The 576716-nt window shown below is 46.1% G+C and overlaps 9 protein-coding genes, 2 long non-coding RNA genes and 2 pseudogenes across 29 annotated transcripts in view; 7 read left to right on the forward strand and 6 right to left on the reverse strand.

Annotated features, from left to right (window-relative positions):
- Positions 1–8346, forward strand: part of ASTL (astacin like metalloendopeptidase) — a 19573-nt gene extending 11227 nt beyond the window's left edge. Inside the window, exons 9-11 of the mRNA XM_077930948.1 lie at positions 866–4498; positions 6045–6167; positions 8174–8346. Of these exons, the coding sequence (XP_077787074.1) occupies positions 866–4498; positions 6045–6167; positions 8174–8346 (3929 nt within the window). The remainder of the gene's footprint in view (positions 1–865; positions 4499–6044; positions 6168–8173) is intronic.
- A 64-nt stretch (positions 8347–8410) lies between these two features.
- On the forward strand, positions 8411–9959 carry LOC144328296 (large ribosomal subunit protein eL30-like; annotated as a pseudogene).
- Positions 9960–9987: 28 nt separating this feature from the next.
- Positions 9988–14690, reverse strand: LOC114602631 (uncharacterized). Its single transcript, XR_013393818.1, has 2 exons — positions 13545–14690; positions 9988–10583 (listed from the first exon to the last, which is right to left on the reverse strand). It is a non-coding gene; the product is annotated as an uncharacterized LOC114602631 (long non-coding RNA).
- A 9111-nt stretch (positions 14691–23801) lies between these two features.
- Positions 23802–28986, forward strand: LOC144328377 (uncharacterized). Its single transcript, XR_013393566.1, has 2 exons — positions 23802–24010; positions 26527–28986. It is a non-coding gene; the product is annotated as an uncharacterized LOC144328377 (long non-coding RNA).
- On the forward strand, positions 24225–26635 carry ADRA2B (adrenoceptor alpha 2B). The gene has a single exon (XM_028741080.2). The coding sequence runs from the start codon at positions 24731–24733 to the stop codon at positions 26063–26065; it is 1335 nt and encodes a 444-aa protein (XP_028596913.1). The 5' UTR covers positions 24225–24730; the 3' UTR covers positions 26066–26635.
- Positions 28987–147418: 118432 nt separating the features above from the next.
- Positions 147419–218488, forward strand: GPAT2 (glycerol-3-phosphate acyltransferase 2, mitochondrial). 11 transcript variants are annotated; one of them, XM_077931247.1, is made up of 22 exons: positions 147540–147650; positions 152435–152575; positions 161415–161528; positions 162964–163037; positions 167306–167416; positions 175644–175784; positions 180677–180776; positions 183131–183267; positions 185717–185816; positions 195037–195246; positions 197188–197298; positions 197466–197551; positions 200870–200988; positions 205798–205868; positions 206740–207001; positions 209063–209211; positions 210087–210164; positions 210837–210968; positions 212441–212561; positions 214507–214590; positions 216658–216713; positions 218035–218488. In XM_077931247.1, exons 3-22 carry the CDS (start codon positions 161415–161417, stop codon positions 218149–218151), a joined length of 2373 nt encoding a protein of 790 aa, XP_077787373.1. In that variant the 5' UTR covers positions 147540–147650; positions 152435–152575; the 3' UTR covers positions 218152–218488. The 11 variants fall into 11 exon arrangements, with proteins under 11 accessions (XP_077787370.1, XP_077787373.1, XP_077787369.1 ...); XM_077931244.1 differs by lacking the exons at positions 147540–147650; positions 152435–152575 and adding an exon at positions 147419–147533; XM_077931243.1 differs by lacking the exon at positions 152435–152575.
- A 560-nt stretch (positions 218489–219048) lies between these two features.
- Positions 219049–233704, reverse strand: LOC114602629 (oxaloacetate tautomerase fahd2, mitochondrial). The gene is made up of 8 exons (XM_077931257.1): positions 233687–233704; positions 227670–227938; positions 226069–226285; positions 225222–225281; positions 224119–224281; positions 221958–222066; positions 220635–220722; positions 219049–219471 (listed from the first exon to the last, which is right to left on the reverse strand). The coding sequence occupies exons 1-8, from the start codon at positions 233687–233689 to the stop codon at positions 219409–219411; spliced, it is 972 nt and encodes a 323-aa protein (XP_077787383.1). The 5' UTR covers positions 233690–233704; the 3' UTR covers positions 219049–219408.
- Positions 233705–235765: 2061 nt separating this feature from the next.
- Positions 235766–365525, reverse strand: KCNIP3 (potassium voltage-gated channel interacting protein 3). Of its 7 annotated transcripts, none has more exons than XM_077931255.1 (9): positions 365141–365525; positions 332580–332745; positions 251204–251328; positions 246881–246950; positions 244104–244240; positions 241817–241924; positions 240901–241005; positions 239256–239318; positions 238032–238240 (listed from the first exon to the last, which is right to left on the reverse strand). In XM_077931255.1, the coding sequence occupies exons 1-9, from the start codon at positions 365153–365155 to the stop codon at positions 238193–238195; spliced, it is 837 nt and encodes a 278-aa protein (XP_077787381.1). In that variant the 5' UTR covers positions 365156–365525; the 3' UTR covers positions 238032–238192. The 7 variants fall into 7 exon arrangements, with proteins under 7 accessions (XP_077787379.1, XP_077787378.1, XP_028596903.2 ...); XM_028741073.2 differs by having other exon boundaries at positions 244104–244174; positions 365141–365521; XM_077931256.1 differs by lacking the exon at positions 365141–365525 and adding an exon at positions 351939–352125.
- An 8270-nt stretch (positions 365526–373795) lies between these two features.
- On the reverse strand, positions 373796–424306 carry PROM2 (prominin 2). The gene is made up of 24 exons (XM_028741069.2): positions 423745–424306; positions 419362–419411; positions 417779–417981; positions 415596–415716; positions 410434–410497; positions 409675–409764; positions 407132–407331; positions 406287–406361; positions 406128–406191; positions 405554–405713; positions 403537–403689; positions 402944–403067; positions 398815–398906; positions 398275–398359; positions 395243–395389; positions 395020–395091; positions 391395–391487; positions 389391–389444; positions 386053–386133; positions 383556–383624; positions 382534–382623; positions 380441–380547; positions 375997–376086; positions 373796–374748 (listed from the first exon to the last, which is right to left on the reverse strand). The coding sequence occupies exons 1-23, from the start codon at positions 424010–424012 to the stop codon at positions 376023–376025; spliced, it is 2526 nt and encodes an 841-aa protein (XP_028596902.2). The 5' UTR covers positions 424013–424306; the 3' UTR covers positions 373796–374748; positions 375997–376022.
- A 15723-nt stretch (positions 424307–440029) lies between these two features.
- LOC114602623 (pituitary homeobox 3-like) lies at positions 440030–455896 on the reverse strand. Its single transcript, XM_028741068.2, has 3 exons — positions 455445–455896; positions 445339–445553; positions 440030–441929 (listed from the first exon to the last, which is right to left on the reverse strand). Exons 1-3 carry the CDS (start codon positions 455530–455532, stop codon positions 441426–441428), a joined length of 807 nt encoding a protein of 268 aa, XP_028596901.2. The 5' UTR covers positions 455533–455896; the 3' UTR covers positions 440030–441425.
- LOC114602624 (vacuolar ATPase assembly integral membrane protein VMA21 pseudogene) lies at positions 446815–448531 on the reverse strand (annotated as a pseudogene).
- Positions 455897–469238: 13342 nt separating the features above from the next.
- ITPRIPL1 (ITPRIP like 1) lies at positions 469239–471320 on the forward strand. Its single transcript, XM_077932605.1, has one exon. It carries the CDS (start codon positions 469601–469603, stop codon positions 471305–471307), a length of 1707 nt encoding a protein of 568 aa, XP_077788731.1. The 5' UTR covers positions 469239–469600; the 3' UTR covers positions 471308–471320.
- Positions 471321–486263: 14943 nt separating this feature from the next.
- NCAPH (non-SMC condensin I complex subunit H) lies at positions 486264–507348 on the forward strand. 3 transcript variants are annotated; one of them, XM_028741066.2, is made up of 19 exons: positions 486275–486389; positions 487493–487579; positions 488549–488786; positions 488910–489003; positions 489659–489751; positions 492772–492910; positions 494399–494520; positions 496264–496453; positions 497152–497243; positions 498425–498630; positions 499556–499704; positions 500086–500192; positions 501974–502096; positions 502539–502646; positions 503702–503881; positions 504894–505010; positions 505750–505835; positions 506575–506650; positions 506855–507348. In XM_028741066.2, exons 3-19 carry the CDS (start codon positions 488554–488556, stop codon positions 506912–506914), a joined length of 2175 nt encoding a protein of 724 aa, XP_028596899.1. In that variant the 5' UTR covers positions 486275–486389; positions 487493–487579; positions 488549–488553; the 3' UTR covers positions 506915–507348. The 3 variants fall into 3 exon arrangements, with proteins under 3 accessions (XP_028596898.1, XP_028596899.1, XP_028596897.1); XM_028741065.2 differs by lacking the exon at positions 487493–487579 and having other exon boundaries at positions 486264–486389; XM_028741064.2 differs by lacking the exons at positions 486275–486389; positions 487493–487579 and adding an exon at positions 486724–487055.
- Positions 507349–576716: the final 69368 nt, after the last annotated feature.

Consider the following 576716-nt stretch of genomic DNA (forward strand, 5'->3'; position numbering starts at 1 on the left):
AAACATAATTGTGTTCATGTACACATCTCTTTTGATGCACACAACTTAACAATGGGTGAAGCAGTGCTGTGCTAAATTTCTTATGCCTTTTAAAAAGCCATTCTCCCTCAGTTAATGAGAGAAGGAACTGCATTTGCACGTTATCAAAAGGGAGAATAGTTTGGTGAAATTCTCATGGGCGGGGTGCAGGGGTTGTGTTGCACTTGCCTTACTTCTGAGTTTAGCCAAAGGGTGTAGTGGGAGTGTCCTTTCTTTCATTCTCCAAATCTGCTCACCAGAGATCTGTACTCTGCAGCCTTCCTGGGTGCCTGTGAGATAATGCCTCCTATGTAGCTTTTCCAGATCAGGAGGTTTGAGCAGCCAGGAAGGCTGCAGATTGCTGAAAAAAGGTTTATGGGAAGAAAAACATTATCCAGAACAATTTCCTGCCAGAATTCTATAGTGGCTTGAGAATGAGGGAGAATACGGTAATTGAGGGTTGTATCCAACTAAGTTTCACTGAAATTAATGGAGCTGAGTTAGTCATGTCTATGCTGTGTACATGCTATACCTTGAAAGCATTTTCTTTCCCTCAAATTATTCTGGGCACTGTAGTTTAAGGGTTGCTGGGAATTGTAAACTCTACTGTGCCCAGAATTCTTTGAGGGAAAGAATGTGCTTTGAGTATAAGTTGCATACACAACCAATGACTTCAGTGGGTCTGCTTTGACTAATGTTGGCTACAGCACAGAAGCATCTTTCAAAGGGGAAGAAAACTTTCCAGAAATTGGGAAGATTTTGACATGGAACATGTGACATGACACAGGAACATGCGGCCGGGAACATGTATGATAAATGACAGAAGTTCTAATTGCTTTGTTTTCAGAGGCATCTACGAAGGGAGTCATCAAAGAGAATGTAATGGACTTCATTCCAAGTGAGCCTAAGACCCATACAACGCAAAACAAACCCAAATTATCTACTGCCTGGAATCTCAGTTCTATAGCATCGTCCAGTGAAATGCCACATCCTGCCAGAGAGCCCCTGGGGACCATCACACCATCAAGCAAGGTTGCTGGTGAAAACATTAGTACCACAGAATCCCAGACAAGGGAGGTTTGGTCACCTGGGACAAAGAAGCAAATGCAAAGGACAGTGTCTCAACATACCCTTGGTAAAGCAGAAGGGAGTGAAAAATCACTAGTGGTTACAGAAGAGATGCTGCATCAAACTGTATCTGGAGAAATGGCAGTGAGTGGTGTTGCCCAGAAGACTTCTGAACCGCAAACTCTGCAGAATCCCACCAGTAGTGCAAGGGAGTTGAGAAGCCAGCCTCCAAGCTATGAGGAGGTCTACATACCAAGTGACCAAAGCCCCATAGAAGTAACGACAAGCAGTGCTCCGGAGGTGGAGCTTTCGCTTTCCTTTCTGACCAAAAGTCCAGATGCCTTTCCAATGAAAACGGTCCAGGGATCTGCCACAAGACTTGGTAAGAAAGCTCTGGACTGGACACCTTCTAGAACAAGAGCCATGCACATAGAGCATAGGACAGAACTGCCTACTGCTATGGCGAGAGGAGAACTATCTACTGCTATGGAGATTAGAAGCTCCCCATTAATGAGAAGCAGTGAGGCCGAGGATAGACATGGTTCCCCAAGCCCAGCTGAGGACCGCCCTTTCTCTGCAATGGAAAACCAAACTGGGAAACAGCTGGCTGAGCTATTTCTTCAGACCATAAGCATCTTTAGAAATGAAACAGGTAGCACTGCTTCTACAGCCCCCATAGTCCAGGCTGAAGCAGGGTCTTCATACACAACAGCCTTTCCAAGAGCCTCCAGGAACTTGATCACAGCCTCTGGTGTGGTGGGACTGGAAGAAACCAAACAAAGTGAAGTGGAAAGCCTGGGAAGCTTTGACACAATTGAGAGCCAGAGTGAGATTATGAAAAAGGAAACGGAAAGCTTCCACACCAAGGAAGGGAGCAGGCCAACCGACGTGCTATCTTCTAGCGGCAAAGAACAGTATACAAGACATAGATTGGAACCTGACATGTTTGCTACCCAGGGGCTTCCCTCTCTTGGAAGTTCAGAGGCTCAGGAAAGCCACCTTAGCCAGGTAACTGCTGGAGCCCCATCCCCTTGGGCTTCTGTCATAGGCCCTCTTGCCGTTTCCAAGCTAAATGTAGCAACTTACTCAAAGAGCAACCAGACCCAAGTGGAACAGTTTGATCGGTCAGCTGCTCAGCTGGCCAGGAAGGGCTACAGAAAAGAGGCACTTACAACACGCATACCACCAGGGCCTCTCTTAGTGCAAGTTACTGAACCTGAGCTGGAGGCTGAGGAGCAGACCCTTGTCCATGCAGAAGTGCCAAGCCAAACTCCCACTTTACAGGATTGGGCTTCACTGGCAATGGAAACCAACCAGGCTATACATCCTACAGAGGGAACATTTCCTCTTCCTCTGTCCCACACCCCTAGACCCGCTGAAACAAGACACAAAACTTCATGGTTGCAACAACCAAGCAACACCAAAGTCTATGGCCCTAGTGCCCACGTTCCAGGATGGGGCCCCTTTGCAGATCTACACGGGGAAGAATTTGAACACACTTTAGAAACAGCATCCATTACAACAATGTGGCCATCTACAGCACAAGAATTCAGGGTGAGCCATGAAAAAGAAGTTAGAACTGGACTCTCCAAAGAAGCCAAGACTCATTGGAAAGCATCTTTGCTTTCCCCTGAGCCACTTGGGGAACAGATGCCCACCCAACCTAAATACCGGGTGGCAGGTACTCCATGGCAGCGTTCTTCTACCCCCTCAGTAACAACTGGCCTCCCTGGTGTGGTGCAGATCAGGAATCCTAATGGGCCAGGAGCAGCAGCACCCCAAAGACCATGCAATGGGGAATTGGCAGACTCTTTACCTGGAACGGAATATGGACTAACATCCACACGCGTGTTGCCCAAAGTGGAAACTACAAGCATAGGACATTCAGGATCAGAAAAGAGAGATCATAGCCCTACCTCCAAAGGGGACTCTCTGCCAGTGAGAAGAACAAGTCCTCCTCCTAAAGACCACACTTCATCAGCAATGGTGAGTCAACTGATGCAGACAAGGACCCCAGACAGGACTGTGGCAAGTGATGAAGGATCTGTTACTGCTGGCTCTTTCAATTTATCCACCATCTTGCTTTCCAGCAAACCAGCTTTAAAGGGACCCCAAAGCTCTTCTCCTTTGAGGAGAACAGAACCCGTGATGAAGACTGAGAGCCCACCTACACAATTCTCGGAAACAAAACCTTCCTCTAAGCTTAAAGAAACCCTTGCAGAAGGGGAAATGACTGAACCAGCAAATGCCACAGAAGAGATGTCCCTCCATGTGATGAACTTGGCAGCAACTCCTACTTGGAAAGCCACAGCTGGCAGAAATGGGGCACAGTCTCCCTCATTAGATATGGAACCAACAGGATTGCCCCAAGTTGCTGCTGAAGGGACGGCTCTGCTCCCGACTATTGGCTCGCTAAAGTCTCCCAAACACATAAACTTAAGAGGACAGCCTACCAGTAGCCAGCCCAGGAAAGAAACCATGACATCTATGGCAAAGATTCTTGCAGTGGACATGGTGTCAGCATCATCAGCATCCAGTACCAGTCCTCTAGATACATGGGGAAACCAGGAAACCTTACTGACAGGTGCAAAAGAGGCTACAAGGAGATCTTCCAAGAAAAGTGGAGAAACTGCTTTAGAGATCTATGCCAGCACACTAGCTCCTGAATCGCACAAGACAGCTACAATAGGAGTTTCTACCCTGGGATCCCATGAGGAGCATACTGTAGCAACTAAAATCACACAATTCCAGCCTGAACATGGAACCCGAAGACCAGAGGTGGGGTATGAACACAGTAGGTTTCCTTTAAGCAACGGGACTCTTGTAGGAATGGGAAATGGAGAGCTACAGGCTCCCTCTACAAAATTTCCCAGAGACTCCTCCAAGACCCAAATTGTAGTGAATCTGGAGGAAATGTCTGGAAACCATACAGAGAAAATGAAGTCCAAGGAAAATGGGGTGTCCCCTATAGACAACCCTAACTTCTCCCACCGTGTTGGCAAGAGGTCTTTAGCAGAGATAATGGCAACTCCAGCATCTCTGAGTGTTGCTCTGCCAGAGGAAATTGATCATGAATTTATAGGCCACATAGATGAGGCTTCCCCAGTTGAAAATGTGGCAGACATAAGGGAGGCAGCAGAACCATTGCCATTTGGAATGTCCAGGTTGTCCACTCTTCTCCAAGGGCTGCGTTCTGCTCTGAAAAAGGCAGGAAATAACCAAGTGGGGCCCCCAGGAACTGTGAAAGCTCCACAGGCTCTGACCACTTTTTGTCCCTTTGAGAGGAACTTGTGTGGCTGGGAGCAAAGCAAGGAGGATGACCTGGACTGGGTGCTTGAAGAGGGGCACGAGCAGCTCGTTAGGACCGGGGGAGGTGGAAGTCCCCCTGGAATGCCTTGCACAACCTCAGGTGGTAAGTGACTCCTGCGCTCTCATTCAGCTCCTGCTCCACTTTGGGGTGTGCTGCAGGGTCTTCTGAGTGGTGGGCGTTCAGGACAGACAAAAAGAAATGCTTAAGGGATTCACTGTAGCAAGATTGCGGTAGTGACCACCAATTTGGGCAGATTTAAAAACGGATTGGACAAATCCACGGAGGATAAGACCATTACTGACTACCGGCCATAGAAGGGCTATACTTTACCTGCGCTCTCAGTAAGTCTCTGGGTCCCAATCGCTAGGAGAACTCAAGTGGGAGAGTGCTTTTCACACAAGTGGGACTGAGTGCTGGACTATATGCACCTTTTGGTCAGATCCAGCAGGACTCTTGCATCAGGAGAACTGGCTGGTGGAGTTTCCATATCTTTCACTTGAGCTATCTTGGTGATTGCCAAACTCTGGCCCTCTGCAAGGGCTATGACAGGGGTAGGCAACCTAAGGCCCATGGTCCTTTAAGCGGCCCACAAGCCGCTCCCAAACTGAGCTGCCTGCTCGGCGAGTCCCCACACATTGCGTTAAACCAGCACGGCACGGGGACTCACTTCCATGGTGCTGGAAATGGCTGCCATGCACACACGAGATCCAGCCCACAGAGGGATCTCTGCTGGAGTGAACTGGCCCAGGCGAGGTAAACCTTTCTGACCCCTGGGCTATGACAAACACAATGGGGGTTCCCCACTGCACCTGCCTCTGGTATCCTCTCTGGAGGGTCAGGAGCCCCAGAACAGCATGTGGAGGGAGGATAGGAGAGGTTAGTAATAATAATAGTAATAATAATAATAATAATAATAATAATAATAATAATATTACTGGACTCAGAGCGGCTAACATCAAATGTATAACACATTAACATAAAACCAGGCAATCAATCCTAAAATCAGATCAGGATCAGAATAAAATCCAATCAAATGGCAACCCGCAGATTAGGGTTGGGGACCTTAAATGCTCACCAGGCCCAACTGTTTGTGCTGAACTTAGATGGGCCTGTGAGAGAAATTCTATATGGCAAGTGGAAATCTGCTGATGAAGCAACTGGAAGTGTGTGGTGTTGAGTTCCTCCTTCTGCTGTGAGAAGCAGTTACTTCATTTTGCTTCATGGCAGTGACCTCTGCTTTGGGGAACATTTTAATGATTGATGTCTCATTCTTCCTCCCATCCAGAGAGCCAGTGTGGTGTAGTGGTTAAGAGTGGTAGTCTCGTAATCTGGGGAACCGGGTTCGCGTCTCCGCTCCTCCACATGCAGCTGCTGGGTGACCTTGGGCTAGTCACACTTCTTTGAAGTCTCTCAGCCCCACTCACCTCACAGAGTGTTTGTTGTGGGGGAGGAAGGGAAAGGAGAATGTTAGCCGCTTTGAGACTCCTTAAAGGGAGTGAAAGGCGGGATATCAAATCCAAACTCCTCCTCCTCCTCCTTCATCCCATTTACAGGTTGTCTTTGGGGTGGGGTGGCTTTCCAACATCAGCTCCAGATTATGTGAAGGGTCGTGATGGTCCAAATTATACCTGTGTCATCTCTTCACCAGGTGGCTACCTTTCCCTGATGCCTTTGGCCCACAATTCTAGTCAAAAGGCTGTTCTGGTCAGCCCTGTTGTGCAGGGCATCAGGTGCCTCAAATTCTGGTACAGCCCAGGGGACCTTCTCATGAGTAAGTGGCTTCTGTATAAAAGGGAGTGTGTGTGGATGAGAGTGGCAGTAGGCGTCTGGCTTGTCTGTGTGCAACAGTTCTGGACTGCCAGCTGAGACCCTAATTCCCAGTTTCCCAAAACTGGGTGACCCAAAGTTCTCTAAGGCCCTAGTGCTTATGAGGGCTTTTATGTTTGGAATAAATGAAACACAAGCACCTTAGTCTGTAGGTAACCTGTTGTTGGCATCTATCTGTCTCAACGGAGTGTGCCTCAGGGATAAAGTAAAACTGCTGCGTTACCAGCACCAAAGTGACCTCCCTGGGGCACAATCCTAGGCGGTGTGTATGGAGGTCCTGGGCTACCCAGACAACAAGGCCCCCATCTCAGCCTCACTGATGTGGTCCAAAGGAAAGCGGAGAAGTACGTTTGGCACCAGCTTGGCTGCAGGAGGTGCTGGAAGGAAGCATACAGCCATTCAACCATCTTAGGGACTCCATTCTGGATTGGTGTCGGGTTTGCTCCTGAGCCTTTTCTTCTTCCAAAGATGTCCCACAAGGCAGCAGAAGTTTAGGATCAGAGTTGCCCTTCTCTTAGATGGGCTGTAGGTAGGCCACCTACAGCAAAAGAAAAAGGTATGTTTTGCATATTTGCCTTCAACCTCACCTTATAGTTCCTGTGGTTGAGGGGATCCTGTCTGGAAGCCTGAGTTAGAGCCATAACACAATGGGTTGTTTCCTTCGTAACAACCATCTTTTTAGAAAACAACATTGCTCCCTGTATTTTTAAGTGAGGTGCCTACATAAGAAGCTGCCTTACGGGGAGTGAGATCATTGGTTGCTCTTTCTTAAAACTGTATACAGTGGTACCTTCGTTCCCAAACGGCTTGGCTCCCAAACAAATTGGCTCCCGAACGCTGCAAACCCAGAAGTGTTCAAGTTTGTGAACGTTTTTCAGAAACCAAACGTCTGATGCAGCTTTCGTGGCTTCTGATTGAGTGCAGGAAGCTACTGCAGCCAATCGGAAGCTGCACCTTGTTTTTCAAATGGTTTCGGGAGTCGAACGGACTCCTGGAATGGATTAAGTTCAAGAACTAAGGTACCACTGTATAAAGACTGGCAGTGACTCTCCAAGGTTTCTGAAGGGGAACATTCCCAGACCTACCTGGAGGTGCCATTGGGGGCAAACTTTGGGTCTTTTGCATAATTATCCACTTACAGTGGTACCTTGGGTTACAGATGCTTCAGGTTACAGACTCCGCTAACGCAGAAATAGTACCTCGGGTTAAGAACTTTGCTTCAGGATGAGAACAGAAATCGCACAGCAGCGGCATGGTGGCAGCGGCAGGTCCCATTAGCTAAAGTGGTACAGTGGTGCCCCGCAAAACGAACGCCTCGCAAGACTGAAAACCCGCTAGACGAAAGGGTTTTCCATTTTGGAGGCGCTTCGCAAAATGAATTTCCCTATGGGCTTGCTTCGCAAGACGAAAAAGTCTTGCGAGTTCCTTCGGGTTTTTTCCCCTCCCCCCCCTTTTCCTAAGCTGCTAAGCCGCTTATCAGCTGATCCACTGATAAGCCGCTTAACAGCTGATTGCTAAAAGCCGCTAAACCGCTAATAGCGCTAATCCGCTAAACTGTCAATGGGCTTGCTTCGCAAGACAAAAAAACCGCTATACGAAGAGCCTCGCGGAACGAATTAATTTTGTCTTGCGAGGCACCACTGTACCTCAGGTTAAGAACAGTTTCAGTTTAAGAACAGACCTCCAGAACCAATTAAGTTCTTAACCCAAGGTACCACTGTACTCTCCTACCTTCCCCGCCCCCCGTGAGTGTGTGCAGTTTCCCATTTGACAATCATGTTAGATTCCCCACTCCTAGTGTGCATTTTATCCAAAACTGGAAAAAGACATTTATAGCTTAGTGTTGAGCATTTGTGCCAAATCTCTGTGTGTTGAACTTTTAAAAATACTATTTGGTGGCGGTTTATCATTCAGCATGACGCCTGTTTCTGAGTGGCCTTCTCTTTGCAGGTGAAATCAACGTCTACATAATGCTCCGGAATTCCTCTGAATGGCACAAAGTGTGGTCTGTGAGGGGGAATCAAGGCATTGGCTGGCATCTGGTGGCTGTAGCCATTTCCAAGACTTGTGAGCTACAGGTAAGTATTTATGGTCTGCCTTCAAGACACAACTGGTTGGAATAGCTTAAGAAGACCCTTTATGGAAAGTGCATCTCTGGTAATGGCAGAGTCGATGTGAGCCAACAGGATGGTGGTCGCTAAGAAAACAAAAAGGTCCCAGAGTCCATAAATTCTAGACTTCAGCTGGTTAAGAAAAGTGGAAAATATGTACTGGGATACAAACTAACTCTGAAAATGATCTCGCAGGACAGCCAGCTCTGTCCAGCTGTCCAGCTCTAAGGAAATCAGAGAATACTATGCTAAGTTTGTGAAAACTGGTGTGCCCCACTGTAACAATACTGATTTGGGTACAACTTGTTGAAAGTTAAAAGTAAAGAATGCTTTAGCTGAGATTCCTGCTTTGCAGGGGGTTGGACTAGATGATACTTGGGTCCCTTCCAACGCTAAGATTCTATCATTCTATGACCCCTGGACAGTTAAGTCCAGTCAAACTTGACCATGGAGTGTAGTGCTCAACTCTACTTTCAGGCCAGTGTTTGTCTGCAGACAGCTTTCTGGGTCATGTGGCCAGCATGGCTAAACTGCTTCTGGTGCAACAGGACACCGTGACGAGTGCCAGAGCACATGGAAACACTGTTTACCTCCCCGCCACAGCAGTTCCTATTTACTTGCTCTGGTATGCTTTTGAACTACTAGGTTGGCAGGAGTTGAGACAGAGCAATGGGAGCTCACCCCATCACGTGGACTCAAACTGACAACCTTGTGATCGGCAAGCCCAAGAGGCTTTGTGGTTTAGACTACAGCGCCCTTGTGGAAAGTACTACAGAGTGTATACACTCACCATCATTGACCCAGGTGATTCTGACTTCCTTAGAAGCATGCAAGAGCAAACCAGTGAGAAGCAGACATCGCTGAACTTTAAATTTTGTGTAATAATACTGGCTACAAATAAAAATAAATAAAACAAACAAACAAAAAACCAACAACCTGCCAACCTAGCAGTTCCAAAGCACGTCAAAGTGCAAGTAGATAAATAGGTACCGCTCTGGCGGGAAGGTAAACGGCGTTTCCATGCGCTGCTCTGGTTCGCTAGAAGCGGCTTAGTCTTGCTGGCCACATGACCTGGAAGCTGTACGCCGGCTCCCTCGGCCAATAAAGCGAGAACTGGGAACATCTCCTGCTGAAGCTGCATTTTATTGCATGGTAACTGTACAAGACCTTCTGCAACAGAGCACCTTCCGGTGGCATCACACTCCTGGAGTGCTGTGAGCCCTGAATGAGATGAGAGGCTGCTACTGATAGCGAGGGCAACTTTCCTCCAAAGACAAAAAGCAGGGTTGTTGTTTTTTGGTGGGGGGTGTCTTTTCTGCTGTTGTGTCAGGGCAAGGGTCTCAAACCCTGGGGAGTGAGAGATGGTGCTGCAGAACTCTACGCTTAAGACGCACACGTTGCTGCATGCTGTTTGGCTCTTAATTCTAGGACTTTGAAAAGGTGCAGGCAGCTGAGCTTCAGGTGGCTGAATGAAACTGCAGACTCTGCTCTCTCTGCAGGTGGTGCTGGAAGGTGTCACCGGCCCCAAAGGAAGGCATGGTGCTGGGATTGATGATCTGCTTCTCTGCAGGAAGCCGTGTGGCCAATGTTACAGCAATATGACACGTTCCTTGTGCAACAAGTGAACAAAATAAACCTAAGTATTCGCCAATGTTGTGTTGAACACCGTTTATTAAAATCAATTCGAGATCAAGATACAATGGAAAAAAATACAGAGCACATAATAAAAATAAGTGAAATCTGACAATCATGCCATATTGCATCACAGCACCATGGGAGTGACAAAGCATTTACAGGCAACTTAATCAAATCTCTAAGTAAATAAATATGTCTGTACCAGAGGCCTAAAACCCATAAGGGTTGGCATCAATCAAATCTGTGTATTCCACAGTCAGAGTGCCACTATAGAGAGTGCCTCTTCCTCCATATCGCACCATCGGCCACTGTGGGCATCTCACTTGGTTGCAAATATGGGGTGGTGTATAGGAGAGGAGACAATCTAGAAAATACCTAAGTGCTACATATAGGACATCTCCACAGTGGCAGAACACTGATACAAAGTGAATATGGGGTGGAGAAAAGAATTTTGATTCACTTGGCATTTAAAGGCAACTCTATTGAATGAACATTTTTGAAGCCATATGCATACCAAAACACAGCTGTCCTTCAAAAGTCACACTTGGAGTCTGCTGGGGAGAATGCTCTGTTACCACCTGTAGCTCTTCACAAAGGTGGCATCAAGCCATGATCTGCAGAGAAAGGAGCAAGTTACCAGCTGGTGATTATTTGCTGCTGCCGCTACATCCCTTTCCCACTTTACCAGAAACATTAGACTTGTTGTGTGTGCAGTTTGGGGCTCTCAGAGGAGTACACTGGAGCTGTGTCAGAAGTGATGCTTATATTGGGAGCTGGATGGAGTTACTGGTCGGTTTGTTTGCCCTGGTTTTGCTGCCTTGCCCCTCCTTGGCAACCATTCTCCTCAGCGTAGCAATGCCTGGATGAGCGTGGAAGTTGGAACAGCACAGAGTGAGGTCCATGTGACACAGAGGCCATTCTCTTGAGATCAACATTTCTGTGTAGCCTCAGCAAATGTGTGTGCAGCACCTTCCAAGCAGAGTTAGAGGGAGCTTTGTAGGCAATAGAAGCTGGTCCATGTGGGTAGATAGCCCCCCTGTGCCCTCAGCCAGATTTGACCTGCTTGCCTTTTCACCTACAACTAGGCCAGGGGGCAGCACTGGTTGTGAGCTTCCTCTTCTTCCTCTGTCTCAGTGTAGCACCTTGTGGAACTCAGCAGGAAGGAAAGGGGTGGGTGGCAAAAGTAGGAGGAGTTGGCTCTGGCGCCACCTGCTGCTGGGCTCCCTGCCGTCTGCCCTAACAGTCCCAATAGGCACCAGCCACCACTGCTTGCTGGCCATGTAGTAATAGTAAATTTATCACCTTTTAATGAGGGTGAAAGAGGAGAGCGCAAAATATGGTCTGAAGCTCAACATCAAAAAAACGAAGATCATGGCCACTGGTCCCATCACCTCCTGGCAAATAGAAGGGGAAGAAATGGAGGCAGTGAGAGATTTTACTTTCTTGGGCTCCACGATCACTGCAGATGGTGACAGCAGCCACAAAATTAAAAGACGCCTGCTTCTTGGGAGAAGGGCAATGACAGGCCTAGACAGCATCTTGAGAAGTAGAGACGTCACCTTGCCAACAAAGGTCCGTATAGTTAAAGCCATGGTTTTCCCAGTAGTGATGTATGGAAGTGAGAGCTGGACCATAAAGAAGGCTGATCGCCGAAGAATTGATGCTTTTGAATTATGGTGCTGGAGAAGACTCTTGAGAGTCCCATGGACTGCAAGAAGATCAAACGCATCCATTCTTAAGGAAATCAGCCCTGAGTGCTCACTGGAAGGACAGATCGTGAAGCTGAGGTTCCAGTACTTTGGCCACCTCATGAGAAGAGAAGACTCCCTGGAGAAGACACTGATGCTGGGAAAGATGGAGGGCACAAGGAGAAGGGGGCGACAGAGGACGAGATGGTTGGATAGTGTTTTCGAGGTTACCAGCATGAGTTTGACAAAACTGCGGGAGGTAGTGGAGGACAGAGGTGCCTGGCGTGCTCTGGTCCATGGGGTCACGAAGAGTCGGACACGACTAAACGACTAAACAACAACAACAACTTTGCCAGCAGGTCCCAGGATGGGTTACAACCATTTAAAATTGAAAACCGCCCCACTGCCTGAACAGTGCAAGAGATCCAGAGCAGCTCCAACAGATGGCTGTCCAGTGTGAGTCCAGCTGAAACCTGGGACAGGGCCCTAGTAGCAGCCCACTGGAGCTTTCCTGCAGTTTGCTGAGGAGCCGCTCATGAACAGTGTTCTTTGAGTACAATTTTGCAACCAACTGTGAGTCTGCCGAGCAGTATTGCTCCCCTGCCAATGTGTGGGCCCACTCACACATCCATTTGTCCTGTGGTTTCTTGTCAGGGGTCCAAGAGGCTGGGTGTTTTGTCCTATCGCTTTCCACAGGAAAACCAGCAGTTTACTGCTGAATCAGAAGAAATGTCAAACGGCAGTGTGGCTGGGTTTGGGGTGGGGAGAGGGTGTCCGTGCTGTTTAAAGGATGGTAAAGAGCCATGAGCCTGGAGAGCGAGCTTTGGAGGAGGGGCCCAACAACAGTTAGCATGTAACAGCAGATAGGTTCACTGAGTCACTGTTCCCCACTGATGAGATTTAAATTATAGTAATTATTTCTAAATTTGCATCTAAGCATAGCAAATGCAACTTCTATGCAAATCTGTCCTCGTTCATCCTCTCTTTAGGTGATGCGTAAGTGGACACTTCAATGATGGTGGGCATATATGAATATTGTGGGACACGGGTGGCACTGTGGGTAAAAGCCTCAGCGCCTAGGGCTTGCTGATCGAAAGGTCGGCGGTTCGAATCCCCGCGGCGGGGTGCGCTCCCGCTGCTCGGTCCCAGCGCCTGCCAACCTAGCAGTTCGAAAGCCCCCCCGGGTGCAAGTAGATAAATAGGGACCGCTTACCAGCGGGAAGGTAAATGGCGTTCCGTGTGTGCTGCGCTGGCTCGCCAGATGCAGCTTCATCACGCTGGCCACGTGACCCGGAAGTGTCTCCGGACAGTGCTGGCCCCCGGCCTCTTGAGTGAGATGGGCGCACAACCCCAGAGTCTGGCAAGACTGGCCCGTACGGGCAGGGGTACCTTCACCTTCACCTTTATATATGAATATTATTTTAATGTTTGCCACATTTAGCTGCCTGAGGCAAAGGACAAGATGGTACCAACCCCCCAATTCTATGTAAAGGATCCAGCTGGACCAGCAGTTGAATTCCACTACCAACATTGGTATCGGGATAACATCTTCCATCATACCTGAGAGCAAACAGGTTTAGGGGGCCCTGGGGAAATGATTGGGAGGCTTCTGGTGCTGCTCTTGCATTTGCTGCCCGAGGCAGCTGACTCCCTCTGCCTAATGGTAGGACCACATCTGGGTGCTATCCTTACAATAATGTTAGGACGTGAGAGAGCGATTGGCTCCAAAAGTTGTTCATTGATCATCAAAGTACATGCATGATGTACTTTGGCACTCATTCCGGCTAGTGAACTCCTCAGCCAGCAGAGGGCGCTCCTGGGCCATTCTTCCCAGCCCATCTCCACATAAACTTTTCTTTTAAAAACAAGTTATATCTGATATTTTACCACAGTCATAGGCCACATAGATTTGTGATGAGGATCTCCTGGGTTGCTTTTTTCCATTTTAAATATGTTGGGACCCAGACTGGAGGGATGGAGGCATTGTCAGGGTTGGCTCACTGTCTTCTTCATCATCTCTTTTGAAGCTGTTCTTTGCTCCTTGAGGGTGAAATATAAGCAGAGTTTTAACTTGAAAAATGCACACCAAAGAACAAGGGATTCCTATTACGCCACAGGGCAGGGCCCAATACAGTTCTAGTATTTAACCTGACCTGAGAGTAAGTCCCATTGAACTGGGGGGGGGGGGCTGGGGGCTGGCTTACCTCTGAGTAGACATGCGTAGGATTGCAGTGTTATCTCCATGGGGCAAAGGAGAGGCTTACCTCTCCCAGTTCCATGAATAGAAACCAACTGGCCTGGCAGTGCCCCCACTTACCCCCTCCCAGCCCCGCTGTAGATTGCCCACAACAGAGCTCTCTGCAGGGGCTGGACTCCTGCCTAGAGGATGGCATTGCCATTTTGCGTACTGGGAGAGTAGTGTTGTCGTCTCTCGCTGACTAGATTGGATAGGCCAACCTTCCCCAACCTGATGCTCTGGACTACAGCTCCCATCATCTCCAGTTAGCATGGCCAATAGCCAAAGGTATTGGCAGCCGTAGGCCAAAGCACCTGGACAAATTAGGAATTGCTCTTCTCGTCTGCTTCTCTCCATGTTATTTCCTCAGGATTGTGGGAGGTAGCAGTCAAACACAGAGGTGTCTTACCTATAGAGGCTAGTGGTGCGGGGCGCCAGGGTGCCAAGTTCTGGAGGGCGCCAGGGAAGAGGTGGAGGCTGGACGCGCACCTCCCGGCATCAGCTCTCCGCCCTCTCTCGCCTCCGCCATGCCGCGCTGAAGCATCGCCATGCCCGGAGCCTCCGTCTGCCGTGGCCACTGTGGCACGAAGCGGCCAGCTGAGCCGGGAGGTAGGAACCTCTTCCCCACTGCAGGAGCCACCCTCCAGCCGCTGTCCGCCTCCTCCAGCCCCGCTGGCAGCGCCACCCTCCCTAAAAAACCTCTGGGAAGTGGGGTGGAGGGAGCTTTGCACCAGGGCGCCGGGTATGCTTAAGACGGCCCTGGTCTGTAGGAGTGCAAATATCCAGAGTGTGGGGTCAGGTGGGAATTATAAAAGGCATCAAGCCATTGTGTCCACGATGAATGCATTGTGTTGACTGGGTTTGATACATTGACAATCATTTCTGACCAAATCCCACAACCCTCTGCACCTCTGGCCATTTCCTCTACTGCCCATTTCTCTTGCTTGACAAGTCACGTACACAGCCCAGTTGCTTTGCCAGGCAGGCATCCTGGGCCATAAAGATAGTGGTCAATCTTCTTTGATGTAGCTTTTCTGATATGTTAATCTTAGGATGTTAATCTTAGGGCCAGGAAACAGATCTCACATAAGGTGATAATGATCGCTGTCCTCCTGGCCATCCTTCTTATCATGTGTATTGATTGTTTATGACCTCAGGGGTTGCTGAATGCACTCCTTTGTGGTTTTCATTCAATTACCCAAAAGTATGCATGCCTAACTAGTGTTTGTAGTTTAACTTTGTTTTTTGTTTTTTTATAAATTTTTTATTAAAGTTTCAAAAGTTTTTTATAACAACAAAAACAAAACAATACAATACAAATGACAAACAAAAAGTATAAAAAACAAGTATAATTTTAACCCTTATTTTCTTATAACTTACTTCCCCGACTTCCTCTTACCTCCCCTTTCTGTATTCCAATTTCTAAATTACTCTTCAGCAAATCCTTCCCTTATTTTTTACTTAATTTTAACCTTTCTTTTTCTTTTTAACTTATCCATTACCGCTTATAACCACATATTTTCTAATCCAGCGTCATTCTAACATTCATTAATTTTGCAGTATTTCTTTAAATAGTCCTTAAATTTTTCCCAATCTTCTTCCGCTGTTTCTCTTCCCTGGTTTCGGATTCTGCTCGTCATCTCTGCTAGTCCCATGTAGTCTATCACCTTCATCTGCCATTCTTCCAAGGTGGGTAGATCTTGTGTCTTCCAGTACTTTGCAATGAATATTCTTGCTGCTGTTGTAGCATACATAAAAAATGTTCTGTCCTTCTTTGGCACCACTTGGCCGACAATACCCAAGAGAAAGGCCTCTGGTTTCTTCAGGAAGGTATATTTAAATACCTTTTTCAATTCATTATAAATCATTTCCCAGAATGCCTTAATCTTTGGGCACGTCCACCAGAGGTGAAAGAATGTACCTTCATTTTCTTTGCATTTCCAAAATTTATTATCAGGCATAGTGTTTGTAGTTTAGCTTTGTCCCCACTGGGGTTTGTTGAAATGCTCAGAAGAAATCTGATTGGTTCTTACAAACACTCTTTAAAAGTTCTTTTGTGAATAAAACGACCTGGGCCGAGAGTTGGAGAGACAGAGAGAGATTATTATACGCACCCTTCCCAGAGTCTTGCTGGTTCAAGCCTCTGTGTGTATTCTTATTAATCAGAGTTCAATCCTTCCTTTGCTTTGAGAACACCTCACTGGTCAAACATAACTATGCTTGAGTGCTTGTTAGTGCATGAAGGGGGAAAGATCTAGACTCAACTAGGTCACACCTTGTCTTCTCTGTGAGGGAGGAAGTGAAGCTGCCACGTAACTGACCAAGGAACACCTGCCAAAGCAAGCAGCAAGTTTAGAGCAAGTGCTTGAAGCTATCTTTCTACCAAATAGTATTCTGCCTGTGTTCTCCTTGCTGCTGCTTGGATAAATGCATGAATCTGCCCTTTGGAATGTTTTGTAATGAATTCATTTTAAACTTACATAACTGCGTGTGGTCTGTTCATTGCAAGATGGGTAGATGAAGGGAGGCATAGAACTTTAATAAATAAATAATCTGGAGCACTTTAGAGCTTGGAATTAATAGCTGCAAATTTCTTCATGTGAATTTGTACCTTGGTGCTTTTAAATTGTGCTTCAATCCCTTTTTGGGCGTTTGGGATTAGTCAATAATATTAAACACCTGAAAAGGACCTTAGACTTGTTTCGCAGCCTTTGGTTATTTTCTGATGCATCAAATCTGAAGCAGCATAACCTGTCAAATACTGAATGTCGTTGTATGTTATCTGTCAAGTGGAAGCAATTCTTTTTTTGAATAAATTTTATTAGAGTTTATAAAGAGAACTACAAAACAATACCAAATATCTTTTTTATCCAAGATTAATCTGAATAAAATAAAAACATAGAGGAAAAGAGGAAAAGGAGAGAAAAGAAAAGAAAAGAGAAAGCGATGAGATAGAAAAGAACTTTAAAGTTCCAATTCTTCGCTACATATAAACAAAAGTCCATTCATCGCAAGGTAATACCCAACAAAACTACTTTCTATGAACCAATATCAATCCCAAAATCCATATGTCATTGTTTCATTTTCTTTTTCACACAAACAGCCTATGAGAGGTTTCCAGTCTTTAGTAAATGTTTAATCAGAGAAAGGTCATTGTTAGCATGTCAATTTTGTCATCTCAGCTAAGTCCGTTAATTTTAACAACCATTCTTCCTTTGCTGGCAATAACGAGTCTTTCCATCTTTGTGTATACAATAGTCTTGCCACCGTAATCATATACAGTGGTACCTCGGTGTCAGGGAGAGGCAAAAGGGAAAAGATGAAAGGACAGAAACCAGCAGTTATAGAGAGCCTAAAGAGATCAGCAGCAGCTTGTCGTCTGAACCTTTGAGGTTATCCAGCAAATCAATCCGGTGGCGTTTAAGCTCAGGTTGCCAGAAAGCATGAGAATCCATCCGGTGTTCCATAGGTCACTGATGTTCCCCTACAGGGAGGGGGGAAGGAGAGCGGGTAGTGGAAGGCTCACCACCCGAAATGGAGGAAAGGGAGCAGTGCAACGAGGTCACGGAAATACTGGACTCTTGTTGGAGAGGGGGGAATGTGGAATATTTGGTGGCTTGGGAAGGGGCCCCGGCACCGGAGAATACCTGGGTCCCGGAAGATAGTATGTCTAACAATGAGCTGGTAGAGGAGTTCCACAATTTCTTCCCAGACAAACCTAAAGGCAAGGTGAGGTCCTTACAAGAGGTGTTCGAGACAACAGACGACGAAGAGGAATTCGAAGGTTTCCCAGCATCGGATGATGAGGAGGAAGAAGACGAAGGCGTAGACTGGGGAACACCAGGACTTGGGGGTTGGAGGAGTGCGTTCGAAGAGACAGATGAGGAAGAGGGTAGTTTTGTGGGGTTCTCCCCGACCACCTCCGAGGAAAGAGAAGGGGACGTAGTCGGGTCTCCTGAGCGGGAGGGGGCCTTTGAGGAGGGGGTGGATGTCAGGGAGAGGCAAACGGGAAAAGAGGAAAGGACAGAAACCAGCAGTTATAGAGAGCCTAAAGAGATCATCAGCAGCTTGTCGTCTGACAGTCTGACGTAGAGGGGGAGGAGGATGAGCCTAGAACAAGTCATGCTGTACACAGAGGACGTAAGGGGAGGAGTTTTCGCAGACTTGCATGCTGGGTGCGGAAAAGGAGGAAGTAACTTTAGAGGGAGCAACTGCGCTCAAGGGGAAGGAGGTTAATGGAAACGCTGGAGATGTACGTTTGAACTTTGTCAAATAAATCAATTATTTGGAACTGGCTGGGAGCCCGGAGTCTTATCTATGGCCAGCTGGACAGCACTAAGCCTCTGACACTCGGGTTCATTCTGGAGGTCTGTTCTTAACCTGAAACTGTTCTTAACCTGAAGCACCACTTTAGCTAATGGGGCCTCCCGCTGCCGCCACCACACAATTTCTGTTCTCATCCTGAAGCACTATTTCTGGGTAGCGGAGTCTGTAACCTGAAGCGTATGTAACCTGAAGCGTATGTAACCCGAGGTACCACTGTATTGAAACAAAGTTCCATAGTCTTTTTCTAATTGTATATCCATGAATCCAAGCAGGAAGAGTTCTGGTTTCAGTCGGAAGTTAATCTTCATAATTTTCTGCATCAATCTACTACACTTGATAGTAGCCAAAAGGCTGAGAAGTGTTAATTCTCTGCATCAATCTATGTATTTGTAGCCAAATTTTTGCTTTTTTACATGTCCACCAAGCATGAGAAAATGTCCCTTCTTGTTCTTTACATTTCCAACATGTATATGGAATATTTTTATACTTTCTGAATAATCTATTAGGAGTTAAATACCAACGGTATATAATTTTATTTAAAAAATATTTTAAGTCATAACACAATGTATATTTTAACTCCTTTGTCCACATATGTCTCCATTGTTCCATTTGTATGTTAAACCCAACATTTCTTGCCCACTTTAAAATTATTAAATGTCACTACATGTTGGTAGTGCCCTTGCTGGGGTTAATCCATGACAGGGCCTTTTGGGTGGTGGCTCCCCATTTGTGTAGTTCTCTCCCTGGCAAGGTGTGCCTGTCTCCCTCACTATTAAAGTTCAGGAAGAGTTTTAAAACATGCCTGTTCACCTAGGCATTGGGTGGCTGAAAGATGATGTTCCCTGCCACCTTGGTGAGGCTATGTGATGGTTTAAAAATGCTTTTAGATGTTCCTAATGCTTTAAATGTCTTTACTTGTTTTATTTTTAATTGTGTTGCAATCAAATATCCAGAGAATAATGGGAATATTATTTCACATTTTACATTTGTGGAAGAGAATTATGAGAATTTTGGGGAGCAAACTTCATTTAACTCTAAGCGAGCCCTTTTGGCTATGAGGCAAACAGTGTGTTCCTGACGAGGAAGGCGGAGGCATAAGAGTTGGCAGACAAGCATCCTAACAGCTTCTTAATGGAAGTATTTAAACCTTGTTGTTTCTGCAAAAGACAGGCACTGCGCTCCAATCTGTTTGAAAGCCAATAATGGATGGGAATTTACCTCTTCGAATTCTCTGGCTCCAAAATATGAGGCAATGTGGTGAGATGAAGAGGATTTGGGTCTGGAAGACTAGCGGTTACTTTATCAATTTTGCGACTGCCCGCCTCCCAGCCCCTCATTTCCCTTTCTTCGGCCTTCCCTGTCCTCTTGGCTCCATCTATAATTGTAAGCTGTCTGGGGCAGAGACTGTCTGCCTTTCAGCGTCTGCACTTTACAGCACTTAGCACAAACAGGCTTCAGTATCCCTGGGGACCTTTAATGATTATTATTACCATATTTCTGCTGTTCCCCAAACACTTCCTTTCTGCTTGATGGGGGAGAAAGTGGCTCTGACGAAAAGGTTGAGCCTGGCAGTATAATGCTGAGCTGTATCTAGAGGTTGTGGGCTCAGGTAATTTCCAATTCTCTTTATAATTCACTGTGAGGTAGGAAGAGGAGTCGCTTGCTTCTTCCCTCACTGCTGAAAAACTGTGATATCTGCTATGTAAATAAACATCCCCCTCTATTGTGCGTTTGATATCCACCAAACTCAGAGAGAGTGCACAGGAATCTATTTGCCTTGTATATTTTCAACAGTTTAATTGCTCTTATCAGTCCAGCCTCCTCCTCACATGTACAAATGTTGTGCAGTGGAGAAGCAAACATGGAAAATTCAATACCCCCCCCCCCAATGGTTACATTTCACAGGATTTGTATGCTTGTAGGAGCACATTAGGGACGCAGGTGGCGCTGTGGGTAAAAGCCTCAGCGCCTAGGACTTGCCGATCGCATGGTCGGCGGTTCGAATCCCCGCGGCGGGGTGCGCTCCCGTTGCTCGGTCCCAGCGCCTGCCAACCTAGCAGTTCAAAAGCACCCCTGGGTGCAAGTAGATAAATAGGGACCGCTTACCAGCGGGAAGGTAAACGGCGTTCCGTGTGCTGCGCTGGCTCGCCAGATGCAGCTTCATCACGCTGGCCACGTGACCCGGAAGTGTCTGCGGACAGCGCTGGCTCCCGGCCTCTATCGTGAGATGAGCGCACAACCCTAGAGTCTGGCAAGACTGGCCCGTACGGGCAGGGGTACCTTTACCTTTACCTTTACTAGGAGCACATTTGTAACTAGAGTAAGCAATTAAAGGGAACACAAAAACAAAATGTGAGGCCTCCTGCAGTGTCCATCAAGTTACAGGTAGTTTGTGGATTTGTTCCACAGGTTCTGGAGATCTACTCTCGCTCTTTGCCTCAGACCCGTCTAGGCTGGCCAGGTGTCATGCATTACAGAGGACAGCCCTCTGTTTGAAGGAGTAGGTAGACTGGCATCTAGAGGCAGTGTGGGGTAGCGGTTAGAGAGTTTGACAAGGACCTGGGAGAGCAGGGTTCAAATCACCACTCAGCCGTGAAGCTTGCTAGACAACCTTGGGCCAGTCACTGCCTCTCAGCCTAACCTAATTCACAGGGACTGAGGCCTCATCCATACTTCTGCTTGTCCTGTGCCTACAAAGAGCAAGTTTGAGAGGTTTCCCCTTTCTCCACTCATTTCCCAGGGAAACTTTAGCTCTAAATTGGAGCAAACATCAATTCATGGAAAACCTGAATTGCTGTTTGCTCCAATTGAGCGCTAAAGAGCCGTTTTCCTCAGGGGAAAGCAGCAAGAGAAGAGGAAGTGTGGACAGGCCCTAAATGACGATGGGGAGAGCCATGTATGTTTCCTTGGAGGATATAAATGCAATAAAATAAATAAATTATTATTAGTTCTCTAGCGGATTTCTGGTATCTGGGCACAGCTTTATGTCTGCCAACAGTTTAACAATGGCAAGGAAAATTGCAAAGAAAGCCAACATCATGTGCCTTGAACCCACTAGGTCTCTATCCTTGGTGTTCCCTCACCTGTAAAATACGAGTAGTGATGTGACCAGGTATTCCTGCAGCTTTGCAAGCTGATTTTAGAGTTATTAGAGAAGTAAGTGAGTTACTGGTTTGCTCTTCTATATTCAGGTTTATATTCACTGTGCATTGGGCTCTAGCTGGTCCTATGCATTCTAACAAGTCAGGGATCCAAAAGCAAAACAAAAACCGGACACATTTGTAGGTGGGAGCGGGGAGGAAGAAAAATAGTAGTAATAGTAAAGGGACCCCTGACCATTAGGTCCAGTCGTGACCGACTCTGGGGTTGTGGCGCTCATCTCGCTTTATTGGCCGAGGGAGCCGGCGTACAGCTTCCGGGTCATGTGGCCAGCAAGACTAAGCTGCTTCTGGCGAACCAGAGCAGCCCATGGAAATGCCGTTGACCTTCCCGCCGGAGTGGTACCTATTTATCTACTTGCCCTTTGACGTGCTTTCGGACTGCTAGGTTGGCAGGAGCAGGGACCGAGCAACGGGAGCTCACCCCGTCGCGGGGGTTCGAACCGCCAACCGTCTGATCGGCAAGCCCAAGAGGCTCAGTGGTTTAGATCACAGCGCCACCCGCATCCCTAGTAGTAATAGTAGGCACTGCCATTTTTGGTCTCCACTGCACTCTGCCGCCAGCCTGCCAACAGTGTCACCACCAGGCCCACATGCCTCTTTCCTGGCTCGGGCTGGCAGCGGCCATGGCGTGCAAAGTGGAGGGAAACATGGACTGCTCAACCCCCGTTGATCGTGGGTAAGATGCTGGATGATCGGCCCATGCCTTGTCTGGCCACCGTCCCCCTGCAGGCCTCCAGAGTTTCCCTCCGTTTAGCCGGTGCGCCCAAGGGAACATGGGTGGTGGATGGGACCATGCCCAGCAGAGAGAGAGAGGCCCCACATGTTGACCGGAGCTTGCACCCACCCAGGAACAGGATGCAAGAGACCCGGCAACGCTGTGGCACTCCCACCTGCTGAGTCAATACTGGGTGGCTTTTATCACCATTGCAAGCCTGGGAGCTTCCTGCGCGTCAATGGGCGGATGCTGACGGAGTAGCCACTGGCTCCCCAGGGAATGTGAGGCAGTGGAAGGCAGCACTCACCCACCCTCTGCCTGCCCTGCCATTCTGGGCTCTGGCGCTTGCCTGCCCAGCATCCTGTGTTGGCGGCATGGGCTGGGAGCAGCTCTGCATGGCATAGCCACCGACCGCCCCCCTGACCCTACCAAACCTGATCTTCCAATGGCTCTCCCCCTTCCGATGGATGCTCTCCATGTCATGGCCTCCGCATGCTCTCCTGTGGCCAAAGCGACTGCTCCACATGGCACATCCATTTCCAGGGCACAGGAAATGCCACTCCCCCCAAAAAAACCCAACAACCCCCCCAAACCAAATATTTCCTTTAAAATGCAAAAATCTGCCCAGGTGGCCATGTCAGCCCCCCAAAAGAGGGCATGTCCGGGAAAACCTGGACGTATGGCAACCCTAAGGCAAAATTGATTACACAAGTCTGGAGGTTGCTGCTCTGTGTTTTAGTTGAATATCTGTCTGGTATCATGTTAACAATTCATAAGAAGGGAGACCTTGAAATTGCTCAGCAGCAGCAGGCTGAGCAGGTGCACAGGTCACCCAGTCACTGGTAACATTGATTTCTATTATTATTTCTAAATTAGCCTCTATACATATAAATTAGCATATGCAACTTTGATTGAAATCCATATCCCCACTGCCCCTGTTTTTGTGGTGATGTGTACATTGTTACCTTAGACTCTTCTCTCTGGACTTTCTTCCTTCTTCTCCCCTTCTTTTCATGGGGCTATTGCCTGCGCTCCCCAGGGGGGCCAACTTGAACAAAATTGGGGGGGGGGCAGATAAGCCCCGCCCCACATGATCACATGACATGGTGCACACACACCATTTGAATGACAATGCCCATCAACTTTGGGGGGAGCATCAAATATTTGGGGGGGCAAGACCCCTTGGCCCCTTGTAGTTGACTCCTATGTTTCCCACTCTCCTTTCCCAGGAATCCTGCTCCCCTTGGCCCTCCCTCCCTCCCTCCCTCCCTCACCCTCGCAGTCCTCAATGCCCCCATTCCTAGGGACCTCCTCTTCTCCAATATAGTTCTGCCTTTCTGGCTCCTTTCCAATATCAGAGCAAGAACAGAGAATGTGCAGAGAGGAGGTGTGAGGTAAGCCAGCAGCTGGGGGTCTGAAGAGCTTGAAATTCCCTCCATTAATCTTAGAAGTCCTTATCATTTGCTGGACTGAGCTCTGTGGTGGTCCACAGGTCACAAGTTCCATTGAAATCTGTATTATAATTGCAAAAAGTAGATGGCCATTTATTTGAGAAGCATTGTACTAAATTCTCGCCCCGTTTTGTAAAGAGCAGCCTTCCTGCTCTCTCTGTTTTTGTTTCTTTAAATAATTATTATTATTATTATTAAACAACCAAGTGCTGCAGTTCCTCAAAGTCTGACCAGATCTCCCCATATCAAAGTTTCCAGAAGGGGAGATGAAACGCAGCAGGGCTCAGATGGAGAGCTGCCTGGTCTGAGTCATCATATACACAGCAGCTATCAGAGTAATTTAGTTACAGAGCAACCTGCATTGTGAAAAACACACTCGCAGGCCATGGTGGGCTCTCCTGGCAGGAGGCTAGAGAAAGACGGAAGAGTCAGCTGAGTAGCTGGAGGGACTCAGTTGAAAGGACGTGAGTGGCTCTTGCAGAACCCAGGACAGTCCTGAAGGCTGCTGGATTGTGATTGTATGTGTGTATGTTTGCATGTTATGCACACCCCTCTCTTGATTCCTTTCTCTCCCCTCCTGGAGCCTGACAAAAAGCTGAAAGACTGCATGACATCACATGTCAGAGATTCCTCGTGGAGAGAAAAACACAACTCCTCCTGCAGCTCGTTTCAAAAGGCACTGGGAGGCTTGGTCTGTCCACGTCAAGCAGAGAGAGAGAGGAGGCAGGCAGAGTGCAGTTCAGTCGCCAGGCTGCACAGATCTCTCAACTTTTCCAGCAGCGAAGAGGAAGAGAAGGAATAAAACTTCTTGGGTTATTCCGAGCCAGCAGTGCTACAGTGATCAGAAGTGCCTGGGCATTGGAGAAGCAAAAGACCCGGAGAGGGAGAGAAGGAGAGAGGCATCGCTGTTGTGGACTGGAGGGAGTGGTGCTGTGAATTAGCCAAGAACTAGCATCCAGAGCAGTTTAGCATTACAGGAAGAGAAGCCGATGCTCCGGCTGGAAGAATCGCAGTATGGAAGAAGTGCCGGCAACTCTGCCCTGGCAACTCTCTCCCTGAACGGCTGCTTCTCCTCTGACTCAGGTAACAATGGGGGGCCTCTGATCCGTGGACCCTCGGGCACATGTGAAACTGAGAAGGTGGGCCCCACACCCCACCTGGACCTGTAGGGCCACTCCTTCTAAATGATCATGGCTACCATGGGCGGTCATGACGGCTACAATATCCAAGCCACCGCCGCCATTGCAGCTGTCACCACCTTCCTCATCATCTTCACCATCTTTGGCAACATTCTGGTGATCATTGCTGTGCTGACCAGCAGGTCTCTGAAAGCCCCACAGAACCTTTTCCTGGTGTCCCTTGCGGCCGCAGACATCCTAGTGGCCACCCTCATCATCCCCTTCTCTCTTGCCAATGAGTTGATGGGCTACTGGTATTTCAGCAGGACATGGTGTAAAGCCTACCTGGCCTTGGATGTTCTCTTCTGCACAGCCTCCATCGTCCATCTCTGTGCCATCAGTCTGGACCGGTACTGGTCGGTGAGCAGAGCCATTGAGTACAACTCCAAGAGGACGCCTCGGAGAATCAAGTGCACCATCCTTGTGGTGTGGCTGATTGCGGCCGTCATCTCCTTGCCTCCGCTGGTCCTCAATGAAAACCCCAACAATGCCAAAGAGGATGCAAGGAGGTGTGAGCTGAATGAGGAGCCCTGGTACATCCTCTCCTCCAGCACCTGCTCTTTCTTTGCCCCCTGCGTCATTATGATCTTGGTGTATATTAGGATCTACTTCATAGCCAAGCGTCGAAACAAGCAGAGGACTCAAGCTAAGAAGCCCAAGACAAAGGCAGAAGAAGGAGTGCCCCAAATCATCGCCGTTCCATCTGTCGAAACCTCTCCCAAGCAGGACCAATCCAAGCCTCAGGGAGAAGGGGAGCCAAATGGACATCAGGTACCCACTCAGGAAAGTGACCAACCAGAGACCCATTGCCTCTCTACTGAGAAGTTTTCTCTTGTAAGCCAGGAGGAGAAAGACCCAGAGCCAGCAACTGCCACCAGCCCTTCTCAGTCCCTGCCTGAGAAGAAGCCATCATCTTCAGAGTGCTTTCCCCCCAGCAGCATCAAGCGGGGCAATGGACCCCCCCAGAGCTCCCCTCAGGGCATGGACACCTTGGCCACTGCGAGAGGGGAGGTCCTGCTGGTGAGGAGGGTGAAGACCCTCAGTGCCAACCCCTGGAAGAGGAAGACACACCTCAACCGGGAGAAGAGGTTCACCTTTGTCCTGGCTGTGGTGATCGGGGTCTTTGTCATCTGTTGGTTCCCTTTCTTCTTCCTCTACAGCCTCCGGGCCATCTGTCCCCCAGAGCACTGTCCAATCCCAGATAGCACCTTTAAGTTTTTCTTCTGGATTGGCTACTGCAACAGCTCCTTGAACCCTGTCATATATACCATCTTCAATCAGGACTTCCGTAAGGCTTTTAGGAAGATTCTCTGCAGGCAGTGGACTCAGACTGCCTGGTAAGAGAGGCTGCGTGAGGGCAAGCAAGCAAGCAATTCAGAGTGCGTGGGGACCCTTGTGGAAACGGAACTCATCATGCTATTTAAACTAAACAAGGAAAACTATATTTATTTGTTGGCTTTTGTGTTTGTAGAAAGGGGAGTGAGGTGAGTGCTGGATAGAAACTGGCTTTTCAGGCAGTCGATTTTAGTTCAGCTATCTCTGTCTGTGTGTGTATAATGCAGACCCACACCCATATGTTCCGCCAACATATATTTTTTCACCAAAAGATTATGTGCCAATGCGAAATATCTTCTGATTAGTTGGGTCAAAGGAACCTTTTTTCCCCTAAACCCTGTGGCTGAATGAGAGTGGGCTCAAGGGTTGCCAGCTTTGCAAACTATCCCTGTTGCTGTGCCTTTAACAGCCGCTTGATCTGCAGGGATTAGCCGGTGATAATGTTTTTGTCTCCCTGCTGCAAAAAGCTTCCTGTGCGATTCCTGCAGACCAAGATGCTGTCAAGGCAAAGGAGCAACCCTGGCAAATTTCCTCGCCTCCTGACCACTTGGCAGCCTCCTGTGCCATCTAGGTAAGCCACAAAAAAAGTAACCAGTTAAACAGCCTAAAACTAATCCATTTATATCTGCAAATGTTGAACATGCTTCAGAAGAAATCTGCAAAGTGTCTATTTCTCTGCTCAGGAATCTAGGACTGAAAATTCTCTTTCAGGGGCATGTTGGCAGCTATGAAGGCACGGCAGTCGGGTTGCCAACTGGCCAAAAAAAATGGATGGGACTGCTCCTGTGCCTTTGACAGAAAATTTGTATACAGGTGTCGGCATGGAAATAGTGTTGCTTGCTAATGTCTGCACATTGAAATGTGGCTCTTAAAGGCACAGCGGCAGGCAGGGCTGGAAGCAAAAGTTGGTGGTTGAAATGGTCTGATTTTATTTTTTTAAAGGGTGATTTGAGCCAAATGTTGATGCTTGTTGTATTTGATTGCAGCCAGCTATTGGGAAATTCCCTGGACGGTGCTTTTTGACATGGCAGGGTTGTTAACTTTTAAAAATCAGCTCTGCTCTTGTACCTTTAAAGGCAGAATGATTTGGAGAAATTTAGAAAGGCAAGCTTTTGTAGCTCTTTCGGTTCCACATCAAGAAAAACTTCAGCTGTTACATTTATGCAAGTTAAGCTGCTGTTAAAAGCACTAAAGCAGCCCTGTTTAAAAATAGCAGCAGCAGCAAAGTAGCAACATGGGTTGTTTTTATTGTGTTTCCTATTCCTTTGCTTCTGGAGTCCTCACAGATAACATCAAATATTTCTGCATTGGAGGTGTTTGGACTAGATGATCCTCGGGGTCTCTTCCAACTCTATGATTCCAAATTCTTCCCATGGAACATGTTGCATGGAAGGGTAGGCACTGGCTTCTAAATCAGGAAAGCAAAGTCCTCAAAGACACCAGATGCTTTTTGCTACTATTTAGGGTTGGCAACTGACTAAGAAGAAAACTCCAGTCTGGTCTGTTGACCTTCAAGAGCAGCTTGATCTGTAGAAATCAACAGACGAAGTCCCCTTGAGCTATAGGCTGCCTATTGCACACAGTTTAAAGGCTATTGAAGGCACAGCTGAAGTGGCCCTTTGGAAAATTTGGCAGCTAGGTTACTATGCTTGGAGGAAGGGTTCCGGTGTGCAAAATTGGCCTGAGCTGTGTTAATGTGGAAGAAGGAAACACATTCACACGTGGAGGTGGGCAGAAGAGGAGGGTTCCCACTGCAGCACAAAGTCCAGCTTTGTTGGTATGGGTTTGTAGTAGTCCTATTGAAATTAATTGACATGTCTAACTTAGGTCCATTAATTTCAATGGGTCTACACTGAGTAGAAGTTAGTTGGATGCAGACCTACATCCCCAAGGACTGCAGCATTGAATGGAAGCCTTTGACGGACTACTGCCCCCCAGTTAAAGAAATCATATTTGATTAACTTATGAGTTTTAGTTGATCGCTTAACGAAAGCTGCTATATGTATGAGAAAAGAACAAAGTGCTTTAAAAATAATAATAATATATTTTCTTTGAGTGTGGAGCAGGTTTTTGGAAAACTTGTGGTCTTTCAGAGTTTGTTGGCTTTCCATTATCCAGGCTCCTGGGAACTGGAGACCAACAAACTCAGGATGGCCACAGGTTCATCAACTTTGGTTAGTGGATGCATGTGTGGATCACAGCAGACTCCCTCATAAAAAAGGCCTTCTCTCTCTTCTCCCACACCCAAGAGCCTATCTAGTCCAAGATTCCATTTTTACAGTAGCTGGCCAGATGCCTATGGGAAGCCTGCAAGCAGAACAAGAGTGCGAGAGCCCTCTCCACACTTGTGAGTCTCAGCTTTAAGATTTATTCAGAAGCATCTTACCTCTGATGATGGAGGCAGAATATAGCCTTATTCTCACGAATTTCTCTAATCCTCTTTTAAGGCTGCCCTCTATGCCCTGGGTCTAGTCCTGGGTAGTTGATACCAGTTAAAGAGCATATATGTGAAACAATTTTTTTTTGCCCTACCAAGCATCACTTCACGCTGGCCTACTTTGAAGTGCATTTGCCATTTTGCTTTTTATGTTTTACCTGTGCTGAGCAATTAGTTATCAGCAAACTTTTCTACCTCACTAATTCTGGATGGTTTATGAACAACTTAAGAAGCACAAGTCCCGGTTCCAGCCCTTGGGGCTCTCCTTCTATATCACTCCATAGGGAGAACAGTCCCTGTATTCCTGCTCAGCTTCCTGTTTTGTTCTGATCCAGAAGAGGTCCTCTCCTCCTTTTCTACTATTGCTAAGCTTGCTAAGGAATCTTTGGTGACAGACTTCACAAAAATCTTTAGCAAAACTACACAGTGTTGATGGCTCAAGCACCTCACCCTCTAAGCTTATTGACTCTCAAAGAACTCTGAAAGGTTAGCGAGACTATTGCAGAAATCGTGCTGGTTTTGCTTCAGCAAGACTTACCTCTTCTATATGCTTGCCAATTCTATCTCTAGTAATGCTCTCCACCAGTTTTCCTGAAACAGATGTTAATCACCCAGATTCCCCCTGGATCCCTTTTGGAAAATTAGTGTTACATTCTGAAATGGTGCTTGACACCTGCAGTATTTTTAAGTACTTACATTTAAACAATGTTTAAAATGTTAAATCTGCTGATCAGTTACATGGGGGACTCTTTTTAATCAATCAAAAGTTGTAATTAATCAATCTGATTAATTTATTAGATGCCACAATCTGTCTTTAAAAAGTGCCGAGATCACTTGGGGAACAAAATGATGATTGCAACGAGATGTGTGTGTCTGTGTATAATACACACATTTGAAAAAACGAGGATGGAATTTCATTCTCTTTCCCCTCTTCTACTCTGGAGGACAGAATGCCTCTCCTCAGGGTTGGCCCAAGACATTTTGCTGCCTGAGACAAAGGAGAAGTCCTCCCCGCACTTCCACATGCAGAAGCCAAACAGGACTGGTAGCTGAATCTTACTTGAATATTGGCAAGACTATAGCCGGTTGTGTGGCTCACACAGCTCTTGTCTCAAAAGGGGGCGCAGGAGGAACAGCCATGAGGCTGCCCCACTGCCCCCCAGTATCTGCCACCCGGGGCAGTTTCCTAACTCTGCCTCATGGTCAGTCTCAATCTTGCCTGTCCTCAAGTGCTTTTAATTGATTAATCAATGTCGTAGTCCTGTGCTGCCAGCCGCGGCAGAGCTCAGTGGAGGAAGAAGCCAGCCAAACCCGGGGGTACTTGTCTGGAGGCAGAGTCCTTATGCAAGGTCCAGTCCAGTCCAAAGGTCTGGAGTATCTCAGTTCACATAGTCTGACGATCTGGGGGTCAAGAAAGCTGAGGTTCTGAAGTCACGAGAAGCAGCCCAGTCTGGCCAGGAACAACAAATGTTGTTTCCAGCAACTGGCTGAGGCTGGAAGTCCTGCTTAAGAAAGCTGGAGCCTGCTGGTTCTCATCAGGAGCAAGAAGGCTGATCAGCAGCAGGAGGAGTCACTTCACCTTCTGCTCCTTCAGGCTGCTGCTCAGCAGGTGAAGCCTGGCCCATGACAGTCAAGCATGGTTGAAAGCATAAGCACCAGGGAATATATTCCACTCCAGGCTGGCCCTACCATTAGGCGGAGTGAAGCAGCCACTTGAGGCAGCGGGATTTGGGGTGTCACGAAAAGGCAGCAAATGGTTAGCTAATTAATTTATTATAATAATAATTGTAACTATATTTCAGGGAGAGGAAGAGGGGCTTGTAGCATTTTCTACCTCATGCGCCAACATTCCAGTGGGGTGGGGTAAATGTTCTGCTGTTCCTCAGGCAGCAAAGTGCCTGGCCTGAACCCATTGAAACCAATGAAATTTACTTCTGAGTAATACTTGCAATTGTACTGGAATATTTATTTCATCAGCTGATAGCCCTAATTTCTAGCTTTCAGTTAACCCTGAACAGGTTGTTGTTGCTGCTGCTGTTTTTTTCAAAATGAGTGTCCTATCTCATTCCTACTAGCTACCAGCCATTTTGAATTAGAAACTCTTTTCCCCTGGAGACTTTCCTCTTTCGCCAGCCAGTTCCATGAGGGGAAGAAGTTCAACAGGTGCCGCTTTCCCAAACTGTGCTGACACAGAATAGCCCTGCAGAGTGGGGGGGGAGCCTTTCCCCCCCTTAACAGTGTTGTCAACTTTCTAATGGTTTTGCTCCTGTGCCTCCTGTGCAACTTGATGTGGAAAAGTGAAGCAGACAAAAGCTTTTCCTCAGCTGGAGAGAGTGGAGGAGAAGGCTTTGCCTGCTTAATTTTTGTCCTGAGGTACAGGACAAAAGGTCAGTAAAAACATAAAAGGGTGGAGGTCCGGCCCTCCTGATGCAAATGTAGGTTTGCCAACCTTTTTGACAAGGTTCCTTTGTCTTTACCAGATATATAGCATACAGATTTCCCCCCATCACAACAGGTCAGCCAAAAAGTTTCTCCTTCAGAGTTTGGGGGTGGTGGTGACTGAATGAAGTCACAATGCCAATATTTTGCAATCTGAATTCTAGAGATTTGTACTTTTGACCATTTTCATTAGTCTAAACTAGCCTTCGGCAACCTAGTGCATTTCTAGGTGTTTTTTTTGGACAGCACAGCTGATGGCAGTTGTAGTTCAAGACTTCTGGGGTGGGGCAGGGGGCACCAGGTTGGGGAAGGCTGAGCATAAGAAAACTGGAAAGCTCTGCTGATGAAGCCTAGCTTCTCTCTCATAGTTTTGTTCTTTCTATGGGTCATTAAAGAAAAAATTGAGGAAACCAATTTCCTGAAATACTTCTCTCACATCTGAATATATGAATTTGCTAACCGTTTCTTTCCAAAATATGTGCCTCATTTGTATCTGCATGGTTATGTTCCACATGGGTCCTATTGATCTTTTTTCTGAGTCCTAAAAGCAAGATTTGTACTATGGATCTGTCCCAAATCTCCTCTCCCTCCACCCCCAAAATAAATGCAACATTATTATTTTTTTTCAAAATGCATTTTACATCTCTGATATATATCTCAGAATAATTCTCTGAATTCTGTGTGGGAGGCAAATATGAAGCGGATAAAGTGATTTCTATATTCTAAATTGAGACTTTTGAGATTCTGCCCCATATGATAAAGTGGCTTACTGAGGCTTCCTCAGTCAGAAGGTGGACAGCTAGTGATAAAAAAAAGCTAGAAGGAATTTTTTTACAGTCAAGGCCCAGCAGAGTTGTCTACTGTTAGAAGTGGGTCCTGAGACCCACAAAATAAAATCTGAACGAACTTGGTGAAGCAGCAAAAAGTTTATTGATTATAAAATGTTTTTGCAGGAGCAGGTGTCCAGTAGGCACACTCCTAAATTGGCAAAACACAAGTTTATATCTGGAAGCACAGGTTCCCTCCCTTGTTTCCTCGTTGGCTAGGTATGTGCAAGGTTTACAGTCTATCACGACCTCCTAATTCAGCAAACTTTTTCAGCAGGGGGCCAGTCCACTGTCCCTCAGACCTTGTGGGGGCTGGACTATATTTTGAAAAAATAAATAATGAACGAATTCCTATGCCTCACAAATAACCCAGAGATGCATTTTAAATAAAAGCACACAATCTACTCATGTAAAAACATTCTGATTCCCGGACCACCTATGGGCCAGATTTAGAAGGCGATTTGGCTGGATCCGGCCCCCGGGCCTTAGTTTGCCTACCCATGACCTAATTAGACTACTAAAATCCCCGCCCTTGTTGATATCCCCCATTACTCTGAATTCGATAGCCATCACCCGTTTATCTTTCTCCTTATTTAGTCCATGTCTCTATGTTTTTACACATTGACTCAAACGATAAAGCCACTAACGGACCACTAACGAGTTCTATATCTGCCGAAGCGTACAAATAAACCGTAATCCAGCTGCAAGCTGTCCTATCTATGAGCACCCTAACCACAAACCGTTATAAAGATAAGTACAGTGGCACCTCGGTTTTCGAATGTAATCCATTCTGGAAGACGGTTTAAGTTCCAAAACCAAAAACTCAAAGGGGAAGCCTCAAAATGGAAAACTCAAAGCGGAAAACTCAAAAGATGTTTCATGTTTGGCTTCCGAGGCGCGTTCGAAAACCGAGGTACCACAGTATAAGCAGGTCTGTGCTATCTGCGGTCATCTAGCAGTTGCAACATCTGTGAAAAAGTGACATTATTATTCCTCAAAGCTACACACACCTCCACTGTTGGAGGCAGTACAGTAGGCTTCTCTGAATTTCAGTTGATGGGAATCACAAGTGAAGGGAGTGCTGTTATTGTGCCTGGGTTGCAGGCTTCTCTCACAGGCCTCTGGTTAGGGTTGGGTCGCCACCTTTGTTCTGGCAAAATATAGGGTGGGGCAGGACAGTTGGTGGACAATTCCCCCCCCCCCACCTGGCACTGGAGTGACTTCTGGCAATCCATTACAATCTATTGCAGCCTAACCGGACGGCCTCTCTGGAATTTGTCACACACGCACACATATACATGAATGTGTGAATCTGTCTGTGCTTTGGCTACCCAGAGCTTAACTAGATGACCTTTCACACACCCTTTCAAAACACAGGCATTTGAAGAGGATTCCTAACTTGGAAGACCTGAAATACAAGACAAAACTGTTTCAATACAGTTTAAAATCCTCCAAAGAAAGAGAACCCACCACTGACCAGCTCTCACTGGTGTTTAGTCGGAATCTCCCTTCTTGTAACTTGAATCCATTGGCTCACGTTCTACCCTCCAGAGCAGGAGAAAACAAGCTTCCTCCATCCTCTATGTGAAATAATAATAATAATAATAATTTATACGCTGCCCATCTGGTTGGGTTTCTTCAGCCGCTCTGGGCAGCTTCCAACAAAATATTAAAAATACAATAAAATATCAAACATTAAAAACTTCCTGAAACGGGTTACCTCAGATGTCTTCTAAAAGTCAGATAGTTGTTTATTTCCTTGACATCTGATGGGAGGGCGTTCCACAGGGTGGGCACCACCACCAAGAAGGCCCTCTGCCTGGTTCCCTGTAACTTCGCTTCTCGCAGTGAGGGAACCGCCAGAAGGCCCTTGGAGCTGGACCTCCCTTTATATATTTGACAGCCCTTTATATATTTGAAGATGGCTATCATATCTCCTCTCAGTCTCTTTTCCAGGCTAAACATACCCAGCACCCTCAACCGTTTCTAATAAGGTTTGGTTTCCAGACACTTTATCATCTTGGTTGCCCTCCCCTGCATACATTCCAGCTTGTCAATATCCATCTTCAATTGTGGTGCCCAGAACTGGACACAATTGTGGTCTGACCAAGACAGAATAGAGTGGTACTATTACTTCCCTTGATTGAGACACTAGCGCTGTGGTCTAAACCACTGAGCCTCTTGGGCTTGCCGATTGGAAGGTCAGCAGTTCAAATCCCCGCAATGGAGTGAGCTCCCATTTCTCTGTCCCAGCTCCTGCCAACCTAGCAGTTCAACAGCATACCAGTGCAAGTAGATAAATAGGTACTGCTGTAAATGGTGTTTCTGTGCGTTCTGGCACACACCACAGTGTCCCATCGCACCAGAAGGAGTTTAGTCATGCTGGACACATGACCCAAAAAGCTGTCTGCAGGCAAATGCCAGCTCCCTCCGCCTGAAATCGGAGATGAGCGCCACATCTCATAGTCAATTTCAACTGGACTTAACTGTCCAGGGTCCTTTATTTTTTGTTGTTGTTGTTTAGTCGTTTAGTGGTGTCCGACGCTTCGTGATCCCATGGACCAGAGCACACCAGGCACTTTGGTCAAACTCATGTTGGTAGCTTTGAGAACACTATCCAGCCATCTCATCCTCTGTCGTCCCCTTCTCCTTGTGCCCTCCATCTTTCCCAACATCAGGGTCTTTTCCAGGGAGTCTCCTCTTCTCATGAAGTGGCCAAAGTCTTGGAGTCTCAGCTTCACGATCTGTCCTTCCAGAAAGCACTCAGGGCTGATTTCCTTAAGAATGGATGCGTTTGATCTTCTTGCAGTCCATGGGACTCTCAAGAGTCTTCTCCAGCACCAGAATTCAAAAGCATCAATTCTTCGGCGATCAGCCTTCTTTATGGTCCAGCTCTCACTTCCATACATCACTACTGGGAAAACCAGAGCTTTAACTATACGGACCTTTGTTGGCAAGGTGATGTCTCTGCTTTATCTTTACCTGCCACTTCAAACAGTCACGACTCCTTCCAAGCAATTCTGAGACCTGTAGTTTGTTAAGGATGCAGAGAGTCGTAAGGTAACTCCTATTCCTCTCCCAGAGCTACAGTTCCCTGAGTGCCTTAGCAACCAATTCTTCTTCACAGGGAACTCTGCCCAACAGCACCAGAGAGCCAAGTGGTTGTTTTGGGCAACAGCATTTTGGGCAAGACCAGTGAAAGAGAGGACCAGTGAAAGAGAGTAGCTTATCCCTCGCAGAGCATCCCTTGCTGCTCAGGATGCGTGTGCTTCACCAGTATCCATCTAGGCTGGCAACTTGTGAGCCAGCAAGCTGCCTTTTGGCACAGGGATTGGAGAACCTGCAGCTCTCCAACTGTCCTTGGACTATTGTTCACATCGTCCCTGGCCATTGGTTGTGCTGGCTGGGGTTGATGGGAGATGGAGTCCTACAGTGCTCCATCCTTGCCTTAGTAGGTCCAGTTTGGCCCAGTGGACAACGGTTGCCAAACCCTAACAAAGGAGGCTGTTTGAGCCTGCTCTTAAAGTGTGACACAGCCAGTTAATTGTGCTGAGGATGAGATCTGTTGTTAGGAGAGAGCACATTCACTGGGCATACAGAGTAGCTTGGCGTATCTGTTTATTTCTCGTTTCCTGCCCTCATCTACTAAGCAAGATGGTGATATAAGATTGTATTGCTATAAACAGCAGGGAATTCATTTCCGTTCTGCGTCCTCCATCATTCTTGTAGCAAAATCAGAAGTGTTCCGTACAAATAATGGCTTTCAGAGCAGACTATAGTAACCGCAGTGCTGTCCCTTTCCAAATCTGTAGAGTTCAATGCACTTTACAGAGCAACATTCCTTGTATAATAATGAGTGATTGTGGCAGAAGTGTTTTTCCCCCTGTCAAGTGTCAAGCTGTATAATCATGGCAGTTCATGCTATGTGCCAAGACATATTCTGAACCAAAGAAGCCTCAAAATTCTCTGCTCAGAGTAAACAAGGCAGGTTTGCTTATTTTCTGCAAACTTTGCTTGGAATTAAGTGGAAAGATATGCTCTGGAAGTGCCTCGCTCTTGCTCCTTGCTAATGGGATGAGGTTGCCAACTTCTCAAGTGACATCTGTAGCTGTGCCATAAACAGTGGCTTGAGATGCAAGCATTTGCAGGTGTTGTTTTTTAGGGCCTAGAGCCTGCTAATTTCTGCCTTTCAAGCAGTTGTAGGTGGCAGTCAGGGGACAGGGGTCCCTTAGGGCAAGTGGGGTGCTGCTGCCCCACGAAACACTGTCTGCCTTCAATCCGTCACCACCTGCCTGCCTTCTTACCTGCATCCATTCCAAAGGAATGGCACTGCTTGTCAGCTCTGTCCTCCTTAGTCTATGAGTCGGCTCTGCCTATCGTTGGCTCTGGCTCCTCCTACTGTTGGTTCCCCTGTCTTCTGCCCTACAAGCCCAAATGGGCAGCACCCAGTGAGCAAATCTCTTTATGTTGAAGACTTTGAAGAGTGAGAGGAAATGAGAGAGGAAAGAAGGGATGTCGTCTCTGGCAACAGGACTTCAGCAGCCAGCATCCTTTAGGAAAACGATTTACTAATGAGCGGCCAAGGCTGATTTTTAGGGGATTTGCCTTGATTCTATTAATTTTGCATGCTTTACTCTATACATAAAATTCAAGAGGTTTTGGGATTTATTTTTTAATGGCCAGTGTTGTGCAGGTCATGTGACACCTGCAATGGAAATGGAGGTTGCCCGGAGATTGCACCTACCTTTTAACAAGGTGTATGCAGGTGGGGCTGAAAGACAGAAAAAGATAGTGAGTGTAATGAGCTTCTCTGCCTCCTGCTTTATTTGTGCATTAAAAAGTAAATGCACACTGTCTAGGTTGTCACTTAGCAACCTTACCTACTATGGGGGGGCAAAAAAAACCCTCTCTCTTGCTTTAGCAGACATCTTTCTGTGGAGGCAGCCCGTGAGTCCATCTGGCTTACTACTGTCCATATCAGCCTTTGCCAGCCTGGTGCCCTGCAGGTGTAGCTGGACTGCAACTGCCATTGGACTGGCAAAGGCTGACCTGTGTTGAGTGGCAGTAGATCCCAAGGAGTTTCAGAAAGGAGGGGGAGTGATGGGACTTTGGTGAGAATGAGGAAGCAGTGAAGTGGCAGCCATCTCTCTGCTGCATATACTTGGTTAAAGATCACAGTGTGATCTTTTGGTTATCGCCTGGCCAACCCCCGATGCTTTTCCAATCTGGTACCTTTTCAGAGGTTAAGGACTACAACTCCCTTCAGGTCCAGCCAGTGAAGCTACATGATGCTGGAGCTGATGGGAGCATAGCCATGCTGGCTGGGGATTATGGGAGTTGTGGTCCAAAACATCTGGATGGTGCCAGGTTGGCAAGGGCTGTTCTCATGGGTAATGGCCAGCCTATACTTAGTGTATCTGCTGCACCACAAGCTTAAAATGCAACGACTTCGTTCCTCTGCCACTGCATTCAAGGGGGCATTTGCACAGTGTGGCTCACATTGGAGAGGGGGCAGGGGTGTCTTCACCTGATGTGCATGACCTTTCTGGTACCTCCCAGGACCACAGAAAATCCTATCCATGAAGCTGTTGTCTGCACACATGCACTCATCTGAGCATGCACAACGGCTCTCTCAAATGTACACACTATCCTTAAGGAGGAAGTGAAGGGGGCTTAATTTTTCTAGTTGGATTGAAGCTGGTTTGAGGGGGGAATGCATCAAGCAGCGGTACTTGTCAAGAAACTATGGGATTGATATAGATTGTGGCTGATATTGCAATATGTGGCGGTGTGAACATACCCAGCCATACCCCTTTGTTGATCAGAGGGGACATTTGGTCTCTGAACTAAACACCTGGAAAAATTATGCTGCCATTCAGATCATCCAGCCAGATCACCAACCAAAAGTCAGATCACTGAAAATAAGAGGAGACTCAAATCACTGCACCAGCTTTTGCCTCCGTCTTCACCTGTGTGCTGGAGAATGTGTAACGGTGGGGTTCTCTTAGCCCTCATATGTACTCAGTGAATGTGATTTTTCTCCCACCCCCTTGTATGTACAGAATGATGTTTAGCAAAAAGAAAACGGGGAGGGGGGAGTCCTACAAGCTATTTTAACAATAAAAGATATTTTGTAATAAGTAAGTGTTGAGTCTCATTATGGGAAGGTGATATTTGTCTCTGTGCAGCCGTGAGTGGCTCAGCTGTTTGGTTTAATATGAGGTATAACGCTTTGTGCCCTCTAAAGAGGAGTTAATATGAAGGAAGTATTTTTGAAAGTTATCTTTCAAATTTTCTTGCACAAATTAGAGTTCATTTTCTCTGAATGGGAATTGCAGTTGACAAGAAGGATGGACAGTGCAGGATTTAAGGATTCTGGGAAGCAAGTCTGAGAAGGGAGGTACAGAATTTGCTAGGCTACTTCTAAATAATAATACTTTGCATTTACGCACCACAATTTTTGCCAACCTGGTGTTCTCCAGGTGGTTTGGACCACAACTGCTGCCAGCCCCAGCCAGCCTGGCTGTATGCTTCTGAGTGCCTGAAGCGGGTCAGGTTGTGGGTGGCTGCCTTTCTGACTAAGCAGGGCTACTATGAAGGAAGTGGGAACTAGAACTCCATGAGCGTTCTTAGAAAATAGTTCAAAGGGGCAGAGAGAGGACAAAGCTGCAGGCACCTGAGGGTGCAAATTCAGGTTGCGCAAGTAAAGGTGATTGGGAGTTCTTGCAACAAACCCGCTTCCCCCCAAAAGATCAGACTTTTTGCAAGACAGAAAATGATGGGGAAATGCACTGGAAAGTGGGGGATAATAACTCTCGCTTTGACACAACTCTCTGTAAGCAAATTGGAATGAATGCTCAATAAACAGGTCACCAGGGAGCACCCTTGGTCTCGGGTTGGGTTTGTTAAGAGGTTGCAAAGGATTGCTAACTGGAGTTTCTGAATCCACACCAAATTATAATCCCCAGTTCCTTGGGGGAAATCATGACAGCTAGTGGATTGAAAACCAAGATACGGTGGTAGAACAGCTATGCCTGTTAAATGGGATTGCACCATCATTATTTCTTTTGCTGTCTCTCCTGGGGAGATATCTGTACCTTTAGGACAGGCCAACAGAACTTGCGGCTGCTGGCCCGTTGCTGATTTCAGTCTGGTGACTGGCAGAAATCCAACAGATGCAACTCTCCCTAACAGTGATGAGGAAAGTGTCATTTCTTTTATTTCTGCCTGTCATTAAGCTGCTGAAAGAGCTCCTGTGGATGATGTTGACCACAGTGTGATGTGCGATGACCGGTACATGACCTTGCTTGAGGTCAGCAATTGGCCATAACCTGATTCCTTCATTGACACCCCTCAGATACTTTCTGGAGACCTTTCTGTTTATTTAAAGATAAGCACACACATTTCAGTTTGCTGATAACACAGCTCTGCAATGTAACATGGGAAGAGAGCCGAGAAGAATGCTTGCAAAAATAATAATTATATATACACATTTTTTTAAAGAACAGAATGTTTCCATGGTCAAGATGAGTTATTTATAGAATTAACTACGAGCATCACATTCAAGGAGCCTCCAAGCCTTGGACAATCTCAGAATCCAAATTGTTCTCAAGGAGCCTTGCATGTCAGCAGCTTGAGACCCAAGTGCTAATTATCTCTATAATCAGCGCTGCTCATTATCAGGGGTGGAGAAGCTTGTGTGGAGTGTCTGATACAGCTTTTCAGCACTTGGTTTCCTTCCTTTCCTTTTAACAGGCAGTGCATCAAGTTTCTAGACCTCAGGATTCCCTTATCTATTTGGGCTGCATTCCTACTGATAAATAAGGGGGTTGACTTTTGCTGCCAAACTCCTCAAGCGACTGAGTCCATGATCAGTCAGAGATGAATGGATGGAGTCAAGGATCCAGAGAAAGCAAGGCAGATCTTTATTTTCTGTTGCAACAGAGTTCCCTCCCCTCCTTGCAAGGGGGCATGAGAGACCAAGAGCAAAGTATGCAGGAACCTTTAAAGACTTTTGAAATGGCCCACCTTTTAGCCCAAGACCACCCAAAAAGCATACATACATCACAGAAGGAGGTGGTCTCCTACAAAAATTTGAGAGTGTTGCTTCTCTCCTGTCTGCCAGGTTACCTGATAATGGTCTCTGGATGCATATCCTGGGTAGCTGGGCCATTCTTTTGAGATGGTAAATACTTCAGTTCCTGAATCTCCTATTTACAAATTCATACCTATTGATAGTCTGCTCAGCTTAACAGAAACTTGCCATTAGATTCCAGGCAGTATCATTAATGGGATTTGCAAGTGAAAAGACAATTGGAAAGCTTTCCCCATTTACTCCTACTGCAGAGGAACATTTTAGGTCACTTTGGGAGAGTCAAAATGGCTTCAGGATTGCTCTCCCGTAATATTTCAGACATGTGGTTTATATACTTATGCACGAGTGTTTACCTTGTGCATTTATGAACATTTATTTTATACTGGATACCTTAGAATACTTATATCACTATATTATCATGGAGCTGCAGGGTGGAAAGCAAAATGGTCAGCAGAAATAGCAGCACATAGTTCAGGAAAACATGGTCACTTTAAATAGCTTCCAATCCAAGCCATTCAATGCCTGTCCCAAATAGAAAAATATCTGGTGAAGTGCCAGGGGAAGCAACTTCCGTAAATACGAAGCAGCAACAGGAAATACCCAGGGTGGGGGGAGAGGGGGCAGGCTCATGCAGCTTGAAGTGTTAATAAAAAATACGGTATTTCTTTTCCTTTCAATCTGAAAGATCCTAGTGGGAGGGAGAAGAAGCCATGTAGTGGCTTAAAGCTGTCTTCGGCAACCTGGTGCTCTCCAGATGCTTCTGGGCTCCTCCTCCCGTCAGCCCCATCCAGGAAACCTGTTTAACTGTGACTACTACCGAACTGAAGAACTCTGGGATTTGTAGTTAGTCCTGTCCTGTGAAAGGACCTACCAAAAATCCCTGCACTACAATTCCCAGGATTCTCTGGCGAGCATTGTGATCATTAAACTGGTCTGAAACTGTTTTAGATTTGCAGTGCAGTTTTTCCCTATGCATTCTCCCTCCATGCAGAAAGCTGTGGGGTGAGCAGAGATTGAAGGACCGGCTGCAACTGTTATTTTCAAGTTCTCAAAGCAGAGCATGCATCCCTCTCAGGGGTTAAATCCAGAAGCTTGGAGTCTGGTGCTTTCCAGCATGCAACAACAGGCGCTATGGGAATATCTGCTCTGAGCAAGCAACAACTTCCCACACAGCTTCCCCATTTTGCACCTCTGAGGGTTCCCACAGATCCTTGAGGAATCCCTTCCCCACCCCAGAGCAAAAGAGCAGCTGGCAACACCCACCAGCTCCTCCAAGTCACCTCACTGCCCCAAAGGTGGGTGCCACCACTTGAAACAGGCTAGGGGCTGCTTTCTTGGAAAGACCTGAAAACCTTGACTGTTGCCACTGGCTTTTCCTTGAAATTGGGTGACCTTGTATATATTACAGGGTGGGGGGAGGACAGAATAAGATACAGATTAGCATTTGCAGATTTATATGTAAATATGCAAATTTAGAAATAATTACTATACCTCTTCATTCTTATGTCTGTTAATTGTGGGTGGACAAATTCAAGGCCCAGCCCTCCGAACATCTCCCTTCTTAGGGTTATCTTCCCATAAAGGTAAAGGGACCCCTGACCATTAGGTCCAGTCGTGGCCGACTCTGGGGTTGCGGCGCTCATCTCGCTTTATTGGCCAAGGGAGCCAGTGTACAGCTTCCGGCTCATGTGGCCAGCATGACTAAGCCGCTTCTGGCGAACCAGAGCAGCGCACGGAAACGCCGTTTACCTTCCCGCCGGAGCGGTACCTATTTATCTACTTGCACTTTGATGTGCTTTCGAACTGCTAGGTTGGCAGGAGCAGGGATCGAGCAACGGGAGCTCACCCCGTCGCGGGGATTCAAACCGCCGACCTTCTGATTGGCAAGCCCTAGGCTCTATGGTTTAACTCACTGCGCCACCCTTTATCTTCCCACAGGGGACTATTATCTGGTAGCCCCTTTAACAGTGTCCTTTTAAAAGAAGGATCTATAGCCACCCCTACATTGAAGGTTTTTTAAATATATATTTCCAGTGCTCTTTGCTGCTTTGTTTGTTTGTTTGTTTGTTTGTTTGTTTGTTTGTTTGTTACATTTATATCTCAAGTTTTCCCTGAGGAGCACAGGGTAGAGTACATACCCCCCCCCATTTTGTCTTCACAACAACCCTGTGAGTTAGGTCACCCAGTGAGCTTCATTGAACCTTGGTCTCTCAGGTCCTAGTCCAACACTCTAACCACTACACCACACTGCATCTCTTTATGGTTTTTTTGTTCTGGGCTGGATAAGATCTGTTTGTTTTATCATTGCTGATTTATTAATTTTTGACCTGTGTTTGTATGGAACCCACTTGCAAGAGCTTTGAAATATTGCTTATAAATATTTTGAATGAAAGAATGATGCTGTCCCTGGAGTTCAAAATCAGGGTTTCCTGCTGTTAAAAGGCGAAGGGTTCTCTTAAGTTGAGGACTATCATCACCAGTGCATCCAGAGATGATGATGATTTATTAAATTTATATACCACCCTATGCCTCCGACCACAAGGCAGTTTACAACATGCAGCACAAATGTCACTACATAATAATATCTATACAACACTAGGTAAAAAAGGTAAAGGTACCCATGCCCGTACGGGCCAGTCTTGACAGACTCTAGGGTTGTGCGCCCATCTCACTCAAGAGGCCGGGGGCCAGCGCTGTCTGGAGACACTTCCGGGTCACGTGGCCAGCGTGACATCGCTGCTCTGGCAAGCCAGAGCCGCACACGGAAACGCTGTTTACCTTCCCGCTAGTAAGCGGTCCCTATTTATCTACTTGCACCCGAGGGTGCTTTCGAACTGCTAGGTTGGCAGGCGCTGGGACCAAGCAACGGGAACGCACCCCGCCGCGGGGATTCGAACCGCCGACCTTTTGATCGGCAAGCCCTAGGCGCTGAGGCTTTTACCCACAGCGCCACCCGCATCCCAACACTAACATCAACACTAACATCAACACTAACATCAAAACAATTATATAAATACAATTATACAGCTCAGAATTATGAAATAAAATACAGATTATCATAGGAGCAACAGCATTAAAAATAAGGGAAGAGAAAGTCAGCAGCAAAATACAAAAAAAAAAAAAAACAGTTCATGAATACAGAATATTCTCTCAAAGCTGGCTTTGAATCCTGGCTCCTCACAGAAAATGACAGACCCTCCAGCTGGCTTTCTTTGCCCACCTCCTCACCCTGGGAGTTCTTCACTTCCTTCTTACTCAGGGTCCTTCCACCAGATATCTACCTGCCACTTTCATGCGAGTGCAGCCTTTGGCCCTCAATGGTGTCCCAGAAGGGCCAACAACAGAGCGGTCATTCTCTAGAGTGTCTTCTCCTAGATTTGACTTCCACAAGCATTGGCCCATCAATGGGCAGGTCGCCACCGGCTGCAGCATGACCAGCCTTTCTCTTCTCATCCTAAAACACACCCTCAGGGTGGGTTGAGTCCAGTTTGCCCCTTTCTGTGCAGGGTACAGAATACTCTGGTGCCCTCCGAGCTCTTGAAACACCTCCAGGCCAGAATGTACACGTGGTTCCAGTGTCTCTGCACTCTGCCCCTGAGGACCTTCCCCTGGATCTGGGCAGCCCTGCCAGTGCGGAGGTGATGCACCCAGTTTCCTTTTAATACTCCAGTTGGCATTCCCTTCACACCCCTCCAAAGGACAATACCACAGCATCCTGAGGAACTCCTGGCATCCTCTGCCTGCCTGTGTTTTTCCAGCCCCTATAAATAACTGGGTGTGTCTGTAATAACGACACTTCTGAGTCTTCACTTCATTAACTTCAGGAAACAAAAATGATCAAGGGACACAAAAGGACTACAATGCACTGGGCAGCAGAACAAACACAATATGTGTTTTTGTGTGTCTTAACTCATTTTAACTGGATTTTGCTTGCTGTTGTTGTTATCTTGGCGATTGAGGAAGCAAACTCCCCAGAACAGATGGGCCTTTGTGTTAGATCCTGGAGGGCATTCAATTTCACCAGCATGTAGGAGCCGGATCAATCACGCCATCTTAGGTACCCCAGTCATTTACCATGGTCAGTCCCTGGTGTATCAGCACAGCACCCCTATTTGCCTTGGAGGGTTGATGGCTTCTACAGAAGCCTTCTCCATGTGAATGCCCTCCAGCTGTCTAGGACTACCACTCCCCAGTAGGCTGGAGGGCACCAGATTGGCAAAGAGAAGTTGGCTCTCAGAGTCCAGAGAGGTTGCCATTGTCTCTAGGGCATAATGCATGAGAACTAAGATACTTCCAGTGCACAGCCATTTTTCACACTGCAGTTGCTGCCAAGGTAGATTGTCAGTTTTTCAATTTAACCTGCTGTAGGCCAGTTAACAGACGCAGAGCAAACTGTCCTTGGTGCCATGGCGTTTAAATCTGTGAGAAACAGGCAACCGCACAGAACAAATGCAGCACATTGAAAATGGGAGAACAGCCTCCTGCGATTTACAGCAAGGAAAGGCCTCAAGACAGTGACTAAGAATTGGCATGCAAAAGTGTCCCCACGTGCTTCTTTGAAAAGTTTGAGGGCAGGTCAACTTTTCATGAGCAGATGGAAGCGGGAGGGGTGAGTGGATCAGAGCACAGGCCTTAGCAAAAGCCTTTTGCCAGTGGCGTAGCGTGGGGGGTGCAGGGGGGGGGCGGCCGCACCGGGCGCAACATCTGGGGGGGGCGCTCGCCGCCTCTGGAGTCGCCGAAGAGCCTCGGGCGCAGGCTGTAGCAGAGCCCCATGTCTCGCGGAACCGACGAGCTGGCAGCGGCTCTCAGTGCTCGCCGCGCGGTCCCCGCGCGTCAGGGCCGCGGAGGGCGCGCCAGGCAGCCCCTCCTCACAGCCCCGCCGCCGCCGCTGCTGCTGCTGCAGCTGCTGGGCCATGTTGCATTTTCCTCGCCTCTCTGCCCTCCTCCTCCGGGCAAGCGGCGTCGTTTGGGCCACGCTGCCGCCGTGGCTACCTTACCGTAAATACCCCAGCCCAGGCAGCAGCAAGAAGAAGCTGGCAGCGGCGGCAGGTTAGGGGTTAGGGGACGCAAATTACTTGCCTTGCCCCGGGTTAGGGGGCGCAAATTACTTGCCTTGCCCCGGGTGCTGACAACCCACGCTACGCCGCTGCCTTTTGCTATCCTCTTTCTAGCTCAGGTTTGTATGGGAGGAAGGGCTCCATCTGACCCCCCCCCCCCCTGTTTTCTGCATGGCACAGTTTGTAAGGAGGGTCACCATCGCTAGTGGAGACATTTCCCTGCCTTTCCCATGACTCTGTTTTGTCCTCACTGACCCACATTCAGACAGATCAAGTTTGCAAACAGGATAAAAACAATTTTGTACTTGATAAACAATATGTAATTAAATATATGAGAGACGCGGGTGGCACTGTGATCTAAACCACAGAGCCTAGGGCTTGCCGATCAGAAGGTCGGCGGTTCGAATCCCCGTGATGATGGGGTGAGCTCTCGTTGCTCAGTCCCTGCTCCTGCCAACCTAGCAGTTCGAAAGCATGTCAAAGTGCAAGTAGATAAATAGGTACCACTCCATCGGGAAGGTAAACAGCATTTCCGTGCGCTGCTCTGGTTCACCACAAGCGGCTTAGTCATGCTGGCCACATGACCCGGAAGCTGTACACCGGCTCCCTCGGCCAATAAAGCGAGATGAGCGCCGCAACCCCAGAGTCGGCCAAGACTGGACCTAATGGTCAGGGGTCCCTTTACCTTTACATTTTTAATTAAATATATGGAGTGTCACAATATATATGGTGTGTGTGAGTGTCTGTGTATGTATGACAGCAACCAATTATGGCAAAGCAGGGGTTTTTTAAATGCTTTTACGTATGAGCTACTTTGTTAGTAATATGCAATGGGAACTCTTTTAACCAGGTGGCTGCAAAAGGGATTAATCCATATCAGGACACCTTTTCACATTTTTAGTCTAACAAAAATAAGGTTGAGGTAATTGCAAAAGGTGTTTTATTTAATGTTATAAAAGTGAAGCTGTTACTATACAGTACTCAAATAGTTTGGATGAAACTTAATTAGTGCTACAGATACTATTAAGTGAAAAAAGCCATATGCCCAACACCTGAGTTTTACCATTTTTAGCAAAGAAGGAAGTCTGTTGGGTCCTTGTGACCAAGACAGATGATCCAGGTGGGCTTAGAGAGGTGGAGGGCTGTGGAAGATTCCCCACCTCCTGTACTGCAGTGTTGGCATTTCTGCAGTCTGGGGATCCTTCTTCAGCTCATCATGCCCATCTTTCAAGATGCGCAATCAGAATTTTGGGAAGGTTCCATTCCAAAGGCTGGGGGAGCCAAATAACCAGTGTGCAGGTCAGTACAGGGCTGGCCCACCCATGTGGCGAGGTGAGGTGACCGCCTCAGGTGGCAGGATCCACATGGGCAGCAAATCCCAAATAGATGTTTATCCCACCCCCTTGTTTCTGATGTAGAGTTTCAATCACCCCTTCTTCCTTTGTGAGTAGGAGGGGGGGTCACCATTTTGTGGTTCATCTCATGTACCAAAATGTATTTGGGCAGTGGCAGCAAAATGCAACAAATCCATCCTGCACTGTCATCATAATTCCAAGTGTTAAGTTGTGGGTGAACATATCAGACGACACAGCGATTCTCCAATCAGCTCTTGTTTATTCACAGGTCAGAAAAGAACTGAACTGAAGGGTTCAGCCAGCCTGCTTATATAGAACTCCAGTACAACGTAACTGTAACAACTTTCTGTAACTATCCAATCACTGAATGTCACTTTTGATCCCTTATTTGCATATGTGGACCTGAACTATCTACAGTATCACCTGCTGGCCCAGGGTGAGAACTTCAGTACATAACACCAAGAGACTGTGCAGTTGCCAGGTTTGACAAGCTAGCAGCGGGGCCTGATGCTGGATCCCATTTCCTTCTTTGTAGGGCAGTTTGAAAGCTGTTTTACAGTGAGCCAGTGCACTGCCCAACTAGCTCCATATGGACTTGCAGCGTCTCTCCTGGGCTTCACACTGGAGACTTTGCAGCTGTATTAGACATGCTGGAGAAGAACCAGGGGCCTTTTGCTTATGTGACCCCTCCAACACCTCCTCCTGCTGTTTTTCCAAGCAGTGCATTCTCTTCATTATTATTTCAAGTATTTTTTTTTTTATCTTGCTCTTCAGCATAAAATAGAAATGCTCCCATAGAATCATACGAATAAATAATGATGCCAAAGCCAGACTAAATATCTTTCCCTCTGCAGTGTTGGATGGCAGGTTGAGAGGAGTTCCCTACCAGGACAGACTTTGCTCGTGTGCTCAAGACATCGATTCCATAAAGCATATTTTGTTGCATTGTGCAAAATATGAGCAGGCCAGGGCTGAAGTGATATTACCCTTGCTGGTATCTTTCCCGGGAAAATCAGAGGCTCACTATGTCAGGTTCCTACTGGAAGACCGGACAAATGCTAGAACATGGGTGTCAAACACAAGGCCCGCGGGCCGAATCCGGCCCACCAGACCTTGTCATGTGGCCCGTGTAGCCGCCGCCGGCCGCCAGCCTTCACCATTTATTCTCGCTTTTTTTTTTTTTTTTTTTGACACAAGAAAGCCGCCTCTTCAGCACATGCGCGGCAGCCTACAAGCCAGAGAACATCTGCCCCCTAGCGCCGCCGGCCGTTCTACACAGGAAACCTCCACTTTACATGCATTCAGGAAACCTCCACTTGTTTTTATATTGAGCGCATGCCATTGTCCTACAGATACAACCGGCCCTTTGAGGGTGGCCAAACTGCTGATGCGGCCCCCGATGAATTTGAGTTTGACACCCCTGTGCTAGAACGTTAGCAGTGGCGAAGTTTTTATCGGTGGTTGCAAGAAGAAATGAGCCCTATATTCTAAACAAAATGCTTGATTAACCTGGAGGTAGGCTGTATGAATTGTGTATTGATTTGTAATGATTTGTTGGGTCTCTGGACCGTAATAAAGATTGATTGATTGATTGATTGATTGATAAATAATGATTAGAAGAAATACATGTTATCTTTGTATATCTGATTATTTAAACTGTCTTAAGTGTTTATTATGGGACGCGGGTGGCGCTGTGGGTAAAAGCCTCAGGCCAGGGCTTGCCGATCGAAAGGTCGGCGGTTCGAATCCCCGCGGCGGGGTGCGCTCCCGTTGCTCGGTCCCAGCGCCTGCCAACCTAGCAGTTCGAAAGCACCCCCGGGTGCAAGTAGATAAATAGGGACCGCTTACTAGCGGGAAGGTAAACGGCGTTTCCGTGTGCGGCTCTGGCTCGCCAGATGCAGCTTGTCACGCTGGCCACGTGACCCGGAAGTGTCTCTGGACAGCGCTGGCCCCCGGCCTCTTGAGTGAGATGGGCGCACAACCCTAGAGTCTGGCAAGACTGGCCCGTACGGGCAGGAGTACCTTTACCTTTACCTTTTAAGTGTTTATTAGTTATTTTTTATTATATTTTTATTCCTAGTTTTTTGCTTTTGCTTTTTTATCTTTAGTCAATATGTTTGTATATTTTGCTTTGTATTTGCATAACAACTCAAAAAAAAAAATGCTCCCAGAGAGCTAACAAATGATCAGACAGTTCAGCCTCTTGGGATTACTTCCAAGAGACAGGGCATAAAAGGAAAAGGAACTGGGAGCGAGGAGGAAGGGAAAGAAAACCATTTCTTAGTTACAGTTCTTGTAATGACCACCTGGAATGGAAATATTTTAAGGAGAGGTAGAGAAGCCAAAAGGAGCAGGCTCCAGAGTGCCAGTATTTCAACTCAGCACATACTGGAGCTTTAGGTTACTGCAAATAAAGTGAATTAAAGGGCTCTGTCTCCCTGCCATGACAAATCCACTTTTTTATTTTAAAAATGCTTTTATTCAAGATTTTCTTGAACCTCGAAAGTGTCTCTGTTTTCTGTTCATAGACTCTTCTACAGATCAGTTATATTTGATGTGTGAGACACTAATGTTCTACTGTATAAGGTTGAGGAAGATGAGAGAGAGGGTTGGGGTAGCAAATCCACTTTTAAAAAAGAAACAGACTTCTTGTGGTTTGTAAAGTGATAGGGAATGCATTGGCAAGTGTAGGGTGCATGAATGACTAACTGAAATATGTGTATACACCACACCAAGAAAATCAGGACGAAAGCTTATTGTCCTATAACCTATAATCTAACCTCTCTGTAAGCTTTGTGCAAGTAAATTAAGAAGTATCTTCATTAATAACTGGTTGTCTGGAGAAGCCCCTGGCCTTTCAGCAGAGCTGATGGAGACGCCCTCTTTAAAGTCCGCTTCCTAAGCTGTTCCCAAGTTGTTCCCAAGTTCCTCATCTCCCTCCTCCTCCTGTAGTAGCCAAATGGCTGCAGATGACAATTGAGGGAGCTGGTTTTCCAGCCCAGCAAATGGAGAGGCCCTGCAGTCTTTATTTTATTTTTGCTTTGCTATTAAAAATATTTGTGTTTCCTAGTAGAGTTCATGCTGTGCTGCCCACCCTCCCTTCTTCTCCAGGAATGTTCCTCCTGCCCTATGAGGAAAGTGGTCAACGAACTTTGGAGAAGCACTTCCCTTTCCTGCTGCCCAGTGACTTGCAGCCATCTGTCTGTTCTGTCACTGGTTCTCTCTCCTTGACCTTTCTGGAGACACGAACAAGCTCAAACCAAAATACATTTTGACCAGAAATGGCATACCAATATTTCCAAAGAAAAGCACCAACTTTAGTTGCCTTCTTCATTTCTTTGTCAACAGTATCATTTCAGAGGTAATTTGCAGGGCAATCCTAACCATATGCACTCAGATATTATTTCTACTGAATTCAATAGAGTTTACTTCCAGGCTAAATGGATTTAGGATTGCAGCCCTAATCTGCTATAGCAGGCATACTTACCTGGGAGTAAGTGTCACTGAACTCATTGGGGCTTTTACTTCTGAGTAGATATATATATGGTAACATTGTGCTATCAGAGGTAGAATTTAAGAGAGAGAGATAACAGAAATTCAAAAGTAACCCACCAAAATAAAGTTTGTATCCCCTTCTGCAATTTATATTTGTTGCAACAAAGAAAAAAAGGTTGCTTGTGGAACCTAGTTAGACTAACTCATCTCCCTCATCATTTCGATTCAAACGTGCCCAGAAAACTGCATCTCTTAAACTCTGTGTCCAGCATCGCATTCCTGTTACATCTCCTCTTACTTCCCTTCTCTTCATACTAAAAAGGCTCAAATGCTTTAACCTTTCCTCCAGATATTTTCTGGATATTCAAACTTGTATAGCAGTACATGTGAAAAGGATCTAGGAGTCTTGGTTGACCACAAACTTGACATGAGCCAACAGTGTGACGCGGCAGCTAAAAAAGCCAATGCAATTCTGGGCTGCATCAATAGGAGTATAGCATCTAGATCAAGGGAAGTAATAGTGCCACTGTATTCTGCTCTGGTCAGACCTCACCTGGAGTACTGTGTCCAGTTCTGGGCACCACAGTTCAAGAAGGACACTGACAAACTGGAACGTGTCCAGAGGAGGGCAACCAAAATGGTCAAAGGTCTGGAAACGATGCCTTATGAGGAACGGCTAAGGGAGCTGGGCATGTTTAGCCTGGAGAAGAGGAGGTTAAGGGGTGATATGATAGCCATGTTCCAATATATAAAAGGATGTCATATAGAGGAGGGAGAAAGGTTGTTTTCTGCTGCTCCAGAGAAGCGGACACGGAGCAATGGATCCAAACTACAAGAAAGAAGATTCCACCTAAACATTAGGAAGAACTTCCTGACAGTAAGAGCTGTTCGACAGTGGAATTTGCTGCCAAGGAGTGTGGTGGAGTCTCCTTCTTTGGAGGTCTTTAAGCAGAGGCTTGACAACCATATGTCAGGAGTGCTCTGATGGTGTTTCCTGCTTGGCAGGGGGTTGGACTCGATGGCCCTTGTGGTCTATTCCAACTCTATGATTCTATGATTCTATTCTATGATTCTATGTATATTTAGAAAGCCATAGACTCAAAAACACCATAGCAAATCAATTTTCAAATACAGAATTCAAATATGAAACTCAAATATGGAAGCCCTGGGCAGCTTTGGGAGGAAGGGCAGGATATAAATTTAAGAAAAGATATATATGTCTGTTAAATGCAGTTATTAAATATTGTATTCTGTGAGAAGCAGATTTTGGCTAAACATCCAAGGACACTTTCCTAATAATATGTTCCTAAGGCCGACACCATCAATTTGCTTGGCTTCTTAGCAGAACCATGCAAATCATCAGAGCCTTCTCTTGGTGCTGTCAGTTTTTATACCTATTATTGACAACTTGCGTTCCAAGAATTGCTTGCTCAACTGATCCATTCCAGGTGCATGCAAGATAGCCCAGGTCTTCTACAGCTATACAACTCCTTACAGGTTGCATGCAAATGAATCATAACTCCCTTAATACCTTAATAAAGGTGCACATGCATTGCTATACAATGGTTTAGGCAGTTTTGCATTTCTATGATATAATAGCTAGCAATACTCTCTTCCTTCCTAACATTAAATCATTAAGGTTATATAAGCACTTTTAGTATTAATTATCTTTTCCCTATCCTTTTTTCAGCCTAAAGATTCCCGAGCAAGAGAAGAAAAACACCCATTTTTGTTAGCTGGAGAGTACACGGAGTCCTGTTCACAGAGCATCTTTCTCACTTGGGAAAAGTTCCAGGGTTACTGTGTGTGTAGCAGAGGGCATGTGAAAGGGAGCGGCAATGTTACTAATGACACACATATTTATTAACACGCCTGCCCTTTTGCAATCCCACTGAATCTGGTGCAAGAGACTGTGTGTGCAGGATCAAGTCTCCCGTCCCCATCCTGCCCTCAAGGGTCACAGCTACTGTGCTTGCCAGGGAATTTGAACTCTGTCTAGCAGCCTCATCTGCCTTCTTCTGTGCTCTCCATTCGTCACTTCACTCTCCAGCCTGTCTCCGCCCTCCCCATATCTCCTCCTTCGCTTATATGTTCCCATATCAGTGCCACAGGTGGACATAGAAACAGATATAAACTACAGGTGAAAAGAAAAAGAAGCAGTAATGAAACTCTTTATATCTCAGCATTCACTCATCTTGTTGGGTCTTGGCCTGTGCCAAGTGGCCAGGGGGCAGTGGGGAATCATAACCTGTCCCAAAATAATCCAGGCTCACTGGGTTAATAGCCAGGCATTGAGTGGAGGCCTGGAAAAATAATTGAGTAGGTTCAAATTATTTCTGTCCATAATTGGCAGGGTTCCGCCACTTCTAGAGATGAAGGAGGGGGGAGTCTTTGGATGGAATGTCATGGTGCTTTGCCAGCATTTGTCTGCTTCAGACTGCTGCGCAGCGCTATACTACAGTCATTGTCTGGATGTAGCCTTAGGGCCAGTGCTGACACTGCAATCATTGGACTCATGTTTTGTTTTAAGATGCAAATAGAGGGTTGAGTTCATTGCAAGCCCTACAACTAATAGCTAGCCTCTTCTGCAAATGTTGAATAGTATTCAACGGAGATTTCTCCATTAGGATAAATGGGGCTCTGCCCCACCAGTCTCAGTTTGCCCCCAGCGATCCCCCATCTGTCTGACTTCGTACTTACATCTAGTCCAAGGGGATGGCACTATCTATCAGCTTCCTTCTTAGTCTCAGTGTTGCTGTTAAGAATGAAGGAAGAGCCTGCTGGATCAAGCCAATGGCCCGTCTAGTCCAGCATCCTGTACTCACAGTGGCCCATCAGATACCTGTGGGAAACCCACAAGCAGGACCCAAACGCTCTCCCCTTTTGGGGTTAACAGGACTTAACCATCAAATGGCTAGTCGTCATCTTCAGCTCCTGTAGAACTCAGCAGAGAAGATGGGGGACTTGAAGACCTTGAACTTTGCACTCCTGGACTGTTTGCATGGACTTTGTTAATGGACTGTTGTGAATTAGATGGGAATGGATATTTTTCTTGTATGTTGCTTTAAGGATTGTAGAGCTAATTTGTGAAGCCTGGACTTTCTTGATCTGCTTAAATTGTGAAGGCAGTAGAACTCCATTGCAGATCTCGTGTGTAAGGGCATGAAAATCAAAAGTTCCAAACTGAGCCTGTAATCCTGGAGGGGCAAAGCATGTGATTGCCTGGTTCCCTGTAACTTCACTTCTTGCAATGTGGGAACCACCAGAAGGCCCTCAGAGCTGGACCCTATGTCTAGGTTGAACCATAGGAGTGGAGACGCTCCTTCAAGTATACAGGGCAGAGGCTGTTTATGGCTTATAGGTCAGCATCAACAGTTTGAACTGTGCTCAGAAACATACTGGGAGCCAATGTTGGTCTTTCAGGACTGCTGTTATATGGTCCCTTCTGGATTAGTTGTAGTTTCTGAATCTCCTTCAAAGGTAGCCCCATGTAGAATACATTGCAGTAGTCTAAGTGGGAGATAACCAGGGCATGTACCATTCTTGTGAGACAGTGCAGTGTGCAGGCAGGTAGGGTCTCAGCTGGCATACCAGATGGAGCTGGTAGACAGCTGCCCTGGACACAGAATTAAGCCTCTGTGGACAGCTGTGAGTCCAAAATGTCTCGCAGGCTGTGCACCTGGTCCTTCAGGGGCACAGTTACTGCATTCAGGACCAGGGAGACCCCCACACCTGCCCGCCCCCATCCCCCAGGGACAGTACTTCTGTCTTGTCAAGATTCAACCTCAATCTGTTAGCTGCCATCCATCCTCCAACCACCTCCAGACACACACAGAAGATATTCACTGCCTTCAATGGTTCCAATTTAAATGAGAGGTAGAGACGAGTCTCACCCACATACTGGTGAACACTCAGCCCAAACCCCCTGATGATCTCTCCCAGCAGCTTCATATAGATGTTAAAAAGCATAAGGGAGTTGACAGAGCCCTGAGGCACCCCACAGGTGAGTGCCAAGGGGTCTGAACACTCACCCCCCAACACCACTTTCTGGACACGGCTCAGGAGGAAGGAGCAGAACCACAGCACTACAGTGGCCCCAGCTCCCAGTGCCCTGGATGGTCCAGAAGGATACCATGCTCAATGGTAACAAAGGGCACTGAGAGATCCAGCAGAACTAGGAAACAGCTTCCACCTCTGTCCCTAGCCTGCTGGAGATCATTGACCAGTGTGATCAAGGCAGTTTCATGATGGGGCCTGAATCCCAATTGAAAGGGATCCAAATGGTCTGCATCCTCCAGACATGCCTGGAGGATGCAGGGAGGTGTAGTGACCTCCTGCTCAATCACCTTGCCTAAGAATGGAAGATGCAGGCAGATCCAAGGGCCTACTCGCTGGATCATCACCTTGTCATGGTGAGTGGGCTTGCATGTTCCTATGACTCTTGTGGGTGAAGCCGTCGGGAATCTCGTACTCCCAGCAGGGTCACCCAAGGCGGTAAGGTCAAAGGGAAGGAGCTAGACAAAGAATGACCCAAGAAGTCCTCAATGGCAGAACAGGCGGATGATAACAAGCAGTATGTTACAACGGCTGTGAAGGCGGATGAAGGCTGCAGCAGATAGGAATCTACCGGTTTGTCATGACTACTTCATGCTATTGGAACAGAGCCCTACTGCGAAGACTGTGCGTTGGTCAGCGTGCACTGATCTACACACATAAAACAAATTCACGCATAGGCGTCTTCCAAAAACCCAACCCAAACCCCAAAAGTCCCATGGTGATCAGCAAATGGTAACGGGGGCAGGATTGTGAAATCTGGAAGCCCCTAGTCATGAACCGGCACATGGGCAGTGGACACAGATTCAGTTGTTCTGACTCCAGGAACGAGGCAGTTGAGCAGCTTGGCAGCTGTATCCATGACTGAACAGCCCTTTTTAGGATCCATTCTGCTACCCCAAAAAGGGGGAGGGACTAGAAAAGGTGCCCTAAACATAGTCTGCCTCCCTTTTTCCCTGACTGGATTACCGCCCCCAGTGGGGTCACCACCTAGCGGTCGTAAAAGACAATTGAACTTTGGAACATGGAATATACAGACTTTGTCAGATAACATAGACAGCAAGCAGACTTTAGGGATGCCAAAATTATCAATCTCTTTAAAAAAGGTGACAGAACTGAATGTGGAAACTATCGAGGCATCTTTCTATTAGCTGTGGCCAGCAAAATTCTTGCAAGGATCTTAGCAAACCATCTCTTAACAATATCTGAGGTGACACTTCCTGAATCCCAAAATGGTTTTCTGCCTTCTAGGGGGACAGTAGACATGATTTTCACCACTCGACAGCTTCAAGAAAAATTCAGAGAGCAAAACCAACCCCTGTATACAGCTTTTATTGACCTGATTAAGGCTTTCGATACTGTAAATCGTAATGCCCTGTGGACTGTCCTTCTGAAAACTGGCTGCCCAGATAAATTTGTAAACATCATTCAGCTCCTCCATGATAATATGACAGCAACAATTGCAGATAACAATAGCTCTCAAAGTGAACCATTCACAGTGGGATCAGGTGTTAAACAGGGTTGTGTTATTGCCCCAACTCTATTCATTATTTTCATTGCCATGATCCTACACTTTGTCAAAGGGAAACTCCCTACCGGAGTAGAAATCATGTATCAAACAGATGGAAAACTCTTCAATCTGCGCAGGCTGAAAGCAAAGAGTAAGGTTACTGTAACTTCCATCATAGAGCTTCAGTATGCTGATGACAGCGTAGTGTGTGCACACTCAGAGGATGACCTCCAAACCATCCTAAATATCTTTGCAGAAGCTTACGAGAAGCTTGGCCTATCACTCAATATCCAAAAAACCAAAGTGCTGCACCAAGAAGTACAAAATAACCCCTCTGCAGCGCCACAAATCCAACTCAATGGTGTAACGTTGGAAAATGTTGATTACTTCTCCTACCTAGGCAGTCATCTTTCCACAAGGGCCAACACTGATGCCGAAATCCAGCATCGCCTGAGCTCTGCGAGTGCAGCTTTCTCCCAATTGAAGTGCAGAGTGTTTGAGACCGGAACATTCTCAGGAAAACCAAAATGCTTGTTTACAAAGCTATTGTACTACCAACCTTACTGTATGCTTGTGAAACATGGACCACTTATAAACGCCATCTCCAACTCCTCGAAAGATTCCATCAATGGTGTCTCCAAAAAAATTTACACATCACTTGAGAAGACAGGCAAACTAATGCCAGTGTACTGGAAGAAGCAAAGATCACCAGTGTCGAAGCAATGATTCTTCAACATCAACTTCATTGGACTGGTCATGTTGTGCGGATGCCTGATGATCGTCTTCCAAAGCAACTACTTTATTCCGAACTTTAAAATGGAAAGCGTAATCCTGGTGGTCAACAAAAGAGGTTTAAAGACTGCCTCAAGGCAAATCTATAAAAATGTAGTATAAACACCGACAACAGGGAAACACTGGCCTGTGAGTGTTCCAGTTGGAGAACAGCCTTTACCAAAAGTGTCATGGACTTTGAAGCATAGCTGTCAACTTTTCCCTTTTCTTGCGAGGAATCCTATTTGGAATAAGGGAATTTCTCTTAAAAAAAGGAAAACGTTGACCGCTATGCTTTGAAGACACTTGAACTCAGGACGCAAGGGAGAAACGTGCTAGGAGGAAGGCACGCTTGGCAAATCCATACCCGTGATCAACTTCCGCCCAGAAACCAATGTCCCCACTGTGGAAGGACGTGTGGATCCAGAATTGGCCTCCACAGTCACTTACGGACTCATTGTTAAAACCGTGTTTATGGAAGACAATCTTACTTGGCGATGAGGGATCGCCAATGAAGAAAGAAAGGAAGAAGAAGAGCTCCAAGGGGATCTCAGCATGATAAGAAAAAGCTTTGTGATCCTGGGAAAGAGGCAAAAGAAGAAAGGGCTGCTACTTGAGAGTAAGGTGCTTCTGAGGGTCTTGTTAGATGAGAGGATGTTTAAGTTCAGGGACAGCATTTCAGTCTATAGTACGGTACTTTATTTTGATACTTTGCTCGATTGGGAAATTTGCTGGCTTTCTGTAACTTTTGAGTAAACTTTTCTTTTATCTTGTTTCATAAACCTTTGTGGTCTCAGTTTATTGGAAACACTCTCTTGCCTGGAAGTCATAACCTGAGTGGCTTCAGGGAGATTACCTGAAGAGGACTCCTGGTTGAAAGAATTTTCCCCTTTATCTGCTGGCAGGGAGTTTTTTAAAGGGGGAAGAGTGGGCTGAGGACACTCTGTGTTAGCTGGGAGCACCCTCCCTTCAGAAGGCACAGGATCCGGGGGGCTGGGAAGCAGCCATCACAGGGACAAACTAGATTTAGCTTGCTCTGCCTGCCATTGGCCCTGGTCTCCTTTTCTCCAACCCTGCCAGTTCCAATGGGCGCCAGTCACCACTGATAATACTCCTAGCCTACCTTACAGGACTGTTGTAAGGATCAGTGAGAAAGGGTTTGAAACTCTTCCAACACTTTGAAATCCAAGTGTTATTATTAATAACAAGTGGGAGCCGCAACAAGATGTTGCAGTGTGGAGTGTGGAGTGCTCCTGCTCATAGTCTTCCAGTAAGTCCTGCCCTTTCCATTTCATTTCCATTTCTGGCTTCCATTTTCCTCGCCCCCATCTTAGGGTTTCCCCCCCTATGCAAGAGACTCTCTTGATGGGAGAGTAGCTCCCTTGAGCATGCTAGTGCCTCTGTATTGATTCTTGCTTGTTAGCACTCACCAACTGAGTTAGCTGTTACTATATGTGGTGTCAAATGCAGCCCATTACTTCCAGCTATAATGATGATGTATGGGCAATCTATCCGGAAGATATTTGTATTTTGAGGAGTTCTGATCTGACTCAGTTGTTCTCTTCCTGCCTCCTGTTCCTTCTGCCTCCCTATCTCTTGTAAAGCTCTTTGATGACTGAGAACAGCCTTTAATGTCCTAATCTGTTGGTAGGAAGTGATAGTGATGAGACCATCTTTGATGTTGAACATTGTTTTGAGAAAGTGAGGCATTGGGAAGGGGTGGACAGGTTAGCTATCTATAAATCAGATGGTTTTGGGCAGAGTTTAGAGAGAAGCTTGTGCACGGACTGACGGCCGCAGAGCCATGTAAACTGAGGCTACCTGGGGGAGTCACTTCGCCACTTCTTGAGGGCTTCCAAGTGGCAGATTGAGGTGCTTGCTTGGTATGTATATATTGCTTGCTGTTTAGAATAAAATCTTTGATCTTCTCACTCACTTGTGTTTTGTATTACTTCTGAGTCTCGTTTTAAAAGAACCACCTGGCATTTGGCAAGACAGATGGTTTTACCCTACAGGACTGTTATGCTATGGGATAATAGGTTCCTGGTTTTAAGCCGCATTCACACCATACATTCAAGGGGCTATGATTCCATTTCGTCTAAAGAATTCTGGGAGCTGTAGTTTGCTAAAGGTGCTGAGAGTTGGTAAAGGGACCCCTGACCATTAGGTCCAGTCGTGGCCGACTCTGGGGTTGCAGTGCTCATCTCGCTTTACTGGCCGAGGGAGCCGGCGTACAGCTTCCGGGTCACGTGGCCAGCATGACTAAGCCGCTTCTGACGAACCAGAGCAGTGCACGGAAACGCTGTTTACCTTCCTGCTGGAGCGGTACCTATTTATCTACTTGCACTTTGATGTGCTTTCAAACTGCTAGGTTGGCAGGAGCAGGGACCGAGCAACGGGAGCTCACCCCGTTGTGGGGATTCGAACCGCTGACCTTCTGATAGGCAAGCCCTAGGCTCTGTGGTTTAACCCACAGCACCCGCGTCCCTGCTGAGAGTTGTTAGGAGACCACCTAGTGCTATCTTAGAGCTACAATTCTCAGACTAGTTTAACAGCCAATCCCTTTTGACTGGGAATTCTGGGAATTGTGTCTCTGGAAGGGGAATAGGAGCCTCCTAACAACTCTCAGCTCCTTTAATAAACTACAGATCTCAGACTTCTTTGGTTGTTTCAGGTGGTATCAATAGAGCCTAAACGTACAGTGTAAATGCAGCCCTAGAAGCAGTCAGTTTTTAAATGCAAAGTAAGAAGGAACACACAACAGTCTTATTTTCTTGGGTGGATGTTGCATTTCTACCAGACATCTTGTCTTTTTCGCACTTTTCTTCACATTTCATGGTAGAACAAATTCTGTGTCTGTCATCTTGTAATTAATGCTGATAAATAAAGCTACTAATAATGGCATGAGAGTCCCATGGACTGCAAGAAGATCAAACGCATCAATTCTTAAGGAAATCAGCCCTGAGTGCTCACTGGAAGGACAGATCGTGAAGCTGAGGCTCCAGTACTTTGGCCACCTCATGAGAAGAGAAGACTCCTTGGAGAAGACACTGATGCTGGGAAAGATGGAGGGCACAAGGAGAAGGTGGCGACAGAGGACGAGATGGTTGGATAGTGTTTTCGAGGTTACCAGCATGAGTTTGACCAAACTGCGGGAGGTAGTGGAGGACAGAGGTGCCTGGCGTGCTCTGGTCCATGGGGTCACGAAGAGTCGGACACGACTAAACGACTAAACAACAACAACAACAAATAATGGCATACCAGCAGCACAAACACAGCTTTGCGTCCCGGTTAAAGGCTTTGCTTTCAGTCGTACAGGCTGTGAGTCATAGCTCAGTGGCACAGCACACATGTGTTGCATGCAGAAGGTTCCATCTCTGGCATCTCCAGCTAGAAAGTCAGGTAGCAGCTGTTTGGAAAGCCTGTTCTCTTGCTGGGACCTTGCGGATCTGTTGCAATTCAGAGTAAGGGTAGATTGGGGCAAGGAACCTTTTTTGACCCAAGGGCTGCAGCCCTTTGTGGAGAACCTTCTGATGGCCACGTAACAGTGGTGGGTGTGGATGGAGGCATGAGAGCAGAGCAATGCATGTGACTCTGACCTACTATCAAAGACAAATGAAACTGGAGAATGAAGGCATAATGCCTTTTGGAGCAGGGGGCACCTATCAAATCCCTCTTCTCAGCCGTTTACTCCTACCAGAAAGGGTTCTGAGAGCCCCACATTAGAAGCACTGCATCCTCCTTCTGTTCCTGCAAGAAGGAGGCAAGAATCCCTTGATGTACAGCTTCTTCCTCTACAGTTTTGCACCAAGAGGAATCTGCATCTTGTCCAATTGTATGGTGTGGCTGATCTGAGATGGGCTCACTCCAGCACATGGACTTCTCAAAAGGTGACTCAAGAGGGTTGCTAGGAGGAGAGAGCTAACTCTTCTGTCCCTAGCTGTGACTCCCCTGCCCCACTGAAAACTCCCCTGGGCAGGGCTGGCCCACTCATAAGGCAAGGTGAGGCGGTGGCCTCAGGCAGAAGATTTGGGCCCGTGCCATTCACTGCCTCCTACATGGCTGCACGGCTGCCTTATTCTCTGTGGGCTCCCCCCACTCCCCCCTCTGAAGCCGCAGGTGCCCCCCAGCTGCCACACCCCTGCCTCCTCTGTGGGTGTTACTGCTGCAGGCCTCTGCCACTGCCCCACCCACTCCCAGCAGTGGGGACACACCTGCAGAGGAGAAGGGGGCAGGGGCAAGGGAGTGAGGGTGCTGGAGCAGGCATGTGCCTGCCGCAGGCCACAGGGGCAGCAGGAGGGGTGCCTCTAGTGGCCAAATGTCCCTGAGCTGCCATTAGGGTTCAGAGAAGGCTTCTGATGGGTATTTTCTGGCACCCACTCCCCTAACCCTATTCATTCTCTTGATATGCAGAGGCGTCCTGCCTCTGACACTGGATGGAGACCAGAGCCACTGGTATTTACTTCAAAAGGTAAAAACAAGGACACCCCAAAAGTTGTCGAGCTTTTTTACAAAAACTCGACAAAGCTCTTCCTTTGAAATCCTTGGGCTAGTGGCCACTGATCACCTTGTCCTCCATGAATTTGTCTAATCCCCTTTCAAAGTCATCCAAGTTGGCGGCCATCCATGCTTCTTGATCATATTGAGGCAGTTATCAGCGAACCCGCTTTCCATACGGTTTGCTCCCATTTGGGCCCAATATAAATCCAGCACTAATGCACCATTACTGTATCCATGACATGTTGCTGAATACAAACACACATGCAAGAACCTCAAGTCTGGGTCAGTGTCCTCACTGCTGCTTGGATATGGAAACATAACATGTTCTTCCCAGGCTTACTTCTGAGGCCTGACAAATCCACATTCTGCGGCGCTGAAAGAGAACCTCACTAAACTCCCCAACACTTGAGGGATCCTTCTGGGTCAATTGTTTTCAGCCACCCTCTGTCCCTCTTTCCTTCCCTCCTTCCTTGGATGCCATGTTTCTGCCTTGTGCGACTGTTGGTTGCAGCAGCCCTGGCTACAAGCTCTCCAGGCGAATGGTGTCTCTGGGGCTGGCAAGGGGATGCTGGTTGCTGGGACCTGAGGCAGCCTTGGAGCAAGCAAGCAAGCGGGTGAGGGAGCCCAGCTAGCCAGTCCTCCAGCCCTTGCTGTTGGGAATGGACAGAAAAGTGGGAGGCCAGGCAGGCAGGCAGGCAGGCAGGCAGGGACACACTGCACTAGCCTTTCTTGTGCTTGCTGTGTGCAATGCCTGCCCTGGGAGCTGAGTGTCTGGCACCGAAGGAGAGCCTTTCCACCGTGCAAGCCTGGCAGCGCCTGCTGGTGCCACAGCTGCCTCCCACATGGCATCCTCTTTCCAGGCCCCTGTGGGACCACACGAGGAGGCTCCTCGCTGTGCAGCAGAGGGGCAGCTCAGAAACCAGGGGTGGTGGCAACTGCTGCCTGGAGGACTCCCGAGGACAGGGGAGAGGAGGCTGAGGGAACACCACAAGGGAGGGGGTTAAAAAGGGGTGAGGGGCTGCCGGCTCTGTAGACAAGGGGGGGACATAGCTGGGCCTCTGAGGCTTGAAGTGTGTTTCCACACAGGGGAACCACAGAAGAAATGTAGTTGGTCAAGGGAGCCATGGTCTCAAAAAGGTTGAAACCTCTGTTCTAGGTGAACTATGATGAGTTGAATGAAGCCATTTTCTCACCACCCAAACTCAAGATTATTTTTCCTTTGCTGCCCCTTCTTAGTAATGCTGACTGAAACCGACATGTTTAATTCAAAAAGCGCTTTAGCTGTGAATAACAATGTCTCACTAGCCTTTTATCTCTCATCACTTGTGGTTGTTTTGTTATTCACCAATAATTACTCTGAATGGTACATCTGTTGTCATGACAACATATTAACAAACGTTGTAAAAATTCTGGAACTGGAAGCCCATTTCCCTCATCTGTCTGTCTGTCTGTCTGTCTGTCTGTCTGTCTGTCTGTCTGTCTGTCAGCCTGTCTATAGTTCTCTCATTAATGTATTCCCATCAGTGCAGGGCATATTTTTCTCACTGAGCCATGCACCCACTCCCATGGCACAGCAGCGGCCCTATCATTGGGCAAAGGGGAAGTGGCCAGCTCTAGTCATGGGTTATAGGTGCCATTAAAGCTAGCCCAGTGTAAGCCATGGATGTGCTGCACATGCAATCAGGATGTTCTTTTCTGCCACCTCTAATGAAAGGAACAAGAGCTGTGCAAAACATGAATGTTCATTTCAGTGAAGTTTTCACAGGACAACTTCCTAGTTGATTGTGGTCGGTGTTAATAAATTTCAGTGGTTGAAGGTGATGGAATCATTGAGCTTTCATTTGGAAAGAAAACCACTGCTGTCATATGTTCCTTCCTGCTTACTGGAGATTCCAGTCACACCATCTGTTATGATTGTTCACTTTTGGTCGTCAGTGAGAGGCAAAAGAGAGGCTGGTAGAAAAGATTTTCTTTTCTTTTAACCAACTCACAGAAAAATAAAACAAAACTATTTTATTTTATTTTTTGCAAGATTTGGATCAGAGACTAACTAAGAAACAGTGGAACTGGATTTGGGACAACTTCCATTCCAATATAATTTCAGTAGCCCTAATGGAGAGGTGGTGGGCTCCCTTGCAGGTTATTAAGCAGAGGTTCTATGAAATGAAGCAGCCTGACTGCTCCTGTCTATCAGTGTTTTTTGCCAATGAATGAAGTCAGAGCTGTGATATAAGTGAGTTGTTTGAACACCAGGCAATAGGATCCTAAAGGGCTGCCTCTTCCAGCACACTTTTCTTGCTTTGCTCTCACATTCTAGCCCTTGGATCCTCCTGGTTGCTGCTCTGTTTTGTTCTCTGCCTGCCAGGCACATGGAGCAGGAGGCAGACAGCTACTTGAGAGCCGTTTTTTTTAATTAAAAAAAGTGTATTGGGGTAGGGGAAGAAGTGTGGGAATTGCTCATTTTGCTGCCTGCTGGCCATGCAGAACAGCCATAAGGAAGCTGCTTGAGAAACATTTTTGAAAATGTGGGATGGGGAAAGAAACACAGGAATCCTCCCATTGCTACTGTCTTTGTTTTGCTGCCTGCTGGCACTTGGAGCAAGCAGCCTCAGTTGAGTACAGGTGATAGCTAAGGGCTTGCTCTTCCAGAATTTTGCTGCCTGCTGGCCATGCAGAACAGCCATAAGGAACCTGCTTGAGAAACATTTTTGAAAATGTGGGATGGGGAAAGAAACACAGGAATCCTCCCATTGCTACTGTCTTTGTTTTGCTGCCTGCCGGCACTTGGAGCAAGCAGCCTCAGTTGAGTACAGGTGATAGCTAAGGGCTTGCTCTTCCAGAATAGAACAAACATTAGGGATGTTGGACTCAAGCTGTTATGGCAACTCACAACTTGACCAACTAAGGTGGAGTGTGTGTGGTGGGATGGGTGTGCGCACCATATTATGCTGTCTTTCCTTATACAGTGGTACCTCGGGTTACAGACACTTCAGGTTACAGACTCCGCTAACCCAGAAATAGTACCTCAGGTTAAGAACTTTGCTTCAGGATGAGAAAAGAAATCGTGCAGTGGCAGCACGGGGGCAGCGGGAGGCCTCATTAGCTAAAGTGGTACCTCAGGTTAAGAACCATTTCAGGTTAAGAACGGACCTCCAGAATGAATTAAGTTCTTAACCAGAGGTACCACTGTATTCCATGTTGCGTTGCATTGAGGTTGTATTGAGTTTGCTCTAAAGCAAACAATAATGAGGATGAAGCTCCCCCCTTGCTTTGACTTGCCTGAGGCCCTTGGAGGTAATATGGTTATCTCTAAGCATGCTACTAAAGTGCCTGGGAAGATATAAATATCCCCAAGAGTCCTGTTTAATTTCAGGATCAATCTGCAGCACAGCCACTGAGAAAGGAAGTTGGTTGGGGGAGCAGGAAAGAGAACACCATGTTTTCATACTCTTCCTTGCTTTCCATAGAAGACGTTAGAATTTCATTCCCCTAGGATCCATCTACATACAATAGAATGTCCTTAATGTTTAATAACTTTGTCACAGTCTATTGGGTACCCAGTTCCAAAGGTTCATATTTCTTTATCTGACTTTAGCAACATCATTCTGAAGCAGGGATGTTGCCAGACTGCTGTTTCCATCACCTCTTACCATTGGCCAAGCTGGCTGTGGCTGCTACTGATGGAAACATCTGGCGCGTCACGGGTTCCTTATCCCTGTTCTAAACCACAGTTGAGTAAGAAACATGTTTGGGCAGTAACCCTTCGCTCCATTCCCTTCTTCCAATCCAGTCCTTGGGTTGAGATGGCCCCTGCACCCAATTCAAGAACTGGGCTTGGGACAGCAGCAGAGCATCTGCTTTGAATACAGAAGGTCCTCCCAGGTTCAGTCCCCAGCATCTGCACCTAGAGCTGGGAGAGACCCCTGCCTGAATCCCTGGAGAGTTGCTGCCAGCCACTGGGCTAGGTGGTCCAGTATAAGGCAAATTCCCATGTAAGCCATGCATGTAGTAGCCAGTGCCAGCTTTAGGGCAGCGAGGGCAGTTCCCCCGTACAGGGTGCCAAGCAGAGGGGTGCAAAACAATAACAATAAAAGTAACAGCCTATATTTATATGGGTACCTACTGAGAAGATCCATTAAAAGCAACTTTAGAAAAAGGAATTTCTGTGAAAATAAGAAAAGGGGTGTTGTCCATATTACTAAAGTTTGATCCTGCTTTGGCTAAGTACATAGGCAGAGTCTGCTGGATCAAACCGAAAGCCCACCTAGACCAGCCTCTTGTTCTCATAGTGGCCTGTGAGAAGCCCACAAGCAACTGTGGCTTCCAGCCACTGGGATTAAGAAGCACTGCTACCCCCAACCATGGAAGGAGAACTCAGCCATTGTTGCTGGCAGCCACCAGTAGCCTTCTCCTCCTCCATGAATCTGTCCAGTCCTCTTTTTAAACCATTCAAGTGGGTGGCCATGACTGCCTCCTGTGGAAGTGAGGCCCATAGTTAAAGATGTGCTGTGTGGAAAAAGCACTTTCTTTTATCCATCTGTGATTTCTAGTGTTAAAAGAAAGAGAGAGAAAATGTTCTCTTTCTATTCCCTCCATGCCTTGCATAATTTTATGAACTACTATCATGTCACCTCTCACTTGTTTTTTCTCGAAACTAAACTGAGGAGATCTGGGAATGGTAAAGCACCATTTCTCAAGAGACATCTTGTCCATGTTGCTGATGGGGCCCTCCCTTCTCTCCCGGTGCCCTTTCTTGAGAGCGTTGAAGGAGAGCAGTGAAGAGGTCAAGGCGGCTGGGGAGAGGGGCAGGAGTTAAGGAGGGGGCTGATCAGGAGCCAGGAAGAAACATGACCCAGGAGCAACACAATTTCTCCCTCCTGCCTAGACAAACACACCCGCAGTTCCAGATGTGAGATTTCACAGGCAATTACCTAGTTCTTTTATTTTTAAAAGAAGTTGGTTGGTTTCCTCCGCTGAATGATTATAATTGCAAGTAGCGACATAGGGTCGCAATTGCAAATTTGAAACATCTTGTGTGTGGATGTCTGAGAGAGATCTGATTAGGGTCAGGGCCTGAATATGCTATCATCCTTTTCTGTTGATTTTTTAAAATAAAGGTGCTAATTGCCTGCTTTTAATGCCCTCCTCCCAGTTCGACTTAAAGGAAGTTTTAAGAAAGAGTTGCAGATGGAAAGTCAGAAAACCATTAACTTTTTACACAACAGAATTAAACCAGAACTTGAGCTTTTCATCTTGACGGTTCCCCACCCCTCCCCCAGTTTAATTACGATATTTCACATTTATAGAGATATTGGAGGGGGCTCAAAGTGCTTCCTTGCAGAGATTGCCAAGAAATGAATGTCTTTTTTAAAAAATTACAGCAGCCCTCTAAGGCAGGTGGATTGCTGCTGTTGCCCTCGTATTGCAAATGAGAGACTGAGCCACAGAGACTCAGCTACGTTATGTCACAAAGACCACAGAGGCTGTTGTTGAGCAGCCCCTCTGTCTGCCACCAACCCACCCCAATGTAGCTCCTTCCTCCGCTCTGTATCATTAGCTGCAAGGGAACTGCAGAACATTGTCAAGTTGGAATACGGACTTTGCTGACAGTTGTTTGGGAAGGGCAGCTGCAAAACCTACTCTTAATTCTTCCATTTGAAAGCCTGGTGGTCACTGCAGACTAAAGTAAAAACAAAAAGACTGTTTTTAATTGCTTCTTTTATTTGTTATTTAATTTATATCCTGCTTTTCCTCCAAGGGACTCAAGGGGGCATACATGGTCCCCCCCCCCCATATTGTATCCTCATTACAACCCTGAGGAATAGGTTAGAACTGTTAGGTTGAGAGATTTTGGACAATTTTTTTAAATTTTCTTATATATTTCTTATATATTTCAAGGGCACCCAGTGAGCTTCATGGCTGTGTGTGGATTTTAACATATTCCTGTCCACTTCTAGAACATTCTAACAACTATAGCACAATTATTTATATCCTGGAAGGAGACCTTTGGCTAGGTTTTAACAGAATTTACAGTACATCATCATCATCCCTCTCCCTCCCTCTCTCTCTCTCATCAGAATCATATCAGACTTTCAAGCAGCCCCTGATCTCTGTGGGGGATTTAGCCTACAATTGATAGACTGTCCATGTGGTTTTTGGCAGAGTCAGCTGGCGTCAGAGAAGATAGACATCAGTTACCTGCTTCCCCAGCCCACTGTCTAGCGTAAACACACAGAGATATTAAACTCTGTTTCAGCCAACCAATAAATATATTGGTTTCATTTGTAGAGCCCCTAGTTCCTTCCTTTATTGTCTGTGCTGCTGCTATAATTAGTTTAATCTTTACTGGAAGGAGGACTGACAATGAAGGAGAAGGAAACTCTTTGTATATTCCCAAGAGAACAGAGCAGGTGATGTTTTTTTGCCACTGCGGGAGAAAGGATGAATTGAGGATGGATGGATGATAATAGATCTCCCCAGAATCAGGGCGGGGAAAGTGGGAGGCTGAGCAAGGCGTTTTAGGACTATGTTGGGAGCTACAGTACATGGGCGGAGGGAGAACCCTCAAGTCAAAATTAGCACTGCTTACTCAGGTAAAATATTATTTCCCCCTCAATTCCTGATAGTATTCTGAAAATTTGGGGAGCATTGTGAAAAGTTGATGGTGCTTTCGTCAAAGCATTTTGCTCAGCCCTGTTTTCAGTGTCTTCTTTGCTCACACAACAGCAGCTGCCCTGCAACATTCATGTAAAGTCTGCAGCTGACTTTTCTTCTATGCTTTGAAGGAGCCATGATGAGGTAGTAATGATGCTTCCTCATTGGGTCACAAGTACCTAGAAGATGCTTGCTTGATGATGGCTGGTGGATCTTTGGAGACACCATCCCTGCTTTCTTGGTGTGCTGATGATTCTTGGTTCAGGAGTAAAAAGCAATTAACATCATTCCACAATCATTACTTGATGTCTGTTTTTAACTTTTTTATATGGGTTTCCCCCCCCCCTCACTATATGGTATTATGGATTTTTGTTGTAAGCCACTTTGAGCAGTGTCCACATAACAGCATATTTTTTAATAAGTAAATAAAAAGTTGCAGGAAACCAGCCACGGGACATGTACCCTTTGCAAATGAAGCAACACAGCCATTCCCAAAACCTTGCAGGCACAAGTGATGAAAGCCCGTTTGTGTATAACCACCCTAATCACATAGTGAGCAAAAAGCATGATTCATGCTCAATATAAAGGACATTTGGAGGGACTGCCAATGCTCTATTCTCTCAAGGAAACTTAAAAATATTGCACCTCAGATTTCCCTCTCCTCAGGGAAGGACCCCCAAGAAAGAACATTTTGCCACCTGAAGCAGCTTGCAAGTGGGGCTTCGCATTCACAAGTCAAGATGCATTTTAGTCCTCAGGGATGGCCAAGTTAATTTGGCAGCTGAGGAAGAAAATCCCAGAAGCGCTTCTCCCCTTTCCTGGCTTAATATTTTTTTTTTTGTAATAATAAATTAAATAAGCAACAACTTGCTGCTGCTCTTTCATGACACCCAGATTACATTGCCTGGTGGGGACTGCCTCACCCTGTCAGCCCTGGCTAAGGGAAGTAGAGAACCTAATTTGGAATAATCCATTTACTGAAGCATTGACTGTATTAGACAAGCAGAAATGAGGAAAACGTAACCAGCTCAGCAGAGCTGGCCTTTGCTCTAAATCCACCCATAACCAAGATGTAATTTCTATCTTGCCTTTCCTCCAAGGAGATCAAGCTGACATGCCTGATTTCTGCCCCAACCCCTGTTTTATCCCCCAATGACCCTCTGGGGTTAGGCTAGGCTTAGAGATGGCGACTGACGCAAGGTCACCCACGTGAGCTTATGGCCAAGTGTGGGTCCCAGCCCTGGTCTCCCAGGCCACACTGGCTCTCTGGGGATGTGGCAGAGGCTGAGAGTTAAGGAGGTCGAAATGAAGGCTGGGCGTTGTCAACTTTTGGGTGAAGTCTCAGTCATTTTTCTCTGCCTCCCAGTAAAAGAGCTAAGTAGCTACAACAGATCTAATTACATCAACATGTCTTAAAGGTACCCCTGCCCGTACGGGCCAGTCTTGACAGACTCTAGGGTTGTGCGCCCATCTCACTCAAGAGGCCGGGGGCCAGCGCTGTCCAGAGACACTTCCGGGTCACGTGGCCAGCGTGACATCGCTGCTCTGGCGAGCCAGAGCCGCACACGGAACGCCATTTACCTTCCCGCTAGTAAGCGGTCCCTATTTATCTACTTGCACCCGGGGGTGCTTTCGAACTGCTAGGTTGGCAGGCACTGGGACCGAACGACGGGAGCGCACCCCACCGCGGGGATTCGAACCGCCAACCTTTCGATCAGCAAGCCCTAGGCGCTGAGGCTTTTACCCACAGCGCCACCCGCGTGCCTCAACATGTCTTACAAGGAAACAATCATCTGGGGGTGTGAATAAAATGCTGATGTTTTGTTTTCCATGGCAACGCTTTCTGGAATATTTTCCACTTGCTGAGCATCCCCTGAGATGGACTGGAGCACACAGGAAGTGGTGGCTTGAGTCCAGTCCATCATGAGGGACATGCCAGCATCTGGGACACACAGCTGCAGAAAAGAGTGATGGACAGAGGTTGCAGAGTCAGCGTGAGAACTGCCAGGCACACAGTGATATGTATTCAGGAACGGGTGAGCCAGAACTGAAATAAATGTCTCTCTATCAACCACTCACAGCCCAATTCTCTTTTGTGAATATTTAACATTTAGCACCAGTAGGTTTTGCATTCATTTTTTTATTAGTAGCATCTAATCGGGTGGAATGCAGCAACAAGCATTGTTTGGCAGCTGACATGCAACGGTGGTCAGTATTCCACAGTATCTGACAGCTGGACTGCAACAGCATTTAATACATTTTTATATTGATGTAATTCATTCACTTAAAAGCTGAATTTTAACCAATCAGGAAATAATGCCACTGAAAATGGGATAAACCCCAAGCTGTTATATTTTGAAATCTAATTTCAGTTAGAGCTTCACTTCTACCAGAAATAAAGCTGCACCTCCACCATTTATTCTGCTCCAACAGTTTCCCTATTCTTCTACTGCATCAGTGCCATTTTCGCCTTTGTCTACTGGGTGGTCTTCCTGGATATAGTTGCAGGGTCAATCTCAGCCAGTTGGGGATCCCATGCTGGATGGATAATAATGTCGTGACTCTTGGGTAAACAGAACTCTAAGAAGACACAGTCTCAGCTCAATTTGGACAAACATGCCTCGTGTTGCATGGAATGAGCATGTTGTCCTACACAACAGACCACTACTGAACTGAACTAGAAAGCACTTCCCTCATTTTTTTACAATATACAAGCTAAGAGGACAAGGGGGGAAGATCAGGTCACCAAAAGAAATGCAAACCAAACTTCACATTTAGCAGGCTACATTTTTCTGATGAAATATATCGCCTGCAGTTGGAGTGCTTCCCTCCCCCCCCCCCCCAATTGCAAACTGTTCTCTTATAAGCGAATGTCATGGGCATGCTTTCCACAACTTTAATGGAAAGAATTGGCTGTTCAAAACTCTGTGGGATCCCCCCCCCCCCCCGGAAAGAACAGTTATTGTGAAATTACCCTAAAATCAAATTTATTGAATTTGGAAAGAAAAGAAAAAACCCTCAGATTAAATTGGGACTGTTGATATAGAACAGGTCTGGCTGTTTAAATATCTTGGTGCCCCATTTCATAAGCAGCGTTCTTGGGCCACAGTGAGTCCAGAAGGCTCCAGGCTCTCATATCCATGAACGTTATTAAGGACTTTGCAATATCTAACGGAGGTAATTATGCAAGTGCTTTCAGCTGTAAAGATTTTTTGAAACTAAACTACTTGCTCAAATGATTTATGGTGGAGACATATGGGGACTGGCAAATGTCAACAGCAACCCATTCATTTATTTTTATTTGAAATATTTAACTATTTACATACTGCTCTTGAGGAGACTCTCAAAAAACTTTACGGTTTTACCTTTTTTAAACATAGGACCGTGCCACCCTGCTTGCTCTGCAGACACCTAGTCATTCGCTTCTTGCCAGAGGAGTAGTGAAGGGGGCACCGGGGGGGGGGGACTGTGTCCTTGGGCACACAATTTTTGAGGTGCACAAATTAGGTGTCCCCCTCACAGGCTCCCCCAGCGCAGCCCAGCCTGGCGCTCCCCTCTGCCCTCCAAGGACCACGTCAGCCAGCCAGACTCCCCCCTGCGTGGGCAAGCAGGTGGCTTGGCGTGGCCCCGCTTTGCTTTGGTGAGGGTGGGGGTTACTCTGGTGGCATCAGCAATAAGGGCTGGGCTGATGTACCCCCACATGGCGCATGTGCGCGCGCACACCCCGGGCACCAGCAACCGTTGCTACGCTGATGCTTCTTGCTGAGAACTGCCATTCAGGAGCCCAAACCCTCTGGGGATGTGGCCAGCAGGAAGCCTGATGGCAGGCCGGCCATGTGTCTGTGTCCTTCACCCAGACATGAAGACACCAGGGTGAGCAAACCTCACTAGGTCAGCCCACCCAAAGGAGTGCCCACTCACTCCAGCCGCTTGCTGTACGAAAGCTGCGCCCACCCACCTGCCTGCTCTTAACAAGGAAGGTCCAGGAGGGGGGTGTTGTTTGTTGGATCCAGGTCTTAGCTCACACTTAGCCATGCATTTAATCTCGTGCACCTGCTAATTATTCCAAACTGTAATGTGCAGAACCAGAGTTGTGATTTCAGGTTCTACAGTGGATGGGGAGGGTCAGGAGAAAAAAGAGCTCAGGGTGGCTTAACAGCAGTTAGAATTACAGAAATGCTCACAAACTGTTACCAAGCCGTTACAACCCGGGAGACCAGCTTTCAAATTCCCACTTGGCAGTGAAGCTCACTTGGGCCAGTGATGGACTCTTAGCCTAACCCACAGGTTTGTTGTGGGAATTAAATGATGCTTTTCCTCTTATCTATAAGGAGTCCAGGGTGGCATCCTGCCTACCACTTCCTCCTCCTCCTCCTCTGTCTCCATGTTGTCCCTTAGAACACAGCAGAGAGGCGGATGGGCACAAAACTAGGCATGAATTGGCTCTGGCTGTTATTTCCTCTGGCTCCTACACCTCCTGTTGGAACTCCCAGCTTTCCACCCCTGGAGTCCCAATGGGCCCCAGCCCCCACTGATCCAAGTAGCCCCCGGAGCAGCAGATTATCAGCTTAAAAACAGAGTTAGAGTCAGCAACATCTGTAGGGCCACAGGTTAGCCACCCTAAAGGTAAAGGTAAAGGTACCCCTGCCCGTACGGGCCAGTCTTGACAGACTCTGGGGTTGTGCGCCCATCTCACTCAAGAGGCCGGGGGCCAGCGCTGTCCGGAGACACTTCCGGGTCACGTGGCCAGCGTGACATCGCTGCTCTGGCGAGCCAGAGCCGCACACAGAAACGCCGTTTACCTTCCCGCCAGTAAGCGGTCCCTATTTATCTACTTGCACCCGGGAGTGCTTTCGAACTGCTAGGTTGGCAGGCGCTGGGACCGAGCAACGGGAGCGCACCCCGCCGCGGGGATTCGAACCGCCGACCTTTCGATCGGCAAGCCCTAGGCGCTGAGGCTTTTACCCACAGCGCCACCCGCGCCCCCTAGCAGCCCTTAATTGCAAGGTTACCAGAAGAGTGCTATTTGCAGCAGATTGGGCTTCTGAGTTACTCTGAGTGCAGCATCTGGGCTTCAAGAACTGCAGTGTGTTAATAATGTGTATGGTTTGTGAGTTGAAGGGTGCCGACTGAACGGATACAAAGCCAGTTAAATTCTGGATTACAGAAATCACCATAGCAAAATATGATGGGTTTTATCCTATGAACTTGTACTCAAGATAGACCCACTGAAATGAATGGATCTAAGTTATGTTCATTAATGTCAATAGGTCCACAGTGAATATGAATAAAGTTGCTACAATCCTGTATTAATAAGATTCTCTCAAGGATATTGTCTTCTAAAATCAGATTGGGAAGTTGCAATATATCTATTTGAACTGAATTTTCCATTTGAGAAGGGATTGATTGATTGATTGATTGATTGATTGATTGATTTAACTAACTAACTAACTAACTAACTAACTAATCCCACTGTTCTCTCAAAGGGTGGCTGTTAAATTGTGGGTGAACATATCAGACGACACAGCAATTCTCCAAACAGTTCTTGTTTATTCACAGGCCAGAACAGAACTGAACTGAAGGGTTCAGTCAGCCTGCTTATATAGAGCTCCAGTACAACGTACCTGTAACAACTTTCTGTAACTATCCAATCACTGAACGTCACTTTCGATCCCTTATTTGCATATGTGGACCTGAGTAAAAACTATCTACAGTATCCCCCTGCTAGCCCAGGGTGAGAACTTCAGTACATAACAGTGGCAAATAAGTAATTAAAAACATCTGAAAAAACAATTCCAGTACAGATGCGGTTGTGACTTTCAGGAGGTACAGGAACTTGTCCAGTATCTGTTTCCCTGCTCATTATGCACTACCCTTTGGCAAAATTTCAAGATGGAAAGCCTCAAATAGGAGGGCTATGAAAATGTTTATCATCTTCCTCCTGGGGATAAATATGTGACTCATATGGCATCTAATATTTGCATTTGGAAGTGCAAAAGGTTAGAAACAAGTTTGCTCCACAAAATATGATTATATGGATTATGGGGACCATATTGACTCAGATTTTTAAAGGCCAGCTTGTCATTTGATGCTTTTATTGTTCAATTATTCATTTTGCACCATGAATTCTATACCTGGTTTTATGTTTAAATCTGTATAGTGTTTTGTGGTGATATTATCCCTTTAAGATTGGTTTGTGGGGTGTGTGGGAATTTGCCAGAATTCCTGTGAGCTTACACACAGCTGTCTGTCATTAAGGCTTCAAGGCCAATGTCGAAAGGTAATTAGAGAAGACTCCCTGGAAAAGACCCTGATGTTGGGAAAGATGGAGGGCACAAGGAGAAGGGGACGACAGAGGACGAGATGGCTGGACAGTGTTCTCAAAGCTACTAAGATGAGTTTGACCAAACTGCAGGAGGCAGTGGAAGACAGGAGTGCCTGGCGTGCTCTGGTCCATGGGGTCACAAAGAGTCGGACACGACTAAACAACAATATGAGGGAGCAGGCGCTAATTTGGTTGGGTGCAAGGGATGAGTGCCCATGGTCAGTGTTACCTTAAAACCTGGATTGGAGGGAACTCTGGCCAGCACCTACTCGGACCTTTGAAGATATCTTGCTTCTTTGCTTAGCCTGGTAAGATTTATGTGTAAGTTTTTCTGTTAACTAGCTAGAAAAGGCAGTTCTTGTTATTTTTAGCCTCCGAGCAGTTTTAATCCGTGTAGAGTCTTGTTTTAATAAAGTTTGTGTATGGTTTTATAGGGGACGCGGGTGGCGCTGTGGGTAAAACCTCAGCGCCTAGGACTTGCCGATCGCATGGTCGGCGGTTCGAATCCCTGCGGCGGGGTGCGCTCCCGTTGCTCGGTCCCAGTGCCTGCCAACCTAGCAGTTTGAAAGCACCCCCGGGTGCAAGTAGATAAATAGGGACCGCTTACTAGCGGGAAGGTAAACGGCGTTTCCGTGTGTTGCTCTGGTGCTGGTTCGCCAGAGCAGCTTCGTCACGCTGGCCACGTGACCCGGAAGTGTCTCCGGACAGCGCTGGCTCCCGGCCTCTAGAGTGAGATGAGCGCACAACCCTAGAGTCTGTCAAGACTGGCCCGTACGGGCAGGGGTACCTTTACCTTATGGTTTTATAGAAATTGGTCTTGCTTGAGTTTCTAAACCTTCCAATCTTGACTACACTTTTTGAAGCAGGGTAATCCATCACATGTTTATTATCTGTGACACTGCAAATCTAAACTGTGTTTCCCTGTTTTGCAATTGCCAGTGATCACAAGTAAATGATAGTGGATACTAATCTCAGGATGGTACATAGCCAGGCAGATTTGACCACACAAATGAAGTAGCCAGGTTTCTGCAACACACAATTCGGATTCATGAATGTTTTGCAACAATATCTTTATTGTTAGATACAGATTTTGCTGAGTTATTTTATTGTACTGAACCTTTCAGAAGTTTGTCTGTATAATAATAATAATAATAATAATAATAATAATAATAATAATAATTATTATTATTATTATTATTATTATTATTATTATTATTTATTATTTGTACCCCGCCCATCTGGCTGGGTTTCCCTAGCCACTCTGGGCGGCTTCCAACAAAGATAAAAAATACACTGAAATGTCACATATTAAAAACTTCCCTGAACAGGCTGCCTTCAGATGTCTTCTGAATGTCAGGTAGTTGTTTATCGCTTTGACATCTGATGGGAGGGCGTTCCACAGGGCGGGCGCCACTACCGAGAAGGCCCTCTGCCTGGTTCCCTGCCTGTATGCCAATAAAGGTTTGAGATTGACTGAAGTAGTTTTTAGGAGTCACTGTCCTCACCCTCAGAAATTCCTACTCCCACGAAGAACTACACACCACCAAACGAGTGGTGCTGTTTGGTTGTGGTTCCTGAGAATGGTTATGAAAACTAAGCACTCCTTTCAAGTCAGCCTGAACAATTCAGCTCTTCCCTTTAAGAGAGCTGCTCTGAAAGTTATTTGGGTCCCGAGCTATACATAACTTTATAGGTGAAAGCCAGCACTTGGAATTGGGCTTGCAAACAGAATTAAGAATGGTTTCATCCTTGCCACCCAAGGTGTGCTGAGCAAATTTCAACACTATTTTAATCCCTCCCAGTGGCTGCTCCAGAGCAAAGCTGTGCTATGGGGGCGTTGTGTTGGCTTATATTTGGGCCAATACAGTACTGCTTTTTGTGTTTTTATTGTTGCTACGATAATTGCTTTTATTCTAATGTTTTTGATCTGTTGTATATTTGTTTATGGTTCTCTTTTGTAAGCTAACTTGAAAATCTAGATTTAAATTTTCAAATAAAAAATATTTTTTAAAAAGGAAAAGAAGAAGAAAGTTTTTCCAAGTTATAGAGCACTTGAAGCAGCTGTAGGCTGATAAAGGAAGAAAGGAAAGTGTGATGTCTATTCCCAATGGAGCGCCTCATTTTCCAAGTTGTGCATTTTCAACTGACCTATTTTCATATGCTTTTTGTTTATTAGTTAAAGTAGGAGAGTTTACTTCTCTCTCTCTTGCAGCAAAGGCCTTCAGGCAAAAGCCCTGCATTGCTGACACCGTGTCTTTGGCAACAAAGGCCTTTGGAGCCACTGTCTTGTTCTTCGAGGCCAGAGCCAGCTAGGAGGTGTGTTGCCTTTTGAACACTGGCTAAACCCAAAGAAACAATCTTTTCCCATGACTAGATTTTGTATACATGGGAGAGGGGGTTATTGGGTTGTTTTGGGTTTTATTATGTATTTTGGGTTTTGATGTTGTGATAAAAACTGAGACCTGTGGGCAGTGCTTTTTTTTTTCTAGAAAAAGAGGTGAACTTTTCTTTAGGGGCAGCAAATGTTTGAAAATTTGGGAATTTGGGAGGCTGCGTTTTGGGCCATTTGAAGTCATCAAGGGCAGCTCTATCAATGCTAGCTTGTCAATGAGGCGAGGTGAGGCATTTGCCTCAGGGCAGCTGTGAGGGGTGGCAGATCTAGCCTCTGAGAAGCTTAGCTCCTCTGGCGCTGCCCCAGCCTGCCCGCCTGAAACTGCCCACTCACCTCCCCATCTTCTGCTGCGCACCTGCCGTCACCTGCTCCTCTTTGGTCTCCTTTGACCACCAGACCTGCCAGTGGGCAGGTAGCAGCAGCTGCATGGCAGTGGGAATGCAGCAGAGGAGCCTCCAGGGGTCCTGAGCCCCATGTGCAGCACATTGCAATAATCCACTCTGGAAGCTACCAGAGGATTGAGTAAAGGGGCCAAATAATTTCTGTCTGAAGCGAGCTGTAGCTGGTGAACATCTCTGTCTTTTCAGGCCTGACCTGGCAGCCAGGCTCTGATGCTCTGTTTCAGAAAAGCAGCTCCCAGGCAGATTTGCCTGGAGACAAGAAAAAGCTAATGAAAGCTCAGAGTACAAAGACGAGACAGCTCTGAACTTTCCAGTGTCAACAGGGAGATACACGTGACTCTTTTCACCTTTGCTTCCTCTTTAAGCACAATCACTATCCATTAAGAGCGTTCAGTGTAAGTCGACCGGCAGCTATACCCTCAAGCGATGCTATAGCTCCACCTGCGTCAAAGGGAGGGGTGCAAAAGGTCTGGGCCAACAGTTCAGTGACTCACGCAGCTTGCTCGAATGGGGACCCAGCAACGAATTGTCCCAGGTTGAGCCCCTGAGCACCCCATGTTTATTCCCAGATACCCAAAAGTCTTCCACTGGGGCAAGTTCTTAAAGAGGCCCCTTTTGAGGTCTCTCTTCCTGCAGGCTCTGATTCACCACTACTGTAATAGCCCCCAGGGTCTAACTGGAGTAACGTCATTGATGTCTGAAGAAAACAAAATATCATTATCTTGGAAGGTAATTTCCCACATTTTCCCTCACTTAGGCAATACTGCTCTCCCTTACTCCCTCTTTCTGCTACTGGCTGGAAATTGAATTACCCTGCTTCGTATACTCCCCTTGTCTTGGTCATGAGGACCTCAGGGTCGCATCCTGCTCATGCATTTCTATATATTTGACAAGTCCCAGCATGGAGCATATTAGGTAGGAGAAAGCGGGACGACGACTCATGAGGTTTTTAATTCTTAAGAGCATGTTGTGGAAGAATGGCAGTTAGGAAGGAATGTTGTTGGTGAAAGAAAGTTGGAGCTCAGTTAAAATGGTCACCACCTTTGGGTGTTGTCACCCAGACGGCTGACCCCTCTGAGAGTGGCTGATCTAGGCCCAGGATCATCGGCCCAGGAACACTCACAGCCCCAGAACTGGCCAGGCCAGAGTCGTCAGGTGAATTCTTCGGGGGCCTCTCTGAGGAGGAGGAATTTACCAGATTTCCAAACCCTAAGCAGTAGAATTGCACCACCCAAGGCTGCCCACTCTCCTAGAGGTCTGTGTTGCAGAAGGCAAAGGTCGCAGTCCGAGGGCGTTCAACACCACAGTGCATGACTCCACGATGAAGAGCTTCCTCTTCGAATTCCCCAGCTTTGGACTTTGATGGATCAACGTTTGCTTTCCCTTGGAGCTCTCCCAGATATTGAAGAGTCTGCTATTTTTCTGCTCAGACTGGCCTTTGAAAACTAAGGTGCGGATGATGCTGGTCACTGGGCTGCTGCCTTCAATCCCAACTTAGGAGAAAGGTGGGATTTAAAAAAACACACCCTGTTAGTTTAATTAATTAATATTAATTTCTCAGATTTGTAAATGGCTTCAACCACAAGAAGCCTCCAAATCTGTGTCCAATAAAAATATAAAATACAACAATATGATCTCCTTGTCCTGGAACCAATAAAGAAACAGCTGCTGTTTGCCTTCCAGTCTGGCCACGACAAACACAAGCAGAGCTGGCAGATGGTCCTTGTGTTCTTGCCACAGTTCAGCTGTCTGCAGTTGCTTTATGTGTCTTGAGCTCCTTGCACATGAAAGCGGTTCTGGAGAACAGTGCTTAGGAGTTATTAAACTGTGGGTTGATGGAGACAGCTGGATCCTGCGCTTCAGGAGACGTGGACCTCCTGGCAACACGTCTGGGAATGAGGCTGAAAGGTGACAGACCTCCTTTTTCCACTTGCCAATCACACTGGTTACCAGGAAGGTTAATATTCTCCCTCTGTCAAATGGCAGCCGACCAGGACACCAATATTGATCCAGGGAAGGATGGTGATGAAAACTCAATTAACTTTTAAGGTTCGTTGCAATTGGGGTAAACACAGAGATGTGACCTGCTCACTGCAATACAATTAAAATGAAATGCAATTCATCTTAACAAGCCTGAGTGTGATAGACCAAATTCTAGAGGAAATGGCTGTCTTCTTAAATTATGTGCTTTATCTTTTAACAGCCTAGACCTAGTGTGCTGTGGGGGAACCCAAATGTTCTGAATTGTTATTCTTCTCAGGCTGGTTTGTACAATCAGCAGCATCAAGGGCTAAATATCTTCTTAGGACCATACCAAATTGGATTGTAGGTTGAGGGTGACGTGCTTCACTGTTTGAACCATGGATAAAACTCCCTCCAGGAATGAAAAGGGGACATCAGTGGAAGGGTTCACCTTTCAAGAAATGGTATGCCCCTCCCCCAACAGTAGGCATTTAGAGCAGCCATCCCCCTCGCCACACTTTGGCATGCAAGTAGATCATCCGCCTCCTGCCATCAAAAGCCACAATGCTAGATTTCAGCAAGTTTCTTCCACCAATCAATATCCATTGAGAAGACATCTTCAGACAATAGCTAAGATATCTCCAAATCAGTTTGGAGAGATGAGGCGACTGCATCCAGGCCAGCACACATGCAATATGGATCTGGGCCCAGGAAAATGCCCCCAGTCAATGTACATTTACTGGCTTTCTTGCATAATTGTAAGTCTCCTCTTACTCATCTGGACAAAGTTCCCAATGCCTTTGTCTTTCAAAGCAATTTCTTAGCAACCCCCTACTCTCCTGTCATCTCACTTGCTGTCTGGAATCTCAATAATAAATGAATACTGGCAAACTTTTCAGGAGCCGAGACAGTACAGAACAGTGTTCCAAACACGCTTTTGTCTTATTTGGATCATGTTTTTAACTGGTAGTTTTACAATGGCTTCCACCTGCTCTCTGACTTGCTAATCTGAAGGCATCCCACAACCTATCGATGGGGCCCTCGCAGGTGCTGGGCCATTTACCCTAGTTTTTCGCAGTCTCCAGAAAGAAGATGGGAGGTTTATTGAGTCCTTCCCAGAGCGGCAACTTATGCATTGCCAAAAAATAAGATGCTGGTCTGCATGCACTAATTAATATGTATAGATGCAAATTTGGAAACCATAACTATAATTGAAATAGAAATGCAATCCATCTGGCCATCATGGGCAAGACTGTGACCAGGTGACCTCAGTGTGCCTGCTCAGTCTGCTGTCCAGGTGCTGCTAACTTTGGATGGGAAACATCAGCACACACTACCTGCTCTCCTCCTTTAGGTTATGTTTAAACCAGACTTGGGCCAGATTCACAGCATACATCTGAAACATGATTTAAACAAGCATGGCTTCCTGCAAAGAATGCTGGGAGCTGTAGTTTGTTAAGGGTGCGGAGAGTTGTTAGGAGACCCCCCCTATTCCCTTCCTAGGACTACAAGTTTCATAGTGGTTTAACAGTCAATCTCTCTTCCCAGGGAACCCTTTGCAATTGTAGCTCTGTGAGAGGAAGAGGGCCCCAAAATTGTTGGGAAAAGAAGGCACTTTGGATGCTGCTGAAAATGTTCACACAAAAATCACTAAATGGTTTCCATACCCTCCAACATTTCTTGAATGAAAATAGGGACACCCTATTTAATGATGATGATGATTTATTTATTATTTATTTATACCCCACCCATCTGAATGGGTTACCCCAGCCACTCTGGGCGGCTTTCGACATACAGTATATAAAAACATAATAAAATGTTAAACATTAAAAAAAAACCTTCCCTACACAGGGCCTTCTAAAGGTTGTATAGTTACTTATTTCCTTGGCTCAGGGATCACATAACTTCACATAGGGACACCCTGCCATATCCTCCAACATTTCTCTGATAAAATAGGAATGCCCTAAGGAAAAGCAAGATATTCTGGGATCAAATCAGAAACTGGGATGACTTCTGTAAATCCAGGACTGTCTCCCGAAAGTAGGGACACGGAGGGTCTGGGTTTCAGGTCAGCCCCACAGCTGATTAAAAAGAATGCCTAAGGTAGACTTAAATGGAAGAGGGGATGGGTGGCAGTCCTATGCTGCATGCTGGCTTCACGGTTGCTCTGTTCAGATATTCTCCTTGCGTGTCCTAAAGGTGACATCTGCAAAGGGTCACCCACTTCCCTGCAGGTGTGTGCACCTGGGCACCCCACAGGACCAGGAGCCCTGAGTTCATGAAGCCCCTGTGTGCATCCAGCTACATGAGTAAGTGCCCTTTGAAGGCATTGTGCTGAATGCAGAGATGTTGAGGAGGTGGGGATTGTGGCATGGACAACGCTGAGGGTGGGGCCAGTGGCGTGATCGCATTTTCATTCTTATCCAAATGTTTATTATATGCATAGAAAAGGTCTGCATAGGGCTCGCCTTTCTCTGTATTCCACTCTGGGGATTTCTCTCTCTCAAAATCACCAGCAAAAAAGCACCATTTGGCTAATACAGTACAGTGGTACCTCGGGTTACATACGCTTCAGGTTACATACGCTTCAGGTTACAGACTCCGCTAACCCAGAAATAGTGCTTCAGGTTAAGAACTTTGCTTCAGGATAAGAACGGAAATCGTGCTCCGGCTGCGTGGCGGCAGCAGGAGGCCCCATTAGCTAAAGTGGTGCTTCAGGTTAAGAACAGTTTCAGGTTAAGAACGGACCTCCGGAACGAATTAAGTACTTAACCCGAGGTACCACTGTATGTTGCTTTCTCTTTCTGTTGCTGCTTTTCACTTCTTTAAAAAACCCACACAGGCGCATGTAGGGAATAGTTAGGTAATTCAATACAGCGAAAATAATCAACAATTAAATCTGTGCATCAAGATGAGGCTGTTGCTGTGATTAAATGCATCACAATCATCTTTATAATAAGATTCTATTCTATTCTATTCTATATTCTATTCTTCATTTATTTATTGCTTTCTCAGTTATTTATTTACCTATTCAGCCTTTCCCATTGGAGACAGATTATCCTGCTTGTTGTGCTTTGGGTAGAAGGTGAGCAGAAGGAATTATGTTGTTTCTGATTCAAAAAGCTCAGATTAAGAGCTCTTTCTCATGTTCAGAAATGTAAGAACAGAAGAGCTCAGTTCCCAGCTAGTGGGAGGGCCATGCTCCGTTGCCTTCCTCCTGCCTTTCAGATGTCTGGCAGATCAGCTCCCATCAGCTCCAAGCATGCATTCATTCTAATTTGTTTGCGGGGAGGTTAGATGCTGCTGCTGCATCAAAGCACGGGTTATTCTACACTTTTCCTGCACATTTTCTTATCACTGATCTTTGGGAAGCTGGTTTGTTGCACAAAGCCTCCCAATCAACTATAGTTGTGCAATCTGAATTTGCCATTATTTGTCTGAATCCCACTCAAAAACAGTGACCAAAAATGCCCCAAGTCTTCAGGAGTTGTTGTTTTTTTTTTAATTGGAAGTCATTTTTAATTTCTTGTTTTACAATCGTTTACATCATTGGGAGTACAGGATGTTAGTTATAAGAATTGTGTTGTTTCATATATTGCTACTGTCTGTCAATTTATAGTTTGTTTATTTGACTGTATGTTTGTCTATTGGTTTGTTTGCTTTCCTGGCATAAATGTATCTATGTATTTTCAAACAATAAAGATATACACATTGTAAACAAAATAATATACATACAGTGGTACCTCGGGTTAAGTACTTAATATGTTCTGGAGGTCCGTTCTTAACCTGAAACTGTTCTTAATCTGAGGTACCACTTTAGCTAAAGGGCCCTCCCGCTGCCGCCGCCGCCGCACGATTTCTGTTCTCATCCTGAAGCAAAGTTCTTGACCTGAGGTAATATTTATGGGTTAGCGGAGTCTGTAACCTGAAGCATATGTAACCTGAAGTGTCTGTAACCCGAGGTACCACTGTACATACATACATACATACAGAATACACGCCCAGCTGTCCTCACCCGCCCCCCTCGCCTGTCCCCCCCCCCCCATGCCAATCCTCTTCAGGAGTTGTTGATACTTCACACTGCAAGGAGGAATTGCTTCTGCATAGCCTGCCAGGGAGAATTTCAGCCTAACCATTCCCTTGACGTGCCAGTTTTCTATATATGGGGGCATTTTATTTTGTATGAGCATTTGGTTCATACAGCAATGGCACAAATTTACTCCCTCAGTGAGAATTAGGCCACAGCCTGAAAGGCAAAGGAGCAGAGCGAGGAGGGATCCACGCAGCAGATGGCTGGCTGTTGGTCAGAGGGAACACAAAGCGCTGTTTACGATCCCTGATTCCAGGAAAATGCCTTCCGTCTAGTTTTGCATTGTTAATATGGAGGAGACTGCACAGTTCTGTTCTGTATCCATCTCACGTCTTTGGATTACCTCCATAACCACAACAACTTTTACTAGAGACACCATATTATTTTGACCCTCTGGCATCTGTATATTCAAGACACGGATCTTTGAGAGGAGACTGGAACCAGCACATTGGAGACATGAAGGCAGATGGCGGGAGGAGCATGGCTTTCCTGAACAGGGAGTTCCTAGCCATGAATGATTTGCTTCTTGGGGGAAAGACAAATGCAGAGCTTTTAGAGGAACAAAATGGTTTGATACCACCCTCATGACATGCATGCCGTTTGTTCTGCCCTGGTGCAAGCTCTGGAAATTAAAGATTTGTTAGGGCAACTTTCTCCAACCTGGTGCCAGATAGGATCGCCACATGTCCTCTTTTTCCAGGACACACCCTCTTTTTCAGGGGTAAAATGCAAGACAAATTGCATTTATTTGCTTTGAGTGCTGTCAAAGTGTCCTCTTTTTTGCTCTTCAAAATACGGCAACCCTACTCCAGATGTTTTGAACGATAACTCCCATCAGCCTCAGATAACATGGCCATTTGCTGCTAGGAATTATGGAAGACCAGCTGTGCTAACTGAAGCTGATGGGTGGTGGCCCAAAACATATGGAGCAGTGGCGTAGCATGGGTTGTCAGCACCCGGGGCAAGGCAAGTAATTTGCGCCCCCTAACCCGGTAAGGGCAGAGAGCTGCGAGTGCGAGCGCGCGCCCCCAGATGTTGCGCCCGGTGCGGCCGCCCCCCCTGCACCCCCCACGCTACGCCACTGATATGGAGGACACCAGGATTGCAAAAGCTGCTTTATGGTTTCAGAGACAATTGGCACTGAGGTTCCAAGTTGAACTAGGGAAGGCTAGTGCCTGTGATTGCATTGCACACTCAAAACACCCCTCAATTTGTGCCCCCTCCCCTCCCCTTTGCAAGGTGCTGTGCCCAAAGTCACCCTGACTCAGAGTCCCTTTCTGAAGGCAAGAAGAGGAATCACAGCAGCAGGACCCACAGGACATCTCTTACCTGACAAAGCATTCCCCCGCCCCTTTTCTGTAACAGTTTTCAGAATAAAAACAAGGTTGTATGTACTGAAGATTTAAAACCAGCAAAGCAGAACAAAGCAAGCGAAATAAAAGAAAGCTCAGCTTGAGGCTTAAACACAGCATGAGAAAGGTATTGCTGACATGTTACAAAGTTCCCCAAATAGTTTTGTGGTGTATCTTTGTTTTAATGATACTGTTTATTGTTGTTATGTTGTACACACACCATTTAGATGAACAACGTAAATGATTTATAAATAAATGTTTTTCAATAGTTTTCATCATTTCCAGCCTTATGCAAGGCAGATGCTCTACCACTGAGCAAAATTCATGAGCTCCCTGCTTTGCACCCCTGGATCCTTGCCCCGTCTTCAGGTTTCAGGCAGGACATAAAGAGTGGTAACAATTCTCCCTTTTCTTCTTGAAATCTCTCTCTCTATGTTCTTCTAAGTTTGAATGTAAACCCCACTCCTTCTGTCTCCTCTACCCCAGAAGCCAATGTTCCACTGCAAAACTGCACCATGATTTGCCCTATATTTTTCTTTGTTCCTTCCAGGGAAGCCCTCAGTGTTAATCTTTTAAAATATTTTCTCAATAAAACATCATTTAAGGTAAAGGGACCCCGGACCATTAGGTCCAGTCGTGACTGACTCTGGGGTTGTGGCGCTCATCTCACTTTATTGGCCGAGGGAGCCAGCGTACAGCTTCCGGGTCATGTGGCCAGCATGACTAAGCCACTTCTGGCGAACCAGAGCAGCACATGGAAACGCTGTTTACCTTCCCGCCAGAGCGGTACCTATTTATCTACTTGCACTTTGATGTGCTTTTGAACTGCTAGGTTGGCAGGAGCAGGGACCGAGCAACAGGAGCTCACCCCGTCACGGGGATTCGAACTGCCAACCTTCTGATCGGCAAGTCCTAGGCTCTGTGGTTTAACCTACAGCGCCACCCGCGTCCCAAAAACATCATTTAGAATAAGCTTTTATTTCCGCTTGCTAGCTGTGGGCCATATCTACCTTCAGAAGGCTAAACACATCTGAGAATAATTCAGGAAAAGGTATCTGAAGACCCACAGAGGCCCAACATTGTGTGGTCTGGTGAGTGCATCATTAAGAGAAGAGCCTGGTCATGGAAAATTTGTGGGTGTGAAAAGTTCTTCAGCATTTTTTAATTCTCCATCAGTTAAAGAGGAAAGATAGAGCATTTGAAAATGACCAAAGCATTGCCATTAGTCAGAAGTGATAGAAGTTGTAATTCACCAATGTCTGGAGGGCCACAGGTGAGCCACCACTTTCTTGAGCTGTGTTTGCCTAAGTGGGTGATACCACCCCCTGGGGGCGCTGGAATAATCCAAGGGGGTGGTATTAGCCTTAGGTACAATGGGGGGGGGGCGTTGAGTAAAAATAAGGGGGGTTGGAAGCATAAAGAAAGAAGAAGAAATGGGAAAACTATTCATACATGTTTCATCTGTTGTGTAATGATGTTTCCCGCCTCCCCTGAATCCGGTGGTCCCCTGGATGTGAGGGGTATTCCTGGGCTTGGGTAAACCCTTTTTGCTTCACCCAGCCCCAGGAAGTGGATCACAGCTTGCTTGCCTATTTGGCCAATGGCAGGTGGGCTGCGGTGCTGGCCCCGCCCCTGGGGTGGATTGGACTGAGCTGGCAGGCTTCACTCTGGTCCACCCCATGGGTTTTTAATCTCGGGGCCTAGTCCACCTCCACGTCCAGTTTTGAAAAACCATTCGTACATGTTTCATCTGTTGGGTAAATAGCTAATCACACTGATTTAAGAATGCTGCTGATAAAAATAGAGCCAAACGTGAATAAATTGATAGCAGCACACCAGGTTCATCGTTTTCATTAGGATTATTTTTAATGTTATTCATGATTTTTATTTTAATATTATCCTTTGTTATCTTAATTTTCTGTGTGTAATGTGAATGTTACTATGGTTGATTCTAATAAATAATTTTATAATTGCAAGCTTCAACGTGTCTTATTGACATCTTTCTTTACTCCGTTGTGGTAGGTAGGTAGAAATAGAGATACATAAAAGAACATAAATTTGTCCCTGTTTGCTCACTTAAAGAAGGCAGATTTCCAGGGGGCACAGAGTAATTTTTTTTTCTGAAAAGGGGACGGTAGGCCTAATAAGTTTGGGAACCTTTGCTCCTGAATCCTCAAGACAGCTCTTCACATCACAAGGGTCATATATCAATTCTATAGGCCGTCACTTTTCCTTTATAAAGCTAATGCATGTGATGTCAAACTAATTTTATGGGGATTAACCCCCAATTTTTCTCTTACACATAGAAGGGGCAACTGAATGGGAGACATGGTGGGTGGAAGAAGGATGAGTACGTAACTTCTGGTTCTCTCCTGCCATTCCCCATTCCCTCTCAGGCATTTCAGAGCTTTCCTTGGCTGAGCTCCAAAAACAGGGTTATTTAGCCCAGCTTAGGTGGGGGGAACCAGCCTTGGTGTTATTTGCAGGAGACCTGGCAAACATGGAAAGTGCCAAGCACTTCTCTCCTTCATCCCCCCCACCCCCAAATGTGTGTGTTACCTCAGCAAATGCAGATTTGGAAAGTTGCAGCTGCTGATATCTAGCAAGTCCTTCTGCCCTCCAGAGATAACTGGGAAAGAGGGAGAGTGCATCATTCAGCATATAAGGAAACATATATTTTTATTTAAACTGATCTGACATCAAGAGGAAAGAAAACTCTGGGTTTGTTCAAACAAGGAAAATAAATTAAAATACATGGAATGGTCTGAGCCAGACTACTACCTCAGTTGCCAACTGATTAAAGTAAAATCAAAATTGGGACATCCAGTGGCATCAGGCATGATTCCTTACATAAAGCAGTAGCCCAAAGGGAAACAAAAAGCAGAAATGAAGGGCTATTTAAAGAACAATGATAACAATTCATCTCCACCCTGTGGAACTCAGCCAAAAGCAACAGAGAGTCTTGCCTTCGTACCTTAGTGGGAGTTTAAGGCAGGCCAGGGATGGTTATCCTCAGAACAGGGATATGACCCTTGAGATGGTGTTGGCCTCCAGCTCGCATGAGCACCAGCTAATATGGTCAGTGGTTATGGGAGTTCAACAACATCTTGAGGATCACACTTTCCTCATCCCTGCCTCAGATATCACAGGGCAGGAATGGTTTTCTCACTTCTTAGTGCCACAGATTAATTGCCCCTCTGGAAATTGCATCCTAGAGCAGGGGTAGTCAACATGGTGCTCTCAAGATGTTGTTGGACCATGACTTCCATCCTCCATGACCACTGTACACCTGAAGAGCACCACATTGACTACTCCTGGCTCAAAGCTAGTTAATAATTCAGCCCAGTTGCACAATTCAGCTTTCTCCAAGATGGTGTCTACACTTCCAATCAGCCCTAAGCAGCACGGTCAGAGGGCACCAGGTTGGTGAAGGTGGTGCTAGAGGACAGAGTCAGAGTGTCACATTAGAAGGGAATCACAGACTACCTAATCACATCTTTCTTTCATAAGGCTAATACACGGAAGCGGGTAGCACCGTGGTCTAAACCACCGAGCCTCTTGGGCTTGCTGATCAGAAGTTTGGCAGTTTGATGGGGTGAGCTCCTGTTGCTCTGTCCCAGGCCCTGCCAACCTAGAAGTTTGAAAGCACAGCAGTGCAAGTAGATAAAGAGGTACTGCTGTGACGGGAAGGTAAATGGCGTTTCCGTGCATGGTGGTTTCCGTCACAGTGTCCCGTTGTGCCAGAAGCAGTTTAGTCATGCTGGCCACGTGACCTGAAAAGCTGTCTGTGGACAAACGCCGACTCCCTCGGCCTGAAAGCGAGATGAGCGCCGCACCCCATAGTCACCTCTGACTGGACTGAACCCAGAACAATGAGGTACAAGCCCTTATATAGATTTTTGAAATTGCCACCCTGTAGCCCAAGACCACCACCCCAATACATCATACATACATCACAGAAGAGGCAGTCTACAGCCGAATCCTCTCTGCCAGGATAGCTGATAATGATCACTGATTGCTTTTACCTGGGCATCACAGCCATTCTGTTGTGATGGTAAATGCTCAGTTCCTGAATCCAGCTCACAGGCTCACCTCATTCATACACAGATATGCCCTTAAGACAGCAAAGAGACAATGGGGAGGCTTTCCCATTTCCTTCCTCCTTGCAGAGAAATATCTGAGGTCAATTTGGGAGAGTCAAAATGGCTTCACGATTGTTCTCCTATACTATTTCAGGCATGTGGTTTATATACTTCTGTACGTGTTTGCCTTGTACATTTATGAACATTTAATTCATATATTTGAGACCTTAAATTCTTATAACAATGGCACCAAAAAGCTGTTGCCTCACTTCACAAATTGGGGGGGGGGGCCCTCACCAGGACTGTTCTGTTTTTCAATGCACGCAACTGACGGAGGGCCTTTGCTGCTTAAATAATTTGTCAAGAATGACGTCCCTCCATCACTCAGGTTTAGCACAGTCCAAAGTATGGCCTTAAAGCTATTTTAAAATACAATGATCTGTCCTGGGGTGGGATGATAGTCACTTCCAGTTCAGGAGGCACACCCAGCCTTGGAAGAAAGTGCATGGATCTCTTTGTTTTGTTTTATCTTGCCTGTAATACTATTTCTGGTGCTAACTAAGACTTGTGATTAATCATTGCAAAACTGCCAGGGTTAAGCAGTCACTTATCTGTTGTTAAGTCTCTGACAAATCGCTGGCTGCAGAATTGTCTGTCTTGAGCAACTGCTCTCATTAGCTGGAGAGACAAGTTGAAGGTTTTGTTTTCTCTCCGGCCTTGACATGAACAGCCCTGCTGCTAACAGCCCCTGAGACTGAGTTCAGCTGACCTCCAGTTTAAGCAGCCAATATTTTTTTCTGACCTGGGGTTATCTCCTTCCTCTTCTCGTATATTATTTATATCTTGGCATACAAAATTGGGGACTGTAAGTGCTTGCGAGAGGTTAATTAAGAGGAAATATTAATCACACATTGTTTGAATCTGGCAGCGCAGATCGTCCAAATAACTTCACGTTCCCCCCAAATCAGTGGAAGCCCTCTGGTTCATTTTATGATTGCATCAGTCAGACCCTCCAAGTATCCCTGTTTTCCAGGGACGTCCCTGTTTTAGAGAAGCCGTCCCGGTTTCTGATTTGATCCCGGAATGTCCCACTTTTCCTTAGGATATCCCTATTTTCACTGGAGAAATATTGGAGGGTATGGAGTTATCCAACCCTGAAGTTGTCTGAAGGCAATCCTGTACAGTCATACCTCGGGTTGAAGTAGCTTCAGGATAAGTATTTTCGGGTTGTGCACTGCGGCGACCTGGAAGTAACAGAGTGCGTTACTTCTGGGTTTCGCCGCTTGCGCATGAGCAGATGGTCAAAATGACATCACACACACTGAAGGTACATTCTTTCACCTTTGGTGGACATGCCCAAGGATTAAGGCTTTCTGGGAAATGATATATAATGAAATGAAAAAGGTATTTAAATATACCTTCTTGAAGAAACCAGAGGCTTTTCTCCTGGGTATGGTCAGCCAATTGGTGCCAAAGAAGGATAGAACATTCTTTATGTATGCTACAACAGCAGCAAGAATACTTATTGCAAAGTATTGGAAGACACAAGATTTACCCACCGTGGAAGAATGGCAGATGAAGGTGATAGACTACATGGGACTGGCAGAAATGACCGGCAGAATCCGTGACTAGGGAAGAGAGACGGCGGAAGAAGATTGGAAGAAATTTAAAGACTATCTCAGGAAACATTGCAAAATTAATGAATGTTAGAACGATGTGGATCTCAGAAACTAAGGGGTTTTCAGCTGTAATGATTAGGTAAAAAGCAAAGAAAGGTCAAAAATTAAACAGAAATTAAGGGAGAAACTAATGAATGAAACAGAAACTAATGAATTAAAACTTGGAATACAGAAAGGGGAGGTATGAGGAGGTCGGGGAAATAAGTTATAAGAAAATAAGGGAGGGAAAGTATACTTGTTTTGTTTGTGTTTTGTTTGTATTATTGTTTTTCTTTTTGTATAACTTTCGAAACTTTAATAAATATCTTTTTTAAAAAAACAAAATGACGTCACACACATGCACAGAAGTGGCAAATCGCGACCTGCGCGGATGCGGGCCGTGTTCACTTCTGGATGCGAACGGGGCTCCGGAATGGATCCCGTTCGCATCCAGAGGTACCACTGTATAGGGAAGGCTTTTTTATGTTTAATGTTTTATTACATTTTTACATATGCTGGGAGCTGCTTAGGGTGGCTGGGGCAACCCAGTAAGTTTTGTGGGGTATACATAGTAAAATTATCTTTATGGAATTGGATGTCCCTATTTTCATTGGAGAAATGTTGGAGGGTCTGCGTCCATTTGTACTTTACTTCCATATAAAACAACAACAACAACACTCAAGGCAACTAACAGAAAGAAAGGTCACAGCAGAAAATAATCTGCACGGTCTCATAAGCATTAATATAATAAAACTGTCTAAAAATCAGATAAGAGACACAGTTTTTAAAAGTTTAAAGACATGAGTAAATTAAAAACACTGATTAAAATGCAGAACAGCAGCATAATATATTTCTGATTAGCTTCTGTGGTGGGGATCAGCAACTGGAGGCCACTATGCCAAATCCAGCTCACGGAGCCCAGAGGCCCAAGGAGTGCCATTTACTCACAGCCCATGGTGGAATATAATAATAATAATTGTAATGATTATAGGGGGTTGCTCGTGCGTAAGTTGCCGTCACTCCTGGCTAGTGTGCCTGGTTAAGCCTTTTCTGTCTGGACAGCCCTTCACTTCGTGGCTGTTTCAGTCGCTAGCAGAATCCGTCAGTGGGTGTTTCTTAAACCTTTTCCAGCATAAAAGCTGTTTGACTCCAAGTCTCCTCCTACTCTCTCTGCGCGGAAGTCTTCTGCGCAGAGAGGGTGTGGGTAGCGGAGGACCCGTGCTCTCCTCGCTGGTCTCCTGGAGTCCTGGAGCCCCCTCGCCGATTCTCCCATCTGCCCCCCTTTATCCCTGGTGTTACGCTCATTTCCTTCCCCAGCTGATGAGCTGCCTCTCTCCCTGCTTGGCCCTTCTCCAGCATCGCTTGGGAGCCTTGCCTCCGCCTCTGGCTCCGATGTCAGTTCCCTGACAATAATAATAATAATAATAATAATAATTATTATTATTATTATTATTATTATTATTATTATTTATACCCCACCCTCCCCAGCCAAGACCGGGCTCAGGGCGGCTAACAACCAATAAAAACAAGTTGATTGAAATACAACCTAAAAAACAAGATTAAAACACAACATTAAAACATTAAAATGCAGCCTCATCACAGGAGGAGAAAGGAAAAAGAAAGAATATATGGGTGTTGGGCACTGCACAGCGTGAAGCAGGAACCTTAAACCCCTGGCACCAGTTCCTTGCTCCCTGCACTAGAAGGAGGAAACTGTATGGAGCGTCAAGTAAGTTGCTTTATGAAGGGCAGTCATGCATTTGAAGGAAGGCTTGGACTGAAGGGATCTCTGTTTCAAGTCCATGTTCAATAGAAGTACCGTATTTTTCCCGCAGGGCTGTCTAGGCTGCGGATAGTAGCTTGTTTCCCGGAGCGCCAGGCGCGCTGAAACCAGAGCTCCCGGCCCTTTGGGAACACATCCGCAGCCTAGGCAGCCCTGCGGATAGTAGCCTGTTTCCCGGAGCACCGGGCACCCTGAAAGCAGAGCGCCTGGCACTTCGGGAACACATCCGCAGCCTAGGCAGCCCTGCGTGAGGTCCCGCAGGGATGTCTAGTCTGCGGATTGCAGCCTGCCGCCCGGCCGGCAGGGCGCCCTGAAGCAGAGCGCCCCGTGTGCCGGACAGACATCCGCGGCGTGGGGAGCCCTGCAGGAGTTCCCCGCAGGGCTCCCCACGCTGCGGATAGCAGCCTGCCGCCCAGCGGGCGGGGCGCCCTGAAACAGAGCACCCCTCGCACCGGGCAGACATTGGCCAGCCCCACAAGCTCGGGGGACAGCAGGGAGGCGCAGCGCCACCATCCCGCTGTTCCTCGACCTGGTTCGGTTTCCCCAACCTGCTTTTGGGGGGGAAATAAAGGGGGGGAAATTTCCCTTTATTTCCCCCCCAAAAAACTAGGTGCGTCGTATGGGACAGAGCGTCCTATGGGATGAAAAATACAGTAACCCTTTGAAGGGCTAACAGGAGAGGCCTTCAACAGGATTGGAACAGCAGACCAGCACAGGGATCCTTGTTGTCACCTGGTCAGAGCCTTTCCACTACGGTGGGTTTTTTGTAGTTCTATCATAGCAACTACAGTGGTGCCCGCAAGACGGAAAACCCGCTAGACGAAAGGGTTTTCCGTTTTGGAGGTGCTTCGCAAAAAGAATTTCCTATGGGCTTGCTTCGCAAGACGAAAATGTCTTGCGAGTTCCTGCAGGGTTCCCCCCCCCTTTTCCCAAGCCGCTAAGCCGCTTAACAGCTGATACGCTAAGCCGCTAAACAGCTGATCGCTGAGCCGCTTATCAGCTGATCAGCTGATCCGCTAAGCCGCTTAACAGCTGATCCGCTAAGCCGCTAAGCCACTTAACAGCTGATCGCTAAGCCGCTAAGCCGCTTAACAGCTGATCCGCTAAGCTGCTAAGCTGCTTATCAGCTGATCCGCTAAACCCGCTAAGCCTCTAATAGCGCTAATCCGCTAATCCGCTAATGGGCTTGCTTCGCAAGACGAAAAAACCGCAAGACGAAGAGACTCGCAGAACGGATTCTTTTCGTCTTGCGAGGCACCACTGTACTGCTACACTTGCATCTCAGCATATGCAACTTTTATACACTTCTGTGTCTTCTCTGCCCCTCCTGCCCCCCTTTTGGGTGATGTGTCAGGGGCCACTGCAGACTTGCAGGCAGTTCAAGAGAGACTCTCAAAAGAATCGTCTTGTTCTCAGGACCAAGGTTAGGTGATTCCAGGGAGCCACTACTAGGCTACATAGCTCCATGCCTATGCCACATGCTTCCCCCTTTCACCAACCGGGTGCCCTCTAGATGTTTTGGACTACAACTCCCATCAGCCCCAGGCAGTGCCAATGTGCTCCCATCAGCCCTCTGACCACACACACAAATTAAATCCCTGTCCCCTGATGTGCCTTTTGAGGTTTTAAGAAGCAACGGGAATATGCAAAAAGCGTAAGGAGTGTGATAGACACCAGGAAGGTTCTAGAAGCTAGTTTGACTTTAGATGCCAAATGAAAATTGCAATTGATGGCTAATGTCTAGATGTCTTTCCATGGGACTGAGCTGAGGGTGAGGAACTGTAGGTGCTCCTGATGTTGCTCCAAAATCCCATTGTGCAGCCAGCACAGTATCTGGATGGCCACAGGTTATCCACAAAGGAAAGAAACTTATTGCTACCATTGACCGATTTGTTTTCTGATAGGAATATTTGCCTCTACACATTTGCTCATACACATTTGCCTCGACACATTTGCTTCTGCACATGACTGTGGCATGATGGGAAGCTTTGCTTCTAAGCTTTGCTTCTGTACATGATGCTGCACAAACCGTTCTTATACCAAGACATTCCCTCATCATCCCAGAATGTTCAGTTCAGTTCACATTGATACTCTGACCTGTTCTTAATGCATAGTGGACCACATCTACTGGAATGTAATTGTTTAAGTCTTGGTATAGTAATCACTAGTTATACTTTAATTAGGAGGTTTTCATGCCTGTCTAGTTCTGTGCTCCCTTTCCCAGTCTTTAATCTATTGGTGATTAATGCCTATATGTAACCTTTGCTTTGTACTTGTGTTAACCAATCAGCAACCAGCACATACGTGGCACTGCTGTAATATTGAATAAAAGAGACTCCTCGAGAGGTGCCTCCCAGATGACACTTGCTACTCCTCTGTCGTTTATTTCAACCCAACAGTTTTCTATACTGAGTCTTTCGTTATTGAAATGAATGTGCATCTGGAGGCTTATAGAATGATAGAACTTTGTGTGTGGAGGACATTGCAGTCATGCATACGAAATTTTTTGCAAATGAATTCACGGATGCCAAGATCCAAGTACATTAGAACCTTGGTTTTCAAGCGTATCAGAAGCCAAACAATTCGGAACCTGAAAGCCGAAAACCCGGAGTTTTCGAATGCGCCTCGGAAGTCAAGCGGCTTCTGCTGTATGTTTTTCCATTTTTCCAATGGATTTTGCCAACTGCCCATTGATCCTTGGTTTTCAAACGTTTCATAAGTCGAACGGTCTTCCGGAACGGATTACGTTTGAAAACTGAGGTTCCACTGTACTCTTTGGTGAGAGAACCCCAGCACAAATTTAAAGTCACAAAATATGCAGCAAAGTAAAATGTGGAAATATAGGCTGTTAGACCTTTAAATGTGCCCTTCCAAGTCAGTTCCAAAATTTCCCCTTAAAAAGTTTCTTTCCAAAGTTTCTGTCTTCCCCAAGCATAGAAAAAGAGCACACATTTGGGAAGTTAAAAATAGTCTACTTACAAACTCTCCAAAGGCCAGATTCATATGCTTTCCCATGCATCGCTCAGAAAAGTTGCACAGGCAATAAAACCTAGCTTAGTTACAAAGTGGTTAAAGTTCCTAGAATATTGGTATAGGAACTCAAGAGTAGCTGGTGAGAGCCCTGTGGTTGAGCTGGAGCAACCAGCTCAAACCTCTTTACATGCTGAGTTTCTCAGGTGAACTGGGGTTACAATAACAAGCTTGATTACTCATTTCCTCCCAAAGTAGAGGGAAGTGATACAGCTAAGCCTGTCCAAGCAGCTTCCTCTATAGTATTAACCCTCTCATGAACTAATTAGACTATATTAGGTTATATGAGGGGGCTTATCCTACAGACTGTGAGATGGACCAGTCACCAGGTGGCAGCTTTTGAATGAGAATAAGAAGGGCAGACAGCACGTCACTCTAGCACCTGTCCACCTGCTCTTGCTTGTCCTTTATCAGTAACAGTGCCTCTAGTTGCAAGCATCCTTTTTAATGCCAGATATACTGGATGATTAAGGATTTTCCAAACACTTGCCAGTGTGGTGTAATGGTTAGAGTGTTGGGCTAGGACCTGGGAGACATCAGGCTTCGCTCCACTCGCCCATGAAGCTCAATGGGTGTGGCCTTGGGGTTTGCTGCTTCTAAGCCTTACATCCCGCACGGGGCTGTTGGGGGGATTGAGGCCAGGGAGAACCAGTAATGATACCTTGAGCTCCTTGGAGGAAAAGGTGAGATAATTAATACGTTAATAAAGTAGGAGCAGCCTCTCTTACCTTTCACCACACACTTCTCTGAGCCTTCCCGTTGTTTCCTTTGGGCATCCTTCCCTCAGCCTCAAAGTCACTTTTGTGCCTTCAAAATGCTCTCTGCTACTTCAAAACCCCTTTTGATCTCGGCTTCTGAAGCAATCTCCACTGGGGCAGGGAGACACTTGAAATTAACTCTGGCAGGACAGCCCTTTCCATTTCCTGTTGCCTTTGGCTTGTCATGGATAAGTGCCTAAGGCAGGACTTAGACCCCAGCTGGACGCCGGAGCCAATCTTTCAATTGTTAAATGGGAGAGAGAAAGTCAGATGAAAGCGCCCTTTGATCTCCTTCCCCCACCTACAGGTTTTCTTTCTCCTCCTTCCCACCATCTTTCGGGTCTGTCCTGGGTGGTGCTGAGCACCTTCAGTTCCTAATGACTCTTCAGATTCTCTTTCCAAGTACCGGTATCTGAAAATGTGGTATAGGTGAGGCCAAAGAATTTGCTGCAAAGACCTTGGGTGGTTCAAGATGGGTGTTGATTGTGGAATGGGTGCTCTTCAGGCAAGCATTTTTTAAAATTATTTGTATTATTTATTAATTTGCAGAGTCCACACAACACTGTTAGCATCAAAATGCCAGCCTGTGTCCTCCGCCCCCTGCCATTTAATCTGAACATTCCCTTTCTGGTAACTGTTGTCAACATCCCAATTTGCCATACCTCAATGACCCATTCTTAAGCCCCCATCTGGAAGCACCTCCTGTTATGTTCGGGGCTTAGGTGTGTGTGTGTGTGTTCACAATTTTTATTGTCTTGATATTGAGTATTGTTTTAACAGGTTTTTTTTAAATGATGTATTTCTTCCCATATACATACAAATTGATACGGAATCGGGGGGCATGTCTTCTTCACCTCCTTCTTCGCTACAATATATCCATTTATTTCCAATTGTCAATGTCAAAAGGGACTAAAATCTATAAAATTCATAGAAAATCAACGTGCCAATTTGCTCAATTTCTCTAGGACTCCATGACACCTCCCCTGTCCTCCATAATCCCTCAAGCAAGGTGTCAAGACCCTAATCCTGTCAAATCACTCTGCCAAGCCTTTCCTCCGGGCAATGCCAGGTGGCAGACTATGCATACATGGACCATTGTCTTCTCATCACCGGTACTCAAGAGGTGCTTATCCGCGCATATCTCCAGCTCTGCATATTCCCCCCTCCCTCCTCCATATGTTAATCCTGTGTAACCCAACCTCTTCTTAATGTATTCATGATGTAATCTGTGTAACCCAACCTCTTCTTAATGTATTCATGATGTAACTGGGATGTATTTTGCACTGTATTCTGGGACATGGAGGGAAGTTTCAAAAGTTCATGTCACCCCTTTCTCGCTGTTCAATCTCGCCTTGAACCTGTTGCGCAATAAACTTGGATCTTCTGCAGTTTGCTCCTGTCTCTGGCTGAGCTCATTTTCTTCCGCAGGAACCCGCGGACTTAGTCCGACGAGCTGGGTGGCAGAGTAGCCCCGCACCCAGATTTTACCGTGACAAAATGCAAAGTGCTGCTATGCTCCACAGCTACACCAACTGCCATTGAGGAAGGGCAAAGGGGTAGGTATGGATAGCAAGCAAACTATCATCTATCTATCTATCATCTATCTATCTATCTATCTATCTATCTATCTATCAATCAATCATCTATCTATCAATCATCTATCTATCATCTATCTATCTATCTATCAATCATCTATCTATCATCTATCTATCTATCATCTATCTATCTATCTATCTATCATCTATCTATCTATCTATCTATCTATCTATCTATCTATATCTATCTATCTATCTATCTATCTATCTATCTATCTATCTATCTATCTATCATCTATCTATCTATCTATCTATCTATCTATCTCTCTCTCTCTATCATCTATCTATCTATCTATCATCTATCTATCTATCTATCTATCATCTATCTATCTATCTATCTATCTATCTATCTATCTATCTATCATCTATCTATCTATCATCTATCTATCTATCTATCTATCTATCTATCTATCTATCTATCATCTATCTATCATCTATCTATCTATCTATCTATCTATCATCTATCTATCTATCTATCTCTCTCTATCATCTATCTATCTATCTATCTATCATCTATCTATCTATCATCTATCTATCTATATGCTTTGAGACCTTTTCAGCACAAATACATCTTCATATGTCCCCACCCCAACATGGGTCCTGATCCCAAGGACTTCCTCTCTTAAGAAACATGTTTCAGTCACTTTTTTCCGAGCTGAGACACAGAGAGCCCCCTCTTCCAGTGCAAACAACGGTTGAGTTTTTCCTTTGGGCTGTTGTCAAATTACTCTGGTCCTGTTCGTTGTGAGGACCCTTTCACTTTAAGTGGGTTTTGCTTAAGTGAACCAGGTGAGACTGGAAGGGTCTCTGGGCAGGGAAATGATTCAGCAACAGAGAAGCTATGCATTTTTTGAGCAGAAACTTCTCGTTCTGAAAACAGTTTAAAAGGTTTACCTTAAGTTTATGGACTTCATGGGAGCCAACTTCTAGGGGCCGTGGGGACTTACCTGCCCCCCCCCCCCGTTTTATTCAAGTTGCCCCCCCCCCCCCGACGGATTCTCAAGTTATTAATACAAGAACAACACACTTGTGGGCTCCCCATTGAATCATCTGCTTCGCAGCCTTGAGAGTAGGATCCTGGACTGGATCCACCAGGCTCATCTGATCTACTTTATGCAGTTGGTCCTTCAGAACTTGCTTAGCTGAAATTTGGCTTATGTTAAAAATTAGATGTCAGCTGGCAGCTACAGGCTTTCTGTTTAAATGAGTGTTGCATATTCAGGAAAGGGACTTGGAATATCCAGGAGAGAGCTCCTCCCCCCAAGCCCCCTCCCCACCAGCAAATCTGGCCCTGGCTGGCTCCACAGAGAGTGACGCGAGCAGACTGGATTTGCAGGGCTGTCTTCTGAAAGACCTGGGCTTCCCTAGACTTTTTTCTCTCCTCTGCTGACGAGGCAGGAAATTTTAGAGCCTGTTAACTGCTGTCCTAGTTTTCCAGTGATACTAAATTATTCCAAGGGCTTTTATATCTGCTTCTGCTGTGGAATTTGTTTATCTGGTTCTGAAAGGCACTGGTGTGCTCTTCATTGGTGATGACCCTCTCTTTCTGTTCCCAGCAAGCTCCCCTCTTTGCTTTTGAAGGAAGGGAGGCGCATGGAGATCTGATGTGGATCATTATCAGCTCCTTTGGATTTTCTAAAACTTGCAAAGACCTATTTAGTTTGTGAAATCTAGTTTGGTCCTAAACAGAGTAGGCCAAGAAGCAATTTACTTTTCAAAAAAACAACTTATGTTTTGAATATTGGGACTAGTGAATGAGAAATGCTTTTGTTACATTGTGGTTTTGTGGAATTGGTCATAGAAACATAGAATTGTACAGTTGGAAGGTACCTCCAAGTGCCATTTAGTTCAACCCTCTGCAATGCAGGAATTTATTCAAAGGATATATATTGGGTATACTGAGGCAGCTAAGCTTGTATACTTTCCTCTTTTGCCTCTTTCACCCATAGGCAAGTTGCACATGGTGAAAGGGCACAGCCCTCAAAAGTCCATGGGTCTGCCCCAAAGGATGTGGCCTGAGAAGGTGGACACATCTTTGCTGCAAGCACCTGAGAAATGCGTTCTCAGTGGCACAGAACATATCACAATTGTTCCAGCTTTAGACTGACAAATAGTGTGGGACACAGATGACAGCGGAGTGACATTGTGTGCACAGCACCTCAAAAAGGTCCCTGCATCCATGCACATTATCACGCAGTGTGGGGATGCCCTTTGTTAACCACAATGCACATCTATTCTGTATCCTGTCTTTTAGTGCTGATGCGTTTCCCCCCAAAGCAGCTTTGATTTGACCCAGACTGGGCGTGGGGTGTGGAAACGACCCAGCTTTAGCCCTTTCCCATTTTGGTTGCACAACTGAGTCAGCACTGCCAACGATGAAGCACAACCTCAGCCATAAAGCAATGATTCTCAGTTGCTGCAACCCACTATGCAATCATTTCCTATCCTCCTCCCCATCTGATTCAATTAAGTTGTGATTTTTCGGCTTCTGTCATTTCCACACCAGTTCCCCCCAAGAAGCCAAGCTGTGCCTGGTGTTCTGTGACCACTTTTACCTCTAGATGGGCGTTGTTCCTTTCTAAAAGCTTCTCATGTTCCTTTGTAACACCCCCAGAAAGGTCTATTTGCTAAACACATCAGGTGTATCTTTGTCTCCTTGAAAGCTTTCAAATGGGCAGTTTGTCAGTCAGGCTTGTCAGCAATTCCCATGTTGACAGCCAGCGATTAGCTGAAACTACCTTCCCCCCCAGCTCTAATGATGTGGAAGAGGCTTCCGCACTGAGGGGCACAAGACAGTTCCCTATGCTGCAAGAAGATCAGAAATCGTGCCATTGGAGATACTCTCCAAGTGATGCTGTACATCCCACGTGAAGAATTTGCTTGGGAACCTAGTATTTGTGGGAGCACCTCAACCTGGGCCATACGTTCTGTCAGCAAGGCTTTGCCTCTAGTTCCATCAAGGGCTTCGGTTCATAGTGTGACAACCTTGAGCAGGGTCTTTTCTGTTATGGCCCCCCAGCTGTGGAACTCCCTCCCACTGGAGATCTGGGTGGCTCCCTGTCAACAGCTTTTCAATGTCAAGTCCTTTATTTCCCAGCAGGCCTCTGGAGATGGCAGAGCTAGAGAAGTGGTCTTTGTGCTGCTGAATCATTTGCTTCACGACAGCATTGGGCTTTATGCATTTTATTTATGGCCTGATGCACATACCAGGGCTTGGAGCCAGGGCTCAGCTGATGGGCTGTTTTGTCTGGCCAAGCTGATCTCTCTCCACAACACACAGGTCAACTTTGACAAGTGGCTGGGACATCCCACCTGTCACCTAATGTCATTGTGGCATCAGATGATTGAGGTGTGGGTGGTCAGAGTTGGCCCATGGGGGCTGGGGGACATAAAGATCTGGCCACCAGACCAGAAAGGTCCCCCAGCCCTACTTTAAACCATCACTATACTAACTTGAGGTTTGAAGGGGAGCATTTAGCATGCTGGTGTGCAGGGCTAAAATCAAGGCGCTTTGCTCTTTCCCTGCTTCTGCTCTGCTGCCATGAAACAAGACATGGTCCAAATGCCAGTTGCTGGAAACTGCAAGATGGAAGAGTGCTGCTGTTGCACTCAGGTAACGCTTGCTGGCTTCCCATCTAGTTAGCCTCTGTGTGAACAGGATGCTGAACTGGACGGGCCATTGACCTGATCCAGCAGGATCTTCTTATGTTCTTAGCATAAAGTTCCAACCTGAGCTCTCTCCAAGCAAGCCATTTGTTATTGGCTTGCCAAGAGGGGAGCCGCCATTTTCTGTTCAGATGTGATACTCAGCCATGGTTAAGCTCCCAGCAGAAGCAGAAGCAAGCGGAGGAGCAAAGCCCCTGTGATTTCCCCATGCAGCCTTAAACACTGGCCAAATCATCCTGACAGCCTCTGCCAATGTGAGTCACGGCAGAACTCAGCAAGAAGGATGTGATTGTCAGGGCAGATCCACACCATGCAGTCAAAGTACATCTGACACATATTTAAAACACATTACTCTACATCCCAAAGAATCCTGAAAGCTGTAGTTTGTTAAGAACACTGCAATGGGGAACTACAGCTCCCAGAATTCTTTGAGGGATGCCATGTGCTTTAAAAGTGTGTTGGGTGTGCATGATGTGAATCTGCCCTCGAGCTGGGGCTCACATGAAGGGGAACAGCTTGTGAAAAGGGGCTATAGAACAGTGTTTCTCAGACTCCCACCATCCCTGACCGCTGGTCCTGCTAGCTAAGGATGATGGGAGTTTTAGTGCAACAGCTGGCAAGCCAAATTTGATAAACACTGCTCTGTAGGAGCTCCCCCCACCCCTCCTTGCCCAGGCTGTCCTAGCGGCAGTCACACCAATGACGCAGCAAGGCACTCTGGAGATCCCTGAGATGGCTTTGCTGGGGGCTGCTGATAGCTGGATTTATGGACCATTGTTCTTGTCCAAGAGAGGTAATCAGGTCCTTGTTCAGCTTCTTTTCTGGTGTCTTCTCTCAGCCCTCCGTGACATTGGCCACCAGGCGCTTCTTATTAAGCAACATGCTCAGTTAAGCTTTGCAAGGCGATTGAACTTTTGTGCCAAGGAGCATTGCGGGGGCCCTAGCAAGCCCTCTGCTTGACTCACATGCTCCTGGAGTTGTTCATTCTCATTCTGTTCCTCTGGCTTAATAAGTGTTATTTCATAAGCAATAAATGGGACAAAGCCGGCAAATAATGAAGCTGATTATGGTGCTGTGGATGCCGTGCGAATTTAATCAGCTTCAGCACAACAAAGTGTCACTGAGGACAAGACACGTGTGCTAATTGTGTAATTATCTCACACCAAGCGAAACTGAAAGAGCAAGGAGGCTCAGTGCTAATTCCCTTCCACCCGTGTTTGCCTTTCTTCTCTGCACAGCACCCTTCTGTCACATGCAAGTACCTTTCTCTCTGCCCCCTGGGAGTCTCCCAAGGCCGTGACCCTGCTGCCTCTGCTCTGCACCCTGGCTGGGGGTTAGTCATTGAACTGTGGTAATGTCTTTTGGTAGCCTAGTTGAATGTGGGGCGGAGGCCTTTTTTGGCTCAAGAGCAGGATGAAGAGATATTTAAATGCATGTCTTTGGGAAAGTGATGCCAATAACCTCCCAACCTTCCTATTCTTCTCAGCATGAACATGTCAGTCTCCAAATCACTCTGCGCTTCCAGTAAATGAAGGATCTTCTTTTTAATGATTGTCAAGTCATGTGAGAATTAAAGAAATTTCCAACTGAGAACTCTTAAGGAGCTGTTAAATAGAAACAGTGAAAGAAATGGCAGCCACTTGTGTCTTCTATGCGAGCAGTTTTGCCTCTTTGATCAGGGCTACTGAGTGGAGTTTCTCCAAAGGGAGAAAGAGATGGAGGGGTGTGGGACAAACCTGGTTCTTAAAAGACCTTTCAAGGTTACGCTTCATCCATTGCAGAGAAGGGGACAGGCGGAATGAAAGTCATGTGGACATCGGGTTCATCTCGGTTGCTTCCCCCGGTTCCTCTTTTTCTCTCCTTTCTCCTTAAGAAATCTTTTTAAAGATTCTTACAGGATCTGTGCCCCCCCATCAGGCAGAACAATGTTTAGATACCAGGTGACCTAAGATAATGTAAAGCGTTTTCCAATATGTGGTGAATCTGAAGGCTTCAGCAAACATGGGAAGTCTTTGTTTGTTCTCTAAAGCTCTCTGACATTTTTAACAAGTGCCTTTTGTGTGAGAGATTGAATTGCAGATTAAAGTGGAGGAACATTTGCAAAGGAAAATACTTTTTAAAACACTTTGCTAGGCATATATTACCATTTCTCCTGATGAACCAAACTTTCCAACTGAAGCTACTCCTTAATGTGGACTCGCACAATACCAGTTTCGTTTCCGCAGGAAGGTGGGCCTTTATACGTACCCCAGGTATGTAAGGTACCCCAAGGGCATCATAAACCCTGTAAAGCATTTAAGACGCTGTGTGATTGACAGGCACTTTGATCAGCTCTGGATGGGGATCTCTCGGTTTTGAGACAGGGGGTTTTCCCAGCTGGAGATACCAAGGACTGAACCTGAAACCTTCTACAAGCAAAGCAGGTGCTCTGCAACCGACCTGCAACCTTTCACCATATGTGGCCATTCCCCACCCCACCACCACGCAAGTTATGGGCCTACCATGGATATGTTATACCAAAGGTGGGCAGACTTCAGATTTGATTAATCTACTCTTTTTCCTTTCCTTTTCTTTTTTTGTAATTGTAACCATGTGGTCTATGTCTCAGGTGCAAACTAATGGCTGGTGTGGGAGATGCCAGTTCCTAGGCAGGGTTAGCTGACCTGGTGCTCCACATCAGCTCTGACCACTGGTCATGCCCAGGGGCATAGCTTGGGTTGCTGGCACCCAGGGCAGGGCAGCTGTTACACACACACACACACACACACACACACACACACACACACACTGTGGACTGGGCAGCAGGTGTCTAATCAAGGGAGTCTCTCCATGCAAACTTGGGAATGGAGATAGAGAAAAAATGCAAGGCTAGGAGCACTCCTGTGGCACTTTGGGCACTGCACGTGGCTCTGGCAGTGCTCTCCCTCCTTCCTTGGTGGGCAGTGGCAGCAGCGGCAGCAGTGGCAGCACCCTCCTTCACCCTCCCTCTCGGCTGGCCCAGGGGCACGTGCAGGCACTCCTTCTCTGGCCATGAGGAGAAGGAGGCGGGGGCAGCTCTGGCCTCAGTGAGGGAGCCTGTCAAGGGGCGCTTGGTTGAGCCCCCTCAGAATTTTGTGCCCAGGGCCATGCCCCTGCTACGCCATACCGGCTGGGGCTGATGAAAGTTGTAGGTCATTACATCTGTGGGGGTACCCCATTGGCTACCTCCAGGCTACTCAGGCACCATCTTTCTGAGGGAGGACAGAGGTAGAGAGAGGAGAGGTAACAGCCAGGAGAACTACCCAGCATCTCACTTCCCTGAGCTGCTCTCTATCTGCAGTACGTCACCAAAGAACTCTCTGAGAAACACCTTACCCAGAGTGGAGGACAGATGTGGGCTTCAAAAAAGATATTTCTTCCATAGGTTGACTTGATCTTTTTTCATTTAGTTTTAACTTATGACTATTGTTTACCATTTCTATGTAAACTGCTTTGCGAGGTTTGCCGAAAAATAGGATGTGCCACAGCGGGTGGCGCTGTGGGTAAAAGCCTCAGCACCTAGGGCTTGCTGATCGAAAGGTCGGCGGTTCAAATCCCCGTGGCGGGGTGCGCTCCTGTTGCTCGGTCCCAGTGCCTGCCAACCTAGCAGTTCAAAAGCACCCCCGGGTGCAAGTAGATTAATAGGGACCGCTTTCTAGCAGGAAGGTAAACGGCGTTCCGTGTGCTGCGCTGGCTCGCCAGATGCAGCTTTGTCATGCTGGCCACGTGACCCGGAAGTGTCTGCGGACAGCGCTGGCCCCCGGCCTCTTGAGTGAGATGGGCGCACAACCCCAGAGTCTGGCAAGACTGGCCCGTACGGGCAGGGGTACCTTTACCTTACCTTAGGATGTGACTCAGTTTGCACATAGCACTGAGCTGAACCATGGTTTAGTGCAGCAACTGGGGAACCTCTGACCCGGGAGACAAGTGTGGTCCTCCAAAACTCACTGTCTGGCCCTCAGGCCTCTCCCTGGGCTATTTCCCTCGCACTAACCTTCCTTCTAACTCTTCTCAAGTGCCTGGCTGGAATGATGTCCTGCGTGGCCAAGGGCAAACTTTGGTAGTCTTTAGTAACATGGCCCTCTAAGCAATGCCAAAATTTGGCACTCCCAATTGGATCGTCTCAATTGTGGATCTTCTCAAGTCCACCCCCCACCCCCCAGCTTATGCCCTGTGCAGGTGAATCACCTGCAAGACCCTAAATCTGGTGGTGCCCCCACCTCACAGGAACACCCATGTGAAAGGCTAAGCTCAAAGAGGCCTGCTTTGGTGATGAATCAGGAAATCCCTCTCTGCATAAAGGTAAAGGTACCCCTGCCCGTACGGGCCAGCCTTGACAGACTCTAGGGTTGTGCGCCCATCTCACTCGCTGTCTGGAGACACTTCCGGGTCATGTGGCCAGCGTGACATCGCTGCTCTGGTGAGCCAGAGCCGCACATGGAAACGCCGTTTACCTTCCCGCTAGTAAGCGGTCCCTATTTATCTACTTGCACCCGGGGGTGCTTTCGAACTGCTAGGTTGGCAGGCGCTGGGACCGAGCAACGGGAGCACACCCCGCCGTGGGGATTTGAACCGCCGACCTTTCGATCGGCAAGCCCTAGGCGCCGAGGCTTTTACCCACAGTGCCACCCGCGTCCCCCCCTCTCTGCATACTTTCCCACAATATAAGGGCAGAGGGCCCCTGGGAATAAAACCCTAGGTTATAGACTTCTGGGGTGACGTTTTTCCCTGCTCTCAGTTCTTTGAAGAATTGCACAGAATGGTTAACTCATTAACATTAAGAAACTTGGTGGGGGTGGGGAATTGGTTTGTATGCTGAATCTCATGCAGAGATTCCTAGTGTTCTTTGCCTGTCTTTTGTTCAGGTGGAATAGAATCACATTTGTTATTGAAGGGGGTGGGGGGGCGGGGAGAAAAGGAATGAGTTTTTCTTTCAGCAAGGCAGGGGAACAATAAATCCCCACCCACTTTGTTGTGATCCCAGATAATCAGTTAAATGGCAGTCCTTTCGGGCATTCCTGTAGGGTAACTACTAAAAACCAATACTGGGAGAGTTTTGTTATCAAATGGCTCATTAGCAAGGGATGTGGTGGGTTGGCGTTATGCATTCTTGGCAAATCTTTTCCTCCCTCCCACTTGTGCAAAATCCATTCTCGCTTTTCATACTGCTATGAGGACCCCAATCTCCAAGTGGTGGTAGACTTCAGGAGTGCCTGCTCTCACTTCAGTTTCAGTTTTATTGGAATGAAGGTCACGGGAGACTGTGGTGTCTTTTTGATATATGGTCTTATTTGCACATGTATACAACCTGAGCATAAGGTGGAAGGGCTCACAGCATTAAAAGCTCCCAAGATTTCTAGGGGAGGAAGGCAGACTCCCCCAAACCTTTGGTTTCAGTACAGAGAGCAAGTCTTTGTGCCTTCCCGGCTACCATCTCCAGATGAGACCAGCTCAGACTAGTCGCTGGCCCATTGTGCTTCTATCCATAGGATGATGTGAGGATCATCCAGGTCCTTGGGAGGGAAAGGAGATGTCCTTAACTAGTTGTTGCTATGGCAACACACCTGAAGTACAAGGACATACCCTCCAACATTCCTCCTATTCCATAATAGATAATCATTTTATTATTTATACCCCACTCATTTGACCGGGTTGCCCCAGCCACTCTGGGCGACTTCCAACATATATAAAACATAATAAAACATTAAACATTTAAAAACTTCCTTATACAGGGCTGCCTTCAGGTGTCTTCTAAAGGTTGCATAGCTACTTATCTCCTTGGCTTGGGTGTCGCATAGGAAGAGGAGACCGTTAAGTACACATTTTATATCCAGCTTCCAAACTGGAATAACTTTTATTTATATATTTTTTTTCACTTGTACTTCCTTGCAGTTTAGACTTGACCAACTCTTTAGACATGTGAAAAGGGTCTCTCTCTCACATCAATGACAACTGCTCAAAAGTGAGGCAGAGATGACAATGTGGCGAGATGGATTGATCAAGATATGTGTACTTGAGTAAATGATTCCCCCCTTCTTAGAAGCTACTATCTTTCTCCTGCCTATGTTCCTTATTCTCAACTGAGAGCTTTCCATACAGGAGGAAAAATAGACCACATTCCTCCGTTGTTCTGGACCTTTCTCCCTTAAATGTGGGGTTTTCAAATCCTGGCCATTTTGGATTTTCCTAGGATTTAAAAAAACCCTACATTTAAAGAGGGAAAGGTCTCAGACACCACTGGAACTGGAGAGGCCATAATGTGGACACCCCTACACTTATGTTTGTTTGTTTGTTTGTTTGTTTGTTTGTTTGTTTGTTTGTTTGTTTGTTTGTTTGTTGGATTTATATACCCCTCCCTTCCTCCCCAAGGAGTCCAGGGCAGCACACAGATATGCAACTTAAAAACAAAAACAGAGCAAAAACATTCTGAAACAGTTACAAGATTCTAAAAACAATTACACTTAAAAACATTTAAAATCAGTTTCAATTAAAAACATTGTTCTATCCCAGGGGTCAGCAAACATTTTCAGCAGGGGGCCGGTCCACTGTCCCTTAGACCTTGTGGGGGGCCGGACTATATTTTGGGGAAAGAAATGAACGAATTCCTATGCCCCACAAATAACCCAGAGATGCATTTTAAATAAAAGCACACATTCTACTCATGTAAAAACACGCTGATTCCTGGACCACCTACAGGCCGGATTTAGAAGGCAATTGGGCTGGATCTGGCCCCCAGGCCTTAGTTTGCCTACCCATGTTCTATCTGATGATCCCAGGGTTAGCAGGAACAGTATTTTTCAGGCACCAAATGGGGAGATAGGCTGGTACAGATCCAGATTTTGGTCTGGTGTGGGCCAGCCCCTGTTGTGACATCTATTCAGGCTGCAGACCGCCCCGCCCCCACTCTCTAAAAGTGGATCCAGCTGCAAGCACATTCTCTTCCATTGCTTCCACCAAGGGTCATATATCAAGGTCCTGATATTTGCTGGTGATGCTCAAGTCTTTAACAAGAGTGCCGTCAGCAGCAGATTTTTCAGTTGTGTACACAGGCAATTTACTCAGCAGCAGACTCTGTTATTACAACCAATTAGTACTGGCCAACAGCTGTTCAGCCGGGCCAGTGGCTCTCTGAGAACTGTCACATATACCACTTCCTAACAAGGCACATAGCTGTTAATTATCATGAGTGGCTATAAGTGAGGAATATTGGATGCTAGAGATGGCAGCTTCCAGCCTAATCTGTAGGATAAGGCATTACGTGAGGCATCTCATTCCAACCCGTTTTTCCTCCCCCGCCACCATCCATTTTATTTACTCTATTGCTCCTGAACTCCAGGTTAACTAGAATCACTAAAATTAAATCTGGAATTGCAACAAGCACAAATTTCAGATCCCTTATTTCATTTGTATCTCTCTTCTTCCTGCATATCAATGCACATGAGATGTTTGCATCAATGAAACATTGCCAAAGAAAAAGAAAAAGCCCAGTCTTGATGGAATAGCAAATATGATACTCACACACACTTGTGTGGATTAGAATCTTAATAAACTTTATGTACAATCACATCACTGCTTTGGGCTATGATGGTTTTGTCAGTGCGCCCATATGCATAGGTCAAAGTCTGCACAGAAAGCATCTTGATATATCAATGCATCTGATCACACCAATATATTTTGGGATCCCCACCCCGGCAGTATATGGGTAGCACACAGTAGTATTTTTCACGTATTAAAGAACGGAATATTTTAGTCCATGCACAAGGAGAAGCCCTTCAAATAGATGCATCATTTGGAATGCAGTTTTTGTAACCATTATTCATCCTAGAGTTCAAAGCTTTGGATGGTAACACCTTTCTCTCCTATTGTGCTGTGGCATTTAAAGACATATTTAGCTACCACAGCTAGAGCTCAGAACCAATTTCTGTGAAAACACATGCTGTAGTTGTACTAAAACATTGCAGCGTCTCATAAGGTCATCTGGTAATCATTGCATATTCTATTGGCTACTAGCCATGGATCTAATTTTGGTACAGTTTTTAAATTCTTCAAACATATGAGGAAGAAGTCTGTTCATCTAGACCTTGACTTCGTCTGTTCATTTGTATTCAGCGATTGGTCAGGGATTTCGCTCTCTAGTTTTGGTTTTCTGGCACAGGGGGCATGGCGGCACATTGGTCAGGCAGACAGACAAGGTTGTGTACAGACCCCGGTGCCTCTCCACTGGGTGGGCAGCCTGCTGATCAGCCTCACCTATTGGGCGCCCTTGCAGCAACACAGGAGTACCTAGCCCAGGCACGGTGAACTTTTTTCAGCCAGAGGACCATCTTCTGGGCAGAACAAGGCAGTGAGCCTTCTTCCCCTCACGGCCCAAATAATTACTAAGGGAAAAGATATTAGATCTCAGTTTAGAGCTCAGTGGAAACAGTTATTCCAATTTTCACTGAACACTTGGATCTCCAAACAGGCATTCAGATTTGATTGAAAATAATTTTGAAAACAGAGTGCAACCCCTGCCCCAATATTGCATACAAAAAATTGGGTGTGAGTTCACAACCTGCTTCTTCAGACCTGAAGGCTAGGTATATTTCCAACAGATGATTCATTACTTTTATTGGAGCGTCAAGAAATGCAAAGTGTTTGTCAGTCACCCCAGCAAATCCCTTTGTTCTCATTGGCCAGAAAGGAAGGTTGGAGCAAGTTTGGTTCTTACTGATTAGAACTGAGGCCAGTGCCAGAATTTGGTTAGTATGCTTTTCACAGCAGACTGATGGAAAATGTAGTCTCAAATACCTGGAGGGCACCAGGTAGGGAAAGGCAGCTGTATTAGACCAGACCGCCAGTGTGGTGTAGTGGATGACAGCAGTAGTCTCGTAATCTGGGGAACCAGGTTCGATTCCCTGCTCCTCCACATGCAGCTGCTGGGTGACCTTGGGCCAGTCACACTTCTCTGAAGTCTCTCAGCCCCACTCACCTCACAGAGTGTTTGTGGTGGGGGAGGAAGGGAAAGGAGAATGTTAGCCGCTTTGAGACTCCTTCGGGTAGTGATAAAGCGGGATATCAAATCCAAACTCCTCCTCCTCCTCCTCCTCCTTCTTCTTCCTCCTCCTCCTATAGTGCTGCCTGTTTTATGGATTTTACAGCTAGGATGCAAATATGCAACAACATTCTGAAAATAAAGGCAAAAGCAGAGTGTTTTCTATTTCTGAAAGGCACTTTATCTTTCTTGGCTGGTGCACATTCTGGCTGATGCACATTCTAGCTGAGTGTTTTCCTTGTAGATTAGAAATGAGCCAGCTGTGATTTTGATGTAAGATTTAATTTTTCAATGTTCATATTTTTTCATCAGGTATACAAAGGAATGTTTCCAAAGTTACATTTCCAAAGTTACGTTTCCGAAGGAAAACAAAAACCCACATTTTGCTGCAACAACGTTTGCCAGAAAAAAAATACTTATTTATAGCTCTCTTTTGCCCTGTGCAAAAAGTAACTGAAAATTTACACAGCCTATGTATTGGATAATAAAATGCTCGCTGAGAGGGGTGGGGACTGCTGGCATTAGCCAAAGGAATAAGCAACACCCTCCCTCCCATTTTGTTCTCAATCCTTGAAAATGTATGCAAATGTCTTCCCTTTCTTCATTCCTAACCAGCACAGGCGCAGATAACATTCATTGGAGATGTTTCTGCTAATAGATCTATATCTGTATATCTCACTGCATGATAAGAGCTAATTAACTCTCCAATCTGGCCAATTTTACACATTTATTTTTAAATATATTTAGGGATATAGGAAGCTGCCTTTTACTGAGTCAGAACATTAGCCCACCAGACTCAATATTGTTGCACACACCCTAATCTCTAAACATTCTAATACAGTGGTTCCCAATTAGCTAAGGACTGTTTTTCAAAAGCCAAGCCATGGACGCCCTACTTTTAATTTTTTTGATATCTCTATGGTAGTTTTTGTTATGTGAATAGTGTCACGGATTCCCAGATGGGTTACATTAACTTCCTTGGGTCCATCGACTAGAATCATAGAATCATAGAGTTGGAAGAGACCACAAGGGCCACCGAGTCCAACCCCCTGCCAAGCAGGCAACACCATCAGAGCACTCCTGACATATGGTTGTCAAGCCTCTGCTTAAAGACCTCCAAAGACGGAGACTCCACCACACTCCTTGGCAGCAAATTCCACTGTCGAACAGCTCTTACTGTCAGGAAGTTCTTCCTAATGTTTAGGTGGAATCTTCTTTCTTGTAGTTTGGATCCATTGCTCCGTGTCCGCTTCTCTGGAGCAGCAGAAAACAACCTTTCTCCCTCCTCTATGTGACATCCTTTTATATATTGGAACATGGCTATCATATCACCCCTTAACCTCCTCTTCTCCAGGCTAAACATGCCCAGCTCCCTTAGCCGTTTCTCATAAGGCATCGTTTCCAGGCCTTTGACCATTTTGGTTGCCCTCCTCTGGACACGTTCCAGTTTGTCAGTGTCCTTCTTGAACTGTGGTGCCCAGAACTGGACACAGTACTCCAGGTGAGGTCTGACCAGAGCAGACTACCAATTGGGAACTACTGTTCTAGCAGATCATGTTTTCCCTTTAGGCTTCAAGAAGGGTTCCCAAAGCCAGGGCTCTGGATTCAGCACACAGATCAAGTCAAGGCTCTGCAGTGCTTCCCAAGTTCCAGCATCAACTCAGCCTAAAAACAAGGGTGAGTGACTTCAGTGACTTGCTTTCGCAGCCCTAGGATGGTGGAGCATTTGGCCTGGTGATTGGGGGCGGGGAGGGTCCTGAATGAGCATCACAACCCAGCTGCGTCTATGGGAACACACCTGTTCTTTACCAGCTGTTCTTTTACATGGAAAGAGAGGGTGCTGATTTGACCACTTCGGCAGTCCCTTCAACTACAAAACAACATTCATGCTGTCACAGAAGCACAGGCATCATCCAAACCAATTCCCACCTATAACAGTATCATCTATACGGTATCATATAGATTAGAGGATGGATGGCAGCTAATGGATTGAGGTTGAATCCTGACAAGACAAAAGTACTTTTCTTGGGGGACAGGGGGCGGGCTGGTGTGGAAGACTCCTTGGTCCTGAATGGGGTAACTGTGCCCCGGAAGGACCAGGTGCGCAGCCTGGGAGCATTTTGGACTCACAGCTGTTCATGGAGGCGTAGGTCAATTCTGTGTCCAGGGCAGCTGTCTACCAACTCCATCTGGTACGCAGGCTGAGACCCTCCCTGCCCGCAGACTGTCTCTCCAGAGTGGTGAATGCTCTACTTATCTCCCACTTGGATTCTGCAATGTGCTCTACGTAGGGCTACCTTTGAAGGGGACCTGGAAACTACAACTAATCCAGAATGCGGCAGCTAGACTGGTGACAGGGGGCAGCTGCCAAGACCATATTAACACCGGTCCTGAAAGACCTACACTGGCTCCCAGTACGATTCCGAGCACAATTCAAAGTGTTGGTGTTGACTTTTAAAGCCCTAAACGGCCTCGGCCCAGTATACCTGAAGGAGCGTCTCCACCCCCATCGTTCTGCCCGGACACTGAGGTCCAGCGCCGAGGGCCTTCTGGCAGTTCCCTCACTGCGAGAAACAAAGCTATAGGGAACCAGGCAGAGGGCCTTCTCGGTAGTGGCACCCACCCTGTGGAACGCCCTCCCTTCGGATGTCAAGGAAATAAACAACTACCTGACATTTAGAAGACATCTGAAGGCAGTCCTGTTCAGGGAAGTTTTTAATGTGTGACATTTTAATGTATTTTTAATCTTTGTTGGAAGCCGCCCAGAGTGGCTGGGGAAACCCAGCCAGATGGGCGGGGTACAAATAAAAAATTATTATTATTATTATTATTATTATTATTATTATTATTATTAATCTGAAAGAGTGAGGTGGGCATGTGTCCTACTTCACAGAGGACACTCCTCCGTTTGATGTAGCCCTCTGCTGCTTTCTAGTCCAAGTTTGGTGTAAAGATTTTTTTAAAAACCTGATTCTCCAATTAGAGCGCTCGCAGGCCGGTGTTTCCCTGTTGTCAGTGTTTATACTACATTTTTTAAAGATTTGCTTTGTATGCTGGCTACACAATTAAAGCATCTGTTTGGGTCCTTACTTCTAGGGGGAAAGTTGTGCTGGGGTGCACCATCCACCTCTTGTAGCTCTGCTTTCGGGCCACATCAGACGAGCTTGTTCAGCATGGCACATTCACAGCCCAAGAGGAAACATAGCTGCAAGGAGTGAGGACTCGAAATGCCGGCTGAATTTTCAGAGAGAGGTTGCAGAGTAGAACCAGGTTCAAAAGAAAGTTTACCTTTGACCCACTGGTAGGGTTGTCATATGTCATATTTCAAAAAGTACAAACCGACACCCTGAAAGTTGTTGAACTTTTTTTTTTTTTTTAAGGAAGACCAACCAGTGTCTGGCCAAATATGATAACTCAGGCTTTTTGTGTGCGTGCAAAGGGTCTGGTTTAGCCCAATAAAATAATCATGCAGGTGTTTGTGGCCAAGAGTTGGCCATGTGTTTGTCCGCCATCAGGACTCACTTTTGAATCAAGATGAAAACCCACCTATAAAGGTGGTGGTGGAAATCATGAACTTGTCAGTGGGAGATTAAGAGGCAAATAGATTAGGCCTGAGTGATGGGTGCTGGACTTGCAAAATAATGAAGAAAAAAGGCAGCATTGTAGAACTCTGCTTGAAACGCTCTGCTACTTGCCGCAACTTTGAATGAGATGAGAGCCTGAACGTGACCAGCATTCCCTGGTTGACATCAGGCATCCTTTCCCTCGTCAGGCCAGACACATCCAGAAAATGCAAATATTTTGCAAGATGTGCATTAAATATTAAGGGTGCAATTAGGAAATTTGAGAGAGAGGAGCTGTGATGGCCTGGGATTCCGAGTCTGAGAGCGATCCGGAGGAATCCCAGCCGGCACAGGAGTCCCCGCCTCCAGGGCCGGCTGAACTGGGGCAAGGCCCAGATGCTGAGGAAACTCAAGAGCAGGCACCAGGTGAAACCATTCTGGCCCCAGAGGTGCTGGAAGACTCAGTGGCTACAGGTGAGCCTTCCCCGGGGCCCAGTAACCCTTCGGCCTCTCCTGAACTACAGAGGCTTAGGGCAGAGAGGCGAAGGGAACTGGTGTCTCCCAGGAGGAGTGCTCGCCTTAAGGCCAGGAGAGGCGGGGCTTCTGGGGGCCGGGACCGCCCCCGGCCTTAGAAGAAGATAAAGGTCAGGCAGCCCGGTCCCAGGTTGCGGGAGCAACGTCGTTGTGGAGTACCTGCTTTACCCAGTCCTTGATCTGCACTCCCAGTGTGCCTGTTCCTCGCCCAGCTTCCTGTTTCTGACTCTCCGGTGTTCCTGTTCCTCGCCTGGATCTCTGCTGCTGCCCTACCAGTGTTCCTGTTCCTCGCCTGGCTTCCTGCTTCTGCCCTACCATCGTTCCTGTTACCCCGCCCGGCTCCCTGTCTCGGACCTCGCGTCTCATCTAGTGATCGTCTACCCTGCTAGAGACTCTGGACTGATCTTAGGCTACGGTAATAGTACCTTATCCCCCCCTGGGACCAGCACAGGAGCTGATGCTCTGTCCAGGCTAACTTTCATCTCTCAAAGAGGGGCAGAATACAGGCATAGTGTTAAAGGGGCTTCCAAGGATGCTGTTTGCACAGCTGAAATGACAGACAACCATACCAGCAAATCAAATGCTTGTTTGAACGGTCAGACCCACCCTCCACAACCTCCTCCTCCACCACCTTCTGAGGGAAAATAACAAAGTGCCCTGCAGCCAAGTGCATCTGAGCTGGGTGTGTGTCTAGCTGCAGGGAGCTTGTTTGCTTTTGCCACCTACAGTAGGCAAAACTGCTCATGTGAACAGTTGTGGGGGGTGGGGAAGCACAGGCTGGGTCCACATTACCTCCTTAGAGGGCAGTTCCACCCCTTCCCCCTGTCAGCCTGTGTTTCATAGTATTCCCCACCCCCCCGCAACTGTTCACATGAGCAGTGCTTCATTTGCAGAGCTGGCCCAATACAATCTGGCACCTGAGGCGAACCACAAAATGCCACCTCCCTAGACAGGGAAATGGGGAAATAAAGATCTACACCAGGAACAGGCGGGGAGCCTTCTGCAGAACCTTCTGTTCATGAGGAGTTACAAGCTTGGTGGATCAAGGGAATGTTGTGGACGTAGTGTATCTTGATTTCAGTAAGGCTTTTGACAAAGTCCCCCATGATATTCTCACAAGGAAGCCGACTTCATAAAACTTAGGGAAGTGCTGGGTGAGATCCCATGGACAGTAATACTAAAAGGAAAGGGAGTTCATGATGGCTGGGAGTTTGTTAAGAGGGAGATAGTAAAAGCACAACTTCAGGCAATACCAATGAGACGGAAACATGGAAGGTGCCTAAAGAAGCCAGGGTGGCTATCTAAAGAACTTTTAACTGAGTTAAGATTAAAAAAGGATGTGTACAAAAAATGGAAAAGGGGGGAAACCACCAAAGAGGAATTCAAACAAATAGCCAGCACATGTAGACACAAAGTCAGAAAAGCTAAAGCACAGAATGAACTCAGGCTTGCTAGAGAGGTTAAAAGCAACAAAAAAGGCTTTTATGGGTATGTCCGTAGCAAAAGGAAGAACAAAGAAACAGTGGGGTCACTCAGAGGAGAAGATGGTGAAATGCAAACAGGGGACACAGAAAGGGCTGAACTCCTCAATGCCTTCTTTGCCTCAGTCTTCTCCGATAAAGAAAACAATGCCCGACCTGAAGAATTTGCAGCAAATGATTCATCAGAGGAAACACAGCCCAGAATAACTAAGGAGATAGTACAAGAATACTTGGCTAGTTTAGATGTATTCAAGTCTCCAGGGCCAGATGAACTGCATCCAAGAGTATTAAAAGAACTGGCAGATGCGATCTCAGAACCACTGGCAGTCATCTTTGAGAATTCCTGGAGAACAGGCGAAGTCCCGGCAGACTGGAGGAGGGCAAATGTTGTAAAGAAGCTGGTAAAATGCGGTCTTGACTATGCTACCACTCAGTGGATTTGTAACTTGCTGACTGACCGAACCCAAAGGGTGCTCATCAATGGTTCCTCTTCATCCTGGAGAAGAGTGACTAGTGGGGTGCCACAGGGTTCTGTCTTGGGCCCGGTCTTATTCAACATCTTTATCAACGACTTGGATGATGGACTCAAGGGCATCCTGATCAAATTTGCAGATGACACCAAACTGGGAGGGGTGGCTAACACCCCAGAGGACAGGATCACACTTCAAAACGATCTTGACAGATTAGAGCACTGGGCCAAAACAAACAAGATGAACTTTAACAGGGAGAAATGTAAAGTATTGCACTTGGGCAAAAAAAAATGAGAGGCACAAATACAAATACACCTGGCTTGAGAGCAGTACATGTGAAAAGGATCTAGGAGTCTTGGTTGACCACAAACTTGACATGAGCCAACAGTGTGACGCGGCCGCTAAAAATGCCAATGCAATTCTGGGCTGCATCAATAGGAGTATAGCATCTAGATCGAGGGAAGTGATAGTGCCACTGTATTCTGCTCTGGTCAGACCTCACCTGGAGTACTGTGTCCAGTTTTGGGCACCACAGTTCAAGAAGGACACTGACAAACTGGAACGTGTCCAGAGGAGGGCAACCAAAATGGTCAAAGGTCTGGAAACGATGCCTTATGAGGAACGGCTAAGGGAGCTGGGCATGTTTAGCCTGGCGAAGAGGAGGTTAAGGGGTGATATGATAGGCATGTTCAAATATATAAAAGGATGTCATATAGAGGAGGGAGAAAGGTTGTTTTCTGCTGCTCCAGAGAAGCGGACACGGAGCAATGGATCCAAACTACAAGAAAGAAGATTCCACCTAAACATTAGGAAGAACTTCCTGACAGTAAGAGCTGTTCGACAGTGGAATTTGCTGCCAAGGAGTGTGGTGGAGTCTCCTTCTTTGGAGGTCTTTAAGCAGAGGCTTGACAACCATATGTCAGGAGTGCTCTGATGGTGTTTCCTGCTTGGCAGGGGGTTGGACTCGATGGCCCTTGTGGTCTATTCCAACTCTACGATTCTATGATTCTATGAAACCTCTCCATTCTGAAGGAAATCAGCCCTGAGTGCTCACTAGAAGGACAGATCCTGAAGCTGAGGCTCCAATACTTTGGCCACCTCATGAGAAGAGAAGACTCCCTGGAAAAGACCCTGATGTTGGGAAAGATGGAGGGCACAAGGAGAAGGGGACGACAGAGGACGAGATGGTGGGACAGTGTTCTCGAAGCTACTAACATGAGTTTGACCAAACTGCGGGAGGCAGTGGAAGACAGGAGTGCCTGGCATGCTCTGATCCAGGGGGTCACGAAGAGTTGGACACGACTAAACAACAACAACAACAAATTTTCTCTGGAGAAATGGTAGAGGGCCAGGAAATGCAGAAAGTGCAGAGGAAACGGGAGTGTGAAGGCAGCCACAGACTTGCCTGCTCGTCCGTCCAGTTCAGTTGCACAGAAGTATTTATGGTGCAGTGAGCTCTCTTTATTTTTAAATCATATTTATTGAAATTTCCAAAATACAGAAAGTAAAAGTAAAACAAAAATAAAATACATTTGAAACCTTACTGTCATTACCCACTTTCTGGGACTCCCCCCTCCCCCATCCCTACCATATTCCCCTTTCATAACGTTGGTTCTACAAGCTCTCACTCCCAATTTAAAACTTAATTTGTTTAACCCAATATTCAAATTTGAATTTATACAGTCATCATCGTTACCTTAAATAAAAATCAAAGATTCTCCCCCCAAAGTCCACCCCATTTTCCTTCCACGAATTCCCTTTTTTTTTTTAATAAAGACTCCCCAACAAAGTATAAAAAACTATATAAAGATATAAAAGATAAAAAGTATATAAAAAAAATTCCAGAAAATAGTTACCCAGCCTTTGGATTCTAAATCTCCCCCCCCCTTCCCCGGTTTAGATTCCCCATGTCCATCAGTCTGTCTGTTGTCTGCCTGGAAGTCTTAGATCCATAATCAGATTTTCCCCCAGTTCCTTGCCAGCTTTTTTTAAAGTTATTTTTATAGTATTTAACTTCAAATCTCCAATCCAAAAACGGCCTCTAAGGGCCTTTAGTTTCCTTGGTCTTTAAGGCTCCCCCCATTGTTCTTTCCATGTTGTAGTCCAATTTCTTGTCTTGTTCCGCTGCTAAAACGTTCTAATTCAGAAATTTAGTAGCTCTACAGGGCTTGTTGTTATTCAGGAACAAAAACTTGCGTTCAGTCCCTTCCTTTCTTCAATAGAAAATTCTATTGTCTCCTTTAATGTAAGCACCCCTGTAGACAAAATACTAATTCAGTTTTGCAGCTTTCCCAGGAGATAACAAGTCCTGTACAATTCCAAGAGTATTTTTCCACTTACGACCATCTTTGTAATGTCCCGAAACCCCTCTAGGGGGATTGTAGTAACTTTGTTTCCTCTGATCCAAAAGACCGATTGTTGTTCCATATTTTCAACATTTTGTATCCAAATCGTAGCAAATTGTAACGAAATTAACTAGCAAAGTCCTCATAGCAGAGTCCTCTTTAAATTTTCCGACTTTGACAACTACTTTGACAGCTGTCAAAGTCTCTGTCTCTTTTCACCAGGCTGTCTCACAAATCGCCCCGGTTCCCAGGGGGGGTTTGCGTTTTCCTTCTCCCTCCACTCTTCTCCTCCAGCACAGTTCTTGTAGTTTTCCATCGTGGAATTCTTAATTTTTGTCAGAAATACGCTTCTTTTTAGACCTTGGTTACCCAGTCCTTGTTTTAAAATGTTTACAGTAGGGAGGGGGACTGACTTCCTTTTTGGATCCCCCCCCCCCCCGCTCGTGCCAAATCCAAAAAAAGATTCATTTTTTTCCCTTTTAAACCCGGTTTCCCAATTACTCACGGGTTGTTGTTAAAAGTCCGAATTTTCAATGGAAGAAGTCAGCGCTCTCCGCCGGATGGCATGCGGCTTCGCTCAGCAGGGAAAGCAGAGGACTCAAAGCACCACGCCACTCCCCGGCACCCGATCCGTAGCCTTTAAAAAGGCTCCTTCACGAGTCGGGAGGGCGCTAACGGTGCCAGCTGAGTCACCCATGTCCACGGGCTCCGTGCCCGTGGTTTTTAAGGGTCCCCGCGTCGCCGGCGCGGTAGGACCCAGCCCCTGCCGAGCAGGCTCCCTCCGGAGCTCGGAGGGAGTCCGCCATTCGGCGATGGTGCCAACCCGGAAGTGAGCTCTCTTTAGGCTACTGCTGCGTTCTCCCCTTGCTAGAGCACGTCAAGAGGAAAGCACCTAAAACCCCCTTACAGCTGCTTTCACAGAATCAGAGCCAAAAGCCGTGTCTGCACCCACCATTCTCCTAATAAGTCTCCCCTACAGATGCTGATGTCCAATGGTACTGAAATCTCTGCTGAATATGTGATGTCCAGATTTGACAGCCTGTCAATGGTTGATACTGTCAGTATTTGATAGATGGCATGTAATGATGTTTGATGTTTTTTAATAGTTGACATGCAATGCTATTTAATAGCTGGCAGCATCTGATAGTTAACATGCAATGTTTGGCTGCATTGGATTGAAGTTGAATCCTGACAAGACAGAAGTACTGTTTTGGGGGGACAGGGGGCGGGATGGTGTGGAGGACTCCCTGGTCCTGAATAGGGTAACTGTGCCCCTGAAGGACCAGGTGCGTAGCCTGGGAGTCATTTTGGACTCACAGCTGTCCATGGAGGCGCAGGTCCATTCTGTATCCAGGGCAGCTGTCTACCAACTCCACCTGGTACGCAGGCTGAGACCCCACCTGCCCGCGGACTGTCTCGCCAGAGTGGTGCATGCTCTATTTATCTCCCGCTTGGACTACTGCAATGCGCTCTATGTGGGGCTACCTTTGAAGGTGACTCGGAAACTACAGCTAATCCAGAATGCGGCAGCTAGACTGGTGACAGGGGGCGGCCGCCGAGACCACATAACACCGGTCTTGAAAGACCTACATTGGCTCCCAGTACGTTTCCGAGCACAATTCAAAGTGCTGGTGTTGACTTTTAAAGCCCTAAATGGCCTCGGTCCAGTATACCTGAAGGACCGTCTCCACCCCCATCGTTCTGCCCGGACGCTGAGGTCCAGCTCCGAGGGCCTTCTGGCGGTTCCCTCATTGCGAGAAGCAAAGCTACAGGGAACCAGGCAGAGGGCCTTTTTGGTAGTGGCGCCCGCCCTGTGGAACGCCCTCCCATCAGATGTCAAAACGATAAACAACTACCTGACATTCAGAAGACATCTTAAGGCAGCCCTGTTCAGGGAAGTTTTTAATGTATGATATTTTAGTGTTTTTTGGTTTCTATGGAAGCCGCCCTGAGTGGCTGGGGAAACCCAGCCAGATGGGCGAGGTACAAATAATAAATTATTATTATTATTATTATTATTATTATTATTATTATTATTATTATTTCAATTAATGACACATAGTGATGTTTTGAACAATATTTGATGACCATCAGCTTATGAAGCTCCCATGTCATGCCAATGGAAGCTAGGACCAGCTGCTGCCAGGCACTTACATTTCAAATGCTGGAATGTTTTTAATTTAAAAAAAAAAAATTGCTCATTTGAGCATTGCTCATACCTTTGGCCAAGATCACGTGTAAACATTATCTTGGCAATCAAAATGCTCATTTTATTTTGAATGCAGGATTTTACTTTCAAAAATTGAGATGGAATGTCAGAAAATTAGGCAACTTTTAAATATTTGCAAATGGCCGTTTCAGCTCTATACAAAGACTCCCCCACCATGCACACTTTTGTTTTTAATTGTTATGTTTCTGTGTGATGGCATTAAACAATTAACCAAAAGGCAATGACTTCAGGCCCTTCAAAATACAATTTTCTCTTGCAGAAGGGGTAACAAAAACTGCCACTCCTGAATTACTGAAAGATCAATATGACTTGTGTGCCTGTGTTCACAAGCAAGAACAGCTTCCTGCTGATTTGAATGAAATTAAAAATAAATTTTAAAAATAGCTTTATTTATATAAAAAATTCAATACCAACCATCTAGAGCCTATGCCATAAGCAGGACAGCTTAGTGAAACTCATAATCATAATGTCATGCAAAACTATTAAAAAGTAATTTTAAATGCAGTAAAGACAGAGACCAAATAAATTGTGGTGTTCTGTCTTTTGCATTGAATAAGTATCACCTTTTCCATTTGAGCCCCTGCACTGGTGGAGGCAGAAGATGTGTGGAAATTTATTCTCTCTCTTCTTTCCTGTTTTTTAGGAGAACAGAAGGAGCCATTCTCACATCTTCAAGACAGTTTATGCAAAGCTGGTAGTTAAAAATAAATTATGAGCCAGTTGTTTAAGGATCCTCTCTCTGTTACTTACAAACATTGGCATGGATGGCTGAAACTGGAAAAGCACGAACTCTGCCCTATAAACTCTCCAGCTTTCTTTTGGCACGCATATTTGCAGCAATGAAATTGTTTTGACTGATGAACGCAGTCTCTGTTTCTGGTCAGAGTGGCGCGTGGTTCCTTGCAGGGCTGCAGACCCTGCCTGTGTGATATTGGAATAACGGAAGAATAAAAGACAAGAAGGCCTAGGAAGTTTTATCTTCTTCAATACAGTCAACTGCCAACTTGCAGTCATTTAACCCGCATGATCACAGAGCCTGTGCAACATCCCCCCAGAGCCCAGTAAGGAAGGCTCACTCAGGGCCCCAGATCTGGAAACGTAGAGATGGTTGTGCAGTGAGTTTGGGGGTTGTTTTGACTGTATGCAATTTTGGGTTAATGTTGGTTGCCCAGCACCCCAATCTCCCAGTGGTGCAGGATTCCAGGGATTCCAGGCGTGTTTTCTTTTGGAATGAAGGACAGCAGAGCCTACGATGGAGGGGTTCACAGCATTAACACCCCATTCTCCCTTAGCTGCAGCCTTGGGTTCAAACAAAAACCAAGCATTGCTCTGTCTCTCTGGCTCCCCAGCCTGCTGCTGCCACTTTCTAGCTCACATAACTCCCCTCTCGCCTGTCTTTCTAACTACCAGCCCCTTGAGGGAGGGGCACCCATTTGCTATCTAGCACAGAGCCACTCCCTTTGTTTCCTCAATGGCCCATTACCTCACCAGGAAGCTAACCTGGCTATTCCAGGAATTAGAAAGGTCTTGGCATTGAGCCTATGCCCCCTCAACCAGCTCCACATATTGTGCAATCCCTCGGAATGTGCACAAGTTGAGAGTTGACTGTATTTAGCCCAAATACAGCTGACCATGAGTGTTTAAAGTGGTAGGAAACTGGCACAGATGATGCCTATGTTAGAAGCCCTTCATAGCAGCTATTTCATAAAGAAGCGACCTCTTTTCAAGTGTAGCTACTTGAAGCCCTGTAATAGGGTTGCCATATCTCAAGAGGTGGGACGCGGGTGGCGCTGTGGGTAAAAGCCTCAGCGCCTAGGGCTTGCCGATCGAAAGGTCGGCGGTTCGAATCCCCGCAGCGGGGTGCGCTCCCATTGCTCGGTCCCAGCACCTGCCAACCTAGCAGTTCGAAAGCACCCCCGGGTGCAAGTAGATAAATAGGGACCGCTTACTAGCGGGAAGGTAAACGGCGTTCCGTGTGCGGCTCTGGCTCGCCAGAGACGCGATGTCACGCTGGCCACGTGACCTGGAAGTGTCTCCGGACAGCGCTGGCCCCCGGCCTCTTGAGTGAGATGGGCGCACAACCCTAGAGTCTGTCAAGACTGGTCCGTACGGGCAGGGGTACCTTTACCTTTACCTTATCTCAAGAGGTAAAAATCCAGACACAAAAACTTGTTGAGCCAAGCCAGATCTGGCCACACCAGAGCCGGAGCCCAAGTCACCCATGCCAGAACCAGAACCGCCCACCTGCGCGCGCACACAAATGGAAACCTCAAATCGGGGACATTTGCATGTAGGACCCCCAAAAGAGGACATGTCCGGGAATTCAAGGACCTACAGCAACTCTCCCCTATCAGGAAATGCCTGTCGCTTCCCAGGCTGCATCCCCACCAGTGATGTCATGCCTATCAAAATAGAGTCCAAGCCACGGACAGCTTTCAAAAGGCTGCCATCTGTGACAATTCAGCTGCTGCTTGGTTCCCAGGCCTGGGTCATCCATTGCTCCCTCCAACTCCAGTTAGGATTCAGGGGTCTTTTTTATTTTAAATAATTTTTATTGATTTTCTTTTCTCATAACAATTATTCAATATTGTCATTTAGCATCCATTTTGTAGTTTCCCCCCTCCCTGTTGACTTCCCTCAACTTCCATTTGGGTTTGATATCCCACCTTTCACTCCCTTTAAGGAGTCTCAAAGCAGCTAACATTCTCCTTTCCCTTCCTCCCCCACAACAAACACTCTGTGAGGTGAGTGGGGCTGAGAGATTTCAAAGAAGTATGACTGGCCCAAGGTCACCCAGCAGCTGCATGTGGAGGAGCGGAGATGAGAACCCAGTTTTCCAGATTACGAGACTACCGCTCTTAACCACTACACCACACTGGCTCTCTTTCTGGTTTTTTACACCAAATGCAGTGGCGTAGCGTGGGGGGTGCAGGGGGGGTCGGCCGCACCGGGCGCAACATCTGGGGTTAGGGCAAATCCATGGGTTAGGGGGCGCAAATCCACAGGTTAGGGGGCGCAAATTACTTGCCTTGCCCCGGGTGCTGACAACCCACGCTACGCCACTGACCAAATGTTACATTCTGCTGTTTATACATAATGTTCTGTTATGACTAATTATATTTCTTGTTCTCTGTAAATAAAGTTGTAAATGTTTATTTAAATCCTGCCAACGAGTCCATGGTTTTTTTGTTTTGTTTCTGCAAGTATGTTGTAAAGGGTTCCCATTCTTTTCCAAAGTCACTATTGTCCTTTTCACGCAGTTTGTCCATTAATTTTGCCAGTTCTGCATAGTTCATCAATTTTTCTTGCCACTGTTCTTTAGATGGTATTTCTCTAGTCTTCCAGTTTTGTGCTATTAGGATTCTTGCTGCCGTAGTAGCGTACATGAATAATGTCCTGTTTTTCTTCGGCATTTCTTGTCTTAGAATACCTAACAAAAAAGGCTTCTGGTTTTCCCACAAAAGTTATTTTAAACATTTTTTTCAATTCATTTTATATCATTTACCAATTTTTAAAAATAATTTTACAATCCTACCACTGGGATTCAGGGGTCTTTCCTCTCTGAAGGGCAACTCCGGTGCTGCTGGAAAGTTGGGTTTCCATCAGTTCCATGCAGCTCTCATAAGCCCCTGCATGCAGCAGTTTATCTTTACTGAATAGGGGCTTCTTTGTCACTTCAATTGAACATTGGCTTGTTCATAATGGTACACATTTACATATTACCCACAGAGATATAGGTATATTGGCAGATTGTTGCTTTAATATTATCATGGAGGAGCTGCAGGATGTATGCAAATTTATCCAGGCAACTGATTTTCAGAAGGACAGGTCACAGGGCAGTGTGATTTTCAGTGTCGAAGGCCTTAGTCAAATCAATAAATGCCATGTAGAAAGGCTGGGTTTGCTCCCTGCATTTTTCTTGAAGCTGTCAAGCAGTAAATATCACGTCCACTGTCCCCCTAGAAGGTCGAAAACCATTTTGGGATTCAAGGAGAATATCCTTGGATATAGTTAGGAGATGGTTTGCTAAACTCCTTGCAAGGATTTTGCCTGCCACAGCTAATAAAGAAATGCCTTGATAGTTTCCACAATCTGTATTATCACCATTTTTGAAAAGGTTGATAATTATGGCATGTCTAAAGTCTGCTGGGATATCCTCTCTCAAAGAATAACGGAGAATAATGGCTCTCAAAGTGAATCATTCACCATGGGATCAGGCGTTAAACAGAGATGTGTTATCACCTCAACCTTATTCATTATTTTCATCGCCATGATCCTACACCTCATCAGAGGGAAACTCCCCACCGGGGTAGAAATTAAATATCGAACAGATGGAAAGCTATTTAACTTGAGTAGGCTGAAAGCAAAGAGTAAGGTTACCATAACTTCCGTCATAGAGCTTCAGTATGCTGATGACAATGTAGTGTGCTCACAGTCAAGGGATGACCTTCAAACCATTCTAAATATTTTCACAGAAGCTTACGGAAAGCTTGGCCTATTGCTCAGTACCCCAAAAACCAAAGTGCAGCACCAACAAGCCCAAAACAACCTCTCTGCAGTGCCACAAATCCAGCTTAATGGTGCAATGTTGGAATATGTTGATCATTTTTCTTACCTGGGCAGTTATCTTTCCACAAAGGCTGACATCAGTACCTAAATCCAGCATCGCCTGAGCTCTGCGAGTGCAGCTTTCTCCCGATTGAAGTGCAAAGTGTTTGAGGACTGGGACATTCACAGGGAAACCAAAATGCTTGTTTACAAAGCCATTGTACTACCAACCTTACTGTATGCTTGCAAAACATGGACCACTTATAAACGCCATCTCCAACTCCTTAAAAGATTCCATCAACAGTGTTTCCGAAAAATTAAATATTACTTGGGAAGACAGGCAAACAAATGCCAGCATACTGGAAGAAGCAAAGATCACCAGTGTCAAAGCAATGATTCTTCAACATCAACTTTGTGGGACTGGTAATGTTGTTTGGATGCCTGATTATCGTCTTCCAAAGCAACTACTCTATTCCCAACATGGTACCCTCCAACTGTCTGCAGCTACAACTCCCATCAGCCTCAGCCAGCATGGCCAGTCTCTCATCAGCCCTAGCATCATACGGCCATGCTGGCTGGGACAGATGGGACAGTCGTGATCCAAAAGGTGTGCAGGGCACCAGGTTGGGAAAGTCTGCTTCAGGTTGTGTTTTGAGCCTGCTGGATCCTGAACTCCATTGGAAAACTGAAATAAACAGAACATGTATCTGTTTTCTTGTGAAGCAAATTCATCACAAGCAGAGTATGCAAAGCCCTTCCTAATGTAGGCTGCTCTCAAAAGCTGTCACCAACCAAGGAAAGCTGGGTGCTCCACACACACACAGAGGCTTCATTTCAGCCAGTGTTTTTATGGCCCAGATGAGAAGCAAGTAGCAACCTAGAACAGGTACGTAATAATGAACAGAGAAATTTCAGAGTGTTTCCTTCACTGATCTCTGAGTAAGCAGCGAGTCCTGCTCCCTCCCACACATTTTGGATTCATTCCTCTGCCTTCATCTTATGACTTGAACAAGTCATCCTTAAAAATCCCATCTACAACTCACTCATCTGGTGATAATGAGAGATTGACAACATCTTTGTATTCCAGACCAGTGGTAAAGAAAGACTGGAACAATTCAAGAACAATAGGAACCTGATCCATTCTGTGATAACTTTTATATGTAATAGCCCTGCAAAAGCAAACCCTATGCTCATGCATCCCTTTCCAATATATTTTCATCACCCCTGGATTTTTACAGAATGCCCATAGTAATAGAAAGAGGAATTTGCCAGCTAACACAAATCAACCAAAACACCTTCTGCAGACTTTGACCCTCAGGATGAGACGAGCATTTGCAGCAGCCGAGAAAATGACCTCAGTAGTGTAAGAAGGTAATTTCTGCTGCTTGTTATATCTGTGATTGTTACTGCATGATGATCATCCCTCAATTCCTTCATCCAAATCATTTATAATGATGCTGAACAGCAACGTGTCCAGGACAGAACCCTGTGGCACCCTACTTGTCACTTTTTTCCAGGATGATGACGATCCATTAATGAGCACTCTTTGGGTTCTGTCACTACATATTCACCTAACAGTTACCTCATTCAACCCACACTTTACCAGCTTCCTCGTGAGAATATCATGGGGGACTTTGTCAAAAGTCTTACTGAACTCAAGATACACTATGTCCACAACATTCCCCTTGTAACTCCATCAAAAGAAGAAATGAGTTTCGTCTGGCATGACTTTTTGTTTAGAAACCACGCTCGGTTTTAGTAATCACAGCATCCTTTTCTAAGTGCTCACAGACCAACTGTTGAATTATCTGATCCTGGTATCGATGTCAAGCTCACAGGTTGATAGTTACCTGGTCATATTAGCTACCATCAGACCAGACATCCCATGACATTCACTTGTTCATTTGAACATCTGACAAGATCCTTTACACAGTTACAGCTTTCTCTTTAAATCAAAACCCCTTTAGAATTTCACTAAAGAGCCGACTGTGCTTATCAACAGGTGGAACCCAAGTTATTCAGCAGTCTTTACAATCTGGGATGAACTATGGTTACAGGAGCATGGAAAGGAAGGTAACAATGCATACATTTTGTGCCCAACATGGGCAGTAGAGCCAATAAGATGCTTAGGCTACATCTGCACTATATGTTTAAAATGCTATCACACCACTTTAACAGTCATGGCTTCCCCATATGAATCCTGGGAAGTGTAGATTGTTAAGGGTGCTACTCTGCTCACAGAGCTACAATTCTCAGAGAGGTTGAACCACCCATCCCTCTTCCCAGGGAACTCTGAGGATTGTCGCTCTCCCTACTCACACAGGGTGAAGGTGCCAGCAGCAGCACAGATGGCAGGCTGCTCTGCACTTCCACACCTTATTGTTTCCTACACCAGCACAGCTGCACAATACATGCATTGGCTGCAACCACACTTTACATTTTTAGGTGTGTCTTAAAAAAAGCCTCCACAGTATTTAAAATGATTTGTGGGAGTGTTGCAAAAGGGGGGGGGGGATGCAGATTAGGCACATTCTGTTCAGGTTGCCCTCTAGCTGTCAGCCAGAGAGACACAAAAAAGGCTTCGCAACGCACCAAACCACCCCTTTTCCAAACCACCCCCTTCCCACCCGCTGTGCCCCTCTCCCATTCTGCCAAGTAAATAAGCCAGGTTGACATGTGATTTATTTATTTTCCTTACAAGGTAACTATTAAGAATGCTCCCAGCAGCACTTAAGCAAAGGCATTTCAATCCCATCATCCCACGAGATGGTTAAAACGCCTCTGTAACTCAGGTGGTAAATTGCTGCCTGGTTTTGATGGCATTACATCCCAGAATGTGAACCAGTTGCATTTAAAGAAGAAAAAGTAAAACCCCAACACTTTTAAAAAATTGCTCCAATTTTGTTTTTAAGATTCCCTCATCCACCCACCCCACGTATATATTTAAAAATTCAATTTCTCAACTTTATTTTGGTGACTTCCTCACTTTTTAAGGAGCAAGTTTTTTTACATAATGTATTTTTTTAAATAATCTTGTCACAGCCAGCCACTTACTTTAAATGTGACCATTAATAAATACCCCTGAAATGCTTACAGGTTGGAAAGAGATGTATCACTTCCCTCCTTGACCTGAGGAAGGCAGCAATGGGGCAGGGGGCGGGGGCTTCGATAGCTCTTCCTTCCCCCCACCTGCACTCCTCTTTAACAAGCCTCTGCTTAGAATGGCAGGGCACTCAGGAACCTGCTATTCAGGGCACAGTCCTATACTTGAGAGAGGGACACGGGTGGCGCTGTGGGTAAAAGCCTCAGCGTCTAGGGCTTGCCGATCGAAAGGTCGGCGGTTCGAATCCCCGCGGCGGGGTGCGCTCCCGTTGCTCGGTCCCAGCGCCTGCCAACCTAGCAGTTCGAAAGCACCCCCGGGTGCAAGTTGATAAATAGGGACCGCTTACTGGCGGGAAGGTAAACGGCGTTTTCGTGTGCTGCGCTTCGCCAGATGCAGCTTTGTCACGCTGGCCACATGACCCGGAAGTGTCTCCGGACAGCGCTGGCCCCCGGCCTCTTAAGTGAGATGGGCGCACAACCCTAGAGTCTGTCAAGACTGGCCCATACGGGCAGGGGTACCTTTACCTTTACCTTTACCTTTACCTATACTTGAGACACACTGGGCAAGGGCTCTGGGATGTGGTGAAGCTGGAACTTATATGCCACCATCATAACAGATACCTAAGCAAGATGCCCTCAACTCGCCAGAGCCATTCTGCCAATGAAGGTAAGCCAGGAGAGTGCCTGAAATGGGATGGCAAGGTGGGGAGTGTGCGGAAGGAGCACACTTATGTCACATATACCTCTAGTGACAAAGGTGGAGCAAGGAGCGCTCCAATCATACACTGGCTCTTTCAGGAAACACAATTTCAAGCACTACAGCTGAGTGCCAATTCCTGTTCACAAGAACTACCATCAGTCCCCTCTGTCTTATCAGGATTCTGGAAGCCCTTTATGCTCTTTCCTGCTCAGAAACACCCAGGGGCCAGTTTGGGTAGGTGGAGTTGATCCAGGAATGGGATAATAATAATAACAATAATAATAAAGCACCTTCTGTGTAAAGGTTCGTGAGGCAACTGCACACAGATTTTAGACGGTCTCTCTGACATGTAGACTACAAGAGGAGAGGGCTTTTGGGGTGCACAGGTGAGGTTGTGGCCAGGATAGATGAAGGAAGGATGATGGAGGAGGAAGCATTGTGGTCTTGTGGACCCCAGCAGGCAGGGCTGACCATAACAGGAGGGGATGGTCACACTGGTTGCTGGGAGAACTATGTGGTGCCCCTGTTGTGTGGCTTAGGGGTGGCTATTCAATTAACAACAACAACAACAACAACAACAACAACAACAACAACAACAACAACATGAAGTTGTACCCTGGATTCAAAGCAGTGCCAGTGACTTCTCTGGGAGGAGAACATGGGTGGTGGCAGTTATTATTGTTACTACTTATTCCATTTGGCTGGGGCTGCCTCAACAACCCCTGCACTTTTTTGGCATTGATGGCCACATTCACACCTGACCTTTAAAGCACTGGACAGTGGTACCTTGGTTTACAACCATATTCCGTTCCAGAGGTCTGTTTGTAAACCAAACCAAGTTGTAACCCAAGGCGTGCTTTCGCCAAGGATCCTCCAATATTTTTTTTTGTAACCCCCCCCAAAATGGGTTGTAATCCAAAAAAAGGTTGCAAACCGGGACACGCACTTCCAGGTTTGACGTGTTTGTAATCCAAAACGTATGCAAACCAAGATGTATGCAAACCAAGGTACCACTGTACTACATTACTTGACTTCCCCCAAAGAATCCTGGGAGATGTAGTTTGTAAGGGTCCAGAGAATAATTAGGAAATCACTTTTTTCCTCCCAGAGCTAAAACTTCCAGAGTTCCATGGTAAGAGGGATTATTAAACCACTCTGTGAGGGGAACTGGAGTCTCCTAACAACTCACAGCACCCTTAACAAACTACAACTCTCAGAATTCTTTGGGGGCAGCCGTGACTGTTTGAAGTGGCATCCTAGCGCTTTAGATGTAAGGTGCACCCTGAGGCTGAGTCTTGGGTGAGACTGGGGAGCTGCTCTGTGAAGTTTTGCAGTGTTGCTTTGAGACCTAGGAGCTTCCTCCCTCTTTACAGCTTTCAAAGATCTGGTATGCAAAAGGTATGCAAAAGATATGTGTGGAGGGGGGCTTCCTCCCTGTCCCTAGTGGGGCCTGAACTCCCATCTCCTGCTTCTCGTCTCCCTGTGCCCCCGCTAGGCTGCTCTTGTGTGTCTGTGGCTGCCTGTCATGTGTGTCCTCCTGACATCTCTACCTGGCAAGAGAGCATTTTCCTTCCTGGCTAGGTCTTGAACCCTTGCCCTGGGGCAGCAGTGTATGTGCTCTCTGCTGTCCCAGGAGTTGTGTAGGTGCTGTGCTGTGTGCCTTCTCATTCCTCCCCTCTATGTGTTGTGCTCCTAAAACTGTGGTTTGTGAGGCTCCTAATGGGAGTCCAACCCTTGCCTGTGAGGGTGCTTGGAGACTGGCAGTACTAGGTCATTGGTTGTGCTGATGGGCTGTATGTATGTTCTGGTGTCATCTTGGGTGCTATATACATGGTCATGAAATCATCGAATTGTAGAGTTGCTGGGGTCCCAAGAATCATCTAATCCAACCCTCCCCACCCCAGAAGGCAAGAATGGAAAGGATGATGCAAAGGGTAGGCTAGGGTTGTGTTTGTATCATTGTTAAATGGGTGTCTCTTTAGAAATATGGTTTGCTTTTCTTTTATTAAGACAAGACAATGCACTGTATTTTTATTTTGCAGTACATCCAGATCTATAATTATTAATTTTGGTAGCAAAGAGAGTTTGATTTGTGACATTGTCATATATCTATGACAAGCAGTGTGAAGTTGTGAGTTCTTCACTGTAATCATGATTATTTTTTTATTCATGCCTTGTTGGACTTAAATCATGTTAATTATACTTTTCCTTATTTGTTATATAAAATGAAAGACTCCCCGCCCCCCCCCCCACATTCTTTCTTTCAAAGAAATGCAGGCACCATTTGCTGTTTCTTAAGAATTACAAGTGAAAATAAAAGGAAAGCCTGCTGAGGTAGATCTTAAATGTTCCACACCAGGAAAAAAAAAAAAAAGACTATTCATTGTTTGGCTTTCAACAGGTTTCTGGTCAGCTCTGCTAGCTTGTTTTATTTTTTGAAAATCTGATGTATAATCATTCAGGTGTAGATTTGTGATGGGCCATGCACAGGGCAATAAGTACCTGTCTGGCTCCACGCGTGTCCCCCCGCAGCCAGTATTTTGCAATCAGCTCTGGGGGCCTAGTAAGACAAAACAAGCAGGCCCCACGAGCCCCATGTCTGCCCATCTCAGTGTCTTGTGCCTCCATAAATCCTCCCTCTAATAAATGATGGTGATGATAACCAGGCAGCCGTTCTTGTTCTGCTATCAAAGCAAGTGTGTGGGAAGCTTGCTTTGCAGTTGCCCGTGAGAGATAAGTGGAGGACCTCATTAGCCAGTCCATTTCCATCGGTCAGAGAATCTGGCAGCATTCAATTGCCTGCCGCTTCTTTAATTAAATAGGACACGTTTTTTAGTTAATGTTTTCTAGAGGGGAAAGTTGATTTTATACATGAGCAAGCAAGCCTCACTTCCTCATACCCCCACCTGTCTTTAATATATTATATTACATTGTACAGTCATAGCTCTGGTTGTGTTCTCTTCGGGTTGCAGATTTTTGGGTTGCGAATGCGGCAAACCCAGAAGTGTATACTTCCGGGTTTCACCACACGTGCACGCACAGAAGCAATCTGCGTGCTTCAGGCTTAGTGCACGCGCAGTAGCAGCGCTCTATTTACAGACTTTTTGGAGTGTGAGTGGCACGCCGAAATGGATCGCATACGTAAGTAGAGGTACCACTGTACTAGGGACTGTGCCCCCTGCTTGCTTTGCTTGCCCCCTTGCCACCCCCACATTAAGTCCCTCCTCGACCCATGACAACTACAGTACTAAGCATGCTTTTCACTTTCCTAAACCCATGGCTGAAGCCACTGCTTCCTTCTATTCTGCAGTCCCACTTTGCACCCGTTTTCACCCCCAAGTCCATGCCTCCCTCCTCCCCCTCCGCCATACGCAGACCACCTCCATGGTTATCTCCTGCACTTTCCTTCTCCTACACATTGCAAATCCTACCAGTTATGAAGCCACCATCTCCTCCTATTTTGCGATCCCTTTTCATCTTCATCCTCAAGCCTCCTCCTCTGCACATTTTCTCCCTCCTCCTCCTTTTCCTCCCCTTTCCCTCCACTGCCTTGCACACAGACCATCTCCCTTTCCACTCCTCCTCCTCTCTCCTATTCTGCACCCCGCTTTGTACATGCCCCCATGATGATATATGTTACTGACCTTTAAGGTGAATATAATCGTAAGAGGAAACCTGCCAGTTAGCTTGTTCAGTTAAAGTTCAGTTCAGTCGGTGGATGTCCCCACTGTGGAAGGACGTGTGGTTCCAGAATTGGCCTCCACAGTCACTTATGGACTCATTGTTAAAAGCATGTTTGTGGAAGACAATCTTACTCGGCTAGAAGTGATCGCCAAAGAAAAAAAGAAGAAAAAGAAGAAGAAGAAGTATAGGGGTGTTTTCTCATTAATAAAATACCTGTTCTAAATGGCTACATTGAATTTGGAACTTGGTGTTGAAGACCACATGGTACCAGGAATGAAACACATTTGTGAAGGAGGACCTCTCTTGTCCTTTTGAACCACACTTTCTCCTCTCTTCCCTTCTTGCTCCCATGCCATGGCCACTGTTGTGCAACCTACCTTCTCTTTTGCTCCTCCGGCTTCATACAAATCCTGTGTTGTGATGCAGCACCAAAATCTTCCAAAGGGGGCTGTGTGGTGACACTTTTACATTTTTATTATATGGAAAGATAGATAGGGGAAAGGGAGGAGGACAAAAAAAAAAAACAGAAGAAGGAAAGGTGGTAGTGTGGTAACAGCTGCTGTTATTCAAAGCCCTCTTGGTGGATAGGTTAAATTCACACAGTTGGCATCCCTATTTTATATAATTCAAAGGGCACTGGGAGTGTGCTCAGCTCCAAAACCCATCATCCAGAAGGCTCTCGATTAAAAATCTAAGATTTAGTAGGTTTTCCTTGCTTCCTCTAGAGTTGGTCCAGCCACTCTGTATTCTAGAGATGGGGAATCTGTGACCCTCTAGAAGGTGTGCTAAAATCCTCATTATCCCTGACCACAGCCTGACCCACACCTGCTGTATTCTTGTGGACCTCTCTATTCTCCAATTTGGGTCTGAAAATGTTTTTTTTTGGCAAACAAAGAAGCCCCTTCATGAATGGTCAAGCTCAGTAATGTTATCAAGTCAGTTTGTTGCTCCATCTGCTCCATTGTGTGACTGGCAGGGGCTTCCTACGATTTCTGACTGGGGTCTAGAGATGCCAGCCAGGGACTGACCCTGGGAACTTTTGAATGTTAAAAAGGACATAGTCTCACTTAGCTGCAGTTCTTCCCCTCAACCCATCTTGGCTCCTAGGATAAAATGGAAATGAATAACTATTTGGACACTTGTTTCCTAACAAATGGAATGAGTGGTCCCCATTCCTTTCAGTTTTTCATTTGTTAGGAACTGAATGCACACAGTCCTGTTGTGCACATGTGTAGGCTTGTTTCAGATATTGAAATAAAGCATAATGGATCAGGGAGGGTTTTGCTGTCACTGTGCATTCGCTGTAACCACTCTGGATGTCTGAAAAGAGCTATAATCTGTGCAGCTTTCCTGACGATAGAAACCATTCATCAAATGCTAGCTGGGTTAAAGGGCAAGGGCTGAGTTGCCGGTAGGAGTTTCATGAAGAGCTGTTCCAAAGTACTGGCCGTGTTCAGCTCTCCCATTGATTGTGCAAGTTATTACTGGAATGAACCTGCAATCAATGCTTTCTGTTCTTCAGTTCTTCTGTATCCAGCTATACGGAGGGGGCTCCTTGATTTTTTCCCCCTGCTGCTGTTCTTCGAATCAAATAGAGGTTTGCCTGTGGTGGAAATCCATTGTAAGCAGAGGTTTTTCACCACATCCTCCCCACTCATAGACTCAGAAGGAAAAGGCGGTCTTCTGCGTCCATGGCTGGAGGCAGTATACCTCTGAATACCAGTTGCTGGGAATCATAAAGGGGGAGAGTGCTTTTGGGCTCAGGTCTGGCTTGTGGGCTTCCCAGAGGCATCTGGTTGGCCACTTTGGGAACAGGATTCTGCACTAGATGGGATTTTATGGCTTGATCTAGCAGGGTTCTTCTTATGTTCTTCGGATACAGAGGAAATGGACATGTGCACAACAGGACTGTGTCCTGGTCTGGACAGCAGAAACAAAATGCATTATCTGTTCACTCCAAGGCTGCTGAAAAGCACCTGAGACTGAGGTAAGGACAACTATCCTGGGGGTAAGGGCAGATGGAGAAGCTGAGCTGACTTCCCACTAGAACTGAACCAATGTTCTAAAAATATATATTTGAAAATTACTCCAAAAACATTTTTGAGTGGTGGCTCCCCCCCTCAATCACAGAAGAAAAGGCATCCTTGAAGAATTTCCCCCTAAATATTCTCCACCATTTTGTGTTGGCTGCTGCTGTCCCCCCCAGCCCAGTGATGCCTAGGAATGATGCTATGTCTGGGGCACTGTGGAAGATGTGGAATGGTGACCCAGGTTACCAACTCAGCTGCTGCTGTCACTTGCAGCAACAAACCCCCACAACTAGTTCTGCATGCACCCCAATATTTGAACAGTGACAAACTTCTGGGATGCCTTTGCCCATCCAGAGTTCAGGTTCCTGGGAATGAAGATCTATGGAGGCTGTGGTGTCTTTAGGATATATGGATTTATTTACACATACAGACAACCTGAGCGTGGGATGGAGGGGCTCACAGCATTAACACTCCAACAGTTCTTGTCAAAACTTTGGGTTCAGTACAGAGCCAGTACAGTCCATCTCTCCAGCTTCCAGCATCACCCCAAACTCACAGACACACAATCCTCCACGGTCTATTGTTCCCCATCACAGGATGACGTGGCTTCTAGCCTGATGAGATGGGGAAAGGCCCACCCACCTGTCCCTATGGCAGCCTCTCAAGGACATGTAAAATGCAGCACTTAAGGTAATGACCTTGGTTGGCCAGTTAACAAAGGAACTGGTTTCACTGGTTCAGCAGGTTTCCTCTTAAATATTTAGCCTCACATATACAGGACCCTAAGAACTCAAAGGGACCCATGGATATCAGCCAGATTAACCCCCCAAACCTGTAACGGTAGGAAAAAAGAAAGAAGGCATGCTCCTGCTACTGTTAAGACACCGTTGGAGGGTTTCTCCTTCGCCTGCAGAAATCTGGTGGTATCTTCTCTCCCCCACCTCTATTTCTTCATCCACAAACAGGATAAGAGAACTTTGAGAGAATTTGTACACAACTCTAGTTCCTGCAGAAGGGAATTCCTGCAACTCTTCACATTAATCCACCAGCTCCTCTGCATGTGGGGTGTTTTGCCCCAAAGCTGTGTATTCTTCCATCTTTCTGCCATGGAGTTCTTTCCTTGGGAAAATCAGATGAGGTTTGGGAATGGAAATAAACAATAGCTGGAAGCTGGGTGAGGGATCTTAAAAGGGTGGCGAACAGAGATCAACTAGTGTTGATATTACCTAGAGCGGTTTGTGTATTTCTAAACTTGCAGACGACCCTGTGCTTCAGTGTTTATCCTTGGCCACCATCCTCCTTTGTGTGTTGGGCAGGGAAACTGGAATCCCATTAGCCACTTTGAGTGGGGACCAGGAGGGTATTTATTCCCTTGGGTACCTCATCCTATCAGCAATCCTTTTTTTAATCCCACCCACCCCACAAGCAAGTCGTAGTTGCTGAAGTCCACCTCGGACGTGTTTTGGGTTTGAACAACTGCTCAGCAATTGGCAGACCGCTTCAGCCTCTAGTGAGTCAGTCTGTTACCCCCATAATACTATACACAAGATAGCAGTATCGTGTTGCAGTGATATTGGCTGGGAAATGAAGGCTGCTGTCCTGTGACTTTCTTCCACACAAATGTGCTTGGAACAGAGCTGCAAATGGGGGAATGTGAATATCAGACTGAGCCATGCAGGCGTTCCATGTGGAGATCAGGACACGGCTGCAAGCCAAGAGTGTAGAAATTAATGGCCCGCATCAATCTCAGCAGAGACGAGCGCTGTACTCAGGAAGTTACGGCACCCTTGAGAGACCACATCGGATGATCGGAATGCTTGAGAATAAGGACAAAGGGGAACCTCTTGGCTTGAGTGCAAGGCAAGAGGCCCAGGGGGCCATACAATGGCAAAAGTGTCCATTACAAGGGCCTTTTTGAAGGGAGGGAACTGATGGAGAAGGGACTCAAGAATCGTGTGTCTGGGCAAGTCGCTTCCTTGGCCTGAGGAAAAGTTAGAGGAAGGAGGTAAATGGCCCATCGGCAGCATTATACCACTTGTAACAGTCATAGCTTTCTCTCAAAGAATCCTGGGAACTGTAGTTTGTTGAGGGCAGGGCCTGCCTGCCCATGAAGCGGGCTGAGGCCGCAACCTTGTGTGGCACAACCCTGATGCAGTGCCCCATGGCACCCGCCCCCTCCCTGCTCCCAGAAGCAGTGCTGGCTTCTGGCAAGATCTGGTGAGATCTCATATGCACACCCTCCAACATTTCCTCAGTGAAAATAGGGATGTCCCATTCCATAACAATAATTTATGTCCCACACATTTTACTGGGTTGCCCCAGCCACTCTGGGAAGCTTCCAAGATATATAAAAACATAATAAAGTTTTTGGGTTTCCCTCGCATCCCTCCCTCTTTCCTTCTCCCTTTATGTTCTTTTCTGGGCGCGTCCTCTCTCCCATCCCTTTGGCAAGAATGCCACCGTCTTGCCCACCTGGCCTCTGAGGTGGGACTGGGGTGGCCGGTGTCCTCCCTGCCTCATGACCCGCCACTTGGTGGGACCAAGCTGCCCATAAGCTGCCAGAGCCCCACCAAAGCAGTCAAGAGCTCAAGGCCCCGTCACAGCGGTCTTGGACGTACCAGCTGCTGTGAGCGGGATGTGGCAGTACGAAGTTGTTGTGTAAGTGTCAGTTTGGGGGGGTCACGCAATTCAGAGAGCTGTGAAAACAGGGGGCTTGGCCACGCAGGCCGTTGCCCTGATCCCCTCAGCTCCCCCCTTCAAGAGTGTCGTTTTGTGTGGCATCCTTGCCCTCTAGTGCAAAGTGGCAAGCCTCGAAAGTGGAATGGCTGGACTTGAATTTATTTAGCTGCAAAATTTAAAGGACTGTCTACATTTTTTAAATGTCTTTTTTATTAAAGATTTCTTGGTTTACAAAAGTATGTGCAATGTCTCTTTTTTCAAGTTACTATTTCCCACAGGTCAGTTTCATTTGTTGAGACATTAGTGTTACATTAGGAAGAAAGGGGGGGGGGTGGAGGGGGCCGTGGTGGGTGGGGGTGGGGGGGTCAGGTGGCAATGTTCCTATTTCACTTAATGTATGTGTGGGGTTTTGGGTCAGTGCCGTTTGTGCAGGTTCTCTTTGCTATTCGCTTGTGTTCCTTTGGTGGTGGGAGAAGTTGGGGTTGGTCTACTCTAGTGTGTGGTTGCTTGTTTGTGATTGGCTGTGGTGAACCTTGTTTTCATGTGTGAGTGGGGTGGGTGTTTTTGAATCAGGATAGCCATATTGATTTGTACTGTCTACATTTTAAAGTAGTAACGAATAACATTGTTGATTTGATGTTATTCACCACTACTTTGGTGAGTAACTGTAATGGTTCTAGGGGTTGCTCGTGCGTAAATCGGCGCCACACCTGGCTGGGTTGCCTGAGTGAACCCTTTCTGTCTGGACAGCCACTCGCCCGTGGCTGTCTCAATCGCTGGCAGAATCCGTCAGTGGGCATTTCTTGAACTTCTTCCAGCAAAGAAGCTCTTTGACGCCTAGTCTCCGCCTAGTCTCCCTGCGCGGAAGCCACCTCATGGAGCCACCTCGCCGATTCCCCCATCTGCCCCCCTTCTCCACTGGTGCTACGCTGATTTCCTTCCCCAGAAGATGTGCTGCTTCTCTCCCTCCCGGGACGCTCTCTGGAACCCCTCTGGAGCCCTCCCTCTCCCTCTGGCTCCGATGGCAGTTCCCTGACAGTAACAAAGGAATTTTGAAGTAGTAATGAATGCTACATTCAATACTACTTTAAAATTGCTTAATTAATTAAATTACTTTAAATTACTTTAAATTTAAAATTACAGCACGGGTGGCACTGTGGTCTAAACCACAGAGCCTAGGGCTTGCCAATCAGAAGGTTGGCAGTTTGAATCCCCGTGACGGGGTGAGCTCCCGTTGCTCGGTCCCTGCTCCTGCCAACCTAACAGTTCGAAAGCACGTCCAAGTGCAAGTAGATCTGGCGGGAAAGTAAACGGCGTTTCCGTGCGCTGCTCTGGTTCGCCAGAAGCAGCTTGGTCATGCTGGCCACATGACCCGGAAGCTGTACGCCGGCTCCCTTGGCCAATAAAGTGAGATGAGCACCGCAACCCCAGAGTCATCCACGACTGGACCTAACGGTCAGGAGACCACACATCAGAAAAAGCCTAATTGACACATATTGCCTCAAATGTTTGGACTCTAACTGGGAATTCAAAGCTTAGTTGTAAATTCTTAACTGGGAATTCATAATTCAGTTATGGAATCTACCGTATTTCAAAATATTTAAAGAAACGAAGCAGAGGATGTGCCTAGTTCCATTAAAAGCAGAGCTGGTACACTGGATGTGGCTGGCAGGCAAGCTTGCGTATGTTGTCTTAGGCATGCTCATTATTGCACCCTCTAATAATGTTTAAAATAGCAATTGGCATTATGTTACCAAAAAAGCCTACTTCAAGTTAAAAGTACCTGAAACTGGAAGGTTTGTATTTCAAGTGTAATGTAAATGTCCCAATGCCTCATAAGAATTGTGGTTCATGTGTGTGATACCTAAATAACAAAAATAAAAACATAAAAAAGTAAAAACATAATAAAACATTAAACATTTTTTTTTAAAAAAACTTCCCTATGCAGGATTGCCTTCAGATGACTTGGGGGTCGGATAACTTCGTACCCTCCAACATTTCTCTAATGAAAATAGGGACATCCTAAGGAAAAGCGGGACATTCTGGGATCAAATTAGGAACCCTAGAAAATAGGGACACTCGGAGGGTCTGCATATGTATGCTCTGCAAGAGCTTGTAAGAGCTCGGGGAGATCCTACTGGAATCCATTGTTGCTTTGTGCGGATCACTGCAGCAACCACACAAGGCCAGCAGTGGGCATTTGGGTGGTGGGCTGGCACCTTCCTAGAATCATAGAATCATAGAGTTGGAATAGACCACAAGGGCCATCGAGTCCAACCCCCTGCCAAGCAGGAAACACCATCAGAGCACTCCTGACATATGGTTGTCAAGCCTCTGCTTAAAGACCTCCAAAGAAGGAGACTCCACCACACTCCTTGGCAGCAAATTCCACTGTCGAACAGCTCTTACTGTCAGGAAGTTCTTCCTAATGTTTAGGTGGAATCTTCTTTCTTGTAGTTTGGATCCATTGCTCCGTGTCCGCTTCTCTGGAGCAGCAGAAAACAACCTTTCTCCCTCCTCTATATGACATCCTTTTATATATTTGAACATGGCTATCATATCACTCCTTAACCTCCTCTTCTCCAGGCTAAACATGCCCAGCTCCCTTAGCCGTTCCTCATAAGGCATCGTTTCCAGACCTTTGACCATTTTGGTTGCCCTCCTCTGGACACGTTCCAGTTTATCAGTGTCCTTCTTGAACTGTGGTGCCCAGAACTGGACACAGTACTCCAGGTGAGGTCTGACCAGAGCAGAATACAGTGGCACTATTACTTCCCTTGATCTAGATGCTATACTCCTATTGATGCAGCCCAGAATTGCATTGGCTTTTTTAGCTGCTGCGTCACACTGTTGGCTCATGTCAAGTTTGTGGTCAACCAAGACTCCTAGATCCTTTTCTCATGTACTGCTCTCAAGCCAGGTGTCCCCCATCTTGTATTTGTGCCTCTCATTTTTTTTTGCCCAAGTGCAATACTTTACATTTCTCCCTGTTAAAGTTCATCTTGTTTGTTTTGGCCCAGTTCTCTAATCTGTCAAGGTCGTTTTGAAGTGTGATCCTGTCCTCTGGGGTGTTAGCCACCCCTCCCAGTTTGGTGTCATCTGCAAATTTGATCAGGATGCCCTCGAGTCCATCATCCAAGTCGTTGATAAAGATGTTGAATAAGACCGGGCCCAAGACAGAACCCTGTGGCACCCCACTAGTCACTCTTCTCCAGGATGAAGAGGAACCATTGATGAGCACCCTTTGGGTTCGGTCAGTCAGCCAGTCCTGTTTTGCCTCGGGCAGTGAAATGGAACATGCTGCCCCTGGCTGCGGCTGCTGCTAAGAGAGTTGTTGGAAGAGCTCTTCCCAGAGTTTTTCCTCAACCCACCAATTATTACAAGCAGAAGCTTAAGCAAAAGGGTCTTTATATTCCTCCTCTTCAGTGTGAATAGCAACTGGGATTTGAACACAGCCCTTCCTTGAGGTGCCTCAGCTGTTTACTCCCCTTTGCATGGGTGCAGAAGGGAAGATTTGTATGAGGCTGTACCGATTACTTGGAGAACAGGGTGTCAAAAGAAGTCTTTCTTTGCGTCTCGGGTTGGGGAGAAGTGGCCGAGATCAGCAATAGGTGTGCAAATGTGGGTGGGTGTGTTCCTGAGGCTGTTCTGGGGGTTGAGATGGGCCCCAGAGTGCTCACTTGCCTACTTCTACTCCAGACCATTGCAGTTTCTCCTGCATTTCAAACCTACAGAAGTATATAATTCCCCCTTCACACTCACATTTCCACACCACTTCACTGCATCCGAGAATGAAGAAATCTTCTCCTGTCAGTTATTCAGAGGATTTTATGCCAGCACCAATCCAGAACTGCTGTTTGCTGTGCAGGCAACTGCATCAGCACTTTCAACACCCTGTTTTCAAGCATCCTTTGACTTGGCCATAATAGATTTGTTCCTTAGAAATTGGCATGGAAAATGCTGCCTGTGTCTTTATAAAGCCTTGTTGCAGAAAGGGGAGGTGGGTTAGCTGTTGCATTTCAGGACACGTTTGTGACAGTTTCAAGATTGGTTGCTCTGTCAGTAATTTCCAAATATTCCTGATTTGTGCTGGTTTTGCTGTTTTTCGATTAAAAGAACTGCATTCACCCACTTTTTAAAAACTTTGTGGACCAAACCAATTGATAAAATGTTGTTGGAGATCTTTAAAAGGGTCACTGCACAAACGTGTTGTTTATTCCAAGAGTTCTAACAACTGCTTTTATCCTTAAAATGCTTGCTTGCAGGGCCAGCGAGCCAATCTGGTACAGAGCTTGATCTAGCATTTGCTAAAGTCAATAACTTTTCTGTTGACTTCAAAAGGAAATGGAACTGTGATGCTAACGCCCTGATCCGAAATGCCTTTGCTTGAAAGCAGGAGCTATTGATTGCCCTGGAATTAGCTCCCAAGCAAATGTGCTTAGTAGAACAACCTAGTGTCACTTATAAATCCCATTGAACTCAATAGTAAGTATCTATATTGTAATGCGCTGCAGAACTTTGAGGTGGTGGTCGTGGGGCTTCTGATGGCAATTGCCTAAGCTGCCCTTATGGCACAGACAGCTAGCAGAGGCAGAAGGGACTATGCCCCCCCCCCCCTGGATAAACTGCTGTGATCTGTAGTAAAGACCTCCTTATGCTGCTGGACTACAACCCCCATCACCCCTGACCATTGGCTGTGTTGGCTGGGAGCTGATGGGAGTTGGAGTCTGGAAGGCACTACGTTGGCTTTATAGGCATGGACCTTGGCAGCTAGAAATGCCCCAATACCGCTTTGTCTTTTGCAACCTATCCTGTCCCCTTGGGTGAGCCTGTGGGCTGAATATCTAGGAATTCATCAGCATGCAATACATTAACCAGCGTTTCTCAAATTTGGGTCCCCAGCTGTTGTTAGACTACAACTCCCATCATCCCTAGCTAGCAAGGCTAGTGGTCAGGAATGATGGGAGTTGTAGTCCAACAGCAGGTGGAGACCCCAGTTTGAGAAACATGGCGAGGTGGATGTCCTAAACCATGGCTGGGGAACTCCTAGTCCTGTTGGGCTCCCAATTCCAGTCATCCCTGACTACTGGCCAGGCTGACTGGCTGATGGAGCCATGTGTCTGGAGGGCCATGGGTCCCTTGCCCCTGTTCTAAACAATGCTTTTTATATCTTGTGGAATAAAGAATAATATGATACTTTATCATATTACTTGAGCTGGGTGTCAAGAAGACCTCCCAGGCCTATGGTTTTACAGGTGTTAAGATTAGAGCCTGCAGAAGAGAAGCATCAAAAAGAAAATGGTCAAACCAGTTTCTTTTGTTAATACCCTGGCATATTTCATTTGGTTTTTATTTACTGCATTTCTACCCCTCCTTTTTCTCCAGTGATGGAACCTGCATTTTCAAAACTCCCCCACTGTCTGCAATTCTAAAAGGTAAACAGAAAATTGAACATCTCATTATGGTTGACTCTTGATATTTCAGAAATCCTTACTGAAAGTGAAACTTATCAAAACTCTAGAAGTGAGCCTTGTAGTTCTTTAGAAATATTATTAAATTGGCTTAATATAATTTCCTTGGGGCAGAGAATTAATTTAAGCTTTAGGACAAGTGTGGCTGATGATTTAAGTGGGACCCCTAAAGGCTGAAGCATTGGAAATAATAATTACTAGCAGCCTCAATTAATATTTGCAAGAGACTTAGCAGATACCTGAAATGAAATTGATTGTGAACAAAGTTGATAGTGAAAGGAAGATATGGTATTAGATGCATATGTTAATTTGTGGGTTTGCAAGCAGTCTCTGTGAGTTGTTCTCTGGCATTCGAGGCAGTTTTTCCCAGGCTACTGTGGACTGGTGGTCTCCAGGGAAGGGGTAATCAGCAGTAATTAAAAAGGCAAGGGAAAAGAGGATGAAATAAAGAAGCAAAAGGATAGTGGGAAGAAACAAAGTAAGCCAAACAGGACCTTGAAAATCAGAGAAAGAAATGATTCTGCTCCCTATCAAGATGAGCCAGTGGGAAGTGACTTATGAAAAGCAGGCACATAGGAAGCAGGGACAAAGTCAAACATGGGTCCACTTAACTCAGTCTTGTATACACTGACTGGCAGCAGCCCTACCTGGAGTTACTGGGAATGGAACCTGGGACCGTCTGCCTGCAAAGCGGGTGTTTTGCCACTGAGCCATGGTCTTTCCCCTCTGTATCTACCACGTTAGGTTGGTTGGTGCATCACTATTCAGTTGGTAGGTAAAATACCTGATCTTGGGAGGGGAGAAACTCGCTCCAGATGCAAAAGGAGGACAGGAGGGGTTCCTTACACCTTATTAAATAGCTACACCGTGGAGGTCATCAGAGGAAGGTTTGCTTTCCACATTCCTATGTGGCAAGAAGCACATGCTGAAATTTCTTCTTCTGTTTGTTAAAAGATGCAGGACCTCCGCTATCCTCCCTTGCACTTGATTTGGCCATCTTAAAATGGGGAAGGTGGGGAAAGGAAAAGGATAAAGATGCACACACAAAGAAAATATTGATGGCACCATCTGCAACAACACCCATTGTATTCCACATAGGACAAACAGGTCCATCTCTAAGCAACTGAACAAGTGGACATCAGAAGAGGCAATATATATTTGTTAAAATGGGGAGAACATTTCAGCCTCTCACAATGCTCTGTACCTGACTTTTAAGATGGCCAAACTAAAACACAGAAACTACTGCATTACATTTTGAATTACACTTGCGGATTGAATCTGCCACTATAGATATATTTAAATCACATTGTAAGTGGTATTGGTGTTCCAGTGCTAGGATGCCTGTGTTATTTACATACAGGGGTGCCATCATAATTTTCTAGGGCTCTTTCTCTCTCTGTGAGCTCATGTGCCTTTATACTGGTGAATGCTAAAATACACTGATGATGCTAAATAGATGTTAGGAACATAGGAAACTGCTTCATGATCCAGACCATTGGTTCACCTAGCTCTGCATTGGCAGAAGGTCCCAGGGTTTCAGGCAGGGTTCTTTCACAGCTCTTTGCACTTTCTGAGTGCAAAGTGAGGGCCTCTGGCCTTAAATGGGCTGTGCTCTCCATAAAAGCCATCACTATGCTGAAAATCTCTCACCTGGTACAGTCTCAGTTCAAACAAGGCAAGTGTACAGCAGGGTAATTCTGTCAATAGTGTCAGACTTGAACAAAAACACAGACATTCCAGCCAGGAAATCACTGGAGACCTCAGGCAAGACAGCCTTTAAGTTCCCTATTTGTAATGTTCAAATTACGGTGACCTCATAGGCTTATTGTTGGCATGAATGAAATAGGGCAGGGGTCGGTAACCCGCAGCTCCGGAGCCACATGTGGCTCTTTTACACCTTTGCCGCGGCTCCGGGGCGGATACTAGCGAGGGGAGGAGGCACATTGTGCGCCCCGACACTCCCCACTGTGGCGGGCACTGTACTGGCTGTGACGTCGCATGGGGGCAGTGCGTGCGTTAGTCACGCACCATCCCGACATCACCTTCCCGCCCGCCCGCCCGCTACATTGTAAGGGGCATGTACGCTGGTCACTGCATTGAAAGGGGGCATGTACGCTGGTCACTGTTTTGAAGGGGAGTGAAGAACACACACACACAAAAAGGTAACTTGTTAATTTAACGTTTATTTCTATGAGGAGGAGTAATTCTGAGGGGTCAAACAAAGAAATAATAAAAAAGTGACAAAAAAGTTATTTTTATAATGACGAGTTTTGTGGCTCCCAGGTTTTTTTTCTTCGGAAACGGGTCCAAGTGGCTCTTTTTGTCTTAAAGGTTGCAGACCCCTGAAATAGAGATTGCCTAGTGCTTTGTTCTAGATACATTAAAAAACGATGCACACAGTCTTGCAAAATCTTTCATGCATATTCATAAGCATAATGATTTCAAAAGCTTCCAGCCATAAGGTGAAATAACTAGCTTCTGGCAAAAAGTTAACTAAACTTAACTTTTTGCCAGAGGCCAGTTATTTCATCTTATGGCTGTTATGTGGTGTAAAAAAATTTAGTTCATTCCACCTTATTAACACTGCATGAACATTATTCATAACTTTGATTTTTTTTATTTTTTTAAAAAAGATGCTCAGGCGATTGGTGAAAATATGTCCCATTATAAATGTAAAGAAAACACCTTAAGAGACTACTCTTAAGCCCTGCGCAGAGGGGTAATGAGTGCAGAAATGGAGGAGGGATGGGGGAGTCTTGGGGGCTCCCACCAGTGACCAGTAGGAAGGCAGGGAGCCCAACATTAGGTGGCAGCGGAGAGCCAGTGGCAGGCAGAGCCTACACATTCTGGTTTTGTCCCCACCCTCTCTGTTTAAAATATAATAGTTTTATTAAAGATGTTCTTGGGTTACAAAAGTACATGCATTGTCTCTATTTTCAGGTTTCAGAGTCTTTTCTACAGATCAGTTGCATTCAATGTGAGACATTAATGTTGTACACAGTGTAAGGTTGCAGGAGAAAAGGGGGGGGGGAGAGAAGGGGTGGTAAATTTATATTCTTTTACTTAGTGTGTGGGGTTTTCGTGTCAGCGTTACTTGGGGAGGTTCTCTTTCTATTCGCTTATTATTTTTCCTTGGCAGTGAGAGAAGTTGGGAGGGGGCAGACTGCAGTGAGATTTGTTTGAGTGTATGGGCGGGGGGAGGGACGCGGGTGGCGCTGTGGGTTAAACCACAGAACCTAGGACTTGCCGATCAGGTCAGCTGTTCAAATCCGTGCGACGGGGTGAGCTTCCGTTGCTTGGTCCCTGCTCCTGCCATCCTAGCAGTTTGAAAGCAAGTCAAAGTGCAAGTAGATAAATAGGTACTGCTCCGGCGGAAAGGTAAACGGCGTTTCTGTGCACTGCTCTGGTTCGCCAGAAGCAGCTTAGTCCTGCCGGCCACATGACCCGGAAGCTGTACGATGGCTCCCTCAGCCAATAAAGCAAGATGAGCGCCGCAACCCCAGAGTCGGTCACGACTGGACCTAATGGTCAGGGATCCCTTTACCTTTAGCCATGATGGAAACCATGGGAGGGGAGAGGGCTCTTGTGCTCAAATACTGCTTGTGGGTTTCCCCCAGGCATCCAGTTGCCCACTGTGGGAAAAGGATGCAGGACTGGACAGGACACTGGCCTTGCATATCTTTGGCCCATCTACCTGCGCCCAGGCCGCCTACTTGCAACTCCCATCCTTTGATACATCTTCCCTCTGGACCTTTTGAACATGTTGGAAATTGGGTGTAGGGTCAGCAGGAGATTGCCCACCCCGCTTCATTATCACCCTACTACATGATCATCCCTTGAGATCTACTACACCCACATGGGCGTAGCCTGGGGGGGCAGGGGAGAACGTCGGTTCTGCCCCCTCTATCAAAAGTCCTGGCCATGCCCATCGAGCCACTGTCAGAGGTGGGCAATCTCATCCTATAGAATGGCAATGGTGCCCACCAGCGAGGTGCAGGAACCCACCTGAGGCGCGGGAACTAAGTTCCTGTGAGTTCCCCCCCCAAAAAGCCCCTCTTATAAGTGTTGGCTCCGAGGTCAGACCCACCAAGTTCTGTGGGGCTTATTCCAAAGGAAGGATGTGCAGCCTGCAGATGTGCGCAGCTTTCACCAGAAATCTACTCCCCCGGAAACGTGCACTGGAATACGGCCTGATCGTGTGCACGCTTACTCGGAAGGAAGCCCCATTCGAGCATTTCACCCACTGAGTGCAGTCGCTCTTCCACCTCCGTGGGGCTAAGCGATCGAAAGGCGGCACCCTATGAAGGTACATTTTTTCACCTTTGGTGGACGTGCCCTAAGATTAAGGCTTTCTGGGAAATGATTTATAATGAATTGATAAAGGTATTTAAATATACCTTTGGGAAGAAACCAGAGGCCTTTCTCTTGGGCATGGTCGGTCAGTTGGTGTTAAAAAAAGATAGAACTTTTTTATGTACGCTACAACAGCAGCAAGAATACTCATTGCAAAGTATTGGAAGACGCAAGATTTACCCACTCTGGAAGAATGGCAGATGAAGTTGATTGACTGCATGGGATTGGCAGCAATGACTGGCAGAATCCGAGACCAGGGAGAAGAGTCGGCAGAAGAAGATTGGAAGAAATTTAAGGACTATTTACAGAAATACTGCAATATTAAGGAATGTTGAATGATGTTGGATTGAAATTAAGTGGTTTCTAGCTGTAATGGTATAAAAGGTTATGAAAAAATGGTTTTTTATAAGTAAAAGTTTAAGTTCCAAGATGTTGGATAGAAAATAAGATGTTATTTAGCTGTAATGTTATGAGATAAGGATTTGCTGAACAAATAATTTGAACTAGAAAACAAGAAGGGGAGGTATGAGGAGGTCAGGGAAATATGTTATTGAAAAATAAGTTGTGAACTTTATGTGTTTTTAATATTTTTTCTGCGTTTTTCTCTTTGTTTGTATAAAATTGAAAACTTTAATAAATATCTTATTAAAAAAAAGGGGGGGAAAGGCGGCACCCTAATCCTACGCGCGTTTTTCATCAGCGGTAACGTCTCAGTGAGATTTACTCCTAAGTAGGCGAGCACAGGCGTCCAGCCCAATTCTACGCACGCTTACTTGGAAGTAAAGCAAGCCTTCCACCTCCAAGGTAGCGGATCAACCCCCGCTCTCCTTCCTATCCTATCCGGAAGCCGAGACCTGCGCTGGGCGTGCGCCGTGGGGCTGCTTCCGACCCCTCGGGGCTGCTGAGGATCCTCCCAGGGGCGCTTCTGAGAGAGCTGCGCACGAGGTGTGCGTGTGTCTCTTGTCTTCCTTCGGGCGCGGATCGCACGAGAGCGCGCGCAAAGTGTGGCCGGGAGTTGCGCGGCCCGAAGCTCACCCGCGTTTTGCAAGCAGAAAGCGAAGGGTAATTCTTGCGCGTGGCGTAATTGGCCTCTTGACTTCACAGGTGCGGAAAGGTGCCTCCACCTTTGAGGTCAACGCGGGAGGCAGGAAGTTTTTAAATTTGTAGTTGATGTTTGGAGATTTTGCCAAAAAAAGTTCAACATCAACAAAGCTCAACTCAGCTTTTGCGTCCGGGTTATCAGGTGCCAGGGTCCCCCCGCCCCCCGGAGAGTTACACGGCACCCAATTGCGAAGCACTTGACTAGCTGGTGAAGGTGGAGGAAAGGAACTTTTGTTAGTGCCTCAAGAGACTCCCTTAGTCTTAAGACGGAATGTGGGAGGAGGCAGCAGATATGGAGGTGAGGCTCCTTTTAGGTTCTGTGCAGGCCTGCTGGGAATAAGAAACACAACCATGGCTGATTCCTTATCTCTGGAAATAATAATAAAAAACCCTGGCTGTTACTCTGGTCTGTCTCCATCCCTGGGCTAAACTCAGAGTCCTTGAAAAGTAAAGAGAAACAAGGAAGTCTTAGCATTAACAATGGCTGAAAATAATTTTAGGTGCTGTACTAGGTATATAAAAAAGCCAAATTGGGTAACTTTACCTGGCAGCTGGAGGGAATGTTGCTTTAGGGAGAGAGAGAGAAGTCCCATCTTCAGGTGGCAAAAGATCCTTTTCCTCCAGTTTAGACTTGCTGTTGAGTGGCTAAATTCATTATTTTCCAAAACATACAAAAAGTATAAACACCTGAAGATGAGATGTTGGAATGTTTGCGGCTTTCTCTCACATTCCATTTTAAGACTGTCCAGATGCAGACTCCAGATGTTGCCATACGCCAAAATTTTGTTTTGCACCTGCTGCTTTATTTACCAGCTGGCCTGATGAAGAATTCTGGAGAACACAAACACAGTTTTGTGATATTTTTTGTTTTCCTAATGAAGATATTGTTCTAATTTCGTTTTTGGGGTGTCCCCCCCCTTGGGGCTAACATGGCTGCTTTTTTACTTTTGATGTGACAAAAGTAAGGACAAGCTTATTAAATAAGCACAATCCTTTGCTATTTAAATTGATGGGCCTTAAAATGTGCTTACCTTTGTCTGGTTCACTGTTTTCTGGTTTGAGGCCTGGAAGGGGTTGGTTGCAGATGATACCAAATATTTTTCCATATTGCCATAAAAACCCATTGGTTTATATGGTTGGTCCCCTTGACATTCTTGATTTTAATGGGTAGACACGACCTCTTTTGAGCAGGGACAGCCTGCTCTCTATTCAAAGGAAGAGGCCGCTGAAAAGTTGTTAAAATGTACCAGGTAGGAAGTTTTGAAACCCCAGAGTCTTAAATATTCCAAACAATATAGATTTTTGAAGCAGCTACTGGAGTAGGTGAGGCATTGGACAAAACTGGAATCCTTAACAAGGAAGATCAATGGGATGGTAATGAGAAGCCCCTCCTTGCTGTCCGCATGGCATCCTTTGTGTTGCCGCTTAAGAGACAAAAATCAGTTCAGGAGGAGATGATGGTGCTTGCCTGCCCCCACCCTCTGCAAGGGTAGAAGGAGGGGCATGTTTAATTTCAGCTCTTTAGACATTTAAATTTTTGAGGCAGTGATAGAATAGAGTTAAAGTAACAATAGAAATGGCAAAGAGCATATGAAAGAGTTGAGGATTTTGGAATGCCTCTCTTAACTTGAATGTGATTTAATATTTGTATTCTGCTTTTCCAACAACAAATGTTGATCTCAAAGCAGCTCACGGTAAGAACAATAGTATTAAAAAATAACAAACATTGCAATCACTATAATAATATCAAAATCACAGTAGCTTATAGAGCAATAAACAAACAAACCCATCATGACAATTAATACAATATAAACTCTCAGTGATTCGAAATAGCTGTTGAGTTCCCAGGCAGCAGGATCTCTCGTAGTTTTTAGCTTTGACTTCATTTTCACCTTCAAAGAGAGAAATTGATGACTTCTGTGTTGTTCCTTGCAAGCATATAGCGCATGCATGCATATGTGTGTAAGTGGGGTTGTGCCTTTGGTCTTGCCACTCACCTTTGGTTTCTTGTCTGAAAAGAGAGTTTGCATGCATTCAGTTTTGTACCGGGGGGGGGGGGGGCAGCCTTTTCCAACCTGGTGCCATCTGGGTACTCTGCTGCTGGGTTTGGTGACACAACATCTGGAGGCTACTAGGTTGGTGAAGTCTGGGGTGGGCCTTCCATTTCTTTGTAGAGGCTCCCCTTACAGTCCATTAAATGCCGTGGCCCCCAAAGCTATCTCTTTGTCTTCCTCCAGAAGTTCACTATGTACAGGGTGGGTGGAGGGGAAGGGAACAAGTGAAGTGGGCTTATGAACTCTTCAATTTTCAGTTGAGTAAGAAGAGAAATGTTTTCCCTGTCCGATTTCTACAGTAGAAGGAGATAATAGCATAAGAATGCTTAGCCATGATTGCAGCTTTGTGAGGGAAAGCATAAGAGGTCAAAATTCATGTTGGTACTTGTGAAGAACAAAGAGGTTTTCAATTGAGTCTCTCGGCAAATACGGCTTCAAGAAAGAAGGTCCCACACAAGGTGACTTCACTCAGAATGATGCATCGTCCTGCTGTGTGGATCTGACCTGATTTGCACATATTGCTAGTGTTTTGTACCATGCTTAACTGCAATTCACATTAAGTAAAAATGAAACAAACAAATCTAGATTTATTGGGACTTCCACTTTAGCGAGCTACAACTTGCTTCATGCAGCCGTTAGTAACAGATACCACTAAAAGAGTGGACAGGTGACCCAGACCTTGGAAAAATTAAGACTCAATTACTGTTACAAACTGTATGTCTGCCTACTGTAACTGTGGTTTGGAAGCTGCAGCTAGTGCAGAATTCTGTGGCTATGTTTCTAAGTAGTGTACCTCTACCTGCAGACATGCAATACCTTTGGTTACCAGCCCAGGTTTAAGGTCCTAGCCATTTGGGACCAGGTTATCCGAAAATGACTTCTCCTGTACAGACTTGCACAGTGACTGAGATCATAACTGGGGACACGCCTGGTTGTGTCACTAGTGCCTGTAGATAATATATTTTGCAGCAGCCAGGATTACAGCATTTTCTGTGGCGGCCTTCATACTCTGGAATGGCCTCCCCCAGAAATAACTTTGATGCAATTTTGGCACAAGCTAAAAACTTTTGTGCTCACCTCGGCATTTGCAGCCTTTTAATGCTAGCCTCTGTAGAACTTCCTGCCTGCTTGATTGAACCTGATTTTAATTATATTCTTATATGCAAGGAAATGCCAGCCGGGGTGTGTGTATGCTCTGCTCTTCCTCTGGCATGTGGGGGGATGCAAAGCAAAACTCAACGTACAAGTGAGAGCAGCTGACCTTGAAGACTAAAGATGGTAGCATACTAGATCCACAAACCGATACTGAAAGCAGGACTGACTGGGGAATAAGTGGGGAATTGACTTATCTGATACGCAGATTGAAGTTGGCTCCCTGAATAAAGGGACAGGATTTTGAGGGGTTCTGTAACTAAAAAGGGACAGATGAACAGATTAGTTGATAAGGGTAGGCCCTCCAGGATGGGAATAATAGAATCTTAGAGTTGGAAGGGACCCAAGGGTCATCTAGTCCAACCCTCTGCAATGCAGGAATCCCAGCTAAAGCATCCATGACAGATGGCCATCCAACCTCTACTACCAAAAAGCTCTTACTGCCAGAAAGTTTTCCCGAATGTTTAGTTGGAATCTCCTTTCTTGTAACATGAAGCCATTGCCTCAAGTCCTCCCCTCCAGAGCAGGAGAAAACAAGCATGCTCCCTCTTCCATGTGACAGCCCTTAAGATATTTGAAGATGTCTATCGTATCTCCTCTCAGTCTCCTATTTTCTAGGCTAAACATACCCAGCTCCTTCAAGTGCTGCTCGCAAGGCTTAGTTTCCAGATCCTTGATCTTCTTGGTTGCCCTCCTCTGCACACCTTCCAGCTTGTCAACATCCTTCTTAAATTGTGTGCCTAGAATTGGACACAGTCTTCCAGGTGTGGTCTGACCCAGGCAGAATACACTAGACTTCTGAAACCAGAGGCCTTCCTCCTGGGCATGGTCGGCCAATTGGTGCCAAAGAAGGATAGAACTTTTTTCATGTATGCTATGACAGCAGCAAGAATACTCATTGCAAAGTACTGGAAGACACAAGACCTACCCACCCGGGAAGAATGGCAGATGAAGCTGATGGACTACATGGAGTTGGCGGAAATGACTGGCAGAATCCGAGACCAGGGAGAAGAGTCAGTGGAAGAAGACTGGAAAAAATTTAAAGCATATTTTCAGAAATATTGTAAAATTAATGAATGTTAGAAGGATGCTGGAAAGAAGTTATATGGCTTTAGCAGAAATGTTATTAAGAATTAAGTAAGAATAGATTGATAATGGGTAAAGGTGTAAAATTCAAGGCTAAATTGCGTTAAGACAAATTATGGAACTAAATTTGAGAAAGAGGGAAAGGACTTGCTGAAACGACTACCGGTAATTGAACTAGAATACAAAAAAGGGAGGTGTGAGGAAGTCAAGGAAATAAGCAAATGAAAGATAAGGACATGAAAATACTGGTTTTTTTCCTCTGTTCTTTTTTAAATGTTTTTGCTTTTTAAATGTTTTTGTTTTTTGTTTTTTAATGTTTTGATGTACTGTTGTTTTCTTACTGTATTTTTTCTTTTTTTATTTATTTTTGAAGTTTTGTAACCTTTTATTGTTTGTTTTTCTTTTTTCTGTATTTGTTAAACTCTAATAAATATTTTTTTTTTTTTAAAAAAGAATACACTAGACTTCTGTTGATGTAGAAGAGTCCTGGACTTTTTTTTCTGGAAGACTGAAGGGTTCACCAGAAGTGACTGATAACGGCGTTTGGGGGCCCTGAGAGCACATTGGTCCTAAAACAAAACTGAGAGGAAAGCAGTGAGTAATCTCGCAACATATTTTTTATTTTATTTTATTTTATTTTATTTTATTTTATTTTATTATACCTCTGCACACTGCCTTGAAATGTCTGCATAACAGGAGATACATAAATATCTTAATAGCAGCAGTAAATAACTTTGCTTAGCATGTGGATAGGTAGAGAATTCCTCATTATTTTATTCTTTGACTATTCCCAACTAGCTTTTGTAGTTGCTGCCCAGAGGATTGGTAATGCAGTAAATTCAGATATGGAAGATATAATAGGTAGCCTGTGAATATGGAAACAGGAAAATTTTCCAAGACGTGCTCCAAATTCTGTACCCTGCGATTTGAACTAGTAGCTGAGAGAGTTAAGAATAGTTGTGGTCCTCTCTATATATGCTGCTAATGAAATGTAGGTTTCTCATGATTTGAGTTTCTCTTCTTCAGAAGCTGTTGTGTAAAATACCTGCAGACTGTTCTTCTGTGAGTGAATATAGAGACCTGAGTGGGAGAAAGAAAACATTGCAGATAGGATTTTAGCTTTATGCGAGCAAAAAAGGGGAGATAAGGAATGCTGCTGTTGCAGGTTTATGCAAATAGGTAGCACGTTTTCTGGACATAGATGCATATTAACTTATACTGCAACGTGGCAAAATTTTAGTGTGAATGCTGAAAGATTTATTTCTCAAGTGCTGTGATTGTAGTTGGAAGTATGTTTTAAAGAAATAAAGAAATTCAGTTTTAGCTCTAAACAACTCTTGATTGTTTTGCTAAAGATCAATTATATGGAACAATGCTTTTAAAATAACCTACTTTAAAATGGATTCAACAGTTTTAGAACATGTTAAAGCACATTTCTAAGACTTCCCATCATTGAGAAACACTATTTTTGCTTCCTAACTACAGTCCTTTGCCTATAGAAAATGCTGGATGCCTAGCGAGCAGGCAGAGCTTTCCAAACTTTTCATGTTGGTGACACACTTTTTAGACATACATCATTTTGCGACACAGTCATTCAATTTTACTAGCAAACCAAAGATTAAACTAACCCCTTTCCAGCCCCCGGAGGAGCGACACACCTACACACTCACACACTACAGCCGACACACTAACGTGTTTCAACACACAGAAAGCTCTGAAGTAAGGAAAATTGCTTGGTATCCTTGTTTGTGTACGGAGGGATCCAAATGAAGAACTAAGTTGCTGTTGTTGTTATGGTTATGCAGTGCATGTGATCTGTGTGACTAAAAGTTTTGCATTATTCACGTCAGATGCATCAACACTCTTATTTAGTTGGAGATCAGCCTGTTTTAATTGTTAGAGCAACCAGGTAGTGTACATGGTTCCTCAGGAAACAAACAGATTTCAAAATGGCAAATGTGATTTAAATTGATTTTTTTTTTTTGCTTGGTGAAATGCAGCACAGTCCTGCGTATGTTTACTCATCAGTAAATCCCATTAAGGGAAATGAAACTTAATCCCAGGTAAGTGTCCAGAGATGAGAGCCTTGCATCATATTTTGGTTAAATTAAGGCACTCCTTTTTAAAAAAAAGATATTTATTAAGATTTTCAAATGATTACAAAATGAAAACAGAAAAAAGAAAAATACAAAATAAAAATGATTAAAAACAATCCAATCTTTCCATTACTTAACTTTCATTTGCCTGTTTCCCAGACCTCCTCACACCTCCCTTTTTTGTATTCCAGTTCATTTTATTAGTTCAGCAAATCCTTTTCCTCTTTATTTAACCTAGTCTTTAATCTTAAAATATTATAGCATTAAATTTTTACCTGTTAATAATCCATTTTTTCATATTCCTTTATAGCATTACAGCTAAAAACCCCTATACTTCAATCCAACATCATTTTAACACTCATTAATTTTGCAGTATCTCTGTAAATAGTCTTTAAATTTCTTCCAATCTTCTTCCACCGACTCTTCTCCCTGGTCTCGGATTCTGCCAGTCATTTCCGCCAGTTCCATATAGTCCATCACCTTCATCTGCCATTCTTGCAGGGTGGGTAGATCTTGTGTCTTCCAATACTTTGCAATAAGTATTCTTGCTGCTGTTGTTGCATACATAAAGAAAGTTCTGTCCATCTTTGACACCAATTGGCCGACCATGCCCAGGAGAAAGGCCTCTGGTTTCTTCAGGAAGGTATATTTAAATACCTTTTTCATTTCATTATATATCGTCTCCCAGAAAGCCTTAATCCTTGGGCACGTCCACCAAAGGTGAAAGAATGTACCTTCTGTTTCTTTACATTTCCAACATTTAAAATTAAGGCACTCCTGTGTCAGAGGCAAGGGTGTCCTTTGTAATCTGCCTGGCCATGTTGCATTTCTCCTCACATAGTTGTGACACCACACACACTCACAGAGGGAGAGAGAGAAGTTTGTCGACTCTTATTTCATCGGACATTTTTCAAAGGTTGGGTGGTCATCTGTCAGGGATTCTTGAGCTGTGATTCCTGCATTGCAGGGGGTTGAAAAATCCCAAAATTAAGGGCCCGTGGATGGCGATTTCTGAAAGTATGGACTACTAGAGGCTCAGAGCAGAGAAGAAGCAGGGCCTCAGGAGGCCTGTGCAGGCCCTGAAGGGAGAGGAGTGCCATCACTATAGAAACGGTAGAGAAATTGATGAGGCTGATACTGCTAGAAATCTTGTATATGTGTGAGTTTCTCTAGAAAGACATCTTAAGGCAGCCCTGCTCAGGGAAGTTTTTAATCTGTGATATTTTTACTGCATCTTTGGTTTCTATGGAAGCCGCCCAGAGTGGCTGGGGAAACCCAGCCAGATGGGCGGGGTACAAATAACAAATTATTATTATTATTATTATTATTATTATTATTATTATTATTAGGCTTCACTTGAGGCCATCATGCGTTGAACTTACTGGCCACATAAAACCCTGCTGCTGCCCTAAACATGTTTTTATTTTATTACAATTTGGTTGCCTGCTTTTCATGATAGAATGTTCCCTGTGGGGAAGAATACCAGCAAAACACAGGAAAATGATACAGTCATTTTGAATCAGTGTGGATGCATGCACCATAGAGAGGGGCCCATCCGCACAGGATCTGAATGCGCCACCCCAAACAAATAGATAAGGATTCAGCCTTGCTCTCATTTTGGTGTGAACTGTGCGTTGTGTCTGCAGTGCCCGCCATTGCCAGGGCATCTCCAGCAAGTGTGAGAGAGTATGCTGGATGTCTGGAAATGGGGCCCTGGGGGTGGCACCCCTTTAAGTGTTGAGGGAGACAGATCTCCCGGGTGCCAGGACTTCCCGAGCTAAGAAACATGGCAGCTGTGCTTTTCCCCAGCACTTTCTGAAGGAGAATCGCAGAATCATGGAAGTGGCTTATGGCGCTACTGTGAGAGAAGGGGAAGGGGCAAAGGAACAGCTTTGAGTTTTTTCATCCACTTTGCCCTATGTAAGAGTACTGTTTTAAAATGAGACTCTTGAGGCTTTGGTTGTGAGAAGGATTTGAAATCGATTAAGGTGGCAACAGTTCTGAGGGTCTTAATTGCAAATGAGCCATTGAGATAATCACAAATATGTTCCTGGCAAGAGGCTTGGGGGGGGGGTTGTTGATTTAGGAGAATTTCTTTGGAAAGGGGAAATCTGGTTTAAAGAAAAATAAATAAATAAGGGCTGTCATTTTGATGGCAACTACCAATTGGCGTTGGTGCCCCCCCCAAAAGCTCAGCAACTCCCATTTTTTTTGTTGCGTTCCCATAAAATAGGGGTCGTCTTATGCATGGGGGCGTGTTATACACGGAAAAATACGGTACATCATGTGGCTGGTGCGTGCATGGAGGAGCAGCAATCTTCCATAAATGCCCCCTGAGATACTTTGAATCACAAAGCTTAATCCCCCTTCACAGGGAAATCTGGGAATTGTAGCTCTGTGAGGGGAATAAGGAGTCTCATAACAACTCTTATCGCTCTTAACAAACTACATCTCCCAGGATCCTTTGGGGGAAGCCATGACAGTGCTTTAATGTATGGTGTGAATGTGGCCTTAGTGGGAATTTGGCCGTGTTCCCAGGCGGTGGCTCTCCCAGCTGCAGCCTGGTCTGCTGTTAGCGCAATATCAGGGGCCTGGTTCACACGCATGTACATCTCATTCAATGAGCACAGCATCCACTGCAAATGGACCACTGCGGACACAACTTCCATTGAATGGCAAGCTGTGCATGCACTTGGGTGTCAGTTGTGTAGAGTAATCCATGGTGCACGAACATGTGTGAGCATTTGCAGGGTGACATTCATTTGGGTACTCAGAGTATTGCTGGTTTGGGGTGCCTGTGTGTGCTGGCAGGTGGGTGGGTGTGCGTCTACGTGTGCCCCTGAGTATAGTATATTCAAGGGCGCTTGGTTTGAGCTGCTGTTTCCTTTTAAGGGACTGGCTTGTCTCTTTGAGCCGGAGGAGGGTGTGGGAGGGAAAAGTCAATTGTAATGTTATTGGAGCTGTATTACAAAGAGAATAAATTCTTCTCCCCGGAGGGCTTTGGCTGATGGTCCCCCCCCCTCACTTTCTTCTCTCTTTCTCTCCCCCCCCCCCACCCTTTGTGCTGGATACAGCTGTAGAACAATTGATTTCTCTGGCAAGGAGTTAAGCCTTGCACTTTGAAATGCCTCAAGTTGTGAGAGGAGTTTTCTTCTTGCTGAGGCTGCCATGAGAACAGTTCAGAGGCCTTGCCCTCTTCTTTTGACTTAACTCTGGCTTCTGTTGCCTCTGGGTGGTAAATATAGGGGATTGCACCAATATATTCCATTGCTTGCTTGCTTTGTGGGTGGGTGTATGGGAAACGCTAATGGTGTGTAGGTGGCACTGTGTAAGTACTTGCCCGCAGCTATTGTGAATAGTAGGGCTACCCCCACTTTTCTCCTTCTAACAAATAATACTGTGGCCTCTGCTCTCTTACAGATTTACACAGCAAATGTAAAACAGGGGTAGGCAGATTAATATAAAGGGGTATGTGGGTGGGTGGAATGGTAACATTTTTCTTTCCCAAAGCTGGAATAAAAGTGGCCTACCAACACCTCACTAGCCAATTTCTATTGGGTCACCCAGGGCCTGTGGGTTGCTAGGGTCCTTGCACAGAATCAATGCCTTAATTGTATTGGGATCCTGACTATCCACTGTTGCTTTGTACATTAAAAAACTGATTGTTAGACCATGGGTTCTCTTTTTTTAATCTTAAAAAGGCTCAGGTCAGGCCAGCCCTGCTGTTAGATCTCTGTTGTAGAACTGGTATTGGAGGTAAGATATACAAAAATGGATAATAGCTTTTAAGGCCCCTCCAGACCTCCTTTTTATTATGTATTTGTGGTGTTTTAAGCTAATGATGGTATTGGGCAACTTATATGTGATCCCAACTTTTAATACTCTTCACACGTGCAAAAGTTCTGGGGTGGATGTACTGCTTTGCTTCTAATTGGTGACTGTCCAATAACTTCCTGCTGGAATCCTGTAACACCTTGTACTGCAAATGTTCTGGGGAGCTTGGTCCCATTTTTGTTGTACAGTACTATACTCCTGACAGTAATAACAGTAATGTTATGTACTGAAGTTCTTACCCTGGGCTAGCAGGGGGATACTGTAGATAGTTTTCACTCAGGTCCACATAGGCAAATAAGGGATTGAAAGTGATGTTCGGTGGTTGGATAGTTACAGAAAGTTGTTACAGTTGCGTTGTACTGGAGCTCTATATAAGCAGGCTGGCTGAACCCTTCAGTTCAGTTCTGTTCTGGCCTGTGAATAAGCAAGAGCTGTTTGAAGAATTGCTGTGTTGTCTGACGTGTTCACCCACAACTTAACAAGTAACATTGGGGAAGCATAGCAGAAGAACTGGTAAGCTAGAATGATGTGTGGACAGTTCAGTATGAATCCACCACTAATGCACTATAATTGCACCAATGACATGTTGCAGACTACACCTGCCAACCCCTCTTGCTAATTTGAAGAGGCCCCAACATTTTTCATGTAGTGGCTTCTCTTCCATACAATGTTGACTGGGCTGTGACAAGGGGGTGGTACGATGCCCAGGACTTCAGCTGAGTGGCCAAACAGCTCCTGACGTGGCTGGGGTGGGAGAGGTGGCTTGCTGTGGAGATAATATGTATGCTTGGTGGATTTTCCAGTATGGTCAAGGCCTTTCTCTAATTTTCTGGTCTTATGGACTGTGATCTGATTGACACTTGCAACAACTCTGTTTCACTATCTTCCTTTACACCTCTGTTGGGTCATTTCCCCCTTGGAATCCTAAGATTTTTTTTGTTCAGCTGATTCTTGTACCTGAGTCTGCTTGATTTAATCTCATGACCGTGTTGTCTATCTTGTATGAACCCAGGAGCACAGAAGAGAGCTTTCAGCTGTTTTTGACCAGGCCTCTAGCTGAGCCATGGCTCTGGCTTATGAAGGCTTGCCTGGATATACCCTTCAGAGTGAGAGCACTTTACGACACCAGAGAAATGTACATGAGTCTCCCAAGTTGAACCAAAGGTTTTTGGTCTCTTGTTCTGTGCGCTTGAGGTTAATGGTCCACTTAGGATAGTAGTGTGGAATCTCTGGGCCTCATTGAAGTTGGCCTGCCAGGTGGTTTTGGGTAAACCCTAGACTGAACCTCGCTGAGATGGCAGCACTTTTCACTTTGATTCCAAGGCTGGAATAAAGTGTGCATATAAACCTTATTGCCTGGGTTGTATGCAGTGGGTTTTTTGGGGGTGGGGACGCCGCTGACGCAGAGGTATGCATACCCCTAAACATTTTGTGAATCTTTGTACTTTTGTCCATTTACTGTATTTATTTTTCGTGATTTGAGCTATAAAATGGTGATTTTCTTGAGTCAAAATCAGAGTACCCCTAATCATTTTTTAAAGAAAAAAGGCACTGGTTGTATGTATGTATGTATGTATGTACCACCCCAATCTCCAAGCAGTGCAAGATTCCATGGGTTTCAGGCACTAACCCAGTATTTGTGTTTCCTTTTTGGAATAAAGCGTAGCAGAGACTGTGGTGTTTTTAAGATGTATAATTTTATTTACACGTATATACAACCTGTACCTAGATGGAGGGATTGCTGAGCATTCACATCCTATGAGGGTCTGGTTTCCCCCATAAGGGCAGCACTGGATTCAGAGGACGGCAAAAGGCCATCCTCTGTGTCTCTTTGTTTCAGCCTGTCATCCTCTGCTCATTTGGAGTTCTGCCCCTGCTTCTCCTTTTTGCTGCTAACTGACTCCAAGTCTACATCCCTCCAGCCTACATCATTCAAACCCTAAAGCTGGCCTCTGCCTCTGCCCCTCCCTAGTAGCACCCAGCAAAGAAGGGGCCCTATTTCTCCTTGCCTGGTGATCTTGCCTTCCGATGGTTTCCCTGCTGGGCCATCACTGGCCTTTGTCCCCCGCTAATGGCCACCCAGGGACGCGGGTGGCGCTGTGGGTAAAACCTCAGCGCCTAGGGCTTGCCGATCGAAAGGTTGGCAGTTCGAATCCCCGCGGCGGGGTGCGCTCCCGTTGCTCGGTCCCAGCGCCTGCCAAACTAGCAGTTCGAAAGCACCCCCGGGTGCAAGTAGATAAATAGGGACTGCTTACTGGCGGGAAGGTAAACGGCGTTTCCGTGTGTTGCGCTGGCTCGCCAGATGCAGCTTTGTCACGCTGGCCACGTGACCCGGAAGTGTCTCCGGACAGCGCTGGCCCCCGGCCTATAGAGTGAGATGGGCGTACAACCCTAGAGTCTGTCAAGACTGGCCCCTACGGGCAGGGGTACCTTTACCTTTACCTTTAATGGCCATCCATCTACCTCAGCTGAGCCAAGTTAGCACGACTAACTCCAGGGGCTTTTGTGTTGGGCAGTTTAATCAAACCTTGATTATTCGAACCTTTACTAAATCATAACACCTTTAGGAGGATCTAGCACTCCCACACCCTCAGCTCATAACACTATTCTTGTGCATAAACAAACAGTAAAATCCGACACAAAGAAAATCCAAGTTACTGTATGTACCTAGAAAGGTTCAATTTGTGGTGAACGCATTTTGGAAATGAAGCAAATACGTTCAATTTTCCTCATTGTGGTGCATCCTCCTCTGCTGGTTGCAGTGTTAGAAACTGGGACAGGAATGCTAGGAGCCATGTGGCTCCTGGGACCTAGGTTGGGGGCACAAAAACAAAATGTCTAGGCACATTTTTTCCCCCGCCTCGCTACCAGACCAGGCAGCACCACAGAAAAGAATAAATAAAAATGCTGCCGGGTGAATTGTGGTCTGCAAAGTAGCACCATGCTACCCCGCCAAACACCTGATTCACCCAGCAGTGCCATAGCAGCGGGGTGTGTGTGTGTGTCTTTGGTGCTGCATCAGGTGTTTGGCGGGAGTAGTGCCGCAGCAAAAGACCTGCATCTCTTGCTGCTGCAGACCAACTTACTGTAGCCAGGCAGTTGGAGATGCTAGACATCTCAATCCCGTTGCCAGTCACAAAACGCAACTGGCGCCCAGCTAATTTTGAATGCTGGCTGGTTGTGGAGAAGGTACTGGAGCAATGCAGGACACAGAATCTCAGAATACTGCAAATCGTGTGTGTTTGAATAGCCCACAATTAATTGCTGGTCACTTAAGGCTACAAAAGAATCCTTCTTTTCCACATCCCCTCAAGGGCTTTGATTAAATTAAGCATAACGGCTTAAAATGAATATGGAAATCTTGTCTGCTGGAATCTTGTGTGCTTGATTTCTATTAAAGAGTGTCTGCTTAAGGGAAACGCTGTTCTGCCAAATATTACTTCAAAAGCCATAAAGCTAATTTGTTTGCAGGTGGGTAGTTAAGATACTTTTTTCCTCCTCAGATGAAAACCTTGGACTTGGACTCAGAGTGGAAGCCGGGCACTGTGGTGCCCTTTTTTGGCCAATGCCGGCCATTTGTGGGCTATTGCTGCCAAAGGTGCACACCAAAGAGCTGGGTAAGAAGTTGATTTATTTCAGTTCTTATATTTATACCCTTCCTTCCTTCCCTCCAAAGAGCTCAGGGTGTTGCATATGGTTCCCCCATGCCTCATTTGATCCTCACAACCACCTGTGTGGTAGGTTATAGAGAGAGAGATAGGAAATGGCCCCAGGAACTCCCAGTGAGCTTCCTGGCTGGCTGGGGATCTAAACCTGGTCTCCCAGACCCTCGTGCAGGGAAATGCTGAAAAAGAAGGGTTGATTGCCAGTCATGGGTCAGTTTGCTTTTGGTTTGGCCTGCCAGCTCACACGACTTCCCTTACCTTGGGCAACTACTGTGTAGTTCGGTACCACTTTAAGGTGGAAAATGTGCTAACAGATGGTCTCTAACCTAGGATTGGCAACAAAAAGGCCACGGATTTGACTCCAGCCACTGTTCAACTTGAGCTATTTAAATAGTGGGCTCTGTTCATCTACCCACCTGCCTGCTGCCTTGTAAAACTTCCACATACACCCACATCTTTATTAGTTGCATTCCACTTATGAATCACTTTCAACAATGAAAACAGCTGTAAAAACAGCTATGCAATGTTGTATATAAAACAATTAGAACAATTTCACATACAAAAACGACTTGAGATCCAATACAGGCACAGGGTGGGATAAACACCATGCATGCACTTTTAATTTCAGTCTCACTTCACGCTGCCTGGCTGTGACCCAATAGGTTGCTGATTGAAAGGAACTGAAAATAAAACAGCAGTCATCATGATGCCGAACTTCATGGTGTAGCCACAGTCAGAAAACACTGTATGCTTCTGATTACTCCAACTTAAAAAGGTTATCAAAATGAGCTGCTGAATTAAACAAGAGCTTGGAGCACTTTCACCTTAAAGCTAAATGGGACAGAGCTTTAAGTTTAGGGGAAGAAATGACATAAGTCAGGGAGGACAGGACTTGTGATGTGTAAAAGGATGAGCAGCGAAGGCGGAAAGTCTTTTGTCTCTCCTGTGATAACAGAATTCAGGATCATCCAAAGAAGTTGGCAGGCAGTAGGTTCAGGAAAGGCAAAAGGACATACTTCTTCACACAATGCATCATTAACTAATAAAGTTCATCACCACAAAATGCTGGTTGGATGGTTTTCTTAATTAATTAGGCAAATATGATCAGGAAATGTCCACATTTAGAGGCAATATAGAGTGAATCATCTTAGAGCTGGGCACTTCTGGAGGCAGAAGGATGGCTTACCTTGCTCTTTGTCTGATCAAGCAAGTTCAGACCAATGAGAGAGAGAGAGAGCGCTGGTGTTGTTAAGTACTGCTTGGTAAGTACTAAGTTGCTAGTACTGCTGTTCACCTCCAAGCTGGGGGGGGGGGGGGTAGGTTGCTGAGTTATAGTGGAAGATTGAAAAGTCAATGGACCTGAATCTTGTCCTCTTTCTGCCTTCAGGAATTCTTTTCCCACAAGAACATTATCTCTCTTGGATTTTGCAATGCAATTAAAATATCAGAAAAAAACACCAGGTAAGCTCTGGAGTGGATGGGAGGGTGGCCTGGGAAAAATGTCTATATACTCCCCTGGCTTTCCGCACATATTTTTGTATAACTTACAATACCACCTGTGCTCTGCTTCCATCGTCTTATCCTTATCTCACATTGTTTATACTTATACTGGGGTTTAAGGACATCATATGCTGCTGTGGTCTGCATAACATTCTTAAGAGGTTGCAGGTGCATGAATTATTAGGAATAGCACAATGTTAGAAATTACAGCAATGATTATACTTGGTTGTGTGACTTCTGCTCTGCACCTTCTGCTCCCTGGATCAGTGTTTCCTCCTGGTGCATTCCAGTTTGGGCCTAGCATTGTACAGTGGTGCCTCGCAAGACGAAATTAATTCGTTCCGCAAGTCTCTTCGTCTTGCGAGTTTTTCGTCTTGCGATGCACGGTTTCCCATAGGAATGCATTGAAAATCAATTAATGCGTTCCTAGGGAAACCGCCTTCAGACCAGGTCCGGGGACAGTCTGTCCCCCGACCTCTTCTGAAGGCTGGGGGGGGGGGCGAAAGTCTTTGCTCCCCCCGCCTGCATTCAAAAGCCCTCCGGGACAGCGGAGAAACGTGCTGCGTTTCTCCGCTCTCCCGGGAAGGCAGGCAGGGGGGAGCAAAGACTTTTGCCCCCCGCTGGCCTTCAGAAGAGGTCCAGGACCTCTTCTGAAGGCTGGCGGGGGGCAAAAGTCTTTGCTCCCCCCCTGCCTTCAAAAGATGTCCGCCCAGGGTTCGCGGACCTCTCCGCAAGCAGCGGCAGCGCTGCCGCAGCTTGCGGAGAGTTGCCGGCATGCCGAAGCCTGGGCGCGCTGAGATCAGCGCGCCCAGGCTTCGCGGCCCCGCCCCCGGCATCGGGGCATGGTCCCGTTGGCGGGCGGCGGGGGGAGGCGTTCCCGCCCGTCCACCGGCATCAGGGCATGGTCCCGATGGCGGGCGGCGGGGGGAGGCGTTCCCGTCCGCCGCCCGGCATCGGGGCATGGTCCGGGGCTTTTAAATTGCCCCGGAACAGCGGAGAAATCCCCCGCTGTCCCGGGGCTTTTTAAAATGCTGGCGGGCGACAGCGGAGGCTTCGCTCCCGCACGCCAGCATTTTAAGATCGCCCCGGACAGCGGAGAAGTCCCCCGCTGTCCCGGGGCTTTTTAAAATGCTGGCGGGCGACAGCGGAGGCTTCGCTCCCGCACGCCAGCATTTTAAGATCGCCCCGGACAGCGGAGAAGTCCCCCGCTGTCCCGGGGCTTTTTAAAATGCTGGCGGGCGACAGCGGAGGCTTCGATCCCGCTGTCCTGGAGATTTCCCTATGGGCTTTCGTCTTGCGAAGGAAGCCCATAGGGAACTTCGTCTTGCGAAGTGCCTCCAAAACGGAAAACCCTTTCGTCTAGCGGGTTTTCCATCTTGCGAGGCGTTCGTCTTGCGGGGTACCACTGTACCTTCTAGACATTGGAAGTGCAACCCCAAAATCCACACTGCTAGTGCAGAAAGTAGAAATTTGAATATTCGGTGTTTGCATTGTGTAAAAAGAGGCAAAAACAGTAGAGCAAACCTTTGCTTGGTGTAGCTGGGTTTTTTAGGGCTGTTATGCACTGCCGCTTACCTGACCTCCTTGGTCACATGCTGCCCCACCAAGTCCAAGGTCTACCAGCTGCCACTTGTCCTATGCAGTACTACCCTCCAGGAGGTTGATTCTCCTTTGTCAGCCCTGTTTAAATTAACAGTATTGCTATTTCGTAGTTCCTCTTTTATTTCAAGAGGGTTTGTCCAGGTGAACACCCTGATGGACTATGCTTTGTGTTAATTAGGGTGGGTGGGTGCCGTTTGACATCAAAAGTCTTGGACCAGCTATTCAAAGAGTGCTGTGTTTGGGTTAGTCATTTATTCTCTGTGTTTCTTGATTTCCCCTTACTTCCTCTCCCCTCCCCTCTCTCCATCGCCTCCAAATTAAAATGTAGATAACAAAGCTTTCTACCTCATAGGATTTGTGTGAGGATTAAAGACTTTATTCTCATTAGCCTGATTCCTAATTACTTTAATTGTAGTTTGTGAAGTTCTTTGAAAACTGAAATCCCCAAAGTGCTAAGTGTTATTAACAGCAGGGAGGAGAGAAGTACTTGATTGATATCAGAGCAAAAGCAAAGATTTTTTTAAGGGAGGTGGGTCTAGTAGAGTGAAGCCCTTTGCTTTATGATCTGGATAACATGGGCCAGTTTCCACCCTACTGTGTAACTCCTTTTCAAAGTGGGAAGAACTCTGGAACAAGGATAAATGAATTTTGCTCCAAGGAAATCGTCATTAGTTAACCACACTTTGCAATCTAAAGCTAAATTATGCAAATGTGTTTTCCTTAATAATGGACATTTTGAATGCTGTTTTAGCACCTTAAAATCAGAAGAATTGTGTTCGACTAGTAGTAAAGCAAACATCGCCCTCAAAATTCCAAAGATCAAGAAAGTGAAGGTTCTAGAGTTACTTCCCGCCACCACAAACCACCATTTGGCTCTAAAACCCTCCCAAGGCAATTTACCAAAAAGACCTTGACGCAATTGCAAGAGGGCATTCATGTGGTCTCCTCCTGTATGTTGTTGGACTACAACACCCATTGTTTCTGACCAGCCCTGCTGGCTAGGGCTGATGGGGTTGTAGGCCAACAATATCTGGAGGATAGGATTAAAAGTCAAGCTGGGAGACCGTCTCCCCTGCCCTGGCTTGAAACAACAAGAGTTAAAGGCTCATATATAACACTAAACTATGGTTAATCTAAAACAGAAGCAGTAGCTTTTGCTCCCTTGTGGCTGTGCTGAAGCAGGAGGAGTGAATGCATCCTTTTAAAAGCCTGACAATAAAAATATATATTTTGTCCTAAAAGAGGGCGGTAGTTTAACCTCCATTGGAGCACTGCCATCAAGAATGCCCAGTCCAGCATCCTCATCCTTGGGGCAGTTCCTCCAAAGATGATTCTAATTGATGAAACAGGGAGCAGGCCAATGGTCCATCTAGTACCATATTCTGTTCTTGTGGTGGCTAACCATATGCCCCAATGGGAAGCCCATAAGCAGAACATGAGCACAACAGCTCTTTGCCCACCTGCAATTCCCAAAAACTGGTATTCAGAGGTATTCCTCCAGACCTCCTTTTTTGTTACCTTTCTAGGCACAGGTCCATGTCTGAGTGTTTTTGTAGTGGTGGTGGTGGTTTCCCCAGGAATACCCCAAGTTTTACTGCCAAATCGGGACAAATGGCAGTCGGGTTTTCTACAGATTGCCATTTGCTCCGATTCAGCAGCAAAATGCAGATTTTCCTGGGGAAAGTGCCAGGACAAAAGAAACCCACCGACAGAGAGCTTTAGAGGTTAGCCCTGTGCCTCCAAAGTGAGACACAAAAGGAAGTATGGATGTGTCCTTTGTGCCAGTTGAAAGCCAGTGCAATTTTAACAGCTGGGGAAGCAATATTCCAGAACTATTCTGGTTCCAGCATTTTGCAGCAGCAGGAATAGATTCCAAACCCTTTTTAATGGCAATTCAACATTGGTAAATTAGATACTATAAAGTACATGTATAGATTTTGCTAGACAAACAGAGGATGGTCATTGCCTTCTTGGCCTTGCTTCTGAGGTTTCTGGCTGGAATTTTTTGCTACCTGTTGTGGTGATGGCCACTACTTTATTTGCCTTTAAAAATGAGTTGGGCAACTACAGTGAGGTCAGGTCTATCCAGAAACACCATATATTTGATACCAGGTACTATGAAAGACAACAGGGAATGGCTGTAATGTTCAGTTTGGCAAGGAACTGTCAGATACTGAACACTGGATTAGATTGGCCTTGCTGTCATTTAGCAAGATGGTTCCTAGATACTGAGGAGGAGCTGTGGCATCTTGTACTTGGTTTAGAGCAGGGTGAGAAAAAATGAGCAAGCAATAGATGTAAATATTAATCATTGTTCAGCAGGTTAGTTTCTGCATGCCTTCACATACCGTCCTTATCCTATTTATGGACAAGCAAGATGAAGAAGGGTGTGAATCAGTGATGGGTGAAGCAAGGGGAGAGTTTCAAGGGCCAGGTAGACACGCCTGAGGGACCAGCTTTGACTCCCCATTCTGAGGTTCCTTACCCTGCTTTAGAGATTGGGAATGGACCTTGGTTTGACTGCCATATTCTGGGCAGCTGGGGAGGGCCATTTGCAGCTCTTAGGAATATCACAGATATGGGCATCCCATTATTAATCCCTTATATATGAACTTTCTCTCTCTCAGGTTCAGAGGCTGGCTGGTAAGAAGACTCTGCTGCTTCTTTACAGTGTGTGATTGGAAAATTTGTGCTGATACCCCCAGTGATCTCCAAAAAAGAATCTTCCACAGCAAGAGGTACTGCTGTTCAGTGGAGGTTGGCCCATTTGAGCAAACGGGGCGCTATCTCATCCTCAGTCTGCCCTCATTCAGCCCCCACCTGCTTGTCTTTTATTTACATCCAGTCCAAGGGATGGCACTCATTGCTTGTTAGTTTTCTCTCTTCAGTCTCAGTGTTGCCCTTGTAGAATTCAGCAGGGAAGATGGTCACAAAACTAGAATGAGTTGGCTCTTCCTGTTATTGGCTCTGGCTCATCCTAATGTTGGGCTCCTGGCCTTCTGCCCTACCAGTCCCAATGGCCACCAGTCACCTCTGCTGCTGTTAACTTGGGCCACTCTGGAGGTTGATCAGCCTTTCTGCCTTCTGGTGTTAGGTTTGGTAGCAATTTTTTTGGAGGGGGAGAATAGTTTTTATTCATTTTCCAATAATGATGAAAAAAACACATTCATATTAATAACAAATCAAGCCAAATCTTACCACATTCTAAAACAAAAAACAATACAGCCAATTATAGAGTCCGAATTAAATCATTTCAATGGGACTTCCCATGTTCTGGATTTCAAGAGCCAATGTCCATAATTTATTTTCTCTTTCTTCTTTGTTACTTCCCGATTTTCCAATCCTGATACTGACCATCCTTCTTTCTCAGTCAGTCGCTGGTATAACTATCTTGTTTTGTTTAACAATTCCATATTTCTGTAATCACGTAGGAGGCAATTTTTTCCCATATTGTTCTCAGTTATAATATTTTGGAACACAGTCCACTTTCGATGACCCCTCCTTTCTCTGCTGATGTTCTGCTGATTCTTGCTGTAAAAAGGTTCTGGGCTTCCATCCAAGGTTTATTTCTAAATAAGCTGATGTTTCCAATGTACTATAGGGGTGTACTTCACAATCAGTAAGTTACACAAAGATTGTTTCCGGTTTCCCCATAAAAACCCACGGCAGCTCTCGGGCCCTCGGACAGCTGGCAGGCATCTAGAGTTTACCATCACTCTCTTTTCAAACCGTATGTGATAATATTCCATGCAAGCAAATGCATCTTTTGTAAAGTACATCGCTTTTGTAGTTCAAATAAAAAATATCTCCAACCTCCCTCTGGTAAGGGAGACTGCTTTTCCTTTCCTTTTTCTTTCTGCATCACAACTGCTGCCATTGCCATCTTCCCTCCTCGGCCCGAGCCCCTTTCATATCTGATCTTACTCTGCCAAATTTGATTAGGGCTCTCCAGCAAGGACTGTGAAGCTATTACATCCAATTAGTTTTGTGCCTCCTGCGTTTCCTTTGGATAATTAATTCTTTCTTGGTGAGGTTCACCAAATCATGAAATAGCGGCTATAACAAATACAAAAATATGGCAGCCGCTCACCTCATTCATCAAAATGCCAAGATGAGAGTCTTTTTGAAGTCCGGAACTTGGCCTCCAGCGATTGTGTAATTTAGCAGATTTTTCTTTTACCTCTTTCCATCCAGAACATGCCTGTTTTTTTTTTTTGTCCAAATCTTTTTAATTTTTTAAAAACAGGGATTCCCGGCTGATGAGACTGACTATGGAGAGTTGCCAGATTTGTGCCTTGGGCATCACCCAGCGTCCCTGCCTCCACATCTTGTTGTGGAGCGCAGATAACAGATGATCTGTGGTTGGTGCAGCCCCCCACTCCACCCGGGGGGGGGGGGGTTGGCAGAGCCAATTATCCTCATATTAACTTTGATTTACTGGCATGGCTGGGAAACAGCCATATCTTTGGAAACAGATGTATCTTCGGAAACAGACGTATCTCACCGCCAGAAGCCGGAAGTCTCCAGGTTAGGTAGCATAAAACCACCTGTGCTGCATTTGCTGATGAGCTTGACAGTTCAGCTGGTAGAACATGAGACTCTTAATCTCAGTGTCATGGGTGCAAGCCCCACGTTGGGCAAAAAGATTCCTGCATTGCAGGAAGTTGGACTACATGACCCTTGTTGCCCCGTCCAGCGCTACAGTTCTATGATTTCTATGATCTGAGAAAAAGTTGTGTGTGATGCATGCCTACTGGCTAGCATCCATACCACCCCTTTCCTTTCTACACTGGCCTGCAAGTTCTCCAATTGGAGAACAGCCTTTACCAAATGTGTCATGGACTTTGAGGTCGCTCAAACTCAGAACAAAGGGAGAATCATGCTAAGAGGAAGACACGTTTGGCAAACCCTCACCATGATCAACTCCTGCCCAGAAACCTATGTTCCCACTGTGGAAGGACACGTGGATCCAGAATTGGTCTCCACAGTCACTCATGGACTCGCTGTTAAGACTGTGTTCATGGAAGACAATCTTACGCGGCTACGAGTGATTGCCAAAGAAGAAGAACAGCCTACAACTTTTAAAAGAGAGTAAAGAAGAGCTTATTGTTAGTGTAGTATACAGGCACTGTTCATCAGACAAAATGTATCTGACATGTTCATGAATCTTTGTAAGATGAATTTATAAATGTAGGTACACAACTTTGAGAGGAAAACAACAACAGTTGGAAGAAAAGGACAAGACCTGAGATCTAGCGTTTGACTTGTGAGGCGAACGTGATAACCGCTACACTACGGAAACAACGTTTGACTTGTAAGACATGTGCACATAGAGGTTTGCAAAGCCGTGCTCAGGTGTGTGTGAACAGCCTGTTGTGACATCACATCTATTTTTACCCTGACGTGCAAAATTGTGTTCTGTCTTCCCAGTTTTTAGAGTAGGAGGCTTCCAGAACATTCCGTCCACCACACAGCGAAAATACTTAAGTTCATGTCCACACACTTCATGTTAGTTAATGCAGAATAATGGCCACCTGGTATACACTTTTCACATAACCCCTAATATAGATGCTAAAATCTTAGGAATATCAGAAGAGCCTCACTGCTAGACCAGACCAAAGCCCTATCTAGTCCAGCCTCCTGTTTCCCACAGTGGCCAAACAGGAGCCTCTGTGAAGCCCACAAGCAGGGCAGCTGGAGGTGGCTTAGAGCTATCATGGCCAGTAGCCTTCATAATTCTGTTTTCCACCATTTGAATCTTACCATCTGTTCCCACTGCCCTTCACCACCACATTGTGGCTGCGAATCCATAGGCTAACTGTGTGCTGTGTGAAGAAGTTCTCCACCCCACTTTCTTCACACACAGCCCAATTTTTATACCTAGATCACGTCTCCTCTATTTTTATGTTGTGAACAGCCCTGAGATCTACGGATGAAGGGTTGTATACAAATTACTACTACTGCCTTTTTTTCTAAATTAGGAAGCCCCAAATGTAACCTTTCCTTATAGGGTAGATGCTCCTATCGACTAATCCAGAGGTTTTCAGCCTTTTTGAGTCCACGATTTCCTTGACTAACTACATTTTTTGTGGCTTCCCTGTGGGGAAACATGCTCTGAGCCTGAGAAGCCCAGTTGTGTTGCCACTTGCCTGCAGAGCCGGCAGCCCCACTCCCTTTTCGAATACCCTCCCTTGTGGAGTGTTCCCTCAGCCTCCTCTCCTCTCCCCTCTCCTTAGGAGTCCTTTCAGCAGCTGTGCCTGGTCTCTGAGCCACCCCCTGCCCCAAAGAGAGGTGCCTCCTCATGCCTGTCCACAGGGGCCTGGGAAGAAGATGCCCCCAACCTTAGCAGCCCACTGGAGACTGGCCAAAGGTGAATGTGAAGCCAGTACCTTACTCACCTTGGCCTGGCAGCAGTGGGCGCTGCCGGGCTGCCAGGCGGAAAGGCTACCCTTCAGTGTCGGGCACTCTGCTCCCAGGCAGGCATGACACACAGCAAACACAAGAAAGGCCGGTGCGATGCCTGCCCAGCCTCCCACTTGTCTGTCTGTTCCCAAAGTAAAGGGCTGGTGGACTGGCTGATTAGGCTCCCTCACCTACTTGAGGCTGCCTCAGCTCCTGGCAACCAGCACGCCCTGGCCAGCCCCAGAGTCACCATTCGCCTGGGGAGCTTGTAGCCAGGGCTGCTGCAACAGACAGCTGTGCAACCCTTTGGGAGGTAGAGATGCGGGAGGGCATCAGAGGAGGGAGGGAAGGAAAGAGGGACAGAGGGCAGTGTTGCCTGTGGCACCCCTGACCACCATTCAAGGCACCCCAGGGCGCCAAGGCACACTGGTTGAAAACCACTGCACTAATCCTTTCATTCATAAGCATGCATTGAAGTGGGAGGGAAATCTACCCCTCTGACCACTCTTAAATCCCTCTCTTTGTTAGGACAAAAGACCGCTGAGAAGTAACTGCTACTTATGTGTCATTTGAGGCAGCTCTTCAGAGTTCCAGCCCCCCTTTCCTGTCTCATGTGCATACTCAAGATTGCTTAATCCACGTTAGTTACCTTTTGGGAACATTTTAGCTATCCAGGCAGTTTCTGATTTTTCTTAAAGCCCCAAACATTCTTCCTAGCTTACAGACCTCTCTACCTACATGTTTGCATGTGCACAAACACAGCTGGACCATCCTCTCATTCAGTTTTGAAAAATCCTGCTGTAGTGCTTCTTGTCTCTTGGGATAAAGACAGAGGAACTGTATTTGGAAACCAGGTATTATTCACCTTCAGTTTGCTTTGTGATCTCAAAGTGCTGGATGTGAATGCACACACTTCCCCATCTGTTTTTTGAGGCTGGGTGGGCCATGCCTTCCTCTTGGGTCAAATAAAGAATTGCACCAAGCAGTGGTTTGTCTGCAGTGGTTCTGAGGTACTGTGGTACAACCAGGCACTGTAGCAAGGGCTGTTCCAGTTATAGGCAATCACTCTTGTCTAGATCCTTCAATCTGTACCTACATGGCGCTTCAGCTCTCCTTTCCCCCTCCCTCCCCCTGGGTCCCTGCCCCTTGTTGTTGTTTAGTCGTTTAGTCGTGTCCGACTTCGTGACCCCATGGACCAGAGCACACCAGGCACTCCTGTCTTCTACTGCCTCCCGCAGTTTGGTCAGGCTCATGTTTGTAGCTTCGAGAACACTGTCCAACCATCTCGTCCTCTGTTGTCCCCTTCTTGTGTCCTCCATCTTTCCCAACATCAGGGTCTTTTCCAGGGAGTCTTCTCTTCTCATGAGGTGGCCAAAGTATTGGAGCCTCAGCTTCACGATCTGTCCTTCCAGTGAGCACTTAGGGCTGATTTCCTTCAGAATGGATAGGTTTGATCTTCTTGCAGTCCATGGGACTCTCAAGAGTCTCCTCCAGCACCATAATTCAAAAGCATCAATTCTTCGGCAATCAGCCTTCTTTGTGGTCCAGCTCTCACTTCCATACATCACTACTGGGAAAACCATGGCTTTAACTATACGGACCTTTGTCGGCAAGGTGATGTCTCTGCTTTTTAAGATGCTGTCCAGGTTTGCCATTGCCTTTCTCCCAAAGAGCAGGCGTCTTTTAATTTCGTGACTGCTGTCACCATCTGCAGTGATCCCCTTCATGGATCACTGCCTTGCTGTGGCGAAGGGGCTTGAATAACTCAGAGAAGCTATGAGCTATGCCGTGCAGGGCCACCCAAGATGGACAGGTCATAGTGGAGAGTTTTGACCAAACGTGATCCACCTGGAGCAGGAACCGGCAAGCCACTCCAGTATCCCTGCCAAGAAAACTCCATGGACAAAGACAACAGGCCCTGCCCCTTACTCTTCTGTAAACTACCTGCAAGTCTCTCTTTGATGTCAGGCTGCTGAGTTGGGATGACCAAAGCATTTTGGTGTGCAGAGCTGTTGGAGGTGTATAAGGCTACAACCCAAGACTTGCCAGTAATAACAGAAAAGCATATATAAAAATGGCTTGCTTCCAGAAGAGTTTTTTCAGGCAAAGCTGCTGGGATTCCTTGGAGTCTGAGGGCGTTTTTTGACAAGTGATGCTGAAAACGCTTTTAAATAAGGATTGTGTCCCTTGTGAATGGTTAATGTACCACAGAGGGTGGGGGAGAGTACATTCTAACTTGTATAGGTTTTTACTAATGTAAGAAATGTAAAGGGGGGAAACCCTAAATGGTTTGAGAGTTGCTTGTGGAAATGGCACAGCTGTGGACCTCTGAAGACAGCAGCCTGTTTCACTGGGTTCAAGTTGTGGACCTCCCTCGGCCAAATGGGCTGGATCAAAAGGAAGTAAAGAAGCCAGCAACACGAGATCCCTTGGGGCAGAGATAGCTATAGTGTGCCTTACAGTACTTCCCATGTAGCTATAGAATCATAATTTGGAAATGTATATATTTCTTCATTTGGGGAAATAAATCTACATTAACAAGTAGAATTTTTGTTATGCAGATTACTCGGCCAAATTAGAACAGGAGGTGGCAAAATTCTGAAGGTCCAGAAAAAAGAAGGAAAGTAATAAAAATCTTACAGTGGTATACTGGGTGCTCTGAGTTTACAAGACTATATATCAAGATCTCTCTTTTAAAAAATCATATTTTATCACAAGGTTTTCTGAACCAGAATGCACAGCATAAAAGTTCACACAACCTTTGTGAACTTACATATGTAAAAGAAAAAAGTCCATGGGGGAGGTACACCCAACAAAATACTGTACAATAGTATAAAAAAACTTTGCAACAAGTGCATTCAGTGTTATTTAAATCACAATGCCTGATTCAGAAATTGAACAAAGGAATGCCATAATACATCACAAAGTATTTTCAAAATGGAATATATTGTGCACATAGATAGTATTGGCCTTATGTCTTCCTTTATTAAAGCTTTGTTACTCCATTTTGTAGGACATTGAAATATTTCTGGTTATCAAGATCTTTCCAGCCCTGACTTTTCAGTTTGTGGAGTCTTCACAGCAAAGTCCACAACACGTTAATAATAATGTACCTTATTTTTTTTTTAAGTGTTCCGAGGCACAATATTGCTTTATTGGCAGAGGCACAATATTGCAGAGGCAGAATTTCAGTAAGTTCCTATAATGGTTGTGAGGGGTTACTTGTGCGTAAATGGCCTTAGATGTAGTTAGCTTGCTTGCCCAACCATGCTTAGGGTCAGAGCTCGCCCTCCGTGACCTGTTAGTCACTTGCAGAATCCGTCAGTGGGCGTTTCTTGAACCTCGTCCAGCATAAAAGCTGTTTGACCCCAAGTCTCCTCCTATGTTCCCTGCGCGGAACGCGTCTGCGCAAGTAAGGGGAAGGCAGGGGCGTGCCAGCGCTCTCTCCACTAGTTTCGGGTGAAGGGTCTTGGAGCCCTGTCTCCAATTCCTCCATCTCCCTCTCTTCTCTATTGGTGTTACCCTGAATTCCTTCCCCCCTGCTGCCCCTCTCCGGCATCGCTCGGGAGCCCTGCCTCTGCTTCTCGCTCTGATGTCAGTTCCCTGACAGTTCCTGAGAAATCAGAGTGGATGGGACTGTTACCTCACTTTTTTGGTTGTCAACAGGATTCTGTAAGGCAGCCGAGAATATACCGTATTTTAAAATACAGCTCAGGTCCAGGCTATTTGGAAGAACATATATGAGCCTGCCCCGGTTTTGAAATCGGGGGGGGGGGGGGGGGGCTTCTGTTGTTTCCACCACACTCACAGGCACACATGGAGGGATGCAGAAGGAGGCCTTCTTGGTGGTGCCTTCCAGACTCTGGAACTCCTTCCTTTGGAATTCTGGCTCCCTCCTAGTTGTCTTTCTGCTGGCAGGTGAAGTTCTTTTTACTCCAACAGGGTTTTAGGAACTGACTGCTTTTAATGAAAGGGCTGGTGCCATGCTGCTTTTATTGTGATTATCTGTATTTTTTTAAAAAAAGAAAGATAGATAGTTTTAATTTTATCTGTAAGCCACCTTGATTCCCTGCTAGGGAAAAAAGGCGGGATATAAATAAATAAATATGTAACATAATAATTACAGCAATAATAATAAAGGTTGTATACACAGAGATAGATTGGGATTTGTATGGCACATACATGGGAATTATCCTTCCCATAACTGTTCGCAAGGCAATTCTGTATCTTGCTCTTTCATTCACTTGTTATTGTTTGCATTAATATTATTTGTATCTTGTTTTTCTGCATTAAGTGCCCAGAGCAGTTAATGAGAAAGAAGAACTGATATCTTAATTTGTAATTTCATGAACATGACCAAGAGCTGGGCTTGCAAAACAACAGTCAAACATAATGCTGACACATTCTTGTATCCAAATTTCAGTTTTATCAAGTTTTAGAGAGATGTATTTGTGTTCTAAAATTTGTCCATCATCTACAAGTGTCCTTTTTGACTGCCTAAATCCTTCATCAAGTGCTCATCGGAAGAAACATATGTTTTTATTCTCCTTTTTGTCTGTCAAGGGTACAGGACATTGTGTGTCAGAAAGTGCCTCAGAGCAAGGGGGATGCGCCGGAGACCAGCATGCCAGTCCCACAGTGGATGCAGAGAATTCACAGCATTCTCTGCCAGATACAGTCCTCTGTTTCACCTCTCCTACTGAGGTATGGGATTGCAAGGGAGGGGGTTAAATGGGTGTGTGTGCATGCTTACAGAGATTACATACCATGAATTTCAAGGACATTTCCCCTCCTGGGAAATGTTGTATGCCCCTCACAGAGTTAAAATTACCAGTACCATTAACATGCTACACTTCCCAAGTTTCTTTGAGTGTGTGTATTTTAAATGTGTGGTGTGTATGCAATCAAATACGGAGTTGTGGAACATCATCTGTGGCTTTGAACCACCTCTCTTTTATTTTTAAAAAAAGCTCAAGACAGGTAACAACAAAATGGAAATGAATTTAAAAACTGTAAAGCTCAGTTACAAAAACATTAAAACAGCAAAAACAAGAAATATAATACACCAGGATCAGCAGTTCAGTGCACTGAAACCAACAAGCTTAAATAATCGTGCCATCAAAAAGCTGCCTTAAAAAGGAAGGTTTAACTAGCTTCCAAAAGACCATTAGAGAGGGGCTAGACATGACTCCCTGTTGTTCCCTTCCCCAGCACAGTGAAAATATCCAGGGCTTGCATTGTCATTGGGCAGACTGAGGCAGTTGCCTCCGGTGGCAGATACTAGGGCAGCAGAAGTGACAGCTTTCCAACCATTCTTCTTGTGACCCCTGGATGTTCACCTCTGTTGGAAGTCAGAGGTATGCGTGCCAGGGGCCTGTGTACCACCCTGCAAATTAACCTGCTACCCTCATGTGGCCAGAGGACACTGTAAAGTTGCCAGTTTTGCAGGAAGATTAACCTGCAACTCCAGTAAGTTTTTTGGGGACGCGGGTAGCGCTGTGGGTAAAAGCCTCAGCGCCTAGGGCTTGCCGATCGAAAGGTTGGTGGTTCGAATCCCCGCGGCGGGGTGCGCTCCCGTTGCTCGGTCCCAGCGCCTGCCAAACTAGCAGTTCGAAAGCACCCCCAGGTGCGAGTAGATAAATAGGGACCGCTTACTGGCAGGAAGGTAAACGGCGTTTCCGTGTGCTGCGCTGGCTCGCCAGATGCAGCTTTGTCACGCTGGCCACGTGACCCGGAAGTGTCTCCGGACAGCGCTGGCCCTCGGCCTCTTGAGTGAGATGGGCGCACAACCCTAGAGTCTGTCAAGACTGGCCCGTATGGGCAGGGGTACCTTTACCTTTACCAGTAAGTTTCTTTACATGGAATGTGAGGGAGTCATCTTGTCCATTGCCTCAGGCAGCAAAATGACTTGGGCTGGCTCTGTATCCATCTTTCACATATCAGTTGGCTTGCTGAGATTCTATGGTAACATTTCTAGACAGCCAGTTCCTGCGGACTGCTGACTCAGGGTTGTTGCTGCCCCTTGTGGCCCAAATAATGCACAGCAGAACCCACCCAACAATCCCGCATGGCTGCAAAATGCAGAGGGCAATTGGTAGTGGCACGCAAGAGGGTTTTCAGGATAGCTTGTCTGCCACCACTGTGCTCATGGAGCGTGCACTTGCTGCTAAACTTCTAAGGGACCCCACACTCCCTGGCAACCTGCTCTGAAAACCACTTTGCTAGAGGTTTTAATTTGCTGAGTTTGGGAGATTTGTCAGTGATACCTTTTCTTCACTGGCTCTTGATTCTCCTTCAGTTCTTGTTGGGAGTATAATGCTAATATTTTCCGCTGAACCCATATTTTGTAGCTTTTAAAAGAATGTACCTCTCTTAGATCTCCCCACCCCCACCCCCAAAAAACCACATGGTGAAAATACTATATTTCAATAATTCAAATGCATAGTTCTATCTTACCCACCATGCAGGAATGTGTTCACTACTAAATCTGGGGAGATAATTTCTTTCTGCCTATTACTTCTAGCATTTTCCCTACTCTAAAGAGCAAAGAGGCCATCCTGTTGCTGTCTGAGGTTAGCTATCCTGGGAAGCTCCTGGGCTGAACTGCAGCAGGATCTCACTTTGAGATTGTAGGATTTTGATCCCCGGTTTTCATTTTGCACGTTGCTGAGGGTACATGGGAGCAATATTGCCAGTAGGTGCCTGTTTGCATTGTCCTTTCTTTGCTTATGGATTGACTCTACACCAGCATGTGGCTGCCTAATTAAATCTGTGCTGTGGCATTGAGCTCAGTGGAAGGATCTAAAGAGCCTGATGTCAACATCATCACCACCACTCTTTATTATGGTTAAAGATCAGAAAACAGAAATAATAATAATGACATGTATAACTACATCAGCACCAAGGGGCTGACCTCATGGCCCTGAAGTTATTAAAAAAAATAAAAAAATGGATCATGACACTGTGATTATGTAAATATATTTTGTAATGCTATATAGGATATAGTTTATCAGCTCATTGGTCAGCAATTACTGTTTGACCTTGCAGTGGTGCTGTTGAATGACTTTGATACTTCATTTTAAGGAAGAGAGGGAATCTTTTGGTGACTGTGAAAACCTCTATCAAGAGATTAGAGGAAAGGGGGGGTTCCTATATTTTATTTATTTACAGTGGTACCCCGCAAGACAAACGCCTCGCAAGACGGAAAACCCGCTAGACGAAAGGGTTTTCCGTTTGCGAGTTGCTTCGCAAGACGATTTTCCCTATTGGCTTGCTTCGCAAGACGAAAGCCCATAGGGAAATCTCCGGGACAGCGGGGAAGTGCAGCGTGTCTTCCCCACTGTCCTCGGACCTCCTCCCGCTGCCCGCCATCGGAACGAAGCTCCGATGCCGGGCGGGGGGGCGGGAACGCGTTCTCCCGCCGCCCGCCATCGGAACGAAGCTCCGATGCCGGGCGGGGGGGCGGGAACGCGTTCTCCCGCCGCCCGCCATCGGAACGAAGCTCCGATGCCGGGCGGGGGGGGGGGCGGGAACGCGTTCTCCCGCCGCCCGCCATCGGAACGAAGCTCCGATGCCGGGCGGGGGGGCGGGAACGCGTTCTCCCGCCGCCCGCCATCGGAACGAAGCTCCGATGCCGGGCGGGGGGGCGGGAACGCGTTCTCCCGCCGCCCGCCATCGGAACGAAGCTCCGATGCCGGGCGGGGGGGCGGGGACACCTTCTCCCGCCGCCCGGCTTCGGATGGCTTTCCTGAAGACTTGGGGTGGGAGGAGGGTTTTCCTTCCCACCGCCAACATTCAGAATGCTGTTCTGAATGTTGGCGGTGGGGAGGAAAAACCCTCCTCCCACGCAAGCCCCGGGAACAGAGGGAAAGCGCTGCGCGCCTTCCCCTCTGTTCCCGTACCTGTGCTGAAGGCTTGCGGTGGGGAGAAAAGCCCTTCTCCGCACCGCCAGCCTGGCAAGCGGTTTCCCTAGGAACGCATTAATTGATTTTCAATGCATTCCTATGGGAAACCGTGCTTCGCAAGACGAAAAACTCGCAAGAAGAAAAAACTTGCGGAACGAATTAATTTCGTCTTGCGAGGCACCACTGTAAATGATTTATAGCCTTCTCTTCATCAGTATTGATGCCAGGGTGGATTACAACATAAAGTAAAAAACAGCAACAACCAGAACAACAACCGCATTGATACATAAACCACAATGAAATGCAAAAAATAAAAAATAAAAGAATATACTGTATATAAGCACAGTTAAGAGATGGCTAAAAACAAATCACAATATACCCACAGCAACCGGGCTATATAGCCCCTGTATATATATGGTGCCTGCCAACCTAGCAGTTCGAAAGCACCTCCGAGTGCAAGTAGATAAATAGGGACCGCTTACTAGCGGGAAGGTAAACGGCGTTTCCGTGTGCGGCTCTGGCTCGCCAGAGCAGCGATGTCACGCTGGCCACGTGACCTGGAAGTGTCTCCGGACAGCGCTGGCTCCCGGCCTATAGAGTGAGATGAGCGCACAACCCTAGAGTCTGTCAAGACTGGCCCGTACGGGCAGGGGTACCTTTACCTTTACCTTTATATATATGGTAGAGAAATCAGCTCCATGTAACTGTACAGTACTTTGATATAGTACCCTTGAGTGCATTTAAAAACGGCTGGGAGATTCTGGGAAAGGATTGATGCAAGATTCCCCCCCCCCCTTTATATCAATGATCTTTTGGTAAATCTTTGCTCGTTGGCTTGTGGTTTTTAAAAAGAAAGTGAGGGGGTGAGAGAGAGGCAGCGAACTTCCTTCAGGAAGTCCTTTGAAACCTACAGATGAAAACCGCAGTGTGTAAGAGGCTTCTTATTAACCCAGCACCTTTCATCAGCTTCAAATTAACACAAGTTAGGGACTAATAGGAAAAGCAGCGGCAGTGAGTGCATGCAGTTAACTCAGAGAAAGGGCTGATTAGCTCAGAAGTTCTCTTTCCCCATTTGGACAGGGTGGGAGTGATGATGGGAATGAGCTGTCTGGCATGATTGTAGGTGGGGGTGCTGCCAACCGTAGTGCTTTGTGGGGGGAAGGTAGTCTTTGATGAGAGAGAGAGGAGCTGCTCAGCTTAATGGGAATAGTCAAAGTTTTTTGGGGGGTGCAGTTTTAGATTTCCTGTTGCAGTTATGAAATGCATAAAACATAGACAATATAACTTTTCAATAGCTATGACCATCTTTGGGACCTGGCCAAATCCCTCCTTGTTTAAATCGGATCAGAAAGCAGAAACCTGTACCATTTCAGATAATTTCCTTTTTCTTATTTTTTTGTGTCAAAGAAATCATAGATTCTTGGCTTGTATTTTTAATCTCTATACATTGTTAGGTGCTCTAAGGGTTGAATAGTGGCAATAATAATCTGTCCCAGAAACCAGTAAAGTACCCTGGAAGAAGGCAACAGAGCTGTGGTTGCCTTTCTCACCTCTCCCCCCCCCCCCAAAGGCTTTGATTTTATGTTCCCATGCCACTTGGAGCCTCTTAAGAGTTGTAGTGATGCTTGCATGCTTTCTTGTTGCTTTGGGGGTTGCTTTTTAAGCTTACTCCCACTTCTCCTCTACCTTCAGGCTCAGCCACTGGGTTCTGCTAAAACTTCTGAATCAAATGTTCCTTGGCGTGATAATCCACAAAGGGCAACTGGAGATGGTGCGCAGGGCTGCTGAGGTGGTAAGGGATGCTGTTTCCTGGGTGGATGCAAGAGGGTTTCCCATTCCCAACAGTACTGATAGCTTCATTAACGTGTCACTCCAAAATTCCAGACCCTCACCCAAACTGATGGCAAAGTTTAGTGTTAGTTTTGTGTGGTGTAGTGGTTAAGAGCGGTGGACTCGTAATCTGGTGAACCGGGTTCGCTTCCCCGCTCCTCCACATGCAGCTCCTGGGTGACCTTGGGCTAGTCACACTTCTCTGAAGTCTCTCAGCCCCACTCACCTCACAGAGTGTTTGTTGTGGGGGAGGAAGGGAAAGGAGAATGTTAGCCGCTTTGAGACTCCTTCAGTGATAAAGCGAGATATCAAATCCAAATGCTGCTTCTTCTTCTTCTTCTCCTCCCAAACTGAGTAAGTTAATGAAGCTCATATAACTGACCTTGCAGGGGGGAAATTAGAATGTGAGAACCATATTTTGGGAATGCAAATGGGCTTGGTAGGATGCTAGAACAACATGGGAGTGAGTGCCTGGTTTTTATTCCCATGTTGCCTCTTGCTCTGAAGACTCCTGTTCATGTGCTTTCCTTTTTCTTTTTCTTTTGTTGTTCATCTGCGTGCAATCTCATTAACTCAGAGTAGATGATAAAAGCAAGAGCAAAGCAAAAAATAAAATAAAATATGGAAATAATGAGTGGGGAAGTAGAAACAAAAAGAAGAAAGAGAAAGAGAAAAAGAAAATAAGATAAGATAAAAGAAAAGAAAAGAAAACCTTAGCAAAAAAAATACATGCAAGCATCTTTCTTCTCTACTTTTTGTTAAACTTTTTTTTTTATGTTAAGGTGTCTCAATCATTCATTTCCATTCCCATGAAAAGCCCAAGATAGGTTCTCTATTATTGAAAAATGTTGACCATATTCTTTCTTTTAACTTTACCTCTATTAATTCCCACCACCACTGCTCCATATTGAATAATACTAAATTTTTCCATCCATGTCGATAGTAAAGCTTCTTCACTGTGATCACACATTGAGTCCATATTATTTTTATTTTTCAGTATATGTCCACTTGCTCATATCTAGTTCTGTATGTTCAGTTCCATTTCTTGTTGTATTCCACTTTTTGTATTCCATTTTTATTTCTCATTATATGTCTGCTAAGTTCATGTCCAGTTCCATGTTTTCAGTTCCATTTCCTGTTCAGTTTACAATGGTATCCCAATCTCTTTCTCTAGGACAGGGTTTCTCAAACTTGGGTCTCCAGCTGTTTTTGGACTTCAGTTCTCATCATCCCTGACCACTATTCCTGCTAGCTAGGGATGATGGGAGTTGTAGTCCAAAAACAGTTGTAGACCCAAGTTTGGGAAACCCTGCTCTAGGACCTTCCATTTTGCTCCTCCCCCCCATATTTTTCCAGAGGCAATACCATAATTCTAATAGCAACATTCTTTGAATTTGCTCTAGATTGTATGCCGTCCTTTCTCTCTGCTAACACTAAAAAAATCCCAAAGCTGCTCATGTGCATTCCTGAGTTTCTTGATCATTGAGTACCTAACCTTTGAGTCCAGCTAAACGTGGGCTTTATTCCTCTTGCTTTTATGTTGGAGGTTTCATTGCAGGTATTGCTGGCCTGGTGCCAGCCATAGCCTTTCAGCCTCACATCTGCGGTATGAGGGTCATGATGCTGACCTGCAAAGCTTCTTTAGGGTTTGCTAAGAGAATATCTGGGAGGAGCCAACCAGGTGCCCTCTAGATCAGGGGTCAGCAACCTTTTTCAGCCGTGGGCCAGTCCACCATCCCTCAGACCGTGTTGTGGGCCAGACTATATTGGGGGGGCAGGGAATGAACAAACTCCTATGCCCCACAGTAACCCAGAGATGCATTTTAAATAAAAGGACGCATTCTACTCATGTAAAAACACGCTGATTCCTGGACTGTCCGCGGGCCAGATTGAGAAGGCGATTGGGCCGCATCCGGCCCATGGACCTTAGTTTGCCTACCCCTGCTAGATGTTTTGGAGCTCAACTGCCATCAGTGCTGGCCAGCTCAGAAGTTGTAGTTCAAAATGTCTGCAGGGCAACAGGTTGGCTAAGGCTGCTATAGAAATCTGTTTAAGTGCTAAGTATTGGTTTTTTTACACGGTTAAGCATACTTTCTGCTTTTCAGAAGAAAAGGAAGCTTTTATTTTGCTATCCCTACTTATGCTATTTTAACTGTTCATGAGCCAAGTGTGGTTCCTGAGCCAGACACCCCCCCCCCCAGCCTTTCAGGTGCTCTGATGCCTCTTTTCTTACATGGAGCTTTTGCACTGTGCCCTCTTTGGTATATTGTGTATGTTTGCTGTTGCTTAGGACTGTTGTTTTTCTCTTGCCTCCAGCCTGATGTTCCTGTGGTCTTTTTATCAACCCACAAATCTCAGTTGGACAGGCTGTTGCTTCAGCTCCTTCTCATCTCACAGGGCCTAGGCACACCCAGGGTCACTTGTGAATACAAAACCTATCCTTCAAAGTGCAGGTAAGATTTCAATCTGGAGTGCATTTTGAGATATGAGAACATATTTTTTCACACATTTTTCTGGGATTCTTCACCCTTTCACTTTCAATTTGCTTAAGGGTATTTGGATTTGGTTTCATTCCAATATGCCATTTGCTAAGCCCTCCACTCTCTCACTCAGCCCCTGACTTGAAATACATATTTCAGGATGGTTGTTAGGGTTATTGGTGTTATATATTTGAATTGTTTTGAATCCTGAAAAAACGACATCAGTCTTTGCCATCCTGGTGTCCTGCACCTGGGAAGTCATAATCCAACATCTGGGAGGAGGCAACAGGTTGGGGAAGCCTGCAAACTCCCAGGAGAGACGTGTGGCTCAGGCCCCACGGTAAGTGCTGACCCCAGCAGCGGGCCATTTTGTCACCCCCCTCAAGGATGATACCCGGGGCGGACCGCACTCCCCTTCCTACGCCCTTGGATGTGCCTAGAAAGCATGGGTCCGAATGGTTTTCCCTTTGCCCTGCTCCTTTCCAGGGGAAAGCCCACTTCTTAGCAATAGGTCGGAACAAATGGCAATCCGTGGAAAACCTGAGTTGCCTTTTTGCTCTGAGCACTAAAGAGCGGTTTTTCCTGGGCAAAAGCAGCAGGACAAGAGGAAGTGTGGATCAGCCCAAAATTTCTATGCCTTGTGCTTAAACTAGTATAAACTAGTCGAAGCAAGTATTGCCATAAATGGACATAGCTGCCCCTTTGCTTCCATTTGCTTGCTTGTGCTTTCCCCCATATTTGGGTGCCACCCCTCAGCTACTTGCTGGTTGAGGTTGTGTTGCATCAGCATTGCAGTGCCTAAAAACGCGCCCTGAGAATTGTCGTCTAGTTTCTATTTGGCCATTCCAGGCTGAACCTACAAGGTATTGAGTATTGAACCCCAATATTTTCCCAATAAAGGCAACTTCTGAATCTGACCAATACGTTGTTATGCTCGAAACATGAATTCCCTCTTGGTCTGGAAAGGCAATTTCCCTTTCCTCTTCACCCAGGTGGTCTCCTGTCTTTGTTGGGTCCCCTCCAGCAAGAGTTTAGGTGGTGGAGAGAGAGAGGGAGAGATACTCTGTTAAGAAAAGAAAAGTCCATGTTGGGAGAATGGAGGGAGAGAGTCTGCTTCTCCACCTCACCCTGAGGTTTAACCCAGAAAGGAGCCCAACTGCCCCCTCAGTGCAGTTTCCCCCATGCAGCTACAGAGGCTTGGCTTTCAAGGCTGCAATTGTACAGTTGCCAACCTAGTGCCCTCCATTTGTTTTGTACTACAACTCCCATCATCCCCAGCAAGCCATGGAGGGAACAACAAGTGGCATCAGGGTGGTGAAGAAAGGTTTGAAGAGTCTGACGCTGGCAGTGTTTGTGAGCGAGGCCTTTCTCACTTCTGATTATCTCCCCTTTCCCCGCCCCTCAGTTTGATTCCTTATGGAAGTTTCCCTTCCACTTGTTCTCAGTTTTGCAATTAGTGTGGGTGGTTCTGTCTTGAAAAAGCTTTTACCACTTCTGCTGATGCTGAGTGCCGTTTGGGTCTAATAAATCAGATTTCTTAAGTCTTATTAAATGAAATAACAATATTTTAATAATTTGTGGAATTTGCATAATTTGTTCTGCCCACAATGAACTTGCGGAATTAAGTTTTCCAGCTGGATAGATTTGGATATATGATTCTTTCCACCCAGACCTTTGCGTCCCCCCACCCCATCACGAATCTATTAATAACATTGAAAAATTGAAAAAAAATCTGCATAAAGATATGCTTTATTCTGTTCCTCTAAAAAGGCCCTGCAAACTTATTTAAAACATATACATGTTCTTATTTTCACACATATTTTTCTTCATCATGCAGAGTATTAAAGCTGCTGGAAGACCTCCTTGCTGTCATATTTTTCAGGTCACATCCTCACCATACATTTAAAGCACCCTTATACCACATTAACAACCATGGCTTCCCCTAAAGAATGCTAGGAACTGCGGTTTATGAATGGTGCTGGGGGGGCTTCTCCTCACACCTCTCAGCATACTTAAACTATGGTTCCCAGGATGGGGAAAGTGGTAAAAAACAATGCTTTGAATGTAGATGTGACCAAAGCTGATTTCCACAGCTAGAATTTTGTTTGCATTCTTTTAAGAAAAGAAAAGAAAAAGATGGCTGTGGCTGACAGGATCATAATAACAATTTATGATTTATACCCCACCCATCTGTCTGGGTTTCCCAAGCCACTCTGGGCAGCTCACAAGAGAATTAATGATGATGACGACGACGGCCACAACAACGATAACAACAACACTACGATAAAATATCAGACGTTAAAAACTTCCCTAAACATCCTAAGTTGCATCCCACAGACCAAATCCTGTTCCTACACAGTAGGATGTGTGGAGGACCCAGGCTCTTAAAAAACCAGCCCTGCTCTTGTTCCTCTTTGTACAGAACCCTGCTGGCGCTCCTAGGAGGGGTATTCCTGCCGCAAGGAGTGGAACAGGCCCGGGACAGTGAGCAAGGCGTCCTCTCCAGAGCTGTTTTGGCTTCAGTAAGTTTAGTGTTTGGTCTTTGGAAGGAAGGGAAGTTCTGATTGCTATGGGCTGTGAGCACTGGGGGTGGGTGTTGGTGCTGAGGGGAGGAGGAGGAGGAGGAGGAGGAGGAAGAGACTTGGCTGAGAGTTTTGAAGTCGCTTCTAAGAACACTTGACCAACAGCCACTTAATGTGACAATTTGTCATATTGCATTGACTTTCTCGCGGGCTCCACAACAGCATTTCATCTTGTGAATGACCAGGTGATGTTTCCTCACATTCTGGCTTTGAGGCTTGGCTACATATTGCCACATCAAAAGTGGCCATGTATGGCTGAGGCAACCCAGTCAGGTGGGTGGCATATAAATAATAACAACTACAGCAACTATTAGTATTATTATTATATGAGCTAAGCTGAATGTGATGTAGGAGATGCTAGTGTGGATCTCCTGGTATCCTTCTCTTTGCTTGAATAGCTGCCTGGAGAGTTCAGGGATTTTAACCTGTGAACTGGAAAATTGCTAGTTGACACTCCATATCGAGAAATGTTCAGCTCGTTCTCCCTTGAGTGCCTGCATGCCAAAACCTTGTTGTGGACATGAAGTATTGGGAGACCTTCCTTAGGGTGTTCCAAAGTAATCGGTCAATCTCCAGGGTATGAATTACAAAAGGCTTGATTTTTAATAAATGAGGAAGGAAGGTTGAGTGAGAGTACACAGAGTACAAGACAAAACAAAAGCACAGAGGAAACTAGCTAACTAGCCTAGCAAGCTACATTTTCGACATAAGTGCCAGAATTGCATTGAGTCTTCAATATGCTCGTCGGAAGACCAAAGTAGCACAATGCACCCCATCTTCATTTTGGGTGATGTGAAGGGTGAATAATTTGCAGCCCAGAGGCACCCAGCTACTGGAGGGTAACATGGAACAGTAGGTGTGAACGTCGGGTAGTATTTTGAGCGCTTACGAGATGGGCAGTCAGGGTGCTTATGGCAGATATTCGGGAGGGAGGTGGGGACCAGTTTCTTACTGCTGTACTAGATGTTTGTTGAGCATCTGAGCCTCACCTTTGTGTGTACAGGTGAAACATACTGTCTCTGGGGCAGTGTCTGCTTTGCTTAGTGAATGTGTGGGTTTAACACACATACACAAAGTGTGCAGGTTCCCTGGGTTTCAGTGCTACCTTCTGGTGCTGATATTAGCTGGAGTTGGGGCAGAGGAGAGAATAATCCCTTTCGCTCCTCCCTGAAGCTAATTTCAACTTGGAAGGGGTCGTTTAAATGGGGGTGGGAAATGGTATGTGTATGGGGGGGGTTTAAAGCCCTCACTTAATGGTTGCATTTAACTAAAGGAGGTGTGACATGGAAGATCCATGATCAGATCTAATTTAGTCCTAAGGCAGGTTCTGATGGTTCAGTATTCTGAATCTTCCCCAGAGACAGGCAGAGAAAGCTGGAGGTTTATCTCTGCTTATTTCTCCTTTAGCAGCCAATTGTCCCTAGGGATTGGAGCTGGGACAGTGAGCTGCTAAAGCAGAGAAAGGCGGCCAGTGGTTCTGCTTCTCTATTTCCCTAGGATGCTCTCCAGCCTTCTCCGCTTGTCTCTGAGGGAGCTCTAGAATTTGCAGTGGTTAAGGCAGAATGCACCCATGCAGGGAAGCCCTCGTTCAAGTAGGACTGACACATGGAAAGCGCTTAATGCATGTCTTGGCCCATTCGCTTGTTACTGTTGGAATGTCTGCAATCAGTGCTCCGTACGTACGTGAGTGAGCATGCTGTTGTAATGCTAGCATTACAAATGAATGGGCATGTGGTTAAGTTTACTTTAAATGTGACCAGGCATGTCTGGGAATATTACACAGGTTCCTGTATCCTGTGTGGCCTAGGTCATTAAGAGCCTGGCTGAAATGTAGCTAGGGTATAGCCAGTCAATTCACACAACTATCCTGGCTTTGTAAGGATGTGGGTTGAGTGGATCCATTAAAATGTTGGTATGTGCTGAATGTTACATCTTAGGTCAAATATTTAATGATTTGTAGAATGGTTTAATTCCATCTGCCTACAATGACCTTGCAGAATTTAGTTTTCATTATAGTCAGATTTGGGGGCCTTACTCAAGCAAATTGTGCTGTCTTAGAACTCTTTGTGCCTTCAATTTGTAGGCTTTTTTAATTGCTATGGTTAAATAGTTTCTGTTCTGAAACCAGAACATCACAAATCTATTGATCTTACTTTTTCTTCTCCTAAATGCCTGATGAAAACCCATTTTTGCCCACAAGCTGTTTCTCCAAAATGTATAGTTAAAAAGAGGACTACTGGAGGAACTTTGAAGTGTATAGATGCAGAGCTGCAAACTCACCCCCCCCCCCCGCCCCGGAATATGATATGGGGAGGGACAATCCTGATGCTGTGGCTGAGCTATCAGAAGTTAGCTCCAAATGGAATAGGTAGTCCTCTCTCGAGAATCAAAAAGGATACTAATACTGTTGAATGAGTTCCCACTGATTGGAAGCGTTTTTTAGACGAAATTGGGAAGCGAGAGCACAGAGCTTTCAAGGAATTCAGGCTAAAACTGATGTCATGGAACATAGCTGGTTGGCATTCAAAGCAGAATAATAAAAGTTGATGGACTATTTTGAGTAATTTGATATTATTTTGCTACAAGAAACAAGGCACAATAACTCTGTAATGCTTAACGGATACAAATGTCGCTCATTGACAGCCACTCCCTCAACAAAAGGCCAGTGAGGGTCTCGCCACTGGCGGAGGAAGAGGAGTGCGGGGGGAGTGCACCGCCCCCGGCAGCGCAATCCCCAAGGTGCCATCCCGGTTGCCGCCCCGCCTGCGCTGGGCGCCCCGCCTGCGCTGGGCGCCCCGCCCGCGCTGGGCGCCCCGCCCCCAGGACGTGCGCCAGCCCCGCCCCCGCCTGCTCTCTCTCCCCCCCCCCCCCCGGTGCTGAAGCATGAAGCTCCGCCACTGAGTCTACCATGTTTCATCTCCACAAACTTGAATGCAACTACAACAGCCATGATTCCATGCAAACAGTTTGCAACTGCTGCCTTGGTTATAGTTTTGAAAGTATGTTTAATGCTGATTAACGTCTACATACCACCTTGTCAAAAAAAAAAATCTACTGTAAATACTATCTGGACAGAACTAGAGAATGATATAGAATCCCTATATCCTACTGCAGTGTTTATCATTGCAGGGGATTTTAATGTACATATTGGAGCCAACTGTAAATTTGTACACCCATTACAAACAGAGTTTGAAACCAGATATTTACTTAGCCAGAGGTACCTCCTGTTTGTCTAAAGATCATAGATGTAATTATTCAGGGCTTTATTTAGCCCAAGTTGTAAGGTAGAAGGACTTGGTAATATTAAACAGTATGATAGAGGGAGATCAGCCTGGGGAATATACCCACTTTGCAAAGCATGGAGATAGTGTGATAGATTATATTGCGATCTGATCTCACAATTTGCATATAAGTTTGTCATGGAGTTTGAGGTGGGCCATAATATTGAAAGCGTTCATTTACCTCTAACAATGGTACTAGTAGGCCCAGTATTTAACAATTCTTCCCCAAAAACTCAATTTATCTCTAATGCAAACTTAGGTGTAACTGCAGGCAATAGAATTAATGGACACCAGTACTCACTCAATCTAGCACTGACACCTTCTTCATGCAGATGATTTAAGGACTATTCATACTGCTATCATCTCAGCTACCTCTGCTGCTGAGGTTATGAATTTGTTTAAGATCTTGACTGACAGGTGGCAAGATCTCTTGAGAACTGAGATCAAGATCAAGTGGCTCAAGAAGATCAATCAGATCTTCCAGCTGGTTTGACAAAGAGTGCAAGCAGGCTAAAAGCCAGCTGAAGAGAGTTTACCGCAAATATAGGAACTCTAATTTACTCCTCTTAATTAATGAATATGTTTCCCTCAGACAAGTATAAACTTTTGCAAAGATGGAAAAAACAGAAAGCAGAAAAACGTGATTGGCATCCAGGTTATTTCCTGAAGTGTTGGGCCACAGCAGTAGCCATCTCTACATTCAAAAAGGACCTTACATCTGATCCGGCTAATTATAGACCAATTAGTTTGCTACCTGTAATTAGAAGATTATATGCAAAGCATCTTTATATTAAGCTAATTGATTGGATAACTGATGAAGCTATTCTTGCCGAAGAGCAAGCAGCTCCGCTGTAGACCATTGCTTTGTACTTGCCCATTTTATAGATATGTTAAGAAACCAGGTCGTGTGCTATATGCAGCTTTCATTGATCTGAAAGCTGCATTTGATTCAATCCCTCAAGTAAGACCATGGGTTAAGTTGAACTCTTCCAATATAGATAAAAGATTATTGTTCTTGATTAAATGTCTATATAAAAACACTGTGCTGATAGTGCGCTGCTCTATAGATGTTCACAGAATCCATACCAGTGACAAAGGGAGTTAAGCAAGGTTGTATCCTAGCTCCCGCACTGTTTAATTTATATATAAATGATATTGTCCAGAGTTTAACATCCCCAGAGTATCATGCTCCTAAGTTGGCCACAAAAGCCATCTCTGTATTATTATATGCAGATGATGCAGTACTTCTATCTTAAACAAAAGTGGGCCTGAAAAGATTGATGAGGGCATTCTCAGGCTACTGCCAAAGAGGACAGCTGGCTGTGAATTACAAGAAAACTGAAGCCATTGTGTTTTCAAGAAACTATAGGGCCCATAGATGGTATATGGATAATCAGTTGATCAAACAAGTTAAAGTATTTAAATACCTCCGCCTTACTTTTCAGTCAACAGGGTTATGGGGAGCACATCAGAAATATGCAAAGGAAAAAGCGTCTCAAAGCACCAAAATTCTGACACGCTTCTTCCATACAAAAGGTGGCAATCTCATACCATCAGCACCTGAAGTTTTTAAAGCTTAACCCTTAGCGCAGTTATTATATGGGGCTCAGATTTGGACAGACATTCACCTTGGAACTACAGAAGCTGTTCAGTCTAAGTTCCTAAGGCAATCTTTTTCTGCTCCATCCTGTTTTCCAAATGTTAAATTTCTCTTGGAGGCTAATCTTCTCTCTGTGGAATTACAGATTTAGTGTAGGTTAGGACATTCAATTATTGGCTTCAGCTAAATTTAAACCCCAGCGATCTACTACCCTTAGTATCGCAAGATTGTCATGAGAGCGCTCAGACTAAAATGATCAACCGAAAGCTTTGATTTTCTGGTTTATAACCACAACAGTTATTAACACTGGGCTTCAGTAAAGCAAATAATTTAATTAGACAGGGCCTATATGTTATTGAGTGCCAGAATAATTTGGCCACAAGAAGGAAACTTTGTCCATGGTATGATTATTTTCCACCTAGTCATTTTGACACATTGGCACCCCATTTGGAAAATTTAACAATTCCAAAATACAGGTGTGCTTTCACTTATGCAAGAAGATTAAATATAGTGCCTTCAGCTGTACTTGAGGGTCAATTTCAAAAAATTCCACTGGAAAAATGGTTGTGTCCCTGTGGAGATGGCAGTATTAGCTTGCACTGTTTATAAAGATTTGAGGAGTGAGGTTATTACCCCTCTACTACTACCCACACCAGGTCGCTCAACCATTATTACTGTGTGATTTCTTCTAGCAGATCAAGATAACCAGATGACAGTAAAAACTGCAAATTTTTTAGCAGGGGCAATTAGAATAAGATCTATTATTTGATTATTGATGGAAACCTCCAGAATGTATTTTGCATAGTTAAGTTTTTACCTCTATCTTCAGTATATTTTATTTTATGGCTATGGCTATGGCTAGTGGCTGATGCAAATAAAGATTCTTCTTCTTCAAATGATGGATCTAGCTACAGTGTTATGCTTCATTAGAGCTGAAATGAGACTTGGTGAATCTGAATCTCTGCTGTGGGTGGGTGGGGGGAGTCAATTTTTCTTTGCTCATGTTTGCCTGGTGAGGGAACACAGAATAGCCTTTAGTGTCTAAGAGACTAGTGATATTCATGCATGGTCTCTTCAGAAAAGCACAAAAGACAATTTGATCTTTTCGTTCAGTGGGGAAGCAGGTTTAAAAACCTGCACAGCTTGCTTCCTCAGCCAGAAAGTGACAATTGCATTTGCAAATTGTCGTTATGATTTCCTCCTCTGCCAGACACCTTTGGGGAAAGCACAAACATCGCTTCCCACTCACAGCAGCCCCAGCAGCCGCAGCCCCATTGCACAGCCTATCTTCTAGTGCAGTTTCATTCGCCCCGGAGCCATGTGGATGTTGGCACTTCCATGTGACAACAGGCTCGTCTGTTTCATTAATGGTGTATCGGCTGAAGCCCTGGATTGTGTGTTCATGTCATGGGCTCTGAAGTGCTTTGATGTTTTTGAAATGGGTGTTTTTCCTATTTGCTTGGCATGAAGACTTATTTGTAAAGTTGGTTGGAGCATAAGGTCAGGCAGATGGCCCATCTAATTGAGGGCTCATCTCCAAATGGTGAGTGTTGAGGTCAGTGCTTTTTTCAAGAAAAATAGGTGCTGGAACACCCCATGCAGTTGTTACAGCAAGTCACTAGGCAACTTGCGACAGCCCAGAGCAGATGCTGGTGCCCCTGGTTCCGGTGCAAGTCAAAGAAATGTGCCCCCGCCTCCCTCTCTCTCTTAGATTCAGGTGGATGATTAGGGCATCTTGGAAGGGCCCTCATGCAGATGCCCGTGGCTGCAATGGTAGAGGCCTGGCTCAAAAGCTCAAAGCCCACGTGGGAGGCTAGGAGTGGCTAGGAGCTAGGTGGAGTCGTAGTTCTTTAAGAAAAAAGTGTGGACTTACACATGCTCACTCACATCTTCCGTTTTGACTTGAAATGTTCATTTTGGGCTTCTTAGAAGTAGGTAGAGGCAAAAAGTGTGTGGGGGGGAGCACTGGCCCACAATGGCACCCACCTGAGAGGTGCTGAAACTGCTCTGGCACACTTTGACTGAAAAACACTGTTTGAGGTGCCCTCAAGAAGCTCACAAGCAGAGCAAGATAGAGATAGCTCTGTCCTGATGCTTGTCCCAGCTGCTAATAATTGGAAGTATACTGGAGATTTAGCTGTTGCAGTGGCTGTCTCTATGTTTAAGTCATGCAGGGGGCGTTCTATTGTCAGGCTGAACCTTCTCCCAGTTTGTTGTGCATTTTTGTTGTTGTTTAGTCGTTTAGTCGTGTCCGACTCTTCGTGACCCCATGGACCAGAGCACGCCAGGCACTCCTGTCTTCCACCGCCTCCCGCAGTTTAGTCAGGCTCATGTTTGTAGCTTCGAGAACACTATCCAACCATCTCGTCCTCTGTCGTCCCCTTCTCCTTGTGCCCTCCATCTTTCCCAGCATCAGTGTCTTCTCCAGGGAGTCTTCTCTTCTCATGAGGTGGCCAAAGTATTGGAGCCTCAACTTCACGATCTGTCCTTCCAGTGAGCACTCAGGTCTGATTTCCTTAAGAATGGATGCGTTTGATCTTCTTGCAGTCCATGGGACTCTCAAGAGTCTCCTCCAGCACCATAATTCAAAAGCATCAATTCTTCGGCGATCAGCCTTCTTTATGGTCCAGCTCTCACTTCCATACATCACTACTGGGAAAACCATGGCTTTAACTATACGGACCTTTGTGTGTTTTTAGTAGCTCTTAAATAATTCTTCTTTGGCGATCACTCATAGCCAAAGCCATGTCTTCCATGAGCACGATCTTAACAGTGTGTCTGTAAGTGACTGTGGAGGCCACTGCTGGATCTGCACATCCTGCCACAGTGGGGACATAGGTTTCCGGGCAGGAGTAGATCACAATGAGGATTTGCCAAATGTGCCTCCCTCTTAGCTCATTTCTCCCAGTGTGGTGTAGTGGTTAAGAGCGGTAGACTCTTAGGGAGCCAGTGTGGTGCAGTGGTTAAGAACGGTAGACTCGTAATCTGGTGCAGCTGCTGGGTGACCTTGGGCCAGTCACACTTCTCTGAAGTCTCTCAGCCCCACTCACCTCACAGAGTGTTTGTTGTGGGGGAGGAAGGGAAAGGAGAATGTGAGCCGCTTTGAGACTCCTTAGGGTAGTGATAAAGCGGGATATCAAATCCAAACTCTTCTTCCCTTTCATCCTGAGTTTTTGCTGCTTCAAAATCCACGATGCCTTTGGTAAATCTCCAACTGGAGCGCTCACAGGCCATTGTTTCCCTGCATTTTTTAAAGATTTGCCTTTAGATTGTCTTTAAACCTCTTTTGTTGTCCACTGGCATTATGCTTTCCATTCTTAAGTTAGGAATAGAGAAGTTGCTTTGGAAGACGATAATCAGGCATCTGAACAACATGACCAGTCCAACAAAGTTGATGTTGAAGAATCTTTGCTTCAACACAGGTGATCTTTGCTTCCTCCAATACACTGGCATTAGTTCGCCTGTCTTCCCAAGTGATATGTAAAAATTTTGGGGAGACACTGTTGATGGAATCTTTTGAGGAGTTGGAGATGGTGTTTGTAAGTGGTCCGTGTTTCACAAGCGTACAGTAAAGTTGGTAGTACAATAGCTTTGTAAACAAACATTTTGGTTTCCGTGCGAATGTTCTCACACTCTCTGTACTTCAGTCAGGAAAAAGCTGCACTCACAGAGCTCAGGTGATGCTGCATTTCAGCATCAATGTCGGCCCTTGTAGGGAAAATGTTATTGCAGTAGAGAGAGAATGCATGATGTCATTCTTCTGCTTTTTCATTGTCTCCCTACACCATTACCCTAAGTGAAAAAGTCTCATCTGCTCCAGCCTGGACTTTGCAGCCTCTATAAATTATGCAAATTGAAAGAATACACAGAATTGCTTCTGCAATTTTTATTATCCTGCCTGTTTTTAGGATTTTGCCGGTCATGGGGGAGAGTGAAGAGCTATGAAGAGGAGTACTGACACCCTGCCCCTACCCAGTGGAAATCTTATTGCACTATCTCTCTAGCATCTGATATTTTGGCAGATGTTGCCCACACAGTTTCAATAATATATTCACAAGCATAAGGGCTTCTTTTTTTACAGGAAAGCTTATACTGTATTCTCAGACAGCTGAATTTTGTGTCCAATTTTTGCATGCCAATAGAATTTTATTTATATTTAAAATATATATTCATCAAAAATTGATTTTGGTGTGGCACGCATCATCAACTAAAATTTATCAGTAAACATGTTTCTGTTAATTTGGTGCTTGAGATCAGGGATTTCTCTCTCCTCCCACAGTATGTTGAGGAAGTTCTCCGGAGTAGACAACCACTTCTGATCTTCCTGGAAGAGGCCTTCTCTGGTGCACCACAGGTCTCTGCCTCCAGCAGGGAGTGGCTGAGCTTGGTGTTCAGTGCGTTCCATTCAGGCACTGTCCCTGACATCATGATTGTGCCCATTGGAATCTCCTATGATGTGGCTCCTGACTCTGGTTACAGGGGGAAAGTGGTAAGAACTGCTGTGGTTGGGTCTGGAGGAGCTGAGAGTGGCTGGGACAACCCAGTCAGATGGGCAGGGTAATCATCATCATCATCATCATCATCATCATCATTTACAGCGAACAAGTGGGACCTGCAGTAAAATATTCCATGTGGACTACTCCTGTTTGGGGTCCATGTAAACCAGATGGCATTCCATGACCAATGAGCATACTCAGTCCTCCTTGTTTTTGTTTTGTACTATTGCAAGCCCTGGGGTTTCTTCAGGTCTGCTGATACTGCCCCTTACCTCTTTCTGTGTGTTTGGCACCATTTTGGCTACAAAAGGATCAAAACTTGAAGAATGAGTTTGCTGTTATATTCCATGCCCACTGAGCCGTGCTCAGTCATCATTGATGGGGGGTGGGGATGGGGAGGTGAGGTGTGTGGAGTCACTGGTGCCCAATCCCTGCTACATAAAAGTACTGGATTTCTCCATTTATTTCTAAAGGTACCGTATTTTTCGCTCTATAAGACGCACCAGAGCACAAGACGCACCTAGTTTTTGGAGGAGAAAAACAAACAAACAAAATATTCTGAATCTCAGAAGCCAGAACAGCAAGAGGGATCGCTGCGCAGTGAAAGCAGCGGTCCCTCTTGCTGTTCTGACTTCTGGGTTAGCTGCGCAGCCTGCATTCGCTCCATAAGACGCACACACATTTCCCCTTACTTTTTAGGAGGGCAAAAGTGAGTCTTATAGAGCAAAAAATACGGTACTTTTCATGTTTGTCCATTCCTGTGAACCAGGACCTGACATATCCAGACCATGAGATGGTTCTTTCTCTCCTTTGTATATCTGCATCTCTCTCCTTTTCCAGACCTGCCTGCAACCCCAGCTGCCTGCTTTCTCTTAGTATGGGCAACTTGTCACTGCGGGAGGCCACTTTTACGAAATGTCCCCATCAGTGCCCGGAGCTACCCAGTCACCTCCTGCCAAGGAAGGGAATATTGAGGAGGAGCTGATAGTTGTTACAATCTTCCGAGTGGACTTCTTTAAATACTTCTCCAAGTACTTTGTCTATATCTTCAGGCAGCAAAATTGGAAATCAACCCAGCCAAATAGAACTGGAAGGTGCTCTGGATATATCTGTGGAACAAGCTGTCATAGCTATGGCATCCAGCATGAAGTGACTTTGAGTGATTTCTCTCTCTCTCTCTCTCTCTCTCTCTCTCTCTCTCTCACACACACACACACACACACACACACACACGGACATATATATAATATTGCTACAAGTAGAAAACTAGTATATCTGGAAGTCAAGTACAGTGGTACCTCTGGTTACGTATTTAATTCGTTCCGGAGGTCTGTTCTTAACCTGAAACTGTTCTTGAAGCACCACTTTAGCTAATGGGGCCGCCGCGCCGCCGCCGCACAATTTCTGTTCTCATCCTGAAGCAAAGTTCTCAACCCGAGGTACTATTTCTGGGTTAGCGGAGTCTGTAACCTGAAGCGTATGTAACCCGAGGTACCACTGTAGTCTGGAACCTCTCTCTTTACTTGCACAGTCTTTGTTTTACTTAAGGAGTATTAAAAATAATTGATAACACACCTGAAGGTTCACACAGAATTCTACTCCTTTAGGATTCTGCTGCATTAGGATTCTGGGAGCCAGTGTGGTGTAGTGGTTAAGAGTGGTAGACTCATAATCTGGTGAACCGGGTTCTCTTTCCCGCTCCTCCACATGCAGCTGCTGGGTGACCTTGGGCTAGTCACACTTCTCTGAAGTCTCTCAGCCCCACTCACCTCACAGTGTTGTTGTGGGGGAGGAAGGGAAAGGAGAATGTTAGCCGCTTTGAGACTCCTTCGGGTAGTGATAAAGCGGGATATCAAATCCAAATTCTTCTTCTTCTTCTGCATATGTTAACCAAGTCTGAATTAATATTTTTAACACTTGTTCTGTTTTCCCAGAGCCCCACCCAGACCCTCAGCCTCTGGACATCCCTGTGGACCATCTGCAGAGCTGCTTGTAGAGGACTGGGCTTGGCCCGGGTTGATTTTGCGCAGCCCTTCTCTTTGCAGGTAGACCCCTGTTACATTCAACCCAGTCTTGTGGGAATAAGAAAGAGAATTGCTGGGGAGTGACAAATCTTCCCAAACCTCTGGTGGAGAAGGTTGAGCTGACTTTAATATGGATCCTCTGGTGGAATGGCTGGCATTTTAATTGGCTTCTGTTCCTTTCTGCCTAGGAGTATGTAGCAAACAGCCTCTTCAGGCAGAGCAGTTTTGGAAAGTGTCTGGAGGAACTCCTCTTACCGGAAATACTTGGAAAACGGTAACTCAGCTCTGGAGTTGTGTTGGCTGACAAAGGTTAGGCGGGAATTTGGGGCAGGACTGGGGGCTGTCATACCATGGGATGAGTTGGCAAACAAGAAATCCAAAAAAGCCCACACAGTCAGCAAACTGTTTGAAAATCCAAATTAGGAGACATTACCCCCTTGGGAGGGGTCCTTCCAATTGAGTCCGTCTAAATATAGTGTTGGGACACGGGTGGCACTGTGGTCTAAACCACAGAGCCTAGGGCGGTTCGAATCCCTGCGACGGGGTGAGCTCCCGTTGCTCGGTCCCAGCTCCTGCCAACCTAGCAGTTCGAAAGCACGTCAAAGTGCAAGTAGATAAATAGTTACTGCTCCTGTGGGAAGGTAAACAGTGTTTCCGTGCGCTGCTCTGGTTCGCCAGAAGCAGCTTAGTCATGCTGGCCACATGACCTGGAAGCTGTCTGCGGACAAACGCCGGCTTCTCAGTCTATAGAGCGAAATGAGCGCCACAACCCCAGAGTCATCCGCGACTGGACCTAACGGTCAGGGGTACCTTTACCTTTAAATATAGTGTTGTCATGTTGCTACATTGTGCATTTAAAGCACCTGGCTTCCTCTAAGGAATCCTGGGAACTGTGGTTTACCCCTCAGAGCTACAGTTCCCAGCACCCTCAACAAGCTACAGTTCTCAGGATTCTTGGGGGAAGTAGTGTGCTTTAAATGTATGGTGTGGATGCGACCTTTTTCACCAAACTAAACGGACTGTTCGAAAAAAACAGACTGCTTTGCAGTGTTATGTACATTTAATCCTGATCACATGCTCTTTGGTGTGTGGGTATATGGGTCAGGGTCAGAAATAAAGGGATGGTGTTTGTTGGCATAACAGCCTATGGGGAGAGGAGGGTTAAACCTTCGCACCCCAGCTACCATGCTGCCAAAAACACCCCTCTGTGGAGCAATTAAGCTTAGGAAGAAAGCTCCCACTGGGGCCAGTAGGCTCTCTTCCTGCTTCCTAGTGGGATCTCCCCACCCCATAGCTTAATTGCTGGGTGGTGGGGTCTTAAGGTGCTCCAGGCCAGAGTTTTGCTTTGGTCTAGATTCTAGAGTCTTCTGGCTGCTCATTTTACAGTGATGAGGTTCCCTTCTTTTAGATGGGAAAGAGAATCAGAAACTTACTCAGAGATCTTAAGGGAATGAAGATGAGACAAGTATGAGCCATTTTTTTACAGACCCATAAGTCTGCTTCTAAGAAACATGTTGAAATGGCATGCAAAAGCTTACAGGAAGCCAACAATAAACTCAAAAGTCACAAATTGGCTAGTGACAAATAATAAGCTTCTTCTGAGTCAGAAGCTGAGCAATGCTTTCTGCTGTTGCGTTTGCAAAGTTGACCGGGGTCTTCACATATTTATGTGTGGATGTAGTGGAAGAATCCTGAACTGTTTAACTAAAAATAGCTCAACAAGGATACTATAGCTTCATATTGTCTCTTGATACCTTTGATCAGTGCATGACCTCAGGGAAATTTTAGATTTCTTCATAACAATAGCTTCTGCAAGAACAGCTAGAATAATATCTCTTTAGCATCCAAATTCCCAGCAGAAGTAAACTTTGATTGCAACCAACAGCGTACTTGTCAGAAATTACAGCTTCAGCATCCTGTAAGCCTTTTAGCAAGCAAGATGGAAAACCTCTGGCTTCTTGTCAGACTCTGGACAGCTAAGATCACAGGCCTTTAATATAAACTATAATTAGGTTGGCTTGCCGGTCAGCTGGCTAGTTAAAAATTGGCAGTTGTCCACCAATGGTTTGACCAGGGTCAAATATTCCAAGAACGCTCTTGTGTGGATGGCAGGCTTAATAACTTAATGTTATTATGGTGTCATCTGCTAGAATGGGAGGCTTTGCCCCCTCAGCCTGTAGCAATCAGGAGCAAATGTGGGAGCAGAACAAAGTTACTCCCATTCATCAGTGGCAAAGACAACTGCATAGAAGGGTGGGAGGCTCAGGAGGAGCCAGTTACTTATATGCAAATCTACAGGTGAATTGCTGCAGATAAAGAGATTTGAATAGTCTAATTTAAGAGTCAGTTAAACTGCTGGGAGACAGAAACTTTTGCCAGTCTACAGTAAACCATCCAACAATTTTCCTGTAGATCCCAGCCCACCTTCTGCCCACCCTGGCAGTTTACTAAACTAGATGGACCAATGGTTTGACTTGGTAAAGGCAGCCCCTCACGATCCTTTCTGACAATGTCTGCTTTAGTTGGTGGTGTGTGCCAGCTGAAAACAATGCTGAAAGCCTGTAATGGGAGCGCTGGTATAAGCCTTAGCAGTATGGGCCTCTGCAAGCTTTAAAATAGGAGCGAGGAACCTTTCTCGTGCCAAGGGTTGCTTTATCTCAGGGGAAACCTTCTGGGGGCTGCATGCCAGTGAGCCAAGCAACAGATTCATTTCTTACCTTTTGTACTGTAGGCCAGAAGTTTCTATGGCACCCCTCTCCATCCTCTAAGCCTTGCCACAGTGAAGGGATGTGTCAGGCAAAAGTGGTTGTGGAGGCCGCCGGAAAGGTCTGCTGAGGGGTTGTGGCCTGGGAGGCATCCATGCCCCTGGCCTGAGCTTCGCCAGCCCTGCTTTAAAAGTTTCATAAGCTACTGTGGAATGTATGGCTTAATTTCTAAAAAACGCCACAGGTCTTGGAACCAACGGTTTATTCAAGAGGTACTGCTGAATCTGTTTAAAAGAAGGGGCATGGCCAAAATTGGTGGTGTTAAGTGGGTGTGGCTAAGGAATACAAGGCAAGTGTTGCTAGAGGGAGCTCCCATTGCTCTCTCCCAGCTCCTGCCAACCTAGCAGTTTGAAAGCACACCAGTGCAAGTATATAAATAGGTACCACTGCGGCGGGAAGCTAAACAGCGTCACGGTGTTCCGTTGCGCCAGAAGTGGTTTAGTCATGCTGGCCACATGACTGAAAGTCTGTCCTGAACTTAGCCTTCCAGGGGTCCTTTCCCTTTCACTTCTACCTAGAGTGTCAGAGTGGGACTATGAAGATCCAGGTTCAAAACTCCACTTCACCATGAAGTTCACTGGGTGTCATCACCTTTTAGCCTAATCTACTGCATTTGGTTGTTGAGAGGATGAAGTGTGTGCATGTGTATGCAACTGCTTATGCCTTTCTGAACTCCTTTGGAGGAAGAGTGAGAGAAAAAAATATATGTTAAAGGATTAACACTACTAGCCCAGGGTGTGCGGGGAAGCAACAACATCTGTACTTGTGATATTGTTTTTGTAAAAACTGTTCATTCCCCATCATCCTTCCCTTGCCCGCCTTCCTAGCTGTAGCATTTTGGATTGTGAGAAACTGGAACAATGGTCACCAGGGTCTAAAGGCATCATAGCTCTGAACACAGAACAGGAAATACTGGTGTACAATTTGGGCCTACACACACTGAGCGGTGAGTAGTAATTTTGTCTGGGATGGTTGTTTTATTGAGAAGGCAGATGCCTAGCCATTCTTGCACAGCTTTTGCAGTGATTGATAATTTCTGCTTTGGACTACGTGAGTCTAAGGTGCCCATCCTGATAGGAGGTGGTTTGCTGTGGCTCTGAATGTTTCTGTGCTCAGGGCTGGCCTTCCAGTTAAGCTTAGCGGGTTTGCTGGGCATCATTCTGCTGCATTTGTGCATCAGATGCAATTTAATGATAATTCTTGCTGTGAACACAGCAGAATGCCCTCCCCTTCCCAAAAAGAGGCAGCCCTTCATGTTGCTGCATGAGTTTTGCCAGGTTTGCCATCTCATTCAGAAGAAAGGCCTAGAAAGATAACATGAGAAGTGGGCACTCCTCCAAGGGCAGGAAATGCTTACTTTTGCACACTTTGGAGCTAACATGATGCAGTGATTAGAAGGCTGGCCTATGATGGGGAGACCAAGATTCAAATCCCCACTCAGTCAAAAAGCTTCCTTGAGAGACTTTGGGCCTGTCATTCCCTGTTACCAGCTCCACCTACAGGGGTTGCTGTGAGGAGAAAATGGGGAGAGAAGGACCACATGAGCTGCCCTTGGCTCCTTAAATATATATTTTTAAATAGGTTACAGAAATACAGTATACAGTAATTTTAAAAAGGGGAAGTTGGAAAACCATTCCAGCAAAAAGCAGGACAGTATAGATTCAGCATGAGAGGTGGATCCCACAAAATGAAATACCTTAACTGTCCTATGACAGAAGCAATACCTTAACTGTCCTATGACAGAAGCAAAGGCATTGGGCCTGCCACACTGTAGGGAGGGTGATAGTTTAGGACAGGCTTCCTCGGTCTCGGCCCTCCAGATGTTTTTGGTCTACAACTCCCATGATCCCTAGCTAGCAGGACCAGCGGTCAGGGATGATGGGAATTGTAGTCTGAAAACATCTGGAGGGCCGAGGTTGAGGAAGCCTGGTTTAGGAGCTGCCACTGAGAGAGGGGATTGAATGTAAAAAGATGTTATTTTTGCAAGGGTGCGCCATGTTTCCAGTTTTAACTTGGAAGGGGGGAGTGTTGGATATAAAAAGTTTGGGAAATGCTGTTCTAGCTTTTGAAGGAACTCCCAGTTTCTGTTTGCACAGAGATCTTTATTTAAATAAGTGCAGCTTCCAGGTGATGGCGCTAAAATTTCAAGTCAGTGCTGAAGGTGCTGCCAAAAACCAGAGGCTGAGGAAACACAAGTAAGTGGCTAGCTGAGGTGTTCTGCTTAGCCTAGCTCTGGTACATTATTTTGAGGATCTCTGTGTAGTGTTCCTGGCACAAGTGGCTGGCTATATGTTCTGCTCATTTGGCAGATGTGTCATCTGTCCCTGTCTGCATGGCAGAAGCAGAGAGAAGGAAGTGGCTGCTTCATCAGGGCCACAGATGGCCCTGCAGGCAGATGCTTACATGCAAGCTGCTAGCTTCCGCCTCAGACTGGTCGAGAAGCGGCACAAACTGTGGATGCAGCTGAGGCCCTGAGCACTTTGTGGCAGCAGTAGGAGAAGGGGCTTGTTTTGGAGGCTGAAGAATAATATTTGGAAAGATGGGGACAGATCAAAGGCATTGAAGCAAAATAAGAATATTTTAAGAAGTGCCTCTTTTCCCTTGGCATAGGGAGGCCCTTGGTCATCATCCAGAATTGGTGGGGAGTCCGTGACTCTCCTCTGCTTCTCAGTTGGGGAGGACTAGCTTGTGTCATGCTGAGTTTCAGGGATGCCCTGAGGACTTGGCAAAGTGCAGTGCAAGAACACTTCCCAGCTTTGAGGCCAGGAGAAGGTCAGGAACTCCTCTCTGTGGCACTGTCCTCCAAGAAGGCACTCAGAGCACCCCCTGAAGTTCAGTGTGACCCCAGTGGTGGCCGATGGGGCTCCTCCCTGGCTCCAGGCTCACGAGGGCAGGGGGCCTGCCTGATCCAAAAGAACGTGAAGGGACAAGTGAACTTGTGTCAATTTGGGTAGCCTTCTGTCTGTGTGTTGGGTAACCGAAAGGTTCTGCCGAGCAGCAAATCACATTAGGTTGCTCTGAGCTGCAGTCACAGCCTTCCCAGTTACATAAAATATTCAACTCACGTGTCAAGGTGTGTTTTTTTAGTTTATTGCTCGTCTCCCAGAGTGTGGATGTAACTTTCCAATTATTGGTTATTTTAGTATAATACCTGAACTGCTCTGTCTTCGCTAATGCACAGGCTGCGTGACTTTCTGCAAATGGCTCACAAGCGTGTGTGTCTGTTCCCCCCGCCCTCGCTTTATGATTTGGAAAAAGAGTGCTTTGCCCGGGAAAAACCTGTCTTGCTGAGGCGCTTCCCTCAGCCAAGGGGGTGGGCAGCCGAGAACAGAAACTGGCCCGTTGCAATCAGTTTCTTCAGCTCAGGCACCCCACCAAGTGCAATCTTCCTGTACGTCTTCTCGCAATGCAGAATTTTGCCCTGCAATCATAATCCCCCTTCAAGAAGCACATTGTGGAGTTGGGAGAGGAGCAGAAAAGCACAACCAAAATTGTTAAGAGGATTGAGCGGCTCCCCTGCGAGGAAAAATAGTTACAATGTTCAAAAATTAGGGTGATTAAACAAACTGTGGAAGAAAAGAATATGAAGATTCCTCTTTTGAATCAACTAAAGAGAATAACAACAAGCTACACTTGCTTTGTTCTGTCTCTTTGCAGATGATCTTTTAACAAAAGACAGTTACCTTGTTTTGTTCTTCTCTTCTCCCTAAATGTTAGGAGCAGCCTGAGGGCCCCATCACTGATTTTTCTCTCTGACCCTTTTGAAGCCTCCCCCATATGCCCCCCCTTAGTCTTGCCATTTGGACACAAGGTTGGAGGAAATCTGGGTGACAGGACCACATGCACAATTAGCGGGCAATGAAAGGCCTCTCTTCTGAGCTGTGAACTTTCCTGCAGAGGAAGCAGCCCTTTCAAGTTCCTCTCTGCTAGCCAGAGCTCCTGCAGAGCTCAATTTCCATCTTCATCTCGTTCATGACTTCTGTTTTATCCTTGGCTGCAGGATCCAGTTGGATCAACCCCCACTCTCCTTCCACCAGCCAGACTTGGCCACCTGCCTTATTGTGCACATTTGCAGAAGGGAGGATGGGCTGAGGCAGACTGTGGCTCTGGACTCCGTGGGCTCCTCCCTGGCTCCAGGCCAGGACATCGTTTAGAGACAAGGAAAACTTCCATGCCTTTGAGCTCTCATTATGAGATGCAGAGCAAGGGGCTACCTCAGGTAGCAGATTTTTGGCCAGCATGAAGGATTGGATGGATGCTTTGAAAGGATGACATATTCATGGAGGAGAAGGCTATCAATACCTGCTAGCCACAATGGCTATGCTTTGCCTGCACGGTTGGAGGCAAAAATGCTTCTGAATATTACTTGCTTGGAAGCTACAGGGGGGAGGTTGCATTTGTGGTTGAATTCAGTATGCAGGTTTCCTATTGGGGCATCTGCGTGGCCACTGTGAGAACAGAATGATGGACTTAATGGTACAGTCAAACCTCAGCTCCCAAACGGCTCCGTTTTGTAACGTTTCAGCTCCTGAATGCCAAAAACCTGGAAGTAAATGCTCCAGTTTTTGAATGTTTTTCAGAAGCTGAACGTCCGACGCAGTTTCCGCTTGAGTGCAGGAAGCTTTTGCAGCCAGTCGGAAGCCACGCCTTGGTTGTTGAACGTTTCGGAAGCTGAATAGGCTTCCAGAATGAATTGCATTCGGCAACTGAGGTTTGACTGTACATTGGCCTGATCTAGCTGGCTCTTCTTATGGGAGGCAAGCAGATCCATGTGGACTGGGTGCACTCTGCCAAGGAATTGTCCTGCATGAATTGAAACGGGAGGGTGCTACACAAGAGCCTCCTGCTCATCTGTGCACAACATTCCCTTCATTTCAATTAGGTTTGCACAGGAGATCTTCCCAGTTGATTGTGCCCCATGGTAATTGGTGGGAGCCCAAGATATTTTGAAATGGCAACCTGCCTCATTTTAAAAACAAAATCCTATCCATGGCTTAGTTGGGTGATTTTCCTGATACAAGGCTTTCCCCAAGTTATCTTGGGTGGGAAGAGTTTCTGTATGGATATTCCATCTCTGCATGTGAGCATTTGCTCTCCGGTGTCATTTCTGATATTCACTGAGTAAGCAGGTGGCTTTTCTCTTCTCAGAAGCAAAATAACTCAAAAAAGACAATTATCTGTAAAAAGGATCTGCAGTGATACAGAGAGCCATTAGAGTTGCGGGGATATAATTGAATGAAAAAATAATAAACATTTTCATATTATATTATGGAGAATAGATTGTGCAGATGTGTTTAATTTTAATACTTTATGCAAGAGACAGAATTTGGCTTCCTTTTTTATAATGACAGAGAGTTAATATAATGCTATGTGTAGCACTCCCCCCCCCCCCCCCCGCAACCTCTTTCCAGTGTTTTATCTTGTTGTTAAGCAGGTGCAGGTTCTTTTGTACAAACGGTGAGTGCTTTATGCTCCTTTGTATTGCAGCCTGGAGTGAAGGGTTACAGGCTGACCACTGGCTAGAATTGCCCAAGTCTCCTTATCTTTTCTGACAACCTGACCCACAAGGTTCCACTGAGTAGATGTGGTTTGGCAACAGTAAATGCAGTATGCTGTGTGGCCCCATTTTACTGGCTCACCAGCCCACCGTATTTTCAACATGCAGCATTTTCCACATGGAATCATAGGCACTAGCTGTTAACCATGTGGTTTCTTCTCTCTTTCTTTCTCTCTCCTCCTCCTCCTCCTCCTCTAGCTGGCGTATCCTGTTCTGCCATCATGGCTGTACAGATCATGTCTGCACTCTTACTGCACAAACACAAAGAGGTAAGAATTGCGAAAAGGAGCTGGATCCAGGATTTCCTTTTCTTAAGTATCCCTGAAGCAAGGGGGTACTTTTGACCCTTTTTAGTGGCACCTCTGGGGATGATGGGAAACTGGACTTGGTTCTGCCAAACTTCAGGTTCTGCTTACCTCAAAGACCCCAGGGATAAGGGTCTTAGAAATCCAAAGATCTTGCAAGGAGAAGCTGTGGTTATTCCTTATTTTATAAATGGGGTAACAGAGATGGGGGAGAGCATGAGGAACCTTTACCAGTCTAGGTTTTGCACACACATGTAAAATCTTAAAATGCAGTGTGTGCATGTAATAAAACACACAATCACAAAGCAGCTCTTTGAGAAACTGTCTTTCTGTCTCATTTGTACAGTCAGTAGCCTTATTAGGTGTGCTGCCATACAGTGTGTCAATGGATCCTTGTTTACAGGGCCACAGCTGAGGTATTGCTGTTCTGTTATCTGCATAAAACCAACTTTCTGGTGTTGGCAATGGTAGCTGCAGTGCTTGGGTCCCATAATTGAATATGGGAGTAGACAGCAGTGTTCCCCCCCCCCTTTGTTCTGTTCCCATTTAGGATGCAGAGAGGGGTAAAAACTTTTATCCGATATGCACGTGTTCTAAAGCAGCCTTCTCTAACCCTGGTACCCTCCAGAGGTTGTACACCACAACTCCTATCACGCCTGGCAACCTTTGGCTGGGATGAATGGAAGTTGAGGTCCACATACCTGAAGGCATCAGGTTGGGGAAGGCTGTTCTCAAGCAATCTATGCCTTCTAAAGAGCATGCTTGAAGGATGGTGCTCACTGGGATTTTTCTGACCTCATCACAATAACATCTCCTTTCTTCTGTCCTCTGCTAGGGCGTCTTCCTTTCCCAGCTGATGCAGGACTTTTTTTGGCTCACTGAGGAAATCCTGCTGCGCAGCTATGATGTGGGGTTTTCTGGGCAGGTGCGTGATGTGGTGATGCATGCTCTGTTCCTGCTGCGGCACTGCATCTCCCTCTACCAGCTTTCCCTGAGGGATGTCCTGGTGGTTCCCAAGAAGACAGATGAAGCCATGACAGAGTTGAGCCAGCACAGCACTGCCCTCTTGCCTGTTTTCATCCAGGAAGCGGTCGGAGGTGAGTTTAGAGGTTCCTCAGGCTCACAGGAAGCCTGATTGAATGATTCCTTTCTAATTACAGTGGTGCCCTGCAAGACGAATGCCTCGCAAGACGGAAAACCCGCTAGACGAAAGGGTTTTCCGTTTTGGAGGTGCTTCGCAAAACGAATTTCCTATGGGCTTGCTTCGCAAGACGAAAATGTCTTGCGAGTTCCTGCAGGGTTTTTTTCTCTCCCCCCCCCCCTTTTTCCCAAGCCGCTAAGCCGCTTATCAGCTGATCCGCTAAGCCACTAAGCCACTTATCAGCTGATCCGCTAAGCCGCTAATGGGCTTGCTTCGCAAGACGAAAAAACCGCAAGACGAAGAGACTCGCGGAACGGATTCTTTTCGTCTTGCGAGGCACCACTGTAGCTGAGATAGTTTGGGAGGAGGGGTCTAGAGGGGGCTCAGCATTTAGGGATAAGTTCACCAAGAGTACATGAGAAAAAGGCTCACAATGCTGCAGATTTGTAAGATAACAGAAGTTTCTCTCGATGCCTCAACTCCCCTTCTCTCAAGTCTCTACTGCAGGCCTGGCCCTGCTTGTGCAAGGTCATTGGTGGGTCCCCCACCCAGTGCCAAATTTTGCAAGGCTGCACAGCTTAGGAAAAAAGATGTGGGTGGTCTTGGTCAAGGCTAGCAATAGCATTTTGGGGGATTTCCCAGAGCAAACCTAAGATTTTCAAAGAGATTAAGAGCCAAAGGAATTGGGGCTATATCTCAGCTTTGCCAATACATCCACAGAAGTTAATTTACTGCAGAAATTACAGTGGTGCCTCGCAAGACGAAAAGAATCCGTTCCGCGAGTCTCTTCGTCTTGCGGTTTTTTTGTCTTGCGAAGCAAGCCCATTAGCGGATTAGCGCTATTAGCGGCTTAGCGGATCAGCTGATAAGCGGCTTAGTGGTGCCCGCCCTGTGGAACGCCCTCCCATCAGATGTCAAAGCGATAAACATCTACCTGACATTCAGAAGACATCTGAAGGCAGCCCTGTTCAGGGAAGTTTTTAATATGTGCCATTTTAGTGTATCTTTCATCTTTGTTGGAAGCCGCCCAGAGTGGCTGGGGAAACCCAGCCAGATGGGCGGGGTACAAATAATAAATTATTATTATTATTATTATTATTATTATTATTATTATTATTAGCGGCTTAGCGGATCAGCTGATAAGCGGCTTACCGATCAGCTGTTAAGCGGCTTAGCGGATCAGCTGATAAGCGGCTTAGCGGCTTAGCGGATCAGCTGATAAGCGGTTTAGCGGCTTGGGAAAGGGGGGGGAGGAAAAAAACCCTGCAGGAACTCGCAAAACATTTTCGTCTTGCGAAGCAAGCCCATAGGAAATTCGTTTTGCGAAGAACCTCCAATACGGAAAACCCTTTCGTCTAGCGGGTTTTCCGTCTTGCGAGGCATTCGTCTTGCGGGGCACCACTGTATTGGAAACCCATTCACCCATCCATGCATAGCTATCAAAGTAATTGCCATGTGTGACTTAAAAGGGGGAAAAGGACTTGCTGTGTTCTCCATACTGTGCCCACTTTCATGCCTGCTATATCTTGCTTTTTAATAAACAAGTGTTTCACCAAAGATGACACTTTGGTAACTTGGGTAATAAGGACAGGTCTTTCCCAAGGAGTTTCACCTACTTCTTTAAACAAGCGTTTGAAAACCACAGGCATATCACTATCTCTAAGCAAACAGGTAAATTTTGACCAGACCTGAATTCTCAAGCACCTCTCTCTGGGAACAATACAGGGGATAATTAAGGCAGTGTTTCCCAACCTTGGGCCTCCAGCTGTTTTTGGTCTACAACTCCCATCATCCCTAGCTAGCAAGACCAGTGGTCAGGGATGATGGGAATTGTAGTTCAAAAACAGCTGGAGGCCCAAGGTTGGGAAACACTGAATTAAGGTACACCCTGCACAAGGCCTTCCGCTTCTTCCAAATCACAAATCTTCTTCTAAATCACTAAATTTAACTGTTGTGGAATGAGACAAACATACGCTGTCTCTAAACGCTAAATGGTTTTCCTGACTCCTCTCTGCAGTCTGTGCTGCCAATGCCCTCCTAGTGGAGCTGCTGCCCTACCTGGGAAGCCCTGAGCAGCTCAGGGATGTGGTCCTGGCCCAGGAAGAGCTCCACAACAAGACTGTCTTGCTCGTCCAGCTGCTGCCCAGGGATTTCCTCCTATGCCAGGTAGGGAGCCCCTCTGTGATTTCGAAAGGGCCATTCTCTGCCTGCCGAGCCCCACCTGCAAAGCCTGCAGAGCTATGGAGCAGGATGCTTCACCTAGATAACCTTCTTGCCTGCTGTGATCTTCCTCAAAGGCTCTTCTCTGTGTCCCGCCAACACCTGAGTTGTGCTTGGTGAAGAGGGCTTCTTCCCATAGCCACACCCAGGCTCTGGAAACTCTCTGCCAAGAGGCCTGCCTTGCCCTGCTCTGATGGCCTTCTGCCACTGTGCAAAGGCCTTTCTTTCTTGGCAGGTGTTGACTGGTTTTCTTGAGCTGCCGGTTTTCATGCACTACACCTCCTCCAGTGACTTTTACCTGGGCTGGAATGTGTGTCCTTAAATTGTGATGACTCCTCACATTCCTTGCTTGGCTGGAGAATGGAAAGGGAGGAAAGTGTGTGTGTGAGCGTCTTGCTTTTGCATAGCTGGAATGTAGCTAGCCTACAGTATAAAGGTAAGAGTAGCATTCATTGCTCTTCCCAATTTTGTCTCTGGAACATCTCCTGCAGGCCATTGCTGGAAAATCTTACACACTCCTGCTCCATACTATACCAGAGTCACTTGGTTGTATGAATTCTCCATTGCAGATACAGAATGCCATTGAGACAAATATTATTTGCTATAATTGGATGGGACCTTGTGCATCACCACTAATTAGTAACAAAAAAAGGTGGAGCGGGGGGGGGGGGGGGAGAGAAGAGAAATGCAGGATCCTAGAAACACTTTAGAGAGGCAAGCTGACACTCTTGATGGAGGTGTGTGCTGCACCCCATCTCTCGTCTCTCATTTGGGCTAGTAGAGAGTGAGGGTCCTGTTGATTTGCTTTTGCTTCCTCCTAGCCTTGCCAGTCTCTCTATAACTACTGCCAAGTTGCTATCGACAAGTTGATCCAGTGTGGACTGTTGGTTGCTGAGGAGGTAAGAGAAGCTCTCAGGATAGGGGTGTGGGGAAGTGAGGATATTGGAGGAGTGTGTCATTTAAACACCATACGAGTTCAGCCTTGTGGAATGATAATATTTTGCTTGGGTTTCCCAAACTTCTGATCGCCGGGGTACACTTATTTTCCTCTCTTGAATTAAAACTGTGGGCATGTTTCTCTCCTGCATGCAAAAAGGATTATTCTTGGAATACGTAAGAGCCACAGTTCTATGCCCACAAAGGGCTCTTCCTGCATGAGACACTGATATGATATGATAATGCCTCCTCTTGGGGAGGACAGCCCAGTGCTGTAACTCATGCAGAGATGCAACAAGCAGGCTCTCTAAAGGTGGGTAATTTTGCTTTGGGAAGGACTGAAGAACTTGCATGCACAAACACACACACACACGAGGCAGCAAAATGGTGGCAGCCTCTTCCAATAGAGGCTGATGGGGCAAACGTGAGGCTAGAGCAAGGAATCATGGAGAGAGACGGTAGGCAGCCTTTTTGTGTGTCACCGCTTTGGGCTCACAGCAGTTCTCTGATGACACACTACTTGGTCCCAGCTTGGCATTTGGCAACGGCTGGCCCAGGCGCCTGTGGTTGCAGCAGAGCCTCATATCTCTTCTTCCCAAGGTTTTCAAAAATTGGTTTCTTTCCTTTCCTCCCAGATGCCCAGTGATGTCTTGGTGTGTGACACAGCCCAAAAGCGCTTCACGAAGAGGTTGCTGTGGAAGGCAACAGATGACTTTGCGGACAGCGACAGTGATTACAGCGACGAGACTGGAAACTGCTGCTTCAAAGTACCGTGAACCCCATTCTGAAAAAACTCCCACTGGAGTTCCCTTTCTCCTGCAGTTGCCTCTGAGGCAGAAATTCTGCCCACCCTTTGCCCTTCTCTCTCCCTGTCCCAGTTGCCTGCATCTCTCACCTGAAGGCAGCTATGGCCAGGCAGCCCAGTGTTGTTTTTTTAAATTTGCTGCAAGGAAATTTGATACTCTGCACAAAATATTTTATTCTTCCCATGCTCATCCCCTTCATAGGACTTCTCATGCCATATTGAAATTTTGTGTGGTAGGATTTTCAGCATTTTGGGGGGCGGGGAGATGAAGTACAAGCACGATGTTCAGAGTATGTGCTTGATATCTTTTCAATATGAGGTATGGCCGAGGGGTTTTCTTTACACCCACACTCAATAAATTGGTCTCACTGCAGCCACATTTGGAGCAGGGACCTTGCACCCAAACCCAGATGTGTTCCTCTTGGGGAAAAGATGCCTGCTTTTCCCAACCAGGCTTCCTAGTGGGGTGGGAAAGGTGAGCTCCTTTGCTGTCTGTTGTGCTTCCCTGCTGCTCTGAGGATCCTTGAAATCCTCCTGCTGGGTCTGGCTTCGTGTGGGAAGGGCGCCACAGCTCTGGAGGCCACCCTCCTTCCTCATCCTCATTGTCAGAGGGAACATCAAATTACCATATAAATTCCCACTTCTTTTGTTTCCCAGAACCCATATGACACATCCCGAGTTCACAACCTGTCTCTTCAAATGCCAGCTGTGTGGGCTGAGGCTCTGAAACCTTCCTCTGTGTTCTTTCAAGTAGAGAGCGAAGTTCCCTGTAATTAACTGGCTGGTGCTGAGGATGGGGAGCTCACTGAGCTCATCTCTACTTGCTGCACCGCCTGGGAGAGACTTTCTGCAGTTCCAAAAGATCTGGATGCACAGCACCACCTCCCGGGCACACAGAGGCTGCTTTCAGACCTATCTCTATGCATATAGTTTCTTACAGAGATGCTGTTTCTGTAGATATTTCCACTCTGCTGAAAATGTGACATGGTGGGCACGAGGCAGTTTTGTCCATGATAATAGAACTGTACCCACTGACATTAATGGGCCTAGGTTAGTTTTAGCCATTCATTTCAATGCTTCTACTGTGGGTAGGACCAGCATTGGATACAACCCATGCAATTTTCACAAGGGTGGTTTATTGATAGAGATTGTGTTTGTATCATAGCACGAGCGCTTATGTTACTCAAAAGAATAGTGTGCTACTCAAAAGAATAGTGAGGAGGAGGAGAGGCTGTTACTCAAAAGAATAGTGTGTTGCACGTGTTCCCAAGGGAGTTCCATTGGATTCGGGTACTTCCAGATGGGTTATATTGTGGGATCGATGCTTATCACGCATGTAAGTTTTTGCAGTGTCCACACAAAGCAGTCGGGATCAATATGTGAACCTTCGTCTTATCAGGGTCCCTGTGTCCCTTTTCATTTTTTCTGCCCTAGATAAGCCAGGTGGAAAACTGCGCCAACTTTTTTGTGTTCCTCTGCTGTCTTCTGAGCCCTTTGCTGAAGACCTTGGAAAGAGCCACTGTCTTCCTCTGGGAAATGGAGTCTCCTCAATCAGGTATATGCCCCACAGCCAGGTTCCTCTTCCCTTGAGTGGCTTACAACAGCCTTAATTTTCCCTGGGAAGGTGCTTCCAAGCATTTGGAGAAGTTCTGCTCAGTGGGAGGGCACCTGTTCTGCATGCAAAAGGCCCCACCACTGAGCAAAGCTTCTCCAAATGCTGGAAGCACCCAGGATTCTCTCTTTACAAAAATATCCCCAGTTATTACAGGATTAAGCTTCCTTTGAATAGCTCACCAGTAAAAGTCCTTGGATTCATTTTGGCACACCTTAAGCAACTGCTGCATGGTAACAATTGATGGGTTGTTACTGTCAGGATTTGACTTTCCCTAGGTGAAATGAGCCTTGTGCTGATTTGCTTCATTAGCAAAGCCCAGGTGCTGTTAGTTAGGTTCTGCACCCACTAACTTGGGTATACAACACAAAAGCTACTGTCCTCTGCTTTTCTTCAGGTTCTTGTGTCCTTTGTGTTCCACGAACAGCCTTTTGCTTGCTACGCTCATGAGCAAGGAGGTGCCCAATCTGGTAACAGCCTAGCAGTGTCCCATTTTCCCAGAGCCACCTTTGCCAGCCTGGTGTCCTCCAAATGTTTTGGACAACGTCTCCCATCAGCCCCAGCATCAATAAAGCTGGTTGGCTGAGCTGATGAAGCCTAAAGCCACTGAAGGGCCCAAGAATGGTGAAGGCTGCCCTTGAGCACTGCTTTTCAAACGTTCTGCCTGCCTTGTCAGCTGTGCTCCCTGTGTGTTGCTGAGGATTCTGGGGCATGTTCTAGGGCTTTTCCTTGCCCTGAGTGAACGGAGTGTGCAGCCTGGAGGATAACCCAGCTCTCCCTTGCAGTGACATGTCACCAAGGAAGATCAGCAGTATTGCGGAAGCGTGTTTGTTGGGGAAGGTTGCCCATCATTATTGATCTGGGACAGCTCACTTGGTAGAGTGTGAGACTCTTAATCTCTTATGCTCTCCCCCTTGGCAAGCCCTTGAGAAGCTTCTGGGGGAATCCTAGCATGCCTGGAACAGTTTGAAAAACACAGCCTTAAACATACAAGTGAACCAGAAGAATTGTAGAATTGGGAGGGACCACGAGGGTCATCAAGTCCAACCCCCTGCAATGCAGGAATCTTTTGCCCAACATGGGGCTTGAACCTATGACCCTGAGGTTAAGAGTCTCATGTTTTACCAGGTGAGCTATCCCCAACTCTGATCAGTATCTAAAGAAAGCTGTCTTGGTTCACCAGTGTTTGTTCTGAACCACTGTCTCTCGGCTCCTTCATAACAGCAGGCCAGGATTCACTGAAATGGAAGCTTGAAGGAGAGGGGAGAGCTTGCAAGCCAAAGGTTTCCCTTGAGTTTGCAGCACTAACACCATGTTTTGACACAGCCTTCACCAGTCTGGTTGTGCTGGGCAAGGCTGGTGGGAGCAGTAGTCCAAAAACATCTGGAGGGCACCAGGTTGGCAAAGGCTTGTTGTAGCATGTGTGGATCAGTCCAATATACAACTGCACCATATTGGTAATGGGTACATAAAGCAAGCACATAAAGCTGTTGCTGGTTGTGTGATTAGGTTTTTTCCCTGGTGTACATTGTTTTATAATCTTGCATCTCAGTGTACTATTCTGTTAGTTAAGCCCTGTACTGCTTCTTAGGAAAAGTGGATGCCATTAATCAACTGTGTTTGGTTTTTGTTTATTGACAAACTATACGGAAACTGTGATTGCACATGATTTATTCTGGATTTTTTTAAAAAAGAAACCAAAGATATTGTTGAGTTTCTTTCTACCTTTGGATGCAACCTCTGACCCTGCAGATTCATATTTAGAATTTGAGCTGCTGTGACCCTTAGACATTTGTCATGGTGCAGAGATCCCTCTCCCAGTGCTAATGGTGCAGCTGAGGCTAGTGACCTCCCTTTGCTTTCTGCTTTGTGTCCTTCTGACCACCAGCACTGCTATCCCCTACAGAGTCCCAGTATGTGGAGAAGCTGCACTGTTGTTTGGCAAGGAAGGCAAAAGAAGACTCTTCCTTTGGTGAGTGCAGAGGCCCAGAGAGGGCCAGGTGGTAGCCAAGCGAATAAGTGTAGAGCTGGTGTGATGCAGTGGCTACAGGACAGCGCTGCAAACTGGGGCATTTCCCAGTTTGAATCTCACCTCGGCTGCCATCAATTCCATGCACCAACCAGCAAGATGGTGAGATAATATTGTTGACTTTAACAGTGTTGTTGTTAGGCTCACCACTAGATAATACACTTTGCAAAGCACTTTGAACACTTGAAAGGGCTATAGAAATGTTATGTGTATATAAATATGCTAAGCAGCTAAGGTTTGTCATCATGTGGCAGTTTGCTTGGCCACCGACAGATGGTGCTGTGAAGTACAGCATGACAATAGCCTGGGAGCTGCTGGGCAGCAGCAGCAGTGGAGGGCAGAGGCGGCAGGCAGCCCGTGGAGGAAGCCATGACAAACTGAGACAGCTCTTCAGCAACTTCTCTGCTCTGCAGCTGCCATTGCCCAGTTCACTACTACTGCTGTTTCAGCCTCAGTGGCAGAGGATGAGGGAACAGGGAAAGAGGAGGACAGAGCTGACCTGGCCTGTTGTGACTGTTCCTTTGTGGCTTGTCTTGGCTGGCTGCTGCCACCTCACCTCCCTTCTCCCCATGGAAGAAAACTCTAAGGGGAGAGGGTGGTGAGGTCTGGGGGCACGAGGGGCTCTGGCAGGTAGGGCTGGCACTCCTTTGGACCTCCAACACCACAGACAGGGGGAGGAAAAGTAGATGGACAGGTCTCAAAAAGTTGAAAGCATTGGCATGGAACAGCATCTTCCACTCCGCCTTTCAACTATGATGTTGGGATTTGGGTACAAAGGGGGGTGGGCAACTCACCTGTCAGCACTGCAACATCATAATTATGTCATGTGATTGACATGTGCGCTGCCCTGCCCCCATCAAGGTTGGCCTGTGAAGTGGAAGCCACAAAGGTTCCCCACACAATCTAATGGGCTAGTGGAGGCAGGGTGGGGCTGGTGAGGTTTAGGGGGTGGGGATTGATTGGGAGGCAGAGCAAGCAGGAGTGGAGCCCCTGGTCACTTGTTGATAATGCTAATAGCTTTGATGACCAGCTGAGCATTCTTCTCATGTTAGCATTTCTGTATCTTTCTGGGTATGTTGCCTCCTTGCTGGTTCCTTGGTGACAAGACTTGAGCCTCTGCAGTTAAGCAAGCTGTGGGTCAGTCAGCAGCCTTGAACTCCACCTTAAGAGAGAAATCTGAGCCTTTCAGTCCTACAGCTGCCAGAGATACTTTGGCGAAGCCACGATAGACAGAAGAGTCAGTTTTCTTGGTAGTATAGAGCTACTCCTAAGTAACTTTATACCAAACTGCCCTTGTTGATGGACAAGGATTTTGTGACCTCATAAAATGGGAAATTACCTAAAACCCTTTTATTTTAAGCACCCCGTTTTCTTATGCTGAGGCCCGTGGTAGTGGTGAACCACAGCTGTTAGCCTAGATACATGAAGGCCATTTCCCATCACTGAAAAGGCTCCAGTTCCTTAAACTCTTCCTCCTCCTCACAGGCTTTCCCAAAACCCTCTTCTTTTTCTGCCCATAAATCTCTCCAGGTTTGTTTTACATCCTTCTTAAAATGTAGCAAGTAAAACACTTATCAATACTTAGCTTTTGCACAGTGTGTTTTGAATGTTCAAAGTGCTTATTGTATCCTATATTCTAATCCTCCCAGTGGTGGGCGATTATCCAAAACTGCAGTTGAGGGGGGAAGGCTTTGGCTCCACGAAGACCACCAAGTGAGCTGATGACAGAAACAATGTTTGAACCGAAGGTTTCATGATCTGATGTTCAGTCTCTTAGTTACAACAGCTCTGACATGGCATTTCCTTTATTGTTTTAACCAGCACAACATAACCCCCTGGGTCTAGATTAGAAGCTAGTTTTTACAAGCCAACTTTGCCCCCTAGTGCTTGATGACATTACCTCACTGCAATTGTGCCACCACTAGACTCGAAACCTGCCTGGGGGGGTAGGGGGCGTCTGTCCTCTCTCCCACATTGAACCTTTCTGTCCATTTCATTTTACTTTTTCAGAATGTGTCTGCAGAACTCTGACTACCATCTCTGTCCGCATCTACAAGGAACTGGGGGTGAGTGCCCTGCCTTGCCTGCCCCTCCAATGTGCAAAGTCTTTGGTCGCATTCCAGAATCTCCCTTTTCATGCCCTCCATAATCCATTTTCAGGTGTTCCTGATTCTCCAAACACGTCTCTATTGCTATATTCAGTTCTTAATCTGAGATAATTTTGCCACCTGTATTTCATCTTGCAGCACTCCTGAGCATCTCGGAAGTGTTGCTTTATTTAAGAAGCAAAAGCAGTTTCCTAGCCCCTATGGTCACAGTACCAAAAATGTGGGTTGTTTCTTATCTCTTTGTGCTGCTTTTTATACTCCCCCAGAGTTTCAGGTCCTGCTTGTCCTGGATCCCACCCAGCAATGGTCTACGGATTGGGAGGCCATGTTCAAATTCCATCCCTGAGGGACTTTGCATGCCTCTGTTGCTACCCTCACTCCTGGTCTTCCATCTCGCCAAATGCAGGCAGTCGCATGGCTGACTCTTTGCCATACAGCTATGTGGCCAAAGCACTGTATACTTTTGCAGCCACTCCACCTACACAGCTTGAGTGCATTTTTTGTGTGTTTTCAAATCCCGTGGAGTCTAGCAGTGATTTCTCCTTTGCTGGATTACTGAGGATATGATATATGTATACAGTGGTGCCTCGCAAGACGAAAAGAATCTGTTCCGCGAGTCTCTTCATCTTGCAGTTTTTTCGTCTTGCGAAGCAAGCCCATTAGCGGATCAGCTGATAAGCGGCTTAGTGGATCAGCTGATAAGCGGCTTAGCGGATCAGCTGATAAGCGGCTTAGCGGCTTGGGAAAAAGGGGGGGGGGGAGGAAAAAAACCCTGCAGGAACTCGCAAGACATTTTCGTCTTGCGAAGCAAGCACATAGGAAATTCGTTTTGCGAAGCACCTCCAAAATGGAAAACCCTTTCGTCTAGCGGCTTTTCCGTCTTGCGAGGCATCCGTCTTGCGGGGCACCACTGTATCTATGTACCCCCTGCACATGTACAGCCAGTGTTGGCTTGTCACTCTCAGGCAGAGGCTGAGGGCGTAGAGCCCCCCACAGCAGCAGCTCCTTTCCTGCATCTTCCACCTGTCTTGGTGGGTTTCTATACAGCTTGCCTTTGAGAGCTGCAGTAGCCAGTATCAGGAGAAACCTTGCTGTTTCTGAAAAGAGCTGCTCCTCTTCTCTCCACAGTAATGTCACACAATAAGATGTGTGAGGTGACAGTAAAGAATTCCCCCACCCACTTCATTGGCTGCTACTCACCTAAGGAAAGCCCTTGTTGCATCTGCCTTCAGTGGGGTATGGGATTGCTAACCCCCCCCCCTTTTAATTTCCACTCTAGGTGCTGAGAGAAGCAGCAGGGCAAGGGGAGCCCATTCTTCACCTCTCTGAGACCTTCCATGCCAAAGAGAATCAAGAGAAGCTGGAGAAATTTATCCAGCAGTTTATCTACAGCTAGTGTTTCCAAGGGGCCTTGTATGGTATCCAGAAGGTGTAGTTTCTGCTTCCTAGGTGTATATGTTGGGGTGGGGACACCTTCTAACTTTATTTTGAAAGTTGTCTTTGCACAGGTGTGTGACCCTTTTGAAATCCCAGTTGAAAAGTTGCCTCTCGTCAGGAATTCAGTGAGCCAGTGTTGAGGCCAATTAGTAAAGAACTAAAATCCATTTGTTAAGCATTAGGAGTGTAGTTTGTATGATTTTGTGTTTTATTTATAAAATAATTTAGATTGCACCCCACCCCTGGGAGCCATTGTTGCTGACTTTGAAAGTAATAAACAATATTTTCTGACTGCATTTTAACTGTGCCTGCCCTGTCCTTCCCCAACCTGGTGCCCCTTAGGTATTTTGGACTAAAACTCCCATTATATCCTGCATCCTACAACAACAGGTTAGAGAAGGCTTGAGTGAAAACTCAAGCACACCACCAGTGCATGTTGCTAGTAACTTAAATGTTGTTTTGGACACAAGGGTTGACAAAATAGGGAAATATCTATTGCTATGCATTCCAAATCCATTTGAAATTGCGAGTATTCAGATGTGATTACCAACAGTTACCAAACTTTAGGTATTCCAAGGACTCTACAGCAAGTCTTCCTCAGGCTTCTCTGCCCCCTTCGTAGCTGGGAACCCTTTTTGCTCTTCAGGCAGAGGGGCTGTGAAGAATTACAGCACCTGCAGCTTCTTCTGCCAGAACCAAACTGTGCACAGAAAAGCTATATCTACTTGTGAAGAAGGGATCCTTCCTTGCACAGCTATTGGTCAAACACCTCCAAGCCCTTTGTGAGATATTTCAACCTGTGGCCCATGAATCAAAATTCCATGCTTTAAAAAAAGTTGTATATCCAAACCCCCAATTAGTTTGATAGTAGCTGCTTTATTGTGAGTGAACAATCGAAGAGTTCTGTAGTACAAAGGGGAAACCCACCCACTGAGCCTGTTCTGTACCAGAGATGATGAATGACCTCACTCTTACTTCTGGTTGGCAGAGGAAAGGCAAGACTCAGGCTCACCTTCATGTTTCTTCATTGAGATGGTGCCCAGGAATTGCAGTGCTGTTGAACCAGTTTTTCAGGCTCCGTCTTCTTGTGACTCCCGGGAGGAGTCATCCCCGTTCCCTTAATCTATTCTCGTGATTGGATTTGATTAGGAGACTCAAGTAGAGCCATTGCAGCTGTGCAGGGCCAGCGGACCTGAATGGATGCAGCAGGATGCCATCATGCCACCTTGTTTCGGATAGTTCCCAACTCATCGATCTCACACTGCACTTCATCTCCCCTCTGTGGTACAAGAGAATTACAGCAGCTCTTACATTAAGTTGCGATAACAATATAACACTGACATAGGAGACAATAGCAGACTTCCAGCTTGTGCAGCACCCCATCTCCAAATATTATGTTCCCATTTTTATTACAAATCAAAATGCATGTTTCTGTATCATAAACATGCAGTTTTAAGTGCATATTACAAAAAAAAAAAAAAACCCACAAAGTATTTGGTATGGCTACCCAACTTTATTTAAGTTTATTTGGGTGTTCAGCCCTTAATAGGGGCTTTGACTGCCCTCCCTAAATGCTAAATGCTGTTGCCAATTGCTAATAGGGCATCTGTAGGGTAAAGATGCATTATTTTGTTAAGGATGGGCTGGCAAAGTTGGATGAACCACCACATACTCTGCTGGGCTCTTGCCAGCAGGGCACAAGTGGAGGCAGATGAGCTTTGCATCCATTCCTGCCCCAGCCCCACCTGCAGTACAGTTATTTCCCTCTCACTGAGAATAAGGGGGGGGGGTGGATTCAGTACACCCACTACACCCCAAAGGGGCCCCATCTAGTCAAGAATCCTGTCCTCACAGGACCACAAGTGCAACAGCAGCACTTGCCCCACGTGTGTCCAAGTAACTGGCATAGAAGCAAACTTTCTCCAAGAGTGGACACAGAAAATGGCCGTCATGGCCACTAGCCCTTGATAGCCTTATCTTCCATAAATTGTTGGCCATCACTGCCTCTTGTGGGAGTGAGTGCAAAGGAGGACATTATTTTGTTTGTGCTGAATCTTCCAACATACAACCGAGTTTGCTCTCCAGTGTTGAGAGAACAGGAGGTGCTGGATCCACCCCTTGATAAGCATTATGCCCCACAGTGGAGGCATCTGCTCCCCAAGCAATGCAGAGGGATCTGCCCTTCCAAGGTCAAAAGTCTCTTGGCCCTCAGAAAGGAAGATCTGGTGCCTTCCTGTGGCCCTTGCAATGCCCAGCCAGAGGCCATAGGACTGAAGGGCTAGTCTATTGGCTTTATGGGATGACCTCACAGCTGATGCCTTGTTCAGAATGTCAAAATGCTACAAAGGGAATATAAGCAGCCCTGCCAATCCTCCAATCAAGAGAGTTCAAACAAGGGAAGATGTTGGCAGAGCCTACAAATTAATTGGGAACAGGGCTCACCTTGAGAAAGATGGGGGGCTTCTGGAAAACTCCAACACCTGGTGGAGTCCCTGTGAGGAAGACATCTCCTGGGTACAGGGTGACGAACCTGCCAAAAACAGGCCAGAGCAAGATTTATTACTAAAAATTAAATGTTTTATACCCCACCCACCTGGGCGGCTTCCAGCACATATAAAAACATACTAAAACGTCAAACATTAAAAAGTTCCTGATACAAGGCTGCCTTCAGATATCTTCTCAAAGTTGTGTAGTTCCTTCTCTTGACATCTGATGGGAGGGAATTCCACAGGGAAGGTGCCACTGCTGAGAAGGCCCTCTGCCTGGTTCCCCAGAACTTCACTTTTCACAATGAGGGAACTGCCAGAAGATCCTCGGAGGTGGACCTCAGTGTCCAGGCTCAACAATTGGGGGGGGGGGGAGAGGTTGGAGACGTTCTAGGGATACTGAAGGCATACTTAACGTATTTTTTGATGTATAACACGACCCCGTGTATAACACAACCCCTATGTTTTGAGACTCCAAATAAAGAAATCCCCCATATGCACTATCCGTGTATAAGATGACCCCCAATTTTAAACTTGAAAAAAATAGGGGAGGGGATATAGTCTTATACATGGAAACATGCAGTCATTAATTTGGTATACCACCTGTAGATCTCAGGGCAGTTCACAATATAAAAATACTGGATAAAAGCCCAAAATGCATATTAAGAACAAGTATAAGAACAAAACAAACCAATAGCCACCTCTCCCCGTCCCATAACACATTTAAAATGACATTGGTTGTCAATCAGCCAAAGGCCCAGTTAAAGAAACATTTCTGCCCAACGCCTAAAGGTGTATAATGAAGGCGTCAGGCGAACTTCCCTGGGGAGAGCATTCCACAAGCAGGGGGCCACTGCAGAAAAGGTCCGTTCTCGTGTTGCCACCCTCTGGACCTCTTTCGGAGGAGGCACGCGAAGAAGGGCCTCGGAGGATGAATGCAGGGTCTGGGTAGGTTCATATGGAGAAAGGCGGTCTTTGAGATATTGTGGTCCTGAGCCATTTAAGGCTTATGGGTCAGGGGGCTGGCTTGCTCACTGGGGCAAGCCAGCACTTTGAATTAGGCCTGGAAACAAATTGGCAGCTAGGACTGATGTAATAGACTCACACTGGCTTGCCCCAGTGAGCAACCCAGCTGTTGAATTCTATACCAGTTGGAAGTTTCTGAACTGTCATCAGAGGCCGCCCTACATATAACGCATTGCAGTAATCTAACCTCGAGGTTACCAGAGCATAGACAACAGTAGTTGAGGAGGAGACGGGGGTCACGGAGAGCACCTACTTGGAAACCCATGCAACAAGTGCCTCCGTCTTGAATATCAACTGGCTGGTGCTGCTGTTCTGGACAAGCTCCCCATTCACTCGACAGCGGATGCCCAGGTTGTGGGGGTCTGTTGGTAGCAACAAGAGGAGAGCAACATGAAATCACACACCAAAGAGAAGGTACAGCATTTATGAAAATGGGGCATCCTTCTGGAAACACAGGAATCATAGAATTGCAGAGTTGGCAGGAGCCACAGGTGTCATCTAGTCTAGTGCTTTTCAGCCAGTGTGCCGTGGCCCCCTGGGGTGCCTTGAATGATGGTCAGGGGTGCCGCGGGCAACACTGGCCTCTGTCCCTCTTTCTTTCCCTTCTTCTTCTGATGCCCTTTTGCGTCTCTGCCTCCCAAAGGCTTGCACAGCTGTTTATTGCAGCAGCCCTGGCTATAAGCTCCGCAGGCAAATGGTGCTTCTGGGAGGCACCTCTCTTTGGGGCGGGGGGGGGGGGCAGCTCAGAGATCAGGGGCAGCAGCAGCAGCTGCCTGGAGCACTCCCAAGGAGAGGGAAGAGGAGAGGAGGCTGAGGGAACACTCCACAAGGGAGGGCGTTTGGGAAAATGGTGAAGGGCTGCCAGCTCTGCAGGCAAGGGGTGACATAACTGGGCTCCTGAGTTCCACAGGGGTGCCTCAGAAAGAATGTAGTTGGTTAAGGGAACCATGGACTCAAAAAGGTTGAAAACCTCTGATCTAGTCCAACTCCTTGCAATGCAAGAATCGTTTTGCCTAGAGTGGGACTTGAACACCATGACCCTGTAATTGAGAGTCTTCTCTTGCTCTGCCGACGTGAGCCATCCCACAGAAGTTTCCCTATGTCCACCTAGCTCAGCACTGCCTATCCTGACCAGCAGGGGCTCTCCAGGGGTTCAGAGGGGGGGCATTCCCACCCTTACCTAGAGATGTTGAGGACTGAACCTGGGACCTTCTGTATGCAAAGCAGATGCTCTACCACTGAGCTGCAGCCACGTCCTCTTAAGGCCCTTATGGATTTGCTCTAACAAAAGTATTCTGTGATAAATAAGGGAAGAACGATGGAACCCTGCAGTCTTATCTGTTCAACTGCGGGGTCCCCGGGGCACTTGTGTTATTAATGTACATCGTAACTGCACAGACCTTACTGCAAACACTTTTGAAACCTCTGGCTGCAATGCAGCTGCAGTCTAGTAGGAACTAGTGGGTCCAGATGTGTGTTCCCACGGCAGCATCCCCTTTACATCAAAGAGATGCATCCAGCTAACAAACCTGCCGGATGGTCATCATAGGTTGGGCTGTGTGTCCAGAGGCCTGGGAAGCTGCTGAGACTCAGACTGTTCTTGCTGAAGTGAGGCAATGTGGAAAACTGCCCTTACAAACTGCCCTTATTTTACATGGGCTGTTTATTCACATAAAATTTGGTTATTATCCTGCACTTTGCAATGCAATCATCCCATCACTTCTTTTTTTTTAAAAAAAAAAAGTTTTGTACAATTTTATTGAGAATAAAAGAATGTACAGAAATACAAAAACAAGCAGGCAGCATAGATACAAGGCTAAGCCTTCCCACCACCACTTTTCTTAACTGCACTGAAAAGTGCAGGAGAAGCACCGCTGGCCGGCAATGTTGTACCACCTCCGTGTGAACGTATCAGGATGAACGCTCAACAAGCGATACTGTGCAACCCCTGGGCATGTTTGACCCACCTCCACTGAAGTACTGCAGCAATTTAAAAAAACATTCAGTGCAGTTGAGTCAGCACAACTGATGACTTATTCAGACTATGGGTGCAGGCAAGTTGTGCACACGTGACCCTGGATGTTTTCCCATCTGTACTTCTATTGTAAGGACATTACATTTCTGCAACCTCAAACCCAAAAAATGCATCTCTGCACAGATGGATACACCATGAACAGTAGGCCAAGAAATCAAGGCAGGCAGGAGCAACAGTGATTGGAGCAGAAGGAAGAGGACAGAGCTTGGTCAGAGAGCCTTAGTGGTCCTCAGGTGACCCACAGGTTGCCCAAGAGGGTTCTAGGAGATGCAAAATTTACTCTCGAGCAGCTGGGAAGGGATCCTGAGACAGGCTTGTCCTCTCCTCAAACCCTGGAGGCAAAAAGACAAAGGGGGCGATGTCATTGCTGGTTCCAAACCTGAGATGGAATCCTTGGTGACCAGGGCTGGTCCCAGGGGGCAGAAGGTGTCGAAGGTCTTCCCCAGAAGCCACTGCTTTCCATTTTTCTGCATCTGCCAGTCTCTGGCACTCACATCATGGGCAACGGTGAACCCAGCTACATGGCTCATGGCATCTGACTCCTGGAGGAGAGAAGCAAGATGCAACAATATCGCTGTGAAACCGGGGGCTGGAGAAGAAAAGGTTAATGGGCACTTCCTTTATTAGGTAAACTTCAAGCGATATTGCCATGGGAACTAACAGGCTATTTTGTGTTTGCTAATGGTATGGCTTTATTCTCCTCCTCCTCCCCACTTCTGCACTGGCATATTCCTTTTCTACCCTTTCTTCGCTCTCCCCGGTGCTTAACAATATTTTACACATCAAACCTGGTTATCATATGCACAAGAATAAAATGAGGAGACCCATGCACACCACCTTGAGTTCAGTGGAAGAAAGGTTGGATATAAATGTAATACTAAACTAACAAATACCACTGAATGAATCTTTGGAAATTCCTGAATAGGGGCAGGCCTTACTTCCCACTCGGGATGTAATCTAGGGCTGCATTCAGACGTAGTGTTTATTGTGTTAGTTTTAATGGTTATAATGCTGGTGCTTCAATCCCAATTTATGGCATTCCTTTCACACTGCAAGACCAGTTGCTTTATGGAACTGTGGTGTTTTGATTGATGCACTATCAGGTTTGCTAAATTTTAAATGGCGGGAAAGAACTGGATGCTCAGGACATAGTCCCAAATTTTGTCACGTGAGCAGAGGTTATGCGATTATGAACACCTTGGTAAAATTACAAGGCAATTTTTATTATTTATGAAACTGCAAAGCACTGAAGACATGGATGGTGCTAGATATCACAGCCATTTTAGGCTACAATCCTGCACCCACTAACTTGGCTATACCACAGAAAACAATGGAACTTACTTCTCAGTAGATATGTGCAGACCTGCAGTGCAGTGTTAATTCTGCAGCTCCCTGCCCTGGGCACCCGGGAAAGGGCAAGCTGTAAGATCAAAACAAAACCACAGGTCCCTACGTGGTGCAAACTGCTGACATCTGGCTTACCTGGATGTGTTTTCCTTTCTTCCCAATGATGAAGGCCAGCTCCACCTCCCAGTCCACTTGCTAGAAGAGGGAACAGGCAAGGTCAGTCTTGGCACCTGAGAGATCAGTGCTGGACTAGCAAGGCCAGCAGGGAGAAGGAACACAGGAACCTGACTTGGACTATTCTCCCAATGTTCCATGCTGCCTTCAGGAGGCCAACCATGACATTTATCGGAGTTGGTGGGAACTGCCCATGGGGAAAGTGCTGCTATGGTCCTCAGGTCCTGCTTGTGAGCTTCCCAGAGGCATCTGGCTGGGCCTTGTGAGAAGGTGATGCTGGACTAGATGGGTCTTTGGTCTGATCCAGCAGCCAAGCTCTTCTTGTGGTGCAACTGGTAGCACTGGAGCCACAAGCACCATTCTGGCTCCCCATACCTTCTCTTGTGCAAGCCATCCCCCCTAGTGAAATTAGGACACCACTAAGCTTGTGTGCTTCCCATGGGCATATGTCTGGCCACTGTAAGACCAGGATGGTGGACTAAAGATGAGCCATTGGCCTGATCTAGCAAGCTCTTCTTATGTCAAGGCTATCAAAGGCTACCTGCCATGATGGCTAAGCTCTGCCTCCACAGCTGGACATCAGAAACAACGGAGGGGAGAGCAGTCTTGCTGTCGGGTCCTGCTTGTGGGCTTCTCACAGACATGTGGCTGGCCACAGTGAGAACAGCATGATGGACTAGATGAGTCCCCTTTGGCCTGATGCAGCAGGCTCTTATGTTCTTAACCCATTCTAGGCTAAGGAAGGGTCACTGCAGTATTCTTCAACCTTGGGTCCCCAGATAGTCTTGGAAAACCCAGCCCCATTTACTTCGCTCTCTGCTGGGTGGATGATGTTGTCGTAGGGACCCACGATGGAGCTGCTGAACTTGCTGAAGATTATGGGCTCCTTGGGGATCTTGACATTCTGCTCCAGGCAATGATCCACATAGTTCATCCCAACACAGATCACCTTGTCTGGGTTCGTGACAGGAGCCAACAGGGTCACCTTGGATCGGGGAAGGACATGCTGGCCAGACACCTGCGCTCTGTGGGCAGAAGATGGAGACAGAGACATCTCAAGTGGGGACCCCAGACAGTGTCAGGCAAGGTGGCAGAGAGCGAGAGCTTGCTGTAGCTTCAGCATTGAAAGGTTTTGAAATCTCCTTTGTTGTTTCCAAAGCCTGGCAAGCCTTTTTCACAGACTAGCCACCCCTACCGTTAGGCAGAGTGAGGAGATGGCCGGGTGGCCGACAGCCCTGCTAGTTATTCCTCCTCAACCCCCTGGCTGTAACCTCGTGTTAGATGGCTTGCCAACCTTTTTATGCCTGTGAGCAGATTTGGATTTCTAAGTAAAAGCTATGGATACCACCCTCTCTGTTCCATCCCCACCACCCTTGCCCTGGATCAGTGCACACTTTTCTGAGAAAGTGTGTGTGCCCCTGCTTTGCTTTCCCAAGGGATCTGGGTAAAAGATTTAATCTGAGCCTTGAAAAGCACATAGAGCTGAAAGCAGAGGTGGGAAAATGTTGCTCTTCCTTCAGCTCTACATACCAAAGGGAGGAAAATATAAACACCACCTCACAACCAAGGGGGAGGGGAGAGAATCAGAGGCTTTGTGGGTGCCAGGAGAAGACCTCAAGGGTGCCAATGCGCCCATGCTGGCAACCCCAAAGTTAAAGATCAGAGCTGTGTGTGCCATGCAGCCTGCCTGCACCCCATAGCTAGCCTACTTCCTCAGGTATGGTACAGGACACACTGCCCTGTTGCCAGGATTATAACAGGAGGCACCAGCCCAGTCAGCTTCGAGGCAGGAAAGGTGGGGGCACCATCTTGTTCTTTGCCTCAGGTAGATACAGCAACCCAGACGCTGGATACTACTCCTAAGTCCCTGGGCATGGGCCTTGTTTTTACAGCAGGGGTGGGGGCCTTTTTCTGCCTCAGGACCACATTCCCTTCTCAACAACCTTGGGGAGCCACCTGCCAGTCGCAGATGGGGCCAGCCAGCGGCAAAAGTGGGTGCAGCAATGAATAAAAATGTAACCTTTGTACATTAAGCCAGTTTCTGCATGCACTCACACATGCCTCTCAACCCTGCACCCAGGCAAGCACAAGCAATGACCAGAGTTCGTTTCAAGACAAAGGCACCTTCTAGGCAGGCAAAAACACTCCCCGAGGGTGTGAAGCAAGGGCACCGAGGGCGTTGCCTGGGCCTGAGGGTCTCCGATGCTGGTGTGGAGGCTTCAGTGAGCCCTTCACAAAACCACCCTGCTTGGCCCTGTCCCATTCCTTATTCTGACAGCTCTCCACCTCCTCCTCCTCCACCACACTTTGCCCCACCCCAAAGCTCCAATGACCCAGATCTTGCTCCTCTTGGCTTCCTCCCTCCACCAGTCAGCAGGTCCTTTTATGACCCTGAAGACCTCCAGGTACCTTTTAGCAACAGCGAGGGCTGCATCTCCTCCTTCCAAGAAGGCGCGCATGTTGCTGGGCAGAGAGGGGTCAAAGGCGTTCAGGTCCACCACGTCCCCTCCATCCTTCTCCTCCAGCCCAATCCGGGGCTCTGCCGCAGACTCCTTAGGATGGAACTGGACCAGCCTCATGGCCCCGCTCAGGTGGGACACACACCTGGACCCTAACTTCTTCCAGCTTGGCTTGAGACCCACCAGAAGGGGTATTTGCAGCTGGCACAGCATCCACACCTGCAGGGGGGTGGAGAAAGCAGACTCAAGAGAAAGCAGACTCAAGAGAAAGCAGCCCAAGGGGTACAGTTGGAGGAGCTGCCGGAAGAGGAAGAGCAGCCACTCGGAAATACTGCAATGCAATTCCCCTTTGTGGGGAAGGGAACTGCTCAGGAGGCACAGCACCGCATTTGAGAGGCAGTGAGAGATCTGTTGAGTCCAGCTGCTGAAGGCCAAGGAAGGGGAGTCCTGCTGAATATTCTTCTTCAAATACCTTGAATACAAATACAGTGGTGCCCCGCAAGACGAACGCCTCGCAAGACGGAAAACCCGCTAGACGAAAGGGTTTTCCGTCGCGGAGGTGCTTCGCAAAACGAATTTCCCTATGGGCTTGCTTCGCAAGAAGGAAGCCCATAGGGAAATCTCTGGGGACCTCTTTTAAAATGCTGGCGGTCGGGAGCAAAGACTTTCGCCCACCGCCGGCCTTCAGAAGAGGTCCTGGACCTCTTCTGAAGGCCGGCGGGGGGCAAAGGTCTTTGCCCCCCCCCCGCCTGCCTTCCCGGGACAGCGGAGACTTCTCCGCTGTCCCGGGGCGATCTTAAAATGCTGGCGGTCGGCAGCAAAGCCCTCCTGTCCCCGGAGCTTGCGGGGCGGGAGGTGGGGAGAAGGGCTTTTCTTCCCACCGCCAGCCTTCAGAACAGCCTTCTGAAGGCTGGCGGTGGGAAGAAAAGCCCTTGTCCCCCCCCCCCCCCAGCCTTCAGAAGAGGTCGGGGGACAGACTGTCCCTGGACCTGGTCTGAAGGCGGTTTCCATAGGAACGCATTGATTGATTTTCAATGCATTCCTATGGGAAACCGTGCTTCGCAAGACAAAAAACTCGCAAGAAGAAAAAACTCGCGGAACAAATTAATTTCATCTTGCGAGGTACCACTGTACTTTTCAACAGTGGCAGTTCCCACGGAACTGAGGCAAAGGAGCCTGGGTGGCAGCAAAGTCGGACAAGGGAAAGATTTCACTCAAAGATCAATGGCTAGAAATGATGTGCAAGGACCTGGCAGGAAAATGCAGAAGGAGGAGGTGGGGCATGGCAGGGGTCGGATGGAGCCCTGCCCCATATTATGAAGGTGCCTCTATGCAAAGAATGGCTGGAGGTACAAAAGCAGAAGCTTCACCTCAGGGATCCACAGCCTAAGCTCATCCAGGAGAAGGAAAACTCTGGTGAGAAAATCCAGACCGAGGGAGGGAGGGGAAAGTGTGGGAAGACCGTGATTCGGAGGAGAATGTTGTATGTTTCTTTTGATATTAGGAGTATTATGTAGAAAGATAAGAGAAGGTACAGAGGTACAGGATGTCCAATTAGGGCAACAAAATTATAAATTTGCATTTGCAGGTGATGTAGTTCTTTTTCTGGACAAATGTAATGAAGGTATTAAAATGTAATGTGGAAAATGTAATGAAGATATTAAAAAATGATAAAGCAGTATGGTGATCTTGCAGGATTTTATATAAATAAGGATAAAAGAAAAATGTTGGTTAAAAATATAGATAAACAAATAAAATATTACAAGCAAAGAGTGGCTTAAAGGTAGAAAGGTATTTGGATAACAAATAAAAATGCAATGTTGTATGAAAATAACTACATTAAAGTGTGGAACAGCATGAAATTTGACTTGTGTAGATGGGTAAGAATAGAGTTTTGGGAAGATATTCTGCCATAAAAATGAATGCATTGCTTGAGTTTTCTTTTTCAGACCATCCCAGTAATACATAAAATGAATTGTCTTAAACAATGGCAAAATGAACTCTCTATCTGGCAAGGGGAAAAAACAAGAATTAAATATAAAATATTAATAGATGCAAGGGAAAGAGGTGGATTCTCAATGTCGGATTTGAAATTGAATTATGAAGCTTCATGTTTAACCTGGTTGGAGGAATGGCTAACAATGAATAATACTAGACAGTTGGATTCAGAAGGTTATGGGTGGCACACCCACTTATGGTATGAAAAGAATTTTAAAATCGTGTTATAAGAAGCCTATATCGTGTTTGGACCCAATATAGAGATATTTTAGAAAGGAAAACACCATGGTGGTTATCTCCATTGGAGGCAAGTGCCCAACAGGAATTAAATATGAGAGCAGGATGGGATACTTATGGGATGTATTAAAATTCTCTCGTGGGTGGGTTGCAAACTGAAAAAACAAGAATAATTCCAGGAGTGGGTAATGGGGTGGTTTCAGTACCATCAGCTAAATGAACTATTTAAGAAAGATAAGAAACTTGGTTTTGTAAAACAAAGAAGACAAAGAAAAATTGATTTCAAAAATGTACAAGCTCTTGTTAGAATGGGAAACAAAATATAAGCTGGTTAAGTCAACAATGATGCAACGGGCTAAGGACTTGGGTCATAATATTGATACAGCAGCATGGGAAAAAGTAGGGAAAGTAGATATGAAATTCATAGCATGTTATACATTAAATGAAAATGAATGAAAATGATATACAGGTGGTACATAACACTAAGTTAGCCAAGATGTACAAGACTGTGTTGAACAAATGTTGGAAGAAGGGACTTTTCTCCATATGTAATGGACTTGTTAAAAAAGCAACAGGCTTCTGGAAAACGAAACATAATGAATTAAAAAAGATTTTTAAAATCACTATTCCCAAGATGCCTGAAGCAGTCTTATTAAGAATAACAGGATTAGAAGTCCTAAAAAAGATGGTTAATTTGTTTATATTTGCAACCACAGCAGACAGAGTTCTGTATGCACAGAAATGGAAAGAAGGCAAGGTTCCAATAAAAGAGGAATGGGTTTTGAAGTTAATAGGCTATGTGGAGATGGCAAGATTGATGGTGAAAATAAAAGAACAAAATGAAGAAAAGTATATGGAAGAATGGAAATTCCTTTCAGGGGAGAAATACTCTAGCCAAATGTAATCATGAGCAGGTCTTGAAGTATAAGCAATGGAAGGATAGTAAGAAAAAAAGTAGATAAAGAAATGTATAGTAATAAGTATTGAGTATAAGGCAGCAAGTAATTGTTTGTGGGGAGTGGGAATAATGAATGTAAGAATGGGAAGCTGAATTGTTAAGAGAAGTGTATAAATTGGATTTTATGTTAAGTCTATAAAACCAATAAAAAACTAAATATAAAAAAGAATGTTGTATGGACAACAGAGTACAGGAAGTTCACTATGCACATGAAATGACAGCATGGATGAGGCCAAAATCTCCCAGCTGCAAAAAGGCAGCAATAATTGAAGAGTTGGGAGTGGCAGACCCCCCCCCCCCTTTGCCAAACCTCATCTCTCTCTTTTACTCAAGGAGAAGATTGGTCTTGGCACAGATAGCCTGAAACCCACAGAGGAAGCAAATCCTTATACCAGAACCTTCTCCCCGCCCCCCTCCACTGCTGCTCTGCCTTCCTGAGCATTTCTGCAATGCAGAAATGGGCAAGTGGTGCTTTTCCTAGCATGGCGATTAAGTGATGGGGGGTGGAGTGGGGCCTTCCCCCACTGGGGTAACCTGCTGCTAAGGGTGCAGAAGCAGGGACAGCAGCAAAGAGTGCTGGGTTCCAAGAGAACAGGCAGATTTTCAGAAGGGAAGAATATGGGGCTACTCGCAGATCTAGGAGGCTTCACCAACCTGTTGCCCCCCCCCCCCCGATGTTGCTGGAACAGAGCGTCCATCTGGAATGGGAGCAATCTGGAGCTGAGCCCATAACACAGAGGCTGGTGGCCAAAACCGTATCCGAGAGCCGGGGGCTGGACTAGATGTCCCTCGGGGTGTCTCCCAACTCTACCATTCTGATTCTATGGGTCAATCTCCATTCAGCCATGAAGTTCACCAGGTGACCTTGGGCCAGCTGGCCACTTGCTCCCTCTTGGCCCAATCCAGGGGTAGGCAACCTAAGGCCCGGGGGCTGGATCTGGCCCAATCGCCTTCTCAATTTGGCCTGCGGATGGTCTGGGAATCAGTGTATTTTTACATGAGTAGAATGTGTGCTTTTATTTAAAATGCATCTCTGGGCTATTTGTGAGGCATAGGAATTCGTTCATTTTTTCCCCTTCCAAAATATAGTCTGGCCCCCCACAAGGTCTGAGGGACGGTGGACCGGCCCCCTGCTGGAAAAGGTTGCTGACCCCTGGTGAGGATCAAGCAAGGGAGAGAACTCCTCGGAGGAAAGGCAAGAAAACAAGCAAATTCCCTGTCTGGGGCTGAGGGGGAGAGCAGCCGCGAGGGGGGGGGGCGGTGCCCCTGCTGCCTCCCCCCGGAGACCCCCCAAGAGGGGTCAGGCGCGGGACTACAGCTCCCGGGGGGCAGCGCGTGGCCGTAGAGGTATGAAAAGCCGAGAGTGCGCGGCCGCGGAGGGGCGCCGAGCCTTCCTGACGCGAGTTTTCTTCCACGAAACGCGCGTCACGGCTGCATGAAAGGGTCGGCCAGCCCTCCATCTTGCGCGCTGGCTGAGTTGCGGCGTTCCCCGCAGCCCCGCGAGCTGGCTGCTGCTGCTTCCCCCGATCTGGCTCCGCAGGCGAAGCGGCGGCACACCCAGGCGGGCGCTGCGCGAGGGGCGGCCGGACTGGAGGTCCCGAAACCCCCGCCTGCGGACGAGAAGCCCCGCCCGGGACAAAAGGCTTCTGGCCCCTTTGCCGTCCAGGGCGCGGCCGCCCCCGCCGCGGAGCCCCCTTGGCCGCTGCAGCAACTGCAGACCCTCACCTGTCCAGCTGCGCGCAGCGACCTCTTGCCAGGGTTTCCTGGTCGGCGCATGCGCCACAGTCGTCCTTCCACATAAACTGCAACTCCCAGCATGCATCTCGCTCTCGCAGATAAGCGGGGGGGGGGGCAAAGTAGGCGGGGCGGGGAAGCGCCCAATGGCGCTTTAAGCGGTTATTTTTTTGCTGAGGCAGGTTTATTGAGAAGCCGCGGCCAGCCCATGCCACCCTCTGACGCGGAGGGTAGCATGACGCAATGTTACTGTGAACCCCCACATACATGCATATATGCATACTTTTATTTGTCTGCCGCCTTTCCGCAGGTCAAACCATGCTCAAGGCGGCTCACAACATGAAAAAAATGCATAATTTCGGCATAACGAAAGTAGTCATTAGCAATAAATAAAACATCAAAATATGCGCAACCAAACTGAATAATTTCCACATAAATCACAACATCCAAAAGATACAAAAAAAAAAAGCAACACCCCCCTGCAGCGAAACAAAAACAAACCCAAACAGCAGCCCAGCCCCCCCCCCCTGACCTTGCACAGCCAGAGCAAAATAAACAAAGAGCGGGAGGCATCTTCTAATCTAATGAACGGGTGAGCTTTGTTCCACATGTTAGATTTCTGAAAAAAAAGAGAAAAGAGATGGGGCGGAGGGGTGGGGGGTGGGGAAAACCTTGTGGGGAGCTACTCTCTCCCCCCCCCCCCATGTCATGCGGATAACAATGTTCGGAACGGGGTTTCTGGGCTACACCTGCACAAAACCACTTGTTTCTAGAGACCCAGAGCCTGCTCCTCTCTGAGCGACGGGGCCCAGCACTCCCAGGGGGCAGCTCTGCGGATGGCCGCCTTCACCCAGCCCAGGGGTCTGCAACCTTTAAGACAAAAAGAGCCACTTGGACCCGTTTCCGAAGGAAAAAAAAACTGGGAGCCGCAAAGCTCGTCATTATAAAAATAACTTTTTTGTCACTTTTTTATTATTTCTTTGTTTGACCCCTCAGAATTAGTCCTCCTCATAGAAATATACGTTAAATTAACAAGTTACCATTTTTTTGGTGTGTGTTCTTCACTCCCCTTCAAAACAGTGACCAACGTACATGCCCCCTTTCAATGTAGAGGGCGGACGGGCGGGCGGGAAGGTGACGTCGGGACGGTGTGTGACTAACGCATGCACCGCCCCCATGCGACGTCACAGCCAGTACAGCGCCCGCCACAGTGGGGAGTGTCGGGGCGCACAGTGCGCCTCCTCCCCTCGCTAGTATCCGCCCCGGAGCCGCGGCAAAGGTGTAAAAGAGCCACATGCGGCTCCGGAGCCGCGGGTTGCAGACCCCTGACCCAGCCCAAACTGCAGGGAACTGGAAGCAGCAGCATGAAAGCCTTGCCCGTTTTGGATCCTCCTTGGGGGCGAGGTGAGGAGAGGGAGTCAGGAGGGAAAAGGAAAAGCGAGAGGCGGTTTCTCCAACCAAGCCAGCAATGTCTTCCATGTAGGAGTAGAGGGGGACATTTGGAGAGGAGAGAGAGCAGCAGCAGCAGCACCAGCATAGCAGAAATATGGGGAATACAGGACAAACTACAATACAGGACATAGCATTTTACTTTGAAATATGAGACAATCCTTTTGTTATACAGGACAGGTGGCAACCCTAAGCCCCACCCAACTCTCACAGTGCACACCATTCTGATGAGCTGTTTGGGGATGTTAACCGTGGGCCACCCTGCAGCAGGGGTGGGAGCGTCTTCCTGAGACGTGGTGACCTCATGCGCTTACTGCCCCCCCCCCCAATATGGAGATAATAACAATGCCCAAATCACAATATAAGCACGGCAAGGGCAGTCAGGTGGCCTACTTGGGCCATCTCCATCAATGGGGACAGTACAGTAATATTAGTTTCTCCATAGTACAGAAAGTACTTGCAGGACAAGAGTCATTCTAGCCGTGAAGAAAGGTTGCAGTGACTTTTTAATATGGAGAAAAGGCAAGAAAGAGGTGACATGGCAGAAGTTCATAAAATGATTCATGGCATGGAGAAAGCAGAGGAAAGTTTATCTCCCTCTCTCATAACACTAGAACCTCCAATGAAGGAAGTAGGCATCAGTGGTGGCCACCAATCTGGATGACTTTAAAAAGAAGACTGGATAAAGTCATGGAGGAGAAGGCTATTGATGGGTTGATAGGCAGGATGGCTCTGCTCTGCCTCCGCAGCTGGATCAATAATGCTTCTGAATACCAGTTGCTGGAAACCACAGGTGGAGAATGAGTGGTCTTGTGCTCAGGTCCCGCCTGCAGGTTTCTTGGTCCCTAAGAATCCAGCTGCTTCACCAGCTTTAATGTTTAATTTAAAAATTAAAGTAAAATGGACGATTGCTAGAGTGTGCAATGGCCCCAACCGGGTACAGTTACGTGCATTTATGACTTCAATCCCATACTGTTACGAGCCCTACGCCTGAACCCCAAATGAGTAAGTGTTATAGTACAATACTTGCTTAGGAGTAAGCTCAGTGGGATTCACTTGTGAGTAAACATGCCCAAGAGTTTAGCGCTTTGTTTCACCGAAATCAGGATTAAACATGCCCAGCTCTCCTGAACTGCTATAACCAAATGAGCCAAAAAGTGCAACTCTGCTATCTCAGCCATAATGTCCTTGCGGCATTTTCTTTGCCCAAGTTGGGAATCAGACCATTGGCCCATCCAGCTCAGTACTGTCTACACTGACTGGCAGCAGCTCTCCAGGGTTTCAGAGGGAACATTCCCAGGAAATGCCAGGGACTGAACCTGCGGTCTTCTGCATACAAGGCAGATGATCTACTATTGAGCTATGGTCCTTCTCAACTATCACTCCAAGAGCACCTGGACATTTCTTCCACAACTGCTTACACACACACATACTTCCATCACTCAGAAGCTGTTTAATCCTTACCCATTCAGTGGCTTCTTTGTGGTCCTCCAGATGTTGCACTCCAACTCCCATCATCTCCAGCCAGGATGGCCAATGATCAGGGATGGCAGGAGGTGCAGTTCAAGAACATCTGGATGGCATCACATTGGGTGACACTGGTTTACTGGAACAAAATGTAAGGGCATCTCAGCAACCCTAGAGAAATACGATGGGCTGAAACTCCTTGGTCTTTTTTGATGCTTATTTTATTAAAATATACAGTGACTGAATATCAAGTAGTTACAGAGAACAAGAACCAGCGACTGTCTCCCCATATTGTGCTGTGAAAGGAGGTTTAGGAGATGCTGGAATGAAAGGCTAGTGGGACATGCGGCCATTCCTTATACTGTACATATGTCAGGAAGCATTGAGTACCACCTCACAACATCCTGAGAGGGATCTGGGGTGTGGGTGGGAGAGGACAAGGGAACCACACTTTGTAGCCTGGTTGGCAATGGGAGACCCTGTCTTGCCCAAGACAATCAGAGCAGAGAGATTGTGTTTTGGCTCTCCTTCATTGGAGGTTTTGAAGCAGAGCCTGGATGGCCATCTGCCATGGATGCTTTAGCTGAGATTCCTGCATTGCAGGGGGTTGGACTAGATGACCCTCAAGGTCCCTTCCATCTCTACGATTCTATGTGTGACAGGGGGAGCAATACTGTAGCCATCTGCGTCTGGAGAGAACAAGGAGAGAAATATGAAATGGACATTGCAATGTGTAGGGCCAAGTCCTTTTTGAAGTGCTGAGTCTGGTCACATTTTGGGTTTATGGCACGGATGGTGGGTTTTTAGGGACGCTCACGAAATCTCCCCCTCTGGGTTTTGACATCCCAGATTTCCTGATCTGGTTTCTGGAATAAGCAATCAGTCATTCTGAATTTTTGATTCCTGAGCTTTGTACAGACTCCTGCAAAGCCAGAGTTTGCTGCCAAGTTCCAGTTCAGGTATTTTCCTTTCCTATACAAATTACTAATGGACATCAGTGTTTTGATTAAATTGCACCACAAAATGGAATTGTAATGTGATCACATCAGGACTCACTTTCCTTTTGTTTTGCACTGTGATCTGATCAGTGCAAATATGTGCTGGTGTAAATCAGTAACTTGTAAGAGAAGGGTACAAAGTGAAAAGTAATGGTAGAATCCCTAAATTAAACCAAGAGGCAGGCAGAGATGTGGAACAAGAATGGAAATGGGGGGGGGGGGGGTAAACTCATCTCTGCTTTTCAAATTTCTGCAATCCCTGGACTTCCTCATTAAGGGAGCGGAAGGTCAGGAAAGGGCAGTCAGGATTCTCTGAATGGCAGCTTGCTCAACATTCTGGGACACCTTCCAGGATGCATTTTACATGACCTGTAAAATGTATCCCAACCACCTGCAAAAATTGTGTCTATGCCCTAGAATGCATCCAAGAGCCCTCTGCAAATGCCCAGGAGCTATGGAGCAGACCAATGTGGAAAACATTTCTGGTGGGACCACTTGCACATGCTGTGTATACCCTCTGCCTTTAAAGCACATTTGAAGGACATTCCCTCAAAGAATTCTGGGCACTGTTGTCAAGAGTTGCTGCGAATTGTAACTCTGGGAACAGCAAACTACAGCGCCCAGAATTCTTTGAGGGAAAGAATATGCTTCGAATTTGCTTTAAAGGTTGTGTGTGTATATTCAGCAGAAGAGGCATGTGGGCCGTAACAAGGCCAAGGACTTTAAAGTCTATACCATCCTCCTGCTTTCCATGAGAATATGTCAACTGAGCACTGGCTAACGGAGATCAGGATCTCAGGACTTGCCTGCAGTGGTGCAACTCTGCAGAGCTAGCGCACATCCAGAGAGCTCTGCTGCTGCTGCTCTTGCACACCTCCCAACAGCCACTGCAGGCCACAGGAGTCAGGGTTTCCAAAGCGACTTGTGCATCCTTCTCCTGTTCCTCTCACTTCAGCTGAAGGGAGAGTGGGGGGAGGATGTGAAATGCAGAATATGGAGCAGGAGGGCCCAGCTGGGGGGTGGGGGGGCAGAGATGACCCCCCCCCATGAGGGATGGCGGGTGTGTGCAAAACGGTAGTTCCCTATTCAAGGCTGGCTGAAATGAGCAGCAGCTGTGCAAGAGCACAACTCTGAAGGGGAAAACGGCCCTATTCAAGTACTGAAGGATTTGGTGTTTGAGAAATGGAGCTTAATAAATTTGGGGGAGGAGAAGTGCTGCCATTCACTCTCAGAAAAGCAGAATCCTTCTCTAATATGCTGCTAGAAAAATATCTTTCCCTGGGCCGATGAGGCATCTCTTCTCTCGGAGCAATTCCCTGCTGTACCAGAGATTCCTGTAAGAGCCCAGTCACACACACACACCCGCCCCCACCCCCCCGCAATCCCTCGGCTCCTAGACATTCAGTTGTGAGCATCCAGCAAATCTTGCAAGCAAACAGCATCTTTTCCCCTTTTTGTCTTTTATTCCCCCCCCCCCCGCCCTGAAATATAAAAAGAGTTTTTTGGTTGTTTTCTTTGTTTCCTCGGAAAGACGTGTGTGCTTCACAAGAAAGATGGACAGGTCTGTCCAAGTGCAGGCCAAGGAGGCAGGTGGGGCGGGAGAGACGTGGCGGGATCCCTGGCGGTGGCGCCCTAGATGACATTCTCAAACAGCTGCATGGAGGTCATGATGTTCTCATCCTGATGCAGGGAGACAGAGAGAGAGGAGGTCTGAGTGACTGACTAGGAGCCTAAGAAGAGCACCTGCTGGGTCAGGCCAGCAGCTCATCAAGTTGAGCTTCCTGCTCTCACAGGCACTGACCAGATGTCCCCATGGGGAGCCGGCCAGCTGGGAACAAGCACGATAGCAGCGCTCTGCTCAGAAATGAGGCTGGGATGAAAAATGTTAATGAAGTTCGTCATCTTTAGGCTTAGAGGAATTCCCAAACTTCATGCAGTCAGAAAACATTAAACCCTCATTAAAGATTCTGGTAAGGAAGCCCAAAGCACTCATCTACACAGAGGAGGGTGCCCAGTGCCACCCTGCAAGATTCATTGCTGTGGCCTTAGCATCTTCAATCAGCCTCTGATGGGGATGGGTACTTCTGCTTGTCTCTGCAACAGGTCTGACTAGATGGCTCAATAATTTTCAATGCAAAGAAGCAGCAGAAATAAGAGGAGGCTGCTTGCTACATCTCTGCTTAAGTCACTGATCTGGGCTTATATCCACAAATCCAGATCAGTGACTCATGCAGTGGGCAAGCCTTATCTTAATTCTGCAATAAATGTGCCAGCTCTCTGACATTCTGGAAACACTGTGATAATGGAAGATCATGGAGTTATAGTGGAATCCAGCGATTATTTCCTCAACAAGCATGATGGCTGAATTTCCTCTGGTGGGCATGCATGAGCCATGGGCAGTGCCTATTGGATGGTGTCCATGCCAACTATACAGACCAGCACAACTGCTACATTTCCACTGTCATTTTGAATTGCCAACACCTCCAAATTAAAAAAAAATATTTTTTTAAAAAAGTGTTCCCAATGATTTCAGATTTTCATACTCAGCTTGAAAGTGGGTATTTATTGGACCCCTTAAACAGAAAAGCTTTAAACCTTTTAAATAAAAAAAGCACACCGCCCCCACTCCTTTAAAAAAGAGACCAGGCTGTTGGTCTCTTGCTGCAGGATTCTGTGGGGCTGTTCTTGAGCTCACCTTCTGACAAGTCTCTAGGAACTCCTCCATAGTGACCACGCCATCCTGATTTTTGTCCATTTTCTGAAATGCAAAACGCGTTGTGTGAGTAACAGGTGCCTGACCCAGATATGCAGAGTCCAGACCCTATAAATGCATTGCCCCACCCTTCTCATCCCCCAGGGTCTGCAAGCCTGCCTGAGATGCCTGCAGTGCCCCACTGGACAGTCTATTGAGAGGTTCCCTTTCCCCATTCCTGCAGCTTCTGCCTCTGCTTCCACTGGCAGTCTGAATCAGCATCTGCTGTTAAGTCCCAATGTGCTCTGATGGACAGCACCCAAACTTCCATAACATAACAGCATCAGTAAACGGCAACCCCCACCCCCAGCTGAGGCCAGTTTTGTTTCACCAGAATGCTTGCTTCATAAACACGAAGCAGAGACTTACGAAGTCCTTAAGTAAGAACCTGGGGCCTCCACCAGTTATTTATTTATTTATTTATCTGCAGATTTATAAACCACAAAAAGTTACTACCAAAGTAATGTACAGCAAAACAAGATAAAATGCAAAAGATTACAAACTCAGTAAAACAAAAGCAATAAAACCATTTCGAAAACTGTTATGTTTATTATTCCATAAAATGACAGGGGAAAGCCTTCTTAAACAAAAACCATCTTCGGCCAATGTCAGGAGGCTTGGTGCTTGGCTAATTTCAGCTGGGCACTGATTCCAGAAGGCTGGAGCTGCAACACTAAAAACCTGGGGGTTGTGCAAGGAAACCTGCTTGCGCGATGAACTCTTTCTTCCCTCCACTCACCTGTCCCCCAGTCTGTCCCAGAGGGTTGTGGGAACCCCCAAACAGATTGGGGGGCATGTAGGGGAGGGAAAGGAGGGCAAGCTTCATTGCACAAAAGGAAGTCCTTGTGTGGATGAGATGACACGGCTGGATGAACCCAGTGCCCTTTTTCTAGAAAAATAGGTGTCTGTGCTCACCATGAAGTTGTTACAAGTGTCACACTTTTAAACTAAAAAAAGAGGTGTTGGTACTGCATACCCTTAAGTACCCCCTGGGGGGGGGGAAGCACTGGGTGCAACCCTCAGGGCGGTATCCAATTAAGGCCGCCTGTCACTGCTAGGATTTCTGCTTGTGCAACTGAACTTTCCTTCTTCTCCTCTCTTTAAATCTGCCCTAGGAGTTCCCCAACCCTCCAGAGCACATCTAAAGGTGTGTGGCAGGGATGCTTCCTTGAGCACGCAGAAACCCTTGTGCTGACAGGACACGTTAGTCAGATACTGCCCTCAGTCTCTGGGATGCACAGTAAGTGCAGCTCTGGGGCATGCAATACCCTAGCTGAGGACTGCAGTCGTCAGGCAGGAATATCTGGGGTGAGACAGTCCAGTGCCCCTCAGTCTTGGCCAACATGGGCCATGGCCAAGGATGATGGGAGTCGTGGTCCAGATACACCTGGAAGGAAAACACACAGCAGGTGCTTGCAGAGAATTGCACCATCCTGCCATGGACTTTTGTGTCTACACAACAGCTTCAGGCACCTGTAACTTCTGTTGCCCCCTGATTTCACCTTGCCTGCTCCTTTTCAGCGCCTCCCAGCTGCTTTCTTGGCTAATCAAGGAATTACCTGCTGCCCCACACCCCCAGTCCCCTTACCTGGAAGAACTTCTCCACGTGTTCAATGGGAGCATCTTCCCGCAAGATTGGGTAGGTGTAGCGGCCCATCATGTCATAGATGGACTTCATTATTGCCAACATCTCCTGGCAGAGAAGGACAGCAAAGCTTTCAGAGCAGTCAAGAGGCTGGGTGAAGCCACCTTTCTCCCCACTCCTTTTCTGTCTTTAGTGGACTCTTTAGTTTGACTCTGCTCAAAGGCAAGAAGCTTAAGAGTCATGGAGAGGATTTTTGCACTTCTTAATCAGCCCTGACTTCCAGCCAGGGAAGAGGTTGTAGCTCAGTGGCTAGAGCATCTAACTTGCATGCAAAAGGCCCCAGATTTAATCCCCAGCATCTCCAAGTAGCGCTGGGAAAGACTCCTCCCTCGAGACCCCCTGCCAGGCAGTGCACACTTTGCTGAGCTAGACGGACTCAGTGGTCTGACTTGAGATAAGGCAGCTTCTTATTTAAACCACCCCTTTCTTCAAACCGCAAGGAGTGTGGCGCAGTAGGAGAGTATGTGTTTTGCATGCAGAAGGTCCCAGTATCCATCTGAATACCTTGACCTGATGAAGTACAGAGCTGTGCAAACAAATCAGGATGAATGCTCAATAAATAGGTGTCATCTGAATGAGCCCAGAGCTAAACCCTGAAGACAGGGACGCTAAAAACTTCATACTACCAAGAAGGACAGTTTTAACAAATCATCCCCAAAGGCAAAGATGGGACAACACAGGATGCTTTACCAGGGACAGACAAGGTTTATGTTGTAAGTAAGGACAGTAGAGACATATTAAAAGGTAGCCTCAAGGATGCCAGAGCACGAGCACAAGCGCTCTCTCTCTCTCTCTCTCTCTCTCTCTCTCTCTCTCACACACACACACACACACACACACACACACACACACAACTCACCTCCTTGGTGATATAGCCATCCTTGTTGATGTCATAAAGGTTGAATGCCCACTTGAGCTTCTCATGCACCGTCCCACGCAACAAGATGGAGAGGCCAATGACAAAATCCTGCAAGAGAGGAAGGGGCAGAGCAATTGGGCATCGCATGGTGCAGCTCCCATGAAAAGAGCACACCTTCCCTCCACTCTCAGGCAGCCACTTCCAGCCAAATGGGACGTAATAGTAAGAACACAGGAGCATAGGGAGCTGCCTTGTGCTGATTCAGGCCTTTGGTCCAGCTGGCTGCCCAGTGTTTTCTAGGGACGGCTCCAAAAGGTTTTTCATATGCCCTGCCACTTTCCCCAGGAAAACCTGCTGTTTATCACTGAATCAGAAGAAGCGTCAATCCACAGGAAACCCAAATGACATTCAGTGGTAAACAGCAGGTTTCCCAGGGAAAGCAGGGGGGCAAATGTAAAACCTCTCGGACCCATGTCTAGAAAGCACAGAACAAACAGAAGTGTGGACAAGCCCTTCTAGTGGCTCCCCAGGGATCCAGACAGGGAGTTTCAGTCCTACCTGGAGATGCTGGGGACTGAACCTGGGACCTTCTGCATGCAGGACAGATGCTCTACAGCTGAGCTACAGCCTTTCCATGCAGTGCCTTTGTAATGTGTGTACTGTGTATAATCTGCAAAGTCTCAGGACCTCCCCAACGACGCTAGAACTCTCCCTGCTTCTCTGAAATTTGCTACATCTGTGAATTTCCTTAAGGCCAATTAAGGCTTTTCTATTGCAGATTCAAGAGCGGTTTTTATGCTGACACCTTCCAATTCTGTGTTGCATCCAATGTTATTCATACCTGAAGTAGACCTATTGGAAGCAATGTACACAACTAATAGTTGTTAACTATATGTTGCTGCTGTTGGCATCTGTCTGTCTCAAGAGACAGTGGAGTGTGCCTCCATCAAACTGCTGTATTAGCACCACCAAAGTGACCTCCCTGGGGTTCAAGCCTGGGCAGCGTGCAGGGAGGTCCTGGTCCCAGATGACAAGACCTCCCCTCACCCCCGGCCTCGCTGATGTGGTCCAAAGGAAAGCAGAGCTAGATGTTTGGCACTAGCTTGGCTGCAGGAGTTGCCGGAAGGTGCCACCCAACTGTCGTAGGGACCCTACTCCGGATTTGTGCAGGATTTACTCCTTAGCCTTTTCTTCTCTTGAAGACACCGCAAGGCACTGAAGGTTTAGGACCAGAGTTTTCCTTCTCCTAAAGGGCTACCTTAAGGGATCTTGCTCAAGCTCCTCTGCTGCAAAATTGGGAGCTGGCACTGGCAAAGGAAGCCTGCAGGGGATATACTGACCCCAGAGCAGGGGAGACCAACAGAATGCCCCCATGTGCCTGCATGCACTATGGCACCTGTGAAGGGTTTCATCCATTCTGAACAGAGGAGAGGCGCAACTAGCTTCTCTTTGTCAGCAGGTGCAGCAGTAGATGATGTGGGTGCCATTCTCCCATTGATGGGGTAGCTGGTGTGTCGATGGGGGGGGCATCCCCTCCCCATTTTGTGGTCCTGACTCTTTTTCTGATCTTGCCATTATACCGAGCCCCTGTAGCTGCCATTTTCTGCCTTGCACCCACAGCACTTTGTCAAAATTCCAAATGTGCCCACTGCTCCAAAAGGTTGCCACCTGCTGCTGAACCTGTGCCTCTTTGCTCTGCACCTCCCCCTTCACACACCCCTTCAGTCCTGGTGCAATATGGTGCATCAGCTGAAGGCATACCATCCAATATTCTCATTCCCCAAATCAGGACATCAGAAGGGATACGCTTCCTGGTCCAGCTCTCTGATCCGGCTCTCAACAGGGTTCTTTTGGTCTGGTGCAAGGACTCACACCAAAGCGCAGGACTGAAAAAGGGACATTCTGGGATGCAAACAGAAGCTGGGATTGGCTTCTGGGATTCTGGATGTCCTGCTTAAAATGGAACACTTGTGGGGTATGTTTAAGGCTGGGAAATGGCACCCAAGAAATGGTACCCATTTGGGTTCTTTCCATAGAGCAACAGCCTGCAGATTAAGAGTATACCTGTTCACCCTTACTTTCGCCTCTGGGGAACAGGTTTGGCAGGGTTTTGTATCCAACCCAAAACCTCTTTGAGCAAGGTGATGTTCAGCAAAAGAATTGTTGGTGTGTAGATCGCGAGAAGAGAGGCCTTCCCCACCTGCTTCCGACCGATTTTACCTCCCAAATGGTTCACCAAGGACTGCCTGGAGCCACAACCCAAGGAACAGAGAGAAGAGCACTTTACCTCGAAGCGGATGGCTCCATTCCGGTCCACATCAAAGGCATTGAACAGGAAATGCGCGTACATGGTGGCATCTGCAGAGGGAACAGCAGAAGCAGGTGGGCTACAGGGGCTTGTGGGGTCTTGCTTATTCACTCTGCCTACGAAGCAGGAACACGGGAAGGTGCTGGATACTGCCAGGCGGGTTGGTTCATTTAGCTCAGCATGGTGGGAGCCCTCCAGACTTGCTCGACTCCAATTCCCATCATCCTTGATGATGGTTAAGGATGATGGGAGTTGTAGTCAAGCAGCTCGCTGGCTGGGCTTGATGGGAGCCAGAGTCCAGCGACATCCAGGGGGCCACAGATCTTCCTCAATCCTGGTCAGTGCTGACTGGGGGGGGGGGGCTCTTCAGGGGCTTCTGGCAGGGAGTCTTTCCCAGCCAGCCTGGGGATAGAACCCAACCCCTTCTGCATGCAAACATGTTTTCTAGCCCTTCCCTGGCTCACACATCTTAGCAGCAGGAAAGGACCCGCTTCACAGCAACACCTTTCTCTTGCACAAGATGGAATAGCACATGTGAAGGAACCACATTATTTGCCCGGCCACCACACAGGTTCCTGGAGCAATGTCCCCATGTTGCCGAGGCCATTTATCCATTCAAGTCCTGCATTTATTTTGAGGACTGAAGATGACATCCATGGCATTTTTTTTTTAAATCACATTTTTATCATCACAGCAATCCTGAGGTTAAGTTGGGACGAACTCAGAGGCTGTGAAAATGAACGAAGGATTAATATCGGATTGATTTATGGGAATCACCAGGAAAAGCAGTGCAAATGTGAGATGATGGCAATCCTCCAACCTCAGAGCATGGGAAGTCAAACAAAGATATATGATTTGGCTTAATATTTGGAATGTTTGATTCTTTTATAATTTGGAATGTTTTTAATGTTGCCTTTATTGGATTGTTAAATTGGGAAACTTAATAAATATTATTTAAAAATAATAATCCTGAGGTTAAGTTGTGCATGAGAGAGAAAGGATTTGAACCCAAGTTTCACTGGTCTTGGTCATGCTTTGTAAGGGTATAGGCATAATTACATCCACGTGGACCCTGAAATGGTAGTTCTGAGAGAAGGCTGGGGATAAAGGTAAAGGGACCCCTGACCATTAGGTCCAGTCGTGGACAACTCTGGGGTTGCAGTGCTCATCTCACTTTATTGGCCGAGGGAGCCGGCGTACAGCTTCCGGGTCATGTGGCCAGCATGACTAAGCTGCTCCTGGTGAACCAGAGCAGCGCACGGAAATGCCGTTTACCTTCCCGCCGGAGTGGTTCCTATTTATCTACTTGCACTTTGACTTGATTTCGAACTGCTGGGTGGGCAGGAGCAGGGACCGAGCAACAGGAGCTCACAAATAATTCTGTGCATCCTCATCAAATCACAGTTACTCAAACTTTATATACAAATCTGTGTCCTATTTTGGTGATACATTTCTGCTTTTTTTGGCAATGCTTAAGTGGCCACCTTAGTTAGGGAGCTACGTATGCTGGCAATTTCTAGCACACATATAAGGTAAAGGTAAAGGTACCCCTGCCCGTTCGGGCCAGTCTTGCCAGAATCTAGGGTTGTGCGCTCATCTCACTCTATAGGCCGGGAGCCAGCGCTGTCCGCAGACACTTCCGGGTCACGTGGCCAGCGTGACGAAGCTGCTCTGGCGAACCAGTGCAGCACACGGAACGCCGTTTACCTTCCCGCTGGTAAGCGGTCCCTATTTATCTACTTGCACCCGAAGGTGCTTTCGAACTGCTAGGTTGGTAGGCGCTGGGACAGAACGACGGGAGTGCACCCCGCCACGGGGATTCGAACCGCCGACCTTTCGATCGGCAAGTCCTAGGCGCTAAGGCTTTAACCCACAGCGCCACCCACGTCCCCCACCCCCTAATAAAACTACAGTTCCCAGAATTCTCAGAGGGAATTAAACTGGTTTGATGGTTATTCAAGTTCTGCTTAGGTACCTGGGTATTTTTACCATAGGAATCCACCCACATCCTTGCCATGTTCACCTGCCTTCACCAGCCAATATAGGCAGCAATACATATTTTGATGTATATGTAGCAGACTTTGCCAACCTGGTAGGCTGATGGGAGTTGTACTCCATAACACCTGGAGCGCACCAAGCTGGCAGAGGCACATCATTAGAAGTTGGCTAGGCATTCTTGCTTTTGCATGGACTGCCATTCTGGGGGAAAGCTTTGTGGCAGCATCACTCTCACAGGGGGCTCAGTGCCTTAACCCAAATAGCAGGGACGCGGGTGGCGCTGTGGGTAAAAGCCTCAGCGCCCAGGGCTTGCCGATCGAAAGGTTGGTGGTTCGAATCCCTGCAGCGGGGTGCACTCCCATTGCTCGGTCCCAGCGCCTGCCAACCTAGCAGTTCAAAAGCACCCCCGGGTGCAAGTAGATAAATAGGGACCGCTTACTGGCGGGAAGGTAAACGGCGTTTCCGTGTGCGGCTCTGGCTTGCCAGACGCAGCTTTGTCACGCTGGCCACGTGACCCGGAAGTGTCTCCGGACAGCGCTGGCCCCCGGCCTCTTAAGTGAGATGGGCGCACAACCCTAGAGTCTGTCAAGACTGGCCCGTACGGGCAGGGGTACCTTTACCTTTACCTTTTTAGGCATTCTTGCTTTTGCATGGACTGCCATTCTGGGGGAAAGCTTTGTGGCAGCATCACTCTCACAGGGGGCTCAGTGCCTTAACCCAAATAGCAGCTGAAAGGAAGACATCAGTCCCAGACTCACCTCCCTGCGGGAAGAACTGAGCATAGATCAGTTTGAAGGTCTCTTCATCCACCAAGCCGCTGGGGCACTCCTATCAATGCAAGTTAGAAGGAAGTTACCCTCTGGCCATCTCGGCAAATAGCAGCAAAGCCTCACTCAGGTCCCATGTGCACTTCCACCCCACGCCTCACTTTCTGTTATGGCCCAACATCTGACCCAAAACAAAAATCACAAGACCATCCTCAACCAAATTAGGTTGCCCCACAGAGTCGACTCCATCTCGTCTTAAGGAACCACATGCCAGGAGCAGGCAGAACCAGAGCTAGGTGTAGCTGGAGAGAGAAAAGGGTATTGGATGAACCAATATGGAATAAGGGTAATCCTGCTTCCGTTTCCCCCATGGGTACCTCACATTAGAGTTTTCAGTCCTATGCAGGTCTACTCAGAAGTAAGCCCGATTGGATTTGATAGGGTTATAATTGTAAATACTGTAACATGATGAATGAGATTTGTATCATCAATTGTTATAAAATTCAATAAATATTTAAAAAACAAAAACAAAAGAATTTGCAAGGGTTGCTCTTAAATAAGTATACAGAAGGTCCTTACAGAAGGACCAATCCAGCTACTGGTTTCTAACTTTAGTACACCACACACAGACACATCTATTGCGTATGTAGTATTGCAGAAGTATCCCACTTGGTTTTCAGAAAGCTGAGGGAGGGAACTTACTTTCCCCAAGCCATAGAAGCAGGTAAAAAGTTTTTTTTTTTAAAAAAAATGTAATAAAAAGCTGCCTCTTCCATAGAAAAGGCAAGACGGGGCTTTTTTTAAAGCCAGGAAAATTGAGGAGATTAACAGGAAGAAAGGAACCAGTCACTGACACAATGGAAGAATGTGGGACTTTGGGAAGCATCAGGGACCACATATGTCTTATGACGACTACACATAAAGCTTTGCTCCGATTTGTCCTCAAACTCAGTAATGCGTAATTTGCACACACAGAGTTAAAGACACCCACTGTGACTCACTCTTGTTTCTGCAAAGAGCTGTGAATGCACAACACAGAAGGCAGGAAGCTGCCTTACACTTTGTCAGACTGACTGCAGGGGCAGGTTTCACGCAGGACATCTTTCCCAGCCCTACCGTGGAGGCGGCAGGGACTGAGCCTGGGGCCTTCTGCATGCCAAGGACTGAGCTGCAGCCCTTCCTGGAGGAAGCTGCCTTGTTTACCGAGTCAGACGACTGGTCTAACTCAATATTCTCATCAGTGATGGGGTTTCAGACAGGGAGCCTCTCCCAATCCCACCTGGAGATGCTGCTGGGAATGAACCTGGGACCTTCTGTATGCCAAGCAGACGCTCTTCCACTGAGCTGTGGTCCTTCCCCCTAAACCAGCTCCAAAATGAGAGCTGCAGGCATCCTGACTTCCACTTGCCTTCTGGCCACCTTTCATTTTTGCTGGCCCAACTCCTGTGCCTTTAGCAACATCCTGATATGCAGGAAATAAAGCAAGCAAGTAAGCAGGTGTAGACACCTGCTAAATTTCTGCATGCCAGACTGTTGTTAAAGGCAGAGGAGACCCACCTCCCAGTGCTGTTTGGTCCTGGGTGCAGGATTAGCAGGTCTCATGGGAAACACAAGATCCTGGCGCGAAAGTGTCACCATCACATGGTTCCTGGGGAGTGGGGCTGCAAGCCTGCCCCTCCTGATGCAGACTTGAGCCCCACCTCCAGGCCCCCGGGAATTAGCATGGCCACCTAGGGCAGGCATGGGCATAGTCAGGATTTATATTGGGGGGCAGGCTTCATGTTATGGGGGGCAGAACCTCAGTTAGTTAAGGATTTTTATTGATTTACTTGATGGGGGGCAGCTGCCCCCTGCCCCCCTTTGCCACATCCATGACAACAGGGATAAGTAATGTGCTGCCCTCCTTTGCTCTGGACAATAGCCATTGGGCATGCTGGCTGGGGCTGGTGGGAGCTAAGAGTCCAACAACATCTGGAGGGTGCTACCCTGATCTATGGAGAAGAAGGATGTACAGGATTCCACGTGACCAGAACGACACCCTCATGTGGAAGTCTATGTGCTATCTGCTGCATGTGTATAGACTTTGGGTGAACCTATCCACAGGAATAAACACTATAAAGAAGTCAGAAATTTGAGGATTATAACAAAAGGGGGGGGGGGAACCCTATGGAAAAATCACAATAAAACAAAATTCCTGCTCTCTGGCGCCATCTGGTGTTACATGTTTATAACGCATTCAAATCGCTGCTTTTTTACTTATGTAGCTGAGTCCCCTGTTTCTTCCAGGCAACCTTGCTAATGCGTGGGCATCTGAAAGGTGGGGCCAGACAGACTTGAGCAGGGGCTGCCACCCTTTTCTCTCACGGGCACATTTGAAATCCTGATAAATTGTTGAGGGCCCACTGCACATACCACAACTAAACACACATTGCTACCTACTCTATTGTGAACAACAGAAGGCTCAAGCAAGGGGTGTGTCCCTGTGAGCGCCATAAAAAAAAAAAACACCTTGTGGGAACCACACTGGTGACTCCAGGTCTTCAGCAAGTCATGTACACTCACACCAGGAAGCTGAGTGGGGTTAAGAACGTAAGGCGAGTCTGCTGGATCAGGCCCAAAGTGGCCCATCTAGTCCAGCATCCTGTTTGCACAGTGGCCAACCAGATGCCGGTGGGAATCCTTTGAGCAGGACACGAGCGCATGAGCACTCTGCCCACAGGCGAGTTCCAGCGCCTGGTATTCAGAAGCATTGATGTGTCCTCTTGTGGAGGCAGGACACAGTCGTCATGGTCAGTAGCACATGATGATGATGATGATGCACACCACCCTATACCCACAGGTCTCAGGGTGGTTACAACTTAAAATCCCAATATAAAACACACACAACACATAATCAAAACAAAAACAACTCAACAACTCTCCCCCCCCCCCCCGTATTAAAAGGGCATTGGGTGTGAATGAGCGAAAGGCTTGGTTAAAGAGGAATGTTTTTGGCTGGGGCCTAAAGGTGTGCAATGAAGGCGCCAGGCGAACCTCCCTGGGGAGAGCATTCCACAGACAGGGGGCCACTGCAGAAAAGGCCTGTTCTCGTGTTGCCACCCTCTGGACCTCTCTTGGAGAAGCACCTCAGAAGATTATCTCCTTGAGGAATTGCATTCCTGGGCCATTTAATAGCCTTATCCTCCTTGTTTTTGTCTAATCTTCTTTGAAGCCATCTAAGTTGGTGGCCATCACCGTGGGAGCGAGTTCCATAGTTTAACCATGTGTTGCCCAAGCAACTAAGTTATAGGATCTGACTGCCGAGGTGAAGGGAAACTGGGGGCTTTGTTTTTTACTTGGGGTGCAAGAAGGCCTTGCAGTCAAACTCAAATGTCATGAATTCAGAGGAAGTGGAACGTCAAACCTTCTCCATTAAGCAATACTAAAAAAGTTGCAACATGAAAGTCTGTCTAGAAAATAAAGGCTGTTGATTCATCAGTCAATTCTGAGATGGATCCCAGTGAAAATGGAATAATATGCGCTGGCAGAGAAACAATTAACTTAGTATTTCGATGATGCCTGAGAGCCAAGTATTACAGGAAACAGTGATTAAAGATACATGGAACAGAAGACAGGGTGGTTTCTTGAAAGGCACTTCGTGACGAGGCTTCTTGGGCAGATCTGCTCAATAATCCAAGTCTCTGCCAAAGCTCCCTGTCTTTCCTCACAGAACTACAGCTCCACAGGGAGAGAAAATCACATCTTTAACTGGTTTAGGTCCATTGGGTAGATTGTTCTTCTTATGCCTGGATATTGGAGGGACAGGGGAACCCGTAGCCTTCCAGATATTGTTGAACTATAGCTCCTATCATCGCTGACCACCTGCCATGCTGGCTGGTGGTGGCTGATGGGAGATGTAGTCCTACAACCCCTGTAGTGTGCAGGTTAGCGACTCCTACTATAGGGAACTTGATTCTCCCATTCCTGCCAGAAAGAACACGCTTAAGAACTTTAAAACTAAGAACCAGTGCCTGAACTTCCTTTCCCCCCTTCTCCCTCCTAATCCCCTTTCCTTTCGTGCCACATCTTTTAAATTGTAAGCAGAGACTGTCTTGATTATGAAGCTTTAGGAGCTCCTTTTCATCCAAAGAGAGGGGTAAAAATACTTATCCAAACAAGATGGCACAAAAACACTGGGACTCTTCAGTGGCCCACCCTGATAGAAAAATCTGATCTCCTGAAAAGGTGCTCTGAGATTTCCCATGGCTTGGGGAAGTCTGGAGTTCAGGAAATGCCTGGGTGGGTGCAAGAAGCCAGTGGAAGCTTCCCACTCACGTTCTTGAAGCCTCTATAGAGGGACTGCAGCTCCTTCTTGGTGAACTTGGTCAGGGCCTGGAGCTGGTCCAGCCCTTCTGGCTGATGCCGGATAGTCGAGAGCTCGAGCTCGCTGTCGCTGCTGTCTGCAAAGAGAAGAGGGGCAAACTGAGCACCTGCCCCAAACAGCCCCTGCCCTGCTGACCTGTCAGTAAGAATGCCTGCTCAAATAGCATCAATCAAACCACTTCCTGATTGACAACGCTTTATCGAAGTAAAACATCCTATGGAGGAGAGAATGTCCATATGCGGGTCATCTTCACAGCATCAGAGATGGGCGTTCTTGCCTTCATGGGATACTTAAGGAACAAACTACACATTTGTCCACACTGGAAAAATGCAAGTAGCGCTAAAGAGTGGATTTTCCCTGGGAAAGGAATGGGCAAAGGGAAAACTGTTTGGACCATTCCTAGAAAGTGTGGGTCAAGTGGAAAAACCCCCAGACCAGTGCTTTCTGGGCACAAGACAAGCGGAAGTGTGGACAAGCCCTGAGTCACTGTAAGGTAGCTTGCTATGTTGATGATAGCTCTTTTGGACTACAGATCCCCAAGACTTCTTTGTCAAAATAGGGAGGTGGGTTTCCACAAAAGCTGACCCTGCAAAATGTGTCTTTGAAATCTTTTTTACAACGTGCTCTTCAATTTCCATTGAAGCTGAAGCACAAGATTTTGTTTTTTGGAGGAGAGTAAAGCATTCAGTTTTACCTCTTAACTTACAGCACCTCTGAAACATGCTTTCTCTAAGTCAAATCTCATGAAGTCTTGGGAAACAATAAAAAACTTTTTTATCCTGAATATTTTAGGAGAAATGTGTAGTCTTAATTATGGATGTGCACTTGGTTTTCATAATTTCAAACTTAAGTGGGTTGCTTTGGGGATACTTGGGTCTTTCCTGAAACAAAGCAGGAATTCTCTGAATAATCCCTAACAGAATTTGGTTCTTTATGAAGCTTCAGAGCCTATTTGGAGATCTGGAGGGACACAGACAGCCTGCTTGCGGAGATATATATACACACCCACCCAAGTTCTTCATATAAGAAAGACATCAGGATGGAGGGAGGGAAAGGAGGGAGTGTAGTTTTGGTATTGACAGCTTAAGCTTCCAAACAGTGCCCTCAGTTTTCACGTCCAATCACACTGTTTTGGGGAGAGATTTAGAAGGAACATCCCACCTTGCACCTATTTGAAATTTGACAGGCTTCATCCACTTAGCTAACGTTGTCTATGTCTGGAAATTTCACCCACTTCTGTCTAAAGGTTATACAGTGGTGCCTCGCAAGACGAAAAGAATCCGTTCCACGATTCTCTTCGTCTTGCGGTTTTTTTGTCTTGCGAAGCAAGCCCATTAGCGGCTTAGCGGCTTAGCGCTATTAGTGGCTTAGCGGATCAGCTGATAAGCGGCTTAGCGGATCAGCTGTTAAGCGGCTTAGCGGATCAGCTGATAAGCGGCTTAGCGATCAGCTGTTAAGCGGCTTAGCGGATCAGCTGATAAGCGGCTTAGCGATCAGCTGTTAAGCGGCTTAGCGGCTTAGCGGATCAGCTGTTAAGCGGCTTAGCGGATCAGCTGATAAGCGGCTTAGTGATCAGCTGTTAAGCGGCTTAGCGGATCAGCTGATAAGCGGCTTAGCGATCAGCTGTTAAGCGGCTTAGCGGCTTAGCGGATCAGCTGTTAAGCGGCTTAGCGGATCAGCTGATAAGCGGCTTAGCGGCTTGGGGGAAAGGGGGGGGGGGACCCTGCAGGAACTCGCAAGACATTTTCGTCTTGCGAAGCAAGCCCATAGGAAATTCGTTTTGCGAAGCACCTCCAAAACGGAAAACCCTTTCGTCTAGCGGCTTTTCCGTCTTGCGAGGCATTCGTCTTGTGGGGCACCACTGTACAGTGATTGGCTCAGCCAGTGATTAGCTATTAAGGGTTGATGTGAGATGTCTGTACACCATTCTGTCAGTATATGCACAGGCAAGCCTTTTGGATCAGAGCCCACATATCAAAAAAATGTCACCCCCTCCTGCAATAGAATACTGTGAGCACCACTGGTCTGGCCTTTGCATTCTGACCCTACAAACTTCTAAAGAGTCATTTCTGGCAAAAGTCATTTTACCCAAGCATGCAAATGACTACAAGAAGTTCATCAAGCATTAAAAAATAGTCATAATGGGAAAGGGGTATATTATGGGAGTTATGTGTCTCTGTTGTTTAATTTGAGCGTGTGTGTGTGTGTGTGTGTGCACATGCTTAACTATCCTTGTCTTACTAGGCACCAGGGAATTGGGGAATGTGAATTGGAGGGGATTGGCTCTGCGAACATGGCTGCTTCTGCTGCTGTCACGCAGCCTCAAAGAGTTTTCAAACTGAGTCATAATAAGTTTTTCCATTAAATCAAGGTCAAAACAGCTCATTTTCCTAAGTGTAACTAATGGAAAGCAAAAACAGTTTTACCTGCAGAATCTCTCTCACTCTCTTTTATTAGAAGATCAATTTTATTAGCAAACCCAGGCATGGGGGGCAGTTCAGGGAGGTGGAGGGGGCAGGGTTTACCTTCGAGAAAAAGAGATGCCAGGGATTCAAGTAAGTCAAGAAACTTGACCCTCTCACCTGGAAACTGTTCACTTTGTCATGAGATTAATGTACTCTGCACATGCTCAAGGACCATTCACACTTGGTCCACTACTCACTATGCGCTGCAATTGAAAACTGATGCCAGGAAGAGATTGAGGTACAAATTAAGTCCTGGTTCAGAGATAATTATTTTTAAAATCACAAAAGGAGGGAATAGAGGGCATTAAGGTCCTGGGTTTGTGTGTGATGAGATACAACCTTGTTTTCAGGGCAAGAGATAGCATGGAATAGTGCTTAGAATGTCAGACTGGGAGGACCAGGGAAACCCAGATTCAAATCCTCTTTCGCCCACGAAGGCTGTTGTAGTAATAAAATTGAGGTGAAGGAGAACCATGTAAACCAACCACAGCTCCTTGAGCAATGGCAGGATAAAAATGTAGGAATTGGCTGAAGTGGCTATGTGGGTGGTCATTAAAACTGGGAGGCAGACAGATCTGACCCCACGAGCACAATCCAGGAAGCACTTCTACTGCACAATGCCCTTGAAATGAATGCTAGTTAACTCTTAAGATGCACAGACATTTGAAACTATTGTAATTAGGTTTATAGCTGAAGATGTTTGGCAAATGTTAGATGAATCCAACCTCCACCCTCAAGAAAGCTGCTGGGGTTCCTTGAGGAAGGCCTAGAATCCTCTTGAGATAATAATTTTGCAAAATTTCAAGATTTCTCACGTGGTAGCGGTCTTTGTGGTGAAGGCTATGAAAACTAGGGTATGGTTCCTGGATGAAACGGTGAGGTCCCTCCCATTGCTCTCCTAACCTGTTGCTGTATCTTCTTTCCTGAAGGGTGGGTTTTTTTGGGGTAGTTTCCTTGCTGGGACAGCATGGCATGAATTTTAGCTTACTTTTATAATTTTATTGTTTATCTTTTAATAATGTTTTATGGTATTTTGTGTAAAGGCATGGACCTCACAAATTTAATAAACTTGTATTTGTTTAAAAATGTTAGATGAATGTGAACAGTAACCTCCCCACCCCGCGTTCCAATTTATACAAATGAAAACATATTTAAGAATTAAGAACAACAAAAATGGAATTTGAAAGGTTAATTGGGAATACTTTTTTTTTGGGGGGGGAGCCCTCACCAAATTATCTATCAAATATTAACTAACGAAAGTGGGAGAGTGAAGCACAGGCACATTGTACAGTTCCGGAGCACCGTTCACATCCAGAAGCGAACGCAACCCGTGTCTGCACGTGTGGCAATTCACCACTTCTGCGCATGCACGTGATGTCATTAGCAGAGATTTAAAATCACAAAACATGCAGCAAACTAAAGCGTGGAAATATAGGCTGCTAGACTTTTAAAATATGTGCCCCTCCAAGTGAGTTCTAAAATGTCCCCTGAAAAGGTTTCTTTCTAAAGTTTCCCTCTTCTCCAAGCATGGGGGGGGGGGGGGAACCATACGTTTGGTAAGTAAAGAAATGGTTTACTTACAAACTCCCCGAAGTTCAGATTCATATGCTTCCGAAAACGTGCAAAGGCAAGTTAGCTTAGTTATAAAGGGGTAAAGGTTTCTAGATTGGTACAGGAACTCAAGAGTGGCTGGTGAGAGCCATGCAGGCGAGCTGGAGCAACCAGCTCAAACCTCTTCACATGCTGAGCTTCTCAGGTAGATTGGCCTTGATTACCTAGTTCTCCCTAGGTGAGGGAAAGAGGATATAGCTAAGCCCAGCAGGGCAGCTTATTCTATGGTATTAACCCTATTATGCATTAATTAGGCTTTAATTAGCATCTTAGTTATATGAGGCTGGTTATCCCACAAAAAGATCATCAGATGGACATACCAAATGAGGTTTGGGAATCTTTATTTAGTGTTGGTTTAGCTTTTACAGTAGGCATTTATTATAAAGAAAATGTTTGGAAATGGCCTGAGTGTTTGGAAATGGCCGGATATTTGTTGGATGTCAAACTCTGCCAAGAGCGTAAGGTCAAACAGATTCCTCACTGGCCTTGCAGACAACTTCATTGTCCAGAAAGTGGGAGAAGCAACAAGAGGAACAGCCATTTTAGATCTGGTCCTAACCAATGTTGATGACCTGGTTAGTGGGGTAGAAGTGGAAGGATCATTAGGCGCGAGTGATCATGCTCTTCTGAAGTTTACTATACAGCAGAAAGGAGCAGCCAAGCATACTAAGACTCAATTTCTCGACTTTAAGAAAGCCGACTTCATAAAACTTAGGGAAGTGCTGGGTGAGATCCCATGGACAGTAATATTAAAAGGAAAGGGAGTTCATGATGGCTGGGAGTTTGTTAAGAGGGAGATAGTAAAAGCACAACTTCAGGCAATACCAATGAGACGGAAACATGGAAGGTGCCTAAAGAAGCCAGGGTGGCTATCTAAAGAACTTTTAACTGAGTTAAGATTAAAAAAGGATGTGTACAAAAAATGGAAAAGGGGGAAACCACCAAAGAGGAATTCAAACAAATAGCCAGCACATGTAGACACAAAGTCAGAAAAGCTAAAGCACAGAATGAACTCAGGCTTGCTAGAGAGGTTAAAAGCAACAAAAAAGGCTTTTATGGGTATGTCCGTAGCAAAAGGAAGAACAAAGAAACAGTGGGGTCACTCAGAGGAGAAGATGGTGAAATGCAAACAGGGGACACAGAAAGGGCTGAACTCCTCAATGCCTTCTTTGCCTCAGTCTTCTCCGATAAAGAAAACAATGCCCGACCTGAAGAATTTGGAGCAAATGATTCAGCAGAGGAAACACAGCCCTGAATAACTAAGGAGATAGTACAAGAATACTTGGCTAGTTTAGATGTATTCAAGTCTCCAGGGCCAGATGAACTGCATCCAAGAGTATTAAAAGAACTGGCAGATGTGATCTCAGAACCACTGGCAGTCATCTTTGAGAATTCCTGGAGAACAGGCAAAGTCCCGGCAGACTGGAGGAGGGCAAATGTTGTCTCTATTTTCAAAAAGGGGGAAAGAGAGGACCCAAATAATTATCGCCCAGTCAGTCTGACATCAATACCAGGGAAGATTCTGAAGCAGATCATTAAGCAAACAGTCTGTGAGCACCTAGAAAGGAATGCTGTGATCACCACTAGTCAGCATGGATTTCTGAAAAATAAGTCATGTCAGACTAACCTGATCTCGTTTTTTGACAGAATTACAAGCCTGGTAGATGAAGGGAACGCAGTGGATGTAGCCTACCTTGATTTCAGCAAGGCATTTGACAAGGTGCCCCGTGATATTCTTGTAAAGAAGCTGGTAAAATGCGGTCTTGACTATGCTACCACTCAGTGGATTTGTAACTGGCTGACTGACCGAACCCAAAGGGTGCTCATCAATGGTTCCTCTTCATCCTGGAGAAGAGTGACTAGTGGGGTGCCACAGGGTTCTGTCTTGGGCCCGGTCTTATTCAACATTTTTATCAACGACTTGGATGATGGACTCAAGGGCATCCTGATCAAATTTGCAGATGACACCAAACTGGGAGGGGTGGCTAACACCCCAGAGAACAAGATCACACTTCAAAACGACCTTGACAGATTAGAGCACTGGGCCAAAACAAACAAGATGAACTTTAACAGGGAGAAATGTAAAGTATTGCACTTGGGCAAAAAAAATGAGAGGCACAAATACAAGATGGGGGACACCTGGCTTGAGAGCAGTACATGTGAAAAGGATCTAGGAGTCTTGGTTGACCACAAACTTGACATGAGCCAACAGTGTGACGCGGCAGCTAAAAAAGCCAATGCAATTTTGGGCTGCATCAATAGGAGTATAGCATCTAGATCAAGGGAAGTAATAGTGCCATTGTATTCTGCTCTGGTCAGACCTCACCTGGAGTACTGTGTCCAGTTCTGGGCACCACAGTTCAAGAAGGACACTGACAAACTGGAACGTGTCCAGAGGAGGGCAACCAAAATGGTCAAAGGCCTGGAAACGATGCCTTATGAGGAACGGCTAAAGGAGCTGGGCATGTTTAGCCTGGAGAAGAGGAGGTTAAGGGGTGATATGATAGCCATGTTCCAATATATAAAAGGATGTCATACAGAGGAGGGAGAAAGGTTGTTTTCTGCTGCTCCAGAGAAGCGGACACAGAGCAATGGATCCAAACTACAAGAAAGAAGATTCCACCTAAACATTAGGAAGAACTTCCTGACAGTAAGAGCTGTTCGACAGTGGAATTTGCTGTCAAGGAGTGTGGCAAGGATCTCCTTCTTTGGAGGTCTTTAAGCAGAGGCTTGACAACCATATGTCAGGAGTGCTCTGGTGGTGTTTCCTGCTTGGCAGGGGGTTGGACTCAATGGCCCTTGTGGTCTATTCCAACTCTATGATTCTATGAGTGGCACTTGTCACCTTGGAGAAGTGAAAGAAATTTAATAAAGGTTTTTTTAAAAAAAAAGAAAAGAAAAAAGAAATAGGAGAAATAAACACCAAATTTTAAAAACTACAGTAGTTCGTTTTATAACTAATTATAACCAAAATTTGGTAAAACATAGATAAATGTGAGACACATCTCAGAAACCTCAGAGGTCTTCCCAATGTTGCACATTCCATTTAAAATGTTGTCATGCTAATTTGCAAGTATGAAGGACAAAAATATAAATAAATCATTTTGATATGGGAGAGCTGCTATAGTGTGCATTGAGAGCTGCATTGAGTGTGTGTCTCAATGGACAGGAAGCCGTGTTTCGGGGCTTGGAAGAGACCCCTCTTTTGTGCCACAGGTGGTTTTACTACATGATACCCACAAATGCCTCTGGCCGAACTTTCTTTGGTTTTTGAGGAACGCCTCTTTGAGAGTTGGTGGTTTGGAGGGCTTCCACATGGCAGCTTATGGTGGATTTGCTGGTGTTCATGCAAAAGGGCCCATCTAGTCTGAGCACCCTGTTCTCACTCCGCACTTGTGATTCCCACCAACTGGTGTGCAGGGACAGGCTGCCTTCAGTGGAGCGAGAACATAGCCATTGTGGCTAAGAGCTGCTGAAGCATCCATCCAATGCTGTTCCACATCAAAATGTGGTCCCCATATCTTATTTAATCCCTTTCTGCTCTTTAAACATTTATCTAGATTAAATGTAAAAATAATATGGGGTGGCATTTTGTTGAGGACAATGTCATGTGGATGCTTCATGAAACCTGTGTGTTTGAGCAGCACTGAACCCACCATAAAATTACATAGAACTCTGGCAGAATCCGCGACCTGGGAGAGGAAGCAGTGGAAGAGGATTGGAAGAAATTCAAGGACTACCTACAAAAACATTGCAAATTGTATGAGTGTTAAGACGATGCAAGAGTAAAAATAAATGTGGCACCAGTAAGTTAGTTGATAAGAATCTGAGAATAGGTGAAATTTGAGAAAAAGTTAATCTTTTGGGTCAATATTATGTCTAATTAAGTATTCAAGCTTTTGGAAAATAAACCTAAAATTAGAGACATAATATGGGGAAAATATAAATAAGAAATTGAAACAAGGTGATAATTTGCTGTATAGAATTTTACAAACCTGGAAAGCAGGAATGGAAGATGTGAGGAAGTTCAAAAGTGAGGAAAATATGAATATTAAGAATTTGGATATGATGCTAAAATTTGGTTTTTTCTTTCTTTTTCTTTTTTTGTGTATGTATCTTTACTGTTATATCTTTTTTGTTTGTTTACTGTATTGTTGGGTATGGGATTATATGTGTTGGGTGATAAATGTAAAAAATCTTGAATAAATATTTCTTAAAAAAATAATAATAATACATAGAACTGCCCTTGGCGCACCAAAAAGTAAATGTGCCTGTGGCGCCCGGGGGGGGGGGGGGGAGGGGCAGGGGGAAGAGGCTGGGAAGCAGAGCCCACGGTTTGCAATGCAGAGCAGAGGAGTGGCAAGCGAAAGAAAAGATTAAGCACCCACAGAGAGGACACATTTGCCGACTTCTACTTTTAACTATGGATGGCTTACGACAACTCTCATTTTACCCAAGAAAAAGAGGACGTGTCCTGGAAAAAGAGGACCTATGGTAGCCCAGGGATTCAGGCAGGGGTCTCGCTGCCTGGCGATTGCATGGTCTGAACCTGGGAACTTCTGCATGCAAAGCAGGTTTTTGCTGTCTGGTTAAAGACAATCTAAGGTTTGAAGTCAAACAGTTAGAAAAATGCTCTTCAATTGCACAAGCTCTACTTTTAACTACTAAAAATGGTATCTTGTTGCTTGTAAATGTCTATATCCCCCCTACTACAAACATTATCTCCACTGAAAATTGGTCCCAATTAAACTCTTACATTGAAAATTTGACAGATAGAAACCCAAACCCCTCATTAGTAATAGCAAGTGATTTTAATGCTAGGTGGGAATTGATAACAAACAATTACATACCACTTTAAATTGGAATACCTCCGATGATATTGCATAGTCAATGAAAATAGCAAGACTCTCTAGAGACAAGGTTATAAACAGGGAAGGTACACGTTTGCTCAAGCTGTGTAACAGTTTTAAGTTACAAATTGTGAATGGCTCAACAGCTGAGGATAGATATGAGGAATTCACAAATTTCCCTCCTCGAGGATGTAGTATCATCAATTGCATGCTGGTCCCTTATGATATTGTAAATCTGATAGTGGACTTCAAAATTGGGACGCGTACACAAAGGGATCACCAACCACTGTTGCTCTCTATACATTTCAACTTCAATTTAGAAACAACTAATTGGAATAGCACAAAAATTTGCCAACACAAGCAAATGACCCAACTAAATGGTCTCAGGAAATGAGTGTAGTAGAAGTGGGGCAAAAACTTACAGTTGATTTGAGAAACCAGGTGCTGTCTAACCTAAAGAATATCAATTCTCGTAGTGACATTCTGAAAGTATATAGTGAAATTTTCAAAATGTCTGAAGAACTCAACACTCCACCAATTGTCAGGGCATTTAAATGCAGAACTAGACTCTGGTTCGACGACAAATGTTTTCAACTTAAAAGAAAATGTGCCAAATTTTCAAAGATATCCATACTGAACTGTCTACCTTAATGAAGAAAGAAAATATCTTGGCCAAAATATTTTGGCCAAAAAGAAAAAAAATATGCCTCCCAAAAATGGTCCCAATTACTCGACTCCATCCAAAACAAAAACAACACACAACATTTTGGTTGTTATTGTATGGAGGCCTGAAACTTGGGCAACCATTTAGTTGTTCCACCAATTGCAGAATCCAAATGGACCCAGTATTTCATATCCATATTTAATGACCTGCATGGTGAATTGAATGGAAAAGAGAGCAATGATAACGACCTGGACAGACTAGAGGAGTGGCCAAGGGTGAAAGAGGAAGAAATTGGAGGAATGGTTAATAGTTTTAAACTAGGCAAGTCGCCAGGGCAGGATGGTCTACCAATAGAATTATTTAAGACCTTCATAGACTGGTGGGCAGAACCCCTAGCACAATTATTGACTCTCACTGATGAATATGGAATTATCCCTGAAATATGGCTCATATCAATAATTATTTCAATCTTTTTTTAAAAAGTCATCTTTAAAAAAGGTGACCCAGGTGAACTAAAGAACTACAGGCCGATAAGTCTACTGTCAGTGACAGGGAAAATCTACTCTAAGCACCTGTTACTTAAACTGCTTACATGGATGAAAAATCTAAACTTACCAGGGAAAGAACAAATAGGTTTTTCCAAAGGCTGCCCCAGTTTAGACCATTGTCTCATACTTACGCATTTGGTTGAAAAATACAGATTTCAAAATCAATCCAAGATTGATGCATGCAAAACAGAGGCTTTGACCACTGATCTATCTCTATCCAGAACTCCAGCTTCACAGAATAGCTCCAGATAACACATTATTTTCGGCCACAAGTCTCGTTTTCAATGACCTCTGGGATTTCAACCAGCCAAGAATTTCATATCCCTTTCCTAAAAATAGAGCCACCCCACCCACAGACGTGCAGAACTGGAGGATCCTTTAGCAAAGCATGGACACAGGGTCACTGAAAGGAAATCACAACCGATTCTCAAGTCCTTCTGCTCGCTGTGCGTTCTGCCACCCAGCCTCTCATAAGCTGTAATTGTCATGGCACTGGCTATAAGACTCCATAGGCCAACACATCTCTTCCCAAGGCTAAAAGGCACTCAGGCAGATTGGGTTGATCTTGGAAGACCAGGGTGGCTCATCCACTGAAATGGACAGGCAGCAGAGAAGTTCTTAGTCAAATTATATGCAAATAACATTTGGAACTCCTTGCTGTGGGCCAGTAGCCAGCAAAAAATGGCTTTAAGATAGATCAGATGACTGTATGTATGATAGAGCCATGGGCAACTGTTATGGGATTAGGGCTGAGCCAATGGAGTTCATTGTCCTCTCATTTTCAGTCTGGAATCACCTGTGCACGTGGGAGTAAGTTTCATTCTGTCCTGTCCTGCTTGCTGCCAAGGACCTCTCCGTACTCCTTCTTCTAGCTTAATTTCCAGGAAAGTGGGCAAAACCTGGAGTTACAGCAAGGCAATGAGAAGTATAAGGAAAAACAGCAGGGGGAGAGCCTCACATTCATTGCACCTCTCAGCTAAACCCCCATTCCCCACTTGAAACAGAACTGCAATGCAATGCAATGCAAAAGCTGGCAAAGACTTTCCAGATCCACAAATGGTGGCCTCAGACCAAGGTGCTCCTGGCAGGCAGGGGCCTCCAAGTTTGCAGAAGGTGCTGCTGGGTGAACTCCCGAAGGTGCCACCTCTGGACAGGATTACCAATTCTGCCGGATTACTTGGCATTTGGTCAGGTGGCCCAGAGTACCAACAAGCCTCTTCCTGCAGGGCTGCCACCAGCAGCCGGCCAGGTTGGTCACAGGCCAAGGGCCCCAGGGGCTTGCTGTGGCACCTAACTGGCTGTGCTCGGCTTCATCCATGATCTCCCTAAGCTGCCCACCATTTTAAATTACTTAAAATGCAATGCCCTGGCCTACTGATCTTGAAATTTGCCACAATTTGAAGACACGTTGTCACCCAAAGAGGGTGCTTCCCATTAAACCATGAACTCCACTCTAGCTAATGTGTCAAGGAGACACAGAAAGTGTGATTTTAGCATCACTGCTTATTGAGCATTCATCCTGACTTGTTTTCATAAACCTTGTGGGAGGTTCAGAAGACCTCCACTGTTTATTGAGAATTCAGATGTGTTCATTTCTACAGCTGCATCAAGCATTATCACACATTTCCCATTGCACTTTCCCACCACTTTTCTTATTGCAAAAAGTGCAGTTTGGGGGTGGAAGGGAATCTGTTACACTCGATCATCAAATCCACTGCACAAACTGATTTTGCCAGTACACAACTGAATCCCACCTGAAAACAGCAAGCGGCTGGAAGCCAGGTGTCAGAGCCAGGTGTGGGCGATGGGGTGGAACAGAGAGAAAAAGGGAGCAGGAGATTTGTTGTTGTTGTTTAGTTATTGAGTCATGTCCGACTCTTTGTGACCCCATGGACCAGAGCACGCCAGGCACTCCTGTCTTCCACTGCCTCCCGCAGTTTGGTCAAACTCATGCTGGTAGCTTCGAGAGCACTGTCCCACCATCTCGTCCTCTGTCGTCCCCTTCTCCTTGTGCCCTCCATCTTTCCCAACATCAGGGTCTTTTCCAGGAAGTCTTCTCTTCTCATGAGGTGGCCAAAGTATTGGAGCCTCAGCTTCAGGATCTGTCCTTCCAATGAGCACTCAGGGCTGATTTCCTTCAGAATGGATAGGTTTGATCTTCTTGCAGTCCATGGGACTCTCAAGAGTCTCCTCCAGCACCATAATTCAAAAGCATCAATTCTTCGGCGATCAGCCTTCTTTATGGTCCAGCTCTCACTTGCATACATCACTACCAGAAAAACCATAGCTTGAACTATACGGACCTTTGTTGGCAAGGTGATGTCTCTACTTTTTAAGATGCTGTCTAGGTTTGTCATTGCTTTTCTCCCAAGAAGCAGGCATCTTTTAATTTCGTGGCTGCTGTCACCATCTGCAGTGATCATGGAGCCCAAGAAAGTAAAATCTCTCACTGCCTCCATTTCTTCCCCTTCTATTTGCCAGGAGGTGATGGGACCAGTGGCCATGATCTTCGTTTTTTTTTTGATGTTGAGCAGGAGATAGGGAAGGGCATTTGCAGCAATCACAAGGAGTTTCATTGTGTTAGGAGAAGATCAAAGACAAAGACGGTGTGTGGCTAGCTAAGTAGTGGCATCGCAAAGCAAGCAGACAGACCCGAGGATTAGCAGGCAAGCCAAAGTTTGGACTCAAGCCGCTAAGTGCTGTCAGTGGCACACTTGGGTTGAAATGCACTCACTGCATTTGGATGTGAGGTTGATTGCATTAGTTTCCCTGGTTATGATAGCACTTCTGTCAAGATACTGGATGTTCCCTTTACACTGTGGTACCAGTTGTGTTATGGAACTGTGAATTTTTTACTGATATGCTGCCCTGTTATGCTAAATGTTATGCTAAATGTTAAAGGGTGGAGAAGAACTGTATGCAGGATACCACCCCACATTTCATCACACAAGTGTGGTGTTGTGCTCATGCAAACTGGGCAAAACTCCTGCGATTTCCCAAGTGAACAGAGTTGAAAATGGATTTTTTTACCCTGGAAATAATTAGTACAGACATATGTGCTAAACTTTCACTAGGCTCCACTAAATAATAACACTAATAATAATTATACCCCACCCAGAAGTGGCTTTTACATTGTGTGAAAGATCACATGATGCTCCAAAATTAACCGGCAAGGAAACATTGGGAAGATGGAATAAATATAGACAGCAGTCCAGGATGCACACAGCACCTAAACTGTTACTTCTGACCTCTCAGAAATTGCCATTTGGTTCACCTGTCTGTTTCAGTATATCCATAATCATGATTGTAAAATTAAAGCAGGCTCGGGGGCCTGCAAATTATAGAATTATAGAGTTGGAAGGGACAACAAGAGCCTTTTAGCTCAACCCCCTGCAAGGCTGAAATCTTTTGCCCAACATGGGGCTCAAACCCTCAACCCTGAGAGTCTCATGCTCTACCAACTAAGCTATCTCCATTCCCTTCTGGACAACCTTCTAGGGGGTCACATGCCAGTGGTGCTCAGGGCCAGAGGCAAAAAAGGGCAGAGCAATGAACATAAATGTTACCTAGGTTCTGTACACATTCACATGCCCCTTTCTATGATCCCCTACCCAGGTGAGCAGAAGGAATGGTTCAAGGGCATATTCCAGCCAGGCAGAAACTCTCCAAGAGAGTATGAAGCAGGGATGGTGAGAAGGGTGTCTGAGGAGGGTGAGTGGCCTGTGGACACTCAGCAGCCAGATAGACCCTGAGCTTCCCCACCCTGTAATAAAAATCTCATGCTTGCTCCCCAAAGGGAGCCCAAGGCAGCTCACAGTAATAATATCACGTAGCAACAATGCAAAGCAACATTTAAACATATTTCATATTGCAATTAAGACAGCAGTGCAAAAACTTCAAAAAACTATCAGTCAAAAGCCTTCTTAACCCACAACAACAACTTATTTATATCCCGCCCATCTGGCTGGGTTTCTCCAGCCACTCTGGGCAACTCCCAACAGAATATTAAAAACATGATAAAGCATCTAACATTAAAAACTTCCCTAAACTCAATTATTCCAATCTAAATATACTTGCATATTACTGAAACCTCAGTAGAGAGATGTGTTTTTGAGATAATAAAGTGAGTGAGGTAAGGAGGCTGGAGATGGGGGTATCATTTCTACCCTTGCAATGCTAAAAGATCCCTCCCCTTGCAGGACAGGGCAGCCAACGATTCCAAGGATGAGCCCTGAAGCACTGCAGGGAGGGGGTCATTTTGGATCCATCCCAAGCAGAACTATCCTGACAACTCGACTGAAGCCCCCGAAACAGCAGCACTTAGATGGGGTGGGTGGGCAGCCTGTGACACTCAACAGATTGAGATCTCTCTCTCCCCCTCCTGGCAAGATCTCTAGGAGTCTGAAGGTTGTTGTCAAAGCAGATCTTCCGCAGTAATTATTTGTTCCAGGGAAGGCTCGCCTCAGACTCAAGGTCCCGAGGAAAGACTTCTGTGGATGATTAAATCCTTCCTACTCGTTATTTTTGCTATGTCTGCAGGATCAACCCAGCCGTGAGAGAAGGAGCAAGATCCTAATGCATCTTGTGCTCTGTCAACAGAATTGCTCACTAAGTTCTAATTGCAGGATCTTTATTACCATGGACGGTGCCAGAGCCAGGAGCGGCAACCTTGGTATTCCAGCTGGAGAGAGGAGGAGATCTGGTTCTGTGGCGCCCCCGAGGCAACACGGCTCAGGCCTCAAAGGCCTGGATGCACATTCTAAGGCTCCTCCAGAGGACCTGCTAACTGAGCCGCCATCCTAATTTGTTGGTGCGACACTTGCACAGAGGTTTATCAGTCAGTTGTCATGGTTAAGGCTGTTTTGTGAGACATGAGGAAACTCACTGGGTTGGAGATCGGCAGAGCTGTGAGAAGCAGGGAAGCAGATCCATTGTCTGCTGCACAGGGCAGAAGATATGCGCGCATGTGCATAGAAAGAAGTGGCTCGCCACGCTTTACTTTTTTGCATACCAACTCCAGGCTGGCCCAGGTGAAGGACTTTGTGGGACGTGTGTGGCTTCAGATCCTCTGGATCCCAAGCTTCTGGCACCCCAACCCAAAACACTCCGTTTCAGGGCTTCCTGCTGCTGGTTACCCGCATGTTGGCTGAAGCTGATGGGAGCTGTAGTAAAAAAATCTGGAGGGCACCAGTTTGGGAGAGGCCACCTTGCAGGCCTCATGTGAAGATCACCCCAAGGAAGCATATAAGAAGCACCATAAATGCTCTTGACACCCCATATAAATACTAAGTGGGTTTTTGCAAAATACTTTGTGGATTTATGGGATAATCCAGTTCCACGTGGAACTGCAGAGGATGAGACACCATAACCGCCATTGCCCTCAATGGCTTGCGTGCCCACTGGCTGGGGCTGCTAGAGGAATCAGGCAACCTGTGCCCACTTCTCCCTTGACTGGATTCTACTCACTCAAGCTCTGAGATGAAGTGACGTCTGAGGATAGGAGCCAACTCTTCCCCCACAATAAATATTTGAGGGGGCCAGCCCTCCCTCCCCAAGTTGATGAGTGCTGCCATTCAAATGGGGGGGTGTGTGTGTGTGCCACATCATGTGATCGATCATGTGGGGTGGAGCTTACCTGCCCCCCCCCAATATTTTATTAAAGTTGGCACCCCTGCTCCTGAACAAAGCATGTGCATTGGAAAAGGACTAGGAAGAGGATGCTGTTGAGCCCTGGAACAATTTCTTTGTGTGAAGGCCTCCTGAGCCAGTGGGGTACTAGATTGTAAAAGACAGCCTGGCATACAATTACCGATTATGCCCCAGAACAGCCTTCTGTAAACTTGTGTTTTGGACAGCTCTTATCAGCCCTGGTCAGCGGTGAGATGTGCTTTTTGCATTCTGCATGGTTGTTCCTGCAGTCTTCTAACCTTTGGCAACCTGATGCCCTTCAGATATTTGGACTACAATTCCCATCAGTCCTGGCCGGCATGGACATAGGATGCTGGAGCTGATGGGAAGATGGCTCTGTTAGTGGAGCTGATGGGAGTTGGAGTCCAAAACATCTGGAGGGCACCAGGCTGGCAAAGGCTGTCCTAAAAGAGCTGTAAGAACAATATATGTGGAGTCAGGTGGAGCTGCTCTTCAGAACCTCATTTTAAAATATGATTGCCTATAGACTGGGATTATATTGTATGCAAAGAAAGACCAACAAGCATGAAGGAAAACAATACATCAGCCATCCAGGGCAGCCATCCAGGGCCCAGCCATAACAGAAGCACTGATGGACTATCTTCAGCCACTGGAAAGATTTCTCCCATTTTCTCAAGGTCATTAAAGTGCAAGGCCATCTGGCCTCCTTAGGCCCTACAGCGAAGCAGAAGGCCCTATTTCTTGTAGTCCCCAGCCCAATGTCCAAAGGTGGAAGCAGAGATCCACTAAGAGGACACTGCGGTTTGCGAGGGAAGCTATATATGGAAGGGGGCTGCCTTAAGGTACCCAGGTTCCCATTCAGCCAGGAATCACTGAGAAGCAAATTACTACGATGTTATAATGACTGTTCCATCAGCAGAGAGCGCCTTCCTGAGTTTCATAGGAAACTTAGTCCTGCTCAAAAGGAGCTTAAGACCTAAAGCAGACCATGAGGAATCGACACAGAGAGAAAGGCAGGAAGGATGTGGACAAACCACTTGGATGGCTCAGTCGGTAGAGCACCATGTTGGGCAAAAAGATTCCTGCATTGCAGGGGGTTGGGCTAGATGACCCCTGGGACCCCTTCCAACTCTATGAAATGCTATGGCACACACTGAGAGCTAGGTTGATTGGAGACAGTGGATAAGCAAAGGTCATGCAGAAAAGGGAGATCCCAAGGAAGGATTTGAATGAAGGTGGCACCCTGTGCCCAAGCCCATCAGCAGAGCTCTTCTGGGTGACACCTAAGGCCCATCTAGTCCAGCATCCTGTTCTCACAGTGGCCAACCAGGAGTCTCAAAGGGAAGCCTGTCAGCAGGACCTGAGCACAACCAACCTCTCCCTCCTTGTGATTCACAGCACTGGCATGCAGAGGCCTTTGACACGCCAGGTAGGAGATGGCCTTCCTGGCCAGTGAACAAGGCCAGCCCTTCATCCTCCATGAATTCATCTAAGGCCCTTTTAAATCTGTCCAAGTCGGGGCCCATCCCTACGTCTTGTGGCAGTAAACCCCGCATTTGACTGTGTGTTGTGTGAAATACTTTTTTGGGGTCTATCCTGAATATTTCAACCATCAGCTTCATTGGAGGTCCCAGAGTTCTACTAGCATTATGAGAGAGGAAGAGAAGTATCTCCTCACCCACTTTCTCTACACCATGGATAATTCTATGCAACTCTTATCATGTCCCCCCTCACCCTTACTCACCCTCGGCTAAATTTAAAGACCCACTTTTTTAAACCTTTCCTTGCAGGGGACTTGCTCCAGCCCCTTACCCTTTTGGTTGCCTTTTTCTCCATCTCCCGTGATGGAGTTCTGCACTTAGTTACAGTGCAGCAAGGAGAACGGGCAGAGAGGTTGAAATGAGCAGGAAAACACCTTTGTTTCTGCAAGGCTCCTCACCTCCTCCACCCCCAAGTCCGCTTGAAAAGATTTCACATTCTATACCTAGGAAAGCCCAATTAAAAGATGCACGGCTACAGAGGCGATAGGCACCGTTTGGTTCCATGTAGGAATTGGTAGCCGTTGTTGAGTTTTTTGGGGGGAAGGCTTTGCAAGGTGCCCACCCAATGTTTTGGCCTGCAACTCGCAATGGGGCTGATGGGAGCTGTAGTTCAAAACAACTTGATGGCACCAAGTGGGGAAAGACTGATTTATAGCGTTTGTCCCATTCCTCAGCTTCTAACCCCCGGCTCAAAGGGCGGGCCTGTTGTCTCCAGGCAGCACAGCTCTGTGCATCTGGCGCTGGGAATAACTGGCCAGAGATGCACCCTGTTCGCAGGCTTCCCAGGAGGCTGGTCCTCATGGACCTTTCCTTGCTCTTGCCCAGCAAAGCAATTCATGCGCCATCCTAGTCATCAGTCTCCCATCTGGCCACCCTAAAGGTGTCTTAAATCTTCACCTCAGTATAGGGCCATCTCTTGTCAAGCAGATTTATTATGATTATATATCTTTAACCAGAAACTGAGATGCAGCGTGTGATGTGTTCCCTTGAGCAAGGTCAGAGCAAGCCTGGGACAATGATGCAGCAACTGTGAGCATATTTTAAAAATAGGACTAAGCTGCCGCCGTGCTAAACCCACCCTGAGAGATGGCTGAAACTGCTGACTCAGCAATGGGATGTTCCATCTAGGGGCAGGCTGTTCTCACACACGTCTCCCTCCTTCCTGCCACCCAGAAGGGTTTGGGGGTAGAGAATGTCTGGGGTTTCTCTACTCTCCAGTTCCCTCCTTGGTCCCTCCCTCCCTCCTTCTCCTGCCTTCTGGACCTTCCTGGACTCTTGCCAAGGTGCAGAGGGAAAGAGGCATCACAGAGGCAGGGGAGAAACTCTCATCCTTGAGGGGTCCAGGAAAGAAGAGATTCAGTTTCTTGGTTTAAGATGCAAGCAAGCAGGTTTTCCTCCTTGGTTAATATTTTATTATCGGCTGCAAAGATGACTTTGTGGTTACTGATACCTCTTGCCTCTGCATTTTCCTGGGTGTCGGAGCAGTGTGGATAAATATATACATGGAGATTCCTGGGGAAATATGATTAGCCAATGGAGAACATGTGCCAAATAGCAAGAGACCCCCAAGGGGTGCCCCTGATGCACGTCAAACTCTCTGGCTGCAAAAGTGCTTAAGAGAGGGAGCCAGGGAGCCCTTGAGTCAACTCTTGCCTCTGCCATCAACTCACACATGGGCGTAAGGTGAGATGCCCTGTTTCAGCCTCCACCCCACTGGGCATATGGAGATGATAATGATGGGTCAACAAGATAGTAGTACTGTTTTGGGGGGACAGGGGGCGGGTGGGGGGGACTCCCTGGTCCTGAATGGGGCAACTGTGCCCCTGAAGGACCAGGTGCGCAGCCTGGGACTCATTTTGGACTCACAGCTGTCCATGGAGGCGCAGGTCAATTCTGTGTCCAGGGCAGCTGTCTACCAGCTCCATCTGGTACGCAGGATGAGACCCTCCCTGCCCGCAGAGTGTCTCTCCACAGTGGTGCATGCTTTAGTTATCTCCTGCTTGGACTACTGCAATGCACTCTATGTGGGGCTACCTTTGAAAGTGACCCAGAAATTACAACTAATCCAGAATGCGGCAGCTAGACTGGTGACTGGGGGCGGCTGCCGATACCACATAACACCGGTCCTGAAAGACCTACATTGGCTCCCAGTATGTTTCCGAGCACAATTCAAAGTGCTGGTGCTGACTTTTAAAGCCCTAAACGGCTTTAAAAGTATACCTGAAGGAGCGTCTCCACCCCCATCGTCCAGATTGGACACTGAGGTCCAGCACCGAGGGCCTTCTGGCGGTTCCCTCTCTGTGAGAAGGGAGGTTACAGGGAACCAGGCAGAGGGCCTACTCAGTGGAATACCTTCCTATCAGATGTCAAGGAAATAAACAACTATCTGACTTTTAGAAGACATCTGAAGGCAGCCCTGTTTAGGAAAGTTTTTAATGTTTGATGTTTTATCCCTTTATTATTATTAATATTCTGTTGGGAGCTGCCCTTCTGGCTGGGGAAACCCAGCCAGATGGGCGGGGTATAAATAATAAATTATTACTATTACACAGTGGTGCCTCCGGTTGCAGACGGGATCCATTCAGAACTCCAGTCGGATCCCAGGTTTCCGAAACCGGAGGTGCCTGTTCTGTGCATCTGCGAGTGGTGCATAGAGCACTTCTGCGCATGCTTCAGCGGTGAAACCCGGAAGAATACTTTGGGGTTTGCCACTTTCACAACCCGAAGTTTACATTACCGAAGGGTAATGTAAGCAAAGGTTCTACTGTATTATTCTCATCCAACAGAGGTATTGTATGGAATCTTGTGATAGAGTCCTGGGATAGCAATATAATGCACTTAAAGCTCATTCAATGCACATTTAAAGCACATAACTTCTCCCAAAGAATTCTGGAAACTGTAGTTTCCTCCTGACGGAGCTACAATTCCTAGCACCCTTTATAAACTACCCAGTTGAGATCTGCCCAAACCCTAAACTACCCTAACCCTAACCCTAATGTTGCTGAAGCATTTTGAAGGTCAGTTTCAGGGAATCACAAGCAGGGAGAGCCCTCCTGCTGCGCTTGTGTCTTGCTTGCGTGACTCTCACTGGGGCTTCTGTTGGCCACTGTGAGAACAGGATGCTGGACTAGATGGGCTCCCTTTGGCCTGAAACAGCAGCCAGGCTCTTCTTATGTTAACTCTCCAAAAGCCATATAAATTATTGTCTCCTACAGGCTTGCAGTCACTAAACCGGTCTTCCACAACCTGTGATTCTCCATATACAGTGGTACCTTGGTTGTCAAATGGCTTGGTTGTCAAACAAATTGCCTTCCGAATGCCGCAAACCCCGAAATGAGTGTTCCAGTTTGTGAATGTTTTTTGGAAACCGAAATCTGACACGGCTTCCGATTGAGTGCAGAAAGCTCCTGCAGCCAATCGGAAGCCGCCCCTTGGTTTTCAAACCGTTCCAGGAGTCAAACAAACTCCCAGAACAGAACCAAGGTACCACTATATTTTGGACTATGACTCCCACCTGTCTCTGCAGCCCTTTGCCTGCAGTGACTATCATATGGTACCCAAATTACCTGAACAAATCACATAAGGCTCAGTTCTGAAGCCAATTTTAATTGTTTTTGATTTTAAATGTTTATATTCCAGCCTTTCATCTGGATTGCTCAATGGGTGAGTTATTGGTCTCTGTGTGGTTGTTGTTTTGTTCTTTTTTATGTATTTTTATGTTGTCGACCACCCTGAGATCTATGGATGATGGGGGTATATAAATTTAAAAATTAAACACAGTAGAACCTTGGCTTACGTTACCCTTGGGTAACATAAACTTCGGGTTGTGAAAATGACAAACCTGGAAGTATTTTTCCTGGTTTCACCACTCGCACATGCGCAGAAGGACTTTATTGCGCTGCGCGCATGTGCAAAACAGGCACCTCCGGTTGCGGAAAACTTGGGATCTGACCGGAGCTCCAGAACAGATCCCGTCCGCAACCAGACGTACCACAGTAAATAAAGGCAGCCAACAAGAGCAAAAGAAAAACCAAACCCCCCCCCCACTTAATAATTTAAATAAAGCATCCTTTGCAATAGGATCTAGGTTTTGGTGGCTCTAGGTTTTGGTGGACCTTGGGTCAAGCTGCCTCCATGGGCCTCCCTCCTTCTGGGAATCTCACTGCCATGATCACAAGCCTCTCTCCTCCATCCCTGCCAGGCAGAGAGCCAAGAAGCAAACAGGCAGTGGCATCGACTGGTCCTCCTTGCCACCACCGTTGTCTGGGCCAGAGCCAGAGGTGGAGGAACAAGTAAGCAGGTTGCAATAGTTTAGAGGAGAGCAGGTCCAGGGGGCTTTGGGCCAGTGAGTGGGCGGCCCCCTGTTGCCATGTGGAGCCACAGCAGACGCCCAACCAGGCTGGCCCCTGGCACCTGGTTGAACATGGAAACAGCAGCCATGAAACAAATACTAAGAAAGGAAGGGGGGGAGATTAAAAATCAAATGCCTTCCTTAAAAGGAAGGGTTCTTACTATTTTCTGAAAGCTTTTTCCTCCCTGGGGTCATAGAAAGCACATGAATGTTCCATTCTTGGGTCACTAGGCCACAGTTTGGGAGATAACACACTTGAAACATGTGAGTTCAGGCTGAGCTGAAGAACAGAGGCCATTTGCCCACAGCTGTGCTCAAGTGGAGAGACACTGGTGGAGGGAAATGTGGTTTGAGTTTTTTCTCATCAGGATATAAAGGTGGGAAACAGGGAAGAGTTTTTCAGAATGCTGAAGCAGGTTTGAAAGAGGGATGGCTGCCCATTTTATTCAACTTTCCTCAGTGTTGAACAAGACTGGCAGGGTGTTCAGAAACTTGCCACACTTGTTTGATCAGTGGTGAGAGGGGGTTAAAAGATGATTGTAGACACTGGGAAGTGGAATTTTTCATAAACCACTTCCAGATCCCTTAAAAACCATTTTCTATTCCCATTCAAAGGGTCATACAATGTGCTCTGGCACATCATGCTATACCTTTCCACCATATTGGCACATGGAGGATAAGGCCTTTAGTGGCAAGGATGTTAACCTGAATAAAATATGGGAGGGGGGCGCCTAGCATAATTGATCACACACCCATTTGAATGGCAATTCCCATTAACTCTCAAATGTTCGGGGGTGTGTGTGTGAAGGGCCCCTGGCCCCTAGGAGCCGACTCCTATGACTGAAGGCAAGATGGCATCTCCAGGGTTGGAGGCCGTATTCTTCCGAATGCCCGTTGCTGAGAATCAAAAGCAGGGTGTTGCCCTCATGCCGATTACAGTCTTTCCAGAGACACACTTTTTGGTGGGCTATTGGCCTGATCCGGCTGCAGGGTCCTTCTTAAGCTCACATTCAAGCCACTTGACAAAGCTTTGCAGTGAAGTGGGCAGATTTGGTTCTGGTGGAGCTATCCACACAACCCTTTCCCCCATGCAGATAGGCGAGGGGGCAAACAAAGTCAACTCACATCTCATCACTTGGGTCATGCGAATCTAGGCTCTGAGAAGCCAATTTCCCCCCAGCTGGTCTAAGCAGGGGAGATTCCCAAGGAGGGCCCCTCTCTCCTGTCCCTTTTAGGACTTTTGGTCGTCTGGGGCTTAGCTGTGCTTTGAGAGACACCAGGAGGGTGGGGAGAGCAAGAACATAGGAAGCTGCCTTATGCCAAGTCAGATCACTGGCCCATTGAGGGTGGCCTTCGCCAACCCTGGTGCCCTCAGGTGTTCAGGGTGACCTTCTGTAAGTTTCACCACCATCCCCGACCACTGGTCCATGCTGCCTGGGGCTGAAGGGAGTTGAAGTCCCACAACTTCTGGAGTGCCTCAGGTTCCCCAGCCCTGGGCTAGAATGATGGGCAGTATCTTTCCAGGGTTTCAGGCAGGACTTCTCCAAGTCCTGCCTGGAGAAGCTGGGGACTGAACTGGGACCACTGACTTGCTCCTCTGTTATTGAGCTCCAGTCCTCTAGCCTCAGCCTTTTCCAGAATCAAAAAGCATGGACACAAAGGGGAATGAGGAATGTGGCATCCCAAGGGGCATTTCCACAGGAGGGTCTACATGTATGTTGACTATTGTTTGTTTCATTCAAATCCTGCCTTTCCTATACAAGGAGGCATATGCAGGGTCCCCGGGGAGAGGGTCTCCCTCCAGGCACAGACCAGAGACTGACCTGCTTAACTCCCTCAAGGCTGCTGCAGCATCAGGTGCCCTCGTACCTCCAGCTAGCCTCCTACTGCTTCTCCTTCTCTGCATGCTCAAGTCCCAGTCTAATTGGTCTGCGTATGTTTTCACCATTACCATCTCAAGGCTGTGGTGCCCATCAACGCCCCCCCTCCTTTATTTTCCTTATTTTAACATTCAGCCCAAATAAGAGCTCTGTGGGGCTCAAAGGATTCCACCCCATATGGCTGGTTCTTTAAAAAAAGAAAAAAGTATTGGTGTTTGGTCCTCTCTAGAAATGGGGGAGGGGAGATGATTCTGGGGGAAATTCATTCTTCAGCAACTTGGACAGGAGGATAGGGCAGCTGAGAGTTTTTGCTAGTAGATTTATCCTTCTCTTCCCCCAGCTGAAAGCCCCACTGGAACTAACAAGTTTTGCGGAGGGAGGGGGGAGAATAGCTCCCTACGACATCATATAGAAACCAGCAAAGGAAGAGGAGTTATTTGGGGGCAAGGAAATGACACCAAATCACAGAGAGTCCCTAGAAGACTAAGAGAAAAGCTTGGTCCAAGGTTTATGTCCAGTTCCACCAGAATGGCAGCCAGACAAAAAGAGATGGAGAGAGCAGATTGTCTAATTGTTACAGACCCCCTTGCTTACAAAAACTAAGCATTTTACATTCACCAGTGGGCTGCTGTTTGGTCAGGGATCAAGGCAGCCTGGGTTGTGGGGAGGCAACTGGGTCGACACCGAGGGTCTTGGGTGAAAGGGGACACCAAGGGCACATGCTCTCGTTACCTTCCATAGACATGGGCTCCAGGATCCCGAACTGTTTGAGGACTGCGATGAAGAGGATAATGACCACCGCCATGGCGCAAAGTTCCATCCCCTGGATCGCCATTGCCAGCCAGCGTCCTGCGATGGGCAGCACAGCTCTGGGGGCATGCGACTCGCACCCCCCAGGGCCAGCTTAGCTCCCTTGGGAACCAGAGTGATGAGGAGCCAGAGCAGTCTGTCTGCAGCAGAGCAGAGCAGGTCCTTCCTTCCCCCTGCAGGTTCACATCTTCCAGTCCTCCGGTTGGCAGGGGTGAGGATGGGCAAAAGTCTCCTTCAGGCTTGCCCCATTGGGATGGGGCAGGGCAGGGGGAATGTGAACGAGGAGGAGGAGGTGGAGGGACGGGGGAGAGGTAAGGCGGTGGGGGTGACGGCCGGCACCCAAGAGGGTCTTGTCGCTGCTTTGGATCATGAAGGAAAAAACCAAGCCTCTAAAAGTTTCAAAACTTGGAGGGCAAAACTTCCCCGGCAGCTGCTGCAGCAAGTTCCCAGTGTGATTCTGGCTGCTTCTTCTCAGAGGCAGAGAATGTCATTGTTGCGAAGTCTCCTGAGCTCGGCCAGTTAAGGAAGCGGGCACGTGCCCGGTCCAGCACAGGCGGCAGGGGTCAGCCAGAGTTTCTGAGGGGCATCCCCCACGCCCTGCAATGCACCGTTGATGGAGAGGAGAGCATTTCCAGGCTGCTGGCATCTCAGCTGTCTGCAATGCCATTGGCTGCAAGGGCAGCTATAAAATATCAGCCCCCACCCTGAGGAGGGAGGAGGAGGGCTGGGAGTCTCTCTCTCCGGGCTCATCTGGCAGGGAAGTCCAGGATGCAGGAGAGAAGAATCACCATGGCGACGAAGCTGTGGTCCAGCCTCATCTCCAAGGAGCAGGCTGATCAGCAGAAGCATTAGTGGTGTTTTTACACAAACTAGTGGTTTGTTTTGGACACTTTGCTGCTGCTGCTGCTTCTTTCTTTCAAACTCTCAGTGTTTGCAAGAGCAGAGAAGGAGGCAGCCCTGCTGGTAAGCAAACAGCTGGCACTCTCTGGCACTGTTTTGTTACTTTGTGATGTGTTAAGCTACAAGTCTTGTTTTTTATGCTGCTTTTTTGGCTGAAAAGACCTCCAGAGTGGTGCACCAAAACAAAACAAGACAATGCAATACCATTTCCTTTCAAATGTTCCAGCACCTAAGAGTTATGGACCCATCGATACCTTGGCTTAATAGCTGCTCCACACTTTCTTATCTCTAAATCCAGAGATTTGGAATGCAATCAATGTAGTGCCTCCTATTTGGATTTTCTAACACCGGGAGTCTTTGGATTCAGGAAAGAGAAAGTGTGGGACAGTAGTAGGTGGAGAATGCCACATGGCTAAGGGGGAATTAAAGGAGGCAAAAGGGAGTCACAATCCACATGAAATCATGGTATGGATGGGCCATGAGTGACCCTGACCATGTGCCAAGAGCCTTTCCATGAAGGGAACATTTTGGCTTCAGATTTAAGAGAAACAGGAGACTGGAAGGCAATATGTTTTTGAGCATGTGGAGAAAATGTACTTTTCTTTCCTACCCCCCCCCCCCCCGCTCCCAAAAAGCATAAAGACAAAGTACCTTTGAGCGCATGCAGACACCAGTGGACTACAGTAGTATTCTGAGTGCCAGGATGAATTGTACTACTTTAGAACACTGTTAATGCTCCCCCTTTATTTAAAAAGAAATCCCTGTAAGAACAGTCATTGCAGGAAGTTGCTTGATCTAGAAAATTACTCCCCGATCAAGAGAAGTCTAGTGTCCACATTACGGGAAGGGATAGTACCACTCTAGTCTACCTTGGTCAGACCCCACCTGGAGTCCTGTGCCCAGTGCTGTATGCCACAGTTTAAGAAGGATATTGACAAGCTAGAATGTGTGCAGAGGAGGACAACAAAGATGATCAAGAATCTGGAAGCCAAGCCTTATGGGGAACGGTGCGTGTTTAGCCTGCAGAAGAGAAGACTGAGAGGTGATGTGATGGCCATCTTCAAATATCTAAATTGCAGTCACATGGAAGTTGGAGCAAGCTTGTTTCCTTCTCCTCCGGAGGGGAGGGCCCAAACCAATGGATTCAAATGACAAGGAATGAGATTCTGATTTAACATCAGGAATAACTTTCTGGCAGTAAGAGCTATTCGACAGTGGAACCGACTCCACTGGGCAGGGGCAAAACTAGGCTTTATTTCATCTGGGTCAAAGACCCAGTTTGGCACACACACACCCCGTGTATTTGCATACATACACACAGAGACTGTGAGCCTCAATGGTGCCATTCTGGAGGCCTCACCTGGGGCAAAAGACTGGGCTGGCCTCGCCCCCTCCGTAGCTACGGCACTGCCCGGCAGACTCTCCTTCCTTGGAGGTTTACAAGCAGAGGAAGGATGGCCATCTGTCATGGCCATCTGTGATTCCTCCATTGCAGGGGGCAGGAATGGGTGAACCTTGGAGTCCCTCCCAATTCTCCAGTTCTCCAGTTCTGAGATTCTATATGTGAGCATTTCACTCACAGGGAGGTCTTATTTTTAGATGGGGGCATGCATTAAAACAACACCTTCTACTGCTTCAGGATTCTACCACCTCACACAGTGCTGCATGCCCAGAGCAGACCGCAATCAATTGATGCAGCAGAATAAAGAGACAGAAAAATAGAGAGTGCCACCTCAAACAACAGGTGGGGGAGATTGCTTTGGAATGTTCCTCCACGTAAAGCTCTAGCAACTCCCTCCAGACAGAGAATAAGTAATAAAGCCTCACCCTTTGCCTCCTGTGCTGGCTTTCTATTTGCAGGAAGTTCTGTTGATGTTTGTCCAGCGGTTCTATCATCTCAGCATCCCATCACTGAAGCCTGCGGCAGGTGTAGACCCCTGCCTCATTTGCCCCTGTGGAAGTCTTTTGATTCAACGTGGATTTTCATAGACTGCTTTGTGGATCTTTCAGAATTCTCCTTTCTTTTTGTTATTCTCCCCCTTTCTCTCGGTAAATTATAGTGCAAAGAATACAGCTCCTCCTTCTGTTTGCTGAATCACATACATTTTACAGCAATGGTTCCAATGAACCATCTGAAAACTGCTGAAGGTCCTGGAGGATCACTTAATGATTTTTGTGCCTCTTCAGCACTTGTAATGCACTGTGCTAGAAGCTGTCTAATTTTTAATTGCTTCTTTTCTTTCCCATATAATTCAATTTGTAATATAATAAAATGCAATGTAAGAAATAAAAGAAGCAATAGAAATACAATTAATAATGAACACAAATCTTTAACATGATGGAAATGCCATCTCCTGCCTTCAATCATAATTTTCAGAAATGCTGTGGACTACATGAATGAAGCTCATGGACCAATGGTGGTCCGCAGACTAGTTGGTGAACCCCTGAGTTACACAGCAATCCTATACATCTACTCAGAAGTAAGTCCATTGAGAAGTATAAGTCCATTGAGTTTAATGGGATTTATTCTCAATTAGTGTGTTAAAGGACTGCAACTTTAGTTACTCAAAACTTGTGGAGGGTTGAACCTTGCCCCCCCCCCATTTCAAACATATTAAGTTGTTATTTTTATTTTATTTTAAAATGAAAATAAGTGGCACAAACACCCCAGCAAAAATGCCAGATTGTACTTAAACATCAGTTTGACAGATCCACCCCTCCCCACCCTCACTTAAGCATCCCGCCCTCACTCCTCACAAGCAAAGGTGTAAAAAACTCAATTATTCATGCCAGGAAGAATAGGGAACTTTGATTTATGTCTTGTGGCTTAGAAGGTTTATGCCCCTTATCTATTTCTATGTTGCAGTGGTTTTTTAATTATTCATTTTAAGTGCTGAATGACTGAGTGGAAGGTAAGCTTGTTCCTAACCTCTCTGATGGGACGAATCACAACGTAGAAGAGCAATTTGCTGAACAGACACAATAAATCCAACTCATTTAACCCCCCCCCACCAAAAATAAATTAAAAAATAAATTAAAAAATCCTTCCACAAAAGCAGGAATTGTGAAATCATGTGACAGGTAGTTCCACAGGATAGCATTACACCACAAAATAAAGTATTCATGTCCTTTACATCTCATGCTGGCTGGGAAGGCAAGAGAGGAGAGGGGTTACAGTTCAGAGCACCCGCTTCTCACGAAGAAGGTACAACCAGCTCACCAAAAGGATTGGGGAGATGGAGAAGGAACAGACTTTGGGGAGCTGCTGTCAAGAAACACCAGACTAGACAGACCAACAGCCTGGCCTGACATAAGGCAGCAGCTACTGAAGAAACTGTATGTTTACAAACCTCCAAAAGCATTTGCACAAATACTCATGTTGTGAAAGGGACTTTAAAAAATGTTTTGCAAATTTCCTTCTTTATAAATCATACACTTTCCTATATTGCACTGTACAGTTTCTGCTTATTATGTGGCTGTCCCAAAGAGGATTGGTCCAAGATAGACATTTGGCCGCCCAAAAGGTTGCCGTGCACAATCCCAGGATCTTTTGCAACATCAGCAGAAGTCAGTGGGCAAAACTCTTGGATTAGATCACATCCTGTTTTACTGGCAACTCTAAAAATGGTTCCACTCCAGCTCTCGAAAAACTAGGTCTAGCCTTCCCTATCCTGGTGCTCTCTAGACATGTTGGGCTACGATGTGCATCAGCCCCAGCAAGCATGGCTGCATGATGCTGCGGCTGATGGAGTTGTAGTTCAAAACACCTGGAGGGCACCAGGTTGAAAAATCTGGTTGTCAGGGGGTTTAAGGCCGGGTTATCGGAAAGGCTCCCTTTTCCCATGTGAACCCACCCACTTCTTAAGATCATCACCAGAGGCCTTCTTACATCTTCTGAATATCCCTGAGGTTAGTTAGTTTGGGACAAAGTTGGGTGAAGGGGTTCTTAGTAATCAAGTTCAGGCTGCCCCCCCCAATCCTGGGAACTGTAGTTTGCTAAGGGTGTTGGGAATTGTAGCTCTGCGAGGAGTAAACTACAGTTCTCAGGGTTTTTGTGGGGCGCGTTTTAAATATATGGCGTGCACTGAATTTTTAAACTTTTTGTTGCTTTATTGTTGATGTCAGCATCTTTGGACTATTCTTAGGGAAAGTGGTGCATGCATTTCAAAATTAATAAATCCATGTCTTAGAAATCTTCCTTTTTTTGTATCCACAGCTTCTTTAGGGGCAAATACAAATATATTTTATTTATTACTGATTCCTTACATGTTACGTATACCCCACCTTTCTCACACCACACAACCCAAGGCGGCAGGCATGTGGTTCTCAGAAGGTAAGCCTTTTCTAAAGAATCACAGAATGGTAGAGTTGGAAGGGAACCTGAGGATCATCTAGCCCAACCTCTGCAATGAAGAAGAAGAAGAAGAAGAAGAAGAAGAGTTTGGATTTGATATCCCGCCTTTCACTCCCTTTAAGGAGTCTCAAAGCGGCTAACATTCTCCTTTCCCTTCCTCCCCCACAACAAACACTCTGTGAGGTGAGTGGGGCTGAGAGACTTCAGAGAAGTGTGACTAGCCTAAGGTCACCCAGCAGCTGCATGTGGAGGAGCAGAGACACGAACCCGGTTCCCCAGATTATGAGACTACCGCTCTTAACCACTACACCACAGGAATATGCAGCTGTCAAACCAACAACCTTGGCGTTATCAGACCACACTTGAACCAACGGAGCTAAGAGACCCCCTCCACTCCCTGCAGACTAAGAGGCAGAGGTGCCAACTCCCTGGGGTCCTGGGGGCCCGAGCAGCCACAAAATTCCCCAAGAAGGGGCTGGGCACCCACAAATTTCAGTGCCAGGGCCATGCACGATGCACGGCACCCACAGCCCTGGGCACCCATGGTCGCAGGGCCAAGTTGGCACTCCTGCAAAATGGTAAAAACTTGCAATGAAATGCATGGAGAACGCAGGCTTAATAGGGGTAAAAATGCTTAATGAACTGACGGGAGGTTCACATATTACAGCTGAGATCTTAGATTTCATTTCAGGTTGCTTAAACTCTTGCTTTTTAATCTGTGGTTTTAAAATATGGTTATTTAAATCACCTTGAGATGCTTTTGTGGAAAAAGCGACTAACAAACATAATAAATAAATATTGTTTGTTTATTCATTTATTTCTGTTGATCTAAATGCTATTATTTGTTACAGTTTTAACTCAGAATGCCCAAGGAGGCTTACAATAAAATGCATAGCAGAGCCAGTGTGGCATAATGGTTAGAGTGTTGGACTGGGACCTGGGAGGTAAAGGTAAAGGGACCCCTGACCATTAGGTCCAGTCGTGGCCGACTCTGGGGTTGCGGCGCTCATCTCACTTTATTGGCCCAGGGAGCCGGCGTACAGCTTCCGGGTCATGTGCCAACCTGACTAAGTCGCTTCTGGCGAACCAGAGCAGCGCACGGAAACACCCTTTACCTTCCCACCAGAGCGGTCCCTATTTATCTACTTGCACTTTGATGTGCTTTCGAACTGCTAGGTGGGCAGGAGCAGGGACCGAGCAACGGGAACTCACCCAGTCGCAGGGATTCGAACCACTGCCGACCTTCTGATTGGCAAGCCCTAGGCTCTGTGGCATAATAACCCACAGTGCCACCTGGGAGAGCAGGGTTCAAATTCTCCACTGAGCCATGAAGCTTGACCTTGGAGTCAGTCGCCATCTCTTAGCCTAACCTCCCTCGCAGGGTTGCTGTGAGGATGAAGTGGGAAGAAGGAGAACCACGTACACTGCCTTGAACTCCTTGGAAGATAAAGGTGCTACATAAATGTAGTAAATAAAATAAAAATAATTAAAAATAGCAATGATAGAACGAGCAAATACGGGGGGGGGGGGGAGCAAAAAGCAGCAGCCAGTTAGAATCATAATGAAATCACAAATTGAAGTGGAGAGCAGAGAGAAAAACGATGAAATCTACTCAGGGTGCCAAAAGTATGTTTAAATAAAAAAGACAGACACCTGCCAATAAGAGCTAGACTGGCCTCTCGCAAAAAGGAGTTTCAGAGCCTGGGGGCAGCACTTGGGAATCCGTCCCCCCTCTCAAGTTGCAACCAATAGTATGTACATCTGATGTGGGCAGGACAGAGAGGATGGGCAGGCTTGTGTGGAAGAAGGTGGACTTGCCACTAATTTATGCTGCAATCCTAAGCACCATTGAGTTTGAGAAGACTTACTTCTAAGTAGACATGGTTAGGATGGCTGTAACTCTACGAACAACTTGCCACTAATTTATGCTGCAATCCTAAACACCATTGAATTTGAGAAGACTTACTTCTAAGTAGACATGGTTGGGATGGCTGTAACTCTACGAACATGGGAAGTTGTCCATCCATTCATCTTTCCCAGCATTGCCAACACTGGCTGGCAGCAGCTCTCCAGGGTTTCAGGAGTTGCCAGGGATTGAGTCTGGAACCTTTTGTGTGTATGGCAGATGCTGGAGGTTTCCAGACTGTCAGGGTTGAAGTTGTGCAATTAGTTGGTTGGGAGGTCTTTTTGCAATGTGGGGAAATGCCCTGGAAATAGTGAGATAATACTTGCTTGATGCAACATCATCTAACCTCCATCACCAGCAGGAACTGATGACTCCTGCATCCACTTGCGCATCCCACCCTGCCACCTGGAAGGGATGCTGATCACAGCACCAACAAGACACAATTTGTTCCTCATCCTTCAGAGTGAAAAGCTGCTTCCTAAACCAGAATGTATTCTGATTTCCTTAATACACCAAAATAATTTCAGAGCGCTCCCATTTTTCGCACGTGCTGGGGCACTGCTACTGTTTTTAAAACCTCGTTCCTTCTTGCTTCTCCCATTTGTTTCTTTCCTCTTGAGAATGGCACTTTGGCTGGGAAAGGAGTGGCAGAAAAAGGCTTGACTAGTTTCTCCATAAACGCTGCTCTATAAACAAGACATTGATCCTTATTTCTCTCAATGTAAAATATTAAAGATGCTTAAATGGATAAAAGCTTTAGACCTGAATTCTTTCCAATATGTGGTGCATTAGGAGCCACCGGCCAGTCAGTTTAATGGATGGCACCTAATAGCTTGCTGGGTGACCAGCCTGCTAGACCCCCACCCACCACCCACACTGCAAAAAAGCCCTCCTCGCTTGGATCAAAGCCCAACAGGAACCCACTGTAAGGTCCTTTGTTAATAATGAGTGACAGGCAGGGCTGGCTTTATTAGGAGGCAGCATGAGGTGGCCTCCTCAGGCAGATGCTGTTGGGCAGTGTGGAAGGATGTTGGTGCTTTGACAGATAATGGATACCAGGGTCCTAAAAATCTATTAAAATCTGATTCCAGCAGGTTTTGCCTTGGCACGAACTGCCCATTTCTGGCAAGCTCTGCCCACAGCAGTGGCGTAGCATGGGGGGCTTTGGGGCCCTGGCCCTGGGCGTACTTTTTTGAGGGAGCGTGCCCCCATGACAGGCTCCCTCACCAGAGTCTGAATTGGCCCCACATGGCCAGCCACAGAGGGTCAGCCTTGGCCAAGGACCACAGCGGGCTCTCTCTGTGCCCCCTCAGTCTGCCATGTTCTTCTTTGGCTGCCCTTTAAAATTCCCCAAGACTCCCTGCCTGATATTGCCCAGATTTTAAGATGGAATTTCACCGTGCTCATAGGTTTTATTGTAACTTTTGGTAACAGAAATTTTATCTGGAAAATGGCAGCTCCAGTTGCTAGCACAATGAAGCCGATACAATAAACTGTTATCAAATCCATTTAGCACAGCACAGCAAATACTTCTTCACACTGAGCATAGCTAATGTAACGATGGTCACCAACTTGGACGACTTTAAAAAGGGATGAAGGTGTTATGTAGTGTAGTTTCACCCTGGGCCAACAGGGGGATACTGTATATAGTTTTCACTCAGGTCTGTAGATAGTTTTCACTCAGGTCCGCGGCAGTTATTTTAGGCGGGAACTCTGGGCTGTTGTGGTTACAATGTGACAGCCGGCTGCCTATAAATACAGGCCGGCTGAGCTGTTCACTGTCAGTTCTATTCCAGCTTACCATAATAAAGAGCTACTTGAAGAGATCGCTGTGCCGGCTGCTATGTCAACCCACGACTTAACACTGGCGACGAGGATGGGATAGATGGACATCAGAGCACAGCCAGATGCGGCCAGCCTCTGAACTGAGCTGAATCACTGAGCTGAATCACAGAGCGAAATCACTGAGCGAAATCACTGGGCAGAACCAGTTCAGAGCTGACTGTTCTGGCTAGAGCACTGTGTTCCATCCATCGCCCTTCACGCCGGCATCGGAATCATGGCTTCACTTGTGCCTCTACCGCCGTTTGCGCCAGCCTCTGAATCATGGGACTCCTACCTCGCTCGGTTCGACTGCTACCTCCAAGCCAACGAACTGACAGCAGTATCACAGGATCGGAAGCGGGGCCTATTCCTCAGCCTCTGTGGGCCTGAGGTGTTTGAGACGGCCCGAGCGTTGGTTGCGCCTGAAGCAGTCCAGGCATCACTATGGGACACGATCCAAGAGAAGCTCCGCAACCACTACGCACCAAAGCCGTCCAAGATTGCTGCCCGCCATGCGTTCTACCACAGGAACCAGGCAGAGGGGGAGTCAATCAACAACTACACCACCGCCCTGCGACAGGCTGCAATGCACTGTGAGTTCCGAGACTTAGACGATGCCCTGATGGATCGAATCGTCTGCGGGGTCCGGGACATCCATCTGCAACGGCGTCTCCTAGCCAAGCCAGACCTCACGCTACAGAAAGCCATTGAGGAGGCTGTGGCCTCAGAAGCTGCTGAACGCTCCGCTCAGGAGATCCGCAAGTTCAGCAGCCTGCGTCTTGCTAGGGAGCCCGTTCCGGTGCATCATGAAGAGGCCAGCAGTGAGGAGGCATCCTCCAGTGAAGACGATGATGTGCACCAGACAAAGCGGGAGCGCAGGAAGTTCCAACAGAAGTCCAAGGGCCAACCGGAATGTGCTGGCTGCGGAGGCAACCATTCCCGTGCCAAGTGTCGATTCAGAGACGCCATCTGTAGGAGGTGTTCCAGAAGGGGCCACATCGCTAAGGTCTGCCGATCGGCTCCGTCTGACACCCCCCCTTCATCGACTCGCAAGTCCAAGTCTTCACTCCAGTCTGCCAAGGAAAGTTGTTTCGCTCTCACCAACTGCCGCTGCCCGTCTGGAACCACGATTGGCCAAACCGACTCGCCTACGAGACGCAAGCTGAACGTCACGGTGTTCATTGAAGGAGCTCCATGTGACATGGAGATCGACACCGGGTCTGCCCTGTCCATCGTGTCATGGAGCACCATCAAAAGACTGGTACCCAGAGTGTCCAAAAGGCAACTCGACTCTCACCGCGTACACCTGAGAGACTACCAGGGAAACGACGTTCCCGTGGTAGGCGTTGGCCGGTTCCGGATCGCCTTCAAGGATTTTTCGGGCCTGCTCCGGTTGGTGGTGGTCGAAGGTCAGCGGCCAAGCCTCCTAGGGCTAGACTGGTTTGATGCCCTCGGCCTGGAAGTCACCGGCATCAACTGCATCTCTAACGCAGAGACTGAGGGTCTGGTCAAAGACTTTGCCGAGGTTTTTGACGGCACCTTGGGCCAATATACAGGTACGCCCATCTCCTTTAGCCTGGATCCACAAGTCGCCCCCATCAAGCTAAAGCCACGCCGGGTTCCCTTTGCTCTCAAGGCTAAGGTGGACGAACAACTGGACAAACTGATCGCTCAAGGAGTTTTGGAGCCGGTTGACCACGCAAAGTGGGAAACCCCCATCGTCACGCCTGTCAAGCCAGATGGGTCGGTGAGAATCTGCGCTGACTACAAGTGCACGATCAACAAGGCACTTCAGCAGCACGCTTATCCGGTTCCTGTTGTCCAACACCTGCTGCATTCCCTGGGTGAGGGTAAGGTCTTCGCTAAGCTGGACCTTGCCCAAGCCTATCAACAACTGCCAGTCGATGATGCCACTGCTGAAGCCCAGACGATCGTCACCCACCGGGGGGCATTCCGTTGCCGCCGGTTGCAGTTCGGGGTGAGTGTGGCTCCTGGCATCTTCCAAAGCCTTATGGAGCGTCTCCTGCAAGGGCTTCCGGGCGTGGTACCATATTTTGATGACGTCTTGGTGTCTGCAGACTCACACCAGCAGCTGTTCGAGCGCCTCCGTGCCGTGCTGACCAGGTTCCAGGAGGCCGGGCTCAAGGTAAAAAGGGAGAAGTGCCAGATCGCCGTTCCACAGGTAGAGTTCCTGGGCTATCTTATCGATGCCTCCGGTCTTCATCCAACCACAGCCAAGATCCGCGCTATCCAGCAGGCCCCCACTCCAAAGAACAAAACGGAGTTGCAGGCGTTCCTGGGGCTGCTGAACTTTTATAACATGTTCCTGCCCCACAAAGCCACAGTGGCTGAGCCTCTTCACCGACTCCTTAGCACTAAGACGCCTTGGGCCTGGGGTCATCGGGAGACGGCGGCCTTCAACGCGGTCAAGGCTCTCCTTTCTTCGGACAGTGTGCTGGTACAGTACAGTGAATCCAGGCCGCTGGTCCTTGCCTGCGACGCCTCACCTTTTGGCATCGGGGCTGTCCTTAGTCACCGTTTTCCAGATGGAAGAGAAGCACCGCTCGCCTACTTTTCCAGGACACTATCTCCGACGGAACGGAATTACAGCCAGCTCGACAAGGAGGCATTGGCACTTGTGGCTGGAGTGAAGAGGTTTCATGAATACCTCTATGGCAGGACTTTTGACCTCATCACTGACCACAAGCCACTCCTGGGCCTCCTCGCCGGTGATCGTCCAACTCCACCGGTCCTCTCACCACGCATGCTGCGATGGACTGTTTTCCTGGCTGCCTACCACTACCGGCTCATCCATCGCCCGGGGAAATCGATGGGCCATGCCGACGCCCTCAGCCGTTGCCCTCTTCCAGCATTTGTGGAAGACCCGGCTCCAGCTTCATCGCTCCTTCTGATTGAGGATCTTCCGGAAGCGCCTGTATCAGCTGCCACTGTGGCCTCCGCATCTGCCCAGGATCGCACCATCAGCCGGGTGCTCAACTGGGTGTGGAGGGGGTGGCCACAAGGGCCCTTTGCATCGGAGTTCCAGCCTTTCGCAACCAGACAACATGAACTCTCAGCTCATCGCGGCTGTCTGCTGTGGGGAGACCGCGTCGTGATTCCCCAGGGACTCCGTCAGCGCATCCTGGAGGCTCTGCACGTTGGCCACCCGGGAATTGTCAAAATGAAGGCGTTGGCTCGGTGTTACGTCTGGTGGCCTAATATGGACGATGCCATCACTGCCTGGGTGTCCGCCTGTCAAGCGTGCCAGGAGTCGAGGCCTGCACCACCGGCAGCTAAGGGATACACGTGGGAGACGCCAAAGACACCCTGGTCGAGGGTGCACATCGATCTGGCTGGCCCCTTTCACGGCCGGACCTTTATGGTAGTGGTGGACGCCTATTCCAAATGGCTGGAGGTCGCCCTGATGCCCTCCACCACTACCGAAGCTGTCATCCGGGTGCTGCGAGGCCTGTTTGCAACGCATGGGTGTCCTGATGTCCTTGTCTCTGACAACGGATCGCAGTTCACATCAGGCACGTTTGAGCGGTATCTTTTGGGACTGGGCATCCGCCATGCCCTAACGGCACCCTTTCATCCATCCAGCAACGGGCAAGCGGAAAGAATGGTGCGCTCGACAAAAGAGGCACTGGCGCGCCTGGACCGGGGAGACTGGCATGAGCGGGTCGCCGAATACTTGTTCGCGCAACACATCACCCCTCATGCGGCCACAGGGAGGAGTCCTGCGGAACTGCTTATGGGCCGCCGCCTCAGGTCACCGCTCGACCGGCTACACCCAGACTTTGCCGTGGCTGAACCCCCAGGCTGTGCCAACGCACCACGGTCATTTGTCCCAGGAAACCAGGTCTTTGCCCGGAACTATGTGGGGGACATCCCTTGGGTGCCAGCCACAGTAGTGGGAGTCACTGGACCTCGCTCGTACCAGGTGGCACTCGAAGACGGGCGCTTGTGGCGACGGCACATAGACCAACTTAGGCGCAGGGTTGGGGACTTGGACACTACCGAGGTGCCCCCAACTGCGCTTGCGGCTCCAGAAGAGACACGTACAGATGGCGAGGCTCCACCTACACCTCCCTCGCAAACTGCCAGCGTGGAGCCGAACCAAGCCGTCTCAGAACAGACTCAGACCACTCCACTTGCGGAGGCTCAACTCACAGCAGCGGATCCAGGGGAGTTGGTTCCAACGCCACCTAGGGTCGCACCACAGCCTCAGCGAGAACTGTGTGGCCCTCCGGACTTGGCTACCAGTCCCCGGCGGTCTGGCAGAGTTTCCAAGCGCCCAACTCATTTAAAGGACTATGTTGTTGGACAGGTATCACTGTTGGTCTAAGTATGGGAAATGTAACCGATATGCTTTTGTGCCTAATTGAACCATTACGCGTAGTGCTGTATATAAGGAAACCATTACGATTGTAACTAACGCCTTATCTCGGTGGGGAGGGGTGTTATGTAGTGTAGTTTCACCCTGGGCCAACAGGGGGATACTGTATATAGTTTTCACTCAGGTCTGTAGATAGTTTTCACTCAGGTCCGCGGCAGTTATTTTAGGCGGGAACTCTGGGCTGTTGTGGTTACAATGTGACAGCCGGCTGCCTATAAATACAGGCCGGCTGAGCTGTTCACTGTCAGTTCTATTCCAGCTTACCATAATAAAGAGCTACTTGAAGAGATCGCTGTGCCGGCTGCTATGTCAACCCACGACTTAACAGAAACAGATTAATGGAGGCTAAGGCGGTCAATGGGACGCGGGTGGCGCTGTGGGTAAAAGCCTCAGCGCCTAGGGCTTGCCGATCGAAAGGTCGGCGGTTCGAATCCCCGCGGCGGGGTGCGCTCCCGCTGCTCGGTCCCAGCGCCTGCCAACCTAGCAGTTCGAAAGCACCCCCGGGTGCAAGTAGATAAATAGGGACCGCTTACCAGCGGGAAGGTAAACGGCGTTTCCGTGTGCTGCGCTGGCTCGCCAGATGCAGCTTTGTCACGCTGGCCACGTGACCCGGAAGTGTCTCCGGACAGCGCTGGCCCCCGGCCTCTTGAGTGTGATGGGCGCACAACCCCAGAGTCTGTCAAGACTGGCCCGTATGGGCAGGGGTACTTTTACCTTTACCTTTAAGGCTGTCAATGCCCACCAACAATGAGGGCTATGTATGATCTTGAGTGTTCGAAGTATTATGTCTGTGTATACGGAATCACAGGAGGAGAGTGTGAGTGTATTTGCTTGTGGGCTTCCCATTGGGGGAAATGGTTGGCCACTGTGGGATCAGAATCCTGGCAGGCTCTTCTTCTAGGACCCAGGTTCAGTCTGTGGCTGTCATGGTCCGGTTTACGGGCGGTCGAAGTCCTGGCAGAGGACGTCAGGACCAGGGGCAAGGCGGCGGGGTGGGAGAAGTAATGGGAGTCCAGAAGCCAGGAGCCCAGAAGCCAAGGGTCCGAGGGTCAGGAAACCAGGAGTCAAGGGTCCGAGGATCATGAAGCAAGGAGTCAAGAAACCAAACACAGCAAGGCAGGAAACGTGTTGCTGTGGCAAAGAGCCAAAGGGAAATGCTGACCTTATATCCCTTCCTGGATCTTGCCACCAGGTGCTGTGAGTTACCAAGCGGCCTCACCTGTGCGGCCACACCTTGCCTCTTCAGAACAAACTTAGGAAAGCCCTAGTCCTGCGAAGCCCTACCGGTCACAGGGCCTGGCTCCTGCACACACACCCGACAGAGGCATCTCCAGGTTGGGCCCAGAATGCACCCTGTTTGAAACTCTGGCAGCCAGCGTGGACATTGCTGAACTATGTAGACCCAGTCAAAGAAGCTTAGTGATCATTTCTGGCCTGGGAAATCTGTGAGCAGAGACGACAGTGGGGTGAGCGCACACCTTGCAGGTGAGGATGTCCCTGCTGCTGCGGAGAATTCATCCTGCTCTCTGTCTCTCTCCAGGTCCTGTTGTCAAGACATCCACCCACAAACCCTTCACCTACAACAACAGACTCCACAACAAGGGAAAGGTGAGATGGAAATGAAGACTGGAGCCTCTAGCCCAAGATAAACAATATGAAGGAGGTGGCTGGTTTTGCTGAGCTATGGTCTCTGTTCCATTAGAAAGGAAGTGGGGAGAGGGAGAGGGAGAGGGAGAGGGAAAGAGAGAGAGAGAGAGAGAGAGAGAGAGAGAGAGAGAGAGAGAGAGAGAGAGCCATTGAGAAATGGATGTGCTTGCCTTCATTTCTCTTCCCTCAACGTCACATCTCCGCCCCGCTCCCCCCGGGTGCTGAACGATGCTTTACTTCACCACAGTTGCTGGCAAATGCACAACGTTGTGGCCACAGGTCAGACTGGCACGCAGCTCAAGCAGCCCACAGGGCAGCAGGCGGCGGCCAACGACCCACCAGGAATCTCCTTTTGTTTGCTCATCTCAGCTCATTCATTCAGGTCATTTGCAGAAGACATGCTTATTGAGTATCCATCCTAATAGGCACAAAGCTCACTGGGAGACGAGACAATGTCAGCTATGTATTGAGCATTCATTTTGATTGGTTTGCAGGGAAGATAGATGGAGTTGCACCAAACTTCCCAGGGCATATTTTTGTCACTTCCCCTGTTGTAAAAAATCCGGGGGGGGGGGGTGTTGAGGTGGGGGAGAAGTGGGTTTGTTGTGTAAAAATGTCAGATCAGCTTTAATTGCACAACCTGAACATGTGAATCCCACCGGGAAATAGTGACAGTGTGGGAGCCCTCATTCACTCAGATTTTAAGAGCCTATGGCCAGGACAATATAAATGGACAGGGGATAAGGGACCCTTCCAGAGGTCTTTTTCATTTGCCACTCATGATGATTCGCATTCATGGTTACCAGAGCAGCTACAGGTGATCCTGCTTTCAATACTCTGGGACGGACTTGTTTCCCAAAAAGCTTCCTGACGAAGCCCTGTCACTTTTTATGCCACAAATGCTTGGTGTACATTTTGTTGTGTTTTTGCTGTGCAGGAGAGCCCTTCCAGAAGGCAAGAAATGCGGTAACATTCAGAAATAATAACAGAACAACTAATAAAGCAGAATTATGTGTGGATACTTCAGTATAAATCTACCACTATTGTACTATTACTGCGTCAATCGCATCCATGGAAAAAACACCCCAGTCTATAGAGGCCGGACCTAATTCTCAGGGCAAAAGGCTGGAAGATTTCCCTCAGGGATACACAAGACAGAAATGATCCTGGACACCCACACACCCACACAGACACCCGTGAGCTAGCTAGCCCACTTCCAGCACAGCTCTTAGGCAAGGGAAGCTATAAAATGCGGCTACATGATACAATATCACAATTTTATTTTTTTACCACTTTGTGAGGCGATTGTCCTAAAAAGCAGTATAGAAGTTTGACAAACAAACAAACAAACAAACAAACAAACAAACAAACAAACCACAATGTTATTCAAATTAAGAACAAATCAATTTTCAGAACTGTGAAACATCAAAGTTTCCTGCTTGGCAGGGGGTTGGACTCGATGGCCCTTGTGGTCTATTCCAACTCTATGATTCTATGATTCTAAAGCTTATTAAAATTGTAGAGTTCTCCAACTAATTTATATATATATTTAATCCTCTTGGCACTTGGCACTGTTTTCACTCCAAGAAGTAGTTCATATCTTTCTTACTCCTAGTACTGCTGCCTTTTCTTTGAAAATTCTGAAATGAACAGAGGTATCTCTCCTTCAGCAAACAACATGAACGGCAACAGAAAATATTGTGTGCAATTGCTTCAACTTGGCGTGGTCCACAAACACAAAGGTGGTAATCTCTTGACCGATCTAAGAATTTACAGCTAGATATTATGTGGGTGTATTTAGAAATATAAGCTGAGTAAATTCATATCAGACAGGGCGGGGAAAAGTTAGTTCTCCCAGATAGACAACCCTTTTGTGGTTGGGTTTAACTTTAATATACCACACTGAGCACTTAGGGTTGCATTCGCAGTTAGTCCTACTCAGAATAGACCTACTGAAGTTAATGGACCTGACGAAGTTAGATACATTAATTTCAGTGGGTCTACTGTGAGTATAATGTCATTAGCTACAAACTGTAGAATTCTTTCTAGTATTTATAACTTTTTTGCACTAAATATGTAACAACAAAACACAAAGAAACCCTGGTCAAGTACAGAGGCACTTACACAAGCCATACTTGTGTGAACAGAAAATCATAGTACAAAAAGACTTGACTTTTGACATTATTCATTTTAGGAAAAGGCCACACCCCAGGAAACAGCTCCGACTTGCTGACGAAACCAGATGGGGGTAGCTGATGGGTCTCAAACTCTCAGTGAGTTAGGGACTTGCCCTTCATGCAAAGACAGGCCTGGTGGATAGAGCAGACAGGACCAAGAGTGGGTCCAATGGTCAAGAAGGCAGTTTTTGCACCTGGTGTAGAGGGAAGTGAGAGGCAGATGGGGCTCATCCACCTAGGAAGGTAGTCCATCTAGGAGAAGGAAAACTCTGATTCTAAACCTCTGCTGCCTTGAGGCTATACCTATTCCTAAGAAAAGCTTCAGGAGTAAACACTGAAGAAAAAACTCTATCCACTGCCTTGTGGGACATCTTTCGAAGAAGAAAAACCTACACAAATCCAGAGTGGAGTCCCTAAGATGGTTGGATGGCTGTATGCTTCCTTCCGGCCAGTGGCGTAGCATGGGGGGTGCAGGGGGGGCCGGCCGCACCGGCTGCAACATCTGGGGTTAGGGCAAATCCACAGGTTAGGGGGCGCAAATCCACGGGTTAGGGGGCGCAAATTACTTGCCTTGCCCCGGGTGCTGACAACCCACGCTACGCCACTGCTTCCGGCACCTCCTGCAGCCAAACTGGTGCCAAACGTACCGGTACTTCTCTGCATTCCTTTGGACCACATCAGTGAGGCTGAGATGGGGGTCTTGTTGTCTGTACAGCCCAGGACCTCCATATACACTGCCCAAGCCTGTGCCCCAAAAAGGTCACTTCCATGCTGCTAATGCAGCAAAAACCACGCAGGAGACACCAGTTACCAGTCTCTGAAGCCACACCCGGCGCTGTGATTCTCCCACAGTTTGACTTCACCCTCAGAGGCACACTCCATTGTGTCTCGAGACAGGATGGCAAAGGAGCAGACCCCCCCCCCCCGAGTACATTTGTATAAGTGAGTTGTGCCAAGCAACATTAAATGTGTCAGGATTTTCTTGCCTCTTTAATGCCCCAACCCTGCCATGTTGTGCTGCTCTGATCAGAAATTTAAGCAACTCCTTAGAGTTAATACAATTCTTCATGGATTCAAATTCCATTTTGGTCACTTTGGCAAAAATTACATCATGGACCTTATAGTAAGGAAGACATTTCAGGCAAGACTGAGCAAGGATGGAGGATCCAGGCTGTCAGTGTTTTGCAGGGGGAATTCAAACAAATAATAGAACTTTAGGGTTACACAATTAAAATAAGGTACTCTGACGCTTTGGCACAAAAAAGAAACCGGCAAAGAGGAGCATGTTAATTCCACCCCACCCCCCACAGGTCTGCTCTTCACCTGATGCGCAGTACCTGGTTGTTTCCCTGCACCTGCAACCCCCCAAACTCCTTTTCAACGAAGCTGTCATCTGTCACATGTGCAATGGCTGTGTCAAATGTGCACACCTCGGCTTAGGTTTTTAAACTGATTGGAAGCTGAGGGGAAACACATCAAACGTATTTCTCAAGAAACTCTAGGATACATATGGATTGTGGCTTATCATGTCAGCTTCAAGCACCAGTGGCGGTAAGTGCACAGTGTACACAGAGTGTGCATAGCCCTCCTCTACCTGGTCCTCTGCTGGGTCATTGTTTGCAGCTGGGTCTTATCCCTCCTCTGAAGTAGACCCCTGAGGAGAGAGCTGTCTGGCAGCCAAAAAGGTGCTCTTTCTGTACCTCTGAATGTCTTGTGTCTTGAGAATGTCTTGAGAGCCAGTGTGGTGTAGTGGTTAAGAGCGGTAGTCTCGTAATCTGGGGAACCGGGTTTGCGTCTCCGCTCCTCCACATGCAGCTGCTGGGTGACCTTGGGCCAGTCACACTTCTTTGACGTCTCTCAGCCCCACTCACCTCACAGAGTGTTTGTTGTGGGGGAGGAAGGGAAAGGAGAATGTTAGCTGCTTTGAGACTCCTGAAGGGGAGTGAAAGGCGGGATATCAAATCCAAACTCTTCTTCTTCTTCTTCTTCTTCTTCTTGTCAGGTCTATAGCTGCCTTGACTCCTGAGACCCAGAGGTGGTGGTGGAGAATTGGACATTAAGGCATGGCTCAGGTAGCGGGGCAGGGTTTACTGCAGGGACTGCCAGCCTCTTCTTCTGAGGAGGTCCTGACAGTAACTCAGATTCCCAAGTGTTTGGAGCAGAAGGGGAAAGAATTGTGGGATTTCCCCATTAGCCCAGAGAGTCCCTGGAATTCTGCTCCCACCACCACCACTAGCCCTCATGCTTGATCCCATTAGGAGCTGAGATGGCCTGTCTACTGTGCTGCCTGTGTCCCAGACCTACACAGTCAACAGACACAGAGGATCATGGTCAGTAATATCCCAAACCTCTTACACTGGGAAGCCCAGAAAAGCTTTGAGCAACCTGCCCTTCACTGCCTTCTGAGAACAGCTGCAGAGATAAGTGAGGGTGGTGAACTGATCACTACAGAGCAGTGGTGGCTGAGCCAGGGTGACCTGTGTACAGCTCCGTTAATTAGCTGAACCCACTCCAAAATCTTCTCACTCCATGCAGCCCTGCCTGTCCTTCACCATTTCACCTTCCAGAGCAGCTTGAAATGCCGGCGGGACCCTCAGCCAATGCACTTCTTCAAATCCCAGTTCCCGCATTATAAAAAAGTCATCCCAGTAAGAGACCTTCAGTTGAGTGGTCCCCACCTTCCTGCTATGGTAACCTCAGGCCCAGAGGCTGAATGTGGCCCTCCACCAGGGCTCTCTTTGTGGCCCATGAGGCTCCCCATAGGCCAGTGATAGGAGCCCTGTGGCCCTCTGGGTGTTACTTGACTCCAACGCCCACCAGCTGAGGGCAATGGTCAAGGACAATGGGAGTTATAGTTCAGCAACACCTGGAGGTCCACCGATCCCTCACCCTACCCCACCCATGGCTTATGTCACCTCCATAAGCTACACCTTTCACCGCTCTGTGCTCTTCTTGAGTGCTTTTCCCTAGTTGAAGTGTGATTATGTCAATTCTTGCTTGGAGGAAAGATGAAGAGGGATGTGCTGGAGCCTGCTGGGTCAGACCAGTGACCCACAACTGGATGCCTGTGGGAAACTCACAAACCACCACTCATCCCACAATTTTCAGTGCAGTTCCCTTTTACTTTCCTAATCACAAGAAGTCAGATTATTTTGAAAAGTAGACTTTTTGTGCTAGGCCAGGGTAACAGTCACTTCAATCCACTTTAGTTGCACAAAAATAATATTAAAAATCTTTCCCATGAAACAGTGGTGGTCTGGAGGCTTCCTTAGAGCTGAACGTATGTTAAATAAGCACACTTTTAACGCTCTCGCACCAGCGGACTGGTGACTCGTTCAAACTGAGGAAGATATTTCAGGTAAGTGGAGGGGGCCCACTGTGCTAGGGATGCAGCCAGCAGGAAACCCCCAGATGGAGAGAGAAGGACTTTCAGTCATCTGTCATATAATTTGAGCACCCCCAGACCAGCAGTCAATGAACTACAAACACACATCAGGGCATCTTCACCGCTATATCACTTAGTGCGATGCTTAACAATGAGTAGAAGAGGAAAGCAATGAACAATGCAGTAAAACACATAAAGGAACCTCATCTCCTGGCCAGTGGCCAAGGCAGTGGGCTCCTCCAGGTGATATGTTTACTCAGCATTTGTCCTGATCTGCTTGTACAAAGCTTATCTCTGTCTTCACTGAGCATTCATGCTCATTTGCTCGGGAGGTGTTTACATATCTTCTCATTAATCATTATCCCATGCACTTCCACACATTTTCTCATCACTTTCCTAACCACAAGAGTCTAGGTTTTTTAAAAGAGAAAAAGTAGATTTGTTGTGCTAGGGCAACAGGGTGATTTAATTGCTTTAATTGCACAAACAAATTTCCAGTATGAGCTTGAATCTCTCTCGCAAAATACTGACATGCTGGAAGTACCTTGAGAAAGAGGCTGGGCCAAGAGTTAATTGCACCCAGACTGCATTTGGGGATGAGGGTTATTCTTAGGGGGGAAATCAGCCTGGCCTGCTCCTGCGCCTTTAGTAGCCACTTAATCTGCAGAAATCAGCAGCTGAAGCTTTTCATAGCCTGCAGATGATGATGGGTATCACATGTCAATTGCTGCAGAATGAACTGTGGCTGTGTACACATTACTCACTTAAAGTGCCACTGCATTTCAAGTTGAATTTGCCACCCACCATACACAAGCACAGGTCGAATGCTGTACACCAGTGGTTTTCAACCAGTCTGCTGTGGCACTCTGGGGTGCCTTGAATGATGGTCAGGGGTGCCGCGGGCAACACTGGCCTCTATCCCTCTTTCCTTCCCTCCCTTCTCTGATGCCCTCTTGTGTCTCTGCCTCCCAAAGGCTTGCACAGCTGTTTGTTGCAGCAGCCCTGCAGTCCCAAGGTAAGGTACTGGCCTCACATTCACCTTTGGCCAGTCTCCGTTGGGCCACTAAGACAGGGGGGAGGGCAGCTTGGAGACCAGGGGCAGCAGCAACGAACCCTTAGAGTTTAGTATCCAATTCTGATTTTTTCAGCTTTAAAAGAGCAACCAGAAACTTATTCTAGGGATAAAAGCTTATGGAGGCCAGAATTAAGCTTCCATGTTGTGGACTAGAAAATCTGGTCTAATGCAAGATGTCAGCAGGAAAGTATATAGGAGCAAACGAAACTGCCTTGTGCACTATCAGACCATTGGTTCATCAGCATTGTCTACATTCACTGGCAGCTCCAGGGTTTCAGGCAAGGGTCATTCCCAGCCTGAATCTGAGGTTTTTCAAAAAGCTTGAGGTTCTCACTGCCTCTGTTGTTCACTATCAAGTCTTCATTGCCTCTGCAACTGCAGTTCCATTTCCTGGCCCATACCCTCCAACGGTCCTGATTTAAGCCACCCTGGCTTCTGATCCTAATCCTGGATGTCCCACTTTGGTGTGCTCTGGCCATGGCCTACCTTGCCCCCATGCATTGCTGCTCTTCTTCCTCCTTCTGTCCCAGCTTCTGGAAACAAGACTACAGTGCTGGAAGAGGAAGAGGAGGAGGCAGCAGGTGAAGGTAGGAGTGGGGAGGGTGAGCAGCGTGAGCAAAGAAGAGCAGGCCTGGGGGGGGGGGCGGGCAGGAGCTGGGGTGTGCGGGGAGCAACCAGATCAGGCAGGCATGTGTGCAAAGCAGCACAGAACTGGGGCGTGTGGGGAGCGTCCAGACTGGGTGGGCTGGTGATCAAATGAGGGAGGAGCTGGGGTGTTCAGAAAGTGCCCCAAAGGGGCAGGTGGGCGGGCAAGGGAGCAAGGAGCTGGGGCATGCAGGGAACACTCAGATTGGGTGGGCAGGATGGGAAGGGTCTCCTACTTTCCCTTCTGGGAATGTTGGAGCATATGCTAGCCATGGTGATGGGCTGCAGAATCCAAAATCTTGGGAGAAACTCCAGGGAAGGACTGCTTGTTGCATCTGCTCCTAAGGCATGAGTTCCTGAATAGCATGTTCCAGGGAGCACACTGGAAGGCCATGAAATGATTTCTAGCAAGCTAAAAGAAATGAATCAGTGAAATAATTAGAGGGTTGGGGAAGACCAAGATACATCCCCAGAGGCGAGTTTCTGCGTGATTCACTTTCCAGCCTTGCATCTTCCCTGCCAGCTGCTGCCCAAGTGAGCTAATTGTGCGGCATTTCTGCATTAGTCCATAGGTGCTTTCTGCTGTAAGAAGCAGTCTTGGGGCTTATCCACACTTAGCTTTTGCCCTGCTCTTTCCAGGCACAGGTCCACATTTAAAAGCTCCGTGTCCCAGGGTTGTTGTTTTCTTTTTGCCCACAGATTGTTGTTTCTTCCGACTGAGTGCTAAAGAGTGGGTTTTCATGGCAAAGCTCCAGGGCAAAAAAAGGGCATTCAAACATGGAGCTTTAAAGCACAGGCAACAACCCTAGGGCACTGAGCTTGTAAGTGTGGACCTGTGCCTGGAAAGAGCAGAGGAAAGCTAAGTGTGGAGAATCCCTGAGATGAGGCTGCCTGTTGTGCCCCTGGATGACTCATTGTACAGGTTTTACTTCCTTTCAGTTAAGGAGGTACAGCATGTGCTCACATCAGGCCTATGCACAAAAGCTCTAATGAGTGCAGGTTATTCTTAAAGGTAAAGGTAAAGGTACCCCTGCCCGTACGGGCCAGTCTTGACAGACTCTGGGGTTGTGCGCCCATCTCACTTAAGAGGCCGGGGGCCAGTGCTGTCCGGAGACACTTCCAGGTCACGTGGCCAGCGTGACAAAGCTGCATCTGGCGAGCCAGCACAGCACACGGAAACGCTGTTTACCTTCCCGCCAGTAAGCGGTCCCTATTTATCTACTTGCACCCGGGGATGCTTTCGAACTGCTAGGTTGGCAGGCGCTGGGACCAAGCAATGGGAGCGCACCCCACCGCGGGGATTCGAACTGCCAACCTTTCGATCGGCAAGCCCTAGGCGCTGAGGCTTTTACCCACAGCGCCACCCGCGTCCCGCAGGTTATTCTTACTCTTATATAATATCAAGAGGGGTTCTTTGGGTGGGGTTGAGGGGCACAATTCCAACTTTAACCCAGAAAAAGTGTCCCTTGCTCTCAGATATCTGGGAAGTTCTGTCCTAAAGAAATGGCATGGCTTGTGTTTTAAAGGACTGGAAGTATTTTATCTCAGCCTTCCTCCCAGTGTCTCTTTGGTCTCAAATCACCAGAAGAAGTTGCTGAAAGGTAGAAAAGATGTCCACAGTAGCACCAGCAACCAAAGACACTGTGGTTTCCAGAAACCCCACTGCATCACCAGTAACCAATCCTCCTCACCCACCAGTAACCAATCCCTTACAAAAGTTGCTTAACGCAATTTGGTAGCAAGTTGCATGTTCAAGTGAAATTGGAGAAAGGTTTATTTCAGCCCTGTGGCATCTGATGTGCAGAGTCAGGGCCCTGGGCAGGATTCATCGGAGGCGGGGTGGATAATGCAGTCAGAGAAAAAGACTGGAGTGGGCAGACACAGTGTGCAGGGCTGGTTGCGGTGGGGGCATGAGCGATGAGCAGGAGGAGTGATGGATAATGGAGCCAGTGAAGGATGGGCAGGGCGTTTCGGAGCAGAGGGGGAACTCAGCTGGCTTTTTAAAGTTTGCGTTTCTACACAATTAGCGCCATGAATTATTAAAGGACCAGAAAGGAAAGAGGCTGTTTTTAATAAAGCATGAGTAAGCAGGTATTATTCCACTGTGGGAAGAGAAATCGAAGGCAATCAATCAGCCCCTCATGTCTGTGCCAGTTTAATGGGCCCAGATGTTTACTTGAGTTTACGGTTGTGTGTTTAGCTGTGTCCCTGGGACCGGGCCAAGCGTGTACTTAACACGGGCGTTCAATAAACAGCACGGGCCAAATTGGGGTTTCGGAATGGGGTAGCAGTGCAAGCAGCTTTGAATCTTCTGCCACCACTTCCAGGCAAGAGCAACCTTAGTAAGAGTGTGCAGTTTCGTCCCCCTTCTAAAAAGCTCCCCAACCCCCAAAAGTTGCCCACGGAAGAACCTTCTGCTTCTCCTTGAATTTCACTTATTTCAGCAGCTCCTTGAATTACCGCAAGAGGCTGTGGTGTCAGAGGCTGGAAATCCAGAATGTGGTCCCCTTTGTGCCCCCTAGTTAGCATGGAGCACATGGGATGGGGAAGTTCTCCTCCGCAAGGCCCACTGAGAAGGAGTGGTGAATGCACATGAGCTCAACCCCACTGAGTCAGAGGTCAGTCCGCCTCTCACTGCACCAGTCTTAACAGCATTCAAAATCCTCTGTCCTGCCTCACCTGACGCCTGACAAGGCTCATTGTGGTCTTGTCCCCACTTCTGCTTGCTGCTTGCTCTGACTGAGCACCAAAGAGCATTTCCGTCCACGGGCAGTGGGACAAGATGAAGAATGCATAAGACCTCAGTCTGCCCTCCATGCTTACTGCTCTTCATTTCATTGACTGAACTCTTCCACCGGTTGAACTATGGAACTCGCTCCCAGAGGAGGCAGAGATGGCCACCAACTTGGATGAATTTAAAAGAGGACTGGGGTAATCAATGGGGGAAAGGGCTATCAATGGCCACTAGCCACGATGCGCATGCCTCCACGGTCAGAGGCAGTGATGTTTCTGAATACCAGTTGCTGGAAGCCACAGGAGAGATTCCTGCTTGCGGATTTCCCAAAGGCATCTTGTTGGCCACAGTGAGAATTCCCGGCACCCTTAACAAACTATGGTCCCCATGATTATTTGGTGTGTGCACTTTGAGTGGTGCATATGCAACCCGTGTCAGCCAAGAAACCAGAGTTACTCAAGGACAGAAGCACATAACCCAAAAGCTGGCAACCATGCACAAGGAGGGAGATGGAGAAGCCCTGGCCACAGACTTCTGTTTCAGCCCCATTTGCTGAATAGGAGATTATTGGGGGATGGAGGCCATGTGGTGGTCTCCAGCATCAGCCCCTGCAAGAAGTGGAATACAACTCAGAATTATTTTATGCTGCCTCTGCTTCCATGTACATACCATGCAAAATGAAAATGTGTGTAAGTTGTTTACTAGGGACCCTAAATGGCTATGTTGAGAAACCAGTGGTAAGGAACTTTCCAACTGCACCGGTCCATGCTTTAAAGCACTGTGTCTGAGCGCTTTTATCGTTTATTTTTTGCCCTGGCACTTTCCCTGTGAAAACCCGCTCTTTAATGCTGAATCAGAACAAACAGCAATTCAGGTTTCCCACAGATTGCCATTTGCTCCAATTCAGTGGTAAAGATTTTCATGGGGAAAGTACTGGAGGGGGGGGGAGCACTCTCACATGGCACTTCAAAGTACAGACCTGTATGATGCAGCACAAAAGGAAATCTGGATGTGCACTTTATGTAAACTCAAGATTGTGATGCAGCTCTACAAATCCTCCAATAGGGGCTGCAAGATGACAGCCTTACATTTTTATGCATATAGGAAGATATTCCCCCTAGTCATAAGACAGCTTATAAGGCTTTCCCAGAATTTAAACCCATCTCCAAATGTAGTAGATGTGGGAAAGGAGTTTGGTTCTGAAACTGCATTGATTTTGCTTTGCAAGCAGCCTGTGCTGGGAACTGGATGTTTGAAAAGTCTTTCCCCCAGCCCCTGTTTGTGAGGCTTGCTCTCTCTCGCTTCTCCTATGCCTCAATTTCTAAAGCAAGGAAAGACTTCGAGAACCACAGAACCAAGATGGCCACTGCAGCCACCAAACTGAAAAAAGTGTTGGCGTTCGAAGAACAAATGGCAAGAAGCAGAACTGGGATGCATCAGGCTAGGAGGAAAACAATGTCTGATAAATGTGGGCATTATTTTTGTCTGATTACTTCACACCTTTGCATGAAATGTGGGGTGCTCCATCTCTTTCTGTGGAGCTGATGCCTTTTGTGTTTGCTTAACAGGAGGCAAGTTTAGGTACTGCAAAGTTGCACGTGAGGAGCTTTGATCAACTGTCCAAGGAGTTCTCATTCTTGCTATTTATCTATTTATAACGACTGCTCTGCCTACTCTGGTTCCTGGCCCTCAGCTTGACTCTGGCTCTTTTACCCACACTGCTTATGAAAACCCCCCAACTCTTCTGCAACTGAGACCTGTCCTAGTGTGGAGCCAGGCCTCAGGGGTGTCAGGGAATTAAAACTGAGAAATATTACAAAATACAGGTAACTCCTCTTTTATGTGGCGGTTGTGTTCCGAGGCACCAGGCACATCAGAGGGACATGCATAAGGCCACCCCGCCCCCTGCTGGTGCTGAAAATGGCACATACGTCAGCAGCCACGCATGTGCCGAACTTGCACACATGAGGAGCTGTTTCACTTGCAGATGCCAGAGTTTGAACCTGGGGTCCTTTGTATGCAAAGCATGTGCTCCGCCATTGAGATTTGGCCCTTCACAATCCTAGGGAATTTTAGGCTACACTCCTAAAAACATTTACCAGGGTGTGAGCATCACTAAATTTCAATGGGCTTACCCCTGAGTAGACATGCATATAACTGTAACAATAAAGGCACTTACGGACAACCTATTTATTGAGCATTTGTCCTGATTTTTTTTTTCTTTGGTGAGAACAGACCATGTTGTCAAAGCAAGTGTTATCCCACATTTCCCCATCACTTTCCTTACTGCAAAAGTCTGGACTTTTGGGCAAGTGGTTTGTTGCACAATACCTCCCAATCCACTTTAACTGTACAATCTGAATTTATGCTGAATAGAGCACCAGTCTAGAAACAACCTATATTAGCAAGCTAAAGATGCGTCCACATCACAGACTTAAACCAGTTCTACCATCACCCCCTCTCCCTAAAGAACCATGGTCAGATAATTCTTGGCACCTACTATCAAGCTACAGTTCTCAGGATTGTTTTGCAGGAAGTCACAACAATTAAACTGGTATATACGTGACATAAATATGTAGTATAGATATCTAAAAGTTTAACTGATGGTTTCCTGATTCAATCTATGACATTGCTCCCCAATCATATGTAATGCTGGTATGACAGTCCCAGAGGTCTCTTAGCTCTTAGCCACATCATTAATGGGACGGGGCAAAGAGCAGGGGGAATAGTTTCATTGCAGGGGGAAATGAATTGCTGTAGCCAATGGCTTTGATGTGGAATAGTGTTTATGGTTTTTTTTAATACCTTCAGAGAAGGCTTTCTGCCGCTCTCATTACACGAGAACTCAAGGATCTCCAATGAAGCTGAAGGTTGGAAGATTCAGGACAGAGAAAAGGAAGCATTTATTCACACATAGCTCACAGTTACTCCTTCATGGATCACTGCCTTGTTGTGGCTTGAATAACTCCAAGAAGCTTGAATAACTCCAAGAAGCTCTTAGCTATGCCATGCAGGGCCACCCAAGACGGACAGGTCATAACCAAGAGTTTAGACTAAATGTGATCCACCTGGAGAAGGAACTGGCAAACCACTCCAGTATTTTGCCAAGAAAACTCCATGGACATAAAAAGGAGAAGCTTTGAGAAGAAAGTGAGAGTTTCCAAGGCATGCTCTGGTTCATGGGGTCACGGAGAGTCAAACACGACTAAGACGACTAAACAACAACAAAGCTCATCGTTAAAATATGGAATTTGCTCCCACAAGATGTAGCGATGCCACCAACATGGACTGCTTTAAAAGAGGATTAGAAAAATTCATAGACAATAAGTATCTCAATGGCTACTAACTGTGATTGCTCTGTTGTGCCTCCACAGTTGGAGGCAGTAAGCTTCTGAACGCCAGTTGTTGGGAACTGCAGGAGGGGAGAGTCTTCCCCTTGCGCTCAAGTCCTGCTTGTGGGTTTGCCAGAGGCATCTGGTTGGCCACTGTGGCCCACTTTGGTCTCATCCGGCCGCAGTTCTTAAGCTAATAAAAATGCTGACATACTTGAAACACATGTGCAATGCGTAACGGTCCCACCGGCTACAACTACCCAACAATTGTTCTGGTGCCAGGCTGCAAGTGTTTGATTTGCCCAGTGATTATGTGGCCTCCATTCTGCTTCGCTTTCTGTTGCCTCTCAACCTTACTTTTGCCTGAAGCATAATATGTTGCTTTCTTCTATTGTATGGTGTATTTTGATGGGACACTCACTAGAATCCACTGGATGTGGGGTGGTCTAGTTTTTAGCTGTCTGCATGTGTGCCATGTCAGTACTTAATTAGCACAATAGAACCAACAAATTAGAAGACAGGGTCCAGGACAACATACCCTCCAACATCTTGAGTTCCCAAACTGGGATGTCTCTCTCTCCGCCCCCCCCCCCGTGCCCCCATGTGAGCTGCAGGACCCATGTGGCATGTGTGATCACGGAGTCCAAAAGATGCGCTTTTTCAGAGGCTGTGCTCAGAGTTTGGAAAGCTCTGCTGTGGACAATGTGCACTGCTTCCCCCTAGTGGAAGAGGACAAGATTACAAGGGAGAGGTTTACTCTGGAATTGAGAAGTTGTCTCCCTCTCAGCTCTTTACAGGACACCAACAGAAAACTGTCATCAAGTTGTTGCTGCTGCTGTTGATTTTATTCTGCCCTCCCTCCGCTCCCCTCAGAGGACCCCAGGTCAGCAAGCAATGAAACAATGAAAATAATACAAGAAAAGGGGGGGGGGGGAACTGCCGTGTCGGCTGGGGTTGATGGGAGGTGTTGTCCAAAACATCTGCCCCAGGCTCGCTGACACAACCATGTAGAATGCAAACCACGCCCCCAGCTCAGTCAGTAGAGCATGAGACTCTCAATCTCAGGGTCGCAGGTTCGAGCCTCCAAAGATTCCTGCATTGCAGGGGGTTGGACTAGATGACCCTGGTGGTCCCTTCCAACCCTACAATTTTAGTATCAGTCTCAGGGAAACAAAACAAAAGAGAGATTTCAGAGTTCTGAACTGTTTTGTTTCAGGGGAGACCCACGTGGCCTCCCAGGTGCTGATAGACTCCACCTCCCATCAGTCTGGCCAGCACGGCCAGTGTTCAGGGACGATGAACCACCCAGGCCCCTATCCCTGTTTTTTAAGGGACTGAAGTCTATACTTCTCAGGGCCTCCTATTCCTCTCCTGTTCCATCAGTTTCAATCGTGAAGCAAGTGACACAGGGAGCCACTCTCCTGAAAAATGCATGAGTGCTAGGATAAGTCCCCGGAAGCAGCAGGAGGAGGAGGAGGTGGGTGCACAGATGAGCTGGTCCAAGGATTTCAGTGCCAAGGTCACACTGGGTCTCCTTGAGCCAAAATAATGTATTTTCCGTTAGACTCCCTTCCTCCTCTTCCTTGTCCCCTGAAAAGATTGCATTGCAAGCTCTTTAAGTGAGCACATACATAAAAAGGGTGTTTTTAAAGCACAGCATGGGGATGAAGATTTATGCGGAAATACGGTACATATGTTTGTAAAGAGTTTGTCCATCTGCATCAATCCTCCTGTGTTCCCTCCTAAGACCATCACAAACTGCAGACATTAACTTTTCTGGCAGGGATTTCACACCCAACGTTTTCTCTCCTCCAGGCCATGAGCATGGAAAGAACGGCTGCCCACAAATATCTGCAAATGTGGGATCAGGAAGCTAGCACTGACCCCGTGCAGGCAGGACGCAATGCCCAAGTGGTCAGAGATACACCAGGATGATTATCAGCCTCAATTACGTTCATCAGTCACTTTACACAATACAGCAGGGGTCAGCAAACTTTTTCAGCAGGGGGCCGGTCTACTGTCCCTCAGACCTTGTGGGGGGCCGGACTATATTTGGGGGGGAAATGAATGAATTCCTATGCCCCACAAATAACCCAGAGATGCATTTTAAATAAAAGAACACAATGTACTCATGTAAAAACACGCTGATTCCCAGACCATCCGCGGGCCGGATTGAGAAGGCGATTGGGCCGGATCCAGCCCCTAGGCCTTAGTTTGCCTACCCATGCAATACAGTCTAAACTCTCAAAGCAATTTGACTAGGTAAAATGCAACACATAAAAGCAATTTAAAACAGAAAAACAAAACAACGAGCAAAACAAAATACATAAAATGTTCATCCAGTAAAATATTATTAATAAAGACAAGTTCTACCACCCCACAAAAAGATGTGCACTTCGGAAGAAAGCAACATTAATTAACCAAAGGCTGGGTAAACAAAAAGGTCTTAGCTTGGTGCCTAAAGACTGGCAAGGAGCATCTCCCCATTACCAGTGCTATTTTTCTAGAAAAAGAGGTGCCGGAACTCATCATGAACACCTCCCTCGTTCTCTTAGAATGACAATGGTGCCCACCTGAGAGGTGCCAGAACTGAGTACCTGTGAGTTCCCTCTGAAAAAAGCCCTGCCCATTACACAGGTGGGGGCCCCCTCTGCATCTCTCCCAAGTGCAGAGAAGAGCCTCTGATGAAGATAGCAGGTCTAGGCTAGTTCATATGGGGAGAAGTGATCCCTGAAGTGACTATATGATAACCAAATGGAACCGGTATGCTCAGAGGCACAGGCAGATGGCGGGGGCGGACTCTTGCCATCCTGCTCTACTACAATGCTACACTGGTCCAGAAGGACTTGTCTTAAGCCATATTAAACCCTAAAGACTCTTCATCCTCTATTTATCACAATTCATTTCCTATTGACCCCTCAATATTTCACTTATTATTGACTGATTTCTGTAAGCAGAGAGACGGGACAACTTGTGTTCCACGTGATTCTTGGCAGCAAATAAACACATAGTAATGGAGCAGGGATAGGGAACCTGGTTCCCTCCAGATGTTGTTGGACTACAATTCCCATCATCCCTGGGCCCTGGCTGTCCTGGATGAGCTGACAGGAGTTGGAGTCCTGCAAACATCTGGAGGGCCACAGATTCCCCATCCCCATAATAGAGGAAGAGTTCATAAAACTTTTGGATTCAGCCATTATGAATACCTTTACAAAGTTATGTTTGGGTGAGAAAAGCGCAACAAAACATGAATATATTTGAAAGAAGAAAGAAATGATTTACCGGTAGATCATTTTGGAATGATAAACAAATGGGAGAACTGAAGCTAGCTGCTTTTCTGCGAAGTATCAAGTCAACTAAGACTTTGTTAGTTAACAAACCAATGCAAAAGTTTTAATCTTCTCTCACCCTGGCAGACCCTTCCAATTCACCCCAAGGAGCTAACTTTAGAAAGTCTCTTGCCAGGAGGGCAGAACAAGGACTTCTGCTTCCCTTGCACTTTTCCAATCCAATGGAGCTGCTTGTGTCTCATCTGGGTCACTTCCCTTCCTCCTGCGCCAGTCAAGTTCCCATCGTTTGTCCTTCACGTTCTCAAGAGGCCTCAGCACCAGAGGGCAACTAAGTGCATTCCCCTCCTCCGGATCAATGCTGCTGACATAGGAAGAGGCCAAGCCCCACAGTCAATGGCGTCCCATGCAAGGAGAATCTTGGGTGCCTCCGCCTTGCATTGGTTCAATTGTGAATTCCTGTATTTTTAAAAAACTGCATTCATATCCATTTCATTTCATTAAGGCCATTTCCATGCTGTTTAATAGGATGGTATCTCTAAACAGTGTACAACAAATGAAAAGCACACAGCTGCTATACAGAAATACAATAAAACCATCAATGCAAACTACTAACAGCAATGAAAAGTGCAGAAATGAAATAAAGCATTTTAACAACCAGAAGACAGGGTCCAGCTTTAATGGTTTCTTTCCTAACTTGGAACTACACTTTGCACAATTTATCCCTGTCATACAAGCCTATAGATCTGCACACATGGAAATCCATATTTATTTACACCTTCTGAACTCTTCGTACTCTTTGCATTTCAGATGCTAGTTGATTAATTGAAAATGAATACCATCAAGAGTGACAAAGATCTTCTAAGGTCAAAACACCATTCCAGCCCAATGCCCCAGATGTTACCTGGGTGAGCTTACTCCTAAATCTGTCCAGCTCTGGTTGCTGCCAACACTTGGCCAAGGGCATTGCCTGAAGTGTCCCTCATGTGCTTCAAGTCGAACCAGGATGGCAATGGGAAGGAAGGATATTTGACCCAAAAAAGAGAGGAAGAACATACAGAGCTACCTTATATCAAGTCAGATCCTTGGACCATCTAGGTCAGGACTGTCTACACCAGGAATGGGCAGATGACAAGCTTGTGAGATCACATTTTCTCTGGCTGCCATCACCCCACAGCTTCATCTCTCCCTAGGTTCTGCAGGAAGTTGGCTTTCCTCAACCTTTTTCTAAGGATACAAGAAGAACCTGCAGAATCAGGTCAGTGGCCCATCTAGTTCCTCATCTTGTACTCACAGTGGTCAACCAGATGTCTGTGAGAAACCCACAAGGAGGACCAGAGCACAAGAGCAGTCTTCCCTCCTGAGCCTTCCAGCAAGGGCCATGTAGAAGCATTTCTGCCTCTTACTGTGAAGGAAGAGCACAGCCAGCACCGCCATTTCTGCCTCCTTGAAGCTCATTAAATCTCCTGCTGCATCCTGATCTAGCCCCGCCATTTAATCCATATTTGCCCCCTCCGGGGGATGACCTTGTTGCAGTATCTCAAATTAAGTATCTTGCAAATTAAGCCCCAATCTGGAGCATCCTTGGTGAGGTTTTTGCCCACAGACAAGCAGATGGCTGAGCAGTCTTGCAGAGAGGAAACCAACAACAGCTTGGTCTGGGTAAGTTATGTACAATTAACCCGCAGTATTTGAAACCCTTTGTGAAGCACTGTTTAATGAGGACGCTGCAGAAGATGCAAGCAGGCAGCTCCTGAGCCAATCAGTCAAATCATCACAACATGAGCTAGGGCTCAGTCCTTGCTGGGGTTTTTTGCCCATATGGTTAGAACATAAGAACACAGGAAGCTGTCTCATAGCAAGTCAGACCACTGGTCCACATAGCTCAATATTGTCTACACTGACTGGCAGCTGCTCTCTAGAGGTTCAGCTAAGAGTCTTTCCGAGCTGAACTGGAGACACCAGGGAAAGAACCTGGGATGTTTTCCCTGCAAAGCATACTGAGGTATGGCTGGTTTGCTGTGATTTAGTTGAAGACTAAGAAAGCTTTCTGAAGGAAATCAGCCCTGAGTGCTCCCTGGAAGGACAGATCCTGAAGTTGAGGCTCCAAGACTTTGGCCACCTCATGAGAAGAGAAGACTCCCTGGAGAAGACCCTGATGTTGGGAAAGATGGAGGGCACAAGGAGAAGGGGACGGCAGAGGACGAGATGGTTGGACAGTGTTCTTGAAGCTTGAATGAGTTTGACCAAACTGCGGGAGGCAGTGGAAGACAGGAGTGCCTGGCCTGCTCTGGTCCATGGGGTCATGAAGAGACGGACACGACTAAACAACAACAACAAGAAGAAAGCTTTGAAAGAGATATTGAGAAAGTTTTGAGTCTTAAGGGAAATCCAGGCGCCTTGCACAGTTTGTACTAGGATGAGAAACATCCTGCCAATGATGGGACTGGGAGACCCTTGAATGCTGTGATGTCACAATGGAAGCCAGACTTGTGGGAGGCATTTTAGGCAGCAGGAGGGAACTCTCCATCTGCTCCAAAGAGCTGCACTAAAGAAGGAAGGCATTACAGGATGTCCATCATCACACCACTGAAGAGTGAAGATTTTCAGGGTCCATGCCTACAATAGCATCAGCACATAACTCAGGAAAGACCTAGCAAAGGCTTTTAGGCCAGTCCAAAATATGTTTGGATTTCTGGACTAGTTCTGATTCAGGAGAAGGGGTGGAAAAAGAGGTTCAGCCATCTCTGGTTTCTGCTCCCTGGAAGAATACCCAGTGGAAAAGTTATATTTAAATGCAGATTTTGCATAGAACAGCCAGGGAGCAATTTCTTCTACTTCTTCTTCCTCCTGTTGCCCAATGGATCTTCCCTGAAAAATCTGTATGGTGTCTGTGTTCTGACTGAGCTTAACACTTTTTTTAAACAGTCAATCTCTCTTCGAGGAAAATATTACATTGAAAAGGACTCCAGCGGAGACACTTCCCAGTTTCATCACTAGGTTAGCCAGTTAGATGTGGCCACGAAAGAAGGTGACTAGTTTTGGGGCTAGCAACCTTTTTTTGACTGCATTTTATTTGTTTTGGGTTGTGTGCAGGTATTATTTTTCTTACTGTTGTGGTAGGTTCTGAGCATCCTCAGGTTTTATTCTGTAAAATGGGTAGTCTGCTGTGTCCAAAGCAGTTTCTCTGATTTCCCGATGCGCCATCAAAACAGAGAACTGTCCTCCCTAAAGTGGGATGCATGGTCACCTTGTCAGACGGAAGCAACTTGTGTGCAGGACGTGGAGCTTCAGCTGCTGCGTCGCATCAGACAAATTAAGACAGCACAGGAAAGTTTACTGCTGCTGGCAGGCAGCAAATTTAAAGATGCCTGTCTCGCTCTGGTGCTGCAAATGACCCACCTTGACCTCAGTTGCCACTGCACCTAACCGCCCTCACCCCCAGCCACTGCAGAGATCCAGCCAAGCAGACCGATTCAATTACCGCATTTGTGCAGCACTTTACCTCAGCCTGCCAATCACCAGAGCCAGGGAGACCTTCTGCTTCAGACCACAACAACAGCATGAGTCACCTGGTGCTCACATGACTCAGGAAAATTACTGCCCCTCTTTTGCACACAGGATGTTGTCGCAAGGAAAGCATCTTTCCAATGGGTGCAATGGCCCTTGGTACTCCACAGTGAAGGGCACAGAGCACCAGCATCTGGTAGGTCCAGAAACAGCAGCTGCTGCTGCTGCTGCCAGATTTGCCCAAGCGGAACAAACAGGAAAGGTTTCCAACCCAGTGCGTGGCAGCTCTGCAAAAGGCCAGTTCCACACCAGGGATCATTAGGAAAGGGATTGAAAATAACACTGCCGATATCATAGTGCCGTTATACAAATCTATGATGCAACTGCACTTCAAATATTGTATTATCTCACATCTAGCACATTTTTGCTGGCAGTACTCACTGGTACACAGTACTGGCGCCAGGAGTGCCAACTTGGCCCCACAATCATGGCTGCCCAGGGCCATGGGGGCCATGCAGTGTACATGGCCCTGGCACCAAAATTTGTGGGTGCCCAGCCCCTTCTTGGGGAATTTTGTGGATGCTCGGGTACCCAGGGCCCCAGGGAGTTGGCACCTAAGACTGGCATTCCCCCAGAGGTGCTCAGCCGCTTGGGGAGCTGCCGGCATGCGCAAAGCCCTGCCAGAGTTTGGCCATCCCCACCCCAGGGCTGGCTGGAGCACACAAGTCCCGCTCCCCAAGGAGCGCAAGAATGGATGGTGTCAGTGGCGTAGCGTGGGGGGTGCAGGGGGGGGGCCCGGCCGCACCGGGTGCAACATCTGGGGGGGTGCGTTCGCTTGCACTCGCAGCTCTCTGCCCCTACCTAGATCCACGGGTTAGGGGGCGCAAATTACTTGCCTTGCCCCGGGTGCTGACAACCCACGCTACGCCACTGGATGGTGTGGCACATGACACACTTCCCCCGCTGCACATTGTGCTCTGCTGCTGGCTGCATGTGCCCTGGCCGCCTGGCAGGCCTGGACTGCACACTCCCCCCTCGTCCACTCAGATAAGAAACCAGCAAAGGACACAACACCATTGAATGGGATCAAATCAGGCCACAACTTTATTGACTGCAGATGAAGTGGCTTGGCACAGGCAATGGGTAAGCATTTATTTCCGGCCCATCTGCCGGAAATGACATCAGGGTCAACCCAGCGGGGGGGGGGGGATTCCTAGGGCTTACATCAAATAGGGGGATCCCCACAGGGATCGCTGCCTCTAGGAGCACTGAGGCCCAAGCCCCCCATCTGGGCATATGGACAGAAGCAACTCCTTCATGGATCCCTTTAATGGGATACCCTATTTCGGGGCAGGGGAGTGAGGTGCAACACCCCCCCCCGACCAAGACTAAGGTCACCCAGTGCCTAAACCACCAGAGTTGTGATGATTCTTGTGAGATAGGCAAGCTCCCCAGGGCATAGCCAATTCGCCTGATAGGCAAATTCCTACCTGGCCACACTAATACGGCGACCACCACAGTCATAGCAAGGCCAATTTATGATGTAAAATGCAAAATTAAAGGTGGGTTGATCTGACAAAGAAGAGCTGGGAGTTGGCACGGCTGTTGAAATTTCCCAGGAGTGGACCTGAGGGAAGCCTGCGTGTTCCCTCTGGCTCCTGGAGAGCCCAGCCCTCTGTGCCAGCCTGCCATTGGCCAATACAGGAGAGGCTGACACAGGGCCAGATTTCAAGCCAGGAGCACGAGATCGAGTTCACGCTCCGGCCAGACAAGCGCCCGGCATCCCAGCTCTGCATTGACGGGGGGGGGGGGGGACGGGACTGCCACACCCCAAAAGAGGGATAAGCGGACTTGTGGTGGTCATGGTGTGGCAGGAGCCACTGGTGAGTAACAACACAATTTTCCTAGAAAAAAGACACTGCTCACATCAAAAAGGATACTGCGGAGCTGAAAAAGGTTTAGAAAAGGGCAACCAAAACAATCAAAAGTGAGTAAGAGGTGACATGACAGAACCATATAAAATTATTCATGGCATGGAGAAAGTGGACAAGGAAAAGTTTTTCTCCTTCTCTCGTAAAATAAAGCTCTTGGACACCCAATGCAACTGAATGTGGGAAGATTCAGGACATATAAAATATTTCTTCATGCAGCATCTAGTTAAACTATGGATCTCCGTCCCACAGAAGGCAGTGATATAAAAAGAGGATTAGACAACTTCATGGAGAACAAGGCTAGCAGTGGCCAGCAGCCACAGTGGCCATGGCTGGAGGCAGAAATGTTTTTGGATACCAGTTGCTGGAAGCCACAGGAGGGGAGAGGGTTTTTGTGCGTGAATCCAGATTGCGGTCTTCCCAACAAAGACATCTGGTTGGCCACTGTGAGAGCAGGTGGGCCATTGGCTTGATCTGGCAGCCTATTCTTATGTTCATATGAAGGACAGAGAAACCAACTCACTGTGGCTACTCTCAGAAACTCAGACAGATGAGTCCTCCTCTGCCACTATGACTGGCATCACAAAGTTATGCTAGGATTGGAAGCCCCACCGTGCAGAGAATGGCTTGGGTGCAGTAGCAGCATGTGGGGTGGTGGGGAACTTCAATGTCACCCTCCCAACGACAGCAGCAGCACGGCTGCTTACCTGAACGGAGTTATGATGGGACAGTGACAAGGCTGGGGTGGCATCATTGCACTGGCTCTCCCTGACCTGGCACAGCCCTGACCTGGCTACTGTCCTAGCTTGATCCGGGTTTTTCAGAACCACCTCAGCATCACACCTCATAAATCAATAACAATGTAGACAAATACACAGACATCAAAGATTTCAATGCCAGTATAATAGTGAGATTATTTCTGGGATCAAGGGAGTTTCAGAGCTGCAGGGGCTGCAACTAGCACCACAGACTGACGCAGCTGCAGGTCTAGCGTGGGGGGGCGGGCTTTCCATCAGTTTATTACTTTGAAGACTTCAATTGATGACACAACCTTGAGGCTACCAAAAGCACATCAGGAGATCTCAGATGGACCAGAGGAAAGAATATTTTAAGGAGAGCTCAATTGAATAGTGTTCGGTTGAAACTTGTGCTACATTTCTTCAACTTAACCTACCAAGGTGCGAGAGATGTTCGCCTAGGTGTGAAATAGAGGGTGCTTTGGATAGCTTTTTTAAAAAGTATTTTTCTTCCCCATGAAACCCTCTGCAAAGATTTTCACCACTTTACTGCTCTTCATCCGCTTGCTTACCAGTGGTGTTGCATGCCTGGGCATGCAAGGCTGAAGAAAGTTCGCCAACCATAACTTTTACAGTACCTCTTTCTCCCCCCCCCCCCTTTTTTGCTAGGCCTCAGCATCTGTTCTGTTACGGGGCTCTGCCACGTCTGGCACCACTCAGGGCCTGACATGCTCAAGCACTTTTTAAAATCACAGCAAACTTCATTCCAAACAAAATTGTCCCTTCCTCTTTCATTTATCTTAACTCTATATCTTAACCTATTATAACTATGCATTTTCATCCATTATCAATCCATATTTGCATATTCTTATTAACCTTGTTACCAGTACCACTTATTTTCAATCCAACATCATTTTAACATTCATTAATTTTACAGTATTTCTGCAAGCAGTCTTTAAGGGCAAGGATTTGCTGAATTGATTGTGTAAATGGGAATACAAAAAGGGGAGGTGTGAGGAGGTCAAGGAAACAAGCAAATGAACTTAAAGATATTGAAAAATTGATTTTTTTAAAAAAAAATTCTTAGCTATTTGTTTTTTGAACTTTGTATTTTTTCTTTTTCTCTCTTTTTTTCTCTTCTATGTTTTCTTTTTAGTATGTTAATTACTGTTTTAATTCTTTTTATTCTGTAAACCTATGTTTTTTGTAAAACACTAATCAATATCTTATTAAAAAACACACAAAATTGTCCCTTCCTGATGATATCATCTAGTTCAGCCTTCTCTGACCTGGTACCCTCCAGGTGTTTTGGACTACAACTCCCATCAGCCCTAGTTAGCACATGCTGATGGGCATTTTAGTCCAAAACATCTGGACAGCACCTGGCTGGCAAAGGTTGATTCAGCTGGACTGAAATCAACACTATCTCGTACATCAATGATTCCTAAAGTTACTCTGTATTTGACCTTCTCTTACTTTTCCATCTCCCCTGAAGCCTACTGCCTTCTCTCTCTCTTTTTGTTCCGCTGCGTGAAATCTGAAGCCTTAGTGTCCAAACACCTATTTGTCAAAGACCTCATACGTACATGAAAAGTGGCAAGCTCAGTGGTTGGACAGGTTCAGCGCAGAGGCTCAGCCTGTGTCAGAAAAGTCACAGGGAGTCAGAACAAATCCACACACTCAACTCCCTGCAAACCACCGCAGGCTGAAACAGTCAGTAGAGGCAGCACAGGAGAGATGCTGTCCCTCAGCCCAATGGACTCGCAGGACATTTCCCAGCAGAGGGAAAGTGAGCAGCCTGCTGGGTCTCTCCAGACTGGTGATTTTCTGCAGGTGTGTCCTCCAGCATGCCATGGGTCCCATCTGCACCATACATTTAAAGAAGTATCATACCACTTTAAACAGCCATATCTTACCTGCCCTACCAAATCCTGAGAACTGTCGTTCCTTAAGGGCACTGAGAGTTGTTAGGAGACCCCTGTTCTCCTTTAAGGAAGCTACAATTCCCAAGGTGGCTTAACAATCAACTCCTCTTCCTTTTGCTAACGGCCTGTTTGCAAGTTTTCAACAACTCAGTACAACTACACTTCTCTCTGAAAGCATCCTGGAAAAAAAATCACTAAATGACAGTGCGTCTTTGAATCCAACTGTGATCTTGTTTGGTTCATTGGACAATATGGCACAAAAGGAACACAAGCCTCTAATTACAAATTTACCAGTGGCAGCCAAACCAGCCACTGCAAACAATTTTTTTTTTTGGGGGGGGGGGGAGGAGTGGAATGCTATAATACTATATCAGTAATGGAATGAATGACTAAAGTTGGGGCTAAATTCCAGAGAATGTGGGTGAAAGTTTGGATGCAAGGCAAAATCATAATATAGCACTATAGAAATGAGCCTGGCGTGCTCTGGTCCATGGGGTCACGAAGAGTCGGGCACGACTAAACGACTAAGCAACAAATAGAAATGAGCCTCAGTGAGCCTCCAACTTGCACCATGACCCCTTCCACCCTCCTCTTCCTCCTCCTCCAGAATGGCCATGAAAGAAGGAGATTGGACCTTGCCCAAATTTGTGAGGAGGTTAGACAACATCCGTTATTTATATTGACCATTCAGTCTTACTTTTTTTGTCCGCAGGTTAGATGAGATTGTGTCTCAGCAATTGCTGTCCCACACCTACCCCCTGCATTCCATGTCACTTTCCTTACTGCAAAAAGCTCGATGTGTGTGTGTGTCCATGGGGGAAGCAGGTGTGTAATGCAAGACCTCCAAACCCACTCTTTGTTGCACACCCTTAATTGGGCAGTATGTGATTGAATCCCACATGCAAAATAGGGGCAGCCTCAAAACACCCTAAGTTTATATTGGCGGGGCAAATGAGCTGCAGTGCCTCCCCTGGCCATTAGGAGGGGCTGCTGCACAGCAAAGTCCAGGCCAGGAGCTCCACCTGCCTGACAGCTGCCTGGTACTCCTTGGAGTGTATGAGCTGCACACTCCATTACACAGACCCCATGGCTTCTATCTCATCCCTTGCTGGGTCTGGAGGGCAGGTTTTGCCCATGTCACGAGAGAGAGAAACCAAGTGGGTGCCCAGGAGGAAGTCAGGTGCAGTCAGTTGGAGACAATGTCCCTGCCAGGGAGGAAGAGGAAGAGAGAGAGAGATGGAGTGCCACAGGGACTGCAGCCCGCCCCCCAACAGAAGAAGGGTGCTCCCTGATGTGTAATTGTTGCCGCAGAAAAATAATGCAACGAAGCAATGACAACTTCAGAAGCCCGCTACTTCGTTTATGCTAATGTAGCAGGTAAGGTGCCACTTAAGGTAAAGGTAAAGGTACCCCTGCCTGTACGGGCCAGTCTTGCCAGACTCTAGGGTTGTGCGCTCATCTCACTCTATAGGCTGGGAGCTGGCGCCGTCCGGAGACACTTCCGGGTCACGTGGCCAGTGTGACAAGCTGCATCTGGCGAGCCAGCGCAGCACACGGAACGCCATTTACCTTCCCGCCAGTAAGCGGTCCCTATTTATCTACTTGCACCCGGGGGTGCTTTCGAACTGCTAGGTTGGCAGGCGCTGGGACTGAACAATGGGAGCGCACCCCGCCGCAGGGATTCGAACCGCCGACCTTTCGATCGGTAAGCCCTAGGCGCTGAGGCTTTTACCCACAGCGCCACCCGCGTCCCCCAAGGTGCCACTTACAAATCATCTAAAAAGACGACCCCGATTCACATTGTTTGTGACTAGGTGACGCATGTGCCTTCCTGCTCAGCCTGTTGTGCAGGACGAAGCAACAACTTCAATCAAGACGGGTCTTTGGATTGTATCCAATGGTGTTTGTGCACAAGCAGGACACATTTCCACACATGCAACAACACTTCCCCTTCCCCCAGGACGCCCTCCAGATTTGCTCCGAAGGGTTGGAGGACTCTCTGGAGCAGATCTGGGGGCTGCAGGGGGGTGGGACAGGCAAGAAAGTGGACGTTCTGTTGCCCAAGTGGAAGTTGGCTTCTGTCACATTGGATGCAACCACTTAAGCCGTACTTGGAGTGGATTGGCCTCCAATTAGAGGACCCCATTCTGAAAAACAAGGCGCATGGACACCTGGCAGCAGGAGACATGAAAAGGCCAGAGGATTCTTTACAAACTTTGAGCAATTAGATTAATCAACTACAGCTGTAGCTGATTAATCTGTACAGCCCGATTCAACTCACCAAAGGCAGACTGAAGGGCACGGAAGCTTATGTCTTTTGAGACTATAATATTCTGGTGGGTGTGATACTGCAATACCGAAGGCGGGGAGAAAAGAAAACCGAATGAAGAATTCTTTCCAGTTGAGCCAGTTCACACATTCTGCTGCCAGTCCCCCGGCTAAACAGCTGCCACATGTGCAGAGCTCAAGGGAGGAGTGCAGGCTTCTCCTTTATGAGGAACTCACCCCACCAGCAGGCATCTGAGCAAAGGCCAGTGTCCAGGATTAATTAACATTATACCTTGTCATCCTAGCAACATCACTTTCATTTGATCTTCAACGGCACACACTCCTGCCTGTACGACACCCAGGCAAGAAACACGAAACTTTCACCGGAGATGACTTACTCTCTCTGAAACAGAGTCTCTCTCTCTGCGCTGAGCTCTTGAGCTGGAAATCTACCAGTTTCCCGAAAAACACCACCCTGTGACCTGGATGCCACCAGAACCCACCACTTATTTTTTTTCCTTTTGGAAGTGCCAACTATTGTTGCAGAAACCTCTCTTGTGGGTAACTAAGGTCTGGCGCATTAAACAAAAAGTAACATTACATGTGGTTCAGAACTGCCAGCTGTTTCCACATCTGGGGTCGGGGAGAAGAAGCAGCCGCGATGTCCAAGTACCAGCTAAGGGGGAAGTAGGCAAAGAGAGGAAAACAAGATGGGCCACAGAGTGGAAACTGTCTGTAGTCGGCACTTCAGCATCCAGCACCAACCTGCTGCACTCCAGGTGTTCTAGATGGGAACTCCCATCAGCCACGCAGTCCTGCGGCTGATAGCAGCTCTGGTCCAAAGCATCTGCAGGGCACCAGGTTGGCAAAGGCTGTCATAAACAATTCCCTAGAGAGCGAGGTCCCTCTGGCCACAGCGTAGGCCTCAAGGAGGGCTCAAACGCCTTCCGCAAAAATTAACCTGCTTTTCTAAGCCCATCTCGGAACCATCCAGGGAAGTAACTACCACCACCCAGCAAGCCCAACTGGTGACCTCAGCTGCCTCTCCAAGCTGCTGGCAGACTCCCGGGCTTACCTTCAGACGACAGGTTGCCTGAGATGAGGCGGACAAAGCAGCTGATGAGGTTGTAGAGCTGCTTCTTGCAAGTGTGCCGGTAGTCGCGGATCTTGAGGCGCACCTCCAGGTAGCGCACAGGCTTCCCTGACGACGCTGATGCCTTTGCCTCTCCGTTGAGGGGCATCCCGTTGCGCTCCAGCAGACTCCGCGGCAGCCTCTCCCCTGCCTGGCTCGCCTCCCCTCTGCCTTGGGCTCCCCTGACTTGCAAAGTTGCCCGGGCTGCCTTGGGAGAGAGCCGGGCGCCTGCCTCTTGCTGCACTGACCCTGCTCCCCTCTCCACCTGCCTACGCTTTGCCTCTTCCTCCGCTTGACTGCCTCTCTGGATCTCCTGGCCTCTCAAGGCAGGCCGCTTCCAAATTTGGATTTTCTCTCGCTGGCTGCTCTCCATTTCCCCTCTCTCCCACCCTCCCCTCGACTTATGATTCACTCACTTTCTAACCCGATTGCAGGAGTCCACAAACTCCTTTCTCTTTCCGTGGAGTCCAGCCTTTTTCTCCTCCCCCTGTTCTCTGTGGCCAGGGGCTACTGGGGGGCACGATCTGGGCAGCCGTCACTCCCATCAGTAGTGGGGTCAGCCTTGCCCGCCTGGAGCGCCTGCTGAGCCCCTGAATCCCTGCCTTCCTGCTTCAACTAGGATCCTCTTACCAGTAACTCAAACTCAACCCCTGTGGTCTCCAGGGAGAAGGGGGAAGAGACAAGAGAGAGAGAGAGCGATAAAAAGATTATCCATGCATTTTAACCCTCAGAGTCCTGCAAGCTGCTGCCACAACTATTTTTCTGCACTCATCGCTCTCTTGTGCCGCTCCCTCCAGCCGCTTGAGGGTCAGCTATGATTCTTGAACTGGGGACCCCAGCACAGATCTCCTCGGCCAGGATCAGTCCCTTCCTCCTGAGCCTCTCAATATTCAGTGGTCGTCTGCTCTGTTGCCTGACTCAGCCATGTGTCACCTGGCCATGCGGGAATGCACAGGAGGAGCCCAGATGCTGGATCAGGCCAAAGGGTCCCATCTACCCAGCATCCTGTAATCACCTTGTTCTACGCACGCACAGACACACACCTCTCCATCCTGGGAAGACAGAGGCACTATCCCAGTTGAAAGACACAGAGCAGCTGGTGAGGGGTGTGGCCTTTGAAGGAGATGTGACCTGGAGAGAATCCAAAGGGAGCCCATCTAGTCCAGCATCCTGTTCTCACAGTGGACAACCAAATGTAGTAGTAGACTTGGAGCTTTCAAATTTCAGCAGCACCCTGTGCAAGACCAAAATATGGTGCCCCCCTCCCGCCTCCCATTCTAAGTCACTGTGTTGGCACCCCCTGCAATGCCCTCTCGGCTCAGCAGTGTGTCTGCAGGTCCTGGGCAGCCCAGACAACAAGACCCCACCCCCTCAAACTCTCTGAGAGCCAGTGTGGTGTAGTGGTTAAGAGCAGTGGACTCGTAATCTGGGGAACCGGGTTCGTGTCTCCGCTCCTCCGCATGCAGCTGCTGGGTGACCTTGGGCCAGTCACACTTCCTTGAAGTCTCTCAGCCCCACTCACCTCACAGAGTGTTTGTTGTGGGGGAGGAAGGGAAAGGAGAACGTTAGCCGCTTTGAGACTCCTTAGGGTAGTGATAAAGCAGGATATCAACTCCAAACGCTTCTTCTTCTTCTTCTGATGTGGTCCAAAGGAAAGCAGAGCAAGACATTTGGCACCATCTTGGCTGTAGGAGTTGCCAAAAGGAGGAGTAACAAGGCACCATCCAACTGCCTTAGGGTTTATTCCTTAGCCTAGGTTTAGGAACAGAGTCTTCCTTCTTCTAGATGGGCTACCTTCCCGGGTTGAAGAGCCCCATCTGCCCCTCACTTTCCTCTACAGCACAGGCAGAAACTGCCTTCTTGAGCATTGAATGCAGTATTGGTCTTGTCCGCTCAATCCGCTGGAGCCTGTCTTTGCATGCAGGTGAACCCCCACACTTGCAGAGGGTTTGAGACCCATCAGCTACCCTCACCTGGCTTAGCTGGTCACTTGAAGCTGTTCCCAGGCTGTGGCCGCTGTCGCAGGCTGACAGCTTCTAGGAGCCACAGGTGAGAGCTGAGTACACAGTGGGGACCAAAGGTGCACAAACCGCCCCAGAAGGAGCATGATGTGTCCCCCCACCAGAGCTATTACCCCTCCTTTAACACCCACCACAGCCCACCATGCTAGTAACCACTACACTTCGTATCAGCAGACAAAGCTGCCTTCTTCCATGTCAGGGTAACTGACCCATTGAAGCAGCTGACTGCACAAGAGTGGAGAACATTCACCCCAGCTCTGGATCTGGCCCAGCCCCCCTCCCACATTCCCACTATTTGGGCACTAACATCTGCAGGGACTCCACGCCTGCCATGATGTCCAGCCCTCCATCTACCAAATGCAAGCAGGACCAGGCCGTGCATGGACAGGACAGGTTCAGAGCCCCCAAGGGCAGCAACGTCAGGAGCTCCCGCTTCCTGCCCACGCTTCTTGGATGGAAAGGAAGAGTCGGTCTCTGTTATGTACTGAGTTGAATAGGATCCAAACTGCAGCAGTCTGATTGGTCCTAGAACAATAGGATCCAAAAGGCAGCAGTCTGATTGGTCCTAGAACAATAGGATTCAGAATGCAGCAGTCTGATTGGTCCTAGAACAATGCAGCAGTATGATTGGTTGGCAGGAACTACCCAATCATGCTCCAGATAGAAGTGAATCCACAACCTGATTGGCTTACAGTAGAATTCCGGAATTAGCCAATCATGTGCAGCCCATTGTGTAAATAATGTATATAAAGCAGATACTCTGAGGGGACATTCATTCATTCCTCCTCACCACTATGAGCTGAATAAAGAGCATGAAATCACTTTGCGACTCTGAGTATATTTCAGTCTCCTATGCCAATAGGGAAAAAGAGGAAAGGCCATGGAACACAGTAGGGCTCACTTCTGACGAAATACGCATAGGATTGCCCTAAAAAGTTGTTAAGGACGGGGCGGGGGGGGGACACATAAATCCCTGTTTCCTGAGATCTAAAGGTGAAAGTATCCCATGCTTTGCTAAACAAGTGAACTTGGGTCCGAATGAGAGAGGGCGGCGCTGTTCACGCAATTTACAATGGCGTCATCTATGGGTATCTGCTTAGTAAACAGCAAGGGCACTTCCAATGGTGTAAAGGGGAACTTTCCTCCAATGCAAAGGGCAGGCCCAGGGCCCTGATCCAGCTAAGGACCACAGTGGGGTCCCCCTAAATCTTACCAGGATCCCAATCCAGACCCTCTTCCCTGTATCTTTTCCCTGCTTTGAAATGATCCACGCTGTTGCTTCTTTTCTTTCTGTTACACCAGGGCTGGATTACCAAATAGGCAGAGTAGGAACCAGCCTCCGGGCCCCATGCCTTTTAGGGGCTCCGCAACAACAGGTCAAAATAATACTGATTCTGTCTTGAAAGAAAATTACAAGCAAGCTTTCTAAGTCAAATGCACACAAGAAACCTCCAGGTACAAAGCTTTCTGTGAATTAGTGGGTCGCGAGTTTCTGCCGACTCCAGATCCTAATACAACATTTGCACGTATTAGGAGATAATTTGTGAGCCCCCCACAACTGACATGGGGCCTCTACAGAGTTTAATGTGTTACACTCACACTTCCCACATCTCTGGGAACTAGAGGACACTCACATCCTTTGGAATGAAAGCTCCAGAGCTGCTCCTGAGAAGGTTCACTTTCACACTGAGAGATGCATTGGGCAGCGAATGAATGATGTGGTCACACACCCGAGGCAGAGGTATGTAGAATAATGTACTCACAATCGAGGGGGCTGACTGGAAGGCGGCAAGCCCAGAGCAAGGACTCCTGCAGAGAGGCAGCAGGTGGCCTCAGCTGGGAATGGGTGCTTTGCGCTCACCAGAAGGAACTTTCAATTTTCTAATTAATGCTCACAGCACCCTCCTGTGCCCAGGCACACAATTTTAGCCTTTCTGATTTTCATGGGTGACTTCCAAGCATTTCCTAGCAATAGATTCGTGGTGATTTGCTCTTGTTCTTTTAAGTTCCGACCCACCCTGTTGACTCTTCAGTGCAGTTGGCCATGTTTAACCCACCTTGTGACTGCTGCCAAGCTCTGCACACTTGCATTCTGCCAATACTAACCCACCATAGCCACCATCTCTATGGGGTTGTTGAGGCCTCGACCCCTGCAATATTTGTAGACAGGGGGCTGAGCCCTGCAATATTGAGGGGGCAGAGGAGGCCTCTTCACAAAGATGGGCGCTCAGCGCAGCGTGCCCCACCACCGCTGCCCCCCTGCCTACAAATGAGGCCCAGACCACCTTGAACTGTTGCTGTCCGCCGAGGCTAGGTCAAGGCCTCCGTTGCTCAGCCGCCCGCCCACCACTGCCTCCACAGCCACTCAGCCAACACCTCCACCGTGAGGTCTCCATTGAGGCCACACTTCCAGAAGTATGTCTGTGGCTGTCGCGGGCCTCAATGGAGGCCTTGCGGTGGAGGCAGAGGCCTTGGCCTAGTTGCCACGGGGGCAGTGGACAGCCAGCAGAGATAAGGCAGCGAGGGGAGGTGGCCGAGCACGGAGCCCATTTTCGCACACATGCGATGGCGCAAGTGATGTCATGACACAATGGCACATGCGTCACTGGTTGGTGCCACCAAGTCGGCGCCTCTGCAACCATTTTATTTTGGGACCTGAAATGCTGCTGTAGCCAAGATATGACATGATGCACGTGTAAGACTTGGATCAGGGACGGGGAACCTGTGGCTCTCCAGATGTTCAGAACACAACTCCCATCAGCCAGAGCCAGTACAGCTGTGCTTTCATCAGCCAGAGCATCACATGGCCGCTCTGGCTGGGGGTGATGGGAAATGTAGTCCAAAACATCTGGAAGGCACCAGGCTTATGAAGCTTGCTCTAGGAACTGCCCCCCCCCCAAGTCCCATTCCTTCATGCAACACACTCTGGGCAATGACAAACCTTGAAGGTTTGTCACCTAAACGTGGCCCTGCCTGAGCCACACTGATTTCTCAACCCTAGAGCAGCAACCACAGTGGGTTACCAGCTGTCGTAGGCTCTTAAGGAGGTCTCCCACCTCTTATACACACTCTGAACTGGCCAGGCTCAAGTTGCTTCTCTGTCCAAGTGCAGAACCAGTCTCCTCTCCTCCCTTGCAGGTGATATCTCAGTCCATTCCCCACCACCACCTCCCTTGGTTTACAGCTCAGACTAGGAAATGCTGTGTCCACAAATACTGATCCCACAGGAAGGTGTATCAGTGACAGAGCTCAGCACCAGACCATTCCTGCTTCCCCCTGTGTTATTGGACACCAGCACGGAGGAAAAGCTGGAGCTGGGGTTCTTCAACTCTGAAAAACAACCCGGGGAGCATCAGCCGAGAGAGGCCAGGCTGGTCCTGAAGGCAGGAGGCCTCACTGGACCGGTGTGGCTTTTTCCTGGCATGGAGGTCACTGATGGAGAAAGCTTCACCAGCTAAAGTTCTGGGCTCAGCATGCCAGTAACAGTACTACAGGAGGGCAGGAAAAAGGAGGAGGGAGAACCCTGCTGAAAGGTATTTGATCGAGAGAAGGCAGATACAAGGTACTGACCTGGTGGCCTCCAGATGTTTTGGACCACAGTTCCCATCAGCCACAGCCAACATGGCCATGCTCCCACCAGCCTCAGCATCATACGGCAGTGCTGGCGGGGGCTGATGGGAGTTGTAGTCCCATACATTAGGAGGGCACCAGGTTGGCAAGGCCAGTGTAGAAAATACGCAGGTGGGTTCATGGAACATGCTCTCCTGAAAGCCGCAATCTGGGTTTCAGATTAGGTTTGTAAACTGCAATAAAGGTTGGTTGATTTATTTCTCAGTGACAAAACATGTTTTTTTTTTTACAGTCAGGGATTTCCTCTCCTACTGAAAGTGTTAACTATGGAAGCCTTTGCCTAGAGATCTTGCAGGATTTCAGATGTGCAAGACTGAGAATGGGAAGTATACAATTTCAAGGCCACAAATGGGGGCTGGGCTTACTCTTTAAAGTAAGTTTTGAGACCTCAAGGTTGCAAACATGACAATAAAATATTAAAGGATCGGAAATCAGCAGACAAGTCTAAAAGAAGAACAACTCATTTTGTTTTGTAACCTTGGACGGTTCCTAAGTATAGCATACAAAAGTTGTTGTTGTTGTTTGAGGGTCTGATTCCAGTTTATTATTTTCTACAATTGAAGATTAGCAACTTCTGAATAAGAATATTGTGGAGTAAGCTCAGCCTGCTCATCACCTGCAGTTGACAAGCAGCAGCAATATTCCTGATATATGATATATTAGCATAATCTGATATGCATAATGGCTTTAGCACTCCAGGTCATGATGCATTTCCAAGAAGTCTGTGTCAGAGCTTCAGATGCAGACATTGTTTGTCCTGTTAGTTTCTAAAAGGCATGTGCAAAATCCACCCGATAAATCACACTCATTTCTATGCCTGAGGTAGCAATATGGGGAAACCCAGCCAGATGGGTGGGGTATAAATAATAAATTGTTATTATTGTTATTATAACCAACATCTCCAGTTTCAGTTATGTTAAACTGTGTGGATCACTTCAATCTCCCAGGACATTCTATACAAGATCTCAAAGTAGCTGTTTTACTACAAAGGAATTTCAGAAATAGACTGGAAAGAGAAGCTGCTGAATTGCAACTCATTACCAAACTTAAAACCATGGAGAGACCTGGTCTGAACAAAGACATTGGATTCTTATCTCATTATACATGACAAAGCCATTTTTCACCTTCTCACCCCTTGCTTTTTCCTGTAAGACCTATTGCAGTCGTTAAGAGTCGTCAACAGGCTCATCACAGCTATCTGCCAATCACCCATTCCCACCACCCTTCTGAGTAATACCCCTCCCCACCTTCTCACTATATAGAAGGATCTGGCAACTTCTGTTTCAGTGTATCTGAAGAAGTGTGCATGCACACGAAAGCTCATACCAAGAACTAACTTAGTTGGTCTTTAAGGTGCTACTGGAAGGAATTTTTTTTGTTTTGTGTGGATCACAGTCACTGTTGAGCTGGGTCAGTGCGAAGTCACACTTACAGACTGGCCGGGCAGTTTGGAGACACACTACAGACAACTCAGCCAGGCTGTCAAAGGCTAGTTGCCGTCAGGGGTGCCAACTTGAACAAAATATGGCGGGGCAGGTAATCCCCACCCCGCCTAATTGATCACCCTACATAGTGCACACACACCATTTGAATGGCAGTGCCCATCAACTTGGGGGGAGGGGAGCTCAAAGATTTTATTGGGAGGGCCAAAGATTTCCTGGCCCCTAGGAGTTGGCGCCTATGGTTGCTGCTGAGGAATGGCAAGGATCCCAGTGCCCTGGCTGATAACAGCTTGCAGGGGCATAGCATGGGGGTGCCAGAGGGGCCGTGGCCCTGCGCATGGATTTTTGAGGGGGCGCAAAGCAGGCACCCTCATGCAGGCGCCCCCCCACACCCTGGCCCAGCAGTCCTCTCCTAGTGTGGCTGAGATGAGAACTGGTCCATGCTTGGGGTGCCGGGCGCATGAACACACCCTGGCATGCACCCACACACCCCTCTGGCATGCATGTGACCCCCCCCCCGGGCACCATGAGCTCATTCAAACTGCCCTGGGGATGTTTTGCCTTTCTAAACAAGAGCCCATGATTTAGAAAAAATAAATAAAAACAATCCTTTCCATCAGCAAATTCCATATCAGCAATGCTAGTTTAAAATGCTAATTTTCAGTGTTATACCCAATATGTGTTGAAGCCACAATCATCAAGAATGTGCATCAAGAGTCAATATAAACATATTTTCTGCTTATTTTCCCTACAGATAATACCACGGGGGCATTAGGAAGGCGCATGACAGGGCTTGCAAGAAAAACGGACCAGGCTTCCTGTGCTTTGTCTCCCAGCCTGATGCACTGCCACAAAATACAGATTGTATGAACACAAGGGTAGCTGACATTGCTCTGCAAGGTATTTTGCTTGTGGCAAACAGTTCCAGAGTGAAGCCACCAGCTTGAGAACCTTCAGCGTCACCATGAGCTCATGGTATTCATGGGAAGCAAAACACAACTGGACTGTTAGAAACAAAAGTAGCTGAGTAAACTATTTCAAGAGGCCATTTTATTATATCAGAGATGGGTTGCCAGGTTGTACCTAAGAGCAACACAGGAACATAGGAAGCTGCCTAATACCAAGTCAGACCATGGGTCCATCTAGTTCAGTACAGCCTGCACTGACTGGCAGTGGCCCTCTAGATTTCAGACCAGGATGCCTCTCTGCCAGCCCTTCCTGGAGATGGTGTGGAGTTGCAGTGGCTGCAGAAGTACACACAAAGCCATCACTGTCCCTGGAATCTGACTCACACTAAGGCTTGGACCACACCACATCACACCAGAATGTTGCTGTCTTTTACATGTATGTCACCACTAAGTATAGCCCTTTGCAGAGTAATGTAAGCAAGAACTGGGGGCGGAGGCTGTTCCAAGGTGCTTCCAGTCTTGATCTTCCAGCCAACCCCCACAATGACCGAACCCTTGAGAGCTAGCATGTTGCTGTGGTTCGAGAGTGTCAGACTAGGAACAGGGAGAGCGGGGTTCAGATCCCCAGTCAGCCATGAAGCTCGCTGGGTGGCTTTGGGCCAGTCGCTGCCTCTCAGCCTAACCTGCCTCACAGGGTTGTTGTGGAGATTAATTGGGAAGAGGGAGAGCCATGCATGCCATCTTGTGCTCCTTGGACAAAAAGGTGGGATATAAACACAATAAATAAAATAAATAAAGCCTTCTGCGTTTGAGGCAGATGCTCCATGATTGAGTTAGTACAGTTGTTCGCTATATCAAGGGCCAGCTCAAAGCATGTTGGTACCCTCACGGCACCTGAGTGCATCAGGCTAGCTTGGCAGGCCATATGTGCCCCCCGCCCCCGGTCTGTCTGCTTCCTGCCCCTCTGCTTCTGCCCCAAGGTGCCCCAAGGTGGCTTCCTCATTCTGCTGAATGTAGGCCAGCCCTACATAGACCAGGTCTTTGTCACAAAGCTGAAGCTGGAAGATACAGGGCTACATCGCTCTGATCTCTTGCATCCCAGCTGCTGGGATGCTGGGGACATTTTCTACGGTATACATACTATTTGACCAGGGAACAAATAGAGGTGGAGCATCACAGTTCATGATGCAGCTGGCTGCCTTTCTTTTATTTTAAAACTGGCTGTGCTGTACCCCTGTTTAGTTTGACAGTAAGCTGACACAAACAGAGGACTTCAGCAAGTGAAACTATCCCCCTTGAATGTCAGAAAAAGCTCCAGCTGCCAAATATCTGAGTAGCATTAAAGGCACCAGAACAGGGCCAGCTAAAAAGGTGGCAACCCCTAAGTACACTGGGCAGACTTGGATCTCCTAAGTCAGATTTGTTAGGTTACAGCATCTGCCGGACAATCCTTTGCTAAAAAAGTAGTTCAGACAGTAAATTGTATGTTTGCCACTAGAGGGAGCCAGTGACCCAACTTTAGGTCCTCAGTCCCTTCTTCTCTGGGTACAAATCGAAAGTGAAGTTCTTTTGAAGGAGCTTCCAGAAAGGAGTTTGCTCTGGAAGGAGCGCTGCATTCGGGTTCTTCATGGCATTCACACAACATTGCTAAAACCCAAATGCCAGCCTGTACCCCCCCCAATTAAAGCCAGATTTTCCCTTTCTGCAAAAACAAAAACAAACAAACAAAAACTCTGAAAAGTAAAAACTTATAAATCTGCCATAGTAGCTGGCTGGTGGGGAGTTTTCTTAGCGCATCCTTTTGGTGGGTAATTTGTCATGTTGTTTTGGTGAGTGGTCACTCTTGGCACACCCACTAAAACCATTTGCTCCTCAGCTGACCACCATTTTGCTTCCAGTAGCCCAAACTACCCATTTACCGATTTCCACCAATTGCCAGTTTCAGGCACCCTAAATTTCAGAAGGCGAATTCAGATAATCTCAAGATCTTCTACTACTTTTAGAAACAGATGTTGCATTTCCATTCCTTAAAAAAAAACCCCACAATGCCTCTATTTTGCTGCTAGGTTTGCTGCTGCACACGTGAAGATTTTTTTAAGGTGTGCACACAAGTAGAGGAATACCTATGCACATCTGTGGAACTGGTAGAACTATTGAAGAGCGTGGGGGAGAATATATTATGCAATGTGATGTGATGGTCTATTTATGGACCGCATTTTGGTCCAAAGGATGCCAAAGCGATAAACTGCATATTAATACAAAAGGAATATTATATGAATCAATCAAAACAATATAAAATAGCAAAACCACAAAATACCCACCAATCACACTGGATATATATTTGTGAGCTACCTTTGTGTTTCTCATGTCAGAAGCAGCTTCCCAGCCTCTCCCTCTCACTTGGAAGCTGGGCAAATTCACACATCTCCACTCTCATTTAGGAGGAAGCCCACCAACAGTCAATCAACTTTGCCCTCCCCATACCCCAAAGGGGGACACACAAAAGGATGACTCCCCTTCTGAGCCAACCCACTTGGGACTGTCCCACCAACGGCAATCTGCCACTAACAGCCCCTTCCAAATAAATAGGCTTCCCTCCTGGAAGCCAGCTATAGCTGTGGCAAAATCTTGCTCTTCACAGGTTGAGTTAACTGGCCAAATATTCCGGTTAGCGATTAAGGAGAAGGACCAGAGCAAAACGTTCCATCAAGCCCCATTCACTGGACAGGAAACAGCAGAATTTCTGTGAAACACGTACAAGCTCTCGTGCCAATTGCACACACAGAAGAAGCAAATCTGAATGACCCATTTGTGATATGCACCCTCACCTGGAAGTGTCCACCAAAGGAACAGAATGTGTGTGCATCACTCCCCACCCAGCACCAAACCCTGCAGCTTCTTTGGCAGAAGAATGACAGTCGAACCAGCCATTCACTGGTATGCACACCACGCCCCCAGGATGCACATCACGCCCCCATGGGCAATGTGCCACGCCTTGCCCCCCGGGATGCGTGCCAACCACGCCCCTGCCTGCTCTCCACCCCCAGTGCCAGAGCATGCAGCTTCGCCAATGCTGGCAGGGTTTCAGATGGGGGCCATTCCTAGCCACACTTGGACTTGCCAGAGATTGAACCAGTAACCTCCTCAGCCTAGGGAGCTCTAGGCCACATGACATTTCCATTTTTGATGAAATTATAGTCCAAAATTTAATTATGAACCCACCAATTGGCGCTCTCAAACAGTGACATGCAGTGAATTTTTTCATAGGGGAACAGTTAGGGCCGGAAGCGACAGCTTGCGAGAGCGATGTCATGCGTGTGACGATGTTGCGCACGTGAGCACCACGCCTCCCTGCCTAAGCCGGGCAGAAGCTTTCTGGGCTTTGAGAAGGAGGTGCCAAGCTTTAATACTATAAACACTCTTAATTTACCAGGAACATTTTGGGGACTAGCCTAGTCTCCCTATTCCACTGACTACACGCTACTGCTCTCAGACCTTTCTGTTAATAGAGCCTGGACGTCTCTGACAAAGATCTACCGTATTTTTCGTCCCATAGGACGCTCCGTCCCATAGGACGCACCTAGTTTTTTTGGGGGGAAATAAATTCCTTTATTTCCCCCCCAAAAGCAGGTCGGGGAAACCGAACCAGGTCGAGGAACAGCGGGATGGCGGCGCTGCGCCTCCCTGCTGTCCCCCAAGCTTGTGGGGCTGGCCGATGTCTGCCCGGTGCGAGGGTTGCCCTCCTTCAGGGCGCCCCGCCCGCCGGGTGGCAGGCTGCTATCCGCAGCGTGGGGAGCCCTGCGGGGAACTCCTGGCGGGCGGGGCGCTCTGCTTGAGGGCGCCCCGCCCGCCGGGGGGCAGGCTGCTATCGCTCTCCAAGCTTCAGCGAAAGCCTGCATTCGCCCCATAGGACGCACCCAGATTTCCCCTTCATTTTTGGAGGGGAAAAAGTGCGTCCTATAGGGCGAAAAATACGGTAATTGGGCACTTATTAACGGCAGCAAGACTAACAATTGCTAAACACTGGAGGGACACAACTGGACCTACTCTTTCATAGCGGAAAGTGTGGCATATCTCATTTCTAGAGAACCAACCCCAAAATCAAGAGTTTTATGTGGCACTTTGAAGACAGACATATTTGCTTCAACTTGGAGCTCTTTTATTAGTTATGTTAATAAGGAACACAACCGACAGCATCCTGCCTCATACTATGTATAAATCTGGAATGTTTAGCATCTCTTATTTATGGTTTAATACTGTATTCCCATCGTGTTCATGGCACTTACTGGCAATCTTATGCTTTCATATCTTGACGTGTAAACAGTTTTCCTGGCCTTATAGCACAGTTGGTTAGTGTGTGCTGCTGATAATGCCAAGGCTGCAGGTTTGATCCCAGGTATGGGACAGCTGCACATTCCTGCCTTGCAGAGGGTTAGACTAGATGATCCTCAGGGTTCCTTCCAACTCTCTGATAACGTTATATTCTTTGTCTCCCACTTGTAATAGAGCTTTGCTGTTAATATTATGCTGCTTTGCTGTTATCATTATGCTGTTACTATGAAGGATGCACTGTGCGGAGCTTGCTAACCACAAGGATTTGCCCTTGTGCGAAGGTACCGTATTTTTCGCCCTATAGGACGCACTTTTTCCCCTCCAAAAATGAAGGGGGGATGTGTGTGCGTCCTATGGGGCGAATGCAGGCTTTCGCTGAAGCCTGAAGAGCGAGAGGGGTCGGTGCACACCGACCCCTCTCGCTCTCCAGGCTTCAGGAGAGCCCCAGCGCCAGCCCCACGAGGTCGGGGGACAGAGGAAGGCGGAACGCCGCCATCTCGCTGTCTCCCGAAGTAGTTTGGAGGCCCCGCCGCCAGCCCCGCAAGTTCCGGGGACAGTGGGGAGGCGCAGCGCGTCTCCCCACTGTCCCCGGACCTGATCTGAAGGCAGGCGGCGGGGAGAAGAGCGCTTCTCCCCGCTGCCTGCCCCGCAAGCTCCGGGGACAGCTGGGAGGCACAGTGCGTCTTCCCACTGTCGCCGGACCTGGTCTGAAGGCGGGCTGCGGGGAGAATAGCGCTTCTCCCCGCTGCCGTCCCCACAAGCGCCTGGGGGAAAAATAATTTCCCTCCCTTTATTTCCCCCCAAAAAACTTGATGCATCCTATGGGCCGGTGCGTCCTATGGGGCGAAAAATACGGTAAATAGCTATGTGTTCTATTGTTACTTAGAATCATAAAATCACAGAACCACAGAGTGGGAAAGGACTCTGAGGATCATCTAGTCCAGGGTTTCCCAAACTTGTCTCTCCAGCTGCAATCCCCATCATCCCTGCCCCCTGGTCCTGCTAGCTAGGGATGATGGGAGTTGTAGTCCAAAAACAGCTGGAGAGACAAGTTTGGGAAACCCTGATCTAGTCCAACCCCTGCAATGCAGGAATATGCAGCTGTCCCATACAAGGATTGAACCTGCCACCTTGGCATTATCAGCACCACGCTCTGGTCCAGTGATGGCCAAACTTGGCTGTTTTGGGACTACAACTCCCATCATCCCTAGCTAACAGGACCAGTGGTCAGGGATGATGGGAATTGTAGTCCCAAAACAGCTGGAGGGCCAAGTTTGGCCATCACTGCTCTAGTCTAATGAACTGAACTTGATGCACTGCATTCGCCTTTGGAATAACTGTTACTGACTCAAAAATGACAAATATCTGCACTGCTGAAGACATTTTTATTATTCTGTACCTAGATATTATTCTTGAAAATAAATTTAAAAATCCAAAGAGAGCAGACGTTTCCTTACCTGATCCCTGGGGAGCAGTGCTGGAGAGGATCCACTTCACCAAGCAACACTTCATCAGAGCCTTGCGGGTGAGCCGCGGCTTCTGCCATTTCGCGTTCTCCTTCCTCCCGGGGGGAGTCTGGCCTGGATCACCCAGGAGGCTGCCATCGGTCTCCTTGCTGTCATCCTTAAAGAGAACAGGTACAAGAGGCCTCAGAATGGTGGTTTTCAACTTCTTCTTAGTCAAATACCGTATTTTTCGCACCATAGGACGCAGTTTTTCCGTCTTAAAAACTAAGGGGAAATGTGTGTGCGTCCTATGGAGCGAATGCAGGCTCCCTGGCTTCAGCGATAGCAAGGCAAAGCCTCCGAAGCCTGCGCTCCGGAGGCTTCCCGTTGCTTCCGCTGAAGCCAGGAGAGTCTGCTCTTTGAGGCTGGCGGGGGGGAAAGCAGCGCTTCCCCCATCGCCAGCCCCAGACGATGGGGGGCAGCAGGAAGGCGCGCGACGCCTTCCCGCTACTCTCCAACCCTCCTGCGCGCTTTTGCGGGAGATGGGGGAATTCCCCCACCTCCCGCAAAAGCAGGCAAAAGCCGTGCGCTCTTTAAAGGGGCTGTGCGGCTTTGCTGGCTTTTCTAGGAGGTGGGGGAATTCCCCCACCTCGCAGAAAAGCCCGCAGGAGCCGCGCACCCTTTAAAGAGCGAGCGGCTCTTGGGGGCTTTTCCCCAAGGAGGGAGAAGGGACTGACTGGCTGAGTCAGTCCCTTCTCCCTCCTGCGCGCTTTTGCGGGAGATGGGAGAATTCCCCCAACTCCCGCAAAAGCAGGCAAAAGCCGTGCGCTCTTTAAAGGGGCTGCGCGGCTTTGCTGGCTTTTCTAGGAGGTGGGGGGATTCCCCCACCTCGCAGAAAAGCCTGCAAGAGCCGCGCAGCCTTTACAGAGCGCGCAGCTCTTGGGGGCTTTTCCCCCTGCGGGCTTTTGCGGGAGATGGGGGAATTCCGGCACCTCCCGCAAAAGCAGGGAGGTCTTGGAGTAGCGCACAGGCTGCGTGCAGCCTGTCCACTGCTCCCAGAGCTGGGGGGGGGGATCATATTTTTTCCTTGATTTCCCCCCCCCCCGAAAACTAGGTGCGTCCTATGGTCCGGTGCGTCCAATCGTGCGAAAAATACGGTACTCCATGTCACACGTTGTGATATCCTGAGAAGCCCCAGCCCCATTCCCTCCCTGCTACCAAATAATAATAATAATAATAATACAATTTTATACCACCCTTCTTGGTTTAAAATATAAAAACACAAAAATACATACTATTGGAAAAAACAAACAGACAAACAAACCAATCCTACACACACACACACACACACACACAGTTTAAAAGACCATAGATTGCTTAATTAGCCAAAGGCCTGGAAAAAGAGGAATGTTTTTGCCTGTCACTTAAACATATACAGTGGTGCCCCGCAAGACGAAATTAATTCATTCCGCAAGTTTTGTCGTCTAGCGAATTTTTCGTCTTGCGAATTATTATTTAGACAAAGGAAACAAAGTCGCGAGACGTTTTCGTCTTGCGAAGCAAGCCCATAGGGAAATTCGTCTTGCGAGGCAACTCGCAAACGGAAAAACCTTTCGTCTAGCGAGTTTTTTGTCTTGCGAGGCATTCGTCTTGCGAGGTACCACTGTATAACGACAAGCCTCCCTGGGGAGGGAGAGCATTCCACAAGAGGGAAGCCATTGCAGAAAAGACCCGTTCTCATGTTGCCACCCTCCAGACTTCTCATGGTGGAGGCACACGAAGAAGAGCCTCAAATAATGATAGCAGGGTCTGGGGAGAAGCAGTCCTTGATGACAAACTATGTAGACACTAGTAATAAATTGGTAAAACACAGGGTACACCCTGCCTTTCACACTACTCACAAATTGAGACTGGATTTGTATATTCAGCCCCGAAAAATGGAAGATTCCAAGAGGCATCACAAGACTGGACTGGTCTACCAGGCACTTCCAGACCATTGCTATTTTCAGGTGTGATTCAGTTAGGTAAAGGTAAAGCAAATTCAGGTGACACTATTAAGTTGGTATTGGAATTAAGTCTCAGGTGGCAACACATACACACACCAAACTTTTTGCCATAAAGAAGGTGATGAGGAAAATGCACTGGAAAGTGTGGGTTAACACTGCCTTGATGCAACTCTGTATAACTGCTCCCAAAATACCAGAATGAATGCTCAATAAAAGCTCAATGTCTTCTATGTTTCCCACAAATTTTGTGCAAAACAAGTGCTCAGTAAACAGGGTGCCTGGAAGCAGCCTATGATTGGCAGGGCGCAGGGGATGGCCAGGAGAAGAGGGGAATATGAAGTGGCTGAAGTAAGAGACTGTAAGCTTCTTGTGGAACTCTTCAAGGTGCTCCCAGAGTTCTGGCTGAAAAACCCTGCATTAAATTAACAACCAGGGGGCTCTTCATAGAGATCCAATTCTGACAGGACAACTTGGTTTTTGCATAGTTCATCTTAACTTGCAAGGGAGAAGAAGGTCTGGCAAGTGTTAGAATCATAGAATCATTGAATTGTAGAGTTGGAAGGGACCCTGAGGGTCATCTAGTCCAACTCCCTGCAATGAAGAAATCTCAGCTCATGGATCCCTGACAGATGGCCATCCAACCGCTGCTTAAAAACCTCCAAGGAAGGAAAGTCCACAACCTTCCAAAGGAATCTGTTCCACTGTTGAACGGCTCTTACTGTCAGAAAGTTCTTCCTGATGTTGAGTCGAATTCTCCTTTCTTGTAACATGAAGCCATTGGTTGGGTCCTCCCCTCCAGAGCAGGAGAAAACAAGCTTGCTCCCTCTTCCATGTGACAGCCCTTGGGATATTTGAAGATGTGTTGATTTGGCAGCTCAGCTCTTGCAAACCTTATCTAGCTGATCTGACTTGCTAATACAGTACAATTGTTTCAGAAATTCATCAATAACATAATTGGAAGACACAAGATTTACCCACTCTGGAAGAATGGCAGATGAAGGTGATGGACTACATGGAATTGGCGGAAATGAGTGGCAGAATCCGAGACCAGGGAGAAGAGTCGGTGGAAGAAGATTGGAAGAAATTTAAAGACTATCTACAGAGATATTGTAAAATTAATGAATGTTAGAACGATGTTGGATTGAAATTAAGTGGTTTCTAGCTGTAATGGTTTAAAAGAATATGAAAAAATGGTTGTTGTGGTTTTTTTTATAAGTAAAAATTTAATGTTATAATAACGTAAGATTAAAGATCAGGGTAGAATAAAGAGGGAAAGAAACTGCTGAGCTAATAAATTGAACTGGAATACAAAAAAGGGAGGTATGAGGAGGTCCGGGAAACAAGTAAATGAAAAATAATGTGATGAAAAGATTGATTGCTTTTAACTACTTTTATTTTGTATTTTTTCTTTTTTCTTTTTCTATTTTGTAATGTAAAAATCCTAATAAAAATTTTATAAAAAGAAATTCATCAATAACATAAAACCAAAGAAAAGCTAAAGAAGAGGCAGTAGCTATATGCCTCAAAAAACCAGTTAGCAGATTGGTATCAGGCATTACCAGCTTAAAAAGCAGCTGGGTCATTCACTGTCTCAACTCAGATCAAAACTGGTTTGAGGGAAAATGCATCAAAGCACAATATTTCATTTAAAAAAACCTATAAAGCTTTGTTCTAGATGAACTGTTTATTGCGTGTTTATCTTGATTTGTTAGCATGAAGGTGCCACCCACACTTAAAGCACATAGGTTCCACAAACAATCCTGGGAACCACAGTTTACCCTTTACTGAGCTACCTTTAACAAACTACAGTTCCCATGATTCTTTGGAAAAAGCAGCGTGTTTTTGATGGACTATATGGAACTGGCAGAAATGACCGGCAGAATCCGAGATCCAGGGAGAAGAGTTGGTGTAAGAAGATTGGAAGAAATTTAAAGACTATCTACAGAAATATTGTAAAATTAATGAATGTTAGAATGATGTCGGATTAAAAGTTAAGTGGTTTTTGGCTATAAGGAATATGAAAAAAATGGATTATTAACAGGTAAAAATTTAATGTTACAATATTTTAAGATTAAAGACTAGGATAAACAAAGAGGGAAAGGATTTGCTGAACTAACAAGTTGAATTGGAATACAAAAAGGGAGGTGTGAGGAGGTCCGGGAAACAAGCAAATGAAAGATAAGTGATGGAAAGATGGAATTGTTTTTTTTAACTATTTTTATTTTGTATTTTTCTTTTTTTTTCATTTTGTAATATTTGGAAATTTCAATAAATATCTTTTTTTTAAAAAAGGAAAAAGCAGCGTGTTTTTTTAATGTGTTCTTAAAGTATGGTGTGGGTGTGACCAAAGTTTGTGGGGAGGTTAGATACTGGTGACTGAAGCATTCATTCTGATCTGTTTGCGGGGAGGTTAGACAATGTTGCATCAAGTAATTGCTGTTCCAGACTGCCTGGTACATCTTTCTTACTGAAAATTGTTTGATTCAGGAGAGAAGTGGTTTGTTGCAAAAGAACTCCAGATCAACTTTCGTTGTACAACCTGAATATGCCGAAATGCGATTAAATCGCACCCAAAAATAGCAACAGCCTGGAAGTGCCCCGAGAAGGTGAAATCCTGTAGAGCGAGTGAAAGTCTGGCCAAGCGGGAAATGAATTCAAGCTCCTGGGATCTTTTCCTGCAGTTAGCTGTCCAAGTTTATTGTTTCTTCCAGCCAAGCTGATTTCTCCCTCCCACCTACCCAGTTTTGTGTCTGGGCATGTGACTGATTCTGCCACCTTTCCTTTCTGGGACCAACAATGGCCGACTTCCTCATCCCTGACTTTTGCATGGCTATAGAAGGGTTTGGCTTCTTGTATAGTGGTCTCCGTTTCCTTGAGGGAGGACTTTTGGCAAAAGATGGGCTGCACCTCACAGCAGTTGGCAAGAATGCGTTTGCTAAGCGTCTTGAGAACCTGATCAGGAGAGCTTTAAACTAGATCTTGAAGGGGAGGTTGACAACATTACAAACGACAGAAGAACACCTGATACTGGGGATAATAGCCTCATTGGCGCACAGGAAACTGAAGTGGTCTCCAGAAAGCTGCTAAAGGGCAAGAAACTACAAGAAGGAAGCTGCTGGAGGGAAGACTCATGGTTTAAGTTGTCTCTACACAAATACGCAGTGTATGGGAAACAAGCAAGACAAATTTAACACAGGATGGCAAATATTACCTGACAGTCTTTACTGAAACCTGGTGGGATTTGACTCATGACTGGAATGTAAGAATTGAGGGATATAACCTATTTAAAGGAAAAGACCAAACAGGGAGGGGGGGAGGAGTAGCACTATATGTAAAGGATGTGTAGAAATCCATGACCTGCAGCATGGAAAGCTGAGTGAATGGGTAAAAACTGTTGAAGAAATAAACAACAGTAACCTTACTGTAAGGGTCTGCTGTAGACTGCTTGGCAATCTGCCTTCCTAGGGTCTTTTGTGGATCAGGGGAATGCTGTGGACACAGTGTATCTTGAGTTCAGTAAGACTTTTGACAAAGTCCCCCATAATATTCCCGCGAGGAAGCTGGTAAAATGTGGGTTGAATGAGGTAACTGTTAGGTGAATTTGTAGCTGGTTGACTGACCGAATCCAAAGAGTATTCATTAATGGAATCATCATCCTGGGACGCGGGTGGCGCTGTGGGTAAAAGCCTCAGCGCCTAGGGCTTGCCGATCGAAAGGTCAGCGGTTCGAATCCCCGCGGCGGGGTGCGCTCCCACTGCTCAGTCCCACGCCTGCCAACCTAGCAGTTCGAAAGCACCCCCGAGTGCAAGTAGATAAATAGGGACCGCTTACTAGCGGGAAGGTAAACAGTGTTTCCGTGTGCGGCTCTGGCTTACCAGAGCAGCGATGTCACGCTGGCCAAGTGACCCGGAAGTGTCTCCGGACAGCGCTGGCCTCCGGCCTCTTGAGTGAGATGGGTGCACAACCCTAGAGTCTGTCAAGACTGGCCCGTATGGGCAGGGGTACCTTTACCTTCACCTATCCTGGGGAAAAGTGACAAGTAGGGTACCATGGTGTTCTGTCCTGGGCCCATTATTATTCAACATCTTTATAAACAACTTGGATGAAGGAATTGAAGGGATGCTCATCAAATTTGCGGAAGACACCAAACTGAGAGGGGTAGCTAATGCCACAGAGGACAGATTCAGAATTCAAAATGATATTAACAGATTGGAGAAATAAGCACAAACTAACAAAATTTCAGTAGGCCCAAATGTAAGGTTCTGCACTTAGGCAGGAAGAACCAGATGCCCAAATATAGGATGACGACACCTGGCTTACTAGCAGTACGTGTGAAAAGGATCTAGGGGTCTCGGTGGACCACAAGCTTAACATGAGTCAGCAGTGTGATGCAGCAAAAACAACAAAAGGTAATGGCATGCTAGGCTGCATCAACAGAAGTATAGTGTCCAGATTAGTACCACTCTATTCTGCCTTGGTCAGACCACACCCAGAATACTGTGTCCAATTTTGGGCACCACAATTTAAGGAGGATGTTGACAAGCTGGAAGGTGTGCAGATGAGGGTGACCTGGATGATGATGAGGGACACCTGAAGGAGCCAAACCTGATGAGGAACACCTGAAGGAGCTGGGTATGTTTAGCCTGGGGAAAAGGAGACTGCGAAGAGATATGATAGCCATCTTCAAATATTCAAGGGCTGTCACATGGAAGATGGAGCAAGCTTGTTTCTCCAGTTCTGGAGGAGAGGACCTGAACCAATGGCTTCAAGTGACAAGAAAGGAGATTCCAATTAAGCATCAGGAATAACTTTCTGACAGTAAGAGCTGCTCAACAGTGGAACAGTCTCCCTCGGGAGGTTGTAGACTCCTTCCTTGGAGGTTTTTAAGCGGAGATTGAATGGCCATCTGTCAGCTGAGATTCCTGCATTGCAGGGGGTTGGACTAGATGACCCTTGGTGTCCCTTCCACCTCTACAATTCTTTGATTCTATTATTATTGCTTGCATGCATACCATCATCATTCCGGCAAAAAGGAAAGTGGGAGCAAGTGGTTAATGCACCTCTGCAGCCAAGCTAACTTTCTGAGCCTCTCTTGAGATACTCCATAAATTGGCCCTTTTCCTCAACAACATTCCAAACAAAGGACAGGTTTGGCTTGGCTTCTGTTCTGCTAAGGTGACTACTCTGCCAAAGGGCAGCAAATCCTCACCACACCCTGTTGCAAGCTAGCTGCTGTAGATGCTTCCTCATGCACACCTTGTTTAAAAATAGGCCACGGTGCTGCTGCCGATGTGTTCTGGATTCTAGCCTGCCTGGCTGCAGAGACACAGCGGATGATTCAACCCTCTGAAGTGGTTTTGTGTTCAGCTAAAGCATCTTTCATAGCTGGAGAGCAAGCCTAGCTTTCAGAGAAGTGGGGGAAGCTGTGCATCATTTTCTGAAAAGCACTTTTAACATGCAGGTGCCATTTTAGGTCTGGCTGATGTTACCTCCTTTATATTCAGATTCCATGTTCCCACTCCAGTTAGCTCATTTTTGCTTCTGGATTTGATTTTGCCTCCGGGTCACAGGCAGCTGTATTATTTCAACAAATCTTTTCAGACTATGACTTGCATTAAAACATTTACTCATTTACTGAACTTCTTAAATTAGGTTGTAACTTAGGTCTTTAAGGGGTCATAATGCTTGGTGACAGTCAGCTCCTCAAGGCAGTGAGTTAACATTTGTTATGAAGAGCAGGAAACTCTCCCCTCTCTCACCCCCAGAAATGTAAAACTTGATGTAATGTAAACCTTTGCCAAGCTGATGTCCTCCAGATGTTTTGAACTACAATTCCCATCAGCCTCAGCCTGCACACTGTAAAGGTAAAGGTAAAGGTACCCCTGCCCGTACGGGCCAGTCTTGACAGACTCTAGGGTTGTGCGCCCATCTCACTCAAGAGGCCGGGGGCCAGCGCTGTCCGGAGACACTTCCGGGTCACGTGGCCAGCGTGACATCACTGCTCTGGCGAGCCAGAGCCGCACACGGAAACGCCATTTACCTTCCCGCTAGTAAGCGGTCCCTATTTATCTACTTGCACTTAAGAGTGCTTTCGAACTGCTAGGTTGGCAGGCGCTGGGACCGAACAACGGGAGCGCACCCCACCGTGGGGATTCGAACCGCCGACCTTTCGATCGGCAAGCCCTAGGCGCTGAGGCTTTTACCCACAGCGCCACCCGCGTCCTCCAGATGTTTTGAACTACAATTCCCATCAGCCCCAGCCTGCACACTGTAGTCCAAGACAATTGGCAGTCACCAAGTTGGTTCAGGCTGTCTTGTTGGCATGTTATGCAAAAAAGCCCTCTGGGCACGGTTTGATGTTTCTATGCCAACAAAATATATTCAATGTAGGTTTTAGCAGAAACAGTGGATCATCCTACATTCCTTCTTAAAACAGGGAGACATAAGGGGAAAAATGATTTGAGATTGGTGAGAACAACAAAGTGCAGTACAGTAGTATCTTGGTTATCAAACGTAATCCGTTCCGGAAGACTGTTCGACTTCTGAAATGTTTGAAAATCGAGGCGCAAAGGTCTGGCTGCAACTGAAAAACTGAAAAACACGCAGCGGAAGCCGTTCGACTGCCAATGCACGTTCGAAAATGGAAGAAATTACTTCCAGTTTTTCGGCATTCGGAAACCGAAACTTCCGGCTTCCAAGACGCTCAAAAACTGAGGTACCACTGTATTAACATGTTCTATTTTTACAAGAAGCAGCTTCAGAACATAGACCAGCAAATGTTTGTCCAAGTGCAGATGACAATGAACTAAGAAGTACATATAACTGACCAGGTAAACAGGTCATTATATTCTACCTATCTTTTTGCTGGATCCTTCTCTCTGTATTCATCAATAATTCAGACAAGCGTCTCCCCCTTTTGTTTTCGGCATTCGCAGGTTGTTCATTATTTATTGGTGTTGGCCTTGTTGCCACTGGCTGGCACACCTGTTTCAAAAGCCAGCGTCACAGGAAGATCAAGCCGCTCTTTGAAGGAGGCCCATTCCGCAAAGAGCCACAGAGTCTCAACAATCCCAAAAAAGGTTCTGTCACAAGACAGTATTTGGTCATGAGTGGCAGGCAGGGACCATAACCAGCCTTAGAGTTCAGGGGGCAGGGCACCATAAAGGGGGGGGGGGTAGTTCATCCCTAAGGTAAAGGTACCCCTGCCCGTACGGGCCAGTCTTGCCAGACTCTAGGGTTGTGCGCCCATCTCACTCAAGAGGCTGGGGGCCAGCGCTGTCCGGAGACACTTCCGGGTCACGTGGCCAGCGTGACAAAGCTGCATCTGGCAAGCCAGCGCAGCACACGGAAACGCCGTTTACCTTCCCGCCAGTAAGCGGTCCCTATTTATCTACTTGCACCCGGGGGTGCTTTCGAACTGCTAGGTTGGCAGGCGCTGGGACCGAACGACGGGAGCGCACCCCACCGCGGGGATTCGAACCTCCGACCTTTCGATCGGCAAGCCCTAGGCGCTGAGGCTTTTACCCACAGTGCCACCCGCGTCCCTTAGTTCATCCCTATGTACATATTTATGTTTTACTTGTATTCATTAAGGCTATAATTAACGATGAGAATGGCCATCATTATTACTGTTACCTGCACAGGCATTGCAGCAGAGCTAGGCCAAGTTGCCAGAGCAAACCATTCTCCTACTTCCTCTCCTATTCTTCACTTCTTTGTCTTCATCCTTCCATCTACCCAGCCTCTGACTGCCTTTCCTGTCCCCTCCCTTTTCTCTTCGTCATCCTCCCTCAACTCCATTCATTTTCTTGTTCCCTCCATCCTGCTCCACCACATCCTTCCTTTTTATATTTCACTACTTTTTTTGTGTGTGTGTCGACCACAGCAAACTATGGCAAGTTCTTAAAGAAATGGGAGTGCCTGATCACCTCATCTGTCTCCTGAGAAATCTCTATGTGGGACAAGAAGCTACAGTTAGAACTGGATATGGAGCAACTGATTGGTTCAAAATTGGGAAAGGAGTACGACAAGGCTGTATATTGTCCCCCTGCTTATTTAACTTATATGCAGAATTCATCATGCGAAAGGCTGGACTGGATGAATCCCAAGCCGGAATTAAGATCGCCGGGAGAAATATCAACAACCTCAGATATGCAGATGACGCAACCTTGATGGCAGAAAGTGAGGAGCAATTAAAGAACCTTTTAATGAGGGTGAAAGAGGAGAGCGCAAAATATGGTCTGAAGCTCAACATCAAAAAAACGAAGATCATGGCCACTGGTCCCATCACCTCCTGGCAAATAGAAGGGGAAGAAATGGAGGCAGTGAGAGATTTTAATTTCTTGGGCTCCATGATCACTGCAGATGGTGACAGCAGTCACGAAATTAAAAGACGCCTGCTCCTTGGGAGAAAGGCGATGGCAAATCTAGACAACATCTTAAAAAGTAGAGACATCACCTTACCAACAAAGGTCCGTATAGTTAAAGCCATGGTTTTCCCAGTAGTGATGTATGGAAGTGAGAGCTGGACCATAAAGAAGGCTGATCGCCGAAGAATTGATGCTTTTGAATTATGGTGCTGGAGGAGACTCTTGAGAGTCCCATGGACTGCAAGAAGATCAAACGCATCCATTCTTAAGGAAATCAGACCTGAGTGCTCACTGGAAGGACAGATCGTGAAGTTGAGGCTCCAATACTTTGGCCACCTCATGAGAAGAGAAGACTCCCTGGAAAAGACCCTGATGTTGGGAAAGATGGAGGGCACAAGGAGAAGGGGACGACAGAGGATGAGATGGTTGGATAGTGTTCTCGAAGCTACAAACATGAGCCTGACCAAACTGCGGGAGGCGGTGGAAGACAGGAGTGCCTGGCGTGCTCTGGTCCATGGGGTCACGAAGAGTCGGACACGACTAAACAACTAAACAACAACAACTTTTTTTTTTGCTCCCCATCCTACATTTATTCACTTCTCTTCCATTTCTCCCTTTCCCCACTTCTCTCCAGCCACTGTCCCTTCTCTCTGTGTTCCAGATCCTCCAACCAGCAAAACAAGTACTCTACTCTCCTCTCCCACCTCCCCAATAAGTATGTGTATTTACACAATTTTAAATTGGTGGATTAGTGCAAAACATCTGTATGGCACCAGGTTGGGGAAGTCTGTTCTAGAGGGTTCTAACTAGGTGTTTGTTACCTGGCCTGAAATGCCCAGTGTTCCTTCATCCAACTGCTACCTTTGATAGCATGAGGAGCAGGAAAGTAATTCACAAGTCATGAGCCAGGAAAAATCAACCAATCAAGGCAGGGCTTCAGGGAGCTCTGAAGTCCCACTCAGCCAGGAGTCTGCACTCAGCGGCTCAGTGTGAATCTCCTTCTAATCAGCCTCTGTGAGAGTCAGACAGGGATACCAATTCCCTCCCTGCATTGAGGAACAGTTGAAGGAGCTGGGTATGTTTAGCCTAGAAAAGAGAAGATTAAGAGGAGATATGATAGCCATCTTCAAATATTCAAGGGCTGTCACCTGAAAGACGGAGCAAGCTTGTTTTCTCTTGTTCTGGAGGGGAGGACTCAAGTCACAAGAAAGGAGATTTTGACTAAACATCAGGAATAACTTTCTGACAGTAAGAGCTGTTCAAGAGTGGAATGGTCTCCCTCGGGAGGCTGTGGACTCTCCCCCCCCCCTTGGAGGTTTTTAAGCAGAGGTTGGATGGCCGTCTGACATGGATGCCTTAGTTGAGATTCCTGCATTGCAGGGGGTTGGACTAGATGACCGTTGGGGTCCCTTCCAATTCTATGATTCTATGTGTAAACTCTAAACAAATCCATAGTGGAGTCCCTTAGACTGTTGGATAGCATCCTGTAGGCCTCCTTCCAGCAACTCCTGCAGCCAAGCTGGTGTCAAATGTATTGCTCTGTTTTCATTTGGACCACATCAGCAAGGGCGAGAGGAGGATATTGTCGTCTGGGCAGCCCAGGACCTCCATACACACTACCCAGGACTGCACCCACTTTGGTGCTGGTAACACAGCGGTTTAACTTCACCCCTGGAGGCGCACTCCATTGTCTCTCAAGACAGACAGATGCTAACAACAACTGCTGCTGGGTATTTGCACACATGAGGCTTAATACGTGTTTGATGCCTCTTTCACGCACGGTGCTTGTTGATCATCCTGAATAAGAACCTAGGAAGCTGCCTTATACCAAGTCAGGCCATTGGCCCATCTAACTCAGTATGATCTACACTGACTGGCAGTGGCTCTTCAGAGTTGCAGGCAGGGAAAACTGCCAGCCCTACCTGGAGACGGCAGGGATTGAAACTGGACCTTCTGCTTGCAAAGAAGATGCTCTGCTCTTGTTGTGGGAACAGGCATTCTGGACCAGTGTAAGTTTTTATGGGCTTGCCTTTCAAGCCAATCTAAGCAAAAAACACTCCATCCCTCCTGCTTGTGCAAATGCATCTCCAGCCACTGCCCTCTCAAGCTGGAAAAACTTCCATGATCTGCTGAGAGCTGGATTACCAGTTTCTAACATCTTTTATGCAAGTCTACCATATGTTCCGTGGGCAATTGTTCTCAGTTCCTTTTCGGCTGCCTTGCAGTAAGAGAGAGGTGAATCTGTCCTTTTCAGTTTCTCTCGGTTTCTAATTTTCCCCATCTTAAATTCAGTTCTCCACATTTCTATATCAATTTGTATTAGTTATCATGAAATTCATTAGCATTTTAGTGCAAATTTATCCTAAAGCCTTAGTTTTTACATGCAATTTCCCCTAATATGTTTTCCCTAAAATAATGTGTTTTTATCTGCTATTTTCATTAGTATATGCATTTATATGCACACCTTCCCCTAGTACATGCATTTTTGCATACATTTCTTGGCTGGGAGAACTGCTCTGCAAAAATCAGATAAGTGTGAATTTTGAAGGTTGATTTATATATTGTTTCAGGAAGTGCAAATTAGGTAGGTTCACTTTTAAATGCAAACTCATCCCCCCCCCCCCGTATTATAATTGCAATTGACATAAAAATGGGGGGGGGGGAGAGGTCATTCCCAATTTTCAGCTTTGTGCTTTTGTTTAGTGCAAAAAGCAGTAAGGTAAAGGTAAAGGTACCCCTGCCCGTACGGGCCAGTCTTGACAGACTCTAGGGTTGTGCGCTCATCTCACTCTATAGGCCGGGAGCCAGCGCTGTCCGCAGACACTTCCGGGTCACGTGGCCAGCGTGACATCGCTGCTCTGGCAAGCCAGCGCAGCACACGGAAACGCCGTTTACCTTCCCGCTGGTAAGCGGTCCCTATTTATCTACTTGCACCCGAAGGTGCTTTCGAACTGCTAGGTTGGCAGGCGCTGGGACTGAACGATGGGAGCGCACCCTGCCGCGGGGATTCGAACCACGACCTTTCGATCGGCAAGTCCTAGGCGCTGAGGCTTTAACCCACAGCGCCACCCGCGTCCCTAGCGCCACCCGCGTAAAAAGCAGTAAGAGGAAGCAAACTCTTGAACCAGTCCGTGGTCTTTCTCTAGGTCATCTTTTCACACTCTGAGTTGCTACCAACACAAGTGTGCTCTTAACAGGCTCTACAGACAATCCAGGTTCCCTGACAAGCACATCCCTGTGACACATGCAAAGATATTATTTGCTTCATTCATACTTTATGCTTTTAAACGTACACCTAAAGCAGATAATGGGTGAAGGGTCTTCACTGCTTGTCTTCTTCTGCCATGATGGTCATGTTCTGCCTGCACTGTCAGAGGCAACAAACCTCTGAACGCCAGTTGCTGGGAACTGGAAAGGTGGAGTGAGGTTGGGCTCATGCCCGGCTTATGGGCTTCCCCTTGGGGCATCTAGTTGGCTGTGGAGATGGGCCCTTGGCCTGATCCAGCTGAGCTGTCCTTACAAAGTCAGTGTAGTCTTATGGGCTATTGCATTCATCCCTTGTTAACCTCCCCTCCCTTCTCCTGATGTCTTCCTCCTCATTCACCCCTTTGTGTAACTTTAAAAAAAGGTAAAGGTACCCCTGCCCATACGGGCCAGTCTTGACAGACTCTAGGGTTGTGCGCCCATCTCACTTAAGAGGCCGGGGGCCAGCGCTGTCCGGAGAGACTTCCGGGTCACGTGGCCAGCATGACAAAGCTGCATCTGGCAAGCCAGCGCAGCACACGGAAACGCCGTTTACCTTCCTGCCAGTAAGCGGTCCCTATTTATCTACTTGCACCCGGGGGTGCTTTCGAACTGCTAGGTTGGCAGGCGCTGGGACCGAGCAGCGGGAGCGCACCCCACCGCGGGGATTCGAATCGCCGACCTTTCGATCAGCAAGCCCTAGGCGCTGAGGCTTTTACCCACAGCGCCACCAGCGTCCCAATTTGTGTAACTTTAGACTAGCATAAATTTAATGAAGGCAAGGACCTGTTTTACTTGTTTGCTTATGTCGTTCTATAAATAATATCCTAAAGGCTCTCAATGGCCACTAGCCATGCTGGCTATCCTCTGCGTCCAGGGCTGGAGGCTGAATGTCTCTGAATACCAGCTGCTGAGAATCACAAATGGGGAGAGTGCAGTTGTGCTCACGTCTTGTTTGGGAGCCTTCCTACTAGGGCATTTGGTTGGCGGCTGTGATGACAGGATGCTGGACCAGAGAGATGCTTTGGCCGATACAGCAGCCAGGCTCTTCTTATGTTCTCTCTCTCTCTCATCTGTGCTGCCTGAAAGAGAGGTTGCCCTCCCCCCTCAGCAGAAAAAAGTGGGGGGGGGGGTCAGTTGGCATAGCAGCTGCTTCAGCTGGCAGCTGCTCTTTGAGATAAGAAAGGCATCAGTCACTGAAGCTGGCATTGGGTTCACCCAAGAGGACTGTGTGGCTTAAGAAGAAGGAGACAAATGGAGAAGGAGATAGAGGAATGGTGGGGTCAGAGGCTAATAGGAAGCTCTGGGGTCCAATGTGGGGGGGGGGGAGCAAGAATAGTTTGAGCAAAGGGAAGGAGGAGAAATTTCAGATTTGGGGGGAGAGGCCAAGTCTCACTGCCAGACTTTCCCAACCTTGCGCCCTCCGCCTGTTTGGTACTACAACTCCCGTCAGCCCCAGTCAGTATGTAGGTTGGAGGTGGCTGATATGGGTTCTTCCGCTGCACAAAGAGTGTTACAACTTCTCGTTCAGGGATGGAGAACGTTTGGGCCTCCAGATGTTGCTCGCAGCATTCCTGACCATTGGCCATGTAAACTGGAGCTGGTGGAAGCTGGACTCTAAAAACATCTGGAGGGACACAGGTCCCACAACCTAGGTTCATTCTTGCAACAGCCCTATGAAACATGTTGCTATTATTCAGATTTTACACATTGGGAAACAAGTCTGGAAAAGGTTGCTTGTGGTCACCCAGATAACCTGTACAGTAGCTAAAACAGTAAGAAATGATCCTTAGAACTTATGCGGCACTTTCCAAGTGTTCAAAGCACTACACGCCCATGTATCAATTTGTATAATTTTTGTAAGGAAACCCTGGATTATTATCATCCACATGTTACAGATGGTGTTGTGAGCATGTCTCTTAAAGTGAAGGATGCTTGGTCGAAGGACACAAAACAAGTCTGTGGCTGAGTTGAGATATTCAGCCTCAGACTTAGTCCTGTAATCGACCAGCTGATTCAAGCAGTGCAGGAATCAAGGTCTTCAAGCTCCAAGTCTTTAGCCCACCCCCCATCTCTGGATGACTTGCAGTGAGGGAGGTTGGATTCTGCTGTGGTATTTTCTGATGGATATTCTAAGCTTGCAAGCCACTGTGGCTCAACCCACTTCACTCTCTGAAGGCTTTCTAAGATATCATGATGAGCAACCACAGTGAAACAGAATCACAGAGGTTGTAGAGTTGGAAGGGACCCCAAGAGGCCTTTTGTCCAACTCCCTGCAGTGCAGGAATCATGACTTGATTGGAACAGCCTCAGAAGCAAGTTCACACATGCAGGCTCTCCCCTCAAGGAGAGCACCGTGATGCACATGTGGTGAAATGGCTGTCACCGGTCAAAATGCCACAGACAGAATTGGGGGCATGGCATGTAGGTACTTCCAAGACTCAGGGCACAGGCCTATCCATTTGCCTCTGATCATGTTATGATGGTGGATGGCTCAGGTCTCAACCGTGATTTGAAGGGAGCTCAGACATCTTGTCAGCAAAGAAAACAATATGATTAAAAGTGGCGGGGAAGAGCAGGAAATCTGAGAGTGGGACCCCTGATAACAGCCCTGGATAGAAATCTTTTTCACATTCCCTTTTCATTGAAATGAATGCAACTTATGTTATGTAAATAACATAATTTATGCAACTGACATTAAATAGTGGACAGTGAGACGAATAACATACAATTTGGGAGAAACCAAACTGCAGCAGAACAGAGACAGCACTGATTGTAACCGATACAGGTGAGAACAGCCTTCTTACAACCTTAGTCCCCAACTCCAGAATCTCCTGGGCAGACTGTTCATAGGGGCTCTTATCATGTAAATGCTCAGACAAAAGATACTGCACAAACTAACTGGAGGAGATTTTGAGAACAAGCTAAGAGGGGAGTGAAGGTGATAAAAAAGAGGGACATACCTAGGGGTGGAATAGGGCTAGCACTGCAGCACATCCTCACTGCCAACAGTCAGCATACACAAAATGGTCACTGGAACTGGGTGCTAACAGTTTCTAACATGCAAGGCCTGGGCTAAATTATGCCCCAGAATGAAACCTCAACTGTCTTCCTTTACTGCCAACAGCTCTCTGGGATTTCAGGTGGGGTCTCTCCCAACCCTACCTGAAGATTACAAGGACTAAACCTGGAAACACCTGCATTCTAAACAGGTAGTCTATCTCTGAGCCATAACTCTTCCTCCAATAGGAACACAGGAAACTGCCTTATACCAAGTCAGACGATTGGCCCAGCTAGCTCAATACTGTCAACACTGTTTGGCAGCGGCTCTCTGGGGTTTCAGACAGCCCCCCCTCCCCACTTCTCCCTGCCTGTGGCCACTGGAGATTGAACATAAGACCTTCTGAAGGCAAACAGGTGCTCTGCGGCTGAGCTGCAGCCAAAATAAAGGCAGCATTTTTAGAGCATCTTTTGTGTGTTCAAAGCCCCTTCAGCAACATTATCTCAGTCATTTTTACAACAACCCTGCAAGGTGAGTCGGTGACTGTAATTATCACCCCCGATCGAGGGGCAGAGGCTGAGAGCAGTGGCTTTGTAGCACACAGCTGCCTAGTGGCCGGGGGTTAAGGTTAGAAGCCGCTCACACTCTTAGGCAACACCAACTTGTTGCTCCCATGCTGCCTTGGCAGACTGTATGGGAGAGGGGTTAGAACTGGGGAATTAAGGTCAATGGTGATGATGATAATGTGAGGAGGAGAAAAAGTCTCCTCTGTGGAAAACAAGGAAAGACTTTGCATAACACTGGGGGGGGGGGGCGTGCCAAGTGACCTCAAAAAACCCAAGGAGGCCACTCTAACTTCCAGGCTTCTCTGACAGGCTCCTGTCACTCCAGGCTTGCTCCAGAGTTGCCCATTTCGCCAGCTACTTGGCAAGAAAGGGCCAGTTTTGACCTCTTCTTGTCACATTCTGAGTGGTTTCCTGTAGGGGAATAATTGTGGGAAATGCTCCATTTTAGGCACAGAAAGACCCCCTTTTCCTCCCTAGGAAATATATGTGAACAGTACCCGATTCCTGCCAGCTCCTGCGCATGAGGGGGGCAGGGTGGGGAGCTAGTGTGGCATGATGGTTCGAGCGCTGGGAGACCAGGGTTCAAATCCCTGCTCAGCTATGAAGCTCACTGGGTGACCTTGGGCCAGTGTCTCTCTCTCTCTCTCTCTCTCTCTCTCTCTCTCTCTCTCTGCCTAACCTACTTCACAAGGTTGTTGTGAGGATAAAATGGGGAGGAGAACCATGGGCACCACCTTGAGTTCCTTGGGAGAAAAGATTCTCTGCAGCAGGGTGCTGTCATAATGGACTCAAAATCTTTTGAGGGAAAGGCTGTAGAAGAACAGCAGAAGAAGACCTGCTTTGCAGGCAAAAGGTCCTGGGTTCAACCTCTGGCTTCTCCAGGAAGAGCTGGGAATTTCCCCCACCCAGAAACCCCGGAGAGGTGCTGCCAGCCAGTGTTGGCAATTCTGAGCTGTGTCTGACTTGGTATAAGCAAGCTTCCTTGGCTCCTGTGTTGCTGTTTTTTGCTTTGCTTTTTAATTTTAATTTTCTTCTTAGAAACAAAATGCAGATGATCTGCCTGGTTTGTCTTAAAGTGGTAAGTCTGGAGAGTGGATGGAAAAGATTGGAATTAAAAGGGTAAAATGGTGAGGGGGGAAGGGCAGGGGGGAGCATGCTAGAGAAATCCCTATATACGCTGAGTGTGCAGTGGACTTTGCAGTGCAGGCAGGAGTGGGGAGCCTCAGCTGCCAACCCCAAAATGCACCACTTCAACCTTCCTGGCTTTCGTGGGATCCCTGGTGGGTGCATGCCCTTAAATGAATACCAGCTGTAACAACACTTTGCAGCGTTCCCAACTGTTCAAAGCCCAAGTCCGCGTGCATTATTTCAGCAATCTTTGCAACAACCCTGTAGGATAGGACAGTCCTCATATTATCAGATGGCTGCAAGAGGCCACCTTGTGAGCCAGAGACCAGATACAAACCTAGACTTGCCTAACTTATGGTCCCTTCACTGAGCAGCCAGTCCTGGAAACAGGAGCTCCTGTCATAGAGAATCATGGAATTGTAGAGTTGGGAGGGGCGCTGAGGGTCATCTATCCAACCCCCTGCAATGCAGGAATCTCAAAACAGGTCCCCCATGCAAATGGAAACCAGACCCTGCTTAGCTTTGCAAATGTTCTAGCAGTTTTATTGCTGCACCACTGCACCCCTGTTGCACCCTGGCCTGCCTTTGCAGACCCACCCGAACCTGTTCTGATGGGGGGGCAGACACCCCCGCCCCCGCCTAGAGCACTTTAAAGGGGGCAATCACAAAGCAGCAAGTTTGGAGATCGCCGAACCGGCTAAGAAACTCCCTCGCTGACCTCTTATTTTCTCTTTCCTCCACCCTCCTAACCTACCTTGCAGGATTGTTGCGAGGCTGGAACGAAACCCGACTGTGGTCTCAACAGCAGAAGCTCTGAGAAGCACTTTAAAACCAGCGACAGCAACAGTTCCCACAACCCGCTTCCTTCACCCACTTTGGGCCCCGCTTCCGGCGCCCCCCAAAGGATGGGGGGGCTGCCACCCCGGAGACAAACTTTCCCTTCCGCCTCCCATCCCGAGGGGCACCCGGGCGCGTCTCCCGCCTGCCTTGGCGCCCCTCGAGGGGACCAGTCTGGCGCCCCCTGGCAGCTGCCTTCCCCCCCCCCCGGACCCCGTTACCTGCATGGCGGGCTTGGCGGAGCTTCCGTGGGGCGGCGGCGGCGGCGGCAAGAGGACGAGGTGGCGGAGCTGGCCGTGATGTAACGCGCTGAGCACCGGCGGAGCGCGGCTCGTCCCCTCCCAAGCCGGCAGCTGAGCCGATGCCGAGCGAAAACCCACCCGCCTGCCTGCACGGCGGCGGCGGCGGCGGCGGCGTTAACTCCCTCGGCTCCTCGGCCCCGCAACGCCCCCGCCCCGGGCGAGCGGGAGGGGCGGGCAGGTGCCTCCTGGGCAGCGAGCCCAGAGACGAGCGCCCCGCTCTCTCGCCCTCCTGCCTCTCGCGGGTTGCCAACTTCCCTTCGCCCACCCCGCTCCTGTGCCTTCTCACCGATTCCTTGAAGGAGGCCAGCGGGAGGCGATGGCGGGGCCGAGGGGTGAGGAAGGCCGCCTCTGCCCAAATGCCCCCAACTAAAGAGTTGGGTCCTTCCTTTGCATTTGGGTCCTAGTTGGCAGCCCCTGGCACTACCGGAGCTTCCGCTTGGTCCTTGTCATCCCCATTCTGCTGGGGGCTGCTGGAACAATTTCTCAGCCTATCTTTGCCCAACTACTTTGGTGGGAACAGGAGTTTGGATAAACTTGCAATGGATAAAAGGTAAAGGTACCCCTGCCCATAAGGGCCAGTCTTGCCAGACTCTAGGGTTGTGCGCTCATCACACTCTATAGGTTGGGAGCCAGCGCTGTCCGCAGACACTTCCGGGTCACGTGGACAGCGTGACGGAGCTACTCTGGTGAGCCAGAGCCGCACACGGAAACGCCGTTTACCTTCCCGCTAGTAAGCGGTCCCTATTTATCTACTTGCACCCAGGGGTGCTTTCGAACTGCTAGGTTGGCAGGCGCTGGGACCGAGCAGCGGGAGCGCACCCCGCAGCGGGGATTCGAACCGCCGACCATGCGATCGGCAAGCCCTAGGCGCTGAGGTTTTACCCACAGCGCCACCTGCGTCCCATTGCAATGGAGGCCGACTGATATTTCTATTTCTAATTAAATGATGTCGGAGACCGAGCTTAGTTGGACTCTGCTGGGACTCAGCCTTTTCCAATTGCCATCAGGCAGTCATACAATGCTGAGGCTGGCAGTCCAAAACAGCTGGAAGGCACAAGGCTGGGGGAGGCAGCCTTACAGCCTGCTTCCTCTGTCTCTCCATGTCCTGAGGATCTTCACACCAAGAGCTCAGCACAGGGAGAAGCCAACCTGCTTGCGGGTTTCAAGTGCCAGCAAAACATGCCTCAATGGCCACACATAGCACCGGCCATCTCAGGCTCGTGTCCCAAGAAAAGCCGGCATTAGGAGTCTGACATAATGAGTATTTCCCAATGGCTGGAAATTATAACGCCTAACCATCTCTGCATTGCAGGGGGTAGGACTAGATGACTCCGGATCCCTTCCAGCTCTACAATTCTATGATTTCAGCTGAATAAATAGCAATACAAAGCATCCGTAAAACGACCTGATTGCTAAGTGGAGGCCCACATACATTTGCAAAGGCATATACAGTATCTGCATCCAGTACCTTCTCTGAGCCTCTTCCCCTCCTCCGCTCACTCACATAGCCTGCTTATTTGTGGTGCCACCGCCTACCCCCTTTTCTACTGAACCCCATCCCACCAACAACACACCACCCCGTCTCTCCCTAGGATTTACATGGGGACAGTTTTTGTGCTGAAAATATCTCAGCAGCTGGAAGATTTGTGAACATTCCATGGTGCTCCAGCCCCTCATTCAGTGGTGAGTGAGAGCTCATTTGATTAGCTAAGGACAGAGCTCCTGCAGGCAATAACTAAGGAGGTTTCAGAGACCCACCCCAAGACCTTCTGCTGCCTGAGGCATTCCATGAATACACAATACTTAACTGGACCAGGAGCTGCATCTTTCTTCCACCTGGAGATGGGATCGCACCCTCCCTTGCACCTGGGAGCATCCCTCTTTAGGGAGCGCAGCGTAAACTGGGAGGCACATCCTAGCTCAGTCCTGCAACAAAAGGAAATGGCCAGGGGGTTCTGGAGGGAGAATGGGCTGCTGCCCACTTCTTCCCTTGCGCCAATGGGCCCATCCAGTCCAGCATTCTCACAGTGGCCAACCAGCTGGACCCTCCCCTCCTGTGGTTTGCAGCAACTGGTAGGGCTGGCCCTGCTGCAGCTTGTGTTGTGTAGCAAAGTCCCCTTCCCCTTTGGGTAAATTTGTGTAACTTGGGAGATATAGTGCCAAAAACAAAACTAAAGCCCCCAGTACTATTCCTCCGCAAAACTACACATTCTGTGTTTTATTTGATGTCCTATTCACCTCTCTACAGCCATAAGTGCAGCCAAAGGCAAGTCAGAGCTAGTTTGACTTTGTTAATAGATATATAGGAAAACAGACCCCAATCCAATACACTGTATTCTCATTCCACGTTGCTCTCGTGCATTGCACACATCCACTCTCTCCGATATGCGCTGAGTGCTCATAAATAGCTCAGCCGTCCCTCCACCCCATTCAATCAAAGAATCATGTCTAAGCCTGGAGAAAACCATCATTAGCAGTGGGAAGTGTAGTCCGTACTTAGCCAAAATGTATGATATGCCTCAAGGCTGTCCCATTTGTTTTCTTGCTGGTTTCTTTTTTATAGATTTATTTCAGAAAAAGGAGCTGGGTCCAACTGAGGAACCAAACTGTCAAACCGTTAACATTACAAAGTGCCATCAAAGCCACTTTGCTCCTAGGAATGATGTGCCTGTCCCTCTTGTTTGCTTCGTCTCAGCCTTCCGCTTTCAGAGCTGAGCTGAGATTATACTTTTCATATCCACCAGCATTTGACAGAGGTTGAGAAAAGGTACAGCTATTTTAGATGATGTAAACAAAGGAATCCAGCATGGGCTTGATCTTAAGATGTAGGAAGCTGAGATTAAGGAACAGTGAGTGTGCGGCACATAAACCACACACACACACACAGTTCCATCAGATACATTCTGGGATGTTAACTTCATTCCCCTACAGTCTCCTGGGAATATACATATTCACATTTAGACACATAACATCATCAGGACATGTGATGCAGGAGATCTCTCCTGCTCCTAAAAAATAGCATTAATAGCTGATGATATCTGGTGAGGGGTTCCACAAAGAAAACCCTCAATGGATTTTGTTGTGGGGAGGGGACAGACTTCCTGGAAACTGCACCCCAGCTCTATGTCAGATTAGGATGAGGTCAGGATGGAGCCTGCTGGGATAAAGTCGGAGCCTAGTGGCACCTGGGCAGAGCTGGAGGATAACACCTAGGGGGTGAGGGCAGGCTGTCTTGGGAATGGTGCCTTGGGAATGGTGCTTGGAGAACATTTAAGGGCTGCAGCTAAGAGCAAAACTCAAGCCAAGTTCAAGTGGTTCAGGGAGTTAGAGCTTGGTGCCATCCACATATTGGTGACACCTCAGTCCAAATCTCCTAAAGACAGCTCCCAACAGCTTCAATTAGATCTCAAAGAGCCTGGGAGAGAAGACTGAGCCTTGTGGGACCCTGCAAGTCAATCCCCAGGAGAGTGAGCAGGAACAGCATCTGGTGGTAGGATCGGAACCACTACTACCAGACAGGGCCTTCAACACACAATCCCTGAAGGTGGCCTAGGAGGATACTACGGTCAATGGCATCAGAAGCTATAGAGGTATCATGGTTTATTTACATGGTTGCCCTCCTTCTCTCCTGATAAGGGTCATCAGTCATGGTGACAGAGGCAGTTTCAGTCCCAAATTCAGGCCTGAAGCTGGATTAAAATGGGTCCAGATACAGTGGTACCTCGGGTTAAGAACTTAATTCATTCTGGAGGTCTGCTCTTAACCTGAAACTGTTCTTAAACCGAGGTACCACTTTAGCTAATGGGGCCTCCCACTGCCGCCACCGCGCAATTTCTGTTCTCATCCTGAAGCAAAGTTCTTAACCCGAGGTACTATTTCTGGGTTAGTGGAGTCTGTAACCTGAAGCATCTGTAACCCAAGGTACCACTGTACTGTTTTCTCCAAGGATGTCTGAAGTTGTACCTACCCACATCTTGAGTACTTTGCCCCCAAAGGGAATATCTGCAAGTGAGCTATAGTTATAGCGTAAACTTCTGGGTCCAAAGAGGCCCTCTTAAGAAGGAAGCACAACACAGCCTCCTTTAAGGCTTTGCTTTGGCACTTCCCTCTCCTGCAACAAGGCATTCAGCTGTCCCTGAAACTACTCAGTCAATCCCCTGCCTAACTTTTATCAAGCAAGAAGGACAAGAACTGAGAAAACAGGGCACTCTGCCCCCCAATATTGAATTTGAAAACTCAGCACAGACACCAGGAAGGATAGTAGGTAAAGGTACCCCTGCCCGTACGGGCCAGTCTTGACAGACTCTAGGGTTGTGCGCTCATCTCACTCTATAGGCCGGGGGCCAGCGCTGTCCGGAGACACTTCCGGGTCACGTGGCTGGCGAGCCAGAGCCACACACGGAAACGCCGTTTACCTTCCTGCTAGTAAGCAGTCCCTATTTATCTACTTGCACCCGGGAGTGCTTTCGAACTGCTAGGTTGGATAGTTCCACATTAAAAGTTCCCCCTTGATTGACAGTGAGATCAAATACATCTGAGGGTGCATTCAGGCAGTGATGCAACAGTGCTCTGTTGTAAGGCCAACATCTGGCACCCCACCTCTCACCTTCCATTCTAAGTCATTGCTGCAGGATTCACATTCACACCCTTGTGGTCTATTCCAACTCTATGATTCTATGACAAACTGGAACGTGTCCAGAGGAGGGCAACCAAAATGGTCAAAGGCCTGGAAACGATGCCTTATGAGGAACGGCTAAGGGAGCTGGGCAGGTTTAGCCTGGAGAAGAGGAGGTTAAGGGGTGATATGATAGCCATGTTCAAATATATAAAAGGATGTGATATAGAGGAGGGAGAAAGGTTGTTTTCTGCTGCTCCAGAGAAGCGGACACGGAGCAATGGATCCAAACTACAAGAAAGAAGATTCCACCTAAACATTAGGAAGAACTTCCTGACAGTAAGAGGTCCAGCGCCGAGGGCCTTCTGGCGGTTCCCTCATTGCGAGAAGCAAAGCTACAGGGAACCAGGCAGAGGGCCTTCTCGGTAGTGGCGCCCACCCTGTGGAACGCCCTTCCAGCAGATGTCAAAGTGATAAATAACTACCTGACATTCAAGAGACATCTTAAGGCAGCCCTGTTCAGGGAAGTTTTTAACATGTGATATTTTATTGTATTTTTGGTTTTTATGGAAGCCGCCCAGAGTGGCTGGGGAGGCCCAGCCAGATGGGCGGGGTATAAATAATAAATTATTATTATTATTATTATAGCTGTTCGACAGTGGAATTTGCTGCCAAGGAGTGTGGTGGAGTCTCCTTCTTTGGAGGTCTTTAAGCAGAGGCTTGACAACCATATGTCAGGAGTGCTCTGATGGTGTTTCCTGCTTGGCAGGGGGTTGGACTCGATGGCCCTTGTGGTCTCTTCCAACTCTATGATTCTATGACAAACATCCTGGTACCTCCTGTTTGGTCCTCCATAATCAGAAAGGGCAATTCTGTTCACCCCTGGAGCAGGAGAGATTGTCAAACCATGCAGAACAGGAACATAGTGGGAAATTTCCAAGGCCCGGGTGCTCTTTCTTCACGGCAACCCCCAGAGCCACACACCTTCTAAGACTATGCAACAAAAATGAATTTTGACCAATGCAGACATTGCAACATCAGTACAGAGCCAGATTTTCTCTCACTTCCTGCCTCCCAAGTTATGTAACATCCAGCCCGATGAAGAGCTCTTGGTGGTTCAAAAGCTTGCTGCCTTTATGTGACATGACATTTCGTCATAATGAAGGAACTTTAGCTAACAGAATCTGCCTCTTCCTCTGTTGAGCTCATTTATTTGGTGGGTCTCTCCCGGAGCAAAGTTTATTTATTTGGCATGCAGAGAGAATTGGCAAACAGCCCCCCACTAGATGATGTCACTGCTCCCTGCTGTGAAATAAGTAGTGGCACGTCATCCCTTCTCCACTGATGTGGAAGTTCTATAGCTGCACTTTTTCCTTCCAGAAGGAATGTCAGGATGGTCTGTTTGACACTTACAGACAATGGCACTGGTAGCTGTACTATTTCCTACACACACATGGCTCATTCATAAGAATACAATCGTGCTTGACATTTTTACTGCACTTTAGAATGTTCCAGGCAATATGAGGAAACTAATACTGACCTAATTTGCAGAGTTGCTCTAAAGGTTCCTCTGGGATGAGAACCGCAGACCTAGGGGCCCAAATCTGCCCTTCAAGACCTCTTTATCAGACTCTCCCCAGGCTGCATCCTCTCCAGCCCCTCTTCATGGGTGTTTTTGCCTGGCTGGAATGTGCCCTTGAACCCTGACAATGCTTAGAATCATAGAATCATAGAGTTGGAAGAGACCACAAGGGCCATCGAGTCCAACCCCCTGCCAAGCAGGAAACACCATTGGAGCACTCCTGATATATGGTTGTCAAGCCTCTGCTTAAAGACCTCCAAAGAAGGAGACTCCACCACACTCCTTGGCAGCAAATTCCACTGTCGAACAGCTCTTACTGTCAGGAAGTTCTTCCTAATGTTTAGGTGGAATCTTCTTTCTTGTAGTTTGGATCCATTGCTCCGTGTCCGCTTCTCTGGAGCATCAGAAAACAACCTTTCTCCCTCCTCTATGTGACATCCTTTTATATATTTGAACATGGCTATCATATCACCCCTTAACCTCCTCTTCTCCAGGCTAAACATGCCCAGCTCCCTTAGCCGTTCCTCATAAGGCATCGTTTCCAGGCCTTTGACCATTTTGGTTGCCCTCCTCTGGGCACGTTCCAGTTTGTCAGTGTCCTTCTTGAACTGTGGTGCCCAGAACTGGACACAGTACTCCAGGTGAGGTCTGACCAGAGCAGAATACAGTGGCACTATTACTTCCCTTGATCTAGATGCTATACTCCTATTGATGCAGCCCAGAATTGCATTGGCTTCTTGCATGACTGGGGGGAGGATGGAGAGTGATGCATGAGTGTGAAGAAACTAACTTTGCAAGTGTACAAAGGCAGAATTCACACTTATTGCTCTGCCTGTTTTTGCCTCTGGCACTGCCCACCCCTGTCATGTGGCCCCTGCAAGGTTGCTGAGAAGTGAACGTGGCCCTTGGGCTGAAAAAGGCTGTCCACCCTTCATGAGAGGGGCAGAGAGAGAGACTCTCCGGCTGTTTTCTCCATGCCATTCATAAGTGTCTAAATCTCCATCCTGTGGCTGTTCCCCCACTTCCCAAATAAATGCATTGCACTTTCCTCTTACAGAAGGTTGTCCCTACAAAAGCAGGCATAGACTCCTCCTTTTCGAAGGGGAAACTTACAAAATCACTATGAATAGACAATTTGTATCTGGCAGCCTTATCACATTTATTTGGACTCTGGGATCTAATTATAATTGCAACGCAACTCCTTCTGTCCCTCTCTCTCTCTCTCTCTCTCTCTCTCTCTCTCTCTCTCTCTCTCTCTCTCTCTCATTCTCCATCAGCCAGAAGCAGATGTCTGATTTTGCTGGTGGAGATGGAAATCTCTGTGCGGAATGAATTCCCAGTCAGTGTTCCAGCAGCAGAGGAACACTTTTATTTCGGTGCTGAATAAAGAGAGATAATTTAGGGGGCATCACTTTCACCTCTGGCTTGCTCTCCAAACTTTCACTAAAAGGCCCCCTCCGTACCAGCAATATTTCCTTATTCAGAAATAACATTAGTTCACCAGTCAACTGTCCTCCAGTGGTTTTGGACTCCAACTTGCATCAGCCCCAACCAGTGCTGGATTATCCAGTAAACAGACTAAACATATGCTCAAGGCACCAGCAAACAAGCGTCGCTTTTTAAAAAAAATTCAACATTTGAATAAAATGTCAAAGTAGTCTTCATGGGAAGAAGCAGAACTTTGTTAGACTTCCTTCCTTTCCTACTCAGGTTAGCAGGGAGGATTGGACCCTACTCTGCCCTTAAGCTTCCATTGGGCTCTCCCTGCTGCTTAGCCTGCCCAAATGCCAGAATCTTTCCAGTCCAAAAGACATACACTTTTGTTCACATAATCAGTAGAGTGTACTGTAATCCACAAAAACATATGCCACAATAAACTGGTTATTCTTTAATGGGTTGCAGGACTCTTTTTGCTGCAATTGACTAGTGCAGGTACCTTCCTGGAAATGGGTCCAGCCCCCAAATTAGCTACTCTAATAGCCTTCAACAACCTGGTGCCCTCCAGGTGTTTTGGACTCCCAACTCCCGTCATCAGCCCCACCAGGGGCTGATGGGAGATGTACTGCAAAGCAACGTGTGTAGGGTACCAGGATGGAACAGGTTGCCCTATACAGGTGACTTCCTGCTTCCACAGGGGCTACGTTCCCAGGTACCACACATATACGTGAAATCACGTATAGTGGGAGCACCATTGGATTCAACTGAAAAAAACAAAACAAATTTCCTGGATACACCCCCCCCATTATTATTATTATTATTCTGCTAAGTGCATAAAGCTGAACATGCACTAGTTGAACACATGTAATTTGGAGGGTGCCTGTAATGACCTCAGCTGACCTCAACAAATCCGTTGATTTTGAACTCTGTCATTATTTTGTTAATAGGAATTAAGAGCCAATCTGAATCCAGATGTCTAACCAAATGTATAGTGGTCCATGGTTGAAGTTGTGTTAATATTTCTGAAGCAGGGTCCCTATCTCCCACATCCTAGAGGTCTCCAATCAATATGAAATAGGAGCTTTTCGCCGCCGCCCCCCTCTCATCCTTTGTGCTGATTGGAGCCAAGGGTTGGACTATATGGCCCTTGGGGTACCTTTTAACTCTACAATCCTATGATTGTATGAGGTGAGTCAGCCTCTGAGGGTTGGTTTCACTGGAGAAAGCACACAGGAAGAACACCAAGAAGTTGTTCTGTAGGCTCAAAGTGAAGCATTTAGGAGATCTGAAATCACAAGGCGCTTCCGTTTCAAGAGACTGGTGTGCAAGTTGTGTTACAAACATTGGAGCATCAATTTATGTCACTCTGAAATAAGATATTGGAGCACTCCAAATCACTGCCCATTTGTAAGGCCCAGAAAACAGTAAATCTAGCTGAAAGGCAATACAGGAAGATCTGCACTGATTGTTGCAGTGCATCCCTAATTATAATTATTATATAATTATATTGTATAATATTAGAAGGTTGCACAATCATAGAAGGCTGGGCCTTCGCATGGCTGTGAGGGGATGGGGCTGTGCCTAGCATGAAGGGGAACCCCCCCCCCCCCCCCCGCCCTGCACACACCCGCACTTCTGAATTTGCTACCTCACTACTATGTTTAACCAGCTGGAGAGATAAAATGATGTGGCGTTTTTTATTTGAATGGCACGGGGTGATGAAGTTTCTTTGAATTTCAAAGCCCTACTTTCTCTCTTTTTCTCTTTAATATGAAAATCTCAGTCCTTACAGTTTGACAGGTGTTATGTTTTCAGCTAAACTATTTTTGTCTCTCTTTGCTGGCCCGGCCCTGATGCCTGATTTGTTCTCCTCCTCGTCTTCAAGTGTGCATCTTTTTCCTGACAGCTTTTGAACTGCTTTAGTTTTGGGATAATGATAACAATTCAGCACAGCATGTGGGTACATGTGATCACTGAGCACGTGAGGAGTCCCATCACACTCGGTTTACTTGAGGAATGTGGTCGTGCTGCAGAAGACCAGTTTTCCCCCGCAGGAACAAGGCCTCTCACACAACCAGAACAGGGCAGATGGTATCACAAATGGTCTCAGATGGCTGCACCAACCCAAATAGAGGCATATTTTCCACACTTCTGTTCTCACATCAAAGATAAATTACCAAGCCCCTTCATCTCTTTCTCTCCCACTCCCACCCCCAGAACTGCACATTGCTAAAGTAAATGTACTGTCTTGTACTCAGGGCAAATCCACACAGATAAAAATTCAAATAAAATAGATTCAGTGCACATTTAAAGCACAGGGCTTCTCCCAAACAATTCTGGGAGCTGTAGTTTGTTAAAGGTGCTGGGAATTGTAGCCCTGTGAGAGGAAGACCAGTGTCTTTGGAGGAAGTCGTGTTTTATTGTTGCTATTTATTTATTTATTTATTTATTTATTTATTTATTTATTTATTTATTTATTATTGATTTATTAGTTGTTCTTTTGCCACAGCAAACAAGCACATAAATTAAAAGCAGCATTTAAAAATCAATAAGAAAAATGTGTGTCCAGTGTGTTTTCAACGTATGGTGTGGATCTGCCTTCAGTTTCTTGGGCAAGTTATATGGCTTCTGTGAAATGGGCATTATGCTGCAGCAAAACAAGGTGGAGGGAAATGACTGGCTATGAGTTTAGCACTCAGATCACAACTCTGCCTTCCACTCCGTTTCTTGAGCAAGCGACTTGTCTCTCAGCCTTCAGTGAAGTGAGCAATAATTATTCAACTACTGGTCCGGTGAGCTGTGTTTCATATGTGAAAGAAAATTGAAATCTAAAAAAGCTTGGCTACAAGATTAATAAGAATATGTAAAAACGGATGGATAATGGATGAAAATATACAGTTATAATAAGTTAAGATATAGAGTAAAGATAAATGAAAGAGGGTAAGGATTTGCTGAAATGTTTTTGTAAACGGGAATACAAAAAGGGGAGGTGGGAGGAGGTCAAAGAAACAAGTAAATGAACCCAAAGATATTCAAAAATGGATATATTTTCTTTTTAAACTTTTTTTTCAGCTACCTTTTTTTGTATTTTGTACCTTTTTTATTCTTTTTCCTATGTGTGTTTTTTAGTTTGTTAATTGTTGTTATAATTTTAGTTTGTTAATTGTTGTTATAATTTTCTCTATTTTTGTAAACTTACATTTTCTTTTTGTAAAACTTGAATAAATATCTTTTTTTAAAAACAAACAAACTTGGAAGCACCTTCCCACATAGCAGTCATTTTGTGGTGGTGCCCCGACTCTTTGTCTAAGTTCCAGAGGTGCCCATGGGCCCCAAAGGTGGTGGGACTCTGTTCTTTCAGTTGTGTGCTATATGCATTTACTCTGCAATAATGGCCGCTCACGGCTTTCCTGGGGGGCGGTGCTTGCAGTCCCTCACGCTCAGACCTCGATCCCCATCGCCTGGCCAGGCTCACTTCCCAGCATTGCAGGAATCCCCCATAGCCTCAGGATCTCGAGGCTGGTTGCCCACCAAAATGCCCGTTCAAACAGGCCATTCGGTGGCCGCTCACGGAGGGCAGAGCCTGGGCTGCCATACAGCCAGATTTATCCTGGATCTTAGGCAAGTCAAGCTCAACAACTTTCATGGTGTCCTGGTTTTTACTTTTGGAAATATGGCAACCCTAGCAGAGCCTTGGCTGCTCTGCTCTTTACCAGTTTAAAAGTCAATTTGGTGTTACTTCTTTTCATTAACGGTACATTAGCAAAACACACCAATGTAATTATATACTATCACTGCTCAAAACACACCTCAGCATGTATGGTGCAGGAAGTGCATCCTTACACATCCTTTAGAGCATGTTTGTTGGAGAAAAGAGGACATATCTACCCTCCACTCCGAAATATTACTTCTGGAGACCTGGCAGGAGAGGTCTGAACCCTGACCATGATGTTCCAAGATGGGCACCAGACTGTCCCTGGTAAATAGGGACACAAATAGGAATGCATGATATGTGGCTCTTCATCCAATGTGAAAGGGAGGCCAAAAGTTCTAACGGAAGGCCATATTAGAAGTGTAGGATTCACATCATTTAATTATACATGATTACACTTGGGCTGTCTCAAGCGTGCCAATACACCTCTTGATTTCTGAACAATCAACTGCTATAAACTTGAAGATAGTTCATACATGCAAGTTGATCACTGCAGCATCAAGTCACAACTGTTATGTGTAGATATGGCACCACAGATAGAACGTCCATATCACCTTAAGCCAGTGGTTTTCACCCAGTGTGCCATGGCCCCCTGGGGTGCCTTGAATGGTGGTCAGGGGTGTCTCTGTCCCTCTTTCCTTCCCTCCCTCCTCTGATGCCCTCTCAAGTCTCTGCTTCCCAAAGGCTTGCACAGCTGTTTGTTGCAGCAGCCCTGCTGGCTACAAGCTCCCCAGGTGAAAGGCGCCTCTGGGGCTGACCAGGAGGTGCTTCCCAGACCCCTGTGGGGCAGTGTGAGGAGACACCTCTTTTGGGGGTGGGGGGGCAGCTCAGAGACCAGGGGCAGCAGCAGCGGCTGCCTGGAGGACTCCCAAGGAGAGGGGAGAAGAGGAGGCTGAGGGAACCCTCCACAAGGGAGGGGTGAGGGGCTGCCGGCTCTACAGGCAAGAGGTGACATAACTGGGCTCCTGAGCCCCACCGGAGTCTGCAGAAAAAGGACCCAAAAAGGTTGAAAACCTCCGTCTTAAGCAAAGTTTTCCAAAGGACTCAGTGCACGCATGCCGTGCCTGCTACTAGTCACCAAGTGTAGGAAAAATGAGTTCTAACCAAGGTACGTGTGAACTAGTCAACTATGATCACAGGAACAAGCATCATATATTATTTCACTTTTATGCACATTTTAAATTTTCCTATATACCCAGCTGCCTGCATTCACAAACACAAGGCATGCATTTGTGCAAGAAATGCACCACTTACACAACTTTACGGCTATGGCTCTATCCATATAGTCCATTTAAAGTGCTCTAGTACCACTTTAACAGTGATGACTTCCCCCCAAAATTATGGGAACTGTAGTTTGCTACGGATTGCTAAGAGTTATTAGGGGGTCCATAACATACTACAGCTCCCAGTGGTCTATACCACTGAGCCTCTTGCTGGTCTTGCTGATCGGAAGGTCAGTGGTTCAAAGTACCGCTGCAGTGGGAAGGTAAATGGCGTTTCCGTGCGCTCTGGTGCTCACGGTGTCCTGTTGTGCCAGAAGCAGTTTAGTCCTGCTGGCCACATGACCCGGAAAGCTGTCTGCGGACAAATGCCGGTTCCCTCAGCCAGAAAGTGAGATGAGCGCCGCAACCCCATAGTCACTGCTGTTAAAGTGGTATGAGAGTCCTTTAAATGGAAGGTGTGGATGGGACCCATGAAACCTTAGAGGCAAAGATTTTCTTCCGAGCATCTGCCACCCCACCTGCAGGCTTCACTTTCGCGTGGCATTTACTCACCAGGTTCTCAAACATCTCCTTGCTGGAAACTTGATGGTGGTTTTCGGCCGTTTTGTGGATTCAATCCCAATGTGGGGGTTGGTGGGAGGCGTTCTCTCTCTCTCTCTCTGGCCTACAAAATCCAAACAGCGCCGGCTGTTGCTCCTGCGACTTCCCTCGGAGTTCTTCCCTTGAGGCTGCTCTCGCCAGGCCTGCCTTGGCAGCTGAGCGAAGAAGAGGCGGAAAAGTGGAGCGAAGGTGGCCCTGCCAGCTGCTTTTGTCCTTGTGGAAGCATCCTCAACAAAAGAGAACACCCCTGTGCCAAGTTTACCTATTGAACCATTATTCCCACTCTCTGTTAGGCAACATGCCAGCCTAGGCTGCCAGTTTCCATAGCAACCGAACTCTCAGCGCCCCCTCCCCCCTCCCCCTTTGCTCTCTCTTTCCTAATGCAGCCCATGAGCTGAATACATGAACCCCGTGGCCCCCGCACAGACCGCCAGGGGGGTTTAAAGGGGGCACCCCCTATCAGTACAGAGGGGTCAGGGGTCTGTGAAAGGAAGAAGTTCTTGCTGCCTGTGTCTGTGGAAGGCTTTGCCGGAAGGCGCCCGTTTTCACTTCCACACACCAAGGAAGGGAAGGAGACGGGAAGAACACAGGAGTGAGGGAATTGGGGTCAGCCAGAGGGCCAGATCCTGATCTCCCCCACCCGACGGGAGCCAGCTTTGACTGGTGGGTGCGGCCACCCACCCACGGGCATAGGCAGGGTTTTTGTTAGGGGGAGCAGGACTTTGTGGGTGAGGCAGAACCAACATGAACGGTCAGTTAGTTAAGTATGTCTATTGTTTTGCTTGACCTGGGGGGCACCTGCCCCCCCCAGCTACGCCCATGCACACACCTGAAATTCACCTGGCACTGCAGTGACCCCCAAGGGCCCCATTTTCATTTGCGCACATCATAGTTTGAAACCTAGCTGGGTGGGACAAAGGCATGGGGAGCTGCAGGTGCAAATTCTGCTTCCAGCAGGGAGTTCCACCTTTTCATCTGCAATGTCAGGGTAGAGCAAGTGGGCATGGCTTGGGTGATGCAGCCTGGCGGGGTGAATTGGGAATCCTGGTGGGCCCACTGTAGGCTGGAGGTTCCCCACTGCGGAGATAAGGAGAGAAGCCATCTCAAAGGCACACTCGAAGTACACAGGGACACAAGGAGCTGATTTGTGTTGACTGAGGGCTCGCCCACACTTCCACTTGCCACATGCCCAGAAAGCCCTAGTCCAAGCGGTTTCCCCCTTGCCCCGCTCTTTCCCCAGGGAAAACCCACTCTTTAGCTCTAAATCAGAACAAACAGCAAGCCACAGAAAACCCTATTGCTGTTTGCTCCAATTGAGCGCTAAAGTGCAGTTTTCTATGGGGGGAATCAGTGGGACAAGAGGAAGTGAAAATAAGTCCTGAGAGCATTGGTCCCTCATGGAACCGTAGAGTTGGAAAGGAACACGAGGGTCATCTAGTATTGTCTGCACTGACTGGCAGAGTGCCAGGAAGGCAGGGGGAGCAACAGTAGGCGGAACCAGAGCAAATCGCAGTCAGAGCCACCCCCTGATTGGTTGTAAGAAAGGAGGCACGCCGCTAGGGGCTGGCTGAGAGCACCTTGAGGATGGTGGGGCAGTGCCCCATATGCCCCAGTGTTCTAGGCTCCACTGTCTAACTAGACATCAGACAGCAACTTTATGGGGGGTATACCCCAAATTCCTCTTTGTTTTGGGAAGAGGTCAGGTAGATGCCGCAGATCATCTCTACTCTGCATGCAGTTCCCAGATTCAGTCCCCCACAGCTCCAATTTGGAGGAGGGAAGAGTCAGGTAGGAGGGGATGAGAAATGCCTGTGCTGCCTGAGACCCCAGAGAGCCACTGCCAATCAGAGTAGACGATATTGACCTCAATGGACAAAATGAGTGTCATAGTAGAAGGCAGTTTTCAATATTATAACTGGGTTGGAGTCCCAGATCCACCTCTTTGGGTCTTACCCAACATTGTGCACTTTGTCTTAGCCAAGCTGACGGGTAGCTTTATGGACCCCACCTAGCATGTATGTTGTCATAGGTTTTCAAGCTCTCATGTAGAACCAAAAGCAGATTGAAGCACACTTTTGCCATCTTTGAAATGGGAAGGAGGTTATCCTCTACCACAGCTCCATTTTCTATTTTATTGCTCTCTCTCCCTACCCCCACCCGCGCTGACACCAAAGGCTTGTTTGCAACAAACAAGCCAGCACATCCTTTCTGAGGCAATGTAGGTGCCCTTGTTTTTCACAAGAAGAGCATCTTGTCCCTGGGGTATTAGTAGATCCCTGTCTCCATGTTCTTTTTATTGAGGCTTTCATGTCAGGGTCTCAAAGTGGCAGCAGAAAAGCAGTAGGCATTCAGTTTGTGTTGAGCTTTTCTCCAGGAGAAAAGAATTTGCTTTTGTTCTCAAAGATCAGCTGAGATTATACTCACTTTGCAGCCTTCAGCTGTTAACAGATTCTCTACTCTGAGATGCTTTACAGCCAGTAACCTCTTTTATCCTGGAATTATCTTTGAACAATTTAGCAACCCCATAGAGGCAAAACACGGACTGGGCACTTGCTACAAACGGGCTCAACTTCCTTCCTGGTCCTGCCGCTTGTCTAGCAGCCTTTCCCAGGACAAGACAAAAAGCACTTTCAACAGCAACCCATGCAGTGGCAAATCCATCTTGATCTCTTCCAATCAGATTAAAAAGTGGATGCTGTCCTTAATCGGTGACCTCACCTTAAAGCTGTCAAGTTATATTCCCTTTTGTTGCCTCCCACCTGCTTCCGTTTTGCAGATGCTTCATCTATCAAAGGAATACTCCTTGCCCATTTTCACGAGGGCTGTTGCTTCTCAAGGATTAACAAGCCTTGCACTCAGCTCTGCAGGAATCAATGGGTTGTTTCCCAATTTCCTTTTTTAAAAAATAGATATTTTATTGGTTTTATAATAGAACAGCATTAATAAACTCCAACAAAGCCTGCAGTGTTACATGCATACACCACACCAGTCACAGAGGAGGAGGAAAATTGAGTCAAATAATAGAATCATCAGCGCTTTAACTGTCTGTGGCATAGCCATGAGAGATCTGACATTAAATCACTTCTGTTTACACAGGTGATATGGGAACCATACCTTGTCAAAATGTTTGTGTTTCGCTCAGCCTCTAACAACTCTTCTGTTTTGCGTTAGATGCTTGGGAAGAGTCAGATCCCAAACTTCCCTTGCCATCCCATCCTTTGGGGTCTTTCCAATGGGAGTCGATCTCTAAATGAGTAGCGCTAAACAGCAAAGCAGTTAAGCCCTTATATGGAACCCATTTCAGCTGAATCCAATTAGATGTTGGCTGCTTCAAGACATTTTGTGGATGGAATTCAGTCACATACAAACACAACATGGCATAACCTCCCTGCAAACCAATCGGGTGGGTCGTTCCACAAATGGATTGTCTGGAAGTGACCTGAGAATTATAAGCCTCATGCATGTGTTGCTCACATGCAACCACTTTCAGATGTGGTTGTTTTTAGAGTTATTTTATTTCTGTTTTAAAATGATCATTTTTTAAACTTCGTAATTGCAAATTGCCCTGGGCATTTTTCCACAGAAAGGCAGAACATGGGGTTTAATCAATAAATCACCTCCCCCTTGAGAGCCACTATTGAGTGTATGTGTACATCTCACCATTCCCTTGATGTGTTCAACAAAATTCATGACTGATGCTTTAACGGACACAAGCATGTGTCAGATGCTTCAAGCAACCTCAGTCAAAGCCAAATGTGGATATAACATTTAAGGGTTTGGCATGTTTCTTTCTCCTGTTATGATCTTTTATTACAAAACACAGGCTGTTGTTTATCTCTGTTAACTATGGTGCACTACAGATCAGTGCTAGAGCAGAAAGGCTTCTTTCTGAAGTCCTGGAGAGCAGCTGCCAGTCAGTGTAGACAGTACTGAGCAAGAGAGACCAATGGCCTGACTCAGTGGAAGGCAATGTGGCCATGATGCTCTGCAAGAATATCATCTGGAGGTTTCAACCTTGCTCTACTTTTCACTGTTATTTTCACCTCCATCTTTCATGGAAAGTTTTGACCAGCTAGTCGTCCACTGATGATTTTTTGGGGTGGGGGTGGGGGGTTGTTCTTAACGGAATGCCAGCCCCTTTCAGTGTGAAACCATTGCAGTATCTACTCGGACTGCATCTCAGTGCCTTTGGTCAGCCTGAGAAAGGAAATGTCAGTCATGTGCACATGAAATGTGACTGCTGGCATCTCTGTGCACTTCGATGATTAAAGGAGAACCATGGTACTCACCATCCTTGAGTTGAGGAACAAAAATGTGGGTGTTTGGAATCTACATGGCTCAGGCACAGGACGGGATATGAATAATAGATACTGCCTCAAGGCCTCTTTTTGCAGCTCAGCTCTTGAGCTATCCTGATTATAAGAGGATCAGAAGTAGACAGCTCTATTTTTGCCCACAGAATAAACAATTGCTTATTATTTCATAGCAGAGGTCTTGCCATTTGACACTTCATTGTCCCAAGGCAGACACACCACAATATGCAAGCGCTTATTGAAACTGGGGTTGTGGGTTGTTGTTTATTTTCCAAAGACCTCCCCCCCCCCCCATGACTTGCATAGAAAGATAAACTCAGACATCATAATGTGCCAACTACTATAAAGGGAGAGAGAGGGTGGGTGGGGTTTACTGGTTTGCTTGTTTGCTTGTGTTTTTATTGTGTGTTTTGTGTTTTTATCTTGTCTTTTTATTCTGTGAACTGCTATGAGATCTACGGATGAAGGGCAGAATAAATAAATAAATAAAATAACTAAACAAATGGTTATGATAATGATAGTTAATTAACACATGGGAAGCTGTGGGAGCTCAAGGCTGCTGTGAAATGGTGCCCTTTGGCAGGGGCAGCCCAACTGTTAGGCCGAGTGAGGCAGCTGCCTCAAGTGGCAGAGGCTGGAGAGTGGGCTGCAGCTGTGGTGAGGTGCAGAAGAGCAGAGCTAAGCAGCCCATCTGGTAGCTGCTGTCCCATCGCAAGTGTTGAAGCTAGATTCATCAAGAAGTCGTGTTGGGCTCTTTAAACACCATACATTTAAAGCACATTTAAACCACTTCCCCTCCAAAGAATCCTGGAAACAGTAGTCAAGAGTACTAGGAATTGCAGCTCTTTGAGGGGCAGGGAAGGGGGAGAATGTAATTTGTTTTACATTTAAAGTCAAATTGATCAAATTTGCACTTTCCAAAACAATATGAGACCCGACACACAGCCTTCCTTCATATTAGTAAAAAAACACACAACTGTATACAAAAATGTATTTATTGGGGACAAATTCACACCAAAATACTGAATAATGTTCATGAGGTGCTGTTTGTTGTTGTTGTTGTTAAGAGCAAATTGCTGCAGAAACACTTGAGATGAGCACTTTAGAGGTTGAGCCAAAGCCTTAATGGAAAATATGTGCTATGAGAACAGTGATTTGAAAAGGGAGTGGAAGAGTGTAGAGAAGGGGGGGGGGAGCTTTTCTGCCCAAGGGCCACATGCCCTTCTGGGGAACCTTCTGAGGGCCACATGCCAGAAATGGGTGGGCCCAACTCTACCTTTGCACAGCAGGTAGCTTCTACACACACTCACACCCCCTCTGTGTCCTCCATGCAGCCATGTGAAGAAGCGTGTGTGTGTGTGTGTGTGTGTGTGTGTGTGTGAAGGGGTGCCTGGGCAGAGTCCCAAGGGGCAGACAGAGGGCTGGAATAGTGCTGCACAGGATCCCAGGGGAGCACTGGAGGCAGCAAAGGAGAGAATCCCCTTTCCTGTTTAAGGGAGCTGGTGACTTTAGCTGGCTGAGGGGTTTGGAGAAGTAACAGCCATGAGCCATCAAGACCAAGGAGAGGGAGCAGTGGTCTGCTTAAGCATGTTGGAGGGTGAATAATGCATTTCCACAAAAGAGCACTATCCAGACTATTAAGTATAATTGCCCATTCATCAGAAGTGACAAAGGGAGCAGACTTCAAGCAGCTCTTTCTGAAGAAAGGATGAAAAATGTTTTATTCTGGGGTGCCTTTTTTTTAACTGGCAATGTCTTTTAGTGTCCTTTTCAAAACTATTTCCTTTTTTAAAACACACAGACATATGCTTAACTGCCTTGAGTGTCCAGTAGACATTGCCAGCCTGGCACTCTCCATATGTTCCCATCAGCCCCAGTCAGCCCAGCCAAACGACACTGGGACTGATGGGAGGGCAGCCGTGCTGGCTGGACTTGAAGGCACTTGGGAGCCTAAAACATCTGGAGGGCACCTGGCTGACAAAGCCTGGCATAAGGTCCTTTTATAAACCTTTCCCCCCCGCTTTAAAATAATAATAATCTCCAGCTATAAAAAATACCACTTGAAAAAGCTCCAACAGATTTTAACAAACTAAACTGAAACATTTGGCAGATTATAGCTTTCAGCAGATTTAATCCTGCCGGAGAAAACTGCTGTTGTATTCAAATGCCCTGCCAGAAGGTAGCTAAATCTGACTGCACTCAGCTGCTTTAGAAGGAAACAAAATGTTGTCAGATCTAGTGAGATTTAGTATTCTAGAAAATTTCAGGCTGGGAAACAGACAATTGTTTTTCAGGGCATGTTCACATGACCACTTACTCCGCATTTCCACTGCTAGTTTTTGAAACCACATTTGCATGATGTCAGCCACAATCCATATTGATGCTGCAGTTTCTTGACAAATACTTCTGTTTGATGCCTTTTTCTCAAATCAGCTTCAGCCCAACTAAAAAGCTTAAGCTGCAATTTGCTTCTTAATAACGGTGTGTACATTTGAGAAAGCCATTAGGCATCTGCAGCTGAGTGCCCATGTGCCTAGGACAGTTTCATTAATTCCTCAGGGGGTGGGAGGTTGCAGGGGCAGGGAAACCAAAAGGTCATGTGTGATAGAGGAGACATCCCCACCCCCTCTCTTGTGTCGAAGTGCAACCTGAAATGCAGAAAGACCTCCTTGTGTTTGAAGCCACGAATGTGGACATACTATAGGAGTGAGGCACATTTCTTTGGACACGCTGCCACCTTTGCTCAGGCATGTTACATAGGTTTTGAAACACTTAAAAAACGTGGCAAGACTTTTTGCCATATGTAAAAGCAGGGTGTGACTGCAGACATCAGTAGTGATCCTTCATCTAAACCAGGCTTCTTCAGCCTTGGCCCTCCAGATGTTTTTGGCCTACAACTCCCAAGATCCCTAGCTAGCAGGACCAGTGGTCAGGGATGATGGGAATTGTAGTCTCAAAACATCTGAAGGGCCAAGGTTGAGAAAGCCTGATCTAAACTACTTTAGGAATGTTTATGAAATTATCCCCATTTAAAGTTACCTCCAGATTTTTTTGTATTTCTAATTGCCTGACCTTATGTGCAGGAAGGCACTGGTGCACTGGCAACTCACAAGTGACTTCTAGATTTTGCACAGCAGCTTCACCAATCTGGTGCCCTCCGCATGTTTTGGACCAAAGCATCTGCACCTCTGGCTGGCTACTGAGAGGGGAAATAGAAATTTCAATACAATATGGGTTTTCCTGTTTTTCAGATTAATCAGTGGAGGTTATATTTTTGATACACATTGAGAAATTTGTTCATGGCTAGTTGTTATGCCTTCATCCTGGTATGACATATATTTTTATCAAAAATATCAAGGCTATGTCAAATTAATTTTTTTCAATAGCAGGCTTCTCTTCTCTTGCCTGATAATGATGCAATAGTAGAAGTTGAGCCTGACAAACTTCTCTCTGGATTGAATCTGCCAAACCTACTTGTGAACAGAGTAAGAAACTCTGAGTGCTAAAGCAGCTGAACTATCACCACAGGATGACTGAAACCAGAGGACACTCCACATCTTGAGGGGGAAAGGCCACAGCTCCCTGAAACCCCCAAGTTCAGTCCCAGTTGTATGGCAGGGAAAGTCCTCTGTCCCAAACCCTGGGGAGCTGCTGCCGGTCAGTGTAGAGAATACTAAGCTGGGTGAGCCACTGGTCTAACTCAGTATGAGACAACCTCTTACATTCCTGGGTGTCCCAAATCATCCCCTGCTCTTCCCCAAAGACACACATGCAACAAAAAGTTTTGATAGCCACATCTTTCAAAAGTGCCTTATTTATTAATAGGCCAACGTTCCCAAACCGACTGGGGCAAATTGCAGCCATTATTATACACAAGACTGGTGGATTGCTGTCCCCAAAGGGCTCAGGCGGCAGGAGCTTCGTGCATACGTGGGAGCGGGCCATTTTCTTTCTGCGTGGCACATGCAGAGGCATGCACATCCAGAGGACAGAATAACATGTCTATTTTTAGCAACACTCCTACATGCATAGCACCAGGGGAAAGCAGTGCCTGAATTGCTTCTTGCTGGTGTGGCATGCAGAGAGAATTTTGCTAAAAATAAGCACTGCATTACCCCTTTGTGCAAACATGGAAGGCAGCATCACAGAGGGAGAACACAGGGGAGGAACACAGCTCAGTGGCTGCTGGTTGAGCACCTGCCTTGCATGTAGAAGGTCTCAGGTTCAGACCCTGGAAGCTGCTGTGTATTCTAAGCTAGGTTAGGGAATAAATTGTTTTGTTTCTCTCTCTCTCTCTCTCAATCTCTCTCTCTCTCTCTCTCTCTCTCTCTCTCTCTCTCTCTCTCTTAATGCTGCCTATCTGTTCTCTGCTTCATCCCACATTTCACCATTTCTTATATAAATAACGATTCTTAAGTTGAAATCTGAGATTTTGATCAGGGGAGGAGGTGGATACTTTTGACAATGTGGAATTATTTTGGCAACCTCAACTCCCGCAGACACACCAGGCCAGCACAACCACAGTTCTTGCCGCTTGCTAGGTTGGGGATTCCTCCTACCCTAGAAGTGGAGAAGGAAACTGATTCAGGATGTATTCAAAGCTGAATCTAATATGAAACACAGCTGTGCCTCAAAAGTCTCGCGAATTTGAATTTTTGTGATGCAGTTCTCCAAGAAAGAGTGCTTACAAAAAAGCATATATTAAGGGAAATAGCACACTGCATATAATATTTTGTTTTTCAGGGGAAGATCAACTAACATGCTGATGAATTATCATGATGTGGGTTTAAAAAAAAATGCAGAAATGTGCTGCAGAAATGTGGAGAAGTGAATTTAAGATTTGAAAAACGAGAAACTGTGAGAACTGAAATCTACAGAACCCTCCATCCCTACTCAGTCTCATCTATGCTATTATTAAAAAGTAACCTGCCAAGGGGTGAAGCAGGCAACAGAGTTTTGAATGCCTCCCCCTTTGGAGGCCTCCTACCAGATTGCAAGAGAAAGAGAAAGGCTTAAGAGGACATCAACCACCTGGCCATCATCTACAGATTTACTCGCTCTCTTTGAGTGAGGAGGACCAGCAAGGGATACTTGGAAGAAAAGCAAATTTGTGATGAGATGAGTAACAGCGAAGGGTTAAGAAGTTTTCAGTCCAAGAGAAGTTGTTTCATGAAGAGCTCAATATCAGCCCCATGCAGCGCAGAGGGCCACCCTTGGAAGGATCCAGCCATTTTCCCATGGTGATTCCTGCAAGTGAAAAACATGAGAATGGTTTGGGTGAGGGGTTCTATAGGCAGACAGGCCTAATTGATTTTAGCAGATTTCTGAAAGGCATCAGGAATCTCAGTCGGAAACTCCAGCTGGATTATTTGAGCAGGCTTGACATGACTGCTGCCATTTAACAGGTTAAGGTGGAGAGAAGCTGGTCCTAAAGGTTCTGTGTGCTTATCTGTTCCCTAGACAGCAAAATGGCCCTCGCCCTCACTTTCATCTGTTGTACTATTAACAGAAGAGAGAAAAACTAGTTTGTTATAGGGTTGGAGGGATTGTTACAGGATTGGATGATATCAGTGGGTCCCTTACTGGCCTGTGAGGTTTAGAATCCAGTAGAAAAACCTACTTACTGGTCAAACCAATTCCTATGTAAAGTTAATGGCCTTAGCCACTCAGCTAAGTACTGTCACATCAGCAGTTTAGTGTAAGCCTTGCTGCCATAGAGATAAATAAGTGGGCTTTCCCCACCTCACCTGGCCGGAACAATAGGGCAAGTGGGGCTGTGTCTGTGTGTTTTGGCTGAACTGAAAGGAGACACAGAGTGACTTGACTTGAGAGGGCTGAATGTGCAGGGTGTGTGTGCAGGGGGCGGCTCCAATATCAGTTGCCTTTCTCTAAAACCAGGGCTTCTCTTTGTGGAAGAAGGGAAATTCCTAGCTAGATTTTTGGGGAGGTCACAAAAAAGGCAGGAGAGGGACTCCTGCCAACAAGTCCATAATGGGGAAGCAAGATCTGTTGGGGTGTTACTGCTGTGCGCCCCTCCATCCTATGCTCATGTTGTGTATGTGTTTAAATAAAACAATATATTCTAAATACATCACAATCTCCACTGACCATCATTCCAAGGAAACTAAACCTCAAGAACACCTGGTAGAGTCTCTTGCCATTCAGAGATTCAGTGAGCACAGTGTTTTAGTTTTATCTACAGGAATCTGAGGCACTTCCAAATGCCTAGAAAGGAGCAAGGAAAGTATTTAAGCAGTAATTATTACCTTGGTGCCATTTTGGTAATTTTAAGAGCTTAACCTGGGAAAGCTGAATGTTGTCAAAGAACACTTGGTGGCTCTGAGATTCTCACACTAGCAAAGGTGGCCAGAAGTTTTGTACTCTGAGCTATTGTGGCAACTTTGCACTTGATGATCCTGTGGCAGAAAGAGGGAAGGACGTGCGCATGAGCAGCCCAGGGGTCACAGATCCCCAGAGAACGCACATCTCTCTCACCTGGATATCCAAACACATGGAGTTGCTTACAGTCGCAGAGATGTGACTCGTGGGATATGGAAGGGGTAAGTTTCCTCTGATCCAGTAGAGCTAGACACAACATGGGGAAAAAACACAAATGAGAATTTCTCTGTCACCCGGGAGCGACTGTTACTTTTTCTTACAAGGTCTGTTGTGAAACCAGGGCGACGCTATGCACAAATAAATGCCAACCCCTTAAGGAAATGAGACAAAAGATAAAGCAGAAGGATATTAAGCCAGGTAGAGAACCATAACACTATTGGAGAGGTGCAATTCTGCATTCTGTGATGAAGCTAAAAGAAGGGAAATTACATTAGTTGGAAGAATATACTTGACATTCTTATTGTGCTCTAATGTTCCTTCTTCCTTTCTTCATAGCATCCATGTTGTGCTGTATATATATTTTAATATTTGGTTTATTTAATTTTGTGGATTGGTGCCCAGAAAAAGGCTTTAAAAATCTATTAATACATTTCAATCAAAACTAGGTAAAAATAACAATTGTAAGGCAAGCCTACAATATGCACTCATCCTATCAGCTATCTATGAGTATGGGACTGACTTAACACAAGAATTGTCCCCATCACATCAAGAATTGCCTCCAGCTTCTAACATGGGTCAGCTGGCAAAATACAATTATTTTGAATTCCAGAATCTACTATGCAAACTTCCCCTGCCAAATCAAGTGATATAAAGGAAGTCAAGTTCCACTTCCTCAACCCTTTTAACATTTATTAACAGATGGTTGGCTATAAGAGTTATAACCCTGTGTCAGGGCTGGTGTAAGACGCAGGTCAGCAAGAACAGAAGCAAATCTCAGAGGCCAGCGAAGTTAATGCTTTATTCAAGGAAATGAAATAAAACCCTGCCTAGGGGTATCAGCAACCTTTCCCAGTCGGTCTTGCCCTATGAGCAGTTGCTGGGACTGAAGGTCCCTGCCTTCCAAAACCCTTAAGGCTCTTCCTCTCCTGGATATTTCCCAAGCTGTCTCAAGGGGCGCCTGCGCACCTCTGGCCTCTGTTCTGCTCTCCTCATTATTCTGTGCATTCCTGGAGACCAGAGGGGAGGGGAGATTGTCGCAGCAGGAGAGGGAGACTCCCTGGCTTCTTCAACAGCCTCTTGACAGCGCACCCCCCCCCCTGAACCTCAGAGTCTGGTTCCTGTCACCGGCTCTTCCTGCTCACTAAACCTGTTGCCTCTTCAGCTTCCGGCGTCTCCTCCCACCAATCTTCTTCCTCTACTTCTCCTTGGTGTCCCATCACTAATCCCCTGGCTCTGAGCCTTCCTCCTCTGGGGGTTCCCTTGGGGGTTCCCCAGCTGCTGCCTCCTACCACTCCCCTCATCCAGCCAGTCCCTTGACAGTAAGTGTGTATGTGGAGGCAGGGTTCAGTTCATGAAACCATATTATACCAAATTGCTGGAGCATACAAATAAAATGAAAGAAGGTTAAGACCATTCTGGATGTTTTCTAGCCAATTATGGTATCTTAAATGAGAGCTCAAGGTATCATTATTTGGTTTTCTACAATTACCCCTAGAAACTGCAGTCTTTCCTTTGGTCAGGATGAACTTCTAAAAACACATTCCTTATCAGCTAAATGCTGTGTCAAAACAACTGCTATCCCAGAGACTGTCCTCCAATTAAAATACAGTGGTACCTCGGGTTACGAACTTAATTTGTTCCAGAGGTCCGTTCTTAACCTGAGGCTCACTTTCGCTAATGGGGTCTCCCGCTGCTGTTACGCCGCCATTGGATGATTTCCGTTCTCATCCTGGGGCAAAGTTTGCAACCTGAGGTAACTACTTCTGGGTTAGCAGAGTTTGTAACCCGAAGCGTTTGTAACCCGAGGTATCACTGTACATGGCTTTTAAGCATACATAAAAGTGAAAGCAAAAGTAAAAGAATTTAACACAGATCTGCTCCATGCCTGCATATTGCAATTAACATTAACAGCTGAACCAACAGACTTTAAAACTTTTTAAAATAAAAACAAATTAAAACAGACCACAGAGCTCAAGAACAAGCAGCCTTACTTGTTACCATCTTTACCTGGAATAAAATAAATAAAGTAAAGCTCCTGAAGAAGAGCTTCTACCTGAGCTCTATAAGGAATGCATGGAATGGTGGAGGCCTATGCTGGCTGGCTTGTTTACCACCGTAAACAACATGGGCCAAATGTCCTCTGGATAGAAAATGAATATCCTTTTTCCAATTTATAAAAAAGGGGATTGAAATGATCCTCAAAACTATCAGCCAATTAGCTTGTTAGACATCTCCTCAAAGTTATATATGTGGTAACTCCTTCAAAACTTTTTGGACTGGTTGCAAAATAACAACATCATTCATGACGAACAAGCGGGCTTCAGAGGAGGACACAGTGCCATTGGTCAATGTTTTACCCTGAACCATATTATAAGCAAATATACTAAAAAGAACATGGGCCAGCCAGAAGTCATTTGGAAGCCCACAGGCAGGGCTAGATGACAATAGCTCCCCACTGCTTTCCCTCCTCAGGATACGGCTTCTGAACATAGAGGTTCAATTTCACTATCAGGGATGGGAAAAGTGCTGTGGGGGAAAATAAGAACTTGAGAAGAGCCTATTTATTAAGCAAATTATTCCATCAGGGCAAACACTGTTGCTTGCCTGATGGCATGACCTGCCCTTTCCTACCCCCATGCACTGTTCCAGGGGTTCTCCCAGCCACCCCTCAGAGTACACCTGGGGGGCACACAGGGGTGCAGGAAGGGGAAAGACTCCATGGGCTAGCAGAAGTCCTTGCATGGGCTTCTACTGGCAAGACTACTTGGTTGAATCTGGTCCACAGTGATGCCCATGGGAAGCCCAAAAGAAAGATCTGGGTGCAATGGCAACTCCCCCCCCCCCGCCACTTGTGAGCCTCCCCTAGTGGAGGTTGCCTTTTCTGTGTATTTTAAAGAGGAACACAGCTACTGATGCCTATGTCTATGTCTGCCCTTTGCTCTGGGCAATGGCCTGTGTGTGCTTTGTCCTCAGGGATTTGTATTCAAGCATCAATCCCTATATATGGAATGCCCTCCCCTTTTGGCACTAGAGAAGGTACAAGTGTTCACCTGAGCCTGGCTTGGGTTCAACTCCAAAGCATTTGGAAAGCTCAAGTGCAAACTGGGCACAACCCTTTTGACCCTCCAAATCCCATTCCTGAGTGTTCAGTTGATTCCCATGCAAGCTAATGGAGCTCCTTGCTCCTGGGGTGGAAGAAGAAGAGGAGGAGGAGGAGGAGGAGGAGGAGTTTAGATTTGATATCCCACTTTATCACTACCCGAAGGAGTCTCAAAGCGGCTAACATTCTCCTTTCCCTTCCTCCCCCACAACAAACACTCTGTGAGGTGAGTGGGGCTAAGAGACTTCAGAGAAGTGTGACTGGCCCAAGGTCACCCAGCAGCTGCATGTGGAGAAGCGGGGAATCGAACCCGGTTCACCAGATTACGAGTCCACCACTCTTAACCACTACACCACACTGGCTCTCCTGGAACACCCCCATATTACAGAGGAAAAATCAGGAGGCAGGGGGAAGAGGTCAGACTCCCACTGCGGATCAGTGGGGGGTCCCCACTACAGGACAATACAAATTTGTGAAGCTATTTCACCTCATTAGCTTGTTTTGGGGAAGGTAGGATGTTTATTAAGGCCAACTAAGAATTACTCCCAAATTGCAAACCACACACAAATTGCGAGCCTCAATACAATAGATTATGAAGGGCAACAACAGGTTATATAACATGAGGGGGAAAGTGACATTTCAAATTTGCCACCTGCTCATTTCCTCAAGAAAAAAAATACTCACAAGGGTCTCCAAAGACTGGCCTGGAAACAGCCTTATGAGAAGATAATTTATACTGCATTGACTTGCATGACAGTCTCCACCTAAGTGGAGTTACAGAGGCAACACTGACCTTTAAAAGGGACAGTAGAACACCTGTCATGTAAAAGGTTTGAGGGCTAATAAAATAGGTATTGATTAAAAAGGTTAAATAAGGCCATGGGATATGTGGCAACAGGCTGACATATGTGGCTCTTGTAAATCAATGACTTTTATTCTCTGTTTAACAGAGTGAGAGGAAACACTGTGGGTGTCCATAAGGCCTCTGGACCTGATGGGTCATTCACAGGGTGCTGGATTGTGGTCCCTGCTCCCAATTTCACCCCTGCCCCAGCGCCCATCATAGCATCCAACCATCGTGCCGAATAATATGATTTTAAGGCTGCTATTTCTGGGCTTTTATCTTCTCTTCTCCATGCTGTTTCATTGTTGGCGGTCACCCAGGGGGTTTTGCAGCAAAGGCTAGTGTACAAATTATCTAATAAGCAGATGAATTGAATTGAATGTGAAGGCTGCCCCCAAGCCCCCCCCCCCCCCCCCGCGTCTGTGCCCAACACTTACACTAATCGGTGCCGGATGGGACGAAAGTGCTTGGTGGTCTTGATGGCGAAGAAGATGCTGGGGAGGAGGAAGAAGGCGCAGCAGCCCAGGCTGAACCAGAAGGCGTTCTGGGGGAGGAAGCACAGAGAGACAAACCCTGGTGATGAGCTCCATCCTCCGGGAAGACACGGACGCCATGGCTGGCAGATCGTCAAATGAAAAGTTTACTTTCATACAGTATTTCGTTCTGTCATAAAATTCATACACCCTTTGGCTGTCAAGAGAAACCCCAAAGTGGCTTAAAAAGGTAAAGGTACCCCTGCCCATACGGGCCAGTCGTGTGCGACTCTAGGGTTGCGCGCTCATCTTGCTCAAGAGGCCGGGGGCCAGCGCTGTCCGGAGACACTTCCGGGTCACGTGGCCAGCGTGACTAAGCGGCATCTGGCGAGTCAGCACCAGCGCCGCACACGGAAACACCGTTTACCTTCCTGCTATAAAGCAGTACCTATTTATTTACTTGCACTTAGGGGTGCTTTCGAACTGCTAGGTGGGCAGGAGCTGGGACCGAACGACGGGAGCTCACCCCGCCGTGGGGATTCGAACCGCCGACCTTGCGATCAGCAAGTCCTAGGCACTGAGGTTTTACCCACAGTGCCACCCGCGTCCCTATCAAAGTGGCTTACAAAACAAATAGAACAGTAAAATTGTCAGTATAAACTGTTGAAAGCAGCTGTTTAAAGCGTTCAAAAAATAATCAGTGTCAAGGATAAGCTAAAATCAGATTAAAACACACTACTTCTGCTGCCAGAATGTCTGGATAGGATAAAGGTAAAGGTACCCCTGACCGTTAGGTCCAGTCTCAGACGACTCTGGGGTTGCGTGCTCATCTCACTCTATAGGCCGAGGGAGCCGGCGTTTGTCCACAAACAGCTTCCGGGTCATGTGGCCAGCATGACTAAGCAGCTTCTGGCAGTGGCGTAGCGTGGGTTGTCAGTACCCGGGGCAAGGCAAGTAATTTGCGCCTCCTAACCTGTGGATTTGCGCCCCCTAACCCGTGGATTTGCGCCCCCTAACCCTAACCCCCACATGTTGCGCCCGGTGCGGCCAGCCCCCCCTGCACCCCCCATGCTACGCCACTGGCTTTTGGAGAACCAAAGCAGCACATGGAAACACCGTTTACCTTCCCGCCGGAGCAGTACCTATTTATCTACTTGGACTCTGACGTGCTTTCGAACTGCTAGGTGGGCAGGAGCTAGGACCAAACAACAGGAACTCACCCCGTTGCGGAGATTCAAACCGCCAACCTACTGATCAGCAAGCCCTAGGCTCTGTGGTTTAGACGACAGTGCCACCCACATCCTAGAATGTCTGGATAGGTGTCCCTAAAGAAAAAAGGGCTCTGCCACACTGAAAGATTGATTTCTTGCAACTGTGTAAGGAGTATTATATGGAACCTGAAATGGTGGCAGTTCCACAGACTGAAGCAGGTGCATGTGGAGGAAAGGCAATCTCGCAGGTAAACTGCTTTCAAGTGGTTAAGGGCTTTCTATACTAGCACACTGAATCAGTAACCAGTGCAGGTCTCTGAGCAGAGGCGTTAGATGCTGAGAGAGAGACTCCCTGCTGTCAGCCATAATGCTCCAACTCTGCTAATTTCTACACACACCCTTCCCTATAACAAATGTTCAAGACCAGACACAGTCTAACCACTGTGCGAGCTTTGTGCAAGTCTCCCAATGCTGCTCATGTACATTCCTGGTTCCCACAGGTTTGCGCACTCTGCGCAGATTCAATCAAAGCGGGGAATCTGCCCCGATGAAGGCTGTCCGTTGCCACCTTCTTTGGAAAACTATAGCAATAGTGAGTCAGGCTAGGGCTTTGTCAGGAGTGGCTGCAGCCCCTGCTTGGGAGTCCAGAGGATGTGGGGGCCCTATCCTGGCACGCCTGCAGAGGGTCCTTAGGCCTGTCATTACCTGCCCTGTGACAACCTCATAGGCCAAGCGGGGAGGCCTGATTAGCCACACCCTGGATCTGAGGAAACACATCAAGCAAAAGGCAAAGAGGAAGAGTGCCAGCAAATTTTAGACAGTAGAAGAACTATCTGGAGCACTTACCCAGGGATCTGCAATACGATCGCACAAGATCACCCGGCCATTGTCTAGAGCAGTGGAGAAGGGTTTGCATGATGCAACATCCTCAGTTAGCTGGAACGGAAAAGGAGAATTGCTTGCGCATATCACAACTTGTTTAAGCAGTGCATGGAGAATGAGGCTCACAGGGTGCTTCCAGACTGTCACTATTTTGGGGCAGGATTCAGTCACATACTGACAAATTCAGCTTGCACTATTAAAGCTGTTATTCTTGTACAACAAACCTGTCCCCCCCCCCAAAAAAAACCCAACAACAACACACCTGGATATTTGCGCTAAGGAAAATGAGGGCGTAATGCGCTGGATAGTGAGGGATAACAATTGCTTGTTGAAGCATCCTATAACCCACAAACAAATTGTAATCACTGCTTTAAAAACAGGTCACCTGGAATGGAAGTGGCCAGAGACAGAATACAGGTGAGTAGATTTCTTACACTCTTTTTCCACCCAAACTCAGAAACTGCTTACCAGGTGAAGTAGATCCACTAACACCAGCTTCCCAGCAGATGAGTCCTTGCTGCTTATCAGGAGGCAAAGGGGAAGAGGGTGGTTGCAGTGGTGCAAACACATAGCATAACCAATCTGGTGCTCCTGTTGGTGTGTTAGCACTGCGCTAATCTCCCTACCACCTCACCCCTATCCCTACTGGTAAGCAGCCCACCTACTTCTGCCTAAACTATTAATTAAAAATCTCAATTAATGAACAACTGGCATTTGCAAGCCTCCAATAAGTCACAGAGGCCTCCATGCAGGCAAATTCTTTCCTGAATTATGCTGGCTTCGCCAAGCTGACCCTTTCACTAATACACGACTTTCCCTTCTTCTGCCCTTGTGACGCATTTCCCACAACAGACATCTTGCCCTTCTAATACACCTGATCAACACCCCACCCCAAGGAAAGGTTTGTCCAGTGGTCACTGCCACTTTTGTTCAGCACCATCTCACTCCTGAGACACCACTCAGGTGCAAAAGAATCTCATACTTACCACGCTCCTCAGCCATTTCAGGTACTGTGAGACGTACCCCACCTCTTTTCTTACAAAGCAATCCAGCTCCTGGAGGAGAAAGGAGGTGCAGGTTGAAGGGCTCCAACCAGTGCTTCTCAAGAGGGTAATCAGAGATGCCCCACCCCTGTTCCTCCACCAATGAATGCATTATCTTCCAAATTGAAGATTGCTCCTACACAAAAATTACGTTGCAAATATATGTTGTCAGCTAGGTTGCAGTTCACATTTATTGGAAGCAGACTGCATGTGTTGCCCATTTGCAAAAAGCGTTTTAACACAGATCCAGCCATCAAATGGTCCGCTTTAGACCTAGGTTCAAATCCCCTTTCAGCCCTCCGTTCACTAAATGGCCTTGGACAAGTCACTCAGCTGCTTCTGTGGGGCAGCTGACATGCAGCTGGCAACTCTAAGTGCTGCTTCATACAGCCCATGTGTGCTTTGAGAACACACAGCATATAGCTTTGGTCAGTCCTGGTTTCTTCTAATGCACACACATTTCCTACAAACATCCAACTGACTTTCTGGTTTTTTTCCTTGAGAAAACTTCTAGAAACCTAACTTTCCTCTTGCTTTCAAACCTTGCATTTTTATTATTCTCTTCCACCTCTCACTTCCCTTTCTTCCATTCGGGGGGGGGGGGGGAGGTTTCCACAGTGGTCACCCTTGTGTCAACAACACCTTTGCCGCTTCCCTCCCCTTCTCCCCTTCCTTGTGTTTCTGGTCCTGACTGAGAGCTTTTGTGGAGGGTCTTTGAGTATAACAGGCCTCCTCCCATCTAGTAAGGTAAAGGTAAAGGTACCCCTGCCCGTACGGGCCAGTCTTGACAGACTCTAGGGTTGTGCGCCCATCTCACTCAAGAGGCCGGGGGCCAGCGCTGTCCGGAGACACTTCCGGGTCACATGGCCAGCGTGACAAGCTGCATCTGGCGAGCCAGCGCAACACACGGAAACGCCGTTTACTTTCCCGCCAGTAAGCGGTCCCTATTTATCTACTTGCACTTAAGGGTGCTTTCAAACTGCTAGGTTGGCAGGCGCTGGGACCGAGCAATGGGAGCGCACCCCGCCGCGGGGATTCGAACCGCCGACATTTCGATCGGCAAGCCCTAGGCGCTGAGGCTTTTACCCACAGCGCCACCCGCGTCCCTGCATCTAGTAGGGAGGCACAAATTTCAGTTGCTTTCACTTTCTCACCTTTGCAGTCATACGTTTAATTCTTGTAGCATCAGTTTAGCATTAAAAAAAGGTCAATGTTAAAAAATCATTTTACTGTGAATTTATCCCAAAATACATATTTTTGCAACACAGCTTTCAGTAATATAATACATTTTTATGTTATTTTTGCTACCATGCATGTTCATGCACTTTACCCTAGTATATGCCTTTCTGTAGACATTACTTGGCTGGAGAAATGCATTACAAAATTTAGAAAAATGTTGATTTTGGTCGGTGTCTTGTTTCTGAAGCCACCAGTTAGGCAGTCTCAATTTCAAGTTTCTCTCCTACTATCTAATCCAGTACTCTTCCCCGCAGTGTCTAATTAAATGGCTTCACAAGCAGGGACATTTGGACTTAAAAGGAGTAAGAAACAAGATTCGGGCTCCACTTTTAAGTATGGAGGTCTGGCTGGAAGAAACATGGACCCTATTGGGACAGAGCTTCTCCGAGATTTGGTGTTTAATACTAAGGACTATCAAAAAAACCGGCAGAGAGGAACTGAGAGAGAATTAAGAGCCTCGGACGTGAGGTCTCCAGGCTGATAGCAGACTAAGACTGATGGACATTTGTTGGGGACCGAAACCGGGAAAGGGGTGGGGTGGGGTTTGGGAATCCAAAGGGTGCACAATTATATTCTGTTTCCTTTTTATTCTGTTTTGTTATTAGTATGAAAATTGGGGAATTCGTGGAAGGGAATTTGGGTCGACTTTAGAAAAAGGTTTTAAGAATGAGCACTGATGTACAAATATTGATGTTTATAAGTTAAAATTGGTTTCTCTAAAATGAATTAAATATAAAAAGGTTAAAAATTGGGGACAAGAACTTGTTGAATTAACAATTTGAATTGGAATACAAGAAGGGGAGGTGTGGGGAAGTCAGGGAAATATGTTATTGAAAATAAGGATTGTAAACTTTATGTGTTTTTAACATTTTTGTTTTTTGATTTTTTTTAATGTATTAAGATGCAAAATCCCAATTAATATCTTCAAAATCAGAAGTGTGCAGCACCTGATGCATGACATGTTTCCTCCTCACTTGACCTAACTTGCTGCAGAACATGCTCAGTGTCATTTCTGCCTCCTGGAACAATGACATGTGGAGCAGCAGCCCTCTGGCTGAAGACAGACGTATCATTTCAACAGCAAAGGAGGTAAATTGATAGCACCACTGCTGCTCTTGCACACCAATGCACACCTATATTTCACCCTCTCTTACAGCCACAAAATATGCTGAATAATGCCATCACCTCTCCTTCTACTCACCTGCCTTAGGATTTTCCGAGTCTGTATGGGGAACATCTTCTCAATAAGGCCAATCTGAGACTCGGTATTGTTTATCTGAGCCTGTTGGGGAAGCAGGGAGAAGGTTTAGCAATATGGGGGGTGCTGACAGATGATAAGAGCATCACAAAAGGTTGCTGGACCAGGTCAATAGCCCACCTAGTCCAGCATCCTGTTTCCACAGCGGCCACCCACGTGCTTGTGGGAAACCTGCAAATAGGACCCAAGCGCAAGAGCACTCTCTCCCTCTATGGTTTCCTGCAACTGGGATTCAGAAACATTGCTTTGTATGATGTACAAAGCCATTGACAGGCCTCCCCTCCGTGAATCAGGCTGAAACTAGAAGTGACAAGGAGCACAGGGCGGCTGCTGAGAGTGACAACCTCTTGCAGTTTCTTCCTCGGTTCCCTCCAATGCATCCTTTGCTAACCTGGTGCCTCCAGATGTTCTCCAAAGCACCTGAAGGGTGCCAGGTTGGCAAAGGCAGGGGTGGATCATCATGCCTGCTGGTTGCACATGTTTGTGTTTCACGGTCACAAGCCATCACCACCCACACTAATGGACTTACATGCAGCAAAAAACAAGCGTAATAGAACCCCAGCACACAGGACAGTCTACACATGGGCTTCACACTATTTTGTAGCAGGAAAGTCTTTCTGTGTTAAAAATACATATTGTCTTTGACATATACATGAAGGAAATGCAGAACCTTTTCTTTTATCGAAAGGAGTTTCCTATCTCTGTAATTATGGTTCAATACCCCCAAGCAACTTTTTCGAGTTGGTGCATAATTTTGCAAGATGCTTGTGGTGGAATTTAGATTACACTTCATTACCCTGTTACAGTCACAATCCTTGAAAGATGAAGTTACAGAATGAGCTTGCTGAAATCCCTCAATGGTGAATTAAATAGAAGCAAGGGCTTCTAATGAAGAGTAAAATAGGCACTGCATGCTGCTTAGAAAGATACGCAGAACCTAAAGAGTTCCTTTCAATAGGGTTTTAATACGTAAGATGGCGATGGTATGGATAATACACGAGCAAAGCCTAGTTTGCTTGTTATTGAAGATACTAGAAGGAAGAAAAGAAGCAGGAAGAAAAGATACAATGTCTACAAAATTTGGAAATTAGGAACCAACGAAGCAAAAAGCATAAGCACAATTTAAAGTGTTGGTGCTGACCTTTAAAGCCCTAAACGGCCTCGGTCCAGTATACCTGAAGGAATGTCTCCACCCCCATCGTTCTGCCTGGACGCTGAGGTCCAGCACCGAGGGTTTTCTGGCGGTTCCCTCGCTGCGAGAAGCCACGTTACAGGGAACCAGGCAGAGGGCCTTCTCGGTGGTGGCGCCCGCCCTGTGGAACACCCTCCCACCAGATGTCAAAGAGAAAAACAACTACCAGACTTTTAGAAGACATCTGAAGACAGCCCTATTTAGGGAAGCTTTTAATGTTTAACAGATCACTGTATTTTAATATTTTGTTGGTAGCTGCCCAGAGTGGCTGGGGAAACCCAGCCAGATGGGTGGGGTATAATTAATAAATTATTATTATTATTATTATTATTATTACTACTACTACTGCAACAAACCCCTTAGCCATTAATAAATTTACCAGAGCTGCAATCTTAAACACACTTGCTAGGGAGTAATTCCCACTGCACTCAGTGAGTGTTGCTTATGAGTAAACCTGCTCCAGATTGCCCAACAGGGTTGCCAGTTTTAACTAATTTAATTAGTAGATAAACTAATTAGAAATGGGATCACAGATTAAATTTGTCTCAGCTCCACCAGTGGCTGTGTCTGCCTGAAATTGCAGGGCAGGCGGCTGCTTAGGGAACACAGGCACTCTGGACACATCGGATGTCTTCTGAATGGCAGCATTTTGAGGGAGAGAGTCATGTGCATGCCAAATACATAGGTAAAGGTACCCCTGCCCGTACGGGCCAGTCTTGACAGACTCTGGGGTTGTGCGCCCATCTCACTCTATAGGCCGGGGGCCAGCGCTGTCCGGAGACACTTCCGGGTCACGTGGCCAGCGTGACATTGCTGCTCTGGCGAGCCAGAGCTGCACACGGAAATGCCGTTTACCTTCCCACTAGTAAGCGGTCCCTATTTATCTACTTGCACCCAGGGGTGCTTTCGAACTGCTAGGTTGGCAGGCGCTGGGACCGAACAACGGGAGTGCACCCCGCTGCGGGGATTCGAACCAAATACATAGGTTTGTGCAATTAAAGAGACATGTTGACATGCTGTCCAAGTATCAGCAAATCTACTTTAAGGCAGTAAAAACGTTTTGCAATTGAGAAAGCTATGGTGAAACACACTGAAAAGTGCAAGATGAACAAATGACTAATGGAAAGACTTGTAAACAACTTGTGAGCTAATCAAGAAAAATGCAGGAAGGATGCTCATTGCAGTGCCATATAACCTTCCTGATAATAAATCAGAATAAACGCTTGTTATATCTAAACTGCACATAAACTTTGTGCAAGCAAAGCTGGATGAATGCTCAATAAACCAATTGCCTGGAGAATTCCACTGTTTTTCTCCTTGCTGCACAAGATTTGTTGAAGAAGAAACTTAAGGGTGGATATTCTTTCCAGTTTACATTTAAAACTATACTAAAATGTGTATTTCAAGAAAAGGGTTACTTCCAGAGAACCATTCTGATCTGTTTGTGGGCAGATTAGGTAATGTTTCATCAAGCAAGTGCTATCTCACACTTCCCAGTGCATTCCCTCGTCACTTTCCTTATGGCAAACACACACATCTTTTGGGAAAGACAGCCCTGTCAGCTATAATTGCACAACTGGAACTTGCTGGCATGCAACTGAGACCACCACCACCACCTCGAAAACAGTGACAGTCTGGAAGTGACCAAAGGCTATGCGGCTTCTCTTCTACCAATAAGAACTACAGGCAGCGGAAGCAAATAGTGCAGCGTTGAAAAGACAATATGTTGCATTTTTTCAATCTGGTCACCCACAATACTGATGTTAATTTTTTTCAGAACTCATTCAGGTTCTGGTGTGTTGGTTCTAATAGGATTATTCTAATATTTCTGAATCCCAAATAGACAAATAAAAAGAAAAAAGAGGAAGTCTTGTGTTTAAATTTGCAAGCAAGGTCCTTCAAGCAACCTCAAAAAGAATATATCTGGAGGTTTCAGAAACATGCTAATATATATTATGTATTATATAAATAAATAGATTTAAAACTACCGGTGACATACTAGAATAGCGCAGACCTGGAGAATTCTCTTGGAGAATGAGTTTTAGCACCCCAAAGAACCCCATTCCAGCTGTATAACCCGTAATAATACCTGGAATCCAGGTCCCAGAGTTGATAAGTAATCGACACTTTCTTTCAGCTTTACCTATAAGAAAATGAACAGGTGAATCATACCCCGTAAAAGAACCATTCCCCTCATGATCTGTTGCTTTCCCCTGTACCCAGAACTCTCACTTTCACCTTACCTAAAACCAAATTTGCAGCCTACAATTTGGAGACTTTCCACATCTAGAAGTCATGTGGGCCAAAGCCACATCGTTTGGCTTAGAGATATGACTGGCTTACTAATGAAGCAAAACAAGCTTTTTTTGAGAAGCGTGGACTGTCTCAGGCAAAACTTCTGAGGAATTTTAAGACTAAATAAATGTTTCAAAGGAGTTCAGCACATTCCTAGGTTTTTATTTAAAGTCTCTAACCTGCCTATTGCAAACCCTCCCTATTTTCCAGAGACGGTCCCGGAATAACAAAAGCCATCCTGGTTTCTGATTTGATCCCAGAATGTCCCGGTTTTGCTTTTTCCTCCCCTCCACATCTTGGAGAACAATTAAAAGTGGTGGAGAGATCAGGATCCCCATCCCTGTCCTTTTTGGAAACAGGAGCCTTTGCTGCATGCTTGTGTGTGTGTGTAGGTGCAATAATGGACTCTTGTTTATACTGAAAATAAAATACCTGCACCAAATGAAGGAAATTTTGGCACTGGCAAACATAGCCCTTCCTATAATTTTGAAGGAAAATGTACCCCATCCACTTTAGATTCTTCAATTACAATGCTTCAGCAGCCAGCCATTTTTTAGGATATGTGTGGAATGTTTATTCCTATATTGTAAATGGAGCCTTACACTGTCTACTCAGAAGTAAGTCCCACTGTATTCAATGGAGCTTACTCCCAGGTGACTGGGTGGGTAAAGACTGTGCAGTGCAGCCTTACACTGCAATTCTTTTTACTCAGAAGTAAGTCCCACTAAGTTCAGGAGGATTTGCTCTCTGGTATGTTCCTGGTCAGTCTCAACAGTTTTCATTATTATTACAGTGGTACCTCGGGTTAAGAACTTAATTTGTTCTGGAGGTCTATTCTTAACCTGAAACTGTTCTTAACCTGAAGCACCACTTTAGCTAATGGGGCCTCCTGCTGCCACCAGAGCACAATTTCTGTTCTCATCCTGAAGCAAAGTTCTTAACCCGAGGTAATTATTTCTGGGTTAACAGAGTCTGTAAGCTGAAGCACATGTAACCTGAAGCGTATGTAACCCAAGGTACCACTGTATTCCTTTTCCCTGACAAGGCACCCTACAGTTAAAAGTTTAACTCATTGCCTTTATCTGTTGAAGGTGTTGTACATGATACCTTCCCTCGCCCATTTTTTCTTTACAACAATCCTTTGAAGTAGGTTCAGCAGAGAGGTTGTAATTGGCTCAAGGTGACCAATGTATACCTGTATAGGTTGTCTATGTATAAGATGTCTATGTGTGCAGTGAGATCAAACAGGGGAGAAGCTTCCTGATGTAGAATAGGATGTCCCTATGTGCATCAGATAAATGTTGGAGGGTAGGCTGTTGACCTATAGCCAGCGTGGTGCGGTGGTTAGAGTGTTGGACTAAAACCTAGGTGACCAGGGTTCAAATCCTCACTCAGCCATGAAGCTCACAGGGTGACCTTGGGCCAGTCGGTGCCTCTCAGCCTAGCCTACCTCTCACAGGGTGTTGTGCGGATTAAATGCGGAGGAGAACCATGTGTGCCACCCTGAGCTCCTTGGAGAAACAGGTGGGATATAAATGTAATGAAAATAGCCAGTGCTCACCTGTACTAGGAGGCGGACAATGATAAAAACAACAATGAAGAAGCTACAAATATTTGCTAAAGCTAAATTTGCAGCAAACATGGGGCAGTGGCAGCGGAAGGGTAATCAAGTAAACTGTCGAGGAATTTCAAGGAAGGCTGAAAAAGATTCAGTTCAGCACATCCTCAGCTTGAAAACCAAGGACATCTTCAGCAGGGGCCCAGGGTGGGAGTCTCTTCTGTGACATGTTGTACTTACCACAAGGTCCTCCATTGTGAGGACCTTCGTATTCTGAATTTCCTTGAGCTTCCGAGCTTCCTCAGTGAGTCGTTCTAACAGGGCTCTGTCGTTCTGCAGGGAACACCAATAGTTCAGACTGGATAGAGGGCAAGGGTGGGAATTTGTGAAAAGCTCCCTTGATTGGGTCTCCTCCTCCCCTTGCAACCTAAGCCTTATCCACACTATACATTCAAAGCACTATAACACAACTTCAGTCTTGGCTTCCCCCCAAAGGATCCTGGGAGCTGTAGTTTCTTAAGGGTGCTAAGAGTTGTGATGAGACTCCTTATTCCCCTCACAGAGCTACAGTTCCCATATTCCCTGAAAAGAGGGAAGAATTGTTAAATCACACTGAGAACTGTAGCTCTGTGAGAGGAATGGGGGAGCGCCTTCTAACATCTTCCAGCACCCCCCCTTTTTTTTAAAGAAAAAATAAATTTTCGTTTTTCACATCACACATAAAATATAAATTTCTGCATTGCAGGGGATTGGACTGTATGACCCTTGGGATCCCTTCCAACTGTACAATTCTGTGATTCATTGATTCTATAACTCGCAACACATCAACCAACTTGCTTAGAAATATCAGATCAAATTCTTATGGTTCACTCCAAAAGATGTTTCCACATATTACCATGAAATCCCAGTGGGTTATAAACACAATCTTCCTGACACACACAACCCAAAAACAGTTGCCACACAATATAGGAAAGGTGAGGGTTAGAATTCCCTTTGGTCGCACACTTCTGGCACATCAGCTTTTCAGCCAGCGCTCTTGTCCATGCTCTGGAGTAGCATGCTTCAATGTTCAACCTTAAGGCAGGGGGCCATTGCATGGCTATTTCCATACGTGCTGCCACAAGAAGGGACGTTAAAAGTTCTTTATGAGGAACTGGTAGAGTTATTCCAAGTAAAGCAATTTGAGGGGGAGATTGCAGGTCCATTTTGTATATTAAACTCAACTCTTTAAATAGGTAAAGGTAAAGGTACCCCTGCCCGTACGGGCCAGTCTTGACAGACTTTAGGGTTGTGCGCTCATCTCACTCTATAGGCCGGGAGCCAGCGCTGTCCACAGACACTTCCGGGTCACGTGGCCAGCGTGACAAGCTGCATCTGGTGAGCCAGTGCAGCACACGGAACGCCGTTTACCTTCCCGCTGGTAAGCGGTCCCTATTTATCTACTTGCACCCGAAGGTGCTTTCGAACTGCTAGGTTGGCAGGCGCTGGGACCGAACGACGGGAGCGCACCCCGCCGCAGGGATTCAAACCGCCGACCTTTCGATCGGCGAGTCCTAGGCGCTGAGGCTTTAACCCACAGCGCCACCCGCGTCCCTCAACTCTTTAAATACCAAAACCCAAAATGGGTTAAAAATTTGCAAAACCACATCGGATGTATGCAAGTTCCAGTTTCCTGACATCCTCTCCAAAAGGCTGATGTTTCCCCTGGTATCATGTGGGAAATTTGAAACAATTCTATATGAGTTTTAGCATGGGTCCCTTGGGGGGGGGGCATCCCATTTCCTGTCAAGTTGTGTATCACATTTCTTATCATATTTAAATCACCACCCCTTCCTGGAAAGTTGCTAGCTTTTGTTGTGTTTCTTTTAGGAAGGATATATGTCCTATATTAGGGCTATAGATTGACACAATAGTTATAGTATTTGCACGTAAGTCTCCTTTAACAAAAACAAAACAGCCATTAGCATCCTGCATAACATCTCTCACAACAAAAGTTTAACAAGTTACAAACTAATACCCCCACTTCCCTTGCTTTTGATGTCCCTGTAGGGTAGGCAGTATTTGTGCATGATAGGCCTTAAGATACAATAAGCTATTTGTAGATAGCTTACAACATGTTTCCTGCAAGTACAGTATGTACCGTATTTTTTGCTCTATAAGACTCACTTTTTCCCTCCTAAAAAGTAAGGGGAAATGTGTGTGCGTCTTATGGAGCGAATGCAGGCTGTGCAGCTATCCCAGAAGCCAGAACAGAAAGAGGGATTGCTGCTTTCACTGCGCAGCGATCCCTCTTGCTGTTCTGGCTTCTGAGATTCAGAATATTTTTTTTCTTGTTTTCCTCCTCCAAAAACTAGGTGCGTCTTGTGGTCTGGTGCGCCTTATAGAGCGAAAAATACGGTAATCACCAGTGTCTCCTGGTTAAGTACATTGTTTCAACCCTTTGGCTTTTACCTGAATTACCCAGACCAATCACACTGAAAGATAGGACTTTTAGCCCACCAAGGCTCCCCATTATCTTTTACAATTAACATAACTGTTAATTATGAAATTCTTCCATTTTGGGGATATTAGGTACCAAGTGTCATAAAGCCGCAAAACCCCAAGGGCATAGCAGAGTTGTGGTTGAACATGACAAAAACTACAGAAAACACCAACACTTCAAATAACAAAAAATTAGAATCTGGTTGCACAGCAAATGACTCTGGATTGAGAATCATCTCTCCCCAGTAGTTTAGGTACTGGCAACCCTTGAACCTGGGTCAAGGCTGATATACCAATCCACTAACTGCACCCTCCTCCCAATTATGCATATTCCTGCAAAACTTAACTAATCTCTTTAAAGTTATCATTTGTTGCTCAAGAGAAGGAAGTAAAGAAAGAAAATAGAAATCAAGAAGCAGAAAAACTTCCTACAGTCTCGAATTTGTGGCTCTCTTGGGCAATTCTTTCTACTCCTAGTGACAGAATGTGTTTCCGCTCTTTGAAAATGATGCTTCTTCATGGGATGTTCCCTGTCTCTCTTGCCAAATAAATGCATGATTTCTTCAGCCTCTGCATGCATAGAAACTCTATGTTCTACACCAGGGATGTCCAACCAGTAGATCAGTAGATGTCTACCGGTAGATCCCCGGCTGATCTTCATAGATCACGGGATCCTTATCGTGTACAAAAAGTTATGAGGGGAAGCTAAAAAAACTCTGTGCAATCCTCCCCCCAGAAAGATCAACAACTCTGGGCAATCTACCCACCCCACGCACGCTCCTCCTGCCTCCAATGACAATGGGTAGATCACTGCCAGGTTTTTTTATACTGGGAGTAGATTGTAGTCTCTTGGGAGTTGGACATGCCTGTTCTACACCACCCACCATCGCTATAAACTGAAAGGGGAAAGCCCACCTGGAGCGTGTGCGCGCGCACACACACACACTTACTTTTTGGAGCTGCTCAGTGTAAACTTTATTCTGGCATCTGTTGTTAGATTGCAAGCATTGACCTCATCTATATGTTTTTTCTATGTCATCTTTGCTCACGCTCAGGTTTGGTAAAACAAGATTAAACCACAAAATCATAAACAATAAAAAGTCTCTTGCCAGAGATAAGTTGCTTGCCAGGCTGCATGTTTCTTTATTTGTTTCTCAGTGTCTATAAGGTTAGTTGGTACATTGATAGTGCTTGGGGAAGTGGGGTAAAAAACTTAAACTGCCATCTTTATCAGGCCTCCCCTCCAGTCTCCTCATCTTTCTGCACCCATAAAAAACTACAGTTCCCATTATTCTTGGGGGGAAGTCGTAACTGCTTAAAGTGTTGAAATATTGCTTTAAAGGTACAGTGCAGATGAGGCCTCAGTGAAGCTGAGGATACCTACCTGAATCTTGCTAAGTCTCTCAAGTTCCACTGCTAAATCTTGAATGTTTGTCCTCACCACAGGGTTGTGCATCTAGAAAAAAAGAGTAGCAGTAAGAGTAACACTTAGCATTGCTATAGCATTATTTTCAAGTATTCAAAGCATCCCCAAATAATATTCTCAGCAACTGATGGAAGAAACAAGAGACAGACAAGGCTTTTGCTTCCCATACACTCCCTCTCACCTCTGCTCTGAAGTTTGCATAGTCTACCCGGTCAATCCTGCTGTCTCGGAAAGTCTCCAGGTCCTTCTTCCCTTCTGCATTTAACAGGACGATGTCTTCAAAGCGGATGTTGAAATTGTCCAAGCGCTTCTGAAACTCTGCAGTGTACTGGAGCAAAAGATGGGAAGATGGCATAAGTGAGCACCATGACTTGAATCCAAAATCCCAAAGAGCAGAATCAAGGTAGGCTCCACTGCAACCCGTGAGTGCTTGCTTGAGTTTCCTGCCACCTCTCCACAGCTTCCTGTAGCCCAAGGAGCAAAACACTCCCTTCAAGGGCCAGGTGAGGGCAGAAAGCAGTAGAGGGGACTATCCTAGGCTAGAAGTTCCCAAACTCTACCCCCCCCTTGAAAATTGCTGAGGGTCTTGGCAGAACGCTCAATGTTTTTTTCTGCCTGTTGCAGAAATTCTAACATGCTATGCTAGATGCTGTATGGTTTCTAATTCCATTTTTCTTACTTCTTTTATTTCCTATATATTGCATTTTTTTTGTACAGAACAACTGCAGCTTACTCGTGCGATTTTGACCTTACATGGTTGTAGGCCGGCTGGTTGAAATTGCACAAATTAAAGCATGGGCGGTGGAGAGTTTCCCTGGTACAGAAAGAGCTTTGAAGCTCTCTGCCTTGCTTAGTAGGCCTGTGATGCTCTCACAGGAACTCAGAAGCCCCACAAGATCTTGTGAGAGCATCCCAAAGCCCGATACGCAAGGGGGCAAGAACCTGCTTGGTGCGCAGCTCCGGAAAGATGGAGGTGGTCACATGGGGGTGGTTCCAAGAGGGTGGCTCGAGTATACAGTTTTCGCATAGATGCCCCATCCCTGGAACATAACCCTTATGTAAGATGCGATTGTACTGTATTATTGCTGGCCAGCTCCAGCCTCCCACCCCTCCATTCTATATGCTCTCCTACCATTTTCTTTTCTTAACCCAAAACAGCTTAGATTAGGCTTCCTCAGCCTTTGCCCTCCAAATGTTTTTAGCCTACAATTCCCATGATCCCTAGCTAGCAGGATCAATGGTCAGGGATGTTGAGAATTGTAGTCTCAAAACTTCTGGAGGGCTGAGGCTGAGGAAGCCTGGCTTAGATAATCTAAAGGTTTGAGTGGGGAAGGTCTAGGCAGGGAGAGGCTCCTTACTCCTCTCCCTCCTGTCATTTTCCAGCTCAGAAGTACCCTCCCAAGCTACTATTTTTACCCATGAGGAGAAAAATGCAGGAACCCCAAGGACTGCACCTTGCTAACTTCTACTCAGAGTAGACCCGCTGATATTAATGGGCCATAGCTAGCCATGTATATTACTTTCAATGGGTCTACTCTGAGTGTAACTAGCACTGGATACAACCAATATTTTCTCCAGCTGAGAAACCATCTTGGACTAAAGCGGAATGGGTTAAGCAGCCTCTCCTTATTTTGATTAGCACCTGGCTGAGCTTGCTTTGAGTATTAGGGTTTGGTTGTTTTTTAAATGGAGGAAAGAATCACAGGATACCTCATAACATCTAATTTGAGTCCAAGTCTCATGGGAGTAGTTTCAGTGAACCCTGAATTACGTTCAGAGATTATGCAAAGATTAAACCAAAATTCGGTTTTGTGGTCAAAATTAAACCATGCAAGAAGAAGTGGCTTATCTGAGGGGGCGGGGGCAGTCCTAAAGTTCATTTTTGGTAAACAAAACAAAGGGTTTGTTTACTGATTACATTTAAACCTTGTATTTGATATATTTTTATGCCTGTGGTAACAAGCAATAAAATACAATGCATGATAAATAAGAAGAATCAAAATAACCTTAACAATAAAACCCTATAAAAATAAGATAAGATTTTTAATTTAAATGCAAAAATGGCACTCAGTAATTGTACAAAAGAAACATGGGGCAGCCCTGTTGTTTCCTATACAATCCCCCCTGAGTGATGGAACACAATCAAGCTGCTCCCAGGGGCACTGGCTGCATTTGTGTGCCAAGCGTATGGCAGCAAGAATCCCTGTGTGCTGGTGCTCCAGCCTGTGGGTGGCTAGATTAACTACTTTTAAAAGTTTAAAGGGTGGGGGGGACATTTTATACAAATGGAGGCAGCGTTGTAGCCCTTGGACCACCTCATAAGTACTTTGGATAAATAACTGCAACTGTGTGTTTCCGCATGCATTTCAAATGGATTTTCCTTTAAAATTCTGCATGGAAATGAGATTATCTGGACTTACTCTTGTGGCACACAGACGCCTGGTATTCAACAGAGGAGAATGGCCAGGGGTTCAAGAGGAGCAGATACCAAAGGAAATTGCGTCACTCTGCCTAATGGTAGGGCCAGCCCTACTTAGTAGGCATGTGTTTCCTGTAACTTGCCCAAGTTCACATCCTGGCTGCACTTTCTGAACCAACTGAAATGCCTGAATGATCTTCAGTGGCAGCCTCATAAGGAGCCTGTTGCTGCAACCTGACTGAGATGTAAACAGAGGCATGACTCATCGCAGCCAGATCTCACACCTCTGGTGTTCTATGGGATGAGTACATGGGGCAGTTTCCTGTTTGCTTGTTTAACGCCAAACAACAAAAATTGATATTTTCCCAAATACTGCAATTATGCAGCTTGAAACAAACACATGTCAACTGGGTAAATCTGCACAATTTACTCTAGTGACATAATTTGAGAGCAGAGTGCAACTAAGGATTTTTTATGGCTCCATCTTACAGCCATTTCACACGGGAGACATTCCTGAGTACTGGGGCCACCCACTATTTCACTCACTTGCCTTCTAGTGGTGTCTGGCTTTGTTGTGCAGCAGCAGCGAGGAAGGAGAAAGAAAGAAAAAAAAGGCAGGATGAGCCAACAGGCATGTGGACAGCAGTAGTGCTATGAGAGGAGCCAAGAGGGTGCTTGTAGCAGCCGTCAGCAATGAGAGCTGCTACAGTCACCTGAAGATTTGTGATGATACGGAGGTTCTGTGACTGAGTGGGAGAAGAAGAGATGTAAGTTCAGCAGAGGAACCTTCTTACCTTGGAAACTTGGAGATATTTGTCAAGGGTGTAATTGTCCTCCAGCTGCAGAACTTCCCAGAGACCAGCCCCATTCTTACATTGCCTGAAATAAGGAGTGGAAACAGGTTGACCTGGCCTCCCTCCTTCCCTCCCCTTTCAGCATCCCACAATATTGCTGGCTTGCTTGATAGTTCCATCCCACTCAATGTGCGTTCTTAGCTGTTGCTCACATCGCTTTTCAAAAACATGGGTACCAGTCTCCAAATCACATCACATCTGGAGATGTGGCAATCTTATTTACAGGGAACCACTCAGCAATGCACAAACATTCCAAGAAGGAAAGCAGAAAATGCTTAAATAAACAATCAAATCCTGCCTGCTAAACCACAAAATAGAAGGTGGATTAGTATTGCTCAAAGGAGCCTTAATTTTAGCTCCTTAGGATCAACAACGCTCTTGGCCTTGCTCTAGAGTCATCTCAGTAGGAAGCAAGGACAGAGCCCCAATGTCCTGTGTACTCAAATGCCCCCTGAGTAGCCTGATAGCAGGTACACTTACTGATAAGCAGAAGTGATCTTGAGACTCTTCTTCAGGCCAAGGTGCTCAGTGATATTCATGGAAGGAGGCAAGTTGCCAGGCATGTCAATGAACTGGAGATTGGAAAGAGGAGCAAAACATCATTTCGAGCCAATTAACGCTAACAGACCAGGGCAGGGATGATCCTTAGAAATCCCTTTTCCAGCTCGTTCTAGAGGCCCACAACAGTGTGGCCTCCTGCTTCTTCCAGCCCTTGACTGCAAGAACACCGATTTGGAGAAGACCATGCCTGGTTGAGCTCCTGCTGCCCACTGGCCTGGCCCACTCCTGCCAAAGGACTTGGACGTCGCTTCTGGCCTTTGGGACAGGAGCCATATGTAGTCACATCTCCTTCCACAGCAGAACCTAATCTGAATCTTCTCTGTTGCCAACCCACAAAGTTTCCCACAAACTCCTGAGAGAGTCATCCTCGTGCACCAACTGTGTGTAACCGATGAGGTGAGATCTGGTCCACAAAAATCTTATGCCAAATATCTCTATCTACGAGTGAGGCCTTCTCAGCATATAATATCTGTGCTCAGAGAGCTGCGATGGTTGCCAATTTGCTACTGGACAACATTCAAGGTGTTACTATTAGTACAGAAAGCCCTTAACAACTTGGGGCCAATTTACCTGTGAGATCACCTCACCCCATATATGCCCACTTGGCTGCTTGCATGTGTGGAACTGGAACTGCCACAGGTCCCACATAATACCCATTCTACATATGCAAGAATTTGATCTTGATTCTGTGTCCAGGGCAGCTGTCTACCAGCTCCATTGGGTATGCCGGCTGAGACCTTTCCTGGCTGAGACCTTGCCTGCCTTCACATTGTCTCCCCAGAGTGGTACATGCTCTGGTTATCTCCCACTTGGACTACCGCAATGCACTCTACGTGGAGCTACCTTTGAAGGTGACTTTTTTGAACTAAATATCTATGTATTGGTGGTCGGGAACCTCAGGCCAGGGGACCAAATGCAGCCCTCCTGGACATTTGAACTCTGCTCAGGCCACTCCTACTCTCCCCCACCCTTTCCGGTCCTTCTTCACACCCTCCTTTCTTGCCTTGGCTGAAAGGTGTCCTGGAACTGATCAGGCCTCTTCCTTGCCTGGGTGGAGGAGAGAGAGGGGTGTGCGTAGAAACGAGCCTACTGGGCAAAGACAACGTGCCCATTTGTTGCTCTGCCCGCTTTTGCCTCTGGCACTGCCCGTCACTGGACGTGGGCTGCCAAAGCTTGCCCAGAATGGAATACAGCGCTTGGGCTCAAGAAGGTTTCCTACGCCTGTATAAATGACAGTGTCTCTCGTACCACAGGACTCTTTGCTGTTTTTAGCCATTACTGTAACACTTTTCCAGGTACAGGACAAAGGATTTACTGAGCAGGGTTGCCTGGGAGAGTTTTGGCCATGCTGACAGTAATCCGATATCTCTGCTCCACTTTGTGAGTTCTAAGTACAAAAGGAAGCCCTGGCCTGCTTGCTTCCCTCCACCCCTCTTCCTGCAGTTGGCTGAAAGGCAGTGGCAGGCACTTCCATTCTAGATGCAGATCAAGTGTTAATTGTGATTTGATGAGATTTAATTAATTCATTGGCATGGTCTCCTTGTGCCCGTTGTGCCGGAGGGTGAAAGAATGAAGAGGGCCAAGAGATAGCTTAATTGGATCATTCTACACAGCATGGCAGGCACCTTCTCCTGGGTGACACACAGAGAAAGCCGGAGGGAGGAGGAAAGGAAAGGCCAATCTCGGCTGCGCAGGGCTTTGTGCTCAGCAAAGGCCGGAATCCTGAGCTAAGCATGGATAGGATGGCAAGTTTTTGTGAATGGGGTTCCCAGCCTCACTAATGCAGAAGGAGGGCCATTTTCAGGGAGCAACTGCATACAACAGTGCAGGTTAAGCATCACCTCCTCCAACCTGTCAACAGGCAATTGTGGGTTGGGCAACAACTGGTATTTGCCAGGGGAACTAGTTTCTTGCCTACCCTCCTCGTCCAGCCCCCCAGAAGCTTCTGCAGCTTTGTTACAGCAGTGGGAAAACACCCCTCTCTGTCCTTCATCCAAACAATCAAGAAACAACACCAGAGTTTAAAGACACATTCCAGCCTAGCAAGTAATGCCAAGTGGGAGTAGTAAATGATGTGGCCTGGGGAGACTTCCAAGGGCCAGGAAAATAGGCTCACAAACCTGAGGTTCCAAACTTCTGCATTGAAAGAAGCAGAATGAGAACTGGGTCGATTGGGCACAGGAGCTAAAATCTCTGTGGAAGTTCTTTTACAACACCCCCGGAATTAATGGAAGTGGTACAAGAGCACATTGGTTTCTTTACTAATGAGAATTAGCAGGCAGGGGAGATCAACCTCGTTAGATGTTTATTCTTTGACATTCACAAGTCTTGATCTGCAAGCCTCAGGGGAGGGCATTGCTGCAACAGGGGAGCAAGGTCAACCCAACTGCCAAGGCCACTTCCCTGATCAAAAACAAGCACCTGCATTGCAGGTAGAAGGTTCCAGATTCAATGCCTAGCATCTCCAGGAAGGGCTGAGCCACTTCCAGGGCTTATCCACACCTGCCTCTTGCCACACTCTTTCCAGGCCACAGCAATTTATTTATTTTTTTACGCAACAAAAACCCACACTTTAGCATTAATCAAAGCAAACGTCAAGTTGGGTTTTCTGTGGATTGCTGTTTGCTCTGATTGAAATTTAAAGAACAGCTTTCATGGGGAAAGGACGATCTTTAAAGCATGGAGTGTGCCTGGAAAGAGTAGAGGAAAGGTAAGTGTGGATAAGCCCCCAGTGAGTGCAGACAGTGGGGAAGAGGTGGACCAATGGGCTGACTCAGGTTTTGGCAGCTTCCCATGTTCCATACACAGCAATAAAAGAACAATGGGAGCACGACACAGGCTATGAAATTAACTCCACCAAACTGACTAGAATAATAATAATTAATTATTTAAAGCCTACCCATCTGACTGGGTTTCCCCAGCCACTCTTGGCGGCTCCCAACAAAATATTAAACAAAATAAAACTTCAAACGTTCCCTAAACAGGTCTGCCTTCAAATGTCTTTTAAAAGTAAGATAGTTGTTTCCTTGACATCTGATGGGAGGGCGTTCCACAGGGCGGGTGCCACTACCAAGAAGGCCCTCTGCCTGGTTCCCTGTAACCTCAATTCTTGCATTGAGGGAACTGCCAGAAGGCCCTCGGCACTGGACCTCAGTGTCCAGGCTGAACGATGGGGGTGGAGACACTCCTTCAGGTACACAGGACCAAGGCCATTTAGGGCTTTAAAGGTCAGCACCAACACTTTGAATTGTGCTCGGAAACGTACTGGGAGCCAATGTAGGTCTCTCAGGACTGGTGTTATATGGTCTCGGCAGCCACTTCCAGCCACCAGTCTAGCTGCCGCATTCTGGATTAGTTGTAGTTTCTGGGTCACCTTCAAAGGTAGCCCCACGTAGAGCGCATTGCAGTAGTCCAAGTGGGAGATAACCAGGGCATGCACCACTCGGGCAAGACAGTCTGCAGGCAGGGAGGGTCTTATCCTGCGTACAAGGTGGAGCTGGTAGACAGCTACCCTGGACACAGAATTGACCTTCGCCTCCATGGACAGCTGTGAGTCCAAAATGACTCCCAGGCTGCACACCTGCTCCTTCAGGGGCATAGTTACCCCATTCAGGACCAAGGAGTCTTCCACACCAGCCCACCCCCTGTCCCTCAAAAACAGTACTTCCGTCTTGTCAGGATTCAGCCTCAATCTGTTAGCCACCATCCATCCTCCAACCGCCTCCAGGCACTCACACAGGACCTTCACCACCTTCACTGGTTCCGATTTGAAAGAGAGGTAGAGTATCATCTGCATACTGATGAACACCCAGCCCAAACCCCCTGATGATCTCTCCCAGTGGCTTCATGTAGATGTTAAAAACATGGGTGAGAGGATGGAACCCTGAGGTACTCCACAAGTGAGAGCCCAGGGGTCTGAACACTCATCCCCCAACACCACTTTCTGGACACGGCCCAGGAGGAAGAAGCGGAACCACTGTATGACAGTGGCATCTTTTCCCTGCAACTCTTGGGCAGGCGGCCTGCTTTTCCATGCACACAAACTCACCTTGTAGATCTCCTGATTGGCCCAGTGCTTGCACACCAAGGTCTGGACGTTTCCCCCAAGCAGGAAGGTGCCGAAGACCAGGAGAATCAGTAGCCAGGAGAAGAGGAAGCTGAAGACGACACCGCTGTAACAGGGAAGACAGGGAGAAAGTCCTGCAGGTCTCAACACTCCCCCTCCTATTAAGAACAGTTCTCCACATCTCTGAATCAGGTTGCAATTTTTAAAAAAATTAAAAGTCACATGAAAATCCACCAGCATTTGAGTGCAGATTTCTCCTCATAGACATATTTTTTCAAACACTGACCATTTTCAGAGCACCCTCAGACTAGATCCCCTGAAGGTCAAGGCAAGCACTTGTGGATGGCTATACTGGCCACTGAGTTCTGACTGACCACCCTCCCTCCCTCCTCCCCACCACAAAAACACTCTCTTGTACCGTTGTTGAACACTAATCTTTTATTTTTCTTATTTATTGAATTTATATCCCACCCTTCCTCCTGAAGGATCCCATGTCACTCTGGAACATAGTTTGGAATCAACCCTCTGCGCTGGACTCAGACATGCCCAGGAGTCAGGACTCAGACGCGACTTACATTAAGAGCAATCTGGCTCCAGCTTCTCCCCTCCTCTCATAGTCACTGGGATCCTCTCGCAAGACCAGCCCATATGTGCCAAAGGAAAGCCCCAGGAAGTTGCAGAAGACAATCAGCAAGATGACGGTGCAGGCAATGATACCTGCAAGCCACCTGAGGACAGAAAAGTGGGGTGGGGGACACATCAGTGAGGCTTGGAGGAGATAAGCAAACAAAAATCCACTGTACATCCTGTTGCCCACAGACCTGGATTCTACTGGGTGGTTTGTAAGTAAGGGGCCCTCCATAAATGAACTTCTGATTTTATTGTTAAAGATGGTTTCTTAAAAGCTCTGTTATGCTTTTTAATTGTTTGTGTTATTTTTAATATTATATGTTTTATTAAGGACATCTGAATGCCCCTGTTTATTTGAGATTGTGCATTTTAATTGTTTACAGTATTGGTTTTATATTTGTAAACTTCTTAGAAGCCATTTTGACATAGAAGCAGTTCCTAAATGAAAATCCTCCTCCTCCTCCTCCTGGCCTTCCAGATGTTGTTGGCCTTCAACTCCCATCAGCTCCAAGCAGCACGGCCAACGGAGAGGGATGATGGGAGATGCAGTCCAGCAGCACCTGGCGAGCCACAGTTTTCCCAGCCCTGCTATAAGAGATGTGGCTCAATCACAGAACAGGATTCATTGATGAAGCATCTCTTGTTATCAGGGGCCAGGTGAAGTCTGACCTGTTTCCCCAAGCCTTCGGTGATAAGCCTTTGATTGCTGCTTATGTTGAGTTTTTTATTCTGTCGCTGCTGGTTTGTATTGGCCCTTGTGATTAGTTAATTGCACTACTGTTTTAAACAGCTTCTCCTGGTCACTTGCACTTCTGCTTTGAACTGTATGCGTGTTTTTAAATCTCCCTTGTGTATTACTGTATTTTATTGATTGTTTTTATGATTTGTGGAATCCACGTTTTGGCAGAAAGGCATCGTAGAGCTTTACATACATACATACATACATACATACATGTATGTAATTGAAGTGCTTTAAATGTTCTTGAGCACTCTATGCATGCTAAGTATTGTCATTATGATTTTTAAAGTATTTTTGTGAGCAATTAACTGGCCAACAGATTTTTAAAATTATCTTTATTATTACTTTTATCTCCCACTTTTCCTCCAAAAAAGCTCAAGATGGGTGGCATAAATAGGTTCTCCCTCTCCATTTTATCTTTACAACAACGCTGTGAGGTAGGTTCAGCTGAGAGACAGTGGCCACCCCAAGGTTTTTGCCTGAGCAGAGATTTGAACCTGGGTCTCCTTGGTCCTGGGGGACGTGGGGGACGGGGGACGCGGGTGGCGCTGTGGGTTAAAGCCTCAGCGCCTAGGACTTGCCGATCGAAAGGTCGGCGGTTCGAATCCCCGCGGCAGGGTGCGCTCCCGTTGCTCGGTCCCAGCGCCTGCCAACCTAGCAGTTCGAAAGCACCTTCGGGTGCAAGTAGATAAATAGGGACCGCTTTCTAGCAGGAAGGTAAACGGCGTTCCGTGTGTTGCGCTGGCTCGCCAGATGCAGCTTGTCACGCTGGCCACGTGACCCGGAAGTGTCTCCGGACAGCGCTGGCCCCCGGCCTATAGAGTGAGATGGGCGCACAGCCCTAGAGTCTGGCAAGACTGGCCCGTACGGGCAGGGGTACCTTTACCTTTACTTCCTTGGTCCTGGTCTATCACTCTAACCACTACAGCATAATGGCTGGGCTTGATGAGCAGACGGGAGGGAGAGAATGAGAAGCAGATTGGCATGAGGATGGGGAAAAGGGATGCACAGGAGCAGCGGCGTAGCGTGGGTTGTCAGCACCCGGGGCAAGGCAAGTAATTTGCGCCCCCTAACCCGTGGATTTGCGCCCCCTAACCCATGGATTTGCCCTAACCCCAGATATTGCGCCCGGTGCGGCCGGCCCCCCCTGCACCCCCCACGCTACGCCACTGCACAGGAGAATGCTGTTCCTCCTGCGTGCAAAGCACAGAGCTCCATTTTACCTGTATGTCTCATAACGTTTTGCCTCCAAAAAATAGGGCCGGCTCTTGTTCTCAGCCTTCACCAGAGCATCATTCATGGGACGGGTGTGATCTGAGATCGGAAAGTCGTCTGGGATGGACTGCAACTTTTGGCCGGCCTTCTCTATTTCCTCCTTGAGCTCTACAAGGCAAGTGCGGAACATCAGGTGACGGAGGAGCCAAGCGAGGTTTGTGGTTTCTCGTCACACGTTCCTGGGCTGGGCACTGGCATGAAAAGCAAGCCTGGCACCACACCCCAGTGCCCCCAATTCAAATTAAGCCCTGGCTAGATGAATCTACACCATACAGTGGAATTACAGCCTTCAGCCTAGCATGGGAAACATAGGAAGCTGCCCCCTGCTGGGTCCATCCGGCTCAGCATTGTCCACTCTGGCTGGCAGCAGCGGCTCTCCAGTGCTTCAAGGAAGGGGTCTTCCCCAGCCCTAGCTGGAGGAGCCAGGGACGGAATATGGAAGCTTCTGCATGCAAAGCAGAGGCCCTACCACTGAGCCACAGCCCTTCACCCTCAGCATGAGCATGGAAGGGCTTAACTCACCTTGAACAACGTCCGCCATCTTCACCAGAGCTAGTCCCGGGATAGAGTTGAAGCTGCTATTGGCCTAGAAGCACAGAAACCGAAATGTCTTAACACATTGGGCCAAGTGTGAATTTTGCTCCAAGATTCTTCTTGCTCCAAGATTCTTTAACTACTTACCCGGCGAATCATTTCAGAGAAATTAGCCTTGGGAAGCCCATGCAAGGTCTTCAAAACCTTTTCTACTGAAGGTACCTGAGGGAACAAACCACCGATAAAAGACAAGTGCTTGGAAGTGGAGAAGAAAGTGAAAATTCTGTGCATTTCAATTAATATAGTCATTAGTTGTATTCCCCCCTGCCCATGGAAAATTCAGAGCTTTATCTACAGTTATAACCATAACCTGGTGCCGTCCAGATGTTTTGAACTATAACTCCATCAGCTCCAGCCAGCACATCATTGTAGACCAAAAGACCTGGAGGACACCAGGTTCCTGAAGGCTCCTCAACTGGTAAGAGGCATCCTTCTTCCCATTTCCACCTTCCCAGTAGCTCCTGCACCAGGTTGGGGAAGTCTGTGACCTAGAGGAGGAGTGGAGAACTTGTGGCCCTCCAGGTGTGCACCATCAGCTACTGAAATGAGTGTGAAGTGTGGGGCTGATGGCCAAGCTGGGTGTGGAAGCTTGTGCTTCATTAAAGAGGTCCCTGCAATTAGCCTTGACAACTGCCATCCTAGAGGAAGAAAGAACACTTCTGGACAGGAAACATGAACTCTCAACACAGCTAAAGGAAATGTGACATGAATTCAAGTCTATGACCTAAAGAAATACAGCAGAGGCAACAGAACACCTGTCACTGGCCCAAATCCTGTAGTGTACAAGCTTTTGTGCACCAAAAGAAGTGGCACAACTGTGTTTATTTTGCTCATCAGAAATGCAATGGAGAACAGGTTGCCCTTTTAAAGGCACCTTTGTACTGGAGCAAGAGTCTCCATCCTGGAGGGGCCCTGCCTCTTGGTGAACTTACTTTGCGGTAGTTAGCGCCCAGCTCCAAACTCTGAGCTTGGCTCAGGGCACCAGCGCAATAGATGCAGCCTGGATCCTCCAGGAGGGAAGTGAGGCTTTGCTTCCTGTCTTTCAGGGCTGCTTCCAGCTCATCTTGTTGCTGGATCAGGGCCTGCACAGTCTTGTTGAGAGTCTGCAAATGGTGCAGTGAGTTCTGTAGGTCTTAAAAGAGAAAGGTCACATTAGGGCTGCCGCCTTTGTTCTGGCAAAATACAGGACAGGATGGCGGCAGGCAGGCAGCGGGAGGTTGGGGGCAAATTCTTTTCCCACCTGGTGCTGAAACACGTGACCTTTCACACACCCTTTCACATACATGCAGTAATGTATGGTAAAGGTAAAGGTAAAGGTACCCCTGCCCGTACGGGCCAGTCTTGCCAGACTCTGGGGTTGTGCGCCCATCTCACTCTATAGGCCGGGAGCCAACGCTGTCCGCAGACACTTCCGGGTCACGTGGCCAGCGTGACAAGCTGCATCTGGCGAGCCAGCGCAGCACACGGAAACGCCGTTTACCTTCCCGCTGGTAAGCGGTCCCTATTTATCTACTTGCACCCGGGAGTACTTTCGAACTGCTAGGTTGGCAGGCGCTGGGACCGAGCAACGGGAGCGCACCCCGCCACGGGGGTTCGAACCGCCGACCTTTCGATCGGCAAGCCCTAGGCGCTGAGGCTTTTACCCACAGCGCCACCCGCGTCCCACCACGCCACCCGCGTCCCAATGTATGGTACTGGACAGCAATACATGCAGGCCAGAGCAAAAAATAAATGAGCATATTCTGATGGGGGGATGAGCTTTGTTCCACATGTTAAATTCTGAAGGACAGAAAAAAAATATTAGGGAACAGGGGGGATGGCAAGCCATATGGGGAGCTACTCTCCCCCCCCCAAATGTCATGTGGATAACAATGTTCGGAACGGGGGTTTCTGGGCTACACCTGCACAAAACCACTTGTTTCTAGAGACCCAGAGCCTGCTCCTCTCTGAGCGACGGGGCCCAGCGCTCCCAGGTGGCAGCTCTGCGGATGGCCGCCTTCACCCAGCCCAAGCTGCAGGGAACTGGAAGCAGCAGCGTGAAAGCCTTGCCCTGGTTGGATCCTCCTTGGGGGCGAGGTGAGGAGAGGGAGTCAGGAGGGAAAAGGAAAAGGAAGAAGTGAGAAAAGGGAGAGTGTGTGCGTGCAGCAGCAGAGTGGAAACAGGGAATACAAGACAAACTGTGTCCTGTATTGAATCAATACAGGAATTGTACATTGAAATAAGAGACAATCCTGTGTTATACAGGACGGATGGCAACCCTAGCTCACAATAGGTTGTGAATTCTGCTCTTGGTTTATCTTATTTTCAAAAATAAATAGCTTATAAATATGCTATCTTTCCAGGGTTAAGTCCACCCAGAGTGGCTTATGGCAATAAGAACTACAAGTGTGTTTGTCTCAGTATTGCTCAAAACAGGAATAAAGCAGATTCATGAAAACAGAAGCAGGCTCAGAACTACATAACAGAATAATACTGTAATCTCCACCCAGTGAATGGGACAAAACATTATTTAGGGACGGCCAATGAAAACAAAGGAGTCTGTCAGGCCCTCTGAATGGCACTCACCACAGCTCTGTGGGGAGGCAGTTCCAGAGGTGCCCTCCTAGACCCAGGAGGTGGACACACCAGGAGGGCGTCCGGTTCAGATGCTCCATCTTCACCCTCAGAGGCAGTCTGCCTCTGAATACCAGTTGCTGGGACTCACAGGAGGGGAGGGCCCTGAGGCTGCACTCAGGTCTTGCTTGCTTGCATCTCTGGGCATCTGCGTGGCCACTGGGAGAACAGGATGCTGCACTAGATGGGTCACTGGCCAGACCCAGCAGGCTCTGCTTATGTTTTTACAACATCTCAGTATGTGTGCATGATGGTACAGGTGCAAGTAGTCGTCCCAAACCCTTTAGGGCTTTAAAGGTTTACACCACCACTCTAAACCGGGCCTAGAAACACACTGGAAGCCGGTGCAGCTTGAATAGTACAGCCATTCTTGAAGCTGAGCACTGTATACCCACCAGGACTCTGCTGGCCACGACTTGGAACCAGTTGAAGTTTCCTGACCATCTTTAAAGGCAACCCCATTACAACAGATCACTATATTTGTCCAAACAGGATTATTTTATTTTATTTACCGGTAGTTGCACTTTGGGACAGGCACCTGTAATGTAAGCCTTTTAGGGGTGACTCTGTGCTTTCATCATGCATGAACCACAGGTATCATTTGGTAAACTGAGGGTGTAAACCATGTAGGATGTGTCATCATCAACCAGCCTTCTGCAACTTGGTGCCCTCCAGATGGCTTGGATTACAACTCCCATCAGCCCCAGCCAACAAGGCCATATGATGCTACAGCTGAAGGGAGCATAGCTAATGGGAATTGTAGTCCAAGCCACATCAAGGGCACCAGGTTGCAGAAAGCTGCCACAGTGTCGTGGCCTATGAGAGTTAAAACATAACAGCTTGAGACAAGTCTTGATCTTACCTTGCACTCTGGCCTTCAAAGCATCCATGGCAGAATAGACATTCCCCTTGAGCAGGAGGTGGATGGTGGTGCCAATGGTCCAGCTGACATCTGAAAAACACAAAAGCACCACCTGTCAAACCTGTGGCAATTCCCACCTCTTCAGCCTAGCTAGGAAGATGTCTTACGCTGTACAGCTGTTATGCTCTTGTTGGCTTTACTTATTTTAATTCACACTGTGATTGCTTTATTCTGCTTTGATGGTTCACTTGTTTTAATATTTGTGGTTTTAAAATTCATTCTTAGCTAATCCCAGAATATCAGTTACTGGGCAATACACAAATACAGATAATAAATTTATGTAATGCAGTTTTATATACTGCTCTGAAATCCATTCTTTAATGAAGACTGGTTTATACATTTTAAACTCTCCGGACATTGACACATTTCCCCCAGCCCCAAGCTGCTCTCTGCATTCAGAAGAAAGTTTTCAATAGCACCCATGGGAGCCTTTTCTCCATCTTCTCTTACTGCTTGTGCCAAACCAAGAGACCATCAAACCCCACTCACATTAAATGTTTGGTCTGAGGAGACACACAAGCAGGAGCCGGACCCATCCCTGAGTGCCTGATGAGGGGACTTCTGCAGACATTTGCATATAATAGCCTGTTGCATTCACACAAGTCTCGTGAACACTTAATATATATATGTACACGTGAAAAAGCAATGTGTGACATGGCCCTGAGGCAAACATAAATATACACAGCAATGGCAACTTACTGTTCAGGTCACTGAGGATTTGCTGTTTCGGGACTGTAAACTGCTCTACGGTCAGCTGAACTCCCTATAGCAAGGGGTGGGAGGAGGAGGAGAGAGAGACTTTTAAAGGGTTGAAATAAGAGCTCAACTCACAACTTGGCATCTTTCAGGAAAGATTTGCATCAGACTTCATTTCTGACCCATGCAAACCTTGACCCCTTGCTACAGAAAACCCCCAGGGTTAGGCTGTTTGTTTTGTCTTCTTGCAAAGCTGAAACGAGATATGGAAGGCTAAGCTCTTAGCCCCATAAGGTCCAGCAGGAAGACAGTGAAGCTTTACAGTACTTGGACTTGGTACCTATGGCTTATTCAGTGACCCAGGAAGGGGCACTACTGGCAGGGTGACATTCCATGTGAACCAGTGAACCAGTCTGTGCACGTGAATGGGCCTGTGTGGGATACCTACATTGGTAAGGGCTTTCCAGGTGGTCCACATTCCATATAAATCAAGTTTTAAGAACTTAAGAAGGGTCTGCTGGATCAGTCTAGTGCAGGGGTCTGCAACCCGCGGCTCTGGAGCCGCATGTGGCTCTTTTACACCTTTGCCGCGGCTCCGGGGCGGATACTAGCGAGGGGAGGAGGCGCATTGTGCGCCCCGACACTCCCCACTGTGGCGGGCGCTGTACTGGCTGTGACGTCGCATGGGGGCGGTGCGTGCGTTAGTCACGCACCGTCCCAACGTCACCTTCCCGCCTGCCCGCTACATTGTAAGGGGCATGTACGCTGGTCACTGCATTGAAAGTGGCATGTACACTGGTCACTGTTTTGAAGGGGAGTGAAGAACACACACACAAAAAAGGTAACTTGTTAATTTAACGTTTATTTCTATGAGGAGGAGTAATTCTGAGGGGTCAAACAAAGAAATTAAAAAAAAGTGACAAAAAAGTTATTTTTATAATGACGAGTTTTGCGGCTCCCAGTTTTTTTTTCTTTGGAAACGGGTCCAAGTGGCTCTTTTTGTCTTAAAGGTTGCAGACCCCTGGTCTAGTGGCCCACCTAGTTCAATATCCCATTCTCAGTCGCCAACCAGATGCCACAAGCAGGATATGAGTGCAACAGCACTTTCCCCTCCTGCAGTTTTCAGCCACTGGCGTTCAGAAGCGTTATAGCCTCCAGCTGTGGAGGTAAAATATATCCCTCAGGATATAACCACCAGTAGCCACTGATAGCCTTCATGAATTTGTCCAATCCCCTTTTAAAGCCATCGCTGCTTCTTTGCTTCCTTGGGACACATTTCAAAGCCAGGCTGCATGTGCCCCAGCAGAAAACCCAGATGTGGTACAAATGCTTCTGTGACTTCAAAACTCAACCCAGAGGGCAAAGGGACAACTGGAAAGGAGGCAGAGAGCTGGCTGTATTCACAGGAAACTTCCCAATGTCTTTGTGGAAGTCAGAACCTTGGCAGAATGAGAATGTCAAGAAATACAACAGGGATGCTGACTTTTCGACTTGGTAATGAAATTGGCCACAGTCCATTTGCAATCTGTCAAGTGGGATAGATTTTTGTTTTGTTTAGTTTTGTTATTTGTAGGCAGTAGTGTGTGTTTGCGGTGCCAGTAGCTGAAATTCATGCAGAATTTGTTCTTTGAGAAAAACAATGTGTGCACACACAAACCTAGTTGTGTTGCACTGTCTGGGAGTATCTTAAGTTTACCACTGCTCCCCAGGATAGTTATACAAGAATATGGCTTTGCTAATTTTCTTTGCATTTATCAAGTCACTTGATGGGGAAAGGCCGAGGCCCTTCTTCATGTGCCTCCTCCATGAGAGGCCCAGAGGATGGAAACACAAGAGCAGGCCTTTTCTGTGGCGGCTCCTTGCTTGGAGAATGCTCTGCCCAGGGAGGTTCTCTGCTGCCTTCGTTACATATCTTTAGGAGCCAAGCAAAAACATTCCTCTTCTCTATGGCATTTTAAACTGTGGGGAGGGGGTGCTTTTGTTTGATACTATGCGATATATTTTTGTGTTTTTATATTGTAAACTGCCCTGTGATCTTCGGATGAAGGGTGCTATACAAATTAAACAAAGAAACAAATAAAATAGAGGTCCCAGGTGAAACTATGCTCAATCTTTATTGACCATTTGTTCTGAATTGTTTCCAGAGAGGTCATATGACAAGGAGCATTCATGTTGATTTGCTTGTGGTTGGGATGAGTGAATATGTCAGTTTCTCATCTTTTCAATGTTCAGTTCAGTTCTCCACATTTCCACATCAGTATGTGATCTTTTTCTTAGTCGTCATGAAAATTCATGCAGTTTTGCTTAATATACACTTTTTTGCAATGCAATTTTCCCTAATATGCATATGTTTGCAATGCAAATTTCCCTAATATAATGTATTTTTGTATGTTTTTTCCCCACAGATACATGCATTTTTATGCGCACACACACCCCAATATGCACTTTTGAACATATTACTTGGCTGGAGAACTGCACTGCAAAATTCAGAGAAGTTATTGTTTCGGAAAGTATGAATTAGATGTTTGCCTTTAAGTACAAACTGAATTAAATTTCTCCTCCATCCTTAGCTTGCCTTATGGTTAATCATTTGTCCATCCCACAGTCTTCTGTACATATTTTTTTTTTTTTTGTACATTTAGCCGCCACTTATAGTTCTGCTATGTGCTTGAATTGCACTTGCAAAATAGACTGGAGGCAAACTTGTTGTTTTGCATGTGGAAGTGGTGGGGTCCGTAGGGGCTCCTGACTGTGGATTTGCCACATCGTATTTTGTTTAGCCTTACGTAGGCTGACTTATGGGACCCCCCCTCTTTAACGACAAAGAATCCTGCAGCTCCTTAAAGACTAACAAATCAATCATGGCAGCAGCTTTCCCAGAGAAAGATGTCTTTGTCATATTCATGCATCTGAGAACTAACTGGTCATTACGTGGGAAATCTGTGATTACTGCTTCCAGTGTAATTTCTCCTAAAAGCAACAGAGGGTGGGACTGACTGAAATGGAACACCAAACACCAGGAGAAAGGCATAGAAACCAGCAAGTATGCAAAAAGGACAAGCATATTTTCATACATAAGTGCCCACCAAAAGGAATTATTATAGTTCGCCGCATTAGGGTCACAGCTTCCTTCTTCAGCATAGGCAGGGACATTTGTGCAAGCTGTTTCAGTTATTCTACAGAGTTTTAAAGTTTAAGATTGCTCCAAAAGAAAAATTCTGTCTTCCAAAATGCATTAGGTTGTAACAAAACCCTCTTAGTTTTCGCACACTTTGGAGTTCAAGTTTCTCATCTCTGCACTTCTTTCTGTTGTGGACTGGGTCATTGCCCAATATGATGCCCTCCAAATATTTTGGTCCCCAATTCCCATCAGCCCCAGTCAGTTCAAGGTAGGCTAGCTGGGACTCATGGGAGTTGGAGTCCAAAACATTTGGAGGGCATCATATTGGGCAAGGCTGAACTAGAAGCATTTTGTTGTTTACGCCATCCTAAAAAACACACATTTTCTCTGTCCTGCTATGTGGTAGGTGCCAGATTTAAATGACACCATGGAAAGCTTGCAGGTTTGTGGCATCTAAGTGGAAAATGTTTGGTGCAGGCTTATCCGATTTCTAGTTCAGCTCCTCCCAGTCAGGGAAGTAGCATCTTTTTAAAACTCCCAATAACAGGGTGAAACAATAAAATACCCATTAAGATTTAATGCTGTGTATGAACAGCAAATTAAAATGATTCCCAGCCAACTAAATCTTCCCCCACCACTCCACTCCCAAATGGCTCATCACCCACTTCTGGTTAATGAAGCTGTTCCTCTGCAGCTTGCCCCACTGCTCAGCAACCCCTCGTCACCCTTTCGACCACCCCATGGCGCCACATATCTCTCTTGCAGGCTGCAGAGCAGTTTCTCAGCTTTTTCTCTGCTCTGGGCTTGCAAAGGGGACGTGCCACTGCCAGCTGCTGAAGAAGGTTGTGGCACATTCAGAGTGCCCTGGATTTGTGTCTCCAAGGACACCCGCTTGCCAGTTCGCATTAGCACACAAGCAGTTAAGGAGCCTTGCTGCTGCTGCTGCCAGGCGCAATGGTGGCTAGCATGCCAACCTATCTTATGCAGAGGCTGCCTTGTCCTTCCACTTTCTCAGAGCAGAAGCAGAAACAGAAGCAGCCGGTGGGGGGGGACACGGGGGGGAGGACGTTTCTGCATCTGAACCAGTGGCTGACACACTCTGGTGCCATGAAACATCCATCTTCACCATGGCAAATTAGAATTCAATGCAGCTTGAGGCAGCTCCAAAACATACATTAAAAACACACCAAATGCAAATTTCAAGCACATAGCTTCCCCCAGAGAATTATGGGAATTTATCCCTCACAGGACTACATTTCTCAGTACCTATAACAAGCTACAATTCCCAGGATTCTGTTTTCGGGGTGATTCGTGTGATTTAAATGTATGGTGTGGATCTGCCAACAGTGATCACCTGCTGTTCTCACAGAGAGCAGTTCAGAGAGCAGTTTTGCTCAGTTTCTCATATTTTGCTATCTTAATTTCAGTCTGCCACATTTCCACATCAATCTGCATTTTTTAAAAAGAGTTTATTCACACATTCCCCTAATATACACATTTTTAATACACATTTTTTTGTAAGAGAACTGCATTGCAAAATTCAGAGGTGTGTAAATTTTGAAGTATGGGTGTGTTTCAATTTGTGTGTTGTTTGGGGTAGTTTGAATTAAGACGGCTTCACATTAAAATGTGAACTGAATCAAACTCCACCCCCCACCCATCCCTAAGAACAGCTCAGCGCACTGAACCACCAGCCTCCCAACATTTCTGATCCTGATCTGCCCTCCTCAGAATTTCACCTTCATCCTGACTCATCTCTGCCCTGTCCCACACCCACTGGGCTGGAAAACCACTTCCCTGGGCCTCAGCACCCAATACTTTGAGCAGAGACCTTCTTGAAAACAAGTAACAGGAATCTTGTAAAGCAACCTAGAGGCACTTATGCCCGAGAGCACCACATAGGTCCAACTTTGCAATCATGATTCTATACCCATGATTCTATACCTGGACATCTTAATAGTAAAGAGACAAAATTTCCTGGCAATAATGACTCATAGCAAAGACGGATGGGCAGAGAAAGAGACAAGAGGTGTTGCCAACTTACTCGGGGGACCCAGTTCATGTGGTGCCTCAAAACCTGCAGGGTGTTTAGTGCATCCCGGGTTCCAGGCTCCAACTCTTCTTTCACCTTCTGATTGGCAGCAAAAGCACAGATAACACCACCTCTGCAAGAAAAGTGGTACAAGCATAGTATAAATAGTGATCTCCTCTGTCTGACTATGCACGTCTGTTGTTTTGGTTACTGAATACTGGATGAATAGCAAGCAATTGAATATGTGGGAACTGTATCCATGTATACATACACAGTGGAGTGGAAATACTATCAGGCAGAGTGATTGCTCATTCACACATTGATTTGCAGCCATCAGGTGATGGACCTGTAGTCTGCCTCCCAGGCAGTTTTCATGTCATGCCAGCATTCTGTACTTCCAGGGTTACTGACTTACTTCCCTCCCTTTCCTCCAAGGAACTCATGGTGGCAAACATGGTTACCTCCTGTTTTAGCATCGCAACAGCCCTGTGGGGTAGGTTATACTGACTCGCTCAAGGTCCCTTGATGAGTTTCATGGCCAAGTGGGGATCTGAACTCTGATCTCCCCAGTCCAACATTCTAACCACTGCACCACGGTTGGTCCAAGCCTGCCTTTAACCTTCTCAGACTGAGGACCATCTCCAACCCCAGCCTGCAATATGGGACAATTCTCTGCTTGACAGATCTGACATTTCTTTCTCATTTGCGCTTTAATTTTCTCATTAGTCTTTTCTTTCTCCATTCCACACTTCTTTTCTCCTTTAAAAATAAAGCCTACACAACAAAAAGAAGAGGGTGGTGCTGGCTCTAAAATCCACATGAAGTTGCAGCATCGTCCACTTGAGAGTCCTGACTCACTAGCTGAAGGCCAAAATGCTAAATTAACATGAAGCACAAGGAACAGTAATCTGCCTACAATGTCTCTGCAAACATCTTGAACCACTGACAGTGCCGGCATAACTTGTCCACAACAAATCAGGATGTACAGAAACCGGGGGAAAGTGGTTTGTGAAAGGAAGGAAGGGAAGAAGGAATGGGGCTTATAGGAATGGTGCTCTGTGGGTTATAGGGAGCCCCACCTGCAAAGCTTCAAGGCGAGTTAAATAGCCAAATGAGTTTGGTCAACCATGAAGCCCAGTGAGTGAGTGACCTTGGGCCAGTCAATGTCTCTCAAGCTAGTCTACTGCACAGGGTTGTTGTGAGGATAAAATGGGGAGCAGGGAAGAACTGTGTACACCACCATGAGCTCCTCAAAGGAAAGGTGGGACAGAACTGGAAGGAGGAGGAGACAAAAAGGTGGTGGACCAGATGGGCCACTGTGTTACGATATAGAAGCAATGCGGCCGCGAGCTGCTAGCTTGAAAGCAAAACATAATGGGAATGTTGGGACTGTTCCGTGGGAAACAGAGGGACAGTCTATTCACAGTGCAAAGCACCGGATTTAGCTCAGAGTGTAATATGAGCTGTACAGGAAGTACAGGAGGTGGAGTTTGTGTCTCTCTGCTGTTGGAGTTTGAAGAGAGCAGACGTGTTTTTCTGTAATGCTGCAAAGACAGAAATAAAGGCATGTAAATACATTTCTGTCTATCTCTTTCCCCTGCCTGGGGAGGGCAGGGAAGAGTGGTGTGTTCTTCGCACGCTTGAGGAGGATCGCCGATCGCGACCTAGCCTGTATCCTGCTCGGGAATGCAGACGGGGAGGTCACCAGGAGATCAAGCCGGGTGCCTGGAGAGTGGCCAGTTTCTCCTGATAAAAGCTTGATTTCCTAACACACTGGTCTGATTCAGGCCAGTTCTTGTCCTTCTTATGCCCCTGTGCTCTTAGACACTGGTGGGCAAGAGTTACGTAGTTTGGGACTCCAACTCCCATCTTCCCTGGCCCTGACCATTGGCCATGCTGGCTGGTGCTGATGGAAGCCCAACACAATCAGGAAGGCCTAATTCCTTATTTAAAGCTATGTAGGTAAAACAACAACCACCACCACCACCCAGAACCTCTAAATATGTCTGGTAGGAAAAGGGAGAGCCAATGCAGGTGTTCAATGGCAAGCCTCACATCCTCCACAGAAAGTTTCATCTCCTTCCCCCTCCATGTAACTGTTGGTCCTACAAGCAGCCCTCCTGCCGCCGCCGCCACCACCACCACCACCACCACCATTGCACGGATGTCGTGGACTAGCTCAGGTCCTCACTTACAGGATGACAAGTGTGGTCAGGAGCAGGCAGAACATGAGGAGGTTGCGCTGGCAGAGAAGGGAGCGGCGGTATGCCTTGATCCGCCCGCCACAGTGCCTGTGCTTCCGGCAGCAGCAGAGGCACAACCCGGTCATGGGCACCGCCACAAAATAGATGACAGCAATTGTGGCACAGATGATGTATCCTGTTTGATACTGGAGGATCTGGAGAGGAAAGCAAGAGTCCTTCAGAGAATGATTGCTGGTCTCTCTTACCACCACCACTCTGCTTGGCTTCTGGGACCCCTGAGGCCATATTCACACCACACATTTAAAGCACTATCATATCACTTTAAACAGTCATGGCTTTTCCCAAAGAGTTCTGGGAGCTGTAGTCAGTTAAGGGTGCTGAAAGTGGTTAGGAGACCCCCAAGTCCCATCCCACAGCTACAATTCCCACAGTGGTTTAACAATCAATCTCTCTTCCTATGGAACACTCGGAATTCTAGGTCTGTGAGAGTAATGGGGGTCTCCTAAAAAGTCTCAGCACCCCTAAGAAACTACAGCTCCCAGAATTCACCGGGGGCTTTTTAAAGTGGTATTATAGTGCTTTAGATGTATGGTGTGAATGTAGCCTTAGTTATGATGCTCATTGTAATTGAAAAATGTCCATTGTTAAGAAGGATTAGGTTGGAGCGGGGACATGTGGACTCCTTGTATGCTGAAATGTCATGTTATCAATGGAGAACCAAGGAGACGAAATTTCCAGAGTAGTCAGCCATGATAGCTTTTTTGCAGCAAAACCAAGGAAGACCCTTGGTATTAGCTTTTGTGGGATACAGACCCCTGGGTAAGAGGGTGGCACTTGAGGAGGTCTACCTAGGAAGGAATTAGTTTAGGGCTGCCATAAGTCTGGAATTTCCCAGACATTTTGAATTAAATGTCCGGGTTTGAGGGGTGGGTTGTTTTTTATTTTTATTTTTATATTTTTGTTTTGTGTATGCTCAGAAGGCACTGTGCCCCAGAACAGGAAGCAGGCATCGGGTGGCCTGGAGCGGCCTGCTGGGGGTCGTGCCAGGCTTGGTGTTGTTCCTGGCCACCACCAGGCCTTGTGTGACCATCCTGGAGCTGCTCAGCCTCCCATCATGAGCCGGAGGCTGAAGACAGCAAAGGTAAGAGAGGTTGGGGGTGCCCTGATGGTGGGGGTCCAGGTTTTTGATCCCTGGAATATGGCAACCCTAGATTAGCTGAGATGGGAAGGACTCCCATGTCTTCTGTTATAATCTTCTCTTAACAACATCCTCAGGTTTACTGCCCACCAACTCCAAGTCCTCGCCGTTTCTTAAATATCTGCTAATGTCAAAGGTCTTTCAACTGTCTACAGAGCCTCCAAACATTGTTCCCCAGCTATACCTCCACTTGAGCCCATGTCTCAGAAAAGGTTCTTGTGGAAGCCATGTATGCATAAGCCTCAGAACTGTAGGTGGGCATATAAATAAGAAAATACCTAAGAAACTAAACTGTGGTATCCAACATGGATTACGAGCTCACAAAATGGTGGACTTCCTCCCCCTAAGTGGATTTCCCTCCTCTGTCTTTCCTTACCTGTGAAGTATTGGCAGACGGTGGGTCATTTAGGGCATCCCTCAGCAACTCTGTGGAATAAGACACATTAGTTGCAGAATATTCAAACATTGCCATAGCAACCCACCCCTCAACACCTTTGCCCACGGCCTGTGCTTCTCTTCATAAAGGGAAGATCCAGTTCAGCACCAGTTTTGTGTACTTCTAAAACTCTGATTTTTTAAAATAAAAATCTTTAAAAATAAAATTCTTAACACTAATTATACCTTCCTTCCATCGCAACGGTAGGAGTATGTTTGTCTAGCCTTTCAAATGTCTCCCCAGAAACGCGGAACAGTATCAAGGCAACCATGGTTCCTACAGAACTGACAAGCCACTTCATTGACCTTTCTTCTCTTTGAAAAATTATTTTATTGGCATTCTATACCTTATTCCAAAAGAAACATGAATACAGTCAGGCCGCTCTCTCATGGTTAAGAGTTGCCATCTTTAAACTTGACAAACAATGGGAAGCCCAACCATTCATAACATCAATGGAGCAAATTGTTGTTCTTTCTTTTATTAGTATAATCACTGAGGAGCTTCCTGTGACTATGATTAATTGTGGGTACCTATTATTTGTCTTTTTATTATACACACTTTGAGAAAAGGGCTTGTTCCCTTTGGTTATTAGAGCCTCTCTCTTTTTGCATGGAAATGACATGGAAATGTAGACCACAACTCTGTCAACAGAGGCTGTTGATCCGTTCACAGATGGATCCTGTACATGTTTACTTGCAAAATGTCTCACTAAGTTCTATGAGGCTTACTCACAAGGAAGTGTGCATATAATTGCACTCACACACTACAATCCTGATAATATTTACTTAGAAGTAATTTGTACAGAGTTCAAACCCCGGTAAGTGTGAATAGGACTAGAGCTCAACAGTTCAAGCTTGAACATGTCTACTCATAAGTAAGTTCCTGAATGCAGGCAAGTAGGTACAAGTTTGCAGTCCTGTCTCCCAAGCAGTGACTGCATTGGCTTACATGAGGGATTGTTCCTCCATACAAGGACCATTCATATAGAAAACTAGCTGTCAGGATCTAGCCTACCCATCTTTCTAGGTGCAGGATGAGAGGAACACTTTCATATGGAAGAGCAGTCGGTCACAAGAGCATTCACCTATAGCAGAAGTAACCATTGTGCTGCCCTTCACACGTTCTTCACTGCAGCTCTCAGCAGCTCGAGCAGTGGCAGATTTCCGTACAAGCTTAACAAGCTATAGCTTAGGTCCCCAGTCTCTTGTCCCCCCCCCCAAAAAAAAAATTAAAGGAAAAGAAACCGGACGTACATTTCCAAAATATAAGATTTTTTAAAATGGTTTTAGATACCTATTAAGTCCATAAATTACCACATAGCATATATTCAACACCAAAAAAAGCGACAATTTGTTGTTGACAAAGGACAGCTGGACATATAAAGGACCCCATTACTTTCAGTAGCTTAGGGCCTCATCCAACCTAAATCCAACCTTGAGCCCAAGCCAAGATGACCAGTGGCCTGGGAATGATGGGCGTCATAGCCCAACAACATCTGAGGTGAGGGGCTGCACATTAGCTATCCCTGGCCCACAGTCCTAAGTGGTGCAACTCATCTCTGTATGCCTCAATTCCCCACACCCACTAGGGTGTTAGCATCTACTTAATATGTAGGGGAGGGCAGTTAGTTCTGAAAAATAGTTTCGGAGAGGAGGTTAACCCCTCAGTGTTGCCTAAGCAACCTGGCAGCTGCTCACCATAGCTGCAAAGAAAGGAAAAGGGCAATCTGGTTGTGCATCTCCTTCTTCTCACGTACTTTGGCCATGAGAACCAGGACCTCAGAGGGCCTAAATCAGGGGTAGTCAATATGGTGTATCCAGATATTGGGGATTACAGCTTCCATAACCCGTCAACACTGGCCAGGTTTATGCGAGTTGTAGTTTACATGGAGAAGGAAGAGAAATCCAGCTCAGCTTGCATTTAATGGTGAATCAACCTAATCAGCACTTTCTGAAACAATACACCAATCGAAAACACAGCCATCCTATGAAACGCACTTTTCTGAATCCGGCAGTGCAGTTTTCCAGCCAAGTAATGTGTAGAAAGAAAGAGGAAAGCGTGCAGAAAACTGCAAAAGTTAGTGAAGATGACATACAAGAATGTGCTCCATTGGTGGAAATTGCACCATGAAAATGTGTAGAAAAGGCAAAATTGCATAGAAAAGGGGGGAACTGGAAAAATTCACACTAAAATGTTGGTGAATTTTCATGAGGACAAAAAATAATAATCACAAACTAATGTGGAAATGTGGAGAGAACTGGGAGAGAAACTGAAATGTACATATTTGTCCATCGCTAAGTTCACAGCATCTGGGCAGCACCATGCTGGCTACCCGTGGACTGGAGCAGCACCTTGTCACATCCAACCTTCAGTCCTGTTCCCACTCAACTCCCAGTCAGCTGGTACAAGTTTGCAGTCAACTCCCCGTCAACTTCCGTCTGTGGAACAAACAAAGCTTTGCTACTTGCCCAGACAAGTTGATTTATTAAAAGGAATCCAGGTAGAGAGGAGGGTCATGTGTCCCTTTACACTGATCATCTGGTCACAATCTTCCTGGCCAGGGTCAGATGTCTCATAAATGTAAAGGTAAAGGTACACCTGCCCGTACGGGCCAGTCTTGCCAGACTCTGGGGTTGTGCGCTCATCTCACTCAAGAGGCCGGGGGCCAGCGCTGTCCGGAGACACTTCTGGGTCATGTGGCCAGCGTGACATCGCTGCTCTGGTGAGCCAGAGCCGCACACGGAAACGGCGTTTACCTTCCCGCTAGAAAGCGGTCCCTATTTATCTACTTGCACCCGGGGGTGCTTTCGAACTGCTAGGTTGGCAGGCGCTGGGACCGAGCAGCGGGAGCGCACCACGCCGCGGGGATTCGAACCGCCGACCTTTCGATCGGCAAGCCCTAGGCGCTGAGGCTTTTACCCACAGCGCCACCCGCGTCAGATGTCTCATATTTTAATTTAAATTAATAATTTCTAAATTTGCATCTATTCCATGCAATTTATGCAAATCAGTGCCCCCTTCTTTGGTGATTCATTTCCTCCTTTTTGCCGATGCGCAAATGGCCAGCGGGGGGGGGGGGCGCGACCCCAAGGGACCCATCACTTTTTGACTGTAATATGAGAGACGTTGGTGGACTCCCTCCTCTGCTTTGCCACATATGCCTTGAATCCAAACAGCTGACATTCAGGCACCCCAGTCCTCCTCATATGAGAAATACCTGCATTACAGTCCTATCCCATTCTATCCTAAATCCACTGTCAGAGGTAATGGGCCCCTGAATACAACGGGGGAGACTGCTGGTGTTGCACTCGGGATCTGCTTATGAGCTTCCCAGAAGAAGCATCTGTTAAATTGTAAAGTTAAAACAATTACTGTATGTTTCTGTCAGGAGCAATGTTGGAAACGAATATCAAAATGTGTTTCTTGCCCGTGTGGAAGGAATTGATTTGCCTCTTGCCTTCCATTCTAAGTCATGTTTGCAGCTCCCCCTTTAGCACCCAGTATGGGTGAACTCACTCCTCTGAATCCGCCTCTGCCAGATGAACCCCCTGCCAGATTCCTATGAGGCTGGGGTCTGCCTAAGGTACAGAACAGACTAGGCGTGCTGGTGGGTTTTGAGGAGGGGAAAGACGGGAAGCACCCACATAAATTGCTACATGGTGGATCAGGCTGCAGGGACCCTCAGGACACTTCCAGATGACCTCTTTATCGAGCATTCATTTTGATTTGTTTACAGGGAAGTTATACAATGTCACATCGATCGTTATCCCACACTTTCAGTACACTTTCCTGTCACTTTCCTTACTGCAAAAAGTTGCATTTTTGGAAGACGCAGATTTGCTGCACAAGAGCGCCAAATCCACTTTAATTACACAACCTGAATTTGCTGGATAGGCACCTACCACTGGTGTGTGTGTGTGTGTTGCATTTTAGGCACCCCAGCAGAGAAGAATGAAGCTGCTGTTAAGAGCCTTCAGCGGCAGTAATGCCTGGGGTTTCTTTAACGTGTGTCTTTCCTTGTGGGTCCCACATTTTTCTCAAAGGTCTCAAGGCCTTTCTGTTGCCTTGGCTCTCTGGTTGCTTTTTTCTTTTCTTTTAACCAGTTCCTTCTTCTGTGGATTTAGAACTAGGCCAGCCACAGATCTGAGCAGGTGACAAATGCTTCACCCTCATGCTATTAGAAGTTTTATCTGCTGATTCTTGCACATCAAGCTACTCTTGAAGGTACAAGGCCTGGTCAGGCTACAGCTTGTTCTCGTTTGTTTCTTGCTCCGTTGGCAACTGCACCCGGCTCCCACGGCTGGGAGAAGTCGGCTTCCTTACCTGTCGGGAAAGGGTTCTGCTGAACAACTTCAAGGTAGCCGTGGACAAGGGCGTAGAGGTGATCCATAGATCCAGGGACTCGATGGTGGGCAGGAATCCGCTGCTCAGCACCCACATCAGCAAACTGGAGGATGGGCGAAGGGCTTCCCAAGGAGCATTGCTGAGAGTGGACAGGATCCAGGAGAATGACAGCAAAGGCCAAAAGCAGGAGCAGCGGACATGGCATCCCAAAGCCACGGGTGCCTCTTGAAAGTGCTGCGTCCTGCATTGGCTCAGAGATGAGTCTAAGCCCCCGAAATATGGCAGTAAAGAGGTGGATGGTAGCATCCAGTGCTATGGGAGGGGATTGATCCTCCCCAGTGACTCTCTCTTCTTCCCTTGGACCAGCAAGGGGAGCAGCCTCTTTTCTTGCCGTCGGTCAGTGCTCCCAAGCCCTGCTTGCAAAGCAGAGGGCATGAAGGAAGGGAGGCATGGCCACTGCTCCCTCTTCAGCTGATCATCTCTGTCTGCAGCTGAAAGGCGGAGGGGGGGGAGCAAGCAACAACCCCAAACCTGCCAGACGAGTTTGATCCTCGCTGCAGCCTGAGCTTCTCGCTGCTTCCCAGCTAGTGGGATGGGGCAGGGTGCGGCTGCTGCGCTGGGTGGAGGGGAAGGAAATGAGGAGCTTTTCCCAGGAGACATTCATTGACTTATCCCCAAACCTTATGATTGTTCACCCACTGCACTGAGTCAGCTGGCCACATGCCCTTGGTTGCCACAACTGTAGAGGGAGGTAGCTGCATCCTGCCCCTAATTAAAAATATAACACCTATTTTCCTAAGGAAGGCACATTTTGAAGGTATATTCAAACATTTCAAGCAGGTTTGTCTGGTGAAACTGACTCTCCAGCTTCTAGCTCTCTAATAATTCCAGGTTGATCTATGAATTGGTGAAAATAATATTTGAAACATGCATGCATGAACAGCACTGAGTCTACAATAAGCTGCTGCGTTATGGTCCCCTGGCTCTGCTCATTGTCTCAGCAAGTTTAATGGTTGTCTTTTCATGGGGGGGGGGGACACACCAGTGTGGTCGCTTCCAGGCTGCTAGCAGCTTGCAGGAGAGATTTAAGTGCATACCAGAAATTTAGGTTTGTGGATTACAGCGCTCTGTCACCCTAGTGCAGGGGTCTGCAACCCGCGGCTCCGGAGCCGCATGTGGCTCTTTTACACCTTTGCCACGGCTCCGGGGCGGATACTAGCGAGGGGAGGAGGCACATTGTGCCCCCCGACACTCCCCACTGTGGCGGGCGCTGTACTGGCTGTGACGTCGCATGGGGGCGGTGCGTGCGTTAGTCACGCACCGTCCCGACGTCACCTTCCCACCCGCTGTCAGATCAGAGGGCAGCGGCGCGCATGCTTTAAATGTCGCAATGGTTTTGCGGCTCCCAGTTTTTGTTTTTCTTCGGAAACGGGTCCAAGTGGCTCTTTTTGTCTTAAAGGTTGCAGACCCCTGCCCTAGTGGAACAAATCCCTAAATAAACAAAAATAACTTTCTGCAGTTAGGAAACTGACAAGGAAATGCACTGAAAAGGGAGGGATGAAGGAATGCTGAATGGATCACATCCACACTATACGTACATTTAAAGCACACAGTCACAGGGAATCATGGAAACTGTAGTTTGCTGTGGGTCTGAGAGGTCAGCACCCTTAATGAACTACAGTTCCCATGATTCCTGGGGGGAGGGGGGAGCCATGACTGTTGAACTCATATAAAAGCGCTTTAAATATATGGTGCAGGTGTGATGAAAAAGACATATAAGCAACCTGCAAGCAAATCAGGATGGACTAAGGATGAATGCTTGTTCTCATATACCTGTAGCCTTCCTGCAAACAGAATGCTCAGTAAAGACTCAACCTAACCTAACTTTGTGCAAGCAAATCAGAGTGCTGCATATCAGGTTGTCAGGAGGAGCCCTGTGTGTGAAAAGACAACCATTAAACTTGTTGAGACAATGAGCAGAGCCAGGGAACCTCAACGCAGCAGTTTATTGTGGATTCAGTGCTGTTCATGCATGCAAGTTTCAAATATTATTTTCACCAATTCATAAATTAACCTAGAATTATTCGAGAGCTAGAAGCTGGAGAGTCAGTTTCACTAGACAAACCTGTTTGAAGAATTTACCTTTAAAATGTGCCTTCCTTGGGAATATAGGTATTATATTTTTAATTAGGGGCCAGGATTCTACCCAAGCCGCCTTTATGTATCACTGGATAGTCCAAGCAAGTGAGGAAAAATAAAAGAAGTTTCTTGCACATTCAAAGTGGGATAGCCCAGTTCCACTGCAGCCTATTTGCGTAAACTTTGGTGTCGTGCAGCAGCTGGGTGAGAAAATGCAGGTGAGACTTCAGCATTCCTGAAGACCAGCACAGACTTGCTGGTTCTTCCGAACGGAGGCCGCCAGCAGAGTGCCTGCCCAGGCAGTTTCATCATGGATGGAGCCATCTTTGCCAAGCATTGAGTCTCATTCAATGCTTTTATATATATATAGAGAGAGAGAGAGAGAGAGAGAGAGAGAGATAGATATTAGGATTTTACAAAACAAAAACATAAGTAAAACAGACATACAACAAAAACAGATATATCAAGAAAGAAAAAAGAAAAAGAAAAGAAAAAAACCCAATTTTTTTAATTTCATAACTCTATAACCCTCTTTCCTGACTTCCTCGCATCTCCCTTTTTTGTGTTCCCCTTTGTTCAATCAAGTTCAGCAAATTCTGACCCTCTTTCAAACCTCATTTATAATTATATGTTTCAACCTATTATGTCTCTAATTTTTCTTCTCTTTCCACATCATTTTTTACCTAATCTTCATTCAATGCTTTTGGCAACAGTGTTCTGGCTATTACCATGTGGGAGCCCTGAAATCACAGGCCCTCAAGGTGTCCCTGTTTTCCAGAGATATCCCTGATTTAGAGAAGCCGTCCTGGTTTCTGATTTGATCCTAGAATGTCCCACTTTCCCTTAGGATACCCTTATTTTTATTGGAGAAATGTTGGAGGGTATGGAGTTATCCGACCCCTGAGCCCTCTTAAGGCAATCCTATATAGAGAAGGGTTTTTGATTTCTTTTTTAAGGTTTTTATATATGTTGGAAGCTGCCCAGAGTTGCTGGGGAAATCCAGTAAGATGTGTGGGATATAAATAGTAAATTGATCATTATGAGATGGGATGTCCCTATTTTCATTGGAGAAATGTTAGAGGGTATGAAATCAGTGGCTAATAATAATAATAATAATTCATATACAGTAGTACCTTGGTTCTCAAACTTAATCTGTTCTGGAAGTCTGTTCCAAAACCAAAGCGTTCCAAAACCAAGGCATATTTTCCCATAAAAAGTAATGCAAAATGGATTAATCCATTCCAGACTTTTAAAAACAAGCCCTAAAGCAGCAATTTAACATGAATTTTACTAACGAGACCATTGATCCATAAAATAAAAGCATAAAATAAATAAAACAGTATTGTAGATGATAAAAATTAAAATTAAATGTTTTTCTTACTGATGATAGTCATTGTTTGGATGGGGGGGGCTTGTATCCATTTCCGCAGTCATACAATCAATTAATCAATCAATCAATCAGTAGCTGAGCTGGGATCCACACAGTCACAAAGACAAATGAAAAAATTAAATGAAAAAGCCTCAAAACAAAAAAAATGCAAAATAAATAGCAAAAACAAAAGCTCCAAATATCACCTTAGAACACTGCAATCGGAAACAAAAGGCTTGAATTACAATGGGGGGGGGCCACAAATTAGCAGCACAACAGGAAACACAGGGGGACTCAAAACAGAGCACGTTTGGCTTCTGAAAAAAGGTTCGCAACCCGGAACACCTACTTCCAGTTTTGCAGCGTTCAGGTTCCAAGTTGTTCATGAACAAAGCTGTTCAAAAAACGAGGTACCACTGTACTGCCATTGCTCCAAAGGTCATAGGATGTTTCACAACATAGAAATACAAAATGAGAACACAAAATACATAATAAAACAAAAACAAATTAGTAACACCCCATCTCACAAACACATTTAAAGGGACACAGAACGTTAATCAGCCAAAGGCCTGGTTATAGAGAAACATTTCCACCTGGTGCCTAAAGATGTATAATGAAAGTGTCAGCTGAGCTTTCTGGGGAGAACATCCCACAAATGGGGAGCCACTGCAGAAAAGGCCTGTTCTCCTGTTGCTGCTCCCTGGATCTCTCATGGAGGAGACACATGAAGAAGGGCCTCTGATGATGATTGCAGGGTCCAGGTCAGGTCATATAGTGAGATATGGTCCTTGAGGTATTGCGATCTTGAGCCATTTAAGGCTTGATAGGTCAAAACCAGCACTCTGAATGGGACCTAGAAGCTAGTTGGCAGCCAGTATGGTCAGGCCAGGATCGGCATTATATGCTCAAACCCTCTTGTCCCAGTGTACAATCTGGCCACCAAATTCTGCACCATCTAAAGTTTACAGACCATCTTCACAGGGAGCCCTACATCTAACACATTGCAGTAATCTAACCTAGAGGTTACCAGAGCATAGGCAACAGAAATTAGGCTATCCCTCTCCAGTGGGGCCACCAGCCGAAGCTGATGGAAGGCACTCTGCACCACTGAGGCCACCTGAACCTCAAGCAACAGTAAAGGATCCAGAAGTACCCCCAAACTATGTACTCGCTCCTTCAGAGAAAGTGTAACCCCATCAAGAGCAGGCCATCTCCCATCCATCTGGTCTAAGGAACCACCCACTAACAGTGCCTTAGTCTGATCTGGATTGAGTTTCAGTTTGTTGGCTCTCATCCAGTCCAAAGTAAGACACTGGTCCAGCACTTCCACTCCCTCACCTGCAGGTGTAAAGGAGAAATATTGCTGCGTTCCTCCTCCCCATGTGTAAAGAGAGATCAAGAGATCTGTAGTACATCTAAAGCTGGAAGCTCACAGCAAGATTTTCCAAATTTGTGTCCTAGTTCTGCTACTGATAATTAAGAATCAGCAGAAAATCTCCACACACTTAAGGCTTTCTGGGAGATGATATATAACGAAATGAAAAAGGTATTTAAATATACCTTCTTGAAGAAACCAGAGGCCTTTCTCCTGGGCATCGTGGGCCAATTGGTGTCAAAGAAGGATAGAACTTTCTTTATGTATGCCACGACTGCAGCAAGAATACTCATAGCAAAGTATTGGAAGACACAAGATCTACCCACCCTGGAAGAATGGCAGATGAAGATGATGGACTACATGGAACTGGCAGAAATGACCGGCAGAATCCGAGACCAGGGAGAAGAGTCGGTGGAAGAAGATTGGAAGAAATTTAAAGATTATCTACAGAAATATTGTAAAATTAATGAGTGCTAAAATGATGTTGGATGAAAGTTATGTGGTTTTTAGCTATAGTACTATAAGGAGTATGGAAAAAATGGATTATTAACAGACAAAAATTTAATGTTACATTATTTTAAGATTAAAGATTAGGATAAACAAAGAAGGGAAAGGATTTGCTGAACTAACAAATTGAACTGGAATACAAAAAGGGAGGTGTGAGGAGGTCCGGAACGAAAGAAAGTGATGGAAAGATGGAATTGTCTTTTTTTTTAATCTATTTTTATTTTGTATTTTTCTTTTTTCTTGTTTATTTTGTAAAATTCTAATAAATATCTTTAAAAAAGAAAAGAAAAGAAAATCTCCACACACTTATCATTTTTGGCCAGGGCTGGTGCACATTCTAGGCGCTGTTGGAGGCAGCCAGTGTGGTGTAGTGGTTAAGAGCGGTAGTCACGTAATCTGGGGAACCGAGTTCGCGTCTCCGCTCCTCCACATGCAGCTGCTGGGTGACCTTGGGCCAGTCACACTTCTCTGAAGTCTCTCAGCCCCACTCACCTCACAGAGTGTTTGTTGTGGGGGAGGAAGGGAAAGGAGATTGTTAGCCGCTTTGAGACTCCTGAAGGGGAGTGAAAGGCGGGATATCAAATCCAAACTCTTCTTCTTCCTCTTCTTCAGGACACCAGTTGCGAGGATTCACATGTGGCTGCGGGGTGGGGGTGGGGCGTTCCACTTAGACCTCTGGCTGACCACTGTGAGAAGAAGATGCTGATCTAGATGGGAAGCCTTGGGCCTAATCCAGGCTCTTCTCATGTTCTTATCACTGCTACATCAGCAGACTGGCATCTATTATCTGGTTCAGAATGCAGCTCGGAGGGTGCGGGGAGAAGAAAAATGCTATCCACACACAGTGGGGGCTGCTTAATGCAGAGCAACCAAGAAATGTTTATTAAAGTGCTAATTAATTTGACACTTGCGTTGTTGAAATCCTCTGGCCGTTGTCAGACCAGCCCCGTTAGCCTTGCAAATGGCTCCAATCACCCATAGTCTCCTGCTAATTTGTGGTCTGTTGTTGTTTAGGTGTTCCTCATTGTGCTCTGGAACATTAAACTAGGTTGCTATAGTGTGTTTCTGCCTCACTGCTTTGCTATTTCTGTGGCACGGAAAGAGAATCCATTTCCCCTGCCGTCCATTTTTGGAACCAACCTTAAAAGACCTGGCGGCTGCTTTTCCAGTTACTGCATCTGTAGCTCTCTGGCTTCCTCTGATGGCCGAAAGAGGGCACAGCTGGGAGAGAAATCAAAATACAAATACAAAAATGTACGTAATCTGTAGTTACTCGTTTTTCATGGCACGAATGTGAACTCACTAATTTTATGGGTATTCTACTAAATTCTTAGCACCTGTTTATTCATCCTTATTTGCTTGGAAGTTAGACTTGGGCTGCAAATACACACCATACGTGGAAAGCACATGACTTTCCCCCCAAAGAATCCTGGGAACAGTAGTTCACCCCTAAAGGAACTACAATTCACAGAACCTTTAACAGACTCTAACTCCCAGGATTCTTTGGGGAAAGTCATGTGCTTTCCATGTATGTAGCGTATGTCAAGACAGCATCTTGAGAAGTAGAGATGTCACCTTGCCAACAAAGGTCCGTATAGTTAAAGCCATGGTTTTCCCAGTGGTGATGTATGGAAGTGAGAGCTGGACCATAAAGAAGGCTGATCGCTGAAGAATTGATGCTTTTGAATTCTGGTGCTGGAGAAGACTCTTGAGAGTCCCATGGACTGCAAGAAGATTAGGCTATCCATTCTTAAGGAAATCAGCCCTGAGTGCTCACTGGAAGGACAGATCGTGAAGCTGAGGCTCCAGTACTTTGGCCACTTCATGAGAAGAGAAGACTCCCTGGAGAAGACACTGATGCTGGGAAAGATGGAGGGCACAAGGAGAAGGGGGCGACAGAGGACGAGATGGTTGGATAGTGTTTTCGAGGTTACCAGCATGAGTTTGACCAAACTGCGGGAGGTAGTGGAGGACAGAGGTGCCTGGCGTGCTCTGGTCCATGGGGTCACGAAGAGTCGGACATGACTAAACGACTAAACAACAACAAAGCATATGTCTGGCATTTATTGAACTTGTGTTCTGATTTGTTTGCAGGGAAGTCATGTGACAATGTATACACATCATGACTTGCTTGCAGGTTGCTTGTACACCTTCCTGTTGATCATTGGCTCACCCTTCACTTTTTAACGCATTTCTCCTCGCTTTCCTAATCACAGAAAGTCTGGTGTGTTTTGTTTTAAAAGTGGATTTGTTGCACTAGGTAGGGAGACAGAGCGCTTTAATCCTCTTTAATTGTGGGAACCTAAACCGGCTTCTCTTCCACCCATAAGACAGTGCCAGTGTGGAGACAACCTTGCTATTTCATTACTTACTGGGTTTTTCTGTTATTGTTCTGTTTTCATAGATTGTTCCAATCTGCTATTTGTGTGTTCCTTTCGGACCTGGAAAGTGGAATATAAATATCCTAGGAGTAAGTGAGGCACACAGGTCAGAGACTGTCCCACTATTGGTTGTTTACATATGTAATATAATAGATGCATTGTACAGTGGTGCCTCGCAAGACGAAAAGAATCCGTTCCGCGATTCTCTTCGTCTAGCGGTTTTTTCGTCTTGAGAAGCAACCCCATTGCCGGCTAAGCGGATTAGCGCTATTAGCGATTTAACGGCTTTTCGCGATCAGCTGTTAAGCGGGTTATCAGCGGAACAGCTGATTAGCGGCTTAGGAAAGGGGGGGGAGCGGGGAAAACCCGCGGGGACGCGTAAGATTTTTTCGTCTTGCGAAGCAACCCCATAGGGAAATTCGTTTTGCGAAGTGCCTCCAAAACGGAAAACCCTTTCGTCTAGCGGGTTTTCCGTCTTGCGAGGCGTTCGTCTTGCGGGGCACCACTGTAATTCCATTTACATTTATAAGAAATCTATTTATTTAATTGGCTACATTTTTACCCTGCCCTTCCTCCCAAAAAAGGGCACTGTACCTATAATCTAACAATAACAAGACAAAACAAAACATTTTAAAACTCATTTAAGAACTGCAATAAAATCTAGAATAATGTCAACATTTGCATATTAGGAGTAATTTGCACTAAAAATGCAGGTGAATTTTCATGAGGACTTTAAAAAAACACACAAACTGATGTGGAAAGCTGAACTTTAGACTGGAAAAATGTGATAAACTGAGAAAAACCAAATTTGACAGATTCCTGTAAAAACCCCCACTATTAAAATGTATGTCTTTGTCATGCCTCCAGTGTGGGTACATGTGCTTAGATTGCACATGCAACCACTTGCCCAAAAATGGGTGAAACAAGTTCTAAAGGAGTTAGCTTCAATTTTACAATAAATATTTTCCCTTTCATATACCAAGTGATGCTTCTCCAAATTGATAGTGACTTGTAATCACAATACAATTCAGGACATCTAGCTTACACCAGAATGCAGAATCCTGACTCCTGACTGACGGTGCTCCAGATTCTCTTGTTGACGAAAGTGTGAGAGAACGCAGTAGTTAAATTTTAATGAATAAGTTGAAACGCAAAAATAAAAGGCTTCCCAGTCTATAAAATGATAGACTCGGAGATTGCTTTTAAAACATTAATGAGCTTGAAAGCCCAATTTTGCTTAGCAATAAACATTTAATACTAAATCAGTTTTTGGATAGAACTGGGATGTAGAATTTTTCTTTTCTCTGTCCCTCATCCCCACCCCCATTTGGTCCTCAGTTTATGGGGGTTTCTGACAACTCAGCCTCTTGGTTCTGAGATGTAGCACCACACCAGAACATGCAAATTTGAAAGCAGGTGCAATTTGCATTTTGTATATGCTTGCTGGATGTGGTGTTGCTGGAGCAGAGGTGAGAAGAGAGAAAAATAATTGGCCTGTTGGGGGAGCCATTTGGGGTGGGTGAGATCCTCAGTAATGTATAAAGGCTCTCTTTGATTAATTCAAGAAAAAATGCCAAGCAGTACATTTTGAGAGCATTTATTTATAATAACTGTACCAAGGTTATCAGTACAGGCCTAACACTCACATTTTTAATATTAAATAATCAGATTATTAATAATATTTAGACACATGGGATTAGATTTACAAAGGTGCCTGGCAGATTTAGGACCCTCCATCACCTATGCCACAACTCTGCCCTACTCATTAAATTATCTCTTCACTCTAGGGTGGCTACTTATTATCACCAAGAAAAGGTCTGACCTTACAGTCCCCTTGTTACGAGGTTCTTGCCCATGTATATTTGACTGGCAGCTGTCACTCCATTGACCAATCAGACCTTATGTCACCTTTCACAGTAATGGGTGGTTGACACCTGCCGGGAGCCACAGGGAGGCTAGGCACTCCCTAGGGTCAGAGGGAACTGTTTGTCTCAGCTGCAAACTGTCATCAAGAGCTTCCATTTCCCTGCCAGACAGCCTTTAATTGAAACTTCCTTCATGTTAGGGATGCGCCTTATTCTCTAGGCATAATTTGGGCAGAAAACCAGAGATTGTCACAGTGCCCAAGCATGTCGAATGGCCTCTTTTGATTTCATTTGGTATTTTCCTATCTATTTCACTTTGCATTTTACTGTTTTATTTGTAAGATACTGTATTCTGTAATATTTTATTGAAAGATAGCATATAATTGTTAAAAACAAATAAATGTATTAAAACAACTATTTAGTGGTGGCCATATTGCATTTTTCATGCCACAATTTTCACTCGAATTTTGGGGGAAGTCACACCTGCACAATTTGTTGTCAATTTTTCTTAGTTACAGTTTGATCCTGTTAAATGCTTATATAATCCTGTTATTTTGCCTCTGTTGTTTTGTAATCCTGGAGACTGAGAGGCAGAAGCAAAAAGGTTATTGAAGGAAACATGATGGTTATTATTTCAGTATGTGCATTGCATTGTGCAGTTATGTGCAATGGGTTGTTCAGCTCTGACTGTAATTTGAATACCTTTCTATGTGTAGTTTCTTGCGGAGGGGCAGGCATAATAGGGACCCTGTGCAGGGACTAGGAGACCCATCAGCAGGAATCCCGGAACAGACCAAGCTGCAAACTCCCCAAATGCCCGCTAGATGTAGCAGAAGGCTGTGCACATGCACTTTACTTGCTACAGATGTGCAATATAAATAATAAGAACTGGGGACGATGCATGGGCTTTCCTGGCTGGGGCTGATAGGAGCTGGAGTCCAAAACATCTGGAAGACACCAGGTTAGGAAAGGGTGGCTTAAAACATCCCTGCACCTCCCTCTCGCCAGTTGACTCCTGGGGGGGTGACCTGCTGCTCAATTCCATGTCGCCTCAATGAATTTGCCAATCAAATAACACCATTCAGATGCTCAGAATGTCCAGGGCTGGGAGGGATTAGATCTCTTCCTCAGACCTATCCTTACAGACCCTCCAAGTGTCCCTATTTTCCAGGGACAGTCTTGGATTTACAGAAGCGGTCTCAGTTTTTTATTTAATCCTGGAATGTCCCGCTTTTCCTTAGGACATCCCTATTTTCATCAGAGAAGTGTTGGAGGGTATGTATTAAGATTTTTATTTCCTCTCTGCTATTGACCCTCACTAAGGTAATTCTTCTCCTTGATGCTTTTGGCTTATCGGCCTTTCTTTAGACCAGTGGTTTTCAATCAGTGTGCTTTGGCACCCTGGGGTGCCTTGAATGATAGTCAGGGGTGCCACTGGCATCACCAGCCTCTGTCTCTCTTTCCTTCCCTCCTTTCTTGGATGCCATCTCTCGTTTCTGCCTCCCAAAGGCTTGTGTGACTGTTGCAGCAGCCCTGGCTACAAGCTCCCCAGGCGAAAAGTGCCTCTGGGGCTGGCCAGGGGGTGCTGGTTGCCAGGATCTGAGGTAGCGTTGGAGTAAGCAAGCAAGCGGGCGAGGGAGCCCAGCCAGCCAGTCCACCAGCCCTTGCTGCTGGAAGTGGACAGACAAGTGGGGCGGCAGGCAGGCAGGCAGGCAGGCGGGGACGTACTGCACTAGCCTTTCTTGTGCAGCGCCACAAATCCAACTCAGTGGTGTAACATTGGAAAAAGTTGATCACTTCTCCTACCTGGGCAGTTATCTTTCCCCAAGGGCCAACATTGATGCCGAAATCCAGCATTGCCTGAGCTCTGCAAGTGCAGCTTTCTCCTGATTGAATTGCATTGTGTTTGAGGAGCAGGACATTCGCAGGGAAACCAAAATGCTTGTTTACAAAGCTATTGTACTACCAACCTTACTGTATGCTTGTGAAACATACAGGTAGACCACTTATAAACGCCATCTCTAAGTCCTCAAAAGATTCCATCAACAGTGTCTCCGAAAAATTTTACACATCACTTGGGAAGACAGGCGAACTAATACAGTGGTACCTTGGGTTACATACGCTTCAGGTTACAAATTCTGCTAACCCAGAAATAGTACCACAGGTTAAGAACTTTGCTTCAGGATGAGAACAGAAATCATGTTCCGGCAGCGCGGCGGCAGCAACAGGAGGCCCCATTAGCTAAAGTGGTGCTTCAGGTTAAGAACAGTTTCAGGTTAAGAACAGACCTCCGGAATGAATTAAGAAGTTAACCCGAGGTACCACTGTAGCAGTGTACTGGAAGAAGCAAAGATCACCAGTGTTGAAGCAATGATTCTTCAACATCAACTTTGCTGGACTGGTCATGTTGTGCGGATGCCTGATGATCGTCTTCCAAAGCAACTACTCTATTCCAAACTTAAAAATAAAAAGTGTAATGCTGGTGGTCAACAAAAGAGATTTAAAGACTGTCTCAAGGCAAATCTTTAAAAATGTAGTATAAACACCAACAATTGGGAAACCCTTGCCTGCGAGCACTCCAATTAGGGAACAGCCTTTACCAAAGTTGTAATGGGCCTTGAAGATACTCAAATTCAGGACATAAGGGAGAAATGTGCTAAGAGAAAGGCATGCTAGTCAAATCCACACTGTGATCAACTCCAGCCCGGAAACCAATGTCCCCATTGTGGAAGGACGTGTGGATCCAGAATTGGCCTCCACAGTCACTTACAGACTCATTGTTAAAACCGTGTTTATGGAAGACAGTCTTACTCGGCTATGAGGGATCGCCAAAGCCAAAAGAAGTGTGCAATGCTTGCCTGGGAGCTGAGTGCCTGGCCTCCATGCAGGCCTGGCGTGCCGGCCTTCCCACAAACAAATGGTGATGAATGCTTAACAAATAGCCAACATCATCTAAAATCCACCAAACAAATCAGGATGAATTTTCAATAAACTGACCATCTAGATATTGACCTCAGAAATTAGCCCCACTGCATAAAAGTGCAAAAAATTGCAGCTATAATGAACTAAGAAAACCAGGCGGTTCTTTGAGGACATGCGACATTGACACAATTCAGTTGGGCTGATGAGGCAATGGGATCAAGGTATGTGTGTTTTTAAACCTCCTTTTCCTCTGTAGTGGGACAAAAATAAACACTTGGCATTTTGCCAGGGCCTATGTTCCAGAAAGCAGAGGGCTTGTATGTGGACGGGATATTTTTAGAGGTGTCATCCAAAGCGTTAGAAGGATTTGAAAGTGGCCAAGGTGGCTGAGATGTCCAATCCGTACGCCTCTTTCTTTACTAAAGCCCACACTGTATTAAGAAGAGTTGGCCTAGAAGTCTTCCAGCCTAGAAGTTTTCCACATGCAAAATAATCAAAATTCAGCACTCGGAAAACCCAAATCTGGTGCTCAGCATTATCCAAATGAAGAGAAGAGTTTTCTCATTTTCTCTTTACCAGCTCAATCTGCCTGCTTCTTTCCGAATTTGACTGTATTTCAATTTCTTGCACTATAAGGGTGGAAGAAAATGCCACCCCCACAAATACCGTATTTTTCGCTCTGTAAGATGCACTTTCCCCTCCTAAAAAGTAATAGGAAATGTGTGTGTGTGTCTTATAGAGCGAATGCAGGCTGTGAGGTTATCCCAGAAGCCAGAACAGTGAGAGGGAGTGCTGCGCTGCGCTCCCTCTCGCTGTTCTAGCTTCTGCCTTAATGGCGCAAAGCCTCTGCAGGGCAGCAGCGAGCCTTCATGCCGCTGCCCTGTGGAGGCTTCATGTGGCTATCCCTGGCTTTTGCGGGAGATGGGGGAAGGGACAGCGCACACGGCTCTGTCCCTTCCCCCACCTCCCAGAAAAGCCCCCAAGAGCTGTGCTCCCTTTAAAGAGTGTGCGGCTCTTGTGGGAGGTGGGGGGAAAACCACTAGGCTTGCTTTCGCTGAAGCCAGGAGGGCAAGAGGGATCGATGTGCACTGATTCCGCTTGCTCTCCTGGCTTCAGGGATAGCCCCGCAAAGCCTCCTGAGCGAAGAGGGAGGAGTGCTCCCTCTTCGCTCAGGAGGCTTTGCGTTGATTTCTTATTTCTTGTTTTCCTCCCCTAAAAACTGGGTGCGTCTAATAGAGCGAAAAATACAGTACATGGTCCGGTGCGTCTAATAGAGCGAAAAATACAGTACATTCTCCAAATACATTTTTTCTGGTTATTGTATGCAGTAGGGGTTATTTGCAGGGGAGATTTAGGAGAAACTCTTAACCGAGCCCCATCAGAGAAAGGCAGTAGGCCGGCAGGGGTATATGGGGCCAGGTGATCCTTCAGATTAGGTATCCTAACTGGTCCCAAGCTCCCAAGTTCAAATGCGGAAAGCAAAACCTTAAACTGAGCTTGGCATGCTTCTGACATACCAGGGTGGATTAAAAGCCACCAGCAGGCACAGCAGATAATACCAATGGTCTGTAGAGCATGAGATGCTGTAAAATCAACTTTTCAAACCGGTGCCCTCCAGATGTTTTGAACTACAACACCCATCAGCACGCTGTACTATGTTTTGTAGTCTAAAACATCTGGCCGGCAAAGGCTGGTGTAAAGAAATTAGCAGATAATATGCACAGTGTTTTCTGGACGGAAGGGTGCCAATTCACCATTACAAAATGAGAGGCACAAAACGGTGGCCAGGAAAAACCATAGTTTAAGACTACAGTTCCAGCTCTTAGAATTGCTGGTCAAGAAGACTCAATCAGCACCGGATTTAGGGCAGTGCAGTGCATCCCCTGCACAGGATGCCGAGCCGAACGGGCACATCACAACAACACCATCACCTATATTATATGTGTACCTACTGAGAAGATCCATAAAAAGCTACTGTACCAAAAGGAATTATTGTGTAAATAAGAAATAATGGTTGGGTGTGTGTGTGCCAAATTTTGTCATCACTCAGGGCCTCACTCTGTCCACCCCTGACTCAATGACACCCGTAACAACAGGCACAACCTCTTCAAGGCTGAGTAGCCAAGAAATTCTCCCATTGCTGTGAATTCGACAATTAGGCAACATTCGGGGGGGGGGGGGGAAGGATCTCTAATGTTTTAAATTTACCAGCTGCACTTCCTAGCAATTACAAATGAACAGGAAAAAAAGGACACATGAAACATGGACCTCCAGGCAGTCTTCAAGAGCAACCTTCAAAATAGAAAGGATGTTCGGAGTATTTTTTAAAGCTCTCGTGAAGATTATGGGAACTAGAAAGTCCCTTTTGCTGAAACTAGCCATGGGCGACTTCAGAACTGGCTTGGTATCTACAAGCTTTTTTGGCAAGCATCTGAATGGGGAAAAGTTTGATTTGATTTTAGGGAGTTCTCTCCTGGCTTGTCATATGCCAGAGACCCTTTAGGTACCCAAGGAAGCTGTCTTAGGCCAAGGCACATTATCTCTCCCTGTATTGTCTACATCAGCCTTTGCCAACCTGGTACCTGTCTCTGATGTTTCAGACTACATCTATTATCAGACCCAGCTAGCCTGACCAAAAGTCAGGGATGGTGGGATAAGAAGTTCACTACATCTGGGGAGCAGCAGATATGGGGAGGCTGGCCTATACTCACTGGCAGCGGCTCTGCAAGAGCTCAGTCCAGATAACAGGGCAGTGGTTCAAAAAGTAAGAATTAGATAATTTGTGAAATAAATAAAAAAGGTTTATTGACAGGGCATCACATGGCATTCAGGCAGTCTTTATCACAGTATGATAAAATGGGCAAACCTCATCCATATTTGTATGGATACAAAGTTTTTCAAGACTCTTTATTCAGGCCATTTCTCAAAGTTGCATCCAGAGTGTGGAAGGCCACCTGGTCACGATTAGACCCTATCAACACATGTTCTAAGGAAACAAACAACAGGAGGAGGAGATGACAGGGTACAGCACAGGGAGAGAAACAGAAACACCATGGAAATGGGGGTGGGAAGTCGGGGGGTTATTATGTATTGAAATGTATGTGTGAAATTTTGGGAAACTTAATAAAAAACTTCACAAAGGAAAAGAACAGCAGGAGGAGGAAGAAGGAAATCTATTTAACCATTATAGCAGTGCCACTGTCAAAACGGATCAGCGACTATAAGGAAAGCATGAGCAGTCAGAAGGGGTTCATCCCCCTGATGACTATAGAAAGGCTTGGGCAAAACTAGCCTGGGAAGGTTTATGCTGAATGGGTTTTCCATCTCCCATGCAAACTAATATAGTGAGCGCAGGCGGGAAACTATCAGGAGAGGGCAAAACTGCCACCTTCAGGTTCCCTTATTTTCTCGTTTTTCCAGTCTTAAATTCACTTCTCCACATTTCCACATCAGTTTGAGATTCTTAAAAAATAAGCCGACATGAAAATTCACCAGCATTTTAGTGCAAATTTATCCTAATATTCACATGCAATTTTATGTTAATATACACTAGTTTGAAAAGCAATATCCCCTAACATAATGCTTTTTGTGTTATTTTCACCAATGCATACATTTTTCTGCATGCTTTACTATGTGCATTTTTGTATTTGGCTGAAGATCTGCATTGTAAAATCTGGAGAAGCATGAATTTCAAAGGACAACTGTGTTTTGGTTCACATATTTATTAAACAGTGTGAATTAGACAGCTTTGCCTTTAACTTCAAATTGAATCAAATTTCCCCCCTACCCTTACAGACCACCTCTAGAAAATTCGCTCAGAGCAATCCTGAGTAGTTCAAGGCAATCATGCAGTGATTAGCTTATAGGACATACATGAGGGTGGAGATGTTGTGGCTCTTTAGTGGAAGAAGGCTGCAATGGCCTACCCTCCTAGCTTTGCAGAGAGATGGTTTCCCCCCTTTTGATAATGAAAACAATAAATGTTAAATTTGGCCAAATCTTCAAAACATGTTGGATATAAATGATCTCGGGGGGGGGGGGGGGAGAGGCAGCACAGGTTTCAGCAAGTGCTGAGGTCCTGAAGCTGCTGAGGGACCCTCCAAACCGATCAATGGAAGAGGCCAAGTGCGAGGAAAGCATCTCCTTCCCAAAAAAGACCACTGCCACAGAAACACAGCAACCCCAGCGTTACCATATTTTGTGGTCATTTTATTCCTCTATAGTGCCCTGGAACAACTCAACTTCAAGGGCATTGGGAGGAGGTGAACCAAGATGTTTCAGGAAACCGGCCCCCAGTACATATTTCTAATTGTAAAAGGGCCCCCAATGTAGGCATATGTGGTGAAAGGGAGCACCATCGTTTTGCCCAGAGTCCCCTCAACCTTTGAATCCTAGAATTGTAGAATAGGAAAGGACCGCCAGGGCCATCCAGCCCAAACCCCTGCAACTCAGGAATCTTTCGCCCAACATTGGCCTTGAACCCACAACCCAGAGATCAAATGTTTCCTGCTCCAATGACTGAGAGGCAGTCCAGTTTGGGAATGACTATCTGAGGCTTCAATGAGTTAATGGATTGGGTGGAACTGACCTGACTGGATCAGAACAGTAAACCAACACAACACCAAGTATCCTACTGGCTTTCTTAGATTCGCTTTTCCTCTGTTCCCTCATCACTCCTCATTTGGGGTTCTGCTTTTGGTCATAACAGATGGGCTCCCCCCTTTAACAGTACTATATGCCTGACCAAAGTCCTGCCATTCACTTTCTCTGGCCTCCTACTAAAGAAATAAAAATACATTGGGCATCTGACACAACTTGGTTCAGATTAAACCAGAATAACATTGGCAGTTTGTAGCCTTCAGGTCCTGGAGTTTCAGAGAAGGCACTGTCTCCATGAAAGGTGACTGTGTGAAAAGTCTTATGAAAGGTGGTTATTTGGCAATATCCAGATTGAAAGAGGCTAGACGTGCTCATCTTTCCAGGGCTGGTGAATCCTGTTCACCCCTTGCAGAGAAACTATGGAGGCAAACCCTTCCCGGAAACCACTGCCAGTAAGAGCTCTAAGGAAACACATTAGGTTATCCTTCTTTTGGGCCCCAACATCACACTGGCCTGTCCAAATTGTAGTGGCTGGAGCTGGGCCCCAAGGCTGGATTTTGAGGAGAACCATAGTTGAGGGGCGCCTGTGGCTGCTTTGCTCTGAGTCTCAAACCAGCCAGGCTTGAGTTGCAGGGGTCTCTGTACAAGAATTGTGAGGCACTCGGTCCATACGGTGAACTGGGAGGCCCAGAAGGGCTTGCCAGGCTGTTGAAGGTTTCCAGAGATGGGACACCAGATGTGGAGGCTGCTGAAGCTGCTGGGAACACACCTTGGGGTGGAAAGGAATTGATGTTCACGGAGTTGAAGAGCTGGAACCCTTTGCTATGGATGGGGTTGGCATGCAGCCCCTTGGGAGCCCAGGTACTGTAGGCGTAGGTCGGGTAAAGGTCCTCATATGGGTTCCTTGTCAAGACGTTGAGCTGGGAGCTGAACGGCCCTTTACAGAGCTCTGTCTGCTGGTGACGCTCCTTTTTCCGCCACTTGGCTCTGCGATTCTTAAACCAAACCTTGAGGGAGAAAAAGGAAGAAAGAAGCAGAAAGGAAAATTCTACTCTCCAATGCAGTGGTCCGTAAAATTCAGTGGCTGAGTGAACTGATTAAGAATTTCCTTTTGTCCACATTTTTAATGAAACTGACTTAATTCGTTCCTCAAATAAACTGGCCGATACAAAATTATTGTTCAGATTTAGTACTTCTCTAGATTTTGTGGTATTATTTGTGGCTCAAAAACATACAAAAATGCCTTATGAATGTGCATTTTAGGATAAAATACATTTACAAGTTTACATTGAGATAGTTTTTTATTGTGCATATGGAATTGTAGAAAACCACATTGATATGTTTTATGAAACTGCAGCATACAGTGGTACCTTGGTTCTCAAACGCCTTGGTACTCAAACAACTTGGAACGCAAACACTGCAAACCCTGAAGTAAGTGTTCTGGTTTACGAACTTTTTTCAGAAGCCAAACATGCTCCATTTTGAGTGTTACACTTCTGATTTGAGCGCCCTGACCTAGCCACTGTGATCCACGCGACGGTCACCTCCAGACTGGATTATTGTAACTCGCTCTACGTGGGGCTGCCCTTGAGACTGACCCAGAAACTCCAGCGGGTGCAGAATGCCGCGGCGAGACTCCTTATGGGGTCTTCGCTGCGAGATCACATTCATCCGGTACTATACCAGCTGCACTGGCTCCCGGTGGAGTACAGGATCAGGTTTAAGGTGCTGGTTTTAACCTTTAAAGCCCTATACGGCCTAGGACCCTCGTACCTACGGGACCACCTCTCCTGGTATGCCCCACAGAGAAACCTACGGTCTGCAAATAATAACATCCTCAAGGTCCCAGGCCTCAGAGAGGTTAGGCTGGCCTCAACTAGAGCCAGGGCCTTCTCGGCTGCGGCTCCAATCTGGTGGAATGCTCTGTCACAAGAGACTAGGGCCCTGCGGGACCTGACATCTTTCCGCAGGGCCTGCAAGACAGAGTTGTTCCACCAGGCCTTTGGTCAGGGCGCAGCCTGACTCCCTCCTCTGGCAACCTGCACAGAATTTTGCCTAATTGGTTGCCATCAATTTGATTTTAATTAATTTTTATAATGAAATATTTTTAGAATGTGTGATTATTTGACTGTTTGATTATTTGATTGTTGTTAGCCGCCCTGAGCCCGGCTTCGGCTGGGGAGGGCGGGATATAAATAAAATTTATTATTATCATTATTATTATTATTATTATTATTATTATTATTATTATTATTTTGAATGTTACGCTGAGGTCTGTCTGTTTTTGCTATTTTGCGGCTTTTTTGTTCTGTTTTTGTATCTGTGTGGAACCCAGTTCAGCTACTGATCGATTGACTGATTGTGCGACTGCAGTACATTGTTTATTGCTTTCATTTTATGGCTCAATGACCTCGTTAGATAGCAAGATTCATGTTAAATTGCTGTTTTAGGGGTTGTTTTTAAAAGTCTGGAACAGATTAATTCATTTTGCATTACTTTCTATAGGAAAGCACACCTTGGTTATAGAACTTTTTGGAACGGACTTCCAGAACGGATCAAGTTTGAGAACCAAGGTACCACTGTACAAGTATTTATATATATATTTATTTGTTCCTTTATACCCCACCTTTTTTCCTGATAGGACTCAAGGCTTAGTCATTTAGGGATTTAAACACTAATGTGAACACCATAAACCGGGCCTGAAAATGAACTGGCAACTAATGCAGCTGTTTTTAAACAGGAGTCTGTGAGCTCTAAATGGAACCTCAGCATTTTGGACTGATTGAAGTTTCTGAGTCATCTTCAATAATCCAGTCTGGAAGTTACCAGAGCATGGAATACTGTGGCCAAGACATTTCTATCCAATAGGCATCATAGTTGGTAGATCAGGCAGAGCTGGAATAAGGCACTCCTAGCCACTGAAGCCATCTGAACCTCCAGGGACAGAGTTGAACCCAGGAGCACAGGGCAGACCTGCTCATTGCAAGAGTGCGCAACTCCATCTCCCAGGTGTGAGAACTTGGGACACACAACACCTTTCTCTTTTCAGAATTCAGCTTCAGTTTATGGACCCACATTCATTCCATCACTGCCTCTCCCGATTCAAATGGGACAGAGAGATAGAGCTGGATGTCATCCATTTATCTGACACCTCACTCCAAATCTCCTGATGATAGTTCCCAGCAGCTTCATATAGATGTTGAATAGCAGGTAAGGAAATATGGAACCCTGCAGGACACTACAGGTCAGTTCCCTTGGTGCTGAACAGCAGCTTCCCATAGCTATTTTCTGGAAATGGCCCTGGAAGTAGAAGTGGAATCACTGAAGCACAGTGCCTCCAATTCCCACCTCCCAGAGGTGCTCCAGGGGGATACCATGGTCAGCAGTATCAAAATCCGCTGGTGGGCCAAGGAGAATGAGCAGGGTCACACTGCCTTTGTCTCTCTCTCAACAAATGCCATCAACCAGGGTAGCCAAGGCAGTTTCAGTGACCTGGCAAGTGCTGAAGCCACTGGAATGGATCCAAGTAATCGGTTTCCTCCAAGCATGCCTGAGGTTGGACCGCCATTTAAATATGATGCCTACAGCATAGCATGAATTATTATTCTCTAATGCTGTAGCTTTTTATGGGAGACAATATTCACACCACACATTCTGAGTGATTAAAAGCTGCCTACACCAGCAGAAGCGCCACAGCTGCCAACTTGGTGCTCCCATTAATGCAACTGCATTGCCCTGACCTCACTCCTGCCCTGCCCCAGCAATTTCTAGAGGCCCCTCCGGTCTGGTCTTTGTTTGTTTTTTTGCAGACGTATTCTGCAGCATGTCGCTGATGCAATAATTGTGCATTAGCATTTCATTTATGGGGACGCGGGTGGCCCTGTGGGTTAAAGCCTCAGCGCCTAGGACTTGCCGATCGAAAGGTCAGTGGTTCGAATCCCCGTGGCGGAGTGCGCTCCCGTCGTTCGGTCCCAGTGCCTGCCAACCTAGCAGTTCGAAAGCACCCCCGGGTGCAAGTAGATAAATAGGGACCGCTTACCAGCGGGAAGGTAAACGGCGTTCCGTGTGCTGCGCTGGCTCGCCAGATGCAGCTTGTCACGCAGGCCACGTGACCCGGAAGTGTCTGCGGACAGCGCTGGCTCCCGGCCTATAGAGTGAGATGAGTGCACAACCCTAGAGTCTGTCAAGACTGGCCCGTACGGGCAGGGGTACCTTTACCTTTACCTATGTCACTTATTGTAAGAGAGACAATATTTCATGCCCCCCCTTCATGTTCCCCCAAATTTTCAGTTTTTCAATTGGAAAAATGAGAGACAAGGCTTGGGGGGAATGGGGTGTTGCTTTTTTCTGACCCCACCCCAGCTTTTGCATCTCTAATTACACTTGCTGCCTGTCTCAACACAGCTCTCCGCTCACCCTGATCCTGGGCTCCGTCAGATTGGTCCAGCCTGCAATCTCCTCCCTGGTGGTCATGTCTGGGTAGCGATTCCGTTGAAAAGTGGCCTCCAGCTCCTGGAGTTGCTGGCTAGTGAAATGAGTCCTCTGCCTACGTGGCTTCTTCTTCCCCACGTTGGCCTCCTCCTCACCGCTGGAATCTGAAGATTTGCACTGAGAAACCTCACCATTCTCTCCTGTAACGAACCAGGAACATGGGAGATGTCAGCATGTCAAGCTCACTACCTGCCTTCTGTATTGATTTTATGGTATTTCATGCTTTTTGCATTCACAGATTTTATTGTACATCACCCTGATTTCATTTATTATATTCCTTTGCCACTTTTCACTCACACAGCTCACATGACAAATAACACAACGACATAATTACAACACAAATCATATTGACAAATCATCAGTAAAACAACCATCTTCTCTAGAACACTCTTAACAAAACAACAACAAAAATAAGCTAAACAGCACAACTTTCTGCATTGGAAAAAGTAAACTGAAGAGCACTGGACAGCTGGGAAAACAATGACCAGTAAAGGGATTTCTAACTGAATAACCTAGATTGAGCATTTGACTATTTTTAAGAAATATTGTATACACAACTGACAAATGATGTCCTTTTATCTATTTCTTTCTCTTTTTTTCTCTCCTTACTTTTCTCTCAGATGAAGGGGAAGGACAGTTTAGACCCTGTGTGAGAGGCAGGTCATGGGAGATCTCCCGGGGTGGGAGGCTGTGGGAAGAGAAGGATGAGCCCAGGTGAGAGTGGGGAAGGCACACTTTCCTCTGTAGGGGATAAAAGCTAAGTTATAGTGATGAGGGAGGATCTTGTAGTTTTTTCTTCAGTTTCTTCTTTCTTTAGTTTCTTTCTTCTCTTTATTTCCTGTAGGTTAATTTGCTTCTTTTATTGTGAAAACTTCAAAAAACAAAAACAAAAAAACAAGAAACTCCCCCCCCCCCAACAACCAAAAACAAAGCACTGTTGAATACATCTATTTAGTTTAAGAGGCAGTCTAAAGTATTTTTCTAAATAAATAATTGCTATGTTCTCTAGGGGAAAGATCTGTAGAGGTACCTACAATGAGGCTAATTTTGCTTACTTCAAACATTACAAACAATTTTTTATTACTCAACTGGATAACCTGGAGTAACTTTCCACCCAGGAACCTTTTATCACAGCTGTGGCATTGACTTTCTGCACTATAAAAATTATAGTTCGACACAATACTTTACAATGCTGCACTGCCCCCCCCCCCTGAATTGTACGCTGAACACACCCACAGGCAAAACCAGTGGTTTTTTTTAAAAAGGGGAAAAAAGTTGCTGGTACTCACCATAAAGTTGCTACAATGCCACACTTTTAACATTTGGGGGAAAAGAGGCGACAGTACATATTGTGCATCCTTGAGTACCCCCAGAAAAATAGCACTAAACAAAACCCTCCTATAAAGCTTATTGAGAAGGAAATCCCTTTTATTTATTTTTTATTTTTATGCTATATGCTTACGTTTTATCAAAAAGGTTCACAATACATCAATTCCATAGATAAGGGAAGGAAAGAGAAATTTCAACACAATACAGTACAAAATAAATTTGCAATTCATATAAAGCAGCAGCAAGTTGCCCAACATTAGATTCCTCCTCCTTTAAAAAGCGTAAAACTTATTTACAGATCCCCTTAAGACACTGTCACTATTCTACATCCTTACATTTTAAAATATTCCTTTATTCCTAGCGCTTTATAGTAACACAAGTAGGAGGTTCTCATTTGTAAACATTTTCAATCCCAGGATTTATGCCTTATGTCAGGATTTAAAAACAGAGCATATAAAACCTTAGAAGGGTAAGGATAAAATATTCAAGATTCAGGAAAGTTGTGAAAGTTAATTTCACCTGAAGGAAAAATTTGTCCTTACGCAGGACTTCACATTAGCTACTGAAACAGCTAACCCAAGTTAGCTGCACATTGGTGCATTTTAGCTGGGCTTGTGTGCTGAATCCTGTATAGCAGGTTCCAGTGAAATAAAGAAGTTTTTTTGGTGTACTGTAGTGCTGCCACCATAAAAGTGGCGATTTCCCCCATAACTCCACAACAAATAATGTTAAACAGACATTAGTGGCAAGGCAGAAAACTTGTAATTATCAGTGTAATTATCACGTGACTGTTTAACCATGACTTGTAGGCAGAATACTGTCAGTCAAGGCTCCTGAAGTTGGACCCCCCCCCCCAATCTAAAAGACACAGGAATAAAGTCTCTTTCACACGAACTTCAACCATTTTTGGTCCAGACTCTGCTGGCGAAGCTCTCAAATCCTTCATGTTCAACTTGACGAATTCTCTTGTTCATTTCAAAACAGTTCCAGGCAGGTTACTAAGCAAGCAAACGTTTCCGAGCAGCATCCTGCAGATAGATTGTGGAAACCGATTCCGGGATCCGTCCTCCTGTCGAGGCTCCTTCTAAGTCTTCCCAACTCTGCCAGGTCTCGAGGCTCATGAAGCTCCCTGGTACCCGAAGAAGTCTGCAAGCACACGAAAGCTCATACCAACAACAAACTGAGCTGATCTCTAAGGTGCTACTCGAAGGAATTCCTCCGTTTGGTTTCGACTACGGCAGACCAAGACGGCTACATACCTGTGACTAGAAGGCAGAGCGGCAATTTAAAAACGACAAAGGCTGCTGGAATGGGGGGGGGGATGGTGCAAAGCGCGGGCGAGACTCGGCCCTCGGGGGCTTCGCGGGGGCCGCCTGCCCCGCCGCCTCTCAGTCCCGCTTGGCCGCCCGCCCCTGCCGCGCGCCCTCGTTCCAGGCCGCGTAGACGAAGAGCGCCAGCACGGTGTGCACGGCCAGCACGGCTAGCACCGCGCTGTAGAAGTAGCCGTCTCTGGTCGACATGCCCAGGAGCCCCTCGAAGAGGTAGGCCTTGGAGAAGAAGTAGAGCCCGATGGGCAGCAGGATCATCAGCGTGGTGAAGAAGAGCAGCGTCTTGAGGGTCGAGGCCAAGTTGGCCTCGAAGCGGGGCTCGGGCCGGGCGGCCTTGGCGTCGCGCTCCATGACAGAGAAGAGACGCGCCGGGCCTCGCCGGAGAAGGGAACCGGAGGGAGCTGCGCGCGCGGAGAGCGGCCACGTCAGCTGACGCCTGCCCTTCCCGGCCTCCCCCGCGGCCGCCGGTCAGGTGACCAAGGAACGGCCCTTCTAGCAATCGCTCCCTCGCTGTTTCGTTGCTTCCAGTTCCCGTGTTGCTGAGGGCGGGGGAAATCAGGAATGGATTCCCCTTTGGGGAATCCGTTACTGCTCCCTGGGAGAGGGGTGTTCATTACTGGTTACCTTGATGGATTTCCCCTTTTATTTATTTTGTAGGGAAATAAGCTATTTCACATACAAAGGAGAAAGAGAGAGTGTTCACTTTCCCCTGAGTGGGCAGCGAATATTAAGGACAATTAACCATATTTACTTGAATCTAATGCTCACCTTTTTTGGCCAAATTACATGGTGACAATTCAGGTGTGCATTTGATTCAATGGCACATTTACATTCGCCAGCAAATGCTTTTTTGGGGTTTCAAGGTTCTGAAAACAGGTGTGCGTTAGATTCGATACAAAATAAAAAAAAATTCCTTCCAGCAGCTCCTTAAGAGACCAACTAAGTTTGTTATGGGTGTGAGCTTTCATGTGCATGCACACTTCTTCAGATACCTGTTCGATGGCGCATTAGACTCAAGTAAATACGGTATTCACTAATCCACCAGCCACACTGAAAGGGAAGTTACCGGTATGCAGTGGGCTGAACCTGCAAACAGGAAGCTCAGAGACCCTTAAAACTGTAGCAACAGCCTGCCTGGTGTAGCCATAACATACACTTCTCATTCCAGAGAAAAGGGCCAGAGCAGAAGCAACCTTAATAATCTCATTCACACTCTTTGGGCCAATTAACACATTTCTTCTTATAACCACCTTCAAGAATGTGTCACTGATCTGAATAACTAGCAACACATGGGCCATAGGTAACCACAGACTGCAGTTTTGTCCAAAACTGTCTGAAAGTGCAGGTTTTTACAAGGGGATACAAACACAGTGCTTACAACAACCTGAAATCCGTAACTAGGTCTGATTTATTTTTGGATTCCTAATTAAAATGCCTCATTGTTCAAATCTTCTATGGATGTTTGTGGAAAATACATGAAATGAACTTTTCCCACGACTTTAAAGTTGATCAAAGTATTTGATCAATGTGCATTTGTGTAATAGTGTAAGTAGGTTGTCCTTCCCTTATACCTCTTCCATGAAATTCATGTTTTAAAATGTCAAGGCTTGCAAAAGCAACAGCAACAGCAACAACAACAACAACAACAAAAAGATACAAATTTTGAATCAAGTATCCATTTAGTAAGTAGGCTTATACTGTATTTGAGGGGAGTGGGGGAGAGATGTTCCTTTCATTAAAGAATTTCTGGGGCCTATTGAGCCATTCTAAAAAAGAAATCCCTTAATTAAAATAAAACGTTATTATTTCAGGAGGGTTTTGCATTTCATGCAGCACAGGAGGCAGTGATGGCCACCAAACGTGGATGGCTTTAAAAGAGGCCTAGACAAGTGCATGGAGGAGCAGAAGGCTATCAGTGGCCACCAGCCACAATGTTCTCTGAATGTCACTTGCTGGGAGTGGCAGGTGCGCCAAGAGCGCACAGGATGCTGTACTAAGTGAGCCATTGGCCTGATCCAGCAGATGCTCTTTTCAAGTTCTTATTTACCTGCCTGCTGTTAGGAATATTGGAAGCTATCTTTTACCTTTTGGCCGGCTCATATAGCTCCTATAACTGAAGTGAGCAGAAGGTAGATCTGGGTAATTTGATACCCCAAATTTAACAAGAACAAGTAAAATAGCAAGTTTTTTTTAAAAAAGTTTCTCTGTCATTTTGTTTCCTGTAAAAGAAGAATATTAATGGGTTGCCTTAGCTTAGACCAAATCATTGTGCAGCTGTGTTCAAATCTGTAGAAACTCAGATCTAAATTTGTACACCCCATTTTATTTTTATTTGTTTATTAAATTTGTATACTGCCCTTCACCCATAGACCTCAGAGCAGTTCACAACATAAAAATACAAGATAAGAAACATAAAATACCTAATAAAAGCAAGAACAGAACAGAACAGAACCAATAACCCTCCCTTGCACAAACCATAACCCCCAGCCCAAGGCCAGGTTGAAGAGGGACGTTTTCTCCTGCTACCTAAAGGTGTACAGTGGAGATGTCAGCCTGAACCTCCCAGTCCATGTATCAAAGTCAAGTGGACTAGCAGCTGAATCTTGCTTCAGCCCTGGTGACAAGACAGCATTTTCCACCACAGCAGACCAGCCCGCCTGGCACATGCCGCTCTGTCTGCCAACGCCTCCGCTCCACGCCCTGCTCCGCATCCTAACAGGGACCTAACAGAAGAGCTGGCCCTGTTGGTGGACACAAGGGAGATCCTATAGGCCTGAAGTCTGCCTGCACCTGGCCTGTGGGGACTGGGAGTGACTCTCTGGGGTTCTCTTGCACCTCCTTGGTGGTCCTGGTGTTCTGTTTCCTATGAGCTTCAGCCCTTCCCAGAGATGACAGAGGCAGCTGCCTTACCCAAAGGCAAACCACTGAGTCCATCTAGCAGAGCATCGTCTATAATAGCTGAAAGAAGGTCGACTGGATTTTGAGGAGACTCTGCTTGGAGAAAATGCTGCAGACTGAGGCATGGGTCTTATCCAGGGGTCAGCAACCCTTTTCAGCCGTGGGCTGGTCCACCGTCCCTCAGACCATGTGGTGGGCCAGACTATATTTTTTTTGGGGGGGGGGGGTGAACGAATTCCTATGCCCCACAAATAACCCAGAGAAGCATTTTAAATAAAAGGACACATTCTACTCTTGTGAAACCATGCTGATTCCCAGACCATCTGCGGGCCAGATGGAGAAGGCGATTGGGCCGCATCCAGCTCACTGGGCTTTGGTTGCCTATCCCTGGTCTTGTCCCTGGGCCTCTGCTAGGTGTGCCCTCCTCACACAGGCTCTTACACATTTGTGTGGGGCTGGCTGTGATGGGGAGCAACCACCAGCTCCTCCTCAAACAATATTTAAAAGGTAAAGGTACCCCTGACTGTTAGATCCAGTCTGGGGTTGTGCGCTCATCTTGCTCTATAGACCGAGGGAGCAGACGTTTGTCCACAGACAGTTTTTCCAGGTCATGTGGCCAGCATGAATAAGCCGCTTCTGGCGAACCAGAGCAGCACATGGAAAAGCCGTTTACCTTCCTGGTGGAGTGGTACTTATTTATCTACTTGCACTTGACGTGCTTTCCAACTGCTAGGTGAGCAACGGGAGCTCACCCTGTCACGGGGATTTGAACTGCCGACCTTCCGATCAGTAAGCCCAAGCGGCAGTGGTTTAACCCACAGCGCCACCCACATCCCATATTTACCTCTCTCTAAAATACATTGTCAGGAACAGCCCAAAGATGGAGCAAATATGCTTTCTTTTTACATTAAAGCACTGTATACAGCTGCTTGGTTTCTTATACCTGTAAGTGAAGCAGCAGCACAGGGGAGAGAGGGTGTCCCTCTTCCACATCTAAAATAATCACTCTCAATAGCTTTCAGCCTTGTAAAGCGGAGCGGATGGGGGGAGGATACAGGTATCTGACCATTTGTACATATGCTGCAGGCTACCAACAGCTTTAGGAAGGAATTATTTGGGGAAATGATGTGGTTAAAATTCTGGGCTGGCCCTCATATTGGGCAGAGTGAGGCAGCTGCTTCATATGGTGTGTTGTGTATTGAGTCAAAGGATTTTATATCTGTATTATTATTATTGTCTGTATTTGCATTAGGGTAAAGTAACTGCCTTTTGGTTCCAAAGGGTACAGCTACTATTGGTTCATTTAAGCTGCTGTATTTGGATCCTCTGTCTTATTGGTTTCCTCCAAAAGGCAGGACTGTGATTGCCTAATATTGTTCCCTCCAAAATGTATCCTTTCTAGCTAGTTCCCTGTCCCTATAAATGTAGCTCGCCCCTCCTCAGGTCTTAGTCTTGTTTGCTTAAATTACTAGAGAACTGACTCCAGCATATTATGTCAAGAGAGCTGAAATCACAAACCCCACGTCACAACATGGTGGATGTGAGGGGTGGGAAGAGTGGCAACAAACTGCTTGAAGGCAGAATTTTTGTGTGCCACACAGGCTGCCCTGTGCCCCCTAAGCTTGCCAAATGTCCTCAGGTTTTGTGAAGGAAACGAACCTAAAACAAGGTTCAGCTGTTGCTAGTCTGATCAGCTTCACTATATGGAAGCAGGAGAGGCCTGTGCTGCCTCAGGCAGCAAAATGTATTGGACCAGCCCTATTAAAACCCTCGTCTCCCCTAATGCCACTGCTCCAGTCCGAATTTGATCCCTCTCTTCGGTGTGGCTGGGGAGGTTGGTCCTGAGGCAGAAAAGCCAAGTGTCTTCCTTCCCATCACCTCCACCACCTTGCCCATTGGTAGAAATATTGCACTTCAAGAAAAAAAAGGTTGACACCATTTCCTACCCTTTCATGGCATTTCAAATCTGCCCCTGTGTGCCAGCTGCCCTGGCAGTGTCAAGCATGGCTGACAAGCACCTACAATTGCTTATTCTGTCCAAGCCGCTGGAAGTGTTTATGAGCATAACAGGAAATAATGATAAACAGGAGTTTAATAACTTTCTCCTTTAACCTAAGCTAATCCTGGGTGCTTGCATAGACTGAATTGCAGGGCCAGGTGTTACACTGCAAAGCAGGAGCGATTAACCCAGGACAGGCTGTCCTGAGACAAATTTGTTTGTCATTCACCTCTGGGACGCTGATGTTCCCAGCTAGAGTTAACTGGCCAGTTTCAGTCTAAAGGACAGGCTAACATACTAAGATTTTCACTGGCTCCTGTCCACTTCCTGCCTCTGTGAGGTGAGTGGCTACTCAGGAGAAGAGACTGGCAAATCTGACTGTTTCAGTTTCTCTCAAATTGAGTTCTTCACATTACCATATTGGTTTACAGGGTTGTCTTTAAAAAAATAAAACACTTGTGAAAATTAATCAGCATTTTTCAATTTCTACTGCACAGATTTTTGCACACAATCTTGCCTAGTAGACACATTTTTGCAAAGGAATTTTCCCAGTTATACTGCACTTTTCAATAATTTTCACTAATGTATACATTATTATGCACAGTTTACCTGAGTAAATACATTTGTGCACATATTACTCGGCTGGAGAATTGCATTTCAAAAATAAGAGAAGTGTGAATTTTTAAAGGAATGGTTGTGTTTCAGTTCAGGGATTGTTTCAGAAAGTGAGAATTAGTTGCTGAATTGAATTGCTCCCAATCCTTATTAGGGAGAGGGCCTTTCTCATCAGTGACACTCCAGGTACACTGGAGAGGCTCACCTGGCACCTTCAGTGCCAGCTGAAGGCCTCTTTGTTCTCCCAAGGTTTTAAAATCTGAATTTCTATCACACTGATTGTATATAAAAAAAGTGCTGCAATTGTTCTTATAATTCATATTGAAATTTATAGTTTTATCTTTGTGAGCCACTCAAATAATTATGTTATTGGTCAGCCTCTATAAATTCCTTAATAATTATTGTAATTGAAAGTACAATATATCTTTTTCTATATCCCTGACTAACACAGCTCTCTAAGATACCTGCTCTGACTGAGTAGAACAAAGCCCTATCTTGTATGTCAATCTGGGTAATTTCTGAGAAGCTTGCAAGGAGGGCATGAAGACAACACCTATCCCCTCTTACTTATCTCAACACTTGGTACCCAGAGATACAGTGCTTCTGAACAGGGAGGTTCCACTTAGCCATCATATTTAATAGCTTTCTTGTGAAAAAGTATATCCTGAATCTGTTGCCTGCCTGTCAACTTCAGTGGGTGACCCCATGCTCTGGAAGGAGAAAGGGACAGACCTTTAATTCCACTCTGCCTTTTCACAGGAGGAGGCATCATTTTTAAAAGCCTCTTCCATTGGCACAAAGGGGGGGACATGTGCCATGTTGTGACATGTGCAAGGCCACTGTGAGCCAAGAGCACCTGTGTTTGGGATGCTGTCAACATTTAAATTGTAAGCTCTTTGGGGCAAGGGCTTGACATTCTTGCTAATATTACTTTGCCTCCCACCACATGCAGTACTGGAGTACAGAAGAGTATAAACCCTCTGAATTAGGTCAAATCTCTGCAGGGCATACTTGCCCTTTCTACTTCCAATTACTCTTGCATGGCTTGAAGTTGAAGTAAATGAAGGATTAGAAAATATCTCAGATCAAGAGAGTATAAACGGAAAAACAATTATCTATTAATACTACTCCAGAAAGCATGCAGATCTGAAGGAAGATGGTCACACCAGCAACTGGGCCCAAATATAGATCAGATCTTAAGGATCTGTGGTGTTCCCACTGCTCATTTCAAAATATTGTCCTGATTTCCTGTTCTTCCCTCACTTAATTCTGTTTCTTTGCCACAATCCCATATATTTTCAGGATTTATTCTTGGCCTCCCATTCTTGAATCCCAGATTACTTAATCCATAAAAGCTCCGGCTCCCTGGTTCTTTAATTGCAGTTGCTAACACAGTCAGGAATCTCTGTTCTAGACTCTAACCATGCATTGAGAAAGTGGAAACTAATTCCTCCCTTTGCTGCTCTGATTATGTGGGCAGGAGTTTGGATGAGGCTGGAAAGAAATGCTACTTTTCTCAAGAGAACTGAAAGAGGGATCACCATTGCTATATGCATGTACACACTCACCCAGGTTTCACCACCGGCACCCAGCCTTTGCAGGGTTCCAGGTGGTATAAGAAACCTGCTGGATAGGTTGTGCAACCAGAAGTGACAGTGGAACGAAATAAGTAGGTGTGCACAGTATGGATACCTCTTTCTCATTCTTTTTTCAGTTCCCTTTACTTCCCTCCAGCCTGCTGCAAATTTATGATGTTGCTCATCTGTGCTAACTAAAGGATTACTTTCAGAGGCACCACCACTCCCCGAACCAATGGCTTGGGAGCCCCCAAGAATGCAGGTCTCTTTGATTCCATGCCTTACCTCCACTCTCTGTGCTGGGTGTCCCAGCCAGAGCTCTCGGTGGTATCCCATCGGTGGCCCCATCTGCAGCTTGCAGCAATGTTGACATACTCCCAAAGGTGCAAAGACAGGTCCCTGTGTTCAAGCCCCACCGCTTGGAAGCAGAACCACGATGCCTCCTACTCCACAAAATCTCTCTGGCCGGCAGAGCCCGATGCGTCTGTTCTGCTTTGCTGATGGGAGATGAGCATGGAAGAGGCCGTCCAGGCTAAGGAATCCCTTCCCACTGGCTCTTTGAAATCAAAATCCTTACTGGTTGTGAACCTCTGTCCAGGGATCTCCTTCATGGAGCCCCGTTAGCCATATTCTAAAGGCTTAGCCTTCCTCCACCAGGACCACCCTAAGGTCTGACTCTTCCCTCCACCAAAGAGGTTTGCAACTTCTTAGGGGCTATTTTGCTCCCAGGGCACTGCTGTTTTTCAACCCACCTCCCCTCTCTCACATGTTTATTTCTCTTTCCCAGGGCTGGCGTGTTCTTTAGCGCGGCAGGAAGGGTGTGTGTGTGTGTGTGTGTGTGTGTGTCAAATATCAGGGACAGCTGAGTGCAATCTAACCAGGTGCCAATCAGGCATGGTCTCCACAGCGGGCTGGGGAAGCTGGATGTGGGGATGGATGAGAAGATGGCAGCTGGGGAGGCCAGTGTTTTGTTCAGCTTGTGCTCATTGGAGGAGGAGACGCTGAATGTGCGCCATTTCGGCACCAGTTGTCTCTCTGTTTACATTTCCCATTTGGAGTTTCATTCATCCTTGTGGCTTGCCTCTGACACCACTTAATAGGAGAACAGAAGAACTGTCCTGTGAGAGGAGATCAAAGGTCCATCGAGCCCAGGATTGTGTTTCCAACAGTGGGCAGTCAGCTGGCTCAGAATATAGGGATGGGGGAAAGACATTCAGTTTGGTTCACATTTTTAATGCAAACTGACCTAGTTTAAGGATGGGAGAGAAATTCCATTCAATTCGTGTTGAAAGGCACTTTTTCAAAATGCTATGCAAACTGAAATGCAGCTATCCTTCAAAATTCTCACTTGTCTAATTTCTGCAATGAAGAAATTCTCCAAGGGAAAAAATGTGTACAAAAATTAGGGGAAAGTGTTCATAAGAATACATGTATCAGTGAAAACATATAAAACTGCATTATATTATGAGATGCGGGTGGCGCTGTGGTCTAAACCACTGAGCCTCTTGGGCTTGCCGACCAGAAGGCCGGTGGTTCAAATCCACTCAACGGGGTGAGCTCCTGTTGCTCTGTCCCAACTTCTGCCAACCTAGCAGTTTGAAAGCACATCAGTGCAAGCAGATAAATAGGTACCACTGTGGTGGGAAGGTAAACAGTGTTTCCAGGCACTCTGGCTTCCGTCACGGCTTCCGCCAGAAGTGGTTTAGTCATGCTGGCCACATGGACAGCTGTCTGTGGACAAATGCCGGCTCCCTTGGCCTGAAAAGCAAGATGAGCATTGCACCCCATAGTCACCTTTGATTGGACTTAACCGTCCAGGGGTCCTTTACCTTTACCTTTTTACCTTTATATTACGAGAAATATATTGCAAAAATGTGTGTAATAAGCTACATTGCAAGAAAGGTATGAATTTGGATAAATGTGCAGTAACATGCTATCAAATTTTCAAGAGGACCTAAAAAGAATATTTTGAAATGAAGTTCCATGGTCTGGGGAGGATGGTCAGTCCCTCTCATTTGTCCTCAGACTTTGACACACAAAGAAATAGTATCTCTAGACACAGGAATTCCATTTAACTATTGTCACAAAAAATGGTGCAATGTGAACGGCTTCTGTTCACTACATTCCATTCCCCATCCCCATCCCTATTTCCCTCCTTCCCACCTCCTGAATAGTTAGTTAGCATTCGGTGCTCACGGAGTGTGCTCAGTCTTCATTGGCTTATTTTGGAATTGCCCCTCCTGCATTTCTTTTTATTCTTTGGGGTGGGGGCATTTGAGGGTGAGTGGGCCCACTTGTGCCCAACTAAAGCTACATAAAATCTTTGATTTCGTCATTGATGCTAATAGGCAGCTCCCACTTCTGTTGCAGAAGGCCCTTTAAAATAACTTCTGTGAATTGGGAAGTTACCTAGCCAGACAATGATACTGTTCTTTCTACTTTTAAATATAGCTATGTGTCTCCTACCCCAACCCCCCAGCTCTTTCCATCCATTCCATTCAATTGCTGGACTTCAACACTCAGCATCCCAAACCATTGGCTATGTTGACTGAGACTGATGGGAGCTGTAATCCAACAACATTGGGAGGGCTTCAGGTTCTCTGTCCCTGGCCTAAAGCATGGGTTCTGTGATACAACACCACCTTACGTTGCATTGCGCACTGCAGTGGAGTCACGAATGGGAACCATGTAGGCCAAAGATGCTGGCGAGAGTAGAAGCTAAGTGGTTATTGGATGCAGATCCAGTCCCCTTCCAAACCATCAGGCAGATCTCCCCATGCCACCAGCTAACATGGAGGTGGGCAAGCAGGAAGCCTGGAAAGACGGTCTCTTTTGTCCAGGCTGGGCATCCTCTGCAAGGCTGACACAGGAGACGTATAAGATGCTGCCCCTACAGCAGCGGCTAATTAGGCCTTGAAAGATGGGATAGTTGCTTCTTTGCCATCCTAAGGATAAGGTCAGGTTTCCCCATTTCCTTTCAGTTGAAAGATTGAAGGCAACAGTATGCTCTCCTCCTCCTCCTCCTCCTCCTCCCAAGATATTCAGACAGACTGGCCTCTGCAAGTCACTTGGGAATCTCTTTCCTCTAGGCAGCTCAGGTTTTCTGAAATCCTCTTAATCCATGGCACTGACACCACCTCTGTAGTCTTTATCATCAGCCTTCCATAAAAGAGTTGCGGTGTATCTCCGTCCATTCTAAGTATATCCTTTCCAGACTTCCTGGGGCTCAAGCAGGGGTCTGTAGGAGATAATTGGCACTATCTTATTGGGAAAGCAGTTTTTGGAGAGTGTTGAAGGTGGCACAAGAGAGGAGGGGTCGTATGCTCCTACCACCATTATCTGTTAACAGACTTTGTAGGGTTTTGTAGAGCTTTAAAACTCAGCAAAAGCTTGTTTGACCAGAGATGATAGGGGGAGAAAGAACAAATGGGTACAACAACATGGGAAAGGATGCTTTAACCATACTACATATGATCCTGCCTTATTCTCATGCAGTAGTAGACTACTGGTCTACAGCTGAGTATTCTTGACTGGCAGTGATCAAAGAGTTCAGGCATAGGCTTTCTCCAGCCATGGATGCCACCTGAGATCCTTTTGGCTGGAGAGGCCAGCAATTTAACCTGGTTTCTTTATAAAGACAAAGCTCAGACTGGGAATCTTGGGGTCTCTGTGCAGATGCCCCATGCGGTAAACTGCAGAACTGTACACGGCAGCATCTGTCACCGTGTCCTTCCATTTTCTCCAAATTCCCAGTGCATTAAAAACATGCTGCCCCACTGGCTCTGAACAGCCTCAGCAGCTTCTCATCACACATCCTTCCTTCTTTTTCCTCCCAACAGCTGTGCTAAGGCAGAATTTGACAGACTGGAATCCATCGGCAGCTGTGACAGCTGAAAGGCCAGCCTGCTAGGAAACGTTTCACCCCTCGGCAAAAATGGCTCCAGCTCTGAAGTTTAAGGGAGGGGTTCTGTATGAAGACAAGATGCAAAGGGAATCCTCTGCATGCAAGACTGGTGACCCATCTGTCAGTGCCCCCATACTGACTTCAAGAATCTCGGGGTGGGATACATGGTTCTAAGAACATAGGAAGAGCCAACTGGATCAGTCCAATGGCCCACTTAGTCCAGCATCCTTTTCTCTCAGTGGCCATCTAGATGCAGTGTTGGAAACTCAGATATATAACCAAATGGCACCTTAAATCTAGGAGGTTGGACTAGATGACCCTCAGGATCTCTTCCATCACTACGATTATACGATTCTGTGACTACATTGCTTGACTATAGCCTGTTGTCACAACAATTCACTTGTCCCAGTATGCAAGAAGGAGAAACACACACAGTGGAAATGGAAATGGTATTAACTATGGACTAAGGCAGAGGTTTTTAAACTGTGGTTTGTGAGTTCCATTTGGGTGGCCTGTGGAGAGGCTGCAGCACAGTCAAATAGATCTGTATTCGGCCCTGCACTTACTTTCCTTGATGTGATGATGGAGGACCGCGCCCAAGCCAGTTGCCAATCTGGTGCCTGGAAATCTCCACATAGTCGCAACTGGACCCGCACCAGTAGCAAAACACACCTGGCACCTGGGGGATTTCGAACACTGTCTAGATGCCTATGAGAAACTCACAAGCAGGACATGAGCTCGCTCTCCCCAGCAAGTGGTATTCAGAGGTGATTGATACTTTTAGCTGCTTCTCCTTATTTTGTTCTCACAACAGCCCTATGAGGTTGGTTAGGCTGAAAGTGACAGGTCCAAGATCACTCAACTCCTTTCATGGCAGATCAGGAATTTGAACTTGGCTCTCCCTGGTCAAAGCCCACTACGTGCTCGATCCAATACACCCCCTATGCACATTATTCTGGAGAAGGCCAAGGTCATGGGAGTGTGTCTATGCAGTTTTAGGGCCATTTTTGTCCTTTTTTCCACTTCTGGGTTTGGGCTGATGTGCGTATGTGCGGTTGTGCACATATTGAACACGTGTAAATGAGTTCCCTGTATATGCATTTTAGCCACATTCCCCTAATATATACATTCTTGTTCACAATATTTGGCTGGAGAATTGTATCACAAAATTCTGAGAATTGTGAATTTTCTGGATCACATATTCTTCTAGAAAGCGCAGTTGAGGTAGGTTTGCATTTCTTTCCCATCTGCTGGGACAGCAGCAGCAGCAGCCTCTGAGTGTCAGGAGATTTGGGTCAACAATACAAAACGGTTAATAAAAAAAAAGAAAGTCCTTCTTCATATAATACCTCTTTAACTGACCATGTTCCCCGGCAAAAGAAATGGCAAAGGCTTGTTGATGACAGAGCCATCCCTCCTATTAGGCCAACTTGTTTCTGGGCTCCACTGATTCAGACTGTGGGGAGAGAGCTCACATGAGGGGATGCTCCTCAATATAAACAAAACAAAATAAAATATCCACCTGCGTCAGAAGTTAGTATGTCAGGGAGGGACTGACATGCTCAGTTTCTGTCTGTAAAAGTCCCACTCCATTCTGGCCATCGGTGGTGCTCACCTGATCTCTGAAGGGAACTCATTCTCCAAAATGGGAACCACCACAGAAAAGCAGACTAAAGGGGAAAAGGTTATGAGCCACGATGGCTGTGGTTGGAGGCAATAATGCTTCTGAGTGCCAGGTGCTAGAAACCACCGGAGAGGCGATTGCTCTGGTGCTCAGGTCATGCTTGTGAGCTTCCCACAGGCCACTGTCAGAACAGGTTACTGGATTAGATCCAGTAGGACTTTTCTTATATTCTTATATCTTGGAGATAACCTTGTCTCAAGCCGTTTGGGGCTTCTTAAGGTCAAAACCAGCACTTTAAGATTTGGCTCGGTAGTGAACTGAAACGGAACAGCCCAGAAGTCCCTTTAGGGTCCCCTCAGGGAGAACCTTGTGCTCCGTGTGCTCAAAGGGTGAGGGAAGGCAGAGAGCCCTGTGGGGCTTTTGCGCCTTCCTGCCCCTCTGCCCTCTTCCCACCTTTCAAGGCCCTCGCGTCTCTCCTCCTTTGGTCCTGAAACTCAAACATGACAACCATTTTAATGGAGGGCTATTTGGAGCCAGACTGGGCTCCCTGCCACCCTGACCTTCTGGACAGGCTAAATTTGCTCTTCTGCAAACAAGTCACTTTATTTATAGCTGCGATGACAGGTCTTCGGGGCAGCAAGTGTCTCTTGCCCAGTGGACATGTGCTCTTCGTCCCGCCCCAGAGGATGAGGGGCACTGATTGGGCCCCAAGGTAATGAACTATGATGGACAGTAATCCTAGCTAAGGAGGCCGGGATTAGCTGGCTGTCATTGCTGGGAGACCCTCGTAACTCAAGCCAGCCGCCAGCTTGATTTATGAGGGGAGCTGGAATTGCTGAATCCTCTGTGCTTCTTGGCCCAGCAGGGGGCCAGAGCCCTGGCCTCTGCATAAATAAACCTGTAAAAGGTTATTCAAGCGGCCCTTGATATTGCCCCGCTGCAGGCAGTAAATATATCAGCTGCTGTCGTGTTACAGCTTCCTTGCATACCGTGGGCACCGCGTCCCCCCACGCGCCCCCGACTGGGATGTCCTCCCAAAGAAGGCGGCCAGCTGGGATGAAGGGGTACCTGGGTCAGACTCCGCTTGGCCTCCCAGGGTGGGGGGTGAGGAGGGGGGGGGTCTTGTGGAAATGGTAGCCTGGGGAAGCAAAGTGTTGCTTGCAGTGGGGTTTGGGGGGGAAGGAGGTGAAGTTGGAGGTCCAATTCAGTCCAGGCCAGAGCAAAACAGAGGAGGAAATGTGGCATTACTTGTCTTTTTTATTTATTTGAAAGATGCACATATGACATATCCCTGCCCAGTTAGGCAGCCCTGTTGTGAGGTGCGGCATAATTTTAATATGTAACTTGTTTCTTTATGGATATGACCAGCACAGTGTTTTCCTGAATGTGTCTGGTGTCAAATTGACAGACGTGCTATCCTTACGAATGTGAAAAGCAGGCATCTGTCAGCCCTTGAAGAACAGCATTGCAACAACAGGCATAGGGGTCAAATTGGGTTAGTAGTTAATAAGTTAATAGGCAAGTGATTGGCCACTGTGAGAAAAAGATGCTGGGCTGGATGGACCACTTGCAGAGCTCTTCTTAGGTTCTCAACACATCCATCTTCGGAAATGAGCCTTTTCTTAGCCCTCAAAAAACAACTCTCATTGGCTAGGGAAATGCCAATAGTTGCCGACTGCCTGTTTATACATCCATTCCTCTTCACCAAAGTCAAGGTGAAAAGGTTCTCCAAGTCAGTTCTGGGGGGTGAAAACCACTCCCATGTTCAAGTGTAACAAGAGTGTCGCTTGTTCACATTGCAAATGGCTCTAGTGACACAAAATCCATCATAAACAAGTCGGGGTGAAGGTGGTGGAATGGAGCAAAAAGGGATAAATTCTAGAAATGCAATGTGTCGGCTGTCACGTCTTGGGGCCCACAGATGAGCGAGACATTAACGTAAAAAGGCTCATGTGGACAGGGCATGATGGCAGCTTGCAGGTCTTTCTTTAATAATATATTCTTTATTGAGTTTCATTATTTATACAGTTAATCCCTACATTTTTCAAGACATAATAAGCTACACACCATGAAATTAAAATAATTCAGCATCAGATAATACTGCTACACTAAGTCATAAACTGTTTAGTGACAACTTCCCTCCACCTCATTGCGGCTCCTTACTGCTTCCTTATCTTTTTTACTGTGTCCTTTTTCCTTTTAATTCGTTGGTCTTTCATAATATACAATATCTATCTATTGTTTACTTTGTGAAAATTAGTCAAGGCATACCAAGGGTTTTGTTTGGGAACAATGTTTTTCCAAATACACTCTGTAACAATCCCACTCATTTTTGAATTTTTGGTTTGGTTGGTTCCTTATTGTCTCTGTCATTTTTGCTAGTTCTAGGTATTCACATAATTTAATTTGCCATTCTTCCTTTGTAGGGGCTTTCTCTCCTTTCTCACTGCTGTTGCAGCATATAAGAAAATCCTCCTCTTATCATTTGGTACATCAGATGTTAGAATGTCAAAAAGCTTCCTTTTTTCCACAAGTGTTTGTTTAAACATTTTTTTAAACTCGTCATAGACAATACCCCCCCCCCCAAATTAATTTTCCCACAACCCCACCACATGTGGTACATTGTTCCCTCCATTTGCTTACACCTCCAGTATACATTTGAGTTTGTTATGTATATTTTGTCCAATTTGCTGGGGGTCACGTACCATCCGTAGAGCATTTTCATAAAATTTTCCTTTAGTGTGTAGCAAGCCGTAAATTTTAAATCTCTTTTCCATATTTTTCCCCAATCATCCATCTGAATGGAGTATCCAAAATCCCTTGCCCATTTAATCAACCTTCACTTCTTTAATCAACCTTCACTTCTTCCTCCTTAACCTCCCAATCCAGTAGTAATCTGTGCAATTTAGATAGTGTTTTCTTTTTGGTCTGTAATATGTCTTTTTCCAACCTCGATATCTCTGTTGCAAATCCATTTTTTCGATCAATTTGAAAACATCATTTAGTTGATGATATTATAGCCAATCCATAAGATGATTTTTGATTTCTTCAAATTTTCTCAATTTGAGTTGGTTTTGGTCTTCTTCTAAGACAGGGGTAGGCAACCTAAGGCCTGGGGGCCGGATGCGGCCTAATTGCCTCCTCAATCCGGCCCGCGTATGGTCCGGGAATCAGCGTGTTTTTACATGAGTAGAATGTGTCCTTTTATTTAAAATGCATCTCTGGGTTATTTGTGGGGCATAGGAATTCGTTCATATTTTTTTCCAAAATATATTCCGGCCCACCACATGGTCTGAGATGGTGGACTGGCCCACGGCTGAAAAAGGTTGCTCACCCCTGGTCTAAGATTTCTTTATAGGTTGCCCAATTTTTTTCCAAGTTTTTCCTCTTTACTGAGATGGCCTCTAGGGGATAACCATCAGGATGTTTTTGGTTCCAGTAAATTTTTGTACCTATCCCACACCGTGTATACTGATTTCTGTATTATATGATTTAGAAAACCCCTGTGTACTTTTACTTTTCCATCACCCAAATAGGCGTGCCACCCAAATCTGTTGTCCCATCCTTCCAGATCCAATAAATCAGTGTTCTGCAAGATCACCCACTCTTTTAGCCAGCAGAAGCAGGACACTTCAAAATAGAGCCTCAGGTCTGGTAACACAAAAACCCCTCTATCTTTAATATCAATTAGTAATTTGTGTTTAATTCGGGGTTTCTTCCTTTGCCAAGTGAATTTTGATAACTCCCTCTGCCAATCCCTGAAGCATCCAGTCCCACCTACAATTGGAATAATCTGGAACAGAAACATCATCTTTGGAAGGACATTCATTTTGATTGTTGAAACTCTCCCCCAAAACAAGAGGTTCAGCCTATTCCATATTTCCAAATCTTTTTTTATCACTTTCCAGGTCCTGCTATAATTACGTATCATTAAATAAATTGATGTTTTTTTGCTGTAATCCAAATTCCCAGGTCTTTAGCTTTTTTAGTTATTGTCAGACCAGATTTTTTTTTGTAATACTTGTTTTTCTTGGTCTCTCATATTCTTTACCAACAATTTTGTTTTATCTTTGTTCAACTTAAATCCTGCCACCTGACCAAACTCCTTGCAGTTCTTTCTTAGCATCCTGCTGGAGAAAAGCTGCAACATTTGAAGTCAGCTCACACTGTTATTGCTAAGCTTAGTTTTCAGTGGCTCAGAGAATCTTGATGTCACAATCTTTCTATGCAACAATTGTGATGCCATCAAGGAGATCTCTCTTTCTAGATCAGCAACTCTTTTTCTTCAGTGCTTTTCAACAAGTTTCACTCTAGTAATATCAGGAAATATACACCAGGCACTTTAAGTCTGTGGCTATGTACTTTTGGGGTCCAGGCGTGCTTTTGGAATTTTGAGGTGACAAGGGCACCACTCACAAAATGGCTGCCACCAGGAGTGTCGCCTGACCCAAAATGGCTGCAATCCCCAATAGAGTAGAAATAGGAAAGAGAGAAGGAACACAACATGCTTCCCATGAGGAAAAAGCTATTCAATGATTATTGTTATTTTATAACAAAAAATGTTCTAAAAAGTGTTCTTTTCCAGATACTATCGCATCATGGTTGTTATCAAGGGGGCCCCTTGCCGTTTCACTGCATGATGCACAGTGCAGGGGGGTCACTCCAGCGGTGTGGGCGGCAAGGGCAGGGGTGTTGCAGTGGGCTCTTGCACTCTCTGCACCCTGCCCCTGGGTGCGCCCACCTTCCCCTGACATGTGCAACCCCCCCCCCCCGTGCTTGTGGCCGCCCTGGGTGCCGAGAACTCACGCTCTGCAGCTGGGAGGAAAGCTTGAAATCAGCACACACAAGCACAATGAAAATGCCTCTGCAATGTCCCCAACAACAACTTTGGAACACCCAGGAAAAGAGTAATCATTATGATTGCCATCCTCATTTTGATCCCTCTGCCCTAGACTCCCCCAACCCAAACAACTAGGCAGAGCCGTCTTTCCCATAGGGCTTAGTGGTGCGTCGCGCCAGGGTGCCGGCTTCTCAGGGGCGCCCTAGCGAGTGGGGGAGCTGCGCAGCTTTGCCGGCGGCCTCCCCTTTCCCTGCACACCCGCCAGCTGTGCCCCGCCAACTATATGGCTGGCGGGCATGCAGCTTCCTTCCCAAGCCTCCGCAGTAGAGCGATCCCCACAGAAGCTTAGGATGGAAGCTACACGCAGCTTCCCTTCCCAGCCTCTGCTAAAAACGGCCCTGCTCCCGGTCGTTGTCCTCCTCCTGCTTCCTGACAAAAGGCGGCGTGCAACCTTCCCGGCCTGCCTTTTCGGGCGGCCTGACGCCGGAGAGCATGTCCGCCAGCACGTTTTCCTGCTTGATCGCCGCCACCACGCCGGGGATCGGGGTGGTGGGGGAGGCAGAGGACATTTTATACAGCCCCCTCCCTTGTTTTGGAGTTGCTGGGGGGGGGGGGATCTTTGCACCACGGCGTCGGAGATGCTTAAGACAGCCCTGCAACTAGGAATAAGCCTTGCAGAAACAAGAAAGGCTTGCCATATCCCACCCACCCCAATATTCCTCTGAGGCCCCTCTCAAGCAGCTGCTGGCTCCATCTGCCAACAGGCAGCAAAGCAAACAGAGCATTAATTGGAGGATTCCACACCCACATTTTCAAAACGTTTCTCAAGCAATAGCCTGCTGGCTGTGCCATGTGGGTAGCTGGCAGCAAAACGAGTAATGGGCAATTCCCACACTTCTTGCCCTCCTCCATCACGTACATTTCAAAACTTCTCTCAAGGCTCATCCACAATTCCCGTTGCTCTACATTTCCAGGCACAGCTCCAGGCTTCCCAGGTCATGTCTAAGCATTTTTATTTTGCCCCGTTGCTTTCCCCGTGAAAACCTGCTCTTTACTGCTAAATCAGAGCAAATGGCAGTCCGTTGAAAACACAATTTGTCATTAGTGATAAAGATTGAGTTTTTCTGGAGAAAACAGTGGGGCAAAAAGGGAGGGGGAGCACTTGGGCAGGGACTGGGAAAGCACAGACCTGTGCCTGGAAAGTGTGGGGCAAACAGTAAGTGTGCCAAAGTCCTCAGTTAGCTACCGCCGTATGGCTGGCAGGCAGCAAAACAAAATAAATAGAACAACAGGTGGATCAAATGACAAGAAAATAAGGCGGAATGCAGGAAAAGAATGCAGGGGAGAGGGAAACAGCAGCTCCTTAGGACCCCAGGGATTTCTATTGCCAGCTGCCCAAACAGGGTGCCTAGCAGTCACAGCTCAATATTCACACATTGTCCAGAAATACCTACAGGATGGGAGCAGCCCAGCTGGCTGATTGCAAATGTAAATTTTTATTAAGTTTCCAAAATTTCTCAAATTAGATAATTACATAACAACTTTGTTTCATAGATTAACTTCCTACCCAAATGTCCAGAGTGTTTTTCTTCAAACCCTTTTCTACTGCATTATATAGCAAACTCTTATCTATTACAAAAAAAACCCCTTTAATACAATTATTTTATCATTGTTCTTCCACTGCTCATGTGTTGAATCCTGCCCATGATTTCATTTGGCTATAATGTTTTTCAAATAGTCCAAAAAAGGCCTCCAGTCTACTGTAAAAAGCTCATCATTTTGGTCTCTTAATTTTGCTGTCTGTTTTGCCATTTCCACATAGTCCATTACGTCTTTCCATTTCTGTGCATATAGTATTCCAGCTGCTGTTGTCACATACATAAATAATTTGGTCATCGTCTTCAGAATACGTGTCCCTATTATCCCTATAAGAAAGGCTTCAAGTCTTTTGGGAATAACCCACTTAAACACCTTCATTTCATTATATATCCTTTCCCAAAAGCCTTTAGCCTTTTTGCATGTCCACCACATATGAAAGAATGACCCTTCGGTCTGTTTATACTTCCAACATTTACTTGACACATGTTTATACGTTTTGGCCATTTGTTTGACATTAGGTACCACCCACACATCATTTCCAAATAGTTTGGTTTTTTCTTAAAGTATAACAGGCAGTAAATTGCATGTCCTTTTCCGATAACTTCTCCCATGAAACCATATCAATATTATGATCTAAATCTAAAGGGACCCATGCAGAGCAGAGCAAGGGAAGCTGGACCTGCTTCCCTCTCCTTTTAAGGGCAGCTGTGACTGCTGGGGCAGATGTGACTTCACAACCAGCCAAGTAATAATGGGGGTGAGCTACCAGTGCAGCAGGCAGCAGCCAACAGGGCTGCACAAAGGCAGCGGGAGAGCTGGGGAAGGCCCAGGCTTTAAAGTACAAGAGTGACTTGAGTATGTTGCACTGTGCCTGCAGAGAGGAGGAGAGGCAAGTAGCAGCCCTGGCTCTAGATGCTCTGCCCCTTTAAGAGCTGTGCGCCTCCAGAGGTAGGAATGGAAGTGATGGAGAGGGGTGGGAATGGCCTATGTGACAGGCAGCTGGAGGCAAGCTACAAGGGTGGGCGGATGTGTAGAAACCTCTGGTGTTTGTGTAGCTGCAAGGCAGTCCGCTGTGCAAATGGGGTAAGAGCCACAACCATAGCTCCTTCCACCTTCGGTCTCTCCTGCCCAACCTACCAACTGGCATGCAGCCCCTGGACCGTTGACTACAGGCAGCTTGCTTCAACAAGAATCAAGATACATTATATAAAAAAGACAAATCCCACATTCAACACAGCTGTTCATGATAAAATCCTACATTTGTAGTAACACAATTAAGCAGCAAATCTCTAAAAACTAAAATAAAAACAAAAGTGAATTATTTGCAAAATGAAAATATATCAGAATGCGGCAGATATATATATGGACCACATGACTATTACAAAAATGTGCCCCCAGGTGGAATTTTACAAATCAGGAATTAAGTGTCACCCTCACTCCTCCGACAATTACACTCCCCTTGCTTCCATCACATAGTACCATCCACTCAATTCTCACTTTGGCAAAACACTCAAAACATTCCACAACCCATCATCATGTCCAAATCCAGCAGTTGCAAAGACAAAAAAGCAACATCTCTCACTTGGGATAACACAAACACCTTTCCCCCATCTGTTATCAAGGGAGATTAAACCCTTCCCCACCAAGAGACCCTCACCCTGGGGGGTGGCGTTCAGGCCCAGCCACCAACGCCCTTGAGTCTTGACCCTCACAGAACAATAATGGCGGAAGAACAATAAACTGAAAAGGACAAATCGTAGCAGGGATAGGAACAAACTGCATACCTTATTAGATAGCAGTTACAGTGAGAACTTGGATGCACCACTGAGTTGGATGGCTTTAAAACAGGACTGGGCAAATTCATGGAGGAGAAGGTCACAGGGGCCACTAGCCAGGATGCCTCTGCTCTGCCTCCATAGCTGGAAGCAGAAATGCTTCTGAGTGCCAGTTGCTGGAAACAGGAAGGGACAGTGCTCTTGTGCTCACGTCTGGCTGTGAAGGTTTCTCACAGACTGGCCACTATGAGAACGGGATGCTGGACTGAACCAGGCTCTTCTTGTGTCCTTAACTTGCTCTTTTAATTCTTTAGCCGACTTTCACCATGCCTATCCCTAAACATTTTTTTTAGAAAAAAAGCACTGGCTGCCACGGGCAAAAAGGACAATGGGAAAGCTACCTATTGCCACATTCTGAGCTGATTGACATGTGTTCTGGTATTCTTTGGGGGGGGGACCGCTTGGCTCAGTGGTGGTCTGCTGGCTGAGCCCCTTTGGCTCACACCTCTGTGCAAGCAGGTCTCAGGTAATAAGTACCTGAAGGGTGGGAAGAGCAGAAACATCCCAGATGTTTCCTATCCAGCTCTACCCCACCAACCCCAGTTCCTTCCCACTCCCCACAGTTACCAATACCAGGAGGGGGAAATGTACAAAATGGTAATCACTTAGCTAATAAGCTATGTTTACAATTTAATTGATATGATTTATACTGATTGCAGGATTCAGTCTTTTCTCCAGGGCAGAATTCATGCAGCCTTGCTGAGAAATCTTCCTTGTCAACAGTTTGGATCCTTTTCTCTCTCATGTTTTTCTCCAGGGACATCTGCTTTAGAGATGGCCTTGGCCCCCCTCATCTTCCTGGCTGTGCTAGCTCTAGTTCATCACCCCCTGATGGTCAGTGATCACACAGACTTGGCCACACTGGACCGGCTCCAGGAGCGTGAGAAGCTGATGAAAACAGAAATGGGACGCCTGCAGACAGAATTTGACCAAAAGGGCTGGAGCTGGGACCCAAGGCAGAGCCGGGAGGATTGGGTGACAACCGATCCGGCAGCAGAGGATGGAACCTGGGATGGGTGGCACTACGTAGCGCTGGTCATTCTCATCCTGTTTGGGTGCTGCGGACGCACCAAAGAGAAGGAACCCGGTTATGACTGGAGCACAGACAGCTCCAGCACCACCACCTTTGGTGAAGAAGACTATGACGACACTGACACGGAATCCGAATGCGACGAATCCAAGCAAAAAATGCTGGAGACCTTCTATGACCAGCACGTTGAACTGGAAACCAGTGGTCTGACCAGCACGTGTGATTTTGTGGAGACCTTTGTGAATGACTTGCTGGAGGCTTGTCGCGGAGCCCTTCCCTACCAGAACATCCACCCTGTGCTGGAGAATTGCATCGGGGTGGACAGTGCCTTTGAAGGATGGCACACCCAGACGCCTTCCAAAGCTTTCCACGTTCTCGTGCCCGTACTGCCACCCAAGGGGCACTCTTTCCACATTGAAACTAGTGAATCTGAGGGTGCCCCAAGCACACATGGACACATCTTGGTGGAGACAGAATGTGTGTGCAAGAGAGAGAGGTTCCTGGGGGACGTGGTGTGTTTCCTTCACCACCCAGAGCAAGAACTGAGCAGTGGCAAGCAAGGAATCTACCTTTTCCACGTTTTGTGCACCAGCTTCCACTTGGATGTGGAGAAAACCATCCACTGGTTCCAAGGCCTGGTGGGCAAGGCCTGGCCCAGTATCCAGCCCTGGTACAACTTTGACCTTGTGCCTCAGCCTTCTAATTCAACATGTCGACTGAAATTGGTATACCAGTCAGGCACGTCGATCTCTGTTGACATCATACTCGGGGTGCAGCAAGGAGACTCCTTGGTCTTCCTTACCACCCAACCTGCCGAGATGGATCGTTTGACTGGCACTGTCTGGCAGAAATCCTATGCTGTCCAGGAGCTGCTCTTTTTTCAGTGGGTGAGCCTGCGAGTCCCAGAGGAGAGCTGCCACCTGAAATGTCTCCAGATCATAATCTATTTCAAAGAGTCCAGCCCATCAGAGGGGAAGAACATGGTGCTCACCAACTATCACTACAAGACTTGCCTGATGCATCTCTTGCTCTCTCAGCCCCCGTTGGACTGGGGCCCTGAGAGCTCTGCACAAAGACTTCAGGACATCCTCTTGTATATGCACACCGCCCTGCAGGAGAGATATCTTCAGCATTTCGTTATTGGTAACATCTCCTTGCCTATCCGGATCCCTATGCCTAATGTCCTCCGGAGGGCAACACCCGTAAATCTTTTCAGGCACTTGGCAGAGGACCCAAACCTTCATGCCAAGGCAATGAAGGAGTTTGCAGAGGTTGTGCAACCAGTGAGGGCTCTGTTGACAGGGTACCGACAGTAGCAAAAGTCAGCTCTGTTAGAAAGACCAGCCTTTTGTGTATTTTTCTGTATTTTTCTGTGCTCCAGTTCCAACAGAATTTGCTATATTAAATTTGAAATAAAGGTTCCAGCAAACTGTGTTCTTAAATGCCTGCCAGGCCTCCAATGAAGCCACTGTGTTTCACTGCTTCTCTAGGTCTACCTTTAGAAAACCCATAAACTAACCACAGGCATCTGATGGCCACAGGGCTGCATTTGCAACTTCCCCAGCTGTTTTTTCAATGGAACATGAGATGGAAGGAGGGGTCACTAATCTGTCTTGGTCTGAAAACAAAAGAAGTGTGTCGATTCCTAACTATGGCAGCACTGTCACACTGTGTGCAGGGGCCATACCCAACACTGGTGGTGCCTGTGGCAGAAAATCCAAAGAAATTAATGAACAGGGGGCACAGCAAGCTGTTTGGACAGGGGTGGGTAGCTTCTGACCATCCATATCCTGTTGGGCTCCCATCAGCCCCAACCAGCATGGCCAAGGGCTGATGGGAGTTGTAGTCCAGCAACACCTGGGGGACCACAGTCTTCCTACCACTGAGTTAGAAAGCTGTCCTGCACATGCCTCATTCAAATGAATGGGAACCACCAGAGCATTTTTTATTCTCTTCAAAATAAGAACTGCACAATGTATCCCTGCAAAGGTTTCTAAGGACAGCAGTCTACCATGGATTCAAGGCTGGTTATGCATGCAATTTTTGAACAGCAGCCACACAATGCCCTCTTCAGAATGCCATCCTATATTATTTTCCCTTTTAGTTTCTGTGGAAAATCTAGCAAGTTAAAAAACAAAGAGCTGTGGAAATGGTAGATGTGGATTAAATTGGGGTGTGGTGGATACGAGGTGGCATTTGGATGAGGATGTGTAGAGGCAGTGAAAAGCTTGCATGCATGGAGAGCAGGGATTCCTAAATAAACTGTGCAGGAGCATCCAGGCACTTGTCCAGGCTTCATGTTTCCTTCAGAATGAGGCACAGGGGACGCAGGGATATGCATACCCCCAAACAACAACAAATGTTTATTTGGCTTTACGCCCATCATGAAGCACAACACAACAAAACAAATCAAATAAAACAGTGGACTCATACAAACCACAAGTAGTATAACACAGTTCATAACTCACAAGGACGGATATTAGCCATTCATAAAAATAAGTTTAAGATTAAGATTAAAAAAATTTGGCACTACACTAAAAACAATATCTGATGTCATTATAGAAAATTCTTATGACTATCAATAATCAGCTAACATTCCGTTCCGTCTCTTGTACAAGAGGACGGCTGTTAGGAATTTAGCAACCTGTAGGGTAATATAAGGATCCACATCTTGAAGTACCCAGGCAAGCTGTAGGTCTACTGGTTTGTCAGCCATAGGCTGGATTATGGGGTTTAGTATACTAGCACGGGCTGAACTGTACAAAGGGCAGATAAACATAACATGATGTAGAGATTCAGATGTTTTCATTTCACAAGCACACATTGAAGGGACTTGGCCCTTAGTGAATCTATGTCTCAGCACGTTTGTTGGAAAGACATTGAACCTAGCTCTAATGAAGGCATATCGGTGAGACGCGGCCATAAGCGATGTTAAGTAGGACGGAGCGCGGTAGATAGGGGTTATGCCGAAATTTAACGGCGAGCAGGCTCCACCACCAGCTACGAAATTTTGGTATAGCTCCGCATCATCCAGCCTTTGATTTATACACCTTTTTGCCACATTTAGATCCAGTTTGAGCAATTCAGTGGGCGAGATCTCATAGGACAGCAATTTGGCATGGATTTTTCCTGACCACAAATTTGTGAAGTCATCCCGCCACATGCATTGAATTAGATAGTGGTTCGGGAGTTTATGCCATAGGGATATCCAATAGATCAAAACTCTCCTCCATATGACTAACTCCACTGAGGGGATCTTCATTTCTAAGCGAATGGCCGCATTACTTACGCATGTTGGTAATTTTAAAAGTCGGCGTAAGAAATGGCTTTGAAGTGTCTCTAAAGGTGAGAGGTTTGCAAAGGCAGCCCATAAAGGAGCAGCATAGGCCATTGTGGCCATCACTTTGATGCTATACACTTTCAAGGCCGCAGGGATGAATAAGGCCCCCTCAGAGTAGAAAAAACGGAGGAGGGAGTGTGATAGGGCTTTTGTCTTGTTTTGAAGATATTCAACGTGCGCTTTCCACCCTAAATTATATTGAAAATAAATTCCTAAGTATTTAAATTTATGTACTTGTTCGATTTTTGTGCCCTCTAGCTTCCAAGAATAAAGTTTTCGACTCCTTGAAAATATCAGTACTTTAGACTTGGTGTGGTTGATAGACAGATGATTAGAATGGCAATATGTCGCAAAAATCTTTAATGCCCTCCTTAAACCCACTCTAGAGTAAGAGAGTAGTACCGCATCATCTGCGTAGAGAAGTAAAGGACAACGGTAATCAGCTATGCGAGGGGTGTGGATAAATTTTTGTGCGATGGCTAATGGGTTCCTCATATCACTGATAAATAAGTTAAAAAGAAGCATAAGGCGGAAATGCATGCACTAGTGAAAGTTTAGCCCGAAGTTTAAGGGAGATACCAATTGTAAGGCCACCTTTAGGCCGGCCACCATTCGTTGACGGGCTAGCAGGCAGACATATAAACTCAAAGCCATTTAACTCAATTTCCTCCTCCACCCAAGTTTCTTGTAATAGTATAATAAGTGTGATGGCCTGGGATTCCGATTCGGAGGATGAAACAGAGGAATCCCAGCCTGCACAGGAGTCCCCGCCTCCAGGGCCGGCTGAACTGGGGCAAGGCCTAGATGCTGAAGAGCCTGCACCTGTGGCAGTGCATCAGGAGCTGGCCCCAGGTGAAGCCCTTCTGGCCCCAGAGAGGCTTGACGACTCAGTGGCCACAGGTGAGCCTCCTCCAGGGCCCAGTAACCCTTCGGCCTCTCCTGATCTGCAGAGGCTTAGAGCAGAGAGGCGAAGGGAACTGGTTGCCCCCAGGAGGAGTGCTCGCCTTAAGGCCAGAGGAGGCGGGGCTCCTGGGGGCTGGGACCGCCCCTGGCCTTAGAAGAGGATAAAAGCCCAGTCAGCCCGGCCCCAGGTTGCGGGAGCAACGTCGTTGTTGGCTTCGGACCTTCCTGTGTTCCTGATCCCTGCTCGGTCTCCTGTTCCTGACTATCCGGTACTCCTGTTCCCTGCTCGGCTTCCTGTTCCCGACCATCCGGTGTTCCTGTTCCCTGCACAGCCTCCTGTTCCAGCGTTCCTGTTCCCCGCCCGGCTCTCTGCCTCGGACCTCGCCCCTCTTCGTGTGGACTCTGCTACACCCAAGGTACCTTACCCCCGGGACCAGCACAGTTTGCTCCCGCCACACCCGCACTCCCCCTTCGTAGGGGTGCGTTCGGGAAGAGCCAGAGGCCATGGCTGAACAGGCGGCTGCACTGGTGGCTTTGGCCCAGGAGAACCAGGCCTTGACTCACACCGTGCAGCAGCTCAGTGACGCGGTTGTGGCACTTCAGCAACGCTTGGAAGCCCTACCGGCTCCTGGGGCCGACGCCCCGGCTCCGGGCAAGTACCCAGTGGCTTTGCCTGAGAAATTTGATGGAGCCCCGGCCAGCTTTCCCATGTTCCTGGCCCAGGCCAAGCTGTATATTCAGGGGCGAGCCCGGAACTTTCCTGATGACCGCACCAAGGTGCACTTTTTGATTAGTTTGTTAAAGGACCAGGCGGCCAAGTGGGCGTTGCCGCTACTCAGGCAAGACTCCCCCTTGCTGGCAGACTATACGGGGTTTTGCAATCGTTTGGAGGCCGCGTTCGGCAACCCCCAGAAAGGGAGTCAAGCCAACCGGGCGATTCGGCGTTTGAAACAAGGCAAGTCCACGGTGGCCGCATATACCACGGAGTTTCGGCTGTTGGCACAGGACTTGACCTGGAATGACTCGGCACTGCGGGACCAGTATCTCGAAGGGCTTTCGGACGAGGTACTGGACCAGTTGGCCACAATGGAACGTCCCACCACGCTGGACACTCTCATTCAACGGAGTCTACAAATAGACGACCGGTTGGAGGATCGTCGTCAGGCCCGGGGTCGCCGACACTTCCAGTTCACGGCACCAGCTTTTTCCGGCAGCCCCACGGTCACGACTGATTTAACGGAGGAGCCTATGCAGCTGGGGGCAGTGCGGCCACGCCTTTCCCCCGCAGAGAAGGCGCGGCGTCGGGAGGGAAATCTCTGTCTTTACTGTGGCGGAAGTGGACACTTCGCTCGGTCCTGCCCTGAGAAACCGCCAACCCCAGTAGCTGATGGCCCTAGCTACCGGGGGTCCCAAACCGTACAGAATGGGCCCGCACCAATGGACTTGCAACATCTTATGGTTTCGGTACGTTTATACCCTCCAGGTGGGCCCTGGATCCTCACCCATGCTTTGGTAGATTCAGGGGCAACCCGCTCCTATATGGACGCTGCTTTTGCCGCCCATCATCAGGTGCCACTTCGGAACAAGCCAGTACCGGTCCAGGTGGAAGCGATTGACGGTCGACTTCTGCGTTCAGGTGCCGTTACTCAGGAGACCCAGCCCCTGCTCCTGTGTCTCCAGCAGCACCGGGAGTTGCGAACTTTGGACATTGCCTCTATGCCCCGCTTCCCCCTGGTGCTCGGGATGGACTGGCTGGAAGCCCACAACGTTCAGATTGACTGGGTCAAACGGACCGTGCACTTCCCAGACCCATGTTCCCATGCTCAATCCGGAACGCTGGCGGCCGCACCCTCAGAGGAGGCAGCACCCACGCTCCCAGCCGTGTACCAGGACTACCAGGACGTGTTCGAGGAACGGGGGGCAGACCAGCTGCCGCCGCATCGGCCTTTTGACTGCGGCATAGACCTCCAACCCGGAGCGCCTTTACCAGTGAGTCGCTTATATTCCCTAACAGAGCCAGAGCGCGAGGCTTTGCAGGACTTCTTGCGCAAGAACCTAGAGCGTGGGTTCATTAGGCCTTCCACCTCGCCTACAGCGGCACCAGTGCTTTTTGTTAAGAAGAAATGTGGGGAACTCCGCCCTTGCCATGATTACCGAGCCCTGAACAAAATTACCGTCCCAGACCGGTACCCCTTGCCCCTTATCTCGGAGCTGCTGGAGCGGGTGCAAGGGGCACAGGTGTTCACCAAGCTGGACCTCCGGGGGGCCTACAACTTGATTCGGATCCGAGCCGGGGATGAGTGGAAGACAGCGTTTGGTACCCGGTACGGGCAGTTCGAATATTTGGTTATGCCTTTCGGTTTGTGCAACGCGCCTGCTGTGTTTCAACGCTACATCAACCACGTGTTTCAGGACTTGTTAGACAAGTACGTGGTGGTGTATTTGGATGACATACTGATTTACTCCCGTGACCCGGCTCGCCATGAGGGACATGTCCGGACCGTGCTGCAGCGCTTGCGTGAGCACCATTTGTACGCAAAGCTCAGCAAGTGCGAGTTCCATCAGCGGACTGTGGACTTCCTTGGTCACCGGCTCTCTCCAGATGGGGTGCAAATGGACCCGGGGAAGGTGACAGCGGTTCAAGAATGGGCGGCACCCCGGAACCGCAAGGACCTACAGCGTTTCCTGGGGTTCGCCAATTACTACCGGACCTTCATCGCTGATTATGCTCATCGCACCACCCCGTTGACCCGGCTACTGCGCCCAAAGACGCCGTTTTCCTGGGACAAGGAGGCAGAGGAGGCGTTTCAGGGGTTGAAGGCCTGTTTCCAGAGGGCACCAATCTTACAACATCCGGACCCCTCTCGACCCTTTGTGGTGGAGACCGACGCTTCCAGTACGGCTCTCGGTGCCATCTTGTCTCAACAGATTGGTCCTGAAGCGCCACTCTTACCCTGTGCCTTCTATTCCCGCCAGCTCCTACCAGCGGAGCGTAACTATACTGTGTGGGAGCGGGAACTACTGGCCATCAAGGTAGCCTTTGAGGTCTGGCGCCACCATCTTGAGGGGGCACGACATCCGGTGGAGGTGAGAACCGACCACCGGAACCTGGAGTACCTCCAGACCACCCGCAAGCTGAACCAAAGACAGATCCGGTGGGCGTTGTTCTTTTCCCGGTTCCAGTTCCGGATCCGCTACATCCCTAGCTCTCAGAATCAGAAGGCGGATGCCCTGTCCCGGAAACCTGAAGACAACGCAGACACGGTACAGCAAGCAGAACCCACCACGATCCTACCTCCGGCTGCATTCCTGGCCACCCAGGAGGCGCAGCCACTGCAGGTTCGGGTGCAGGAACAGCAGCGGGTCGACGCTTGGGCCCAGGAACGACTCCGGGAGCTGGCTGAAGGGTCCAGCCCACAGTATCCGGGGCTGGTCCTGCATCAGGGCCTTCTGCTGCACCACGGTCGTCTGTACATCCCGCCAGGGCCACTACGGCTGGAGGTTCTTCGGATGGCCCATGATGCCCCAGCAGCGGGGCACTTTGGACGGTATCGGACCACCCATCTGGTCAGTCGAGAGTTTTGGTGGCCCCGCCTGAAGGCTGACGTGGCTCGCTACGTTGCTGGTTGTGATGTCTGCCGGCGCGCCAAGGGACCTACCGGGCGACCCCCCGGCCTACTTCAGCCATTGCCAGTTCCACCGCGCCCTTGGCACACGGTTTCGTTGGACTTTGTAGTGGACTTACCCTCGTCTCGTGGCTGTACCTGCCTTCTGGTTTTCTCCGACCATTTCACCAAGATGGTGCACTGCGCTCCCTGTCCATCGGTACCCACAGCCAAGGAAACTGCTCAGCTGTACCTTCAGCATGTCTTCCGCCTGCATGGCCTACCTGAGCGTGTGGTGTCCGACCGGGGTGTTCAATTCACATCCCGGTTCTGGCGAGCATTGCACCAGACCCTCGGGACGGAGGTCTGTCTCTCATCAGCCTACCACCCACAGACCGATGGCCAGACGGAACGGGCGAACGCGGTGCTGGAGCAGTACCTCCGGTGTTACTGCAGCTACCAGCAGGATGACTGGGTCGACCACCTGGCATTGGCGGAGTTCGCCTACAATAACGCGGTGAATGCGTCCACCCAGCAGACCCCGTTCCAGGCCAGTTATGGTTATCATCCACGGCTGTTTCCAGAGGTGCTGCCGACATCCGCGGTCCCGGCGGTGACGGAGTGGCTTCAAGAGCTCCAGTCCCAGCAACAGCTTTTGGTGGAGCAACTGCACCAGGCCAAGGAAGCGTACAAAGCCCAGGCCGACCGCCACCGCCAGGTGGGGCCGGAACTTCGCGTCGGTGACCTGGTTTGGCTCTCCACTCGCCACCTCCACCCCTCTCGACCTTCGCAGAAGTTGGACGCCCGCTTCACCGGCCCGTTCCCTATCGTAGACCAAGTCTCTCCTGTGGCATTTCGTCTCCGGTTACCCGCAACCCTGAAGGTTCACCCGGTCTTCCACAGGTCCCTTTTGAGTCCGGTGGCCCCACCCGACGAGTTCCACCCGAACCGTCCCCGACCGCAGCCAGTGTTGGTTCGGGGAGAGCCTGAGTACGAGGTGGAACGCATCCTGGACTCCCGATACCGCAGGGGAATGCTGCAGTATCTCATTGACTGGAAGGGGTACGGACCGGAGGACCGTTCCTGGGAACCAGCGGCCAACGTCCACGCACCTGCCTGCCTCCGAGAGTTCCATGCGACGTACCCCAGCAAGCCGGGTCCGGACCCTCGGTTGAGGGGGGGGCCTGGGAGGGGGGATGGTGTGATGGCCTGGGATTCCGATTCGGAGGATGAAACAGAGGAATCCCAGCCTGCACAGGAGTCCCCGCCTCCAGGGCCGGCTGAACTGGGGCAAGGCCTAGATGCTGAAGAGCCTGCACCTGTGGCAGTGCATCAGGAGCTGGCCCCAGGTGAAGCCCTTCTGGCCCCAGAGAGGCTTGACGACTCAGTGGCCACAGGTGAGCCTCCTCCAGGGCCCAGTAACCCTTCGGCCTCTCCTGATCTGCAGAGGCTTAGAGCAGAGAGGCGAAGGGAACTGGTTGCCCCCAGGAGGAGTGCTCGCCTTAAGGCCAGAGGAGGCGGGGCTCCTGGGGGCTGGGACCGCCCCTGGCCTTAGAAGAGGATAAAAGCCCAGTCAGCCCGGCCCCAGGTTGCGGGAGCAACGTCGTTGTTGGCTTCGGACCTTCCTGTGTTCCTGATCCCTGCTCGGTCTCCTGTTCCTGACTATCCGGTACTCCTGTTCCCTGCTCGGCTTCCTGTTCCCGACCATCCGGTGTTCCTGTTCCCTGCACAGCCTCCTGTTCCAGCGTTCCTGTTCCCCGCCCGGCTCTCTGCCTCGGACCTCGCCCCTCTTCGTGTGGACTCTGCTACACCCAAGGTACCTTACCCCCGGGACCAGCACAATAAGAAAGGAATTAATATATTTTTGGAATTCTGGATCTAATTTTTTACTTTTCCATCCAGCAATGTTCCAACTTAATATTGAAGGCTGGGGTTTCCCCGTACCTCCAATTGACTGTCATTCGGAAAATTGGCTCAACTTTAATACGGGAAGAGGGGAGCCAATAAAGAAATCAGTTATCTTCCTCTGATGAAAAACTTCTCGTAAAGGCTGAGTGGGATTTACAAGGTCATCTGACTGTTGAGCTTGGCCACTCGATCTACTAGGAGTAGGACCTTGAACAGGGGCGGACCCCTTTTCCAAAAGAGTTTGGTGGGCCACCCGGGGTGGACCAGCTATCTCGTCAGAAGTTTGGTCTCTCTGTAGCCTGCTACTGGTCTTTTGAGCTACATGATTTATGTGGCCTGTTGGGTCTTCAATCAGTTCCGTCACTGATCTTGCTGTTGAATCCATAATACTCCGCAAGGAGGGATGAGGCTGGGCGGGAGGACTATTTGGGGAGGTTGGCAAAGGCACCTCTTCTCTTGATTGGTCAGTGCTATAAGAAGGTTCCAGGTCTGGCATTGATGAATGTGTAGAAGGGGATTTTTCCTGTTGTGTGCTGCTTTCTTCAGGTATGTTTTTCGATGGACGGTCATGCAAATCTATTAAGAGCACAGAGGATTGTTCTGCTTGGAGGGGAGGACTGGTTGTTTCTTCTTGGGGTTGTATCTTATCCTCCATTGCCGACATGCATTTAGCATTAGATATTGAGAGATCCATATGATCTGGTTCTTCTAGAGAGACATATTCGCTGTACGTGAGTATTCTGGTGCTGAGCTTCCTAATAAGTTGGGTTTTAAGCGATTCCAGTCTTTTAATAATTTCTTTTTGTTCCACCACTGGTAAATCTGCGAAGGAGGCAATGAGTTCGATCTCTTCTGGTGGTGTCAGGCCACTTTCCGGATGGTCATTATTCTTTGCTAGGGGAGTGGAGACCACATAGCTCTTCTCCTGGGGTAGACCACCCACTCCGGTGTCCACTGGTGGATCGGGTTTAGCAGATTTTGAGCCCTCTTTGGTTGTTGCCTCCAACAGTAGGGGTTTAGGCTTAGAGTCTATAAAGGCTCTTGTTGGTACTATCCCACAGCGAAACAAAAATGCTTTCTTTCGTAGTATGATAGTGGGAATTTTTGTGGATTGGAATGCAAGCAGGACTCTCTGGGATTTATGATGATGGACAAGGGGGAGGACTGCACAGAGGTCAATTTGTGTTGCCTCCATATTTAAAAGCACCTTTAGGAGATCCTTGGCACCACACAGAGTTCTCCATCTTGGGTCCCCATTTTGTATAGTTAGGCTCACTTTCCTTGGTGTTAAGATCAAGGATTGATGACCTAATTGAAGGTTAAGGCTGTATTTAAACTTGTCGGTACGTTTGTTATTTAAGGACAAACTCCTCGTCCCCTTCCTCTCTTCAAGGGACTTAACACCGGCTGACGCTGGGGAAGTAGTAACTAGCTTTTGTTGGAGGCTGTGCAGCTGGGACGAAAGATCATCTAGTCTTTTGAATATACAGTGCAAGGTTTTGATTATTAAATGGGACTGTTCAAATGTCATATGATTGGTTGTGCCAAGGACCAGTTCCTCCTTCTGAGGAGAGACTGCACTCTTACTGTTGGCCACATCACTTGTTGTTTGTGGAATTATTCGCTCTTCATCTTTAAGTGCAGATGCGCAATCAATCAGTGGGTTGAAACGGTTCTGCGTTTCTACCATGTAGGAACAATCCAGTAGATTACTCCCTTCTTTAAAGTGACATGGTTCAACCCTTGTTTGCTTTGATCTCGGAAAGGGAACGGGGACTGTCTCCTCGGAGTCTCTAAGACGTTTCCCATATCCCATATTTCAGATATCGAGAAGAGGGGGGATAGTATTTCAACGTCAACCCAGGTGATAAATATTTCCTTCTAGCCTACCAGCACTTGCAGTGGGGGGATATTTCACTACCTGTTCATATGAACGTCGGCGTCTTCACCTACACCCTCACAGGCCGGCAATTTAGGTCTATTTAGGTCTACAAGGAGACTACCGGTAAGCAGCACAGACCATTCCTTTTCACGCCCATCATCTTCCTGGTCATTGTCCTTTATGCATCATGGTAAGATAACTTTAAGAGAAACTCTATTCATTCAGTTTGCCATTTTCTTTTCAGAAGAAGAGCTCAATTGGATCAGTTTAGCATCCAATTTCCAATACTGGCAAGCCACATGCTATTTAAATTACCAAGTTGTTATGTACTGAAGTTCTCACCCTGAGCCAGCAGGGGGATACTGTAGATAGTTTTCACTCAGGTCCACATATGCAAATAAGGAATTGAAAGTGACGTTCAGTGATTGGATAGTTGCAGAAAGTTGTTACTGTTGCATTGTAGTGGAGCTCTATATAAGCAGGCTGGCTGAACCCTTCAGTTCAGTTCTGTTCTGGCCTGTGGCTGCTCCCACCTTCCCTCTCCTCAGGCTTTCATTTTGGCCGCTTCTCTTGCTGGCAACAGAAGAGCAAGTCTCTACCCCCAAACATTTTGTGAAGCTAAGTATGGCCTCATTGCGGGGCAGTATTTCAATATGAGTAGGTAAATGAGAGTACCAAAAAAAATATATGTATAGAAAAAAAACCACTGGGCCCAGCAAAGTCTTTAGGATTTATGGTTTATTTACAAATATATACCACCTAAGCCTACAATGGAGGAGTTCACAGCATTAGCACTCCAAGAGACCTTGCTTCTCCCATAGTTGCAATCTTGTCTCTCTGGCTTCCCAGCCTGCCCCTTCCACTTCCAGATTCTACCTCACATCACTCCACTCCACTCTCTGCTCTTGTCTTTGCCTTTCTAAGTACCAGCGAGTTTGAGGGAGGCCAAACCCATTTTCTGTCTGATCCACTTTCTTTGTCCCTTTGATGGCCCATTACCTAGGACAGAGTTTCAAAAGGTGTGGCAGGAGAGGATGCCAAGTGTGGTGGGAAGATTGAAGGACAACCAAAGAAACATTTACACATTTCAGTATGGAATAGTATAGTATAGTATAGTATCAAAATATATGCTTTTATTTGCAGAATATGGATAAATACCGTATTTTTCGCTCTATTGGACGCACTTTTTCCCTCCTAAAAAGTAAGGGAAAATGTCTGTGCGTCTTATGGAGCGAATGTGTGGTCCCTGGAGCCAAATCGCTGTTGCCCTGCGCTGCTGGGGTGCTCTTTGGGGGTGGGGGGAGGAGTCACGGTGCTCTGCCGGCAGCCTCCGCTTTCCCCTGAAGCCCCGGCAACGTTCGTAGGCAGCGGGAAGGCTATGCGCTCCTGTGCTGCTCTTTGGGGGTGGGGGGAGGAGCCACGCGGCTCTGCCGGCAGCCTCTGCTTTCCCCTGAAGCCCCGACAAGGTTTGCAAGCAGAGGGAAGGCTGTGCGCCTTTGCCCCGCGCTCCTGGGGTGCTCTTTGGCTGTGGGGGAAGCCACACTGCTCTACCTACAGCCTTTGCTTTCCCCTGAAGCTCCGACAAGGTTTGCAAGCAGAGGGAAGGCTGTGTGTTCCTGGGATGCTCGTGGGGATCAGCAAATTGCTGTCTTTCAGTGCCTCCTAATTCAACGGCAAAGGATTGCCTAACTGGATTCTGAGCTCCATTTGAAGTTTAAAAATATTAAGTTTGGGGATTTCTTCAAGTAGTAGTTTTGCAGAAATAGTCATAAATACATGCAAAGCATCTCCACAAACCAGTAATAGTGAGCTCAGCTAAAACTGAGCAGGCATCTGGATCATAAACAGTTTAAACTGCACAACTATAACCAGACATCCTGTGTGTTTGTGTGTGGACCATGTTCCTAGCAGCTAATCTTTATTGCTGAAAAGAGGCACTGATATTCCACTCCAAATCTATAATTCATTGTACAAATTCTTACAAGTACAGTCCACCTATACCAAACCAAAAACATTGTGTTCTCTTGTTATTGAATGGAAGCTATTTATCTGCCCTCTTTTCCTCCTCTGTTCTTTGCTGAGTAACCCCATTTTGAATCTTCCTTTCAAAACAACCATGTCCGTTTTGAGAAAACTTCAGAGATTTAGGAACTGGAGCGCAATCATTTGATCTCTTTGCTGTTCCTCCATACTCCAAGCACTTCTCATTTGCACAGCCCTGGTTTCTCTCCCTGACTATAAATATTCTTGATTAATAACAGTAAAATGCTCAAATTTTAGTTTTTGTGACTGCTGCCAATACTGACTTCCCAGTGATAATGAAAACAGCTACATTATAATGTCTGTCCTTTTCCCATTCTCTTCAATATATACCCTGGCTCGCTTTAAAGCAGCAAAGTGGACAGGAGCCACACAGTTTGCTGTTTTAAATAGTTTAGTACAACATTTGAGTCAGATATTTTTCCCCCCTTGTTTTCCTGATCTAAAAACTTGGTGCGTCTTTTGGTCAGGTGCGTCCTATGGAGCGAAAAATACGGTGTCTTCTCTAAATGAGACCAAAAACATCAAGTGTGTGCGAATGACTCATGTTTTTATGTAGCTGCTTTGTTTTATACTTTATGGATGTCACTTGATCATATTATAAAGTAGTTGTATTCTATTTTAGAAACCAAACACAGCTAGGAAAGGTTTATTTTTGTTTTGCAATGTATTTCTTATCAATAAAAAATTCAGTGTGGTGCTAGCAAATTTTTATTCTCAAACTATGCCCCAGAGGAAGACGTTTGAGAACCACCGACTTAGGCTGTCATCTCACCAGGAAGCTAGTCGGGCTGTTTGAATCCTCACCTATTTTATAAGGGTTAGAAGGGTTTCGGCACACATCCTACTGCCGTCCCCCCAAGTTATAACAATCTCAATAGGTGCAGAGGCCTTGCAAGCAGTTTGAGGGTGGGTTACCAAAGCCAGCCAAGAATTGTGGAGCCCTGTTCAATTTGTGGAGCCCTGTCTTTTTGTAAACTGCTTTGAGATTTATTCTTATTATTTACAACCAAGCAGTGGATGCATTTTATGAAATAGATAAAAATACGTTAAAAGTGGCAACTCCATTTCAAATTAAAAGTGCAGCAGATTAAAAACAACACAATCCAAAACAAATTACTGTTAATTCTTTCCTTGTTATGAATGCACACAAGAAGGAATGCTTTTTTTAAAATAGTGCTTGCTGCTATGCTACACATCCATCACCTTTCTGCTTCAGAACTATTGTGTCACTCAGATATGCCAAATTAGGTATTTATGCATTTATGTCCCATCTTTCCTCCAAGGAACTGAAGGTGCTGCACCAAGTTCTCCCAACAAACCTGTCAGGGAGGTTATTAAGGCTGAGATGTGACTGGCTCACAATTACCAGTGAGTTTCATGGCAGAGCAGGGATTTGAACCCGGGTCTCCCAGGACCTAGCCCCAAATTCTAATCATTTATGCACTCTGGCCAAAGCCGTCTTTCCCATAGGGCTTAGTGGTTCGTTGCGCCAGGGCGCCGGCCTCTCAGGGGTGCCCCAGCGAGTGGGGGAGCTGCGCGGATTTGCCGGCGGCCTCCCCTTTCCCTGCAAGTCCGCCAGCTACACCCTGCCAACCATATGGCTGCCGGACGTGCAGCTTCCCTCCCAAGCCTCTGTGGGGATTGCTCTCCCGCAGCGGCATGGGGGAGAGTTGCACCCCCTCCCCCGACGGCTGGCAGTGCACAGCTTCGCCAGAGATGACAGAGGCAGCTGCCTTACCCAAAGGCCAACCACTGAGTCCATCTAGCAGAGCATCGTCTATAATAGCTGAAAGAAGGTCGACTGGATTTTGAGGAGACTCTGCTTGGAGAAAATGCTGCAGACTGAAACGTTTTCCGTACAAGGCATGGGTCTTATCCAGGGGTCAGCAACCCTTTTCAGCCGTGGGCTGGTCCACCATCCCTCAGACCATGTGGTGGGCCAGACTATATTTTTTTTGGGGGGGGGGAGGGGGATGAACGAATTCCTATGCCCCACAAATAACCCAGAGAAGCATTTTAAATAAAAGGACACATTCTACTCTTGTGAAACCATGCTGATTCCCAGACCATCTGCGGGCCAGATTGAGAAGGCGATTGGGCCGCATCCAGCTCACTGGGTTTTGGTTGCCTGCCCCTGGTCTTGTCCCTGGGCCTCTGCTAGGTGTGCCCTCCTCACCCAGGCTCTTACACATTTGTGTGGGGCTGGCTGTGATGGGGAGCAGCAACCACCAGCTGGTGACTTCTCCTAATAATCCTGGAAATTGTAGCTTTTTGGTGCTCTACAATTCAAATGATTTTTTGGGGAAATTTAAATATTTGATGCGTATACAGCCTACCTGTTTGTTACACTTTTGCTATTTTTAATTATCTACAATGTCTTTCATTTATCAAAAAAGGAATACCTACTGTAATCTGCATTTACTGTATTAAGAACAGTCCTATTTTTAAAATCACAATTGAGAGAAGTACGTATGAAGCTGGGAAATTGCAGGAACAGACTCTCTGTCCGTTTCATAACTCTGTTCTCTCTAGCTCCTCCCACGTGGTACGCGCTTAGCCTCGCGCCGCCCGTTCCCTGCGCGCTGACGTCACGCCGCGCCTGCGCACTGTGTCGGCGCGGGTAAATTAAAAGCGGAGAAGCGGCGCTTGTGAGGGGGAAAATGGTTGCCGGCTGGGAAGTGTGAGTCGGTGGCTGACTCCGCGCGGCGGGGGGGAAGGTGAGTTAAGGGCGGCTAAGCGGGTAATAAAAGGTCGCCGTAAGGCAAAGCAGGCCGCGGCCGCCTCAAGCCTTGCCCCACATTCGGAGGCGCCTTCGCGGGGGGGGGGGGCGGCGGGCGGGAAAGAGCTCTGTAAGAAGCTGGTCGCTGATTGGCCGACGTCGGAAAGGCTTGGCCAATAGGGAGCGGAGAAGTGCGCGACGGAGGACTTTTGAAAGGAGCGACGTTGATTGGCGGGCGCAAGCGTCGCCCGAAGGCCGCTGATTGGGTCGCCCTCAATCAGCTGGAGCGGCGGGAGAAGAGATTGATGGAGGCGCGGAGCTGCGCCTTCGCCTGGCGGGGACGCGCACGGGCCTCGCGCCGGCGGAATCGTGGCTGCTGGCGCGCAATGAAGGGAGGCTGCCTGCTGCCCGTGATTTAATGCTCTGGCCTCGGCAGCTTCCAAGCTGTTCTCTCAAACTTGGGTCCCCAAACGTTGCTGGGCTACAACTCCCATCACCCCTGACCACTGGTCCTGGGAGTGATGGGAGTTGTAGTCCACCAACAGCTCGGGACCCAAGTTTGAGAGAGGCTAGCTTGTGGTCACCTTTGTCTAGGGAAAATTGGGGGAGCGACTGGGAGCTCCCAGTTAGTCCTGCTGCTGATGGATGGAGCATATAGATAGAGGTGAGCAGTCGGAAGAGTGGACTTGGGCTTTTGAAAAAGCTTTTGGCAAAGTACCTTACCAAAGGCTGCTGAGAAATCTTGGCAGTCACAGAATAAGAGAGGTCCTGTTGTGGATCAGGAATTGGTTAAGTGGCAGGAAGCAAATAGGCTGTTCTCCAAATAGAGGGATGTAGAAAGCGGAGATCCCCAAGGATTGGTGCTGGGACCTGTGCTTTTTTACTTCGTAAATGATGTAGAGTTTGGAGGGATCAGTGAGGAGGCCAAGTTTCCTGTTGACACTAAATTGTTCAGAGAGGTTAAATCAAAGAGAGATTGTAAAGAGTTCCTAAAAGGACCTCTAAGCTGAGGGCAGTAAAAATGGGAAATGCAGTTCATTATAAACAAACAAGCTGCTGCATGTTGAAGCAAAAAAATTAATTTCATGTACATGCTCATAGGGTCTGAAATGGAGGTGATGGACCAGGACTGAGACCTTCCATTGAGCTATCCACCATGACGTTGGCCAGTGTGCAGCAGCAGTAAAGGCAAATTCCATTATTTATGTATTAAATTTGTCAGTCACTTTATCTTGCCTAGAGAAACCTAAAGTAACTAAATAAAGATAAATAATTCCCACATAGATACATTAAAAGTTCCTGGCAGGCAAAAAGTGAAGAGTGTCTTTCTTTTTCTTTTCTTTTTTTACGCCATCTGGTGGAAAGTTGAGGGGGAGGGGTCTAAATTGGCTGTGCCAGGCAAGGAGTTCTAAGCCTGGGTGCAGCCAGGGAAGGACCCCCCCCCCCCCGAATTCCTACCAGCCATATCTCAAGTGCAGAACATGGAAAAGACCCTTTTTTCCTGAATCTAATTCAGCCGTACCTTGGAAGTTGAACGAATCCATTCCAGAAGTCAGTTCGACTTCCAAGACGTTTGAAGCCCCATCGGACGTTCAGCTTCCAAAAACAGTTTGCAAACCCGAACAGTCACTGGGTTTGTGGTGTTTGGAAGCCAAAACGTTCGAGAACTAAGCTGTTAAAAAACCAAAGTACAGCTGTATGTGAGCCAAGTTTTATACTGGAGAAGATGGTATTTCAGCTATCCTGGCCCTAAAGTGTGAAAAAGAACCCTTTTCTTGCCCACATCATAGGCTCCAACGAGTTACTTTAGGGAACCTATTTCAGGCCAAGGACTCCTTTCTCTCAAGGGCAGCCTTCCAGTGATGGGCACAGGTGGGAGTCAAGAAGTAGGTGAGTCCAGAGAGGGGAAAGTGAGTGTAGCAATGTGACTATATCCTGTGCAGTAGGCTACACTCCAGCTACATAAAATCCAGAGGTTTGCACACAAACACATTTCTAGGCAGGCAAAACCACTCAAAGAGGGCATAGAGCAGGAGTGCTGAGGCATGAAAGACATTAAACCAGTACTTTTAATTGTGGTAAGAAATGAACTGGAAGCCAATGCAACTGTTGTTACCAAGGAATTGTAGATCTCATTAGCTGTTGTTTCCCTCCTAGCAACCATGAGTGCCTCAACGCCGCAGTCTGCTGGCTCTAAAGGAAATGCCTCTTTCGACAGTGTGTTTGTGTCCCCTGGCACTAGGCGGCAGCCTCTTAGTGCCTCAGGCACCCCTGTACTGGAAAACTGCCCTGGGAATGATGATGAGCGAGAGAGGAAGCAGCGTCGGCGCTCCAGAGTGGTTGACTTGCAGTTTAGCACCGAGTCCCCTCTGTTTATAAAGTCCCCGTCCAACAAGTAAGTGTGGTTTGCGCAAGCATTGATTGTGTGTGTGTGTGTGTGTGTGTGTGTGTGTGTGTGTGTGAGAGAGGGAGAGATTTATTGCTATACTACACTGCTTTGCTTATTTCTTTGTTTTAGGCAAGCAGAAACATCATTGCCAGCAATTCCACAATTGTCAAATGCCCAAATTGCAGATCATTATTCCACATGCATCAAACTTTCAACAGAAAATGTAAGTAAGTCTAGCATCTGTTCATTAACTTCAAAGACACACCCTTATCAAGAGCTGCTCTGGCTACTACAGGCAGAACTGCTTGCATTCCATGATTTCACATAAATGTAAAAATGCTTCTGAATCTAGATTTATACCTTCAGAATACTGACCATCTTTCCTCCTGCATAGCTTATTGTACTTATACAGTGGTGCCTCGCAAGACGAAAAACTCGCTAGACGAAAGGGTTTTCCGTTTTTTGAGTCGTTCCGCAAGACGAATTTCCCTATGGGCTTGCTTCGCAAGACGAAACGTCTTGCGAGTTCTTGCGAGTTTGTTTCCTTTTTCTTAAAGCCGCTAAGCCGTTAATAGCCGCTAAGCCGCTAATAGCCGTGCTTCGCAAGACGAAAAAACCGCAAGATGAAGAGACTCCCGGAATGGATTAATTTCGTCTTGCAAGACACCACTGTACATGTTAACTAGAAGGAGAATTAATGATACAAATAAAGCAAGTTTTCATAAATTTCATATCGTTCAAGTGGAGTGTAGAATTAGACCTTTCTTGGCACAGGATTTAGATGAACTTGTTGCAGATTCTAAGATTATTGTTTACTGTAGATTCCAAGATGAAGAATGTAGCTGTCAATAATGTCAACTTGCTGTTCCCTCTACTAGAAAATCACCACGAAGAATGTATTTGGTTTGCACCTTATCGACTACATGACAGAAATACTCAAACAAAAGGACTCTGAACCCACCAACTTTAAGGTTAGAGGCCTTTCTGATGTGTTTCCTATGACAGAGAATGCTCACAGCAAAGGTTGGGCTTGATCTGCGTATCCACTACTGGTACCTTTTGGAGGGTCCTGGGTTTCTTCCTACACTCTGCTTCTTTGAGGGTCATGTGTGAATGTATACGTTGAAATACTGCTATTCTTCCTAGTGTGGTCCATGCAGCAAATTTTAAAAATGCCCCCTCTGGAAGAGCTGGCTTACTGATCTACTGCAGAAAGTGAAAACTGTCTGCCACCACATTCTACCTAGCAGTACCACACATTCATTTATGGAGGATTCAGGTTGGGTTTGCCAGACTTTGAAAGGCTAGTTCCAGGATGCCAAAAGCCATTGTGGGGGAAGATTGTTTTGACTGAGGAACAACCAGGCTGGAAAGGAATAGTTGGGTATATTTAAATTTGTTGTTGTTGTTTAGTCGTTTAGTCGTGTGAGCACGCCAGGCACTCCTGTCTTCCACTGCCTCCCGCAGTTTGGTCAGACTCATGTTTGTAGCTTCGAGAACACTGTCCAACCATCTCTTCCTCTGTCGTCCCCTTCTTCTTGTGCCCTCCATCTTTCCCAACATCAGGGTCTTTTCCAGGGAATCTTCTCTTCTCATGAGGTGGCCAAAGTATTGAGCCTCAGCTTCACGATCTGTCCTTCCAGTGAGCACTCAGGGCTGATTTCCTTAAGAATGGATACGTTTGATCTTCTTGCAGTCCAGCACCATAATTCAAAAGCATCAATTCTTCGGCGATCAGCCTTCTTTATGGTCCAGCTCTCACTTCCATACATCACTACTGGGAAAACCATGGCTTTATCTATACGGACCTTTGTTGGCAAGGTGATGTCTCTGCTTTTTAAGACGCTGTCTGGGTTTGCCATCGCCTTTCTCCCAAGGAGCAGGCGTCTTTTAATTTCGTGAGTGCTGTCACCATCTTCAGTGGTCATGGAGCCCAAGAAAGTAAAATCTCTCACTGCCTCCATTTCTTCCCCTTCTATTTGCCAGGAGGTGATGGGACCAGTGGCCATGATCTTCGTTTTTTGATGTTGAGCTTCAGACCATATTTTGTGCTCTCCTCTTTCACCCTCATTAAAAGGTTCTTTAATTCCTCCTCACTTTCTGCCATCAAGGTTGTGTCATCTGCATATCTGAGGTTGTTGATATTTCTTCCGGCGATCTTAATTCCAGCTTGGGATTCATCCACCCCAGCCTTTCGCATGATGAATTCTGCATATAAGTTAAATAGGCAGGGAGACAATATACAGCCTTGCCGTACTCCTTTCCCAATTTTGAACCAATCAGTTGTTCCATATCCAGTTCTAACTGTAGCGTCTTGTCCCACATAGAGATTTCTCAGGAGACAGATGAGGTGATCAGGCACTCCCATTTCTTTAAGAACTTGCCATAGTTTGCTGTGGTTGACACAGTCAAAGGCTTTTGCATAGTCAATGAAGCAGAAGTAGATGTCTTTCTGGAGCTCTCTAGCTTTCTCCATAATCCAGTGCATGTTTGCAATTTGGTCTCTGGTTCCTCTGCCCCTTCGAAATCCAGCTTGCACTTCTGGGAGTTCTCGTTCCACATACTGCTTAAGCCTGCCTTGCAGAATTTTAAGCATAACCTTGCTAGTGTGTGAAATGAGTGCAACTGTGCAGTAGTTGGAGCATTCTTTGGCACTGCCCTTCTTTGGGATTGGGATGTAGACTGATCTTCTCCAATCCTCTGGCCACTGCTGAGTTTTCCAAATTTGCTGGCATATTGAGTGTAGCACCTTAACAGCATCATCTTTATCATCTTTTAAAAGTTTAAATAGTTCAGCTGGAATATAATCACTTCCACTGGCTTTGTTATTAGCAGTGCTTTCTAAGGCCCATTTGACTTCACTCTCCAGGATGTCAGGCTCAAGGTCAGCAACCACACTACCTGGGGTATACGAGGCATCCATTTCTTTCTGGTATAGTTCCTTTGTGTATTCTTGCCACCTCTTCTTGATGTCTTCTGCTTCTGTTAGGTCCTTTCCACTTTTGTCTTTTATTATGGTAATCTTTGTACCAAATGTTCCTTTCATATCTCCAATTTTCTTGAACAGATCGCTGGTTTTTCCCATTCTATTGTTTTCCTCTATTTCTTTACACTGCTCGTTTAAGAAGGCCTTCTTGTCTCTCCTTGCTATTTTTTGGAAATCTGCATTCAATTTCCTGTATCTTTCACTATCTCCCTCGCATTTTGCTTGCCTTCTCTCCCCCGCTATTTGTAAGGCCTCGTTGGACAGCCACTTTGCTTTCTTGCATTTCCTTTTCATTGGGATGGTTTTAGTTGCTGCCTCCTGTATAATGTTACGAGCCTCCATCCATAGTTCTTCAGGCACTCTGTCCACCAAATCTAAATCCTTAAATAATGGCTACTATTCCTGACAGTAGGGACGCGGGTTAAGCAGTAGGGACTGTGGGTTAAACCTCAGCGCCTAGGACTTGCCGATCGCATGGTCGGTGGTTCGAATCCCCGCGGCGGGGTGCGCTCCCATTGCTTGGTCCCAGCGCCTGCCAACCTAGCAGTTCGAAAGCACCCCCGGGTGCAAGTAGATAAACAGGGACCGGTTACCAGCGGGAAGGTAAACAGTGTTCCATGTGCTGCGCTGGCTCGCCAGAGCAGCTTTGTCACGCTGGCCACGTGACCCGGAAGTGTCTGCGGACAGCGCTGGCTCCCGGCCCATAGAATGAGATGAGCGCACAACCCCAGAGTCTGTCAAGACTGGCCCGTACGGGCAGGGGTACCTTTACCTTTACCTTTATTCCTGACAGTTGGGCCAATCTAATCAACCTTAGTTTGCCTTCGTACCCTTTTCAGCCTGAGACAGAAGCCCAGAGTAGGAGGAGGTAGGAAGTCTGGGAAGCAAGGCAAAGAAAAGGAAGCTTTTTCTTATCTTGTTGACAAGTAGTCTGTAGGTTCATAGTAGCCCACTCAAAGCTTAGTTCCACTCTCTTAACTTCTTTCTTAACATTCCCCCTTACAGGTAGCAGCTGGTACCCTGGATGCCAGTGCAAAGATCTATGCAGCTAAAGTTGATGCTGTCCATGCAGATGTTTACAGAGTTCTTGGAGGGCTGGGAAAACATTCTGCTACTGCAGAGCCTGTGGATGGTCAGGATACAGGTGTGTTGCTTAACACAATGAGCTGAGCATGGGATTTGGAATAGCACGTGTGGGGAAGGCCCATAGCACAGCTGTAGGCAGTGATGTGGGGTGGGGGAAAATCTGTTTCATTGGTACCTATGAATGGATGACAAACAAGATAAGGCAAGCTTGGAAGTTGTAAGTGCTAATTAATATATTTCAGATGATTATGAGTCAACGTATGCGAAGTTATTTGGGTAACTGAAATCTGTTACTAGTTTTTAGTGTTTAAAGACAAAGAATAGTATGTACTGCCTTAATGCTGTTTACCTGAAACAGTATTAAGGCAGTAAATACTATTGTCTGTCTTTAGATTTTTACAAATATTTCAGTAAAAGATTATACATAATAAAATGTTAAACCACATTAAGTGTGCTTTAATTTCTCCCCTCAAATATATCAGGTCTAATACTTGTGCTGTGTTGAGACTAAAACATACCATTTTTTGTTGCTGCTTTACTAAAAAGAAGTAAAATAAACATGCTAAATTAGATTACTCACCAGGGCATCAGAAACTTTTACAATGGAAGCTGAAAATAGAATATTCTCTGAGAAAGTTTCAATTTAAAATTTTCCAGATCCACATCACTATTTGTGAGACACACAGTCCCAGATCATTTTCTCAGTATCTCTACTTTTTGTTTTTAAACGAGTGGGATTTGTCTTCAACCACACAAATGTCGTCTTTTTATTGGTATCCACCATATAAACTGACATTCACCCTGGATAATTTATTTGTATCCCTTATACAAGCCAGTGTGGTGTAGTGGTTAAGAGCGGTGGACTCGTAATCTGGGGAACCGGGTTCGCGTCTCCGCTCCTCCACATGCAGCTGCTGGGTGACCTTGGGCTAGTCACACTTCTTTGAAGTCTCTCAGCCCCACTCACTTCACAGAGTGTTTGTTGTGGGGGAGGAAGGGAAAGGAGAACGTTAGCCGCTTTGAGACTCCTTAAAGGGAGTGAAAGGTGGAATATCAAACCCAAACTCCTCCTCCTCCTCTTCTTCTTCTTCTTCTTCTTCTTCTTCTTCTTCTTCTTCTTCTTCTGGTATCTCCTTTCTGGGAAAGCCTTCACAGCCTTGTGTTTCCAATACATCGCCTCTGGTTTTTTGTTTTATTTTGAATGGGAGGTTGAATAACATCCAACCCACCAAAGACTTTGTATTTGCAAGCAGCTCAACTTACTTTTCATACTTATGTTCTCTTCCCTGCATTTGCCAGTAGGTACAAGTATAAATCTCACTTCATGAAAGTGACGTGCAAATTTTTTTTGAGATAGTCAAAGCATAATTGAGGAGATGGGAAGATCCATTTGTGTAAAGGAACAGGAGAGATTGTTTCTTTCTCACCTGTAAATGATGCAAGATAGCAGAACAGTTGGACTTTGTAACTGAGTAGCACTGGAAAGTACTTGCACCTGGATGATGATGATGATGATTACTACCTTGAGTTGTGACCATTCTTGTAGGTGGAGGGCTTGTGGATTCTGAGAGTTCCAAAACACGTCTGAGCAAGAGGAAGCACCAGTACAAAACTATTGAACGGAATCTGAATAACATTAATATCTCCGATGAAGATCATAGGTGTGAGGTGAGAGAACCTGCTCCGAAGTACATTTCCTAAACACCCCCTTCCTAAAGTAGTTGGTTGACTATCTGCCTACAGCATCTGCTGGGAGAATAGTTGGAGACATTAGAGCAGAAATCTGGGTGGTGGAGGAACAGCATGTTCATCTTTGTTGGTCAGTTCATTACAACTATCTTGTGTTCCTGTTGGGATCCATCCTTTTCATAGAATCATCGAACTGTAGAGTTGGAAGGGGCCTAGAGGGTCATCTAGTCCAACCCCCTGCAATGCAGGAATTTTCGCCCCTTTAGGGAGTGAAATGTTGTTCCACTGTTCTAGGTCTGGCATACAGCTGCACACAATGTGTAGAGTATCTGACAGAGTGAGAAGTTAGTGCTTTCTTGCCCATGGGCAGAGCCAGTTCACAGTCTGTAGAGTGGAACTGGGTTGGTATCAAGGACCAGTAGCTTAAGCTCCCTTGACACACAGAAAGGAGCTGTGGGGCCAGTGTCCATGCACGAAGTCTGGATGTATGCAGGGGAAAGCCTATCTGTGGATATCTAAGCGCACAGGCTTTCCACAGGAGCTGGAATCCTGCACCATTAGGTTCCAGCTAGTGTGGAAAGCATATAGAGTTTTATGTGTTCCCATGCAGCCTGTGATCCTAAGGTGACCTCAGACCGTTTTCTACACGGGATGTGAAGGCTAGCATAACATGGTCAGCGGTGCCAACTTGAATAAAATATTTTGGGGGGGGGGCAAGGAAGCCCTGCCCTGCATAATGGATCACATTACATGGTGCATGGACACCATTTGAATCACAATGCCCATCAACTTTGGGGTGTTCCGGCCCCCTCAATTATTTTATGGGGGGGGGGGTGAAGACTGCTCAGCTCCTAGGAGTTGGCTCCTATAAATGTGGTTGTATGCTTTGTAAATTGTTGTAAACTGCCCTAAGACCTTAGGTTGAAGGGCAAGTGTTGTTGTTGTTTAGTCGTTTAGTCATGTCCGACTCTTCATGACCCCATGGACCAGAGCACGCCAGGCACTTCTGTCTTCCACTGCCTCCCGCAGTTTGGTCAGGCTCATGTTTGTAGCTTCGAAGACACTATCCAACCATCTCGTCCTCTGTCGTCCCCTTCTCCTTGTACCAAATTATTATTATTATTATTATTATTATTATTATTATTATTATTATTATTTACCAATTGAAGCTATAGATGAGAAATCTATAGTTAAGGTGAGAAATCAGTTGAGTCCATTTTTAATTAATGGAGGCAAATCTTAATTTTTAGGGCTCAGCAAAGGATGCTTTTGTTTGTCCTTTGTTGTACTAGGAAGATAAAATATTTGAAGACCTAGTAAAGCATAGGACCTTTTTGTCTATAATGGTAGGTTCTTGCACTTCCTATAATATTTCAAAATGTGTTGCTGCATATTGAGATATATGTTTTTGATCACTTAGGCAGTCAGTTGTATTGCTTAATCACTGAAGAGGCTTGACGTAAAAAATATATTATGAGTAAAACCATGTGCCTTTTTGCTGTGGTGGGTGGAAGAGGGATGAGAAGTGAGAAGGGAACATTTGGTGGCTTCTGTTTCCTTCCCTTGATGTGTTTAGCTTTACATGACATACTCCTGGGAACATGTTTGGGGACAGTAGCCTTTGCTACTGGTCCAAACAGTGAACATTAAGCAGCATCTGCAAAATTTTATTGAACTTGATATTTGAACCTGAGCTCCTGTTGTTTTCCCCCACCCAACCAGGTTGATCCCATGTTCCAGAGAACAGCAGCCTCCTTTGATGAGTGCAGTACGGCTGGTGTTTTCCTCACTATGCTTCATGTACACAACTTTCTCAGTGAAGTTCTGTTCGATTCCATGGTCATCCCCCTGCCTTCTTCTACGACTGCCGAGCTGCCGACATCTTCTCATGTGAAAGTGACAGGCTTAAAGTGTAGGTGCTAACAGTTGCTAACTCTCCATCTTCTTCTAGGTGCAGTAATGTTTCATTTTGAGTAGGCTGAGAACCAAGCCAGGATAGGATAGGTGGGATCACACATATATGGAGACCTTTCCACTTTGCAGTGATAGAGGAGTCATACTGCTTTGCCTCTGGAGGAAGAGCCAGTCTGAGTGTTCACAGGAGCTAAGCTTTATAAAGAAAGAGATGCCTGCAGGGCAAAAGGAGGCTTGATACCACCTCTTCTTTCTACTTTGATTTGGTAGGGAATGGGGAATGTTTGCTTCACTTAATGCCCTGGAGAAGAGATACTATGTGACAAGCTCCAAAAATGAGTTTACCCTCAACAGAAGGCTCTCTTTTGTCCATCTCTTTGCAAGTATCAAAGGAGCAGCAGCTTTGGATATGGCAGGTGCCTGTGTCCTTGAAGTCTGCAGGAAGTAGAAACTGAAGGAGTGGAGGGTTGGGGAGACATGGTACCAAGCCCCCTGACACCAGGGCCTCAGCCAAGTTACCAGTGATCAAAGATATAAATTACTATTAGTAGTGCAAGGATTAGGGCCCTATCAAGATCACTCATGAGTTCTCTTCGTCCAGAGTTCTCATCTGTGGGGGAGCATGGTAGCATAAGGGGGCGGGGGGCAGTTATGGCTTGGAATCTCCAACTCCTCTCTTCTTGTCTTCCTTTCTAGCCATCCTTCTTCAGTGTGCTGAAAAGCGCCCCATCTGCCCTTCATTGGCTGGCTTCTTATTTACCCAGTGGGACAGTGAAACCCATAATGAGGTATGTCAAGCTGGCCGTTACAGTGAATTAAGTGAACTGGTCACACAATGGGGGGGGGGATTCAAAGCTATTTCAGTTTCTAGCCCATAATTGCCTGCATTTCATGGTGGTTGTGTTTTTTTTTATAAAAATGTTTCTGAAGCTTCATTGCCAACCACTTGATCTTGCAGGCAGAGGTACCTATAGCCTCACAGTTGCACATTACTATTACGCTGAATAGGTGACATCTGGGATCTGATATTTAGAGGGCAACCTAAAAACATATATGTTTGGGTGCTTAGTATAAAAGCACCGTATTTTAAAATGTTCTTCATATCTTCACCATGTGGGCATGGTAGCTTTATGAATGCGATTAGTCATTTACCTTATCTATATAGCTGGCCTACATATCGATATAGGTCAAGTAACTTTTGTGTCAAATTGTGACAAATTCTTTGGCCACTGAGGAAGATCTTTTGGAGACTGAAGCGACTTTTGTTTCTACTTATTGTCACATCAGATTGATGTATAGGCATCATTTTGGGTGGATGAGATGTACCGTATTTTTCGCCCTATAGGACGCACCTTTTCCCCTCCAAAAATGAAGGGGAAATGTGTGTGCATCCTATGGGGCGAATGCAGGCTTTCGCTGAAGACTGGAGGGGGAGAGGGATTGGTGCGCACCGACCCCTCTTGCTCTGCAGGCTTCAGGAAGCTATCCCCCCAGCCCGGCAAGCTACCAGAGCGATGCCGGAGCTTGCGGGGTGGGGGGAGCCCAAGCTTCCCCCCACCCCAGCCCCCAGAAGGGAGCTAGAGCGATGCCGAAGCTGCCCTCCAGGACCCGTTCTGGGGGCTGGGGTAGGGGGAAGCTTGGGCTTCCCCCGCCCCAGCCCCGTGCCTGGGGTGTGTGGAAATAATTCCCCCCCCCCTTTATTTCCCCCCCCCCCAAATCTAGGTGTGTCCTATGGGCCGGTGCGTCCTATAGGGCGAAAAATACGGTATGTTGTATTTTAGTAATCTTATTTTTGTTGCCTATTCTTGTTTGTGGGATTAAAATGCATTTTGTTCTTGTATACATTTTAGCAGCTATTCATATATTCCCCCCTTTCTCTGAAGTCACACAAATTATGCACTAATTCTGTTGTCTGTCTTCTCTCTGCCTCCAAAAGGATTTTCCTTTTACATTTTTTTTTCCTTTTCAGTCAGTGGCTGCTTTGTTGGATAAATTTAAGAAGAGTGACCAGGCATTTGACATCAATGCAGAGATCGATAGTGACCCTGGAGACTATTCTGAGGACCCAGTAGAGAACGATTTTGATGCTGACATCCCGGCCGAGACGGTTGAGAAGGACCGTAGCGAGTTCTCCGAAAAGTTGGAGTTATGTAGACAAACACCAGGAATGTTGAGGTACGTTGAGGAAGGTTTGTGTAGGAATCAGGCCTTTCGTGTGGTGGTGCCTACCCTCTGGAACTCCCATCAAATAGACATGGTCACTATTGTGTTTTAGCACCTGTTGAAGATCTTTTTCTTTCAACAAGCCTTCTAAATCCCCTTGAGTATTAGAATTGGATTTGAAGTTTTGGAGAATTGTTTTATAATCCATACCACTGCTCCTTCAAGAAAATAATTTCCAGCCTTATGCCTCCAGTATATGCCCTCTGCTTTACTGGATGGAACGTTTCAGAAATCTCAATTCATCCAGTGAGGTTGAGAATGTCTCCCATTACCTGCTAAGTGGTCCCTTATACAAGCACCATAAGCACACAAGTCTTGTAGCCTCCAATCTCTGTCAGGCAGACCCATTGTGATCTATGTATTGATTGCAGGCAAAGACGTATTCATTACCATCCAAATAGCCAGATTTACTCTAGCAACAAAGAAAATTACCCAGGTTCCAAAAACGGGAGGGGGGGCAGGGAGTGGGATTTGCTTTTGTCTTATTATATTTTAACACTTTTATAGTTTATTGTAGAGGAATAATGTGGGATTTACATTGGGGGTGTGTTGTTCTGTTGTATATATCTGTCTGCTGAACTGGAATGCCTGTTTTGTTTGTATTGTGTTGGCCTATGGTTTTCTTGTTTACGTTCAGTTAAGAGTGGATTTCAAAGCTTTATAAAACTATGTGTTATATGTTTTACTCCGAATGTTTTTCTTCATTGTGAAATCACTTCAGGGTGCTTCACAGGCAACAATTCATAAAAATAATTAAAATGGTGGGGAGAGTTAAAAGAACCTTTGGGGAAGCTTTACAAATAGAATAAAATCCTGGTGAGAATGAATAAAACTGGTGAGACTTTTATAATCAGGCGTGTGTATGCACTTCTTCCAGAAAAGAAGTGGTTCCCCTGGGGGAAGGAGATGTCAGGTCCATGTCGCTTCATTTGTCCCTGAAGCCCAGCGAGTATTCTTACTTCAGCCCCCGAACCATGTCCATGTGGGCAGGTCCAGAGCACTGGCGGTTCAAGCCTCACCATAAAGGTAAGGCTGTGAAGGGAGTCATGGGAGTTCATTCCCTAGCTTTCTGCTTGCATACTGACCTACAGCTTTATAGGTCCTGTGTAGAATTTGGAAATGCAAGTCTTCTCAGAACATAAAATCCACAGTTCATGCCTCTTCAGATGTTGACTCAGTCAAAGCAAAGCATTGTCAAAGCTTATCCTGACCCTCAAATTAGGTTTGAGAGTTCCAAGGTGAGGTGGTTTGTTGTAGAGATTGCTGAAAGGCAACGGAGGCGATATTCAACATTTTAGGAAGTGCACTCCGAAACAAGCAGCAGCACCAAATAATAAACTCTTGTTAACCTTCTGTAGCAGATCCAGCAACATCTTCCACTCAGTTGCTTCTACTCACTCTTCACAGGTGATGCCAACCCTGAGAAAGCAAACAAAAGAAAGGCTGCAAAAAAAGTATTTGAGATAAACTTTGAAGATGAGATTGATTTTGAGCCTTACTTCTGCAAAACAAGGGTATGTTTTTAACTCTTGATAGGGGCGTGTATGTGGGTGGTTGTTACACAAGATATTACTAGCTTTGAAAACAGTTTTAAAAATATTTTATACAATAAAGGATAGGTCTTGTCAACTGCTGTTACCCATTACAACTTTGGAGAAGTCCCATGTTAAGAGAAGACAAGCCTTTGAATACAACATCTTGAGGAGGACAGTCAGCAGTAGGAGACTGCAACTAGAGCAATGTTGGTGGAAAACTCTAAATGAGTCTGACAGAACACGGGCTAGAACCTCTTTGAAGACCTACTCTGTGGCAGTGCAGGCAGTGACAAAGTATTTCTCTCTCTCTGCCTCCATTGCATCAGCAAGGAACTGTTCAGTGGAGCTGTTTCAAGTGGTCAGGGGTCTTTTACAAAGGCCCATGTCATAATTTAGACCACTTGACAGCTCTCTGTGAACAAGTTGCTCAGCACTTTGCTGACTAAATCGCTCAAATCTGTTCTGACTTGGACACTATAGTTGATACAGGTCCAGTGGGTGTAACTTTGGCCTTTGCTTCTCCAGTGTTAATGGATCCTTTTCAATTTATGCAGCCTGAGGATGTAGACAAGGATCCTTGAAAATGTGAGAGCTACTGCATGTATTCTGGATTCTTGCCCTTCCTGACTCATCAAAAGGGCCAGTGGGGGACTGGCTGGGAGGGTGGAGGGAGTGGTCAGTGCCTCCTTACAACAAGGCTGCGTTCCAGCACACCTAAAGGAGACAGATATAAGACCTCTGTTGAAAAAGCCCTCCCTGAATCCCACCGTATTGGATAATTATTGGCCAGTCTCCAAAATACCATTTGGGGGCAAGGTACTGAAGTGTCTGATGGCTTCTCAGCTCTAGGGGTTTCTGGAAAAGACTGATTATCTAGATCAATTTTAGTTTGGTTTCAGGCCTGGTTATGGGACAGAGACTGCTTTGGTCTCCTTGGTGACTGCTTTATGCCAGGAACTGGACCGGAGGAGTTCTGGACCTCTTGGTGGTTCTTGTACCATCAACCATGATATCCTTCTGGATCACCTTGCTGGGATGGAACTTGGAGGCACTGTTTTATGGTGACTCTGTTCCTTCCTGGAGGGGGTGAACCCAGAAGGTGGTGCTGGGGAACTTCTGTTTGACACCTTGGCCATTGGCCTGTAGAGCCCCTGAGAATCCTGCTCTGTCCTCTGTGCTATTTAACACTTAGGTGAAACCTCTGGGAAAGTTTGTCCAGAGTTTTGGGGTTCGGTGCTGATGACACCCAGCTCTTATTTCTCCTTTCCACCTAAATCCAAAGAAGCTGTCTTGGTTCTAAACCAGTGTTTTGGAAAGTGTGGCTCTGGGTGACAGCGTGTGAAAATTTCCATTATAAATTAAGAACTCTTAGCATAGCATATAAGCAGCCTTGACTTGATAAGTGTATAATAATCATGCATTCTTTTTTTTATATAATCGGAGTAGGTCTAAAATTCAAGCCAGTTGAATCAATGCAGGGACTGCAGTTTTGAGGAATATCTCCAGATTACTTTTCCTACCTTTTGCAACATTTGTTCTTGCCTTCTTAGCTCACAGACTATTGGTGTGTTGCCCTATACCATTGATTCCCAAACTGCAGTGCTAAGGTACTACAGGAGGTGCTGAAGTGTGTATTGATACACGAAAGCATATGCAAATCAGATTTGATTCCAGTGCCAGGTATAAACTTCAGGTTTAGAAAGGTGATATTTGGATGGGAGGGCTTGATTTTTCTGTGGGCTTCTGCTTTTCTCAAACAGGCAGCTACTACTCTGTCCAAGTCAACCCTTGAAAGTCAAAACAAGAAAAGCAAAACTCTTCCTGCAGACTTCCGCTATGATCCAGACAACCTCACCCGCCTCTTCCTTAAGCCAGCCAATAGGGTAAGCTTTCTCAATTCCATGCAACACTCCTGCCTTGTCTCCCCATGTCATTACAGTGCTACCTCTGGTTACATACTTAATTCGTTCCGGAGGTCCATTCTTAACCTGAAACTGTTCTTAACCTGAAGCACCACTTTAGCTAATGGGGCCTCCTGCTGCCATGCTGCTGCTGCACGATTTCTGTTCTCATCCTGAAGCAAAGTTCTTAACTCGAGGTACTATTTCTGGGTTAGCGGAGTCTGTAAGTTGAAGGGTATGTAACCTGAAGCGTATGTAACCCGAGGTACCACTGTACTGCAGTTTCAGCTTGGTTTGGTTATCAGTCAGCTGCTCCGGGCAGAAGGGCATGCTGAGGCAATTTCTGGAGTGAGTGTGCTTTGGTTTGATGTTCTTTCCATTAGTGACTGATGTCCTAAGTCACCCAAGTCTTTGGTTTCTGCAGCTGTCGAAGGTGCCACTGCAGGGTGACTCGTCCAGTCACGACAGTGAGGTTGAAGAGTATGATTACAACAACCCCAATGACACCTCCAATTTCTGTCCTGCATTGCAGGTAAGCTGCAAAGATCAGAGAAACACTCTACTGTGGGTTGCATCCTTTCTTATATGAAGGTTTTTGGTGAGTCTTATAGAAGCTGGCTGCCAATCTGGGCAGAGAGGTTTAGCAGCCTTCCTATTGGTTAACAACCTCAGTGGCTTTTGCCGGTTCTGCCTCAGTGCAACATTATCTGAAGGACCTCAAAAGGCGCTCAAGCAACTGAGGGACCCTAACTAGAATAAGGAATAATCCCACATTGTCTGAATCTCAGAAGGGGAATAATATTTTGCAACCATGGCACAGGCAGCTTCTCTAAGAGGTGTACAAAAAAGAAGCAACAACAGACAACTTAAATATTAAAAAAATACACAGCTACATAAAAATGTTACATTAAACAAAGTTACATACCCCCCCCCCCAATATCAATTCATTTTCCTTCTGACACGCCCTCCCTCTCAGCCTCTGGATTCTCTCCCAGGGTCCAAACAAACACTCAGTGGTTAAGCTTGCTTAAGGATTATTCCATTAGCTGGCTGTGGAGTCTTTAGCAAGTGGAATGGATGACCTCATTTGTGTTCATCCACGGGAAACCTTAGAAAGAACTTATGGAGTTGCAAACCAATATGTCTCAAGTGGTTAAAATCTTGAGGCAGCAAAAACATCCCTTTTATGTAGTTTTATCTCTAGTTTACACAGTTATTGCTGCCTTGTAGCTGATGCATTGTCTCTGGTGGAGGAGGATACAGGAGATCTTATGGGACCTTTTTCTTATAGTGCATCTAACTCTCCAGTGTCTGAAGGCGTTTGGAAATCTTCCTGCATTCCAAAAGCTTTCATATCCTCAATATCCACCTGGCTCGATACAAGAGTTCCTTTTATGCCTTAGCATAAAGATGAAATCCTTGAAGATAGATTAGTTTTAGAGAGGGGTGGGGAATCTGAGTTCAAAAAGTTGGGGAGAGAGGGAATGTTGCTTGAAGGTGTGCGTGAGAGGGCTTGCGTGTTTCCTAGCTCTCCAGCTTAACTCTGACCCTGTTTGGCTTCCCTCCCTGTCCTTTTTTTCTACTCAGGATGGTGACAGTGATGATGACGATGACGTTCCTGTGGACTTCATGGGCCAGAATGGGATGTTTGAAATGACAGCCTATCCTGCAGGAGAGGCAGGCCAGGAGAGAGAGCTCAATGGAGGCATCAGTGGGAACAACATCACCACCTATGGGGAATTGAACCTGGTGGCTGAGCCACAGAAGGCAAGTTCTGGTGTAGGATGCATGGCCTGCAAAGCAGCTCCTTTCTTTAAGGCTTATGTCTGTTGTGCGCTACCAGGGGGGCTGAGCTGAAGGTGTGGCACACATTTCACCTGTAGGGATATTGTAGGTGGCACTGGAACCTGGGTGTCTGTCTGTGGCTCATGCTATGCTACAGTTCCATTCTTCTGCTCCAGGCTTTTGTCACACTTGCTGTGTAGGCCAAGGCAGCTCTCTTTCCCTGCCACCCATTGCATAAGGCAGGGCTGGGGAGCCTCATGCTTGGGACCTGGCTGCAGCCCTCCAGGGGCCTAGCTGGCCCTCAGGACTCTTCCCACACCACAGCCCTCGCAGGGCTTGCTTTACACCCACCTTGGTTGTCTTTGCCCGCCTGGAATGTGTCCTTGACCTCTGATAATGCTTCTTGTCTGCCTGGTTGGAGGAAAGAGGGTGGGAGGGTGGGTGATTGTTTAGAAATTAGGCTACTGCCCAAAGATAAAACTTGCTCCATCATCTTTTACTCTGCCTACACCTACCACCACATTTGGCCTCTGGAAGGGAGTGTGGCCCTTTGGATTGAGTGTGGCCCTCCCCACCCCTGGCATGTAAGGTAGTCTTGGGCCTAGATGGATCTGTCTTCTGCACGGTTCAGAGTCCTTGTGTTATGGTGGGGGTGGGGGTATATGCTTGCCAATTCCTGCTGAAGCTAGGAGGATGGAAATTTAGTTCTCTCGCCTACTGGCTGGGCTAAGTGGTAGTTGGTATTTTTGGTGCCAAGAAGATCTACGTGTTGATTCAAAATAAAAATGACGGTCACTTGCTTCCTCTGCTTCTGTGCTTTTTCTTATTGAACTCTTGGGTTTATTTAGTTTAAATAGCAAGCCCAAGGGCGTAGGGAGTAGCTTGTGCCTTGATGCCATAAGGGGCAGGGTTGAAGATTTGTCTTTCTGTTTGCTGATGCCTTCTAACTGGATGGTCTTTGGCTAGCTCTGTTTCCCTTTCTCTGCTCTTCTAGGTGAACAAGATTGATATTCAGTATGCAAAGACTGCCAAAAAGATGGACATGAAGAGGCTAAAGCAGGGCATGTGGCTGCTCCTGACTGATGCCCAGACAAATCAAACTGAGCAAGAGGTATGCAGCCCCAGGAAACCCAGAATGCCTCTGCTGTCCTTACCCAGTGATGCCTTGGCCCATTCACCATCCCAGACAGACAGGCTCTCATTCTGCTTTTATCTCAACCAGCTTTGGTGGTACTCTTAATGTCACCTGGAGCCATTTGCTTCCTTGGTTCAGCAATACCAGCAGAAAACTGGAATTCAGGGCTGTGTGCACTCTGGACTTAAAGGCTGAATTCTTTAATCTATTTAAAAAATATCTAATTCACTTTGCTAATCACAGGGAGGACCACAGTGCTATGCAGGGTACTAGAAATCTTACTCACCCCTCCTCCCACCCCCTAGTTCTGGCTCAGGCATGTCTTTGTAAACATGAGGATTAGAGACTTGCTGTTTAACAAAGCCAAAATTCTCATAAAGCTGAATTCTGAATTGTATGTAACAGCAGTACACCCAGGATTGCACACCTATGGCTGCATTTCATTTAATGCTGCTTTCTGCCTTTGCATTTTCCTGCAGTTGGCACACACCCTGATTTTAGGCAGAGAATCTGTCATAGCAGTAATATAATACTTAATATTTATATAGTACTTGCAGGTGTTCAAGTTGTAATCCTTCCAACAACCTTCTGAGGTAGGTAATATTAAAAGCACTGGACACATGGTACAGAACTTTAAAACATGACAGGATCTGCTTCACAGGCTTTCAGTTTGTTTACTAGGTGGCCTTTTAAGATTTCAAACTTACTTACACAGAATGAAGTCATGGAGAAAGATGCTAACTCTTCAGTCGTATCTGGTCAGAAGGTCTTCAGCAGCGTTATCAAGGATCTGTGTCACAGGTACTTCAGGTCACCGGGACTTTGACTAGGATTCCAGGAAAAGAGACACATTTACACCCCAATCCTTTGGCTGAAGCATTGGAGCCAACCACCACAGGGGTCCATTTAAAGTGTGCTTCATATGTTGGCATTGGCTCCCAAGTTTCTTCAATTAATCATCAAATTTTCCTGTTTGCAGAAATAAAATAAAATAAAAATCAACCTTGAGTCACTGACATGATTGTGCTCTGCAAGTGGAATGTTGGTTGTAGAATTTAAAATCTTTTTAGAACCATGCTGTACATTCTTGCTGTGTAGCTGAGAGGATGACTTCAAAAGAAGGCATAGACTGGGATGCAGCAGGTCTTCCTGTTTTATCCCATTGCAAAATAACCCAGCTGTGAGTAGCTGTCTTGCTGACAACCTGCTAAGGTAGTCAAGTCATAACTAGTACTGACCTAGCCTTCCACTGGAACACTAGAAGTGCAAAGTACTCTTAATAGTATGCATGTTTACCAGTTGTATTCCTAGAAGGTATGTTTAAGATTGCAGCCCAAGGCTGGAGTTGGATAATAGTTCATAAGAGAACAAAAGTGGCAAGCTTGTCTGGGTGCCAAGCTTCTGTTTCCAGAGGGAAAAGCAGGGAGTGTTATTTAGCAGCATGTAATGCTTGTTCAATGGTAGTCCATGGTTTGTGGCTTAATGTGATCATGCCCAAAGTATTTGATCTACTTCTCAGCTTGATTTTTGTCTTTCACAGACTGCCTTCCACGATGGCAAAGAACTTGTCTGCACCACTGGCATTTGCTTGCCTCCTGCATCTGGCGAATGAAAAGGTACGTGATAAAGGCAGGAACTTGGATAACATCAAGGGCAGGTTGGAGAGAAGGGGCTCTTTCTGGCCCACACAGGCAATGCAGTGATACACATTGTGGCCTTGGCAAACAAGTCCATGATATCTTCTTTTCCGCGCTTGCTGCATATGTGGAAATTTCAAAGATTGATATGTATTTTGATCCCTGTTTCCCCTTTGTCTCCAGAACCTGAAGCTAGAAGGTGTGGAAGACTTGTCTGAAGTCTTAGTGCTGCAAGGAGATTAATGTGTGCCACTGGGGCAGAATAAGAAAATCTTGGACAACCTAGGATGGAATTTATCTAACACACACACACACACGATCCTCATAGACTGAGGAGGCCAAAAGCAGCATCAGTACATGTTCTTGATTAAACAATTTGTGATTCCAAGACTTGAAACTATGGGAAGTCAGGAAAAGAGTGCCATTAGTGTTTTAATTCTCTTCTGAATTCTGCAACTTCCCTCTCCCACTGTCTGATTGTGATCACAGCTAAGAATTGCTAGATGTATTCAGTTTGCTTTATTTTAGCATGAGTATTTAATTCCTGTACATATAAAAACTCTCCTGTATGTCTTTTTGCTCTCTTCTTATAACCTCCTTTATCATTGAATATGAATGTACTGATATATTTGTACAAATGTGTGCTTTTTGTAAGTAATAAACAATGTGACCCTCCACATCATTTTGGAATTTTATTTGTGTGTAAGAAAACTGTGTAACTGGTGAACAGGCTATCACGAGTATCTGGACTAAATAGCACCAGGCCTATGCAGGAAAGTAAAAGTACATTCTCCACAATGGTCTATTGATGTTTGTTGTTAATTTCTGTTTTCTTCTAACTTGTTTTAAAAATCTTTTTCATAACAACAACAACAACATTTTATTTATACCAGGGCGGCTGACACCAATAAAATTACGATAAAACATAAAGGTAGGGTGGACAAACAAACAAACAAAAAAACAGTTTATTAAAATACGGGTTAAAATACAATTTAAAATGCAGCCTCATTTTAATAGTAGCACATAAATCAAAACTGGTCAGTATGTCCGGAGCTGAGTCAGGGCGGCCGTCCATCAACAGATAAAGCTGGGTGTCATCAGCATATTGATGACAACCCAGCCCCAAACTCCGGACAATCTGGGCAAAGGGGCACATAAAGATATTGAAAAGCATTGGGGAAAGGATTGCGCCCTGCGGGACTCCACACACCAAGGAGCGCTGCGGCAACAGCTTCCCTAGTGCCGCCCTCTGTCCCCAACCTGAGATAAAGGAGTACAGCCATTGTCAAACTGTGCCCTGAATCCCCACGTTGGCAAGGTGGTGGCCCAAAAGTTCATGATGGCCATATCAAAGGCTGCTGACAAATCTAAAAGAATCAGCAGTCCTGACCCGCCTCAATCTAGCTGTCTACAGAGATCTTCTGTTAGGGTGACCAAAGCCGTCTCGGTCCCGTAACCAGGGCGAAAGCCGGACTGAAATGGATCCAGAGCCAATGTTTCATCGAAAAGCCTGCCAAGCTGTTCAGCAACCGCTCTCTCAATTACTTTACCCAGGTACAGAAGATTCGAAACCGGGCGGTAATTGGATAGATGTAAAGGATTTAGAGATGTTTCCTTTAAGAGCAGATGCACCACTGCTTTCTTCAACCCCCTTGGGAAAGTCCCCATGCCAAGGGACTGATTAATGATCTCACCCAGGGAGACCCGCACCTCGTCTGGACACGCTCTAATCAGCCAGGACGGGAAGGAGGCAAGTGGTGGCCCTTCCAGCTCGGTGGAATCTACATTGGCAGGGAGTATCCAATCGAAGTGGTCCAGTACTGGACCTGAGGACAGTCGAGGGGCCTCCAGTTCTGTTTGTTGTTGTTGTTTAGTCGTGTCCGACTCTTCGTGACCCCATGGACCAGAGCACGCCAGGCACTCCTGTCTTCCACTGCCTCCCGCAGTTTGATCAAACTCATGCTGGTAGCTTCAAGAACACCATCCAACCATGGTGTCCTCTGTCGTCCCCTTCTCCTTGTGTCCTCCATCTTTCCCAACATCAGGGTCTTTTCCAGGGAGTCTTCTCTTCTCATGAGGTGGCCAAAGTATTGGAGCCTCAGCTTCAGGATCTGTCATTCCCGTGAGCACTCAGGGCTGATTTCCTTCAGAATGGATAGGTTTGATCTTCTTGCAGTCCATGGGACTCTCAAGAGTCTCCTCCAGCACCATAATTCAAAAGCATCAATTCTTCGGCAATCAGCCTTCTTTATGGTCCAGCTTTCACTTCCATACATCACTACTGGGAAAACCATAGCTTTTACTATACGGACCTTTGTTGGCAAGGTGATGTCTCTACTTTTTAAGATGCTGTCTAAGTTTGTCATTGCTTTTCTCCCAAGAAGCAGGTGTCTTAATTTTGTGGCTGCTGTCACCATCTGCAGTGATCATGGAGCCCAAGAAAGTAAAATCTCTCACTGCCTCCATTTCTTCCCCTTCTATTTGCCAGGAGGTGATGGGACGAGGGGCCATGATCTTAGTTTTTTTGATGTTCAGCTTCAGACCATATTTTGCGCTCTCCTCTTTCACCCTCAATAAAAGGTTCTTTAATTCCTCCTCACTTTCTGCCATCAAGGCTGTGTCATCTGCATAATCTGAGGTTGTTGATATTTCTTCTGGCAATCTTAATTCCGGCTAGGGATTCATCCAGCCCAGCCTTTCACATGATGAATTCTGCATATAAGTTATATAAGCAGGGAGACTACAGCCATACCTCCCTCGCCCTTCAGTGGTGGTGATCCCAAACCCTGTATTGGCCTCCTCTAAAAAGGAGTGATATCCCCTCACAACCAAGTAGTCCCTGGACCATGTCTCCTGAATCGGAAGGGTATAATGTTGAGATACAAAATCAGCAGGACAAACATCCCCCAAAGGTGTAGCCCATCCCGCCTCACCCCAGGCAAGGAGGGCGGAAAAGATTTTTTTCAAAAAAAATCCCTAAGCCCCGGGGTCACAATTTCAGAAAAAATCTGACATTCCGCAGTTCACTCAAAAATCATGCCAAGCCGTTGCAAATGCTACTCTGAAAGCTGTGGCTTTTTATACCAGGACAAGAAATCAGCCTTCGACAACTTAAGCGGCGGAAAAAGATTTTTTGAAAAAATCCCTAAGCCCCGGGGTCACAATTTCAGCAAAAATCTGACTTTCGGCAATTCATTCAAAAATGGGGCCAAACGGTTGCAAATGCTCCCCTGAAAGGTTTGGCGGTCGAAACAGAAGGCTTTTTATCATGAGACATAAATTCTGCCCTTGATCAACTTAACCGGCAGAAATTTTTTTTTAAAAAAATCCCTAACCCCCGGGGGTCACAATTTCAGCAAAAATAGTGCCCAACGGTTTCAAATGCTCCTCCGAAAGGTTTGGCGGTCGAAACAGATGGCTTTTTATCACAGGAGAAGAAGTCAGCCCTTGACAACTTAACTGGCAGAAAAAGATTTTTTTGAAAAAAACCCTAAGCCACAATTAAGGTCACAATTTCAGAAAAAATCTGACATTGAGCAATTCAATCAAAATTGGTGCCCAATGGTTGCAAATGCTCCCCTGAAAGCTTTGGCAGTCGAAACAGAAGGCTTTTTATCACAGGAGAAGAAGTCAGCCCTTGACAACTTAACCAGCGGAAAAAGATTTTTTGAAAAAAATCCCTAAGGCCCGGAGTCACAATTTCAGAGAAAATCTGACATTCCGCAGTTCACTCAGAAATGGTGCCAAACAGTTGCAAATGCTCCTCTGAAAGCTTTGGCGGTCGAAACAGAAGGCTTTTTATAACAGGACAAGAAAACAGCACTCGATAACTTAACTGGCGGGAAAAGATTTTTTTGAAAAAATTCCTAAGCCCCGGGGTCACAATTTCAGAAAAAAACTGACTTTCGGCAATTCACTCAAAAATGGTGCCCAACGGTTGCAAATGCTCCCCTGAAAGCTTTGGCGGTCGAAACAGAAGGCTCTTTATCACAGGACAAGAAATCAGCCCTCGACAACTTAACCAGCGGGAAAACATTTTTTTGAAAAAATCCCTAAACCCCGGGGTCACAAATTCAGAAAAAAATCTAACTTTTGGCAATTCACTCAAAAATGGTGCCCAACAGTTGCAAATGCTCCTCTGAAAGCATTGGCGGTCGGAACAGAAGGCTTTTTATAACAGTAGAAGAATTCAGCCCTTGACAACTTAACCAGCATAAAAAGATTTTTTGAAAAAATCCCTAACCCCCGGGGGTCACAATTTCAGCAAAAATCTGACATTCCGCAGTTCACTCAGAAATGGTGCCAAACAATTGCAAATGCTCCCCTGAAAGGTTTGGCGGTCGAAACAGATGGCTTTTTATCACAGGACAAGAAATCAGCCCTTGACAACTTAAGCAGCGGAAAAAGATTTTTTGAAAAAATCCCTAAGCCCCGGGGTAAAAATTTCAGAAAAAACTGACATTCCGCAGTTCACTCAAAAATGATGACAAACGGTTGCAAATGCTCCTCTGAAAGCATTGGCGGTCGAAACAGAAGGATTTTTATCACAGGACAAGAAATCAGGCCTCGACAACTTAACCGGCGGGAAAAGATTTTTCTAAAAAAATCCCTAAGGCCCGGGGTCACAATTTCATAAAAAATCTAACTTTCGGCAATTCACTCAAAAATGGTGCCAAACGGTTGCAAATGCTCCCCTTAGAGGTTTGGCATTCGAAACAGAAAGCTTTTTATCACAGGAAAAGAAATCATCCCTCGACAACTTAACCGGCAGAAAAATGTTTTTTGAAAAAATCCTTAAGCCCTGGTCACAATTTCATAAAAAATCTGACTTCTGGCAATTCACTCAAAAATGGTGCCAAACGGTTGCAAATGCTCCCCTGTGAGGTTTGGCGGTCGAAACAAAGCCTTTTATCACAGGAAAAGAAATCAGCCCTCGACAACTTGAGCGGCAGAAAAAGATTTTTTTGAAAAAATCCTAAGCCCCGCGGTCACAATTTCAGCAAAAATCTGTCTTTCGGCAATTCACTCAAAACTGGTGCCAAACGGTTGAAAATGCTCCCCTGAGAGGTTTGGCATCGAAACAGAAGGCTTTTTATCACAGGAAAACAAATCAGCCCTTGACAACTTAACCGGCAGAAAAAGATTTTTTTGAAAAAATCCTAAGCCCCGGGGTCACAATTTCATAAAAAATCTGACTTCTGGCAATTCACTCAAAACTGGTGACAAACGGTTGCAAATGCTCCCCTGAAAGGTTTGGCGGTCGAAACAGAAGGCTTTTTATTACAGGAAAAGAAATCAGCCCTTGACAACTTAACCGGCAGAAAAAGATTTTTTTGAAAAAATCCCTAAGCCCCCGGGGTCAAAATTTCTTGAAAAATCTGACTTTCGGCAAATCACTCAAAAATGCTGCCAAACGGTTGAAAATGCTCCCCTGAAAGGCTTAGCGGTCGAAACAAAAGGCTTTTTATCACAGGAAAAGAAATCAGCCCTCGACAACTTAACCGGCAGAAAACGATTTTTTTGAAAAAAAATCCTAAACCCCGGGGTCACAATTTCATGAAACATCTGACTTTCGGCATTTCACTCAAAAATGGTGCCAAACGGTTGCAAATGCTCCCCTGAAAGGTTTGGCGGTCGAAATTGAAGGCTTTTTATCACAGGAAAAGAAATCAGCCCTCAACAACTTAACCGGCAGAAAAAGATTTTTTTGAAAAAATCCTAAGCCCCGGGGTAAAAATTTCATGAAAAATCTGACTTTCAGCAAATCACTCAAAAATGGTGCCAAACGGTTGCAAATGCTCCCCTGAAAGGTTTGGCGGTCGAAACAGAAGGCTTTTTATCACAGGAAAAGAAATCAGCCCTCGACAACTTAACCGGCAGAAAAAGATTTTTTTGAAAAAATCCTAAGCCCCGGGGTCACAATTTCATAAAAAATCTGATTTCTGGCAATTCACTCAAAAATGGTGCCAAACGGTTGCAAATGCTCCCCTGAAAGGTTTGGCGGTCAAAACAGTAGGCTTTTTATCACAGGAAAAGAAATCAGCCCTCGACAACTTAACCGGCAGAAAAAGATTTTTTTGAAAAAATCCAAAGCCCCGGGGTCACAATTTTATGAAAAATCTGACTTTCGGCAAATCACTCAAAAATGGTGCCAAACGGTTGCAAATGCTCCCCTGAAAGGTTTGGCGGTCGAAACAGAAGGCTTTTTATCACAGGAAAAGAAATCTGCCCGCGACAACTTAACCGGCAGAAAAAGATTTTTTTGAAAAAATCCTAAGCCCCGGGGTCACAATTTCATGAAAAATCTGACTTTCGGCAAATCACTCAAAAATGGTGCCAAACGGTTGCAAATGCTCCCCTGAAAGGTTTGGTCGTCGAAACAGAAGGCTTTTTATCACAGGAAAAGAAATCGGCCCTCGACAACTTAACCGGCAGAAAAAGATTTTTTTGAAAAAATCCTAAGCCCCGGGGTAAAAATTTCATGAAAAATCTGACTTTCGGCAAATCACTCAAAAATGGTGCCAAACGGTTGCAAATGCTCCCCTGAAAGGTTTGGCGGTCGAAACAGAAGGCTTTTTATCACAGGAAAAGAAATCAGCCCTCGACAACTTAACCGGCAGAAAAAGATTTTTTTGAAAAAATCCTAAGCCCCGGGGTCACAATTTCATGAAAAATCTGACTTTCGGCATTTCACTCAAAAATGGTGCCAAACGGTTGCAAATTCTCCCCTGAGAGGTTTGGGCGTCGAAACAGAGGGCTTTTTATCACAGGAAAAGAAATCAGCCCTCGACAACTTAACCGGCAGAAAAAGATTTTTTTGAAAAAATCCTAAGCCCCGGGGTCAAAATTTCATGAAAAATCTGACTTTCGGCAAATCACTCAAAAATGGTGCCAAACGGTTGCAAATGCTCCCCTGAAAGGTTTGGCGGTCGAAACTGAAGGCTTTTTATCACAGGAAAAGAAATCAGCCCTCAACAACTTAACCGGCAGAAAAAGATTTTTTTGAAAAAATCCTAAGCCCCGGGGTCACAATTTCATAAAAAATCTGACTTTCGGCAAATCACTCAAAAATGGTGCCAAACGGTTGCAAATGCTCCCCTGAAAGGTTTGGCGGTCGAAACTGAAGGCTTTTTATCACAGGAAAAGAAATCAGCCCTCAACAACTTAACCGGCAGAAAAAGATTTTTTTGAAAAAATCCTAAGCCCCGGGGTCACAATTTCATAAAAAATCTGACTTTCGGCAAATCACTCAAAAATGGTGCCAAACGGTTGCAAATGCTCCCCTGAAAGGTTTGGCGGTCGAAACAGTAGGCTTTTTATCACAGGAAAATAAATCGGCCCTCAACAACTTAACCGGCAGAAAAAGATTTTTTTGAAAAAAATCCTAAGCCCCGGGGTCACAATTTCATAAAAAATCTGACTTTCGGCAAATCACTCAAAAATGGTGCCAAACGGTTGCAAATGCTCCCCTGAAAGGTTTGACCGTCGAAACAAAAGGCTTTTTAGCACAGGAAAAGAAATCAGCCCTCGACAACTTAACCGGCAGAAAAAGATTTTTTTGAAAAAATCCTAAGCCCCGGGGTCAAAATTTCATAAAAAATCTGATTTCTGGCAATTCACTCAAAAATGGTGCCAAACGGTTGCAAATGCTCCCCTAAAAGGTTTGGCCCTTGAAACTGAAGGCTTTTTATCACAGGAAAAGAAATCAGCCCTCGACAACTTAACCAGCAGAAAAAGATTTTTTTGAAAAAATCCTAAGCCCCGGGGTCACAATTTCATGAAACATCTGACTTTCGGCATTTCACTCAAAAATGGTGCCAAACGGTTGCAAATGCTCCCCTGAAAGGTTTGGCGGTCGAAACAAAAGGCTTTTTAGCACAGGAAAAGAAATCAGCCCTCGACAACTTAACCGGCAGAAAAAGATTTTTTTGAAAAAATCCTAAGCCCCGGGGTCACAATTTCATGAAAAATCTGACTTTCGGCATTTCACTCAAAAATGGTGCCAAACGGTTGCAAATTCTCCCCTGAGAGGTTTGGGCGTCGAAACAGAGGGCTTTTTATCACAGGAAAAGAAATCAGCCCTCGACAACTTAACCGGCAGAAAAAGATTTTTTTGAAAAAATCCTAAGCCCCGGGGTCAAAATTTCATGAAAAATCTGACTTTCGGCAAATCACTCAAAAATGGTGCCAAACGGTTGCAAATGCTCCCCTGAAAGGTTTGGCGGTCGAAACTGAAGGCTTTTTATCACAGGAAAAGAAATCAGCCCTCAACAACTTAACCGGCAGAAAAAGATTTTTTTGAAAAAATCCTAAGCCCCGGGGTCACAATTTCATAAAAAATCTGACTTTCGGCAAATCACTCAAAAATGGTGCCAAACGGTTGCAAATGCTCCCCTGAAAGGTTTGGCGGTCGAAACTGAAGGCTTTTTATCACAGGAAAAGAAATCAGCCCTCAACAACTTAACCGGCAGAAAAAGATTTTTTTGAAAAAATCCTAAGCCCCGGGGTCACAATTTCATAAAAAATCTGACTTTCGGCAAATCACTCAAAAATGGTGCCAAACGGTTGCAAATGCTCCCCTGAAAGGTTTGGCGGTCGAAACAGTAGGCTTTTTATCACAGGAAAATAAATCGGCCCTCAACAACTTAACCGGCAGAAAAAGATTTTTTTGAAAAAAATCCTAAGCCCCGGGGTCACAATTTCATAAAAAATCTGACTTTCGGCAAATCACTCAAAAATGGTGCCAAACGGTTGCAAATGCTCCCCTGAAAGGTTTGACCGTCGAAACAAAAGGCTTTTTAGCACAGGAAAAGAAATCAGCCCTCGACAACTTAACCGGCAGAAAAAGATTTTTTTGAAAAAATCCTAAGCCCCGGGGTCAAAATTTCATAAAAAATCTGATTTCTGGCAATTCACTCAAAAATGGTGCCAAACGGTTGCAAATGCTCCCCTAAAAGGTTTGGCCCTTGAAACTGAAGGCTTTTTATCACAGGAAAAGAAATCAGCCCTCGACAACTTAAACAGCAGAAAAAGATTTTTTTGAAAAAATCCTAAGCCCCGGGGTCACAATTTCATGAAACATCTGACTTTCGGCATTTCACTCAAAAATGGTGCCAAACGGTTGCAAATGCTCCCCTGAAAGGTTTGGCGGTCGAAATTGAAGGCTTTTTATCACAGGAAAATAAATCAGCCCTCAACAACTTAACCGGCAGAAAAAGATTTTTTTGAAAAAATCCTAAGCCCCGGGGTAAAAATTTCATGAAAAATCTGACTTTCAGCAAATCACTCAAAAATGGTGCCAAACGGTTGCAAATGCTCCCCTGAAAGGTTTGGCGGTCGAAACAGAAGGCTTTTTATCACAGGAAAAGAAATCAGCCCTCGACAACTTAACCGGCAGAAAAAGATTTTTTTGAAAAAATCCTAAGCCCCGGGGTCACAATTTCATGAAAAATCTGACTTTCGGCATTTCACTCAAAAATGGTGCCAAACGGTTGCAAATTCTCCCCTGAGAGGTTTGGGCGTCGAAACAGAGGGCTTTTTATCACAGGAAAAGAAATTAGCCCTCGACAACTTAACCGGCAGAAAAAGATTTTTTTGAAAAAATCCTAAGCCCCGGGGTCAAAATTTCATGAAAAATCTGACTTTCGGCAAATCACTCAAAAATGGTGCCAAACGGTTGCAAATGCTCCCCTGAAAGGTTTGGCGGTCGAAACTGAAGGCTTTTTATCACAGGAAAAGAAATCAGCCCTCAACAACTTAACCGGCAGAAAAAGATTTTTTTGAAAAAATCCTAAGCCCCGGGGTCACAATTTCATAAAAAATCTGACTTTCGGCAAATCACTCAAAAATGGTGCCAAACGGTTGCAAATGCTCCCCTGAAAGGTTTGGCGGTCGAAACAGTAGGCTTTTTATCACAGGAAAATAAATCGGCCCTCAACAACTTAACCGGCAGAAAAAGATTTTTTTGAAAAAAATCCTAAGCCCCGGGGTCACAATTTCATAAAAAATCTGACTTTCGGCAAATCACTCAAAAATGGTGCCAAACGGTTGCAAATGCTCCCCTGAAAGGTTTGACCGTCGAAACAAAAGGCTTTTTAGCACAGGAAAAGAAATCAGCCCTCGACAACTTAACCGGCAGAAAAAGATTTTTTTGAAAAAATCCTAAGCCCCGGGGTCAAAATTTCATAAAAAATCTGATTTCTGGCAATTCACTCAAAAATGGTGCCAAACGGTTGCAAATGCTCCCCTAAAAGGTTTGGCCCTTGAAACTGAAGGCTTTTTATCACAGGAAAAGAAATCAGCCCTCGACAACTTAACCAGCAGAAAAAGATTTTTTTGAAAAAATCCTAAGCCCCGGGGTCACAATTTCATGAAACATCTGACTTTCGGCATTTCACTCAAAAATGGTGCCAAACGGTTGCAAATGCTCCCCTGAAAGGTTTGGCGGTCGAAATTGAAGGCTTTTTATCACAGGAAAAGAAATCAGCCCTCAACAACTTAACCGGCAGAAAAAGATTTTTTTGAAAAAATCCTAAGCCCCGGGGTAAAAATTTCATGAAAAATCTGACTTTCAGCAAATCACTCAAAAATGGTGCCAAACGGTTGCAAATGCTCCCCTGAAAGGTTTGGCGGTCGAAACAGAAGGCTTTTTATCACAGGAAAAGAAATCAGCCCTCGACAACTTAACCGGCAGAAAAAGATTTTTTTGAAAAAATCCTAAACCCCGGGGTCACAATTTCATGAAAAATCTGACTTTCGGCATTTCACTCAAAAATGGTGCCAAACGGTTGCAAATTCTCCCCTGAGAGGTTTGGGCGTCGAAACAGAGGGCTTTTTATCACAGGAAAAGAAATTAGCCCTCGACAACTTAACCGGCAGAAAAAGATTTTTTTGAAAAAATCCTAAGCCCCGGGGTCAAAATTTCATGAAAAATCTGACTTTCGGCAAATCACTCAAAAATGGTGCCAAACGGTTGCAAATGCTCCCCTGAAAGGTTTGGCGGTCGAAACAGTAGGCTTTTTATCACAGGAAAATAAATCGGCCCTCAACAACTTAACCGGCAGAAAAAGATTTTTTTGAAAAAAAACCTAAGCCCCGGGGTCACAATTTCATAAAAAATCTGACTTTCGGCAAATCACTCAAAAATGGTGCCAAACGGTTGCAAATGCTCCCCTGAAAGGTTTGGCGGTCGAAATTGAAGGCTTTTTATCACAGGAAAAGAAATCAGCCCTCGACAACTTAACCGGCAGAAAAAGATTTTTTTGAAAAAATCCTAAGCCCCGGGGTCACAATTTCATGAAAAATCTGACTTTCGGCAAATCACTCAAAAATGGTGCCAAACGGTTGCAAATGCTCCCCTGAAAGGTTTGACCGTCGAAACAAAAGGCTTTTTAGCACAGGAAAAGAAATCAGCCCTCGACAACTTAACCGGCAGAAAAAGATTTTTTTGAAAAAATCCTAAGCCCCGGGGTCAAAATTTCATAAAAAATCTGATTTCTGGAAATTCACTCAAAAATGGTGCCAAACGGTTGCAAATGCTCCCCTAAAAGGTTTGGCCCTTGAAACTGAAGGCTTTTTATCACAGGAAAAGAAATCAGCCCTCGACAACTTAACCAGCAGAAAAAGATTTTTTTGAAAAAATCCTAAGCCCCGGGGTCACAATTTCATGAAAAATCTGACTTTCGGCAAATCACTCAAAAATGGTGCCAAACGGTTGCAAATGCTCCCCTGAAAGGTTTGGCGGTCGAAACAGAAGGCTTTTTATCACAGGAAAAGAAATCGGCCCTCGACAACTTAACCGGCAGAAAAAGATTTTTTTGAAAAAATCCTAAGCCCCGGGGTCACAATTTCATAAAAAATCTGATTTCTGGCAATTCACTCAAAAATGGTGCCAAACGGTTGCAAATGCTCCCCTGAAAGGTTTGGCGGTCGAAACAGTAGGCTTTTTATCACAGGAAAAGAAATCAGCCCTCGACAACTTAACCGGCAGAAAAAGATTTTTTTGAAAAAATCCAAAGCCCCGGGGTCACAATTTTATGAAAAATCTTACTTTCGGCAAATCACTCAAAAATGGTGCCAAACGGTTGCAAATGCTCCCCTGAAAGGTTTGGCGGTCGAAACAGAAGGCTTTTTATCACAGTAAAAGAAATCTGCCCGCGACAACTTAACCGGCAGAAAAAGATTTTTTTGAAAAAATCCTAAGCCCCGGGGTCACAATTTCATGAAAAATCTGACTTTCGGCAAATCACTCAAAAATGGTGCCAAACGGTTGCAAATGCTCCCCTGAAAGGTTTGGTCGTCGAAACAGAAGGCTTTTTATCACAGGAAAAGAAATCGGCCCTCGACAACTTAACCGGCAGAAAAAGATTTTTTTGAAAAAATCCTAAGCCCCGGGGTCACAATTTCATGAAAAATCTGACTTTCGGCAAATCACTCAAAAATGGTGCCAAACGGTTGCAAATGCTCCCCTGAAAGGTTTGGCCGTCGAAACAAAAGGCTTTTTATCACAGGAAAAGAAATCAGCCCTCGACAACTTAACCGGCAGAAAAAGATTTTTTTGAAAAAATCCTAAGCCCCAGGGTCAAAATTTGATAAAAAATCTGATTTCTGGCAATTCACTCAAAAATGGTGCCAAACGGTTGCAAATGCTCCCCTGAGAGGTTTGGCGGTCGAAACAGTAGGCTTTTTATCACAGGAAAAGAAATCAGCCCTCGACAACTTAACCGGCAGAAAAAGATTTTTTTGAAAAAATCCAAAGCCCCGGGGTCACAATTTTATGAAAAATCTTACTTTCGGCAAATCACTCAAAAATGGTGCCAAACGGTTGCAAATGCTCCCCTGAAAGGTTTGGCGGTCGAAACAGAAGGCTTTTTATCACAGTAAAAGAAATCTGCCCGCGACAACTTAACCGGCAGAAAAAGATTTTTTTGAAAAAATCCTAAGCCCCGGGGTCACAATTTCATGAAAAATCTGACTTTCGGCAAATCACTCAAAAATGGTGCCAAACGGTTGCAAATGCTCCCCTGAAAGGTTTGGTCGTCGAAACAGAAGGCTTTTTATCACAGGAAAAGAAATCGGCCCTCGACAACTTAACCGGCAGAAAAAGATTTTTTTGAAAAAATCCTAAGCCCCGGGGTCACAATTTCATGAAAAATCTGACTTTCGGCAAATCACTCAAAAATGGTGCCAAACGGTTGCAAATGCTCCCCTGAAAGGTTTGGCCGTCGAAACAAAAGGCTTTTTATCACAGGAAAAGAAATCAGCCCTCGACAACTTAACCGGCAGAAAAAGATTTTTTTGAAAAAATCCTAAGCCCCAGGGTCAAAATTTCATAAAAAATCTGATTTCTGGCAATTCACTCAAAAATGGTGCCAAACGGTTGCAAATGCTCCCCTGAGAGGTTTGGCGGTCCAAACAGAAGGCTTTTTATCACAGGAAAAGAAATCGGCCCTCGACAACTTAACCGGCAGAAAAAGATTTTTTTGAAAAAATCCTAAGCCCCGGGGTCAAAATTTCATGAAAAATCTGACTTTCGGCAAATCACTCAAAAATGGTGCCAAACGGTTGCAAATGCTCCCCTGAAAGGTTTGGCGGTCGAAACTGAAGGCTTTTTATCACAGGAAAAGAAATCAGCCCTCAACAACTTAACCGGCAGAAAAAGATTTTTTTGAAAAAATCCTAAGCCCCGGGGTCAAAATTTCATGAAAAATCTGACTTTCGGCAAATCACTCAAAAATGGTGCCAAACGGTTGCAAATGCTCCGCTGAAAGGTTTGGCGGTCGAAACAGTAGGCTTTTTATCACAGGAAAAGTAATCAGCCCTCGACAACTTAACCGGCAGAAAAAGATTTTTTTGAAAAAAATCCTAAGCCCCGGGGTCACAATTTGATAAAAAATCTAACTTTCGGCAAATCACTCAAAAATGGTGCCAAACGGTTGCAAATGCTCCCCTGAAAGGTTTGGCGGTCGAAATTGAAGGCTTTTTATCACAGGAAAAGAAATCAGCCCTCAACAACTTAACCGGCAGAAAAAGATTTTTTTGAAAAAATCCTAAGCCCCAGGGTCACAATTTCATGAAAAATCTGACTTTCGGCATTTCACTCAAAAATGGTGCCAAACGGTTGCAAATGCTCCCCTGAAAGGTTTGGCAGTCGAAATTGAAGGCTTTTTATCACAGGAAAAGAAATCAGCCCTCGACAACTTAACCGGCAGAAAAAGATTTTTTTGAAAAAATCCTAAGCCCCGGGGTCACAATTTCATGAAAAATCTGACTTTCGGCATTTCACTCAAAAATGGTGCCAAACGGTTGCAAATGCTCCCCTGAAAGGTTTGGCCGTCGAAACAAAAGGCTTTTTATCACAGGAAAAGAAATCAGCCCTCGACAACTTAACCGGCAGAAAAAGATTTTTTTGAAAAAATCCTAAGCCCCAGGGTCAAAATTTCATAAAAAATCTGATTTCTGGCAATTCACTCAAAAATGGTGCCAAACGGTTGCAAATGCTCCCCTGAGAGGTTTGGCGGTCCAAACAGAAGGCTTTTTATCACAGGAAAAGAAATCGGCCCTCGACAACTTAACCGGCAGAAAAAGATTTTTTTGAAAAAATCCTAAGCCCCGGGGTCAAAATTTCATAAAAAATCTGACTTTCGGCAAATCACTCAAAAATGGTGCCAAACGGTTGCAAATGCTCCCCTGAAAGGTTTGGCGGTCGAAACAGTAGGCTTTTTATCACAGGAAAATAAATCGGCCCTCAACAACTTAACCGGCAGAAAAAGATTTTTTTGAAAAAATCCTAAGCCCCGGGGTCAAAATTTCATGAAAAATCTGACTTTCGGCAAATCACTCAAAAATGGTGCCAAACGGTTGCAAATGCTCCCCTGAAAGGTTTGGCGGTCGAAACTGAAGGCTTTTTATCACAGGAAAAGAAATCAGCCCTCAACAACTTAACCGGCAGAAAAAGATTTTTTTGAAAAAATCCTAAGCCCCGGGGTCACAATTTCATAAAAAATCTGACTTTCGGCAAATCACTCAAAAATGGTGCCAAACGGTTGCAAATGCTCCCCTGAAAGGTTTGGCGGTCGAAACAGTAGGCTTTTTATCACAGGAAAATAAATCGGCCCTCAACAACTTAACCGGCAGAAAAAGATTTTTTTGAAAAAAAACCTAAGCCCCGGGGTCACAATTTCATAAAAAATCTGACTTTCGGCAAATCACTCAAAAATGGTGCCAAACGGTTGCAAATGCTCCCCTGAAAGGTTTGGCGGTCGAAATTGAAGGCTTTTTATCACAGGAAAAGAAATCAGCCCTCGACAACTTAACCGGCAGAAAAAGATTTTTTTGAAAAAATCCTAAGCCCCGGGGTCACAATTTCATGAAAAATCTGACTTTCGGCAAATCACTCAAAAATGGTGCCAAACGGTTGCAAATGCTCCCCTGAAAGGTTTGACCGTCGAAACAAAAGGCTTTTTAGCACAGGAAAAGAAATCAGCCCTCGACAACTTAACCGGCAGAAAAAGATTTTTTTGAAAAAATCCTAAGCCCCGGGGTCAAAATTTCATAAAAAATCTGATTTCTGGAAATTCACTCAAAAATGGTGCCAAACGGTTGCAAATGCTCCCCTAAAAGGTTTGGCCCTTGAAACTGAAGGCTTTTTATCACAGGAAAAGAAATCAGCCCTCGACAACTTAACCAGCAGAAAAAGATTTTTTTGAAAAAATCCTAAGCCCCGGGGTCACAATTTCATGAAAAATCTGACTTTCGGCAAATCACTCAAAAATGGTGCCAAACGGTTGCAAATGCTCCCCTGAAAGGTTTGGCGGTCGAAACAGAAGGCTTTTTATCACAGGAAAAGAAATCGGCCCTCGACAACTTAACCGGCAGAAAAAGATTTTTTTGAAAAAATCCTAAGCCCCGGGGTCACAATTTCATAAAAAATCTGATTTCTGGCAATTCACTCAAAAATGGTGCCAAACGGTTGCAAATGCTCCCCTGAAAGGTTTGGCGGTCGAAACAGTAGGCTTTTTATCACAGGAAAAGAAATCAGCCCTCGACAACTTAACCGGCAGAAAAAGATTTTTTTGAAAAAATCCAAAGCCCCGGGGTCACAATTTTATGAAAAATCTTACTTTCGGCAAATCACTCAAAAATGGTGCCAAACGGTTGCAAATGCTCCCCTGAAAGGTTTGGCGGTCGAAACAGAAGGCTTTTTATCACAGTAAAAGAAATCTGCCCGCGACAACTTAACCGGCAGAAAAAGATTTTTTTGAAAAAATCCTAAGCCCCGGGGTCACAATTTCATGAAAAATCTGACTTTCGGCAAATCACTCAAAAATGGTGCCAAACGGTTGCAAATGCTCCCCTGAAAGGTTTGGTCGTCGAAACAGAAGGCTTTTTATCACAGGAAAAGAAATCGGCCCTCGACAACTTAACCGGCAGAAAAAGATTTTTTTGAAAAAATCCTAAGCCCCGGGGTCACAATTTCATGAAAAATCTGACTTTCGGCAAATCACTCAAAAATGGTGCCAAACGGTTGCAAATGCTCCCCTGAAAGGTTTGGCCGTCGAAACAAAAGGCTTTTTATCACAGGAAAAGAAATCAGCCCTCGACAACTTAACCGGCAGAAAAAGATTTTTTTGAAAAAATCCTAAGCCCCAGGGTCAAAATTTGATAAAAAATCTGATTTCTGGCAATTCACTCAAAAATGGTGCCAAACGGTTGCAAATGCTCCCCTGAGAGGTTTGGCGGTCGAAACAGTAGGCTTTTTATCACAGGAAAAGAAATCAGCCCTCGACAACTTAACCGGCAGAAAAAGATTTTTTTGAAAAAATCCAAAGCCCCGGGGTCACAATTTTATGAAAAATCTTACTTTCGGCAAATCACTCAAAAATGGTGCCAAACGGTTGCAAATGCTCCCCTGAAAGGTTTGGCGGTCGAAACAGAAGGCTTTTTATCACAGTAAAAGAAATCTGCCCGCGACAACTTAACCGGCAGAAAAAGATTTTTTTGAAAAAATCCTAAGCCCCGGGGTCACAATTTCATGAAAAATCTGACTTTCGGCAAATCACTCAAAAATGGTGCCAAACGGTTGCAAATGCTCCCCTGAAAGGTTTGGTCGTCGAAACAGAAGGCTTTTTATCACAGGAAAAGAAATCGGCCCTCGACAACTTAACCGGCAGAAAAAGATTTTTTTGAAAAAATCCTAAGCCCCGGGGTCACAATTTCATGAAAAATCTGACTTTCGGCAAATCACTCAAAAATGGTGCCAAACGGTTGCAAATGCTCCCCTGAAAGGTTTGGCCGTCGAAACAAAAGGCTTTTTATCACAGGAAAAGAAATCAGCCCTCGACAACTTAACCGGCAGAAAAAGATTTTTTTGAAAAAATCCTAAGCCCCAGGGTCAAAATTTCATAAAAAATCTGATTTCTGGCAATTCACTCAAAAATGGTGCCAAACGGTTGCAAATGCTCCCCTGAGAGGTTTGGCGGTCCAAACAGAAGGCTTTTTATCACAGGAAAAGAAATCGGCCCTCGACAACTTAACCGGCAGAAAAAGATTTTTTTGAAAAAATCCTAAGCCCCGGGGTCAAAATTTCATGAAAAATCTGACTTTCGGCAAATCACTCAAAAATGGTGCCAAACGGTTGCAAATGCTCCCCTGAAAGGTTTGGCGGTCGAAACTGAAGGCTTTTTATCACAGGAAAAGAAATCAGCCCTCAACAACTTAACCGGCAGAAAAAGATTTTTTTGAAAAAATCCTAAGCCCCGGGGTCAAAATTTCATGAAAAATCTGACTTTCGGCAAATCACTCAAAAATGGTGCCAAACGGTTGCAAATGCTCCGCTGAAAGGTTTGGCGGTCGAAACAGTAGGCTTTTTATCACAGGAAAAGTAATCAGCCCTCGACAACTTAACCGGCAGAAAAAGATTTTTTTGAAAAAAATCCTAAGCCCCGGGGTCACAATTTGATAAAAAATCTAACTTTCGGCAAATCACTCAAAAATGGTGCCAAACGGTTGCAAATGCTCCCCTGAAAGGTTTGGCGGTCGAAATTGAAGGCTTTTTATCACAGGAAAAGAAATCAGCCCTCAACAACTTAACCGGCAGAAAAAGATTTTTTTGAAAAAATCCTAAGCCCCAGGGTCACAATTTCATGAAAAATCTGACTTTCGGCATTTCACTCAAAAATGGTGCCAAACGGTTGCAAATGCTCCCCTGAAAGGTTTGGCAGTCGAAATTGAAGGCTTTTTATCACAGGAAAAGAAATCAGCCCTCGACAACTTAACCGGCAGAAAAAGATTTTTTTGAAAAAATCCTAAGCCCCGGGGTCACAATTTCATGAAAAATCTGACTTTCGGCATTTCACTCAAAAATGGTGCCAAACGGTTGCAAATGCTCCCCTGAAAGGTTTGGCCGTCGAAACAAAAGGCTTTTTATCACAGGAAAAGAAATCAGCCCTCGACAACTTAACCGGCAGAAAAAGATTTTTTTGAAAAAATCCTAAGCCCCAGGGTCAAAATTTCATAAAAAATCTGATTTCTGGCAATTCACTCAAAAATGGTGCCAAACGGTTGCAAATGCTCCCCTGAGAGGTTTGGCGGTCCAAACAGAAGGCTTTTTATCACAGGAAAAGAAATCGGCCCTCGACAACTTAACCGGCAGAAAAAGATTTTTTTGAAAAAATCCTAAGCCCCGGGGTCAAAATTTCATAAAAAATCTGACTTTCGGCAAATCACTCAAAAATGGTGCCAAACGGTTGCAAATGCTCCCCTGAAAGGTTTGGCGGTCGAAACAGTAGGCTTTTTATCACAGGAAAATAAATCGGCCCTCAACAACTTAACCGGCAGAAAAAGATTTTTTTGAAAAAAATCCTAAGCCCCGGGGTCACAATTTCATAAAAAATCTGACTTTCGGCAAATCACTCAAAAATGGTGCCAAACGGTTGCAAATGCTCCCCTGAAAGGTTTGACCGTCGAAACAAAAGGCTTTTTAGCACAGGAAAAGAAATCAGCCCTCGACAACTTAACCGGCAGAAAAAGATTTTTTTGAAAAAATCCTAAGCCCCGGGGTCAAAATTTCATAAAAAATCTGATTTCTGGCAATTCACTCAAAAATGGTGCCAAACGGTTGCAAATGCTCCCCTAAAAGGTTTGGCCCTTGAAACTGAAGGCTTTTTATCACAGGAAAAGAAATCAGCCCTCGACAACTTAACCAGCAGAAAAAGATTTTTTTGAAAAAATCCTAAGCCCCGGGGTCACAATTTCATGAAACATCTGACTTTCGGCATTTCACTCAAAAATGGTGCCAAACGGTTGCAAATGCTCCCCTGAAAGGTTTGGCGGTCGAAATTGAAGGCTTTTTATCACAGGAAAAGAATTCAGCCCTCAACAACTTAACCGGCAGAAAAAGATTTTTTTGAAAAAATCCTAAGCCCCGGGGTAAAAATTTCATGAAAAATCTGACTTTCAGCAAATCACTCAAAAATGGTGCCAAACGGTTGCAAATGCTCCCCTGAAAGGTTTGGCGGTCGAAACAGAAGGCTTTTTATCACAGGAAAAGAAATCAGCCCTCGACAACTTAACCGGCAGAAAAAGATTTTTTTGAAAAAATCCTAAGCCCCGGGGTCACAATTTCATGAAAAATCTGACTTTCGGCATTTCACTCAAAAATGGTGCCAAACGGTTGCAAATTCTCCCCTGAGAGGTTTGGGCGTCGAAACAGAGGGCTTTTTATCACAGGAAAAGAAATTAGCCCTCGACAACTTAACCGGCAGAAAAAGATTTTTTTGAAAAAATCCTAAGCCCCGGGGTCAAAATTTCATGAAAAATCTGACTTTCGGCAAATCACTAAAAAATGGTGCCAAACGGTTGCAAATGCTCCCCTGAAAGGTTTGGCGGTCGAAACTGAAGGCTTTTTATCACAGGAAAAGAAATCAGCCCTCAACAACTTAACCGGCAGAAAAAGATTTTTTTGAAAAAATCCTAAGCCCCGGGTTCACAATTTCATAAAAAATCTGACTTTCGGCAAATCACTCAAAAATGGTGCCAAACGGTTGCAAATGCTCCCCTGAAAGGTTTGGCGGTCGAAACAGTAGGCTTTTTATCACAGGAAAATAAATCGGCCCTCAACAACTTAACCGGCAGAAAAAGATTTTTTTGAAAAAAATCCTAAGCCCCGGGGTCACAATTTCATAAAAAATCTGACTTTCGGCAAATCACTCAAAAATGGTGCCAAACGGTTGCAAATGCTCCCCTGAAAGGTTTGGCGGTCGAAATTGAAGGCTTTTTATCACAGGAAAAGAAATCAGCCCTCGACAACTTAACCGGCAGAAAAAGATTTTTTTGAAAAAATCCTAAGCCCCGGGGTCAAAATTTCATAAAAAATCTGATTTCTGGCAATTCACTCAAAAATGGTGCCAAACGGTTGCAAATGCTCCCCTAAAAGGTTTGGCCCTTGAAACTGAAGGCTTTTTATCACAGGAAAAGAAATCAGCCCTCGACAACTTAACCAGCAGAAAAAGATTTTTTTGAAAAAATCCTAAGCCCCGGGGTCACAATTTCATGAAACATCTGACTTTCGGCATTTCACTCAAAAATGGTGCCAAACGGTTGCAAATGCTCCCCTGAAAGGTTTGGCGGTCGAAATTGAAGGCTTTTTATCACAGGAAAAGAAATCAGCCCTCAACAACTTAACCGGCAGAAAAAGATTTTTTTGAAAAAATCCTAAGCCCCGGGGTAAAAATTTCATGAAAAATCTGACTTTCAGCAAATCACTCAAAAATGGTGCCAAACGGTTGCAAATGCTCCCCTGAAAGGTTTGGCGGTCGAAACAGAAGGCTTTTTATCACAGGAAAAGAAATCAGCCCTCGACAACTTAACCGGCAGAAAAAGATTTTTTTGAAAAAATCCTAAGCCCCGGGGTCACAATTTCATGAAAAATCTGACTTTCGGCATTTCACTCAAAAATGGTGCCAAACGGTTGCAAATTCTCCCCTGAGAGGTTTGGGCGTCGAAACAGAGGGCTTTTTATCACAGGAAAAGAAATTAGCCCTCGACAACTTAACCGGCAGAAAAAGATTTTTTTGAAAAAATCCTAAGCCCCGGGGTCAAAATTTCATGAAAAATCTGACTTTCGGCAAATCACTCAAAAATGGTGCCAAACGGTTGCAAATGCTCCCCTGAAAGGTTTGGCGGTCGAAACTGAAGGCTTTTTATCACAGGAAAAGAAATCAGCCCTCAACAACTTAACCGGCAGAAAAAGATTTTTTTGAAAAAATCCTAAGCCCCGGGGTCACAATTTCATAAAAAATCTGACTTTCGGCAAATCACTCAAAAATGGTGCCAAACGGTTGCAAATGCTCCCCTGAAAGGTTTGGCGGTCGAAACAGTAGGCTTTTTATCACAGGAAAATAAATCGGCCCTCAACAACTTAACCGGCAGAAAAAGATTTTTTTGAAAAAAAACCTAAGCCCCGGGGTCACAATTTCATAAAAAATCTGACTTTCGGCAAATCACTCAAAAATGGTGCCAAACGGTTGCAAATGCTCCCCTGAAAGGTTTGGCGGTCGAAATTGAAGGCTTTTTATCATAGGAAAAGAAATCAGCCCTCGACAACTTAACCGGCAGAAAAAGATTTTTTTGAAAAAATCCTAAGCCCCGGGGTCACAATTTCATGAAAAATCTGACTTTCGGCAAATCACTCAAAAATGGTGCCAAACGGTTGCAAATGCTCCCCTGAAAGGTTTGACCGTCGAAACAAAAGGCTTTTTAGCACAGGAAAAGAAATCAGCCCTCGACAACTTAACCGGCAGAAAAAGATTTTTTTTGAAAAAATCCTAAGCCCCGGGGTCAAAATTTCATAAAAAATCTGATTTCTGGAAATTCACTCAAAAATGGTGCCAAACGGTTGCAAATGCTCCCCTAAAAGGTTTGGCCCTTGAAACTGAAGGCTTTTTATCACAGGAAAAGAAATCAGCCCTCGACAACTTAACCAGCAGAAAAAGATTTTTTTGAAAAAATCCTAAGCCCCGGGGTCACAATTTCATGAAAAATCTGACTTTCGGCAAATCACTCAAAAATGGTGCCAAACGGTTGCAAATGCTCCCCTGAAAGGTTTGGCGGTCGAAACAGAAGGCTTTTTATCACAGGAAAAGAAATCGGCCCTCGACAACTTAACCGGCAGAAAAAGATTTTTTTGAAAAAATCCTAAGCCCCGGGGTCACAATTTCATAAAAAATCTGATTTCTGGCAATTCACTCAAAAATGGTGCCAAACGGTTGCAAATGCTCCCCTGAAAGGTTTGGCGGTCGAAACAGTAGGCTTTTTATCACAGGAAAAGAAATCAGCCCTCGACAACTTAACCGGCAGAAAAAGATTTTTTTGAAAAAATCCAAAGCCCCGGGGTCACAATTTTATGAAAAATCTGACTTTCGGCAAATCACTCAAAAATGGTGCCAAACGGTTGCAAATGCTCCCCTGAAAGGTTTGGCGGTCGAAACAGAAGGCTTTTTATCACAGTAAAAGAAATCTGCCCGCGACAACTTAACCGGCAGAAAAAGATTTTTTTGAAAAAATCCTAAGCCCCGGGGTCACAATTTCATGAAAAATCTGACTTTCGGCAAATCACTCAAAAATGGTGCCAAACGGTTGCAAATGCTCCCCTGAAAGGTTTGGTCGTCGAAACAGAAGGCTTTTTATCACAGGAAAAGAAATCGGCCCTCGACAACTTAACCGGCAGAAAAAGATTTTTTTGAAAAAATCCTAAGCCCCGGGGTCACAATTTCATGAAAAATCTGACTTTCGGCAAATCACTCAAAAATGGTGCCAAACGGTTGCAAATGCTCCCCTGAAAGGTTTGGCCGTCGAAACAAAAGGCTTTTTATCACAGGAAAAGAAATCAGCCCTCGACAACTTAACCGGCAGAAAAAGATTTTTTTGAAAAAATCCTAAGCCCCAGGGTCAAAATTTCATAAAAAATCTGATTTCTGGCAATTCACTCAAAAATGGTGCCAAACGGTTGCAAATGCTCCCCTGAGAGGTTTGGCGGTCCAAACAGAAGGCTTTTTATCACAGGAAAAGAAATCGGCCCTCGACAACTTAACCGGCAGAAAAAGATTTTTTTGAAAAAATCCTAAGCCCCGGGGTCAAAATTTCATGAAAAATCTGACTTTCGGCAAATCACTCAAAAATGGTGCCAAACGGTTGCAAATGCTCCCCTGAAAGGTTTGGCGGTCGAAACTGAAGGCTTTTTATCACAGGAAAAGAAATCAGCCCTCAACAACTTAACCGGCAGAAAAAGATTTTTTTGAAAAAATCCTAAGCCCCGGGGTCAAAATTTCATGAAAAATCTGACTTTCGGCAAATCACTCAAAAATGGTGCCAAACGGTTGCAAATGCTCCGCTGAAAGGTTTGGCGGTCGAAACAGTAGGCTTTTTATCACAGGAAAAGTAATCAGCCCTCGACAACTTAACCGGCAGAAAAAGATTTTTTTGAAAAAAATCGTAAGCCCCGGGGTCACAATTTGATAAAAAATCTAACTTTCGGCAAATCACTCAAAAATGGTGCCAAACGGTTGCAAATGCTCCCCTGAAAGGTTTGGCGGTCGAAATTGAAGGCTTTTTATCACAGGAAAAGAAATCAGCCCTCAACAACTTAACCGGCAGAAAAAGATTTTTTTGAAAAAATCCTAAGCCCCAGGGTCACAATTTCATGAAAAATCTGACTTTCGGCATTTCACTCAAAAATGGTGCCAAACGGTTGCAAATGCTCCCCTGAAAGGTTTGGCAGTCGAAATTGAAGGCTTTTTATCACAGGAAAAGAAATCAGCCCTCGACAACTTAACCGGCAGAAAAAGATTTTTTTGAAAAAATCCTAAGCCCCGGGGTCACAATTTCATGAAAAATCTGACTTTCGGCAAATCACTCAAAAATGGTGCCAAACGGTTGCAAATGCTCCCCTGAAAGGTTTGACCGTCGAAACAAAAGGCTTTTTAGCACAGGAAAAGAAATCAGCCCTCGACAACTTAACCGGCAGAAAAAGATTTTTTTGAAAAAATCCTAAGCCCCGGGGTCAAAATTTCATAAAAAATCTGATTTCTGGCAATTCACTCAAAAATGGTGCCAAACGGTTGCAAATGCTCCCCTAAAAGGTTTGGCCCTTGAAACTGAAGGCTTTTTATCACAGGAAAAGAAATCAGCCCTCGACAACTTAACCAGCAGAAAAAGATTTTTTTGAAAAAATCCTAAGCCCCGGGGTCACAATTTCATGAAACATCTGACTTTCGGCATTTCACTCAAAAATGGTGCCAAACGGTTGCAAATGCTCCCCTGAAAGGTTTGGCGGTCGAAATTGAAGGCTTTTTATCACAGGAAAAGAAATCAGCCCTCAACAACTTAACCGGCAGAAAAAGATTTTTTTGAAAAAATCCTAAGCCCCGGGGTAAAAATTTCATGAAAAATCTGACTTTCAGCAAATCACTCAAAAATGGTGCCAAACGGTTGCAAATGCTCCCCTGAAAGGTTTGGCGGTCGAAACAGAAGGCTTTTTATCACAGGAAAAGAAATCAGCCCTCGACAACTTAACCGGCAGAAAAAGATTTTTTTGAAAAAATCCTAAGCCCCGGGGTCACAATTTTATGAAAAATCTGACTTTCGGCAAATCACTCAAAAATGGTGCCAAACGGTTGCAAATGCTCCCCTGAAAGGTTTGGCGGTCGAAACAGAAGGCTTTTTATCACAGTAAAAGAAATCTGCCCGCGACAACTTAACCGGCAGAAAAAGATTTTTTTGAAAAAATCCTAAGCCCCGGGGTCACAATTTCATGAAAAATCTGACTTTCGGCAAATCACTCAAAAATGGTGCCAAACGGTTGCAAATGCTCCCCTGAAAGGTTTGGTCGTCGAAACAGAAGGCTTTTTATCACAGGAAAAGAAATCGGCCCTCGACAACTTAACCGGCAGAAAAAGATTTTTTTGAAAAAATCCTAAGCCCCGGGGTCACAATTTCATGAAAAATCTGACTTTCGGCAAATCACTCAAAAATGGTGCCAAACGGTTGCAAATGCTCCCCTGAAAGGTTTGGCCGTCGAAACAAAAGGCTTTTTATCACAGGAAAAGAAATCAGCCCTCGACAACTTAACCGGCAGAAAAAGATTTTTTTGAAAAAATCCTAAGCCCCAGGGTCAAAATTTCATAAAAAATCTGATTTCTGGCAATTCACTCAAAAATGGTGCCAAACGGTTGCAAATGCTCCCCTGAGAGGTTTGGCGGTCCAAACAGAAGGCTTTTTATCACAGGAAAAGAAATCGGCCCTCGACAACTTAACCGGCAGAAAAAGATTTTTTTGAAAAAATCCTAAGCCCCGGGGTCAAAATTTCATGAAAAATCTGACTTTCGGCAAATCACTCAAAAATGGTGCCAAACGGTTGCAAATGCTCCCCTGAAAGGTTTGGCGGTCGAAACTGAAGGCTTTTTATCACAGGAAAAGAAATCAGCCCTCAACAACTTAACCGGCAGAAAAAGATTTTTTTGAAAAAATCCTAAGCCCCGGGGTCAAAATTTCATGAAAAATCTGACTTTCGGCAAATCACTCAAAAATGGTGCCAAACGGTTGCAAATGCTCCGCTGAAAGGTTTGGCGGTCGAAACAGTAGGCTTTTTATCACAGGAAAAGTAATCAGCCCTCGACAACTTAACCGGCAGAAAAAGATTTTTTTGAAAAAAATCCTAAGCCCCGGGGTCACAATTTGATAAAAAATCTAACTTTCGGCAAATCACTCAAAAATGGTGCCAAACGGTTGCAAATGCTCCCCTGAAAGGTTTGGCGGTCGAAATTGAAGGCTTTTTATCACAGGAAAAGAAATCAGCCCTCAACAACTTAACCGGCAGAAAAAGATTTTTTTGAAAAAATCCTAAGCCCCAGGGTCACAATTTCATGAAAAATCTGACTTTCGGCAAATCACTCAAAAATGGTGCCAAACGGTTGCAAATGCTCCCCTGAAAGGTTTGGTCGTCGAAACAGAAGGCTTTTTATCACAGGAAAAGAAATCGGCCCTCGACAACTTAACCGGCAGAAAAAGATTTTTTTGAAAAAATCCTAAGCCCCGGGGTCACAATTTCATGAAAAATCTGACTTTCGGCAAATCACTCAAAAATGGTGCCAAACGGTTGCAAATGCTCCCCTGAAAGGTTTGGCCGTCGAAACAAAAGGCTTTTTATCACAGGAAAAGAAATCAGCCCTCGACAACTTAACCGGCAGAAAAAGATTTTTTTGAAAAAATCCTAAGCCCCAGGGTCAAAATTTCATAAAAAATCTGATTTCTGGCAATTCACTCAAAAATGGTGCCAAACGGTTGCAAATGCTCCCCTGAGAGGTTTGGCGGTCCAAACAGAAGGCTTTTTATCACAGGAAAAGAAATCGGCCCTCGACAACTTAACCGGCAGAAAAAGATTTTTTTGAAAAAATCCTAAGCCCCGGGGTCAAAATTTCATGAAAAATCTGACTTTCGGCAAATCACTCAAAAATGGTGCCAAACGGTTGCAAATGCTCCCCTGAAAGGTTTGGCGGTCGAAACTGAAGGCTTTTTATCACAGGAAAAGAAATCAGCCCTCAACAACTTAACCGGCAGAAAAAGATTTTTTTGAAAAAATCCTAAGCCCCGGGGTCACAATTTCATGAAACATCTGACTTTCGGCAAATCACTCAAAAATGGTGCCAAACGGTTGCAAATGCTCCCCTGAAAGGTTTGGCGGTCGAAATTGAAGGCTTTTTATCACAGGAAAAGAAATCAGCCCTCAACAACTTAACCGGCAGAAAAAGATTTTTTTGAAAAAATCCTAAGCCCCGGGGTAAAAATTTCATGAAAAATCTGACTTTCAGCAAATCACTCAAAAATGGTGCCAAACGGTTGCAAATGCTCCCCTGAAAGGTTTGGCGGTCGAAACAGAAGGCTTTTTATCACAGGAAAAGAAATCAGCCCTCAACAACTTAACCGGCAGAAAAAGATTTTTTTGAAAAAATCCTAAGCCCCAGGGTCACAATTTCATGAAAAATCTGACTTTCGGCATTTCACTCAAAAATGGTGCCAAACGGTTGCAAATGCTCCCCTGAAAGGTTTGGCAGTCGAAATTGAAGGCTTTTTATCACAGGAAAAGAAATCAGCCCTCGACAACTTAACCGGCAGAAAAAGATTTTTTTGAAAAAATCCTAAGCCCCGGGGTCACAATTTCATGAAAAATCTGACTTTCGGCATTTCACTCAAAAATGGTGCCAAACGGTTGCAAATGCTCCCCTGAAAGGTTTGGCCGTCGAAACAAAAGGCTTTTTATCACAGGAAAAGAAATCAGCCCTCGACAACTTAACCGGCAGAAAAAGATTTTTTTGAAAAAATCCTAAGCCCCAGGGTCAAAATTTCATAAAAAATCTGATTTCTGGCAATTCACTCAAAAATGGTGCCAAACGGTTGCAAATGCTCCCCTGAGAGGTTTGGCGGTCCAAACAGAAGGCTTTTTATCACAGGAAAAGAAATCGGCCCTCGACAACTTAACCGGCAGAAAAAGATTTTTTTGAAAAAATCCTAAGCCCCGGGGTCAAAATTTCATAAAAAATCTGACTTTCGGCAAATCACTCAAAAATGGTGCCAAACGGTTGCAAATGCTCCCCTGAAAGGTTTGGCGGTCGAAACAGTAGGCTTTTTATCACAGGAAAATAAATCGGCCCTCAACAACTTAACCGGCAGAAAAAGATTTTTTTGAAAAAAATCCTAAGCCCCGGGGTCACAATTTCATAAAAAATCTGACTTTCGGCAAATCACTCAAAAATGGTGCCAAACGGTTGCAAATGCTCCCCTGAAAGGTTTGACCGTCGAAACAAAAGGCTTTTTAGCACAGGAAAAGAAATCAGCCCTCGACAACTTAACCGGCAGAAAAAGATTTTTTTGAAAAAATCCTAAGCCCCGGGGTCAAAATTTCATAAAAAATCTGATTTCTGGCAATTCACTCAAAAATGGTGCCAAACGGTTGCAAATGCTCCCCTAAAAGGTTTGGCCCTTGAAACTGAAGGCTTTTTATCACAGGAAAAGAAATCAGCCCTCGACAACTTAACCAGCAGAAAAAGATTTTTTTGAAAAAATCCTAAGCCCCGGGGTCACAATTTCATGAAACATCTGACTTTCGGCATTTCACTCAAAAATGGTGCCAAACGGTTGCAAATGCTCCCCTGAAAGGTTTGGCGGTCGAAATTGAAGGCTTTTTATCACAGGAAAAGAAATCAGCCCTCAACAACTTAACCGGCAGAAAAAGATTTTTTTGAAAAAATCCTAAGCCCCGGGGTAAAAATTTCATGAAAAATCTGACTTTCAGCAAATCACTCAAAAATGGTGCCAAACGGTTGCAAATGCTCCCCTGAAAGGTTTGGCGGTCGAAACAGAAGGCTTTTTATCACAGGAAAAGAAATCAGCCCTCGACAACTTAACCGGCAGAAAAAGATTTTTTTGAAAAAATCCTAAGCCCCGGGGTCACAATTTCATGAAAAATCTGACTTTCGGCATTTCACTCAAAAATGGTGCCAAACGGTTGCAAATTCTCCCCTGAGAGGTTTGGGCGTCGAAACAGAGGGCTTTTTATCACAGGAAAAGAAATTAGCCCTCGACAACTTAACCGGCAGAAAAAGATTTTTTTGAAAAAATCCTAAGCCCCGGGATCAAAATTTCATGAAAAATCTGACTTTCGGCAAATCACTCAAAAATGGTGCCAAACGGTTGCAAATGCTCCCCTGAAAGGTTTGGCGGTCGAAACTGAAGGCTTTTTATCACAGGAAAAGAAATCAGCCCTCAACAACTTAACCGGCAGAAAAAGATTTTTTTGAAAAAATCCTAAGCCCCGGGGTCACAATTTCATAAAAAATCTGACTTTCGGCAAATCACTCAAAAATGGTGCCAAACGGTTGCAAATGCTCCCCTGAAAGGTTTGGCGGTCGAAACAGTAGGCTTTTTATCACAGGAAAATAAATCGGCCCTCAACAACTTAACCGGCAGAAAAAGATTTTTTTGAAAAAAATCCTAAGCCCCGGGGTCACAATTTCATAAAAAATCTGACTTTCGGCAAATCACTCAAAAATGGTGCCAAACGGTTGCAAATGCTCCCCTGAAAGGTTTGGCGGTCGAAACTGAAGGCTTTTTATCACAGGAAAAGAAATCAGCCCTCAACAACTTAACCGGCAGAAAAAGATTTTTTTGAAAAAATCCTAAGCCCCGGGGTCAAAATTTCATAAAAAATCTGATTTCTGGCAATTCACTCAAAAATGGTGCCAAACGGTTGCAAATGCTCCCCTAAAAGGTTTGGCCCTTGAAACTGAAGGCTTTTTATCACAGGAAAAGAAATCAGCCCTCGACAACTTAACCAGCAGAAAAAGATTTTTTTGAAAAAATCCTAAGCCCCGGGGTCACAATTTCATGAAACATCTGACTTTCGGCATTTCACTCAAAAATGGTGCCAAACGGTTGCAAATGCTCCCCTGAAAGGTTTGGCGGTCGAAATTGAAGGCTTTTTATCACAGGAAAAGAAATCAGCCCTCAACAACTTAACCGGCAGAAAAAGATTTTTTTGAAAAAATCCTAAGCCCCGGGGTAAAAATTTCATGAAAAATCTGACTTTCAGCAAATCACTCAAAAATGGTGCCAAACGGTTGCAAATGCTCCCCTGAAAGGTTTGGCGGTCGAAACAGAAGGCTTTTTATCACAGGAAAAGAAATCAGCCCTCGACAACTTAACCGGCAGAAAAAGATTTTTTTGAAAAAATCCTAAGCCCCGGGGTCACAATTTCATGAAAAATCTGACTTTCGGCATTTCACTCAAAAATGGTGCCAAACGGTTGCAAATTCTCCCCTGAGAGGTTTGGGCGTCGAAACAGAGGGCTTTTTATCACAGGAAAAGAAATTAGCCCTCGACAACTTAACCGGCAGAAAAAGATTTTTTTGAAAAAATCCTAAGCCCCGGGGTCAAAATTTCATGAAAAATCTGACTTTCGGCAAATCACTCAAAAATGGTGCCAAACGGTTGCAAATGCTCCCCTGAAAGGTTTGGCGGTCGAAACTGAAGGCTTTTTATCACAGGAAAAGAAATCAGCCCTCAACAACTTAACCGGCAGAAAAAGATTTTTTTGAAAAAATCCTAAGCCCCGGGGTCACAATTTCATAAAAAATCTGACTTTCGGCAAATCACTCAAAAATGGTGCCAAACGGTTGCAAATGCTCCCCTGAAAGGTTTGGCGGTCGAAACAGTAGGCTTTTTATCACAGGAAAATAAATCGGCCCTCAACAACTTAACCGGCAGAAAAAGATTTTTTTGAAAAAAAACCTAAGCCCCGGGGTCACAATTTCATAAAAAATCTGACTTTCGGCAAATCACTCAAAAATGGTGCCAAACGGTTGCAAATGCTCCCCTGAAAGGTTTGGCGGTCGAAATTGAAGGCTTTTTATCATAGGAAAAGAAATCAGCCCTCGACAACTTAACCGGCAGAAAAAGATTTTTTTGAAAAAATCCTAAGCCCCGGGGTCACAATTTCATGAAAAATCTGACTTTCGGCAAATCACTCAAAAATGGTGCCAAACGGTTGCAAATGCTCCCCTGAAAGGTTTGACCGTCGAAACAAAAGGCTTTTTAGCACAGGAAAAGAAATCAGCCCTCGACAACTTAACCGGCAGAAAAAGATTTTTTTGAAAAAATCCTAAGCCCCGGGGTCAAAATTTCATAAAAAATCTGATTTCTGGAAATTCACTCAAAAATGGTGCCAAACGGTTGCAAATGCTCCCCTAAAAGGTTTGGCCCTTGAAACTGAAGGCTTTTTATCACAGGAAAAGAAATCAGCCCTCGACAACTTAACCAGCAGAAAAAGATTTTTTTGAAAAAATCCTAAGCCCCGGGGTCACAATTTCATGAAAAATCTGACTTTCGGCAAATCACTCAAAAATGGTGCCAAACGGTTGCAAATGCTCCCCTGAAAGGTTTGGCGGTCGAAACAGAAGGCTTTTTATCACAGGAAAAGAAATCGGCCCTCGACAACTTAACCGGCAGAAAAAGATTTTTTTTGAAAAAATCCTAAGCCCCGGGGTCACAATTTCATAAAAAATCTGATTTCTGGCAATTCACTCAAAAATGGTGCCAAACGGTTGCAAATGCTCCCCTGAAAGGTTTGGCGGTCGAAACAGTAGGCTTTTTATCACAGGAAAAGAAATCAGCCCTCGACAACTTAACCGGCAGAAAAAGATTTTTTTGAAAAAATCCAAAGCCCCGGGGTCACAATTTTATGAAAAATCTGACTTTCGGCAAATCACTCAAAAATGGTGCCAAACGGTTGCAAATGCTCCCCTGAAAGGTTTGGCGGTCGAAACAGAAGGCTTTTTATCACAGTAAAAGAAATCTGCCCGCGACAACTTAACCGGCAGAAAAAGATTTTTTTGAAAAAATCCTAAGCCCCGGGGTCACAATTTCATGAAAAATCTGACTTTCGGCAAATCACTCAAAAATGGTGCCAAACGGTTGCAAATGCTCCCCTGAAAGGTTTGGTCGTCGAAACAGAAGGCTTTTTATCACAGGAAAAGAAATCGGCCCTCAACAACTTAACCGGCAGAAAAAGATTTTTTTGAAAAAATCCTAAGCCCCGGGGTCACAATTTCATGAAAAATCTGACTTTCGGCAAATCACTCAAAAATGGTGCCAAACGGTTGCAAATGCTCCCCTGAAAGGTTTGGCCGTCGAAACAAAAGGCTTTTTATCACAGGAAAAGAAATCAGCCCTCGACAACTTAACCGGCAGAAAAAGATTTTTTTGAAAAAATCCTAAGCCCCAGGGTCAAAATTTCATAAAAAATCTGATTTCTGGCAATTCACTCAAAAATGGTGCCAAACGGTTGCAAATGCTCCCCTGAGAGGTTTGGCGGTCCAAACAGAAGGCTTTTTATCACAGGAAAAGAAATCGGCCCTCGACAACTTAACCGGCAGAAAAAGATTTTTTTGAAAAAATCCTAAGCCCCGGGGTCAAAATTTCATGAAAAATCTGACTTTCGGCAAATCACTCAAAAATGGTGCCAAACGGTTGCAAATGCTCCCCTGAAAGGTTTGGCGGTCGAAACTGAAGGCTTTTTATCACAGGAAAAGAAATCAGCCCTCAACAACTTAACCGGCAGAAAAAGATTTTTTTGAAAAAATCCTAAGCCCCGGGGTCAAAATTTCATGAAAAATCTGACTTTCGGCAAATCACTCAAAAATGGTGCCAAACGGTTGCAAATGCTCCGCTGAAAGGTTTGGCGGTCGAAACAGTAGGCTTTTTATCACAGGAAAAGTAATCAGCCCTCGACAACTTAACCGGCAGAAAAAGATTTTTTTGAAAAAAATCCTAAGCCCCGGGGTCACAATTTGATAAAAAATCTAACTTTCGGCAAATCACTCAAAAATGGTGCCAAACGGTTGCAAATGCTCCCCTGAAAGGTTTGGCGGTCGAAATTGAAGGCTTTTTATCACAGGAAAAGAAATCAGCCCTCAACAACTTAACCGGCAGAAAAAGATTTTTTTGAAAAAATCCTAAGCCCCAGGGTCACAATTTCATGAAAAATCTGACTTTCGGCATTTCACTCAAAAATGGTGCCAAACGGTTGCAAATGCTCCCCTGAAAGGTTTGGCAGTCGAAATTGAAGGCTTTTTATCACAGGAAAAGAAATCAGCCCTCGACAACTTAACCGGCAGAAAAAGATTTTTTTGAAAAAATCCTAAGCCCCGGGGTCACAATTTCATGAAAAATCTGACTTTCGGCATTTCACTCAAAAATGGTGCCAAACGGTTGCAAATGCTCCCCTGAAAGGTTTGGCCGTCGAAACAAAAGGCTTTTTATCACAGGAAAAGAAATCAGCCCTCGACAACTTAACCGGCAGAAAAAGATTTTTTTGAAAAAATCCTAAGCCCCAGGGTCAAAATTTCATAAAAAATCTGATTTCTGGCAATTCACTCAAAAATGGTGCCAAACGGTTGCAAATGCTCCCCTGAGAGGTTTGGCGGTCCAAACAGAAGGCTTTTTATCACAGGAAAAGAAATCGGCCCTCGACAACTTAACCGGCAGAAAAAGATTTTTTTGAAAAAATCCTAAGCCCCGGGGTCAAAATTTCATAAAAAATCTGACTTTCGGCAAATCACTCAAAAATGGTGCCAAACGGTTGCAAATGCTCCCCTGAAAGGTTTGGCGGTCGAAACAGTAGGCTTTTTATCACAGGAAAATAAATCGGCCCTCAACAACTTAACCGGCAGAAAAAGATTTTTTTGAAAAAAATCCTAAGCCCCGGGGTCACAATTTCATAAAAAATCTGACTTTCGGCAAATCACTCAAAAATGGTGCCAAACGGTTGCAAATGCTCCCCTGAAAGGTTTGACCGTCGAAACAAAAGGCTTTTTAGCACAGGAAAAGAAATCAGCCCTCGACAACTTAACCGGCAGAAAAAGATTTTTTTGAAAAAATCCTAAGCCCCGGGGTCAAAATTTCATAAAAAATCTGATTTCTGGAAATTCACTCAAAAATGGTGCCAAACGGTTGCAAATGCTCCCCTAAAAGGTTTGGCCCTTGAAACTGAAGGCTTTTTATCACAGGAAAAGAAATCAGCCCTCGACAACTTAACCAGCAGAAAAAGATTTTTTTGAAAAAATCCTAAGCCCCGGGGTCACAATTTCATGAAACATCTGACTTTCGGCATTTCACTCAAAAATGGTGCCAAACGGTTGCAAATGCTCCCCTGAAAGGTTTGGCGGTCGAAATTGAAGGCTTTTTATCACAGGAAAAGAAATCAGCCCTCAACAACTTAACCGGCAGAAAAAGATTTTTTTGAAAAAATCCTAAGCCCCGGGGTAAAAATTTCATGAAAAATCTGACTTTCAGCAAATCACTCAAAAATGGTGCCAAACGGTTGCAAATGCTCCCCTGAAAGGTTTGGCGGTCGAAACAGAAGGCTTTTTATCACAGGAAAAGAAATCAGCCCTCGACAACTTAACCGGCAGAAAAAGATTTTTTTGAAAAAATCCTAAGCCCCGGGGTCACAATTTCATGAAAAATCTGACTTTCGGCATTTCACTCAAAAATGGTGCCAAACGGTTGCAAATTCTCCCCTGAGAGGTTTGGGCGTCGAAACAGAGGGCTTTTTATCACAGGAAAAGAAATTAGCCCTCGACAACTTAACCGGCAGAAAAAGATTTTTTTGAAAAAATCCTAAGCCCCGGGGTCAAAATTTCATGAAAAATCTGACTTTCGGCAAATCACTCAAAAATGGTGCCAAACGGTTGCAAATGCTCCCCTGAAAGGTTTGGCGGTCGAAACTGAAGGCTTTTTATCACAGGAAAAGAAATCAGCCCTCAACAACTTAACCGGCAGAAAAAGATTTTTTTGAAAAAATCCTAAGCCCCGGGGTCACAATTTCATAAAAAATCTGACTTTCGGCAAATCACTCAAAAATGGTGCCAAACGGTTGCAAATGCTCCCCTGAAAGGTTTGGCGGTCGAAACAGTAGGCTTTTTATCACAGGAAAATAAATCGGCCCTCAACAACTTAACCGGCAGAAAAAGATTTTTTGGAAAAAAATCCTAAGCCCCGGGGTCACAATTTCATAAAAAATCTGACTTTCGGCAAATCACTCAAAAATGGTGCCAAACGGTTGCAAATGCTCCCCTGAAAGGTTTGGCGGTCGAAATTGAAGGCTTTTTATCACAGGAAAAGAAATCAGCCCTCGACAACTTAACCGGCAGAAAAAGATTTTTTTGAAAAAATCCTAAGCCCCGGGGTCAAAATTTCATAAAAAATCTGATTTCTGGCAATTCACTCAAAAATGGTGCCAAACGGTTGCAAATGCTCCCCTAAAAGGTTTGGCCCTTGAAACTGAAGGCTTTTTATCACAGGAAAAGAAATCAGCCCTCGACAACTTAACCAGCAGAAAAAGATTTTTTTGAAAAAATCCTAAGCCCCGGGGTCACAATTTCATGAAACATCTGACTTTCGGCATTTCACTCAAAAATGGTGCCAAACGGTTGCAAATGCTCCCCTGAAAGGTTTGGCGGTCGAAATTGAAGGCTTTTTATCACAGGAAAAGAAATCAGCCCTCAACAACTTAACCGGCAGAAAAAGATTTTTTTGAAAAAATCCTAAGCCCCGGGGTAAAAATTTCATGAAAAATCTGACTTTCAGCAAATCACTCAAAAATGGTGCCAAACGGTTGCAAATGCTCCCCTGAAAGGTTTGGCGGTCGAAACAGAAGGCTTTTTATCACAGGAAAAGAAATCAGCCCTCGACAACTTAACCGGCAGAAAAAGATTTTTTTGAAAAAATCCTAAGCCCCGGGGTCACAATTTCATGAAAAATCTGACTTTCGGCATTTCACTCAAAAATGGTGCCAAACGGTTGCAAATTCTCCCCTGAGAGGTTTGGGCGTCGAAACAGAGGGCTTTTTATCACAGGAAAAGAAATTAGCCCTCGACAACTTAACCGGCAGAAAAAGATTTTTTTGAAAAAATCCTAAGCCCCGGGGTCAAAATTTCATGAAAAATCTGACTTTCGGCAAATCACTCAAAAATGGTGCCAAACGGTTGCAAATGCTCCCCTGAAAGGTTTGGCGGTCGAAATTGAAGGCTTTTTATCATAGGAAAAGAAATCAGCCCTCGACAACTTAACCGGCAGAAAAAGATTTTTTTGAAAAAATCCTAAGCCCCGGGGTCACAATTTCATGAAAAATCTGACTTTCGGCAAATCACTCAAAAATGGTGCCAAACGGTTGCAAATGCTCCCCTGAAAGGTTTGACCGTCGAAACAAAAGGCTTTTTAGCACAGGAAAAGAAATCAGCCCTCGACAACTTAACCGGCAGAAAAAGATTTTTTTGAAAAAATCCTAAGCCCCGGGGTCAAAATTTCATAAAAAATCTGATTTCTGGAAATTCACTCAAAAATGGTGCCAAACGGTTGCAAATGCTCCCCTAAAAGGTTTGGCCCTTGAAACTGAAGGCTTTTTATCACAGGAAAAGAAATCAGCCCTCGACAACTTAACCAGCAGAAAAAGATTTTTTTGAAAAAATCCTAAGCCCCGGGGTCACAATTTCATGAAAAATCTGACTTTCGGCAAATCACTCAAAAATGGTGCCAAACGGTTGCAAATGCTCCCCTGAAAGGTTTGGCGGTCGAAACTGAAGGCTTTTTATCACAGGAAAAGAAATCGGCCCTCGACAACTTAACCGGCAGAAAAAGATTTTTTTGAAAAAATCCTAAGCCCCGGGGTCACAATTTCATAAAAAATCTGATTTCTGGCAATTCACTCAAAAATGGTGCCAAACGGTTGCAAATGCTCCCCTGAAAGGTTTGGCGGTCGAAACAGTAGGCTTTTTATCACAGGAAAACAAATCAGCCCTCGACAACTTAACCGGCAGAAAAAGATTTTTTTGAAAAAATCCAAAGCCCCGGGGTCACAATTTTATGAAAAATCTGACTTTCGGCAAATCACTCAAAAATGGTGCCAAACGGTTGCAAATGCTCCCCTGAAAGGTTTGGCGGTCGAAACAGTAGGCTTTTTATCACAGGAAAATAAATCTGCCCGCGACAACTTAACCGGCAGAAAAAGATTTTTTTGAAAAAATCCTAAGCCCCGGGGTCACAATTTCATGAAAAATCTGACTTTCGGCAAATCACTCAAAAATGGTGCCAAACGGTTGCAAATGCTCCCCTGAAAGGTTTGGTCGTCGAAACAGAAGGCTTTTTATCACAGGAAAAGAAATCGGCCCTCGACAACTTAACCGGCAGAAAAAGATTTTTTTGAAAAAATCCTAAGCCCCGGGGTCACAATTTCATGAAAAATCTGACTTTCGGCAAATCACTCAAAAATGGTGCCAAACGGTTGCAAATGCTCCCCTGAAAGGTTTGGCCGTCGAAACAAAAGGCTTTTTATCACAGGAAAAGAAATCAGCCCTCGACAACTTAACCGGCAGAAAAAGATTTTTTTGAAAAAATCCTAAGCCCCAGGGTCAAAATTTCATAAAAAATCTGATTTCTGGCAATTCACTCAAAAATGGTGCCAAACGGTTGCAAATGCTCCCCTGAGAGGTTTGGCGGTCCAAACAGAAGGCTTTTTATCACAGGAAAAGAAATCGGCCCTCGACAACTTAACCGGCAGAAAAAGATTTTTTTGAAAAAATCCTAAGCCCCGGGGTCAAAATTTCATGAAAAATCTGACTTTCGGCAAATCACTCAAAAATGGTGCCAAACGGTTGCAAATGCTCCCCTGAAAGGTTTGGCGGTCGAAACTGAAGGCTTTTTATCACAGGAAAAGAAATCAGCCCTCAACAACTTAACCGGCAGAAAAAGATTTTTTTGAAAAAATCCTAAGCCCCGGGGTCAAAATTTCATGAAAAATCTGACTTTCGGCAAATCACTCAAAAATGGTGCCAAACGGTTGCAAATGCTCCGCTGAAAGGTTTGGCGGTCGAAACAGTAGGCTTTTTATCACAGGAAAAGTAATCAGCCCTCGACAACTTAACCGGCAGAAAAAGATTTTTTTGAAAAAAATCCTAAGCCCCGGGGTCACAATTTGATAAAAAATCTAACTTTCGGCAAATCACTCAAAAATGGTGCCAAACGGTTGCAAATGCTCCCCTGAAAGGTTTGGCGGTCGAAATTGAAGGCTTTTTATCACAGGAAAAGAAATCAGCCCTCAACAACTTAACCGGCAGAAAAAGATTTTTTTGAAAAAATCCTAAGCCCCAGGGTCACAATTTCATGAAAAATCTGACTTTCGGCATTTCACTCAAAAATGGTGCCAAACGGTTGCAAATGCTCCCCTGAAAGGTTTGGCAGTCGAAATTGAAGGCTTTTTATCACAGGAAAAGAAATCAGCCCTCGACAACTTAACCGGCAGAAAAAGATTTTTTTGAAAAAATCCTAAGCCCCGGGGTCACAATTTCATGAAAAATCTGACTTTCGGCATTTCACTCAAAAATGGTGCCAAACGCTTGCAAATGCTCCCCTGAAAGGTTTGGCGGTCGAAATTGAAGGCTTTTTATCACAGGAAAAGAAATCAGCCCTCGACAACTTAACCGGCAGAAAAAGACTTATTTGAAAAAATCCTAAGCCCCGGGGTCACAATTTCATGAAACATCTGACTTTCGGCATTTCACTCAAAAATGGTGCCAAACGGTTGCAAATGCTCCCCTGAAAGGTTTGGCGGTCGAAATTGAAGGCTTTTTATCACAGGAAAAGAAATCAGCCCTCGACAACTTAACCGGCAGAAAAAGACTTATTTGAAAAAATCCTAAGCCCCGGGGTCACAATTTCATGAAACATCTGACTTTCGGCATTTCACTCAAAAATGGTGCCAAACGGTTGCAAATGCTCCCCTGAAAGGTTTGGCGGTCGAAATTGAAGGCTTTTTATCACAGGAAAAGAAATCAGCCCTCGACAACTTAACCGGCAGAAAAAGACTTTTTTGAAAAAATCCTAAGCCCCGGGGTCACAATTTCATGAAACATCTGACTTTCGGCATTTCACTCAAAAATGGTGCCAAACGGTTGCAAATGCTCCCCTGAAAGGTTTGGCGGTCGAAATTGAAGGCTTTTTATCACAGGAAAAGAAATCAGCCCTCGACAACTTAACCGGCAGAAAAAGATTTTTTTGAAAAAATCCTAAGCCCCGGGGTCAAAATTTCATGAAAAATCTGACTTTCGGCAAATCACTCAAAAATGGTGCCAAACGGTTGCAAATGCTCCCCTGAAAGGTTTGGCGGTCGAAACTGAAGGCTTTTTATCACAGGAAAAGAAATCAGCCCTCAACAACTTAACCGGCAGAAAAAGATTTTTTTGAAAAAATCCTAAGCCCCGGGGTCACAATTTCATAAAAAATCTGACTTTCGGCAAATCACTCAAAAATGGTGCCAAACGGTTGCAAATGCTCCCCTGAAAGGTTTGGCGGTCGAAACAGTAGGCTTTTTATCACAGGAAAATAAATCGGCCCTCAACAACTTAACCGGCAGAAAAAGATTTTTTTGAAAAAAATCCTAAGCCCCGGGGTCACAATTTCATAAAAAATCTGACTTTCGGCAAATCACTCAAAAATGGTGCCAAACGGTTGCAAATCCGCCCCTGAAAGGTTTGACCGTCGAAACAAAAGGCTTTTTAGCAAAGGAAAAGAAATCAGCCCTCGACAACTTAACCGGCAGAAAAAGATTTTTTTGAAAAAATCCTAAGCCCCGGGGTCAAAATTTCATAAAAAATCTGATTTCTGGCAATTCACTCAAAAATGGTGCCAAACGGTTGCAAATGCTCCCCTAAAAGGTTTGGCCCTTGAAACTGAAGGCTTTTTATCACAGGAAAAGAAATCAGCCCTCGACAACTTAACCAGCAGAAAAAGATTTTTTTGAAAAAATCCTAAGCCCCGGGGTCACAATTTCATAAAAAATCTGACTTTCGGCATTTCACTCAAAAATGGTGCCAAACGGTTGCAAATGCTCCCCTGAAAGGTTTGGCGGTCGAAATTGAAGGCTTTTTATCACAGGAAAAGAAATCAGTCCTCGACAACTTAACCGGCAGAAAAAGATTTGTTTGAAAAAATCCTAAGCCCCGGGGTCACAATTTCCTCAAAAATCTGACTTTCGGCAAATCACTCAAAAATGGTGCCAAACGGTTGCAAATGCTCCCCTGAAAGGTTTGGCGGTCGAAACAGAAGGCTTTTTATCACAGGAAAAGAAATCGGCCCTCGACAACTTAACCGGCAGAAAAAGATTTTTTTGAAAAAATCCTAAGCCCCGGGGTCACAATTTCATAAAAAATCTGATTTCTGGCAATTCACTCAAAAATGGTGCCAAACGGTTGCAAATGCTCCCCTGAAAGGTTTGGCGGTCGAAACAGTAGGCTTTTTATCACAGGAAAAGAAATCAGCCCTCGACAACTTAACCGGCAGAAAAAGATTTTTTTGAAAAAATCCTAAGCCCCGGGGTCACAATTTCATGAAAAATCTGACTTTCGGCAAATCACTCAAAAATGGTGCCAAACGGTTGCAAATGCTCCCCTGAAAGGTTTGGCGGTCGAAACAGTAGGCTTTTTATCACAGGAAAAGAAATCAGCCCTCGACAACTTAACCGGCAGAAAAAGATTTTTTTGAAAAAATCCTAAGCCCCGGGGTCACAATTTCATGAAAAATCTGACTTTCGGCAAATCACTCAAAAATGGTGCCAAACGGTTGCAAATGCTCCCCTGAAAGGTTTGGCGGTCGAAACTGAAGGCTTTTTATCACAGGAAAAGAAATCGGCCCTCAACAACTTAACCGGCAGAAAAAGATTTTTTTGAAAAAATCCTAAGCCCCGGGGTCACAATTTCATAAAAAATCTGACTTTCGGCAAATCACTCAAAAATGGTGCCAAACGGTTGCAAATGCTCCCCTGAAAGGTTTGGCGGTCGAAACAGTAGGCTTTTTATCACAGGAAAAGAAATCGGCCCTCGACAACTTAACCGGCAGAAAAAGATTTTTTTGAAAAAATCCTAAGCCCCGGGGTAAAAATTTCATGAAAAATCTGACTTTCGGCAAATCACTCAAAAATGGTGCCAAACGGTTGCAAATGCTCCCCTGAAAGGTTTGGCGGTCGAAACAGAAGGCTTTTTATCACAGGAAAAGAAATCAGCCCTCGACAACTTAACCGGCAGAAAAAGATTTTTTTGAAAAAATCCTAAGCCCCGGGGTCACAATTTCATGAAAAATCTGACTTTCGGCATTTCACTCAAAAATGGTGCCAAACGGTTGCAAATTCTCCCCTGTGAGGTTTGGGCGTCGAAACAGAGGGCTTTTTATCACAGGAAAAGAAATCAGCCCTCGACAACTTAACCGGCAGAAAAAGATTTTTTTGAAAAAATCCTAAGCCCCGGGGTCAAAATTTCATGAAAAATCTGACTTTCGGCTTATTACTCAAAAATGGTGCCAAACGGTTGCAAATGCTCCCCTGAAAGGTTTGGCGGTCGAAACTGAAGGCTTTTTATCACAGGAAAAGAAATCAGCCCTCAACAACTTAACCGGCAGAAAAAGATTTTTTTGAAAAAATCCTAAGCCCCGGGGTCACAATTTCATAAAAAATCTGACTTTCGGCAAATCACTCAAAAATGGTGCCAAACGGTTGCAAATGCTCCCCTGAAAGGTTTGGCGGTCGAAACAGTAGGCTTTTTATCACAGGAAAATAAATCGGCCCTCAACAACTTAACCGGCAGAAAAAGATTTTTTTGAAAAAAATCCTAAGCCCCGGGGTCACAATTTCATAAAAAATCTGACTTTCGGCAAATCACTCAAAAATGGTGCCAAACGGTTGCAAATGCTCCCCTGAAAGGTTTGACCGTCGAAACAAAAGGCTTTTTAGCACAGGAAAAGAAATCAGCCCTCGACAACTTAACCGGCAGAAAAAGATTTTTTTGAAAAAATCCTAAGCCCCGGGGTCAAAATTTCATAAAAAATCTGATTTCTGGCAATTCACTCAAAAATGGTGCCAAACGGTTGCAAATGCTCCCCTAAAAGGTTTGGCCCTTGAAACTGAAGGCTTTTTATCACAGGAAAAGAAATCAGCCCTCGACAACTTAACCAGCAGAAAAAGATTTTTTTGAAAAAATCCTAAGCCCCGGGGTCACAATTTCATGAAACATCTGACTTTCGGCATTTCACTCAAAAATGGTGCCAAACGGTTGCAAATGCTCCCCTGAAAGGTTTGGCGGTCGAAATTGAAGGCTTTTTATCACAGGAAAAGAAATCAGCCCTCAACAACTTAACCGGCAGAAAAAGATTTTTTTGAAAAAATCCTAAGCCCCGGGGTAAAAATTTCATGAAAAATCTGACTTTCAGCAAATCACTCAAAAATGGTGCCAAACGGTTGCAAATGCTCCCCTGAAAGGTTTGGCGGTCGAAACAGAAGGCTTTTTATCACAGGAAAAGAAATCAGCCCTCGACAACTTAACCGGCAGAAAAAGATTTTTTTGAAAAAATCCTAAGCCCCGGGGTCACAATTTCATGAAAAATCTGACTTTCGGCATTTCACTCAAAAATGGTGCCAAACGGTTGCAAATTCTCCCCTGAGACGTTTGGGCGTCGAAACAGAGGGCTTTTTATCACAGGAAAAGAAATTAGCCCTCGACAACTTAACCGGCAGAAAAAGATTTTTTTGAAAAAATCCTAAGCCCCGGGGTCAAAATTTCATGAAAAATCTGACTTTCGGCAAATCACTCAAAAATGGTGCCAAACGGTTGCAAATGCTCCCCTGAAAGGTTTGGCGGTCGAAACTGAAGGCTTTTTATCACAGGAAAAGAAATCAGCCCTCAACAACTTAACCGGCAGAAAAAGATTTTTTTGAAAAAATCCTAAGCCCCGGGGTCACAATTTCATAAAAAATCTGACTTTCGGCAAATCACTCAAAAATGGTGCCAAACGGTTGCAAATGCTCCCCTGAAAGGTTTGGCGGTCGAAACAGTAGGCTTTTTATCACAGGAAAATAAATCGGCCCTCAACAACTTAACCGGCAGAAAAAGATTTTTTTGAAAAAAACCCTAAGCCCCGGGGTCACAATTTCATAAAAAATCTGACTTTCGGCAAATCACTCAAAAATGGTGCCAAACGCTTGCAAATGCTCCCCTGAAAGGTTTGGCGGTCGAAATTGAAGGCTTTTTATCACAGGAAAAGAAATCAGCCCTCGACAACTTAACCGGCAGAAAAAGATTTTTTTGAAAAAATCCTAAGCCCCGGGGTCACAATTTCATGAAAAATCTGACTTTCGGCAAATCACTCAAAAATGGTGCCAAACGGTTGCAAATGCTCCCCTGAAAGGTTTGACCGTCGAAACAAAAGGCTTTTTATCACAGGAAAAGAAATCAGCCCTCGACAACTTAACCGGCAGAAAAAGATTTTTTTGAAAAAATCCTAAGCCCCGGGGTCACAATTTCATAAAAAATCTGACTTTCGGCATTTCACTCAAAAATGGTGCCAAACGGTTGCAAATTCTCCCCTGAGAGGTTTGGGCGTCGAAACAGAGGGCTTTTTATCACAGGAAAAGAAATCAGCCCTCGACAACTTAACCGGCAGAAAAAGATTTTTTTGAAAAAATCCTAAGCCCCGGGGTCAAAATTTCATGAAAAATCTGACTTTCGGCAAATCACTCAAAAATGGTGCCAAACGGTTGCAAATGATCCCCTGAAAGGTTTGGCGGTCGAAACTGAAGGCTTTTTATCACAGGAAAAGAAATCAGCCCTCAACAACTTAACCGGCAGAAAAAGATTTTTTTGAAAAAATCCTAAGCCCCGGGGTCACAATTTCATAAAAAATCTGACTTTCGGCAAATCACTCAAAAATGGTGCCAAACGCTTGCAAATGCTCCCCTGAAAGGTTTGGCGGTCGAAACTGAAGGCTTTTTATCACAGGAAAAGAAATCAGCCCTCACCAACTTAACCGGCAGAAAAAGATTTTTTTGAAAAAATCCTAAGCCCCGGGGTCACAATTTCATAAAAAATCTGACTTTCGGCAAATCACTCAAAAATGGTGCCAAACGGTTGCAAATGCTCCCCTGAAAGGTTTGGCGGTCGAAACAGTAGGCTTTTTATCACAGGAAAATAAATCGGCCCTCAACAACTTAACCGGCAAAAAAAGATTTTTTTGAAAAAAATCCTAAGCCCCGGGGTCACAATTTCATAAAAAATCTGACTTTCGGCAAATCACTCAAAAATGGTGCCAAACGGTTGCAAATGCTCCCCTGAAAGGTTTGACCGTCGAAACAAAAGGCTTTTTAGCACAGGAAAAGAAATCAGCCCTCGACAACTTAACCGGCAGAAAAAGATTTTTTTGAAAAAATCCTAAGCCCCGGGGTCAAAATTTCATAAAAAATCTGATTTCTGGCAATTCACTCAAAAATGGTGCCAAACGGTTGCAAATGCTCCCCTAAAAGGTTTGGCCCTTGAAACTGAAGGCTTTTTATCACAGGAAAAGAAATCAGCCCTCGACAACTTAACCAGCAGAAAAAGATTTTTTTGAAAAAATCCTAAGCCCCGGGGTCACAATTTCATGAAACATCTGACTTTCGGCATTTCACTCAAAAATGGTGCCAAACGGTTGCAAATGCTCCCCTGAAAGGTTTGGCGGTCGAAATTGAAGGCTTTTTATCACAGGAAAAGAAATCAGCCCTCAACAACTTAACCGGCAGAAAAAGATTTTTTTGAAAAAATCCTAAGCCCCGGGGTAAAAATTTCATGAAAAATCTGACTTTCAGCAAATCACTCAAAAATGGTGCCAAACGGTTGCAAATGCTCCCCTGAAAGGTTTGGCGGTCGAAACAGAAGGCTTTTTATCACAGGAAAAGAAATCAGCCCTCGACAACTTAACCGGCAGAAAAAGATTTTTTTGAAAAAATCCTAAGCCCCGGGGTCACAATTTCATGAAAAATCTGACTTTCGGCATTTCACTCAAAAATGGTGCCAAACGGTTGCAAATTCTCCCCTGAGAGGTTTGGGCGTCGAAACAGAGGGCTTTTTATCACAGGAAAAGAAATTAGCCCTCGACAACTTAACCGGCAGAAAAAGATTTTTTTGAAAAAATCCTAAGCCCCGGGGTCAAAATTTCATGAAAAATCTGACTTTCGGCAAATCACTCAAAAATGGTGCCAAACGGTTGCAAATGCTCCCCTGAAAGGTTTGGTGGTCGAAACTGAAGGCTTTTTATCACAGGAAAAGAAATCAGCCCTCAACAACTTAACCGGCAGAAAAAGATTTTTTTGAAAAAATCCTAAGCCCCGGGCTCACAATTTCATAAAAAATCTGACTTTCGGCAAATCACTCAAAAATGGTGCCAAACAGTTGCAAATGCTCCCCTGAAAGGTTTGGCGGTCGAAACAGTAGGCTTTTTATCACAGGAAAATAAATCGGCCCTCAACAACTTAACCGGCAGAAAAAGATTTTTTTGAAAAAAATCCTAAGCCCCGGGGTCACAATTTCATAAAAAATCTGACTTTCGGCAAATCACTCAAAAATGGTGCCAAACGGTTGCAAATGCTCCCCTGAAAGGTTTGACCGTCGAAACAAAAGGCTTTTTAGCACAGGAAAAGAAATCAGCCCTCGACAACTTAACCGGCAGAAAAAGATTTTTTTGAAAAAATCCTAAGCCCCGGGGTCAAAATTTCATAAAAAATCTGATTTCTGGCAATTCACTCAAAAATGGTGCCAAACGGTTGCAAATGCTCCCCTAAAAGGTTTGGCCCTTGAAACTGAAGGCTTTTTATCACAGGAAAAGAAATCAGCCCTCGACAACTTAACCAGCAGAAAAAGATTTTTTTGAAAAAATCCTAAGCCCCGGGGTCACAATTTCATGAAACATCTGACTTTCGGCATTTCACTCAAAAATGGTGCCAAACGGTTGCAAATGCTCCCCTGAAAGGTTTGGCGGTCGAAATTGAAGGCTTTTTATCACAGGAAAAGAAATCAGCCCTCAACAACTTAACCGGCAGAAAAAGATTTTTTTGAAAAAATCCTAAGCCCCGGGGTAAAAATTTCATGAAAAATCTGACTTTCAGCAAATCACTCAAAAATGGTGCCAAACGGTTGCAAATGCTCCCCTGAAAGGTTTGGCGGTCGAAACAGAAGGCTTTTTATCACAGGAAAAGAAATCAGCCCTCGACAACTTAACCGGCAAAAAAAGATTTTTTTGAAAAAATCCTAAGCCCCGGGGTCACAATTTCATGAAAAATCTGACTTTCGGCATTTCACTCAAAAATGGTGCCAAACGGTTGCAAATTCTCCCCTGAGAGGTTTGGGCGTCGAAACAGAGGGCTTTTTATCACAGGAAAAGAAATTAGCCCTCGACAACTTAACCGGCAGAAAAAGATTTTTTTGAAAAAATCCTAAGCCCCGGGGTCAAAATTTCATGAAAAATCTGACTTTCGGCAAATCACTCAAAAATGGTGCCAAACGGTTGCAAATGCTCCCCTGAAAGGTTTGGCGGTCGAAACTGAAGGCTTTTTATCACAGGAAAAGAAATCAGCCCTCAACAACTTAACCGGCAGAAAAAGATTTTTTTGAAAAAATCCTAAGCCCCGGGGTCACAATTTCATAAAAAATCTGACTTTCGGCAAATCACTCAAAAATGGTGCCAAACGGTTGCAAATGCTCCCCTGAAAGGTTTGGCGGTCGAAACAGTAGGCTTTTTATCACAGGAAAATAAATCGGCCCTCAACAACTTAACCGGCAGAAAAAGATTTTTTTGAAAAAAAACCTAAGCCCCGGGGTCACAATTTCATAAAAAATCTGACTTTCGGCAAATCACTCAAAAATGGTGCCAAACGGTTGCAAATGCTCCCCTGAAAGGTTTGGCGGTCGAAATTGAAGGCTTTTTATCACAGGAAAAGAAATCAGCCCTCGACAACTTAACCGGCAGAAAAAGATTTTTTTGAAAAAATCCTAAGCCCCGGGGTCACAATTTCATGAAAAATCTGACTTTCGGCAAATCACTCAAAAATGGTGCCAAACGGTTGCAAATGCTCCCCTGAAAGGTTTGACCGTCGAAACAAAAGGCTTTTTAGCACAGGAAAAGAAATCAGCCCTCGACAACTTAACCGGCAGAAAAAGATTTTTTTGAAAAAATCCTAAGCCCCGGGGTCAAAATTTCATAAAAAATCTGACTTTCGGCAAATCACTCAAAAATGGTGCCAAACGGTTGCAAATGCTCCCCTGAAAGGTTTGGTGGTCGAAACTGAAGGCTTTTTATCACAGGAAAATAAATCAGCCCTCAACAACTTAACCGGCAGAAAAAGATTTTTTTGAAAAAATCCTAAGCCCCGGGCTCACAATTTCATAAAAAATCTGACTTTCGGCAAATCACTCAAAAATGGTGCCAAACAGTTGCAAATGCTCCCCTGAAAGGTTTGGCGGTCGAAACAGTAGGCTTTTTATCACAGGAAAATAAATCGGCCCTCAACAACTTAACCGGCAGAAAAAGATTTTTTTGAAAAAAATCCTAAGCCCCGGGGTCACAATTTCATAAAAAATCTGACTTTCGGCAAATCACTCAAAAATGGTGCCAAACGGTTGCAAATGCTCCCCTGAAAGGTTTGACCGTCGAAACAAAAGGCTTTTTAGCACAGGAAAAGAAATCAGCCCTCGACAACTTAACCGGCAGAAAAAGATTTTTTTGAAAAAATCCTAAGCCCCGGGGTCAAAATTTCATAAAAAATCTGATTTCTGGCAATTCACTCAAAAATGGTGCCAAACGGTTGCAAATGCTCCCCTAAAAGGTTTGGCCCTTGAAACTGAAGGCTTTTTATCACAGGAAAAGAAATCAGCCCTCGACAACTTAACCAGCAGAAAAAGATTTTTTTGAAAAAATCCTAAGCCCCGGGGTCACAATTTCATGAAACATCTGACTTTCGGCATTTCACTCAAAAATGGTGCCAAACGGTTGCAAATGCTCCCCTGAAAGGTTTGGCGGTCGAAATTGAAGGCTTTTTATCACAGGAAAAGAAATCAGCCCTCAACAACTTAACCGGCAGAAAAAGATTTTTTTGAAAAAATCCTAAGCCCCGGGGTAAAAATTTCATGAAAAATCTGACTTTCAGCAAATCACTCAAAAATGGTGCCAAACGGTTGCAAATGCTCCCCTGAAAGGTTTGGCGGTCGAAACAGAAGGCTTTTTATCACAGGAAAAGAAATCAGCCCTCGACAACTTAACCGGCAAAAAAAGATTTTTTTGAAAAAATCCTAAGCCCCGGGGTCACAATTTCATGAAAAATCTGACTTTCGGCATTTCACTCAAAAATGGTGCCAAACGGTTGCAAATTCTCCCCTGAGAGGTTTGGGCGTCGAAACAGAGGGCTTTTTATCACAGGAAAAGAAATTAGCCCTCGACAACTTAACCGGCAGAAAAAGATTTTTTTGAAAAAATCCTAAGCCCCGGGGTCAAAATTTCATGAAAAATCTGACTTTCGGCAAATCACTCAAAAATGGTGCCAAACGGTTGCAAATGCTCCCCTGAAAGGTTTGGCGGTCGAAACTGAAGGCTTTTTATCACAGGAAAAGAAATCAGCCCTCAACAACTTAACCGGCAGAAAAAGATTTTTTTGAAAAAATCCTAAGCCCCGGGGTCACAATTTCATAAAAAATCTGACTTTCGGCAAATCACTCAAAAATGGTGCCAAACGGTTGCAAATGCTCCCCTGAAAGGTTTGGCGGTCGAAACAGTAGGCTTTTTATCACAGGAAAATAAATCGGCCCTCAACAACTTAACCGGCAGAAAAAGATTTTTTTGAAAAAAAACCTAAGCCCCGGGGTCACAATTTCATAAAAAATCTGACTTTCGGCAAATCACTCAAAAATGGTGCCAAACGGTTGCAAATGCTCCCCTGAAAGGTTTGGCGGTCGAAATTGAAGGCTTTTTATCACAGGAAAAGAAATCAGCCCTCGACAACTTAACCGGCAGAAAAAGATTTTTTTGAAAAAATCCTAAGCCCCGGGGTCACAATTTCATGAAAAATCTGACTTTCGGCAAATCACTCAAAAATGGTGCCAAACGGTTGCAAATGCTCCCCTGAAAGGTTTGACCGTCGAAACAAAAGGCTTTTTAGCACAGGAAAAGAAATCAGCCCTCGACAACTTAACCGGCAGAAAAAGATTTTTTTGAAAAAATCCTAAGCCCCGGGGTCAAAATTTCATAAAAAATCTGATTTCTGGAAATTCACTCAAAAATGGTGCCAAACGGTTGCAAATGCTCCCCTAAAAGGTTTGGCCCTTGAAACTGAAGGCTTTTTATCACAGGAAAAGAAATCAGCCCTCGACAACTTAACCAGCAGAAAAAGATTTTTTTGAAAAAATCCTAAGCCCCGGGGTCACAATTTCATGAAAAATCTGACTTTCGGCAAATCACTCAAAAATGGTGCCAAACGGTTGCAAATGCTCCCCTGAAAGGTTTGGCGGTCGAAACAGAAGGCTTTTTATCACAGGAAAAGAAATCGGCCCTCGACAACTTAACCGGCAGAAAAAGATTTTTTTGAAAAAATCCTAAGCCCCGGGGTCACAATTTCATAAAAAATCTGATTTCTGGCAATTCACTCAAAAATGGTGCCAAACGGTTGCAAATGCTCCCCTGAAAGGTTTGGCGGTCGAAACAGTAGGCTTTTTATCACAGGAAAAGAAATCAGCCCTCGACAACTTAACCGGCAGAAAAAGATTTTTTTGAAAAAATCCAAAGCCCCGGGGTCACAATTTTATGAAAAATCTGACTTTCGGCAAATCACTCAAAAATGGTGCCAAACGGTTGCAAATGCTCCCCTGAAAGGTTTGGCGGTCGAAACAGAAGGCTTTTTATCACAGTAAAAGAAATCTGCCCGCGACAACTTAACCGGCAGAAAAAGATTTTTTTGAAAAAATCCTAAGCCCCGGGGTCACAATTTCATGAAAAATCTGACTTTCGGCAAATCACTCAAAAATGGTGCCAAACGGTTGCAAATGCTCCCCTGAAAGGTTTGGTCGTCGAAACAGAAGGCTTTTTATCACAGGAAAAGAAATCGGCCCTCGACAACTTAACCGGCAGAAAAAGATTTTTTTGAAAAAATCCTAAGCCCGGGGTCAGAATTTCATGAAAAATCTGACTTTCGGCAAATCACTCAAAAATGGTGCCAAACGGTTGCAAATGCTCCCCTGAAAGGTTTGGCCGTCGAAACAAAAGGCTTTTTATCACAGGAAAAGAAATCAGCCCTCGACAACTTAACCGGCAGAAAAAGATTTTTTTGAAAAAATCCTAAGCCCCAGGGTCAAAATTTCATAAAAAATCTGATTTCTGGCAATTCACTCAAAAATGGTGCCAAACGGTTGCAAATGCTCCCCTGAGAGGTTTGGCGGTCCAAACAGAAGGCTTTTTATCACAGGAAAAGAAATCGGCCCTCGACAACTTAACCGGCAGAAAAAGATTTTTTTGAAAAAATCCTAAGCCCCGGGGTCAAAATTTCATGAAAAATCTGACTTTCGGCAAATCACTCAAAAATGGTGCCAAACGGTTGCAAATGCTCCCCTGAAAGGTTTGGCGGTCGAAACTGAAGGCTTTTTATCACAGGAAAAGAAATCAGCCCTCAACAACTTAACCGGCAGAAAAAGATTTTTTTGAAAAAATCCTAAGCCCCGGGGTCACAATTTCATGAAAAATCTGACTTTCGGCAAATCACTCAAAAATGGTGCCAAACGGTTGCAAATGCTCCGCTGAAAGGTTTGGCGGTCGAAACAGTAGGCTTTTTATCACAGGAAAAGTAATCAGCCCTCGACAACTTAACCGGCAGAAAAAGACTTTTTTGAAAAAATCCTAAGCCCCGGGGTCACAATTTCATGAAACATCTGACTTTCGGCATTTCACTCAAAAATGGTGCCAAACGGTTGCAAATGCTCCCCTGAAAGGTTTGGCGGTCGAAATTGAAGGCTTTTTATCACAGGAAAAGAAATCAGCCCTCGACAACTTAACCGGCAGAAAAAGACTTTTTTGAAAAAATCCTAAGCCCCGGGGTCACAATTTCATGAAACATCTGACTTTCGGCATTTCACTCAAAAATGGTGCCAAACGGTTGCAAATGCTCCCCTGAAAGGTTTGGCGGTCGAAATTGAAGGCTTTTTATCACAGGAAAAGAAATCAGCCCTCGACAACTTAACCGGCAGAAAAAGATTTTTTTGAAAAAATCCTAAGCCCCGGGGTCACAATTTCATAAAAAATCTGACTTTCGGCAAATCACTCAAAAATGGTGACAAACGGTTGCAAATGCTCCCCTGAAAGGTTTGGCGGTCGAAACAGTAGGCTTTTTATCACAGGAAAATAAATCGGCCCTCAACAACTTAACCGGCAGAAAAAGATTTTTTTGAAAAAAATCCTAAGCCCCGGGGTCACAATTTCATAAAAAATCTGACTTTCGGCAAATCACTCAAAAATGGTGCCAAACGGTTGCAAATGCTCCCCTGAAAGGTTTGGCGGTCGAAATTGAAGGCTTTTTATCACAGGAAAAGAAATCAGCCCTCGACAACTTAACCGGCAGAAAAAGATTTTTTTGAAAAAATCCTAAGCCCCGGGGTCACAATTTCATGAAAAATCTGACTTTCGGCAAATCACTCAAAAATGGTGCCAAACGGTTGCAAATGCTCCCCTGAAAGGTTTGACCGTCGAAACAAAAGGCTTTTTAGCACAGGAAAAGAAATCAGCCCTCGACAACTTAACCGGCAGAAAAAGATTTTTTTGAAAAAATCCTAAGCGCCGGGGTCAAAATTTCATAAAAAATCTGATTTCTGGCAATTCACTCAAAAATGGTGCCAAACGGTTGCAAATGCTCCCCTAAAAGGTTTGGCCCTTGAAACTGAAGGCTTTTTATCACAGGAAAAGAAATCAGCCCTCGACAACTTAACCAGCAGAAAAAGATTTTTTTGAAAAAATCCTAAGCCCCGGGGTCACAATTTCATAAAAAATCTGACTTTCGGCATTTCACTCAAAAATGGTGCCAAACGGTTGCAAATGCTCCCCTGAAAGGTTTGGCGGTCGAAATTGAAGGCTTTTTATCACAGGAAAAGAAATCAGTCCTCGACAACTTAACCGGCAGAAAAAGATTTGTTTGAAAAAATCCTAAGCCCCGGGGTCACAATTTCCTCAAAAATCTGACTTTCGGCAAATCACTCAAAAATGGTGCCAAACGGTTGCAAATGCTCCCCTGAAAGGTTTGGCGGTCGAAACAGAAGGCTTTTTATCACAGGAAAAGAAATCGGCCCTCGACAACTTAACCGGCAGAAAAAGATTTTTTTGAAAAAATCCTAAGCCCCGGGGTCACAATTTCATAAAAAATCTGATTTCTGGCAATTCACTCAAAAATGGTGCCAAACGGTTGCAAATGCTCCCCTGAAAGGTTTGGCGGTCGAAACAGTAGGCTTTTTATCACAGGAAAAGAAATCAGCCCTCGACAACTTAACCGGCAGAAAAAGATTTTTTTGAAAAAATCCTAAGCCCCGGGGTCACAATTTCATGAAAAATCTGACTTTCGGCAAATCACTCAAAAATGGTGCCAAACGGTTGCAAATGCTCCCCTGAAAGGTTTGGCGGTCGAAACTGAAGGCTTTTTATCACAGGAAAAGAAATCAGCCCTCAACAACTTAACCGGCAGAAAAAGATTTTTTTGAAAAAATCCTAAGCCCCGGGGTCACAATTTCATAAAAAATCTGACTTTCGGCAAATCACTCAAAAATGGTGCCAAACGGTTGCAAATGCTCCCCTGAAAGGTTTGGCGGTCGAAACAGTAGGCTTTTTATCACAGGAAAAGAAATCGGCCCTCGACAACTTAACCGGCAGAAAAAGATTTTTTTGAAAAAATCCTAAGCCCCGGGGTCACAATTTCATGAAAAATCTGACTTTCGGCAAATCACTCAAAAATGGTGCCAAACGGTTGCAAATGCTCCCCTGAAAGGTTTGGCGGTCGAAACAGAAGGCTTTTTATCACAGGAAAAGAAATCAGCCCTCGACAACTTAACCGGCAGAAAAAGATTTTTTTGAAAAAATCCTAAGCCCCGGGGTCAAAATTTCATAAAAAATCTGATTTCTGGCAATTCACTCAAAAATGGTGCCAAACGGTTGCAAATGCTCCCCTAAAAGGTTTGGCCCTTGAAACTGAAGGCTTTTTATCACAGGAAAAGAAATCAGCCCTCGACAACTTAACCAGCAGAAAAAGATTTTTTTTAAAAAATCCTAAGCCCCGGGGTCACAATTTCATGAAACATCTGACTTTCGGCATTTCACTCAAAAATGGTGCCAAACGGTTGCAAATGCTCCCCTGAAAGGTTTGGCGGTCGAAATTGAAGGCTTTTTATCACAGGAAAAGAAATCAGCCCTCAACAACTTAACCGGCAGAAAAAGATTTTTTTGAAAAAATCCTAAGCCCCGGGGTAAAAATTTCATGAAAAATCTGACTTTCGGCAAATCACTCAAAAATGGTGCCAAACGGTTGCAAATGCTCCCCTGAAAGGTTTGGTCGTCGAAACAGAAGGCTTTTTATCACAGGAAAAGAAATCGGCCCTCGACAACTTAACCGGCAGAAAAAGATTTTTTTGAAAAAATCCTAAGCCCCGGGGTAAAAATTTCATGAAAAATCTGACTTTCGGCAAATCACTCAAAAATGGTGCCAAACGGTTGCAAATGCTCCCCTGAAAGGTTTGGCGGTCGAAACAGAAGGCTTTTTATCACAGGAAAAGAAATCAGCCCTCGACAACTTAACCGGCAGAAAAAGATTTTTTTGAAAAAATCCTAAGCCCCGGGGTCACAATTTCATGAAAAATCTGACTTTCGGCATTTCACTCAAAAATGGTGCCAAACGGTTGCAAATTCTCCCCTGAGAGGTTTGGGCTTCGAAACAGAGGGCTTTTTATCACAGGAAAAGAAATCAGCCCTCGACAACTTAACCGGCAGAAAAAGATTTTTTTGAAAAAATCCTAAGCCCCGGGGTCAAAATTTCATGAAAAATCTGACTTTCGGCAAATCACTCAAAAATGGTGCCAAACGGTTGCAAATGCTCCCCTGAAAGGTTTGGCGGTCGAAACTGAAGGCTTTTTATCACAGGAAAAGAAATCAGCCCTCAACAACTTAACCGGCAGAAAAAGATTTTTTTGAAAAAATCCTAAGCCCCGGGGTCACAATTTCATAAAAAATCTGACTTTCGGCAAATCACTCAAAAATGGTGCCAAACGGTTGCAAATGCTCCCCTGAAAGGTTTGGCGGTCGAAACAGTAGGCTTTTTATCACAGGAAAATAAATCGGCCCTCAACAACTTAACCGGCAGAAAAAGATTTTTTTGAAAAAAATCCTAAGCCCCGGGGTCACAATTTCATAAAAAATCTGACTTTCGGCAAATCACTCAAAAATGGTGCCAAACGGTTGCAAATGCTCCCCTGAAAGGTTTGACCGTCGAAACAAAAGGCTTTTTAGCACAGGAAAAGAAATCAGCCCTCGACAACTTAACCGGCAGAAAAAGATTTTTTTGAAAAAATCCTAAGCCCCGGGGTCAAAATTTCATAAAAAATCTGATTTCTGGCAATTCACTCAAAAATGGTGCCAAACGGTTGCAAATGCTCCCCTAAAAGGTTTGGCCCTTGAAACTGAAGGCTTTTTATCACAGGAAAAGAAATCAGCCCTCGACAACTTAACCAGCAGAAAAAGATTTTTTTGAAAAAATCCTAAGCCCCGGGGTCACAATTTCATGAAACATCTGACTTTCGGCATTTCACTCAAAAATGGTGCCAAACGGTTGCAAATGCTCCCCTGAAAGGTTTGGCGGTCGAAATTGAAGGCTTTTTATCACAGGAAAAGAAATCAGCCCTCGACAACTTAACCGGCAGAAAAAGATTTTTTTGAAAAAATCCTAAGCCCCGGGGTCACAATTTCATGAAAAATCTGACTTTCGGCAAATCACTCAAAAATGGTGCCAAACGGTTGCAAATGCTCCCCTGAAAGGTTTGGCGGTCGAAACAGAAGGCTTTTTATCACAGGAAAAGAAATCGGCCCTCGACAACTTAACCGGCAGAAAAAGATTTTTTTGAAAAAATCCTAAGCCCCGGGGTCACAATTTCATAAAAAATCTGATTTCTGGCAATTCACTCAAAAATGGTGCTAAACGGTTGCAAATGCTCCCCTGAAAGGTTTGGCGGTCGAAACAGTAGGCTTTTTATCACAGGAAAAGAAATCAGCCCTCGACAACTTAACCGGCAGAAAAAGATTTTTTTGAAAAAATCCAAAGCCCCGGGGTCACAATTTTATGAAAAATCTGACTTTCGGCAAATCACTCAAAAATGGTGCCAAACGGTTGCAAATGCTCCCCTGAAAGGTTTGGCGGTCGAAACAGAAGGCTTTTTATCACAGTAAAAGAAATCTGCCCGCGACAACTTAACCGGCAGAAAAAGATTTTTTTGAAAAAATCCTAAGCCCCGGGGTCACAATTTCATGAAAAATCTGACTTTCGGCAAATCACTCAAAAATGGTGCCAAACGGTTGCAAATGCTCCCCTGAAAGGTTTGGTCGTCGAAACAGAAGGCTTTTTATCACAGGAAAAGAAATCGGCCCTCGACAACTTAACCGGCAGAAAAAGATTTTTTTGAAAAAATCCTAAGCCCCGGGGTCACAATTTCATGAAAAATCTGACTTTCGGCAAATCATTCAAAAATGGTGCCAAACGGTTGCAAATGCTCCCCTGAAAGGTTTGGTCGTCGAAACAGAAGGCTTTTTATCACAGGAAAAGAAATCAGCCCTCGACAACTTAACCGGCAGAAAAAGATTTTTTTGAAAAAATCCTAAGCCCCAGGGTCAAAATTTCATAAAAAATCTGATTTCTGGCAATTCACTCAAAAATGGTGCCAAACGGTTGCAAATGCTCCCCTGAGAGGTTTGGCGGTCCAAACAGAAGGCTTTTTATCACAGGAAAAGAAATCGGCCCTCGACAACTTAACCGGCAGAAAAAGATTTTTTTGAAAAAATCCTAAGCCCCGGGGTCAAAATTTCATGAAAAATCTGACTTTCGGCAAATCACTCAAAAATGGTGCCAAACGGTTGCAAATGCTCCCCTGAAAGGTTTGGCGGTCGAAACTGAAGGCTTTTTATCACAGGAAAAGAAATCAGCCCTCAACAACTTAACCGGCAGAAAAAGATTTTTTTGAAAAAATCCTAAGCCCCGGGGTCAAAATTTCATGAAAAATCTGACTTTCGGCAAATCACTCAAAAATGGTGCCAAACGGTTGCAAATGCTCCGCTGAAAGGTTTGGCGGTCGAAACAGTAGGCTTTTTATCACAGGAAAAGTAATCAGCCCTCGACAACTTAACCGGCAGAAAAAGATTTTTTTGAAAAAAATCCTAAGCCCCGGGGTCACAATTTGATAAAAAATCTAACTTTCGGCAAATCACTCAAAAATGGTGCCAAACGGTTGCAAATGCTCCCCTGAAAGGTTTGGCGGTCGAAATTGAAGGCTTTTTATCACAGGAAAAGAAATCAGCCCTCAACAACTTAACCGGCAGAAAAAGATTTTTTTGAAAAAATCCTAAGCCCCAGGGTCAAAATTTCATAAAAAATCTGATTTCTGGCAATTCACTCAAAAATGGTGCCAAACGGTTGCAAATGCTCCCCTGAAAGGTTTGGCGGTCCAAACAGAAGGCTTTTTATCACAGGAAAAGAAATCGGCCCTCGACAACTTAACCGGCAGAAAAAGATTTTTTTGAAAAAATCCTAAGCCCCGGGGTCACAATTTCATGAAAAATCTGACTTTCGGCATTTCACTCAAAAATGGTGCCAAACGGTTGCAAATGCTCCCCTGAAAGGTTTGGCGGTCGAAATTGAAGGCTTTTTATCACAGGAAAAGAAATCAGCCCTCAACAACTTAACCGGCAGAAAAAGATTTTTTTGAAAAAATCCTAAGCCCCAGGGTCACAATTTCATGAAAAATCTGACTTTCGGCATTTCACTCAAAAATGGTGCCAAACGGTTGCAAATGCTCCCCTGAAAGGTTTGGCAGTCGAAATTGAAGGCTTTTTATCACAGGAAAAGAAATCAGCCCTCGACAACTTAACCGGCAGAAAAAGATTTTTTTGAAAAAATCCTAAGCCCCGGGGTCACAATTTCATGAAAAATCTGACTTTCGGCATTTCACTCAAAAATGGTGCCAAACGGTTGCAAATGCTCCCCTGAAAGGTTTGGCGGTCGAAATTGAAGGCTTTTTATCACAGGAAAAGAAATCAGCCCTCGACAACTTAACCGGCAGAAAAAGACTTTTTTGAAAAAATCCTAAGCCCCGGGGTCACAATTTCATGAAACATCTGACTTTCGGCATTTCACTCAAAAATGGTGCCAAACGGTTGCAAATGCTCCCCTGAAAGGTTTGGCGGTCGAAATTGAAGGCTTTTTATCACAGGAAAAGAAATCAGCCCTCGACAACTTAACCGGCAGAAAAAGACTTTTTTGAAAAAATCCTAAGCCCCGGGGTCACAATTTCATGAAACATCTGACTTTCGGCATTTCACTCAAAAATGGTGCCAAACGGTTGCAAATGCTCCCCTGAAAGGTTTGGCGGTCGAAATTGAAGGCTTTTTATCACAGGAAAAGAAATCAGCCCTCGACAACTTAACCGGCAGAAAAAGATTTTTTTGAAAAAATCCTAAGCCCCGGGGTCAAAATTTCATGAAAAATTTGACTTTCGGCAAATCACTCAAAAATGGTGCCAAACGGTTGCAAATGCTCCCCTGAAAGGTTTGGCGGTCGAAACTGAAGGCTTTTCATCACAGGAAAAGAAATCAGCCCTCAACAACTTAACCGACAGAAAAAGATTTTTTTGAAAAAATCCTAAGCCCCGGGGTCACAATTTCATAAAAAATCTGACTTTCGGCAAATCACTCAAAAATGGTGCCAAACGGTTGCAAATGCTCCCCTGAAAGGTTTGGCGGTCGAAACAGTAGGCTTTTTATCACAGGAAAAGAAATCAGCCCTCGACAACTTAACCGGCAGAAAAAGACTTTTTTGAAAAAATCCTAAGCCCCGGGGTCACAATTTCATGAAACATCTGACTTTCGGCATTTCACTCAAAAATGGTGCCAAACGGTTGCAAATGCTCCCCTGAAAGGTTTGGCGGTCGAAATTGAAGGCTTTTTATCACAGGAAAAGAAATCAGCCCTCGACAACTTAACCGGCAGAAAAAGACTTTTTTGAAAAAATCCTAAGCCCCGGGGTCACAATTTCATGAAACATCTGACTTTCGGCATTTCACTCAAAAATGGTGCCAAACGGTTGCAAATGCTCCCCTGAAAGGTTTGGCGGTCGAAATTGAAGGCTTTTTATCACAGGAAAAGAAATCAGCCCTCGACAACTTAACCGGCAGAAAAAGATTTTTTTGAAAAAATCCTAAGCCCCGGGGTCAAAATTTCATGAAAAATCTGACTTTCGGCAAATCACTCAAAAATGGTGCCAAACGGTTGCAAATGCTCCCCTGAAAGGTTTGGCGGTCGAAACTGAAGGCTTTTTATCACAGGAAAAGAAATCAGCCCTCAACAACTTAACCGGCAGAAAAAGATTTTTTTGAAAAAATCCTAAGCCCCGGGGTCACAATTTCATAAAAAATCTGACTTTCGGCAAATCACTCAAAAATGGTGCCAAACGGTTGCAAATGCTCCCCTGAAAGGTTTGGCGGTCGAAACAGTAGGCTTTTTATCACAGGAAAATAAATCGGCCCTCAACAACTTAACCGGCAGAAAAAGATTTTTTTGAAAAAAATCCTAAGCCCCGGGGTCACAATTTCATAAAAAATCTGACTTTCGGCAAATCACTCAAAAATGGTGCCAAACGGTTGCAAATGCTCCCCTGAAAGGTTTGGCGGTCGAAATTGAAGGCTTTTTATCACAGGAAAAGAAATCAGCCCTCGACAACTTAACCGGCAGAAAAAGATTTTTTTGAAAAAATCCTAAGCCCCGGGGTCACAATTTCATGAAAAATCTGACTTTCGGCAAATCACTCAAAAATGGTGCCAAACGGTTGCAAATGCTCCCCTGAAAGGTTTGACCGTCGAAACAAAAGGCTTTTTAGCACAGGAAAAGAAATCAGCCCTCGACAACTTAACCGGCAGAAAAAGATTTTTTTGAAAAAATCCTAAGCCCCGGGGTCAAAATTTCATAAAAAATCTGATTTCTGGCAATTCACTCAAAAATGGTGCCAAACGGTTGCAAATGCTCCCCTAAAAGGTTTGGCCCTTGAAACTGAAGGCTTTTTATCACAGGAAAAGAAATCAGCCCTCGACAACTTAACCAGCAGAAAAAGATTTTTTTGAAAAAATCCTAAGCCCCGGGGTCACAATTTCATAAAAAATCTGACTTTCGGCATTTCACTCAAAAATGGTGCCAAACGGTTGCAAATGCTCCCCTGAAAGGTTTGGCGGTCGAAATTGAAGGCTTTTTATCACAGGAAAAGAAATCAGTCCTCGACAACTTAACCGGCAGAAAAAGATTTGTTTGAAAAAATCCTAAGCCCCGGGGTCACAATTTCCTCAAAAATCTGACTTTCGGCAAATCACTCAAAAATGGTGCCAAACGGTTGCAAATGCTCCCCTGAAAGGTTTGGCGGTCGAAACAGAAGGCTTTTTATCACAGGAAAAGAAATCGGCCCTCGACAACTTAACCGGCAGAAAAAGATTTTTTTGAAAAAATCCTAAGCCCCGGGGTCACAATTTCATAAAAAATCTGATTTCTGGCAATTCACTCAAAAATGGTGCCAAACGGTTGCAAATGCTCCCCTGAAAGGTTTGGCGGTCGAAACTGAAGGCTTTTTATCACAGGAAAAGAAATCAGCCCTCAACAACTTAACCGGCAGAAAAAGATTTTTTTGAAAAAATCCTAAGCCCCGGGGTCACAATTTCATAAAAAATCTGACTTTCGGCAAATCACTCAAAAATGGTGCCAAACGGTTGCAAATGCTCCCCTGAAAGGTTTGGCGGTCGAAACAGTAGGCTTTTTATCACAGGAAAAGAAATCGGCCCTCGACAACTTAACCGGCAGAAAAAGATTTTTTTGAAAAAATCCTAAGCCCCGGGGTCACAATTTCATGAAAAATCTGACTTTCGGCAAATCACTCAAAAATGGTGCCAAACGGTTGCAAATGCTCCCCTGAAAGGTTTGGCGGTCGAAACAGAAGGCTTTTTATCACAGGAAAATAAATCGGCCCTCAACAACTTAACCGGCAGAAAAAGATTTTTTTGAAAAAATCCTAAGCCCCGGGGTCAAAATTTCATGAAAAATCTGACTTTCGGCATTTAACTCAAAAATGGTGCCAAACGGTTGCAAATGCTCCCCTGAGAGGTTTGGCGGTCCAAACAGAAGGCTTTTTATCACAGGAAAAGAAATCAGCCCTCGACAACTTAACCGGCAGAAAAAGATTTTTTTGAAAAAATCCTAAGCCCCGGGGTCAAAATTTCATAAAAAATCTGATTTCTGGCAATTCACTCAAAAATGGTGCCAAACGGTTGCAAATGCTCCCCTAAAAGGTTTGGCCCTTGAAACTGAAGGCTTTTTATCACAGGAAAAGAAATCAGCCCTCGACAACTTAACCAGCAGAAAAAGATTTTTTTGAAAAAATCCTAAGCCCCGGGGTCACAATTTCATAAAAAATCTGACTTTCGGCATTTCACTCAAAAATGGTGCCAAACGGTTGCAAATGCTCCCCTGAAAGGTTTGGCGGTCGAAATTGAAGGCTTTTTATCACAGGAAAAGAAATCAGTCCTCGACAACTTAACCGGCAGAAAAAGATTTGTTTGAAAAAATCCTAAGCCCCGGGGTCACAATTTCCTCAAAAATCTGACTTTCGGCAAATCACTCAAAAATGGTGCCAAACGGTTGCAAATGCTCCCCTGAAAGGTTTGGCGGTCGAAACAGAAGGCTTTTTATCACAGGAAAAGAAATCGGCCCTCGACAACTTAACCGGCAGAAAAAGATTTTTTTGAAAAAATCCTAAGCCCCGGGGTCACAATTTCATAAAAAATCTGATTTCTGGCAATTCACTCAAAATGGTGCCAAACGGTTGCAAATGCTCCCCTGAAAGGTTTGGCGGTCGAAACAGTAGGCTTTTTATCACAGGAAAAGAAATCAGCCCTCGACAACTTAACCGGCAGAAAAAGATTTTTTTGAAAAAATCCAAAGCCCCGGGGTCACAATTTTATGAAAAATCTGACTTTCGACAAATCACTCAAAAATGGTGCCAAACGGTTGCAAATGCTCCCCTGAAAGGTTTGGCGGTCGAAACAGAAGGCTTTTTATCACAGTAAAAGAAATCTGCCCGCGACAACTTAACCGGCAGAAAAAGATTTTTTTGAAAAAATCCTAAGCCCCGGGGTCACAATTTCATGAAAAATCTGATTTTCGGCAAATCACTCAAAAATGGTGCCAAACGGTTGCAAATGCTCCCCTGAAAGGTTTGGTCGTCGAAACAGAAGGCTTTTTATCACAGGAAAAGAAATCGGCCCTCGACAACTTAACCGGCAGAAAAAGATTTTTTTGAAAAAATCCTAAGCCCCGGGGTCACAATTTCATGAAAAATCTGACTTTCGGCAAATCACTCAAAAATGGTGCCAAACGGTTGCAAATGCTCCCCTGAGAGGTTTGGCGGTCCAAACAGAAGGCTTTTTATCACAGGAAAAGAAATCGGCCCTCGACAACTTAACCGGCAGAAAAAGATTTTTTTGAAAAAATCCTAAGCCCCGGGGTCAAAATTTCATGAAAAATCTGACTTTCGGCAAATCACTCAAAAATGGTGCCAAACGGTTGCAAATGCTCCCCTGAAAGGTTTGGCGGTCGAAATTGAAGGCTTTTTATCACAGGAAAAGAAATCAGCCCTCAACAACTTAACCGGCAGAAAAAGATTTTTTTGAAAAAATCCTAAGGCCCGGGGTCACAATTTCATGAAAAATCTGACTTTCAGCAAATCACTCAAAAATGGTGCCAAACGGTTGGAAATGCTCCCCTGAAAGGTTTGGCGGTCGAAACAGAAGGCTTTTTATCACAGGAAAAGAAATCAGCCCTCGACAACTTAACCGGCAGAAAAAGATTTTTTTGAGAAAATCCTAAGGCCCGGGGTCACAATTTCATAAAACATCTGATTTCTGGCAATTCACTCAAAAATGGTGCCAAACGGTTGCAAATGCTCCGCTGAAAGGTTTGGCGGTCGAAACAGTAGGCTTTTTATCACAGGAAAAGTAATCAGCCCTCGACAACTTAACCGGCAGAAAAAGATTTTTTTGAAAAAAATCCTAAGCCCCGGGGTCACAATTTCATAAAAAATCTGACTTTCGGCATTTCACTCAAAAATGGTGCCAAACGGTTGCAAATGCTCCCCTGAAAGGTTTGGCGGTCGAAATTGAAGGCTTTTTATCACAGGAAAAGAAATCAGTCCTCGACAACTTAACCGGCAGAAAAAGATTTGTTTGAAAAAATCCTAAGTCCCGGGGTCACAATTTCCTCAAAAATCTGACTTTCGGCAAATCACTCAAAAATGGTGCCAAACGGTTGCAAATGCTCCCCTGAAAGGTTTGGCGGTCGAAACAGAAGGCTTTTTATCACAGGAAAAGAAATCGGCCCTCGACAACTTAACCGGCAGAAAAAGATTTTTTTGAAAAAATCCTAAGCCCCGGGGTCACAATTTCATAAAAAATCTGATTTCTGGCAATTCACTCAAAAATGGTGCCAAACGGTTGCAAATGCTCCCCTGAAAGGTTTGGTCGTCGAAACAGAAGGCTTTTTATCACAGGAAAAGAAATCGGCCCTCGACAACTTAACCGGCAGAAAAAGATTTTTTTGAGACAATCCTAAGCTCCGGGGTCACTATTTCATAAAACATCTGATTTCTGGCAATTCACTCAAAAATGGTGCCAAACGGTTGCAAATGCTCCGCTGAAAGGTTTGGCGGTCGAAACAGTAGGCTTTTTATCACAGGAAAAGTAATCAGACCTCGACAACTTAACCGGCAGAAAACGATTTTTCTGAAAAAAATCCAAGCCCCGGGGTCACAATTTCATAAAAAATCTGACTTTCGGCAAATCACTCAAAAATGGTGCCAAACGGTTGCAAATGCTCCCCTGAAAGGTTTGGCCGTTGAAACAGAAGGCTTTTTCATCACAGGAAAAGAAATCAGCCCTCGACAACTTAACTGGCAGAAAAAGATTTTTTTGAAAAAATCCTAAGCCCCGGGGTCACAATTTCATGAAAAATCTGTCTTTCGGCAAATTACTCAAAAATGGTGCCAAACGGTTGCAAATGCTCCCCTGAAAGGTTTGGCGGTAGAAACAGAAGACTTTTTATCACAGGAAAAGAAATCGGCCCTCGACAACTTAACCGGCAGAAAAAGATTTTTTTGAGAAAATCCTAAGGCCCGGGGTCACAATTTCATAAAACCTCTGATTTCTGGCAATTCACTCAAAAATGGTGCCAAACGGTTGCAAATGCTCCGCTGAAAGGTTTGGCGGTCGAAACAGTAGGCTTTTTATCACAGGAAAAGTAATCAGCCCTCGACAACTTAACCGGCAGAAAAAGATTTTTTTGAAAAAAATCCTAAGCCCCGGGGTCACAATTTCATAAAAAATCTGACTTTCGGCATTTCACTCAAAAATGGTGCCAAACGGTTGCAAATGCTCCCCTGAAAGGTTTGGCGGTCGAAATTGAAGGCTTTTTATCACAGGAAAAGAAATCAGTCCTCGACAACTTAACCGGCAGAAAAAGATTTGTTTGAAAAAATCCTAAGTCCCGGGGTCACAATTTCCTCAAAAATCTGACTTTCGGCAAATCACTCAAAAATGGTGCCAAACGGTTGCAAATGCTCCCCTGAAAGGTTTGGCGGTCGAAACAGAAGGCTTTTTATCACAGGAAAAGAAATCGGCCCTCGACAACTTAACCGGCAGAAAAAGATTTTTTTGAAAAAATCCTAAGCCCCGGGGTCACAATTTCATAAAAAATCTGATTTCTGGCAATTCACTCAAAAATGGTGCCAAACGGTTGCAAATGCTCCCCTGAGAGGTTTGGCGGTCCAAACAGAAGGCTTTTTATCACAGGAAAAGAAATCAGCCCTCGACAACTTAACCGGCAGAAAAAGATTTTTTTGAAAAAATCCTAAGCCCCGGGGTCACAATTTCATGAAAAATCTGACTTTCGGCAAATCACTCAAAATTGGTGCCAAACGGTTGCAAATGCTCCCCTGAAAGGTTTGGCCGTCGAAACAGAAGGCTTTTTATCACAGTAAAAGAAATCTGCCCGCGACAACTTAACCGGCAGAAAAAGATTTTTTTGAAAAAATCCTAAGCCCCGGGGTCAAAATTTCATAAAAAATCTGATTTCTGGCAATTCACTCAAAAATGGTGCCAAACGGTTGCAAATGCTCCCCTGAAAGGTTTGGTCGTCGAAACAGAAGGCTTTTTATCACAGGAAAAGAAATCGGCCCTCGACAACTTAACCGGCAGAAAAAGATTTTTTTGAGAAAATCCTAAGCCCCGGGGTCACTATTTCATAAAACATCTGATTTCTGGCAATTCACTCAAAAATGGTGCCAAACGGTTGCAAATGCTCCGCTGAAAGGTTTGGCGGTCGAAACAGTAGGCTTTTTATCACAGGAAAAGTAATCAGCCCTCGACAACTTAACCGGCAGAAAAAGATTTTTCTGAAAAAAATCCTAAGCCCCGGGGTCACAATTTCATAAAAAATCTGACTTTCGGCAAATCACTCAAAAATGGTGCCAAACGGTTGCAAATGCTCCCCTGAAAGGTTTGGCCGTTGAAACAGAAGGCTTTTTCATCACAGGAAAAGAAATCAGCCCTCGACAACTTAACCGGCAGAAAAAGATTTTTTTGAAAAAATCCTAAGCCCCGGGGTCACAATTTCATGAAAAATCTGACTTTCGGCAAATCACTCAAAAATGGTGCCAAACGGTTGCAAATGCTCCCCTGAAAGGTTTGACCGTCGAAACAAAAGGCTTTTTAGCACAGGAAAAGAAATCAGCCCTCGACAACTTAACCGGCAGAAAAAGATTTTTTTGAAAAAATCCTAAGCCCCGGGGTCAAAATTTCATAAAAAATCAGATTTCTGGCAGTTCACTCAAAAATGGTGCCAAACGGTTGCAAATGCTCCCCTAAAAGGTTTGGCCCTTGAAACTGAAGGCTTTTTATCACAGGAAAAGAAATCAGCCCTCGACAACTTAACCAGCAGAAAAAGATTTTTTTGAAAAAATCCTAAGCCCCGGGGTCACAATTTCATGAAACATCTGACTTTCGGCATTTCACTCAAAAATGGTGCCAAACGGTTGCAAATGCTCCCCTGAAAGGTTTGGCGGTCGAAATTGAAGGCTTTTTATCACAGGAAAAGAAATCAGCCCTCAACAACTTAACCGGCAGAAAAAGATTTTTTTGAAAAAATCCTAAGCCCCGGGGTAAAAATTTCATGAAAAATCTGACTTTCAGCAAATCACTCAAAAATGGTGCCAAACGGTTGCAAATGCTCCCCTGAAAGGTTTGGCGGTCGAAACAGAAGGCTTTTTATCACAGGAAAAGAAATCAGCCCTCGACAACTTAACCGGCAGAAAAAGATTTTTTTGAAAAAATCCTAAGCCCCGGGGTCACAATTTCATGAAAAATCTGACTTTCGGCATTTCACTCAAAAATGGTGCCAAACGGTTGCAAATTCTCCCCTGAGAGGTTTGGGCGTCGAAACAGAGGGCTTTTTATCACAGGAAAAGAAATCAGCCCTCGACAACTTAACCGGCAGAAAAAGATTTTTTTGAAAAAATCCTAAGCCCCGGGGTCAAAATTTCATGAAAAATCTGACTTTCGGCAAATCACTCAAAAATGGTGCCAAACGGTTGCAAATGCTCCCCTGAAAGGTTTGGCGGTCGAAACTGAAGGCTTTTTATCACAGGAAAAGAAATCAGCCCTCAACAACTTAACCGGCAGAAAAAGATTTTTTTGAAAAAATCCTAAGCCCCGGGGTCACAATTTCATAAAAAATCTGACTTTCGGCAAATCACTCAAAAATGGTGCCAAACGGTTGCAAATGCTCCCCTGAAAGGTTCGGCGGTCGAAACAGTAGGCTTTTTATCACAGGAAAATAAATCGGCCCTCAACAACTTAACCGGCAGAAAAAGATTTTTTTGAAAAAAATCCTAAGCCCCGGGGTCACAATTTCATAAAAAATCTGACTTTCGGCAAATCACTCAAAAATGGTGCCAAACGGTTGCAAATGCTCCCCTGAAAGGTTTGGCGGTCGAAATTGAAGGCTTTTTATCACAGGAAAAGAAATCAGCCCTCGACAACTTAACCGGCAGAAAAAGATTTTTTTGAAAAAATCCTAAGCCCCGGGGTCACAATTTCATGAAAAATCTGACTTTCGGCAAATCACTCAAAAATGGTGCCAAACGGTTGCAAATGCTCCCCTGAAAGGTTTGACCGTCGAAACAAAAGGCTTTTTAGCACAGGAAAAGAAATCAGCCCTCGACAACTTAACCGGCAGAAAAAGATTTTTTTGAAAAAATCCTAAGCCCCGGGGTCAAAATTTCATAAAAAATCTGATTTCTGGCAATTCACTCAAAAATGGTGCCAAACGGTTGCAAATGCTCCCCTAAAAGGTTTGGCCCTTGAAACTGAAGGCTTTTTATCACAGGAAAAGAAATCAGCCCTCGACAACTTAACCAGCAGAAAAAGATTTTTTTGAAAAAATCCTAAGCCCCGGGGTCACAATTTCATAAAAAATCTGACTTTCGGCATTTCACTCAAAAATGGTGCCAAACGGTTGCAAATGCTCCCCTGAAAGGTTTGGCGGTCGAAATTGAAGGCTTTTTATCACAGGAAAAGAAATCAGTCCTCGACAACTTAACCGGCAGAAAAAGATTTGTTTGAAAAAATCCTAAGCCCCGGGGTCACAATTTCCTCAAAAATCTGACTTTCGGCAAATCACTCAAAAATGGTGCCAAACGGTTGCAAATGCTCCCCTGAAAGGTTTGGCGGTCGAAACAGAAGGCTTTTTATCACAGGAAAAGAAATCGGCCCTCGACAACTTAACCGGCAGAAAAAGATTTTTTTGAAAAAATCCTAAGCCCCGGGGTCACAATTTCATAAAAAATCTGATTTCTGGCAATTCACTCAAAAATGGTGCCAAACGGTTGCAAATGCTCCCCTGAAAGGTTTGGCGGTCGAAACAGTAGGCTTTTTATCACAGGAAAAGAAATCAGCCCTCGACAACTTAACCGGCAGAAAAAGATTTTTTTGAAAAAATCCTAAGCCCCGGGGTCACAATTTTATGAAAAATCTGACTTTCGGCAAATCACTCAAAAATGGTGCCAAACGGTTGCAAATGCTCCCCTGAAAGGTTTGGCGGTCGAAACAGAAGGCTTTTTATCACAGTAAAAGAAATCTGCCCGCGACAACTTAACCGGCAGAAAAAGATTTTTTTGAAAAAATCCTAAGCCCCGGGGTCACAATTTCATGAAAAATCTGACTTTCGGCAAATCACTCAAAAATGGTGCCAAACGGTTGCAAATGCTCCCCTGAAAGGTTTGGTCGTCGAAACAGAAGGCTTTTTATCACAGGAAAAGAAATCGGCCCTCGACAACTTAACCGGCAGAAAAAGATTTTTTTGAAAAAATCCTAAGCCCCGGGGTCACAATTTCATGAAAAATCTGACTTTCGGCAAATCACTCAAAAATGGTGCCAAACGGTTGCAAATGCTCCCCTGAGAGGTTTGGCGGTCCAAACAGAAGGCTTTTTATCACAGGAAAAGAAATCGGCCCTCGACAACTTAACCGGCAGAAAAAGATTTTTTTGAAAAAATCCTAAGCCCCGGGGTCAAAATTTCATGAAAAATCTGACTTTCGGCAAATCACTCAAAAATGGTGCCAAACGGTTGCAAATGCTCCCCTGAAAGGTTTGGCGGTCGAAATTGAAGGCTTTTTATCACAGGAAAAGAAATCAGCCCTCAACAACTTAACCGGCAGAAAAAGATTTTTTTGAAAAAATCCTAAGGCCCGGGGTCACAATTTCATGAAAAATCTGACTTTCAGCAAATCACTCAAAAATGGTGCCAAACGGTTGGAAATGCTCCCCTGAAAGGTTTGGCGGTCGAAACAGAAGGCTTTTTATCACAGGAAAAGAAATCAGCCCTCGACAACTTAACCGGCAGAAAAAGATTTTTTTGAGAAAATCCTAAGGCCCGGGGTCACAATTTCATAAAACATCTGATTTCTGGCAATTCACTCAAAAATGGTGCCAAACGGTTGCAAATGCTCCGCTGAAAGGTTTGGCGGTCGAAACAGTAGGCTTTTTATCACAGGAAAAGTAATCAGCCCTCGACAACTTAACCGGCAGAAAAAGATTTTTTTGAAAAAAATCCTAAGCCCCGGGGTCACAATTTCATAAAAAATCTGACTTTCGGCATTTCACTCAAAAATGGTGCCAAACGGTTGCAAATGCTCCCCTGAAAGGTTTGGCGGTCGAAATTGAAGGCTTTTTATCACAGGAAAAGAAATCAGTCCTCGACAACTTAACCGGCAGAAAAAGATTTGTTTGAAAAAATCCTAAGTCCCGGGGTCACAATTTCCTCAAAAATCTGACTTTCGGCAAATCACTCAAAAATGGTGCCAAACGGTTGCAAATGCTCCCCTGAAAGGTTTGGCGGTCGAAACAGAAGGCTTTTTATCACAGGAAAAGAAATCGGCCCTCGACAACTTAACCGGCAGAAAAAGATTTTTTTGAAAAAATCCTAAGCCCCGGGGTCACAATTTCATAAAACATCTGATTTCTGGCAATTCACTCAAAAATGGTGCCAAACGGTTGCAAATGCTCCCCTGAGAGGTTTGGCGGTCCAAACAGAAGGCTTTTTATCACAGGAAAAGAAATCAGCCCTCGACAACTTAACCGGCAGAAAAAGATTTTTCTGAAAAAAATCCTAAGCCCCGGGGTCACAATTTCATGAAAAATCTGACTTTCGGCAAATCACTCAAAAATGGTGCCAAACGGTTGCAAATGCTCCCCTGAAAGGTTTGGCCGTTGAAACAGAAGGCTTTTTCATCACAGGAAAAGAAATCAGCCCTCGACAACTTAACTGGCAGAAAAAGATTTTTTTGAAAAAATCCTAAGCCCCGGGGTCACAATTTCATGAAAAATCTGTCTTTCGGCAAATTACTCAAAAATGGTGCCAAACGGTTGCAAATGCTCCCCTGAAAGGTTTGGCGGTAGAAACAGAAGACTTTTTATCACAGGAAAAGAAATCGGCCCTCGACAACTTAACCGGCAGAAAAAGATTTTTTTGAGAAAATCCTAAGGCCCGGGGTCACAATTTCATAAAACATCTGATTTCTGGCAATTCACTCAAAAATGGTGCCAAACGGTTGCAAATGCTCCGCTGAAAGGTTTGGCGGTCGAAACAGTAGGCTTTTTATCACAGGAAAAGTAATCAGCCCTCGACAACTTAACCGGCAGAAAAAGATTTTTTTGAAAAAAATCCTAAGCCCCGGGGTCACAATTTCATAAAAAATCTGACTTTCGGCATTTCACTCAAAAATGGTGCCAAACGGTTGCAAATGCTCCCCTGAAAGGTTTGGCGGTCGAAATTGAAGGCTTTTTATCACAGGAAAAGAAATCAGTCCTCGACAACTTAACCGGCAGAAAAAGATTTGTTTGAAAAAATCCTAAGTCCCGGGGTCACAATTTCCTCAAAAATCTGACTTTCGGCAAATCACTCAAAAATGGTGCCAAACGGTTGCAAATGCTCCCCTGAAAGGTTTGGCGGTCGAAACAGAAGGCTTTTTATCACAGGAAAAGAAATCGGCCCTCGACAACTTAACCGGAAGAAAAAGATTTTTTTGAAAAAATCCTAAGCCCCGGGGTCACAATTTCATAAAAAATCTGATTTCTGGCAATTCACTCAAAAATGGTGCCAAACGGTTGCAAATGCTCCCCTGAGAGGTTTGGCGGTCCAAACAGAAGGCTTTTTATCACAGGAAAAGAAATCAGCCCTCGACAACTTAACCGGCAGAAAAAGATTTTTTTGAAAAAATCCTAAGCCCCGGGGTCACAATTTCATGAAAAATCTGACTTTCGGCAAATCACTCAAAATTGGTGCCAAACGGTTGCAAATGCTCCCCTGAAAGGTTTGGCCGTCGAAACAGAAGGCTTTTTATCACAGTAAAAGAAATCTGCCCGCGACAACTTAACCGGCAGAAAAAGATTTTTTTGAAAAAATCCTAAGCCCCGGGGTCAAAATTTCATAAAAAATCTGATTTCTGGCAATTCACTCAAAAATGGTGCCAAACGGTTGCAAATGCTCCCCTGAAAGGTTTGGTCGTCGAAACAGAAGGCTTTTTATCACAGGAAAAGAAATCGGCCCTCGACAACTTAACCGGCAGAAAAAGATTTTTTTGAGAAAATCCTAAGCCCCGGGGTCACTATTTCATAAAACATCTGATTTCTGGCAATTCACTCAAAAATGGTGCCAAACGGTTGCAAATGCTCCGCTGAAA

The sequence above is a fragment of the Podarcis muralis genome, chromosome 7 (assembly GCF_964188315.1).
Source record: "Podarcis muralis chromosome 7, rPodMur119.hap1.1, whole genome shotgun sequence".
Lineage (NCBI taxonomy): Eukaryota > Metazoa > Chordata > Lepidosauria > Squamata > Lacertidae > Podarcis > Podarcis muralis.

What these genes read in the sequence shown, in the direction of transcription:
- ADRA2B (XM_028741080.2), top strand. Translation starts at nt 24,731, where the DNA reads ATGATCATGGCTACCATGGGCGGTCATGACGGCTACAATATCCAAGCC.
- GPAT2 (XM_028741076.2), top strand. Translation starts at nt 147,961, where the DNA reads ATGTGGGAGGAGGCAGCAGATATGGAG. An exon ending in CCGGAAATACTTGGAAAACG is followed by an intron (nt 197,552 to 200,869) that starts GTAACTCAGCTC and finishes CCGCCTTCCTAG; the next exon opens with CTGTAGCATTTTGGATTGTG. An exon ending in TACTGCACAAACACAAAGAG is followed by an intron (nt 205,869 to 206,739) that starts GTAAGAATTGCG and finishes GTCCTCTGCTAG; the next exon opens with GGCGTCTTCCTTTCCCAGCT.
- LOC114602629 (XM_077931257.1), bottom strand. An exon ending in AGAAAGGAAAACACATCCAG is followed by an intron (nt 224,282 to 225,221) that starts GTAAGCCAGATG and finishes TCTCTCCTCCAG; the next exon opens with GAGTCAGATGCCATGAGCCA. An exon ending in CACCAAGGATTCCATCTCAG is followed by an intron (nt 222,067 to 224,118) that starts GTTTGGAACCAG and finishes TGCTACCAACAG; the next exon opens with ACCCCCACAACCTGGGCATC.
- KCNIP3 (XM_077931252.1), bottom strand. Translation starts at nt 319,162, where the DNA reads ATGGAGAGCAGCCAGCGAGAGAAAATCCAAATTTGGAAGCGGCCTGCC. An exon ending in ATGGCTATATCACCAAGGAG is followed by an intron (nt 241,006 to 241,816) that starts GTGAGTTGTGTG and finishes CTTCTCTGCCAG; the next exon opens with GAGATGTTGGCAATAATGAA. An exon ending in TCCTAGAGACTTGTCAGAAG is followed by an intron (nt 238,241 to 239,255) that starts GTGAGCTCAAGA and finishes TCCCTGCATCAG; the next exon opens with GATGAGAACATCATGACCTC.
- PROM2 (XM_028741069.2), bottom strand. Translation starts at nt 424,012, where the DNA reads ATGCAGGACGCAGCACTTTCAAGAGGCACCCGTGGCTTTGGGATGCCA. An exon ending in AATATCTCCAAGTTTCCAAG is followed by an intron (nt 395,390 to 398,274) that starts GTAAGAAGGTTC and finishes CTTTTGCTCCAG; the next exon opens with TACACTGCAGAGTTTCAGAA. An exon ending in ATCGTATTGCAGATCCCTGG is followed by an intron (nt 380,548 to 382,533) that starts GTAAGTGCTCCA and finishes TTCCTCCCCCAG; the next exon opens with AACGCCTTCTGGTTCAGCCT.
- LOC114602623 (XM_028741068.2), bottom strand. Translation starts at nt 455,532, where the DNA reads ATGTCAACATTGCTGCAAGCTGCAGATGGGGCCACCGATGGGATACCA. An exon ending in ACCCAGCACAGAGAGTGGAG is followed by an intron (nt 445,554 to 455,444) that starts GTAAGGCATGGA and finishes GGTTCGTTACAG; the next exon opens with GAGAGAATGGTGAGGTTTCT. An exon ending in TGACGGAGCCCAGGATCAGG is followed by an intron (nt 441,930 to 445,338) that starts GTGAGCGGAGAG and finishes TTCTCCCTCAAG; the next exon opens with GTTTGGTTTAAGAATCGCAG.
- ITPRIPL1 (XM_077932605.1), top strand. Translation starts at nt 469,601, where the DNA reads ATGATTTATACTGATTGCAGGATTCAGTCTTTTCTCCAGGGCAGAATT.
- NCAPH (XM_028741064.2), top strand. An exon ending in ATGAAGATCATAGGTGTGAG is followed by an intron (nt 494,521 to 496,263) that starts GTGAGAGAACCT and finishes CCACCCAACCAG; the next exon opens with GTTGATCCCATGTTCCAGAG. An exon ending in TCCTTAAGCCAGCCAATAGG is followed by an intron (nt 502,097 to 502,538) that starts GTAAGCTTTCTC and finishes TGGTTTCTGCAG; the next exon opens with CTGTCGAAGGTGCCACTGCA.